The sequence below is a fragment of the Mauremys reevesii genome, linkage group 13 (assembly GCF_016161935.1).
Source record: "Mauremys reevesii isolate NIE-2019 linkage group 13, ASM1616193v1, whole genome shotgun sequence".
In the NCBI taxonomy this organism is placed as follows: Eukaryota; Metazoa; Chordata; order Testudines; family Geoemydidae; genus Mauremys; species Mauremys reevesii.
In genome coordinates, this window is record NC_052635.1 from 21273592 (window position 1) to 21850307 (window position 576716).

At 46.0% G+C, this 576716-nt stretch overlaps 2 protein-coding genes and 4 long non-coding RNA genes across 14 annotated transcripts; 2 read left to right on the forward strand and 4 right to left on the reverse strand.

Moving 5' to 3' along the window:
- Positions 1–15362: 15362 nt before the first annotated feature.
- On the reverse strand, positions 15363–19203 carry LOC120381130. The gene is made up of 2 exons (XR_005587943.1): positions 19165–19203; positions 15363–16014 (listed from the first exon to the last, which is right to left on the reverse strand). It is a non-coding gene; the product is annotated as an uncharacterized LOC120381130 (long non-coding RNA).
- A 3146-nt stretch (positions 19204–22349) lies between these two features.
- On the reverse strand, positions 22350–23944 carry LOC120380369. Its single transcript, XR_005587744.1, has 2 exons — positions 23835–23944; positions 22350–22646 (listed from the first exon to the last, which is right to left on the reverse strand). It is a non-coding gene; the product is annotated as an uncharacterized LOC120380369 (long non-coding RNA).
- Positions 23945–38553: 14609 nt separating this feature from the next.
- On the forward strand, positions 38554–296514 carry TOX2 (TOX high mobility group box family member 2). 8 transcript variants are annotated; one of them, XM_039499255.1, is made up of 10 exons: positions 38554–38626; positions 133450–133515; positions 177860–178105; positions 238684–238830; positions 241780–242019; positions 250254–250481; positions 276138–276218; positions 283564–283971; positions 286287–286417; positions 295924–296514. In XM_039499255.1, the coding sequence occupies exons 2-10, from the start codon at positions 133465–133467 to the stop codon at positions 295958–295960; spliced, it is 1569 nt and encodes a 522-aa protein (XP_039355189.1). In that variant the 5' UTR covers positions 38554–38626; positions 133450–133464; the 3' UTR covers positions 295961–296514. The 8 variants fall into 8 exon arrangements, with proteins under 8 accessions (XP_039355189.1, XP_039355186.1, XP_039355192.1 ...); XM_039499252.1 differs by lacking the exon at positions 38554–38626 and adding an exon at positions 39544–39739; XM_039499257.1 differs by lacking the exon at positions 38554–38626 and adding an exon at positions 39989–40104.
- Positions 296515–425999: 129485 nt separating this feature from the next.
- On the forward strand, positions 426000–428964 carry LOC120381141. Its single transcript, XR_005587949.1, has 3 exons — positions 426000–426836; positions 426946–427182; positions 428369–428964. It is a non-coding gene; the product is annotated as an uncharacterized LOC120381141 (long non-coding RNA).
- Positions 428965–435825: 6861 nt separating this feature from the next.
- Positions 435826–450438, reverse strand: LOC120381216. Its single transcript, XR_005587981.1, has 3 exons — positions 450192–450438; positions 448434–448568; positions 435826–435943 (listed from the first exon to the last, which is right to left on the reverse strand). It is a non-coding gene; the product is annotated as an uncharacterized LOC120381216 (long non-coding RNA).
- Positions 450439–452184: 1746 nt separating this feature from the next.
- Positions 452185–521209, reverse strand: SNTA1 (syntrophin alpha 1). 2 transcript variants are annotated; one of them, XM_039499046.1, is made up of 8 exons: positions 520843–521209; positions 515587–515772; positions 467811–468012; positions 464876–465083; positions 462444–462574; positions 456678–456874; positions 454465–454652; positions 452185–453141 (listed from the first exon to the last, which is right to left on the reverse strand). In XM_039499046.1, the coding sequence occupies exons 1-8, from the start codon at positions 521108–521110 to the stop codon at positions 453049–453051; spliced, it is 1473 nt and encodes a 490-aa protein (XP_039354980.1). In that variant the 5' UTR covers positions 521111–521209; the 3' UTR covers positions 452185–453048. The 2 variants fall into 2 exon arrangements, with proteins under 2 accessions (XP_039354980.1, XP_039354981.1); XM_039499047.1 differs by lacking the exon at positions 520843–521209 and adding an exon at positions 515963–516187.
- Between the last annotated feature and the right edge of the window lie 55507 nt (positions 521210–576716).

Below are 576716 nucleotides of genomic sequence, written 5' to 3' on the forward strand. Positions count from 1 at the left end.
ACACTGAGCTAGAAGGGGTTTAGGAGCAGTTGTGGGCCCTTGTGCCCCTCCCCCCATCGGCCAGCACCTGCAGAGACTGCTCCAGATGGGGGAGGAATATAAAAGACTCAGATAGCTCAGAAGACGGCAGACAGGGTAGGACAGACCTATCCTGGGAGCTCCTGAGCAAAGGCCTCAGGTCTGCAAGGAAAGAAATGCAAGCAACAGCTACCCTAAGCTCTACAGGAGGGACCAGCTTTTCCATAGCCCATAAGAACTCTTCACTCCGTCATCTGATGGAGCATTTGCAAGGCTTTCTGACCATGCCCTGGACTGTGTGGTCAGTGGTAGGAAGTGGCTCAGGGAGGCAGCCCCAGAGCACTGCTGGGTATTTGCTATCACTGCCTTGTACGGGGTCCTGGGTTGGAGCCTGGTGGAGAGAGAAGGCCTGATCTCCCCCAACTACCACCTTCCCATGAAAGGGGCACAAACCCCTTCGCTCCCTGGAGATAAGGGTGAGAGGGGTGACAGAGACATTTTAAGTCCTGAGGCCAGGGTACACAGCCCACAGGGATATATCCTTTGCAGATGTTGGACTTTATATTTTGTTGGACTCTGTTACCACAGAGGATCACACTAGACAGGTGACTCAGCCAGAGGGACAGTGCTGTAACAAGGGAGAAGCGAGTGAGGCACTTGCCTTGGGTGCGCAAAGTGGAGGAGCACAGCTCTACTGCGATCGGCGGCGCTTCAGCAGCAGCTCTACCGCCGCCACTTATTCAATGGCAATTCGGCAGCAGGCCCCTGAGTCCCTGTCGGAGGGAAGGACCTGCCGCCGAATTGCGCCACCGCTTCATTCATTCTTTGGCGGCAATTCGGCGGCGGGTTCCTGAGTCCCTCTCAGAGAGAAGGGCCCGCCGTCGAATTGCCGCTGAAGAGCCTGGAGCCGGCCCTTGCCTCGGGCACAAAAATTCCTTGTTATGGCTCTGCAGAGGGCTGACTTACTATCTACTAGAAAGGAGACTGCCACTATGCCAGAGTGACCATGGGCAAGGGTGGTGCTAGAGACGAGGGAGAGGCATGACCCAGATCCATTGAAGGTAGGGCAAGAAGTAATGGGCTTAATCTGCAGCAAGAGAGATCTAGGTTAGAGATCAGTAAAACTTCCTGCCTATAAAGATAGGTAAGCTCTGGAATAGGTTACCAAGGGTGACTTTGGAATCCCTGTCATTGGAGGTTTTTAAAAACAGGTTGGACAAACATGTGTGAGGGATGGTCTAGGTTTACTTAGTTCTGCCTCAGCAGATGGGGCTGGACTACATGACCTCTCAAGGTCTCTTCCCACCCTACATTTTTATGATTCTATAAAGAGGAATTAAGTTTCTAGCCTTCCTGGGTGTGAAGGAAAAATGAAAATATGTCCCCCAAAAGTTTAAAAATGAGAAGGCAAATAAAGGCAACCCTACATTTATATATATTTTTAAAAATCTGGTGTTCTTTCAGCCAATCACATGGTCCGGGGGGCTGACTCATGATTTTTGAAAGCTTCGGGTTGGGTGAGACTGAGGAAGCCAGTTCTGGTTATAATAAATGAGGTACTGCCCTGGACCATCATCCAGAACCCATCCTGAACCTAGAGCTTTTTGCTAGCATCCTGAGTGCTGATGCATTTAAGATTTTGTTTTCATTTCCCCATGCTTACCCTTGCAGTGGTTTTGAAATTAAGCAGTGGCACCAAAGGGCAGTTCTTGTGGGGTTTGTGGCCTGCCTGGAACCAGACAGTGCTGAAATCTTGAGAAGCCTGTTCTCCTATGATTTGCTCATGAGATTTGCAGCTGGGTTCCAAAACCAAAGGCCTTGGTTCCACTGCAGCTTTTAACCAAGTTTGTAAAACTTTTTATTTACCAGAGCTCTGAGCATGCTTAGTGTCCATAAACAACTTAGCTGAAACATAGCAGCCGTGTCATGCCTGCCAGAGGCCCAATCTGATGCATAGCTGTCTTCCTGGAACCAGTGCTATATAGATGTTTTGCCATGTGAACAGCACTCTAATTCTTTCTGTGTAACTAGTTTGTCCAGTTCCTCTTCTTCCTAGTTCTCTGTGCAGTAGGACATCCCAGAATGTATTATCCACTAAAAAAAGTGTAGTATTGGCTGACCCCAAACTATTTGTGAATTTGACATGAATTCACCAAATAATTTTGGTCAGAAATTTGAGAGGCAACATGTATGTTGTTGGTCTCCTTTGTTAAGCAGTTTGAGATCTACTAATGAAAATCACTGTACAAGAATTATTATATTACTAGATTCACAAAATAGCAGCAGCGACACATAACTTTTAGCTGCTCCACACCTTATAACTTCTAGCTCAGTAGTTAGGACACTTGCCTGGGATGCAGGAGACCCATGTTCAAATGCCCCCTCAAGAGCAGGAATTTGAGCTCAGGTGTCTCCTTTCCCAAGTAAGCATCCTGACAATTAGCACAGAGGTTATTCTGTTGGCAGGTCTTCTCAGTCTCTCTTGTTGAAGCTAGCACTTTATATAAATAAATATTCAGTGGAGCAGGGCCTTGGGGCTCCCTCCTTCTAGGCGAGTGTCCTAACCACAAGGCTATAGACTGTCTTCTCTCTCTGGCCCAATGCCAAGTCAAGTATTTTATACAAAGTGAAACAGCTTCAACCGGAGAGATGCAGAGCCCCATCCCAGAACAGCCTATAAATTCTCCTCTTGCTTCTGCAATGGAATGCTAAACTGAATTATATTTATATATTTAAGCTAACCTCAGCCATACCTGGCTGTGCATAAAGTGATCTTAGGATGAACACAGCTGCTGTGTATAAGAAAGCGCTGTATCCAGTCCATATCTGGTTCAGGAAAATGACATGGTGTCAGAAGTAAACTAGTGCCCGAGGAGAATGAAAACAGAAGGAAAATAGCAAGAAAGGTTGAAAACAAAAGGAACTAAGATTGCAGGATCTCATCAACACGCCACTCTTCACTGACCCAGAGAACTTCAGTTTTCACAAAACATCACAGTGGACAGACTGGAAGCAGTATTATGGAAGATTTTGCATTGGAAACAAGCTCCACAAGGAAACTGGAGATATACAGGTATCTTCTTTAATTTAGGCTATGGAGAAGCAGGCAGAGCATATCTTTAAATCCTTTGACTTTCCTGAAGGCAGTCACAAAAATTGCTAGGAAAGAGTTCTGGCTATGTTTGATGCATACGTTCTTCCTCAGAGCAATGTGATTTATGAAAGAGCCGATTTCACCGGAGAATCCAAGAACCATGGGGAAATGTTGAATGTTTTATAAAAGCTCTGCATAAATAGGCTGAAAACTGATTTTGGGGACTGCAAAATATGAAAATATCAGAGACAGGTTGGTTATTGGGTTAACAGATAAAAATGTTTCACAGCAGCTACAGCTGAAGACGGACTTTACCATAGCCACAGCTGTACAGAAAGCAAAGCAGTCTGAACTAGTCAAACAACAGAACAAAAGGCAGCAGCAATTTGAAAAACCTGAAGCTAGCTTAGAAGCTATAAACATACACCTGGGCGCAAAACATCATTAATATAAAACCCCTGAGGCAAGGAGAGAGAACTCCCAGGTAAGAGAGACACTGCGCATTGTCGGCAATATGAGTAATATGAGTAAACTCCCTGACTGTTTTGTGTGGCAAATGCCTCATCTCTTGGGATATGACTTTTTCTACACATTGTGCATGTAGGCTGGAAGTCATATCCCAAGAGATGATGCATGTCCAGCCAGAGGTGCACAGTGTAATAAATACATGCAATATGGACATTTTCCAGCTATTTGCCACACAAAACAGTCAGGGAGTTCACTCATATTACCTACAATCAAGAGCCATTGTTTCTGGGATCTATCACTTGCAATGATACAGAGCATGCCTAGAGAGTGAAACTGAATATTCATGGCAAGACTATTAACTTTAAAACTGACTCAGGAGCAGACATCACAGTCATCTCAGAAGGGATTTACAATTATCTTCAACCTCTCTATGAAGGAGTTCACTTACCACTAGGGGCGCCTCCTTGTGGACACATCTGGGGATTAGCTCCACTCAGGTCTGGTGCTCCCTTCCTTGCACTGTGGCCCCTCTCTCTCCATGACTCAGGGTGCTCCCTCTTTGTGACTCAGCCCTCCAGGCAGGTCCCTGTAGTACTCCCAGGGTAACAAAATCTCTCCGGAACAGTTGTCTCATTGGCATCTCCAATGCTCCTGTGCCACTTTCCAGTGGCTGGCAGGGGAACCCAGACCCACCCTCTACACTGGGTTCCAGCCCAGGGTCCCTATAACAAGCAGCCAAGGTATGCACAGGCCATTGCTGCTGTTACCCTGGGCTTCTTCCTATCCAGCGCTCTCAAGCTTCCTTTCCACACAACTCCTCTGGAGAAGATGCTTCTTCTTGGGCTAGAACCCCGACACTTATTCTCCCTCCTGGGTTTTCACTTTCCCTCTCTCTGCTCCCAGACAGTGACTGCAGACTCTCTCCCTGCAGCCTTCTTCTGCTGGAAACTTCTTGGCTTTATAGCCTGCTACAGCCCAGTTCAACCTCCTGTTCAGTTAAGCCTGGCTTTCCCTTCATGTGCAGCCAGGTACCCTAACTGGTCCTTCAGGCCCATAATAACCCCTTCAGGGCCTGTGTGAGGTACACACCCCATCACAACCTCCCAGACCTGAAGTTACCAGACCCAGCTTTGACTAGCCCTGGAGAGATTCTGAACTTGTTCACCACAGAAACAACTTACAAAGACAAAAACTGTGCATTCACAGTGGGTGTGATCAAAGGATCACAGAGCCACAGCCTTCTCAGACATAGTGTGGCGGCCACGATGGACCTAGAAAGAAAGGTGGAAGAATTCGATGGAATATTTGGTGATATTGGACTTGTGAAAGGAGATCCAGTACAATTAACCTGACAAAACAATGCTGAATCATATAGTGTGATACACCTTTCAGAAATCCTGTCCCATTACTTCATCAAGTGGAAACTGAATTAAAAAGAAAGGAGCAAATTGGCATAATCGAGAAAATCTCTGAGCCAACATCATGGTGTGCCCCAATGGTACCATTAGAAAAAAATGGAAAAATGCAAATCTGTATTGATCTTCAAAGACTTAATGAAGTAGTTGTGAGAGGAAAATATATCCTCCCAACACTGGATGACTTTGGTATCCTCCAAGCTGGATGCCTCCAGCAGATTCTGGCAAGTTCCTTTAGCCAAAGAAAGTTCACAACTGACTACATTTGTCACACCCTTTGGGAGATTTTTCTCTGAAACATTACCTTTTGGGATTACCTATTCACTTGAAGTTTTCCAAAGAAAGATGGCAGCACTGTTAACAAACACAAATGGAGTTGTAGTTTCACGGATGATATTGTGATATATGGGTCTTCAGTGGAAGAACACAACAATCCTAATCCTAATCTGTCAGTCCAGAGTGAAGCTAAACAGGTGTTTTCCACCTACCCCAAATTGAGTTTTTGAGACCGAGAACAAACAAAGATGAAATCTGTCCCAGCCCTAAGAAAGTAAAACCAATGAGAGACTTGAATATACCAACTAAAAAGACCTGCATCAAGCACTGCTGAGAACCCAACATCTATTGCTATGGTTAATGTGATTTAACCCAACAGCTAAATATGTTCCTGGGAATAATCTGTGAGTAGCAGACACTCTGTCATGGAGCCCAGCATCACACTCCATTACCTGTGAGCTTGAAGATAACAAAGGCATAAGTGGTGGTGTGAACACATATAGACAAGTGTTAGAAAAGAGACTAAACCAGCTGCAAAAAATCAATCTTGACAGACAAGCAACTTCGGGAAGTTCTAAATTACATTGGAGCAGCTGGTCCAAGTATCTAAAGGACATTAAGAAAGGGACGAGACTACTTTACTGTGTGTGGACAATGAAGGAAGTCAAATGGGCTCATGATTAAAGACAATTGGAAATTCCAATTGTAATTGGAATGTAAAATGTAAAGACAATTGTAATTCCAAATGAAATGAGAGGAGAAATCCTAAACCTCATCCATGACAGACATCAAGGATTAACTAAATGCCATGAGCAGGCCAACCAGTCAGAATGGTGGCTGGGCATCAGCAAGGACATAAAGAATAAATTATCTGTATGTGAACATTGCGGAACAGACCAATGTATCACAAAAAGCCTTTAACAACAACACCTCTTCCAAACAGACCTTGGAAGAGGCTAGCTGCAGATTTATGCGAAATCAGAAGACATTATTACCTGGTCATCATGGACTATTTTTCCAGGTATAGAAAAATAGAATATTGTATAGAAATATACAAAAATATACATATAAACATTAATATAGAAAAATAATGTATAGCATGTCACAGTGTTATCAAGAAACTGAAGTGCACTTTTGCTATTTCTGTATTCCAGAAAAATTAGTGATAGACAATGGACAACAATTTGCTGCAGCAGAAGTGAAGTATTTCCAAATGAAATATGATGATCATATTACTAGCAGCCCATGTTGCTCGCAAGCAAATGGAGAGGCTGAGAGAGCTGTATTGATTGCCAAGAAAATCCTACAGCAGGAAGATCTATGCCCCACTCTTCTGAGTTACAGATCAACACCAATAGCAGCTACTGAATAAAATCCAGCACAAGTCCTGCTGGGAAGACAACTCAGAACTACTGTCCCAACTTTGAAAAAGTATCAGAGGGGTAGCTGTGTTAGTCTGGATCTGGAAAAGTGGCAAAGAGTCCTGTGGCACCTTTTTGTATTCACCCACGAAAGCTCATGCTCCAATACGTCTGTTAGTCTATAAAGTGCCACAGAACTCTTTGCCAACTTTGAAAAAGAATCTGTCTCCAAAGTGGCCAGCAATGAAGAGAGTAGCCAAATCATTTTTTGTTGTTGTTTGTTTTTGTTTTTTAAAAGCAAATAGATCTTATGAACACTTTTACAACTGACTACACTCAGAGAGATGCCTGATCTAGAACCTGGGGACCATGATCACGTCAAACTGGATGTAGAAAAACAATTGTCAACTCCAGCTGTCATTAATAAAAAGAATGCAGCACCCAGATCATATGTGATTGAGACCAACAGTGGAGAATTCAACAGAAACCATCAATACCTGCAGAAAGAACGGTCAACAGAGCAAACTATACGAATAGCAGAGACAGAACAAGAAGTAGAAGACCCAAGGATTCTAAACCGACCAGTGACAAATGTCACAACTAATGAACAGCCAGATGATCAAGTTGTTATGCATTTGGATTGTGTAATTAGAAAACCAGTGTGATTCAGACTGAACTTCAGAGACCATGTGATAGTCTAAATATTGTAAATGGTAGGAATGTAGAACTGAAAGGGGGAGATGAAGTGGAATGCTGAACTGTATTATACTGCTATGCCACTAGATGGCGGTGTGGGTAAAATACCTTATTTAAGTTAACCTGGGGCATTTAAGCATACTAGGGGCATGATAGGAGTGGCAAAGGGCCAGGGCTGGGGTACTCTAGCCTGCCCTTTCAGTTTTAACAACCACTGGGGACCATTTCAAGGTAGTGCTAGCTAGAACAGCCTTTAGGCTGCTCTATCTTGCACCAGGGTGTGGGTTAGCCCCCAGGACTGGGGCAAGTGGAAAGACAGCTTAGAGCAGCCTTTGGCTCCACCCCCCTTAGGTGCACTGGGCATGAGCTTGGCACAGCTGAAGACTGAGCTTGCTGACTTTTAAAGCTGTGGGTGTCTAAAACAATGGCTTTGGTTCAGCCCATCAGAGGGACAGGGATCAACTGAACAGACTGGTTCCAATTCTGGACCTTGGGTTCTGCCCAGGCCTATCTAGCCATACCACATACTCCTGCTAATGCATTAGGTAACTGAACTGCAGAGCATTCAAAGGGATCAAATAACGTTACACAATAATGGAATTAAGCTCAAGTACCTGAGGCTGGGGACCATTTACACCAGTGTAAATCTGCAGTGACTCCAGTGGAGCGATCACACCAATCTAATCACAAACAGAATCTGCTCCAGTGTAGTTACAGTGGGTCTGTGACCTTCCTTCTTATTTTTGTTACAAATAATACAAAACTCCCACTGCAAAGATATAAGGAAAATATCCCTCATCCTATACATCTCTCTAGCCCCCATCCTGATCCCTTCCCATCCAGCTGCCTCCATTCCTGTCTCCTCTATATTCTGCATTAGATTGTTATTTAAATGCTCTAAGAAACAGATACATGATAAAAAGGACTTTGTAACTTGAAATGTTACACACGCCCATTCCCACCTCCCCACACACACATGCTCCCTAGCCCACCCACCACCGGTACTGAGGGGCCCAGAGGATTGGTAGCTTTACACACTTTGCCAAAGGAGTTTGTGACCCTGTGAAGAGGCTGCATTCCCACCGTGCCCATTTGGGCCTAACTCACCACTCTGTTACACCCAATTGTACACCAGTATAACTTGTGGTTTCAGGGAAATGACGCTTGTAAAAGAATAGAGACCCAGGATCAATGTCTGCACATGTCGCAAATGGTTCCTAGTCCCTTCCTGACATCTGGCTTTATTGGTAACTCAGATGATAATGCTGTGCCACCTCTCTGCAGAACAGTAGCAGATGTCTGGGCCTTGCAGGTCAGTCTTTCAGTGCAGTAGAAATCAGTATCATGGAGTCTGGGAATATTTAAAGTGTAACTTGTTGTATACACACATATATATGCCAGTCCTGAAATGAGATGGTCAAACAGCATGCAGGGTAATCCTTTCTTCCAGGATTCATAGCCCCACACCAATGCCCTGTTCCCAGGGAATATCCTGTAATGCTCTAACCAGAGACTATAGCAGAAAGAAAACCTTCAGGCTACTTTCACAGTTCCCTCTCCAAGGACCACCACCTCCACAAGGAACCAAATTAAACATATCCAAAACTAACAGCAAAGAGCATGTCTTCCCAAGACTGAACACTTACTCGCACGCCAATAAAAAGGACTTGACAGATTATGTGTAACAGCCCCACCTGGCAAAACTTGGCATAACAATGACAACAGAACAGCAATATCAGCCTTAGCTTTTCCCCCAAGCTGTTCCTAAGGTTTCCTGCAGGACTTCCCTATCTCTTCTCTGACTTTCCTCTGACCAAAGGGTCACACCCAATTCTCTTATCTTGCACCTACCACAGAGAGTCATCTGAACTTACTCAGTAGCTTTACACAGATGTTAAAAAGTGATTAGCATTTTGAATCCATCCATTTTTGGATACCCAAAGTGAGACAGCATAAAGAGGACTGATTCTCAGAAAGTGCTGAGACTCTCTCTCTGAAAGTTAGTTCCCTATAAGGCATTTCAAGTTGGGATCCCAAAAACCATGTGTCCCTTTTGAAAATCTTGGTGTCCTAATTTTAGGTACCTAGTTTGGGAAAATACTCATCCAAACCCAGTTACAGCCAGAGCTAAATAAAATTAAACCATCTCTGAGCTTCCAGGTCAATCTAAAGGTAAAGGAAGAGTTTGCCAATGCAAGGTTTGAGGACAGTCACCTCTGTATTTAGGAAGATTGAAATCCTAATGAAATTCAGTATAAATCTGACAGCCTGGGTGATGGAGAAGCTGAATAGACACTAGTGAATTTTTCCAGCGATCACAGCTAAGGAAATATGTTGAAAATAGGTTGTTAATTAGCAATACTTTTCTTTGGCATAGTTGGTTTCTTTAGCACTGGGACTAAATTCCATAGCAGACTTTAGATCTTTGGCAACTTGCCAAATGCGAAAGCGAGATTGTCTGTGTGAGTTAAAATTGGGGCAAGCAACTAAAAACAGCCTTTCATAAATGAGGAAGGCCAAGGCTCAAGACTAGAAGTGGTTGGCCAAAGCTTTAAGAGAATCTTATTTAAATCCTCAATACAGAGCACATTCAAATGAGAGCAATCACAATTGCCTGATTTCTGTGGGCTAATAGATACACAGGAAGGAGGCAGATCCAGACAGATTCTCAGACTGGAAGAAAAATGCAGCCTAAAGTCATTTACCTTATCAACTAAGTAAAATTGAAATGTCTGACAAAGCTTCTTAGACTGCTCAGGTTCAGGAAGTGACCCAGCCTGGATATTAAGGAGAATATAAAAAGAAAAGTGATTTCGTTCTTTCAGACTCATATCTGAGACTATTTTAAAGCCTCCTTAGAGCAGGATGAGATTTTCCCCAGGGATAGGTAGCCCAAAAAGCTTTCCATAGTCTTCCTCATGATCTGCCAACCATCTTCACGTTCACGAATGCTTCTGTGTCATGGTAAGACACAGGGCCGCCGAGAGCGGGTTCGGGCCGCTGCGGAAAAAAAATTTCGATCCCCTCCAGCAAGGGCGGACCGACCGGCTAAACAGGGCTGACGAAGCCGGGGAAGCTAGGCCCCGGGCCCGCTTCCGGACCGCCGGGCCCTGGTAATTTGTACCGGCTTCCTCCCCCTTGTCGGCCCTGGCTAAGACATCAAAAGGGTGAAGCAGATCATGGATCTGTTGGTAAACATGTCAGTGAGTCTGGTGTACACACAAAATGGCATCAATGTAACTAGATGTGTGATTTGAAACCAACTTAATCAGTGCAGCTTTTTGACACTCTGAAACCCACTTTTACTTGGTTTCTCTTGGTGTAGATTGCTTTGGGACTTTGACCGGTGCAGATTAAACTGGCACGGGCAGTTTTAAACTGATAGAAGAGAGTCCACACAGGGGTTTGCACCAGCTTAACTGAATTGTTTTTTTAACAGATTTAAGTTAAACCATTCAAGTTCTGTATGAAATCTCTCTCCTTCTCCATACTCATTTGTGGAGATGGTCCCACACCAAGACATCAAAGCTAAACCCTGCACCTGAATTTTATCAGCCAAATCCGCAGCTGCAGTCAATAGAGTTGAGCCTGCTTATTCCAGGTGTGAATTTCAGCACCTCTCTCTGTAATGGGCAGGAAAAAAACTTTTCAATCCGAGTCTGAAGCAGAAAAGTGCAGGGACCATGTCATGTGTGGGACTGTAACAGTCAGTGGATTCTTTGAGAGCAATCAAAAAAACACATGAGCAAATAAGGAAGTGCCCTACTCCCCTGCCGCATGCAAAAAAATCTACCAATTGTCATAAAAGGCCAGATTTTTAAAGGTATTTAGGGACTGAATTCCCATTGAAATCAATGGGAGTTCAGTGTCTAAATACCTTTACAATCTTTCCCAAAATATTTAGGCCAAACTGTACAAACCTAACTTGCTGATGGAGGCAAAGTAAAGCACATCCCCCTATAATCATAAACTCGTTAATAACTTCGAAGATAAATATGAAGGGTGCAAACTAAGCAAAATAATGAGATCAAATTGTGACCTTCTCGGAAAATAAGGAAACAAACATGCTGAGTGAGGTGAAGAGAGTCTGTGATCAATAAGAATCCCTATGTGAACTATTCAGAGAAATTACTACAGTGAGCATTTGAATCCCCCAGAGTCAGCAATTTTAGGGAGTTTGGAAAATTATTCCTAAAGAATTCAAGAAGAAAAATAATTGTACCTGTTTTACAAATTAAAGAGAAATGAATTTAGTCTCGTCTCCAATGTAACTCAAAGGGAAATAACTAACTGGGTAGTAATTTCATGACTTTTGCTATTTCAGTGCAAGTCTGGGTGTGAACATAATTTAATTCAGTAAAAAAAGGCAACTTATTATCTCAAGCTAGGGAGCTCACTTCAGAATAAGTGTCTGCACCAGACCTGTTCCAAAGTAACCCAAAGGTGTGACTTCCAGCGCATCTTGGTCCAAGTTAATGTATAGTGTATAGCTCTAAGCGTTAATGAAAGGCACCAGTCCTGCTCATGCCCAAAACAGGTACCACATGGTAGTATGGTAAGTCCTTCATGCTGCCCTACCATTGTGTCTGAGTCCTGACCTGAAGAGACTGCCACTGGGGAATGAGAAGAGATCAGGCTGCCTCATGCTCGCTAGCTTCTCTACGGGGGGAGCATCTACACGAGACAGGTGTACTGGTTAAAGTTAACATGAGAATTTGCATCAGTTTAACTAAATTGGTTTAAACCTCTGCATGGACATCTTTGTTCCCCCTTAAACCGGGCTTATTTTGGTTTAGTTTAAGTCGTTTAGAATCTGGTTTAAGCGAAACCAAAATAAACTGCTCTTCAACTGAATTAAACCATCTGCACCAGTTAAATGAGATTGGATTTAAAAAAAATGGATTTAAACTGAGCCAGTGCAACTGTCTGGCATAGACAAGTCATACTGGTGGTAAAATCGAGTGTGAGTGAAAAGGAATGGGCTAATCAAGTCAAAGCACTGGAAGAAAGCCGGAAAGAACAGTAGCTGGAATACCCCTACCCATCCCCTACAATGGATACAGAAAGAATCAAGCCAACTCTTTACAAAAACCAAGGGACCAGTCATCCCTGGCATAAGTGGGTACAGCTCCTGTTTACTTCATTGGGAGTTTTTCTCCTTTGCCCCAGAGATAAAATTGATCCAGGCTCTCCTACTGTAGGTCTTTAGCAACTCTTTGAAGTAGAAGTCTTTCGGAAATGAGAGCTGAATGAAGCAATCCCAAAGGGAGGAGCAGAAATCAGGGATGTGTTTTTGCACTTATTGAGAAATTAAACCCAGAAAATTGTTTCCTTCCCCTGTGGCTGCTTAAAAGTCCCCTTCAGAGAAAAGAACTCGTGAATGCCTGTGAAGATACAGTGCTGTAGGGAAGCATGAAATACCAGCAGAGCATCTGTTAGTGGGTCTCAGAATGCCTTCTGCTTTGACATAATAATTACTCCTAAAACTGAATAGGGATGAAATATTTTAAAAGTCAGGAAAATAAATAAAAATGAGATTGAGATCTACACGGGACCAAACTCTGCCCTGACACTGGGGTTGAGCAGAAGAACTATCTGGGGGATGAATGGCTCCACACTTTATGCCCCAAGAGTTGATTCTAGGAGATCCTGATGCTACTCAAACAATGTAAATGTCTGGTATCTAATATTAATTCCTATAGGGTAGCTAGAAAATAAGGACTAACTTGTCCCCTGAGATAATCATCAGAACCCCAATTCGGGAAAGCATCCCTGTTTAAGATGTCATCTTAACACATGCTAAAATCCCATGCTTAAGTACTTTCCTGAATCAGGAAGTGTGCACCTGAATGCCATGAATCCAATATGGTGTGGAAGAAAAATTAACAGCTACAAAGAGTAATTGACAGTGTCCTTTCAATTAACTACAAAATGCTAATCACTGTCATCCAATAAAGCATTTTCTAAAGGTAACTGACTGAAGAAAAAAAGGCAGGAGACAATTACCACATGGAAAGCAAACAGCAAGTTGTGATTGTTGTTTGTTTGTTCGATAGCATTTTAAATTGTCTCGTACACCATCATACATCATACACCATCATCCACCGTGACTGGGGCCCCTTGCAGCAGAGGAACATATCAGTTTTTGGTAGCTACTTGGCAACCACACACAACTGCCTCGGGCAGTGTCCTGAACATGATTTTTAAGAGATGCTGCAAATTGACTGTGGAGGGTTGTAATATGAGAACCAGACAATGGAGTTTGGAAAGAGATCCATCACTTTTATCCTCTTCACTTCCAGAGAGATATAGGGGAGGAAAAAGTGGTGCCATGGGGACTGATTCTCCACTGCCTTGCCTGGCATGTGGCCCTTTTCACAGGTGCAGAGTGGCTGCAAAACATGGACACTGGTGTAAGTGGTGATTGCTGATCTGGTGGGGTTTTACAAGCACTTTGCATAGATGTAAATAACACAAAGTGCAGGGCAGCGGGGAATCAAGCCCAATTGTCTACATAGCAAGTGAGATTTTAAAATTGCCAAAATGTAGGTGAGGGGAGATTTCATTCAGGGCACCATTTGCAGAAGGCAAAAGCCTCCTGGACAACCATGTGACTATTTATTTAAAAGAGTATCTGTACAAGAAGGGCTTCCCCGGCCGGTGCAAAAAGCTCTTTCTATTACTGTTATAATTCATAGGATAGATTCATGTCGGACAATTAGAAACATTCACAGATAATTTGGAATCAGAAAAAAAAAAAGTGACTCCTGGTTGTAAAGTTTAGGGAACCGAATTAATACCATGTGATTTAGGTGATCAGCCAGAAAGCTCAATAAAAACTACTCAGCCACACACTTGTCCCCTCAGTCTCTCTATCCATCCTACACTCATTAGAGTAGAGAGCCCAACAACATTATCTACCCTCTCCTAAATGTTGCAACTTGTCTTATTAAGCCTGTTCGCTCTCCCTTGCAGGGAACATCCCTGATTTATGTTTGAAATGCATTGTGTGAATGCACAGGGCTGGCAAGCACAAATGTTTATTAATAAAATAACAATAATCCTTGTCCTCATGGCTGAGTCTGCTGCCAGCACTGCCAGTTGTGATCGCAGTATTTTGAAGGGTGGGGCTGTGGGGAACCTCTTTCCTGGGTATTGGACTGACACCAGCAGCTCATTTCATTGACCCCCACCACACAGTCTTCACATGGTAACTGTTCTGAGGCCTGATCCAAAGCCCATTAGTAAATTTGGCTTTTGATCAAGCCCAGCTGAAGCCTATTACCAACCTGCTTATGACCAAGTTTGAACAGGTGCCCTAAAGACATAAAGGTCCACATCCTATTACCTGTCAGCATCAAGCTGGGGAGCCCTTCACCCCCACCTGAAAACTGTGGATGTTTGATTACAAACATTTTCTTTGGAAATGTAAGCACAGGGACAATTCACTGATTATTAAAACCTCAGAGAGCTGATTGGTTGAGATGGGTTGTCCATGGAAGATGTAAGAGAAACCAATTGGAATTGCAGGTGACTAAGGACCACAGGGTTAGTCATGTTGAATGTATGGCTCCCCTAGCAGTCATGCCACGAGACAGCTATGGACACATTTTCAAAACGGCCGTTTTCTCATGCAGAGCAGCCCATATAGGCAGCCGTCAGAAGGCTGTTGTAAGTTATGCAGGGGGCTGCTGGCAGAATCTGCGTGGAGGCCCAGTGCAAAATTTAACCCTTTATCTCCCATGGCAGATTTATCACTGCAGCCAGCATGATCCCTTCCACAGCTGGTTCAGGGAGCTGTAGAGTAACCGATTAAAAGATCTACATACAGACCAGAAGACCTGTTGCCCCAGGAAGTTCAAATGGTAAACTCCATTGTACATGGAGCATGCACACCGATGGATTAGCGTCCCTGAGAATGGGACTACTTTCTGTTAAGACACAGTGTCCATTCTCCATTACTTTTCTGTGCTCTTTTAAAATAAATGAGCTGAAACATACATAACCTTAAAGAACCAGAAATACATACCCCAATTGCTCAATAATCTGCTTTATTCAATCCCATTCTTCATCCTTCAACTGCACGTTGTCTATTACCTAGACTGTATGCCCCTTGGGACAGGGACATGTAGACCAATTCTGATCTCAGTTACACCAGTTTAAATCCAGAGTCACCTTGTTTACATTCATGAACTGACTCTGGATTTAAGCTATTGTAAATGAGATTAAGTTCTGGCCCATTTTCTTTTTACTGGTCTGTAAAGTGCAATGTTTAGTTAGGAGAGAATCACAGCACTTTTATTAACAGCTCACTCTGAGTTTGGCAAGGCTTCTGGAAATATATAGGCCCAGACCCTCAAGGCAATTTAGGCATCTAAATAACTTTGAGGACCTGAACCCTAATTCACAGTCAGGGCCGGCTCCAGGCACCAGCGAAGGAAGCAGGTGCCTGGGACGGCCAATAGAAAGGGGCGGCAGTCCATGCATTGTTGGGGCAGCATGTCCAGGTCAGCAGCGGCGGCATTTCATCGGCAGCTCAATCGGTCCGCTTCAGTATTCCACGGCAATTCGGCAGTGTGTCCTTCACTCCCTATCTTCCTCTTCGGCGGCACTTCAGCGGCAGCTCAATCGGGTTTGGTTCCCCACACACACACCGCTTGGGGCGGCAAAAAAGCTGGAGCCAGCCCTGTTCACAATGGATATACTTGGAGGCTTAACAGGAGTCATTAGCATAGACTCTCTCCTACTAATATCACATCATACAATTTACATAGCCATGCCCCTTCTAGTAACTTGATACCTAGCCTCACATCTATCCTTTTTCAGCAATTAAAAACCCTATAACTAGTCGATTACTTCTGGAACACTTTTTAAAGTTACATGATTATTAGTCAGTTACAGCTGATTTCTGCCCACATGTATCTAACTGTTTTTTCCAGGACATAGGGCCATATTATTAAGATACTTAGGCACCTAAAGATGGGCACTATATAAGAGCTTGGTATTATTAGTATTATTTATTAACACTACATCATCTAATGTAGATAGTCATCCCCTAACTAAAAGCTTTATTCTTGCTTGAAGAACCTAGCACATTATTCATGCTAAACAAATAATCTTTGAGTCCAGTTTCAGCTAAACAGAGAGCACAAAATAATATATTTTGTCTTTTATTTTTCCTACCTGAAAGTGCCCAGTCAGTGATCTCTGCCTCTCCCCTTTCTGAACATTAAACTTTGCCTAAATTCATCCCAAGATATTAACAAAGAAAAGTGTCTTTCACCTCCAGATTATTCATATAGTTCCATCATGCAACACAGCATAAAGTCAGGCCACTTGTTTACATTCAGTGGCTTTTATAAATACACCATTTCTGACTCAAATTTCAAAGATTTACTTAATTTTCACTTCAAAGTCAGTCTTTAAAAAAATCTGTTTTATCAAGCTTGGGAATCTGGTGTCATTCTAATCCCTCATACTCTGCATACTTATCCTTTTCTGAAGTAAATTGATTTATATATATATATACACACACAAAACTTGGAACCGGCACAGCTACTTTTGAAATAAAAAGGCAAACTTCAAGGGGTGTTAACGTGTAACACTTACAAGCATGAAATGGTAGCATTGTTTCACAGTGCCATTTTTTCAAATACACTTTGTCAACCAGAAGTGGAACACAGCATGTTGAATCCTGAAAACTGTACTAGTGTCTCTCAGAACTTTGGAATATTGCTTCATCATTTGAAACATTTCAGAACCCACCATTAGACCTGGTGTTTGTCTACTGCCTTTGCTCTAAGAATCACAAAGCATTTTACAGAACATAAGAACATAAGAATGGCCGTACCGGGTCAGACCAAAGGTCCATCTAACCCAGTATCTGTCTACTGACAGTGGCCAATGCCAGGTGCCCCAGAGGGAGTGAACCTAACACACAATGATCAAGTGATCTCTCTCCTGCCATCCATCTCCATCCTCTGACAAACAGAGGCTAGGGACACCATTCTTTACCCATCCTGGCTAATAGCCATTTATGGACTTAGCCACCATGAATTTATCCAGTCCCCTTTTAAACATTGTTATAGTCCTAGCCTTCACAACCTCCTCAGGTAAGGAGTTCCACAAGTTGACTGTGCGCTGCGTGAAGAAGAACTTCCTTTTATTTGTTTTAAACCTGCTGCCTATTAATTTCATTTGGTGACCCCTAGTTCTTGTATTATGGGAATAAGTAAATAACTTTTCCTTATCCCTCATCACTCATGATTTTATATACCTCTATCATATCCCCCCTTAGTCTCCTCTTTTCCAAGCTGAAGAGTCCTAGCCTCTTTAATCTTTCCTCATATGGGACCCTCTCCAAAACCCTAATCATCTTAGTTGCCCTTTTCTGAACCTTTTCTAGTGCTAGAATATCTTTATTAAACATTTATTAGACATTAGTTAAACCGCACAACACGTCTGAGTATCAAGTCAGAAATTACAGGCAGAGCCAGCAGTACCATCTAAGTTAAGGTTGCCAGATACTTCCCATTATAACACCCCATCTTCAGTTGCTTATAACTTTGCCACACTTTTAACCATTAGGGCTGAAATGTTCCATGTTGAGTGTCTGCCTCGGGCATAAGCACAGGAAAGCCAAATTACGGTTGCCTGGGCAACTTTTGAGTACTTGACTTTGCAACATTAACATTCTTTTAATGTAGTCTTTACATTTATTTATTTATCTAGATTTTAAATAATAAACATGCTTATCCAAGGCTCCAGTGCCATTCACACACATAAGGCTGGATCCTCAGATGGTCACTGGAACTATGCCTATTTACACAATTTAACCAATAGTTGTTATAAATTACAATCACAGAAAAAGAGATCACAAAATACAAATGATACCAATACTACACTACCACAGGTGTAGTAAAGAGATTTGCATTTGCTGGTCAATTTGATGGAGGTGGTGTATTATCAGTAGTGTGTTGTGACAAAGTTCCTCCTCTACCTGACTCTGGAGAGAGTCCAGCGGAGGGCAACAAAAATGATTAGGGGGCTGGAGCACATGACTTATGAGGAGAGGCTGAGGGAACTGGGATTGTTTAGCCTGCAGAAGAGAAGAATGAGGGGGGATTTGATAGCTGCTTTCAACTACCTGAAAGGGGGTTCCAAAGAGGATGGATCTAGACTGTTCTCAGTGGTAGAAGATGACAGAACAAGGAGTAATGGTCTCAAGTTGCAGAGGGGGAGGTTTAGGTTGGATATTAGGAAAAACTTTTTCACTAGTAGGGTGGTGAAGAACTGGAATGGGTTACCTAGGGAGGTAGTGGAATCTCCTTCCTTAGAGGTTTTTAAGGTCAGGCTTGACAAAGCCCTGGCTGGGATGATTTAGTTGGGTTTGGTCCTGCTTTGAGCAGGGGGTTGGACTACATGACCTCCTGAGGTCCCTTCCAACCCTGAGATTCTATGATTCTACCTTGGTGGGTCCTGCACTTATTGGTGGATTTGCTCGCCTCACAGATTCACCCTGTGGGTTGGGAAACAGCCCAGAGACCTTCCCCTCTGGTAGAAGCCACAGTCCAGGTCAATTCCTCCTGTGTTTGATCAGGAGTTAGGAGGTTTGGGGGGAACTCAGTCCCACCCTCTACTCCGGGTTCCAGCCCAGGGCCCTGTGGACTGCAGCTGTCTAGAGTGCCTCCTGGTACAGTTGCACAACAGCTACAACTCCCTGGGCTACTTCCCCATGGCCTCCTCCAAACACCTTCTTTGTCCTCACCACCAGACCTTCCTCCTGATGTCTGATAATGCTTGTACTCCTCAGTCCTCCAGCAGTATGCCTACTCACTCTGAGCTTCTTGCACACTCCTTGTTCCCAGTTCCTCACACACACTTCCACTCTTCTGGCTCCCTTTGGCCTGACTGGAGTGAGCCCTTTTATAGCATCAGAGGGGCATTAATTAGAGACAGGTGCTTAACAGTCTCACCTGACTCTTAGCAGGTTAATTAGAGTCAGGTGTTCTCATTAGCCTGGAGCAGCCCCTGCTCTGGTCACTCAGGGAACAGAAAACTGCTTATCTAGTGGTCAGTTTATCTCTCTTCTCCTACTCTGCTCTTCCCAACTGGCCTGGGTCTATCACAATATGCTGTGGCTGTCTTGGTCCATCACCAAAATGCAGCCATGTCTGGGGTGAAACATAGCAGTTCTTTAACAGCACATTGTAAATCTACACAATAGTTTAGAACAGGAAGTGAATAATAAAAAAATACAGTTGTGACTATATTCAGGAATAAGCAACATCCGTTTAATTCACCACTGTTCATAGTCATAATAATAGTTATCCATGAATGTTCTTATCATCACTGATATTGATGAAGATGTTTGTGACTGGTGAATGTTTTATTATATAGTCTGGAAGTGCACTAGTCACTATTTGTCATTTGTTATCATTAGCAAAAAGTTTTAGTCAGCCAATCAGTAAGCAGAAAATATACTATGCGACCAATCAAACACCAGTGACCAGAAAATAGTCACAGTGAACAGCACACAAATAGAATATGATTTACCCAAATTACTTGGCAAACCCTCACAAATAAATGTGCAGAAATCAGGAACAGTTGGTGAAAGACTTTGGAGCTAAACAAAGCCCTACATTTGATGAAACATTGCTGTGATGAATACTATGCACCCAGTGCTGCTAAGTAGTGAGAGCTGCCTGCTTGGGACCTGAATCCTAGTTTTCAAAGCAGGAGTATGGGAAGACTATCTGAAGGCTGTAAATGATACAGGAACAGCAAGAGGGAGCAAGGGCAGGTGTAGGCAGCCAGAGATGATGTATTTCACAAGGAGTTCAGTACTGTTGGGTTGCCTTTTGAACACAAAACCTTTTTATTCAACTCATTAAAGCTACAAACAAGGTCCGGTTTCAAGTGACATCCCCTCCTTCCAACATGCCTGTAACACCATGTTTATTTTCTAGTAATCTGTGGAAATGTTCACAGCCATCTCGTTCACCAGAGGCAAAGTCAAACAGTCATTTCCAGGCACTTACAATGGCAAAAAAAAAAAAAGTCCTGTGTGATCTATTCATTCATTATTCTACAGTTTATGGAAAGTCATCTCCTTACATGATTGACCTGCCTGGATTTGATTACAACACACAGCTAACCTTTTCCAAATCTGGTTGTGTCAAACAAGGAAAGGGTTGAAGGCTGTTGCCATGGTATTGAGGTATCTCTTGAGAGAGAGAGAGAGAGAGAGAGAGAGAGAGAGAGGAAATGGTGCTTCTTTACTTCCTAACCAAGTATAAACAGCACATATACATGTTTTAACACTGGAGGAGCCCACAGCTTCCTATGCAGTCACATTTATCAATGCATTTCCTGCAGAAGGAAAGAAGAAATTGTCTGTTTTGCAGATTAGGGCCTATTCATTGAGGGCCTGAAGAGAGGAGAAGGGGTGGGGGGTGGGGGAGAGAGGGATGACAATTGGAAGAAAAAGAAGAATAAATCAGTCTTGCTATCATTCATGATTTATTTATGAGACACGTGAGTTTTGCATTTAAATTTCACATTCTCATGATCTCAATATTGTATATGCAAATCTAAAGATTTCTGCATCCCTTCACATTTCCAGCTTAAGTGGCTTCTCAGATCCACAGTTCTCCTGCGAATACAAAACCAGTGAGGTTCATATAGACACTGGTTTGCTCACGGTTTATTCTATGACTCCAAAGAACACAATCTACCCAGCCCCTGGATTGACATCAGAGGTATAATATAGATGTTACTATTAATTATTATTATTGTTGTTATTAAATCCTCCATTGGAAACTCTTGCCTATGACAGTTTTCTAGTCATAAATTGTAAGCACTTCAGCTTTCTAAGATCTCATTTTACCCAAGGAGCCAGCATATTTCTCTGTCAATATACATAGAAATCATTCAAAACACTGCATTGGAATTAGGAAGAATGGTAAATTCCAGACAGCCCAGAATCAATATTACAACTTGAGCCAGAACTTTTTCAAAATGTTCAACACAAACATTTAAGGCATCATTTGATAAGTGTGTGGGTGCTCTCCGGACTACTACTTAATGAACAACCTATTCACTGGATTTTGCTGCTATTTAATGAATAAATTGTGCAACCAATAGCTTTTTGCATTATTGGCCTGGTTCTGTTGCCAGCTGAATACTAATTCTAAAATATATTATTAGACAAATAATAACAAAACTTAGCAAATAAATTATTAATCATTTCTGTAGTATTCACCGAGCTTTATCTCTCATCTTCTGCTCTCCCTGAAGACCTGACCCGTAGCCTACTGAAGTCAAGGGAAAGATTCCCATTGACTTCAGTGGGCTTTGGATGAGGCCACATGTGCGCAAAACTCCCATTGGTCCCATGATACTAAGGGCATGAAGTGTTCTGTATGTATTTGACTAAATTCTACCCTTAGATGCATACATGCAACTCTCACAGACTTCAGCAGGGGCTGGGTTTGCCCATCCGAGAACATGTCTCTTCTGATGGAAAGGTTAAAAGCAAAAAGGCTGTTGAAAATGAAATACCAGGGAAATAGTTTGCAAACATTTCCCATCATTCTCATGGCCTCTTGTGCCATTTCTCCAATGCATTGAATGGCTGTGCTGACATATCACGGGATGCTCATCAGCTGATCAGATTGTGATCTCTAACTTGCCCCTTGGGGAAGGAGACTCAGGAAGCGTTTTGTAACATTATTTAAAGGGAAGCTGTCAGTTGGTTTCAGGCCCCCATTCAGTCTATGAGCAACAGAAATGTGTTTGGTTTTAAATTGCTGATTAATTCCAGGAAAAACACGTATGTGGATTGGTTTGATTTTTACATCTGGATTTAAATGCTTGTAATGTTTGCAACTGAATAGGTCAGCACTGTGCCAGAGCATAACCCCAGGACAGTGACACTAACTGAAAACCAGAGCAGAACGGACTCGTCAGTGCATGCCAGCGAAGCCCATTGAAAAACCGAAACAGTGAAAATCATTTAAATGTTTTTGAGCATTAATCATTAATGGAGCTGTTTGTAGCACAGGCTAAAAATATCTGTTGGGTTTTTAAACTGTGTGTGGGATGGGGAGGGGGGCCTTCCCACCGAAAATGCATGGCAAGGACCTTCCAGGGCCAGTTCTCTCCTTCCTGTGCAGTCACTATCATCATTATCTTCATCCCCCAATGCCCCAGAGGACTCCGTTGTCCTGCCTGTTGTAGGGAGAGGAGTAGCCAGGCAGGAGGCAGGCCCAGAGGAGGCAGGCCTATTGTCACCCCATCTCTGACAACATAGAGATTCTGAGGAAAAAATAATAGCATCATTAGAAGAGCAGTGTGGCTAGAGCAGAGGTTCTCAACCTTTTTCTTTCTGAGCCCCCGCCCCCCCCCCAACATGCTATAAAAACTCCAGGACCCACTTGTTCCACAACAACTGTTTTTCCGCATATAAAAGTCAGGGCCGGCATTAAGGGGTAACAAGCAGGGCCATTGGCCAGGGCCCCATGCCATCAGGGGCTCCACAAAGCTAAATTGCTCAGGCTTCTGTTGAGTGGCAAGGCTTGAGGCCCCAAGCTTCAGCCCCATGTGGTGGGGCTTCAGGTTTCTGCTCTGGGCTCCAGTGAGTCTAATGCTGGCCCTGCTTGGGGACCCCCTGAAACCTGCTCATGGCCCGGGACCCCTGGTTGAGAACTGCTGGGCTAAAGCACTGGCCTACAACTCAGGAGATCTGGCTCTAGTCCCAGCTCTGCAAATGGACTTCCTGACTGACCTTGGGTAAGGGCTCTGTGCCTCAGTTTCCCCATAGTTGGGGAGATGAGTGGGGGTATGGAATGGGGGATAGGGAGCTGAATGGGAGTGGGGTAGGGGGATGGGAAGCTTATATTCATGTTAAAAGCCTTAGATGCTCAAACATTTTTAAATATAAAACTTTAAGTGTTTAATGTTTCAGTATGTGTAAAAGAATCCCCTATCTCTCATTCCATTTTCTCTGCATCATCCACAACTAAACCAGCTTAGGTAATAGGGGGGTGATAAAGGATTAGGTGGAACTGGGGAACTAGCTGGATTTTATTTCCAGGCATTTTAACATCTTTGTTTTGTTAAAGAGGTAGGGTTTTTTGTAAAGACAATGTTATATTAGTTGATTGTTAGCTGGACTCCACTAAAACACGCTTTCAATCTTAACTCTTTTTTGACAAAGATTTTTCATTGCGAAACTCTGTCTGTGAATCTCTCTCTGACTCTCTGTCTCTCACGTGTGTGTATGTGCACACACATATCTATATGCAAAAATACTTTTCAAATACTCTTTGTGTATGTAACTCAAAGGACACGGGGGAAATTCCAGCACTAACACAAAATGTCTGACAGCGATGTGTCGGGTGAAAGCAAGAACCCAGGCTCTGAAACATTCGGTAAATTTGTGACAATGAAACTGAAATAAAATGAATTTTGACATTTAATCCTAAGTCAATCAGCAAAACTCACAATAGATCGTTTTTCTTGTCTCCGCTGCAAAATGAAGCCACACAAAACTGGTAAAAAAGAATTAAAAGGCATTAGTTACCCAAGATCAGCAGCCAGTCTTGCCACTAGGATGAGGGTACAAACAAGAGAGCTCTAACACTACCAACACACTGAAGTGTAAAGAATTCCTAGCCCCAAAGATCATTTATAGAACAAAAACCACTGTGATGCACTGAAGAATCTGAGAGATGCTTGGAGAGAGATTAATTTTCTGGTTAGAGGAAGACAGCGTAGGCTTCACCCCTCAAAATGAACTAGCGAGATGATTCAATTGTATCACTTTCAGAGTCTGAGCCTCCGAGACATTCATTCAGAAGGGTAGTTATAAGAAATGACTCCTTCACTTTAGGAGGAAGAATAGTGAAGAAACTGTTAAAGTTGGTCACAGTGTGTGACATCCCTGAAATCAGAAGCAATAGTTCTGCTGGGCTACTGCAAAGTAAAAGCAAAGGCAGGGGTCCAAATTTACCCCCGGTGTAATCGAACTGACATCAGGGACGTGACACCAGGGATAAATTGGCCCTGCTGTGCAACTGGATTGGAAGACTGAGAAGTGGTTCTGGGTGTTTTTGAAAGGTTTAGTTATAGAAACCTTTAAAATCGTTCAGTATAATACTCTGCACTTCGAAAATGGCGTGACTGGCAGCTGTGGATCTCAAAGGACTTTGCAAACACTGCATTACTGAAGGCCCACAACATCTCTGCAGGCACACACAATTCTGATCTCGTTCACATCAGTGTAAATGCAAAGGAATTCCTCAGAAAGCTGCGGAATTTGCAAATTTTACTGTGAAGAAAAATATTTCCATAAACTCCTTTCTGAGTCAGGACAGTACTTAGAGAGTGGCCTGTCGGGGCCTGGTGTACACTAGGAAATCAGATTGGTATAACTACTTTGTTCAGAGGGGTGAAAAATTCACCTCCCTGAGTGACACAGTTAGACTGAGGGTATGTATATACTACTCGACGGATCGGGGGCTAGACGCTATAAATCAACCCCTGAGCACTCTCCCATCGACTCCTGTACTCCACTGCCCTGAGAGGCGCCGGTGGAGTTGACGGGGAGAAGCAGCAGTCGACTCACAGCAGTGAAGACACTGCGGTGAGTAGATCTAAGTACGCCGACTTCAGCTACGTTATTCACCTAGCTGAAGTTGCGTATCTTAGATCGACACCCCCCCCTCCCCCCCCCCGTACCCCCTAGTGTAGACCAGGCCTAACTTAAGCCTTGGTGGAGACAGTGCTAGGTCGACGGGAGAATTCTCCGGTCGACCTAGCTTCCGCCTCTCAGGGAGATGGATTACTATCCTGACAAGAGAACCCCTCCCATTGGCGTAAGTAACATCTTCACTGAAGCACTACAGCAGCGGAGCTGTAGTGTAGACAAGCCCGCAGTAGAGGGGAAGTAACCCAGCCTATTAGAGGATCAACAGGCAGGACCCTATCTAAAGAAGACAATGGTTAAGACATGAGGTGTGTAGGCTGCACCAGAAGTTGTAATAGCGGGCACCGCACTAAAAGTTGTGCACAAGCTCTGCTATCTACAATCAGTTGTATCTGACAGCTTATCTCTAGCTGGCAAGCTCAATTCTTGCATCAGAAAGGCAGCTACCACTTAATTTGTGCCAAGGCTTGCCAGGGCTTAGCCCCATCTCCTCTTTTCATGCTGGGATTGCACCTCAACTCCTCTTCTGTTATGGCATCCTCTGGGCACCATCTGTGCAAGGACACGCAGGCTGGCATGGAGCAGTGTGTGCTGCAAAAGGGCATCCTCCTTTTGGCAAACTCTGCTTGAGCTCCCAGCCCCTCTTTCTCGACAAGTTAAGCACTGGTGTGGGGAAACAGGAAACTGACATTGCACACCAAGGTATGGGTCTACCAGACGTGTGTTCTGAGTACAGTGCTGCATGGCGGCAAGACTTGGACCACATAAAGCCAGCATGAGAGAAGGCTAAACAGCTTCCACATCCACTGTCTTCACTGTATTTTAAATATCAGGTTTCAAACCGAAGTTCCTGACACCAGAGTACTTGAGAAAGCAAAATTATCGAGTCTAATCACTATTCTCAAATACAGACCTCTCCATTGGCTTGGTCATCTGCACTGGATGGACAATGGGTATATCCCAAAGGATCTTCTGTATGGAGAACTTGCCGATGTTCCAAGGCCACTGAGGCTCAGGTTCAAGGACGTTTGCAAGTGGGACCCAAAGATTTTCAAAAGTGATACCACAGACTTGGAAGATGCAGCTAGCAACAAGCCATACTAGAGGACCAGGGAGCCAAAGAGGCTGAAGACAGATGGTTTAGAGAGAGGAAAGCAAAGAGAGTGAAGAGGAAAGCAAAGTAGGCCTCAAGTGCTAGCAGTGCACCAGCTTCATTTTCTGGCCCTGCACGTTACACAGTGGTGTTATCTGTGGCAAGGACTGTCACTCGAGAATTGGACTTTTTAGCCACTCGTGATGCTGTAGCACAACTGATAGTAACTGAATAGCTTTGGCCCATACCATCATCTTCTGAGGTGGATGGTTGCCAGTGAGGCAGTACCGTGGGTTCTGTTCCCCCCGCCCCCTGCAATTAATTCAGAACCTGTCTTTGGGCAAGTCGCCTACTTAAGCCCGTTGTGCTTTCATTTGCCTGCCAGTAGACTGGGGACCATAATACATGTGTCATATTCTGATTTCAAGTTACACCCAACTGTTGACTTACTCTCATGTAACAGAGATCAGCATTTGATACAGTGAGTATTACTGTACCCATTTTACAGACAGGCAGAATGAGGCTAAGTGACTTATCCAATACCATGCAGTGAATCTGTGCCAGAGCTAGGAATACAACCCAGGGCCTCCAGTCCCCTAGTCCTCTAACACGAAACCACATATTCTTCTCTATACAGAGGGGTATGGCAGATATACTTCTCTGATTATTCTTTCCTGACTTTTTTTCTTTTTCTTCAGGGTTTATTCTTCATATTCATTCTGTACAGAAAAGGGCCTATATTTACACTGTAGGACATGGTCCGTTCCTTTGCTTACAGTTGCCTGGGGAAAGCTTACACGTTCTGGAGGAATTATAAACCTTGACTTGACATACTGGTATTAATAATGCCAATTTAGAAAAGCTAACATACAGAACCAAGAACTGCAGGCACAGCATCTCCAAAGTTCACACAAAGTCTGTGGCCAAGATATTCAAAAGTGAGTTGTTGGTTTTTTGTCCCGCAAATTTTTGGTGCCCAACTTAAAAACTACTTAAAGGAACTTGAATCAGTTAAGCAACCTGGCCTCTGAAAATCAGTTCCCTTTAAACTGTCTCAAGTTGGGCACTCAAAAATAGAAAAAAAAACAAAAGCAATTGTCAGCCACTGGTTAAGGGGTGCTTAACCTGGAATTATTTGTATAAACCCCACATCTTGGATTGCATTGTAATTGCTTTTATATAAAAACCTAGAGAAACTGAGAGCAACATGGCTGGGTCCTGTCTGATTATACTGCATACTTTCACAATTTAAACCCTGTGCTCAGATCCATTGATTTTTCCAAAGCACTGTACAGACATGAACGTATGAATCCTAATGCCACTGGGCATCAAGGAAGAATCAGTATCCCTGTCTGTAAGATGGGGAAACTGAGGCACAGAATGGTTGCGTGATTTGCCCATGATCACACTCAAAGCACAGGATGGATCATGTAATAGTACCCATTGTCAGGCTAGGCTCCTAAGTCCATATTTAGGACCCTGCCTGATTTTCAAAAGTGATGAGGAATACCCACTAGATTGTATGGACCTCAATGGGAGTTATTGGGTGCTTATCACTTTTGAAAACCAGGCAGTTGCCTAAATATGGATTGAGGAGTCTAACTTTAGAAATTGCAAAACTTCAGTAGGGTCAGGATTTCACTCAAAAAAAACTTCTAGTAAAAGATCTGGTAACAAAACTATAAACTGTCTTTTTGTGTTAACCAGCTTAATGTGCAATATCAAATGCAGCTTAGACCTTATCCATCACCTGGTGGAACTTTAAATAGAGACAATTAATACTGGTCCTGTAATTTAGCAGTTGACATTTTGAAGCCCGTGTGCTGGGATTGTCCCAAAATACAGCTTTTCTGTGAATAAATATTCAGAGAAAGCAGCCCCTGTCTACTACTGCTTTTGGTGTGGATAATATCTACCCATCAAGAAGAGTTGATCTCCTCTTCTGAGGTTTCTTCCAGTGCAATGGCTTGATAATTGGCACTGTAAAGCATGTAATGTTTACTTTCATGAAACAAGATAAAACTCACCAATAGTTTGCAATTATTTAATAATTAATGAGAATTATAATCTTCAAATGAAAAAGTAGCTTTTCCAGATACCTTACACCAAACAGTGGAAGATTACTAAACTAACTGCATGCTCAGAACTTATTAAAAACTCAAATATCTACTGTGTATTTCCATTGTCACCGATGAAGGCAGGGTCTGCATGAGCTGGGGGAGAAGACTTCATGAACCAACCTTGTTTGCATAGACACGCCCACTCTGCCTAGGTGTGCGGCATGATGGGGCCGCTTTGCCCAAATAATCACTTTTGGCTGGTGTTGGATCACAAGTCACTTTGTTATTGGGGGCAGGGGTAATAAAGGGTTGTTATCCTTGTTGTGTGAATCAAGGGCAGCAGAACTGTGCTTGGCATACCCTGATTGAGGGACTCACCCTCAATTAAACTGCACTCGCTAGGCAAGGGACATGGGTGCCAGTGGAGTTGAGAGAGGATGCAGGCAGGTGTTTGTATTGGGTGGTGTGGGCTCTGCTTAAGGGTCATAGATATCTTTTGATTCTTTCTCACTCCACTGTGTAATCAGCTGTGCTGTACACAGTACCAGACACAATCATGCACAAATATTATCCAGATATTCCATATGTATAATCAGAGTATGTTATATAACAAAATAGCTATGTAATAGATTGCAGTTAATTTATGCACTGCAGTGTAGTGTTGAGCTCTTTAATGTGTGTATAGAGGGGGATATTAACATTGAACAGAAGGTTAGCATAATAGAGATGTTATTAGTATGTTGGGGTGTTTGAATACTGTGATGGTGGTAGGCTAATGTTTGGAGATTATTATTATATGGGTGTGAATGTTGCCTTTACATTTCCTTTCCGTTCCCTTTAGTTGTTTGCACTGTTGTGAGGAATTCCACTTGTGCAACCTTAATTTTAAGTTAATAGGTTCTTGCATGTGATAATTTTACATAAGAACATGTGAACCATTGATGTTATGCTTTGCAAAATCCAGTCCAGGCACTCTAAAAAGTATCTTTTTCAATTTCCGTGAAATAAAAAATGCAAGTTGTAAGATTCTATAGACTTTGCTTCCATAAAACTCATATTGGACCAAATCCAAAAGGCCTTAATAGGGACTGAGTAAAGCATTTGGCCCTGATCTAGCAAGGCACTTAAGCGTGTGTGTAACTTCAAGCACATGAATAATCCTATTAACCCGTGGCTTGCTAGATCCGGGCCTTTCTGCTTTGATCTATTGTTGATTATGGGATTTTTGTGTGAGGAAGGTCTGCAGGATTGGGCCCATGAACCATGAGCTATCCCACATGTGGCTGTATCTTAGATTCTTGTGCTTGTTCAAAGTAAGGATGATGTAAATTATTGTGTGAGTATCCTTGGTCCTTTCCTAGACTGTTGGGAATGTTTTGTGCTTTGTTTTGTTTGGGTTTTTGTAATGTTGTGTCCTATCAGTGACATTAATTACACAGTAATTGCCTTGGTACTATGGAACAACTCTCCTCTCTTTTTAAAATAGCTTTTCACACAATGTGTAAACGTTGTGTATGTGCTGCATTTCTTGTGTCATGAAATAACATGTAGACAAAATAATGTTTTTCCTGTCAGAAATTCAATGGGAATCCAAAGCAAACTGACAGGTGGTTAAATAGCTGCATTTATAAGGATGTCAAGAAGATTTTTCCTTTTTTTTGGACAGGTACCAAAAATCTTAAGCCAAAAAGAAGGCTAATGCCATCTGTTTTGGAAGCAGAGATATGCAATTTTACTTTAGATTTTAAGTGATGTAAAATGTCAAATGGGTAACCTTGCTTTATGGATCAAATCCAGTTTATATGAATGCTTTTATTTACTCACACAGCTCTTAATCCAAAGCCCATTGCATTAAACAAGTCTTTCTATTGACTTCAGAGAGCTTTGAATCAGGCCCATGTAATAGGAAGTCTTTCAGCTGCATTTAATTTTGTGTTACATGTAAATCCAGATGCAATGTGGATTTAGTTAATCCAGTTTCATTGCAGTTGTAATGTATTCATTTGCATTGTAGTTATTGACAGTTGGTTTTATTCATTTGTTCAGCATTTTTTTAATAACCCAGGACAACTTAACACTGATGAGACTACTGAATATTTAGATATCTATATACTTCCTTGCAGAAATGAGAAGTGTAGCTCTGAATTAAATAGTGTGATTAGACGTTCTCAGATACAAACTGGAGATAAGACTCAAATGTCAAAGACAGAGCTGTGTAATATAGCTCTAAATTAATATCCATATTTTAAAACAAACTGTACAGTATTAAATTATGTTTAAAATCAATCTAAACAGGCATTTTAAAGGATATGCTGAAAAATAATATACATTTTTAAAGTTAAAGTGCAGTTGGAGCTGGGTGAATATTTCAAAATAAATAATTTATCTGACAAATTTAGCCTATTTTTCTGCTCCTAAAATATCCACCTGCCATCAGGATTCTCTCGAAATTATTTGTTATTCAGATTTATTCTATTATTTTAAAAAAATTAACTTTAGTTTGATCACAGATTGTTCTCTGCAAGTATTCGATAATTGAAATTCTAGCTGTGTTGCCTAAATATGATTGGACAGAAAAGTTGCATGGTATTTTGTTCTTTGATTGAATGCTTGAATGTGTACATTTAAAATTCAGTCTTTGTGAATACTTGTGCATGCAGCCCTGCAATTTCCTTTCCAGGCATGAGCATGGCTAAGGAGAATGAAAACATTCTATTTTTTGCAGGATTCACCCAGATCTAAAAATGACCATGAAAAAATTGCACCTTCTGACTTGGTGTGTCTGCTCTCTGGGGCTAAATTCTGTCCTGGTGTAAATAATGCAACCCCATTGATCTCCCTGGAATTGTGATTACTTGTGCTGAGCTGAATTTGGCTTTTTGTGTATTTGAGATGTGTTCATTTACTGTTTTGATATTTGGCCAACTCCTGAGGTCTTTGCTCTGTTTTTGCTGAATCTGTATTCAAGGATTTCAATGGGAGTTTTGTTTAAGTAATGGCTGAGTGAAAACCGAGGGGCTGATCAAACCTCCCTTCTGAATGAGGAACACCCCGCTACCAGGTGAAAAGGATTGTCAGTCACACATACATGGCAACATCCCCACCTTTTGCCACAGGCCCTGCAGAGGGCCCTCTGTAGGTCTGGTGAATCTGCAAGCGAGTAGGGGGCAAGGAGTAAGCAGGCCAAGGGTAGGCATAGACTAGCCAGGGTAAGGTGAGGAGATGTGCCTTCTCTTCTCAGCAGGCCCATAGAGACTCCCCAGTAATGTTAATAGAGTCCAGGCTGTACTAATTCCCTGTCTCACTGTGACAGGGATCCCCGTCTTCAGGAAACCCTGGGGCACTCACCAGCTTCATTGGAGCCACACTGTCAGAGAGTTTAGGTGTACTGCTAGGGTGTAAGAACCTCCATGCAGATAGCCCTGGCCTTTCCCTGGTCTTCTGGAGTTCATGAGCCAGCCCAGCAGCCTGTTCCACTGGTGGGAGTAGATTGGGGGATAGGGAAAACACCCCTACCCCTATGGCAGAACAATTTGGGGAAAATTGGGAGAATCTTGGAAACTTTCCCCTTTCCCCCCACACAACTTCCATGCAGTAACTTGGTCTTGAGTAAGGACCTTAAGAGCTGACTGTGTTTATTCTTGTTAGTTCTACAGGCTAAAATGGCAAAAGGAGGGGGAAGCTGATTTTCCCTTTGCTTTGTGCATCATCAGCAACTACATTCTGGTTGCAGACTCCTTATTCCTGGTGATGTGTGAGGTGAGGTGAGCTGAGTTTTCAGGGCTAGCTGGTGAGGTCACTTTGATCTGGGCATCACTGAGAGAAAACAAACATGGAACTTCACATTTTTATGGCGACTTTTCCAACTGTAACTAACCAATAATGAGCTATAATTTTCAAAAACTCCCTAATATTCTGACTCTGATTCAGATGTACTGAGACTGGTTTACTTCTTGCCACACACACAGCTTAGCACTTTATTCTCTAGCATGTGGCATACACAGAATTGCACTGGGGAAAATGTTTGTTTTCCCAATTGTAGTACTAGCATGCAATTGTAAGAGTCACGGTCTAGTGGTTATGGTACAGGGCAGAGACGCAGGAATTATGGGCCAAGTTTTTCAAAACTAACCACCTAAAGTTAGGCTGCTAAGTCCATATTTAGGCGCCTGCCCAAATTTCAAAAGTACTGAGCATCCAACAGCTACCACTGAAGGCAGTAGGAAGTAGTAGATACTCATCATTGAGCAGGTGCCTAAATATAGACCTAGGAAACTAATTTTAGGTTCCAAGCATTAAAAACGTAAAGCTTTCTTTGCCAGGTGTGTACAGGGCAGATTTTCAAAGGCATAATGGATAGTAATTTCCAAATTCACCTTTGAATATCTCCCATAAAGTTTTAAGCAGAGCAGATAACTGTTTAAGTGCCTTCCCAGCTTCTCTAGCTCTGTTCCCCAGCTTCTCTAGCTCTGCTCTCCAGATGCTCAATTAGTCTCCGTCCCTGTTTACATTCTAAACAGGCATTTTCTGTTCCCTGTCCACTATTCTCTTATCCCCACCCCTACATATCTTCTTAGAAACTATAAGCACTTAGTTTTTATATAGAGACATTTTGTAAGTATATCTGTATATGTGTAGAAACTAAGCACTTAGGTACCAGTGCTGGAAAAACGCATATGCTTAAATTTCCCCTTGCCAGTAATCCCATTGGCTGCAATACAGTAAACTCATGAGTAGGTGTTTGCAGGATTAGGGCCTTTACAAGAACAAACTGGACAAAGCCGTGAAGGGTGGTGCAGTGGGGATTTGGGGAGTTGGACCAGAGTGGGCACTGTACACAGGGTTAGTGGCCAAGGAGGTTTCACAAGGGGTGCAGAGGCCCAGGACAGGCGCTTCCATCCTGCACACTTTAGAAAGTGCATAAGCAGGGAGTTCTCCTGTGGATCTTTGGAAGTCCAAAGGAGAGCATCACCCGACTGTGAACTTCCTGTGGCCTCGGAGGTCCAGGAGACAAGAGCTGGGAGATGGTCCTTTCTGAAAGTTCTGCCAGCAAAAGCACTGAATGATTTAATGGACATGAGCTACGAGGCCATTTCTTTGATGAAGAGGTCTTTTTCTGCCAGCTTCCCCTGGTGTATGTGAAAACAGTTAGGGATATGGGTAGGAATAGCCCTTTTCTTTTGTGATGACTGATTTTTCATGTCAGTCTGTGTAGGACGTCTAGTGAAGAGAGATGAATGGACAACATTTGACATCTCTGAGTGTTGTGAGACTTATGCTCTAGGGATTGGAGAAGACATTAGGAAAACATTGCTATATTTTCAAAGAGAGTGATTTTAACATGTTTAGAATGGGACTAATTTAATATAATAATTGTTTAAAAAATCAGTTTGTATCTGCTGAGGAAATACTGTGTGTTTGGTGATGAAATGTGTTCATTTTCATGGGCAATACAGGGATTTTCCTTGAAGTGGAAAAGTCAACGCAGCCTTAACTGTGGAGCTGCAAGCAATGTCTCTATGATATATGAAATATAATAATGATAATAATTAATAAAGATAATAACACAGTAAAACCTTGCTAATTCACACTAACGTCTGAGAGGCTCCTCACTAATTACTGAATTTTGTGACTAAACAAGCCAAAATAATGCATCAGAAAATGCACTTTGTTCAGTTATTTTTACAACTCTCGTTTAGGTTTAATTATTTATACTTCATAATGTACAAGTCTATGTACAGGGGTAGATTTTACAAAAATAATGAAGCCTTTGTAATATGACACTTCACTACAGCATCTGCTGAGAAGTGGGGAGACAGCACCATTTTTGGGTGTGTGTGACTTACTAAATGTGCAGATTAGCAAACTGCAGTTCAGGGAATTTGTACTGTAAAATAATATACACTTCCATAGTGCCTTCCATTGAGGGATCTCAAAGCACTTTACAAAAACAATAGAGAATGTCTGAAAGCAAAGCAGAGGTGGTTATTAAACAGAATATTGCTAACCCTGAGCATTCAAAAATCATAGATCAACCCTCCCCACCCCAAATCATTAGAGTTTATTTCCCTTCTGGCTTTTAAACCTTTAGACTGCACTCAAGTCACATTTTCAAGCTTTTTGCCACAGTCATGAGGGCTAGAAACTTAATTTTAATATCAGTGAAAGCTGAGATTCTCTTGTAATCACTTGACTCCAGGAGTTAGGATTTTAAGAAAAACACCAAATATTGTGAGAGTTTGCAACACTGTCACAGCTGGTAGGAAGAACTCCCCATAAATTAGAGACCTCCATCCACAGATGGGTTTGCAGCACTGAGATCCTCTAGGCCTCCTCATTGCAACTGGATGTGCAAATAGCTGTGCAGCTAAATAAATAAATAAATAAGCCATTTCTATCAGTTACTTGCCAGACAACATAGACGCAGACCTGGTCATGATGATCCACACAATGGTGGTCTCAAAGCTTGATTACTGCCATTCATATCTAGGAATGGAACCACACATCCTGCAAATACTCCAGCTGGTACAAAATGCAGAAATCCACCTGCTTAGCAACACAGAGCACTGCAAACATATCAACCCAGTGCTCTGTTCCCCGGCTATTTTAGCCACCTGAGATATTGCCTCTTCCTTCAGCGCCCATGACAGCCATGTTCCACCAGAACAATGAAATTATTGATCAGTCAGGGGAGGCTCATGAATGTGGAAGACAAGTCCTTCACAAGAGGTGGGCTGATGCTATGGAACTTGCTCCATGGCTGCCTTCAGAACTAAATACAAGATTAATTACTTGGACCTGCCTTTCCCTTAATAATTTCTTTACACACACACACACACACGCTGAAAAATTCTATGGACTACACAAGCTTACTCCTACCAGATGACAAAGAGAGAGTTTCTTATCGTTATTTCTTTAAAAATTACAAGGCAGGAGAAATTTCAGCTGCAAAAGAAAAGTTAATTAAAAAGTTCAAAGTGACTGAAAATAAGGGGTTAAAATGGAAGATCCATTTCATGCCTTCCTTAACTATGGAATTGCTATTTCTCCACCTTGCCTGGTGCAAGCTGTGGTTCTCCAGGCCCCAGTTCTGTTTACTAGCTCTTTCCAAATGCTCTATGTCACATGCTACCATACAGAACAATTCTCAGAGGCCAGCTTAGGGAATTGTCATTTCTATTGTCAATAATTGGCATTAAAAATTTTAAAATGCAGGTTTGCGCAGAACAGAGGCATATTTTGAGCTAATGATTTAGACCAAGTACCTAAGATTAGGACAGCAGATAGTGCTCATATAATCCTGTGGAGGGTAGGGAGCTGTGAACTCACTGTCTCTGATTTTCATCCCACCTCATTTCCTTTATAAGGTTGTTGGTGCCAAGTATTAAATATCAATATTAATTGTAATTCATGGCGAAGACCTAATAGTTGACATGGACCCAAGTAATCATGGAAATTTTGAACATCCCCCCCTCCCCTTCTCCTCATCAGTCTGGGTTACTGGAACAGATTAGAACCCAATTTAGAGTTAAAACAGGTTATCAAAGATTCCCCAAATCTCCACTGGGTTCTAATGTTAACTTTCCCACAACCACTGTGGCCTGAGGCACTCCCTTTGCCTTCTCCACAGGAGTCACCCAAAACTAAGCTTTTGTTTTTAATAAGTAATTAAATAAATTAAATAACTGAGAACTGGCACATGATGGAATGATGAGTCCTCCTTGCCGACAGCTTGCTTCAGCTAGCCCCTGGCCAAGCTGAGCATCTTCCCATAGCAGCTCCCTCTGCTTCCTCCCCCCAGCCAAATCTCTGTTTCCGCCAACCAAGCCTTTCTCTGACCTGCCCAGTAACTCTTCCTCCTGCAACAAACCTCTTGGTTCTCGTACATCCCAGCCCTTACCTAAGGCAGAACTCGTCTTCCTTTTTTCTCAGACCCATGGCTCAACCCCCCCCCCACAGTAGCACCCTACATTTTCCAGTGCTCATCTCCCCCATGTAGCAGCCCTATGAGCTTTTGCTCAGCTCAGCCTCTTCTGATGACCACCCTCTTTTCCTCTTTCCCTCAGCTGCTTGTTACAGTCCCCCCATCCCCTTGTACCAACAAGAGTGCTGTGTAGTCCTCCTCACCTTCCAAGATACTGTAAGGCCTACATCCCTTTTCTGGTGAGGAACATCAAAACCTACCAATCATCACCAGAAACACTGATCCCAGGACATTAAAAAGTTGTATGCCAGGTGTTCATGGCATATGTCTGGATCCAACCTCTCACCCACTTTCCCCTTGCGTTTGGCCCATTCCCACAGGGTGTGCCCCTGGTGCATACCTTAGCCTCTCCCTGAGCCAAATTCTGCTCATTTATGCTAATGTCAATCCGGAGTAATTCCACAGAAATCCATGGATTTGCAGTGGTGTAAATGAGAGCAGCATATGATCCTATATGTATTGTTGAGTACTTGCCAGGCCTATCCTGCGGCTCCTATTATGGAACTAGCTGCAGGAGCAGCTCCCTTATGCCTGTCTGCAGGCTCAGGCCATGTCTACATTACAGGTGCTACAACAACACAGCTACGGTGTTGCAACACTGTAGCATAGACGCTTGCTACAGAAACGGAAGGGGTTTTGCCATTGCTGTACTTCAAGCAGCAGTAATTAGGTTGACGAAAGAATTTCCAAGGGTTAGGTTGGAATTGCTGCAGTGCTCAGGGGTGTGAATTTTTCACACCCCTATGCGCTGTAGCTATGTTCACCTAATTTAGATCAGGCCTAAGGCAAAAGCTTGCCAGGCCCAAGCTACTCTCCTTGCACCCCTGGTGCTCAGCCCAGCCAGCCATGGATGACACTAATAGATGCCCTCTCCAGTACATAGCTTTCCATTGAGTGGGGGAGTATAGGGGTGGGATTCAGCCCATTCAGGGAGGAATTAAACAGGGAAGAACAGAGTTAAAAAATAAGAGAACAAGAAAATCTACAAAGAAAAATAAAAAAACCCAACAAGGCAAATAAGAAAAGGAATGGAAAAGGTGAAAAGAGAGAAAATGGACCGCAAAATGGAGAGATGTGCCAGAACCTAACGTGAGGTGACAGCGAGAGGGTGCCCATGTGACAATCCAACAAAACTACCTCAGCCCATGGCCATGCCCAACCTGTCCTCAGAGGGACTAGCCTGTTATGCACAGTCCAAACCCTCACCATATACAGCAGAACCTCAGAGTTATGAACACCAGAGTTACAAACTGACCAGGCAACCACACACCTCCTTTGGAACCAAAAGTATGCAATCAGGCAGCAGACACACACACAAAAGGAAATACTGTACAGCACAGTACTGTGTTAAACATAAACTACTGAAAAAATAAAGGGAAAGTTTTAAAAAACAGATTTGACAAGGTAAGGAAACGGTTTGTGCTTGTTTCATTTAAATTAAGATGGTTCAAAGTAGCATTTTTCTTGTGCATAGTGAAGTTTCAAAGCTGAATTAAGTCAATGTTCGGTTGTAAACTTTTGAAAAAACAACCATGTTTTATTCAGAGTTATGAACAACCTCCATTCACAAGGTGTTCATAACTCCGAGGTTCTACTGTACATGGTCTAGCATCTGATCTATATGGCCTATACCTGCTGGGTCTTGCCCCTTAATACATTGACCAGCTCCTCCTCATGAATGGTTCATCCCTCTGATATACTGAGGGAGAGATGGACATTCCTTCTGCACATGCTGCTCAGGGGAACTATAGGTGAGCAAGTGGTACTTAGAAGGAAACTGCATGGTAGCTTTACCCTTGTGAAAGGCAGAGTCTGTTACAGAGACAGGAATGTCCAGGAACCAATGTATATGTTTGTGGTGGAGCAGGCAGGAGGTGAGACAGTCACCCCCATTCCTTGGTGAGTGGGGCAGGTGACTCAGATGAAATGGACCAAGATCAGCACCTGTTCTTGGGATGCACAGAGAGGAAGGAGAGTTTTGGACCTTTTCCCCCTTTCAAAAGTAGCCTCTAAATGTTGGGTGCTAACTTTAGACACCCGTGGGGCCCTGATTTTCAGAAGTGAGCACACACAGCTCCCACTGAAGTCACTGAATGCTGTGGGTGCTCAGCATCTCTAGAAATCAGGCCGCTTAGTGGGTCACTAATTGTGACTGAAAGTGCTTGATTTTAGGCCCTGGTGTTTGAAAATGTCAGTGGTAGAGCCTAACTTGGGGCACCCAGAATGAGAAGCCACTTCAGAAGTTTTGGACCTGAGGCATGTTCCTGGGGGATGGGCAGGGAGGAAGGGCCTGCTCCTTTTCCTGGAGGGAGGAGGAGATAAGGAGGCTCAACCTCTTTATGATAGGTCAGAAAGAAAATATGCCCCTTTCAGGAGTGCAGGTGCAAACAGCAGCTCAGACCTTTGTAGGGAGAGGGCAGAAGAGACTCAGACCCTCTCTAGAGATTGGGGGTAGGTGGATACCTAAGGATTTTGGAGGACTGGAGTGTAGAACATAAAACTGGACCTTCTCAGGGGAGAGGGAGAGGCAGAGGCAGGAGTGCCAGCACAACTAGGGGTGGTGATCATAGGTCCCAACTCCTTTCCTGGGGGGGAAGGAGGAGGAGTCCCAAAACCTTTACTTTTTTGGGTGTGTGTGTACAAATCTTAGCCCCTTACTGGAGGGTGCGGAGGAGGAGGTTGCATTCCCTCTCTTGTTGGGGGGCTGGGGTGGGAGGGGGAATGGCCAGTTTCTCTGCTGCTTTGGGAGGGGGGAGTTAGGGAGGGTAAGGAAGAGTTCCAGCCATGGAGGAGGGGGGGGGGCGGAAATCCCAGTCCTCCTGTCTGTAGGAGTTTGGGTGGGGGAGCCCAGTCCCTCTCCTGTGGGAGGGAGATTTGGGGGGTGAGTCACAGCTCCTTTGTGTGGTGGAGTTGGGGGGGGGGGTTGGTGGAGGTTGGAGGGGTCTCAACCCCTCTCCTTTTGGGAGGTCCCAGCCCCTGTCCTGTGGAGGGAACTGGGGGGTCCAAGTCCATCTCCCATGGGGGGAGTTGGGGTAGGGGCTGCCAGCCCCTCTCCTGTGTGTGTGTGGTGGGGGGAGAGAGTTTGGGTCGGGGGTCCCAGCCCCTCTCCTGTGGGGGGAGCTTCGGGGGCAGCCCCTCTCCCGTGGGGAGTTGGGGTGGTCCCAGCCCCTCTCCCGTGGGGGAGTTTGGGTGGGGGTCCCAGTCCCTCTTCAGTTGTGGGGAGATGGGGGGGCAGCCCCTCTCCCTGGCGGGCAGGGGGCCGTCCCAGCCCCGCTCCGCGGCTCGGCGCCTGGAACAATAGCGAGCGAGCGAGGAGAGGAGCCGGCTCTGCCCCCCGCTCCCCGCCCCGCCCCTGCCTGCCTGCCGCACGCCCAGCCAGAGGCAGAGCCGCCGCCGCCGGAGGAGCCGGTTCCATGCCCGCTGGAGCCTCCTCGTGCCGCCGCCGCCCCCGCTCGCCCCGCCATGGACGTTCGCTTCTACCCCTCGGCGCCCAGCGCGGTGGCCTCGCTGCCCGGGGCCGAGCCCGGCTGCCTGGGCCCCCTGGACTATTACCACTGCAACAAGGTACCGCGGGCGGGGGGCTCTGGGCCGTGCGCCCAGCCCGGCCGGCAAACTTGCCGGGCGGGACCTGTCACCGCGGGCGGGCGCGGGCCAAGCCCGGGTGCTCGCCGCCTCGGACGGGCCGAACTCCCCCGGCGGGGAGCCCAGTGCCGCGGGCGGCCGAGCCCCAGCGCCCGGCGGGAGGGAATTTCAAAACTAGTTCCGAGAGCAGCGCCCGCGCCGGGAGCGAGCCCCTGGGGGCCGGGGACAGGCAGCGGCGGGGCCGCCTCTGCCCCCCTCGCGCCCGCGGGGCTGCTGCCGCCTGCGAGCACCCCTGCGGCTGGAGGGGAAAACAAAGCAAAGACACCGACAGCAGCGCGCACGCTGGGGTGTGTGTGTGTGTGTGTGTGTGTGAGTGGGGACGGGCAGGGGAGTTGCGTGCGGCCGGGCGGCGGCGGCTCGCTTTGGAAGTGTGGCTCTGGTGCGCTGGGTGATGGTTCGGGCTGGAGCATGTACGGGCTAGGAGAGAAGCGCTTTCGGGTGAGTGTGGGAGCGTGGTGTGCTGCTGGGTGTATTTATTCCCCACTTCTCCACGGGGATGCTTTGCCCAAAGGGATCTCGGCAGGTTTCCCCTGTATTTTGCAAACCTGCCGTCCCCGGCGTGGGTAGCTGCTGGGCCGCGGCCCTTGGGACATTTGTTTGCATTTTTCGGAACTCCGGCTTTGCACTCCGGGTCCTTGCCCCCTCACTTGTCAGTATCTCGCTCGTCTTCTCATCCGCCCAGCACAGCTACTTCTGTTAAACACAGCAGACAGACCTGAGTTATGTGTATTTCATAAGAGTTACAGTGCAGCATAGCAATCTTTCTAACCTAGATTTTTCCACTTGCTGCTGCACGGAAAAACACCCTTTTTTGTAACTAGCTAGGAATTTGGTGTGGAGTATTGGAGAGTGCCAGAGGTATTTTAGGAAATAATCCTTCATCCAAGAGCAGCAAGAGGATAAAGCAGTGATAGATGGATTCAGCACTCAAGGGACAAGTAGTTCTCTGCAAGTGCCACCCTGCTCCACGGGTTTGAGGAAAACAGTTGAACATTTTAGTAACAAAACAGTTTGGAGTAAAACCTTTGGAGGATTATGTATATGGATAAACTTGAATGCGTAGCTGGGTCTGGGTTTCATATTGTCAAATTCTGGTGCTCATATTTAAAAAGTTAATGAAAGTAGCGAAAGTTGTAATGTTTCAGAGGTTTCAGAGGTGCAGCTAGAATGCCCATTAGTTTTTCAACGGTAACACTTAGAATCGAAGTGAAGAAAAAAGCAATATGGTTTCTAAAGACTTAGCAAATGAATTTTCATTTGTAAACTGTATGTATTAAACATTCTCTGCTGTTTGGATCATTTAAATATCTTGTTTAACTTGAATTAGACTTACTAACATACTATCATTTCTTAAAAATGCCCAGAAATTTCCCCCATAGCTGAACAATTTTAATAGGAAATTATTCCTTCGACCCAATTTTTGCTAGTTGTGCTTGTTTTTTAAACAACAGGATTCCTCTGAAAATACTAAAAATTGGGCAAACAGCTATACGGGAAGGAAGATAAATTTTCATTAGTACAGAAATATCAATTGCGAAAGCACATGAGAGTTTGGGTGTCCAGGAGTATATAAGCAGAAGACTCTGAGAGCTACAACTCTAAAACACTGCTTGTTTTAATAATATTATTAATAATAATGCTGTATTATTATTATTATTATTATTAAAAAGATTGTAGAAATTAGCTTGTTCTCCAGTTTTTTTTATGTAGAAGATGCTGCATGGGTTATTCATCCAAAGCTCTAATTGGGGCAGTGCTCATTAGTCCATGCTCTCCCTGTGGCAGTTTGAGAACAAAGTGCCCTGTAGTGGAAAGTCACAATGTAAAAGTTAATATGTGCTTCCAAAAACTTTGACTTGAGTGACGGAGAAAATTCTGTGGGGCCCATTTTAATGGAATCAACAGTGGAATTGGCAGGTTAGACTGTCATGATCAGTTTGGAGCTATTTGTTAATACATCCAGTGATAGAATTGCTGTGAGTGCAATGCTCTGAGAGCACAGACGGAGCTACTTTTCTCTAATAGAGTAAAATAAGTAAGTAAATTTCTAGCCTTTGCGCTGACAAGCTGAACAGGATGTTGCAGAGGAACATACAGGGTACTGACCATGCCACCAGGTGCTGCTGTTGTCACTACTACTGAAGATCTTAAGACAGGCAGAGGAAGAAGGGAAAATACTAACCCTTTCCCTGATGTTTAGAATTTTTTTTTCTGAGCTATCAAATGCCATTTGCTTATGCACAGTGGGCCAACTTTACCTTAGGTGAGAGCCCACTGAGTTGAATTTGGCTCACTTTGTTTTATGGACCAAATGCAGAGAGATGCAAGTGTGACTAATTTTAATATTAAAAATTGAGCAAGATGAACAGGAGGTGGTGTGCATCATCTGGTTCTACTCCAGGGTATGTTTGTGGGGACAGACTGGGCTACTGTGTGTCTGAATTCCTATCCTGTTCTGCACACTGCAGGCTCAAGTTGTTGTGCAGTTACTGGTGGTCCACTCTGTAGATCCACCTTCCCAGGCATTCCACAGAGAGATACTCTTTGTGTGTGCTCATTTCCTCTGAAACAGAAGGTTGTTTCCGCCTGTGAGATCTTCCCTTTTCATGAGACTTTTGTTCTTCATATACAGATTCCCCTCCACCCATCCATGATATGCACTGTGTGTTTAGTGCTGACAGTGTGCTCATCATTGAACAACACACACAGATACCGACACAGAGAAGGCAGATGTGTATTCCCTCTTCCTTCAGACTTTACACCAAATCTTAAAAGAGTTTATCATTACTCATGGCCATTACAAATGGAATGAGTTTTTGGGCTCGCTGTGAATAAGGAGAGGGCAGTAACGTGGTGCCTGCCGCATTCCACCTGCTACTCCTCTAACCCTTAATTCAGACCTGTGGGTGAGCGGCAGCTCCTCAGCATGATCCCTCTTCTCTATTATTAGATGAGAGTCTGGGCTGAAGCAGATTGAGGTGGGAAGGACTCTTGGGCCTGGCTTGTACTTCCTTTTCCATGGGCTGGTTCTTGTGCTCGAAGTCTCCATCTGCATCGAGAACCTCGGCAAATATATAACGTGAATAAGGAGGAGCTTAGAAGTAAGTTTCAAGCTCTCGGACTAAGGGGCTTTTAGTTTTAGGTGGGCCCTTTCTCCCCCCCCCCCCATCGCCCCTGAGTAGGTGGAGAAAGACGAAGATTGAAAGGAGTGTGCAGTGTCTCAGTGTATAAATAGCTCTAGCTGAGAGCATAACAATAGCTCTGCCGGTGCTATGGCTGAGCCAATAGGCACTTTCAGTACAACCAGCAAGCTCACTGAGGAAACACTCTTTAGCCCAAAGCATCCTGAAATGTTAATGTAATTGTTTTGTGCACTTACTGAACATGATATTGTTATCATGAGATTTCCGATCTCATCTGTGTGCTGCAGTGAGCCGCAATTCCTTTTTACAACTATTGAGGTGCCTATTATGCATCAGGATTTCCATTTTAAAAAAGACAGGAGCTTTTAAAGATAAAATGAAATGGGGGCATACGTTCAGCACCACATGCAAGGGACTGCCTGTGCATCTAAAGCTCTCCCAATGGGCTTCATGGGAGTGGGGCCCTGCGTTAGCTGTGTGTGATGCTGACTACTGGCTCATGTAGGGCAAATTCTGGCCTTACTATGTGGCTCTTCTTCCCCCCCTTCCCTCCGGGGAAGGGGAATGGTTAGTGGATCCACACCTGTCCTCCAGCCCAGGCACTCCTGTTTACACTCATTACTGTAGCCTCTGAGTGCCCACCTACTCCAGTCCCATTCCAACCCTCCATTCTGGGGCATGGGTGCCTGGAATTGGCAACTCCCCTGCCTGCATGCACCCCAGTTCTTTTACATTTAGTGCTGCCGCCTACTGGGGAGAGGGGCAGATCTCCCCAGCAGGCTAACGTTTTTTACGTGCTTAGGTGTATTATCATGCATTTTCCTCAGACTCTAAGAAGCCGCTTATTTTTCAAGGTGTGTTATTTTTTATTGTGAATATATTATGTACATGACCAAGGCAGCACACATCTGTGGCATGTAAGATGATTGACACTCCGTCATGTGATGGTTTTTACACACCGCTGCCTGCTCCATGAACATCTTGGGTTCGTGCCCACTTTGGTTCAAATAAATATTTATATGGGCCCTTTGCTTTTAAACAGTGTTTGAAATTCATGGTAAGTAAATTATGTATAAAGGGTTCATGGTAAATTGCAGTTTTATTGTCCTAGGGCCCCATCCTGCTCCCAGAGCCCTTAGTGAGCATCTACATTGTATTAGCTGAATTGTTGATATGTATGTAATGAATAATTCAGGTACATTAATTAAAATAAGTAATATTCAGAGGCCCAGTTTTGCAATCCTTATTCAGGTGAAACTGCTACTGAAGAAGAGTAAGATAGTGGGGATCTTGCCTGCGTGAGGAATGCAGGATCAGGACTGTTCTTTGAATTATGGGCTGTAGGATGCAGTGTTATGTTGTAATGTACTGGATGTGTTATTGGGCTGACAATGCCCTGGTCTCTTATCTCTAGAAGGAACTTCTGACAGTGAATGAGTATGTTTCTGTATATTTTCCTACATAAAGAAATTTAAATATAGATCCCTCTTAATTATAACTGTGCATATTAAAAAGTTCTTGATATTAAATTTGCAAACAACCTGATAATCATAATTACTGAACATAGTTTATGTTGTCTAATTCATGGTATATTTCAGTCCCTGGTGTAGAGAGCATACCTCTTTTTAACACTAGGAATACATGCTCTGCTCAGTGCACCTCCCATTATTATTAATGGGAGTTATGCATGCACATCAGTGGAAAGCTGTAGACGCCTTAACATGTCTAACATCTTTAGAAGTCAATAGCATAATCAAAACCTGTGCCCTAAGACAGAGGTTCTCAGCCTTTTTCTTTTAGAGCCCCCCTCCCCAACATGCTATAAAAACTCCACGGCCCACCTGTGCCACAATAACTGGTTTTCTGCATATAAAAGCCAGTGCCAGCATTAGGGGTTAGCAAGCAGGGCAATTGCCTGGGGCCACAGGGCCCCTCACAAAGCTAGGCTTTGCTCAGGCTTCAGCTTCAGCCCCAGGTGGTGGGTCTTAGGGACCAGGGCTTCAGCCCCATGTGGTGGGGCTTCAGCTTTCTGCCCTGGTCCCTAGCGAGTCTAATGCTGGCCCTGCTTGAAGGCCCCCCTGAAACCTGCTTGGGGGCCCTGGACCTCTGGTTGAGAACCACTGACCTAAGCCTTTCTAATAAAACTATTAGTTACTTTGCTGCTTCAGATATACCATAACTTCCCTGTATTTTGCCTTCTCAGTTCTTAAATTGATAAAAAAACTATTTTGTTAATATACTGTCATAAATTATAGATAATTAAAACCCTCAAGCCATGAGATAAGTATTAATTTGTACCAACATTTTCTTCTTAAAAAACAAACAAACACTCATTAGAAATTGAATCTGCCCTACTGGTATAAAACAGGGTCAAACTAATGAATATATTTTTATGGAACATTCTGTTTTGTTTTGACTTTTACTGTACACTGTAAATTGCAGTGATAAACACTGGCCTTTTTCAATGTTTTATTACTTTGCCATGCTGGAAGATTAAAATATTTTCTGTTCCTTTTTACTTTCTAAGCCAGTTCTGTTTTGAAGAAACATAAATCTTTTTTTCTTTCAAGAGGGAATATTGGATAGGGAATAAAATGTCCAGTAAATTTTTAATTTGGGGTCCATTTTATTCTCACTTTGTGCAGGGAACTCCTCTTGATAGCAAATGTTGAATAATTCCCTGAAGATGGGCAAGGACCTAAAATCTTGTGAATTATGAGTCACTCAGTGGGCCATCCCAGCTTCCTACAGTATATTCTTTGATGGTTTATGCATTCTATCTGCATAGTAGAAAGTGTTTGAAGCTCTATTTTGCCGTGGGCTTTATTAAATCAGAAATTCAGAGCTAAATAATGAATGCCCATCCATTCATAGAAATTGTTGTTCTAGCTATATGTGCAGAGAGAAGGCTTTATTCTAGTTGCTTTTGGAATAATAGAGATATCTTGAAGACTACTCTGGTTTATATAACAATATGGTTGTAAAGGTCAGTTCTGATTAAATCCCTTAAAGGCCTGATCCACAAAAGTTTTATGCACATGTGGTGAGGAGGGAGTTGGCACACTGAAGATCATGGATCAAAATCTTAGTTTCTTTTACTTATTCATGATTCTTCAAATTGACTATGAACATTTTCCTTAAAATCACTGGGCCAGAGTCTGATTTGTGTTATGCAGCCATAAATCTGGACTAAGTATTGATGTCAGTAGAGTTACTGCGTACTGACAGTGGTATAACAGAGATCAGAATCTTTCTCCGTGCATGAACAGTCTAAAAAGCATTACTGGTGACAAACTGTAGTTCACTTTGTATTCATAAAAAGGAGCAGTTCTATAGTGGTTTATGAAAGTGTACCCCACACATTATTCCTGCTAGCTTCAGGGATGATTGTTAATATAGAGGACACCTGTGACCCACGCTATGCTCTTTATCCCTGTTCTTTTAGTGTCCTACTTTGCTATTTGTTTTTATTCAGTACGGGTAAAGTAGGATTGTTTTCATTTTAGGGTATTTCTGTATGTTCCACCATTGCTTTCCTTGTGTGTCTATATTAATCTGCAGAAGAGGCATGGACCCCTCTGTATCCATATGCAGATTATTCAAGCCAGCAGCATTTTGTTGTGAATCAGGGAGGCGGGTGGAGGAGAGGGGGGAATGTGTCATCCCCCTAGATGTGGAATGAATTTTTTTTCCAGTTACCTTTGTGTTCATCCTTTTTATGAATAGCGCTCTAAATGCTTTTACCATAAGTTAGATTATATCTTTCAGTATAAATGAAGCATATAATTGTGTTTTCCTAACAGCTCTACATTAAAAATAAGTTATTATGCTGCTAATGTGTTTTCCTAGACAATTTTCTATCTAGTCACTATCAGGCTTCTGTTTTTAGCTGTTGCGTACATCATCTTCTCTGGCTTCTTTCTGTTTTATTTTGCATTGCTAAAGTACGGGTGAAGTGGTGCCATGATTCCAGTTTTACTACCATTAACTCCTAATGGGAGATTTGAGTTTTAATGTTCCACTTCTGTGATTTTTCCATACACCTTTTTTTATAATTAAGGCTTATATTTTGGGATTCATTTCCTGTAGGGAGGGAGTAACCTACAATGCAACGTACTCTGAAATGAGCAATAATCAAAACTGTTATAAAGATGTGGTTGAGAATGGTGTTAAATCATCTGTCTGACTCACTTATATAAGTAGGTTTAAATATTTTAGTCATGTGCATCCTCCCTTCTTTTATTGTTCCTTTCTGGTGTTTTGTTCTGATGGATGCCATTTCTTCTTTGAAAAATGGAACTGTCTGCTGCGTAGCCTGCAGGCTGAATCTTTGCATTATGCCACAGAATATCCATCCTCCATTATAATCTTTTGCATAGATTGGTTGACCTCTGTAGATATAATTAAATCTCTTCCTGGCTACTGTATGGTTTCATTTCAGCTCCGTGCTGTATGTATCTGTTAGGTAAGTGTTAAATTAGGGCCCTATATCAGTAATTGTTATTGTGGTACGATTATTTGAAAATCAGTTTCTACTGGGTAGTGTGAGCTATTTCTGAGAAGCCTTGTCTGAGGAAATCAGGTGACTTTTAGTCTGAGGCAATTTCTTGACCTCTAATTATAGCATGGTCACAAGAAGGCTGGATTGCATGAGTGCTTAATGTAAAATGTAGATTTTCTGTATTGCCTTAAAAACTCACCCTCTCACTCTTTGTGATATGATTATTCTGTGTTCATAAGGGTCGGCTAACCTCACAAGAGCAAGGAAATTAAAGTGGAAATATCTGGCCTGATCCTCAGTGTGAGTAATTCCTCTAAGCCAATGGAGCAATGCTGACTTACTGCTGGTGCGGATACAGTCCCATCAACTTCTATAAAAGATCCTTAAGACTGGCTAATGTACTTGTATCACTTCCACTCTGCTAGACGTTACCCTGACACAAAGGACCATGGCACTGGATGTTGCAAAGTATATAGCCCCGGTACATCAGAGTTTTTATGGAAACAGAGGTACTCTGTTCCAAAATGAAAACAATATTGGGAACACTTGTGGCCTTGGCTATGCATGCACGGCTCCCACTGGGTCAAAGTCAGCCCTGCTCTAATGTCATTCCACCACTCACTCTGGATTTGACCCATGCCAGTGTCTGATGGCAGAACAGCGTTCATTGTTTTTATGGGAGCTCTTTTAGAAGGTGATAAGCACTTTTTTATTGGATTAAACAGATTACATTAACATAGTTTTTCTTCCCACATGATATACCAAAAATGTCTGACTCACAGTTTCCATTCCTGTTTGGATTCCTTGGGGAGGCTTTGTCTTTTTTCTCTCCTGGCCTGTCTCTTGCTTTACTCACATAACTCCATTCTTCTCTTTCTTTCCCCTCTAGAGGAAGTCATCATCTTTCTCTTTCTCCTTTTGGCTTCTGGTCCCCATGGTGTCAGAGTTGGGAGATATGGATTTTATTCCTGTCCGTGTCACTGACTTGCTGTTTGATCTGAGCATGTCTCTTAGGCCTTCATTTTCAGAAGTAACTAGTGATTTTCAGCTCCATTTTTTGTGGTGCCCTGTCTGAGATACCGTAGAGGGGCCTGATTATCAGAAAGTGCTAAGCATCTGCTCTCAGCAGACTGGAGCTTTTGAAGGTGGTTCAAGTTGAGCATCCAGAAATGGAGGCCTCCCAAATCATTGGTCACTTCTGAAAAATTTAGGTGTTTTGAGCCTCTGCTTTTCTACCTATAAAATGAAGAGAATAATTCTTCCCTTTGTCACAGTAGTGTTGAAGCTTAGTGTTTGGAAAGCCCTTAAGAGCTTCTAGAAAACAGCAAATGTTATTACTATGTCGACTTTAGTGCCTCATTTTTGCATCTGTTTGGGATTTCCCTCTATATCAACTTGATTTCCATTCTTTCTCTTTTTGACCGTCTCACTCTTACTCATCCTTCACTCATCTTCTAAAATTCGGTCTCCTGGCTCTTTGCTTCAAAGTCTCCGACCCCTGTCTCCTCTATGCTTCTCTCTTCTGCCTTCTCTCTTTCTGCAGAACTCACCTACCGCTTCCTGGCTTCAGTACCAACTTGACAGCAACACCAACATTGACTGCACAAATAATTTTCATTCCCATTAGCACTAATCCAGAGAGAGGTGGCGGTACTGCCTAGGCTATGTATAATACTTTTAAGAAGATTCTAAGCCATTTAAATATTTCTTGATTTCAGAATCAATTTAAATAAGGGAAATGGGTGGGTGAGTAACAGGATTGAAAGTATGTTCTGGAACCTTTTGCTTCCAGGTCCTCAGTTCAAAGCCAGTTCAGGTTGGTACTGATTGAAATCTGTTCCCATTGAATAGCTGCTCCCTGGGCTGTGTGAAAAGAGTTAGTGGGCCTTTGTCCAGGTCGTAGACAGGTGTCTACACTATTACATTTGCTGTTATGTTGGCAGTCTCAATAGAAAGGCTAGTGACTGAATGGGTCACATAGACTGGACTACCCTCTCACCCCTAAAGATGGTTTCTCTAGCACAGGGATTTACTCCTCTTTATTTTGCTTTGGACCCCCCTAGCCGCCCCCCGCCCCCCCGCCTCTTGGGTCTTGGCTAATCCTAGATTGTGAGCTCTCTGGGTCGTGGTCTTTGACTGGGACTCTAGGCACTACATCAGCATAAATAAATGAGGGATGAGGTGCAATGGTAAGGAATAGTGTGTGGGGGGCTTGCACTGCCAGTGCCTGTGCATCTGCATCTGTTCTCTGGAGACGTGCTCAGGCTCAAGGGACGTCTATCTGGCATTAGTTGCCAGCACTATATTAATAGACTTCATTTTTTCCTTTACATGCCATCACTGCTCCCTAATTTACAGATAAACATTTTCTCTGTCAAAGAAACACAAAACAATGGAGAATATGAAATGGTTCTAATCTTCTACAGAGGTTTATCTTAACATTGCATTTTTATAAGGTGAGCCATTTTAACCGCACTAGTCTGGAGTAAAAGAGTGATCTCATACTAGAAGTTTTCTAGAGAATCCCATGGGGAGCTGGATTTGTAACCCTATTGTCTAAAGGGGGCAGGGTACCCAAGATTCTTTAATCGGCAGGAAAGAGACATCATCAATGTGGAAGTGATTATAATTTTATGAAAACTTTTAAGAAAGCTCTTTGTCAAGAGCTGGAATAGAGTTTAATTGAATTATCTTGGCTTGTCTCTACACTTGGGGTGGGTGGGGAAAGCATTTGGATGTAATTGGAGGGGGGGGAAGTAGAAATACTTTAAAAATTGAAAAATGGGCACTTTGACCACAGAAAAATGTGGCTTGTCATCACCACTAGGAACTAATAGTCACTTCCATTACTTCTGAGCTCTGCTTGCCAGTGGTTTCATGTTAAAATCAGGAAGGTAATTCTTCCTCTGCTCCTCCCCCCCTCTCCCTCCCATGTATTATCTTGTCTGTAAATAGTGGACATTAAATGAAGAAGAATGTAGTGTTAAAAATATCAAGCTTTCAAAAATGGCTGGCAGACCTTACTAGTGATAAGCATTGTTGATTGAAGATCAAACAGCAAAAGAAAACCCTTCCAACAAGAGCCATGGAGTGAACCCTGTAGCCAGACAGTGAGGTCACCCAAGCTTCAGTCTGTGTATATTTAGGAACCTGCACTGGAATTATGGTCTGGTCTCCTCTAAGCCAGACGGACAGTGGTGACATGTTGTTTTTGAACCTGACAAATCTTAAAACCAAGGAAACATTTACCGTATGCCAAGAAAACCAAAGCAATGTTTTCATTATTAAGTGGTAAAAAATTTTTAAGATAAAGAGCCTGCACCGAAGAAAAGACAGTGTGGTCATAAAGTAAGCTGAAGACTAACAGCACATTTGTTATTTATTAACTAATTGACAACCTCTGGTTTTACATCAAGGTAGCAAATTAATTGTGGGAGGCCATTTGATTAAAATTGGGCAGTTCAGCCATTACCTGGCCAGAGAGCGCATAGAGGCTTTTTGGGATTTGATTTAAATCAGATTGAAACATTGGCCTTTGAAAATTATTTTCAGTCACCGTTTCACTTTAGTAATGGGTTTTGAAGAGGGAAAAATTTATAATCTTTATAGCTGCTTAAGCCTACCACATCCTAGACTCTTTGTTAGAATGGCTGTAACTTGGCCTTCTCTTCCCTGGCAGAGTAGCCTGCTAGTAAGTCTAACATGAATAACACAGCTAGAGTTTTCTCTTAAATTTTAATTATTTGTGAAAGTACAGTAACAAATAGTTAACTTGTGTGCATGTGGATGCAAACTAAATAGATGTTCTGCTCATTTGAACTCAGTCTTCACTGGGCTATATTGGCCAGTCCTTCATCTGATGGAACTGAAATCTCTTATGCAGTTTATCGACAGACTTAGGCCCCAGTCCTGCAACTGGTCCAGCATGGACAGATGCCTCCTCACCATTGACTTCAGTGGGCTTTCTGGTGGGCGCAGGGTCTGCCTTTGGAGCCAGATGCAGGAGCTGGGTCTTACACATGAGAGGTAGTCTCATTGCTGCTGTATGTGGTGTGACTTGGCAGTTGTATTTGTCTGCATTTGCCAAATGCAGCTTGGTCTGGATACACCAAAGATTGCTTTAAAATGGGTCTGTTGGCACTTCCTAGGTATGAGATGCAGGAAGGAAAATGTCATTAGTGTGTGTGTGTGTGTGTGTGTGTTGGATTTGTAATTCTATACACTACAAGTGTTGGTGGTGATGGCTTCAATCAGATGGTAAATAGGAACTTAATAATAAAAAGGGCATTAGTCCATACTAATAAAAGGCGAAACATCTAATTCCTTGGAAAACGTGCCAGAATTGATTCAGATTTGAATAGCTTTTTCCTGTACAAATACTTGCATATTGCAAGCTCCTGATCTGGCACAGGAGGGGCGCTCTCCCAACGTATGTGACTTTCCATGTTATAGTTTTGTTTCTTTGCAAAGGTCATGGGCATAGATAGTCTGAGAGGAAGTGAGTACAGAAGTGAAAATGAGGGCCCTAGATTTTAAAGCCAGAAGGGGCTGTTAGATGATTTAGTGTGACTCTGTTACCTGTTTTGAGCCCAATAACTTGTGTTTGGCTTGAACATCTTCCAGAAAGACATCCAGTCTTGATTTGAAGACATTGAGAGATAGAATATCAGCTGTTTCCCCTGATAGGTTGTTCCAATGGTTAATTACCTCATTGTTAAAAAATTGCTTTATTTCCAATTTAATTTTAGAAAAAAATGATCAGTTTCTCCAAGCCTTGCAGCCCTCCTGCCTTTTCCAAGGCAGCAGAATATCACTCTCATGACTGTCCTGTTAAACTAGTCCAAACTGGAGACTTACCAACTTGCCTTTAAAATTATGCATATATGTTAGGATTAGTTGAATGCCTGAGTCCTGTATTTTCACCAGTGGAGAGTAAAAATGAACTTCCATGAGTTCCCATGAACTCCCATGACTGCTTCTTGGAGCAACTAGTTCTGGAACCCACAAGAGGAGAGGCAATTCTTGATTTAGTCCTACGTGGAGCACAGGATCTGGTCCAAGAGGTGAATATAGCTGGAACGCTTGGTAATAGTGACCATAATATAATTAAATTTAACATCCCTGTGGCAGGGAAAACACCACAGCAGCCCAACACTGTAGCATTTAATTTCAGAAAGGGAGACTACACAAAAATGAGGAGGTTAATTAAACAGAAATTAAAAAGTACAGTGCAAAAAGTGAAATCCCTGAAAGCTGCATGGAAGCTTTTTAAAAACACCATAATAGAGGCTCAACCTAAATATATAGTCCAAATTAAAAAACATAGTAAGAGAACCACAAAAGTGCCACCGCGGCTAAACAACAAAGTAAAAGAAAAAGTGAGAGGCAAAAAGGCCTCCTTTAAAAAGTGAAAGTTAAATCCTAGTGAAGAAAGCAGAAGGGAGCATAAACTCTGGCAAATAAAATGTACAAATATAATTAGGAAGACCAAAAAAGAATTTGAGGAACAGCTATCAGAAAGAATCATAGAATAGAATCTCAGGGTTGGAAGGGACCTCAGGAGGTCATCTAGTCCAACCCCCTGCTCAAAGTAATAGCAACATTTTTTTTTAAAGTAAATAAGAAGCAGGAAGCCTGCTAAACAACCAGTGGGGCTACTGGATGATCGAGATGCTAAAGGAACACTCAAGGACGATAAGGCCATTGCGGAGAAACTAAATGAATTCTTTGTATCTATCTTCATGGCTGAGGATGTGAGAGAGATTCCCAACCTGAGCCATTCTTTTTAGGTGACATCTGAAGAAATGTCCCAGATTGAGGTGTCATTAGAGGAGGTTATGGAACAAATTGATAAACAGTAATAAGTCACTAGGACCAGATGGTATTCACCCAGGAGTTCTAAAGGAACTCAAAGATGAAATTGCAGAATTACTAACTGTACTCTGTAATCTATCATTTAAATCAGCTTCTGTACCAAATGACAGGAGAATAGCTAATGTAACACCAATTTTTAAAAAGGGCTCCAGAGGTGATCCCGGCAGTTAGAGGCCAGTAAGCCCGACTTCACTACCGGGCAAACTGGTTGAAACTGTAGTAAAGAACAAAATTGTCAGACACATAGATGAACATAATTTGTTGAGGAAGAGTCAACATGGTTTTTGTAAAGGGAAATCATGCCTCACCAATCTACTAGAATTCTTTGAGGGGGTCAACAGGCATGTGGACAAAGGGGATCCAGTGCATATAGTGTACTTAGATTTTCAGAAAGCCTTTGACAAGGTCCCTCACCAAAGGCTCTTAAGCAAAGTAAGCTGTCATGGGATAAGAGGGAAGGTCCTCTCATGGATTGGTAACTAGTTAAAAGATAGGAAACAAAGGGTAGGAATAAATGGTCAGTTTTCAGAATGGAGAGAGGTAAATAGTGGTGTCCCCCAGGGGTCTGTACTGGGTCCAGTCCTAGTCAACATATTCATAAATGATCTGGAAAAAGGGGTAAGCAGTGAGGTGGCAAAATTTGTTGATGATACAAAACTACTCAAGATAGTTAAGTCTCAGGCAGATTGCGAAGAGCTACAAAAGGATCTCACAAAACTGGGTGACTGGGCAACAAAATGACAGATGAAATTCAATGTTGATAAATGCAAAGTTATGCACCTTGGAAAACATAATCCCAACTATACATATAAAATGATGGGGTCTAAATTAGCTGTTACCACTCAAGAAAGAGATCTTGGTGTCATTGTGGATAGTTCTCGAATGTTGGGAATCGTTAAGAAAGGGATAGATAATAAGAAAATATTGTATTGCTGCTCTAGGAATCCATGGTAGGCTATAATAGGGTTCAAAAAAGAATTAAGTATGTTCATGGAGGATAGGTCCATCAATGGCTATTAGCCAGGATGGGCAGGGATGGTGTCCCTGGCCTCTGTTTGCCAGGAGCTGGGAATGGGCAACAGGGGATGGATCACTTGATGATTACCTGTTCTGTTCATTCCCACTGGGGCACCTGGCATTGGCCACTGTTGGAAGACAGGATCCTGGGCTAGATGGACCTTTGGTCTGACCCAGTATAGCCATTCTTATGTTCCCAAAATCCAGGGTACACACTTCTTCTGCACTATGTTCAAATTGAAGAATGTTAGGTTATATTTTCAGTAATGCAAGGTTCTTAAGCAAGTTGTGAATCTTGATTTTCTGGAGGTATATGAAGGGTGCAAGCAGGCAGCTGAGCTAGTTGCTGCTGCCAACAGGAAATCCCAGGAGGGACAAATCCAGTTTTTCAGGGAAACTTCCATGTCTGTCTTTTGGGTTAACCTGAAGTGTTCTGATTCATTTAGATTCCTTTAGTGTTAGAACCCTCTTGTATAACATTATTTAAAATGAGAGAACTGGTGCCCATTAGCTGCAAAGCAGTGCTCCAAGTTGCCTTAGTTACATGGGACAGCTTGGAGTTCAACATCCTTCTCTTCGGGTCATGGGGTCAGATCCTCAACTAGATGTAAAATGTCATAGTGCCATGTGTCAGCTTGGAAAGCATGTTCTGTTTTAGAAAGGGGTGATTCTGAGAGCTTCTTACTAAATGTCAACATTATAGTGAAAGCTGGATGGCTCTGGCGATTTAAGAACCACTACAGAGCCTTCCAGCACTAGGTTCTTGGTTCAAACTGGGCTCAGGTTAGCAGTAACCAAATATTATCATCATTGGAAGCTGGTCAGGCAGCTGTGTGAAACAGCGCTGGTGCATCTCAGTGTAATTCTGTGTGAAGAGGTATCCGCACCACAGATAAGTTCCATGCACTGTGGTATTAATGGGCCATTCCGTGATCAGTTTCAGTAGAAAGGACAAGGATTAAATAGACCATTGGGAATCAGCTGCCCTTATCCCTATGGTGGCCCTTGTGGGTCAGAGCTGGGGCACAGTGCTGAGGCAATGTGGGGAAGCTTGTGCTGCTTCTGCTTTTGTTGTGTTTGCTCTGTGGATAAACAGGGTCTCCAGTTCTATCAGTCCAGTACCTCGCACCCACACTAAATTTGCTTAAAAACAATAAAGTGAAGGTGAGCTTGTGTAATTAAACATTTAACACTGTTAACACTGCCGTTATACCCCCCCCCCCCAGTAAGCTTATCTAAGCCTCATGGATCTCTGATAATTATGGCAATGAAACTAAATGGTGTAACCTTTTAGTGCAGTGTTAGACAAAGTTACTGGTGGACCTGTATGAGTCACATGACTCTGGTGAGCACCCTCCATTCCGATTGACTTCTCTGGTTGCTGAACCTGCTTATCATCTCTCACAACTTACTCAGTGCAGCATCGAGCCCTAGGTGAGAAGAAAATTCTGCTTTGTTACATTTCAGAGCACAGTTTAACAATGACCAGGCCTTGGTTAATAGAGACCACTGAGTTCAGAGAACTGACTGAGCAGGGAGATGACTTGCTAAATACGTACCATTTTTCTCTCTTTTGTCCAGTTTTCCTTTTTTCCCTCTTTTATCTGAGCATTGCGTCTTATACACATATTTCCTGCTTTGGGGCTGGTGTGGCACGTGTCTACTTGCTGTGTCTGCCAGTTCCGATGTTTGGTTCCTCCTTGCTAGCACCACTTGAGCATTTGATGGTGTTATGTAAGCCTCGAATCACAACCTAACACTTTCACAGCAGACACTGCTAAGCACACTGGGTCAAATTCACCCCTGCACTAACTCCACTGATTTCAGTAGAATTGCACCGTGGGTGAATTTGAGTCAGCAACTAATGGGAGGAAACAGATATCAGTAATGTCATTCAGAGGAATCTGAATAAGTAGTTCTATTATCTCAGGTAGCTTCAGCTTGAGCTATGAACAAGCACCATAAGTGACTGTAGGCTGGAATTTAAATTGCTTCTAGAACACAGTCATTGCACATTAAAACTAATTTTTGGCATTAGAACAAGATGCTCCGTGTCTCCTGCTTGAGATCTGGGTGAGTTCATGCCACAATACTGGTACAAGTTCTTTAGCTGACTCTCACGAAGGACCATGCAGTTTAGACTGAAGCAAAAAACACAGCTCTGACTGTGAGTTACTACAACTCTGAACTGAGACTTACCATGACCTTTCCATGTGGGCCTCTACATTAGACTGGTGCAGGGGCTCTTAGCTATTTTCATGTCAGGCACCACATTTTAAAAAATAAATTGTTTGCTGGGCACCACCTCTGCCATGCATGATTGGATAGGTCTTCTCCCCTCCCAGTGGTGCTTGAATAACATCTCTGTGGCAAACTACAGCAATTGCTTACACGAAAAGTGGTATTAGTAGAATTTGTAATGTAAATGTCTCTTAATGGTATTTGGCTGCTAGAAGGGGAAAAAAGTAGGAAAGCCAGCAATGCTGAGTAACCAGCCACTTCTCTGTGCTCCATGCACCACAGTTTAGATACCACTGGGTTAGAGAGAAATGAACCCTATTGAACTGGCCTGGTGGTGCTGTTGAACTTCTGTAAGGGACTAGGATAAAACCATTTCCTTTCTGACTTAAGACAAGATGTGAACCTATTGGAAATGCTCAGTTACACTCATGAAACTTCACAAAAATCAATGGAGCTGTATGGGTGTTAGTGAAGGCAGAATTTGTCTCCGGAGCGGAGAGGCTAAGGCATTAGCCTTTAGCAGGTTGATAATTCCCATCTTGGTTTCCAGTCAATCCACAGTGCCACAAAGTAAAAGAAATAATGGGACAGCTCCTCAGCTGGTAAAAATCAGCATAGCTCCATTGACTCTACGTAGAGCTGCTCTTTTACACTAGGTGAGGATATGGCCCACTGCTTTGATAGAAGAGTTGTGTACATGCGAGATGGTAGTTACTTGATAGCTCTGTAGTTCAGTCTTTAAGGCCTAGCGTGCCACATCTAATTTTTGTAATTCGGTTCACTGTAGCTATCATGGATTCTTACTGACATGCTATACATTTAACCAAGCCATGTACCACCAGTGGTGTGAACACCTCATTTTGAGAACTGCTGGTGTGTGACTCATAAAAATAATGCTGTGTCCCACATACAGTGCAGCAGAAGTGAATTAATCATATCCTTTTTTGTTCTAACATAATGCTCAGCATTGGATTTAGTTACAGAACTAATTTTTTCTGCTGAGTTCTCATCTTCTTTATTTTTCCTTCTCTGTACTGTCTATAATCAAATTAAGTTCTTGAGGAACAAAAGATTTACTAGGGGGGGAAATATCCAAGGAATGCATTAATGTGCTAAATGCTTGTATAGACTAGGGATTCTCAGTGGTGTAACTTGTGATACTTCAGCCAACTCCCTAATGTAGTGCCCGGCACCGGTGTAATGTAGGGAGGTAGTGCCAGTTTGGGAGGCATTTAATTGAGTCTCTTGATATTGGTCTCAGCAGAGAGGTCAAGGCTTGAATAAGTGTTAACTGCAGGGCTGGTCCCTCCAGCTCCCGGCTGTAGCACTAAGGAGATGCAGTTGCAGTGTGTGGAGTAGTCTGCCTTGCTACTGTATATAGTGGTGTAAATCAAATAGAAAAAAGGAGGAGGAGGAACACTTTCAAGCAGAGAGGTGCCCTTAGTCTTCAGGCAATGGGAACAGGGTGTAGTGGTGGGAGGAATATGTGGTACATGTTCTACAGTAGGTATTGCGAATGCACTGTGGGGGAAACCTACCCTCCTGCCCTGCACATTCCTTCCCAGTGGAAATTGGGCAGATCAGGCTTTAGGGGAACTCTGTATAGCACGAGCTCACTCCCTGCACAATGTTGAGTCCTTCTCTCTGGGCAATCCGTGTGCGTCACAGGAGGGTGATGGTGGAGCTATGGAATTCACCATATTCACCTCTGTTATGGCTGGGGTGCACAAGAGAAGTGGAGGGCTGCAGTAGTGTCCATAGAGTGTCTGCAGAGCCATCTCTTCCATGCCCAGCCCAACTACTTGAGCTTCTCAAGAAGGAAATAGTCACTATTGTAGTGTACATGGTGAGCTATGTGGTGAAGGTGTATTTCAAAGCAGCAGATATTTCCCTACCTGTTAGTAAAACTAACACTTAAAAAATCACTCACATGTGACCCTTTCCTGCCCAGTTTATTATGAAAAGAGAGATCTTTTGGACCAAAGACAAAAAAGATCCAAGGTAAAGACAAGGCTACCATGAAATTAGGCAAAAGCTGTCCTGTAACCATTAAATACTATGGAACAAAATGGACTGAACATGAAAACTCATAGCAACTCTCTCAATAAATTTCACAATAACTCTGTAGGTGCATGAGACAGCTTGTGGGTGTCTGATGTGTCGATTCACTTCAAAGCCGGTTATAGTGCAGCTGCTAAGGGATCCAGCAAAAGTTGGCTAGTGCTGCTGTGCGTCTTGCTTTCTATAATTTGATGATTTCTATTGCTCATGAAAGAGAGAGCTGTTAGTGCTAGCTAGAGCCAGGTGCAGTTATCCTGAATGTAATGTGAAATTACAAGAGCTGTAAAATAGGACTTAACTCTCTGTTTGCGTCAACTTCTAGGATGACAGAGGACTCACTTAAAGGGCCAGTTACCAATCTGTTACACCAGTGTACAATTGGAGTAACTCTGTTCACTTCCATTGAGTTACTCTGGATTTATACTGGTATAACTGATCAGAATCTGGTCCGGATAATTTTAGACTATGATGGGATGGGTGAGAGAAATGAACGTCTAGCAGTAATTCAATGCCAAGTACAAATACACTGTCAAGTACATCATGTTGTATAATTTAGAAAGGATGCTATTTTTAGAAGGCTATTAGAATTCTGCTTTTCCAGAAATAAGGGAAAGGAGAGCTTGGAATGAAGCATGTGCCTTAAAAGGAGTCTTTCCATGTGTCGTGAAGACAAAGGACTTTATACCATCATATTTTTAATGTACAGCATCTTATATAGAATGCATTTGGCAAAACTGTGATACATGTGATATTTCAATGAAAGAGGGAAGAAAAACTGAAATCACTTGGGGGCAGATAGTCAATATCCATTTTTGTTTGTTTGTTTAAAAAAAGTAACCATTATACTTATCTTTTTAATATTAATCCCAAACAGGAAAAATTGTGGCTGTGGAGATCTGTCTATCAGGGAATATTATTTTACAGCTCATGGGGTTACATTAGTTGAGTGCCTAGTGAATTCATTCTCTGGAGCAAATAAACCCCCACGAGACTGAATGCTGGGAGCTGACAGTTTGACGTTGGGATCAGATCTCTGGGGGCAGGGTGGAGAATGCGGTCCTTGATGTAGTTCTTTCTTTCTGTCCTCCCCTTTCGCTTTAGTGATGAAATTGGTTAAAACACTTGCATTCAAAACTGGAATTAACTGGGCATTGTTGCGAGGAAGCCTGTAGTGTTGCATGACTTGTTTGTTGACCATTTGTGTAAGCAACATTCATTGGAAGAGGAAGGAGCCAAGTTCCTGAGGAAGAAACCAAGTTACTGCTGCTTTTTAAGATGTAACCTTTCCATATTTCAGTATATCTCTCTGATACCTTTGGTGAAGTATTAATTATTTCTGATCTAGAGAGAGTTTACTCCTGCAATTTGGGTTTTTCCTTAACTATATCTTAATATAAAGTGGGCTCTTTTTATGTTGTATGTGCAAGTGATTGCCCAGAAAACTTTGAGCACTCAGTTATGCAAGCAATGTTACGTGTACAAAAACCCATTTGTATGCACAAAATGGAGTGCAAAAGGTTTTTGCATACAGTTCCAATGGTGTCCAAATGACAATGCACCATAAGTCCAGATGCACAAATAGAGGGTGAGCTGCGGCCCTCCTGAAAATTTGGCAGAGGCTATTTTAAAGCAACACATGATATAATGTAACAAATATTAGGGAAACAACATCTTGTAGCTCCACTGTCTACACTTCCATTGCAAGCAGGTTTTCAGACCTGTATAAATCTTCAGGTTAATAACATAACAATGTGATATGAGACTCACCCAACCTTATTCACCTACCTCTCTTTTTTTCTTTTACCAAAAATGATTATGGTCAAGAAAAACTTTGTTTTTGGCTAGCAGTAGGCAGGATTTAAAACAGTTTTAAAAACATTAACAAGAAAAGAAAATTCAAGTGCTCTTTTTGAAAAGAGGCATCTAGATTTTATTTTAAGTTTAATGTTGGCGTTAGTTAATAGCCTTTGATATTCTTAAAATGTATAGGAATGACCAAGATATTTCCATGAGAAAATTAGCTCCTGATCATGGATAGCAGCTACTTTCCATAAGGATTTCTGTGTACTCATTAGTATATAGTTTATGTAAAAGTCAGGTTGGTCTAGTGAGGTAGTCTGAGCACAGGACTGGGCATTTGGAGCTCCTGGATTGGAGTCCTATAAATGACACAGACTATCTTTGTGTACTGTGGCAGCTCACCCTGTCTGCCTTACTTTTTCCACCTGTAAAATGGAGATAATACTTCCGTGCCTTATGGTGGTGTTGTGTGGAGCCATTAAAATATGACTGAAGTGTTCTGAAGAGGAAAAATACTGTATAAGTGCTAAGCATTGTTATTATGGTAGATATCTATTTTTATTATGCAAACTCCCCAGTTGATTTCCCTGCATGCAGTTGTGTGTGTCTCATACACTAGAGTCCCAGTTCTGCAACAGCATATGTGTGGGTGAAGCCTCATTGACTTCACTGGAGTTTTATGAGTGCAAGGCTCTACCAGTATGCATGCTGTTGCAGGATCGAGGCCTAGGAATATTATTACAATTTATTCATTATTTGTAATCCAGTAGTGCTTAGAGGTCCCATTGGGAACCATTGTGCAAGGCGCTTTACAGATAAGAGAGCCTTTAGCTTTGTAGGATTCTCCAAGAATGTAGCATGATCCTGCATTCCCTATGCACTCAGTGATACTGGTGTTTGACATGAGCTGTTGTTAATTGCTGTGGAAAGACTATCCTCCTATTAGAGTGAGAGCTGCTGTTCAGGAACTCCTCCTCCTCTTGAATGGAGAGTTTGCACAATGTTAAAGAAATCATTAGAGAACAATACAACATTTATGGGTGTGATTTAAATCTGGATCTGTGGTGGAGTAGGCAGTGGGGAAACCTTGCAGTGCTCTGCCTGTGCTGTTTGTGTTCTGTGGGTTAAGAGAAGACTTCATTTGCTAGTGTGGCTGGTCTGACACCTTTCGTCACCACCAAATACAATGAAAAAAGGTGATAAAGTTAACTGTCCTGGAGCAAATACTGTAAGTTAATTACATGCACTGTCTTTGTAATGATCCTCCCCACTGTTATCTTTCTAATGACTAGAGCAGAAGGAGAGAATACTCAGAAAGCTCAGTTCTGAGTGGAAGGCCTGTGCCAATCTCAGCAACGGTCAATGGAGATGACAAAATGCCAGCACATGACTGCGATATCTGATGCAGAGTTTGTATTTTCTGAACACACTTCTTTGGTACACAAAATGCCTGAGGGTCACTGAAAGAGACAGAATGTCGGATTCTCTCGGAGATTCCACTCTGTCGTTGCAAAGGGTCTGGAAAGCCACCAGATCTGGCCATCTGAGAATTCCCCTTCAGTGGCAGAGCCCACAGCATGCACAGAACTGGTATTTCTGCATCCTGTGCCACCCTCTCATCCCTCTGAGAGTCTGTTTATGCAGCAACTAGCACCTGCAGCTGGCCCATGCCAGCCAACTCGGGCTTGCAGGGCTTGGGCTGCAGGGCTGTTTGATTGCTATGTAGACTTCCGGGCTTGGGCTGGAGCCTGGGCTCCACAACCCTGCAAGGTGGGAGGGTCCCAAGGCCAAGTCTCTCTGGCCTGGGATATTGTAGACCTTTTTCGTAACACTTCCCACTTTTGCAAGCACTGGTTCATCTCTGCTGCCAGTGGTCACGGTGTGAGCTCTCTGGGGGGAAGAGGCCCATGGTCATGGTGGGCCCCCTGTGGGGAGGGAGGGAAAGGAGGCCCGGGGTCATCTGGGGGTTACCTGGCCTGACCAAGAAGAGACATTTGAACCTATTGTACTTGAAAGGCATTGTTGCATTTTTTATTTTTTTAAATAATGTGTGAGATAATACAGTAACAATTCTCTGTATTCAAGTGCTGTAAACTCCTAGGGCTGTATCTTCAACTAGTGCAGCTCCATTGAAGTCACTGGAGGATCTGGTCCTGAATTGTCTGTGCTTTCTGGATTTGCTTATGCTTAACTCTGCTGCAGGAAATCTCACCTCAGATATTTGTTCTAATGAAACTGTTGATTTGATCCCTTTGCCACTTTTGTCACAATATCATGATGAATGTATCTAAGTGGCATATGCTGCTGTTGGAGCACATCAGTTTTGATGATGAATTAAATGGTTAAATTAAATGTTTCAGTGTGCAGGGTACAGGCTGAGCAAGTTAGAATAATAAAATCCTTTTCAATCATTTATCTTTATAAAGTATTTAGTTAATAGATGACGTACAGCTCACAAAGCTTGTAAGGATCTGACATAGGGTATCATAATATTATGATATTTAACAGTGAAAACTACTGCATTATCAACTTACCTCTCTAGCATGGAGGAGGCAACAGCTGAGGCATAAAAACTAATGCTTCAGTATGACAGAGCTAAAATTGAACTTGGCAATTACCACATGCATGATTCACAGTATTGTGAAGTGAAGCTACTATATAAATCAGCCCCAGTAATCATAGGTTTAAAATTAGTCAGTTACTATTAACTCTGCTACTGTTAACATATGTTGAAGTATTATAAAAGTGAAAGGTATGGAATATTTGAAATACAGGTTTAAAGTAAACCACTTAGTAAGCTCCCAGTGGGAGGACCTTAAGTTCATACGGAAGTAAGATTTTAGGTGTCCTGAAAAAGGTTTATGAACACATTTAATTGCACACTGCACTCTAATCTTTAGAATGCTTAGCATCCTTTAGAAAGCACCATTTCTTGTGCTCCCGAGACTTTACTATTTTCAGAGTAAAGTGCTGTGACTGAATTTTATTTTTTCTTTGCCTTTTTTTTTTTTTTTTTTTTTGGGCGTGCATTGCCCTTTAAGTAGTTGGTGAGGCTTTTCAATGCCAGAGGTAGAAAAAAGAAAACAGCAGGGAAAATGTTTTAAATCATTATGGGAAGTGAAATGATGGCTCTGAGCACATCATAGAAATTACCAGCCAGCATGGCTGCTTAAATACTTTTTCTCCCATATCTGATTAACCCATGGAACTTGGTGCCACAGGATAATATGGAAGTCAAGGAGTCTAACAGGATTCAAAGAAGGATCATTATTTGCTTCACAACTGCCCCAAGACTCCTCAGAGGGTTAAACGGTAACCAAGAAGTCTCACACTTTTGGGTGGAGGTCTGGGAGAGGTTGTGTTTAAACTGTGGGGGATCTGAAGGGCGGTTAGGCACGTGGATGGTGGGTTCCAGCTCTCAGAAAGGAATGCTAGACACAGGGTTTGCACCCCAAGAATGTGCCTAGGAACCCCAAGACTGGGGCAGTGGCTGGACTCTGTTTAGGAGACAAAGCCTTAAAACGCCTGGGGACCCAGTAGCTGGGTTCCCTCACTGCAGTCTGATGAGGGGCCAAGAGGAATCGGGACCTGTAACAGTGACATATGAAGCTTTAACAAATGTGTGTTTGTTGGTAACCTCAGTCAGCTTTTGAAGAAGGGAATGAGTGTGCTGCTTTCTCACTGCAGCAATTCGAACCCCTCTTTGTGGGCTTCCTGCCTTTCTCTGTAGGAGGTGCTGCCAGTCCTGCACTTTGCATGGACACTGTTCAAAGCCCTTGAGATGGGGGTAGGTTTTGTTGCCAATATTCGGCTGCCTCCGAGTAATTTCAGATGGGTAGGGTCTAACATGGAGTTGTAGGAGTAGGAGATGAAAATGCCCTGTTAGATCTTTCAGTCCCTCTCTTTGGGGCCAATGCAGGCCTTAAAAGACGTTTTCTAGAATTTATTAGTTTTAAATGTCTCTCAATCAATGGGGTTTCTATCACTTTCCCTGAGAGGCTATTACATGTTCTGATAGTTTACTATCCAGATGTTTTTCCTGCTATTTAGTTTACATTTTCCTGTATTTAATTTCATCCTATTACTTCCAGCTGGGCCCTGGTACATACATAATTCCTCTCTATCCAAGGTATTTACACCATTCAAATGTTTGTAAAAAGTAGTTAATATCTCTCTTTCTCCTGCCCCATTTATACTGCACTCATGACTATGGTATCTGAGCACCTTGTCAATTCTAAAATAAACACACTGAGAATCTCTGTATCTTTCTCATCATCCTCCTCTCTCCCTTTACCTGCTATACGTACCCGTAGCTCTTTAACAGCCACATTCTGTTTGACTTGAATCATTTGCAACCCCACTGAAGTCAGTGAAATAGCACAAAGCATAAATCAGCACTGAATGAGTCCTTTAGTGTATGTCTACACTGGAATTAAAAACCTGTGGCTGACTCAGACTCGCGGGGCTCGGGCTCAGGCTCAGGGGCTGTTTAATTGCAGTGTAGGTGATCGGGCTCAGGCTGTAGCCTGGACTCTAGGATCCTGTGAGGTGGGAAGATCCCAGAGATCTGTCTGGGAAGGTCTACACTGCAGTTAAGCAACCCCCTAGCCCGAGTCAGTGAACATGAGACAGCTGCGGGTGTCTAATTGCAGTGTAGACATACCCTTAGTCTTTCCTTATAAATCAGTCACCCTTGCCTGCTATTTTTTAACATAGCACTCTCATTTGATATTCTGCAGGGACCATTCCCGCACCAGCCAGGAGATAGGTCTCATCTAGCCCATCAGGTTTTTTCCTGTCTCTATACATTTTACTATAGGGAAATAAAATCTGAGGTGTGCTCATGGAGCAATGGCAGAACCAGACTTCTTTACTGGTTTGTGTGCAAGTTACAGACAGAAAAGTGCATTGTTAATCTCTTCAGAGTGCAGGCTAATCAGATTAAAGGATTGAAAAATTAACATGGAGAATTGGAAATCAGGGCTGTTTTGGTGTCATACTTGATAGCTGCCCAGACTTGATTACAAAATGTTAGTTGTTGTATTGTTTGATTAAGGTTCAAGACTTTGAAGGTCACTGTGAACAGACAAGTTTGTTGTTGTTATATTAGGAACTTTGTGTTTTGAAAATGTGCTTTATTTGCCACAGTAGTAACAAGGCATTACCTTATCAGTCAGAGATAAACTTTGCTGCATTCTGTTAAAAGGCTTGAAATATATGATTTTCTATTACTGATTAAATTGCTCCCACACTCCCAGTAGCATTAAATAAGGTTGCAAAACAGCTTATCAATACATTTAACATGATATATTGAAAATATATTGTTGAGTTTGTGGAAATGAGCTACAGATGAAAAGTAACTCAAAAAGCAGGAAACATGCCTGTAACGAGGAAAAAGCTGTCACTGGCATTGTGAAGAAAGAGGTGTATAAATAGGGCATTGGGTTAGAAAGCAGGAAACCTGTGTGCTGTGGGTTTTACTTGGAATTTCTTCTGGTGGCCTAAGATAAGATTGTTAACCCTTTTCTCTGTAGACAGCTGTACGTGCTCATTTAGAGGCTCTGTTTTGGCTTGCAGGGCAGTCTGAGTAATTTAACAGTTTGAAAATGTGGCCATTGCATCAATCATCAGTATGTGGTTTTCATGTTTGGGAAGGGCCTCTTTGTTAAGAAGACTAGATTTCTCAATATTATCTCTGTTGTATTATTTAGCTCTTGCCACACCCCGGGTAAAAACAATCGCACAGCCCAAAGGGTCAGCTGCATAAAGTGAAGGGGTAGACTTCATAGGCTATGATTGAAATGTGTACTGAGGATGTGTGAAGCAATATTGACAACCAAAACTTTAAAAGTCATGTTATGTTTCTGCATACACGAAGAACAAACATACTTGCAGTAAGAATGAGCTTTACTGTATATCAAGAGTAAACCCAAGAAAGAACATGAGTAAAGTCTCCATCGGAGAGTTCATGGTGTATGGGAATCCTTGGTAACAGTGTCCACTGAACTGAAAACAAAATGGCTGTTAGTCGCAGCACATAAGTGTCCTGTGAGATTTAAAATTGCAGTACTCAGAAAACGCAGGGATGGCAGTTACTGAGCCAAATAACACCAGAGGACTTTGCACTCCTTATTCTGCAAACCCATGTGTTATTTGCATGCACAAAAGTCCATATTTTGAGGTTCTAATAGGCTTTTATGCATCCCACACACCAGGTAAGGAACTAGATCCAAAAGTCTCACTTTGCATGTACACATGCAGTGTTTTGTGCACAACCTTTTCATATGGTTAGCCAAATTTTCAGAAAGCAAAATTGTTGAGATTAGATCTCTCAAATGTTACTTTGGTGAAGAAAACATCTATCAATATGTCCGTAAATAAGGCACTACAGAGAGTCCCACCTGTGACTGGACTTATACAATTTATATTATGTGACAGGAAAAAATATCTACAGAGCATAATGTGAAATGATTGGTCCAAATGCCTTTTTGGACATTTTGTCCAATGGAGTCGTTTTTGTGTAGTTGATGCTGTCATGATTTATAGCTCTGGAATAGCGCACTCTGTCTTTCATGGTTAATTTTTCAGCATTGCAGGAGTCTGATTTGCACTTGGTGATGTGAGGACAAATTGCCTCTGGAATGGAAGCCACTTCTCTTCCCTGTCACTCAGGAATCTCCCTTTGCATTAGGTTTCATGATGGTTCCCAGTTCCTAGAAGTGACACCAGCATTGCTCTGTTGATCAGCCAGTGGGGATGCTGAAAAAGTGAGACATCTGGCATCCTTCCCATAACGCATCGTCTCTGTAGCAAGCCTGGTGGAGGGTTGAGATTTCTGCTCTACTCTCCAGTGAGGCCATCCCAAGAGGCAGCACTGTGTATTGTCATTGTGCCAACAACCCAGATAAATTAAACTTTGAACAACAACAGAACTTCATGTTTATTACCCAGTAACGTAGATGAAAAATGATCCCCCAAGAGGTGCTTAGGGACTTTATTTTATTTTATTTTGGTTTCAGGACGTAAGTAATGTACATTTTTCTTTAGCAGTTGATAGTTTGAGTAATAGCTCTATGGGACCAAATCTCTCACTGGTGTAAGAGGGGGCAGCCCTTGCCAAAGTGAATACTTTCAGTTCCTCAGGCTTCCAAACCTCTGGTTCTAATGTTGAAATAAGTCATTACTGTATTTGACCTTATAATAAAACAACATGTGGATAATATGATTATCCTCACCTGCCAAATTCTGCTCTCAGTCACAGCTGATGTAAATTTTTGGTCTGGGGAGCTATTCCAGACTTAAACAGGTTTGGCACAGTCTGAAATCAGATAACTTAATAAATAAATAAATAAATCGCACAATATTTCTGATCCCTGTGTGTTTATCATAAAACAGACACTTCATTTGTGTCATTTGAGGTAGCTTCATAACAAAATTAACTGAGCTATGGGGAGCTCTTGAGCCAGCAGAGATTTATCTTGTGATTTAAATATAGGGCTGGGAAGCAGGAGACTGAGGTTCTGTTCCCCACTCTGTATGACCTTGTGCATGTCTGTTACCATCTCTCTGCCTCCGTTCACCCAACTGTGAAAAGGAGAGGAGAATACTTCCCTGCCTGGGGTTAGTGAGAATTAATTAATTCTTGTAAAGTGAATTCAAGTTCTCCAGTGGAAATTGCCTAGTATTTTCATTATTTACTTTTCTGTGATTTCCCTCCTCCTCAGCAGTAGCACCATGAATTACTTGTGGTTGTTTTTTTTTAGGACAGTTACAAGTGGCAAACTCAGAAGCCTAGCGACTGGTTTATTGCAATGAAAAGGGTTCTAAATGTGCATTTATACAAAAAGCCCAGCAGCTCAGGTTAGCTGGCATGGATTTGGCACCATTGGCTGGGTTTCTCACTCTGGTTATAGTGTATACTGAGACCGAATCATTAACATTAGTGAGGATACTGCAGCTTCACACTGGTGTAACTAGAAGCAGAATTTGTCTTTGTGTCTTGCCATTAGGGTGCATGAGGTTTGCTCTGTGTGGTTTATTGCAGAGCATCATTCTGATGTTCTTACCAGTTGTTGTTTTGTTTCCTGTCGTGTCTGAGTTGCTGTCGAGTGAGTCCCTGCACCTTCTGTTTCTCCCTGGGCTGTTTGCATGGCAGGTGTTTGCTAAGCATATGATAAAATATTGAAGGGGAGGAGGAAAAGCCATTTTTCTTTTTCTTTTTCTTTTCTCTTTGCAATCCAAAAGATTTGTTTTTTCTTTAGTCATTTTTAGTTTGGCAGAAACCACAGTTTGATTCAGCATTTACCAAGGTCAAGATGTGGGTTTAGGAGAATGTCGAGAATCTGAATTTTTCCAAGCATTAGTGGCATAACAAAATTTTGAGAAATTATTGGTGTGCATTGGAGCACTGGATAACTCACTGAAATCACTATTTTTAATTGTGTTAATGGCATTCACTATGTATGGGTTAGGCAAAGACCTTTTCAGGGATGGTTTGGGTATGCTTGGCCCTGCTTCAGCACAGGTGGGTGCACATTAGATGACCTTTCGAGGACTCTTCCAACTCCACATTTTTATGATTCTATGGTGGTGCTTACGGGTCAGCCAAGGGTGGGGCCCCATTGTATCAGGCACTGCACAAACACAGAGTGGCAGAGAGACCATGCTTACAGCGTAAATACCCAAGACAGACCAGGGTGAGGGAAGGGGAAGAGTAATGCCTGCATAGTTAGGGGTCTACTTAAACTGCAGAGAAATCACACATTTTTCATGGGTTGGTCATGGCATAAATAGCAAATTTCGTGGATGTGTTCATACAGTGTATATATACAATAAGTACTGTATTGTTCATTTAAAAGTCACCCTGGACAATGGAGTCTGCTAAATCGGGGATTCTCAAACTTTTTTTGCTGGGACCCCCTTTGAAAATATTTCAAGTTGTGACAACCCCCCCAGGTAATGACAACTCCCCCGCATATCATGCCACCCTTACTGCTGTGCTGCTGCTGGCGGCGGCGCTGCCTTCAAAGCTGGGCACCTGGCCAGCAGCCGCCGCTCTCCAACTGCCCAGGTCTGAAGGCAGCGCAGAAGTAAGAGTGGAAATACTGTGACCCCCCCCACAGTAGGCTTGCAATTCCCCTTTCGGTTTGGGACCCCCAGTTTGAGAAATGCTGTGTACTTTTGTATATACCTTTATCCTATAGTATACTACACGGTAAAAGTCCACAAAAGACCAGATTTCACTGTCTGTGATGCATTTTTCACAGCCATGAATTTGGTAGGGTTCTATGCAGAGTGAATGGTGTGATGGCAGCAAACGGCATGTTAGCACCAGAATTATTCTTTTGGGAGGGCATGCGTTTTGGTAGGAGGGGTACAGCTGACTGGAAAGAAAAGGAAGCATGAGTGGGGAAGGGCAAGTGAGAGGAAGGTAAGAGGGAGAGGTGTGGAGTGCAGTTGAGATGAAGAGACTGTGAGGAAGGGGGTGCAAGAGGATCGGAGCAAACAGTCAATCAGCACAGGGCAGAGAAAGCCAAGTCAGAACCACAGGAAGTTCTACAAAGGCCCAAGGCCCCTGCCTTGGTTACTTCTGCTCCTACTGGGTAGAGTCTGTGGCTGACTCCTCTCTGCAGGCTAATCCCAAACCCACATGGTGCCGGGGGAGGCACCATCTGGGTTCTAATGTCTGACTGTGTCAGTGGGTCAGAGTCAGGTCTGTAGGGCCTAAAAGCTGTATTAAGTGTGGAGGGAGAAACCAGGGAAGGATGCACTAAATAGCAGGATCCTCTGGTAAAACTGCATGTGTTAGGGTCTGTCTACACTGTAGTCGGGGGGTCTGATTGCAGCTTCAAGCTGTTTTTCTGGATATGTTCCCCAACCATAATGCATTTCCTTGATCCTGTGTGTCTGGGGTTACAGGGAGTTGACTTAGTTCCTGCATTAAAAGTAATGTAGCTACAGCAGAGGAGTTTGTCCTGATGCCCCCTGGAGTTCTCTTTGGAGTGGTGCAGCTCCTCACCATTCCCAATGCTGGGCTCTGGCTATATTTCTTTAGAGAGTTTTCAGAGTTTTGTCCAGCTGTAAATGTTCCAGGCAAGGGACCTTCATTTGGGAGACAATTCTGCAGCCTAATAGCTCTCATCATGAGGAAATACTTCCTGATAATTTCTTAAAATTGACTTTTGCTCAGTTTCATCTCATTACTGCTAGTTTTCCCCCTTGTCACCCTAAACAGCTCCTTTGTGTACTTAAGCATTGCATGTGAACAACAAAGCTCATTTTTCTAAGGGAACAGAGGGATTTTTTAAAAACTCCATAAAATGAAATCCCTGGATTTCAAATGGAATATTTCACAGACATGGAGCCTTTGCGTCCAGATTCTCTGCTGGTGTAAATCAGCATAACTCCATTGATCCCTGGATTATTCTGTATTTTACACCCTCCCCTTTCCATTTGATTACTTGGCAGCAGAGTAGGGCCTGTGGTGTGTGTATCCAGGGGCCCAGACGGTGTTGCTTTAACATGCAGGGTCTGTCTCTGCACCCACAGACTGACATGTTATTTGTATCTGTTGCTGTGCTACAAGGTAAATGCTGATGTGCCTTGTAATCTCCTAAACTTTCACTATCACTTTGCCTTATTAGTGTTATCGAACGTTAAGAAAAAACAAAAAGCGATTCTGACACATGCACGCACATTTGGAATATTCTTGTGTCCATGGCTGCTTGCTGATCTTTAGCTGCTGGGCCTCCTGTCTGGCTGTGTTCTTTCCATTATGCTGGTCGCAGGGTGACCGGCCCTTAAGAGTGAGTTAGGGCCAGTGCTTCTGTGCTGCATCAGCGCACCCCCAGTTTCGGCCACCTCATTAACTTTAAAAGAAGGGCACCTGACTTTCATAAAAGCTTGAGAGCCTCCTGGAAAGGGGCTTGATTTGCAGTAATTAACCCTAGCTGTGAGGAAGGAAGCAGGAAGAGAAATAAGGGGAGCTAAGGACTTACAAGCAGGGTGGAAGGACAAAGGTGCTGCTGACCGACGCAGTCAGGGTCAGTGAAGGGCCAACAGGACAGAGCCTGAGCTCCGGAAAAAGGACTCTGTGGGTCGGCCTGGAATCGCGCAGGACTATAGCCCAGGAGAAGGGTCCTGGGAAGCTCCTGCTGCCCTGAAGTGAAGAGGACAACGAAGTAGCCAAGGAGGCTGGAGTTTATGTTCAGTGAGTTTAAAATCTGGCTGAGCTCTAGGAAGGAGCAGGCTGGCAAGCCCTAAAGGGGAAACCTTTTGCTGTGTGAGACTGTCGTCCAGAAGAAGGATTCTGAGATTCCCTCGCCCCTCTAGAGGGCTGAGGAAATAGCTGAGGAGACTGGAGTTTATGTTCAGTGTTGAACAACCTAAAAAGACCTCAGGGGAGAAGAACCACCTTTGCCCAGCTGGAGAGACTGGGGGAGACTGAGCTTGGTGCCCCTGGGAGGTGGGATTTGTGCTTTGATTTGTGGTGTGTGAATACATCAGCCCTGAGAATGGGGTTTTGTTGCCTCACCCTGGCCTCCCTGGTGTGTTGACGTGTCCCAGGAGAGATGCCGCAGAGCTACTAGTGACTGATAGGGGGTGCTGCACAGCTGGGCTCTGCCCATGACAGTGCCCGTGAGTGAATAAAGGAGATTGTTGACATGCTGCTCTCTGCTTACAATGTGGCAATGAGAACGGCTTGAATCCGCCTCCCACATGTGTACTAAATTACTACAGCTGGGCCACTTGGAGAATTTGCACCCTGAGGAACCTACTGTATGCCCATGCGGTGCCAGCCAGGCTTTCATCAGAACTGTGGCTGTCCTGGCAAGCAGGATTTCTTCCCTGTCCTCAGGCTGGGATGTCTGAATGCCCAGCCATGATCTGGGGAGCAGCAGTAAAACTGAAGCTGACTTTCCATTTCATAGTGGACATGCCGTGATTGGTAGGCATGCAGTCAGTTGCACAATACAGATTCACATGAGTTTTTAAAAGGAACCATTTCTGCACATTCTAAAATTATACTGTTCACCAGCTAATGACATTAGTAGCCACACTTAGACTTTGTGTGAGTAAGCGCAGCTCCACTGAATTCACTGGAACCTGAATCCGCATATGCCAGGTCTGAATTTGACCTGGAGTGTAAATGCTGAATAGTTAAAAAGGCTTCTTATTTTAATGCATACGAAAATGTCAATGTTTTATTGCAGGGAGTTGGGAAATGTTGAGTGATGGAGAGAGCAGGAGACCAGCTGTCAGGATTCTTGGTTTCTATACATAGCTGAACTCACAGTGTGACCTTGCCAAATCACTTGGGCTGAGATTTCAAGAGGTGCTTAAAGGAGTTAGGTGCCCAGTCCCCCTTGAGTTAAGTGGAAGTTGGGTACCTAAGTCCATTAGGCACCTTTGAAAATCTCAGCCTTAATCTCTTAGGGCTTCAGTTTACCCATATGTACAAAGGCAACAATATGTATCTGCCTCCCAGGGTGCTGTGCAGCTTAGTGTGTGAAAAATGCGTTGAGATTGAGGGTTCAATAATATGGTCCTTTTGAACCATCTTAGCAACCATCACTGATAGCAGTGGGAGAGATGCATGTATAAAACTCAAGGGGAAACTAGAGTCCTGACTTTCCATGGTTACTGTTTGAGCTACATAATGCATTTTGCTACATACTGTTTTTGCTTTTCCATTTACCATTGCGTTTTTGGGTCACTTTCACAATTGTTTGTGTTTTGTGCTGCTAAGGGTCAATAGTATACAGCAATTGGCATTGTCAGGGCTGATCATCTGACATTGTTTGGCAGCTTACAGTTCCAGTAGCACACATGAATAGTCCATGCAAAACTCAAGACATTTTGGCTTATGCATGCTTATAGGTTTGTGTTCACTTTTCGGTGAGGCATCAGATATTGGCCATTTCCAGTGGGAGGATACTGGGCTAATTGGTCTGATCTGACAAATACTGTGTACAAGATTACCTGAAACTAGAATTACTTGACTACATGACAAACGTAGGCACAAGTAAACAGCATATACGTCCCTAGGGCGTATCAGGAGATGAAGCTGAAGAACAAGCGTCTTTAGCACATGAGAAAAAAACAATCTGTAATATGTTTGCCCACATTTACATTCCACTATCAAAATGGTGTACCGGGGCTGGCAGTGTTTACCTGAACCACACCACCTCGTCAGCAAGTGTTGAACTTGCTGAGGAAATTTTAAATAGGTTCTGCTGACTCATGAAGGCAGGTGGCTCATGACCTCAGGTGGGAGTACCTCTCTAAAGAGAAGACCTGATTCTCTGCTGCCCTGCACCGGTGTAGTCATTTAAACCTGGGCAAAGAGGGTATAAAATGTTACAATTCTAATGAAACATCAGTACGATGGCTGAGTCCTGTCTGCCCCGCTGCTTCCAGCATTTCCCCCACCAATGGAAAACTGAATCCTAATTTAACCCATCTAAATGCCGACCTGTGGCCCGATTTTGATCTCAAATTGGTTTTATACCGGTGAAGGTCCATTTACTTCAGTTGACTCCTGATTTACATTGGACTATGATCAGAATGAAGCCCCTAGTGATTTGTCATATGCACTGGACATAATCCTTTCTGCCTTTTCATTATCATGTATTTGTGTCAGAGGACAGCATGGCCAAGTTATTCCAACTGTGCAGTTAAAGTATTCTGTGTCTACGTGTCACCTTTCAATCTTGCTAACAGTGTGAAAGCCAGATAGTTATGCAACTCTGAGCCTTTGCTCGCTCAGTTCATTTCCATTCGGAAGAGAATGGCGGTTGAGCTATAAATGGCATCTAGCTTCAAAGAAAATTATCTTCATGTTATCAGACAAATAGACGTTTTCTAAGAGTATAAACGTAACATCCTCACATGAGATTCTTCTCTCCAGTTCTGAGACCCCTGTGAAAGTGCATCATTCTTGCAGATTTCCAACTGCCCTTCTCACTTAAAGCAAAACCAAAAGTTATTTTGAGTCAGGCCTACAGCCAATATAAATCAGAGGACACAAACAGTCGTGCGGAGTTGATGGATTAATTATACACTTGTAATAGGGCTGGTCACGTTGTTCATTGTGCATGATATTCTCTTTTGAATTTAGTCCTTTTTTCTGTTCATGAATTGCTTACAAACATGGATATTTTTACTGAATCTGTGCGCTTTGGGTAATTGTTTGAGGAGCAGTTTATTATGTGAATGAATTTGTCTGTTTGCACACTGTTCACTTCAGTTATTTGCTATTTGCAGTGTGATTGCTCAGATGTATAATTGAGTGACTGTTCGCCTGAACATTTGCAAATGATAAGGGGCATGAAGAGAGCTTGAGTGAATATTCACGAACCCTGTTCTGTTGCACTCAACCAGCACTAGACCCCACTAGGTTAGGTAAAAAATTAAATCACTTCCAGGAATGAGGGAAAGAGCCAGTAACTCATTAAAGCCCTTCTTTGACAGTCTCTTAAGATGTATGTCCCTCACAGTTACTGGTCTCACCTCACCTCTGACCCCTCCTGGTCGCTTTGAGCACACCCCCCACCTCAGGCCATCACCTTTCTTGGGATGAAATCACACCATTCTCCCACTCTCAGGCAGGGCTATGGGTTGCAGGCCCCTGTGTATCAACTGTGTCTGACATGTGCAGTATTTGCAGTTTTCTCAGCTTTTTAAGCAAAATATTATTTATTAGAGTTAAAGCATTTCAGAGGAAAACACCTCTTAAAACAATAAAACACACGGTACGTATGTCTATCTTACCAGGTGGCTAGCCATCTTCCACATGGCGATCCTGATTGGTCTCAGCTTTCTATAGACCCCCTGAGACCTCTAGGGTCTGGAGGGCATAGTCTGTCCCCTTAACTCTCAAACTATTTCCCAGCCTAAAGGGGAGAGTCCTTTAAAAGCTGCTTAGTCCCTTTGTGTGTGTCTCTCCTCCCCCACTTTCCCCTGAGACCCAGTCATTTTTTAACTGGTTTATAGCCTTTTGATCTGTTAGGTCTCAGTTGTGTGACTTCAGCTAGGGGCCTGGAAGTATGTCATTGTCCTGTAATTGCCTTCTTGTTTGTTCTTCCCACAGATCCCCACTAAGCTAGAACAATACGTTCATACGCGAATGTACACTTATAACCCAACATATAATAATTTCACTTCACCTCACCTAGCCAGGTCACACACAATGTTTATAGAATTATTACATCTCAGTATTCTTACATTACATAGCAATTCCATGACTGTCACAGCTCCTTCTTCCATTGCTGATGGATGTCCCCACAGATTAGTTCCACTGGGCACTATAAGAAAAACTCAAAATCTGGCAATAAAGGGCTGTGCATTTCCATTCTGAGCTGCCCTTTTATTGTGAAGATACCCCATACCGCAGCGTGGGTGCGCTATGTGGATTTGGAATTTCCTCCTTTTATGGGAGATGGGGTTTTGCTCCACTTGGGTGGCTCTCAATCAGATATCTGATGGAAGACATGTCCTACACATAGTTTTTATGCTGATTTAACTATTTCAGTTTCAGTTGTGATTTTTATATCAATATAGTTAAATAAATACTCCCTTGAGTGGGGACTTGGCTATACCGTTATAAGCAACTTTATTCCATTATAACTGTGTCAACGCTCAGGGTTATTGTTAAAGTAGTATATCAGTTTCTAAAGTGATGCAAAAACGGTGCAGATAAGCCGTAAGGTGCCTCACATTGTGGCATCTGGCATAGTTGTTGCTGGGAGTTGTCCCTTACTAGGGCTCAAAAGCCTGCACTCAGTCATTGGCTGGATGGGTGTGTAGACAATGCCCAGTAATAAATAGGGTTCCATGAGCAGAGCCCAGACCTAGCAACCAAAGAATGTAAAGGGCATTCGCTTACTTACTTAGATAGCCCCGATCACAGTGCAACTGAGTGCTATACAAGTTACAACAGACAATAATTATAATGGCCTAGAGAAAAGCCACAGGAAAATATGGGTAAAAGAAGCCCACAAAACAAAATTAACCACGACACGCTGGAATTGGGGAAATGGGATCTTTAAAAGAAACATAAACTTCCTTAACGTGCTGGAAGTTGACAAAAAGGCAGCTGTAGATTTTTGGAAATACCACACAGCACATTCTATAGGTAAAGAAACAGAAGAAATCCTGTTTCTTCTTGAAAATGCTGCCTGCTTCTCTGTTTAAGGTAAGCCTGTTAATCTAGTCTACCTCTCAAAATCACTTGCTCTTATTACAGTACTAAGAGTTATACTATTCTCCATGGTCTGAGATTATTATACACCTGCCTCCCAACCACAGTAATTACAGCATGTTATAATGGCTGCTCTGAGGATAACCCACATTTTTTACTTTAAGGATGATGGATTAAAGAGAGATTATTTTATGTTTGAGTGCTGTTTGAGGGGCTAGGTTCGGTGAACTGAAAATCAAACTTTGCTCTGGTTTGCATTTCATTCGAACCCAATTACCTTGGTGGGGTTGCCCTGGGTTTTTATATTTGAGTACATTTTGGGTTTCAAGTGTTTTTTGAATCAGGACTTTGTAGTAGGATTCCTGCTTGCTGATTTGATAAAGGAGCATGTAGTGCCTTTCTGTAAATCTTTTAGATTCCATCCCCTTCGGGGCTTGATACCTGTGTTTTATACATCACCTGACACAAATAATAAATAACCATACAAATAAGACGAGGGAAGAATCCGGTTAATTGAGAAGAGCTGGAAGAGCCAGATTTGTGTTTGGTGTGTATTATCCTGGAATTTGCATGGGACATTTTGGGTGGCTCCAGTCATAGGGGAGATATCAGAGATGGATTTAAATGCCTACTTGCAGGACACACATGAGTCTGCCATCACTTGGAAGCAGATAAAAAGCCATCTCCAGAACAAGAGTAGTTTTAAATAAGTCTCAGAAAAGAGCAGCCATGGATTTTGGAGTGAAATGTGGTGAGGGCTGCTGTAGAGGACAGTACAGATGCTGAGTATGTGTGTGAGAACCTTCCCTAGCTCCATGAGACTCTAGAAGATTAACTAGTGCATCCACAAACCAAACTTTGACTCAGAGGCAGCTCTGAGTGTATTGCTCTTCCTAAAGCAGACTAAGGTATTTAACCCTTTCTGGAAAGTTGGGGTGTGGGGAAGGCCTCTGCTGCAATGTCCATGTGATTGTAGTTAAACTATGGCTCTGAAGACAAACCTGTACATTGACAAGTTCGGTGAAAGGCAGAAGCAAGGGCTCCACAGAATTTCCTGGTCTGTGTTCTACATAGTCTGAGTGCATCCCTGTTCTTGCATATCAGGGTGCGGCATCTCTGCATGCATCTTATTTCTGTTATCTGGGTCAAATCTTGCAGCTGCCCTAAGTGCTGATGCTGCTACTTTGGCTTATGGAAGGATGAGGATTTGTCTTGATTTCCTCTTAGGCAGATATGAAAATTGTGCCTTCAGGCAGAAGATGCTGTATGGCTGTTACTTGGCATGGAAAAGATTACAGCCTAATCTGCTTGTACAGGATGGATTTTATTCAAAATTGAAGTGGGATGCTCTTCCTTTGCTTTATTGTGGAGTCTGTTCAAGGAAAATAGCATTTCATTGGGAGTCTGCACACACGGAGAATTCACTCATGCAGCACTATCACAAATTTTACGTTTGCCAGAGATTTCTGACGTCAGCTTCTGGACACTTACTTGGGCTGCATTGCCATCGACGAACTCTGCGAGAGGCAGGGCAGGTTTGCCCTGAAGGTAACTGGGACATTCCTATTCTTGTTGTTCTTCAGCCTGAAAAGTGAGGAGAGAATTTACATTGTTTCAAATGGCCTCCCTGGAGGTTTGTGTTTTCACTGCTGCAGGAGAGGTTGGAGTTTACTCAATCAAAGCCAGATCAAGGCGTATGCTTCTGCCATGTATCAAAAGGAACATTGTCTGATTGAATGTCACCAAAGTGGAAACAAATTCAGACATGTGCTTGTGTGCTTCAGGAAGCCATGCATGTTCACAGCTATTTCCTAGATGTTGGAAGACAGATGTTGTTTCAAGGGGTCAGGCTGAGGGTCCTTGACAAACGGAGATTAAATGAAGAGCATAGGCCAGTTATTCCTAATGAGCGGGTGGGTGGCTGCAGCTCTCGTGAGGGTTTTCTGCATACTTGGGGCATTTTCTTCTTCAGCTCGGTGAATGACCAGGAAAAAGTTAAATAGAAACTAGCCATGCTCTGCTTCTGTGCAGCTGCTACTCATGTTACATAAGCCGTTTCCTACTCTGTGGAGGCACTCACGTTCCATCAAAACATGTCAACTAGCAGACTGAGATGCAATCTGAGCAACTAAACTGTGCCCGTGCCCATGCCCAGGCTTAGGAGGAGAGTGTGCTGCAACTGTGCAGGACTGTACTGCAGCTCCCTTCTGTGATTGCCCCTAGGATACCCTGGACAGCTCTAGTGATAGATGGCATGGAGCGAACTCAGAAAGGAGCAACACAAATGATTAAGCGGCCAAAGGAGCTGACTTATAAGAAAAGACAAACGTGTGTTGCTTGGCTGAGATGAAGGGATTCGATAACCGTGTACAAGGACTTAAACGGTGTATAAACGGAGGAGAAAGAGGAATTTGGTCAAAAGGGAGGGGATGTAATTAAGAATAATGGGATAAAGTTATGCAATTAAGACCAATGCCTGGGTCATTTGAAATTGAACTGAAGAAAACACCGGAGAAGACTATGTACAGAACAATCCTGCACTAGATGTTACTGATCTGTTCAACTTCCTGAAGTCTTTACTCAGTTCTTAATCAGCTGATTTGGGATGAAACTTGTCACCCCTGTGTCCAGCAGGAAGAGGTCAAAATTGTTTTACAGTAGTAGGATGATTCTCTCTCTTTCAAATTATAAAATGTGTTAAATATTCCAGATCCCACATGGGCTAGAGCAGGAATCTCCCTGCTCAGAGAAAAGAAGTGTTTCAGAGAATCTCTGCTTGCCAGCCTGCCTCATAATCCCATGTATTTGCTAATTTTTGGTGTCATCAATCATGAGCGCCTGGATAGCAGCCTACTTATGCCCTCCATGCACTCTGAAGCTCATTGAATGACCTATTAGTGGTTTCAGTTAATTCTGGTGACATATTTATAGCACTGAGATTTACAGCACAGATTTTTTTAGAGACACACATCATGGTTTGGCATCAGATTAAGTTATAGAGCATAACCTTTCTCGGCTATATCAATGCATATAGTCCTGCAAAGGCTTGTTTACATGTAGACTTGGAGGATTAGATTTAAATCAGCAAATGGTGGTAATTGCTGATTTCTCTCTCCAAGCAGAGGGAGGGGGAAGAAAGATGGGATGGAGTGGGGAGGGGAACCATCATTAATAACTATAGTTTACAGAGAGAGAAAATGAAGAACATATCATATGCCTTTCTAGCAGATAACTGGTGCCCGCTTTTGCTGATAATTCTGTCTGGCAGACAAGCACTATGAAATTATTACGATTATAGTGCATTTGTGAATTTGTTATGAATTTCCTGCAGTCATGACATTTTAAAACAAATATCCATTAGTATTAGAGGTAAAAAATAATCTTGGTAGCGCAAAAATGTAAGTTGGAAAAATACTGCAAAAATACTTAGAAAGGAAAATCAATATTATCTGTCAAACTCCTGAAAATAAAGATTCCTAGTATATCCTTAAGGTAGGATGACCAGAATGCAACACAGTGCTCCCGCTAAGTTAGATAAATGGCATTACAGTATTATTATCTATTCTGTTTTTCTGCATATTAAGATTCTGTTTGCTGCTGCACACTGAGCAGAGGTTTTCACTGAGCTGTCCACAGTGATGCCCGGCTCTTTTCCCTCAGTATTTACAGTTAATTTTAAACCCATGAAGTGTGAGTATAATGCAGAGTATCTCTTTCAGTGTGCATTACTTTGCATCTGTCACCACTAAATTTCATCTGCTAAAGTGTTGCTCATTCAGTTCACTTTTTTTAGGGCCCTCTGGTCCTTTCTAGTCCTTTCTAGTGCTGACTAATCTAAATAATTGTGTCATCTGTAAATATTTCCACCTCACTGCTTCCCTCCTCAATAAATACATTAAACAGCACCAGTTCTAGTAGGGAACTTTGCAGCACCTTTCTGTTGACCTTTAGCCATGCTGAAAATGGAAGGCTTATTACTTCTTTTTAAAAGTAGGAATAAAAACATAGACACCTGAGACATTTCACTGGAAACCCTTCTTGGCATTGCATTGTGAAATAGGTAGCTCATGGATCATTCTCTTCCATCTACCTGTCATGTATGTCCATGAATTCCCTACATCAGGACAAGGGATTGAGCATTTTCCCCTTCTGTACTTTCTACATTTCTCTTGCCCTCATGTAAAGTTTTCTGCTTTTAAACATGTCTGTTCTATTCACCAGTGAATACTTTCATTTTTTTACATTATGATGGAAAACGTCCAGTTGACTCCAGTGGTCTTTGAATCAGGCCTGTATATCACTTACTGTCACAATGTGTTGATAACCATTAACTGATCCTTGTAACCTTCCCATGTGGTAGATAAATAGTGCGATTCCTCTTCGCTGATGGGGAAACTGAGCCATGGAAGTTAGCATGGGTGGAGGCTCTTTTTGTTCAGAATATCACCAGGATGAATCATCATTGGGTTCCTCAGTTTCTTACTGCCCAGATTTTAAGTTCTCGGCCATTTTGATTTAACAGATTGTACCCATGAGGTGTACAGCTATAGTATAGTATGAGAAATCCCAGTTTTTGTTAAAGGATCCTTTAAAAAGAATGTCCTGTTTTGTTTTGTTTTTTTTAAATTCCTTGTTACTGATCCAATCACAGAAATTCTACACAGTGCCCCTTGTCATAAGGTAAATAAAGCATGATGCTTCTGGCTCTACTGTAGTACAGTGTGAGAGCAGGTACTGGTCTTACCCTGTACTCGTTAGAAGTCAGATCCCATTGTTCACAGTAGATCCAAAACTCATTGAAGTCAATGACTGCTTTCTGTTAATTTCACTGGGCTTTTGGGTCAGGCCCAACAAGCCAAATCCTGCAGTCTCTACAGAAGCAAATCTCCCATGGCAGGGAAGGAAAGAGGACTGAAGGGTGTGGCACAGCAGGGCTCTGATCTCAGCTGGAGCCTCCAGGTGCTAATCTGATGCAGTGTGACATTCCACCACATGGAAAAATTACTGGGCAAGTCAGTTAGTTACAAAGAGAAATTCTTTTGGAGGTGGTGGTTGTGGAAATGACCGTAGGTGGTTGGGGAATGTGAGAGCTCAACTGGATCAGGCTGTGTATGGCCAGGAGGGGAGGGTTTTGCTGAGCATGCAGAATGCCATGGCAGTCTTTGTTCCATGGCATTGTCTCTGCTGTGTATGTTTTTGAGAGACCAGTTGAAATAGTTACCAAGTTTTGTCTTCAGTCCAAACACAGAAAAAAGTAAACCCTCATGTCTTAGCCTGGAGGACTAAGAACTTCTGAGTTTGTGTCAAGCATGTGGTTTGCTTCTGAATTGTGGTGCACAGTTCTCTGTCTGGGATGCCAGCAGGCAGGTATGGATATATTCACAAAGGATTGGAGTTTGCCACACTTGCTCAATTTATGTAGTACCTTACTCTGTGAGTCACCTGTTGGTTTCATAGGCCCAAATAGGCAATGCTTTAATCTCTGTCTGCTGTTTCAGGGCTGAATTTGATTCATAGGCTGGTAAAATTAGAACTGTTAACCAGAAATGTGTTCTTACCCTGGGGGAAATTCACCTGAAAGAAAGGGGAATAGGTCTGTGGTGAGGTTGGTTTTTTTTGGGGTGTGTGGTTTGTGGGTAGGACAACTTCTCAGGGGGCCTCTGACCTGGCTGCAGGCAGCAGGCATGCATAGGTTCAGGGACAGGCTGGGAGCAGTTAACTTGTTACACAGTTACCAGATCCAGCAGCCCTATCGCCCTGTGAAGAGGTATGGAGTGGTATGGCTGCTATTCCAGCCTCTGCTTGGGGTAGTGGCCTCAGGGAAGTCGTGACAACCCCATGACCCCAGCCTGTGGGTTGAATAAGTGAATTCCATTTCAGGTTTAGTGCTGGAGGTGTGACTTTCACCCATAGCATTTAGGCAGCCTGTAGAACTCCCTGCTGCAGTAGGGTCATTAACTTAAATGTTCTGGCTGTGTCTTTGAAAGATCGGTGTAACTTTTTTATGTACAATAATTGTTGGGTATGACACATACTAAAAAGTGCGTGGTCCACATTCATACTATAGGGTGCAAATTGATCACTGCCTCTTTGTTCAGCATTGCAAAATTGATGAGGTACATTATCATTTATTTTTGTTACTTTCCTCTGGAGCATCAAGCTCCTGGTGTTATCCATTCTGTGTTCCTCCAGGCATCAGTAAGTGCATTGATTTTAAAGAAACTTCAGTTTTTACTGGTAACACTGAGGCTAGTGCCTATGCTCCATAGCTGTGTTATTCTCTGGCATTCATGGCTCGCTTACAGGAGAGCAACTTCCCCTGTTGTATGGAACATTTTAGTCACTATTGTCTGACTGCAAGATAACTACTGATCCTTTCTCTGCAGAGCTGATAACTTCCCTAGCTTGTAAAACACCAGAGGACTCCAAGCTCTCCAGTGAAGTTCTGTGCACCATACGTATATGCTTGTTCAGCTTCTGAGAACCTTAATTGTGGGAAGTAGTCAAATATGACAGCTCATGTAAATCAACTGGGAAATAATACATAAAAAGAAGTGAGCATGAATTTCTAATTAACTAAATTTGCAATTGATACACACAAGTTAAAGGGCACCTGATTTATCATCTGTCAGTAGAAATCTTGGTTATAGCTATTACCTTCAGTAGTGCAGTGCATGCAGCTGTGATACACAAGTTAAAGGGCATATGATTTATCACCTGACACTAACTACATTGGTTCGAGCAATCATGTCCAAGGATTGCAGAGTATGTTGTTGTGTTTCTTGTTTTAATCAAATAACTATTGGCTCAGTTACTTCCTGCAGCTAAAAAGTATTAGCATGATTTTGTTTTCAAAGAGTGGAAAATTACTATGATTGTTATTCTTCCCATCTTAAGGGGAACGAGTCTGGGCTAGTGACTGGGACTGGGGGCTAAGACTTCTGCACTCTTTTCAGCTCTGCCTCTGACCAGCTGGGCACCCTGGGCCCATTTGCTTCAACCATCAGTGCCTTAGTTCCCTGTAAAATGGGTCCAATAATAATTAACTCAACACAAAGATCAGTTACCTACTCAATAGTGAAGCTGAGTGGCTTAATTAATTTTTATGTTTATAAAGTGCTTTGGAATTATCAACAGAAAGGTATTACTGTATACCAGTGCAAGATTTTATTACAACATTGTGCATTATGTAATACTGAAGGCAACATTTTTAAAAACTGACCCACAGTTTTGTACCCCTGGTTATTTATGGCCAAAATGAATATCAGTGGATTTGCACTGACTGTCAGTTTCTAGCATGACTAAATTATATTAATTGGGCCTGGAAACCATTGCAGGCACAAAATTAACTTCAAAAATTTACAGGCGCAAAAAAGGGTGGTGGAAACCAATCACTAAGCTAGGTCCTAAAAGTCCCCATCAGCTACTGTTCAACTTCGGCCTGATTCCCAGAGATATTTAGCCCTGACAGCTTCTATTGACTTCAGTTGGAGTTTTGGGTGTTCAGTTCTTCTGAAAATCAGGCCCCATATCATTTGCAACTGGCCAGAATGCCCAGCCTTACATGGGTAGAATATTGTAATTTAAGTAAAATTTGGCCCTTGTAGTTCTGTGGTCATTCAGACAGTAAAGCTGCTAGTGAATTTCAAACTAAAAAAGTTGGCTTTTAGGCATCTAACTCAATGTTCAGGCATCTATGTAAGTTTGATCTGGTTTCCAAAGGTGCTAAGCTCCACCTGCAAGGTGATGGCAGTTGCATGTTTTTAGCACTTGTGAAAATCTGATCAAATTTAGTTCAGTGCTTTAGTATAGCTTTAGGTGCCTATCTTGGGCACCCACATTTTGAAAACGTTGCCCTGTGTTTTTCTGTAGCCATATGACCTTGATTTGTGATCTGCTCAGCTCAGAAGGAAGAGTGGGTTTGAGACAGAGGTGGGATGCCTTCAGGGAAAACCCAGCTGCTGCTCAAAAGCGGTGATTTACTACTCTTTCCTTTGAGTTGGTACTGAAAACATGCTCATGCATTATGGGGCACTGTGCAGCTGGAATGGTGTCTTTCAGTTTGTATGTAAAACAGAAGTCCTGGCCCCTTGTGGTGATTAAAGATGCCATGGTACATTTGTAGGAGGGTTAGCCTTGGTGTCTTGCCCAGATTCCCTTTGGGGAAATGCAGTCTGTTTCTCTAAACTGATCCTTTGTTTCTCTCCTTCTGCCTCCTACCCCGTTGTGTAGTGCCATTGTGTGGTTTTAAACAGTCACTGCACACCCTCTTAAAGGTACTGTACTTCACTGGTGGGTGTATCAGTTCCTACAGCACAATTCATAGAATTTAGGGTCCTTAAGGATGTAAGATCATTATTATTCTTGCATACTAATGTAGGGATTTTTAGTAGCTTGTCAGTTTTCGTAGTACATGAAGAAAATTATCCAAAGCTCTTCTAAACACATTTGCATCTTGATCCTTGCTGATGACTGTATCAACAAGAGGATCAGTAAAGAATAGTGCTGTGGACCACAAAAACCTCATTACATAATGTCTGGTAGGACAAGTCATACATTGAATTCAAGTAACAGATACAGTAAATCTTGAGGCTCTGAAGATAGAGGAAACTGTCTTCTAAGTGTTTTAATTGCTGGGCTTGAAAAATCGAGAGATGTGAAAGCTACCTTCTAAAGTGCTGAGCGTGTTCTCTTCCTGAGTCTTCACACAGAGGATTCCAGTGCCCTGGTTAATTTCAGAGCTCTTTGCCCAGAGCAGAGCTACAAGATTCAGGTTAATTTCATTCTTCTGCTTCTAGCCAAAGCTCTGAGAAACAGCAGAGTCAGATATTGGAGCTATTCACTGAGCAACAAGACCCAAGAAAACCCTAGAAGGTTGGAGAGGTACGGAGTAATAGCTATTCATACTCCCCGACCTTGGTACCTGCCAGGAGGATAGTGGAGGAGTGTAGCAGAGATCAATACCCTGACAGTCAGGAGACTCTGGAGTGGTGTGGGGAAAGGGTGAAAGTTCCTTCTTACCTTCTAGCATCTAGAAGGGGTTTCATGTTCAATAGACACTGAATAGGTAGGGTTGCTAAGAGAGCTGGAGCCTCTGATCAAAGCACAGCACCCTGCTTGAAATCCTTTAAGGACAGGCGTGTAGGAATGGTGGTCTTTTCGCTGGGGCTTTGTTTCTTGTTCTGTTGTCATCTCATCTTTTGTATCCATTTCTGGCTAGTAGGTTAGTCCTTCAGCTACTAGAACGCTGATGCATTTTTGTAGTCTTAATTAATATGTTTTTATAAAATCCTTTCTCTTCCTCCAATTTTCCTTTGTTCTTGTATTGGATACTCTCTGAGCAGTTGGTCGCTAATCAGTGGAAGCAAAGCACTCTTCCAGCAGAGGAAATATACCAGAAACTTTACTTGCTTAATAAGTAAAAACACACCTTGTGAGGCATCTCGGACCAGAGCTGGATTTTAAAGGGGTCATGGAATGTAGAGTGTGGTGGCATATTTGATTAACTTGGCATAGGACTGGAATCAAAGTTATGCACTTATTGGACCGTGAATGTTGTTGGGAATGTTTACTTAATTTTCACATCTACAAATTAGACAGTTTTGTTCTTGATCTATCATACTATATTAATTTTTCAGCCATTAGCAAAAATTCAAACTGTTACACTGAAATGCACTGATCAGAGTATTATTCAGGAGCTATTTCTATTTACATGGGGTGCAGGGGACCAAGTTAAGCTTCCCCCCTCCCTATATTTATTATGGAGTTAAAGTGAGGAGCTGGAAAATACACTTACAGGAAATAAACATTTTTAGTGTTCTAGTGGACAAACCTTAAATTGACATAGGATACCGGGTAGCAACATGCTATGATTGGTGTCAAAGAGAGAGGCAGTTGGGAGTTTTTGAGTGGTCTCTTTGCTGGTGGTCTTGGTAGTGAATTGTACTGGTGTACTTTAGATATATTTTTGTTGTATTTTTAGGTATACCAAAGGTGCCTAGAGCATATGAATAGATACACATTTCTCTCTCTCACTCACTCTCTGTGTATGTATAAATCTAAATAAATTAAGTGAATTTAGTGTACAGCTGGGCAGGTGCAGTAGCTGCTGTACTGTCACATGGCACCATTTATATTAATGGATCGAGTCTGTTGCACATCTGATTGTGTTATACAGTGAAGATACCCTGGCAATTCAATACTGAAATCCATCACAGGTATTCTTACTTATCATATCACCATTTGAATCTCAAGGCGCTGACGTTCCTCAAAGGGTAATTTCTGTTACTTTTTTGGGCACATTTCTGAAACTTCAGCCACTGACCTTGGCCTAGGTTCCATAGGTTGCTTCTGACATGGGGAGTGTCTGTTCTCACCTCTTGGCCAAATCCTGCTACTGGATTCAAGCAGATGGATGCCTTTGCCTGCACCAAGCCTCATTGACTTCAGTGGACTCTGCCTCGGTGCAGGACTCTGCCTGTGCAGATGACTCAATTGCAGGGTCTGTCTCTATGTCTATGGGATTCCATTTAACTTCAGTGGAAGCTGTGTGTTCATAAAGAGAAGGGAATAGGACTCTAAAGTGTCTTGGAATCTGACACGATTCAGTTTGTGTGTGTGTGGGGACAGTTTCACTTTCTGGTTTCATTGCGCTAGCGCGATGTGGTTGTGCTGGAGAGCTACAGAGAAAAATGAAATGTAAGAAATATCATTCAAACACAGAATATTTGTTTCTGTTAAACTTTTCTTTGTAAAACCTAAATTGTATGTTTTTGTTTTTAAAAAGAGCCTTATTTCCAGGTCAAAGCAACGTTATTTCATCTTTTTCTTGTTCAGTGACATCTCCTTCTGAGCACAAGCAACAGTTGCTACTCTGATGTATAATTTGGAAACATCTTGCGGGCTGCTATAGTTTAATACACACTTTACAGAAGCCCTGCACAGGTGGCTCGCAGGCCTAGCATGTTCCATTCCGCGAAGCGCTTCTCTCACCGAGGGCCAATCCTTTGTCAGTTCAGTGGAATGTCTCCTGTTCATTTCATGGGGCCTTTGGAGAGCTGTATAGCCGCCTAAATCCTTGGCCACCGCAGAGCCCCAGCAGTGGAGGCTAACTGCAAAAGGAAACTGACTAATTTTAATGCATTTCCTATTGAAGCCAGCTCCTGCACGTAAAATGCTAGGTGCAGAGGAGTTACTAATAAACTCAGTGGGTGTATCTTCAGTTTGGACAGATGTGTTTGTTGGGGAGGGGTGTCTGATATGCCTGCCCCATGATCCTCGTTAGACAGATGACTGGCTGGCCCTCAGCACACTGCAGGGATTTTACTGTTGGACCTTGGGAATTATTTGTGTGTGTCTCTGCTACTGTGTGCAGTGAAACCTACACTAAAGACCCCACCCTCAAGAGTCAGCTCCCTGTCTTAACTGATGTATCTCTAAGTAATTTTTCCTAGCCATTATTTAAAGAACTGCTTCTGTTAGTTGGCTGGCTTTTGCTGCCCCTTTGAGTGATTACTTAAAACAGGGTCCTTTGACTAATTATTTGTGCCTCTGGTGTGAGAAGTAAAGTGAAAAATGGACAGTTGGTTTTCTCCCAAAGCATTGGAGGGAGGGAAAGAAGGAAAATTACACTGAACTGCAGAGCATTAGAGGATATGACATTAGGAAGTGTGGCCCTTTCTGAAATAGGAGAAGATGGGAGTAGAGTTCAGACTCACCCACTTCTGGACCTTTGGCTTATTAACACAGGAAACAGCAGTAAAAAACAACATAAAGTTCAGCTTAAGTCTTCTCCTCAGGCTTAGCTGCACTTCACCTCCTCTGTCCAGCATGCTCAGCCTACACTCTAGATCAGGGTTTCTCAAACTGGGGTCGCCGCTTGTGTAGGGAAAGCCCCTGGTGGGCTGGGCTGGTTTGTTTACCTGCTCCATCCGCAGGTCCGGCCGATCGCGGCTCCCACTGGCCGCGGATCGCTGCTCCGGGCCAATGGGAGCTGCTGGAAGTGGCACCCAGTATGTCCCTCGGCCCGCACCGTTTCAAGCAGCTCCCATTGGCCCAGAGCAGCGATCTGCGGCCAGTGGGAGCCGCGATTGACTGGACCTGCAGACGGGGAAGGTAAACACAAAGGCCTGGCCCGCCAAGGGCTTTCCCTACACAAGCAGCGACCCCAGTTTGACAAACCCTGCTCTAGAACCCCTCTTTCTAGAAAGCCTTTCACCTCCCATATGCCTGTGTTGAGTGACAACCCACATACACCAGGGAGTCAGCAGGAATCACTTCATGTGTGCCAGCAGGGTGTAGTGTTTCAGGCAGCACTGCCAGCCATTATAAATCTTTTCCCATATAATGTTTAGTTCATGCAAATCAGAGTTTGCCGTGTTGTCAAGGTCATTCACACAGCTGTGGAAGTGTTGTTTCCTTCTAGTATCATCCCATTCCTGTACCTGCCATTTGTTTCCCTGCTTCAGAAATGTGCCTGGTAAAACAGAAGCTTGAGCTAGAATCCTGACACATGTTCATATCGATTAATTAATGCAATTATGAAGAGTGTTGAAGGCAGCTAGTTAAGGGAAATTCAACAGTCTTCAAACACATTGTTACCCACCTCTCACCTCTCTGAGGAATAATGGGAACAGGGGTGGAAGGAAACAATATTTTTACACTTGTGGTAATTCTGATTCAGTTTAATATTTCATTAATTATTGTTTTGTCATGTTGTGTGCACCAGGAGGAAAATATTAATCACAGGTTCTGCTATGTGCTGTCTGTAAGTAAATGAATTTCAAACAAGAATCTCTGTTGTTGTTTTATAGTTCCAATCTTACATCACAAAGATTTTTCTGGCATCCCTGAGCCAAACCCATCTTTGGTGCAATTTAGCACCCACACAGTGCATTTGGCCCCGGTTTATTTTGGTTACAGTGCAGTTCCTTCTGTCTGTAGTGAGCAGTGTGTGTGACTCCAGATACAGAAGCTAAACTCTTCATTTGCAGGTTCCTTCCTTGGAGAGGTGACACTCGTACACTACAGCTCCACTTACCCTATCAGCACAGTGACAGTCCTCCAGAGCTGGTTCCAGGTGTGGGACATTAGTGAATGTACTGGGGTTCCCATATCCTCTCTGGGGCACCTTTGTCTCCTTTTCTACTGCCATCCTGCTCTTTCTTCACACTCCTAGCTTTCCTTTCCTCTTCCAGCCCCATTTCTCCTTTATACGTCCCAGCTAGGCCAAGGCATTGTGGAGTCTTCTGTATCCAGGAGCATACCCATTCTGTGCAGTCTGAAGAGTTCTCCATTGACTCAGATGTTGGTGGTTATGGATGTGCAGCTGAGAATTATTTGGCAATGGAACACAGTGTGATACGAGTGGTGCTTCCTGATTCTCCATCAGCCACAGTTGCTCAGACTCACCTACTGCTACAGGCTGATACTTGCTGTCATGTAGCACTCTCCATCACGGAGAACGCTAACTGTGACCAGTTGCCCATGTAACCCATGCTGTGAGGGAGGTGAGGATTATTGTCTCCTGTTTTCTCAGTGGGCACTCTGAGGCAGAGCAGCTAAATGAATTGACCAAGTTCAGAGGAGAAGCCAGTGTTAGAGTTGGGATTAGAATTATTGTATCCCAGCACTTAGATCAGTGGATCAGTTTTCTTCTTTCACTCTTGTCTGTGCAAAATTCTTCTGTGAATACAAGACCATAATGCCTAGTAAGGAGGGAGAGATGTCAGGGGTGGAGCATGTGTTTGAACTGAGGGAAGATTATACCCCAATATGGTATAATGAGATTCATAGACAGGGTGGCAAATTCTGCACTGTGATGAAATCAGCGGATTTTATGGCCTGGGCGTCAGTCCACAAGCTGGCCCACTGCATATTATTTTGGGGGCATAAGTAGAGGCTACAAGCAGAAATCATGGTTCCAAAAATGGAGAGCATTTGGGCCATGCTGTGGCAGGGACCTGGGAATAGACACAGTGCCCCGTTATGACAAATGGGAGCTCCAGTAACCTGCCCAGTCAGTGTAAAGGTGTGCCCACAACATGGCTGATACTAGTCTTGTGAACAATCCCTTCAACCAAATTGGTCCTCCTGAGAACAGGAATAGTTTGTGGGATTGGGGTGGGGTCTGTGCATAGGATCCCAGTGGCTGCATGTCTGTGTTTAAACGTGTAGACTACATTCCTTGGCCAGTATCTGGGCATCCAGCTTCTCTCCTGCACTCCTGCTATCCTTGTTCTATTCTAGAAGGCACATTGGATGAACAATGCCAGTGAGAACAGAGCCTTGCTGACGCTCATCTGCCTAGCAGCGCAGGTGGAGTGTGTCCAATTCACAGTCCATGCATTTATATTCAGAGTAATTACTCAGACATTTCAAGTGCAGACTGTTCTTCTTGTTGGTTTCTCTTTCTGATGGCGTGAACCACTGTAATTTTGTTCATTAATTTCTAGTAATGAAATCCACTTTCTCCCATTTCCCTGGGTTATGAATTGAGCCAGCAAATGAATCTCTGAATTTCAGCTTGAGTTTGAAAGGTCCATCCGGAAATGCAGTATCCTGAGAGAGGTGTGTGTGTGTGCTGCTCTGTATCCTGAGAGAGGGGGGTGTGTGTGTGTGCGTGCTGTTTCTTAACAAACTCCTGAAAACCAAGCTGGGTGCTGTGGAGACAGGAGACACCTGTAATATTTCATTCTAGCTCTCTCAAGTGCAGGTCATGTCAGACTGTTTGTGCATATATGTTAGAAACGTGAGGCAAGCCCATCTAGAATCATGTGTTCATGTCTAATATGCTGGCCGAGTGAGCATGATTATGTTTTCCTCTGGCAGCTGCTCCGCAGAGAGAATGAGAGCCTACTACTTACTGTTTTTCTCTATCCCAGGCTTTGGGGGCTTGTGCTTTTGATACCAAAGGTCAATAGCTCTCCCCAATGACAGCCTGTATGTTTGCAACCACAGGTGGATTTCATTTCAGGGCCAGATTATCTCTTCTGTGCAAACATAAGAACGGTCATACTGGGTCAGACCAAAGGTCCATCTAACCCAGTATCCTGTCTTCCAACAGTGGCCAATGGGGGAATGAACAGAACAGGTAATCATCAAGTGATCCATTCCCTGTCGGCCATTCCCAGATTCTGGCAAACAGAGGCTATGGATGCCATCCCTGCCCATCCTCACTAATAGTCATTCATGGACCTATCCTCAACATATTTATTTTTTTAACCCTGTTATAGCCTACCATGGATTTATATAGAGCCAATATGATATTTTCTGTCTTATTACCTATCCCTTTCATAATGATTCCCAACATTATGTTCACTTTTTTTACTGCCATTGCACATTGAGTGGATGATTTCAGAGAACTATCCACAATGACTCCAAGATCTTTCTTGAGTGGTAACAGCTAATTTAGACCCCATCATTTTATATGTATAGTTGAGATTATGTTTTCCAAGGTGCATAACTTTGCATTTATCAACATTGAATTTCATCTGTCATTTTGTTGCCCAGTCACCCAGTTTTGTGAGATCCTTTTGTAGCTCTTTGCAATCTGCTTGGTACTTAACTATCGTGAGTAGTTTTGTATCCTCTGCAAATTTTGCCACCTCATTGTTTATCCCATTTTCCAGATCATTTATGAATGTGTTGACTAGGACTGGGCCCAGTACAGACCCCTGGGGGACACTACTATTTACCTCTCTCCATTCTGAAAACTGACCATTTATTCCTATCCTTTTTTTCGTATCTTTTAGCCAGATACCAACCCATGAGAGGACCTTCCCTCTTATCCCATGACAGCTGACTTTGCTTAAGAGCCTTTGGTGAGGGACCTTGTCAAAGGCTTTCTGAAAATCTAAGTACAAACTTAATGCAGTGGGTTTCTGCGGTAGACAGTGCTTTGAAATCCCCTCTTAGGCTGGGGAGCACAAGGGGGTCGCTCTGTGGCAGCCACATGTGCCCCTACAGGGGGAGTTGAATGTAGGATAGGCAGGATCCTGGATCCGTGGCTCTGTTCTCTTTGGGCCCATTCTGTTCCCAAAAGCCCTACTCTGGTGGTGTGGGTGAGGTGTGCCCTCCATGTTTTGCCCAACTCCCTGCACAGCGGGACAGTGGTGGATCCATTACCTTCGGGGCAGGGGCATGAAAGGGGCATAATTTTGTCTCCCAGCTCTGGCAGGCTGGTCACATTCCGCTGGCATATTAACATCATCTTTGCAAATCAGACAGGCTTTCTTTGTCAAGGAACACAGCCTGGAGGTAGATCTGATGAATGGAGAGCAACGTACGGTGTTCGCCCAGGGGAAAACACCCTCAATGTCTTTTAAAAAGCCATGATCTGTGCTGGTCATGTATGGATCATCACCAATACATGTTTTAAAATAAAAAACAAAACACCAAAAAACCCACATACCTTCCAAGTTGGTTATTTCAGGTGATAGCTGTCCATCCCTCAGTTGTGAGCCCACGAACCAAAACAAAAATAAACGCCATTGCTGTGTGTTATTTCTGTCAGCATCACCCACTAACTGAACTTCAGGTTTTTTTGTGTGTGTGAAAACTGTAGATTGCATTAAGATAATCAATTATATGTGAGAGGAAACCAGAACTTTTTCCATTGGTTTTATCAGATATTGTGGTCAGTTGAGGCAATACAAAGTAACTCAGAACCGTATTACATTCACTCTTGCTATAATCACTCCATCTCTGTTTACCATATTCAGTTAAAGTGGCTTGTTTGCTACATCCGCTCTGCTGCCAAAATAACCTCATTTAGTCTTGCAAGGGTTTCTGTTGCTACTGCTGCTGCAGTGTTCCTGCACTGCAAATATATTCTTGGCCACATCACTGCGGTATGGAATATATTGTTCTTTGAATCCTGCAGGGGAGTTTATCGGTTGGTATTTTCAGTCACTCTTAAATAACATATGAATGGCAGTCTCTTTGGAAAGGTGCTTGGTGGGGCTTTGTTTTCACCTGCTGCAGGGTTGGATGGGGTCTTAACTTGGGGCTTTTCATTCAAAACAATTTTTTTTTTTTTAACATTCAGATTCAAATGGAACTACCTATTCAAAAACTCAAGAAACTGCTTAAATTAAGGCCTTTACAGAAAGCTGGAGCTATATTTGGTGGCAGGCTGGGAATTCTGCAGCAGGTCGCAGTGTATTCAAAACTGGAGGCTTTTCCTGGATTTGATATGGCCGTTAGTAACACCATCACTAAGGCATCTCTTGGTATTGATTCTGATATCCACTTCAATTAATTTCCTGTTGCTCCCCAATTTTCATTTTTCTAGAGTGTTAAGACTTTTGTAATTAAAGCTCATCATTGCGTTGTATGAAGTGCTGAAATGGAAGCTCAAGATTGCGGTAGCCACAGAGGGGCCAGTTGGGGTGTTGTTACCCAGGAAGATGGGGAGCGGTTGCGGTTTTGTCTCTCAGGAGGTTTTGCCTTTTGTCAGTAGGGTGTAGATGCTTCTCTTTTTCCCCTTACCCGTTAAGCAAGGTAACTAGATGTTTTGCTTGGCGATAGGGCTAGAAAGTCTTTGCTCCTCACCCCAGCTAATGATTGGCTGCCCCACTGCCTCTCCCACTCCAATGTTCTTTGATGCATCCAGCAACGTTGATAAAGCACAGGAGCTGAATGGGCCTGGAAAGTTACCAGCAGCAGAAGGGTTAACAATGTGGCCACTCCAGTTGTCATTAGACTCTGTGTTAATACCCCATTGCTTTGAGTGAAAACAGTTCGCCCTTCTATGCGCTCTTACTCCAGGCTAACTGCAGGCTCACATAGCATTGCAGTTTACATTTAATTTGTATTTTGAAGGTTACCCTTTGCAGCCATAATGGCCAGCGACATACATTTCAAAATGAAACTGATATTGTGCATCACAGTTCTGCACCAGCGGTGGATCACGCTTGTGACCAAAGCCACAAAATCATGCGATACTCAGGATCTTACATAAAGTCTACACCAGCTGCATGTTGTCCAGTGCTTGCACCTTAAAATGTCTATAAGGCCTTAATAGTATTAGGCCACTCTCTGATACCTGAGAAATTGCTTGCTGCCCTGCTTCCCTTCCTTCCAGCCCAAGCACTTGAGATCAGTGGTGTTGGAGCTGCTTTTTTGAGTGTAAAGCATGCTGGGCCCTTATCCTCTGGAACTCTCACCTCATTATCACTCCTGTTCTGAATTAATTTCCCTAGAAAATATAGGAACTGAAATGTGCTCTCTCTGCTTGTGTGTTGTGTGTCCTTTCTCTCCACCCCCCCCCCCCCTCCGGGATTGAATTGTAAACTCTTTGCAGTAGGGAACATCTTGGGCTGTTTGTTTGCATAGTCCCTAGCACAGTGAGTTCCTGATCTCAGCTGGGGCCTCTAGAGTTGCCACTGAAATACAAATAATAATACACAGCAAGTTGGATGGAAGAAACAAACAAGCAAACCTACACAGTGAGGAAGTGCAATAAAATCTGGGAACCTTCCCAGCTGCATTATCAGGACAGACGTTTAAAGGGAACGTCTCTCTAAGACATGATTACAGGCCACCCACCTCTCTGAGTAAGTGTCTACAGGGCAAAAAAAAAAAGCTGTGTGTAACTCGGTTTAGCTAACCTGCATTAGCCAGTTCAGGTTAAAATAGCAGCCAGGACACAGGAATTTATTTTAACCTGGTTTAGCAGCATGAGTTTGACCTCAGGCTGCCCTATAGGCTTGAACTTGAGCTGCTATCACGAGTTAAAATAAGCTGCCATGTCTTTGCTGCAATTTGAACCCAAGTTAGCTCATGCAGGTTAGCTAACCCACGTTAACACACGTTTTCTTGAAGTGTCACCATATCCTATGATGCTGTAAGAAATGGAAGTGTAATTGCTTTCATAGCCGTTCCGTTTGTTTGCTGGTGAAAGATATGACCTGCCTTCTTGATAACGGAGAAGAGCCTCTTGCTGCATAAAATATCGGGGAATGTTTTTAAAAGATAGCTCAAACTACAAAATCTGAGCCCCAAAGCTCAACTCTTGGAGACCTCTGATAACCCGCTGCTAAGCTCTGGCCATGTGAGTTAGAGGTGACTGGAGTTCCTCTCTTATGCAGCCCATTTTTTGAGGATATTTAGGAGTGTGGGATACATTTTATACTTTGTACTTGTCCAGTTGGGGCAGGCTACTGCTTTCCCTTGTTGTCTTTACCCGCTTTGGGGACACAGATTCCCGCTTTCTCCCCTCTCCCGCTAACCACCTCCCACTGCCCTCTCACATTGCTTTGTGTAAAAACAGTGAAATAAACTGAAAATATAAAGTGTGTGAGACTGGATTCCTCTGTGTCACCACCGAACAGGAACAGCTTGACATAACAGGAGGGTGAACATCTTCCGTACCAAGCCCACCAGTGCGCCCCAGTCCTGGCTTTGCAGGACTGCGGATCTCAGATTCCATGATCCATTCAGTCCTTAGTACCTCGGCTGGGGCTGCAAACTAATGGGCCAGTTACCACTAAAGTGCTAGGGTGGTTTTGTGATGCGAGCACAGCTCTATCCAGATTCACAAATGCATTTTACACAGGCCAATGAAAAGCTGTCAGACGCGGCACATTTTGTTTTTTGAGGCCTACATACCGCATGCTACAAAGGAGGCTCTCCATTTCCCCAAGCTTTGCATGCTACAAAGGAGCAAACTTCAGGGGGAGAGAAGCCACAGTACCATATAGGCCCCATGAACTGGAGCTGAATAGGGCCTCACTGACACTAGTTTGCACTTCTCCATGTCTTGGTTCCTTGTCCTTTTCAATTCACTGTAATGTGCCTTCCTGAAGACACTGCCTTCCTTTGGGAAGACTATTATGAGCCAAATTCATCCCTGGTGTAACTGCATTAAAGTCAGGTATGCCAGGGATGAATTTACCCTCCTTTATTTTCCTCCTGGTTTTTATTTTCCACTTTGAGACTTCTTGGTTTGGCATAGTGTGTAATTCTGCTTTCTGTAATCTGAGCCCTGATTTGTTTCACTATGACTCAGGGCAGTTCTGACCCAGCCCTGTGTGAGAAATGCATCAATATTACAAAACCGATTATTTGGAGGTGTGAAATAGAAATTGTAGGACTTCATAGGTTACAATTTTGTTTGCAGATTGTAAGTAAAACCTCATAGCCTCACCAGAGAATCTCAAAATCTTTTTAGGTAGGTATGTATTGTCTCCCTTTTACAGCTGGGGGAAACAGACACCGAGGAAAAGAAGTGACTTTTCTGGGGCACACAGGGATTCCATAGTATATGTGGTAATAGAGCTCAGATTTTGAATGCCACAGAATAGTTTCCCATCCAAATGCTGGACTCATAGTCTGCATTGTGTTCGTTATCACTCTGGGCCAAAACAGCTGGGTGCATCCCAATATTTAGGTGGGGTTCTAGCCAAATGTCTGCGTGTGTGGCTGTGTCACATAGGAGCCAAGGGAAACATTCTTTGGATTCAAGGGAGGCAGAGATGCAAATCTGCATGGAAATGGCGATTTACATCTTATTAAACATTGGAAGGAGTCTTTGTTCAGCAGCAGCCAGTAATGGATGCTTTAGGACTAAGGTGAAGGATGAGACATTAGGGCAAGTCCTTCTGAATCCCCATATGTTAGTGGGTGGTTAGTGCCATGAAGCATGAGAAGTTGTATCCCTTATGGTTTTTTATCCTCTTTAATATAACAATAAATATTCTCATATCCATGTAAATTTCTAATGATTGTTTGAATCTTACTAAGATCTTAGTCTCAGTGATGACTTGTGGTGGTGAGTTCCATGTGCTAATTATACTGTGTTTTTCCTTTTTATCACTTTTAGATTGGTTCCCTTTTAATTTTATTAGATGTTCTCCACTTCTGACATTGTGATGGGATGATGACTAAGAACATTAAATTCACTTTCTCTTATACTATACATTAGTTTATATACCTCTATGATGGCTATCTTACTCATCTCCTTTCTCAACTAAGCAGCCCCAGTCCTTTCAGTTCTCGGAATCTCACCCCATGCACATTTCTGTTGTTTCTTTTTTTCAGACAGGGTTACCAGAACTGAACATAGTGTTCCAGGTGAGGGTGTGCCATTGATTTGGATAATGGCATTATAATATTTCTAGTATTATTTCCTATTCCATTCTTTATAGATTTTGTTCGTTTTTGGCTGTTGGTATACTCTGAGTGGAGGTTTTCATGGAGTGGTTGACAGTGACACACTGGTCTTTTCTTTCAGTGTTGACAGTTAATTTAGTAAGGATTATAAGTAGTTCAAATGATTTCTTCCAAAGTGCATTAGTTTTCATAGATTTCATAAACTCAGAGGCCAGAAGGGACCATTGCGATTATCTAGTCTGACCTCCTATAAAATGCAGGCCACAGAATTGCCCCAAAATCATTCCTAGATCAGATCTTTTAGGAAAATATCCAATCATGGTTTAAAAATTGTCAGCGACAGAGAATCTGCTGCGACGCTTGGTAAATTGTCACAATGATCAGTTACTCTCACTGTTAAAAATGTGCGCCATATTTCCAGTCTGAATTTCTCTAGTTTCAACATCCAGCCATTAGATGGTGTTATACCTTTCTTTGTCAGATTGAAGAACCCATTATCAAGTATTTGTTCCCCATGTAGATAATTAAGACTTTAATCGAGTCACCTCTTAACCTTCTCTTTGTTAAGCTAAATAGATAGACTCAAGGAGCTCAATCAGTATAAGGCAGGTATTTGTAATCCTTTAATTATTCTTGTGGCAATTCTCTGAACCCTCTCTAGTTTGTCAGTGTTCTTCTTGAATTGTGGGCACAGAACTGGACATAGTATTCCAGCAGCAGTTGCACGAGTGCTGAATATAGAGGTAAAATAATCTTTCTACTCCTAATTTGAGATTCCCCTGTTTATGTAGCCAAGGATCGCATTGGCACTTTTGGCCACAGTATCTCACTGGGAGCTCATGTAAAGCTGAACATCCAAATATTTTTCAGGGCCACAGGATAGAGTCCCCCATTGTGTAAGTAAGGCCTATATTTTTTGTTCCTCGATGTATACATTTACATTTAGCTGTATTAAAATGCATATTGTTTGCCTATGCCCAGCTTACCAAGCAATCTTGGTCTCTCTGTGTCAGTGATCTGTCCCCTTCATTGTTTATCATTCCCCCAATTTTTATGTCATCTGCAAACCTTACCAGTGATGATTTTATGTTTTCTTCCAGATCATTCATAAAAATGTTAAATTGCACAGGGCCCCTCTATGGCACCTCATTAGGAACACACTTGTTTGATGACAATTCCCTGTTTACAATTACGTTTTCAGACCAGCCAGCCAACTTCTAATCTATTTAATGGGAGCAAGTTAATTTTATATCATTCTAGTTTTTTAATCAAAATGTCATGCCGCACCAAGTCAAGTGCCTTATGGAAGTCTAAGTATATTACATCAACACTGTTCTCTTGATCAACCAATCCTGTAATCTCATCAAAAAAGATGCAAGGTGGTTTGTCAACATTGAATTTCCTTTGCCATTGTGTTTCCCACTCATCAGCTTGGTCAGAGCTTTCTGAAGTTTCTGAGTCTTCTTTGGACTTGACTAACCTAAATAATGTTGTTGTATCCTCTGCAAATTTGCCACCGCACTGCTTACCCCTGTTTCTAAATGCAGTAACAACACTGGACTTAGTAGAGTGCCTGAGGGCACCCCACAGTTAAGCTCCCTCCATCTTGCCAATTGACTATTTGTTCCTACACTGTGTTCTGTCTCTTGGTCAGTTTCTAATTAGTAAACTTTACGTCTTTCCCCATGACTGCTTTAGGCTTGTCTATATTCAAGGCACTGTTCTAACTTTAAATTGTTTCAAAAACTGATTTAGTTAAACCAGTGCAAAACACAGTATGGAAAATCATAATTCTGTTTAAACCAGGTTTATGTTGATTAAGCTTAAATGTATTCATTAACAAATTTAAACCATATCATTATAAAAGTTTAAATTGGATTAAGAGGATTCACGCTCTAGTTTGCAACAATTTAACTAAATGAATTTAAGAATCTCACATTAGTTAACCAGGGACAACTCTGAATATAGACAAAGCTTCAGTGCTCTAAAGCAGTGCTTCTCCAAGTCCGGCCGCCGCTTGTTCAGGAAAAGCCCCTGGCGATCCGAACCGGTTTGTTTACCTACCGCATCTGCATGTTCGGCCGATTGCGGCTCCCACTGGCTGTGGTTCGCTGCTCCAGGCCAATGAGGGCTGCGGGAAGCGGCATGGGCCGAGGGATGTGCTGGCTGCCCTTCCCGCAGTACAGTTCACAAGGACTATATATACATAAACAGGTGCTGCAAGGTTTCTGTTGCTTCTGAGCTTCATTGTGTTTCATTTTGAGGCTCCAAATCTGCTTTACTTTCACATGAACACTGAAGTGTCCATCCCCATGCACAGAAACAAAGATGATGATTAATTTCTCTGTATTGTAGGCAACAGCGAAACACGGTCTGGCAATACATTACTGCCCCTTCAGCCTCACTTGTGCTGAATTATCTAGCACAATGAAGCCTGTAATTAGCAGTGGAGGGAGGGTGCTGTCTGCATAGCTTTAGAGGATTGCATGGGGACATTTGTCAAGGGAAACAGGTAGAGTACTCTGTTCAGAACGAGAGAGAGCAGTCAAGCAGTAAAAATTAAGCAGCATTACTTCTCTAGGACACTTGGATCTTTATAATACAAATTCAAATCAGCAAATCCTTCATCTGTGTACTGGAGTTCAGCTGAAACAGAGTCTAAGCCTGTTGTACCATCCAGCACACACAGCCAGAATAATTTCTGCTGCTCTCTGTAGATTCAGATTGAGGAGGATTCTCCATCTTCAACACTTATGAACAAATTTGGAAGAGAAAAAGCTTTTTGAATAGGCATCATTGAAATCTAAGTAAAACATGCAGGCTAGAAGGGCTGGGAGCCTAGAGTGAATCCCAAAGCTAGGATGAGTAGAATTCAGTGGAAATCACTTTTGCCCAGAAACACTTTAGGACCCAAGAGGGGGAATAATCTTATTTACTGGTAAATCTGATTAAGGAGTTTGATTTACACTTCCTGAGGAGCCTAACAAATAGACCCTGCCTCTAGAATGCTCTCTGGTCCAGGGGACCTTGCTGTCCTGCTGTGGTAGCATACAGGATAAGGTGCCACTCTAGGATTTGAAATTGCTGTGATGGACTGGGAAATACCTTATTTATTCCCACACTAAAGCTGAGCTCAAAGAGTGCTGTCTGCACAATTCCTGATTTCCAAAGTTTGATTTCTGCATCCATTTTAGCCATAGAGCCTTCAACTGCAACATGCGGTTTGCCTGTTTTGTGATGGCCCAATATAGTAGCTCAGTTAAACTTCTTTGGCATGGGAGCTGCATTTGTGGGGTGCAGGAGTAATAAGCTCAGCCCCTGAGTGATAGTAGGGAGCGGCATTGTGCCCTGGCCAGGCATCGCACTTCTGGAGGGACTGCAAGGAATGTGGCGAGTGAGCAGCAGGACTTGCTATAGCTTTGCCAGTGTTCTCCTACTGGTGCGATTCCTAGTTACACTGTTATACACGTGCAATTGCAGTCAAGTGTGGTTACCGGCTGGGAGGGGGAAGGAATCCTGTCCATTTTCCCCCTTCCCTCCCTCGCACATCTCCCGGGCCCCTGTGCTGTGGCACCAATACATTGGCTCTATGCCTTTCCTATCTCTGTCCACCGAATGGTTCATGTACATGGGTTCAAGTCCTGCCCTTGGTGCCTGTGTTGAGTGGCTGGGTCAGGTGTTGGGGGAGATGTGCAGGATAGCAGGGAAGGAGCAATCCTCTCTACCTGTTCAGAGGAGGTGCATGCTTGTTCCCTCCACTGGAGGTGGAAATGGAAGGATCCACACATAGGCTACACTTGTGGCCTGGCCCCTCCTGGCTGTGCCTTGTCTGCTGCTGCACAGATGAGGACTCTGTACCACAAACAGGATGCAAACCCTCTGTGCACCACCCTACCTCCAGCTCCCCATTGTGCACCCTCCATAGCTCTGGAGGAGGGGCTGGATTTGCTCCCTGTCAAGCAAGTCCCTGGAGTTGAATTGTTACCTTGCTGTGTGTGCTGCAGCTCCTGGGAGGGGAAAGGAAAAGAGAGCTTGGGATTAGTGCAAAGGTAGGGGGACCTTTTGCATAGCTGCTTCCCCCCACCACAGTGCCTTTTCCTAGTTCCTGTGCTGCTAATTGAGGGTAATCTCTGTGGATGAATACACACTTCCTCTACTGTCTGTCTCATGACCCTGATACGCCTCCTTGGGCCTTAGTGAAAGCAAAACACCTGCCGGTGGCCTCCCAGTTCATTGCTCTGGAGCTAAGGAGGCTGCTATCAATTCGCCCTGCTCATTTCCCCTCCCTCTCCCCCCACCCCCATAGGACATCAAGTTGGAGCAGAGGGTTGGCTGGACGAGATCCACCAGCATAATTAAGAACGATAGTTAATTAGCAAAAGTAGTGAGTAGAAGGATGGAAACATGAGAAGGTTCATGGGTGAATGTTGATGCATTTTAAAGCTGTAGAAAATTTTGCATTTTTTCCCCTGGATATGTTGATGTCCTGTATTGGGAATTTTCTAAATTTATTTATTTTTGGGCTTTAACATTTTGGGGGGAACTTGGTTAATTTTTTGGTTTCTCTTTTGGTTTATTTTTTTCTTTTTAAAGCCTCAATTTTGTATGCAACTATAAAGCTGATCATTTTTTTTTAATTCTAAGTGTCTAAAAAAAAATTATGAAAAAATTGAAAACTTTTCACAAAACATGCTCTCTGTTTTTCAACCAGCTCCAATAAATTAACCTGTGGAAGGAGAGTGGATGGGGCATCGGTACTCCTGGATTCTCCTCCCAGCTCTGTCACTGACTTGTGTGTGACATCGAGCAAATCATGTAGCATAAAATATTCCAAAGTGCCTAAATCCCATTTCAAAAGGGACTTAGACACTTCAGAGCTTAAGCCTCACTGAAAGTCAATGGGATTTAGGCACTTCAGCCTTTAAGTCACTTGAAAATGTGTACTTGATGTAGCCTTGTTGGAGATGGTTGTGGGTCAGCACACCCATCTGTTGAATGATATTTACAGCCAACTCTAGGCTGCAGAGGAAGGATGCTTTAGTGGTAACACACTGAACCAGGATTCAGGAGATTTGGGTTTAAGTACCAGCTCAACCATGTGCTTCCTGCGTGACCACGGGTAGGTCACGTAATCTCTATACTGCACTTCCCCATCTGTAAAATTGGGATAATACTTCTCAGGGGTGCTGTGAAGATAAAAGCCATTAGTGAGTGTAAGAAGCTCAGCAACTATGGTGATGCAGGCCATATGAATACCTAGATAGATATGCCAAATAACACCTTTCATGAGCATTCCTTTAATAAACAAGGGTAGATAAACTTAATAAATATTGATTTTGATTTAAGAAAACTCTTTGGTGTCAGGAATTGGAACATCCTGATAGAACAGGCAGATGCATAAAACATGAATAGACTTGGCAGAAATTCAATTTTTATTTTGTAATTGTGACAAATAATATCAATGTTTATTTTTAAACATTTTATCCAATTTTTATGTATTTTAAATTTTTAGAGTTGTGGGTAATTATGAGAGGGTGTCAGATGATAATTATTTAATGACTGTAGACAGTGAGAATCAAAAAGCCAAAGACAAATTGTCAACAGCACATGTCAAAATATACAAAGTAAATTTTCTTAAATCAAACTCTCTAAGTTCCAAAGCAGCATTTTTTCTGACGTTCTGTCTGTAAATTTCTGTTGTCAGTGGAAATATTTTTTCATGGGTTTGTGTGTGTATGGTGAAACTGACACATAGTGACATTTACCAGTAAAAATCTAATCTTTCCAAGCCTGAAGTCAGACCTACAGTCACAAAATGCAGCCTCCCTCCCTGTCAGTATTAGATCTCACCACTGCAGTGTTCTGTAACAGAGTGGTCAAGTTACATTTGTTGTCTTTTCCACTGGACACGTCAATGGTGTGGGAACAAACTGAATGATGGGGCAACATGTATGTTCTCTGAGTCAATGCCTCTTTTCAGGGCTTGTCTACGCTTACTGGAGGATCGACACTGCGGCGATCGATGCATCAGCGATCGATTTAGCGGGACTAGTGAAGTCCTGCTAAATCGACTGCCGATCACTCTCCTGGCGACTCCTGTCCTCCACCTGATCGAAAAGAGTAAGGGGAGTCGACGGGAGAGCGGTCTCCCGTCGACGTTGCATAGTGTGGATCCCATGGTAAATAGATCTAAACTACGTCAATTTGACTTACAATATTCACATAACTCAAATTCCGTAGCTTAGATCGACTTTTCCCTTTAATGTAGATAAGGCCTTAGATTTCCTTCCTCTAAGCAAGTCCATGTCTGAATCCCGTAGATGGGCTGTGGTGGCACTTAAAGAATAAAACATATGGGAAATTATAAGATTTTTGTGTGTGCATTTTTGCAATAGAAATGTCTATGCCAGCCTAGTTTATACAGTCAACTACAGGTCACCTTCTCTCTCACTTCACCAGTATAACCACATTGACTTCAGTAGATTGCACTGATGTCAGCAAGAGGAGCTAGTCCTAGATGTGTTTCCCATTTCCCCTTTGTATTTGGCAAAAGGACTATTATGGAGAATGTTGACAATGCAGTTTTCAGTGGTAGCACAATCATAAATCCTGTGTGATTTGGGAATAAGGAATCTGAGAAAATTTAAAGGTTGGACTTTAACTTGACAAAGCAGCTTTTAAACTTCTCTTTGTCAGCATGAATCAATGCAGAACAGGGCAAATAACTCCCCTCCAGAAGGACCCTAATAAGACCTTTTTTATGAATATATGAATAGTGGTTTTGTAAATATTGCATCTGAATTTATGAATGATCTGACACTGACCGGCAGAAATGAACTCTATAATTTTATTGTGTTAGATTTAGTAGGTCAGGCGCATAGATGCCAAGTGCAAATGACCTAGAAAAACTTTCTAGGTCAAACTATAGCTTTAAAAGCCCCCACCCCCAAGGCACGGCCATACAGTTTCATGCTTCCTCTGATGCATTTTCTTCCAACAGTGCAGTATAGGTCTTTACTGAGAACTTCTTGTATCATACACTTGGAGGAAAACAAATGTGAAGAACAGGAGATATTCATTTCTTAATGTAACTGTCCTGTGCTGTGCTGCTCCCTGCATTTATTAGGTGTACTATACATTAGACTCTTAGGCCAAGATTTTGAAAGCCAAGTTCACATATAGGCCTGATTTCCAAGAGTGTTGACCACTGAATAGACCCTGCTGACGTGGGAGCTGTTGGAGGTGCATCACTTTTGAAAATCAGGCATGTGCCTAAATGTGGATTTAGGAGCTTAAACTTCAGGCTGCTGCTTTTGAAAACCTAGCCTTACATTAGATATCTCCAGTAAAAACTCAATGCCAAGGAAGGTCCAGAAAAGGCTAGATAAGCTTTACATGCACAGTTCATAACTCAACTGTGTTCAGTAGAACACTGATATCCATTACCTCTCTTACAAGAAACAAATCACCCCCTCTTCTCTGGGCTGCTGACTCTCCTCATGACAACCTGCCAACCCAACCTAGCTGGAGTGGCCAGCTCCTGCAGACTTTTCAGTAGGCCAGGCTAAGACCATGGAGGGAGTTGGTTACAGTGTTATCTATCCTGCTTGGCAGGAAGACTTAAAGAACAATGTCGCTTTAAAAACCAGTCACGGGCCTCCTGCCCTTCGCTGAGTGGAGGAGATCACAGTTGACATTTTAAAATAAATACAGTGCGAGTGAAAAGTGCCAAGTACACAGCCCTGGAAACCGAAATTCCTTAACGTGAAGGGCCTCAAATACTCAGCGCTGAGGAATTCCATAGAAATGCCTTTCAGTAAATACATCCTCATAATTGAGCAAGCACTCAAGTATGTGATTTAAGTAGATCCATTGACTTCGCTGGCCCTACTCCCATAGCTAAAGTCAGGGCCAGATTTGAGAGCGTTGATACAGCATGGACAGTAGCCCTGTAAGTCCCTCTACAACTACACCATCACTATTCCTCATCTGTGCTTTGGAGGGATCATCTCCAGAAGTGAGGGCATCGGCCAGGTCCATGTCCCATTCACCCCGGCCCATCAAGGCAGCCAGATAGCAATGGCTGTGGCCGATGAAGTTGGAGGGCTTTAATCTAATGTATGCTAAGGCCTCTGCCTTCAAGTGGGTGCAAATCCTGAGGGTAAGTCAGTTTTAGGCCCAGGAGTTTGCAAACCTCGTATGTTGCTTCTGGGTTCCCCAAACAGGACAGACCGTGTCCTCATGCAGTTTAAACCTGTTCTGCTAGTGCTGATGCAAGTTATCCATATGTGATTTTCCAGCTATAAAGGGAAGCAAGTACTCTATGCTGGGGTTAGAAGCTTGGCTGTCTCCAGTGGATAGTTCGTGATGGCTGTAGACACTGTATCTATTTTTCATTAGTATTTTTCTGTATACCCCTCTTTGTTCCTTTGTAGAACACAAACACAGTCCTCTTCAATGTAGCACTGAACTTCCAAACCTACGGTGGTCTGAAAATAGGCAAAGGAATTGACCCATCCCTGTTGCCATGTTGTGCCAGTGCGGGAGGGGCCGCTGTAATATGAACTCAAGGAAATGGGCTGGGGCCACCAAACAGCTGTCAGGTGATGGTAAGGTGACCAGATAGCAAGTGTGAAAAATTGGGACGGGGGTGGGGGGTAATAGGAGCCTATATAAGAAAAAGACCCAAAAATCGGGACTGTGCCTATAAAATCAGGACATCTGGTCACCCTAGGCGATGGTCATGGCTACACAACCTGAGCTTAGGGTGGCCAGATGTCCCGATTTTATAGGGACAGTCCCAATATTTGGGACTTTGTCTTACATAGATGCCTATTTTTCCCCTCTTCCTCCTCCCCCTCATCCTGATTTTCCACACTTGCTATCTGGTCACCCTACCAACTGTTTGATCACAACTGGACCTTGGTGTAGGGAGTGTTGCACCATGAGCGGCGGTCTCAGGTTAGGCACAAGCCCTTGTTGGGGGCACCCCACTGTTGGGGAAGATAGGGAAGGAATTCTGCCTCCCAGAGACCAATTTTTTCCCTTTGTACCCTGGCGCATAGCAGGAACATGTGCACTACTCCTGCCTGTACAGAGTGCAGTTTGTACCTCCTGCTGGGCTGGCTCTGCTCTGTGGGCTGGCTCCAAGGAGTGGAACCATAACCCTATCTCCTCTCTGCCGCTTTTCAGGCACCCTGAGCCCGCAGGGGGGTATGGCGGGATCACTCCTTGCACTTGCTCCTAGCACCCCTCCCCTGCCCCTGTGCCTCCACTTAAGAGCAATTTGTCTTTGCCAGCTCTTCCTGGCAAGGTGACATTAGCTTGCCTGGATCACTGGAGAAATGGCTTAACCAAAACTCCACAGGTTCCAAATTGTTTATTCATCCGAACCATGACCTACTTCAAAGCTTCTGCCATCCCAGCAAAGTATGTAATCTGAAGTGGTGGTGCCTTCTGAACAATTACAGCTCACAGCAGTCCAAATGAAAATGTTTGTTGAAAACAACATGTGCATAATTAAGGCTTAATGAGCCCTTGTCTGTTTGGAATCTGCAATTAGATTTATAATAGAAAATACTAGCAAATGTCAAATAGCTTTAAAAGAAGCTGAGATAAAAGATAATTTTGCTGTAAATCTATAGTAATACTGTAATTTAATGGACTGGAAGTGGTGCAGAGAGACTGTAACTGGACTACTTTGTACTCTGCACGTTTATCTTATCTGTCCACATGCCTATCTTTAAAGCTGTCCATTCAACTTCTAACTATTTAGAAAAAGGCAGGTCTTCTCTGAAATCAGTGAGGATTCGGGTTTTTTTCCTCTTTAAGACATTAATTTGCTGGACAAAGTTAGTTTTCCACTGTCTCATTAACATGCTTTAAGTTTCTTGGTGGAGGTAGTAATAATAATAATATATCTGCTGTCATTATATCAAACGAGGCTTTTACAGTAAAGTTAAGAAATGAGAAGCAGAACAGTTTCTAGGTTGAGGGTATTTAAGATTTTATGGGTTAGCAATTGATGCTGCGTGCCATGGTTCAAGTCACATCATTAACCTCTTTTTTTATTCTTTATGCGTCACATTTCACATGTAGATCAAAGCCCAGATTGACTAGGCTGAGATTTTCAGAGTCTAAAGTCATTAGGCTTCCAACTCTCATTAAACTCAATGGGATTTGGGTACCTAACACCAATAGGCTCATTTGAAAATCTCACCTTAAGATACTCAAAATTTCCTGTAAACTTTCCAGTGCTATTGATGGAGGTTGGTCAATTCCATAATACTACACTGCAAAGCCACATTATGTAGAAAGTACAGTACTTATTTCTAATGATGAATTGGAATATCAGGGTCAGTATTTCTGATTAAATTTGTTTCTTTTGTTAACTTTCCTCTTTCAGCTACCTTTCTGCTAATTTAGGATCTCTTTAATGTTGATGTACATTTTTTAAATAAAAAAAAGATTTAAGTTTTGTTTTGAATTTTCCTGATCAAAGGAGTAAGAATATTCTATATTTTTGCCACAGAGATAAAGTTAAGTAGCAGCAAAATCCATCAGGAAGATTAACAGTGACTTGAAGGAAGATGAACACACAATTACGTATCCAAAAGAAATTACTCAGTTTAGAAGTGATCCAAGGGAAAAATGTTTTGCTAAAATGTGCTGAGGTTAAGGAGTAAAACTGCACCCTACTTGGGTAAAATGTGCTGGATAATGACTGCACAAATCTAATTTAATTAAATGTTATGGTTGAGATTTTACAGCCCAAAAATCTGGAAATGTAGAATGGTGGTTTTGATTAGCAAATTTAACCCAGCCTCTTAGTGCAGGCTCATCTGTAAAATGTTGTATTACTGCATATGGACACACAGTAAAATCAGATTGTAAGTTATGTGTGAAATGTGGCTAAGTTAGTCTGTAGGAACCATACCGTTGCATTTCCTGAATCTTGTGCATTTGACATCTCAACCTTGATGCTGTATTAACTACTTTTTGCATTTAATGTCATCTGCAAAGTTTTGCTGTAATATGCCCCCATGCAGCTCCATAGTGAGCAGAATTTGGCTCCTTGTTTTCATTTGCTGTAAATATACACACAAGAGTCACTGAGTGGCTGCATATTGAAACAAAAGTGCAGTGTGGGATTAACATGGTTTCAGTGTTCTCATGTATGTGGGATCCCTCATTTAAATAAACACACTGGGCTAGCATCTGCACTGGAGCTGCAATAAGGTTGGTGTGAAGGTTAAGGCATAAAGGGCTCCAGTGATTGATACTCGAAGCAGTGCCTAGGTCTTGTGCTGGCTCTCTGCTTGGGGTGGATTTTGTCCTTAAGGAATATTTCCCCTGCAGGTAAAACTATTTATCTGCTTTTGGTTTTCTAGTAGTGACAGTTGCTAGACTCGGGCCAATTTGAGCAGTTTGTGGAAAGTCGTGTATACTACACCACTGCTGACTCACTCTAAAATGCACCCTCTGTCATAGTTATGTGTTATCGACACCAAACCTCCTCTTTCTGTGTGTCCCGTTCAGTCAGTTCCAGTTGCATTGTGGAGGGATTCACCAAGGGCAAGTCATGCCTGACTAACCTAATTGCCTTCTATGAGGAGATAACTGGGTCTGTGGATGAGGGGAATACGGTCTCCCACAGTATTCTTGCCAGCAAGTTAAAGAAGTATGGGCTGGATGATTGGACTATAAGATGGATAGAAAGCTGGCTAGATTGTCGGGCTCAGCGGGTAGTGGTCAATGGCTCCATGTCTAGTTGGCAGCCGGTTTCAAGTGGAGTGCCCCAAGGGTCGGTGCTGGGGCCGGTTTTGTTCAATATCTTCATTAATTATCTGGAGGATGGCGTGAACTGCACTCTCAGCAAGTTTGCAGATGACACTAAACTGGGAGGAGTGGTAGATACGCTGGAGGGTAGGGATAGGATACAGAGAGACCTAGACAAATTAGAGGACTGGGCCAAAAGAAACCTGATGAGGTTCAACAAGGACAAGTGCAGAGTCCTGCACTTAGGATGGAAGAATCCCATTCACTGTTACAGACTAGGGACCGAGTGGCTAGGCAGCAGTTCTGCAGAAAAGGACCTAGGGGTTACAGTGGACAAGAAGCTGGATATGAGTCAACAGTGTGCCCTTGTTGCCAAGAAGGCTAACAGCATTTTGGGCTGTATAAGTAGGGACATTGCAAGCAGATCGAGGGATGTGATCATTCCCCTCTATTCGACATTGGTGAGGCCTCATCTGGAGTACTGTGTCCAGTTTTGGGCCCCACACTACAAGAAGGATATGGAAAAATTGGAAAGAGTCCAGCGGAGGGCAACAAAAATGATTAGGGGGCTGGAGCACATGACTTATGAGGAGAGGCTGAGGGAACTGGGATTGTTTAGTCTGCGGAAGTGAAGAATGAGGGGGGATTTGATAGCTGCTTTCAACTACCTGAAAGGGGGTTCCAAAGAGGATGGATTTAGACTGTTCTCAGTGGTAGAAGATGACAGAACAAGGAGTAATGGTCTCAATTTGCAGTGGGGGAGGTTTAAGTTGGATATTAGGAAAAACTTTTTCACTCAGAGAGTGGTGAAGCACTGGAATGGGTTACCTAGGGAGGTGGTGGAATCTCCTTCCTTAGAGGTTTTTAAGGTCAGGCTTGACAAAGCCCTGGCTGGGATGATTTAGTTGGGAATTGGTCCTGCTTTGAGCAGGGGGTTGGACTAGATGACCTCCTGAGGTTCCTTCCAACCCTGATATTCTATGATTCTATGTAGCTTTCAAATGAACTTCAAAGAAGATATATATGAGCTCAGTGCAAACAAACAATATGCATTTTAGTATGGCTTAATGTAAATGTGTACATCCAGGAACAAAGTTTGTAGGCTATACTTGCAGGATGGGGACAGTATCCTGGAAGCAGTGGTTCTGGAAAAGATTTGGGGGTTTGTGGTGGATGATCAGCTGAACATGTGCTGCTAATGCGATCTTGTGATGCATAAACAGAATCTCAAGTAGGACTAGAGAGGTTATTTTACCTCTGTATTTGGCACTTGTGCAACCATTGCTGGAATACGGTGTCCAGTTCTGGTGGCTATAGTTCAGAAAAGATGTTGATAAATTGAAGGGGGTTTAAAGAAGAGTCATGAGAATCATTAAAGGATTAGAAAAAATACCTTATAGCGATGGACTCAAGGAACTCGATCAATTTAGCTTAATGAAGAGAAGGTTAAGGGGTGATTTGATTACAGTCTGAACATCTACATGAGGAACAAATATTTAATAATGGTTTCTTCAGGCTATCACAGAAAAATATAACATGGCTGGAAGTTGAAGCTAGACAAATCAAATTGGAAATAAGCAGGGCTGGCTCCAGCTTTTTTGCTGCCCCAAGCGGCAAACGGGGGGGGGGGGCGTGATTGGTGGCACTTCGACGGCAGCTCTACCGCGCTGCTTCATTCTTTGGTGGCAATTTGGTTGCCGGTCCTTCCCTCCGAGAGGGACCGAGGGACCTGCCTCCGAAGAGCTGGACGTGCCGCCCCCTTACATGGGCTGCCCCAAGCACCAGCTTGCTGGAAATAAGGCATACATTTTTAACAGTCAGAGTAGTTAGCCATTGGGACAATTTACCCAGGGTCATGGTGGATTCTCCATCACTGGCAATTTTTAAATCAAGCTGGGATGTTTTTCTAAAGAACGTGCTTTAGGAATTATTTGAGGGGAAGTTATCTGGCCTATGTTGTACAGGAGGTCAGACTAGATGATCACAATAAATCTATGATGATCACTATGACTATATATTCCCAGAGAAATTTCTAAGGATTTACGTGTAATTGCTGTTTCTTAACACAGCTACAGCCATATCCTTAACTGTGCTACTCCAACGGCATGATGCTACCCTACAGCCAGCCTGTCTGGCCTCTGGAGGACTCCTCTGCATAGGTGAAGAGCTGCTATAGCGACTCCTATTGCACCCTGGTTCTCACCCACTACTCCTGGTGCAGGAGACATTGCTGGTGAAGATGGGCTTGGTGGGGGTTTCCTATGGCCCCGTGAACAGCAGCAGCTGAAATGGGCTCTTAGGGTTGTTGACTAAAGGTGCAGTTCAGAGGCTGCTCTAGTCTGTGCGTGGAGCCAGCCCTGAATTGAGTCAGCTGAGGATCAAGATGACATAAAGGGCAACTTTGCACCCCACCCCCTCAAGCTGTGCAGAGCAGCTCTTACTGCTAGGGAGGCACCAGGATGTTATGTAGAAGAAGCTAGGAAATCTCGTTTCTGACTTTGCCACTGTTTTTGCTGTATGACCTAAGGTGAGACCCTTTTTCAAAAGTGGCTCTAAATGTGAGTACCTCCTTTCTGGTTGCTCAGCTTTGATAGCTAGATAGATGCTGTGGGCATAGAGGGAGGCAGTGCTTAGAGGTTTTAAATCGAGCTTGGGCAGCTGTTCATTCTACACACAGACAAAAATTGTGCAGGAACCTCTATAAAGAGCTCAGGATGGAGGAGGTGCTAGTTGTCCTTTCTGCCTGAGGTGGTAAACATCATCTTCTGTAAAAGAAGAAGCCACAGACACAGAACCATGGTGAGGCTTTGTGAATGGAACACCCTGGGATCTGTAATTATAAACCGAGCTCTGGATATTTCCTTGGATGGTGAGTTCTATGAGAGAACTTCCTCAGAAAGAGCAAGGGCAATATTATAACTTCACCTCTGCTTTCTGACAGGGTGTGTTGTTCCCAGCTCCCGTGTCCCTCTTCTCCTGGGGAAAGTTATCGTGCGTTTTGAAACACAAACCCAGAACTTATCACTGGTGTCATTTTTATTTTAAAACATACATTGGCACTGTGAACAGTCTTCACTTTGTCATTGAGTTGAGCATTGCTGGTGTTTAGAGAGAATCAAGCAACTCATCCCTGACCAATGGAGCCTAAGTGCTGATGAAATACAAGCAGATTCTTGGGGGTGTCTGTGTGTGAAGATACATTTCAGTAATCTCCATTATTAATTTATATGTAGCATAAAAAAAACTCCAACCAAGATAAGGGCACCATTTTGCTGGGCACAATGCAAATACCTAGTAAGAGACCGTCCCTGCCCCAATGTGCTTACAGTGTAAATAGGGAGAAGTGAGAGAGGTGAACTTCCTTAATGAATACATTGCTCCTTTTTGCTTTGCTGTTTGAGACAAAAGTGGAGATGGGGACACACCCAGATTTCCAGATCACGGGTAGCAGTTAGGAAATAATCCTATCATAGCCCTTGATTTTTTACTTTTAAATAAAATAGCATTTTCCCATCACATGGTGAAATAATCTTCCACTTTTTCTTTTTCCCTCCCCTCACCCCCCAAAATGTCACCTTTTGTAAATCTATGCTTCAAAACTTTTAGGATAAAAGTTTCAAAATAGCTAGTAGTTGCATAAGTGCATTTTTGAAAATCATAGTATGTACCTCTGCAAAACTCATTTGCATGCAAAATTGAGTGCAAATCAAGAGCAGGTATTTTTCATTTGTGCATTCAACCATTTCTGTGTGCGTATACAAAAAATGTGCATTCAATTGATTTGTGTGTGCAAACATGTTCATCTGTGAAATAGAGGCTACTGTTCTGAGACCTCACTGAAACGTCAGTATGTAAAATGAATGGCTGTCTCTTTGTAAACTTCTGAGATGTTTTTGCCCCTGCAGTTCATAGAATCATAGAAATTTAGGGCGGGAAGAGGTCGTCTCTCAAGAGGTCATCTAGTCCAGCCTCCTGCCCTGAGGCAGTGCCAAGTATTCCTAGCCCATCCCTGACAAGTGTTTGTCTAACCTGTTGTTAACAACCTCCAATGACAGGGATTCCACAACTTCCCTTGGTGACCTGTTCCAATACTTAACTATCCTAATAGTTTTTCCTAATATCTACCTAAATCTCCCATGCTGCAGATTAAGACAATTACTTCTTTTCCTACCTTCAGTGGACACAGACATGATCATGACTTGATCACATTTATAATGTGCAAGCAAAATAAAGTCCAGACCAGTAATGCATGTACTTGGTGATTTAATATGGCTAATTTCATAAAGCTGAAAACAATTGAGTCTAATCAGCTTGGAGGAAGAATTTAATCAGAAAAATGTGAGAGATAATTGGGAATAATTTAAAAACATCTTACTAGATGCCCCAAAAGCCACAGTCAAGGAAGAAGGATGTATTGGTTAAAAACCAACCTGATTTAGTGGGGAAGTGGAGATAGGTGTAAAGTATAAAACAAATGGAAGAAAGGGGAAGTTGACAGTAATTAATATAAATTAAGAACTGTAGAAAATTGGTAAGGGAAGCCAAGGAACACAAGACAAAATCTGTGGCAAACAGAGTTAAGACAACAACAAGAAGTTTTAAAAATATATTAGGAACAAAAAGAATCCTGACAATGGTATTGGTCAGTTACTAGATGGAAATGGAAGAATTATCGATAATAATGCAGAAAAAGCAAAAGTGTTCAATGAATATTTCTATTCTGTGTTTGGGGAGAAAACAGATTATGAAGTCTCATCATATGGTGATAATACTCATTCCATTCCTGTAGTCTCTCTGGAGGATGTTAAACAGAAACTACTAAAGTTAGACATTTTAAAATCAACTGGTCTAGATAACTTGCATCTGAGAATTTTAAAAGAGCTGGCTGAGGAGCTTGCTGGACCGTTATTGAAAATCAACATTAAGTCTTCGAGAACTGGGGAAGTTCTTGAACACTGGAAGAAGGCTAATGTGCCAATATTTAAAAAGAGTAAATGGGATGACCTGGATAATTATTGGCCTGTCAGCCTGACATTGATCCTGGGCAAGGTAATGGAGCAGCTGATACAGGACTCAATTAGTAAAGAATTGAAGGAGGGTCATGTGACTGACGCAAGTCAACATGGGTTTATGGGAAACAGATCCTGTCTAACTAACTTGATATCTTTTTTGGTTGAGATTACAAGTTTGGTTAATAAAGGTAATGGTGTTGATGTAATAGACCAGACTTCTGTAAGGCATTTGTCTTGGCACTGCACAACATCTTGATTAAAAAACAAGATTGATGTAAAATTAACATGGATGTAACATGATGTAACATTAAATGGATTAAAAAGTGGCTAACTAATTGGTCTCAAAATGTAATTGTAAATAGGGAATTGTCATCGAGCAGGTGTGTTTTCAGGGGGTGTCCTGTAAGGATCGGTTCTGGGCCCAATGCTATTTAATGTTATTATCAGTGGAAGAAAGTATAAAATCATCACTGATGAAGTTTGCAAATGGCAAATATCGGGGGAGTGGTAAATAATGAAGAGAATAAGTGACTGATTTAGAGCGATCTGGATCTCTTGGAAAAGTGGGTGGAAGCAAACAAGGTGCATTTTAACGTAGCTAAACGTAAATGTATGCATCTAGAACAAAGAATGTAGGCCGTACTTACAGGATGGGGGATTCTGTCATGGAAAACAGGGACTTTGAAAAAGATTTGGGATTTGAGGTGGAGAATCAGCTTAACATGAGCTCCCAATGTGATGCTGTGGCCAAAAGAGCTAATGTGATCCTGGGATACATAAACAGAGGAATCTCGAATAGAAGTAGAGAGGTTATTTGACTTCTATATTTGGCACGTGCGCGAACTCTCCTGGAATACTGTATCCAGTTCTGGTGGCCACAGTTTGGAAAGGATGTTGATAGATTGGAGAGGGTTCAGAGAAGAGCCATGAGAATGATTAAAGGATTAGAAAATGTCTTTTATAGTGATAGACTCAAAGAGCTCAATCTATTTAGCTTAACAAAGAAAAGGTTAAGGGGGTGATTTGATTACTATGAGTATCTACATGAGGAACAGATATTTAATAATTACTCATGGGGGAACTCTGCAACAAAAAATGAAAATTCTGCACACGATTTTAAAATTCTGCAAAATTCTACATATTGTATTTGTCAAAATAACACAATATAATCACACCAGTTTCAATTCTTTTCATCATTTATTTCAAAATACCTGTCAGCAAGTATGTCTGTAACAATACAGACAACAAAAAAGATTCAGGAAATGTTTTTTGACAAATAGATTCCTTACGAGGCATATTAATACAGAACTCTGAGTAATAATTCATTTAAATTACAATACAGAACCATATTTCCTGCACCCCTCAGAAGCAGTGCAAAGGCTTGGGGGAGGCAGGGTTGAAAGAGGAGCTGAGGGAGAGGGAACTAAATTGCTGGTAAGGAGTCTGAGTGTGAACTTGGAGGGTTGTTGGGTATGGGTGGGAAAAGTATGGAACAGGTTGGGGGAGAGGCGGAGAGGGATTGTTCAGGAACTTCCCCCATGCAGACTCTGGCTGTTCTCTACCCTCTCCCATTCAGTCAGACACATCTGCCCCTGTCCCCATGTGTTCCTGCACCCCCATGTGTCCCTCCACCCCCACTCAGACACCTACTCCCCCTATCCTCGTGTAGTCCTGCACCCCTCCGTCGTCCCCATGTGTCTCTGTGCCAGCACCCAGACACTACCCTGTCCCTGTGTCTCCCTGTACCCCTCCCCATCCCCACGTTTCTGTGCCCCCACCCACGCACTCCCCATCCCTATGTCTCTCTGCATCCCCCTCCCCCTGTGTCTCTGTGCCCCCACCCAGGCACTCCCCAGACCCTATGTAGCTCTTCACCCCACCCCCATCACCATGTGGCCTACATCTCCCTCTCCCCTGTGACCCTGTTCCTCCACTCCCATTCAGCCCATGCCCCACTCTGTCTTCCTCAACTAGCCCTTATGAGCCCCTGTCTAACCCCCCAGCAACCTCACACTGTCTGTCTCCTCATAGCCCCTGTTTCCTGATCTGGCCTGCTGCAAAGAAGGCAGGCCTCTTTCTCTTCCCTCCCTGGCTGGGAGATGCTGCTATGTTCTGTTGCCACAGCTCCCTCTGCTGGGCAAAAGTCGGAACTGCAGGAACATTTAGGCAGAAGTTTTTTTCTGCGCAAAAAAATAAAAATATGCATGGCTCATTAATTATGCACACGCACAGTAACACAGAATTCCCCCAGGAGTAAATAATGGGCTCTTCAGTCTTGCATAGAAAAGTATAACATGCTTCAAATTCCAGCCATAGAATTAAGGCAAATTCAGACTGGAAATAAGGTGTACATTTTTAATGGTGAGAATAATTAGTCATTGGAACAATTTACCAAGGGTGGCGGTGGATTCTCCATCGCTGGCAATTTTTAAATCAAGATTTGATGTTTTTCCAAAAGATCTGCTCTAGGAATTATTTGAGGGAAATTCCCTGGTCTGTGTTATACAGGAGATCAGGCTAGGTGATCACAATGATCCCTTCTGGCCTTGGAATCTATGAAATCTAAGAACTTCCCCCAAATAATAAGGCAAGAGAACCTCTGAGACTCAAGGGTACCTTTTTTTCCTGTCGCACTGATGCTCAGTCTCAGTGTTCTGGCTTTCATATGGCATTTATTGTCTGTTACCTTTGATTGCAGTGAGAGCTGTTGTTTTTGTATCAAAACCAGCATCTCCTTGAAAGACTTCCACAGTAAAACCACACTTGTATCAGGTTCAGAATCAGGTAGATACAGTCTCTATTTTTATTTCAGACTCCAGGTTTTATCTTTCAAAAAACAATGTTTCTAGATGCCTTTGACACTCATATACTTCCTTTCTTACATGCTCTGTGGGTTCTTTTAGAACTTTGTACATTTGCTACCTCTCTGAGTTTCCTGTGAAATACAAAAAGTGTTACTGGCTGAGTAGAATACAGTCTCATTGTCACTTACTCCATTTGTTTCAGATTGTATGTGCTAACCTAGTGCCAGTAAACATGCTGCATTAATTTACCCTCTTTCTTCCCTAAACAAGGCATGTGGCATGAGATATTTTCCATGCAAGCTCTGGTCTATTAACCTCATGATTATTTGGCTTCCATCTGCAACCCCTGGTGGGAGAAGGAGCAATATACTAGGTGCCCGCTTTTTGCAGATAAACTCCTGTAGCACCTATTTAAGTGTGATAAGCAATGCAGGATGTGGTGGTTGCTCAGTATCGAGAAGGAAGCAGTGCACGTAAGACTTACAGTCATGTCAGTTTGGCCAGTGATCGTATCTTGCAAACGAAACAGCTTTGGGCATGGTCAATGATTGGATTGGAGGTCCCCAAAGAAAACCCAGGATATCTTTGGAAGGCATGTGGGTATTTTCAATAGAGACATTCTTCCCCTCTAAGTCAGTGCTGAGCCAATAGCTCAGCATGGGTTTTATTTGCACTGTGCCACTTAAAGCACTGACTTTCAGAGGAGATGTAAAACAGACATTTGGCTCCCTTGTGGACTTTGAAGAACTAGTAAAGAACAGACTTATTGGACACCTAGAGGAAATGATTGGTTGGGGAAGAGTCAGCATGGCTTTTGTAAGGGGAAATCATGCCTCACCAAGCTATTAGAATTTTTGAGGGGGTCAACAAATGTGAACAAGGGTGATCCAATGTATATTGTATACTTGGAATTTCAGAAAGCCTTTGTCAAGGTCCCACACCAAAAGGCTTTTAAGCAAGTAAGCTGTCATGGGATAAGAGGGAAGGCCTTTCTCATGGATCAGTAACTGGTTAAAAGACAGGAAAAAATGGATAAGAATAAATGGTCAGTTTTCATAATAGAGAGAAGTAAATAGTGGGGTCCCCCAATGGTCTGTTCCGGGACCAATGCTGTTCAGCATATTCATAATGATCTTGAGAAAGGGGTAAAGAGTGAGGTGGCCAAATGTGCAGATAATACAAAATTATTCAAGATAGTTAAGTCTGTGAAGAGTTACAATGGGATCTTACAAAAGTGGATGACTGGGCAACAACATGACAGATGAAATTCCATGTTGATAAATGCAAAGTAATGCACCTTGGAAACCATAATCCCAACTATACATAAAAAATGGAGTCAAAATTAGCTGTTACCACTCAAGAAAGAGATCTTGGGGTCATAGTGGATAGTTCCCTGAAAACATCCGCTCAGTGGGCCGTCATAAAACCTAACAGAATGTTAGGAACCATTAGGAAAGGAATAGATGATACAGAAAATATCATAATGCCAATAAATAAATCCATGATATACCCAAACCTTGAATACTGTGTGCAGTTCTGGTCACCCCATCTAAAAAAATATGCATTAGAATTGGAAAAAGTACAAGGGCAACAAAAATGATTAGGGGGATGGAACAGCTTCCATATGAGGAGAGATTAAAAGACTGGGACATTTCAGCTTGGAAAAAAAGATAACTAAAGGGGGGATACGATAGAAGTTTATGAAATCATGACTGCTGTGGAGAAAGTGAGTAAGGAAGTGTTATTTACCACTTCACAGAACACAAGAACCGGGGTCACGAAATGAAACTAATAGGCAACAGATTAAAATAAACAAAAGGAAGTACTACTTCACACAACGTAACATGTGGAACTCGTTGCCAGGAAATGTTGTGGAGGCCAAAACCATAACTGGGTTTAAAAAATAATTAGATCAGTTCATCGATTGCTAGTAGCCAACATGATCAGCAATGCAATGCCATGCTCTGGATGTCCTAAGCCTACAACTGCCAGAACCTGGCAGTGGATGGCAAGGTATGGGACGCTCGATAATTGCCCTGTTCTGTTCATTCCCTCTGAAGCACCTGGCATTGGCCACTGTCAGAAGACAGGATACTAGGCTAGATGGACCATAGGCCTGACCCAGTATGGCCGTTCATATGTTCTAGGATCCCCTGGCACGACATTTAATGGTTGGAGAGTTAAAACCTTAGTGTCTTCGTCAAATTCTAGTTGGTTAATTATATTCTGCCCATTTACATTTGTCTATAGTTTCAGTTTGATAAATAATCTTCCTTCACTTCCTTTCCTGAACAGTCATTCTGAGGTGCTAAAGCTGTGTTGTCACCCAGCCACTGCCACAGAGGAGGTTGCATTGCACTGGTGGGTGAAGTGTTTCCTGGACAGGTCTGGGGTCCTGTATGGTTTTCTTTGCCCATTCCCAAACTCCTAGGAAAATCAGCCAGAGTCTGGGGTGAGCAAAGAGCCATGGGGCCTGATTCTGATCTTGTTCACCCCAGTTTGACTTCAGTAAAACTCCTACTCATTTACACCAGCTTAAGAAAGAGCAGCATCAAGCCCATGCTTTGCAAAGTGAAGTATGATTTGTAAGAGTTTATATTGGACAGTTTTATACAAGACACTGGAGTGTCAGGTGGGCTGAAAAATAGCAGACAAACTTGATTTGAATGATATTTGAATATATTAGGCCACATTTTGGCCTCAGTGGCAGCCCTCCAACTCCAAAAAACAAGATGTAGCCCAGTTGTAACTGAGAGCAGTACGTGGCCTATTTAGGGTTGCATTTCTGTGGAGTCCTTCCATTTCTCATTTGGTCTGTGAGTAGGAAATGCAGACTGAGCATTGGGCCAGTGAAGATGGAGTGAGGTTTGATTCAGCGCTCTGTTTATGCTGTTTTCTCTTCTCCTTGCAGTCAGGCGTGAAAGGGTTAGCCCAGAATTTTGATCTCTCCAGTATTTTCATGCTTATACATTCTGTTTCTCATTTCCATGACAAAGATTGCAGGAAGAGCAGAATAAGGTACAGAATTTCTCAGAGCAATTTTAAGACTGTAATGAGAACAGAAAATGGTAGGGGGGGAATAAAAGGATTGTAATTAGAATATGAAATGGGGAAAAAATTAATCTATTTCCATGTCAGTCTTAAGACTAAATTCTCCTGATGCCCGTAGCTTTGAGTGGATGGGTTTTTATTTGTGAAGAATTTTCACTCTTTTGCAGGATCTGAAAGATCTACTTAAATTATTTTAGGTCCTTACTCCTGCCAAATAACAAAATAACAACAATAATATTTGGCACTTGGTGTACTGCAATTGCCATCAAAAACTTGCATGTTCCCTTAGATAATTAGATAACATTACCTGAGTACTTGCAGCACTCAAGATCTTTTCTACAGGGAGTGTAGAAAATTATGAGGGAGGATTGTGGACACTGGGCCCACTTCTCTGATGGTGTAACTCCACTGGCATTGAATCTGGCCCTGGATCCATTTATCTAAGATAAAATTGGGAAGTTTAAAGGTGAGAGCGGTACTGTGCATAGGGCTCTGACAGGCTGGGGTGCTGGAGATCTGCTAAGATGGAGGCAGCTTTGATTTTTGCTATAGCCCTGCATAGGGTGACCAAACAGCAAATGTGAAAAATCGGGACTGGGGTGAGGGGTAATAGGAGCCTATATTAAAAAAAAGAAAAAGACCCAAAAATCAGGACTGTCCCTATAAAATCGGGACATTTGGTCACCCTAGCCCTGCAGAAATGTCACCAGCAGGTGTCGCTAAAATGACAAGTGTCTCTGGGCACAAACCCCTGTTCTTCTAGCACTGCTCACTGTTTGGATCTCACCCTGCCCCTGTAGTAGCCTCTCACCCAACCTCTCAAAATGGCTGCTTCATGGCTCCACCATCAGCATCATTTCTATCCCAGTGGCAGTGTCTGTGAGCAGAGACTGAACAGCCCTCCTCCCTCATGGGGAACCAGTCACCCAGCAAGGACCAGGGCGGAGACGGGACTATGTACCCCCCCCCCCCACACACACACACTCTTGCAGCTGCACATGGGCACCCCACCTGTACCAACGAGCAGCCCCAAGAGGCATGTTCTCGCCCAATGCACCTCCTGGGATGGCGCAGTCCATACTGCATTCTCTCCAGGGCTCTGCACAAATTGCATAGCTAAATGAAGATTATACAGTGATGAGACAGTAGCAGAGCCATGAATAGAACCCAGGGCCAGATTTTGCTCTCAGTTACCCAGTGCTTTCAGGGGAGTTCATCTGGAATAGCAATGAGACTGCTCCAGGCTTATACCAATGTAACTTTTTTTACCAGGATTTGGATCTACTCTTAAGCAGTAGATGCCATAATGGATATAAATACCAGATGCTCTAGGCAAGGCAGTATGGTCACTAAAGCCAGAGCATCCATGATAAAAACGATGATTTAGGGTGGTGTTCCTCCCAATTTAATACAAAACAAAACAAACAAACTGTGCTCTTTGCAGTCCCACCAACTGCTGCTGAGTAAGACTCCTCCATGAAAGTATATAGATTTATCTCTACAGTTCAGTGTAAGCCAGAGGGCTAACTCGGTGGCCTGTGCACCAGATAACTCCCTCTAGCCATAAGATTTCAGTCCCTTTTTCCTTTTAAAAACACAAGTTCATCAGATCAGTCATCTTCCTGCCTCCCTGATCTGGGGTCTTCTATGGAAGCCTGTCTACTCCATACAGGTTTACACTCCACAAGCCATCCACCAGGGAGTCAAGATTAACCTCTTTGCTCCTTTTTCCTTCCTAGCCTGCTCCCTGCAGGATTACACTTTGCAGACCATTTGTCTGAGTCGCATATAAACTGGGTTTTCTTCTCTGACATGCATGCGGGCTCCTCCTGGAGCCTTCCTACTCCCTGCGGCTGAGCTCTTGCAGGCTTTCATGAGACCCAGATGATCTTCAAGCTATCACCTGATCCGTGGCCTCTCAGCTTCTCACAGACCCAACCCCCTATAAAGGGCCAGCCATGCTGTGACACCCAGATTCAACAGGGTACTTAGGCATGTGCCTAAATTTAAGCATGTGACTTATTTCAGTGTAACTACTCATATACTTAAAGTTAGTCACCATGCTGAGCTGGGCTCATAAAATCTGGCCAGTGACAAAGGGTTTAAATCAGGGTTTCTCAAACAGGGGTCGCCACTTGTGTAGGGAAAACCCCTGATGGGGCGGGACGGTGTGTTTACCTGCCCCGTCCACAGGTCTGGCCGATCGCGGCTCCGGGCCAATGGGAGCTGCTGGACGCGGCGCGGGCCAAGAGACTTACTGGCTGCCACTTCCAGCAGCTCCCATTGGCCCGGAGCAGCGAACCGTGGCTAGTGGGAGCCATGATCGGCAGGACCTGCGGACGGGGCAGGTAAACACACTGGCCCGGTCCGTGAGGGGCTTTCCCTACACAAGTGGCGTCCTCTGTTTGAGAAACCCTGATTTAAATGATTTTAAATTATTTGTTAAATGTAAAATCATTTAAAATATTTAAAAACTAATGGACATTGATTTCTCATAATTTCTTAAGGTAATTACTATTACTGTGTTTTAAAATACTATGTTATGACTTTATTTTGTTTTGAAAATTAAATGCTCCTCTGTTTTTATCACCCACTACTATTTGTTTTTTCTGATATGAAAAACAACCAACCTTAAATCTTGGTTTAAAGGCAAGAGGCAAGTTTGACAATTGGACCACGATAGACCCACAATAAGTCCATATGTCTGATAAGCGCTTTTTAAACTGTCTTTAGAGTTTTGATCTTTTATAAGGATGCTCAGTAATTTGCTTGCTTATGGTCTATAGAGTTCAACGATTGCTCTAACTTCGTACATAATAATATTTAACAACCGTGTGTAAAATCCTTCATAAATAAAAGCCAGATTACTTTTGTAGCACCAAGGCTTGCATAGCCGTGCGAGGCACATAGTACTATTAATGCATGCTGGGCTGTTGTAGAGCCGTTTCAACGTATTCCTCTGAAAGGCAAACTATAGTAAGCGATAAGCCCGGATGGATGTGCTCTAGATAGAAATAGAAATGTCAGTGCTGTCCTTGCAGTAGCATTCTGGAGGTTTAAGTAAATCTATTTTTGAACTTTTGACCCCATCTGACAGGACCAAGTGAGGGGAAATCCAAGCATTTCAGTGGACAAATAAATAATGTTAAATAGATCACTTTGGGCCAGAGGTTGTCTAGAGACCTTAATGGGGAAACTGCAGTTAAAGAGATTAGACTAACCTCAGTTGTGTATTCCTTGAAGGAGTCTGATGTTAAATTACTCCTATAGGAAATCACACTTGCGGGCCTGCGGGTAGCAGAGTATGATGGGGGCAGGGCAGAAGCAAATATTTCACATCCTTATGACTTGACAGAAATGTGTGTTGACAAAATAGACTCTTGACAGTGTTTGGAGATGTTTCTTCTAGTGTTAACATTCCAGCACATCCATAAAGCTTAGCCTGTTCAGCCGGCATCTTGGTTTCACTCCAACACCCTGCAATATGAGGCGTTTCGCAGACATGGGCCTATAAATATTATGGCAGAAATGCATTTGAGGAGGGATAAATTTTGCACTTCATAAAAAGTTTTGGTTTTGAAATAGTTCTTGTTTGCTAATAATTCACGATGGAAAAAACATTTGTAATCCTTTGGCAAAGACAAGTTACATTTGCCAGCATGCTGGGCGTGACCTGATCAGATGCGTCCCCTTAAATCTCAATAACGTTTATGCCGATATGATCTGATGAAATTTTTATTAGTAACTTTTAAAAAAAAATATAACGTGGACTATTCTGTGTTTGGGATTTTGGATCTCTTTGCTTAGTACTAGCAGTTTAAAGGAATTCACTGGACAGTATTATTTTTATCCATTAACCTCAATGATTTTATGGCTGCCAGAGGTACTAGATTGACCTTCTTGGAGACTGAAACGCAGGCACAGGTTGACTAGAGTGCAAGGTTCTGCCAGCAACCAAGTATCAGATGGCCTCTAGAAGGGTGAGGGGAGTTCATTCTGCAGACTCAACTGTTCCCTGGCTTCTCTGCCGAGGCAAACAGATGAAGGTTCTTGTGATGTGGATACCTGGATGCTAGAATCCAACTGAGATATCCAGTTCATTCCTCACGGGGCATGCAACAGCTACCTGATGATGATGACTTCTGGGCACTGCTATCCTGGGCTGTCCTGGTCATGATTCACTTGTTAAAGACTCTGTATCTGTAGTTAGTTATTTTTTAAATTGTCACAGTGTGGCAAATTCCAAGCATTGAACCATCATAAATCAGGCGCCATAAGACTGGCCTAAAAATCATAAGATTAAAAAAAAAACCCAGATGTATGCCTTTTGGCTGTTGAGTCTTTAGGGTTCACATTTTCAAGTTTTTTCTCTGCAAACTTGAGAACTGGAAATTTCTTTTTTTTTTTTTAATTGAAAGCTGAGAGTCTCATGTCAACCCATGACTCCAGAAGCTGAAGCTTTAAGAAAATCACCAAATATCATGTGATCTGTGAGAGTTGGTAACTCCTCTCAGAAGTTTGGAAGTAAGTAATATGTCTTACCAATTTTGTCCATTCCGAATGGCAAACATTTATACTTGTTTACCCAGAACTGCTTTGGTTTAGTTTCTGCTTCATCTTCATTTTTTATTATTTTTATTCATTTTCATCCTACTAACATTCACCCATAGTGACCTGTGGGCACATTTATAAGTTAAAACACCCATCATTTTGCAAAAACAACAACTAGACAAAAGCCAGCCCAAAGTAGAATTAAAAAAGCCCCTTTACAAATGCCAATTCTGTTCCCGGTATAGGGTGCTCCCTCAGCTGTTGCTGCTGCTGTGCAAATTTTTTCCTTGGCAAGAGCTAAATTAAGAGAATGGACATTTTTGTACATTCTCCATGACAAACTGGACTAAAAAGGAGAAAAAAAAAAAGGCAAGCTACCTAGCATTTGGAGAACATTTCCTAATAGACTAGAACAGTCTTCATATAGGTTGAGTTATGGACCTAAAGTACCGGTATTTGACAACATTTGTGATGCTTCCGCACTTACCCGGGCATACAGCCCTTGTGCTAATAGCCCAGCTGATTTCAGTGGGGCTGCTCATTTGAGTAAGGCTTGCAGAATCAAGCCCACTGTCCCATTTTGATAGTGGTCCCAATTCTCCAGTGCTTTACATCTTGTCATCATTTGCACACTTTGTGCTAATAAATCAGAATTCTCTACTCAGTCCCACTGGTGGTAGCATTTTACAGCCATGCTGCAAAGGTGGAAATGGCCACACATGTTGCAAAGCCATAGAAAATCAGGCCCCGTGAGTTCAATTCTGGAAGTCTTCAACAAGTCAGTAGGATTATAACCTCTTCTGTGAGGTGGGTGTGCCTCATACTTAATATACATTGACTCCAAAAGCAAAACAGTGGGAGTAAGTGTGGCCAGCACAGCTGAAACATCTATTAGATGTTCTTTGTTTATATGTTTTACACATCAGAGTTCCAGGGTATTTTGGCTTTTTTTCTCCTTAAATTTTTGGGATGGATAAATCTAGCTGTTTACATCTCGTGTTGATTTTGTAAGGCAAATCTCAGTTGGGCTTGTGTAGAAATGGGTTCTCTTAAAAATAGGGGCCTTGGTTCTGATCTCACTTACACCAGAATCACTCCATTGACTTTAATTGAGTTAATTTGCACCAGTGTAAGTGAGATAAGAATCAGATCCAGGGTACATAAAAAGAAACCCCTCTTTTCCAAGTTTAGATACACAGGACTGCATTCACTGCCTGACATTATCATTCTCATCATGGGTGTACAATGCTATCAAATCATTATGATCACAATTTGCATCTACTTTGCATTCACTTTACATGGGTGTAAATAACTAACGAAGGTGAGAATTAGCCCCACCCATTGATTTATTTAATATAGTTTTTACCAAATTGTGGCCATTATTAAATAATTACAAAAGAGCAGAAGAATGGTTAAGACAATAGCACAAGACTACATTTCTTTCAAATTAAGGACTAGTAGAAAGTTTTATATTCAGCTCTCAGCATGCCTAAATCGTTCAAAAATGAACCAGATCAATTTTTATCAGAGATGGAGTATGATGGATGTATGCGCTCAGATCTGGAAATGGATTCGAATACTGACATGCATGAGGAGTTACTCCAAAGTGAAATGGGAGGAAACAACGGCAACAAAAGGCAAATATTAAAATGTTTGTTTTCTGCAGTAAATCAGTGTGGAATGATGGGACTGCTTATTTTCAAATGCATTTTGTGGCAAAATGATGATGATGCGAGCGAGCAAGAGAGCACGTTATTCATCTGCTCTACCTGGCTAGTGCATAAGTGGCAAACATCTAATTGAAAAAATATCCTGACTTGAGAATTTCTAATAAATTTGTTTGCACCCTTATAGCCTGGAGGGGAAAAAAAATCTAATCAGCAATGGGGAAGTTCTGAAGTTTCCACTGCATTTTGAGTCTTGATTTTCAGCCTCACTGCTCAGGTTGGCAATCAGTGGCACAGTAATTTTTGGGACAGGATTCATTATAGTTATTATGAAGGAGTGGGGGATGGGAGGAAATGGTATAAAGCAATAAAACAAATTTGTTCTGCCAAATAGAATGATGTAGAGAGAGCTTTTCCTATTTTGAATTTGCTCCAGAGAAAGACTTGTATATAATACCAGCTTCCAAATGAGGTCTATTTTCTATAGGTTTCCTATGAAGAGGTGCTGCAAATAGCTCTTTTCCTGAGTCTGCAAAACATTTGGCCTTAAAGGGGTGGAAAAGCGAGTGTGTGTGAGAAAAGATACTGCAGATTGATCTGTACAGTTTATAGGATGGTAGGGATACTGTCACTTTAGAAAGAGTTTGTTTTTCTACTGCTGAGAATTTCTACAGTGCAAATAACTGATTTGTTTCAGTGGTAGAAACAATTATTTCCCCAGCAGAAAAAAATGATATATATACATGGAGCTGCTTGTCAAAGTGCTTTGTCATGTGATTCGCCTTCAGCATCCGAATATGCACACCAGCTTTCAAATGTCTGGAGTGTTGTCAAAAATATGTGTGCTGTTGATTTACACCAGTGCAAGGCTTCGATCCTGCAATGGAATCAGCTAGAGAGGGCCTTTTTGGCCCACCATTGTATCAATGGGTTTCTGTGCAGATATAAGGGTCTGAGCTAGCTGATCCCATTGCTGGAATTGGTCCTAAATCAGCTCAGAACCTGTCCCTTGGTCTCTGAATTCTGCGAATGCCAAACAGGTTGAACAAGAAGGCAGTATGTCTTCTAGAAGGCAGTATGTCTCTATGGGGCTGAGTCCCTGTGTAGTCATTAACACCTGCACAAAGTGGGTGTGAAACAGGTACTATTCTGATGTGGTAGCATTTTATACCCACTCTGCACTGGTGTAAACAAGAGCAGACTTCATCTTCTGCATTCTGAAGGCGCTGCTGTCAGAGTTCAGCTCCACCAGCCCGAGATCCTGATCTCAGTTACATTAGTGTAAACCAGTGGAACACCTCCATATTTACACTGATGGGATGGAGGTTGGAGTCTGCGCCGTTGCGTTTCACTTAAGTTGCTTGCATCAGGTCTAAATTCAGGGTGTGGTCTTAGCACTTGTACTCAGTCCACTCTACAGGCTGTTAGCAGTGTGGCTTTGCCAGTGTATGTAGAGTGCAGAGGAAATGATGACCTAGTGGTGACAATATCTCCAGTAGGTAAAATCTAGAGAAATCCTTCGCCTTTCCACTATGCTTTATTTTCCCCATGTGATGGAGTTCACTCACCAGAGCACCCCCTGCTGGCCGTCTTGGGGATTAGGTCTCTCGGCTGGCGCACCCTCTCCAGATGGTGTCTCCCCCACCATCTTCTCTGCCTGCAGACCCACCTAAGTTAGGAATCGCAGCGTCCTCTTCATGACTTGGAACCTACGGCCGTGTCACCATCCGGGAAAGAGGAGTATCTCCCAGTTCTATAGTCCAGACACTTCCCCAGTGGTGAGTGGGGGAAACCTGGGTCCCAGCCCAGATACCATGTGGATAGCAGCCTCTTGCTGCAACTCTCTAACTTTTCTGGCAGTGCTGCTTCAATTCCCTGGGCCACTTCCCTGTGACTCCAGCACCTTCTTCACCCTCTTCTGAGAGCCTCCAGCCAGCATATCCCAGCAGCCAGCCAAGAGCTCTTTTTTGCTCCCCCTGGTCCCTGCCAGCAACTGCTCTGTCCAAGGTACTACTTTCCTGCAACCCGCTAGAAACACAATCCTCTCTTCTTGGGTTCCCTACAGCAACAGATTCATTCTGGCCCTGCAGCTCCTTTTATGTGAGCCCACTGGGCCTGATTGGCTGTTCTGTGCAGCCTCCCTCCAATAAGTTGCTCACTGTGCAGCCTCTCTGGGCTGCTTTTAACACCTTCCTTTCTGGTGTGGGGCGAACACCCCATCATACCTTATATGAACAAAGACCTATTTTTATTCACTTCAGCAAGCTCTCTCCAGACCATGGTTCTACTGGGAATAGCAATGAAAGCAGCACCATGCTCTATAGCAGTGTTTCCCAGTCTGTTGAAAACTGATTGTACTCCTGCTGCTGTCCTACCATGTGGTGTTAAAGGCCTATCAGAATGAGCAAGGCACTCAGCAAAGATCGTGTTGATCTTCCTTCTTCTTTCTTACATGATTTGAGGACTGAAATAATTAACAAGGCTAACATTTAAAGTGTCATCAATGGCATCCAAGTTAGCAACCATGGAGACAAATGGTGCAGTTCACATCTCTAAGCTATTGTTTCAGGCTCTCTGCAAACTCAGATAGAATCTGCATATGTTCCATTTAGGTCATATTTTCAAGGTTTTCTTAGCAACCATAATGGCTAGAGACTAAATTTGTATTTTAAATTAAAGTCAGGAATCTGGAGAACAATTAAAATGCCTGGCCATACCCTCCCACACACCATTTGTTCCCCCTTAGGGAGCATGTGCCCATGCTAGTTTAGAAAATTATTGCAGGCCTGGTACACTGGAATTACTTGGATTTAGTGACTTCCAGGAGTTTATAAACTAGAAAGGGTGAAATTCACCCTTCGACAAAGGTCAGCACAAGACTATGCTCCACTTAAATCCACAAAATGAGATTTAATCTCCAGTGTTGCCTATACCCTGGTCCTCTGCACAGGACCAGAGGCAGTCAGCAGCCTGTGGCCCTGCTTCTGATCTTACACTGGTGTAAACCAGACAAAACACTGGTACAAATACGATATAGATGAGAGCATACTACAGCATACCCCAGTGATGAATACGTAGCAACTATCTCATGCTTTTTGTCTGCAGATCTTGCTTTATGAAAGGTGAAGAATTATCATCATCCCCATTTTATAAACAAGGAAACTGGGGTGCAAAGAGAGGAAGTGACTTACTCAAGGTTCCCAGCTGGCCAGTGGTGGGAATAGAACCCAGGCCTCCTGACTCCCAGTCCAGTGCCCTTCCTACCTACCCTATACTGTTAGTTTCTCATAAATATCGATAATGGCCAGTCCTCTAAACTTCTCCCTCTCAAACAGCCCCACCACTCCTTTCCAGTGTCTGAACAGTCTCCACCAGGCTGTCTTGCATCCTGTGCCAGCCATCCTGCAGCCTCTGCATGCTCTGCCTTTAAAGGCATGGTGAGGCAAGGAGACAGTCGAGTATTTGGGTGACATGGCTGCTTGGGAAACAACACTTGGAGAAACATAATGGCTTTACATATGAACTGGATTAAAAGTATCCAGCTATGGAGATGGATATTTTACAAATACTTTTAATTAGTATTTTTATATGTAATAACACAAGGTCAACTTCTGAGAGATCAGCCCAGAACTCCTAGGGAAGTCACCAGGATCTGGAACTGCTCATCATCTCTTATGACTGATCTCATGAAATTTCCTCTCCACCATTAGCTGTAAGGGAAGCTGTCCCACATTTGAATGGGCTCACCTTTTAACCCTGATGAAGCTGCTGCAGTGCTACACCATCAGTGCTAGTTAATGGTTGTCACATCATCTTGTGTAATGTGGTGTCTTTTAATTTGGTTGTTCTCTGATTCCAGAGGTTAATCTGGCCATGAGAAGGTGTCTCCCCCCCGACACACAGCTGTGTGGCGATATAGCTGTGCTGCACTCATGGGCTTTCTAAACTCCATGGACTCTTGCAACTCTGAGAAACTAAAGTATAATTAATAGTCTATAGTGAGACTGATAATCTTCATCTGTCTGTGTTTATATTTTTATTGTTATTATGTGAGCAATTCACTAGGTATTCACTAGCAATTTGGGGGGAGGGATAGCTCAGTGGTTTGAGCATTGGCCTGCCAAATTCAGGGTGGTGTGTTCAATCCTTGAGGGGGCCATTTAGGGATCTAGGGCAAAAATCTGTCTGGGGATGGGTCCTGCTTTGATCAGGGGGTTGGACTAGATGACCTCCTGAGGTCTCTTCCAACCCTGGTATTCTATGATTCATTTACCAGTCAGTTAATGCACAGCTGGTATCTGTTTTATAGCCAGGAGCCAAAGAAGCACAGTGTGTCCAAGCATCTCCATTTCATCCTCTGGCTTGTAAGGGCAACAGGACTCTCTCCCTCTTGCTAAGACTATTGTGTGATTTAGAGCCAATACCACCGACTCTAACTCAGAAATGTTTTAAGGCATATCCCATTGTATTGCCATAATTCATTTGTGAACTGAGCCTCAGGAATTGTCTCAGCAATGCCTTGAGCCAGAGACCGTTCTGGAGGTTTTTTTTGGCTTTGATTCTGAGAGAGCTGTTCTAGCTGATTAACAGCAAGAGTTTTGCAGCTCCAGGGTTCTAGAGTCTAGTAACTGGATTAGTTGTCTGGTGCTGAATGCCAGGGGAGCGTGTAAGTTCTGATTGAGCTGATCATACAAGCCTAGCCAGGTCATTCTCAATCTGCCTCTGGAATGGACTCATCTTTGACCAGCCACAGGGAGGAGACCTGCTGCAGTCAGAGGCCGGAGTAAACAGGGAATGGCTTCTTGCCGAGTTTCCAGCTGGTATAGAGAAAGAAAGTTCCCTGCAGGCATGGGGTCTGATTTCCCACAGTCTTACTCTGGAGCAGAACTGGAGTAATGCAAAGGTGACTCAGGCCCGCACAGAGCTTCGTAAACTGAAAAGAAGAAATGATTTCTCTGTGTCCTCAGGACATTTTCATTCCAAAGCAATTAAGGCTTCTTCTAGCCAAATATAGGCCTACAGTGCACCTCTCCTCCATATTTTATAAAGACTCTGGTCAATGTGACATGGCCTTATGACTATAACAAGGGTCTAGAACAATGCTTCAGAATGCAGGGTGCTTAGCTCATTAGCTCTTGCTTGTTAGTTTGAATTAACAGACCCACTGTGATTTGCAGGGTGTGTTGTGTCTTCCAACAGAAGGAAAAAAGGGAATGCTGCTCTCCAGTAAACTTTTAGAGATTGACTATTTAATCAAAATCCCTTTAAACTGCCATGCTTGCCTCCTCATTGCTGGTTACAATTTGCCGATGAATAGATATCTTCTCCCATGAGTCCCATTTATAACCTGCCTCTTTTCCCAAACAGCTTCCTACTCAGTGCTCGCGATATCCTGGTTTGCAACCAGGGAGGCAAGTGTGGTATCAGGAGTAATGATGTCATTGACTGACTCAAGCAGATCAAAAAGTGCCAGTCTCATACATGCATAATGCACATGTAACAGTGGTTTAGTGTGTGTGACCCTGTCTCTCCTGGGTAGCTGGCCCTGGCCACTTTAACAGCCTATTACTTACACATAGCTAGAGCAAGTATCAGAGAGGTAGCCGTGTTAGTCTGGTTCTGTAAAAGCAGCAAAGAATCCTGTGGCACCTTATAGACTAACAGACGTTTTGCAGCATGAGCTTTCGTGGGTGAATGCCCACTTCGTCGGATGCAAGAGTGCTCTTGCATCCGACGAAGTGGGCATTCACCCACGAAAGCTCATGCTGCAAAACGTCTGTTAGTCTATAAGGTGCCACAGGATTCTTCGTAGCTAGAGCAGTGTACTTTTAGCTCAAGTGGCAGAGGCTTGTAATTTTGGTGCTGCAAATCCTGATTTTGATGGGGTCTCTGTGTGTGGCCTCATAAACCTAGGATCAGTTATTCCAGGAGCATGTAGGAATCATGCCTAACTAAAGATAATCTTGCACATTCAATGCATGATCTTTGTATCATATATTGTTGCAGTTTTGCTGGCACATGACTGTGAAGAAGGCTGAATGAGAAAAAGTATAGCTGTTACTTATACCTCTTGGTCATTAGCAGTGGCGGGAAAAGAAATAAGGAATAAAAGATTTGAAAGTTTAGTGTGATTTTTAGTAAGTTCTTAGGCTGATTAACCTTTGCCCCAACTATGTCTATGGTTTTGATTTGTATGGTTATGATTAAAATGGTTAATTAATGATTTTTCTAAATATTAACACAACAGTGCTTTGGCATTCTATTCAATGTTCATGTCTTCCTTTATTATATGTATATATGATCCAGAGCTGTGCTGCAGCACCACGCTAAGAGTATAGCTAGCTTTTCATCATGCTGCAAATACAATTTTTATCTCCCTACTTTCCCTCTGACAAAACCAAACCGTCTGCCTAGCATTTTCCCGAAGGGCCTTCCGTGGAGGGGCTTTGTTTGTGAGAGGGCTGGGGGTAACTGAGCAAGGTGTCTGAGAGATGGGAGGATTTGGAAAGTCAGTTATTCTCAGTAGGCTTTAGTGCCTTTCAGTATTTTAAGGTCTGTTTGGATAGTTCCTCTTTGAGTGTGTACTGTGGGTCTGTTTCAGACTCTCACGTGGCTGAGGTTATAACCTGGGCCCAAAAACCCTAGGCAAGAAGTTGAGTAAACAGTTATTTAAAACAACTAACTATTTTGTTCCTCAGATCTTAACTCTCCATGTTGAGGGGGTGGAAAATCCATGGGATCCAAAAAGCCCACCGAGGACAGGGGGAGGTAACATGTTCTGCATTTCACTAACTGTCACTTCCTTTTGTCTTTCCAGTTTGACGGGGAGAACATGTATATGGGAATGAATGACAATAATCAGGAGTTCCTATCAGCGAATCAGGTAAGGATCACTTTGCTTATGTGGGCTGGGAAGACGCAGAGGGTGGCATTTTCAAAGTGCCTGAGTGATGCAGGAGCAGAAGTCCTGTTGACTTTGTGGACTTGTTCTCCTAAGTCATGTGACTGCTTTGAAAAGTTCAACCCAGAGAGACAAATTCTGCTTTCATTTCCATCCATGCCACACTGCCAGTGCCAATGAGTGGTCATGAGTGTTACAAAACAGCTAGTGCACTAAAAACAGCAATGTGGCCATATTGGCCAGGCCAGCTGCCCGGATACATACCTAGGATATCAGACAGGATTGTCCTTCGGCAGCTAGCCTGAACCACTGCCTGTGCTACCATGGCCACATGGCTATTTTTAGCACGCTAGCTCAATGAGAGCTAGCACATGTACATCTACTCGACCTGGGAGTCAGACCTTAATGATATGATGTCATGGGAAAATGCGGCAGTGCCTCCCAGTTGGAGAGGTGCCTGATGCTGTGTTGGCATATCTCATCAGGTCCTGCTACCTGTTGAACAAAAATACAAGTCTGTCATGAGAATTTCTGAAATGTAAGGTAAGGGCTTTAAAATGGGTTCCAGGTTAAAGTGTATCTATTTCTAGGCTTAGCTCCCATAGCAGTGTCCATTGTAAACTATGCCAAGTAAAGTTGTGTTAAGTTATTGCATCACAGATTTCGTAATAAGTCCGTGTGAGGATTTCTATCCAGGCACAAAATATTACCAGCTTCCTAGTTCCCTGGAAGCTGATTATCTGCTGTCTGGGACAAGGTTACAGTATATTCCTGTTGTTCAGGCTTCTCACGTACCTCGTCAAGGCTATACATTTTGAGGCTAGTGAATCATTTGTTCACATCTAGATCAGATATTGAAAACGATGTAAAACAAATGTTAAACTGAAGACAAGAAGAAAAATTGTTTGCCTTCTTGAGAAGTAGCATACACATGAGCTTCTCAGATCCATGCAGAGAGAGACAGACACTCTGCCGTAGGCTTTCAGAGATGGCATGGAGTGGTTCTGTTGCACCAGCTCCAAAGGAGAGGGGCTGCTCTTGCTCAAGACATTTCTGAGGGTGGAAAAGGCTTGTATGTTGCAATCCTCTGGTGTTAAAATGACTCAGTGGAAACAAATACATAGCAAGAACAGTGCCTTGTGTTTTGAGAACAAGGACACAATAAAATAAATATGCCAGATAAACCTAACAAGCGACCAAAACCCGCAGTCTATGGTTCACCCTGTCTGCTAAGCCCTGGGTGTGCAGTCTGACCTCCCCAAAGACAGTCTTCCACCTCAGATTTCCAAGCACCTACTTCCTGAGCACCTGGGCAAGAAAAGGGGGAAGCTGAGCTTGAGTTAACCCTTCTTTCATTGGGAACTGGATAGTGCTGCTGACGAGCTCGGATTTTCCTGTGTTGTCTGATCTCAAAGAGCTTGATCCCACGAGGCTCTGAGCATTCTGGCCCCAATGCAGCAAAGCATTTAAGGTGTGTTTAATTTTAAGCATGTGCATAGTCCTACTGACCTCAGAGCCAGAGCACACAGTGCCTTGCAGGCTGGGAGCCCAGTGTCAGTTCTTGATAGGTGACACATTTCTGAGAGTACCGTGCAGCTTGTGCATGGCAGGACAGGAAGGAGATGCCCCTTTTGATAATCCGTGCTTGTTCTCATTTGACTTGTCCAGGAATTGTAAAAGGGCCCCAGCAAAGCGCTATGCACCCACCACGCTTGAACAGTGGGGCTAAAACAGCAAGGGAATTGTCTGTTGCTTATCAGGATCAGATGTAAAAGAAATGATTCTCAAATGTCTGAACTGAAGCCACTGGGATTGCAGGTGTTTAGCATCTTTCAGGATGGAGAACAAAGTGTATTAACGGAGTATGAATCATAAGTAGGGCTGGGAGTCCTTGTGTTAGAAAAAACTCAAGGAGCAATAACTTTACATACTCATCAAGAAAGGTCAGAAGTTCCCAGTCCAATGTGCAGCATGACTCACCTGGCCACTTTGAATATGAAATCAGTAATATAGTGTGGGGAGAGTGGACTGTACTGGGACTTGAACTGCAGCCAAAAGGAACCATTTGTATTTCCTATTGTAAAGTGATAACATTTATCTCTCAGACCTTGTGATATCTTGCTTCCTTATTATGTGGGTAACTTGAGGGAAACCAGAATAAGAAGCTCTGTTAAGAGAAGATGAGTAAATTCCTCCTCCTAGGCAGAGGAGATGACTTTCTAATAAGGAAAGACACATTGTCATGCACTTGGGAATAAGTGTGCAGATTTAAAATAGGAGAAGGTTAGAAAAAAAAATTAAACCCTTAAATCTAGTAAATCGTTAATTCAAATGGAAATTCAAGCCATGTTTTAAAACACAAAATAAATTTAAAAAAATTAAGAAGGGAGGAATTAACTGTGGCTGGGCATAGGATCAGCTAAGAGTAACACCACTCAGCCTACTGGGTGGCTACACGAGAGGCAGTTTGTGACGGGGGGGTATCTTTCCAAGCCCTTTCAATGCTGAGGAGAGGCATATGCTAGATATGAGGGAGGACATCGGCGGAGTCAGCATGATGGGGTTTGGTTTGGCGAGACCAGCATGAAGGGACATGCTGCCATCCAGGAAGGGAGGTCAGTGGCAGCACGGTTAAGGAGGCAGAGGGGTACTGAACAGTTCCTGTGTGCAGCGCTGTATGTGTCTGTTAGCGTTCTGTATGGCATTCTGTCCATCCAGTCTGGGGCCTCGTAGCCTGACTTGCATGATAGCTCAGCTGCCTTTTCCACCTTTTCTTTCCTGCTCGGGAGATTTTTTTCTCTCTGGGGCCCTCCAGCTTGTTAGCTGAGCTGTAAGAAAGCTCAGGGGTAGTGGTGTCCTTTGCTCCTGTCTTTGCTAGCAGGACCCCTGTCAGCTGCCCTCCCTGGCACACCTGCTGGAACAGCTTTGTGGCTCTTATTTGCTTTCCAGTTATTGCCTCTTCTCTTTGCTCTTTTTTATTGTAGCCCTATAAATTGACGTTTTCCCAGTCAATCTGCATGGGAAGGAGGAGAGCACATTTAGTGTCTTCCCTGAATTAATCTGCAGAATGATTTTGGGCTCCCATTCTGATGCCTCTAGAGAGAAGCACATTCCCCCTGCCTGCAAAGCCCACCCTTGCTCTATGGCACCATGCTTGTTCCTCCTGGGCTGCTCGGTTCCCTTGCACTGTGGCATAAGGACTAGAGAGGGCCGGGCGGGACATAGGTGGGGTAACAGAGGAGGGCAAGTATGGGAAGAGGCAACAGGAGAAAGGAGTGAGAGAGACAAGAGGGGAAAGGAGGAAGCCAAGAGGCAAAGGGGGCCAGTGGTAAAACCAAGAGAGGCGTCATAGGAGGTGGGGAGGCACTTTCAGACAGACAGCAAGATGTGAAGACTTCACAAGCAGTTTGTGAAGTGGACATGCACTGGTAGCAGGTTTCAGAGTGGTAGCCGTGTTAGTCTGTATCAGCAAAAACAATGAGGAGTCCTTGTGGCACCTTAGAGACTAACAAATTTATTTGGCATAAGCTTTTGTGGGCTAGAACCCACTTCATCAGATGCATGAAGTGGAAAATAGAGGAGCAGGTATAAATACATGAAAGGATGGGAGTTGCCCTACCAAGTGTGAGGTCAGTCTAATGAGACAATTCACTTAACAGCAGGATACCAAGGGAGGAAAGATAACTTCTGAAGTGGTATTGAGAGGGTCCATTTCAGACAGTTGACAAGAAGGTGTGAGTAACAGTAAGGGGAAATTAGTATTGGGGAAAATAAGTTTAGGTTTTGTAATGACTCAGCCACTCCCAGTCTTTATTCAGGCCTAATCTGATGATGTCCGGTTTGCAAATTAATTCCAGTTCAGCAGTTTCACTTTGGAGTCTATTTTTGAAGTTTTTTTGTTGAAGAATTGCCACTTTTAGGTCTGTTATTGAGTGACCAGAGAGATTGAAGTGTTCTCCTACTGGTTTTTGAATGTTATGATTCCTGATGTCAGATTTGTATCCATTTATTCTTTTGCATAGAGACTGTCCGGTTTGGCCAACATATCCTGCTGTTAAGTGAATTGTCTCGTTAGACTGACCTCACACTTGGTGGATGGGAAGAGGGATAGCTCAGTGGCTTGAGTATTGGCCTGCTAAACCCAGGGTTGTGAGTTCAATCCTTGAGGGGGCCATTTAGGGATCTGGGGCAAAAATTTGTCTGGGGATTAGTCCTGCTTTGAGCAGGGGGTTGGACTAGATGACCTCCTGAGGTCCCTTCCAACCCTGACATTCTATGATTCCCAAGAGAAGGCAAGGCTTTGGGAGGAGAGTGGGGGCATTTGCAATATGGGAAGTGGGAGGAAGGCTGTTTGGAACTGCGGGGGAGGCAATGTGAGAAAAGTTGAGAAGAGGCAAAAGGTTTGTCTTGATTGGTCTTTAAAGTGCATTGATAGATGAAGCTAGGTAACTTCATCTGGTGACATGCCTTTAAATCCTAGTCTAGACAAGGCCCTACTTGCCTTACAAGGTTTCAACTTGGCTGTTTAACACATATTAGAGGTATGGGGTGTCTCCTCTACACCAGACTTCTGGGGCATGTTAGCTGACACCTTCTAGCACCATGCCTTTGGACTGATTGACAGGGAAGAGTAGTGGACCTGGAAGAAGGAAGGAGCGAAGAGCATAAGGCAAAGTATCAGGTTACTGGTACGGACATTATCCTGCCAATGCTGGTGTTAAGCCTCCAAGCATGCCCAGTGGTGTGGGTGCTCATGCAGTCAAAGCGCTGAGTCTCTCCTCACTGCCCTGTTCCTGAGCCCATTACTAACCTTTGCCAGGCGGCGGCAGGGGGAAGAGAGCAGGGATAGAAGCAGGACGGAAGGAGAAGAAGTTTGGCCCAGGCCCTGAAAGCATCCCAATGTTACCATGAGGTTTCATAGCACATTCCAGCGTTGCCAAAAGGAGCTTTACCTGCTGTCTAATGGCAGCAGTCATTCGGTATTCCCAGCTTCCAGCCTCATTAGTCGTTAGCCCTGCCATTGTTTATTTTCTCATGATTGCTTGTTTACCTAAGAGCGTTTTATTACCCTGGTCATGACTTCATTACTAACAACACAAGGGTTTTGTTACAGGGAGCACTCCAGACGTTATTTAGTGTTTGCCAAGCACATTACATTCAGGAGCACAGCTCCAGAATCTCATTTGAGAGGCAGGTAAGTCACCACCACAGGTACAGCTTTATAGCATGCATTGGAACACCATTCAGAACCCACGTTCCTTGGGGATAAATAGAAACCATCATTACTAATTGTAGCATCCATTACATTATAACCAATGGATCTGGCTTTTTCTTCATTTCCTGTCCTGAACTTTTACATAGTGCCACTGTGTACTGTTAGGTACGGCTTCCATATGAGGAGAGACTAAAAAGATCAGGGCTGTTCAGCTTAGAAAAGAGACAACTACCGAGGGATACGATAGACGTCTATAAAATCATGACTGGTGTGGAGAAAGTGAATAATAAGGCAGTGTTATTTACCCCTTCCCAAAACACAAGAACCAGGGATCACCCAATGAAGTTATTAGGCAGCAGGTTTAATATAAATAAAAAATTATATCTTTTCACATATACAACTAACCTGTGGAACTCATTGCTATGGGAATTTGTGATGGCCAAAAGTATAACTGGGTTCAAAAAAGACCTGGATAAGTTAATGAAGGATATGTCCACCAATGGCTATTAGCCAAGATGCTCAGGGATGCGATGCCAAACCTCTGACTACTAGCTGCCAGGAGTGGAAGGTGGGCAGATCATTCCATAATTGCCCTGTTCTGTACACTCCCCCTGAAGTTCTGGTATGAGCCACTGTCTGAGACATTCTGCTGGGCAAGATGGACCACAATCTGACCCACATGGAAGCTCTTATGTTCTTACAGTAGATGCTCCGTTCCACCCCAGAGGTGACTGCACGTCAGTGATGGTCAGAGTATATTGTTCGGATCAAATTCATCAGTGACATCTGAGAAATTCTAAGTTAAAGTTAATGGATTATCCGTTTTATATAAGAGCTAATTTTGGGCAGGAAGACTTTGCTTTAAAATATGGGCTAGATTTTTGAAGTGTTACACCAGTTTCATGCTGGGGTCACTTTGTGAAACCCATTGAAATCAATGGGGTTACTCCAGTCCAAGATTAGGCTAGTGTGATGCAGTGGAGAATCTGGCCCTATACATCTATAGTAGTTAAGAACTAACTCTCTTTTTTGCTTACATGCTGCAGCTTATTTTTAAAATGCAGTGTTGTGCTTTCCTGCACTTTTGTTCCAAAATACCAACTGGGGATTAGATTTACGATTTGATCATTTTTCTATTGAACGTAATGGCTTTTAGCCTTTTGGATTTAAATGGCCTCCATGTGTAGTACTTATAACTGCAATTTGATGATGATAAAACTTTGCTCTCTTTTAGCACTTTCTATCCAGGAATTTCAAAGTGCTTTGCCAACAATTAATTAAGCCTCTCAACCTCTTCCTTTCCCATCAGGTAGATACAGCTGGGGGTATTGAGACAAATAGGGACACTGACACAGAGAGATTAAGGAGCCTGATCCTGTGATAAGCAGCGCCTGTAAGGGGTTGCACATCTTCAGCTCACGTGACTCAGCACCTTGCAGAATTGTGTCTTGAGTACTTTTCTAAGGTCTCATAGCGGTAAAGTGAGGCTCAGAACCCAATTCCCTATTCTAACTGTGTGTACACTTCTTTCCTTGTGAGCAGTAGCATGTTCCAGAGCTGCTATTTTATATACACAACAGCAATGTACATCTTAAAGCTAACCGATCCACTGTTTCCCTGAATCTTATGTTTGAAAGATTTGCTCCCAGGCTATTCATTATATGTCATGTTTTCATGCCAGAAAGAGGCTGTCTCAGTGGAGAACTAAACCCATGAACATGCAGGCCTATAGCATAATGGAAATGCTGACAGACCCTTAGCTACAGTGGCAGAAACTTCTCCATGAGAATAATTCCTGTCGTTCAATCAAACAAGAGGGACATATGACCCCAGAAATGAGTCAAATGCAAAATGTAATTCAACCCCCAACAGGGGCCAGGGTATTAATGCCACTTGACATCTGATCAAACGACCATGGACATTTGACCCCTGAGATGAGTGAAGTATCTATTGTGTCTGATAAAGTTGGCAGGGTGTCATTCTTCACCCTTGTCAGTTTCCTTTTTTTTTTGAAACAAAGAGGAGTAGCTAAATAATGTAAAATCCTGAGGAATGTACAGGTTACCAACCATCCAGTGTACTGTGCAAAATAAGACAGAAGTGGGACTATGCTTAAAAAATGAATGGAGAGACTAGCCTGGCAAAGGTTAAGAAATTTGGAATGCAATTTGATATGTGTATAAGGTTGGTTTGTTTGGTATTAATGGTCTTTTCCACTTATAGTGAAAATTTAAAAGCGCTTTACAGATGTTAGCTAACTAAAGCTCACAGTACCCTTTAAGTAGGTGTTATTGCCTCCGTATAATAGATGAGTAAACAGCACAGAGAGTAACTTGCCAGAGATCACCTGTAGTGAAGCAGTGGCAGAACTGTGAATAGAATCAGACCTTGGCCTACCTACTTATGCAATTTCTCCCACCTTATGCATGTTAGTCAGAGCAGCACAGTCTAATTTGTAGTGAGATACACTGTGTTACAATGTAGATCAATGGAAAGGGGCTCTTCAAGCATCCTACTGGAGATGGTAAGATTGTATATAAAATAAAGGCCAGAATTTCATCTCACTTAGTGTAAATCAGGAGTAAATACAGTCAGTGGAGTTACACTAATGGAGACCTGGCATAGGTGAGAATAGAATCAAGCATATGATATAGATAGATAGATTTTGTGTGTGTGTGTGTGTGTGTGTGTACGCACGCACGCACATGCATATAAATAAAATTGGGGTGTGTATATGTGTGTGCGTGTATAAATCAGCATCTCTCTACTGTATCTATTTTCATAATCTTTAAACTTTGGTCTGTATTAGTCGTAACAGATGCAGCATCTCACTGATCTTGGGGGGGCAAATGGTCAGGGTTGTTTGATTAGATGTCAAGATGCATTACCATCATGGCCTCTGTTGGGTGTTGAATTACAGCTTGTATTTGACTCATTTCTGGGGTCAAAACGTCCCTCTTATTTGATTGAATGACAGAAACTGTATAATTTGTATATATCCCTGAGCCATACGGGTCTGAGTGCCGCTGTAATGTGTTTTATAAAGGCACAGCTGTCATGGTGACTTATTTAAAATGGGAATTTGAAGCAGTGTTCTTGCCATTTAATGTCCTCATTCAGGGTTACGCAGCTTTTGTCAAATAATAAATAACATTTGGAACACTCATTTTAACATAACAATAATTTTGCTAGTTATGAAGAATTGGCCATTACAGTAAAACTGAGTTTGGTAAACAAGCAATAATGTAAAAGTAAATAATAGCATAATTAGAGACTAGTGAGGATACCAGGAACTTCCTCATATATTGCTGGTATTACAGACTAGATGAAGATAGCTTTGGCAACCCGAGGCTATAAAATGTGCTGTAAAACTTTGTGATAATAGTGATGCACTACGCTCGCTCCCCCTAAAGATCCAGTCTCAACTGAAGTGTAACAGAATGTCAACAGAAGAGTCGTATATAAAGTAAAACTGGACTGTGGGCAGATATATACAGTGAGTCCACTCCACACGAGAGACTTAGGGCTTGTTTACAGGGTCCCACAGTGCGGACTATGAGGATGAGCGTTGCAGCACACGCTAACGTGTTGTGCTATAACTGCCCTGTATAGACCCTGCTATTGCAAACTAAGTACCCGTTAGGTCACGCTAGCAGGGTCTACGAGAGGCAGTTCCAGTGCAACACTTCAGTGTGCGCGACAATTCTCCCCCCAATAGTCCGCACTGCAGCATGGTGTCGGCAGCATGAGTCAGCCAACAACACAGACCCTGAACGCATTCAGAACTGCCCCCAGCATCATAGCATGGCAGTAACACTGTGAGAGAAAAGGTAAAGGAGCACAACAGGAGGAAACCCAGGAGTGATTCCACATGCGTGTTCCTAATAAAGAGGGAGGAATATAGTTACCCACACACACATACTCTTCCCTCCCCCCTTCCCCCCCCCCAAAAAAGGAAGCTTGTCAAACAAGGGTCTAGGCAGCACAAAGGAGCAGAGGCGCTTCAGTCAGGAGAGCTTAATTGATGAACTGCACCTGTGACTGACTCATGCCAAATGAAGAATGGGGAGGAGTCTCCGTTCACTACAATGAGAAATGATGGAGGGTGAGAAAGAAGAGGAAAGTAATATGAGGAGGGGGGAGAAAAGTGAGAACAAGAGGAAGAGTTAAACTCTGAGCCTGCTCTCCCTTTACAGATCTCTCCTTCATCTCCACAGACCAGTGTTTCTTCCTCCATGTCTTCCCTGCTCTTTGCCCTCTTTCTCTTTTCCTTCCTGTACATAGCAGAAGCTGGGCCCAGATTTATGCACCTGTAGCTTGCTGCCCTACTGCCCAGGCCAGCCACAGCCAGCATGTCACTGGGTCTGCAGAATGCTTCCCTTTGGGATCAGAGTTGTTCCCCATTGCCACGGTTTGCCAAAGACCTGCCGTTACACAGCCGCTCCTCTGGCAAGGCTGTTCTTCTGCAGTGTGATTGTTTGGCCTCCCCATCTGGCAGCTGTCACCTAGGCAGTTTCTTTGGCCATAAGTGCTGCCCGGCCTCTCTTACCTGCACTGATTAGTTGTTCAGCGTTGCTTCCAGTGCTTGGGGTGCATGGTGTGTGTCAAAGTTAGGGATCTGTACGAATAGCCAGCACCAGGGGTAGTGTGTTTATCACTGCTCCCTTTTAGAACCTGAAAGTCATGGGCATTTGAGAAGCATTTGCGTGAACATTGTTCCTTAGCCTAAGAACATTGGAAATGGGCTGATTGGTTAGTTAAACAGACTCCCCTGTCATGGATAGGACTGGTATAGCTGCTACAGATAGGCAATCAGAGGCAGGGCATGGATTAGCTGTTACTTTGACTCTGAGTGTGTGGGAGGAGAGAGTCATGTATGCAGAGACTAGAGCAGGGGTAGACAACCTATGGCATGCGAGCTGATTTTCAGTGGCACTCACACTGCCTGGGTCTTGGCCACCGGTCTGGGGGGCTCTGCATTTTAATTTAATTTTAAATGAAGCTTCTTAAACATTTTAAAAACCTTATTTACTTTACATACAACAATAGTTTAGTTATATATTATAGACTTATAGAAAGAGACCTTCTAAAAACGTTAAAATGTATTACTGGCCTGTGAAACCTTAAATTAAAGTGAATAAATGAAGACTCGGCACACCACTTCTGAATGGTTGCCAACCCCTGGACTAGAGGGTAATGGTGGGGGAGAGGGGAGAAGGCATTGGCTTTTACTCCTGTTAACATGACATCAGCTTTGGATGCTGTGAGCATTACTACATGGGCAGCTTCTGGGTAGCTTCTGGGAAGGGGAGGGAAAGAAATTCTGAGCCAACATGTGCTGAAGGAGGAGCAGAGCTATAGCAATGTTTAGTCCAGTGGGCTAGGGTTCGGGATACTCCATTGTCACAGAAAGAGAGAAACTGTCAGAGAAATATTTGACCGTGGATTGCTTTTGGGGTGGTGCAGTCCTACACTCATTAGAGGGAAGGGGAAAGGATGATACATTTAACAATAAAAGAAGAAATACAATCAATATACGGGTTTTGTTCCATGTGGGAGCAGGTCTGCTGAGCAGCCAGATATACACAGCAATGCCACAGCTAGACAATGAGATGGGAATGGCTATGCCAGTCCAGGTCACCTGCAAGCAGCAGAGACTTCCCAACTCCCGTGGCTACAGCTCCAGTGCTGCGCTCTTACCCTCCTTCCTTATTGTCACAGATCCTTGGGCTATTTTAAATATCCTTCTGTTTCCAAACATGACTAAATCTCAGGGCCAGACACACACATACAAATTCAAATCCTTATATGCGTGCCAGGACACATGTATGTCCCCAATAAATACCAGAGAGACAAGGTGAGTGAGGTAATACCTTTTCTTGGACCATGACTGACACAGCTAGAACTCCACTGCACTCAATAAATACCAACAGTCCATTTACTGCTGATCCGTAGGTATTACTAGGTGCAAGTAAGGTGAATTTGGTATCCTTGCCAAGACTTCAGTGCTGATTCAGAGCAGGAGTTTCCTCCAGTTCTTTCAGTGTTAGGCTGTCTACAGATGACACTGCTCATTTGATAGCATTGTTGTAAGAAACCAAGAGACACTCTCCATGTATGGGTGACAGCTAGAGGTGACCCTTATTTTGAATCTTGCTATATTAAAGAGTGATCAGTAGATAAATACAGGAAAAGCAAAATGGTCCATGCTTCTTGGCATGATTTCCATTCAAGGCTCCTGGTGAATTTTCAGCCTCCCGTGACATTTAATGAGTCTCAGAGACCTGGGTTTGTTTAAACTTCTGGGGAAAGAGGCAGTCTTTCATACTCTTTGTAATCCATTGATCTTGGCTACTTACGGAAGACATGTGTCAGAGGAACATCAACCAGATTGGTAAAAAAACCCACTGATGTTATCATAGTAGGCTTTGAAGAGTAGGCATTTTGTCCTACTGGCTTGTTGATTTCTTGGTGATTCTAAATGTAAGCCAATATTCTATGAGCTTCCTTGGCTTGACTGTCTTGCTTCATTGAAATGCATGAATGAGATGAGCGACCTGTTCTCCTTTGCTTTTACCCTTCACAAGTTTTGTATATATGAGGTTCATGGTGAACAATTTGTCTATAATGCATCTTACAAATAAAAGTCATGACAATAAATTTGTCAACCATTATTGTTATAATAAAAAGAACTAATATGCAAAGTTCCTAATTGAAAGAGTGAAAATTTAATTTCATTTAGATTGGGTGGGGGGGGGGCAGAATACATTTAGAATTCCATGACTAACAAAATGTTAACACAAAGTTAGTTACATGGTTAATAAATACAATATCAAGCAGAAGTCAACAAATGCAAAAGTAAAGGTTGAACAGGGAGCCTTACCTCTGCCCACTTGTGTGCGTGCATTAAAGGTACACTCTTCACGGTTCATATGCTATTTTTCAAATACTGCTGTATAATTTTATATGCCGTGTTGGAGGATCAAAAACAGAGGAGCTTTATCAGCAGACTACAGGGGACCCACCAGTATATATGAAATGCCCTCCTCAGCAGATTATGCAGCAACAATATTATGTACTGTATTTTAAAAATTAGCAACATAATGTTATATTGAGGTTAGTGGAATAAGCAGCTAATGTAGATCCTTCCAAACTGGAGTAATATTGAGTTGTATGCAAGAACAAATGAAGATCTAAGTTCCTGAATTTTGTATGAGCTTCTATCTGCTAATTAAATGTTTTTGAGGGTACAGCCAGGAAGGAATTACAGTAGGTTAGCCTGAAAGTTTTGGAAGTAGAAGCATCCATATCTGGGTGTAAGATTGGCTATATTGTTTAAATGGGGAAAAAATTACCTTGGTATTACAGTAGAATAAACATCGTCTTCAACTCCTAGGTCTCCAAGAACTCCTGCATTGTTAACAATAGGGCTGTGTTTGAAAGAACAGCCAAAACGCCTCACAGGATGAAAAGATAATGTAACTGAACAGCTCCTGGAGCCAAAAGGAATAGTCTCTGTTTCTACTGCAGTTACTCTGTGGAAAAATAGCATCAAATACAATTGTAGATATCTGAGAAGAAGTCAGATGGTACAGAGAGTGCCTTGTAGGGACAGAAGGCTATGAAGAGCAATATACTGTGGCTGAATTTCATCTGTGGACAGGTGGACACATACATTTCACCAATCAACCTAGGTTCCCATGTGACACCAGCTGGATCAGGAACAACTACAACGGGAAGAGTGAAACTCTGAGGACCTGAAAGTAAATAACAGCCACAAACTGTTAATGGCCTTGAATTTGAGTTCTGACCAAGACCACAGCAGTATCTGTCTATATATATATACACCCAAGAAACTCCCTTGCTCAAAAGAATAGGTTTTTCCCCCCCAAGAACTTGCCAAAAATCTCTAATTTGAATTTTTTGACCCAAATCTAAGTAGCATGAGTACCATGTGACAGAGCCAAAAACAAGGTTGTATATGCTCATCAGTAAATTCTGTGGGAGGTGTGGGCTATTAGTGTAATAAAGTTGTGCATCAAAAATATCTCGGGGACTAAATAGAATGAAGCGAGTTCAAGAGATAAAGCCAGAATTGAAGCAAATCTTCCTCCAAAGAATGAAGAATGACCTGTTATGAAGATGCATTCTGGGATTGGAGATGGTGGGTTCAGGTGCTGAAGGAGTTGGACACCGATTTCAAATCATTAGAAAAGTAGTTTACCTACTATCCACACAAGAAATTTAGAATTCTTTGCAACATGACAGAGGGACGGACAAAGATTACCAAATCTGCAGGGAGGAAAACATACCAAGCAGTGCATAATTTCCATGAATCTTGTGAAATAACTCCAAACTGTTGATCTTGTGTAATTCCACTGGGTTGGGGGATAGAATCAAATCATGTGAGGATGTTTAAGATTAAAGAAATGTGATTGCTCTTGACATGAGGTCACAATTCTTCATACTGTTTATTCTTGAAGAACCATCAGGAAACAATAACTGGAGTCTTCACAGTGATTAAGTGTGTCAGGTGTCAAGAGAATCTATGGTTTGTGGAGACCCCCAACTATCAGGTAAAACTTTGGGAAGAGGTGACTCGGGAAGAGCCAACAAAACTGAAAAACAAAAGTCTTCTTGATGGCAGAGAGGTAAAAGACTTTCTCTGAGAGTAAGCTCCAATAGGTAGGGGCATTAGAGAAAACTGGGAACTTGTTTCTCTTAACACAGCTGTGTAAATCAAGAGTAGCTCCCATGTAGTTCATGAAGTTGCACCAGTGTAAAACCAGTATATGTAAGAGGAAAATTGGGAAAGGAAGAATGTTTAGACATTCCTAGAAACAGTGTGACAAATTCACCACTGGTGTGAATGGGTGCATTTTCTTTGGCTTGACTGGAATTGCAGTCTCATAAAACAGTGGTGATTTTGGCCCAATAAGATCAGAGATGGGAAATAGACTGAGAACATTAGTACGGATGCAAGAGTAAGGACAACCTGTAAGGCAAACTCTGGAGTAGAGGTCTGATTCAGATATGGCTGAGAATGGGCATACAGGCTTCAATCAATATTTTGCAACTCCAGGACATGACTGTTGATCAGCAGGGACAGGGGGAGAGAGTGGATTTAAGACAAAAGCCCTGGTCTTCTGTTGCTGTGAATCGGCATTGTTCCTTTGACTGCTGTGGTGGAGGTACACTGTTTTATGCCAGCTGGGGATCTGATCCATTGACTTCAGTGGAGCTGCACTGATTTACACCAGCGGAGAATCTGCCCCCATGTTCTGAAAAGATACAGAGATGAATGATTAGTAAATGTAAACAAAAGGCAGGAGCCATGAGAAAGTTGAGATAAATGCTCCAAAGATGTACAACTAGCAAAAGCTGAGAGAAATCCTGCTTAATACAGCTTCACTGGCTGGACCTTAAATCCAAGGAATTTATTATGGAAGAATTGGAACCCAAAAGGAAAAGACTCAGTTGCAAGGTATATAATATGCTACAATAACCAAACCTTTCTCAGCCTGAAAATATACAGATGTTTGCAGATCTAGCACTTAGATAAGAAAAGCTTATAAGGTTCCAAAATTGTACATTCACTGTGCAAGTTAGAAAGAGAACGAGGGGCAATAATACACTGTTTTAGAGTGCTAGGAAATGCAACTGGGATTTGGCTGAACATACAAGAGTAAATGCCATAATTAGGGATCTTTTGGTGTTGAAGAACTCCTAGCATGGATCAGAGCTAGAATGTGTGTCTGTCCTGCAGTGCTGATGATCTAGAAACTCTAAAGACTGATGAAGATAACATACAGTAAAGCTGAATAAGTGAAGATTAACTCACCAATGGTATCCCATAACATACAGCATCTCTAGTAGTTCTGAAAACTTTGAAACCTCTGCATGCCCCTCCAGCACAGCCGAAATATTTGGTGGTCAATAGGATACAGGGGATGTGCTGGACTGAAAGCAGGAAAAGTTCAGCAAGCCTTGGGAAAATGCACCCTCCAAGGAAGCAGATCACCTTAGAAACATAGGTGTAATATTTATAATACGTAAAAGACTATTCTCTGCTTTTAAGCCCACTCACTGCACCTCTACAGTCAGCTATTGCTGCTTCTCGGACCATGCTGTATTTTTCTTTAACAGTAACTGTCACTTCAGACAAAAACAATTCAAACTTTTGTGCATGAGCTATTTCTGTCTTCAGATTTTCCTAATCCTTCCACTGTGTTAATTCTTCACTGCTTGTCTCCACAACTACCCACTGTGATAAAGTTTGGTTAGAAGTCAGGACTTTACATATTAATGATTGATTCCGAGCACTGATAACTGTGTTATCACATTATTTGTGATAAGTAAGATTTTCTACTTTGGCCTATTGTGAGGTGTGTGTGTGTGTCTGTGTGTATGTGTATCCTTACACAGGGGAGGGTGATTATTTATTTATGATGCAAAAAATAAATAAATAGGCAGTGTGAGAATCCAAAAATGACTGAGCAGCTGAGTGACGTTTCCTTTCAAACTGATTGATTACTTCTCATATCTGAGCACCAGGACCAGGCTTGTGTTTGGGCCTTCCGTCATAACAGGGTGATTAACTGTCAGAAGGTTACTTGGGAACCAGTTACTTCAAGCAGGAAGGCATTATTTTCCACTTCAGTATTTGGATGGAGGCCTGTGCAAACAGGAAGGAGACTCCATAATCCAAACCTGCCTTCAACATTTATGTTCCATGACAACTTTCTACTTCATGTGAGGATTCAGACTCCACTCCAGCTCACCAAAGGGCCTGATCCAAAGCCCATTCAAATCTGTAGAAATAATCTTCACTTACTAGGCTTTGGCTCAGACCCCAGCTCACCCATTGCTATGGGTTCTTCATTATTTTCCCAGCATGTAGAAGCCCTATTAACTGTCTAAGCCTGAAAATCTTCTTTCTGATTACTGTAAAGGGCCTGGTCCTGCTTCCATTTAACTCAGTGAGATCAGGGTTGACCTCTAAAAGGGCTAGGTTGAGAAGAAAGGGAATAACAGGAGTGTTCTCATGCCCTGGCCTTCAGTGAGAGCTCTTGTTGTTTCTCTGCCAGGGATGATGGATCCCTCACCGTTAGAGAAGCTGATTGAAGATTTACTATTGCATGTGTTATGGCAGATAGCAGCTTCAGTGCAGTTGCACAGGTATCACTGTGTTCCCTTGTGGTGATTGGTTGAGCATTGATGAGACCTGACTTCTGTAACTTCTACTAGAAGCTGCATGAAGAGTGTGTCCAGTCTACCTTTCATTTATTCTGCAGTGCTCATCTCATTAATAGACCTACGACCTTTCTTCCTGAGCATGGCCATTAGGGTCTTAAACTAGGGTCACTTTCTTTCCTTTGTTCAGTCTTTCATCTGTGTAATGTATCGTCTTGGTATACCCAGACTTTGCCCAACCAAGAGATGCATTTTCCTGCAGCCTTAAGTAATGCATAAAACCTAAATAAAAAGCAGAACTAACATGGAATGTGCCACTTTGATGTTGATTGGAACCTACGTACATCATTCTTAGCTGCATTAGCATTTAAAGCTCTACTCTAGTAGTTATCTAACAGGTCCCCTTAGCCTTCAATTCTTGAAGATGTTCTCAGACCTGACATGATACAGACCAAGTCACCTTGGCAATCCAACATCCTGTGTATGCACTCTTTCCACCCCTGCCTTTCCCCTACTTTCGGTCTTCCTCACACTCCGTTAAGGCCCCAATCCTGCAAATACTTGCTGCTAAGCATGCTGTTTACTCTCCTGAGTAATCCTGCTGAAGTCAATAGGATTACTCATGGTAGCAATCCCTATGCTGGGTAGTGAGTGTTGGTGGCAAATGGAGCCGTATGGTGCGGTCTCTTCGCTCGCTATGCAATCACCATGTCCACCTATGGTATGGCATTATATTATTTATTAATGTTAAAGAAGATGGGAGCAAAAATTGGCAGTAAGTTGAGCTGCCCTAATCTTCCATATTCAGATGCAGGTTGGCCTTTGGAATCGAGATGAAGAGCTGGGATGTGTAGAACCACATCCAGCTTTGGTGTAAGTGGATGCTACTCCATTTGAAGTAAATGGCAGTGGAGCCCACTCACATCAGGTCTGAATTTGGCCCATTGTCACTGCAGGATGCATTGCTGTATTGCCTAGATATCCAGTGTGGCCAGGAGGTGCACTTGAGGTATCCCCAATTAAGTGTATGGCCTTGTTAATTAGTAGCACCTTTTTTTCATGATTGGGATTCTTTGAAAAATTCTCTGTTGGATTAATCATAAACAAAGAAATCCGTCAGCAGTAATAAAAAATGTCTGAGCTGACGCTATGTAACTTAAGTCTATATGTCTGTGTACATTGTAAAGGGCAAAATATGACTTGGCTTTTATTACTTTAATTAAAACATGAGTGAAGAGTATGAGATTCATATTAAAAAGTATTTTCCTGGCTGCTGTGTGAAGGAGCTAACTGATCTGATTACCATGAAGATTATAAACTATCAAAGTGAAAAAGAGCTTTTTGCAAGTATTTCATATTAAACCTTCAAACATAACACTTTAAGAATAATTATAGTTGTATTACTGGAAAATGATTCATGAATTCTGAATAAATATAAGACCCTTAAAGGGAAATGTTCCAAGACCATAGTTTTCGTTCCAATCTGATGAAATTTAGTATCATTTTGCAGCCGTAGAATAAAATGAAAAAAAATATGTACATAGACTGTATTGAGTATATGTCAGACTAAACTAATGAGATTTTTTTTCATCAACTCTAAGCACGCACACAGACAAATGAAATAGCCATTCTCACTTTCTGTAATAGAAGGCAGCAAAGGAAAAAGCAAAAAATGATCTTACTGTGCGCAAGTCTTTATTCTATCTTTGATTGTTAAATAATATATTTTAAGTTCTCATATCTAGGCTGCAGACTGTTTGAACTGACATTAATGAACACATAAGAGAAAAGAGCTAACTGAAAAGAAGGCAAGCAAGGGCTTGGATTGGGAATTTTATTAGTATTCTCAGTGGACTGTAATAAAGATTCTTTTGACACAATACAGTGAATGTTTACAGCAGACAATTTAGTTTCCTTCCAACAATTATGAGAGAAATTGAATCTCAGGAAATGTTAGTTTTCTCTAAAATTAGACATAACAATAAAGATATCCCTGAAAGTTTATTAAGCGGTGGGGGGGAGAAGCCATTCATCTCTGGAAGACAATTTAGCAAATTTATTTAAAGAACTCCAGATGACTTATAAACAAAACAGATCCAAATGAGGCTGCTAAAGTTCGAACATTTTACCCCGGAGCTCTGCTTGGGAAGTATGGCAATGGGGTGCAGTATGTTCTTCCAGGCTGTCGACCTCATTACAAGGCGCTTTTCTCCATCTGTTGTTTGTGTAATACAAAGTATAAGAACACTCTGCTGAGTTGATCTTGATTTTGTAAATGCTCATTGAATGTAGGGTGAGGTGTTTCCTTTCACATAATGTAAAGCTCTTGGCTTGCCATTGGGAGCAAAGCAGATTTACATTTACTTTCGCAGCTATAATGCTGATAACCCACATCTCTTCTAGAAAAGAAAGCAGTATCGTTCATTGTTCTCTCCCAGATGGAAGTGGCTCAGCAATGAGGATGCAGTATCACTCAGAAAAATAAGAAAATGAAATCACAGTAGAACAAATTTCCCTTCATCCCAATTCTCTCCACCATTCATTCACAGCAGTTAATTTAATAAGAAGGCTCTTCCACTTGACAGGTCTGTATGGGGCAGCTGTGTCCCTGGTGCTGCATGCACAGTTCAGTAGGGGGCTCCAAAGCAACTGCAGTAGGATTTCAGAGGGGCACATACATGCCACAGAACATCCTGGCAGCCAGCAGAGACTCTGGGGATTTGTACAGCCAAGGGACGTTACAAACTCCAACATAACTGTTTTTGCCTAGAGCTACCACTTCTTATTGTATTCCGAGGCTTAGTTTGTAGTGTACCTTACAGGCCATGGGCTGCTCCTGCTGTAGGGCACTAGCTGTTCACCTTTGGGCTCTGAAGGTAGCAAGTGAGAGAGATGTTGGGAGCCACTTCTTCTAGTCCTTAGTGGACATTTGTCTCCATCCACCATGCCATCTAGCATACTTGGACTCTGTCTCCTGTCTCTGTTCAAAAGGAGCTCAGGGCTGCTTCTGGTGCTTCGGCAGAGCTATGCTAAGGAAACTGGTAGACTGCCTGGGTCACTGGCCACTCTCTTTCATGTACACTATGGGCAAAACCTTGCCCTAGCTGTTCATGGACATGCGAAGTGGGCAGCAGAGAAGAGCCACAAATGTGATGGATCTTAAGCCATATTGCCAGGGCAGGGCATGGCCCGCTGGAGCACATCATTCTCCTGCTCTGAAAAGCAGTAGTGTGCATCCCTTTTAATGCGTGAGGCTGACTGCAGGAAGCAGGTGAGAGCCAGGGGACTGACTATGCTCCCAACCTGATGGCTCTTACTCCCTGTGTGCTCTGCATTTGAAATCCTGCCCTGCTGCTGGAAGGGAAGGAAGATGTCCACTGTTTTCTCTTACCTGCTAACCCACCCATGCATTCGAGTGCAGGATTTTGCTCCAGATTTGCCACACCTGAGGAAATTAAAAAAAACCTCAATTGATATTAACAAGGAAAGCCAAATTCTCCTTCTCTAATTCAGCAGCAAAGTCAGAGAAGGCTGATATTACAAAATCAGTAGAGTGCTTGTGTATTCAGTGCCTGAGTGTTAGCAAGTTGAGCCCTAAAGCAGCATATTTTGCATGCCTATTTTGTATGTGCAGTTAACAGGAGTTCCATGTGCAAGAGGGATGTTTAATCTGTCCATGTGCAAAAATGGCCAATCTGCATAGGCTTTCAAAGTAAATGCATTTTTTGGCATATACTAATGACAAGCAGTAGGCAAACCACTGCAAGTGCAATTCAATAAGTTTCTCTGGGAAAACTGGCCTATAAAATGTCAAATGAGAAACTTTATATAAAGGAAAAAAATTATCATGCATTTGAGTGCAACATGGGGAATGAATAGAGATGCTGTGGATCAAAAAAAGAAAGCAGCTATGTAACATGCAGAAAGCTCTCCAGAGTTCTTCAAGCAGATCATGCTATGGTGTTTAATTTCTGAATGCCAAAGAGTGGGATTTCAATATACTGCATAATACTTCTTTTTGCCCTTTTATTTAGAATTTCAGTGTCAAGGATATGGAGAAATGTACAAGTTAAAAGAAAAAGCAACACCTTCTTCTCTTTTCCACCAGTTTTTTCCCCTAGTGACACCTGATTACCAATATTCTTCCTTTATTGCTTTGGCTATCATGGAAGAAAAGAGGAAAAGGTTTTGTGTTGGGGAGAACTGGGTGAAAGACACAATAATTTGGCTCAAATGCAATTATCAAAGAAATTGACACTTGGAAAGAACTCTGTCCCACTCCGAACAGATTTGGGGTTGGGCCTGAGGAGTGAAATAAATCTGCTTTTGGTAAAGTTTAGTAAGTATCCCAGGAGGCCAGTTTGGTTGGAGTGGTTTTATGAACAGCATGAGCACTCAGCTCCGACTGCGTCTGCTCAGGCTTATGGAAACATCTAGGCCTTGACTAGCCTAACATTTTGAAGATGTGTCAGCTAAAACCCTAGCGTGCATTGGGCAAATCCAGGGGCTTAACACGGGGATTAGCATTTTGACTTCATGACTAACTGTATCCTCCCACTTTCTTTAGTCCCTCTTTTACTTGTAACTTGCTGCCTCCCCTTACAATCCCCTTCCCCCTCTTTGGCTGCTTTATTTTCTCTAAGGATACCAGTTTAACTTTACAGTAACATTCTTTATTACCAGTGAAGACATTTGAAAAGCCTCCCAAGTCACTTAATGAGTGAGTCATTTTTATAAGGTTTCAGCCCCTAAATGTCTGGCAGGTTTTCTTAGGATCCAGTTGCTAACACATCTCACTCCAGGATGATTAGCTCATGGCTTCAGCCAGGTTCTGCTTGTACTTGGTGACTCAGGCAATACTGGTTTGATTTAAATCCTCTCGTACCCTCATCTGTTCCCTGAGGAATTGAGCTTTGACCTTTCCCCCTGTATCCACGAGTATCTGGAATATCTCAGGAATCGTAAGTAAATCTTGGCTGTCATAGTACCTGTGACTGTCCATTTCCACAATATGTGATCGTAGCTAATAACTGTGGCAGGCTACTAGCTGCTGTTATCTGTTCCCAGGTTCACAGGTTGCCAGGCTGCCATTACCTTTCTTCCAATCCAGTTTAGAAATCTGGTATTTGTAAATGTTTGAGCCCCTGAACTCTCATGGGAAGTAACGTCCTTGTCAGTCTTCTCATTCTTCTATGCTACCTGTTCCCACCCTCTCTGTTTGGGGCATATTGGGGTAGGGTCTCAGTACCCAGTCATCTGGCCAATCCTCAGCTGGAAGAGCAGTTCTTAAGACATTGCTCAGATTGGCATAACAGAGAGTGGCTCCTAGGCTGCTTTCAGTTACAGGGGCGCCATTTTGACTTTACGGGTTCCAGGATAGAGTAGAAATGTGGTTTAGAAGACTCTTCACCATCCCTTAGAGTCCCACGGAGGAGTTAGCTCCTTATCTTTGCAGCTTCAGATTCATGTGATGTATTTTACGTCATGCTAAATACAAAAGCTGCCTAAAAAACACTTCAAAATGACTTGTCAGAAGTTCCTCTGTTCCTCTCGCAGTAAATAATACTGTTTTTTAAAAAGAAGTTTGTAGCAGTTAATTGCCTTGGTACTGGTTGTATAAGTAGGGGCGTTTCCAGCAGATCAAGGGATGTGATCATTCCCCTCTATTCAGCACTGGTGAGGCCTCATTTGGAGTACTGTGTCCAGTTTTGGGCCCCACACTACAAGAAGGATGTGGATAAATTGGAGAGAGTCCAGCGGAGGGCAACAAAAATGATTAGGGGGCTGGAGCACATGACTTATGAGGAGAGGCTGAGGGAACTGGGATTGTTTAGTCTGCAGAAGAGAAGAATGAGGGGGGATTTGATAGCTGCTTTCAACTACCTGAAAGGGGGTTCCAAAGAGGATGGATCTAGACTTTCTCAGTGGTACCTGATGACAGAACAAGGAGTAATGGTCTCAAGTTGCAGAGGGGGAGGTTTAGGTTGGACATTAGGAAAAACTTTTTCACTAGTAGGGTGGTGAAGCACTGGAATGGGTTACCTAGGGAGGTGGTGGAACCTCCTTCCTTAGAGGTTTTTAAGGTCAGGCTTGACAAAGCCCTGGCTGGGATGATTTAGTTGGATTTCATCCCGCTTTGAGCAGGGGGTTGGACTAGATGACCTCCTGAGGTCCCTTCCAACCCTGAGATTCTATAATTCTATGGTATTATATTTCCTAACTCTGAACCAGACTTTGCTTTCGTTTTATATATCTTTTCCATAGCTACATTGCTGCACATTTCGGTGGGAATAACATTGCATTGTGTTACAGTCTGTAACTTGAAGAATACTCTGCCATTAGCATTTGCCTGTCTGAAGCCATTTGCTGTTCATGGCCTTGCTAATCTCCAAACACACAGATGCTCTTGGCTTTCACCAGGGGTCTCAAACACGTGGACTGTGGGCCGCATGTGGCCTGCGGAGTTATTTCCTGCGGCCTGCCATAGCTCTCTGCCCCCCTCCCTTCCCCGAGTGTGCTGCGTCCCCGCTCCTCCACCTACCTCCCAGCGCTTCCCGTTGTGCTTAGGACTTTTCAGGAGGGAGGGGAGAGGGGCAGAGACGCGGCACATTCAGGGGAGGAGGCAGAGAAGAAGTGGGGCCAGGCAGGCCCACCCGGGGGGGGCGGCAAATGGGGCAATTTGCCCCGGGCCCTGCAGGGGCCCCCACGAGAATATGATATTCTATAGTTTTGCAACTTTTTTTTTATGGAAGGGGCCCCTGAAATTGCTTTGCCTCAGGTCCCCATAATCCTCTGGGCGGCCCTGGGGCCGGGGCAGGGATTTGGGGAAGGAGTTGGAATAGGGGCAGGGATTTTGGGGAAGGGGTTGGAATGGGGGCGAGGAAGGGATGGGAAGAGGCAGGGCAGGGCCTCATGGAAGAGGTGGAGTGGGGGCGGGGTTGGGGGAAGAGCGGGGGGGCTTTTTTATCTTTGTATGAAAAGGTGTCAATGATGCGGCCCTCAGGCCAATGTACTAGTCCTCATGTAGCTCTCATGGTGATTTGAGTTTGAGATCCCTGGCTTTAACTATGCACTATATCTTTGGAAGATGTATTTTTTTCCCATGGCATACATGGCACATTGGAACCAAACGCTCTTCAGTTTCTTGGTTCCTGTTCTCGACCACGTCTAGTACTTTCTGCCTACCTTTTCTCATTAATTGGATGGGTTTTTTTGGTTTCCTTCATTTCTACTTTTCCCTTTTTGAAATGATGACATCTGCACTATATGCTTACACAGTTCCAGGCCACTTAGGGTGGAATGCCATAAAAAGTTAGGCATTGTGACACAGCACCTAACTTTTAGGAGCTTAGAAAAATCACAGAAACACGCTATGATCCCAAAAGCCTGTTAGGTGTCTAGACTCCCTATGCAATGAATGGAGAGAGGGAAGCAATTCACAAAAGCCAGCACGTTATGTGGCTCCCTGCCTAAGCTAACCGGTGGGAGATGCTGACGAGGGATGTGTGCCAAGCCCTGCCCCTCTCTCAGAGATAGGTACCTAAGTCTGGACTGCAGGGAGGTACGTTTGCTATTTTGCAAGAGGCTGGCTGGAGGAGGAGGTGCATGGGCAGCGGGTGAACCCTCGCTTTGGGGAGGCTAGCCCCCTGCGCTTCTCCCACACACCAGAGCCCCGAATCTCCCCCCTAAAAAGAAAAGCCCTAAGGCCCCCCTCCCCCACCGAAGGAGCCCTGGCCTTCCTGACCCATCACTTGCTCCCACCCCAACCCGCCCCGAGCGCTGGGCTGGCTCCAGCGCCAGGCTGAGCCACCAGCCCCCCTCAACACTGGGACGGCCCCAGCGCCGCCAGAGTTGGGCCAGGCCAAGCCCCCCTCCCGCAAGCATGGGGCCAAGCAGGCAGCCTCCATGAGCGCCAGCTCCTCCCACCTCTGAAGGTCCCTCCCCCTCCCCCCACTGAGCCACCAGCCTGAGCAGCGGGGACGTTCTGGGGGTCGGGTGTGGGGTGGAGGAGGCGGTGGGGGTCTCGGGGAAGTGGGGGGACACCACGGCTCAGTTGTCTGGTGGCGGGTCAGCGGCAGTGCCAGGGAAGGCAAAGCCTATTATACCCTGGCCTATTGTGCCCTTTCCTGGCCTATTATATCTGCCACCCATGAGGAGGTGGCAGCGATGGTGGTGCTCACCTTATAACTTTTATCCCAGTGGTTAAAGTACTCACCTGGGATATGGGAGACCCAGGTTCGATTCCTCCCCTGTGCCAGAGGGGGAGCGTGGTGGGAGACCCCGATCAAGTCCTCTCAGGTGAGTGCTCTAACTACTGGGCTGTAGGATATTTTGGTGTGGGTCTCCCTCAGTCTCTCCTTTTGAAGCTGTTCCACTGTGGATAAATAATGGAGGAGTGATTGGAGCAGAGGAATGTACCTGAGGTCTCCCACAACAGTGCCCCAACCACTGGACTGCAGACTTATTCTCACACACTCTGTCTCACTCTGGACCAATGAATACTGTGTATTCAACTATTTATCCACAGTGGAACAGTCATTGGACAACAGAGACAGAAAATGAGTCTGTCGTCCAGTGGTTAGGGCAGCCACCTAAGAGGTGTGAGATCCAGGGTCCATTCTCCAGTGAATCTTTTAATTATATATCCACAGTAGAACAGCTTCAACAGGAGAGTGTGTGCTTGATTACAAATGAAACCCAAATCGCCCATTACTGCAGAATGCCTCTCATCCAAACCTGCTCACTGCAGTTAAGACAGAGAGGATGTTCCAGCTGTCAGTTCCTACAATTCAGCTGTCCCAGACTGGCAGAAAGGGGCCTGGTTTTCAGCACCCCTTCTTGTTTCTGTGGTGACACATCCTGAATTTGATGGTCTTCAGGGCAGCATTTAAGGTGGATTTATTGTGTTAGTGATGTGGTTAATTTCGTTTTCCCCTCCTAACAACTTCTGGACAATCTGAAGACGGATGGATTGGCAAGGACTTTCAGGCTACTGTTGATTGGAGGTGCTCAGGGGGACAGTATATGTATTATTTGTTTTTAATTTTGTGTGCATGTGTGTGTAAAAGCAGCATCTAGCTGCCCAGGCGACAGGTGCTTCAAAAAGCACTGGATAAAATACATATTTGCTGAAGGCATTAGTTGGTGGGAGTTTAAACATTAAACATGCCTGCTTTGTCTGATGCTGTAATAAAGCAGAGGTGTTCAAAGACCCATTAGTGGTGCTCTGACTACAGCTTTACGTTTTCACTGTATGTTCCAAGGAGCCTGTATTGTATCAGTGCTGCTTCAGTGACTTTGCCCCCACAGGGGAATGTAAGTGAATTCTAGAAGGGATTTGAACACGGACATGGACTTTTTTTTTTTTAAGTGCATTTCCTCTTTTGTATTGATCGACATGGATGCTTTGGTGTCGTTCTGTAGTAAGTACTGTGGATTTATACACTTACCATGGGAATCCACTAGAACATCTCCCCCCCTCCCATCCTCCTGGTTCTCATCATCCTATCGCTACAGCATGAGCCTCGTGGCATACAGGGTATGATGATGCAAACAAACAGCAACGTGTACAGGTTTGTGTGTTCGGTTTCTCAAATGACAGGATAAGGAGAACTGCAGAGACTCCATCCATTAAGAAATAACTAGGTAGGTGATTCACTACCATTTGTGTAAACGGCACCGACTCTGGGCTGCCTGCACAATTTATTAATACTTCACGGGAGGAAAAAAAATATTTTAATCTCATAATGGATGATGAGCTGTGAAATTGCTTCTGTAGCAGCTGGGCACCCTGGGGGAGGTGCTAGATTGCACCACATTATGCAAGCTTTCCCCGAGATTGTCTGTGTTACTTGTGCTAATCAGACACGTCAAATCTGGGGATGGAGGAGGAGGGCATTGCTTCTATTGTATTTTGTTGGGTTCTTCTTTCCATGCTCTTTTCTCTCCCCTCGCCCCTTCCATTTGAAACACTGTCAGCTCACTTTGTAGGGCCCAAAGCTAACTTTTGAAGTAAGTGGGTTAGGCCCAATCATATTTCATAGTGATTTAGGCTGAGGGCTGCAAAGGGACTTTCCAGAGTTAGGCAGAGCCCATCATTTTGCTCTGTATTTGTACGGGACTTAGCCCAGCTGGCCTGGGCCAGTTACAGGTCTTTTATTGCTGTGTTGAAATATCCAGAGTAACAGCATTGCTGTCCTACAGCCGCTGCTAGTGCCTACTTTAGAACACCGACATCCATGGAGCTGCTCCTGTTTATGCTAATACGGAGTTTAGCTCATCACATTTTGATTATGTTTCAGATTTATTTCAGCATCTTTCTCAGTATAAGCCAAACCCTGGCCACAACGAAGCCAGTGGGAGATCTGGCAATCACTTAAGTAGGACCAGGCTTGGCCCTGTATTCCTTAGCCCTCAGAACTTCACCGAATTGATGCTTATAAGCTGACAGGCCATATGGAGAGTGGTTTGTCTACACTCGTGGGTTCCATCTATTTTATGGTTAATGCCTGAGGAATAGCAAAGGTTACTTCAGTGTTTTTACAGAAATAAATGGCAACTGCCAAAACACGCTGCACCGTTCATCTTGTCATGGTATTCAGCAGCTGTTTCATTGGTCTAGGCCTTGTTTAAATGAGAACATGTAACAGAGATCCCTCACATATGCATATCTTGGATGGGAGGTAAAAATCGAAGGCCTGACTATGTATGGTTATTAAATATCTATTGGTACTTTCTGCAAGTGTAATGTGGTTAATTCCAGCTTTGTGGCTCAAATTTCCACCTAAAACTCTCCCTTTGATTTCAGTTGGCTGCATTATTCTTCACTCCCTACATAAAAATCTCAAGAACTGTTGCTGTAGGCTGTTAAACAGCTGCCATGTTCCATCCCCCCAGAGTTGTCTTGGTATTGTGCATAATATGGCCATTCTAAATCTTCATTTTGATATTCTAAACTCCATGAGATTTTGCATCTATAATAAAAATACATCAAGGAGTTCAGCATATCAGTCTGTACATGAGAGTGGGGTGTGTGTGTGTGTGAGAGAGAGAGAGACACACACACACACATACACCAAGGCACACCAGTTATGTACTGGTGGGTCATTTAGTGGAAACGTCCAAGATATTCACTAAGGATCTGATGTTGGAAACACTGTATCTTATTTTCTGAGGAGGGCATCTCTTATAGGCCTTCAAAAAGTCACATAGTCCTGTGAATGGCCCCTTAGTCACACAGTAGTTTATGCACATAAACCCATTTTTGTGCATACAGATGTCAGGTTTTGTGGCTGGTGAGTGTGCGCGCAGGATTTGGGGGTGAATAGTCATGCCTCCTTTTGAACACTTGGCCCCTTATGTCTTGAATCTTCATTGACAAATTAAGAAGAAACATGAGACGTTTCAGCAGAAACCATGGGTGAATCAAGTTAGTATGTAGCCCTCTCATTGTAGCAATATTTGATCATTTTAATTCCACGGAGCCTTAAATAAAGTAATGTGTTACAAACGGATTTCAGTAAACAGTACTACAGCCCTGTGCAGTGCATATTGGCCCTGCGCAGTGGAATATAGGCAGCATGTGCTTTGATGTAAGCCTGCTGAAAACCTACTCCAAAGTATCCATTAAAACTGGCACAACTTCTTTAGAACCATTTAAATTCTGTACACTAGGGAAATATTATGTAAGATGGAAAGGGAAAGAGACTATGCATAGTGCAGCGTAGTATTGTTCCTGCTTTGGGTACTTTATTTTCCTGCTCCACTGGAGCCAGGTTGCATTAATTTCTTAGAGTGCTTGTTACTTATTCTTTCCTGCATGAATTCCATTAATATTTTCAAGCAGCCTTATCTTTTGACCTGCATGTACTGTATTATATATAATTATGTACTGCAGCATTTGCTTAACACAAAATACGAAATTGGTATGATCCAACAATGCATCTCTACGCAATACTGTGCAGTATATTATGAATGAAAAAAAATATAAAATCTGTGCTTGTCAAATGCATGGGTGCATGATATTCTTGAATATTATATTTTAATATTTCTTTTGTCCAGCACAGCCCAAGATACTAGGAAACTAAGGGAGAGAGTCTGGCCTCATCACTGTTTGCAGACACCAGTATTCGATGGACCCTTTGCTAGTGTAGATTGGTGGAATGGAGCTCCACCAATTGACACCAGCTAAGATGCTGGCACTGGCTGTGTAATTCATCCCTAATATTTTTTAAGATCATGTAAGCAATAACAGTAATATTAAGATGGCTGATAATCACACTGAGCTCAACAAAATATACAGCATGTAACAAAAGTCATGCCTAAGTAACGGTGAGCATTGTGCACCTAGTGATGTCAGCCAGTGGAGTTCAAAGTAAGCTGTAGACAGAACCCGTCAGTTGCATGATGTAAGCAAATGCTCAAGACGATCGCATGAATAGCCAAGAAAAGCAACAATTTGACTTATCTGAAAGAAATGGTCACACCCTTCTCATCAAGCACAAGTGGAGAAAAGCATTCTTGATCACAGATGCTACCTAACAATTCAAAAGCAGCCAAGGATCTAACATGAATCTGATGAAACCTCTCCAAATCTGACTATGAAGACAGAGGGTGGGATTTCTCAGACATGCTCAATGTTGCCCTAACTTTGTATAAGCCAACAAAATGAACACGTTCAAAAATCTCACCAACAGCCCCATGGCCCTTTTCTGATCTGCTTAGTGGGAGAAGAGACTTTCTCACAGGAACTTGAGGTTACTCAACAGAATTCACCCTGCAGGACATGGGAATATTAAAACTCTAGGACTTGCTAATGAACCAAAATATTGCAGGCACTCATGTTTACCCTATCTTCTAAGTAGATATTTCAGTGAAAAGCCAAGGACAACAAACTTAAAACTTGTCAAAGGAAATACTTTTTACACACTATAATTATTCTGTGGAACTCACTGTCACTAAATATTGAGGCCAAGAGCTTAATAGAAATTTTGAAAGAATTAGACATTTCTATGGATGATGAGAACATCTATAGTTAAATTATATATAATATGGGAAGGCTAAACCCTCATGCTGCTGGGCATAAGCCAACTGCTAGCTGACAAGTTCTAGTAAGAAGAAATTTGCCATAGGAGCAGATTATTCTGTAATGGTTCATTATGGATTTATTGTACCTTTCTCAGAAGCATCTAGTCTGGTCACTTTCAGAGGCAGGATACTTGTCTTGATGGCCTGTTGGTCTGATCCAGTATGCCAGTTGTTCCTGTAATAAATGTGTGTAGTTTCCATTCTTTCCTCTATTTTTTTTAAATGCTGTTTCTATCAAAGGGTTCGTTCTCCTCTTAGATGAAGGAGGGCTTGAGAGCATGAATGGGGCTTGAGAGCATGTATCTGGAGGGAGAAGTTGTCCCCAAATCTTTGTGTAGATTTGTAATTGGGAACATTCTGCAGCTCTTCTGGACTCCTCCTGGGTACTCCTTTACAAAGCAATTGCTGTACTTCAAAAAGCCTAATAATAAAAGCAGGAAAGGTTGGGAACTGTGATGGATTACAATTTTTTCCTGTTTATTCCTGAGGGTAACTACTTCCAAAACTCATTTCTGGCTTTGTCACTGGGGAATTCTAGGTCTCTATCCTCACACAAGAGGATAAAAGTAGCATTACTAATCCTTTATATACCATTGCATGCTGCATTGCTGCTTTCATGCATGTATTATCTGCGTTTATGGTAACTGTAACCTTTTCTTGAACCAGAGACTTTCCTGAACAAGAGCCCTCTGGGACCTGTATAGACTTTCCTGGATACATTTTTAATAAACACAATAATTTGACTGTAAACCCATTACCTATTCTATGTTTATTCTATGGGATAATCATTTTCATGCCCACAAAAACACTAATTCATAGAGCAATAAAAGGAAGAATGGCAACCAGCTCAAAATTGGATGTGTTGTGATAAAACAGCCCATCTTCAGCATCACACACTGTACCTTTATATATTGCCTGTAAGTAATGGCCTCCAAAAGACATTACATCTTAAAAAGAAAAAAAAATCAAGTCTAATTGTAACTATATTTTTGTTTTTCATTTTGGTTTATATACAGTATGTGACTTTTGCAGAGACATTTTTATTCCAGGAAAATGACAGGCCAACAAGAAGCCATAATTGCACTGATTTTTAGAAGTGCTGCAGTACTACAGATCTGATGTACTGCAAGACATGAATCAGAAAAATTCTATTAAAAAATCTCTTGAATGGCTGACACAAGAGTATTATCCACGATGATTAATTTGACTTGGTCATTATGAACACAGACAAGTCTGACAAAATTGCATTTCATTCCCCACTGAATTCATAAAATCACTATACACATAATAAGAAGTTATAGTTCTCTTCTATCCACTCTATCTGACAGGATTTCAGTTCTGGATAAGATACTGTTTAAAAAAGGGGAAGGGGTAGAGAGACTGTTTAAGCCTATAATAGGATTGGTTTATTTTGCTACAAATTGTACATAGCAACATTTTTTTTAAACTTTCCATTTGAGGTTGTGATGAAAGTCAGCTGGAGCTTGGAAATCAAAGTCAACGTTCAGTGTAAGTGCTTTTTTATATTGTAAGGTTTTAGGTAGGTTCTGATTCTCCAGAGATTTTCATGTGCCAAACTCTTTGCACATTGAGTAGTCCAGAAGTCAGCGTAAGTCTTTGCAGGATCAGGGTCTTAGCCTGTAATATTTTGGGGCTGGGACTTTCTTCTGTATCATGTCTGTACAGCACCTAGCACAAGGGGGCCCTGATCAAGTCTCTGGGTGTGTCTGTAATCCAGATAATTCGTCATCATCATCTCTCTTCCTCCTTATTCACATCAGTGTAAATGAAGTACAGATATGGACGTTCAGATTGGAGACAGTTTTGACAACACATTTTCTGGCTTTTATTCTATTTGAATTTATCCTTTAAAAAACCCATAAATAACTTGTGCATGGTTACAAACCACATATTATTTATACCCAGTCATTGGGCTTTTAGGTCCCATTGACAGTTGGTATTATTCAGAGGAGCCATAGTTAAGGTTGATCCTTGCCTTCCATTATAAGCTTGATATTAGCCTTCCCTTTAAAACCCTCAGAAAGAGGGTCATAGTTTGGAACTGTGCAAACACTTCCAGTGGAAATGTACTTCTTCACAAGTATTTGTGCCCTTTTCCTCTTCCACCAGCATTCTCTTGAACAAAAATTTGTGCACATGAACATTTACAGCCACTGAAGGAAAGGAGCAGTGAATACTGTCAAAGACAATTAGCATTTTGTATATGAGTGACTATTCACAAATGCCTCTTTAGAGTATTTGGCCAACTCTACTCAATGTATTTTGTAAATCCTGCAATTCACATATGTGACTATAGGAAGGGTCGTGGATCTATGCATATTTCAGAGTGTATTCTAAATATAGCAGAAGGTATCCTATTTTCTTGTTCCATATACATCAGTGGAGAACATGCTAGATCTCCACATGCTAAGATGAAGCAAATCAATTTCCATTCCCAACGCACAGAACTGCTGATGCAGAAAATCAGTGTTACTGCAGTTCTTTGGCACTGAGGTTTTGAAATCCCAGATGTTAAAGAAGATCCCCTTCACCATCAGTACTATCCAGAGACATCATGCCAAAGGGACATGAAGGGGCATGTGCCCCTGCCCACTGCTCCTCTACCAGCAGTGTGTCCTTCCCCTGACATTCATAGCGATTACACTGCCTTCTTTTACTCCTCTCATTTCTCTTCAGTCTATAACGTCCACCTGCCACCATTATTACCAGTGTTTCTCTCTGTCTGGTGTACTTGGTCCACAGCACCATATCACTCCAAGCACTGCAGTGCTTCATCTAGCTGTGCATTGAATTCAAGGGTACCTCTGAAAAGGGAAGGAAAGAGCTGCAGAGGACAAGGTTAATGGAAAGTGGTGAGGTCAGCTGGGGCTGAAGGGAGGTGAAGAAGCAGGGAAGTAGATGCTCACTCTCATCTCACAGTTTTCTTTGCATGACAGTTTACTGTGCAGTCCCATAAACAGGATATAGACAAGGGAGTTTCCATCATAAATGACAAGGTGATACATAGAATTTCCTAGGCATTGCTTACAGTAAACATATTTGAATAAGACACACATTAGACACTATCTGTCTGATATTGAAAGTTTGTGTTTACTATGTTAGCCTCACTGTTTAGGAACAATGCACTGTTGCCAAAATGCTACCCTTGTAAATCTGCCAGGGTTAGTGAAATCTCATTGCCTTAGACTCTGGATAAATCAAAGATGGACATGGAAATCAGACTTTAGGAGGATGGGAAAAGATGTCATTCAGTCGTGAATTTGGGCCTTTCACTTGATCTTTATGGTTTAACCCCCTTTTCTCCTCATTTGGCCCATGTTTGCCAAGCCTCTCTCTTAACCAAGTCCCTGCCAACACCTCTCCCCACCCCCAGACACACCCACACCCATCTGCTGACTATTTAGTACGTGCTGAGGATTGTATGTGGATTTGAAGTTTCATGGTATGATTTTTTGGAATAGCTGCCACAAACAGTTTATGGTAAACTTCACCTATACCCCAGCAGTAAATAGTTCATTGTATAGATGGTCTTAGATATTTATTCTCCCGTAGCTACTAAGGCAATATTGTAGTGATGTTATATATTTGTTTTTAGATTTGTTGTTGGAAAGAAAGAAAGAAAGTGTAATTCCCATGTGTTAGCTAGCTGTGTGGTTCTCTGGCTTCTCCTCTTTTGGACTGTCTCTGCACTTCAGTCAGCAAGCCTTCTGACCTCTGAGGATGGAATATGGGGAAGGAAGAGAAGAAAGGAAACTTCAGACCCACCGCTTTCCTGATTGTTCTCCTGAAATCACTTCTCCAGTCCACTCCCAAAGTTAGATGTTCCTGGTGAAAGAGAACCTGCCCTTTGGCTCAGAGGGAGCCCTCTGGGTCTATGCCTTGTCGCCATGGGGAGTCAGCTCTCTGCTGCCTGTTCCCAGCTCCCCCGGCATAAGGATCGTGTTGCAGGTGGGCTGGAGGCAGGAGGGGCTGCAGGCAGAACAACCCTGCGCTCCCACAATCTGGGAGCAGTGGAATGGTCCCAGGGGGCTGTTACAGCCTTGTAATTAAGAGAAGGCCTCAGGCTGCTCTAAATTATGGTGGGGGCTGACCTGGCTCCAGGATCGGGGGGTGAGGAATAGGATACTTTGAGACTCTTTCCCCCCCATTTGTTAGGTCGTGCTCTAAGTGCAGTTGGAGTGGACCTGAGGATCTGCTGCCTTGACTCCACCTGATTAGTTTTTAAAATCAAGGGAAGAACACATCACATGGGAAATGAGTAGAGAGATTGTGCTAGTAAAGAGTTGTATAGAGGAGTGTGTGTTGGGGCTGCTTTCTTGTAACTTAAAAGCAGCCCCTGTTAGGAAATGAAAGGAAATTTTTAAGAGCAGGTTAGACAAACACCTGTCAGGGATGGTCTAGATAATACTTAGTCCTGCCTCGGTGCAGGGGACTAGACTAGAAGACCTCTCGAGGTCCCTTCCTGTCCTACGATTCTATGGTTTTGTGAACACACAGTCTATCACATTTTGCATTGTCTCTGCTGTTAGGGTGGGGTGGATCACACCATTCTCCATGGTTCCTTGCAGTTCACCGTTTTCTCGCTCGGACTCAAGTTTGCCTGTGAACATTATTTCACAGGGCAAATATTTACCTGCAATAATGCTGAAAATCTCCCCTTCTAACTGTGAATAATATTCTCTGAGATTGGCTGAAACTTCTGGATCCTAGCAGATAATCACAGAGAACATGACTCAGTGGAGAATTGAGATCACTGGATATTCGGCGTGTTTCAAAGGAGAATTGATTCCCAGGTTCACGGTCAGGTCGTCTTTTCTGTGACCAATAACATGCTGAGATGAGTCTGGCTAGCTGTAGATCTTAAAATGCTTTTTAAAGAAGGGCATTACTGTCCCCATTTTCCATATGGGGAGAAATTGAGGCACAGGAAGGTTTAAGGGTCTAATTTTCAGAGGTTCTAAGCACCCACAACCCCCATAAGGTCCATGTAAGCTGTGAGAACTTAGCATCTCTGAAAATCCAGCTGTTACAGCCCTTGCTGAGATCCCCCTTGTGGACAGTCTCAGGTCTGCTGTATTGGATCCAACCTGTGGATCCCTGTTATTCCCAGCCCACTGGGCATGCCAGAGACCAGTGCTGAAAGTTACAATCTCCCAGAGCTCCATCCTCATTGGCAGTTGGGTGTGTCACTTAACTCTTTGGGGACACATAGCAGATAAAGCAAGGAACTCACGGGCTTTGCACAGGAATTCTTTACACACACACACTCACTTTACTCTTAGCAGTACTGGAGCTATGCAGATCTATGCAAAATTAACACCTACATGCTCCACCTTGTGTCTATGCTCACTCCTTCTGTGAGTCCCTGGGACTGGTCCATATGTGAGGTGGGTAGTCCCCTCCTGCCTTCGACTTCCTGCTTCCTGGCAATGTTCTGCTGGGGAAAGAGGTCACATTCTGCCATTAAACAAAGTTTCAGACTACTCTGTCACTGACCAGCTTCAAAGCCCTGGTCAGGTGCTTAAAGTCCCAGACTCCCTGGAGACAAACTGGGAGAACCAACTTCCTTTAGCCTGGTTTCCTTTTTGGCAAATCCATTGTTTCCATTGTGGAGGGTTGTTCGAAGTTGGTGCCCCCTTGTTGGCTGTCATGCAGAGTCAGATATCTAGGCACTAGGCCTGTTAACAACAGAGCGATGATACAATCCAGCTGAGGGTTACAGTGTACAGGCAAGGACACCGCCAAAATGGAGGCTGAACTGCAACATGGATTCACAGAAACTGAATGCCGGCAGACAGCCCCAGAACTGTCCCACAGGTCATGCCGTGAGTTAGCAATGGAACCATACCCCTCAGCTCTCTGTCATGTCAAGGAATGAAACTCATTTTACTCTCAAAGCTCCATACCTTTCATGGGTTTATTGCTGAAAATGGTTTACGGCGGCAGTTAAGAATCATGCAGCTGAGATGTTAAGGCAGGGGTTCTCAAACTGGGGGTTGGGCCCCCTCAGGGGGTCGCGAGGTTATTATATGGGGGGGTCGCAAGCTGTCAGCCTCCACCCCAAGCCCTGTTTTGCATCCAGCATTTTTAATGGTGTTAAATATACAAAAACGTGTTTTTTAATTTATGATGTGGGCCGCACTCAGAGGCTTGCTATGTGAAAGGAGTCACCAGCACAAAAGTTTGAGAAGCAGTGTGTTAGAGCCATTTGTGCTGAAGGAAGGACTCCCACGGCATTCTGAGTTTCTTGTGTGAATAATTTTTTCTTGTTTTGGGTGCTTGTCACACATGGCAACCTTGTTAGACTGCAGCAGCATGAGAGAAATGGGTGGAGCTGGGAACGAAGCCCAGGGCTCCTGTCTCTCAAGCCTATGATCAGCTCACAGGAACACACATTCTATTCTGCACTGGTGGGAAGCTGGAGGGTGAGAGAAACCCAAGTTCAAAAAATACAGCGAAAAATTTTCAACCCCCCCAAACCCAAAAAACAAACAAACAAACAAAAAACTTCTAGTTTTCTTAGAATTTTTTTGACCAATTTTTTTCCCCATATTCCAACCAGCTCCACTAAAGAACGACTGACTTTGGAGCAATTAAATATCATCTATAATGCATTCATGCTGCAGTTTTCTATATCTGGTCATTGTGGCCCAGACTGTCCCCATGTGGTCTGCTAATGCAGAGGGGATGGGAAGCTCCAAGGTTCTCTTCTCAGTGCTTCCTACCCATTCCTGTCTATCAGGAGAGAGCTTTGCTTCCCTCGCTCTGGCACATGGATGGAGGAAGCAGCTGGGGGTTCAGGCCCCCAACAGAGCAGATCCTTGAAGAACCATGTACAGCTCAGGCAATCCACAGTGGCCACACCAGCCTCTTAGCAGCCCATTTCTTTTTATGATGGTAAGATGGACTTCCCCACAGGTTGCTGGACCTGGAGCCCCTCCCAGAAAGGGCAGTAGGTGCCACAGCATGGAGGAGAAAAGTACCTGAGCCATCTTTCACATACCCACCCCATTCCTGTGTAGCTGGGGATGCAGGCAGCTGTGTCACTAACAAAAACATTCCCCAGAGGCCATTCACACCTCAAACCTAGATCATGCATCATACAGGGCCTTTGCTGGTGGGGGCTTCTATAGTGTCATGAAAGAGGAGAGTAATTCCACAGAAATGGTCTTTCCATACCTCAGGGCAGATGTCTGCTGGCTCCTTGTACCCACCCAGGGAAGAGAAGTAGAATGGATGGCATGGTGCTTCAGGTTAATTTATTAAGAGGGAGGTGGGGACTTCCCTTTTCCTGGGACCTGTCCAACAACATGCTCTGTAAGCCATATGTGTGATGATGCCTGTAATTGGCAAGAAGGCAGAAACAGGCAGATCTGGGGTTAACACATGAGGAAAACCTGCCTGACACTCTAAGCTATGTGGCCCAGCAAGTTCTGTGCTTGCAGGAGACAAGACTGGGCAGTTGCTTATTGGCACAAGTTCCTCCCACTTTTCTTGCAGTCCGTACCCACAACATTCCCACGTGCAATGATTTTGCAGCAGCTGAATGTCCAGTCTCACTGCTGAAGGGGAGATCTGATTCCAGCATCTCGCCTACCTAACCTCTCTGCAAAGCTGCCTTGTGCAGCACACTGGTAAGAGCAGAACAGAACTGCAAACATGCATCTGAAGAAGTGAGCTGTAGCCCACGAAAGCCTGAGGCTCAAATAAATTTGTTAGTCTCTATGGTGCCACAAGTACTTCTGTTCTTTTTGCGGATACAGACTAACACGGCTGCTACTCTGAGAACTGCAATTGTTTCTCTCCAGCATGGAAGCAGCATGTTCCTTTGTCACATACACTTACCTTGTGTTACAACAGTGTTAGATGTTTGCATTGAAAAGGCTCAGTGCTGCTGCAAACTCACTAGTCTTTGGGCCCAAGTTATCTTAACGGAAAATCCTGGCTTCTGCCCTTGCTCCCCCAGTAATTTGCAGATGCGGTTTAAGGTCTCTGTAGTAATGTCCAAACACGTGAGTGTACTGACACTTCAGGCGCTTTGATGTCTAAGTGACCTAAATGGTGAGCACAAAAAGGGAAAGTGGTTAATAAGCCTTAGAAGAAACTCAGGCTCTTAACTCCTGGGGTACTGAGGACATCCTCATTTTTCACTGAGCTCCTCAGGATCTCTCTTGTCCTCAGCATTTCCCCCATCTCCAGAATAAGTTCCCCCACCTCCCCAGCCTCCCCTTTTGGCCCTCTGAATGATGCCTCCCCCTCGGTCAGTGAAGGCACTCTGGGCTCTTCTGTGTATTGCCTACCCCTTTTGAACCAATGAGCTGGTAGAAGTTGCTCTCTAGCCACCTGAATCCTGAGATGAACCTGATTTTGTCAGCAGTCACTTCCTCTGACATTTTACAGGGAGCCGTTTTTCAATGGGACCAATTAATTCTCATTTACAAAGGCGATTGGGAGTTGAGCACAACTCCCTGTTCTCTGTTGCTCCTTGCAATTCAGACCTCTCTCCAGTAACCCTCACCGTCTTCAGCTTTCGTGTCATCCTTGACCATGAACCCTTCTTCTCTTCCATCTGCAAAATATGCTTATCACTGACTCTGTAGCACCACTTGGGCACGCCGCTCCCCCTGTTGAAAGCTTAGAAGAAGAGTTTATCTTCCTTTATCTTGGCAATTGCAGTTCCCTGCCCTAAGACCTCCCTATGTCCCTGTTTCCCAGGCTGCAGCATGTACAGAATGTTGCTGCTTGAATATACATGAAAGAAACATGAATTCTCAGCCACCATCCTGAAACAACCCCACTTGCCCTCTGTGCAATTCAGAATCTCCCTCTGTTTATAAACAACCTTTCGTGGACTTTCTGTAGCCAGCCTAACAGAGCCTGCATTGGGTCTCTCTTCTCCCTTTCCCTCTCCCGACGGACTTTGTGCACTTGCTCCAGATGACTGCCCTCCTTGCTCCCCACCCTCTTCCAGCTCTGGCCTCCACTCTGCTCATCCCCAGTCAGGCCATTGGTGTGTGCGGTCAGGCGCAGCCCCCTGCATCTCTGCAACTCCTCAGCTCTCCTTACCACGCTCAGCTTCATGCATCTCTTTTTCCCCATGAAAGTGACTGGGAATTAAGTGCCTAGTTGCTATTTGTGCCTTTGAAAATCTCCTTCCTCTTCATTTGTGTCTCCCTCAGCTGTTAGTGAACCCACTCAATAAAGTGTTTGGGGTTGTAGTTTGCATGAAAGATACTACACGGGCTGGAACTGCCCCAGGCTTTACTGATACTGTGCTTGGGTGCAAAGGAAACAGGAAGTAGGCTCCTTGATCAGCCAGCAACAATCAGGCTGCAGGAGAAAATCCTCTTCTAATACGGCTGGTAGATCCACTGACTTGTCAGTGTCTGTTCAGGCTGCCAAAATTAAGGTGACAGATGTAGGATTCAGACATTACCACTGCCCATTTTATCGTGCGCTTGTATTTATACTGTTCAATAGAATAGGCTGTAGTGTTGTACAGGATGTGGAACAGATTCTGCTCCCATTACTCACCATGGAGAAATAACTGGCTGGGTGGTAGTACTGCTGAAAGGCATCTGGGGATTATAATGGATCACAATTGAATACGAGTCAGCAATGTGATGCAGTTGGAAAAAAGGTGAATATCATTCTTGGGTGTATTAACAGGAGTTTTGTGTATGTAAGTCACAGCAAGTATTTGTCCCACTGTACTTGGAACCGGTGAGGCCTCAGCTGGAGTACTGTGTACAGAGTTCTGGATACTACATTTTAGGAAAGATGTCGACACGTTGGAGAGTCCAGAGGAGAGCAACAGAACTGATCAAACGTTTTGAATACCTGAGCTCAGCGGAAAGATTAAAAAAACACTGGACATGTTTAGTGTTGAGAAAAGAAGACTCGGAGACAGAGGGGGCTGATTGTCTTCTAGCATGTTAAAGGCTGTTATAATGTGAGGACAGTGATCAATTGTTCTCCAGGTCCACTGACAGTAGGGCAAGAAGTAATGCGCTTAATCTGCAGCAAGGGTGATTGAAGTGAGATATTAGAAAAAACTTTCTAACTCTGAGGGTAGTTAAGCTCTGGAACAGGCTTCTAAGAGAGGTTGTAGAATCCCCATCGTTGGAGGTTTTTAAAGCAGGTGGGACAAACACCTGTCCAGGATGGTCTAGGTTTACTTGGCCCTGCCTCAGCCCAAGAGTTGGACTTGACGCCTCGAGCTCCCTTCCAGCCTGACATTTCTATGCTCTATGGGAGAGAGGGGTGTGATGTCACTAGGGATCAGAGGCACATGCAGAGTTACCTATGCAAAAGTGGAATGGACATGATAAATTGGGGGTGGAATCATGGCTGCCCTGGTGTCCTGTGGAAGGGAAGGCATGTGGTACCTGCTGAAAGGGTGGCAGAGAGGCTGCTGCAGCTTGAATTCTGTCTGAGTCAGCCAGAATCCTTTCAATAGCTACCCTTGTATCATAGCCCCTCTGCATCCTGATGGACTCTAGCTTTAAAGTCACAAACTAGCCAGGCTCTGCGGTAAGCTGAGTCTTCGAGATTCCAAGTAATACATTCACATTTTAACTTTGAAACAAGTTTATATTTAATTGCAATTAAAAAAAGATGTAAAAATATTTATTTGCATCTCCCACAGTACCCCCTCGTGGCTTCCCTCCCACAAAGACCATAGAAATGAGTCTCTGCAGAGATACAATCTACACAAGGATTAGCTAGTTCCATAAGAGCTGGACATGGTCCTTGAACTCTAGCTCCATTATCAGCATCACATAAAGACATGAAAAGGTCTGAATACAATGAAGAAAGAAGCTGGGGGAGAGGGGGGATGCAGCCATTTTTACCATATGGCAGAGACAGGGGCGGCTCTATCAATTTCGCCGCCCCAAGCACGGCGGCACGCCACGGGGGGCGCTCTGCCGGTCGCCAGTCCTGCGGCTCCGGTGGACCTCCTGCAGACGTGCCTGCGGAGGGTCCACTGGTCCCGCGGCTCCGCTGGACCTCCCGCAGGCACGTCTGCGGATGCTCCACCAAAGCCGCAGGACCAGCGGACCCTCCACAGACGTGCCTGCGGGAGGTCCACCGGAGCCGCCTGCTGCCCTCCCGGTGACCGGCAGAGCACCCCCCACGGCATGCCGCCCCAAGAAAACGCTTGGCGTGCTGGGGTCTGGAGCTGCCCCTGGGCAGAGATATTGCAAAGGTGGAAAGATACATAGATCTGGGGGGAGGGATAGTTCAGTGGTTTGAGCATTGGCCTGCTAAACCCAGGGTTGTGAGTTCAATCCTTGAGGAGGCCATTTGGGGATTGGTCCTGCTTTGAGCAGGGGGTTGGACTACATGATCTCCTGAGGTCCCTTCCAACCCTGAGATTCTATGATAGATCCTTGGCATCATCACTCCATTTTAACTAGGGTTGCCACCTTTCTAATTCCTGGTAATTAGACCCCACCCCCAAGGTCCTGCCCCATCCTGCCTCTTCCCTTGAGGCCCCGCCCCTGCTCCACCTCTTCCCCCAAGGCCCCGTCCCCATTGCTCACTCTACTCCACCACCCCCTGTCGCTAACTGATGATCTCAGGGAGCCTGCCTGCAGGTAGGAGGTGGCCCCAGCTGAGCAAGTGTTGGCGCGGGTTAATGCCCTGGTGCCTCCCTCTGCCCCACAGTAACTGGGCCTTTGGTTCAGGTGCCATTTAGGGTTGCCAGGACCCTGAAAATCTGGCACAGAAGCCAGAAACTAGACTGTCCGGGTAGAAACTGGATGGGTGGCAATCTTAATTTTAACATGTGCCTATTACTGCAGAATAAAGCTGTGACTTTGCACCCAACTCTTCCCTCCCCCCCCAGAAGTCGATGGGAGTTGTGCAGATTCAGGCTCCTCATTTCAGCTGAGCTCAGTATATTTGAAAGTGGAAAATCCTACCTCTTCCGCATTTGTAGTATAATAGAGGAAACCGCCTTTTAAGGAAGTTGAGTGTCACTGTGGTGACATCTTTCAGTCCCTGGTGGGATGAATGGGTTTGAACATAAACAGGGGGGGGGGGAGGGGGGACGGAGTTTGTGTTAGTAAATAATTAAAATTTAACATAATCTATAATTTAATCTGTAGTGTATATTATAATGCATAATCTACTTCATAATTTAATCTAAAATAACATTAAAATGCAAAATATGTTGTGTAACACACTTGATGAGGAAATGGTAGTTGGTTGTTACTGAGACAAGGGTTTTAGAGGACAGCATTTCTTCAGTGGTAACTTTAAACCACCACTTGTGAGTATGGATTCAGTCATCCCAAATGTGAAAATAAACAGTGTCTATTACAATACATTATCATCATGGATTCCACCTATATACAGTATCTATCTACTGAATATCTGCCTTATCTTTCTAGCTGTCTTTTTAAAACACGTATAGAGTAAATATAGGCTTGGAAAATTGTTCTTAGCTGATATGGTGTGAATGGTTGCAGGCGTGAAGTCTGATTATGTTGATTGGATATTGTCTAATCTGATTCTGATTGTGTACTGCTTTGATCCTTATTTTGATATGACTGCATAATACTGTAGTGATTCGGAAAGCTTTGTGATTTAGACAGTTCTTGTTTTCTGAGCTGAATAGAGTGAGGAGACAGAAATGCACAGGGGGTGTGAGCAGGGATGACAGGTTTTCCATACTCCTAACAAAACCTCCTCAAAGCCTTTTAGCAAGCTGCTCAGCAGAAACACAAGAAACTTGTATTTTTGAAGAGCGCTTTAGGAAACTTGGAATGGATTTTACATAATTTAACTAAGTACAGCAAAGCCACTTGCTTGTATACCTGATACCAAAATAAACCAGTTGGAAGAAGTTTGCTGTGCAATGATTTATTCAAATCCCTCTCTGTATACCGTGGAACAAAATCCTCTTCAATATCTGGGAAAGAATCAGTGCACTTCAAACTGTGTAACCCAAATGAAAACTAACTACCAGACTTATTAAATGGAATCCATTGGCCCTATACTCTTTTATGTGCAGCCTGTCATCCCCGCCCTTTCCAACGTAATATCTGACCCAGACAAGCTGGCTGGAAGAATAACTGAACTGGAATCTCCACTTGATAACTGTGTGTTGATGCTAATGTATAGTAGTATAGACCTTGAGCCCCCATTTCTTGTGTACACAGTGTGAAGTCGATGGGAATTTTGAGGGCATATAAATCACAGGATTGGCCCCACAATCAGTTCTCCGATTGCTATCTTTATTGCAATGGTATCATGTGAATAACATAGGGGAGACAAAAAAGGGCGGGGAATCACCTTAGCTAAGGATAATGAAAATGTTAAACTCTGCACCTCTGTGAAGAGTGACGAAGGGATGGTGCCATTGCAGTCAATGTTTCTCTCCAAAGAAAGTGCCAGAACACTCAAGCTCATGCACTCTCCGACTGGTGCTTCATAACGAGATTCCAGACAGCCTTTTCTTCACTTGCTCTCTGCTGCGTTTCTTGAAGACTTTTTAATTCAAGTTACATAAATCTTTTATTTTATTATTATTTTAATCTGGAGTGATGGAAGGTGAGGATTTGTGTGAGAGTTTTGGGGCAATGGCTTAATAGTCTACAGTGTTTAACCATTTTTACACACATTTTTCTGGTCTTAAGTCAAGTATTAAATCAAAATCCAGTCATGAAACTAGGTGATCTTGGAAACTGATCTTAAAATCCATGTGTATAACACTAGGGATAATCAGAATTTCATATAGTATAGTCATATATGATGTAGGATATCTTTAAAACAAGCTTTCTCTTTAAAATATAACCTATTATTACGTTCTTCCATACTACAATTAACAATCTTATTGTAAGATTCACATTTATTTTAAATTTACTGTAGATCTAATATATTTTGTCTCAGGAGAATTACATGAGCGCAATTTCAGATTAATTTTTAACACAGGTCAGGGAAATGTTTTAATAAATCCCACCGAACTAGAAATGATCACGATAAAACTATCTGCACATTTGTGTTCTTCTTCAAGGTAGTGTCATCAGGAAAAGAGCTAGTTAAAGGTATTTTTATTCTTAAATATCTTTGCACAATAAAGTAAATATGGGCAGGTCTCCATGCCTGGAACAGTCAAATGAGACTTTTTTTTTTTTTTAAAAATATGCTACAGCCCCATTTCTGAATAGGTCTCTCAACTGATAGATAAATACTGGGTTTTTCCAAGGAGCCTAAAGGAATTTGGTGCTCAAGTACCACTGACTTTCCATGGGAGTGGAGTGCTTACTTCCCTTAAGCCCCTTTGAAAATCCCAGTCATAAATATTACACTCATTTGTGTGTCCATAGAAGCATTTGTACTCTCAAATGCAGCTGTTGTATGTATTACTACCAGATTTATGCATGCAAATACCCTTTCAAGAAGCAAGCGTAGAGCCCTTTTTGAAAATTTAGTTCTTTTGGTCATATCTTGACATTGATCCATGCACGGAATTTTCTGCTGAGGTGGATGACAGTTCTAAAAAGCAGATGGAGGCAGGACATGGTATCTGAGTGATAGAAATTGAAGCTCAGGCCATGAGACATGCCCTTCTGTTTGATTTGGGATGATCTTGATATTAACTACAGCATGCTGTGATAGTCTGATGTTGCTTTGGGACCTGCTTATGAACATGACTGGGAATTGTCATGTAGGAATTATTGTGTTATCTGGTTGTGGTTAATTTTTATTTATTTATTTATTTATTTTTGCATCACAAAACATTTCTTTTGCTGAAGCAACAAGGAAGTGACACATTGTAAAAATGTCCTTTTATTATTTCAGACGTATAATGGTCAGAATGAGAATAATGAAGACTATGAAATCCCTCCTATAACTCCTCCTAACCTCCCGGAGCCCTCGCTTCTTCACTTGGTGGATCATGAAACCGGGTATCATTCACTGTGTCACGGCCTCCCTCCAAATAGCCTGATACCAGCATATTCCTATCAGAACATGGACCTTCCAGCCATCATGGTGTCTAATATGTTGAGTCAGGATGGGCATCTTCTCTCCAGCCAACTACCTACGGTGAGTAAAGTTTTCTGTTTTATCATGTTCTGTTTGACCTGATACAATCCACTTTGTGTCATTATGAGTCATTTGAATTTAGAAGGATATTTCTGGAAAAAACATTTCCAACTAAGGATTGAATAAAGGCAATGAACACCGAGCTGCCTTCAGTTGGACAGGGAGCATATCTCAAAGATGGGGGTGGTTTGATTGTTTCTGTAGAAGTCATTTGCATGGCCATGGTCATGGTGCTTTTCAGCATAATTTTGTATTTTAAATTCTGTGCCTTTTTGGACCCTGTTAATAACCTAATTGTATTCAAGGGGTGGTTTTGTATTTCGCTCTTGGTGCATAATGTCATACACATTGATTCTTGCCTTTAGGGAGTGAAGTATGCATGCTTTATTTTTCCTGCATACTTTGGTTGGGTCATCCAAAACACATTGGAAAAAATAACCCCAACTATACATACAGTATGATGGGGGCTAATTTAGCTACAACTAATCAGGAAAGAGATCTTGGAGTCATCGTGGATAGTTCTCTGAAGACGTCCGCGCAGTGTGCAGCAGCAGTCAAAAAAGCAAACAGGATGTTAGGAATCATTAAAAAAGGGATAGAGAATAAGATGGAGAATATCTTATTGCTGTTATATAAATCCATGGTACGCCCACATCTTGAATACTGTGTACAGATGTGGTCTCCTCGTCTCAAAAAAGATATAGTGGCATTAGAAAACGTTCAGAGAAGGGCAACAAAAATGATTAGGGGTTTGGAACGGGTCCCATATGAGGAGATATTAAAGAGGCTAGGACTTTTCAGCTTGGAAAAGAGGAGACTAAAGGGGGGAATATGTTAGAGGTATATAAAATCATGAGTGGTGTGGAGAAAGTGAATAAGGAAAAGTTATTTACTTATTCCCATAATACAAGAACTAGGGGCCACCAAATGAAATTAATGGGCATCAGGTTTAAAACAAATAAAAGGAAGTTCTTCACACAGCGCACAGTCAACCTGTGGAACTCCTTGCCTGAGGAGGTTGTGAAGGCTAGGACTATAACTAGGTTTAAAAGAGAACTAGATAAATTCATGGAGGTTAAGTCCATTAATGGCTACTAGCCAGGATGGGTAAGGAATGGTGTCCTTAGCCTCTGTTTGTCAGAGGGTAGAAATGGATGGCAGGAGAGAGATCACTTGATCATTACCTGTTAGGTTTGCTCCCTCTGGGACACCTGGCATTGGTCACTGTCAGTAGACAGGATACTGGGGTGGATGGACCTTTGGTCTGACCCAGTGTGGCCATTGTTATGTTCTTACGTTAAAACAAAGCATCCAAAAAAGATCCCAGGGCACTTCAATATTGATGATCTTTTGAATAATAAATATACCACTGCGTTCGTTACAAGTACTGTAAAATGGGAGCAATCTGCTCACTGGCCTAGTAAAAAGGTTAAGGTGTGGCATGGACTACCTCATTCTATGGTTTAAAAGCCCATTTAGTGAAAGAACTGAGCCTACCCCATGTCCTCTCAAAGTCAGTGGGAGCTTTGCTCATGACTTTGAGGGGAGCATGATCAGTCTCCCGTCCTGCATAGGTTAGAGATGGCAGTCCTAAAATGCCTTTTGGGTTACTTTGGAACAAGGCGATATCTTCAGAAGTTTCATGTTAACCTATTGCAGAAAGGACTAGCATAGGGATACTGAATTAAAAATGGAGGTCTGAGGGGAAAAAAAAGCTTATTTAACCCAGTATAGAGATCAGTTCAGCACAGAACCAGCCATGTTGTGTAAGCTTTTGTCTTGATTTCATCAGCTGTATTGAATTTATGATGAAGTCATTTAATAATATTTTCCCTTTTAGCAGATTTAACTACATGGTAGGTTTTCTGTATTAGTTGCTTCTAAGATCATTGATTTCCATGGGTGTCACTGGAATGCATCAATATCAAACAGAGCTAATTTTGTTTAATTAACATGCCTGCATCTCCACAACCATCCTAGCTAAAGAGTATTTGCTTTTCCTTGCCTCAGTAGATAAGGGTCTGAAAGGTAGTAGTGTTCATAGGAGCTATTATCACTTTCTCTAGGAATGCACCAAAGCTCCCAAAATCCTTGGTGTGTCTGCACTTTTTTTCTGCCTTGATAAAGTTTGTGTGTTTAAAAACGATTGAGCATGATATTGGAAACAGATCTCTTTCTGTGAAATTAAATATTACATTGGGCTCCTCTTTAGCTTTTAGGTTCTTAGTTCATTAAATTATTCATTTCTGAGACAAAAAGAGTCAATTTTGTATGAAAGATGTTTTCCCTAGTTTAATTTAAAGCACAGCCCCTACTTCTGACCCCTATTTTCATACCACAATATTTTTACCCTGTGTTGATTGTCTCATTTTTGCGAAGTGATATTGCATTGATAAATCAGTTTCTAAAATACCCAAAGAAACAAGAATAGTGGGATTTATTAAGCAGCTTCTGAATGTCTGAAATAATTTATTTTAGAGTAGTCCTTGGGAAATGTTCTCTTTCTTATTTTATGGTTCTGTTTTACAAATGCAGCATCTTGACAATAAATCAGGACTGAGCTAGGGAAGATAAGAAGGGGGCTTAGTATGCTGAAAACAGAATAGAGAGATTGAGTTGTTTCCCCCTTACCACTAAAATTAAAAATCCAGGGAACCCTGAATTTTCCAGCTGATAGTGAATTGGAAGTGTTTGGTTTTAAAGCAAAGCCATTGGGAAAGATATCTCCATAGGTCCCAGCGGTAACGAGGCAGATCAGTCAATGAATTGTGTAGTAATTTTAGGCCCAAATGAAATCCTTTCTTACCCGCCTGTCAAACACTTTTCCTCTATCAACTTTTTGTTACAGGCTGACCCCCCTTTTCCCTTACAAATTGGCCAAATTCTGCCTTTGGATGCACGGACAGGGATCCCATTGACTCCAGTGTGTGCACATGGCAGTACAGCGTTTGTCCCAATGTGCGTGTGTAAGACTGATTAGCATTAATGGGAGCTGTGCACGCACATGAGGGAACAATAAAATCCCAGAGATGGAGCAGATTTTTAAATTTGTATCATTAATATCTTCTGCCCGCATGCCCATCAAGTCATAACCCACTTGGTAATGGTCTAATGAAGTAGACTGTGCTTCAGGCATTTCTTGGGTGACATTGCAGGGCGTCTGAAGTGCTGTGGTCCTCCCTGAAAGTTACCCGTATTTAAGGTAGATATTTGCAACAGGAAAAATTCATTCTGAGGAGGAACATGTTTACTGACTTGACAATAACAAAGCAGTAATTGTTTCACTGTGTGTAGTAATGGGGGCATCAGCCAGTTAGGAAGGTGACTCTTGTTTGAGAGTTCAGCAGGAAGCCTGATGAGATTTGGTCTTTGTTTCAAGACCTAAATGACTAATGCAAATGTTAAGGGTATTAACACGCCTCCTATGTGCTTTGGCTCGCAATGGTCTGTACATTTTTTTGCATACACAGATGTTTCCTACCTTTGCTGCTATTTATTTTATTTCTGGAGTAAAAATATTTTTAATGAAAGGGAAAAATTATAATTGCAAGAAGTTTGGGATACAAATTTTAAATGTTGTTAAGAATTTATGTCCAGTAGCTAGGATTTTTTCATGTGCGCTAGCAGGGAATGCTATACAGGAGCTCAGATTAGATGATCACAGTGGTCCCTTCTGGGCTTACAAAATCTGAATCAGATAAAAGATTCCCGTTTTGGCCCATTTTTGAAACACGACCACACAGCCCAGGGAGCCAGGACACTGGGGTTCTATTGTTGGCTCTTTAATGACTCAATGTGGGACTTTTAACAAACTATTTCACCTTGCAGTGCTACTTTCTGTACAATGGGGATAGCAATTTCCTACCTCCTTGGGGTAATGTGAAGCTTCATGAAATGGTTGGAAAGTGTTAGTTATCAGATTCTTGGATAGGAGACACTACAGGATTGCAAAGCATCCCTTATTCCCAATTGCTTTTTGAGCAGTAGAGTAAATGTCATTTCCCATTGCTCTCAATAATGCCTAGATCACGTCATTTTAATAGTCCTTGTTAGGGTATTGATAAAATGGGACCTTGTATTACATCTCCAGAACAGTAACCTGACCAAGGAGGTTTTGCAAAACTAAGGTCACCTCCATATTTGCTATCAACAGTCTCCCTTCCTCGGCACCTCCTCTGCGCTACCTGCTTTTGCTCAGCCAGTTGCTCCTCGGGCATTTCAGACTGCTCCATGAGATCTAGTGTCTGGTCTCCCTCTTGCAGACTCATGTTTCCTTGGGACACAATTAGATAGCATTGCCAACCATCCCAGATTCCCTAGCAACGTCCCTTGTTCTGGATTGATTTGCAAGGGGATCAAAAAGCTGCTGATTTTATTCCTCTTCTTTCTATCTGAGTGTTTGATATGTCCTGGCTGGCTTGAATTGGGTGTTCATCTTCAAACCTCTTCCTTTGTTGAAGATGTGAGGTTCAGCACATTTGTGTGGCACACGGGACATTCCAAACTTCCTGTACAGGCTGCCTCTGTGGAAGAGCAGAACTTTGAAGGAGAAGAAAGAGGCCTACAGAAAACTTGACAGTGGTTAGGCTGCTGGTGTGCTGTGATCATAGCCTCCCATGTTGACTGATGTAGTTTCCTTGTACCCTCATCTGTCTGTCCCTTTGTGGTCACTTGTCTTATACTTAGATTGCCAGCTCTTTGGGGTGAGGGACTGTCTTTTTGTTCTATGTTTGTGCAGCACCTTGGACCATGGGGTCCTGGTCCATGACTGTGGCTCAGAGGCGATATGATAATATAAATAATAATAATTGAATAGATAGCACTGGGATTCCAGCGCTGCAGGATGGACAGTGAGAGAGAGAGGGGTCACTGAATGTGTGTGTGTGTGCGCGCGCGCGCTCTTATGAGAGAGAAACCTCAACATGGGGAGGTTGGGGAGAGAAAACTACATAGATGGATATTTCTTGTCATTAATAAACAAATTAAATGTACCAGACACGGGCCAAAAATTCAAGTGTTTTCCCCCCTGAAAAATTTCAAATCAAAATGTTTTGTTCAAAATGTTCTGAAGAAAATCTCAGATCTTTCTATATGAAATTGTAAACAAAATGACATTTTTGCACTACATTTTGAATCACAATTTTTTGATTGTTTCAGTTTTCATAAATCAAAAAGATTTCACATTTTGGGTTATTGTCCCTTACCCTCTTCCTTTTTTACTCCCCTCCTTTTTTTTAACTCATAAATAGGGCCCTACCAAATTCATGGCCATGAAATCTGGTCTCCCCCTGTGAAATCTGGTCTTTTGTGTGATTTTACCCTATACTATACAGATTTCACGGGGGTGGGGAGACCAGCGTTTCTCAAATTGTGGGTCCTGACCCAAAAGGGAGTTGCAGGGGGATCACAAGGTTATTTTAGGGGGTCACAGTATTGCCACCCTTACTTCTGCACTGCCTTCAGAGCTGGGCAGCATACTATACCATGCTACCCTTACTTCTGCGCTGCTGCTGGCAGTGGCTCTGCCTTCAGAGCTGGGCTCCCGGCCAGCAGCCACCACTCGCCAGCTGCTTAGCTCTGAAGGCAGTGCCGTTGCCAGCAGCAGCACAGAAGTAAGAGTAGCAGTACTGCAACACCACTCCTCCCCCCAACCTTGTGACTCCTACACAACTCCTTTTTGGGTCAGGACCCCTACAATTACAACACCGTGAAATTTCAGATTTAAATAGCTGAAATCATGAAATTTACCATTTAAAAAATCCTATGACTGTGAAATTGACCAAAATGGACCATGAATTTGGTAGGGCCCTACTGATAAATGAGGGTGGGCAGGAAAGGGAATCCTCCAAATCTGTTTTTCCCATCCTTTTCCAGTGGGGACAAAACGGGGGCAAAGGAGGAGGGAATGTAAAAAAGGGGGGAAAGGGCAGGGGGAATCTAAAGTCCAAAATCACAAACAAAATGAAAATTGTGATTTGAAACAAAACAGAATTAACATTTTTGTTTCATTTCAAATGTTTTTGTGGAAGAATCTCCTTGAAATAGCAGTGCTTTTGTGAAACATTTTTATTTCAATGAGGCTGCATTTTTTGATGGAGAAGTTTTTCAACTGAACAATGTTGAGCCACTCTGCTGTGTTCTCAGGATCTCTGTTCTATCCTGTGCCTGCTCCTCTGGCTGAGGGCGGGTAGCCCTGTGGATGGTTTTGTTCTATTCTCCTCTCTGGCCCTCGGTCCTTTTCCTCAGCACCTGAATCATGCAGAAAGCTAGCTGACGTTCTCTCCATTGATACGTGGAAAGCATGCTGCTGTGTCACTAGTAAGGAAGCATTTTTTGTGCAAAATTTCCTGCACAAATAAAAATCATAACATGAAGTAGCAAAGCAAAAAGCTGAGATGCAACCGTAGGTATCTTCCTCAGGCCTGAATTTTAAGGAATATCATTACAAACACAGTGAGAATAAATGGAGATGGTTTTTGTGCCACCTTGGACTCAGGTGCATAATTACAGATACTATTAGTTAACCACACCTAATACCTCAGTCAGAATCAGTGGCCTGTTGTGTTGAGTGCTGTGCAAACATACAGGACACGATCCCTGCTCCAATGAGCCTATGACCTACAAGATGCACGAGTGAATTAAATAAACAATAGGAAAGAAGGGCTGGAAGTGGGCTGGTGGAGAAGGGCATTGAAGTCTTTGGGAGTTTTGCCATAAGTTTAAGTGAGATTAGGATTTGACCCCTTGTGTTCACTCTCTTACATTATGTGCTCATCTTGGTAATGTAGATGGTTCTGTAATGTAGTGGCGAGGTTTTCTTCTCTTGCCTGTGTCACTGTTAATACAAATGGTGACTTTTCACAGGTTGGGGAAATAGGTGAAGGTGATGAGAGGAAAGAAGGTGGTGGGAAATATGAGGGGCAGGGAGCGAGATGGCAGAGGTCAAGAGAATGGGAGAGCTAGAAAGGATGGAGGAGAGAAGGAAGGTGTCCTGGGCTGGGGATAGGCAAGGGGTGGAGAGATGGGAGGAACACAAGGATAGTCAGAGGCAGGGAAAAGTGTGGGGGCTGGTCAGAAAAGGTTGCTTTTTTATGGGAAATTTTTTGACAAAACCCAACCCCCCCAAATTGTCAGGTTTTTTTTCCCACTTTCTCTCTGTTTTTTGCCTCCAAAAAATAGGGGGGAAATAAAAACGGGAGGGGAGAGGGAGAGAAAAAAGGGACAGTGAGTGGGGGGGGAAAGAAAAACAGAAAATGTTTTAGTGAGAGAGGAAAACATTTCGAACAAAATGAAAATTTCCCTCCCCTTCCAAAAACCAATAATATAGAAAAATGGCGTTTTCTGTCAGAAAAAGAGAGTTTTGAAAGAAAAATGTTGACCAGCTTCAGTGAACACAAGGATTTTTGCCTGGAGCCAGAAGTTGTTGCTACCTGTCTGTGTCCATCAGGAGTGTCTGTGGTGATGGGGCGGGCAGCAGAGCACGTTCTGGGCCTTGGCACTGTGGGCGAGGGTGCCGTCTGAGTTGGGGTGATTACTGAGGACAGAACATTGAAGAGAGTGGTGCAGCCAGAGCAGCTTGGATGAAAGTGACCGAAGGCAGCCCAGCCCCAGCCTTTGAAAAAGCTGAGGTTAAATTGGCAGTGGTAGCAGGGAGAATGGGAGCATGTTGGGTTAAAGAGCTGTTGTGAATAAATGAGTTTTCAGAAGGGATTTGGAAGAACATGTTTGACAGAAACAAAGGGTGATCAAGGTCAGAGCTGAAGAATTTCCAATGCAGTGCAAACATATTTCCATAAATATTAGATAGGGGTCTCAGAATGTCTGCGTCCCTCATCGTGTGAGACTCCTGAATGGAGCCTGTCAGCTCTGAAGGCTCCCCTACCAGGGGGTGGCTCCTGTGCCACACTCCAAGCAGAGAGGAGGAGTTGAGGGAGTATCCTGGCCCAGAGATGGAACTTTACTGCACTGTGACAGGAAACGGCACTCGCAGTGACTCCTGCTGGGCCCTCCTGTGCTGCCCTGGGCCAGGCTACCCTCTCTGCACACAGCTCTGCCCTCAACCATTTTGGACTGGGCTTCCCTGGCTGTGCAGGGGTTCATCCCGTAAAGGGGAGAAGTCCCCTGAGTCTATTGAGGGCCCAGCCTCTACACCTAATAGCAGCGCTGCTGGTCAGCCAGATGGGAGCCCATTGACAGCTCCAACACTGGCCCAGTTTGGAACTGCGCCTGCCATTGTAACTTACCATTGACTCAAACACTTGGGGTCACGTTGTTTCAAACCTGCTCCTAGGAGATGAATATCACAAAACTCCATGTGAACAAACACTAACTCCAGGAACATAGCTTTGTTTTTCCATGGTCCTAGCCTGGCACAATGGCAGTGAAAGGATATTAGAGCACTGGAAATGCAAAATGACTGGGGCATTCCTCCCTTGGGCTTGGACATTGTGTGTGACTGGTTCAGGGAGAGGGTTTGAGATGCTGACGGTATCATTGCCGAGAGTTCTGTCCCCTTGCTCCTCTCCTACAGGTTCCACCACGATAGGGGCAGAACCAAGGACATTATTGTTTCATACACTGTTGTGTGTGTGGAAGCTTCAGTGTCTTAGATACCATGCAATGGTATCTATTAGCAAGTGCTGACCTTTTAGCGGTGATCACTGTATTATAGGGGAAACTGGTAGCAACCCCTGTATCTAATCTGCCTAACACTTTCCATCATAAAACATTCTTGTGACTGTATTTGAGAAGTCCAGAAACGTCCATGGTTAGCAATAGGCCTTTGAAATGTATGAGTGCATTTTCTTTGTTCAACAAAATTCCATTGAGTTTTTCTGAGCTGTAAACTGTTGAAAGTCAACTTTTATTTCACTTCTGTCTCTGCTATGTCTTAGGAAAATGTTGGCAGCCCACCGAAGTAATAACTGAACATGAACATTCTAAGGTTGGGCCTACACTGCCACCAAATTAGCAGCAGCAGCAATCACTGTGCTGAGAGTGCCTGGGAGCTGCCAGAGCAGCTATATTGGAGGATTAGGAAGAGTTGGGCCAGGCTGAGCTCCCCCACACCAGACTACAACCTCCAGTGTCCCATGTGGGGCAGAAGTTCTCCTAGATCACTGTGGGAAAGAGAGCCAGCCTGGGCTCCCCATAACCATCCTCTGGACTCAGTGGGCTAACAGATTTCTCCTCCTACTAGCTAGTGTAGTTAGTCCTGTAGGTCAAGCTGTAGCAGTTTGAGCACCAGGGCTAGAAGTTCAAGGTTCAAATCCAGTGCATGGGGGGAGTTGTTACAATTACAAAAAAAATTGAAAATTGTATATTCTGTCCACACACACATTAAGGCTTGGCCTACACTACAGGCTTATGTCAGTATAATTGCATTGCTTGGGTGTGGAAAATTCACCCCGCTGAGTGACACGGTTATACTGACCTAACCCCCAGTGTAGGTAGCACTATATTGATGGGAGGGCTTCTCTGACTGCCTCTTGGGAAGGTGGAGTAGCTATGCCAGGGTTTCTCCAGTTCACCGCTGCTCCGGGCCAATGGGAGCTGCTGGGAGTGGCGTCCAGTAAGTCCCTTCCAGCAGCTCCGCAACCAGTGGGAGCCGCGACCAGTGGAAGCTGCGATCAGCTGGGATCTGCAGACGGGGCAGGTAAACACACCGGCCCGGCCCGCCAGAGGCTTTCCCTACACAAGTGGCGACCACTGTTTGAGAAACCCTGACCTATGCCGACGGGAGAAGCTCTCCCATCAACATAGGTAGTGTCTTCGCTAAGTGCTACAGTAGCGCAGCTGCAGTGCTATACAGATAGATAAGCTCTGAGTTAAAAGAAAATTAAGGTTGCAAGAACTCGGAAGTTAGACTATGCCAGTTTTACAGTTGCCAATGTAACCTTAATTCAGCCCCTGGTATATATGCATCATGATACAGTCTTTAACTATAGCATATGCTGTTTTTTCCGCGTAACCCCTGTCTTATTTAATGCACAGGATACATACACGAAGCAGAGTTAAGATTGCAAGGGCGTCTGTAAATCTGGAACTTCCTAACAACCGACTGCTTGATTTTGCAACCTAAATAACTTACTTTTAACTTTGTGGCAGTTTTGAATGAAATATAAATAAAAGCCAAATAAACAATCCACCTGTAAACAATCTGCCTATCTCTCAATGAGAAATGGAAACTAAAAATAGCCACTTCCTTTGGCTGGAGCTGGGATGTGTAGGTATGTCTGCGTAATGGGGGAGATGAAGACTCCCCTCTCCCTGATCAAAGCCTAGAGTCATTAAACATGCAAATGGTCGAAGACTATAGATTGTGAACTGTTCAGGGTAGGGTGCTTTGTGTTTAGAAAATGCTTCACGCAGTGCGGGCCCCGAACACAATCTGAATAATAAATAATAAACAGCAATATTAAATCAGACATTTGAAATGTCAAATGGAACCATCCTTGTGTTGCTGCATTTTCTCTTCTGATTCACTACCTTTTCTTCTTCTGTCGCTGAATGTGTCTTTGCTCCATGTGTCTCCCTCCTTGTTGCTTCTCCCCATTTCTCAGGCCTTATTCCTTTTCCCCAAGCGCCCCAGTTCCCACCCCCTTGGTTCTCTCTTCATGACATTTCCAACAGCTTCCCCCACCCCAGCAATTTCTCTCTCGGCGTCCAATCCTGCAAACAGCTGTGCCCCCCTAGTATCGTTATTCCTGCACATTGTCAGCGGGACCTAGCAGGTGTAACTTTTCCCGGGATCAAACCCTTGGTCATCTCTGTTCTCTTTCCTCACACTGCTCACATACTTGAATCCACTCTTTCTCCTGAGTCAGACCTGCTGTGCTGATGAGCCCTTACATAACTGTGTGCTCCCTTAGGGCCAGATCCAAATCTCACTGAAGTCAGTGCAAGTCTTAATAATTTATTGTTAGTTATTTGTATTGTGATACTGCCTCAGAGCCCCAGGCATGGACATTGTACGAGGCACCGTACAGATACAGAGCAAAAAGAGGGTCTCTGCCCTAAGGAGCTTACACTCTAAAGATAATAATTGATTACAATTAGTTTTGGATCATATGGGGCGGCTCTAGGGCACGGGCAGGCAGGCTGCCTCTGGCGGTTTGCCTGCCGCTGGTCCCGCGGCTTCGGCGGACGCCTGCGGGAGGTCCGCCGAAGCCGCGGGACCAGCGGACCCTCCGCAGGCAAGCCACAGAAGGCAGCCTGCCTGCCGCTCTCGCGGCGCCGGCAGAGCGCCCCCCACGGCTTGCCGCCCCAAGCACGCGTTTGGCGTGCTGGGGCCTGGAGCCGCCCCTGTGGATCATTTTCTAACACAGGAAACAGCCCCCAAAGGAAACCAATTAGAAATTTACTAGAAAAACAAGTGTTAGCTATTTGCTGTTTCTCCGAGGTATGGAAATTGTTAAATGTGGTTTTTAGCTTGGCAGATGGTATAATTTCTTTATTGTTTATAAATATTTAAATACGTACCTATTTAAATAAATAAATATATCTCAAATTCCTACCTATTGTAAATAAAAGTTACATATTTTAAATAAATATGTATTAAAAGTATTCTTTGTAATTTAGCACTATTCCTTTATAAGAGGATTTAAAGGAACAGTGTCATGAACAGGATATTGCTATTGTTATGGTAGAATCCAGAGGTCTCTGCTGAGACCAGGGTTCCATTGTGTTAAGTGCTTTACAAACACACAGTGAGAGACAGTCCCGGACCAAAAGAGCTCACAGTCTAAATGGTCCAGGTAGTCACCGAACAGAGGGGGAAACAAACAAAAAAATTATTTCAGTGAGACTTATTTCAAATATGAAATTAGTGAAATCCCATCCCCCACGTTCATACTGCATATATCACCATAGCATTCCTTGGCCTAGCACTGAATCAAACCCAATGGCTTAGATTATTAGAGCTGAACAATTAAAAAGGAAATTGAATTGCGTTCCCTCTAGCTCTGGTATTCATCTCCTTTTTTTTGTTTTACTTCAGCACGAGAACAGGCTGGAAGTCAGCTTTGCTTCTATATGTAAGTTAGGCCCTGATCCCGCAATGTTTAAATATCATGGAATTGCACCTTAGTCAGTTTCACTTTCCTGTTTTCCTGCATGGGGGAGGGGATGCTTATTTTACTGATTTTTAGAAAACCTGTTCCCATTGGAATTTTGTTTCTTTATCATTTAAAACAACATTTCCATGTGCTTTAGGATTGGGGGGGATCTTAAATCTGGCAGCAAATTTGCTCTTATCATGGCCCTAAAATGAAGAAAATCCTGTAGAATGATTGGCTGCATTGTTCATAATCGGGCTGTGATTCTGTCCCACTCCTCCTCCTTCCCCTCAGAATTATGGGTCAGATTGTAGCTGGTGGACCCCGGCCCAAGACATGATCTCTGTCTTTCCAGACGTGGAAGAAGGGAGGTCATAGCCTCTGTGGCATGGCATACTCTCTGTGCTGGATGCTGTGGAAGGCCCTCATGGGCTGAGGTGTGCAGGCGGGACATGGGAAGGCAACACTCAGAGGAAAGTTATGTCTGCACTCCTACCGCATTGTAAATGTCTGTGTGACCAGGGGCTATATTATTGTGATTTAGTTCTGGGGGTTGGGGGGAGAGGGGTTGCTTTCATAACTGGAGAGTTCATTTTGAGGAGATATCCTCCCCGTGCCTTAAAATTCCACCTGTTTAGCCATAAGTCCATGGAGCCAGGATTTTGCCTAATGTATTTATTTTTTTTAAAACAAGAACTCAATGGAACTCACCCAGGTAGGCAAAAATCCTTTGCAGGAGAGATGGAATGATAAGGTACCAGGACCGTATGTCTTACTTTTCCACGTGGTAGCTGAGAGGACCTACTTTCCTGAGTTACAGTGTTTAGAAACACCTGTGATGCGCAATCAGAAATAAATAAACTTAAATACAGTGCTCCAGTTACCAGACCTATTGCTTAGGACAGCTGCAATAAAACAGAGCATGACGCCACACAAATCAAGCTGCAAACCAAATTAAATTCCAAATTAGCAGGCTTTACAACACAATGAACAGCAGTAATATTGGTGCAGTTTAATGTAGGGACAGGCTTTGTCAACACAGGGACTGACGGTGTCCAAAGAGTGAAACCTTATGGATTTTGACCCAAGATGGTTTGTGCCTCTCTGGAGTTGTACTAATTCTTTACATCTTGGGTTTTAACTAATTTGTAATTCTGCTCATTAGTGGTTCACCATTTAAAAACTAAACTGCCTAAGATAAGGCCTGGGTGGAAAATAATAATAATACAATCATATGTGAAGGTTTCTTTGTATTAAACGGAGCCCTGTTTGCAATCTCCTGCTAGTGTTTTTCTCAGAGGCAATAAATGAAAGAAATATGTCTTTTTAAATTTTATAAAACTCAGAAAAATGGTTTTAAACAGCTTTTCTTCACCTCCTATAATTATTTATTTTCAAACAGTCCTTCAGGGTAATGTTCCGTTTTCTTATTTCACACTCCTTTTTCTCATAAATGAACCATCACTTCAATAAATCATTATGAAAACAGAGACTAACACAAACCCTGAAAGGTTGAAAGATTTATGTAACACATTTATGTTTTCCATTTTCTCATTCTGGTACTCTGCTGCTAAAGCTAAGCTAATAAAAGCTGCTATTAATATTTCTTGTTGCCTAGCAACCGCAGAGAGGGAGTAATAGCTTTAGCTAGAAAAATAGATGACCGATAAGGAAAAATTCAATTCTTTTATTATCTCAAGGGAAAATGGGCTTTTACTGGAACATTATGATGTACGAGTGCGAAGTTGAATACAAAGGATATTTTTTCAGTTGTTTTTCTATTTTTAATGAACATTATTTTGCCTTCACTAACTCTTTTAAGGCATTTGCCCCACCTCCTTGAGAGCTTAGTTTAGCAGCACCCACACATGCTCCTGTTAAGATTCTGTTGGCATTTTCATTTGAAAGTCCCCCCTTTTTTTCCGGGGTTTATCACTAGGTTATAAAATGTCACTCCAGGTTGGAACCTAGAAGACAAGTCTAGGAGGAAATTACTTTTATACGTATTTAAAAAATTAATAAACCAAAACCATGTTGCTCTTTCTAGATCACAGGAACGGGCGTTTGTAAAAAGTTGCTGTCTGAATTCTTTGCTTTGCACTCAGGTTTGGGAGTTTCTGTGCCTTTTGGGGTGGTTGAGCAGCAGTGCTGTGGTTAGTGGTCACACTTTCAAGGCAGCTTGTGTGCAGTGGGGTTTATAGGTACATGGGATGGTGTCTATATTCAAAGACTGATATGCCCAGGCAGGCAGAACTGTACAGTCAAGGTCTGGGCATGGACATGGATTCAGCACTGGAATTGTGTAAAGAGCCTTCCCAGTGCCATCCACCAATTCTCCCCCCAACAGCTGCTCCACAGGGGCAGCTGGAGCTCAGAGTTACACCTCACCATCTTGGCCAGTAGCTGCTGTAGGGCACATTGGTATGGTCTTGGCAGCTCACCAGCCAGGCACAAGTGGAAGCAACATCAATATCAGGTCTTCACTGAGTGGATCCTCAGGCAATGGACAAATATTGCAGGTTCTGGACTGTGAAGGAGCACGGCTGTCTAGGCCACTGTCTTTACAATATCTTTATTCCATGAATCCATAGGGGTACCAGTGGATGAGACCTAATTTCTCAACTAGACAACAGCATAGCGTGGCCATGGCTTGGGAGAGCTTGTGGAAATGTGGTAAATATGTTATCTGGTCTTTGTAGTAAGCTTTGCTGCAGATACTAAGGATAGGGCTGAGGACAAGGCAGGACCCTTACCTCCCTAGGTTATGTCTCATTCCAGACAAACCAGGAAACACGTGGTGTGAGCAGGCAGTTGGCATTAGTCCTCGTGGTGCTGAATGTGCACTCCTCCACCTGCTCTGCAGCACACTGAGCCCTGGGTGCCCAGAGACTTGCGGCTGGATCATTTCACGATCATGCTGCCCACTGAGATCCTGGGTCTGTGGAGAGGCTGAGTCAGCGGCAGTGTGACAGAGGTTGTTTTGGGACCCTATCCCTGAGCTGGAGGAGTGGCTTGCCGAGCAATTCACTGTCCTGGTGGCTTCAGGAGGAAGATGCAATCCAAGATAAGCTTTTAGATGATCACAATAGTCCCTTCTGGCCTTAAAGTCTATGAGTCTGTGTGCTAGATGTCCCGGTCCCACCCCAGTTGCTGTTGCCAACAGGCCAGGCCCACTGGGGAGTAATGGTGCCTGAGGCGTAGCTTTTACTTTGCAGTAAATTGACCTGCTGTTTCCATTTGCTTAAAATCCTCTTTCTGAGTCTTATTTGCAGCTTCCCTTAACTGCTGCGCCTCTTGGCTTGCACTGGCCTGCACTGTGTCTCGTTTGCCTGTGCTGCGTTGCCCTAGGTGGCCCCTGAGCAGCTCTGAAAGAGGCTGAGTATGCCTATTCCAAGGTCATGCCATGACCCTACCCAGCAGTGCATTTCAAAATCCCCTGCTTGCACACTCCTATAGCACGTGCTGTCTTCTGAAAGTTCAGCCCTCTCCATCCGGTTCTGGGAGATGCAGAGAGGTGACAACTTCCTTTGGTCTCTTGTGAGAATCAGGGGCAAAGCTCCTCTGGGCTTTAGTGGGAGTAGGACCACGTCCATTGACTTCATTAGCAATTGCAGATGCTCACCAGTTCCCATAACCAGGCCCTATATCCATGGGAGTGTTGAATGTGCATGAGTACAGATCAACCCCTGGTGTGGACCTTTCCAGGGCTTCCCACTTCAACCATGCTAATTAAATGGTCGAGATGCTAATATGTGAAATTCAGCAATTGCATCTGCACACTGGGTTACTTGTCCCTAGCCTGTTTGTACAGATATCTGTATCATATTGTACCTCAGCTCCATAGGAGACACTGCTGTGGCATTATTGTTATTACAGATGCTCAGATCCTCCAGTGAAGAGCACAGGATGTGGATGGATGAATAATTGTTCATGCTGGGATTTTCATATTTGCTGGAGGGAGGGAGTTAAGAGCACAACTCCTATTGATCTTTCAAAATCCCTTTGAAAATCCCAACCTTATTGTTCAGTGCCAACAATGCACTCAGTACGCTTAATACATCAAAATAGAGAGCCACTCCTCTGTAGAGTTCATCTGAAAGATAGATCTCTATCTGTGGGACCCAGAGAGGGGAACAATTCAGGTTTTTCCTTGTCCTCCATCCCTAATCAGTAATTAGTTCACTCCCTACTGGCCTCACAGAAAAGAGGGTTTTGAGGAGGGTCTGCAATGATGAGAGGCAAGGGGCCTGGAGCGCTGGGACTGGGAGATCATTCCATGCCTTGGGAACTGCAGGAAATAGCAAGGAGAGAGAAGTGGGAGTAGGATCTAAATGGGATGTCAAGGCTGGTGTGGCTGATATGGCAGAAATGGGAGGGGAGATGTGAGAAGAGAAGAGAGGAGGTCCCAGATGCCCCTAGCAATTTTAAACACACTGCATGGGAGATTTTCAAAAGCAGAGGTCAACTAGGTGCACAATTGCCTTTGGAGACATGGCTCCTATTAGTGCCTTTTAAAAATCTCCCCCTTCATACAGTATCATCCTGTCCGCTCAGATCTAAGAGAAGGGATTTAACCACAACCTCCGAAGTACTAGGCTGCAGGGTCTGGCCAATGGATAGCAGCTCTGATTTCCCTTTCAATAAGCATGTGTAAAGGGAGGCCCAGAATTCCATGTTACATGGGCAATACATGGTGTTTTCCCAGGATCGTAGAGGCTAGAGGTAGAAAAGACCTTTTAGGTCTTTGAATTCTTCCAGTTCTTCCATTAGCCAATGCAGAATTCCTGTCCACAGTTATATATGTATTTATATATTCTGCAGTTCTTTGCCACCCACTATGTCTCAATGGATGAGCTTCTACGACTTGAGAGAGACTATTCCACCACCTAATAGTAGATGTCACCCTTACGAGATTTTCCTGGACATTCAGCTGTAAATTTCCTGTGCCCCATTGCATCCCACAGAACATATGCCAAGCGGGATGATCATTTCTGTTTGCATTGCTCTGTGCATTTCTTGCCATTAGGAATTTGCAAAAATAATTCGGTTCATTTTTATAGCAATTTAGAATATTACCAATTTAAATGCAAACTTCTTTGGAACAATAATCAGAGCCGTAAATAAGCTGTTTGTCTAACACCAATGAGGAGGCTCATTGTGAGCAGCAGCATGTATGTATTAGTAGTGTAATTAAAATATCAATTACGCTGTGTTGACAGTTTGCCAAATAGCTGGCTTTTGTGCACAGTAAACTTAATCACTCCTAAACCTACTCACAAGGCCTGATGCAATCTTGAAACTGAACTAGTCCAAAATAACAACAGCGTTTGTTAAAGCACAGTTTCAGTATTACTCTACAAAAAGGTTCAACACTCCAAGCGCATATTTGGTATCATGTTTGGAAAATTATCTTTTAATGTACAATTTGTATTGCTGCAAAATGTCACGTACTCTGTAAACGCCTCACTGACATAAAACCCAAGATTTATTTCAGTCAATTGTGTTTCCTATGTCAGGTTGATAATGAGAAGTCTACTTTATGTGTGTGCTGTTTGTGTCTGGCTTGAAATTTGGGATTTCACAAAAGACGGTAGCATAAATAAAACACGATATAAATTAAAAATGTTGTGGAAAATAAAATCTGTGAATTACTGTAGCAGAGAAGATAATACAGCAGGAAGGAGATTTTCAGGAACAATATAAAGTGGCTGGGAATATGCACAGTAAATATGTTTAGGGTGTATGGGTGCCATTTCTAGTCCACTAATGAATTTAAAATCCATGTATATGATATATATGAGTATGCATGTATATACCTACATATATGAATGCTTATAACTTTGCTAAACGTAAACATTTTAGGCTGAAATTTTCTATTTTTCGTTGAATAGCTTTAATGACTCCATGCTTTGAAACAGGGGCTTGAAATTCAGAAGGGGGGTTGCCCTGGCATCAGGGACAGGCCTTTTGCCATCTCAATTTATGAGCTTCTGGAAATCGCAGTTCACACCTGCTTAGAAGAGAATCTGTGGAGTTTGGTAGCTAAATTCTCTGAAGAGTCTGTTTCTACTGAGCATGCTCCATCCCCTCACAGCTCCTATGTTCCGACTGGGCTGCACACGCACCATGCCATCGCCACACACCAGCTGAACATGCTCCATCCATCAGGAGCTGCATAGGCTGAGCAGGACTTTTCCTGCAGTTGTTCCACCCAGCTGCCAAGGGTTGTGGAGGTACCAGGCACTGGAGCTGAAAGCAGGGAGATTGTCTCTCCTGTGCTCTCAGTGTCCCCCTGCTGGAGCATAGGTAGCAAGGAAGAGAAGGAGGAATCAGTCTGACTGGAGTACTGAGGGGTGAGGAGCTGGGGTGGTGAGGGGTGTGACTGGGACACAAAGCTGTAAGATAGTGAGGGTGGGCTAGGACAAGGGGCTGAGTGGAGTTAGGGAACTGATTCTGGCATGAGGACAGACTGGAGGGGCCAAAGGCAGAAGGTATCGGATGTGGCGGGGGGGGACTCTGACCACTAAGTACGCTCCCTTCAGAACCTGGAGTAGAACTAAGGATCCCTGAGTCTCATCATTCCTCTGCCATCAGCAAATACCTGTGAGACGCGCTGGCAAAATCTGTGGCTCTGTTCCCTCTAATGGGTGGCCCACAGGTAGGATGACAACCTACTACTGCCACCAGTTACTCTGGTAACAGAAGTAGCAGAGGTGTGTGCTGTGGATCTAAGAGCCCTAACCCTGCTGAGGAACCATATGGGGGTCAATACAGTTCCACATGGAATTTCTATTTTTTTTTCAAACCTAGGAAATTACATCCAAAAAACCTACATTAAAAGAATGATAAGGTTGCAAAGTCAAGTACTCAAAAGTTAGAAATTGCCATCTTTTAAGGTATCCATGTAATCTTAATTCAGCCCCCTTGTGCATATGCATCATAGCGCATTCAGTCTTTAATTACATGAACACATACCATTTGTAATTAAAGACTGTATCATAATTTCCTCCGTCAAAGATGACAGTGTCATACTGATGTCTAAGAGTTTCAGGTTCTGGAATTTGCATACTCTATACTTTGACTATAACCTTTTTGAGAACAATAAATGACGGTGGCAGCAATATGCAGTTTTTCAAAGGCAGGGACTAAAAGGGGAGTCTCATCAGAAGTTAACTGCAAGCTTCAGTATATATGGGGCCAAAAGATGTTTAATATCTATAGACAGGGGTATTTTGTTTGTTTCTAATGGGGGATCCCTTTGGCTTCACTAGTAATTTCTAGATGATAATAACCCCACAAGCTGTGAGTCTGAGCATTATACTTTACCCTACTTCCACTGACTGTATGCCATTTGTGTAGAGAGGTGAAGGGTATTGGTACAATTGTGCAGTGTGGAATAAAGTTGCTATTGCCACATGTCTGGGGCAGCTGGCTTTCCCAAATGCGTGGTGCTGCCACGCCATCCCACAGTCTGTGCCACATATTTTGTTTGTTTGTTGTCATTTAACTTTTATGCCACTCTCTCCCCTTTGATGTACATTAGATACCATGGAAATGATGTTATTTTATGGGTGGAGCTCTGTGGCAAGCACAAATGTCATATAAAGTCAATATAAGTAATGGTTTTAATTTGTGTCATGACCTCATATATGGGATAAAGATAGTTCTTTATCTCCCCATATGTATTTGTGCACACTATTGTAACTCAACATAAAATCTATTTTAACTGCAATGGGCAGTTGGAGTAAAATAATTGTTAACTTCAAACAGCATGATCTCACAGACCCAGGAAGAGCTGTGCTTTTGTAAATAACCACACAGTGTAACTGGGGGTAGTCTTTGATGACACCCGTAACACTCTTGAAAATCTGCTCTGCAAATGTGTTACAGTTGATCTTTAATTTGAAAATTATTTATCTCTTTGCTCACAATTGCCTCCTCTTAGCATCTTATCAAGTTGGACTGTTCACAATATTTACTCATCATTCCTGAAGATGATCTAAGTTTACATGCCAAAAAGCAAGGCTAAAAACTACTTTTAGACTTGTTTCCAATCAAAATATACGTTGTGTTAAATTGTTTTCTTCCAACCTTCTTTATGCAGGTTTCATCGGTAATGAACAAATGTTCTTGCAGTAGTTTGTTTATACAGAATATGGAATCACAGCCTGCATGCCATCCCTACAGTTGAATGGCTGCTAAGATATACTGTAGGCTAAAGAACACAAAGGAATGGAAAATTCCATGGCTTTTGTGTCAGACATAGGGGTTAGGATGACTGTACAGTGATGTAGGTGTATGCACATTGAATACATCTTTTTTTATTTAAATGTGAACCATTTTTAGAGGCAAATAACAGAAAGTGCTTACAATAAAAATAATAGGCTGTAAAATGCTTTGTTATGCAATGAGTAGATCAGAGAGCTACATCAGCCACTCTGCAAATGCTCTTGGTGAACTGAGAAATAGGTTCTAATTTGTAGGTAAGACTTTTCTTAGCTGGTAAATATAAAGGGCTAAATCCTAACCTCCTTACTCCATTTTTACCCTGTCCATGGCCTCAGTGGGGGCTTATTTTCACGGTGTAAAGAGTAAAAAGCAAATAAGAACTTCAGGATCTGGCCCTTGGAAAATATTAATCTAAAGTAAGATTTCTCCTTTTGTGGAAGCAGTATGAGTCCCTCAAAGCTGTGCCTGCATTTTGCATCTACAGTTAAATTGTGCGTGCAAAACTGAGTATTTTCAGCTGTAGCCAACCATCTATCTGCAGATGGAAAATGTTCAGGCCCCAAATGGGAGGCCAGGACTCAACCTTCCCAGAGTACACAGTTCCTGAATATCCTACTTCGTGCATCAGTGGCACAGATCAAAATGGTTTAAATCTATGTGGATCAGAAAAATCAAAGCTACCTTTTAAATAAAGAATCCTGTTTGAGTCCTGTCACTGTAAAAAAAAAAAAAAAAAAAAAATGTGGCATGCAGTGTCAAGAGAAATTACGATGATTGCTACAGATAACAGCTCGTCATCCAGAGAGAGATATGTTTCCATACCATCTGATACATGGCAGGAAGCCAGCTGGTAATGTTACGAATCCGAATGTTTCACTCTGACTCTGTTGGTTATAAAGCGTACCATAATGCTGTATCTGGCTATTATATTTGTGTCTCAGCTCTACAGAATCCCATTACTATCCTTCCGTTTATACCATGGAAATTGTTTGGTTTCTCAGAACTGGCTTGCGGAGAATGTGGGATTGTATTGCTGCAGTTCTTCAACATCTATAAAAATTCCCAGTGTCATACTTCTCACTGATCTCTCGCTGCTGTGGGCATTTCTCATTATAAAGTGAGATGCACTAGTCAGCTCTTAAACACCTTTGCAGGAGAGTCACAATCTTCTCTTCCGGTCCTCCATTGCAGCCAGTGATGCAACACCCAAACTCCGGATGGGGACAAAGAGGAAGTAGTATTGTTGAATCCCTGTCCCTCAGCCTTCAGGTGTTGCTGAAGCCAATTGTAGATGCCGCATAGTTGGGGTTTAGAAGGCAGGAGGGCTGCCCTTCACAGCATCTCCTGCCAGCCAACCCATGCAGTGGCATTGGTGATGGGGCCTAAAGGAAAGCACTTGCCTTCAAGAAGTATGTTGCAGCCATACCCATAAGCAAGAGATCTGGAGACTCAGACTCAAGTTAGAATGGCTTTCTGTAGCAGCAAGGCATGGTCAGGCATCTTTGGATTCCCGGCAATTTGTCTTCTCTTTCCCACACAAAAACGCAGGTTGACACCACAACACAGACTGAAATGCAATAGTCACTGTAGTATATGAATATTAATAAAAGCTTTATTTTTACTGAAAGCTCTGGCAAGTGAAGTCTTCTCTTAGAGCAGGCGCAGTATGGACCAGTTCTCCCCTCCCCACCCTTCTTGTGAGCCTCACCTCTGCTTATGTGAACCCTGCAAGGCTCCACACACCAAGTTTCTTTCACAGGGATTGGACATTAGGTCACACTCTGGTGGTTGTCAAGGAGACTTGGGTTCTGCAGAACATGAGCTTCCCAACTCCCACCTAGCCTAATCCTGAATGTACTCTCGAGGCTGTGGAGACTCTCATGGCGTGCAGCTGCTTTGCAACCCCAGGAGGTATCCTGGCTAACTAGCTTTGCAGGTAAATGGAGGCCTGCCTTCCACTGGCAGCAGGACCTGGGCCCTCCTGTTTCCTGGCTCCTGCTCTCCTGTGTGTTTGAGCACTTCATTTCCCCACATATTCAGGAGAGGCAGCAACCCTTGCCTCCTGCCCCCAGGATTCTGGGGAAGTGACAAGAGCTAGCTGCCCTCCCCTTTGAAATTCAGAGACTGAGAGGGCCACCAAGCCCAGCATGGAGGGCGGGGAGCAGAGGGAAATCATGTCTCTCTGATCTCTTAGAATTCTTCTAATATGTCGATAAAGCAGTGAGCTAAAGGAGAAGAAGTTGGCATGATTTATTTAGACATCCAAAAGGCTTCAACAAGGTCACACTCAAGAAGTCACTGAAGAAATGAAGTCGTCATAGGATGAGAGGCAAAGTCTTGTCTCGAATCAAAAAAAGGGTCAGGACACAGAACACAAATAGTAGAATTAAGTGGTGAGTTTTCATCATGCCAGAAGGTTAACAGCAGGTGCCTCAAGGTTCTATACTAGGTCCTGTGAATTTTAGGGAGTAGTGAGGACACTGCAAGTGACACAGAGTTATTTAAATTACTCAGGAACAGAGAGGACTGTGAAGAACTTCAGAGAGACGAAGCAAAGTTAGGTGAATGGGCAACACAAAGGCAAATGGTGTTCAGTGCTGATAAATACATAGTAGTGCACATTAGATGGAAAATTGTAACCTACACATGCACCTTACACGGTTCTAAATTAATTGTAGCAGCTCTAGAAAGAGACCATGACACAACTGTGGCCAGCTCAGTGGAGACCTCTGCTCAGTGTGCAGCAGCAGTCAGAAAAGCAAACAGGATGTTAGGATACATAAGGAATAGGACGATGAATAATACAGAAATGTTATATTGTATTTGATATTATAAATCTGTGGTACACTGTGTGCAAGACTGATTCAATCTGGCAATTCCCATGTTTGTACTTAATAATGACTTTTAGCAAAACAAAGGATAGTATACATAAAGCCACTCTACATGGTCTGTATCAATCCATATCTCATTTAGGCCATTAGATAATGCTTTGATCCTATTAATTTGCTCTAGATCCTTGTTAGGCAAGGTGACTGCATCAGTACTGGCTATGCTGTAATTTTCTACATAGTTACACTAACCAAAGTTGTCTCTGTAATTTTTCCCTTCCATCCAAGTCCTAGCTCCTTTGATTCTTCTTTCCTGTTGCACAAAGCTGGTCTCCTGAAGAGCTGAGCTTGTATTGCTAATCTGATGCAGGTTTCATTTTCTGTTCGTGGAGAACAACCACATTTACCTTTGCCAGCCCACCTGCTTAATTGCAGAATGCTTCTGCTCAGAGTTGGAAACTGTCCTGTTTGCAGCTCTTAGGTATTATCTATCTGAGCTTCCATGGCATTTCTCCAACCCTGTCTTGGTTTTCTGTGGCTGGCCTTGAGTCTTTCTCTGATCACTTTAGCCGTGTATGTTTTAGTTGTAGGGCCCCGTGTGGATGCAAACATTTGGCTCTGCATCCGATGTGCATCCACGATAATTAACTTGTATCGGATCCACACTCGACCTTTTTATATGTACCTGCACCAGCACCCTATCTCACTGTTAGAGCCCTGCGCAAATACAAATATTTGGATCCCTGTCCAATCCACGAAGATGATAAACAATACAACTGCATCTACGGATGCAGATATCTGCAGATATAAAATGGATATCTGCAGATTTGCTGGGCTTACTTAGTAGTCAGTAACTACAGTCTACAGACCCGTGGCCATCCAGTGAGCATTAATTTAGGGTAGGATGCTGATGATCTGCCAATTTTAAACCGGCTTTCCTTTTCAAGAAGAGTCTTGGTTGTGTTTGCAGTAATGTTGAACTGAGTTGAGTACAGGTTAGGCTGAGCAAAGGGCTAGAGAACGGTATTGGATGGAAGTGGGAATAGGCGAAAGGTGACTTACCAGAACAAACTCTGCCCCTATATAATCAGCGCAACCCAGCACAATTCAGGGGGTGTTACAAGGCGGCTGAGAATCAGGTGTGAGCCCTACCCAATTTCTGTGATTCTGCTCCTTGAGCAAATGCATGAGAAGGAAAAAGCTTGGGACTTCCCATAGCGAGCATAGCTGGGAAGGGTCACAGCTCGGTCTCTAGGGTGTGGCTGGCACTATCTACTTAACACAAATGCTGAGCCTTCGCTTTTGGGAACTCTGTTACTTTCCAAGATTCCCCACTTTCACTGGACTTGGAGTAACGAAATCCCCTGCCACTCCTGATTGCCCTGACGGTGGCATACAAGGTGCTATCTGTTTGAAGCTCTCCCCCCCTTCCCTGGCATGGTTACCTCTGTATCATTATCATAACGTTTGCATTTATTTTTAGAACAACAAAAACTGAGAGCAGTAACTGACCTTGCCAAGGAACCCAGCAGTCTAAGCGTTCAGAACATTATGATCCAAAGCTTCAGCAACGGGTCTTGTCTGAGCAGCTCTGCATGGACACTGAGCAGATAGAGCAGAGCATCCTCCCTATGGACAGAAAAGTGGCTTTGGAGCCATTCTGTTGGGGTTTCTTAGCTAGTTGGCAGAAGCAACGCTTTGCACCCTGTGTCTACCCATGCCACAGGGTGAAGGATGGGAAGATCTGCTCAGCTGCCCCCAACCCCCTTCTCCCCTCCCTTCTCTTCCCCTCATGCACTGCAGTTCAAGGAGAATGTGCAGAGCTCGGCCTTGTGTTTTTCATGGATTCATCACTCCTCATGGCTTCCACAGGTCCTGTTTCCCCTTTGCACAGCAGACTCCCAGCAGTCCCATGGCCAGTGGGCAGTATGCAGCTGCAGAGATGGGACTCAGGTTTGCCCTAGAAACAAAATCAGAATGGTGGAGGTCTGGGCAGGGAGAAAATGGACTTTTGAAGGACTTTTAGACCCTCCCTTGAAGCAAATACTATGCTTTTGGTGCCTTACCTGAGTCAGGAGACTATGTATGGAGTTGCAGGAAGTGTGCAAATGCAGTTTTCCACAGGTTCCTCTCCTATGCAGGACATTGCTGCTTTCGAGCGTATTCAACATCCACTTGTCTTTTAATTAGGCAGTTATGGTTCTGGCACACTGCTTTATGAAGAAGTGATCCAGTTCTTGAGTGGGTGAAATCCAAAGCCGAATACCAAGCAATATGTCCTAGGGAACTGCATTAATACCAAGTGAGAAGATCACATGACTGCTGTTACTGCTTTTGTGTTACATATGATATGTATGCGTGTATCACTGAGCTGTACAGGTGCCCTGTAAACATTTCCTTTACCAGTCAGTCTAGTGAATATTTGTTTAGAAGTGACGATATTTATTGTTAGACAACCTGTTGAACGGTCTCTCATAGAAAGTGATGGAAGCTCCAGCAATTGGGATATTTAAAACTAGGCAGGGCAAAAAACATGGATAACCAAGAGTACTTCTGTATTGGCCCCTGGGGCTTTCAGAGAATTGACTAGATGAGCTCTAACAGATCTTTTCTATCTTTAATTTCTATGAAAGTAGGAAGGAATCCAGCTTGGTGACACAGAACCACATTTTGAAAACATAGGCTTTAAGGAATGATTGCACACACAATGCAACTTCTGTGTGCAAATTATAGAATTTGCACAGGCAAAATATTTGTCCATGTAAATCCTGTGCTTTGCACAAACAGGTGATTTCATGCATTGGATCATATGCTTTCAAAATCAGAAACCGTGTTGAGGCCTCTCTGAAAAATTTGGATCTCGAGATCTATTATGGTTGATTGAAACTGGATTTTTTTTTGAGTGATAGTTTTCCTCATTCATTTTGTTTTGCTTTCTCACTGAAGTAGAAATGTCATATACAGTAGAATGAATTTAGTTCAGTCAGCCAACAACCCAGCCATGCTGACCTTAGTTTATTATTTCAAACCATTTGGAGAGGAGAAATACATGGAAGTGGTAGTGCCCATCTGGTTTTCATGTTGATCTTTGCCTATTGCCCATGAATGGTCAAAAGGTTTTAGTTATTACAGCAAGATTTCTGCTCTCACATCCTCAAGGTAAAGCTGGACTCAGATGTTCAGCTCTGTCTTGGAGATTTGTATATGTAAGCAGAGCAGAATATCCAGCCTGAGATCCACTGAGCAGATCCAAGAGCAGAATTTTTGCATTTCATTTTTAATAATTTCATGGCATCTTTACCTTTTCTAATGGATCATATTGCATGGGAATATTGCAATATGGTTAGAAGAAATAGTGTGTTTGATCTGTTGTAGAAAAGGTGTTCACGCAGTAATGACATTACACTCATTTACCTGGCACGCTTTAGGAGTATGAAAATAATTAATATTAATAACTGAACTTTGACTATACTTAGATACTATGGATCATCAGGGAAAAATTAGATGAGTACAATTATGTCAGAGCAAGCAGGTTCCTTTGTAATATATAACCTATTGAAATGTAAAAATAGTGGATCATTAAAATAAGTACGTATCTGGGCCTGATTCTTCTTTATGCTAAGGCTGCTTTACACTGCTCTGGCAATCTAAAGGGTAGTATGAGTATAACTATCATTTAATCTCATTTTAAGGCCTCTTTACACAGCTAGAGTGACGGAAAATGGCATTATGTAAATGAGAATCAGGTCTACTGTTTAACTTGAAAGCATTTGCCTAACACATTTATTTCCTATATTTATCAATTGTTGTGTATTTAATTATATAACACATGTATATTAGGCTGCTCAACCAGTCACAATTCAAGGTAAAAATAATGATGGTCAGTGATGAAATTACTTAGATGGTAACTCGTGCGTTTCCTGTTTATGAGGTTTCAACTGTATTCTGTTAGTAAACTCAGGCTTTTGGACTCAGAGATCATTAACTGAGCGTACTGTGTTACCATATTTACTGGAAGCACTCCCAAGTTGGTGTTAAGATGAGATGTGCTTTCTGGCCTCTCACCGTTGTGTTGTGATCTGTACAGCCATGTGCTGTTAGTGTCTTTTGCTCTTAGAACTCTCTGTCCAATTACGTGTAGCAAACCGTATCCACCCAAGCTCTTCATATGCATGGGGAGCTCTGAGTGAGTGTGTTTTTACAGGGCTGTGTTTCAGCAGGAGGTGTAAAATTGATCCTGCAGGACCCTTTTCAGTGCCAGGATTCCTCGAGTCTCATGGACTCACTCACACAGAGAACCAGTTGCAGCTGGAGACAGAGGATGTGGCCAGGCTAGATTACAGCAGCATCAGTACTGTTTAGTATACAAATTATTCCTTGTTGTTAGCTAAGCAAATGAATTACCAAAAACACTGCCTCAGCCTCTAAAGAAATACCACATGGCAATAGGAGACGAAGGCCCAAAGTGCCAGTGAATCTAGGAAAAGATCAACTACATTTCTCATGTCTGTGGACAGCAATTCTAATTTCTGCAAGGATAAGAGTAAACTAAATATGACTATGGCAAAGCTTGTGCTACTGCAACATGTAAATCTCTTCCCTTCTCCGCCCTTCCCTCCCCTCCTCCCCGCCTGCTACACACATGCCATAGGGAATGCTAAGGAGACCTGGTAGTGATACAGACAGCAATTTGAATAGTATATGACTAGAAAAATGGACAATTAGCAAAAAAGCACGCACACACACACGTATATCACTAGTGCTAAATATATACAATACCTTCCATACTGGGGAGGCCGAGGAGGAAGGGAAAAAGCTATGAAGAAGGCAAGAAAAGATGTGAGGATCACTGAGTCCCTAGGACAACATTTTATTTATGAAGGATAGATTTCTCAGATAAGACCAAGAATCAAATGGCCAAGTAAAGGGAAATGTCAGGCATGAGTAGAGAGATGCCAGCATTTGGGCAAACTGCACCAAGCTCAACCACTTTGTAAAATTGTACTACAGCAGGGGAGTGCCCAGGTCAGTAATGCAAGGATTCCTCTGTGGAATGGGACGAACTCTTCATAAACACAGTGAACAAAGAAGCTGCATGTTTTTTTAAAAATAGTCAATAAAATGATGCACAACTGCTCCGTATGTAACATACAGAATAAACACAAGAGTCCACGTGAATGTAACAAACTGACCTAGAGTGGCTCAAAGAGAGAATAAAGTTGGAAAAGTCAAAGGTGAGCGTCTAGAGAGAGCAACAAATTCTAGACCTGGATGTGTGAGAACTGTTGCTGTAGTATAAAGGCAAAGCCTTAGAACAAGAGCTTGTGGTTGTACATCAGGGAAAGTGACCACTCTTGGGCTTATACACATATGAAGTGCTTGGCCTAGTTAGCAAGGTGTATGCCATAATTCTAGTAAAAAATGCAGCTCAGGCATGATTGAGCTAATCATATGTTAGGAAGATACATTCAAAGGAAAAGGCTGTCTTCAGGTGACATGTGAGATCTGGTTACGGGAGAATGCTGAACCCATTATACACAGCAGCTACCAGGTCCCACAAGCTTTGTAAAAGAACCTTGAGGAGGAGTTGCAAAACATCACAGCAGATGTCATCACTGGTATAAGAGCCACTCCTTAGTAGACTTGGGTTCTCTCCTTCTGCCTTGTCTATACTCCCGCGGTAAGTCGACCTATGTTACGCTACTCCAGTCATGTGAATAACATAACTGAAGTTGAGGTAGCTTAGGTTGACTTCCTGCGGCATCTACACTGTGCTGTGTCGCTGGGAGACGCTCTCATGCTGACTTCCCTTACTCTTCTCAGGGAGCTGGAGTACCGGAGTCGAACAGAAAGTGCTCTGAGATCGATTTAGTGAGTCTTTGCTAGACCCGCTAAATCGATACCGCTGCATTGATTGCAGCCGGTAATTGTAGAAATGGCCTGAGTAAATGTGGAGGAAATAAGAACTTTGAAAAGGAGCATTTGTACATACCACTAGGAACAAAATGTTTGCTGTGATGGCAGGAGCCAAATTCTTTTGTAAATTAAAATACATTGGCAAGGTTTGGGCAGTGTCAACATCTGTCAACATTACTTTCAATATGTAATTTGTCAGACACTGCTTCTGCAGATTGCCTTTGGAATATAGTAGGCATCGGAAGTGTTTTGTCGCATAATATTGTTGATGATAGAAGGTCTTGCAGGAGCAAAAGGGTACACTGCTGACAACAGTCTGGGGCAACACAGCTGTTGGACACCAGCCACAACCAAAGAGAGAACTTGAAAATGCAGGAAGAGGAAACCTTAAGTTGAACAAGGCCAGTGTGTCAATTTCAAATGACTGAAATCACCTGCTTAGCAGAGAAAGTGACCACAAAGGGAATAATGCCTGAAGACTCTAGTCTAAGGTGTGAGTTTTACTGAGCACATAGAGATCAAAAGATAAAATGGGAATTCAAAGACCACAGGCCATGCTGAATTATACAGTAAGTTCATATCCAGCTATGCAGGTCTCTCTGAGACACAGAATGGGCATGGATGCCAGAGCATGAAAAAGAGTTAAAGTATTTGAAGCATGTACTGACACCACCACCAGTGCTTCAATTCTTTGACTCGTTGTTAGAGCTGTATTAGTACAGAGATATGGGACCAGATGGCTATAAGTTAGGAGAACTATGACAATGGTAGACAAAATTATGCACAGATCAAAAATGAGCTGCACATGTCAGTACAAAACTCTGTAATTTTCTCTATGGTTGAAGCTGCAAAACTGAAACTGGCCATAAGTCACTGATTGCAGTGCATAAGAAAGGGCTTGAAGAAGCACCAGCAAGGATACAGTGATTATTTTGGGGAGATCACTACAGTTCAAGCCAAGACATCACCTCTTAATTGCAGCAGTGCTATCAAGAATATATGCTCCACTGCTGACCCACAACCAGATGATCTGGAACAAGTAATGTCAGTACATAAAAGCATGATAAAATCATCATGTGCTGTATCACTAGAAATAAGGGTTGAACTGCAGAGAGCCAGAGAATAAACACAGTAATTAATAGAAGCATCAGTGTTTCCCACTGACTTATTCCCAATATAAAAATTAATCTTTATTAATTTCTCATGGAAGTACTCATGGAAAATACAGTAATTCCTACAGTGGCCAGAAAAAAAAATATTGAAAAGAGTAAATGAAAGACACCTAGGAATGACCTAGTCAAACAGAAGAGCTGCAGATGCTGTATTCTGGTCAGAAATGAGCAGTGATATTGAGGAAATGGTGAGGAAGTTTAGAACCTGCCTGTGGTACAAAGAGTGAGAGCAGTAAGAACCTGTGATACAGTTTGAAAAGCCTTCAGTCCAGTGGGACAGAGTGGGAATTGATTTGTTCACTACTTGACCATCTTATCATAACAGACTTTTATCACTAATAGTGACACATGAAGATCACAAAGATCCACTTATAATCCAATTTGTTAATTCCATCTTTGTATGTCATAGAATTCCAAGGACTGTAATGACAGATAATGGATCATAGTTTGAAATCAGATCATTTCTGGGCATTGCTAAAACTTAAGAATTTCATCATGAGACATCTAGTCCTAGATGCCCACAAGTAAACAGCACAGCAGAATGTGGAGTCCTACGGTGAAGAACTTGCTCAGAAAAGCAAGTGATGGTGAGGGGGGAAAATCTACATTTAGCAATACTCTACAAAGGAACATTGCTTCAGTATGAAAAATCACCATCACAACTTCAGTGTAACAGTCGTATATTTGCTTGATTACAAGATAGAAGAGAGGAGACAAATGTGGTCTAGGCAAAGAGATTAGACAACTCCAGAGAGATACAAAAATATAACACAGGGACTTTTACCACAGTTAAAAAACAAAGATTCTGTTAGATTTTGGCAAGATAATTGCTCGCCAGACCAATTTATGGAGAGTAAAATAATAGTACCTCATATTTATTAATAACCGAAAGTGGAAACATTTTACAAAGGAATTGTAAATGTAGGCTAATGGTACTTGGGAACACTATTCAGGACTATGTGAAAGAGACTGAATAGACCGTTAAAGGCATGAAAATGCCTAAAAGTTGCTTTGCTTTACAGTAGTTCCAGAAGACTGTTAAAGTGGCCAAAAAGATTAATTGAAACCTGTTGATGAATATCATTAATGTTATTACTTTTTTTGTTTTAATCACTGTATTTTATTTTGTTGAGTCAAGGAATTTGGCAAACATCTTTAAAAAGGGAAGGTGTGGTAACTGTCTAAGTATATGGCCCATCGCCATAACATCTAAGTGCCTCACAAATATTCAGTAGCTTTTCCTCACAGAAGCCCCATGAGAGAGGAAAGTAATTATTATGGCTACTTTACAGATGGGGGAATGAGCTGCAGATATGTACCTGATTTTTGCTCAGGGTCAAGTGGTGGTAGATTCCAGTCTAGATGTTTTGTTGTGTTTCTTACACTCACCTTAAATGGCAGGAATATCATAGCTTCTCTGTTTCCCTCCGCAATCAACATATTCCATTGTTATGATAAACTGCTTGGCCTTTGATCTCCTGATTTATCCACTTGCTAATCAGATTACCCCATAAAACAGAGGGTCAACAATATGACCACTTAAACAAACAAATCAGTTGTCTAATATACTTGGGAATGCACAGATGGAGAGTTTGCTGTAAAATCTCCTTATTTCTCTGGGAATGAACCGTTCGAAGTGAAACTATGGTCTGAAAATGACTATGTAAAAACAGCATTTTCTTACTCAGCAGTTCTGCCCCCTCTGAGAATCATTCATCTCTCTACAAAGAACAGCACAAGGCCTAAGGCGGGACCTAGATGACCAGCACCGGACAGCTTGAGTGAGATCTCAGTGGTATGCAGGCTTTGTGCTGGCCCTTTGCAGAGGGCTACGTTTCATCCTGTGTATATTCAGTGCCTTCTTTGTTGCCAAAGTAACTTTCACTGACTTTTTTCTCCCATTTGCCCTTCAGAGGCCATAGACCTAAAGGAGAGTGAATTGGGATGTGCAGTGCAGCATCAACAGAATTGTTAGCTAAGGCCCTGATTCAGCCAAATGCTAAGCACGTGCTTACATCTCATTGCTTTGCCGAACAGGAGTGGATCTTCATTGTGTGCTGAATTGCTTTGCTGAATCATGTCCTTAATACTGATTGCAGAGCCTATTCCACCGGTGAGGATAACTGGGTCTGAAAGAATCCTGTTTGATTCTCAGTTCCCATGCCAAGTTTACAGGGGTTGCAGTTAGGGCGAAAACATCATTTAATTTATAAACTGAGCAACTGTTATATGGTGCCGCTGAGAAGCAATAAACATGGAGCCCCATGATGTCATTTTTAGTCACTTTTCACAGTAGAACCAAATGTTAAATAAAAATAGTCTAAATTAAAAAAATTAAAGCACCCAGAGTTATACAGTACTTGATAATTATTTTTTAGTGCTGCTGCTAAAAATGCCCTCTGAAAGGCTGCAGAATGCTGCTGTGCTCCCACACATCCGGATTTTATTTCCAGCTGATTTTATTTACTTATTCTGGCTGGTCCAGGTCTACAGAGTGGAGAGTAAATATGTACAGTGAAATCGCTACTGCTGATGTCTGAGCTATTCACTTGCAGTGTCACCCCCTACCAAAGCGAGCGACTAGGAACTGCCGGTTCCTGGGTATGCCAGTGCCTTGCCAGTCAGTTTGCCAGGATCTTTGGGATTCTTCTCAACTGAAGGCAAGACCTTCCTTGTTATCTTCATGGTGGCTGGCACTCTGTGGTGAAAGGCAAACAACACCTATTGCCCTTGTATGCTGCCTACCAGAACAAATGACTCCTTCCTACCAGGAAAATCAGTTCCTGGCAAGAGTCTGTTCAGAAGTGCTGAGCACCCACAGCTTCAGTTAAGGACAGAAGAAGCTGCACGTGCTCAGCACTTCAGAAAATCAGGTCCCAGAAATTCACCATTTGTGTGTGTACACAGATGCAGGCTGCCCAACCAGCAAGTCCTGTTGCATCAAATCTTATGGTCCCAATCATTATGCACTGGATCCTGCAAGACACTGAGCACTAAGGACGTGATCCAGCAAGGTGCTTACTTGCTAAACACATAACAAGTCCGAGTGAAGTCAGTGGGCCTATTTATGTACTTATATGCTTTGTTGGATCGGGACTGCAGTGCTCTGTACCATGCAGGATCGAATCCTAAACCAATGCACTAGATTTCTGGGTCCATTCAGAGCCAAATGCCAGGCACAGGCACAAAGCCCAAGTAAAGATGCTTTGGGCGGGGGATCGCTACTGGGCATGTGGTGATAGATAGAACCTTTGCCCAAGGAGCAGAGCTCCAGCTCAGATGCTCTGCAGCCATTACTACTGCCCACAGCTACTGTGTTGGATTTGGGGCTGTGGACACACAGGACATGCCTGCCACCCATGCATGCACGTGCTAGGTCTTCTCTGCACAGTGGCCTAGGGAGCTGGCATCCTCCACAGCATGGAGGGGGTATGGAGCTCCTGATAGTGACCTCCCTATATAGCTGTGCTCCATTGAGGTCCTTCTGCAGTGAGGGTATGGGGATTAGTAGATATGGCCCTGGCTGCTTGGGAAAGCTGCAGCGCTGGAGCTGCATTGTATGTAAATGTGACAGTGTTTGAAATGGTGCCAGTCCACATGTTCAAAGCAAAACAGGAGAGTAATATCTGCACAATGTTAATTATGACTTTTGAAGCTTTGCCTAATTACCTTGCCTCTCTTAAGGCAACGACACAAATATTTATGAGTGGGACTTTTTATTCTCATTGTAATCAGTGACATAAATAGGTAACACCTTTATAAAGAGTTAATAAAAATGTGTAAACATAGGATAGAGCACAAAATATTGAGCAGTGTGCAGTAAAACATTCTAATATTTATTGTTTTAATTGAATATTCATGAGATGCCAATTTAAATTACAGTTCACAACTGTTGCTGTGTCTAATGAATAATTTAAACAAGTGTGGCCAAAGAGATTTCAACGCTGCATTAGCAAACTGCAAGGGATTAGCAACAGAGAATTTATAATTAGCTTTGTATATCCTATAATAAATTCATTGGAAAGATGGTTTTAATTATCCCACATGTTAATTTGGAATGCAGTGCATTAATTTTTGACTGAAAAGTAACCCATTTCTCCCAGGTAATATTTTTCTCTCCTTTAATTTCCTAATAATTTTGGACAATCTGCTTCTCAAATTCAACAAGTTCCATCTGCAGAATGGCTGCAGTAATTGCAGGTCTTTTACAATCATAATAACTGGCACTTACACAGTGCTTCTCTTCCAGCCATCTCAAAGAAGAGGCGTAAGCATAATTATTTCTTTTTACCGCTTGGGGAAACTGAGTAACAGTTTGAGATTAAGTCACTTGCCTAAGGTTTTACCGCCAGTCAGTAGGAGAGATGTAAATAGATACCAGAAGCCCTGCTTTATCCATTCCCAGGCCCACATTATATCCACTTGGCTATGCTGGTTCTTTGGTACAATTATTGCTGATTGAGAAATATTTTATTATCCTGCGAAAAATTTCAGTTGTCAAAAAAACAAAACCCCCAAACCAATTTTTTTCTGCCAAAATTGTTCAGTTTTTTGGTGCTGAAAACTGAAACATAATTCTCTTATTGGTTTTTTGAAGAAAACCTGAAGTGTATTTGAAAACAGACCAAAAAAAGTCATTTTAATAATACAGTAATTTTAAATAATGGAAAGAAAAATTGTCAGCGGCTCTAGATTCAATGTAACTATCCATCTGTTGTTGTGATATGTGAAATAGAGATTGGTTTGAGATTTGTTTAGTAGATTTTCTTTTCCTCCTCTCCTCCCGCCTGTCATTTTCAAGTCTTGGTTTGAGGAGGGCCTATCTACTTTCTGAAAGGACTCACACCTGCTGCTCCGCTCTTTGCATGCAGTTGGCTTGTTGAGCTGCAGGCCATAGAAGAAGAGAACTTGAGGCTTGGCACAATGGAGTTGTGAAACCTGGCCCTGTGGTGGGTGGTTTATCGCTGTTGTGGCATGTTAATGAAGTGTTTATTGTGGGATATTTGCCAGTATCACAGAAGGGACTGCCTTGCTGTTTTGACTACATTAAGATGTTCCATTAACACTGTCATGGATGCTGCTCACCTCAAAGCTCAGTCCATGTGAGAATTGGCCTTACTGGAGGGCGGACATCTTAGGAGAGGGGGTTTAAAGCCTGGAGCAAAGTTATATGCCCAACATGCTGGGCCTTGGAATTATTCCTCCCTTCTTCTATTGGGATTAAGTTTTCATCAGAGGGTTGCATTCAGCAAGGTGCTCAGTTTTTCCTGGGCAGTACTAAGCGCTTTCTGCTAACTGTGACAGTGATGGCAGTTGAGGGCACTGAGCAATGCCCAATGCCCAGGCCTTTACTGTTCAGGATGTTGTGACTGTTCTAGTAGAGGAAGAGAACCCAAAGCTGTATGTGAGAATTCCCTTTAACTGAATTTACTAAAAAAGTCAAGAAGTTTCGCAAGTTCCCAGAATCCCCGTTTTCTTCATCCAGGCAGAGGACGGTAGTGGGAAGGCACAGATGTCATGATCAAATTCAGTATACAAATACAGAGATCAAAGGGAAGAGATGTAAAAAGTGTCAGCCTCCAGGGCTCTCTGTGGATTACCCAAGCATGAGCTGCTCCTGTCAATCAGGATAGAAACAGAGGGAGTGGGTGAGACAGCAGGCAAATGTACAGTGGCTTACACTGCTTGGCAGTATAGGGAGTATACTTGTTTTGTTATTATTTGGTTAAATTGGAGGCATGTATTTAATTTGATTTATTGAGATTTTATATAATGAAAAGATGCATGTCCAAGGCCCTGAGTGCCCTAGCACATCATTAATGCAGCAAAATTCCAGCAGCATTCCAGTGATAATTTCACAAGAACTGAAACAGACACCCACAGAAGCTCCTTCCCAGCGCCTCATTGTTATGGGGAGCTCACCCTCAGCCCTCTACAAAAGACCTTTCAAACAGGTGGTGTTTCTTGCAGCCTGCTCAGAAAATCACCACATTTGGGCTAGTTTGGACCAGGGTGTGAGGAGCAAGTTCCAGAGACTCTGAGCCATCACAGAGCCTGCCCTGCCAACCGCCCTTCTCTTCTGTAATGAGGGGGATCCAGCTCAGGCACCCCTGACGACGGCAGCTGTGGCAGTATGGCCCAGGAAGAGAGGCGGTCTCTAAGGTGGGCTGATCCCAGGCCATTTAGGGCTTAGTATGTCATGATCAACACCTTAAACTCCACCCAGAGACCAATGGGCAATCAGTGCAGATCTGGAGCAGTGGTGTCACGCTCCCAGAGAGATGCCCCACTCAGTAAGTGAGCTGGTGGTTCTGCACTGGCTTCAGTCTCAGAAAAGTTTTAAGGTGCAGCCCCACGCAGAGCACATTGCAGTAGTCTGATCTTGAGGTAAGAAACGTGGACAACACCGGCAGTGTCAGCATCCAAAAGGGAAGGGCAAAACCACCTACTCACGGACAGATGGTAAAAAGCTGACTGGGCTACTACGGTAATATGTTTGGAAGCTAGGGGTCTCAAATCACCCCAGCATTGCAAACCCCCAAAACTAATGGCAGACATGCTCCCACAATCAAATAGGCTGATACTACTGCTGTTCCTCCCCGCCACCCACCCATATTACCTCATTCTTTCTGGTTATGCTCTTTCCAGTCATAAAGCCCTACTGTTTATATGTATGGAGACTGTTGTATCTTCTTAGGGCTGTATCCATTTTGAAAGCACACATTGAAGTTCTGTGGACTGGGAGATATTCCAGAGAATCAAGATCCTTAGGCCAACATAAGGCAAAACATATACAGGGCCTGACATGACATGACATGCATGTGCCTTTTGGTTTATAGTGAATGAAAGCGCTTACCTTCCAGGTGCTATTGTTTAATTCCAGGTTTTTAAGATCTATGTGATTGTATGATTTGATCTGAATGTAAACATAGATTTGGCATGTGTCCTTAATATCTGATTGGATGGAAATGCAGGTGTGGTGTTGTGTGCCAATCTTTCTGAAATATTTTGGTGACACAATGTGCAGACAAACGGGGGTAACTTTTCGAAAGACCCTAACTGAAATGTTTGTTATTACCTTTGAGTTTTACCATATCTTTTAACATGGCCCTCTGACATGTCTAATGTGGATGATACCAAGATGGAAAATTTCCTATTGTTCTCCTCTCCCTGGTGCACTGAAAAATAGTTATTCTGTCCTTTCATGCTTATAGTAATTCCTGATGAGTTTGGCCACTCTGGTTCCAAAATATTAACTGTGCACTACCCCAGATACTGATGTATTTTGGCACATTATAAATACTTAAATAGAGAGACTTCACTGTTATTGGAATGACTGAGGCTTTAACTAGTGGTTTAGTACACCTCTGTTTTGGATGCTTGGGATTATTTAACATGATAAAACTATAATGTAACCATAATGCAATACATTGTAGCTGACACTTATCGATCAAGATCCTCCTTCCAAAAATTTAATCCCAACTGGGAAAATCAAACCTGTAATAGGTCACGTGTTGGTCTTAGTTTTCACATTGGGATTAAATATTTGGAGGAGTATGATTTGGGAGCAAGTGGTTTTGATTACGTGAGTCCCATATGGTCACTGTGGTTAAAGAGCTGCGCAAAGCACAGTTTTTGTTTTTGTAATGAAGGTCTAGGACAGAGCTAGGCATCCTTAGATCCAGTGCATTTCAAATCCCATGAAAAGCAGATTCTGGCTTTCTTGATTTTATAAGGGAAAGAAAGAAGGAAGTTCAGGTGTTCTTTATCCATCATAAAGAAGCAAGAGGGGCACAAGCCCAGTTTTTTTAACAATCCTTTGCAGGTCACCTTTAATATATTACTATTACTGTTAATGTCATGAAATATATACTGTAACATATACAGGAGGCACAATGGGCCCTGTTAACGAGGCAGTTGGACCTTTAAATATGACATTTCTTGATGTTTTATGACTTTAACTGTGAAACCTTAATGTTACGTTAATGTAGCTTTTTGCATTTACCATCATTTGTGTCTGCAGTTACCCTAGCTCGGATAAAAATTAAAAATGTTTATCAGTTCTCATAATTCAGAGCAGAAACTAAAGTGGTCAGCAGCTGGGGTAAGAAGGTAGTTCTCATGCATCCCTTTTCCCTCCACTCCTGGGGTAAGTATGGTACATACAGGTGCATTGTGGGAGTTTTACACCTGTGTTAGAGGTATCCAGCATTGGCCATTGCCAGAGACAAGGTACTAGATTAGAGGAATTATTGATCTATTCTGCTATCTACTTATATGACCCCACTCAGAGTAGTATTTGAGCACCTCAGAGGTATTAATTCATTTACCCTATGAGGTAGGCACATATCATTATCTCCATTTCACAGATGGGGAATTGAGGTACAGAGGTTAAGTGACGTGCCTTGAGACTCTCTGTTGGAGCGGGGATTTACAGCCATGTCTCTCAGGTACTGGGCCAGTGCCTTAGCCTTAAAACCATCCTCTGTCCCTGTATCCTGGTGTTTCTGAGAACTCTCACAGTGTCATAAAAACATGCTGCAAACCAACAACCCCCGACAGTCTTCACTGAAATGCAAATCTCCCTAATTCAAATGCAACTTACAGCATTTCCAGCTAGATCAGATCAAAACATAGAGGGCTAAATTATGTCATGATTGATACCCTGTGCAATTCCATTGAGTTTGTTGAAGTAGTCTGGGAAATAACTGGGGACAGAGTTTTTTCCAGTGTATGTTAGGGTGCCCGCTCTTGTTAGCTGTCTCTTTGAAGGTACAGTGTAAATGTTGGGGTACATATTTAGACTTCATTGTTATATAACTGAATGGGTTTTTTATAATATTTGAAAAGTGAGCTGTTAAACTTTGCAATGAAAAAGCATGCTTTTAAAATGAATTCACGGAGCACAATCCCAAGGGGGAGATTTTTTCCATAGTCCTCCCATTTTTCCTGTTCTGAAATCACACCGTTTTTCTTTTTTTCTTTTTTTTTTTACTCCTTGCAATAAAACTTAGAGGCCTGTCATTACTTTTCAGCCTCTTGCTTTATGGGAATGCAATATCTAAAATGTCTGAGAAAGGCCAGGAGAGACATAAAACAAGGTGGATGGTACTGTGCAGAAAGGGTTCAATAAAAGGCAAATGTTCACGCTGAGGGGTATTAGTGCTAAATAAACATCATAGTTGCTGTCACGTCACCCTCTCTTCTGTACAGTGTGGAAGGGATGGAAGTAGCAAAAGTCTTGTAACAAGGGCCCCATAAACATGGAGGGAGCAGATGGGAGCCAACTTAGCATCATTTCCTGGCCCCACAACCACATACTTCCATGCCAGCGGCGTACCGTGGGCTAGGACAGTGTATGACTCTGTGGCTGTGGATGGACAGGGGCGCTCCATAGAGTCTTCTTCCAGATGACCTATATAATTTCCTTCGGAAATTCCCATGGGAATTATAGCTGACGCTGTCAGTGTTAGCATCTGCTGTCCTGATCCTGCCATGTGCTGAAGCCTTATGCAGCCTTGCGCTGAAGCCTTCTCCTTATGCAGCTCCACAGAGAGGACAGCATGCTGGACAGGCTCCCTGAGCTCAGCGAGATCTCTAGTGGTGGAGGGCAGATGGAGATCTCTGCCACTATCCCAGGTTCAGAACTCTCTTACCCCCTCCATCAGCCTTTGGCATGTTCCGCATGCGTTTCTCCCTCCTGTGAGCTTTTCCATGGAAGAAATTGGTCCAATTCAGAGAGTCATTAGAAAGGTTTTCATAGGTGTACAGGAATTACCAGTGGTCCATATAGTCCAGTATTCTCATGCCTATGACAGTAGCCAGCACATTGTTCCCTGTTATTTCCATGCAAGTTATCTGATGGATTCAGCTTGTTTTTGGTTTGTTCTTCAGCAACGTAATTCTGCATCATGTAAGTATAAGGTATGTGTGGCACTTGAAAATAACATAACCTAGGTCCTGATTCAGCAAAGACTTAGGCATGTGCTTAGCTTTATGCACAGTGAGTAATCACATTGACATTAGTGGAACTACTTACAGTGCATGAAGTTAAGCATGTGCGTACGTCTTTTCAGGATTTGGGTCTTAGTCCCTTCTTTATCTATATAATTATATACGAAAAATCCTACATTAAAACAATGTTAAGGGTGAAAAGTCAAGCACTCAGGCCCCGTGTTCCCAAAATTCTCTTACTATCTCCACATGGAGTTCAGCTATCACTACAACCTTGAAGCTGCCAACACTTACACATGTGCCTGAGTAGTCTCATTGACGTTAACGGAAGTAGGTACATACTTCAAGTTAAGTGTGTGCATAATTGTTTGCAGGAGCAAGCCCTAGGGGAAGAAAAAGGGACTTTGATCCATTTTAATAGTGCAAAACTTTGCAAAGAGAAGAGTGAACCATAATTCAAGCTATAAAACACATTATAATAATGTCAAGGATTGGCAAACCCACCAAACAAAGCAACCTCCTCCAAGAGAGTCTCCTACAGCTGGAGATACTGAATGGAAGACGTTCTCTGTCTCGTATTTTTCTGCTTTTGTTTTTTATTCCTTTAGTTATATACATGAAAACAAGCTCTTTGTTCATCAGAATCTGTTTCTGTTTCTGGTGGTAATTAAAGATGGTTAATTATATTCTGCCTCCCTAAATACTCCCTGACGTTTCAGATGGACATGTATAGTCATGTTCATTTTGGGTGAAAATCGCCTCTGTGCAAAGAGCCAGCATGATGCGTAAGCACCACTTTCTGAGTCTTGGTGAATGTAATGGTTGCAGCGTGCTGTTGTGCTCATTTAAGCAATTGCTGCCTTCCATGTCAGAGGAGAAGCACTTTTTTGGTGGCTGGAGTGATCCTCAGTGATTAGAGGAGGGGCTCTAGCTTATGCCACTGGCATATAGTCCTTCAGATAACCTCTCTCAGTGGAGGATTGGGTGTGCCAGGGAGTTTGTGGTGCTGGCTAGCACAAGAGTCAACTCCACTGCTTCTGCCAGCAGATAGAACGTCCCCTGTGCAGAAGAACTCTGCTGGTCATTTCTTCCCAGTTGACATCCACTTTGCATCACTTGGGCTGTGCAAAGAAGACTCAGTGGCCCTAAGTTTACTTTCCCCACTCACAGTAGTGCAGTGAAAGTCTGGCCGGTACAGCTCTTTGAGACCCTGTGATGAAAGGCACTTGAGATTGCAAAATATTATTATTTATTATCAGAAGGTCAGTGGAAGTTTGACTCTGTTCTCTATAGATACATTTCAACAGCTTCTTTGGAGGCATCGGGCCTCACCTCGTCTGTGTCCAGAACACATAGGGAGAGTTGGTTTGGATGTGGTGTCTCTGCTGGGCCGTCTGATTAATAATTTCTCTTTCCTGCATTTGTGTCAGGATGGAGTCTGTTATCATTAAGGCATGGCGTCTGGCCTCCTGACTCAGTAACTGAGATGATACCTCCTCCCTGAACAGTTTATTACATTCTTCTTTGCATTTCTCCCAATATTTAAGTGCAGTATTTCCTGTTGCAGTCTAAATGATGATCCCCGCCCTCTTTACCTTGTTTCTGTACATATCTGCAGACATGTCTCTTTATAAACTTTTCTCTGCAACATATATGCCTGATTTGCACAAGCTTCTCTCACAGATCTTATTTGCAAAGCTTTGATCATGTTTGTTGTTCTCCTCTTAAATCTCTCCTTTCCCATTTCTTTTTGAATGAGTGAATCCTAAACTGAATGCACTGCTCCAGTGAGTAGAGAGAATTCTTTATATACACCTCTACCTCGATATAACGCTGTCCTTGGGAACCAAAAAATCTTACCGTGTTATAGGTGAAACCGCGTTATATTGAACTTGCTTTGATCCGCTGGAGTGTGCAGGTCCCCCCCGCCCCCCCACGTTATATCAGGGTAGAGGTGTACATGTTTGAGGAAAACTTACTGCCATTTATATCCTGCAAATATCCCCTGAACCCCACCCCTGCAACCAAGAACCTCCCTTTCCACCCCTCCTAATGCACACACAGGGAAACTGACCATTTTGCTGTTTTTAGGTCTTTCTGTGCCCAAGCAACAGGCTCAGGATTTGGCCCTAATTAATTAACCTCCCAACCATCCTTTACAGTAGCAGGAGGTAATTCCTGTTACATGCCCATAAGCAAAATCCCGGCTCACAATTGGTGGGAAACAATGATGTGATGGCTGGTTGAGTTTCTATTGTGTTCATTCTCCAGCTATTTTAAAAAGATTGTCAAATAATTTATGCACAAAATGTCATGAGACTTAATTGAATAGATTATTTGAAAATATGTTCATTGAATTATCAGCCTCGTTTTGTCGCTGGATAGCAATTAACGAACTAATATGAATATATTTTTTAATATCATAAAGCTCACTGAATATATTAGTTGAAGAATATTATTTGACTTTCTCCAGCTGGGATCTAGAGCTATGCACACTGGTTGGCACATACATCTTGATTACTTGCAGTGTGCAACATGAAAACTGATTCACCTCCAGCGAGAGGAACAATACAGCACTTTATTTGTTCCTGCACCACTAAGATCACCATCTACTCTTTGGAATCTAAGTTTGAAGAGAGAAACATGATCACAGTTCCTGCAGCTAGATGGAACTCTAGCTCACTTATGGTTGTAACCAGAAATGATTGTCACAGTATACACATTGACTTGCTTTGGGTCTTGATCCTGCTTCTGTTGAAGTCAATGGCAAAACTCCCTCTGGCTTCAGTGGTCACAAAGTCATAAAGTTTAAGGCCAGAAGGGACGACCAGACCATCTAGACTGACCTCCTGTATAAGGGCTAGTCTCCACTATCGGGAGTTCCATGCATCAGGGATCGATTTAGCAGGTCTATTGAAGACACATTAAATCGATGGCAGAGTGCTTACCGGTCGACCACGGTATTACAGTTCTCCAAGAAGAGAAAGGGAAGTCGACTGGAGAGCATCTCCCGTTGACTCAGTGCCGTGAAGACACCGTGGTAAATCAGCCTAAGTACATTGACTTCAGTTACGTTATTCACATAGCTGGTATTCATATAGCTGGAGTAGTATAACTTAGGTCAACCTACCCCCGTAGTGAAGACAAGCCCTAAGACAGGCCACCAGCACTACAGACTAAACCAACAATTGACATTAAACCAAAGTATCACAGCCCATAGTGGACTAGAATAGGAGGGATTAAGGTGTACCAGTGCCTGAGACTCCTGCTGTGTCAGGATATACCCAGATAATCCCTGCAAGTGACCCGCACACTGCAGAAGAAGGTGAAAAAACCCCACGTTCAATCTGACTTGGGGGAAATTCCTTCCCGACCCTACATGTGGTGATTTATTAGACACTGACCGTGTGTGCAAGACCAGCCAGCCACGCACCCGAGAGAGAGAGAATGGTTGGTACCACTTTAGAGCCCTGGCCCTACAGTGCTCCATCTCCAGCTGTGTCCATCACTGATGGTTCAGAGGAATGAGACAAAAAACAAAACCAACCCAGAATACATTGGGGAGAAAAAATCCCTTCCTGACACCTGAAGCATGAGGTTCTGAGCCATGTCCAATTCATCACAAGCAACCCTGTCATACAATTGCACTCAAATTTCTCCAGCTCTCTAAAAACAAATTAGTTGTTTGCCCCCACAACTCCTGTTGGGAGGCTGTTCCAGAACCTCACCCCTCCAATGGCTAGAAACCTTCTTCTAGTTTCCAGACTGAATTTGTTTATAGCCAGTTTATACCTATATGGTTTTGTGCCAACATTGTCCTGTTGCTTAAATAGTTCTTCACCCTCCCTGGTGTTTATCTCCCCGATGTGTGTATAGAGAGCAATCATATCCCCTCTCAGCCTTCTTTGTGCTAGACTAAACAAGCCACACTCTTCCAGTCTCCTCTCGTAAGATAGGCCCTCAATTGCCCTGATCATCCTAGAGGCTCTTGTCTGCACCAGTTCTAGTTTGCATTCCTCTTTCTTGAAAATGGGGCAACCCTGAATGATCAGGGTTAACTTTGTCAATCCAGACATGATTACCGCAGTCCTCTCTGCTCTGGGCAACACTTGCAACAACACTTGGCCTTCAGCTGCTGTAGAATGCAGTAGCCTGTCTGCTTTCATGGGCTTCCTCAGCAGGAGCATGTTTTACACCTGTGCTCCAGGGAGAGCACTGGCTTCCAGTCATGTCCGGGTCAGTTAAAGGTTTTTCTCTACCAAAGCCCTTTATGATGGAATCTTTGGCATCTTGGCTACCAGCTCCTTCTTCTTACCATACGCTGACATCTGAGATTAGCCTGGACATATGCGCTGACAGTGCCTTGATTTTCATGTCAGCCGACTGAGGGCAGGGCCTTCCTCACAGAGGGTCTTTGACTCTGAAATTCACTCCCCCACTTTCTGCCCCACAGGACTAAACTTGGTGACCTTCTGTGCAAGTATCAAGGTTTATCTGTTTGCCCAGTAATTCCATGAAGGGTGAACTGAGGGAGACCACGGCTGATTCTTTTACTTTACCAGCAGAGTTTTGCCTTATCTGCCAATATTGGTGAACGTGCAGGGGTGATTTAGTCATGTACATAGGTGCACTCAGTGCAAACTCGGTACCTTTATGTTCACACCGGCAGTGCCCACACAGGGGAATTACAGCACAGCACTTTGGGGCACACAGTTATTCACACCCCCTTAGACCATATTGCAGGGCAGTGTAGACATGCCTTAAGTCTGTCTGGGCTGCTTGTGCCTGTTATAAAGCTGGATCAAATGAAACACTCAGAGGTTGAATATCCTTCTCATGGTCTTACCGTAAGTTGGAGTCAGAGTAGAGAACAGAACGGTAGCCTCTAGCAGCATGGTTCTGCCCTCCCTTGCAACCTGTGGAGTCCTTTACAGCTGGACCGACTAAGGATAAAATATGGCCATACTGACTTGTACTTTGCTCAGGTGTGCCGTTGCAAGGTGCAGGCTGGGAGAGAAATCAGACCCTTGCTGTTCTAGCTCTGTTCCCTTCTCCTAGCCCCTAGGCACTCACTCACATCTCCTAATACATTCCTAACGCAGGTTGGTGCATGGAAAAGATGCCAGCTGTTCTGAGTGTAGCTCAAGACACCCCACTTGCAGCATGAATCAAATTTGGGGCAAGGCAGGTTCAGTGACCAAACTACAGAATGATAATTCAGAACTAGGCAGTTCAGTCACTTGACCTTTCCCAAGTGAACGTAGACAAGAGAGTCAAGCCAATGATTAAAGTGGAATGAAGCTATCCCAAGTCAGGAAGAGGAGGCGGGGGTCTCCCCCTGCTTTTAGCAGAGGAGGGGATGCTGTGCATTCCTCTCTTACCTGAGCCTCTGACTCAAACCAGCATTCAAAATCTCTCTCTAGTCCCCAGCTCTGTCCAGTGCTATCAGCTTTCCTTTCTTCACGACATTCCAGATGTTTCATATAAAACCCACTCTCAGCAGGGCTCCTAATAAATCTCACAACACTTTCTGTGCCCAGACAGTCTTGTGCAATATACTGTATAGTAAATTCCTGGACCTTTAATGAGATTTAAGTACATAAATGTATGTCTATAGAAACCCACCCTTCCCCATGTGAACGAATGAGCTTGGGGAAGGAAGCAGGCTGGCTCTCCAAGGCTCCAGCCCATGCTGCGATGGGGTAACACATTCACTAGAACCTGTCAGAGATCTCAAGTTTCCTGGATCAAGACGTCCAGGAAAACATAAGTTCCAAATTCTGGAGCACACGCGTGCCAGGTTCCATTGAGAGTTGAATGTGACCCTAAGTATTGTTCTAATTTTATTTTATTTTATTCAGCTGAATGTATTTGAAATGATTAGTGAGCGCAGGAGACTCCAGGCTCCTTCGTATACTCAACCCCTCAGTGTCAGCTGCAAACACTTCAGTTTTCAATAGTAATCCCAGGTTCCGAGAAGGGCAACTAAAATGATTAGGGGTTTGGAGCGGGTCCCATATGAGGAGAGATTAAAGAGGCTAGGACTTTTCAGCATGGGAAGAAGAAACTAAGAGAGGATATGATAGCGGTATATAAAATCATGAGTGATGTGGAGAAAGTGAATAAGGAAGTGTTATTTACTCATTCCCATAACATAAGAACTAGAGGCCATCAAATGAAATTAATGGGCATCAGGTTTAAAACAAATAAAAGGAAGTTCTTCACACAGCGCACAGTCAACCTGTGGAACTCCTTGCCTTGAGGAGGTTGTGAAGGCTAGGACTATAACTAGGTTTAAAAGAGAACTAGATAAATTCATGGAGGTTAAGTCCATTAATGACTATTAGCCAGGATGGGTAAGGAATGGTGTCCTTAGCCTCTGTTTGTCAGAGGGTGGAGATGGATGGCAGGAGAGAGATCACTTGATCATTATCTGTTAGGTACATTCCCTCTAGAGCACCTAGCATTGGTCTCTGTCGGTAGACAGGATACTGGGCTGAATGGACCTTTGGTCTGACCCAGTCTGGCCATTCTTATGTTCCTATGTTCTCACAGTCTAAATAGACAAGACAGACAAAGGGGTGGGAGGGTGAACACGCCTGGAGAGGTGAAGTGACACAGCAGGTCAGTGGGAACAGACCCCTGGTCTGCTGATTCCCAGTCAGTGTCCAGTCTACTATTTCAGACTGCCTCAGTGTTAGGGGAAATTAAAGCCAGTGGGGGAAATTATGGGTGTTACTGATGATACCATTTGGTTCAGGATCTTGTAATACCACATTATTGGAAATATGTGACTTCTCCTCCTGTGAATTGTAGTATAGTAAAATATTGAGTGTCCTTGCAATGGAAAAATGTTCACACCAAGTATGTACACAAGTGCCAAAAAGGAGACAGATATTTAGAAATTTGGTGACCTTGTTTAGCGTATTCGGAGGAGGAAGGCTCCCCAGCCAGCAAGCCGGAATCTTTAGCCTGATCCTCCATAAGTGACAAGTCATGTACAGGGCTGCATGTTAACATTTTATTGTAACTTTGCCTTAATAAAAGGTTTCAAAATTGTTTGTTCAACAGAAAGTAAACAAACAAACAAACAAACAAAAAATGCTACTTTTTTGCTGGATAAAGCTCCATCCGTGGATTGTTAACCAGCAGGCAATGTCACAGCTGAATCCGTTGCTTTGCACTAGCCATTTTTATTTCTTGTGAAGGGCTAGCAGGATTTTTAAACAACGATAAAATGTTACAATCGGTGTAATAATTCTGCTGTCCCAGAGACAAGGAATCTCTCTGTTAAAAAGAGACTAACACTTTCCTGGGTTTTGAGAGTTATTGGATTTGGGTTCGCTGTGGATATTCTGCTACATTAGTCCACAGTTACATTCATCATTGGAAATGTGCATGATGGCATGTTTTTATAATAGGAAAATAACAAGGTTTAGGAACCACTCCAGAACCCTGGGATATCCCTTTTGGTCATGCTCTTACAGTGAGAGAGAGCTAGGAATATTAACAAGAGACATCCCTCATTTGTTAAATGCTGTCTCCATCCTGTTTTCTGCCGCTTTCCTTGCACAGAAGTCAGAGTGATTTATCTTCATAATGAAGTGTTAATTGTGTTTGGATTATTCTTTTCCTACTAATAATAGGATATCATAACATTAGATCAGAGCCTGTCAAAATGCTGAATTCAGATTGTCGTGCAGGTATGTTCCAAAAACAATACCGGGTTCCCTTTATCTGTGACATGACAATGGATGAGGAAACTGGTGATAACATCTGTTTTGATAAAAAATGTGCAGTTACCCATTTACCTTAATTATTAACTTAGCAACCATTTGAGATGCTGATGATACCTGTGCTATCTAGGGCCCAATTTTCCAGTCCTTACTCTAACAAAACTCCTGCTGAGGTTTCTAATGAAGACCATTAAAATGTGCTGGCTGATGGTATAAAGATTTAATACAGAAATGATTATTTAATCTCTCATGTACGTCTTTACATTTTTTAAATGTAATTCCTATTCCCAGCTCCATAATTGCACAAAGCCTATAGACTCTAGGGAGAACTTTGCATGTTGGAAAGATTTTTTGGGTACTTTTCATATTTGTTTTAAATGTTGTGATTCTTTTTATCAGATATACATGTATGCACTGTAGTTGTAGCTGTGTCAGTCCCAGGATATTAGAGACAAAGTGGATGAGGTAATATTTTTTATTTGACCAACTTCTACTGATGTGGGACAAGCTTTCGAGCCACACTCAGCTCTCCTTTGGGTGTGGGAAAGGTACCTGAATAAGAGTTCTGGTGACTCTCTCCCCAGCAGACATTGGTCCAATAAAAGATATTACCTCACCCACCTTGTCTCTCAAGCAGAAATACACACGTTTTATATATGCCTCCTTGTCCCTGCTAACCCTCTTACCATCCTGTCTTACTCAGCAGCATTCTGTTCTGAGTTGAAATATTCTACTGTAAAGCGAGGTAACTCCATGGAAGCTAATGAAGTTACTCTCCTTTCACCAGTGTACATGAGACCGGAACATGTCCCAGTTTATTTATTCCTATCATAAGTGAATTAAGGGCTAACTCCTGCAAACGCTTATGCATGTGAGTTATCCCTCTCCAGACGGTAGGGCTATTTGTATGAGTAAACTCAGGCTTCTGTTTAAGTGTTTTGCAGAATCAAGCCCTGAGATCTGTTATAAGGGTACTGTTGCAAAATATTGCTTACAGGATGTTATGCTTTTCCATATCATGTTTTAAAGGTGACCTACAAAAGGGAAAAAATGTGCTTGTACCTCTTTTGCTTCTTTGCGCAATGGATACATAATACTTAAAAGACTTCAAGGTTCTTTGTTTCAAGTCTGATTTCTTTGTTTTTCTTCTTGTTCTTTTTACATTAGAAAATCAGGTCCTACCTGTCCTGAAAGGCTGTATGACAGTTGGGAAACTAGTGAAATGATGGCACCCTAAATGCTAAGAGAGAGAGAGCCAAGCAAAAAACTCTTGTTTTCTTAACACCTATTAACGGCAATGACTAATTAATATTTTAGAGAAAGGAAACTTCCATTAAAACCTCCAATTGTCACATCTTCAATTAAGGCATGAGAATAACAATAAACATCCTCTTAGAACCCCTACCGAGTCCTGGAGCTAAGCCAAGGGAGGCCAGAGTAGAGATTCCTGATATTCACAAGGTAAAAAAACAAGCAGAACAGAAACATTACAGGTGAAGATGCAGAAATAAATGTATCTTAGCTCGAAGAATCTCTGAGAGATTTCAGCTGATAATGTCCCGGGTCAGTTCTGTGGCCAAGAAAATGAAACATTGCGTTTGCAAAACCTGAGTTAATTAAAATGAGCAGGGTTTATGGTAACTGACCTTTAAGGCAAACTTTAAAAACCTCCCCTTATCAAACATTATCTATCTAATCTATCTTTCATGATCTTGGTCTAAACCCAGATTTTTTTCAAACCTCATGTCAGTGCTAAAATCTGCTTGACTATGTGAGGGGGGTTTTTTTTGTTTGTTTGTTTTTGTTTTGTTTTTTGTTTTGGCAGTGGGCACTGCCCCTACAGCCCCCATCACTGCCTGCTGCCCTCCTAGTTCCCGTGCAGTGGGTGGTAAAATGTCTGCGATGTCCTGTTGCTTCCATCTGCCTGCATCATACTCTAATTATATCAGGACAGTGAGTCTCAGCCTTTATGTCACCAGTCAAGCTGCCAAAACACGAGTTTGGTTTTAAAATCAAGATTTTTTTTGAAATAGTGAATGTTGGGTTCTTATAGATTCATAGACTTAAGGTCAGAAGGGACCATGATGGTCATCTAGTCTGACCTCCTGCACAATGCAGGCCACAGAATCTCACCCACCCACTCCTGTAACAAACCTCTAACCTATGTCTGAGTTATTGAAGTCCTCAAATCGTGGTTTAAAGATCTCAAGGTGAAGAAAATCCTCCGGCAAGTGACCCATGCCCCATGCTGCAAAGGAAGGTGAAAAACCTCCAGGGCCTCTGCCAATCTTCCCTGGAAGAAAATTCCTTCCCGCCCCCAAATATGGCGATCTTTTTCTTTGCCTTCTGGTTTCCAGCCTTTTCTCCTGAACCATGAGGGCAAGAAATGTTTTCTTTTTTAAGGAAGGCTGAGATGAGTTCAATCACATGCCTGCAGGTGCTGGGACTTTGAAACACCAAATATCACTGGCAATGCTGATAGCAGTGTAGCAGGGGAAGACTTTAACCAATCAGATACTGCTGCACAAGCTGTTGTCCATTGCTTTCCATGTTCTAAGCTGCCAAGGAACCTGTCCACTGTCAAGCCCTGGACTTGTATGTACCAGACTAAGCTTTGGAGCAGCACAAACTCTATTAAGGGATAGAACATGTACCAGTGATTGAGAGATCGTAGTGGCAGTTCCCTGGCGCCCCTCAACAAGGCCAGTTTCTCAGAGCCTGGTTCTGTTAGGTGCAGAGCACCCTCAGCTCCCCCTGAAATCAACAAGCATTGAGGGCACTCAACCACTCACCAGAGACACTCAGCACCTGGCAGAATTGGTCCCTATGACAGGGAGGGGAAGCTTGTTCTGTGAGGTAGCAAAACTGGCATACGGACCAGTAGTTGGGAACCACTGCACTAGAAGGCCTCTACTACATGATAAATGCAGCCCCTACCAAAATAAATCACTTCCTTTTTAAATCCTTCCCTACTGTTCCCCTCATATTCATAATAGGATGATCGGTGGAACCAAAGATGTGGCTGTTACTTTAAAGGATAAATTAGTTTGACTCTTAACTCAATAATTAAAACTGTTATGGCTATGAGCCTGCAGGGATAATGTACTATTATTATAGTCATTTGTTTCAATTAAATGCTTACTGATTTTACAATAGCAGCTGGGCACCTGTGTGAGATAGCTATTACTCTGAACAAGACATCTCAAATTCCAGCAGAAATTTGTCACTGCGCTAGAGCATTTTCTATAGACCATGAAAGTTTATTAGGAGCAGTTACAAATCGAGAAGAGGAGGGGTGGTAATTGGGGATATATTTTCTTATCAGCCTCTCTCTCTCTCTCTTTGAAGTAAATCATCTTTACACGTTTCAACTATGGTGATGCGTTTACATTTAAACTTCAGTACAGAAAAAGCCTACTGGGAAAACTTAGCTTCAGAGCTGTTCAGCAGATAATTTCCCTCCCAGGTTGATTATAATTGTAATGGCTTGTTCTATAGGAACAATCCTAAGGAGAGAGAATCTATGTCAGAGATAGAGGTTGCCAGAGGATCCCCCAAATAATCTGCCATTGAAATAGGTGCTCCTCTATTGGGGTGATATCAGCAGGTTGTAGGTTTTGATTTGCCAAAGATTCAGGAATATAATATGATAGATGAAGTTTGAAAGGACAAGTAGCTCTTGTCTGAGACATGCTGTAGGAGCTAATCCTGGGAGATGGACCAAAGTCACTCAAGAGTGTTTGGTAGCCCTGAAGATCATTGGTAAATGGAGCCTCCCCTCACCTTATTGTGTGTGGAGTTGGGATGTGATCTTGTAGTCTGGTTTTGATATGCATGGCCAATATCATTGTCCATTGTCCTGAACTACTGAACCTTTTTTACCAGGCTCGTAGGACTTGTTTAGACTAGAAAAAGTGGTCAGGTCAGGGTTAGCGAACATGTTTTAGCAAGCCCTGACCTAACCTCTTTTTTCCCAAGGGAAAACACCTTCTACATCAGTGGTCACCAGCCTGTTGATCGCAATTGACTGGTCCATTGCGGAGCCTCTACCAGTCGATCATGATCTCCAGCCGCTAAAAGTACAGCAGTGCAGCAGGGCTAAGGCAGGCTCCCTGCCTGCCCTGGCCCTGCGCCACACCCAGAAGCAGACAGCACACCCCTGAGGCCCCAGGGGGTAGGGGTAGGGAGCGCAGGGGTCTCTGCGCACTGCTCCTGCCTGCAAGCATCGCCCCCGCAGCTCCCATTGGCCGAGAATGGGTAACTGCGGCCAATGGGAGCTGCGGGGGCGGTGCCTGCAGAGAGGGGCAGTGCGCTGAGCCATGTGCCGCCCCCGCAGGGGCCGCAGGGGTGTGATGGTCTCTTCCGGGAGCGGGACAGGCAGGGAATCTGCCTTAGCCCTGCTGCCCGGGAGCCGCCCAAGGCAAGTGCCACCCTGTGGGAGCCCGCAGCCCTCCCAAACCCCAGCCCTGAGCCCCCTCCTTCACCCCAAACCCCCTGCTTCACCCTGGAGCCTGCACCCTGTATCTCCTCCTGCAGCCCAATACTCTGCCCCAGCCCAGAGCCTCCTCCTGCACCCAAACTCCCAAAACTGCACCCTGCATCCCGTCCTGCACCCCAACCTCCTGCCCCAGGCTCAGCCTGGAGCCCTCTCCCACACTCCAAACCCCTCAGCCCCAGTCCAGAGGCCGCACCCCTTTCTGTATCCCAACTGCCTGCTCCACCCTGGTGAAAGCGAGTGAAGGTGGGGGAGAGCGAGTGATTGAGGGAGGGGGATGGAGTGAGCAGGGCGGGGCCTCGGGGAAGGGGTGGGGTAACTTCTGGATTGTACTTAAATTCAAAAAGTGATCTTGTATGTAAAAAGGTTGGAGACCACTGTTCTACATGGATGTAGCTACTGTAGGTCCTTCCTGAGTTTCCTCCTACAATGTGTTAGCTGTCCCCAAGCTCACCTCAGTCACCTTTCCTACTCTAGACAAACCCGCAGTGCTTTGTAGAAATAGAAACTGTGGGCAAACTTCTCTTCTGTTTTCACTGTAGCCTATTTTGCATGAGGAGCTTTCATCAACATGAGTAGCAGTTCCACATATAGAACAAGGGCAAAATATGCAGTGGAGATCAGCAAGGAGAGATAATGGTTTCAGAGCAGAATTTTACCATCTATATGCTATATATAAGGATCTAGTCTTCTACTGCCAAACACAACTACATCCGAGGTGCAACATGACAGCAAAAGTATTAGCAGCCATATGCACAACAGTGTAGGGGTAGGAGGTGGAAGAGAGGAAGAATACCTTACAGAATGAAAGAAACAGGGAATTTTAGATGGGCAGAATTATCTAGGATGGAATTCAGCCGGGGCACTGGGATTAAAATCTCACCTTGCAAAAAGGGACCACAGACTTTTGAATGGCCAAAAGTAGTCAATACCTGTGTTCTACTTCCTATCTTGAAACAATTCATTCATGACTACATTGTCCAAAGCGCGATGCTGCTTGGAATGACAGCATATTGTCTGCTCAAATAAATTGGCTAATGCTGTGCTACTTACTGCTGGAAAGAGCTGCCTTTTGCCCATGAATTTTCTGGGAGTTAACATAAAACTGCCCTTGATATATTTTAAAACATTATCTTTGCTGCCAGAGTGTCCAATTCCCAAATCAGAATCTTTAGCCTGTTTTTAATGGTGTTTTGTTACTCATGCTGCAAAAGTGTAGATTACTGTTTTCCTCATAAACAAGGAGCTCAGAGCATGTGCAGTTTGTCAACCTATTTTTCTTTCCTTTTTGGAGGATTAGCTGGAGTGTTTATATGCCTGATATGCATATTCATTAAAAAAAAAACCTAAAATATTGTTAAAAAAAAAAAAAGAGGCTGGCTTTGAATTAGAGCAGCCTTTGGGAATCTTTTAAGTAAGATGCATTTAATTACTTTAGTAACTACTACATCACATTTTATTCATGTTCCTCTGAGATGCATAACATCTTATAAACCGAGGCAGCAAACGTGTCCTTTGGAGACTCAAAGTTTGCATTTCCGTAGTGCCATGTAGCGAGGATGCCAGTGCACTTAATAAACAGGACCACATTCCCCCTCAGATACTCACATGCAGCTTCTCTTTCTGTGGGAGCCACAGACACACATAGGAGAGCAGAATTCAGATCATTGTTTCCACTTCACAGTTGGGGGAATTGAGGCACAGGGAAAGGAAATGACTTGCCCAGGGTGTTTGTGGAAGATCCGGGAATGGAATCTGGGTTCCTTATGACCCACACCTGTGCTGTATTCACTAGGCCGTCCTCTCTTCTTTGCCTTTTTAACGGTATGCTCATGATGATGATTTAATTATGAATGTATTTGCATATGGCTCCATCAGGGCATATGGAGCTTTATGGAGAATAAATACACAGAGCCTGCACCAGTGAGCCTACATCATAGATTATATTCAGCATGACAGGAAGCAGAGATAGATGACATCGGGGATGGGGTGCTTATGCCTGGGAAGGTGAAGGGGGGCTTGCTTTTGTAAGGGGAACACATCATACTAGTGCCCTTGTTCTGGTTAGGAACAGTTGTTGTTGCTTTGTTTATTTAGCTAATTAGGCTGGTGCCAGCAGGTGGGCCATTTTGGGAGAGACGGAAGAAATGGAGACTTGGAATTTTTCTCCCTGGCCTTTTCTGAATAAAGGCTCCTTCTTTTCCAAAACTATTCACAGTGATTGGTTAGAAGCTGAGTGGAGATCATCAAAGTTACTAGTATTTCTGAAATGAGCAGAATTTGAATGTAGGTCTCCAAAAAGGAGAGGCTGGAATACAGAGGATTATATCTCCTGGGTCTTCACACTGAATACTGCCCATCACAGCCTATGTTAAAAAATCAGTGATTGTGGTAAAGGGGTATAAAAGTAAGCCATGCAGAATGAAGGGAGTGGGCGTGCAGGGGATGGCTGCAGCCTTGTCTGTTTGAAAAATGCGCTTCAGAAAAAGAATATGAGCTTAGTGAGGGACAAAGGCTGGGCCAGCTGCTGCCGACGTCAGTAGCTCACTGGCCTCAGTCGGACTGTCTCTGAGGAAGGGTTGGCATGGTCGGGGCAATTGAGTGCAGACTCCCATCATTCACTGAGTAAAAATGCCCTGGTCATGAATTAAAAATAACAGCTATTAATGCAGTAAGCAAGGAGATTACGGAGCGCGGACCGTGCCATTGACTCTCTGCGTTCATTATCATGATTCAGAGAGTTACTTGAGTGGGTGCTTGAAGGCTGAGTTGCAGGATTGCATGAAGGAGAGGAGAGAGGAACCAAGAATAAGCAGCAAAGAGGAAAAAGGGTAAGTGGAAACAGGGACGTCTCGGGAGAGAGAAGATGCAGATACCCTTTCTTGGAGGAGATCTGTGGGCCTTAGCCCACATGAAGATGGAGATCATCACATCTTAATGTGATGATCTCCATGATGAGAAGAGACCATTCTGCCATCCACCCAGTTCCTGGTGCCTCTGTCACACTTGGATTGCTGAAATGCTCTCTCTTTGAACATGTCCCTGTCCTCCAGGTGTTTCTCTGGCCGCCTGTCTGGATCCAGGTGCTAGTGACAATCTTTATATTCTGCAAGGGCTGAGAGACACTTAAATAAGAGGCTGCCCAGGTGTATCAGCTAATGATGACTGGAGCTCAGCTTTCTGAGTTCAGTAGCAAGGCAGACCCAGTTGGAAGCCCACCTGCCCTTCCTTCCCACCTTTGGAACCTGCTCCCCCATATCGTGCATCAGGATTATTTCAAAATATATTTTTCAGGTTGCTCAGGTAGCCTTCCAAATGTGACCCCGTGAGTGGTCTGCAGGCAATAGCTCTGAGTGAGGATGCCTTGCTTAATTTGCTGGTCTTCCGTCACTACTAACCAATAATACTGGTCTCCCTTGTTTTAAGGAGGAGGCATGTGCAGAGGTTAGAATAAATGTCTATGGATTAGAACATTGGGTGGCCTTGGGTCAGTCACTTCCCTGCCTCAGTTTTCACATCCTTAAAACAAGAATGAGGATACTGTCTCTAGGAAGTTGTGAGAGGTGATCAGTGTCTGCAAAGCACTTAGAGACCTTGGTGGTTCCGTGGCAATCAGTGTTGTCAGCCCATCTGTTCAATGTGTATCTGTGGCTGCAGGTGGCAGTTGTGCTGTGGTTTGGGCGGCAGTGCTACTAGTAGGCTGGTGATACACAGCACTGTCCCCTTTTCTTTGAATGCAGGTGGTGCAGGGTCTCAGTTTTTCAGTGCTTGGTTGAGGCTGGGAGCCGGATGGGAGTGAGCTTGACTGAAATTGAATCTAAACAAGGCAGAGCCGATCCTGACCTATTAAGGAGCATTCTGAGAGTGTGGCAGGGAATGTGCCAGTTCCTGTTGTGAAGGGATTTTGCCAACCCTTTGTTATGGAGGTTTGCAATTTTTTGGTATTTCTGGAGTCCCAGTTTCTCCCAGAGTCCCATGGGGCTTGGAGAAGAAAATCATATGCGGGTCTTTGAAAGACAACAAAAAGCAGAGCTGCTGAAATTTCCATCCTACCTGCTGGATAAACTTTCTGGGGACCTGTCCAAAGACCATTATGGTCAGTAGGAGTGTTTCCATTGTCTTCAATGGGCATTGGCTCAGGCCCTAACTCATTCCCACAATTTTTCATAAGAATTTGTAGCACATGTCCATTATCCATAATTACACTCCTGGACTTGTTCTGCTCTGCTGCATAAATAATATGCACTTTAAAGAAAAAATGTATGATTACATATTTAATGGATAAATGGAGCTGTTGTGGTCTATTGCCCACATAATAAGAGTTTTTAAAATTGTCTTAATACAGTATTTACCCAAGAGACTGGAATGGTTGCAAATGAGAATGAGCTATTTTAGCTTTTAGGATTTTTTAAACCACATTTTAAAGCCTTCCCCATTTATAAAACACACATTTTATAAACTTTTCTTCATTTAAATTTAAAATAAGGACAATAAATTATGCTTTTCCTTGGGAGCTGGCGGATCATCTTGAACATGAAAGGTCTGGATTAAACTGACAAAATCCAAGACAAATTTACCATTTTCTCCTTTGAAATTTGCAATTGAACTCACTGTGTGTGAGCCAGACAGGTTCTATACTAGCTTCCCCACACTCAGCTCTGCCCCTCACCTCAGTCCTGCTTGTCTCACCCCCTTGATATTACAGTTCTCTCCTGGCCCCCAAGAATATTCTGCCTAGTGCAAATACACTCAATTTCTGACCTGCAGTAGCCCTTACTGTGCCATTTGTGGGATGACTAGCCCTCTCAATCAATGCACCTGCAGCACCCTCCTCATTTAGATTAAAAGATTAATATATCTTCATGCCTGAAGGGACCATTAGATCATGTAGTCTAACCCCCTGTAAAACGGAGGCCATGGAATTTCGTCGGTTACTCCTGTATTGTGCCCAATAACTTGTTTTGGGTAAATCATCTTCCAGAAAGGCATCAAGTCTTCATCTGAAGACTTCAAAAGATGGAGAATCCACCACTTCCTTTAGTAGTTTGTTCCAATGGTTAATCACCCTCACTGTTAAAAAGACAACTGTAGAATGAAATATTGTAGACAGGCAGACGCCGTTTCCGAGAGCCCCATGACTTGGGCCCCAGTTCTACAGGGTGCTTAAATGGGTGCCTAATTGTAAGCACGAGTGGTCCCCCTAAAGTCAGTGGGACTAAACTCCGGGGGTTACAGTTAGGCACGTGCTTAAATCCCTTGCTGAGTCAAGGCCCTAGTCTTAGGCCTCTGGTGAACAGAGAGTGGCTGTCGTACAGTATTTCATTTTACTAAATACACAGGTAGGGGCTTGAATCAGTCCCACCCATCTTTTTTGTGCTTGTATCCTGAGATAGCCATTGAGCATAGGACTCCCAGAAACAACATGCAAAACCTGCTGTGCACAAACATTTTCATAACCTGGACCACGTCTTTCATACAGAAACTGTCTCATTGGCCCCTCCTTTCCCATTCATGATCATTCGCCATCCCTGCTGCCACTACAGCAATTGCTTAGATGGAAAAGTTTTAGGAGGCAAGTATTTGAGGTGGTTGTAGTTGTCTCAGTGCAATTTAGCATTTGGAAATGAGGTGGAGGGGCCAGTGCCCTGTGACCAGTCAGCTGTCCAGCAAGCCCCATAGTTTGGGAATGTCTTAGCTGGACAGTCCCCGTTCTCTCCCCCCCACATTGGAAATTCCTTGCCGATTTATAGCACAGGCCACTGCTGTCATTAACTCACATTTCTGTGGGTTCTTCATGTATTTATTTGTATCTTTTCACAGTGATGTGAGCTAAGGACAGTGATGCAGCCTTACCCTAAAGGGCATGAAATGTAGTCAGCCTAAGTCAAATTCTTGGTGTTATTTCTATGCGGGACATATTTGCTGTTTGAAAGTTAAATCCCAGCACTAAGTAACACAGAAAGGGGTTGCTCTTGTCAAAATCTGTTCTCCCCCCACGTGTATGATCTGAATGCATAGCTGAGTATGCTGTCTGGTGTTGTGGAAGAGCTCTCGATTCCTGACCTGCAGCAGTAAATCCGCTTCTGCGTTTGGATTTATTTCCACTGAAGCCTGCTGAGCCCTAGCAGCTCTTCCCTCCATTTCTTACTTTATGTGCTGCTCATGGGGTTGGCAGGACTCCCCTGTTAATGAGAGATTGCACCTCAGTGGGCTTATCGGAAACGAAGATTGTTAATAAATAAAGCTCTGGGTCTTTAAACTCATGTTAACATTAATCAGATTAATATAAAAAGCAAAAATTCTGGAAGATATTTAAGACTGTGTTTGATTTCCCTCCTGCTGACTTCTTCTGTGGCTGAATCAGATTGTATGTAAGTAGCTGGCTTAGCCCTGTCTCTGAAATTAGTAAGAGAACTCTGTCACACTGCTGATGACATTGACATGTTGATAGGCCTCGTTTATAGGGTGGGGGGTAATTGTTTGATCTGTATGTGGGAGGGGGAGGTGATAAATAGCCTAATGTGAATCCTGGTAGGGTTTTCTCTGGGAAAGGCGGCACAGATTTTGGTTGTGTAGTCTTTTCCGAGGACTTCTGAGGCTACTGTTATTTGACTAGTCCCCAAGAGTAAATTCTGTTCTAGGTTCTGATCTGATAAGCATTCCTGACACGAGTAGTCTTCATTCATGTGAATAGTCATATTGGATTAATTGGGACTGCTTGTATGTGTAAGGATCCCTTGTGTGAGTAAGTATTTGTAGGATTGGGCCTGCAGTGATATCAGGGCTTAGGTCCTGATTCTGCAAAAATTTAGAGACGTCTTAACTTTACAAATACGAATAATTGCATTGAATATGAAAACTACTCATGTCTGTAATGTTCAGTGTGTGCCTAAGTCCTTCCAAGATCAGGGCCCTAGCATGCCCAGATGAGAATGTGGGGGAGATAGTGGATTAATTGAGGGAGAGGTATACAAAGTAGTTTTCTTTTTTTCCAGATTTGCTAGCTTCACTGAGTAACAGGCAGTACAGTGAGGACTACACACAGTCCTCCCATAGACACAGGAGGGTAGGTTTTGTGATGGAGGAGAGCAGCATGGAGCATGGGAATTTCCCTACTAGATCAGACAAATGGTGCATGTCATAAAGTGTTCCGTGTCTTTGGTCAATGCCCTGAAGAAGGCTCTAATTTTCTACAACCTTGTATCCAAACAAGTAGCATGTCATAGTAATGTTGTTGTTCTGTTATTACATCGAGTCTGGAACTTCAGTAACCCCTCACTGGTCTGTTTGTGTGATTACTACGTGTCTCAGATTTATCTGTGTATATTGGATAATCAGATGCCAGGAAAGTCATCTCTATGAAAAGTACAAGGGCATGCAAAAAGTAAGGGGTAGAATTTAGGAGGTCCTCATTTAGAGAACTGTGCTTCATCCACTAAATAATGCTGCATTTATAGAAAGACAACTCTGTCCTCTATTTGTGCATGCTACTGCAGGTGCAAATTGGGTCAATGCATTGCCAAATTTATGCACACAACCCTAGAATTTGCACGCATAAATAAGGTTGTGTATTTTTGGTGTCTGTATATATATGGTCCTCTGCCCTTCGGAAGTTTGATCCAAAATATATAACTTCAAACATTAAAGTCCACAAAAAGGAACTTTTAAGAGAGCGATAAAGCAAGTTGGGAACTGGGTTCCTTATGGTTGTAGATTACAGCCATTTCTTTACTGCAATTCCCAGAGCCTGAAGGAAGATGTGAAAAGCCAATTGGAATTAGAAACGTTGGACAAAATTCAGCCCAGATGTAAGCAGATGCAACCCATTTGACTTCAGTGGAGCTGCAGCCGCTTACATCATGTTTGAAGTTTGCCTGATGTTTCTCACAGTACAGCTCATTCTCAGTGGGAAGGGCTTGTTATCCTGGGCATGATCTGAGCAGATGCAGCAGTCCTCTCCAGGATTTCTTCTTCGTGAATGCACTATATTCCTGAGGCTGATTACTGTAAGTCAGTGCTCGTTACTGGATGATGGGGTGGTCTAGAAGTACCTTTGATAGACAGATTATGAGCCAGGTTCTCAGATGGTGTAAATCAACCTAGCTCCATTAACTTTGGTTGAGCTACAATGATTTACACCAGCTGAGCATCTGGCCTTATATCTCTATTTTATCTGTCTTGTCTCCCTTCAGTATATAGGTTCCCACACTCTGCCTGGCACCATGGTACCCCACAATATGAGCAACAGCCTGGAAGATCATCCATGTCCAAAGGGCCTTCAGTTTGAGACTGGGCTGGTTGTATATTCTGAGGCTTGTTCAGAGGTGGATGGCAGAATGGTAAGGCTGGAAATGGCTAGACAATGAACATTTCTTTTGTTGGTGAACAAGGCGTTTTAGCTCTTTGTGCAGTAACACTCCTCACCGTAGCTTCTCTCCCTAGCATAGCTTGGGAGTATTTAACCATCTGTTGGCATTTCACTCCTTTTCCTTCTGCGTTTTAATTATCTGTGTAGCACCTTTCATCGGTGGTGTTTGCAATTTAAACCTGACGTCGGTACAATCTGCCATATGAACCGGACATACAGATTCTCTGCCCAAAATAATAGTATTCATTTTTTTCACCTTTTCACGCAGTTGGCCCTCAAGCAATTATAATTTCAGCCCTTCCAGCAGGCTCTGTCTGTTGTTTTACATTACTTTCCAGACAGGTGCAAAGATGAATTTTTGCAGGTTGTGTCTGATGTGCTTGCAGCGTTGGTTAAGGCCCCAGCACGTGCGATCTTCTGAATCTGGGAAAGGGCTGAGCTCCTGAAGTGTGCAAAACAAGCCTGTTCCCTTGTTATGAGTCCAATCCTGCTGCCTGTTCCTCATAATCCTGCTCCCATAGAAACAAATGTGAGCTTTGCCATTGAGTTCAGTAGGAGGAGAACGTGGCCCTGAATGTGTGAGTGTGATGCTGCTCCCTTGCAGCCATGGACTGAAGTGGAGTTTGCTCACAGTACAGAGGTTTACATTGTAAGCTGTCCTTTGGCAAGAGTAGGCTGTCACCATTCTGTTGGGGAGTTAGAGGGTCACGCTGGATCTGTCTTGCTCTGTCTGTCGTGTGTGGTTTGTTTTCTGTGGTCATGGATCCAGTCTGACCGTGGTGGTTGCAGGCTAATGGAATGAAGATCCTGATTTTCAAGTGTGGTCACATTAAGAAGGGATCCTGAGGGAGCTCAGGGGAACACTTAGCCCACAGAACCACATTTACACGCCACACTGCCAACAAGATCTGGGCATCCTGCTGGGGTGGCGTGAGTCTGGTCACGCACAGTGCTGTGTGCCTCTGAACACATCCTGTTTGTTTGCCGGAGGGGTCCTGGGGTAAGGTTGTCCAAAGTGACTCATGGTTTTGGCTGCCTCCATTGAAAAGTGCTGAGTCCCTGCGCTCTGTAAATTTGGGGCCTTTAAGGTGTCCCAAGTCAGGCACCCAAAGTCAATAGTCACTTCTGAAATCCTTGGCCCTCTTGGCTATGGAATTTGCTTGTTGCCTCAGTCTGCCAGAACCCGAATCTGCTGGCCTTCAGGAGATGGGACAAGGCCCATGTTTCTGGGGGACAGGATGTATGATTGAGCAGGATCAGATCTTTGGGGGGGGGGCGTATCTGTGGCAGTGTTTGGTGTGTGGGGAACAGGATATTGGTCCGAGTGTTTGTTGTTTCGTGCCATTAGTTCCAGTATCTGGAGCACTGGGTGGCATGTTTTAAGTACATAAATACAGAAAGTTCTTGACTTCTCTGCCAGTCCAGGGGCTCAGACTTGCCAGAATGGCACCCCTCTTTGTAAACACGGAGCTTTATGACAAAGGGAGGGTTTGCACCCATTGTTTTACTGTTATTGAAAAAATTAAAAGGTAGAACCTCTGTGAAAGGGATGCTGCAGTCAGAGCAGTGTCAGGTAAGGCTCTTGGCAGTAAGGCTCAGGCATCATTCTTAACACGCCCCATTGTGTGCCTGGGCCAGTCTGTACAGCACATGGGAGCAAACTGAGTGTGAGATGACCACACACCCCACACCCCGTTTCTAGGACACAGTCGCTTCTGAGTCTTGGAATCTTCTTGGTTTTACTATGCTGAAGTCACTTCCCTAATGACAGCTCAGCATGGGGCCAGATCCTCAGCTGGTTACATTGGAATTTGTGTTTTCACAGTGCGGTCAAATAACAAACTTGTGCAACAAAACCTACTTACGTTCTGCTATCTGACCTAAAGCCAAACCCAGGCCTGTCTGGGAAAGGTGGGGACTTCTGCTTGTTCTGCTCCAGAGTATATGATGTATTTATTTATTACTACTTGTACTTTTCTGTTTAAGCCAGAGAGCAGGGGAACCGAGAAGTTGTGGTAACTTGTTAAACGTGAAGAAGTTAATTTTTTGAGCCTCTCAGTTTTCTAAGCAATAACACATTGTATTTGGTCATGTGCAGCACATGAGGAATCGCAACTCTCTGCAGCTACATCCCTGAGCAGAGCAGGGCTGAACTTCCAAACACAAGGGCCTACGATGTGTCCGCACAACATGTGTGTGTTCAATTGGTTGGCCTAGCTAGTTTGACATCCCGTGGCCAGGACCAGGTGCTTCAGACACTTTGGACAATTTGGCTGTAGCCTGCCCCTGGGGGAAGTTTCTTCCCACTAATACAGCCTGAAGCATTTCTCTGCTGGTACATGCTCACACACATTTTACTGGCACAATTTAAGCCCTTATGTTGTAATCCCTTAGGGTACGTCTACACTGCAGCTGGGAGATGTAATTTCCAGCTCAGGTCAACATACACATGCTAGCTCTGCTTGAGCTAATGCACTAAAAATAGCATCACGGGGTGGCCCCAGCAGCCAAGGCAGCAGTTTGGGCTATCTGCCCAGGCACAACCCCACCTGAGATCCTAAGGATGTACACAGGCAGCTAGCCGTGCTGCCACAGTCATGCTGCTATGCTATTTTTAGCATGCTAGCTCAAGCAGACATAGCGTGCCTGCAGCTACCTGAGCTGGTACTTATACCTCCTAGCTGCAGTGTAGACGTAACCCTTGTTTTCCCACAGGGAAATTATGGAAAGGAGAAATCCCAAGCACACGTTGCCCAACTCGCTCTCTTTTGTTTTGGAAAGGGGCAGGGAAGATGATTTTTCTCTACCAGTTCTGTAATATAATTTCTAAATCAGTCAATAATAGTTCATCATAAAGTAATTTTATAAGACAATAAATAAAATACATTTTTAATTAAAAAGTAATATTCTCCTAACTCAGATCCAGGAGATGGTCCACTCAGACGCCACTTCCTATGATTCCAACCGTCAAGTCCCCCTGATCAATCGACCAGGGATGTTAGCCGGTCACATGAGTGCCCTCAGCCAGTCACAGCTGATTTCTCAGATGGGTATGAGGAGCGGTGTTACCCATGGTTCCCCATCACCCCCAGGAAGTAAATCTGCTACACCATCTCCCTCCAGTTCTACTCAGGAAGAGGAGACAGAATCACATTATAAGGTACGTGCAGCCATGCCTGTTTTGACAGACATACAGTAAGAGAATGACAGACAGTATTTACAGTGATAGAAATAATTCTCTCTAATAAGAGAACAGGCCTTTTGTTTTTCCTTTGCATAGAGATAGAGAGAGACTTTCTCTGTAACAGGCGATTGTTACAGATAATGTTTCTGGGCTAGGACGCGCGAAAGCATGGCAGATTTGCAAATCTTATCAAACATTGCTGTGCTATATTGGTGCATATAACAACTAAAGGAATGAAAGTCTCTAATTCTGAGAGAAGTTTCCTCCCCTAAGTCTTTTCTTTCCTGCTGCAGTTGCCAGATACATCATACTACATTGTTCTTTCAAATTAGGATTTTGACAATAAATACATGCTTCAGTGCTCAATTTTTTTCCAGTTTCAAAGACTGTATCTGTAAAACTAGACTTTGTGTTGGAAGAGAGAAGCAAAAATCTAGCATGTGATTTAGCAGAGTCCTTAAGAAGTGGTATGTATTAGTTAACTACATCAGCACCTGTGTCAAATAACAAAGAAAGCATCCTTCGTCTTTTAATTCATTTTTTAGCAGCCAATTATTACCTAGGACAGTTAAATAAAGTGATGGTGACACAGGATATAGTGAAAGTTGCTTGCCATTCTTGGCTGGCTAGTGGTCAGAAGCCATTAGGATGCCAGTTGTCTTGAGTGGATGAAGAGAACTGAGAAACAAAGAGGTAAAATGTAGGGAATATTATAAAATAAAAATCACCTGCCTCATTAGGACTGGTGTGGAGGAAGCGTTGAAGGACAGCTTGGGCTAAGATTTCTAAGTCACCATAGGCATCCTGCGTCAGTCTCAGAGAATGCACTAGCAGAGCAAACTCTTTGCACTGTTGTCCACATGTCTTCCCTGACTCTCCTTACATGTGGGCAGATTGCAGAGATGATTATGGTACAGCCATAATGACTTGTGTACTTCACTGATCATTGGGTACTTTGATGTTTAGACTTGTAACTTTCTGGGATGATGCTGACCCATTTGTTAAGCCTTCATGGAAGGACTGTTTCTGAAAGATGTACTTCTAAGGAAGACGCTGTATTACCAGAATCACTGGCTTGCTGGTATCCTCATTCCCAGAAGAAAAACCTCCTGAAGATCCAATTGTTACAAGCTGTGTGTATGTTACCCGCAGTAACAAGTGCTTAGCTCTAGTACTAGGGCTGAGCAAACTAGCAAATGCTTTCTCATGAAACTTCAGGAAAAATTATTCTTAGTTTTCATTTCACTTTTCATAAAATGGAAATGTTCATCTCAAAACATGACATTTCAAAAAGTGTGTGTGAATGCAAATCTGATCTTCATTAGAACTAACTTGCAACAATAAAAATACATTTTTGCTTGAAAATAGAAGTATTTTTATGAAATCCTCAGATTTTGCAGTTTTAGAATTTGGTTGTGTGTATTTGGCACAGCCCTATGCAGCTAGAGGAATTCGGTGATCTGCTGGCTAGAAGAGACTGCATCACCGATAACTCGGGGGTCACAGAAAGCAAATGGCATTTGCTTTGCAGCTAAAACCTTTCTTGCAGTGTGAGTTTTAGACTAGCTACATTCAGTGTATGCAGCAGCTTTTTTCATTGTACCTTTACCAATCACCTTCAAGGTTTCAGCCTGACAATATGATAATACTGGAGTTACCTGTTAGGTCACTGATTTTTTGCTGATACATTTCTTATAGGTCCAGCGAGTCGGTACTGAATGTGAGGGAGACAGAATTTGGGGATATGTCCGATTCTTGGAGCAAGATAGCTAAGGCAATTTACAAAGCCCTGTATTTTTTTTCTGGCCATAAATATATACCTTGCCTATCCTGTATACACATAGCAAGTTAGGCGAAGCAATAATCAAGTGGTATGTTTCCTAGAGAAAAGAAACCACAGTGTAAAGAGACCACTGGAGTCACGGTGGCTTTTGCGTTTTTGTTTGCTTTCTCTATATACACAGCTGTTGGAAATATTTAAAGGGATCAATCCATCATTTATTTTATGACCATTAACGACCTTTGTACAACAGGTCATAAAAAGAGTTTCTAACGAACAGGAATTAAAATATCTACCAAGAAAATCATATTAACACATAAGAAATGGTCCTGATGCCAGGAGGTGGTTTTTCTACTCCCACAAAAGCCAGTAATTTGTGAAAACTGGATAGAGACCAAATGCTGAACTAAATTGTAACTCTTATTGGAAGAGTAGTGTCCCACTGCAAGAGATATCATGAAAGATCCCTTCACTGGAGAATTTTCAAGGCCTTGAGAGGTCAGTGTGGGGAACCCAAGCAATATACTGGTAGATAATTTAGATATAGGGCAAAGGAGCACACTAACATTTTGCGCTAAGTGACTTCACTGCCGGCGCTTCATGGCTGAAAAGTGGTTTTTGTCACTGCACTAAGGCAGAAACGAGGCTGTTTTGTTTTCACTAGAGGTGTCTGGAAAGCTAAACGTTCTTGTGTCCCTGCTCTGTCTGCACAGACTAGTCATTTGAATTCACATCCATTAAATCAGTAAGACTGGGGTTTTCAAAGGAAAGACCAATGGAAATTTCAATGGCATTTCGGGGCTAAACTCTCTTTGAATACCACAGCCTAAGAGTTTAGTGTCTTTCCGGGCTTAGTTGTTCCCAGGGTTGAGCATCCAACTCCTACTCGCCCAGCCGGGGGAATGGGTTTAGTCCCAATTACCCTTGCTTTAGAAAGCTCCCTGCGGGTTTTATAAAGTCCAGATGTGACCAATGAAGCCCCTGCCTCTTTGAGAATAGTCTAGATGACACTAAAGCAGCCTGTTTATAATGTGATACCCTAACCTGTGAATCATCCCAGCTTACTCTTTGTGTTACAGCTAGTGTTCTGCACACCGGCCTCTCCAATGGAGTAAAGTGTGTTCTCTTGGGGCATTTATAGCTGGATACACATCACAGCGCTGTCACACGTTAAAATAACATTCACAACAGCAAACCCAGGCCATTCTGAGCAGCCCCTTGCATTATTGGTGACCCGTGGCAGAAGGCATTCAGTCCTTGGGGCAGTTCCCATTGCTGTGAGCACTAGGCTCCTGAACCCCTGGGAGGAGACCGAGAGCCAGATTGTGCTAGGAAGACACTGACTCCCTTTGGGCGCTGTGTAGAGCCATCCTGGCCCAGAGGACCTCAGAACATACAATCCCTCCCCGAGCTCCCTGTGCCGGGGGGTGGGGGGACATGCTCAATGCACCAACTCTTTAAAGGTTGCAGCCTGTTCCCCTGGCAGCATACCCAGCCAGCTCCACAGGCAAAGGGGTGAGGTCATGACTGTGCCCCTCTATGGGGTGGGGTGCACCCCTACGGTGCTTGCAGGGAGGAGGCCTTGTGCTTCCATGATTGTCTCTGGCATTTACGCAAAGTGTGAAGGTGGAGGAGACAGGAGGGTGGAAGAGACATAATGGCCCAGAACAATTTATCCCACTGTAGAGAATAATCCCTCTGTACATTGGTTGGCATGATGGGGGTGGGGGCTTTACATAATCTCACAGATCTTTCCATCTCCGCACAATGTGATTCTGTGACCTGGGCCTTGGTTCAGGTTTGGTTTAGGGTGCCAGTAATAATGATCAAGTTGTTTACACCTACATAATACCCGCCTGCAAGACCCCTCCCTCTAGCCAGGACTACGTCATACTACGCTGTACCAGATTCATACTCCGGCAGAAAATGAACTCTAAACAGTGGTGTAGCTCTGCTCACTGCTTAGCACGGGGGGCATGAAAGCTGCACAATCCGCACTGCTAAAGACTGTAAGAGCCAAATCCACAAAGGCATTTCAACAGAAGTTAGGAGCCTGAATCCTCTGTGGGGCCAGGACATGGTCTGTCATGTGTCTGTAGAGCGCCACGCACACTGATGACTCTGTATAAATAAGAATGATCATGAAGTCCTAATAGTTACTGAGAGTTGCTGGTTCTTGTTCTTGGCTCCTCCACTGAATGCTGCACCTTGGCCAGTAACTGCTGGAGGGTTTGTTTTCTTCCCCATCAGTACAAAAGTAGATGAACTGAGATTAAAATGAGATAAAATGCCATCCAACTCACCCACAGAGTGAAACCTTGTTATGAATGTTTTCCTCCTAATAAGGTGGCCTTTCACCCCCAGGAATCCCATTCCAACCCAATTGGCAGTTTTACATTAAATGCTTTTTTCTGTCTCATTCTGGGTTTTTGGTTTTTTTTGCTTATTCGCTAATGGGCAACTGTCCATTTGACAAATGCCACTGCACTGAGACCGAGCTTAATGGCCAGTCAAGAGCTGATGAACAGAGAACATTAGAACTGTGCCAGCTAAAATGAGTCCTCTTAAACTCTGTGGTTTCCGAGCACTTCTGGTGCTTGCAATCAAATCAGCAAAGCCATTATGACAGAGGCCTTCTTTAGACAGACAGACAGCCATGTCTAGTTACATTTTATGCTTAAGGGCTTGGTATTCAGCCTAGTTTCTATCATAAAATGGTGTTTTTCTTCAAGTGCTGGTCCCTATGTGTAGATATGCATGTGCTCCACCCGTCTGGAGCTAGACAATTTTGAAAGCAGAATCCATTGATCTGCATATGCACCCTCGCTCTTCCCATGCCTCCAACCAAGGAAATAAAAGGTGAGTCAGACCAGCCGCCTCCCCAGTTCCTTCTCACCTCCAAGTCGGAACCGCCAGTGTCCAGAGCTTTGTTGTCTTTATCCATTTATCTGTAAAATACATGTCTATATTTTGCTCTGCTATCTGCTGTCTAATCTCCATCCCCCTCATGGGATGAGGGCTCATTCTATGAGAGCACAAGTGACATCTGTGGCATCGCTTCTAGAAATACCTCTACTTGATATTTACAAAGCAACTACATGGAGTTTCAGTCATACTGCCAGGCGTTATGCTTCAGTATAGGACGCCCCCACTAGTGCATCCTTTGGAATGGTGGCCCTTCAGTCGGCTCTGTCATCTGCATTCTCACACCCTCCTCTTACCCGAGTACTGCTTGTCAGTCACCCACAGTGGAATCCACCCAAGGACCAGCACTCAAAGAAGAGGAAGTTACTTACTGGAGGTTCTTCAAGATGTATGGTCCCAGTCTGTATTTCACTACTCGTCCTCCTTCCCCTCTGTTTTGGATCATCTTTTGATTCACAGTAGAGCAGGAGTTGGAGACATGGTCAGTCCGCCCTGCCCTTTATCTCCTCAGTTGGAGTCATAAGGAGAGTGAAGATGCAGGCACAGACCAACAGACACTGTTTTCAAAATTCTCTGGCTTCAGGGGCCTGGAGCACATGCATACCCACAGGGGAATACAGATAGGGCAACACATATCAAATAACTTCCAATTGTGAAAGTAACTTCCTGTTTTAAAATCATCTTCCTGATAAAGTGGGTATCTCTTTAACTAATGTAACTGCTGAGCAGTCTGAGAAGTGTCTCGACACTGTCAGCATTTGATAAGCAGAGATGCTAGTTGACTTTCTGCCTTTGAGGAAGTGTTTCTGGTGGTTAGAATACAGGACTGGCAGCCTTTGGTTCTGGGTTCTGTTCCTGGCTCTGCTGTTGACATGGGACATGTCAACAAACCTCTTTGTGTCTTAGATTTTCCTCCTCTAAAATGTGTTTAATAATACTTCCCTGCCTCACAGTGGTGTTGTGTGGCTTAACTCACGAACATAGAGGTCCTCAGTGTATGAGTTCAAAGTGGTTTAAAAGTATCTCTTTCCTCTGTAGATGAACACGTACGTTTCAATATTCATGGATTTTCTTTTGCTTATGCCTGATATACTTACCCATACTGCATCTTACCATCTTTAGCTAATGCCCTCCACCTGGAAATTTACTCTCTGTTTTCAAGTTCCGTATGTTATTTCTTAGCCCTGTGACTGTGTGTTCTGGCTACCAGCTGTCACATGTGCTATATTAGCACCCTGGAATACCTGGGCATGCCAGCCTGGAACAGCAGCCTGCAAAGAAAGTGGTTACATTTCAGCAGTGTGGCCTATGGAGCAGTGCAAAAGGAAGTGCCCAAGGCCAAAGATCAGACCCTATAAGAAGCAGAAGTTTGGCGGTGACACTAACTAAAAAGGGAAGCTGTGGATTCTGCCTCACTGGAGGCTGAGTCTTAGACTCTCTTCAAGAAGAATTCAAGGAGAATGAATTCAGTTCTGTTAGGGTACAGGGAGTGGACTAAATGGCCTGCCCAGCACAGTGATCTGATGAGACTTGGTAATCACAGGTAACAAAATGCAGCCCTGATCCCGTAGCCTTCTGCACTTAAAACTCCCCTTGGCTTTGGTCAATGTTTAGGTAAGCAAGGAATGCAGGAGAGGGCCTGTTCTCCCTTAACACCTTGCCAGATGCTGCAGATAACTAAATAGTCAATGTTACCTCAGTCTTTTCAAAGTTCATGAAATGCTGAATGCATTCAGATAAAGGAGTCTACTTGTTTAACACAAAATTGGCAGGTCTCTAAGGACAAGCGCTGTGTATCAAGTGTTTTCATAACAATATACTACAGTTTACTTGTGAATTCCCCCAGAGGTGCTACTTGCCCTGTTGTTGTGGAGTGTGCGTGTGTGTGCATGCGTGCAGGCTCTGCACTAGTAGTGGGGGAAGCAAGCTGCCTTTCAAAGTATAGATGTCCCCGAAAGGGCACAGTGCTCCAGTGTCGGTGTTGTTTCTGTAGTGCCGGTAGTGCTTGTGACCCCTGCCCAGGACTGCCCCGGGGGCAAGGCAGACCTGGTGCAAAGGAACACAGCATACACAGTCAGAATGAGGAAAGTTGGGGAATGGCTAGTAAAGATGGACCATGACTTCACTCGGGTGAAATCAGGACAGGGACGAGTCTGAGAAAGGGGAAAGCAAAAACGTGAAAGTGGATTTTGGAAAAATGTGTGCGCTGCTGAATGAAACCATCTGGAAAGCAAAATGAACGGGGAGGTCATGGGCAGAGGAAATGGGCAGGGCACAGGGAGGGAGTATATGAGCCTCCAGGGGATGGTTAGGGGAAATAAGCAAGAGCAAGTGAAAGTATCTGGGGAGCTGTTTAGTGGAAGCCTTGCGCGAGGTTGTGTCCCTAGGAGAGAGCATGAGGAATGTGGGGGTACATCAGGCTGTCATTTTAGTCTTGGTGCTCACAAAAGAGAAGGAGGGAAACATGCCGCACAGAGAGGAATGTACTGGGGGACAAGGAGTGAGAAGCTCATGAAACTACATGACACAAGCACAAGTCAGAGAGAATTGCAGTGACAGTTCCAGAGGTGTACACCCAGCATCCCACAATGCAGAAAGAGGCAGTGAATAGAAAATATGAATGCCTGGGCACAGCTGGAGGGGAGCAGAGTGCAAAATGAGAGAGAAGCTAAAATGACCCCCCCCTCCCCCATATTAAAAAGGGATCAGTGGAAGAGCTGTGGCAAACTGAGCCCAATGCATCTAACATACGGACTGGGAAAGATTCCTGAATGACTGTTCAAGCAGGCAGTCGGAGGCCAGGTGGAACTTCCGTGGAGTTATTCCACAGGCTACACCAAGGGAGGGCCTGCTTGACTAACCTGACTGATGTCTTTGGGGAAGTGACAATAGGAGCAGCATTGGGTGAAATAGACGCATTAATCGGAATTTGCGAAGGCCTTCAATACACTGCCGCTTAAAAAACTGATCTATGCTAGATTAACAATGTAGTATCAGTGGTGAAATCCTCAGGGGCGTAAGGAGCTGGCTGGTCACTGAGATCAGAGAGTGGTACTGGTGAGAGATCAGGTGGGAGGGAGTTGAAAAACAGAGTGTGCTGGCCCCGTCTTGTTCATACGATACACAGCAAGTACATCAGGAACCTCGAGGCGGGAATAACCAGCAAAGTGCTCAAGTGGTTCAGGATGGCAGTAATGAGATACCTGTGTTGGAGGGCAGGGCGGAGTAGCTGTGGAAACCCAGCAGCTGCCTGCATTAGGACTGCCCCTAGCCAGGGTTATTGGTTCCTCACTTGGTTGAACACTAAACTTCACAAATTATTTGTACAAGTGAAAGGCATGATATTGGGGAGAGAGTCAGGTTCTGGTGTCAGGTGCCATCCTGTGCCTGTCATGAGTGCTCTTCCTTCATTGGCTTCCTGTCTCATCATTTTCCCAATACCACCAGAATCTTCAACTCCAACCAGAGAGAGTTGGTCATTACTGGGTCCCTTTTGGTTTTACAGGTTTCTGGAGAGAAGAGACCATCAACAGACCTGGGCAAGAAACCCAAAAGCCAAAAGAAGAAGAAAAAGAAGGACCCCAACGAGCCCCAGAAGCCTGTGTCAGCTTATGCCCTGTTTTTCAGAGACACGCAAGCAGCTATCAAAGGGCAAAACCCAAATGCTACATTCGGAGATGTTTCAAAAATTGTTGCATCAATGTGGGATAGTTTGGGAGAAGAACAAAAGCAGGTGAGTTTCTGATCTGGTTTGTTACAGCTGTTAAATTGGTTTTGTTTTGCTACATCTAGTGAGTTAGAATCTGGCCCAGCATGTTAGAAGCACAGTTTGGAGCTTAGGCAACCAAAGGTGTATGCACAAAAAAGAGGCTATTTTCAGGAGTATTGTTGAAGTGCCCTTTGACACTAAAAGCAAGGCTTTAGGGTTTGCATGCACCATTTCGAGCTCCTAATTCTGTATAGTAATTGTGTGACCTGGCCCCTGGATAATTCTAGTGGAGGTAAGTTCTCTCCACACACAAATCTCAAGAGCAGCTATATCATAACGCAGTGCAGCTACAATGAATCAAAGATAGTTTTTTATGGACTTGGCCTGGAATGCTCACAACCTGCTGCATGCCATTTGATAGAGCTGTGATTCAGAAGCCACTAGTGAATATGTTCTGAGTGCTTCTGTCCTTCATCCTCTAGTGAGCACACACGCAGATGGAGTTCCTGCATGCAACAGATTTTTTTAAAGTTTTGTATTCAGAGCCTGACCTATCAAAGCTAACATTATAACTCCCATCCCACCACACTGCATGTCGGAATTGCAGCTTCCTTGACATGTTGGAGACCCGTTAGGTGATCAGCTGTTAACACAGTGCATCCGCTAGTCACATCTTTACTGTTGCAGTTCACAAGTAATTAGCCTTGCTGACAGTATTTGTGATAGTCGCTAAATGAGTACGTAGGGAACACACTGATTGCTGCAGTAATATTAACTAGGGCACAGAGTAGAACTCTATGGATTTTAATGGCAGTTACTCTACTGGGGTGAGTTAGAATGATGGTGTCAGGTCAGATTAGGTCTAAGGCTGTATTATTGCTCTGACCTCCATAGAGCTGGGGGTGGGGGGTGATGTGCCCCAGCCTCCCTCTCTCCCTCCTGCATGGATTCCCTGGCTCCTGGGCACTCCCTGCAGACTGCGGAGAGGTAGACACGTTCATGGAGGTAGCTCAGGCTCCTACCACTGGGAAAGGATAGAACCACACACAATGTCTCCCACCTGTGCAGGTCAGGGGATATGATCAGATACATACCATTGTAGTGTCTAAGGGAAGATAGCTTGAGCTTTAGCGCTGAGCTGCTTATGCAATGTGCAGTCTGGTTTGCACATTGGAAAATATAATCCCAACTATACATATAAAACGATGGGGGTCTAAATTAGCTGTTACCACTCAAGAAAGTTCTTAGAGTCATGGTGGCTAGTTCTCTGAAATCATCCACTCAGTGTGCAGCGGCAGTCAAAAAAGCAAACAGAATGTTGGGAATCATTAAGAAAGGGATAGATAATAAGACAAAATATCATATTGCCTCTATATAAATCCATGGTACACCCACATCTGGAATACTCCATGCAGATGTGGTCGCCCCATCTCAAAAAAGATATATTGGAATTAGAAAAGATTCAGAAAAGGGCAACAAAAATGATTAGGGGTATGGAACGGTTGCCATATTAGGAGAGATTAATAAGACTGAGACTTTTCAGCTTGGAAAAGAGATGACTAAGGGGGGAATATGATAGAGTCTATACAATAATGACTGGTGTGGAGAAAGTAAATAAGGACGTGTTATTTACTCCTTCTCATAACACAAGAACTAGGAGCCATCAAATGAAATTAATAGGCAGAAGGTTTAAAACAAAAGGAAGTATTTTTTTTTCACCCAGTGTACAGTTAACCTGTGGAACTCCTTGACAGAGGATGTTGTGAAGGCCAACATAAGAGGGTTCAAAAAAGAACTAGATAAATTCATGGAGGATAGGTCCATCAATGGCTATTAGCCAGGATGGGCAGGATGGTGTCCCTAGCATCTGTTTGCCAGAAGCTGCGAATGGGCGACAGGGGATGGATCACTTGATGATTACCTGTTCTGTTCATTCCCTCTGGGGCACTTGGCATTGGCCACTGTTGGAAGACAGGATCCTGGGCTAGATGGACCTTTGGTCTGACCCAGTATGACCGTTCTTATGTTCTTTGTCCTTTGCAAAGAGACCTTTCATGCCATTGGGAAGGAGAGGAGGGACTTTCCTTTGGGAAGTAATTTCATTTGAATAATAATAAACATTATTTAAGACAATAGAAATCCCTTGTATGCATGCAAAAGCTGGGAAATTCTCAGGGCTTGTTATTACAGCTAGTCATGTAAAATATGCCTAGACAAGAGACAGTTTTGTATGTGCTGATTCACTGATTTGGGGCTTGCCTATAAACTACAATAGCTTCTCGCCACATTGGCAGCCTCAACTCCAGTGTTAAGACTTCAAAAAAGCCCAGGAAGCAGATCTTCAGTGTAACATCACACAGGGAACATCCCTGCTCTGTAGCCATCACACAGCCCACAGTCTGTTTCACGCAGAGATTTCTAGGCTCAGTTTAGCTATTCTTGTTGATGTTGAGTCAGTTACAAAAGCCCTGTAATTGCCTATTGCGAAGACCCCAGGGCACCCTTTTTTGGTAGCAAGTGTGTCTTTTTATCAGAAGGGGAGAGATCTGACATTTTCTACGACTGGTCTCTGAATCCAACCGTTCGGAAATTCACCATTCTCTCCTAAAGCACAGAGCCCTCACTTTAAAGACTTGCTGACAACTTGGGACCTGTGCCCTCTGTCTCTGAGTTCCCAGTGCTCCCACTGCCAGGATTCCAGGTGGCTACTCTTAAGACAGGAGCAGCAGATAGCTTTCGTTTCAATTGGTTCTGTCTATGCTGGGAAAATAGTCCCTGCTGCTTTGGGTCAGACACAAACAACATAGATGTTTTTCACTCCAGTGGGGTAAAAGGCATTTTATTTCACTGCAAAGATTCATGACTCTCCACACTAGTGTTGTTTGCCAGGCTGCATGAGGCTTCTGTACTGTCTTCAATACCATTTGTATTGGTTATTCCTTGATGTATGTTATTTTCTTACGTTCTAAAGAAATCTCTAACCTGTATAAATATAAAAATGCCAATTGAGAGAAGTACATCATTCACCCTGAGAGACTGCAAATGACATCAGAACAGGGGGGTCTGGGGGCCATGCCCCCACCCTTTTTATCTGCCATAAAGCCGAGAGATGGGAAGCAGGAGAGAGGCCTCAGGGGGAAGGAGCAGCACAGGGGTGGGGCCTCGGGGAAGGGGTAGTGCGAGAGTGGTGCCACGGAGGGAGGAGTGGGGAGGGGTCTCGGAGATGGGGCGGGGCCACGGTTTGGGCACTGGTGGCTCCCCCACTGTTAGAAAGCTTCCACCACCCCTGCATCCGAAACCCAGAATCAGTTGAGAAAATGAATATTCAGATGACTTCTAAATTGTGACTAAAAAGGATTTTTCATGCTTCCTGTCCTTTACATGATAAACCAGATGGTCAGACTAGTTCTGGTGGGTGCTGTCAGAATGTGCATAGGCCCTTTTCACACGATGCAGTGCTGCAACCCTCAGTCACTAGTCACTCACATCAATGAGTGTTTATTCAGGCAGAGTCCCACTGACTTCAATGAGATTACTAGCACTGTGATCAGTGGTTGCACAATCGAGCCCATATTCTGGTTATTATTCACCCAATGGACTTTAACAGCTAGGGCATGGTGTGTAAAGTCTTGGACATCCCTTTCTATGGCAATGACCCTTTTGATTGTTTGCTGATCCAATCCTCTCCCATCTCTCTGCTGCTGTGTCTTGTCTCCTGAATACACCATAACTTCTTATTACTAAACAGCCCCAAAGTTCTCCCCCTAGGTAAAAAGTACTCTGTTCCCTTTCTCTGACCCTGTTCTCACTTAACACACTCACCTCTGCTTTGCTCCTACAGCCAGACCTCCTGGAATTCCTCTTGGCCTCACACCTTCTCTGTCCTCTTACGTCTTAGCTCTCTGGAAGGTGTCCAGCACCATCCTCTTGCTGGGATTCATCCTGGCTTTGACCAGGCCTCTATTAAAATTCTTAATCCTGAAATCCTTATCTACTAGTCTTCCTAAATAATTACTCTCTGTACTTCAGCACGTCCACAAGGTTGGCCTGTGGAACTCATTGCCACATAATGTCATTGAGGCCAGGAACTTAGCAGAATTCCAGTAATAGTTGAACATTTATATGGAAAATGAGAATACCTAGAGATATGATATTAAGTTTTTTTTTAAATAAACAGAGTTGTTCTAGGAGGGATATAAACCCTTCTGCTTCAGGGCATAGGACAACAACCACTAATGGGGGTCAGAAAGAAATATCGCTTGGCAGCAGGCTATCCTGCAACTGTCTGTTGCAGGGCTTCCTGCACCTGCTTCTGACGTATCTTTCACTGGTCACTGTTAGGGACAGGATACTGAATTAGATGGACCCCGAGTCTGGTCTGGTCTGGTCAATTCCAGATGACCCCTATGAATGTTCTTTCTTTCCAGGTCTGGGAATCATACCAGTCTTATCCTCACTGTCACCTTCACTCTAGCTCCCCCTTATATAGCTGTTCAACCCAATTCAGAATGACGCTCCTACATTTCAGATCTCTCCAGAGCCTTATTCCACCTCCACATCTCTGACCTCATACCCATCTGCTTTCTGGCTTCCGCTCTGATCTCAGTTGCATTGGTGTCGTGCAGAAGTAATCCTGGTCAATGTAACCAAGACAAAAAACAAGCCCACGGACTCCACTTCTCCATTCTGGGACGTCTTTCTGTCCCCTCTTCCATGCTGTCCACAGCAGTTGGTGCCTTTTGCATGGGCTGCACCCTTCATCTGAAAATCGGCCCTTCCTTCCCCCCTGCCCCCATCTCTATGCCATGGAGCAACTTTCACTTCTAGTCGTTAATACTCTGCTTAAAACCTACCTTCCCCTGTAGCTTATGGTTGACTCTCACAGTAAATCGTCCTATGACACCATATGAATTAGGACCCTCCAGGAATGTAATGGGCTAAATTTACCCCTGATATAACCCCATTAACTCCAGAGAGCCACGGGAGAGGACTCTGCCTCCCAGACTATGGAGCAGCTGCACAAAGGCCCTTCTGGCTCAACAGCTGGAGTAGACCCCAGGGGCCCTCCCTTCTGCAGCATCTGGTGGAAGAGGAGGACAGGAGGATTCATGCAGCCCATACATGCCCCCCTCACACCCTTGTGAGCAGCCATACCAGAGTCCATGCCCTGTGGTCCTTCCACCTCCCCCTTACACAGCTGAGCTGCATCAGTTCAGCTGCCAAGAGACCCTCCGCAGAGCAGGGGTTGGATTTGCCCCTAGGTTTCTGTCCCCTCCTATGTACAGAGCCATGGCATATCTGAGTTATAGATGCACAGAAGAAACCCAGCCGAGGCTTCTGAGACAGCAGCTTTCTCTGCCTTTATTCCTGCCACTTAATTTCAGCCCTAACTGCATCTTCCTTTCTTAATATGTTAAAGATGTCTCTGTGGATGGGAGACCCAGTTTCAGCCCAGCCCAGCTGAAAATTGGGTTTACATAATGGAAACACTGGTGCGACCCCTGACTGAGCAAGGTGCGAACGCTCAGCTCTAATTAACAGAAGGAATTAAACCAGCCCATTTTTCTTGCCTGCTAATTCTCCCTTATTTTCTTTTACAAGAGAGCAATGGCACTCTCCATTTCTTTACACATGCTTTATAAGTGGCTCGATTTCTCTCGCTTTCTAATTGATTTAATTAAGTCATTTGTTCCTTGTCTGAATGCTTAAATATTAACTTCCTGGTTTTGTCTCCATCTGTATACATTTCTCTTGCTACAATTACCCCATCCGCCTGAGGCGCTGGCAGAGAGGACACTATTTATCTTTGACTCTGGGGCTGCACTGGTGGTTTGTGAGATGGGACACGTTTGCTCTTGAACAGTTTGGCTGGATTATGGTTTGTTTAGTCCCTATTTGCTTTCTCTTGGCCAAGCTGCCAGTATTTCCAGTCTCCTTCATTTACATTCCTAAGCAAATGCTAAGGAAAAAAAGACAGGTTAAATGAACACAATTTCTTTGATATATGAAAACACTGACTGGTGCTCAGAACATACAGTATATCGGGCGTTTCTTCTAAGCATCTCAAAGCATGATACAATCCTCCTAACAGTAAAGGTAGCTAAGCACTGGAACAAATTATTTAGGGAAGTTGTGGAATCTGTCATTGGAGATTTTTAAGAGCAGGTTAGACAAACACCTGTCAGGGATGGTCTAGATAACACTTAGTCCTGCCTCAGTGCAAGGGGCTTCACTATCAAAGTCCCTTCCAGGCCTACATTTCTACAATTAATATATTAACTCAAACATTCCTTTGTAAATAGGTAGGTAAGCATCATTATCCCTATTTAACAGATGGGCAAAGTGAGGGGGGGGAGAAGGTGAGTGGCTAGAATAGTCACTTTGTTGAATCCTTGGCCGAAATAGAAATAAAAACCAGCAATCCTGACTCTCAGCACTCTCTTTACTAGGCTACAATTCACTAGATCCTCTGAAAAGACTCTTCAGAGTTCATTACTGGTTCTAGTACATGCCTAGCTCTAGAGACACAGATGTTTTTTTAAATGTTTATAAAGTATCTGAAAGAAATTTAATTTACATTGTTTTGCACATGGAGATAATCTCTCAGTAAGGTCCATGCAAAGTATGAATTGCAGTCTGCCACACAACCCAGTGTTCAGAAAGACATACCATTAGCCCCATAATAAAGGATTCCTTACAACAATTAAAACCAGGCAAACAATGAGCCAAATCCTGAAGGTCTTACTCAATTTTTACTGAGTTCTTGCTCAGACAAAATTCCCATTGACTCTACCAAGGGTTTTCCTGCATAAAAACTGTGGATTTAGGGATATGTCCCCAAAATGTTACTGTGTAGCTGGTATAACATAAAGAACCCAACCTTGCATTCCTTGCACACACACAACTCCCATTGATGTCATCAGAAGTTTGGGATCTGTAAGGTATGGCGAATCAAGACTGTAGATAGCTGATGTTCTCAAAAGCAAACTAGGGAAATGTAGTGTAGATGAAATGACTAGAAGGTGGTTGAAAGACCATACTCAAAGTGTAGTTGTGAATGGATCTCTGTCAGACTGGGAGGATTTATCTAGTAAGGTCTCACAAGGGTCACCCTCGGTCCACTGCTATTCAGTATTTTCATTAATGACTTGGATAATGTAGTGGAGCATATGCTTCTAAAATTTGCAAATGACCCTGTGACGATGCGGTTCTGGTGGGACTCAACTGAGAGTGCCAATTCAGGATAAATTGATTAAACAGGGCAGTTACAGTCCTAGGCTGGGGTTTTTCCACTTCTAAGGCAAACCAAATCAGCCAGACAAAGAGGACTTTGGTCTCACCCCACTGGCTAACCACAAGTCACACAAGCAATTCCCTTAGACACTCCAGTTTCCCAGTATCACCATCAGTGCCACTCGTCCTGGGGATGAATGGTTATGAAAACCAACACCCCAATAAAAGAAAAAGGTTCTTCCAATCCCAAAGAATCAAGCCCCAGACCCAGGTCAATATACACATCAGATCTTACCCACAAATCACGCTGTTGCCAATCCTTTAGAATCTAAAATCTAAAGGTTTATTCATAAAAGGAAAAAGATAGAGATGAGAGCTAGAATTGGTTAAATGGAATCAGTTACATACAGTAATGGCAAAGTTCTTAGTTCAGGCTTGTAGCAGCGATAGAATAAACTGCAGGTTCAAATCAAGTCTCTGGAGTACATCCACAGCTGGGATGGGTCATTCAGTCCTTTGTTCAGAGCTTCAGTTTGTAGCAAAGTCCCTCCAGAGGTAAGAAGCAGGATTGAAGACAAGATGGCATCAGCCTTTTATAGTCTTTTCCAGGTGTAAGAACCTCTTTGTCCTTACTGTGGAAAATTACAGCAAAATGCAGTCCGGAATCACATGGACAAGTTCCTGCATACTTTGCTGAGTTACAAGGCTTATCTGCCTTCTCTCAATGGGTCAGTTGTATAGCTGATGGTCCTTAATGGGCCATCAAGCAGGCTAGGCAGGGCTAACACCAGCTTGTCTGGGATGTTTCCCAGAAGCACAGCATAAGTTTGAAGTACAGACAGTATAGAGCCAGTATTCAGAACTTCAACTACAAAACGACACATGCATGCAGACAGCATAATCATAACCAGCAACCCATAACCTGGTCTTAGACACCTTATATGACCCCCTTTACATAAGATTTGGTGCCACTACAGGACCTTGGTTGCAACCATGTTCTATATGGTCCCAGATTATATCAATAACATCACAGACCCCAAGGTGGGAAGGGTTTGGAGCACAGGATTGGGATTAAAAATGATCTTAACAAATTGGAGAATTGATCTGAATTCAACAAGATGAGATTCAATAAAGACAAGTGCAAAGTACTTCACTTAGGAAGGAAAAATCAAGTGTACAACTACAAAATGAGTAATAACTGGCTGGGTGGTAGTACTGCTGGAAAGGATCTGGGAGTTACAGTTATAGTGAATTGCACATTTAATGACTCAACAATGTGATGCAGTTTTGAAAAAGGCTAATATCATTCTGGGATGTATTAACAGGAGTGTCATATGTAAGACACTGCCAGTAATTGTCCCATTCTGCTTTGCACTGGTGAGGCCTCAGGTGGAGTTCTGTGTCCAGTTCTGAGACAAGATGTGGACAAATTAAAGAGAGTCCAGAGGAGACATGCAAAAAGGACAAAAGGTAGAGAAAACCTGTGAGGAAAAGTTATAAAATGGGGCATGTTTAGTCCCGAGAAAAGAATACTAAGATGGGGACCTGGTAACAGTCTTCAAATATGTAAAGGGATATTATAAATAGTACTGTGATCAGTTGTTCTCATGTACTCTGGAGGGTAGAACAAGAAGTAATGGGCTTAATCTGCAGCAAGGGAGATGTAGGTTAGATATTAGGAAAAACTTTCCAACTCTAAGAGTAGTTAAACTCAGGAACAGTCTTCCAAGGGAGGTTGTGGAGTCACCATCATTGGAGGTTTTTCAGAAGAAAGGTTGGACAAATGTGTCAGGGATGGCTTAGGTTTACTTGGTCCTGTCTCAGCACAGGGGACTGGACTTGGTGGCCTCTCAAGGTTCCTTCCAGTCTTACATTTGTCTGATTCTATGATTTTAAAGGAGGCAAAAGTGCTCCCAGCACATTAGTCATATTCAGACAATATTTTTATGCATCATTTGCCTCATTGAGCTTTCCACTTTTTATAAGAGGATAACTGGACGTGAACTCCTCCCAGAGCCTCTTGGACTTGAGGGCTCTATTTTGCTTGGACAAAGATTGCAAACCTTATCATTTCTTGTTTTCAAATGGTCTCAAAGCTCTCCCTGCAGGTGAGTTTTGGTGCCAGCTCTTCAAGAGAATGTCCAGGATGAGGCAGGAGGGGAGGACCAAGGGCAGGGGTTTGGTTGTCTGATGAATCTATTCATAGCTGACCGGAGCCATTGCATTATCGAGTCACACCTTTCTGATACATAATGACCATTTCACAGCACATGCCCATTAAGTATCACAAATACATTGAGCTGTATGTCCCATTATGCTACATTTAAAAGTTATATGGCATTGAGTGAACCCAGCCACCATCTCTGTGCTGGTGAAGGATAGTCCATAAATTCCTTGCCTGTGGCAGTACCTTGGCCAGGATCACTACAGAGCAGGGGTGGGCAAACTACAGCTCGTGGGCTGGATCTGGCCCACCAGCCGTTTTAATCTGGCCCATGAGCTCCAGCCAGGGAGTAGGGTCAGGGGCTGCTCCACACGGCTTCGGGAAGCAGCGGCATGGCCCTCCTCTGGCTCCTACACATAGAGGCAGCCGTGGGGCTCCACTCTGCGTGTTGTCCCCACCCGGGGCAGCGTGCAGAGCCGCCTGACCGTGCCTCTGCACAGGAGCCGGAGAAGGGACATGCCGCTGCTTCCAGGAGCCACTTGAGGTAAGCACCACGCAGAGCCTACACCCCTGAGTCTCTCCCCATGCCCCAACCCCCTGCCCCAGCCCTGAGCCCCCTCCCACCCACCAAACCCCTCGATCGCAGCCCGGAGCACCCTCCTACACCCCAAACTCCTCATCCCCAGCCCCACCCAAGAGCCCACACCCCCAGCCGCAGCCCGCACCCCAGCCCAGAGCCCCCCTCCTGCACCCTGAGCTCCTCATTTCTGGCCCCACCCCAGAGCCCGCACTTCCAACCAGAGCACTCACCCCCACCCCAATTTTGTGAGCATTCATGGCCTGCCATACAATTTCTATTCCCAGATGTAGCCCTCAGGCCGAAAAGTTTTCCCACCCCTGCTACACAGTGTATCCAATCCCTCCAGTTAGAGAGGGTGGCCCAGTGCCAGTCCTCCTGGCAGGCAGAATCCAATACCCTACCACAGCTGGCTGATTGGCAGTGTGTGTTAATTTGAGCGACACTGCGTATGGCTTCTCTACAAATTGAAGCGAGACACTACTGTTTGCCACATACCTCTGACAGCAAGCAGAGGGTTAATCCTCTCTCTCCTTTGGGTTGCTAATGATTATATGCACTGCAATAGCAAAGCTGTAGCCTTTTATTTGCTATTGAACAGGTGCTGCTGCTCCCACAAAGCAAATTTGCTTTTTTCTCCTGATGAAATAAGCAAAATAAAGGTTGCTTCCGTCCCATTTCAAATATGTTTTTTCTTTCTCCTCCACTAACTGAAAGACAAACACAGACTGGGAAACAGAATGCATATTATGCAAGAAAACCTATAATCTAGGAACATCTTTGATTAGAAGGCTGCTGTCACGGACGTGTATTTCTTAGCCTTTTTTTTTCTTCTGGTTTATCACTTGTGCCTTTTGTCATATTGTTCCTTCTTCTTCTCTTCCCAGCCTCTTCACAATGAATCTTCATTTTCCCTCTGACACACTTGTATCTAAATTCCTCATTTCCTGCTTTTTTTTTTATTTATATCTGTTGCCTGGTGATTTGATCATGCTGTGGAATACAGGATTAGCAATCTCCCTGTCCTTGGGTACTGCTCAAGGACACCTGTTCAGCAACTTGCACCATTTCCTTCCCCTCCTTAACCCTTTCGGGCATTGAACTTGCCATGTGCAAATAATAATAAATATAATAAATAATAATAATTTTAAATACCTTAACCACTACTTTTGCAGTACATTATAATCTTCATTCTTCAACAGCTGGCATGGCCTTTCCTAAGAGGCTTACACCAGAATCTAAAGAATGTGACACCAAAAAAAATAATAATAATACACATTCTTTGAACTTTGCAAATAGTTTAGCAGCTGTTCTTGTAGAGATAGCTTATACTTTACTCAAAAGTGAAATGCTAATTCAGCTATTATCATCAGATGGGGTACCTGTCTCTAGTAATCCTCCTTCAACTCCCAGCTCCCTGTATAATTCCTTGCCACAATGTTATTTTTTTTTCATTAAACAGCTACAATCACAATATTAGAGAGAGGTTTAAAGGAGCAGGCTGATTTGACACTAACTGTAGCGGATTTTGAGGATTGGATTGAAAGGAACTCTTCTAATTCTGCAGTGAGGATTCTGTCCTGGAATAAGCATGGAGTTTAGGCAACCTGTCGAAATTCAGTCAAGATGCTGGAATCTATTTAACGTTAGCACCATGTAGAAGAGCTTAGGTTATCCAGATAGGTACCATTCAGACACTACCTCACTGGACTGACTAGGTTTTAGTTTCAAACTGCTTCTTTAAATGCCATGCTGTCCCTTTATATTGAATGAATGGCAAATGCTGCCCTCAGTCGAGCTGGCCATGCTGTGGCAGGCTGCACGCTCTGCAGGAGCAAGGGCTTGGATTTGGGAAGAGCCTGAACGTAAGTCGGCCAGAGGCTATTGCATGGGGTTCCCAGGGATGAGGTGCAAAGTGCACTGGTCTCCAGTAGGGCTAGCTGTTGCACCTGGAGGGTGTGGCATGTATTTAAACATGTGGGCAAAAAGGTCGTGCTAGAATGAAGAAGGCAGTCAAAGCCTTTACTCCTCTGTCCCTTAAAAAATGGGAGGCAGGAGAGGGGCGTGGACCCTTGCTCCCGTTTGAGGGAGGCACGGTCCTAGCACTGGAATTGGCGCTAATAGCACGGGGTCCTACGGGACTGCTGTCATTACAGGGGGTGAGTTCTTGATGATGAAAGCCCTCGCTGAGGAGCTCTGTGGCCGGGCCCATCTGCCTCTGTAGGTGTCGCAACAAAAGGCCCTGTCCATGATACCCATACAGCTGTGTCAGAGATCCGAACAATTTGGTTGTCCCCTAGCCTGGCTACAATTGTAGCTCAAATCTCATAGAATCATAGAATCTCAGGGTTGGAAGGGACCTCAAGAGGTCATCTAGTCCAACCCCCTGCTCAAAGCAGGACCAAACCCAACTAAATCATCCCAGCCAGGGCTTTGTCAAGCCTGACCTTAAAAACCTCTAAGGAAGGAGATTCCACTACCTCCCTAGGTAACCCATTCCAGTTCTTCACCACCCTACTAGTGAAAAAGGTTTTCCTAATATCCAGCCTAAACCTCCCCCTTTGCAACTTGAGACCATTACTCCTTGTTCTGTCATCTTCTACCACTGAGAACAGTCTAGATCCATCCTCTTTGGAACCCCCTTTCAGGTAGTTGAAAGCAGCTATCAAATCCCCCCTCATTCTTCTCTTCTGCAGACTAAACAATCCCAGTTCCCTCAGCCTCTCCTCATAAGTCATGTGCTCCAGCCCCCTAATCATTTTTGTTGCCCTCCGCTGGAGGGCAGATAACCCTGTTTCATACCCAGATCCAGCCTATGCTATAAGTCTGAACCAGGTCAATAGGCAAATTAGGGGGAAACACAATGGCAATGAGGTTCCCTGGCCTCTCAGTGTTTGTGCACAGAGGACCCCAGACGCCATCCTGTGCTGTCCCTCTCAGTCAGCGTGTTCGCATTCTGGCACAGTTTTTTGAACAGACGGAACCCCCAAAAAGGGTCTCTCTTTCCCTCCTGCAAGCCATTTTGGGCCTGTGCTAGAGGAAGCGTGTTGCTGAGATGAGTCCCAGAGGCTTGCTGAATCGTTTGGGAATAATCGGGGATCCAAGAGTACCCTTCTGTCTTCATAGGTTAGACCGGCAGCGCATCAAGAAAGAGAGCTATCTTCGGTTCCATATCTCCTGCTGGCTAGGGCCCTGATCCTCTGAGGCAGAGAGAGAACTCAGCTCCTTCCAGTTGGCACTAATGGGAATGGGGAATGCTCAGCACCTCACAGGATTGTGCCTAAGGCCAGCAGGGGCAGATGCTCACCCCTTGAGGGAGTCGAGGGGGAAAGATGCAGAATGGTGACCCCAATGGCTGATTAAGGAGAATCATAGAAGTGTAGGACTGGATGGGACCTTGATAGGTCACCTAATCCAGGCCCTGGCATTCAGGCAGGACCAAGTAAACAAGACCATCCCTGTCAGGTGCTTGTCCAACCTCCCATTATGAGATTCCACAACCTCCCTATGTAATTTCTTAACCACCCTGCAGTTAGGAAGTGTTTCCTAATGCTTAACCTGAATCTCCCTTGCTACAATGTAAGCCCATTGCTTCTTGTCTCATCCTCAGTGGATAAGGAGAACAATTTATCACCCTCCTCTTTATAATAACCTTTTACATACTTGAACACTGTTATCCTGTCCCATCCCCCCTAGTCTTCTCTTCTCTTCTCCAACTAAACTAAGCCAGTTTTTTCAATCTTTCCTCATAGATAGGGCAACGAGTAGGTTCTAAAGGGATCCTGTCCTTCTTTCCTCAGCCAGGAGATTGAGGGGGAGGGTGTACAGATAGGGAAAATGGGGGTTGGAGGCTCTGATCATTGTGACTCCTTTCTCCCTGCTGTCCATGCATCTCGCTCATGTAATGCAACTGAGCTCCTCACTTCCACAGAGCAAGAGAGCAGACACTGGCCCTGAGCCATCTCTGTCTGCCTGCCTGCCAGCCCTCCAAGAGCACCCATCGCTATCACAGTATCAAGGGAAGGAGCTGGTTTGCCTCAGTTTCATTTGCTTGGTGCAAGGTGGGCACTGCCATCACCTTGCCAGCCACCACTGAGTGAAATGCAGAGACTTAGCTGGCACTGACTCTGCTCCGGGGCCCTACCCAGCCTTTATATTCAATGTGATGCATGTTTGATGTTTTGGTTCCTTTTAATTCCTTCTATTGAGTGACATGCATGCCCTGCCCTCGCGCCCTTCCTCTGACAGCTCAGCTGTAGTTAGCTGTATTGATTGACTGAACCATCCTGCTTATATAATTTTTCTCCTCTTCCGTGAGCTCAGCCTCTCTGAGCTTGTCGCCTGGTTTAATCTCTTCCTGGTTTCAGTGGTTCTTGTCCTGTTCCATCTGTTTACCATGAGCGCCCCAGGACCCTACCTCATTCCCTATGTGCTGCCTTTGGTTTTCCAAGCCAGAGACCCCTGTCATTGCCCCGACAGTGAGAGAGAACTACATTAACCTGAAACAGAGACCAGGTTTTCCCCATTAGAAAAATTTCATGTTCAGCACTGTTGGTAAACTCTGCCCTGACCAGTGCAACCTCCCTGAAGTCAGTGGATAGCACAGGTATAAATCAAGACAGGAGTTAGCCTTAGTTAAGTGCTACTCTATTCATCTCCAGCAGGAGGAACCAGGGTGAAGACCCCAGGGTATCATTATTACCTCCTGCTTGTCACTTGTACATAAGCAGCCCATGCCTGACTCCGGGTGACAGTGGCTGAATCGCCAAGGGCTGGGAGATTTTGTTTGGCTGAGATGTCCAGAAGGGGTTCTGCTGCATATTGAAAAGATACATGAATGATGTGGCCTCCTCTCCCCCCCCGCCCCCGTTCCCTTGCCTCCCATCCTCAATTCCCTGATCATATTCCCTGTGTCTCACTCCCCAAAGCCCTATCCTACCTCAGGGGAAAGACCCAAAAGGCTCTTAGCTAACATGTTGATGGGAGCGCCTAGACACCTGCTTAGAACAGAAAACCACAGATTTCCTTAGTCGTTGCTGTCAAGGTCTCTGGAGTGGCCCATGGCTCTGAATGCCCACCTCAAGAAACAGGGCACAAACCCCAAACTGGTTGTGTGTTGTATACTTGGATTTCATCAACCAAGTATCAAGTGTGAACAAATCAAGCACCACAACAGCCTCAGCATGGAGCCACAGACAGTCCCCTTGGGCACTCCGGTCTATCTTGCTACCCAGGCAGGCTTGCCTTGGTGATAGATGGTCCCTTAAACTGAAAATCACAACGATATTCAGGTTACTCCCAGTCCCTAAGAACCAGTCACTTACTCCAGGTCAAGTGCATCCTAGATCTCTCACCAAAGTGAACACTTGTAAGCAATCCTATAATAAACAAAGGTTTATTAACTAAGAAAAAGAAATGAAAGAGTTATTTACAAGGTTAAAGCAGGTAAACACACACGAGTTAGTCTTAAGTTCCAAAAGATGAGAGTAGCTGCTATAACATGCCAGCTTTATGTGTCTTTTAGGGCTAACCCATGCTAAACAGCTGGGGACCCCTTGCTTATGCTTCAAAACTTCACCCCTCAGAGTTCAGGCAGACTAGGGATACAATTTCTCCTTAACAGGGATTTTTGTTCCCTTCCCCCCAGTGTTCAAACTGTGATGGGATGAAGGCGTAGTTTGACTTCTGTATTTGAAAAGACAAGGGACTTAATAATATATCTAGGTCTAACTTCTGGATTTACCGATTGTTAGTGGTAGTTAAATTACAGGGTACTTGACATCAAAAATACAGTTTACATTCATTATTTAATCACCTTTATTTTTTTTAATTTTCAATTAATTATTTGCCGTGTATATCAGCTACCACTTAAAAAGGAGCATTAGCATAAAACAAATTCTTGAATAAACAGAACCAAGCACTTTCATGTAACTATGAATCATGTCTCCCTGGTTTTAGAGTTACATAAACATTGTCTTAATATAAAAATACTGTATATATCTTGTGGCACCTTGGAGACTAACACATTTATTTCAGCATAAGCTTTCGTGGGCTACAGCTCACTTCTTCGGATGCATAGAATGGAACTATGCATCTGAAGAAGTGAGCTGTAGCCCACGAAAGCTTATGCTGAAATAAATGTGTTAGTCTCTAAGGTGCCACAAGTACTCCTGTTCTTTTTGCAGATACAGACTAACACGGCTGCTAATCTGAAACCTGTATTTATCTTAATGTAGAAGCAATCATCTTTCCCTTTGGTTAGCTTTTCTCAGTTTTAGATAGAGTAAAATGGACCTAAGTTAAAAAAGAGTAATATTTTACTCAAGTTAAAACTTTTAAAGGTCACAGTCACTTTTCCATAGGCGTTTTGCGTCATCCTATAGAATCTAATAGAAAATTATATCTCTGCTATAGGTTTTTAGAGTAATTTCTCAAGGTGCTTGATCTAATTCCCATTGAAGTCAATAGGAGTCTTTGGCAAGGTCTACACTCCACACCCCTGAGCAACATAATTATATGGACCCTCTCTTCTCCTCTTCCCCCCTCCCCCCTCCCACCACCCCCCACCCCTCTGCAGACAGGCAGAATCAGCCAACAAAGTATTTTATCCATTGGTGCTTCACAATGGCTTGTCTGGTCTCTCCAGGCCTTTTGTTGGGGAGGAGATAATATCTCTTGTGGTAAACTAGCATTTCACACTTGGTAATGCTTCTTCCCAACTGTGGGGATTTACAGTCTTAGCAAACGTGAATAGATACAGAGCAAACACTTTGAAACATTACCTTATAAGATGGGATACAGATATTATAAGTAAGATTAATGCATGCAGCATCCTACAATCATTACATAAAGTCTAAACGCATTCTTGTAACTCTAATATCTATTTTAACAATATGAACACACAGGTGATCCAGACTGGTTTCCAGCTATGCATTTGTCAGTATTCAATGAGGCCCAGGAGGCTTGGCAAGAGCTGGCACTTGGTCTGCAAGCATCACAGTTACATTTTCATGTGGATAAATACTGGAGGCTTATGAAAGTTGCATTATGAAACCATTGAACATATGAAAGTTGCTGGTTTGGGGTTTCATTAAAAACTTGAAACTCAGACCAGGATCGGCACAAGAGTCATGAACAATGCTTTCAAGTGACCATGGGCTTTACATCATAAAACAGGTGAAATTCACCATTTCACAGAGATTTCATCAAAATCAGGTTAAACTGACCAGCAGTTTTGACTGCATTTTTCAGGCTTGGGATTCAGTGGGATTAAACGAATCTGAGAGCAGAATATAGCTTGTTGTGGCTACGTTACACTCAGAAATGGACACATTCAGTATGCTAAGTAACGATATACAGTACCCATGGCAAAATTCATGTGCGACATTCCCATATAAATACACTGCATGGGGAGTGGAACAGAGTTTATACTAAATGGATAAATCACCCAAGGAAAAAATTACTTGCTCAGCAGAAAATAATAGATCACCCATCTAATCAGAGACATCTGCTCATTGGACCAGATACATCACTTACTGACAGGGTACTGCATATATCACCTACAAGATATAAGAGAGTCTGAGGCCTGTTGTAAAGTTATATTACATTTCAGCCACAGTGAAGCCTAGACTTGTTGGGGACAATATACAGCATGGTGTTGTCAGGCAACCTGGCATAATACTGACCAATAATAGTGTTTATACAGAGAGCTGGCAATGATGAACCGTGGTAATTCAGTGGGGAGGTAATAAGCGACAGTGAAATGAACTGGCTATTGCTAGCGATGGGGTGATGCCAGACTAGTACCACTAACTGGCAGCAGACAGCAAGGCCTTGTGAGTGCCATCCAAGGCTTTTGCACAGTCCTTCATGTCCTGATGGGAATACGGGCTGGGGGAAGCTGAATGTTTCTTCCTGAGAACAGAACGAGTGAAGTTCCCTGGAGAGGTCAAGTGATCTAGCAGTGCTGTATGGTGAAAGAAGGAAGGCTTGAGCTTCTTTTAACATAGCCCCAACAGTCTGAGCTCTTCTCCTCAGAGAGCCAAGACAGAAATCTAGTGGGTGCTTGTTACATCCTTGTTATTCTCACAGGATACCTTAGGTTGGGTGCTGTCTTCCTCCCACTCCTTACTCAAAACAGCTGCTTCCTCCTCAGCTGAGGGAGGAGGGGAAAGAGAGGACAGGCCCATGAGAACCGTTTTTCCCACTCCACCCTGTGTGCAAGTTCCTTAGCTGGCACCATGTGTTCTGGTCACCAGCCTCCCTAGCCTGTGGACTCATCCTCACTGCACTGGGATACGCCATTCCTCCAGGCCATGGAGTGGATATTTTCCCAGTGAATGACTGCAGTCGCGCACACAGTGTCTACATCATCCATGTCCAATTATTCATGTCAAGCCAGGCTTACGTTGCACCACTGTTCTTTGTCTTTCCTCCATTAGCTTACATTTCATTGGCATCATATCCCCATTTTCCCGTGCTTTCTGCTTTTAAGGTCTCTACTCAGCAACGTATGTATTCCCAAGTCCACAGTAGTTCTAATCGTTTGAACCACCATTAACACTAGGCTCAAAGAACGAGGCAGGGGCTGCATGCTCACCTCCTATGGAGGACAGCGCCAGACCCACAATTATAAGCTTGCTCTGTCTTTAAAGCCTCCTAGCTGTGATTTCACCTTGGCTTTTATTTTAATTACATTGTGATAAACTGCTCCAAAATATAAAAATCTTTTGATTTGTCACCACCAGAGATTTAGGCATGAAACAGAGCACAGGCCAATGAAAATAACATTCCCTGGGTTCATACCAGGAGTGCCTTCTTCAGCCACCCCACAGTACTTGTTATCACCAGCATGGGCACTTTTTACTTTATTAACACTGCAGTATCTCTATCGTACTATGTAATTTGGAGGCTGCTCTCCCACAGTGAACCCTCAGGCCAGCAGTTCTGTCTGCAAGATATTACACCTGCACATGTAAGTGCCCCCCCAGAGGCAAACAACAGAACAAGGCTGGGGCTTCCAAACCTGGCATTGTCTTGCAACAGTATCTGGGGAGAAAAAACAAATGTATTCCTCACCGTATGGGCTGCAGTGCTTTTCTGTGTTGATACAAAACAGCAAGTTTTCTTGCTCCATGTCACTTAAGGCTGCTTCTACTTTGTATGGCATGTACTCCTTATCTACTATTCATGGCATTATTATTAGAATACATTGCCCCTAGGGCTGTGGGGGACGTTGCCCAGGAAGTCGTAGGAGTTGTCCACTTGGGAGACCTTGGGGTTGACGGTGGCAAAGACATGAGTGGGGAGAGAGCCATCAGGAGTACAGGGCAGAGAGGACCAGTGCAGGTGTAATATAGAACTGCCACTGGGCAGTGAGGATGGTAGGGCCATATGGAGGATATTGCCCAGGCAGGATGCACAGCTGCAGGCTGTATATGGTTATAGTGTGGTAGGATAGTTCATATGGAGTTATACTTCCCAATGAGGACCATGGTCAGTCTGGGTTGGTGGCAATGCTGGTAATGGTCTCTATGGCTTTATATAGCGATACAGTCACATTCAGAGTGGGGAGGTGATGGGGGAAGGCTGGTCATTATTGGGTCATATGGCCTGGGGCAGGATGGGTCATATAGAGTTATGTGGTGGGGGTGCAAAGGGAGAGCAGTTTGATCCTCTTCATTATGAAGTGCACCAAATTTGCAGTCAGAAATAACAGCAATGCCAAACTGCACCTTGTTGGAAAGTAACTGATACATATTTGGTATTTAAAACAAAGAAAAACCCTCCAGATTTCACCAAAAAACTAGACTTTCTGGGCAAAGAATCAGTCAGTTGGGTGGTAATTGTCATTGTAAAATCAGTCCCAGCTCCTGGATGGATGAGGAGAATGTTTCTGTGGTAGTTCTGGGTTCCTTTTCACCGCCCACCCCACTTTACAAAACAGGTTTTTTTCAAACAACAGGACTGGAATGGAAAGCTTATTGATACTGCTACTCCTGTCATTCTGTGCGTGTGCAACACAGAGCAGTTCCACGGGCGTCAGCAGGGTTTGGAATAATTGTCTTCTCTAATTAACTGGTTATCAAACAAGAACATTTCATTATGGTACAATTACTAGCTGCTTTGCTGAGACACAGAGGTGTCAGGATTATGACTCCAACATATGCTTCTTACAGCTCTGATATTTTTTTTCATAATCACTAACTGTATTTGCTCCCCCCCCGCCATCCTCCACCCCCTCCCTTAATGACTAATGAATTCTGCTTACGAATAAGCAAAATAAATCAGCAGGCATGGCAGATTATCAAGGAACACATGTAAAATATTTGGAGCATCTTTAAATCTGATAAATGACTTTGAAATTAAAATCCCTGGGAGAAAATGTGATTTAATTAGAAAGTAGCATGGTTCTGTCAATATTTAAATGAAAACTTTAAAAGGTCATAAACACTGCTTCAAAGCTCCTTTAACACAGCTCCTTTAAACGGCTCCACTGGGATCTGCTGTTTACACTTAAGGCCTACATTTTCAAAGTGTCATGCAGTGTTTTTAGCCACAAGACTCCCATGGCTCAATGGGTAAATTCCCAGCCCCACTGAATGGGAGTTTTGCCATTGACTTCAGTGAAGCCAGGATTTCACCACAGAAAGCCAGGTCTGGCTGTGACCTAAACAATGTTGCCACCAGTTGTGTTAATGTCATGCTGAATATGGTTTAACGGTCAGCATAGAGCAGCTGAGTGTGTCATGGCAATTGTTGGTCAGCGTGTTCGGACCTGGTGACATTTTGTTTTGAGGATCACGTGGCTAAACCCCCACACACACATACACATACATACATGCCTTTGAAAGCTACTTCAGATAGTTTCCTGCTGAGTGTTTCCAGAGTCACCTTCCCCTAGTGTTACTCACCCCTAGTGGATCTAACAGATCTCAGATTCCAGGCCTTGGCAACAACTTCCCAAGTAGCACATGCCAAGAAGTCTCCCCACCTCCCCTATGTGAATGGCAAGCCACATGGCTGCTGTGTGAGAAGGACTTGGAGGAGGATGCTTCAGAAAGAGCGCAGACCCCGGGAAGGCTCTCAGAATATATTAATCTGCGACTTGCTGCAATCTCACAGCGCTGAGCTTCCGGATGCCTCGTGTTTCCTTAAGAGTTCAGCGCACTTCAGCATCGATTAAGGAGACAAAATGTCGGTGGGGCTCCCCTCTAACGTGCCACCTTCAGGAAGAGGATGAGTAGCTCAGAAGTGCAACTTCTCCCTGGAAATGACCATTTCAAGTATCAGCACAGTACATGTGTCAAAAGGAGAAATTGCCCGTTTATTTTTAAAACAAAAAAAATCTCTTGGGCTTCTGCAGGACTGAGGAGGAATAGTTTGATGTCGGGTTAGTTCCACGCTTAACCATAAAGTAGTTTTTCCATTTAGGAACCACAACCTTGTTGACAGACGCTTAAATAGTGCACCACATACTACATGCTCCAGTATTACATTGCAACATCAGCGTAGAGTAGGGTCGTAAATCTAGTTCAGCAGCAGGAGACCATTATCCTGTGACAAAGTTCCCTTCTGTTATTACTGCTTCTTAATATGAGGTCTCTTTGTTCAATTATCATGTAATAGATTGCTGTAGCAACCACAAGTTACTAGCACTTTCCAAATACAAGCGAAGACGCAGTTCCTGTCTCAAATTGCTTACAATCTAAAAAGACAAAGGCAGATGAAGGGGGTGGGAAAGCGCTATAACACACAAGCAAAGTGCCTGGGGTGATAAGCACGTGGCTTATTAGTGATTTATTTCTTTTTGTTTGCTAAGTTAAAAACTCTAAATTCCCCTCCCTTCCCCACTCTCCCAAGCCCTGAATTGCTGCTTCTCCGTGTGTACCATGACAATAGTATCCGCTGTCATTGAATGCGCTTCCATGCAGCGTTTGAGTCAAGCACTTTTAGTTTATGTGCTACCAAAAACAAGAAAATCCCGTCCTAGGTATTTTACAGCAGCATAAGAAGAAAATAAATATGTTTTTGATTAATCATCATCAGATATGGTCGCTGTTATGTACTGACTTGAGAGATGGTGATGGATATTTCATTGTTATACCGGCATCTGATATTGCATTTGAGAGCATCCGTTAAAAGCAAATTCCTCAGTATTACATATTTCTTTATACAAACCAATGAAGAGGACATGGGATTGAAAAGCCCCTGTGAAGAGGAGGGCATCCTTCATGCACTGGGACCAGATGAACGTTTTTCTGCACATTTTGGACGAAACAATTTCAGCACTGAAATCACTTCTGATTAGCTTTCATCCAATTTTCAGCTTTTACACGCGAGATGATCTTTAAAATGTCTGCCTTCCAATCTTGCACTCAGATCCTTTGTTAGTGAATCTGAGCTGAAGCAATATGTGACTGCAGCATGAATAAAAAATGTGTTCCAACTTGAACCGTCTTTCTTGACAGTTTTAGACACATGCGGGCACACCCAAACATACACACATCAGTATGTGTACAATGTACATATGTACATGCATATATAGGTGGGGCTGGTAGCACCACCTACTATTAAGGTTGCCTGATACTATATAGCATATAGGCAGTGTATATGATGTATATTATACAACAAAAGCAAATAAAGACTGCAAACTCTAGCACTCAGAAATTAGGAAATGTCAGAATTAACTATGCCTCTGTATTCTTAATTGGGTTCCTATAGATGTATGCCAGACATCACACAGGAAGTCTGTGAAGAGTCCCCAGCTCTCCTGGGTACCATCAGTGCCTTAACCACAAAAAAGCATCCTTTCTAATTCTGTTCTTGCACCATCCACTCAATGAACTGAATGAGGCAGGGACCATGTAGAACAAATGTGATCGTGTAACTAAAGATTGTATCATAATACATCCTTACAAGGGGGAAATTAGGATTGCATGGACAACCTTGATTCTCCATTTCTCACTTTAGAGGGCTTGACTTTGCCATTTGAATGGTCTTTTAGCATAATTTTTATATCGTATTTCATATTTTTAAGTGAAAAGCCAGAAATTTCATCCTGGGAAACCATATTGACTCCTGTGTGGTCTTTAGATCTGTGGGGCTGCTGAATATGCTCAGTGTACATGAATGTCTGGGGCTGGAACACTTTCTCAATTCTATTCACTTTACTGGAAGTTTTGCGTGCGCAAGGACTTCAGGACCAGGCCCAATGTGTCCCAGACTGATCCTTTTCAGAAGTGTAAAGAGAAATGATCCCATTCTTTGACTGTGCATTCAACCTAGAGCAAGCATGGTTTGTAAATTACAATCCTAAGGCAAGAAAAAGCATGATACAAAACCTCTTTTTTGCCTTTCTGGTACTACTGGGGGCACAGTTATTTGAGCTCTCACTGCCCAGTGTGGTAATACTGCGGGACTGCAACAGCTATCGAGGCTGAGAGACCAGACATAGTAAGATAAAAAAGATCAGGGAGTGGACAGACATGACACAATGGGACATGCCAGGCAGCTGCCTTCAGGGTGTGCAGAAATGTGTTTGAACTCAATGGTAAAAACGTTATTTACTCTTTTGCATTTGACTTTAATAAAATACTCATTTGTAACTGGATGGTTATCTTCCAATCCAGCCGGAGTAAGGGGCAGTGCAGGAACCAGATTGTGACTGGAGCGTGAACAGCTTCATCTCCCTTCCAGGCTGACTCAGCTGCACTGGCCAACTTATTGGGAGCATGGGGATGGAGCTCTGCCGAATCCCTGTCCATCTGAGCCGGGAAGGGCACAGCAGCCCAGCAGGGGCTGCTCATCCCTTTGCACAGATCTTTGGGTGCACATAGCCCACAAAGGGAAGAAAGGGGGCTCCTTGCCCCCTGGCAGGCATGCGGCTGGGCTCACAACTGAGTCCTTGGTCATTTACATTACTTGACTATAATACATGATGCCACAATGGAAACACATGGCGAAAAACAACTGAAAATCCCCTCTGGACATCAGATTATTTACTGTTGTGAAGTTATTGTTTTGAAAGCAGAGTTAAATGCATTCAAATCTGTTCTAACTGAAATTAACTTTGACTTGTTTGATGCGGGATTTGGGTTTCACGCAGGAGGTTAGTAGATATTTTATTTCAGTACTTTCCTCCCTTGCCCAAATTTTTCTTTCATTTGAAAATATTTTTCTCACTTGATAATTTTAACTGGTTTCAGTTTGGTCCTTGGGGGCAACTGGGGAATTGGCCTGCATGAGATAGGGCTGTATTTCTGTGTCAGTTCTACAAACAGCACACCAGATTCTACTCACTTATGCTCCTTGCAACCTATTGACTTCATACTAAGGCAGGGGGTCAGGACCCCTCAGGTTACTACATGGGGGGGTCACGAGCTGTCAGCCTCCACCCCAAACCCCGCTTTGCCTCTAGAATTTATAATGCTGTTAAATATATAAAAAGTATTTTTAATTTATAAGGGGGGTCACACTCAGAGACTTGCCATGCAAAAGGGGTCACCAGTACAAATGTTTGAGAACCACTGTACTAAGGTTTCATGAGTGTCATTCTGAGCTGAAACTTAGCCCAGCACAATACAGCTAGAGTAAAACAATTATTCTCATGGTAGAGAGAGACTAATTATCTACAGTTGTTAAAGTCTGCCAAGCTCCATTTAGTGATGCTGAGTCTCACAATACATAGTGTTTTTTCTCAAAGCCCCAATTCATGGAGAATCTCAGCGTTCATTTGAAAAGGAAAATTAAGTTTCTAGCCCTCAAGGTTGCAGAGAAAAGCTTGAAAACATGAGCCTTAAAGACTCAAAAGCAGAAGGCAAAGAAAAAGAACCCAAAATGTAGGATTTCTGAAATTGTGATTTTTAAACCAATCTCATGATTTTGGGGGGGCTGACTCATGACTTTTTAACATTTGGAATTTGCAGTGTTGGGAGGCTTCCTTTATATTGAATTAATTTTTCAAGTACCTGGACCAGATTCTGTTTTCATTCACACACGGTGTAACAGTTTGGAATGACTCCATTGATTTCACACTAGTGTCATCCAGAGCAGACGACCTCCCCCTGACTCCAAGACATTCACTCTTACCATGAAGACTTTCCCCATGTATTTCAATGAAATAGATAAAATCTCACTCATTCAGATTGCTACAGCTTGACAGCCCTGATGGCCGTGAATCAAAGGGTGATTGAAAAGGCACCTCTCTGAAACAGGTCTCTGGCTAGGGCAGATGGACAGCATAGAACCCTGTTGGGATTCTGTTTTTTGTAGTAGATTTGCTCCATTGACAGGGCTGTCCTGCTTTGGCATGCACCAGGAACACAGACCTCTCTGAACCACCCCTAACCCACTCTCTCAGACACCGTGGCAATGAGCACGTACAAATATCTAGCAAGGTTCAGATCCATCCCCCTCCTCCTCCCCCCCCCCCAACTTCCCCAACATTTGAGGGTGTTCAGATCTACGGGTTTGTTTGGGGCAAATTTCTCTCCTCCCCCCCCCTCCCCCCCCCCCCGGCAGCAGCACCTCAATGAGAAACCTGCTTTTCCTGCACACTGTATTTTAAGGCCCCGTCCCCGTTCCTTGTAACAAAGCAACACAGCTCAGTGGAGACATGGGCGATCTGCAGAGGGTGAGATGTAGCAATGCTAGACAGCACCCTGTTTTGCTTTATTAATTATTATTCATTGTTTGGTCCTTTCAGGCATATAAGAGGAAAACAGAAGCCGCGAAGAAGGAGTATCTAAAGGCTCTGGCAGCCTACAGGGCCAGCTTGGTTTCCAAGGTAACAGACAATGTGTTTCATACATGAGTCTCTATGGATGTGGCAATGATGAATTAGCTGGAACTCATGGAAATCTCTGGGGAGGAGCAAGTTTAGAAGAAATACACTGTAACCGTGCTATCAAAACTAATATCAGTGTTAAATACCTTCTGGAAGAGCTAAATGAAATGCTCTGCAGCACGACTTGAGCGTACACAGTGCAGTGTGGGTGCCAATTTTTTTTCCTTAACACACCAAAATAAGATCTCATTTATTATGGCACATTGCAGTGTTTGAAGGCAGAGCTTCCATGATCCCTCACTGCAGTTGGATTGCTTTGTAACCACACTGAGTAATAACTGATTTGCAGCTTTAGATAGGTTTCCGTTTTGTCTTGTTTCCCCCCCCCCTCGCCCCCATCAGACGGGGGCTGAATTGTCTGCACTATGTTACCATCACTCAGATGTGAGATGTTATTTGAATTCCATTACCCGGTTCTGTTGCTCACTTACACCATTCCAAAGCATGGTGCTTGGACTCTTTACACCACTCTTGGAATTGGCATCCAGGTGATAGGCTGACGAGCAAAAGGATTTGCAATATACAGGCATTTTGCAAAAGGCACTAAAGACAATGGGCCAGATCCTCAGCTGGTATAAATTGGGGCAGCGATGTCCATGAATTTACACCAGCTGAGGATCTGCTCCAGTGGCTTTATAACTCTTTGGAGGTTTTGTCCCTTCCATGCCCACAACAGGAGACTTTCTTACCCATTTCAGGAAAGTCAGCTTAGGGGACTCTCAGTACATTAATTTATGGCCTTACATGGGAGTGTGCAGAACAGAAATAACACCCAAGCCCAGTGCCCCCTTCACTTGCCAGTGTCTCCTGGAATGGTAGTGTGAGCCATACACCCTCCTCGGCACATCTGTCTGAGCGCCCGTGTCCATTGGTCAGGACACTGTTTGCCTTCCAAAGTAAGAGGAAGGAAGAACCTTCTGCTGGATTTAATTCCTGAGAGGAGAAAGGAACTGATCCGTAAGGTTCCTAGACACGACCTGCGGATGTGTGTGTATTCCCCAATTTCCACTCTTGGCTCATCACTGATCCGCTTGCTGTTTACCATCTGTGGTGCCACGGCAGTCAATGGGCATCTCTGCCCATGGGGAGGAGGGAACATGTCTGTTGACTTTGTCTGCCTCCCAGTGGCTGCCTTCTTATATCCCAGGCTCCTTCTCCTGCCCCTGAATAAATAGGGGCCGTGAGCACTGCAGAGAGTGATGCTCATGACTTCTGGAAAGGGCTGGGGTGGTAGGGCGAACCCATAGCTGTTCTGGAGCTGGGCTCAGTAGCCAGACAGGAGCCATATTCACTGAGCTGTGGGTTCAGCCCTGCTGGTGGCTCTGGCTGCAAGTCGAGTGCCCTGTGCAGTGTAAAGAGCAGCTCCTTCTGGAGGGCACAGGTTCACACTGTCATGGGGAGAGCCCTGAAGGAGCAGCACAGCAGAGCAGAGCCTCCAGTGTGATAATGTTACAGGGTTCTGAGGTGGTTGTTTATATTGGCTCCCTGGGCAGAGAAGGTTTTCGTTTCCCCTCCCCTGAGTCTGTCCTCTCCAGACCACCCTCCAGGTCCCCCTTAATTCCCATTTCTCTTCCCCACCCCAGCCAGCCCTGTCTGTCTTTCTTTCCTTTCCTCCCAGCCTGTCTTCCCCATTTCTCTCTCTGCATCACTCGGGTGGGGAGGTTGCCTTCTGCCCATCTCACTCCCTCTACAGCTCCTGATCTTGGGTGGTCTCCCACAGTGTGGAGAGCAGTTGGCTTTTTCCTGGACCAGAACTCCCCTCACGGTGCCCCTCGGTCTATCCAGCTTAGGCCTCAGGTAGCACCTGTTGGCCTTGATGCCCGGAAGCAGCCAGTGCCTCCCCTCCTCTCTCTTGATGTGGCCTGGGTGCTGTAGTAGACTCGGGGTGCAGTTCCAGATGCTAGTTGAATGGCGTTAGAGGCAACATCAGTGGAAGTGCAGGGCGGGGGCAGAGGATCCACCCTCCCGCCAGGTAGCGTTACTTCTGGGTTGTGACTTAACAGGTCAGTGCACAATATGGGACATGATAGGAGCTCAGATACCACAGTGGTAGGTTCCATAGAAACAACATAGATTCTCTTTGTCCTGCAGCTCATCTTGCCCCATTGAACAGGGCTGGATCTGGGAGGAAGGGAGTTATATGCAGGCAGCAGATTCTTTAGATCATCAATACAGGGGAAAGTGGCTGTACTTTGTCATTGGAATTGTGCTAATCTCTCCTCCCCGCTCCTCTGTGCTTACTCTTCTCTACCATTTGAGTTTGAACACAGCGCAGTGGTAGGGAGAGTTTATTTTGGTGTAATCTAATGGATAGGTCTGCAGTTCAGACAGACCTTCTAAATGGAAACAGAAGTCTGCAGTGCATTTAATAAGGGGAGAAGGGTGCTGTTTCCCCATGCCAGGTTAGGAGAAAGGTTAAAAGCAAATGTGAATGAATTCCTAGAAAACGGGAAAGTGTACCATCCCAACCAATGAAGAAATAAATAGCTAATTAGTGCCATAACAGCTGTGAGCTGGGTAAATAACACATGGCAACAGCAATAGTAAAAAATAAAAACAACCTCCTCTGCTATGGAGGATTAATCCAGTTCAGAGGAAAAAGGATGGAGAGAGAATGGATCCACCACTTTCAATTCTGGAAGTGTATGAATGTCACTCACAGTGAGGTCCCAGGCGGTGCTTAATTTATGCCAGGGACTGAGCCCTGGCACCTCTTGGCTTGGCAGTTCAGAGCCCTGGCACTTCTGGGCTTGGCAGTTCAGAGACCCGGCCCCTTTGGCCTTGCTGCTTCAGTTATGAAAGTAAAAAAAATTGCTTGAGCCCAAGAACCTCTTTTGTTATAAATTAAGCACTGGCCCCAGGACATTAGTATCACACTCCTGAGATCTTGGCTCATCTCCTGCTGCTGCTTGGGTGTTCCTCATGCCTCCTTTTTACCTTCATGGTTTTATATGGTAAATTTCATTCTCTTCGCTGTACCGCTTTACATCCCCGTGCACTTTCTGACACGAAACCAGTGTGGGTTCTCAGCAGCTCTGGCCATCTCTGTGGGGTTGGGTCTCAGGTCGGCTGTCATTGAGTCACATGGGCTCTGAGGTGTCCCAGGTCAGAAGGAGGGTATCAGATTGAGCGATGCTGTGCCCAGCCTGGACTCAGGGAGACGGACTGCGGAGACTCAGTGGTGTTTGGGGAACGTTAGCAAAGGGCGTGGGGAAGGACAGAACTGGGGGAAAGTAGCCACTGGGCGTGTGAGGGACAAGAGGGACCCAATGAGCAGGGCCTAACCAAGGGTTAGGGAGGCTGAGACTAGCTAGAGGCAAGTGTCCCCACGCTGAAGAAGGATAGTAGCAGGACAGGAATCAGGTTGACACGGGAAGGGGAGGAGACCTGGGTGGGAGGAACAAGAAATGGGGATGGATTGATGGGAAAGATCTCAATGGTTTGGCTAAACATCCAAATCCCATACTCTGAATGCTGCCTTTTAAGTGTCTTCCATTGCTAGTTCCTTGCTGGCAGGGGACTGCCTGCCCTCAGTGGCTGTTATCAATGCTGTCTCTCCTCCTGGACCATGGTAGTGCATCTCTACTTTGGCTAGCACTCTAGAAGAAGCAGAGGCAGATTTCTGTGCTGTCCATGGCCCACGCAGGCTGACATCACACACGCACATCGCTCAGCCAGCCAGAATTCTGAAGGAGCCACGGCTCAGCTACGTGGCCCATCAATGTGACTCAAATGCTGCACATGGCTTCAGCCGACAAGGTCCGTGGAAACGGAACATCCTCATCAACCTCCTGTAGAAAATGGGAGGCGTAGAGATAAATCACCAATAAATGTCTTTCCTTGACTAGCGACAGTCAGCCAGGGAGAGGCCCAACCCACTTGTGAAACCACAGAGGGAGAATCTTAAATATAGGACATCAGACTGACTTCTCTCCTCCTCTCTCCCAGTTGCAGTAGTATGTGAATATCCACTGTATGGCATTGGAACTAGGTGTAGCTGTTGGCCCTTTCCTGCAGAGGGCGCCATCTCAGTGAAGGACCAAACTAAGCTTCTGCCCCTGCTGAAGGGGTGGTGGGAGGGGACCGAATATACGTTTTCCTTTAAGAATTGGGGGTGCCTGGCATGGAAAACTGTTAAAGTTGCATGGGCCGACAGCCCCCGGAGTGAAAATGTGTCAGACTGAGAGCTTAGTGATGTCAGCCTGTCGTTAATATTGTGCACAATTATACTTAATGTTAAAAATAAACCCACATGGCTTAAACTGGAATTTAATTACAAGCAGAGTAACTACACATGTCATGCTGTGCAGCGAGCGCTGAGGCACCTTGCCTCAGAGTTAACTGAGCCACACTTGAAGGTTAAGAGCTGTGGCAAAAAGGTCAAAAAGGAAATAATCTAAGTCCCTTTCATTGGTTTAAGTGTTTAAAAAGATTCATAACCGCTCTAAATGTTTTTAGTACCAGCTTGCCTGGCTATTTTGATATTGGAATTCTGTTTGTGCTGCCTTTAATACAGTGGAGCTGTATCTCGGGGCATACAGCAAGAAAGCAATAATCACTGTTGTGTGGGGGAGGGGTTAGAGAGAGCAGGAGTTTTAAAGGGTGAGTTTCATATTTAAATAAATGTGGAGATGAGATCATTTAGAGGCAAAAATATTTCCTGTGTCTGTATGTGCCTTAGAAACTTGCCTGTTGCTTCAGAGAAGTAAATAAGTATTTGCAGTTAGATAAACTTAGTATTTGCTGTATGCAAGTAAGCATAGGGAGGTACAAGGGGCTATTGCAGGTGGGGCCCAATGCTGCTCCAGATAGCATCTACACACGCTGCATTGTCCCAGCTGACCTTCCTGCTAGGGCTTAGTTTTATCGGTAAGTCAAATCACAAGGCAGTGTTGCCTAGTGAATTGAGCTCTGGACTGTGCTCAGGAGACCTGGGTTCTAGTCCTTGCTCTGCCACTGGCTTGCTGGGTGACCTTGGGCAAATCATTTCACCTCCCTGTGCATCTGTTTCCCCATCTGTAAAATGGGGATAATAATACTGCCCTCCTTTGTAAAGTGCTGTAAGATCTACTGATGAGAAGTGCTGGCTAAGAGCTGATGCTAGTGTTACTATATTATTAAGAAAATGTAGATTTCAGCCTAGCTTTCTCTTTGAGCACAGCTGCTGCTAGAGTTTCCCTGCAGGAACTCATCTTTCCTAGCCTAGTTCCCTCTGCCCCATAGATCCCCTCCAACCCCATTTCTATCCTGATTGGAGCTAACAAGATCCATCTGACAGTGGGAGATGGCAGTAATGCATCTAACTCTTTATGCAAGGCTCTAGCACTACCATACAGGGCCCTAGCCAGTGCAGTCCTGTTACATGCAGATACTGAGACGAGATTGTTTATCTTATGTAAGATTCCCTGCCTTTAAGAACCACCACTGGACTTCAGCAGTTACTGAGGGTGTGGACATGTCCAACTTTTGTGTATGTGTTTATGGGTTTGATCCTTCACCATTTGAAGTCAATTACAAAACTCCAATCAGCGGTGCAGGATCCTATGCGTGTGTCTCTGTGTGTCTGTGAGAATATTAGGGCCTTTTCCCTCCCAGCCCAGTTTCTCCTCCTTGGTCCTGCACCGAAGCATTAAGCCTTAGTTGATTGCATCACAGTCAGTTACCATGGAAGATAATGTGATGTCCCAAATCCAGCATCCTGATTGATCTGCAGGATCAAAGAGGAGGATGCAATGGGCAGCAAGAGAACAAAGCCATTGTACAAACACATACACTGCAGCATTCGGAACTGTCAGGCTCAGAGCAGCTGAAAAGTGACTGTGAGGGGCAGTTTTGACTCTAATAGATTTCAAGTTCTGCCTGGCCTAACAGCCTCTCGCTAAGTCTGCCTAGAGCAACTCACAGGATCTTTCCCTGAGCCAACAACATGCAGTGACATAAGGCAGTGAATTTAGCAACTGAAGGCAGTGGAGCACTAGCAGGGCTTGTGAACCGTTTATGTGCAGCAGTGGGTGGGGTGGGGCGGGAGAGGCTTGAGGTTATGGCAGAAGTACTGGGAGTGTGCCTGAGGTGTGAGATGTTAGTGCTGTTTGTGTTACTGCAGCAGCAGCAGCTGTTGGGCTCAGTCCTGAGAAGTGGTGAGAACCCACATTTGTTGGGACAGATTAACAGTCTTTCCCAAGGAACAAAATGTACTGAAGTTATTGCTATAATATGCTGCTGTTTACAGAGAGATGGGTGTGGGCAGTTAATGGGGGGGGCAAGATTTTTTTAATTTCAATTAATCCAAAAGTCACCTGTCTGTAGAAGGGCAACCCTGTGTTGAGTGAAAGTCAGATTAGGCAGTGCTCCCTCTTTCTCTGGCAGGAAGAAACTGTTAGTTACATTATAAAGCCCTCATGAAAAACCCTGCTTGCCCAAGCCAAAAAATATCCCATTAATTCCTTTTTGTTCCAAAATTAGGCCATTCCTGCATTGTACTTTATGAAGCCCTGTCAGGATTGCAGCAATTCACACGATTAAGAAGTCAGCATGTTACAGTTTTTTTAACTGGAAAAGAAAGTGATTCTATCACCCATCTCTTTGGGTCTAAAAGTGAACTGCAGGCAGGCACCAGTTCTGAGGAGTTTGCCTTGCTTGTGCTCCAGTCGCTTTGGAGTCCACTTCTGAGTAGTGGGCTTGATTTTCCTGGCTTTGGATATTGCTGCCAGTCTGGTTTTACAGGCCTGCTGGCTTGAATTGGGTGGATGGGAGAAGAAACAAAGGAAAGGAAGGTGTTACCTGTGCACCTTTGTATTGTGGAGCCTGCAGAGGAGACAAGAATCAGCGTGGAGGGATTTTAACAGGAAGGATTCAGTGACTGAGAGCAGTGGGTGTTGGTGCCAGTCTGAGAGGGCTGGGGGTATAAGGTGGGGAAGAGAATCAGGGAAACTAAAATGACTTTTGCCGCAAGATGTTAGTGAACAAAACTGTGGGTAGCACAATTGAGTCAGTGTGAGCCACGTGGTAACTGTGTGTTTATATAGTGTTTAAAACTGTGTCTGAGCTTGTTGTTGTTACCTTATTATGAATTATTTGTACTACCGTGGCAGCTAGGCACCCTAGTCATGAACCTGGACCCATTGCGCCAGGCGCTGTACAAACACAGAACAATCATGAGCACTATCCTCAGTGTGGGAGTGGTGGAGGCAGAGTGCCTGTGAGGGAACAGGCAAAGGTGGATGATGATATTTTCTTCATTTAAAGAACTCCTTTTTCACTTGACCCCTGTTCTGTTTTCTTGCAGAGCTCTGCTGATCAGGGTGAGACGAAAAGCGCCCAACCCAACCAACCTTCCAAAATGATACCACCAAAACAGCCCATGTATACGATGCCACCACAGGCCTCTTCGCCTTATCCTGGCTTAGGCTCATTCCTGTCCCCATCAGATCTGCAGAGTTACCGGGGACACCCTCACCCCAGCCTCTCCCGAACCCTCAGTTCCAAACCCATGTTGCCCAGCATCAGTGCCTCGCCACCTCCTTCTTTCCAAATCAGCCCTCCTCTCCATCAGCAGCTGTCTTTGCATCACCCACAGAGCTCCCTCCTCAACCAGTCACTCAGCATGCAGCAGGTCCCACAGCAATCCATCTTGTCTCCTTCCATGGCACTACAGGTACAGCCCCCAATGAACGCTTCACCTCCAGGGCAGCAGGTGAGTGGCCTGGATCCTGAATACCAGTCTAAAAGGGAACACATTTTTAATGCAAGATCTGCTGTGCATCAGAGACTGTACTCTCAGCTTAAGTTTCTCGTGTTATCGGTGGAGCCTATTACTAACAATGATTTTCCAGGTCATGACAGTACTAATGTGGCACTTTGGGCAAAGATGTCACTCTAAGAGAATATTGTCAACTTCCCTAGCCCTGAGACTCTCCTGAAGATGGCCGCTGGATCTGTTACCTCCCAGCTCTGTTGTTTGTCTGACATTTTAGGGTAGGAGTTTGAAAAGGGAGTAAGCGGCTTAGGAGCATAAATCCTGTTGACTTTCATTGTATGTCTCCATGATCTGCCATTCACACCCCCGGCTGCAATGTAGACGTGCCTTTAGACTCCCATAGCAGTCAAGAATGTACCAGGTAGAAGTTCTTGTAAGACAAGCGGTCCCCTAGTTGTCTATTGGGCTTCAGGTGAATTTAGCAGGGTGGAGTCGAGCTTTCTTTTCATCTGACACAGTGCCCTGGATAATCAGGCAAAGAAAGCATGTGTGACAGCACTGAAATAAAGGATGAAAGCTCCTGGGATAACAACAGAGGTGAATGTAGGATTTTTTTTTTCAGAGGTTAGCATGTGGGAAGAGAAAATAACTTAAAAATGCAGAGGGAAAAATCAAACGTTTCATGGAATATGATTGATTTTCCAATGACTTCCCAGCAGTGGGGAAAATTACCCAATTCACTTTCTTGATAGAAGAGTAGAAGGATAAAAAATGGGCTTAACTTGAATTGCCTGGCAGCAAAGTAGTTCCTGTAGTGTGTGCTCATATGCAGGCTGCCTACCTTAAGATGAACAAACCATTCTTTGCAATGTCCAAACTCAGCCTGTGAGCCCACATTTAGAGGGGCCAGTCATGGGTTTCTGATATGAAGAAAATAAACCAGAAAGAGAGAGAGCTTTTGGATGAATGGGCAATGGTGCAAAGTACACCCCTAAAGGGAACACTCTGGCATTGGCTAGGGATGAACGGGATGACCTAAGAGATCTTTTCCATCTCTAATTTCTAGGAGTCTCTGATTCTCCCATGTAACTAGAGCTGGGTGAACTATTCCGAGTGGAGGGCTTACTCTATGAATTTCACAGCTGGCAGATAACTAATCTGATGAATCTTTTACCCCATTATTCTCCCAGCCAGAGAACCTAACTGAATAATTTGTTGCATCATTTGTTTATTAAATATGTTTCACAAAATTCATCAAATAATATAATTAATGAACAGGGTTTTTCCATGATTCTGCCCATCCTATTCAGAACCAACTTTGAGAAAAGATCATTTGATAACTTTGGCATATAGAGTAGTGGAGAAAAGTATAATATGAAATGGGCCTTGGTAACAAAATTCTCCCTCAGGCTATTAAAAGATGACATATCCAAGAGCGCAATATCCTGCATAGTCCAGATGTCTTTACAGAGCAATAACTTCAGTATTGGCATGGTGTGGTCCCGTGTAAGCAAAGGTGGCCACTGTATAGAGTGGGGATAAGTGACAATCATACAGCAATCGTTTAAAACGGGGTGTCAGGGAAGGTTGGACACAGATTTTTTTAAAGCTTAATTCCACATATTTTGTTAGCAACTTAAATACCAAAAGTGAATGTTTCGGGAGAAGCCATGTTCTCAGTCAAGTAGCTGCGTTGGTTCCATTGTTAATATCTGTTCCCTAACATTTGATAATCAGGTCGCCCATGCACAAACAGTATCATGATAGGTTTTCAGATAATACGAACTCCCACCGTCCCTGTTAAACTGCCAGCCATGACAGTTGATGGAGAGAATGTTGCTTGTGTGGATTTTCTTTGCCTTGTTACTGTACATTAGGACAAGCTAATGTGTTATTGCGAAGAGAACTGCACTTGAGATGGGAAAATGGCTTTCATTACCAGAATGCTGATGCAGACAAAGGCTTTTATCACACTGCATATTCTGCAGCTGTTTACCAAAGCTCTCCCTAGGAGAGAGGCCCTTAAAAACATGGGAGAGAAACAGTGAGGTGAAGTAAATGTTGTCCTTGTATCAGGGATCATTGTGAAATGGTTTCACTCTCCCATTCAGTTCTTAAGCACATGCTCAAGTCCTTTTGATTTCAGTGAAATTATGCACATGTTTAAATGCTCGTCTTAGCTCGGTTTGCCCATACTTTCTGGGCAGCATATTTGGACATGCATAGGCAAACATTAACTAGAACTTCTGCTTATCTGCCTGTTTGTATGGGTGTAACTTTTTCTTCCCTTCTTTTATTGTCTCCCCACACAGGACTTTTCACATATTTCATCTGAGTTTCAAAACAGTGTTGGACCCCGGTCACCTGGTGCATCAAACCCCCCAGGAAATACCGACTGGGACAATGATTACTCCAGCAGAGAGTGTGGAATTAACCACTGCAGGCCAGTAGACAAAACAATATACTACTAATATGCTTGGAGAGCTGTCTGCACTGTTTTCTTATGATCAGACACATGATAGTTTATAACTTCAAGAAAGGAAAATGTAAAAGAAATCAAAATGCCCTGTTCCAAAAACATGCATTATTTTAACGTTACAATGTTCCTTTTATTTAGTAACCTGGGTTCCTGGGAAAGTGAGCTGTCCTGTCCCCAAAACAATTGCTTGAACCTGAGGACTAAAATGATAAAAGGATAACTCAGTGAAAACTCCAATTAGCTTCGTCTCACTTTCATTCCTGAGTTGTGGAAGCAGTTTCTGCAGTGTTTCCAAATGCCGCTGAGCAAAGTTTTAATCAGCACTTTTTGACCCAAAAACAAAGGGTGGAGGGGAGGTGGTACACATCCACAGCTGTGTAAATTGGTAGAGCTCTGCCAGCTTACACCAGTTGAAGATCTGCCCCAAAATGTCCAGCAAGTTGTTCTGCTAATGAAGGTAAATGAATCTGTTCAATTGTCCCTTCTGCCAAGGCTAATCTAAAACATGCTACACGAGCAGGCAGTTTGAAAATTACATATACATTTAAAAAAAATATGTTTATATTCAAAGGAAAGAAAATGACTGAATCTTGCGATTTTCTTGTGTAAGTAAATGCACAGTAAAGGCACATTTACGCTGAGCAGAACAGGCCAGCCTGACCCACTGCTGTTATGTGCATTGGACAGTTCTTTTCTCATCCCTACCAATATGGTTCTCATTCACTGAAGTGAAAAATCCGACTTGACTAGTTTTGACTTTTTAAGTTTTGAAAATGTGAAAGACCTTTTCAAGTATTAGCAAGGATGGCCTCCCCCCGGCATGTGCTGGTTAATCAAGAGGAGCAGCTTCTTGTAACCAGAGAGAGGTTGATTTGCTGCCCCCGAACTTGAGAAAATGAGATTTGTTCTCTTGACTGGGACAGCTTCTGTTTCATGTGGGGGGGAATGCAGGGCCTAATCCTGAAAGATGGTTGACTTCAGTGGGAGCTGTGGTATTGCAGTACTATGTCTGCAGACAATAGACTTGTCTTTCAGCTTCCAAAATATTGGCCTCTACCACTTAAGCTAAAGAACTCGCCTGGCTAACACTAGTAGTAGGTCCATTATCTTTTCTGTAGGGCTGAGTATTAGAGGACAGCATGCCTCACTCCCTAATACACACAAAGTATTTTACAGCAGGCCTCCACATGTCTCAGGACGAGGCCTGTAAATTCTGCAGGGCTGAAGAGAGCTCTTTCCCGTTATGCCAGGATGAGAATTACGATATTAAGGATGTCAATGGAAAGTTCAGTGCAATGACATTCAAACTCCAAGGGAAGAATAAACTAAAACTCTGGAAGCATCTTAGTTTTTGAAGTTGAGAGGGGGGTTGGTGTATTAAAAGCACTCCAGCCTCTGCTGTATCCACTCCTCGTGGCACAAAAGTGCAGTGATAAGGAGTTGGGAGTCATTCTGTTTACCCTGTGAGATTTGGATGCTGCCCACTCTGAAAGTATGGAAGGGGAAGCATGATTGTTTTCTGAGTGCTTGTTTGACTTGCCTGAAATATAGTGCTGTACTGGAACATAGTGCTTTCACTATAGATAATAGCAAGCTTACAGGTATTTTGGAAATACAACACTCCTCTGTGCCAGCAGTGCAATTATGATCTCTTGATTCAGGCCAGATAGCACATACATTGTATTTGTTTGGGGTAAGTAAATAATCTGCTGAGCCTGTAGGATGCTTTGAACTTCTGTCTACTTGAAACAGTTCAGCTACATGGATTATTGCAGACTTTTCAGGGAAACCTTTGCGGGGAGTCCTTATGATCTGTATAAACAGTCTGAACTAAGTGAACTGCCTCCCAGACCTCGGGAAGGTACTTTTGGGTATTAAAGCCAAATGTTAAGACCTGAGTGCCTAAAATCAGGCATGTACATCTAAGAGGGTCCTGATTTTTAGAGATGCTGAGCACCCACAACTCCCATTGCAGCCGTGTAGGTCCACATTTTCAAAAGGGGCTTCAAATTTTGGGCACCTCAGACCTGACTAATGATTCGTCATCTTGGAAAAAATTAGCCAAGGTCTCTGAAGTTGGGGCACTCAAATTTGAGGTGCCCAAATGCTCAGAGCAACTTGTGCCGGCCCCTTCAAGGTGACTGAAGTTGGGCCTCAACAATTGAGGTACCCAGACTCGCTCGTTATTTCTGACAATGTTTATTGTTACGTATCGGTATGTCAGTGGTATGCCAGAGTCCTGGCCCAGAGCCCCCGTGTGCGGTAGATGTTGTACAAACACAGCCCAGAAAGGCCATCCTGCCCAAGAAAGCTTACCATCGAAATAACAGTGGCCTGAGGGCATCCTTTCCAGAGGTGCTGAGCACCTGACAATCCTATTGGCGCTAGCTGCCATTATAGGTCCTCACCAGTTATGAAAGCACAAAGATCTCCGTTTGGGCACCAGAATTCAAGACACGCAGGATCAGTGGCCAGTTTTGAAAATGTGGCCCTAGGCACCTAAAAGACGTCTGAACATTTTGGCCTGAAGGAGCAGCACTGGATACCAAACGTATCAGGAAAAACAAAACCCTATTTAGATCCAGCAGCAGCAAATGAACATTTACACTCCAGAGCTTGAGATGGTGATTCCGGTCAGGGCAGGAAGAGTTTCCACAGCTTTGCCTGCAGGAACAGTCAGGGCAGCATTCTGAGATCAGCTGGCTCTCCCTGCCGGTCCTTTGGGCATCTCAGGAGCAGGTAGCTCTGAGGGAGTAGCCCTTGTTCTCTGGGGAAGTCAGAGGAAAGTGAGGTGGTCTTCTCATGCTATTTATGATACCTTGGGAGAAAAATAAGTGATACTCAGTGTGAACATCAGCATTCAGGGCTATCCTCAGCAGCCTCTTTCAAGCATCGAAATGAAAATCCAGAGGTGGATAAGGAGCTGGTTAAAGGGGAGACTGCAGATTTATTCAATCTATTTATTGCTGACCTGGGAACCAAGAGTAGGAGTGGGCTGTAAAGTTTCAGGGAGATTTAGATGACCTTGTAACTGGGGAGTATTAGTAACAGGATGATTCAATAGTGAGAAGTGTAAGGTTTATGCATTTAGGGATGTCTAACAAGAACTTTATAAGATTTAGATGACCTTGTAAACTGGAGTATTAGTAACAGGATGAAAATCAATAGAAGTGTGTAAGGGTGCATTTTTAGGGATGTGTCAAGAACTTTAGTTAGCTGGATAAATACCAGGGAAGGGCCTGCATCTTGCAGGAGGTCAGACTAGATGATCATAATGGTCCCTTCTGATCTTGAATTCTATGATTCTATGATTCTATGATTCTAAGCACTTAATGAGTCATCAGTGAGTTTGTTTTATAAATATTACATGCATTTATCTCTGGTGAAAGGTGCTGGATTTTCAGGCCTAGGGATAAGTTGCACACACCCTTCCTCCAGACTCCATGGAGGGAGCTCTCTGGGGATTGGGTGGGGAGAGAAGTTCCCCATAGTGCGCCCCTCCAGGCATCCTGATAGAGGTAGTTAGATAAAAAGTGTATTATACAGAACACTGGGGGTACCATGGTAGCCGCATGAAGCACCAATGTAATTGGCCAGTGTGAGATGTGTGTTGCTAAAACAAGCTCTTTAATAGCCTGACAAAAAGCTGTATTGTATGCACAGGGCCCCATGCGATTCATGATCAAAGTTCATGCATTTCATGCCTTTGTCACAGAGAAAATATCAAATTTCATGGGTTTATCTCAGATTCCTGGAAGAATCATATTAAAACCACGCTGATTACGCAGAGAACGCCAGAAAATAATGATAGCAAATTATAACAATGAACTGAACTGAGTTCTTTCCACTTGTACAGACAAGGCTCAGTACTGAAGAAACACAGTTCCTAAGGCTCTTAGAACTAGAACAGGGGTTCTCAAACTTCATTGCACCACGACCCCCTTCTGACAAAAATTACTACATGTCCCCCTTCCTGGGGTCTGACGCCTGAGCCTGCCAGAGCCCCGCCGCCCCATGCAGACGGGGGGCAAAGCCCAAGCCCTTCAGCCTCAGGTGGGGGGCCTGTAACCTGAACCCTGCTGCCCAGGGTTGAAGCCGAAGCCCGAGCCGCACTTCCCAGGGCTGAAGACTTTGGCCCCGTGTGGCGCGGCTCAGGCTTCGGCTTTGGCCCCGGGCCCCAGCAAGTCTAAACACCAGCCCTGGCAACCCCATTAAAATGGGGTCGTGACCCACTTTGGAGTCCCAATCCACAGTTTGAGAACCGCTGTACTACAGAGACACATTCTGTTGGAAGCCCAGTTTCCAAAGCTGCATTATTGAATTTCAGAGTCAAATTCTTATTTCATTGTAAGCACAGTTTGTCAGTGATTGTACCCACAATAATGAATTTGCACCTCTTGCACTTACTAAAACCTGGTATTTGCTGCCAAGATGCATGGTTTGCAGGGTCTCAATGAGACTATAACTCCATCTGTCTATGTAAGTACTTGTATGTGAAAGCTGAATGTCTCCATAGCATCTCCAACAAACTTCACGATAATTTGCAGATCACATTAAATGTTAAACTGGACTGCTCTTCTCCCATCATTTCTACTCTTGGCTGTGGATTGTTGACCACATGAATAAACTGACTTTGTATCAACAAAGTTTAGGCAATGCATGCTCTGTCATAAAGGAAATTCATATCTCATTGGGTTTGATTGATTGGCGCAGTTTTCAGTGTTATCAGATAATCGCTAGATCGGGTAATTCCCACTTCAATCTCAAAATTGTGCTCAATAGAATTGTAATTAAAGCAACAATCTGGGGAGAGAAATCAGCAATGGGCTGGTGAGAATCTGAATGTTTTCCATGGTGATGCAACTCACAAAGTCTCAGGTTCCCATTAGCTAGGGTTGTACCAACCTCCCTAAAGCAACAGGCAATACCATCTTGCTTTCCAGATTAGTATTTTCTATGCTGCTTGTCTGATCCATACATTTGCTTTGTTTCTATATATTTGTAGTCATCTTGGCCATTCTCTTGTCCAATGTTGCATTGTTCTCCTGAGTCTGTTGTCCAGACAACTTTTAAATGAGTAACAAGATTGTGCTTCCCTCAGGAGACTATTCCGCATCTACTAACTCCTTGGTGCTAGGAAATATTTCCTGATAATTCAGCTGAAATTTTGCTTAGCTCGGTTTAATCCAATTACTGCTAATTATATCCCACTAAATGATTATGCTGTTGCATTTATACCCTTCAAATACTGATATATCATGGTCACATATTCCTTCAGTTATCACTCAGCCCAGCTATGCATATTTAGTGTTTTAAATATTTCTTCATCAATCAGTCCCTCCTAACCCTTCATTATTATGTTGATTTTACAAAACTCCACCCAATTTTTCAATATCTTTCTGGTTCTGAGTTGTCCAGAACTGGAAGTAATAATACAGCTATTATCTCTCTATTGCTGCCTAAAGAGTGGCTATCATTTCTCTGATTTGTTGCAATCTAGAACCGTGAAATTGTGTGGCTTTTATTTTCCCAGATATATCACAAGCTACTGACTCGAGTTGTCTCTTCTCTGTCACCCCTTGGCCTCTTTCACCATCACTGTTTCTCAAGTCCCTTCTGAATACCTGGGGTTTGGATCGCTTTCCTTCAAGTATTTCAGCTTGAAGCTCATTTTGTGATTACCTGCCAATCTTTCTAATCTCTCCAGGCCCCTTTGCATGTTTCCTCTGCCCTCATTGGCAGTTGCAGTTCTTCCCAGTGTAGCATCATCTGCAGATTTCATTTATGTTTAGCTCCCCCATCTAGATCTTTTTAGGTAGCACTTCACTGAACACCTCCTTACGATTTAAGGCATTATAATTCCCCAGGCCTATAACCACTTTTCCAATCTGACAGTCATTTACAAGAGTTAATATTTTCAATAAGATTACACAAGGCACTGTAGTAAATGCTGTACTAAAATCCAAATTGAAGCCCTCTATTGCGTTGTCTGCATCTGATAATTAGGTGATTTGGTAAAAAGAAAAAATGTATCCCAGTAGCTCTGGCATGGTGTTTTCATTATAAACCCATGCTGGCGATTGCTTGTAGTAGCTGGTGTCCTCCAGGTCAGCGATGATTGATCTTGAAAAGCTGAAGAACTAATAGGTCATCAAATGGAGTTGCAGAGAGATGTAAAAACCATCTCAGTTCTGTGGTTGTGATGTTCACGGTCGTGACAACGCACTGCCATGACTCATCAGCATCATGTCCTGGTGCAAACATTGCAAGACAACGTCTCATCTCCATGGGCTGATTGTCTTTGTGACTCTGTAACTCCATTCAGCAAATTTTCTCCCCTCCCTGCACTCCACCTTGGTTACAAGGAGAGAGTGAGGGATGGTCTCCTCTTTATCCCTCTGTACCTGGGAAAGATTCCCCACTTGCACTCCCTTTCTGGAGCCCTCTGCACGCTCCCCACAGCCTCACTGGTAGGAGAAGCACTTCTGGAATCAGCTCAGCTTGGTCTCATGCACAGCAAGAGGCTCTGATCAGATCCTGTCGCTTGTGTCACCCCTACATTCCGTATAAAACTCTAGAGCCACATGATGAGTACTGGTGCTCAGGCTTTTTAGTATTTGCACCATGATATTAGTAGGGACTGATGTTTCTGAGGGGTATTACTGACACGGATGGGCTTTCCCTTGTAAAGATGCTACCATGTGTGTTCTTTTCCAGTTATGTGGTATCTGCCTGGCTCATAGTTTCTCAAAGATATGGTCAGCTGTCCAGTCCTTATAACCCTCATAACTACTTATTATGATTTGCTATTCTTTGGCCCCATTTCCCCACCATCCTCTGGGCACCTTACCAAAGCTGAATAATTTACTTTGGGATGCATATCAACCAGGCCTGCAGACTTGTGTATGCTCAGTTTGTCCAAACGAGGAGACGCTCACTAATTCATACTAATGACTGGGAGAGCCATTCCAGATGGCTGAATTTTCCAAATCAGCAACTGAGTGAATAAGCTCCATAAAAAAGCAAAGATAAAACATCACAAATAGACTTAGTTTGAATTCAGTTATTTATGGTAATGCATTGTAATAGACTAGGAAATGTTCTGTAGTGCATATTGTAAAATTAATGAAGTTTTGGTACTAGAAGACCTCACTACTGCTCGTTGGTATTAAATCTTTGCTAGTGCAGTAGGGAAAGACTGTGCATTTTAAGTGCAAATTATAAAACATGCAGATTAGTGAAGTGTGGGCCAGGCTGCGTTCCATTGCTCTTGTTTTATCAACAGCTGCATCAACCAGGCCTTCGGTACTTCATTGCCCACATTCCTTTTTCTTTATTACTCTAGTTAATAATCACACACACAAGAATCTCCCAAAGTTGTATCATTTTTCTCATCACCTTTTAAAGCCAGACTTTTTTATGGGGCTAAATTTGTTGGAGCAGATTTGTTTATATTATAAAAGCCATAAAAGAGCCTTCCAGAGTTCATGCCTTCGCTTTTGGCAACCCTAAGTACTTTACTTGCATGACATAACCCTCTAGACCTGGGAATGCCTCTTGTTTGGCTGGCTCCATTCCGTTGCTTGTGGCTAATACGTTCCCAATGGGACCAGCTAGGGTCACCTGCAGTCCACTGCTAATGGCAGCTTAAAAATTCAATTACCATAAGAAATTGCAGATGGCTCATTTTGGCTGAAAAGCGATTGGGCTGCGGCTGTTCTGTGGGTTACATGCTGGGAAACTGCGTGGTATTATGTTGTGAATTCCTCTTGGGAATTGTTACCATTGGGAGAGCAACAAGGAACCTGATCTGGTAAGCCCACTGATTTTGGTGGGAGTGCCAGATTCATAGTGCACGTCTACACTGCACACTAAGCCCGGGCTCTGACTCAGGTTTGAGCCCAAGTCCCCCTTCCGTCCAAACACAAATCAGTCCGACTTGGGCCAGCAAGTACTCAGAACCTAGGTCCTAGCACTCTGCAAAGGGGCAGAGGGGGTCAGAGCCCAAGTCCTCCTGTGACTCAAGTCCAAGCCCTGTCACATTGCAGTGTGGACGCAGCTCAAGCTGCAGACTGAGTCAGAGGGTCTGCGTAGTGTAGCATGGCTGCAAGACCAGGTCTAGCAATTGTAAACCGAGGTTTACAGTGTAGTGTGGACGCTGAAGCACAGGCTTGGAACCACTGAGTCCACTGACTCCCACAGACCCAGGCTTAGTGTGCAATGTAGACATACCCGTACAGAGCAAAGGACTCTTGCATAACAGAGTCTCTCTGGCATAGGTGGCCATAAAATACTCAGAAGTTGTTGTTTTGAGGCCGAAGGAGACAACCACTGTTGGACAGGAGATTTGGAGGCTGATCACAGGTGTAAAGTTAACCCCGTTTATTTAGGGTCTAATCCTGGCCCTGGAAGTCAATGGCAAAAATCCCATCCACTTCAAATGGGGCCAAGATTTCCCTAAGTCTTGGCAGAGCAGGGCCCATGCAGAGCCCAGTTCTGCAAGTGCTTACTACCAGGGGTAGGGTGTGCTTTTCCTGGGATTGCTCACAACACCAAGCACTAGGACTGGGACTAAGCCCCAGGTCCTCAAAGATATTTAGGCTCCCAACTTCCATTGATTTTGAAGACGGGTCCCTTTGTTAGGTCTGGATTCTGGTAAGCACCTACACAGGCAGATAGGTTGTGGGAGCAGGTAAGTTGTCCTCCCTGCCCTCCTGACGCCTGGCAGAACAGCAGTCCCTGTACCCCATGGGGCTGCTCTTTATGTGTGCCCCCAGGGCTCCCAACCCCCAAAAGGGCCAGCAAGAGTCAGGACTGTGACTCTGCCACCAGCATGCAGCGGGAGGGGTGCTGTGCTCCATGAACAGATGAAGCAGCTGGGTGCTCTCCTGTGCAGTGGGGTGAGGAGGGGGAAAGGAGGTCTGGACAGGACTGGGCCTCTGGAGCGCTTGCTCTCTCCATCCCTCCCTCATATATGCCAGTGCCTAATAGACATGACAGATATTTGTTAAAAACTGATCACATTAAAGTATTTGCTTGGTGGGGAGCCTAGTATGGAAAGTGTGTGAGGAGAATAAAAACTGAGAGCAAATGTTTGGCCTCCCTGTAAAATGCAGGTGTTGGGGCAGGCCAGGAGCTGGTGTAGTGCTGGAGGCTCGTTAGGTTTACTGAAGTTCATTAAGAATTTAAAAGTGCCCAATTTGTTGCTGTTTTAATTGCCTGTTTGTCACATCAGGCATTGATGTTGCTGCTCTCACACGCACCCCCAGGCAGGCCAGTGCAGTTACATCTATTCAAATCTGCCTCGTAACACCGTAAAAACCATAAACCAGCTCAAAAGATACAGTCGCGATTTGTGGGACGGCTCATCTCTGTGCCCTCCCCTCCAACGCACCTTCCCTGAGGGTTGTTGATTTTACAGTTGCTGTGCTGCCTGTCTCACCGCTCTCTGTCTTTCGTTTCCCTTACAGCATGCTGCCAAGGGACAAGTCACTCTACCTCACCTAAACCCGCCATCTCTTTCCAATAAGGCTCAAAGGAAGGACACTTGAGAGGGTCTATAATACAGACCACCCAGAGGGGCGTCACGCAAGTCATACAGACAAGAGAGCTGAGCTAACACGTCTCGTTGCTGGCTTCATTTCCAGGCTCTAAGAGCAGTTTTCTTTTATTATTTTGAACTCTAAAGTCTACTTTTCGTGGAAGCCCAAACCTCATAAATCATGAAGAACAAAAAAACAAAAAAAAACAAACAAACAAAAAAAAAATAAGAACACGGTTTATCTGCTTGCCATCAGCTTAGCTATGGACTGTTTTCCTAGTGAACTGCTTTTAGACGCAGCGTAGGCACAGGTCTGGTGTCCTACCGCATTAGGCCGGCTCAGTAGGAGGATGCACTCTTTGACTTGCTAACAGCACTAAACTTTGTGCAGGAAAATGTGAAGTTTGTGTGAATATTGTACATGCAAAGGCCTTGGATGTCTGGCAAGAAAAAAAAAAGTAAAAACTGTTCCTAGATGGGTGGGTGGAAAGAGCAGCTGGCAAAATATGAAAGGAAAAAATGTGAAAAAGATCATGAAAAAATATAATTTGTTGGATAGTTGTAAGTAGTTTACTAAGTGTTTTAGAACTGTGCTAAAGACATCTTTAAGATTTTTTTGTGGAAAAAAATTAGTAGTTTACTTTATAGTAAAAGCATTTTATATTAATTGTAGCACATTTTTTAGTTATACATAGAAGGGAGATGTGTATAAAAAAACAAAAACAAAAAAAAGCCTGCCAAACTTGTTTCTATTATTTGTACAGCAAGAAATGGACAATTTATATCCATGTTGTATGGCATTATTATATTTTTTTCAGCCATATGTCCATCTATTTAAAATTGCTGACAATGATTTTTGTCTATTTATGAAGAATTAGAAAGCAGAATTACAATTTATCATAAGGTGCATTTTTTGGGGTTTTTTAATTTTTTTTGATGGTGCTGTTTTCTCAGCACCCAGCACATTCAGTTCACAATGCTTATCTTACCTTTCTTTATAATAAAACATATGAAAAGTAGAAATGAACAAGACTCTCTTCTTATTTTGTGGGCAGCACCCAGAGGTAATGCATACAAACGAACCACCCCTCATTGACTGTGGCCCCAATCCAGCAAAGACTTATGCACACGCTTAATTTTACACACATTCCCCCTGACTTAGATGGAATTATTCACCCTGTGTAAAGAGAAATGTGCATATGTGTTCACAGGATCTGGGCCTATATATGCAATGTTTTTTTACCCTTAAATTTCTGATATCTACTCTCAACATTATTAGACCTTAACATGGTTTATTGTCTGGAATTTCCTTGGCCTTTTTAATTATTAACAGGTCATATATGAACATTAAACTAAGAAATCCAGAAATGAATGCTATGTATAAAACTAACTGTTAATAACTTTGTTTCATTATGACAATTTTTTAATATGGAACCTGTGGACAAGATTTCAGTGAGTTTTAATTCTCTGGAAAGTTTGAAGAGTCTGTGTTATTCCATCAAGATCATTCAAACAAACAAAAAAAAAGTGTGATACGAGGTGCTAAATAGCTTAAAGGACCAATTTTTAATTAATTTTGCCTCACAATGTAAATTTATAAGTCAGTTTAACAGATTGACTTATAAATTCTCAGAAAATTCATCCTGTGCTACACAGTAAGCACTGCAGATTTGGGGAGGATACACTGAATTCTTCATTCCATAACAAAGGTTGAGTCCCCACTTCCGTGCAAAACATTTTTCTTCTTTTTTTAAACTCTGAGGGCCAGACTCACCAGCGTACTCTGGGGCTTTGCGGAGCTCTGGAGTGGGACGCCCAGGCCTTGTGTAGTGAGCAATCAGTGCGTGAGAGAGGCTCCTGAAGCCCTGCAGCCTCAGCTTCGCTGCTCACCAAAGCAACACTGCCAGGGGAGCCCTTAAAGCACAGAGACATTAGTCCTCAGGGACTATGTTTTTCCCCACCCCAGGCTCCTGTTTTGCATTCTACCATTTTCAATTTAAATGGTTTAGAAGTCTTTCCTTTAGTGACTAAAACACTTTTTGGTGGTCCTCTATGTAGACACAGTCACCATTAGCTGATATAATGGCACTGCCTACTGTGTTAAACTTCGTACAAATTTCCTGTAAAATATGCAGAGGCCTACAAACCACTGCACCTCCTTCAGGTTTGTAGGAAACTTCCAGTCTTTAAAATGTTTGGTTTCTGGGGTTGGGATTCCAACCTGTCCTCAATGACTATATCTCGTAGGAAGGTTGTGACTTCTCACAAACTATTTGTTTCCTGCAAGTTTAAACCCTGACCCCTTAGAAAGCTTTAGCCTCCTTTCCAGTCCTGCCAGTTTGTTCCCTCTGTGTTTTATGGAAACAAAGTCATCTAAGTGCATGAGGTTCTCTAGAGTCAAAACTTGGATGAGATCACTTACTCCCCTCTGAAACATCCCTGGTACATTCATGAGTCCAAAAGGCATTCTGCAGAACTGAACAAAAGCATTATTTTCTCAATCCTCGGTCCCACTTTAATCTGATGGCTCCAGATACCAAATCAAAGTTACTAAAATATTTTGCTCTTGATATTTTATCCATGGGGTATGCTATGTTTGGAAGTGGGCAGCCATCTTGAACTTCCTGGGAATTATGTCTCCTATAGCCAACACATATGCTCAAATCTCCATTAGGCGTTTTTACAATTACAGTTGGGGATGACCCATTGATGCCCATTGCTTCAGACCATCCTTCAGCTTGCGATTTAGCTTCTCATTCACTAAGATCGGATATGCCAAGGGAATCTAATGTGGGGGCTGCCTCAGAGGAACATTCCCTGGCCTAAACACAATCCAGCGTTGCACCTGATCATCTCCCCCAACTCTTCCTTATTCCTGGAAAAAACAGTAGCAAGAGTGACTCTTCTAGTCACTTCCTTCCGTTGCCTTCCAGGGATGCTTCTGTCAGATCAACTCCCAGCTTTTTTTTACCCACTCGACTGCTTCACATCTGTTGATTTCTGCTCTTGTGAGAGGCTTTGAGGCACTGGTGACACTGATGTCTCACTAGCTGCACTGCATGCCCAGTCACATGAATGACACTTACCCAGAACTCCCCAGTTTGGTCCAGCTCTTCACAGAGTTCTGCTACCCCGCAATCCTGACTGGATCTTGGTAGTACCAAACACTCCCACAGGCTCTCTGCGGCTGTCCTTTATCCTAGGGGTATTATTGCAGGATGACCTGGCACCACCACCACTTTATTCAGTGCCACCCCAGGGAGCAGTTCTTCTCCATCACCCCGTAGCCATGGTAGAGGTTCTTCTAAGGCGCCAGGACTTGCACCCCAGGGTCCACGTTTCTTCCTACCCACACCCAGCAGGGAGACCTGAATGCTGTTCATGGACAAGTGTGTTCTATTAACACCCCAGAAGTTCTCGCGATGCCTTCAGATCTAATCCACTCCCAGTACAACAGCACTAGAAATACTGATCACCACAGAGTCCATTTAGTATGCAGAGACCCCAAGTTCAGTGAGAGCTGGATTTCTTCTGTTGCCTGCAGTAGCTGATGATCTATAATCACTAATTTGACTCCTGCAGTAATTTTTCCCCCTTTTAGCAGCATGTGTCCTCCCTGAATCAGACTTATTTCAGCTCCTGAGTCGAGCAGCATTGTGGTTTTCCAGCCATTGATGTCTCCAGACATATAGTAATGTGTGTCTGGGCAGCATTTCACATGGGCCATTCAGTAGTTGCTGATAGTGGCCCTACTGCATCAACAGGTGCTAATTTCCCTGCCGTGGCTTCCCCCCGCTTGGGCAATTCCGTTTCCAATGGCCTTTGCCTCTGCATGTCCTGCAAATACCAACTGGCCTGGGATGCACTCGGGAAACAGCCCCTCTCCTCTGACCCAGGTCAGAATAGCTTGCACTTGGGCCTCCTCCAATTTTTTAACAACTTCACTAACTATTATTTCTTGAAGTGCAGCATCTGGTACGAAGGAGTCACTGTGAGGCTGTGAATTAACGGCTGATATTCCATTCTATATAGGTTCTCATACCACGCTCATCAGTGTAGATCTGAGCACCCTCCAGTCAAGCATTAAGCAACGTGACCAACATCTGTCGTGTTTGTTCTCTCAGCCTCTCCCTAGAGGGAGAAGCATGTGCAATGGCGTGGCTTGTTTTGGTAGGGTGTGTCTTTTCTTTAATATAAATAAACCTGTTGCTCTGTGTTTACATTCAAGAAGGCAAGGTCAAAGCAACGCGCCTGGCGGAGTTGTCTCGGACCAGCTGTCCAGAAAGTTCTGTCTCCCACGCAGACCAACTTTACTTTCAGACTTGAGCGTTCCATTGTGCCGAGGCAGTGACATCTTCACTAAGGGCAGGCTGTGGCTTCATTTCTATTGAGAACAGTGGCGGGAGGGAGGGGGGTGGAAGATACAGCCATTTTGAAAGAGGGCAATTCCTCATCAGTTTCTCTGAAGATTTTGTTTACTAGCCTCTCTTAAAGATAAAGTTTCCTTTACAAAAAGCAACCTCTACTCCTAAATATTGCTTTTCAAAAACTACCCACTGTGCCAGATTTACTGATTCCCCTCTCTGCCAACTTTTGTTCAGACAGGTGATGTTTTTATAAGGATATGAGTCACCAGAAATGTGATGGCCATAGACAAATGTCAACAAGAGACCAATTTCAAACCTTTCCTATTAAATATTCATGAAAAGAAACAAAAAAACAGCTAGGATAGAAAATTCGAGTGGCATAAAACCGAACACAATGTTAAGTATTACACCAAAAGGCCACCTGCTGGTACAGACACACAGGAATTAACGTAGCATTTTAAGCCCATGTTAGAACAGAACCTTAAATTTAGAGTCACAACCAACACTTCCATAATAATCATAGCTATTAGATACTACAAACATTAAGAGCTTATCTTAATTACAGCCTCATTTCTTTAAATGTAAATTTTAAAGAGTTTTAACTATATGGAAAATGTGAAGATTCTGTTATTCCATTATTAACATCATTGGGGGCGGAGGGGAACAAGGTCTGATACCATATCCTACATTTTTTAAAGGAGCCCATTTTTAACAGAGATGATTTTGAGCCATTTTAGTGTTTAGTCTCAGATTAATTTTAACTGACCTTTAAAGGTAGATTAGGTTTTTTCATATTTCACCCGGCATCACAGCAGAGCAGAGTTAAGGTTGTTTGGAGTGTGATAGAGTGTATAAATCCCATACTGGTTAACATGGCTTAATAGAAGCCTGAGTCCAGTTAGGCCACTGGATGTTGGGCATCATGGGTGATGAAGCACAGCTGGGTGGTTTCTATAAAAAGGGACGCACCGAGTAGAAGGGGGTTGCAGGAGATGGAAGGAATTTGTCAGCCCTTTGAGTAGCAGAGTGGAATCTGGAGAGATACGGGGAAGCTATCAGGATGGAGTGTGCTCCAGGGGTGAGCCCCAGCAGTAGGGCAGGACCTGGGCCTCCAGGGAAGAAACCCAGCAAGACATTCACCTGAAGAGGAGTTTCAGGAGGAAGTGCCCCAGGACGGGCCTGTGGTTGAGGGCATCGGAGTGAAGGAGCCAGGAGTGCACCTGAGAGAAAGTTACAGGACAGAGGAGGAGGTAGGGAGTCCAGCTCTCTGTGAAGGGCCTGGGGAAGGTGGACAGAAGAGGGCCCTGGGATGGAATTAGCCCCTGAGGTGGGCCTGGAAATGGGGCACAGAGAGGCAGTCCTGAGGGAGCTGCATTCCAGCAGAGAATGGAGGCGCTAGGGAGAAGCCAGAGGCCTGGGGACCAGAGAAGGGGCTGTGTTAAGTGCAGGCTGCAGGGAAGCAGCACAAGGCGCTCGGAGGTGGGAAGTGATGAAAGGGATGGAATGCAGGCCATAGGAGCAAAGGCTGAAGGATCTGGTTCTGTTTACTTTGGAAAAGAGGAGATTAAGGGGGGACATGACAACAGTCTCCAAATACTTGAAAGGCTGCCATAAAAAAAATGGAGAAAAGTTGTTCTCTCTTGCCACAGAGGGCAGGACAAGAGGCAATGGGCTCAAACCACAGCATAGCAGATTGAGATTAAATCTCAGGGAAAACTTCCTAACAGTAAGAACACTAGGACAATGGAACAGACGCCTGGGGAGGTCGTGGAAGCTCTTTCGCTGGAGGTTCTCAACGGGAGGCTGGAGAGCATCTGTCGTGGGTGGTATAAACCCAACAAATCCTACATTTTGGCAGGGGATTGGGCTAGATGACCCTTGTGGTCCCTTCTAACCTTCTGGCTCCATGATTCTAAGTGGCCTAGGGAACAGAAGTGTGTCTGAAGGAGCAGACCTGGCTGCTTCAGACGGGATCCCTGGGCCAGAACCCAGAGCAGGGTATGGGCTGGGCCCTCTGGCCAGCCCGAGGAAGGGGCTTACAGATCGCTTAAAGGACTATTGAGCCCAGCATGGGGTTGAAGAGTAGCAGAAGGAGCTTTTGTGTTGGGACATCTTTGGACCTTAAATTGAACTTCTGTTATTCCAGAAGGGGAGGGAATTTAAAGTGACCTAGCCAGAGGACTGTCACAAGAAAAGGCAAACCAGTGCAGGGCTGGAGTGGCTGTTGCCAGCGGGCGCTAGATGAGAAGAGCTGCTATGCCATGCCCAGCCAGGAGGGGATGTGCCAGAGGTGAGTCCATTCTTTCCATATGGGGGTCTTAAATGTTCATTTGAATTAAACCTTTAACCTATATGGGTTCTACATACAGTTCTCCGGGCACAAATGCTAACACAGCTGGTATCCCATAGAATAAGCACCCATTACAGGAACACATTCTTACCTGAAATTTACCAATTTCTATTTCCTAATTATAAGACCCCTTAAAAACAGAGGAAAATATATATCTCAATTTTGTTTGTCTTTCATACTTTGTTTCTCACTTCCTTTCAGCACAAGCCAATCTATATTGCATTGACAAATGAAGCAGATCGCTCGTGACCCTTTATCTTTGGTCACTACTATCAATAAATCTGTGGTTTTGCATGAGCCATGGGCAGCTTATTAGTCTATTTTGATGAAACTTTGGCAGCCTTTTATTATTATTTATTATGAGTATTGCTGTAGTACCTAGGAGCTACAGTCCTTGACCAGCACCGCATTGCGCTAGGTGCTCCACACACACAGAACAAAAAGAGGGTCCTGCCCCAAGGAGCTGACAGTCCAAGTATAAGACAGATGGACAGACAGATGGGGGAGTACAAGGAAACAATGAGACAATCTTGGGCAGCATGATAGGCCTGCTGGGTAGGATGCTGGGAGCTTTGATACTTCCTTCTTGAACCCTCCCATTTGATCCGTGATTGGCTGTAGTCGTGTACTCTGGTGCAATCACAATCCTCGGCTGCCCTCCACGCCGCAACTGTCATCAAGATAAATTCCTAGATGCCTAGGCCAATAGACAGACTCCAATGGGATGTGGTGGGTCATGTCTTCAGCTCTAGGGAAGCCTTGGATGTTTTATGAAATGTATTCAGGTAATAAATGAATCCTGCTGTCAGCCTGACATAAAACCCTTGTTCTCATCAGTTTCCAATATCAGCAAGATATTATTGCTAGGCCACTCTGTGGCAGCCCTCCCCACAGAAAACATTTATTCTCTGTGTGAAGAGAGCCCCACATTAATTGGCCAATTTACCAACCATTCCTGATCCCCTTCAGACCATTTCCCCCCTCAGTCATGGAAAAATAAAGGCCCATGTAAGAAGCTGTTCGGGCCTACACCTGCTCCCATGAAACACAAGGCCCATGTATTTTATTCCTGATTCCAGAATAATTGTGAGCAGGGAGCAGTGGAGAGAAATGCAAAGGACTGCCAGCTCCCTGTGAAACCAGCATAGTTCCCTCAGCAAGCCTAAGGGACACTGTTTGCACTATGACTGCAGCAGTCTGGCTAAACAATAAGAAATTGAGCTGTTGAGTAAGACAACAAAAGTAAAACTCTTCCATGCTGATGTTCCAGGTAACCCCGCTGCTGTGCATCAGTCTTTGTATGGCTAGTGATCTTGATCCATTTTAAAATAGAACCTGGGAGAGTGATAACATTGCTGAAAATAATGACATCTCAACAAGGCCGGGGATCTTGTGTCAAGTGTTTAATTACTTCCCAGTATCAAAGTGAGGAGATTTCCTCAAAATATGCAAATATGAAACTAGAACACTAACCTGAAGACCTAGCTGGAATTCTCACAGCAAGAAGATAGGACTTCTTCCAGGGGGCTTTTCTTGAATGTTAATATTATTTTATGTAACAGGGAAGTGTGGGCCTGCTAATTTGGTAGCTATAGGCAAACTAGTTCAGGGGATGGGAAATGGGACATGAAGCCTTCTGCTCCAGAGAAGAAATGCTGAACCCACTAATGGCAAGACTTTTATTGACTTCAGCAAGGGTAGGATTTTACCCCAGGTCACTGGTTTGAGACCCACCCATGCCTACAGCAAAAAAAAGTCATTCCCATTTAGTGTGTGTCCAGGGACCTGTGTGAAATGTGTTGGTAGGGCTCAGCTCAGCTCTGAGAAGACAAATTGGGCATGTTCTAGGAATTACAGGGTGAAATTCTCTGCCCTGTGTTGTGCAGGAGGTCAGACTAGATGATCATAATGGTCCTGTCTGGTCTTAGAAGCTCTGAATCTTTGGCTACATCTACACTGCACGCTTCTTTTGGCAGAGCGTAGAGTCCATACGGGGTAGCCCCCCTCGCACGGGTATAAAGCAGTGTAGACAGGCAGGTACAAATTAGGCGAGTAAAGACACACCTGAAGGGTGTGGGTATGTACCCGAGTACCTCGCCTACATGGCTCTTTCCTCACCCAAGCCATGCCTCCCGTCTGCACTGCTATTTTTAGCTTTGTAGTGTCCTGCTGCGGCGCCATTCCCTGCCACAGAGAATGGCTCTCATGGGGAAGGCAGTGGGAAAAAGCTCATTGTTGCAGAGCTTTTGACTGAGTAGACACGTGTAGCTACAACTGCAGAGTGGACACAGCTTGCTTTTCGCTGCAGCGGGTAGCTATGCATACCCTACACATTGCCAAAAGTGGTGAGCAGTGTAGATATAGCCACATGATGTCTCCATCAGACAAACCACTCCCCAAACTGGCACTAGGTGAGATGCACAAAGACTGATGACCTCCTGGGGACGGTTTCCCTCCGCAGGGCAATGCACAGTTGTGAGCACTGTGGGGGAGTTTACACGGCTATGGCCCATATTGCAACCTTTTCGTTGAGAGCCAGAGGTTTTCCCGCTCCATCCAGCGCTTTGCACAAACAGGGAAAGAGCAAAGGCAGGAGGAGAACATTGACTCCGTTTTTGATTTACAGCACATCTATCTTTACCAATCAGCTGCCTATGTGCATGTGATGAGGTGTGCTCCCCACACTGGCCCTGCCAGAGCTGAATTAGGCCAGGTGGGCCCAATCAGCTAATTAGCCTGCAAAGGGGGAGGGATGGGGAGCTTTAGGCTGGAGGCAGCTTATTAGAGAGAAGCTCACCTGTGAGAGGCAGGTGGGGTGTCTACAAAGGCCAGGAGGCTGGCAGCAGAGGTGACTGCTGGGAAAGGGCTGTCACTCCCTGGGAAGAGGGTTGGGAGCTGATAAACCCAGAGCAAGGAGGGGAACCAGGAGTGGCAGGAAGCAGTCCAGGGAAGGAGCAGTGAGGGCTGGGAGAGTAAAGCCCAGAACTACTGGGTAAAGGGCTGCAAGGGACCTCGGGAGGTCATCAAGTCTGGCCCCCTGTGAAGAAGCAGGGCTAAATATACCTCCAAATTGTTTAGCTTCTCCAAAGGAGGGTCACAGAGAGATTGCAAATGGGGTCCAGCAGAGCAGTTGGATCCATGCAGCTTCCTTTGTATCAATGCTTCTTGTTCCTGAAGCATCCCGTTTCCCTGCGGGTTAGTGAAAACTCCCAGCTGGATTCCTGTTTCATGTGTGTAACAACAGCCACTAGGGTCAGTGCATATTGATCCATCATGTGACAGGTGGGAAAGCTATCGTAACCCTGAGCTACATCCTATTGCCCCATCTCCACCCGCAGCTCTGTGTGTGCCACAGCTGTACTGTCGCTGGATGCTACTTCCTCTGAGGCAACCGATACAGTTCAGGGTAAACCAACAACAGGTATTTTATTGCCATGGACGCTTCTGAAGAGGTTCCAGGCAGGGCCGACAAGAGTGGGGGGGAAGCCGGTACAAATTACTGGGGCCCGGTGGTCCAGAAGGGGGTATGGGGCCCAGCTTTGTTGGCCCTGTTTAGCCGGTCCACCCTTGCGGGGGGGGGGCTGAAAAATTTTTTTCACCAGGGCCCAAACCCGGTCTTGGTGGCCCTGGTTCCAGGCACCAGGGTCTCCGGCACCTTCTCTGTCCTTCCCAAAAGCACCAATGGGCAGATCCTTCCCTCTCCCACAGGAAATAAAGGGACTTTTGCACATCTCCTCCCAGCTGCTGTGCCTCACCCTGCTCAGGGCGGGGTGTGATTCTAGAGGAGCCTCCCAGGTACCAGCATCGGTCTAGAAAGCGTTGGCATTAGACATCTGTGCAGGGGGATGGAAGGTGGTTGTTGGTGGGGAGAGAACAAAAGAGGTTAATAATCTCTGGGTGGGGGATGGTAAGTGTTTTGCCTCTGCAGATTTAGACTCCGGATTAACTGGTTCCAGTGAAAAACAACATTAAATCTTTCAATTACTATCCAGCCACATTACAGGACTGGGGTGTTCCGACCCGCTCCTTCCCTGCTGCTCCCCTCTGTGGTTAGACAATGACAACAGGACCACTGCTGCAGCCACCTGGCATGGTTGTGGGCACAGTGACGTCACTCAGACAAGGACAGTGGTGAAGCCCTGTGCGCAGATCCAGGTCAGTTGGCTATTATTTGAACAAGGAATTAGGATGAGATTGTGCAACATGCCAGCCCAGTTAAATCCTTCATAATTCTTACATTTTCACAAAGGCAGCGTTGCCTAACCTGCATTCCAGCTGCTAGCCAAGTGTCATGAGTTGGAGTCACCCCAGCATTCCAGCTGGAAGCACCACTTTCCATTTGTCCATACAAAGGGTGTCTCAGAATACATTTACGTTCACACGATACCCAACAAAGAAAAGAGTCAAAATACGTCTGTGCTGCACCCCTGGCAAAGGGAAAGCAGCACCAAATAACTCTTCTGTAACCACTCCCAAGAGGCGAGCACAGCCTGTTGTTGTGTATTTTATTTAAAAGCTAGCAGAACACTGTGAATTTAAAGAAATGTTACATGATGCCCTGCATGACAGGTTAGTGTGTGGCATTCAGTGTGCCTGTAAACAAAAGAAAAAGAGGCCTGTGGTCTGATGTTAAGGTGGAGCTCAATGGACAGGTGGCTAATTGCCCACTGTTTGTGGTGGTAACTACTACCCAGCCTTAATGGGTCTTGGCTTGAAGAAGAGATTCAAACTGGCTGAAGTGCACGGATGACTAAAAAGAAGAAACCAGTCTAACCCTATACTAACTAAAACACATGCTGCTGCTTTTTTTGATTTGAGGAAGAGAATCAGGAAGACACATGACATTGAACATTTAACAGTCACAAAAAACATCAAAAAGCCTGAAACCCAGCCATGCCATGCCCAAAAGTTTTTGTGATTTTAAAGTCACTGTCAACCCCAGTGTTGTGTGCAGAGCAATACCCACTTCCCGCGATGATGACCTCTTCGCAGGCCTGGCTGGGGGACAAAAGTTCAGTAAGACTGTTCCAGAGGGCTATGGACCAAATCTTGTGTGTTTGTCAGAGTTCAGTGCTATCTGGATGATATCCTGGTCACTGGAAGAAAAGAAGGATCACTTAAAAAATTTAGAGAGCTACTACTACAAAGACTGGAAGAGTATGGCCTCTAGAGTTCGCAAAGAAGACAAATTCTTCAAGCCCTCTGTTGTTGATTATTGACACATCATTGATTCTGCTGCAGTCATAAGGGATCCATCCTTATCACTTTTCATCAGTACCTGTTTGGGCGAAAATTTACTTCTCTCACAGACCATCCGACCTGACACAATTTTCAGCTGTTGCCAGGTCATGCCAGTCCTCAGGACCCATCTGCAGTTGATGCCTGTTCTCTGGCCTCAAGTGATTGCTTCCTACACCGGCTGCCCCAAGGATATAACACCTGTGTGTGCAGGGTGGGGGAGCACGCTGGGTAATGACATGCAGCAATAGCACTGTTGGGTATGGCATGGGTAAAATACAGAAAATCTTGGTTCAATTCCTAGCTCTGCCACAGTCTTTGTGTGTGACTTTGGGCCAGTCAATGGAGTTCCATCATGGCTGACTTTGGAATCACTTCTGTGGGGGCTTCAAATTCCTATGCTTGCCTATAGGAAGGCCACATTGTTGCATGGTAGAGCATCATTCTGTCTATCTGAGGTACTTCTATAGCCCTCATCACCACAGCCTCTGAGCACCATGGCCTCTTCAATCTAGTTACCCTCATAACACCCCTGTGAGGCACAGCTTTATCCCCATTTTACAGATGAAGTAGTGAGCCACAGAGTTTGCATAGGGTCACAGAGACTTAGGCTAGTGTCTTTGGCTCTGGGCCATCCTTCCACTGAGACTAGTGTATAACAACATCTTTGATGGAACCTTAGTTCCAGGGCCAACATTAGGCGTGGGCGGCTGGGTGTCGGCAGCCCAGGGAAGCCTGCTCACAGTTTGGTACCTAAGTCCCATGTGACCACCAAAAGCCACCTGGGCTGATGGAGGAGGCAGGCAGGTGAGCAGCAGCATCTGGAGAGGGTGGAGGGACCTGAGCTACAGCAGGGCAGTTGGATGACCAGCCAAGTGATTCCTTCAGAGCAGGGATGACCCTTCTCCCCCATGCTCCACTGCCGTGTGCATCCGCTGCTGTTCCTGTTCCTCGCCCCCTCCATTCTTCCTCAGAGCTGGCCCTGGCTACACTGCTCCAGACTGGGAGCATCCTGTCTGCTGTGCAGACCGAGAGGGAGGCTGATGTTGGGGTGTCCTCTCCAGCCCGTGTACCCGGTCTCCACAGAGCTGGGGTGGTGGCACCGGGGGAACCTGTCTGTGCTGCTGCCTCTTTGGGTCTGGAATGGGAGCTGCCCTTGTCTGAACAAGCCTTCAGGCTCCTGATCCGGAGTGCTTTCTTAAAGAGACAGTGTGCTCATACACTCACTCAGGCACCACACACACACACTCCCTCTCACACACACCCCTACTCTCTCACACTCCCGCAACACACACTCTCTCTCTCTCTCTCTCTCTCACACACACACACACATTTGTGTTGTTGTTATTGTTGTTACTTCTTGGTATTTTCTTGCAAAATGCACAGTGCACATATATTATCTGTAATTTTATTATTTCAAAGCTCATTAAGGATTACAGTGCTGCTATTTTAGTTTTTTGACTGGTCTGTGTATTTCATAATTTTATTTCTCTCTTATGCTTAAATTTAATTATTTGAGTAGTGAGTTCTAAAATGCCTAACCTGACCTGGCTGGAGTAATTTTCATTATTATTTTTATTACCATATTGTGCTTTGTCATTCATTATTTAAAATGGTACCATCAACTAATAGTATCCTTCTAGAATGTAAATTGGGCTTGTAGAAACCTTAGCAGTGCCAGTTTAAAAAAAATTAGCTAAACATATAACTTTAGACACTGGGCAGATGAAGGTTGCTTATTTTCAAATTGTATTTTTAGTTAGATTTGTAAAATAACTTAAAATTTGGACAAAAATAAATGTGGTTCCAATTCTGATACTAATAGTAATAATGGAGTCAAATGTTAGTGAGTCATGTACATGATTGCAATTGGTAAACATAAATGCCAAAATAATTAAAATTCCTTCTTAATAAAAGAGGAAAAAACCCTTAATTGCATATGTTAAAATTAAGTAAATACATTTTAGTGGAGTGAAAAAACAATTGACTAAAATAGAGTAGATAATGGCAGTTACACAGAGTGTGTCTGTTAGAGAAAGTAAGCAGATTTTATTTTTATTTATCTCTACTAAAGATAACACACTATCTCCTGATTGTTCTAAACTTACATATAAACTTAAAGTATGGCTTTAATTGGTGTTTGTGTATATATATATATATATATTTTCCCTCTTTTTCTATAGAAATTTGATACAGTGCTTCTGTCAGCTAATGTCTAAGTTATTTGCAAAAAAAAAAAAAAAAAACCCATAGTTTTCAGGTGCCTAAGTAGCCCCTGGAATCATGGCTAATGTTGCACCACCCCTCCCTCCCAGTCTGAAATGGTGCCCCTGTGAGCCAGGAGTGGCCAGAGGGCTGTGGGAGGACCATGGGCTCTGACAAGATGCAGCCCTCGTGTGACAGCACGAAGCCTGCCTTAAGCCGCAAGCCAAGCACCAGACACCACAAGCCACAACAGCAGCGCAGAAGTAAGGGTGGCAATACACTGTCTGCCATGCCGCGCTTTCTTCTGCGCTGCTGCTGGCAGTGGCGTTGCCTTCAGAGCTAGGCGCCCTATATCAGGCCGGCCTGCCAGTGCTTAATTTATGCTGGGGCTGAGCCCCGCCCCCTCTTTCAATACAAATTAAGCACTGGAGGGAGGTAGAGGGCCTGGAGGTGATGGGGCAGGCTGTGGGGTCCAGGGGCGCTCAGGGGGTCCAGGGGTGCCAAAATACAAGTTCGCCCAGGGGGCCATTTTCCCTCAGGCTGGCCCTGCTCAGTTCCCAGAACAATGTACAGCTTTCAGTCTTCCAGGGCAGAGTACAACACACAATATGAAATGAGAGAAAACAAGTGCGGAAAATTAGAGCTTTCAGTCATCAGGCTAATAACAGAGACAGAAATTAAGAGGCAGAGGCAGATAGAGATCATTAATTGAGTTTGTTTTATGAAGAGGTAATTAAAGATATTGTAGAACTAGGGTAAATGTCATGGAGAATTTAACAACTCTCATCACTGAATTCTTCCGTGTTATTAACCCTTCTAATGCCTGGGGAATTCGGCTGTTGGGCTTCCCCCTCCCTGAACCTAAATGGGTGTGAACACCCCTGCTCTCTCACTGGGGTGGAGTGGGCTGATCCTGGCCATGCCAAAGATCTAGGACTAGAAGAGGCAGGAAGAGGGTATGCTCAGTAGCACCCAGCCTCTCTTTTTGGAGGCAGATGCCATATTTGTGGAATTGCTACTGACTTCTGATTCCACCAGCTCACCATGCACTGGAGCCAAGAACATTAACATCTGCATTCGTCTTGCCCTTTTCCTGGGGCCCCCTACATCCTGTGGTGCACAGAGATGGCCATCCATTCCTTGGCAGACCCTCTCCTGTCCCATCCAAGCACCGGTCAACCCAGCCCCTGCACATCTTTGGAGACCTGCCATGACCAGTCTGTAGTGGTACAGCTAAGGGCCAAGTCACCGAATTATATCCACACCAAGTCTCTTCTGCTGCTTTCTTCCTTTCCCTTACTGCTTCCCCCGCCCACTCCTGGTACCTGCATGTATCCCATCATCTTCCTTGGCTAAGGCTATCACGTTCCTTCTGGTCAATTCAGCCTCCCACAGGCAGACGTTTTTCTGTGCCATGTTCTCTTTCTTGGGTCAGTATTTTTCCTGAGTTGGACTGCTGGTTCTCCCTTGGCCTTTAAAATCAGCCACAGGGAAGAGATCATGGACGGACACATCATGAACTGCTTCCTGCTGAATCTGACCAGGCTGCTCCTTTCCTGTCTCCTTACTGTCCTCCCACCTTGTGTGCCAAAGTGTAGCTTTCCTCCAGGCTGTCTCCCCAGGACCCCTTAGGAAATCATAATGTACTGCTACAGCATCTCTACCGGCTCTTGCTGTTTGCAGCGGTCCTGGAGATTTAAAATTGCACCTGCCCTCCAGGATGAATTCCCCTGAATAGCACTGACTTCCTGCAAAAAAATCCTCCCTACCTACAGGACATGTGGGAATGTAAAGATCTCAATTTGCTTCTCAGGTCTCCTCCTTTATTGATAAGCAGGATCATGGGAGTTAGAGAGTGCAAAGACCTATTTGATCTTCTTATCTGTCCCAATGCTGGTGCAAAATTGTCCTCTACAATACTTGTTCCAATAAAGTTTTAAATAATTCAAGAGACTGAGTTGCCACTATCCCCTTAACAGCCTAGGGACAGAAAGTTTAGCCTGAATACTCTTCCATTTAACTTCACCTCATTGCTCCTGGCTATACCTCCTTGGACCTTCCTGAGCCATTCTCCTCCCTCTGGTGTTTTCCCCCTTGAAATGCCCATCTTTTGTGTCCTTTCGCATTAGGTACCTGCAACCAATCCTCCCAGCAGAGAGCGTGGAGTTGGGTGAGCTCCGATGGTGCATCTGTGAGCTGACGGAGGGATACTTTGTCTTTGTTACATTTCTGTTATTGTTATTAAGATGATGGAATGGAAGTAAAAACAGTGTTGACAAGTAATATTGAAAATGTTATGCAAGAAGGATCAAAGCAAAGAACTTAATCTGAAAAATTCCAGGGCCTCCAGCAGACAAGATCACATGATCTGCAGCTTACGAAGACAGCAGTTCTGCCTAGAGTGTGTGTTTTCTGTTCTGTCTGAAGCCAGAGGTGTCGTCACCAGTGGGAAATGTTTCTGAGTACCCCTTTCTGCTTCGTTTCCCCCCGGCTCACTCTCAGAAGTCACCAGCCTCCACTGTTTCCATCGCAATGATGAATAACAGAAACCACCTAACTGCTACTGGACAGACCAGATCTGATGGGAAAACAAGCGCATTTCACTGACACATTTCGCTTTCACAGTAGAGAGAACAGCTCCGCCCTGGTGAAGACCTGACTACCCATGCCTTGCACCTTGGGTAGCTTCTCACACCTTGGAGATTGGGTGTCAGACCTAACATTCTGCTTTGGGAGCATTTTACACAGGTTTAAGTGACAGCATGTGGTAAGGGCCCAAGGGAATCAGTCCTAGGAGATCTACACAGCCAGGCACATTAGAATACAGTCTCTGGGCCTGGGCCTGGGCCTGGGCCAGCCCCAGGTAACTGGAGCTTGGCTAGGCACAGCTGAATGTGATTGCTTCAGAAGTCACTGATAACCCCCAAACTCCATGCTGCTGCCAAGCTCAGTAGGACCTACTCCAAAGAGTGCCAGCTGTAGCAGGTCGGTGGTTACTCACCGCTGTGGTGCCTCCTGCTGGGCATCCGGAAATTAGCTCTTTCCAGCCTCAGAGCGCCTCCTGCTGGCTGGTTTCTCCCTACCGGTACCTGCTTCCTCGTCTCCACCACCTCTGGCCCCATGTCCCTCCTGAACCCCAGTACCCCTTACCCTGGGGTACTGCCCCACAGCAGTGCCCCCACACTCTGGGTCTCCCCTCCCAGGGGAATCCCCTCCCCCTATGCTCACCTTGCCTCAGTGGCTACTGCCAGTCATCATCTAGCCCCCTTTCTCTGGGGCAAACTGCAGTCTGTAATGGCCACTCATCATTGGCAAGGGGGTTGGACCTGCTGCCTTTCTAGGCCAGCTGTCTCCCTGCAGCTCCACTACCTGTCTAGGCCTTCCTGTTGGGCCTCAGCCTGGGAGGTCGCCAGGCCTGAGCTCTCCAGCTCTGCCTGCACCTTCCCCAGCACTGCTCTGTCGAAGGTGCCCTGTCTCTCCCAGGCAGGTAGGTCCTTCCCACCCCAAGGCTGGAGTGAGACTCGCACTGCTCCTTACTCCCAGCCCTCTTCTCAGGGACAGCTCCCCAGCCAGCCTCCCTCAGCTGCTCTCACTCCTTTTATCCCAGGAGGGGGGCAACCGCCCCACTACACAGTATTCTAGAAACTGCTCCAGGGGCACCAACCCCAGTACACTCCATCGTGGGCACATGGTCCCTGGCCTGGGATCACAAATCCTTCAGGGGTGCTCTGCAAAGTGGAAGATGAATGTTAAACGGGGTGTTGGACTAATCTTTTATGAAGGGCATCCTAGGCTCGTGGGTAGCAGAGAGAAGCACAGACTAGCCACTGATCAGAAGTTTTGTGTTCATCTGGACCACCTCAGGAGAGAGCCTTCTCCCCGCTTCACCTGAAGGACAGATCCATGAACAGCAGAGCAACCCCAATTGAGTGCTGCTGTTCACCCAGGGGCAGGCAGGTCGGGTAGGTGCCCTTCTAGTTCAGAAGTAATATTGCTACCCACAAGCATGGACTGACTCAAACCCCATCCAGCCAGTTTCTGCCCCTGGATGTGTGTGTAGCCAGTCATGTCACTGGAAGCTGCTCACTGGCACCACGGACAGAATCTGGCCTTTAATCTCTCTCTTCCTTTCAATATAAAAAAGGACCTATAACAGGCTCTTTGTCCTGGGCTGGCAACTCCAAAACACATTTGCTTTGCTTCCATTTTCTGTTTGATCCCCACCTCCACCCCCGAACGCTGTTTGGGTTATGTGGGCCCAGTGCTTCAAAATGCCCAGTGCCCCTTTAACAGCTAATTATAAAGCACTGAGTGCATGGAAAGCACTTACTCCAATGGGCGAGGATGCAAAATGAGCAGTTTGCACTCTGATTTTTGAAGAGGAGAGATCAGAAGAATAACAATTCTTCTGGGTGAAATATCACGCCGGGCAGAAGGGTAATTTAAAGTCCGATTTTAGATCAGACGTTTTATCACTGTATCCTCAACTCTTCTTGACTTTCAACTGCGATTTGATAAATCAGCATAATATCTGGCACAGTAATTGCGTTAGGTTTTATTCCGACTGGGGTTAGTTTATTACACTGCAAGCACATTAGAGAGGAGATTTTTGTTACTCTACCATTATTAGTAGTGGGTAAAGCAGCTCAAAGAATGCAAAAAAAGTTGGGTAAATATTTTTGCAGATATAACTGTCCTGCTCCATTCTCTGTTATCTGCAGTGTCAGGAGATTTGTTGCTTATGAGTATTCAAACTATCCATCATACTTATCTGGCCTCCGCCACCATAATATCTGATTACCTCCCAAGCTGTAACATATTTAGCCTCACAGCCCCCCCCCACAGGCCCGCAAGGCAGGGCTATTATTCCCATTGTACATATGGGGCACTGAGGCTCAAACAGGCTAAGTGATTTGCCCAAGGTCACACAGTCTGTGGCAGAGCAGAGGATTGACCGCCTGTCCAAGTTTTAGGCCAGTGTCCTAACCAATGGGTCACCCTTCTAGCCAGCTAGCCAAAGCCTCTTTGAGAGAGCCGTTAGGAATCCCCAAAGTTTCTATAATTTCATATTGGAATAATTAAGAAAGGGATAGATAAAAAGACAGAAAATATCATATTGCCTCTCTGTAAATCCATGGTATGCCCACATCTTGAATACTGCGTGCAGATGTGGTAGCCCCATCTCAAAAAAGATATTTTGGAATTAGAAAAGGTTTACAAAGGGCAACAAAAATGATTAGGGGGTATGCAATGGTTGCTTTATGAGGAGAGATTAATAAGACTGGGACTTTTCAGCTTGGAAAAGAGATGACTAAGGGGGTATATGATTGAGGTCTATAAAATCATGACTGGTTTGGAGAAAGTAAATAAGAAAGTGTTATTTACTCCTTCTCATAACACTAGGGGGTCACCTAATGAAATTAGTAGGCAGCAGGTTTAAAACAAACAAAAAGGAAGTATTTTTTCACCCAGTGTACAGTTAACCCAGGGAACTCCTTGACAGAGGATGTTGTGAAGGCCAACATAAGAGGGTTCAAAAAAGAACTAGATAAATTCATGGAGGATAGGTCCATCAATGGCTACTAGCCAGGATGGGCAGGATGGTGTCCCTAGCCTCTGTTTGCCAGAAGCTGGGAATGGGCGACAGGGGATGGATCACTTGATGATTACCTGTTCTGTTCATTCCCTCTGGGGCACCTGGCATTGGCCACTGTCAGAAGACAGTCTGACCCAGTATGACCATTTTTATGTTCTTATGAAGTGCATTTAGTTGAAATGCATTATTCTCCTGTTTGAAAAGTTTCAGGCAACCAATAAGACAACAGGAACAATTTCATGTGACATAGCGGGCTAATCAAAAAGCACAGATAACAATTAGCAACTAATCAAAGTGAACAATTTGGGAGCATCCCATAGGGTGACTTTTATTTGCATAAACTATTCAGCGAATGCAGGACATCGCCTTAGTAATCTCAACAAACAGCCATAAGTGCCCTCTAAGGGTAATTGAGCCTCACTGCAGCCTTTCTAAAGGAGGCAGGCAAGTCAAGGGATTGGTCACCAGTCAAGAGAAGTTGGATTCTCTTCCTGACTCCGCTAGTGGCTCATTGGGTAAGTTTCTTAACCCCTCTGCAGCTCGTTTTCCCCTTCTGTAAAATAGGGATGATGCTACTTTTCCCCCATCAGTGAGTTCTCTGGGTGGAAATTGCCATATGGAATCTAGATGATGCTCAGCATTATTAAAATGGTCATCCCTGAATGGAAGCAGCTCTGGAGATCCCCCACCAGAAGGAATGTCCAGCATCCTCTCGTTTGTAGCCCACAGTTGAGATGCCAAAACTCCAGTCCTTCATTCTGCTGCAGCATTGCCTCGGACCAGGGATTAGAAAGGTTCATTCTGCGCCTTGGCTCTCACTTTCACTGCAGTAATAGTAGTTTCCATGGCATCCATTTGCATTTCAGTTTGAGCTACTCACCCCTCAAGTGAAACAAGCTTGTCAAAAATACCCTTAAATACTCCCTCTGAGCAAGGTGAACGCTGGCTAGCCTCTGTCTTTTCGATCAGCCTCCTCAGCAGTCCACACAGAAGTACCACATCTTAGGAAGAAAGGCCACCCAGTCAAGGGCTGCAGGGGCAAGATGCCAGGAACCTAGCTTACAAAGCAACTGAACAGTTTTCAGCTCCTCTCATCTTTAATAATAGGGAGGTGTGGTCTATGGCGACTACAGGTCCCAGCATGCAATGCTATGCTTAGGGATAAGCCACCCAGCAACTGGCTCCATCTCCATAGAACACAGTGTAATAACAACAAGGGAAATAGTTCAGTAGGAAATACATTCAGTTTTTACATTCTTTTTAGGGTAACACTGACCCTTTCTCCAGGCTACTGGGTCTGATGTGCCCTTCCTGACACCCATCAGATGGATCTTAGGAGAAGTTCATCTGTTTTGTTGGCCCTTTTGATGAATTTATTGGTGAAGGACCTGGACCATTTTTCCAGTCGAAAATAAAACAATGCTGCTCATTCGCATTTAGCAAAGGGGTCCCTCTTTGATTAGCATGCCCCCCAAAATGCTGAAACAGCACGTTCTGCTTTCAGAGTGACGGGGAATGTTTGGAAGCTACAAGGAAATGTAGTTTTTCCTTTTGATGGGACATTCTACTATATACACCACATTTAAAATACATCAAGTGGCTCATCACAATTTTTCAAATGAAATATGCTTTAACTGAAAGTAGAGCTGTGGAAATAATGGATTTTGTTGTTTGTTGGTAAATCTGAAAAAATGTGGAAAAAATACATTTGGATTGAACTAATTTTTTTTTCAAAAATGTTAGACACAAAATGTAAAAAAAAAAATTTAGCTTTTGAACATTTTTAACATTTTTTTTAAATAAAATTAAAGGGAATTTGAAGCAAAAATTATTTTGAATCAAAAAGTCAAAATGTTTTGTTTTAAAAATGTTGAAATGAAATGTTTGTGGGGTGGCTTTTTTAGAACCCCCCTTTTAAAGCAAAACAATTAATTGAAATTGACATAAATTTGCAAAATGTTTGTCACCAAATCTGCAAGTTTTTTGCTAGGGGGAAAAAAAGGTTGGTTAAAGTTTTTTTACCAGCTCTAATTGGAAAATGGCTTTTTAAAAAGAAAAACACAGCGTCATGGAAAAAAACTTCAGTTTTTAAAAATGTTCTGATTTTTCAACAAAACCTGAAAACAAAAACATTTTGGGTTTATTTTTACAGTTTTGTTTTTCCTTTGCATTCACCCCTTTTCCAAAGGCAACAAGGAAAAAGGGATGGCAGGAATAAAAAAAATTTCAAATAAACATCTTTGAAAAACATTTTTGCAAAAAAATAAAAAGACAAATAAACAAAAACTCATTGTGCTTCCAAGTCGGGAGCATGAAAATGTTTTAGAAATTCTTAATGAAAAATGGTTACCATTTTTCAACTAGCTCTAGTGCAAACAAATATATCAATGTTGTAAAGCCCCAACCGTGCTCTAGGGCGGAGGTCTTACAGCTCCCATTGACAGTTGTTTCAGCAGAACTTAGTTTTTATCATTAGCCAAAAAACAAAGCCATCCTCTACCCCAAACTGCTCCCGATTCATTTTGGAGCAGGGGACTGGCCTGAACATTCCTACCTGTCAAATTACTTAATAACAGGTCCGTTGTGTTGTGGCTCTGCTGAGCACCCAGGCAGCAACTCTGCAAACAGAAATCCAGCGAAGGATTTCTAATAAATGAACACGCCCCACAGGCAGGCCATCGGATGGGGTCAGTGTCCTGACATTGCCCCTTGGGATGCCAGCACAACCACTTGGCTTCTCTGTCCTGCTCTCTGTCTCCCAACACTCACAGCTGGTCCAGGCGTTGCCGCTGAGCAGCTGCAGGGATAGTGCTCCAGGCCTGTCCCAGCACACAGCCTTGACTTTAAGGGCAGCCAGCTCTGCCCTCTCTCCCCTCCACCCCCGTTTTATGCCACTTACTGCAGTTAGTTCCGTTGCTATAATACAATTCCTCAGAATGTAATCACATTAAACCTTTATTATGAACGAAGCCTCTTGCACTGCGAGTTGATGGGAGAGAGGAAAACTTTTACTGCTTTTCAATGTGTAATTAATGTACATTTCATTGCTTTCCAGATGAATTTTTGTCATGGGAGATAGTTATTGCTGTAAAATGACAGTTAGTTTTGATGGGGTAAAGAGTATAGGTCACACTCTTCTACAAAGCTGACAGAGTCCTCCCCCGTACTTACCGTGTAATCAGCATTACTCATGCTGGCTTCATCGGAAGGGAATGGAGCAGGACAATGCAGCCCTTTGGATACAAAGCGGAGACTCCACTCACTGGGTAATAACACAGACGAACTAATAAACAGCCTGAAGTTGGGACCATGCAACAGAATTAGCCCAGAGAACTTGCATGCAGTCAGCCCACCTGTTAGAGACACCTTCAGTCTGGTTACTTAGCTGGAACCACCGAACATCTGAGAGGGTGTCACAAAGAAAAGAGCACAAATGAAAATGTTCAAAACGCCTTTAAATAAAATACCTGCTCTTTTCACGGAACATGGACTGGGTAAGAGAAATGACTGGGGGAGGAGGGGAGAGGCATCAGTAGCATAGTGGAGATCTTTTTTCTTGCTGTCTATTTTCACCTTTGTACTTGAGTGTTTCTGTATTGCTCTTCTCATGCTCTGGCCATGGTGCTGAATGGTTAAGGGACATGGTGGGGTGACCCAAGGCCGTCATGGTCAGAGAAGGCTGTAACCATTTCTGGGAGAGGAATAGCTGCTTCTAAAGACTGCTTCTAAGCCTAGTCTTATGGCTTCAGAAAATAGTTTTTTTTCTGCATCCTTGGGAGTCAAATCACCAAAAGTGGCTTCTGAAATTGAATTTTGGTCTGATTGCTCAACTCTGTGTGGGTATGATTTTGCATGCCCCCATGTTTATACATATAGCCGTGTGTGCACATTCTCTTGCAAACAATATTGGGCATGAAAAATGTGCATATAGACGGGCAATTGCAGGTGAAAGCTTGAGATCTTTCTGAAAATTTGGCCTTCAGAGACCTTCAGTAATTGGACTCAGATTACTGTAGACACCCCTTCTTATCTTAGAAGCTTCACAGTGGTCTAACACCCCCCGAAATTGGACCTGCCATGGTCAGATACTATGTGCCCCCAGAAATGTGCTTATAAAATACAGTAAACCTGAAAAGTTTAGCTTGGAAGCATAAGTGAACACTGCAGATTCCAAGCTCAGCAAAACTTCCAGAAAACACACGTCCTAAATATGGGTGGATCTGCTAGGCTGAGGCATTTATGCAATGAACACTTCAAGGCTTATATTGGCAATTATATATTCCCCAATGTGGAAATCACACTGGCTTGTAATGCCTCCCAGAGGGCTACAGGGGGCAGTCTCCTGCCCCTTAGCAGACTATGCTGATGCTACAGATTAGCTTTTCTCTGTAGATCTGTAATGGGGATTGAGGGGGTGGGAGAATTGTTCATCGTGCCAGAAGGATCTCAGTAAAATTGAGAACTCAGTAAAAAGACCCAAGGTGCAGGGTAGAGTCTCAGAAGTGGCTCAGAGAACAAGAAGATCCAGATTTCATAATAAAAGCCCTGTTCCTTAGTTCTCAGTCACAGGGGCTGAGTGTGAGCTAGACTGTGGGTTTCAGAGGTGCTAAGGGAATTAGGCCCATTGATTGTATCAGTCCCATTGATCTAGCCACCTCATTCTTTTAGGCACCTGTGAAAGAGTGTACCGGGCCCTTGCTGGAAGCCTCATGGTTCTAGCACACCCCACCACAGAAAGAGCAATAGAGTTGAGTGTTCAGGCTGCACAGAGAGGCTGTGGGGGAAAACAGCCAATCAGGGAGAGGCTACAGAGATCGGCAAATCAGAGTGGTGCAGGCCCAGTTAAAAGGAACTGCAGGGCCTGAGTAAGGGTTGCTGCCTGGAGCTAGAGGACCAAGGAAGGTGCTCCTGGCTGCCTGAAGAAGCTGCAGCACCAGGAACAGACTAGTTGCTGGCAGGGGCTGGGGAAGCGGGAAGGAGCTCCTGGCTGGCTGCTGGGACTTAAGCTGGAAGAACCATGAGCGAAGGGTGAAGGTGAAGGGGCCATGTGGGAAGTGGCCCAGGGAGCAGTAGCAGTCAAAGCAGATTTAGAGGGACGCAATGGGTGACTGCTATTTATAGGGTCTCTGGGTTGGGGCCCGGAGTAGTAGGTGGGCCCGGAGCCCCACACTGGCCACAGGCAGGGCTGCCTAAAGGGGGGGGGCAAGTGGGGCAATTTGCCCCAGGCCCCGCAGGGGCCCTGGCCCAGCGGCGATCTGGGTCTTCGGCCGGCATTTCAGCAGCGGGGGGCCCTTCAGTGCTGCCGAAGACGCGGAGCGACTGAAGGGCCCCCCATCGCCGAAATGCTGCCGAAGACCCAGACCGCCGCCGGGAAAGTACAAGCGCCACAGCTCCCCCGCTTTGCCCCAGGCCCCCTGAATCCTCTGGGTGGCCCTGGCCACAGGCAAAGTGGCCTAACCCCAAATAGGGGAATTTAACAGGCCCAGAGAAAGGGGCTGAAGACAGCGAAGAGGGTGAGCATTTGTGGACTCTGCTACACCCCCAGATGGGGACCAGTGAGGGACTCAGCTGGAGACCTGGGATCAGAGACTGACTGCCAAGGGCGAAAAGACTCCAGGGAGGAAGCCCTGGAGGCATGGCCCCATACCAGGGTTGAGAGACAATTGAAAGCCCAAGACGGGGCTGTAGACATTAGTAACTGAGAGTCCTGCAGTGGGCCCTATTGGACTAATTGAGGCCTGAGCCCAGGGATGGGGCTGCAGACAAAGACATTGAGAGAGGCCCTGCTGGACATGTATCCCGGAAGAATCGTGTGTGACTCTGCAGGGCTGAGTCACAGAGCAGCCGCCTGAGAAGACCAGAACAACCAACAGCGCAAGCAGCACAAGCTGAGGGAGGCACATGCGCACCTGGCCAGGGGGCGCTCATGAGAGGTGAGCAGCACATGAGCCCCCATTTGTAAATCCTAGCCCTAGAGTCAGAACAGCTACATTCTGCTCCTGTCTCTGCTACTGCCTTAGTATGACCATGGGTGAATCATTTACCCTCTCTGGGTAAAAGTCTCAAAAGCATCTAAGTGACTTAGGAGCCTAAGTCCTGGTGACTTTCAGGCTTCTAAGTCACGTAGATCTTGTCTACACTTGCAGCAGCATCTAGGGTATGTACAGCTACACACTGCAGTAAAAGGCAGGTAGTGTCCACACTCACATGCGGCAGTGAAAGGCTCGGGTGGGGACAGGCAGTGGGGAGAGGCTCCAGCAGTGGGGAGCTGCCACCTTTCCCCCCTGCCAGAGTTTTTCACTGCAGCAGGAAAGGACGGAAGCAGTGGGACACTATGCTGCTAAAAATGGCAGTGCAGATGGGGGAGGCCTGGCTTGGGCATGCAGAGAGCCATGTAGGGTACATACCCTGGCATTCAGGTGTGTAAGGCACTCTACTCTACCCACCTAAGCAGTCTCTACACTGCTATTTATACCCCTGCTAGCTCGTGTACAGAGTCTACGCTCCAGGCACTGCTGCTGTCAGTGTAGACCTGCCCATAAACGCTTTTGAGAATTTTACCCATAGTGTCTCAGTTTCCCATCCGTGAAACGAGGATCACAAACCCTATTTCTCTAACTCAGGAGGGTGAGTGGTTCATTTCATTCCCTTTTCCAGAAGCATTTCAAGGTCTTTTGATGAAAAGCCATATGAGCAAAGGCTGAAGGAACTAGGTCTGTTTAGTTTGGAAAAGAGGGGATTAAGTGGGAAGATGATAGTGGTCTTCAAATACTACCTAGAGAAAAGTTGTTCTCTCTTTGCTATGCTGTAGTTTGAACATTGAGGCAAAGGCAATGGGTTCAAACTACAGCATAGCAGATTTAGATTACAAATTTAGGGAAAATTTCCTACCTGTAAGAGCAGTAGGACAAGGGAACAGACGGCCTAGGGAGGTTTTGGAAGCTCCTTCACTGGAGGGTCTTAAAAGAGGCTGGAGAGCATCTGTCTTAGAATATAGAATATCATGGTTGGAAGGGACCTCAGGAGGTCATCTAGTCCAACCTTCTGCTCAAAGCAGGACCAATCCCTAACTAAATCCCTAAACCCCTAAATGGCCCCCTCAAGGATTGAACTCATAACACAGCAAATCCTGCATTTTGGCAGAGGGTTAGACTAGATGGCCTTGCAGCACCTTCTAACACTGTGGTTTTATGATTCTATTACTATAAGCTCTTCAGGGTGGGGACTGCCTCCTGCTATGTCTCTGTACAGTTCCCAGCACAATGGGGCTCCAATCTGTCTGGGACCTTTGGGATCTACTTTAATTAATCATTATTATTATTAATAGCAATAAAATAAAATAGTTAATAGAAGTGCTGTAGATGTGTAATTTATATAAATTATATATGTATATAATTTAACTAAAGTGTACAAAGTGAGAGTAATTAATCATCAGAAGAACTTACCAAGGGTCATGGTGGGTTCTCCATCAGTGACAAATTTTGAATCAAGATGGGATATTTTTCTAAAAGATCTGCTCTATAAATGATTTTGAGGCAGTTCTCTGGCCTGTGTTATACTGGAGGTCAGAGTAGATGTTTACTATGGTCCCTTCTGGCCTTGGAGTCTATGAATTATATACAACTAAAGGGTCAGAATCTGCCCTCTTTATTCCCTCTGAGTATCTTAGGCCCAGATACTTAAAGGTATGTAAAAGCAGCAAAGAATCCTGTGGCACCTTATAGACTAACAGACGTTTTGCAGCATGAGCTTTAGTGGGTGAATACCCACTTCTTCGGATGCAAGTAGTGGAAATTTCCAGGGGCAGGTATATATATGCAAGAAGCAAGCTAGAGATAACGAGGTTAGTTCAATCAGGGAGGATGAGGCCCTGTTCTAGCAGTAGAGGTGTGAAAACCAAGGGAGGAGAAACTGGTTCTGTAGTTGGCAAGCCATTCACAGTCTTTGTTTAATCCTGAGCTGATGGTGTCAAATTTGCAGATGAACTGAAGCTCAGCAGTTTCTCTTTGAAGTCTGGTCCTGAAGTTTTTTTGCTGTAGGATGGCCACCTTAAGATCTGCTATTGTGGTTAGGCTATACATAGCCTAACCAGATCAGCCACACCATCACTGGTTCATTCAACTGCACGTCCACCAATGTAATATACGCCATCATATGCCAGCAATGCCCCTCTGCTATGTACATCGGCCAAACTGGACAGTCTCTAAGGAAAAGGATAAATGGACACAAATCAGATATTAGGAATGGCAATATACAAAAACCTGTAGGAGAACACTTCAACCTCCCTGGCCACACAATAGCAGATCTTAAGGTGGCCATCCTACAGTAAGAAAACTTCAGGACCAGACTTCAAAGAGAAACTGCTGGGCTTCAGTTCATCTGCAAATTTGACACCATCAGCTCAGGATTAAACAAAGACTGTGAATGGCTTGCCAACTACAGAACCAGTTTCTCCTCCCTTGGTTTTCACACCTCTACTGCTAGAACAGGGCCTCATCCTCCCTGATTGAATTAACCTCGTTATCTCTAGCTTGCTTCTTGCATATATATATATATATATATATATATATATATATCTGCCCCTGGAAATTTCCACTACTTGCATCCGACGAAGTGGGTATTCACCCACGAAAGCTCATGCTGCAAAACGTCTGTTAGTCTATAAGGTGCCACAGGATTCTTTGCTGCTTTTACAGATCCAGACTAACACGGCTACCCCTCTGATACTTAAAGGTATGTAGGTGCCTAATTCCCACTGGTTTCAGCGGGAGTTAAAGACCTAAATACCTTTGAGGATTTGGACCTTAGTGCTCGAGAGCCCTCAGTGAAATGAATGGGAGCAACCAAGGAGTATGTTACAAGTCAGCAGGAGTGAAGGTGGCAGAGTTTGTCCAAAATGGTTTGGCCGGTGAGTATAACTAAGAGCAATCCTCATCTCCAGGTGGTTCTTTATGGTGCCACTCAAAACTCATTCTCTGTGTGAGGGAAATGACTTCATTCAAGCAACTCATGATTGCTTTGTTTGGGGGGAAAGTAGGTGATTGGTGCATGAATAGCAAGAGCAGAAGGCACAGAGTGATCTAGAAGTATCTGCCATCGAGGGTTTTTATTGGGTTATTTCCCCCCATTCAGCACAATGTGTAACAACACTTTCCCGCACAACCTACACACGCAGCCCTACTGCCGTCGCAGCTGCACTGCAGAAGTGGGGGCCGGGACAGGATGCTTGTTGGGACAATTTTCATAAAATGTCATCTTCTCTAAGCAATTTAATGTAATGGCTGTGGGATAATAAGGCTTCCCTGTTGTGTTCTTTCTGTCAGGTCCCCAGCAGATCATGATAAAAATGCACAGGATGCCAGTTTCTAAATGGATCCAGGAAAACAAGTCCCATCCCCCACTCTAGTACAGGAACCAGAAAACAACAAGAACATTTGGCTCTTCTTGGAAATTCCCTGCTCAGGATTCTTGTCCCTTTAGCTAGTGGAGTCACTTTAGAGCCAAGAGGTACTCAGTAGGGGAGCAATGGAGGGCCACCAATGCAGAGCAACACGCCTGTGTCATAATGGAGCTCTGCTCTTATGCATGCCTGTCTGTGATTCATGCTCAGGTCTAGGCTGGGGAACACGTGCACTTACTGACTACTTGAGATGAGTAAACAATCTACAGCAAATCAATTCCTTTTGTTTTCTCCTGGTGGAATTTCTGGAAACAAATTGCAATTTCCTCTGCATGTGTTCATATTCACCCAGAGCCAGGTTGTCACCAAAAGCAGCATTTTAAGCTGCTTCTTTTTTTAGCAGTGTGCTCATGCACAGAGAAGACAGATTGAGTAACTGAGAGTCAATCATGCTCTCTGGTGGGAAATTAAAAGACCAAACAAAAAATAAACAAAAAATAAAGCAGAAACCACACCCTCGAAAAAGCCCCCAAAACAAGCAAAATATAGACACAATAGGCAATTACACGAAGAAAGAAGACAAAATCTGCTTACTGTGAGCGGGCGGCCTCACTTGATCCTTCCTGCAGTGGGTGAGAGGGGTAAGGCCTGAGAGTAATCGGGGATCTCACTCATTCGCTGGCCAAACTAGCTTTTTAAAATTTCTTCCTACTCTAGGGAGTGCTGATGCTCGATAGTCTAAAGTTTACCTGTCTCAGATAGTTTTGATTTGTCATGTGTCATGTGATATCATTTCAGTTTCCTGATTGGATGATCATAACTCTTAGAATATGGAGAAGGGCTGGGAGCAGCCACTGGGGTTTGGAATTCCTCAGGGAGTGGGAATGGCCTGGGAAGAGGGAGCCAGGGTTAAGGTGTTGTAGAACATATTTTTCTTTTATTGACCACACAAGCCTGATCCAAAGCATTGTTTCTGGTGACTTTAGAATACTGTAACGTCTATTGGCCTGAGTCAAGATTTACACTGAATTTTCTCTCAGTGCATTTATACCAAATATTTCTATAGGTGCATTGCAAAGGGTGAGATCAGATCCTTGTCTGGTTTCCTTACTCACCTCTGTGCCAGGACTCTGATAAGGGATTTGGGCAGCCCTGTGACTTGCTGGGTTAATCAGTCTCAGAAAACTATGATAGAAAGGACATGAACATTCACTCGCCTCTACTGAGTGTACTGAAGAATAACACTGTGCAAGGCGCTTCTTGTTGCTAAAAGCATCAGAGAGAAAAGGCGAGACATGATGGAATAACATATTTAAAGTCGTCTCCATCCTCAAAGAGCATCCAAGGGGAGCTCCTTGCACCATGTTCCCTGCTCACTCTAGTTGCTGAACGAGCATCCTTGGGCATTGATTTCAAAGGAGCAGAGTTGGAAGGCAGCTTTGCTGTCTCTACTGACAGGAGACCTGTGAGAAGAAGCTGCATTGTTCTCTGCATATGATACAACTCACACTTACTGTGATCTCAGGCAGCCAGAGTTCACAACAAAAGGCCTACATACTCATAGCTGTCTGCTCTGGGCTGTTTCCTAGAACAGTGTGAAACAAAGCAGTTTCAGTTCCCATAGCTTTTGACAACATTTCGGGGAGAGAGGCTGATTCCTATTGGCCTGCGCACCTTCTGAATTTTGCACTGTTTGTCCCAAAATTAAAAGCAACATTCAACTGAAACCTCAAAGATTCATTTTGTTTTGAGTCAAAACTCACGTGGGTCAAGCCATAAATGCGGAGGGGTTTGCCTGGAAAACAACTGCTCCACTTAAAATTTTTGTGAACCTTCAAAAAAAACCTCATTCAGGGTTTGGGTTCTGAAGGAAATCAACCACCAAGAGCATGAGTTGGCATTTTATTCTGACTAGAGTAGCCTGAAAAATGGAAAAACAATTTTGTATTAAAATTTCACAGGTGTTTCCATTTTGCAGGGTTAGAAATGGAACTTTTTTGGTTTATTTTTTAATATTTATGAATTTTTTTTGAAAAGTTTCAAAATTTCCATTTTCCTCCATCCCTGCTTTTTGCCACAAAGTGCATTCAAGTGATAGTGTCCAGAGATCAATTTTGTCTTCCTTTTTGTTTTCTTTGTTTCTGGTCTCTTTTCAAACGTTCTCCAACATTTGAACTGTGGCAGAGTTACAGCATTCCAGTTTTCTTGTTGTGCCTGACATGTTTCCGCAGCTGATGTCCTTGTTTAAAGTTGCGGAGTGGAAAAAAGGAAAACAGAAACAAAAAGGAAAATAACTTCCTTCCCACCCCTGGCCAACACTCATTTGGTGCCAAAAAAAGGAAAACAGAAAAGAAAGGGGAGAAAAATCCAAATTTGGGAAGGGGGGAATGGTTTCCAAAAACCAAGATGGAAAAATGAAATTCAAAATAAAAATTTTACTTTCATTTAGAAATTTGCATATAAAAATAGCTAATAACAATTACATTTGCCCAATGACCCATTTAATTAAAGCAGACCCCAATTTCTCGGTGGGAAAATTTTTCATTCAAAAACTTTTGACTAGCTCTGGTTCTGAACATTTTGATATTCAAATTCCCTTCTGTCTAAGCCTAGCCATGAGAGGACTGTGCTTAAATAGCACTTAGATTTTAGGGGTACGGGCTATATTTTGTTCTGCATTTTGAAAGCACCCAGCACAGTGAGGTCCAACTCCATGGCTACGACTGTTAGATGTTATGGCACCACAAGTAAATAAATAATAATAGTCATAATAATAATTAATAGGTTCAGTTATTGCTGGGCCCTTTTAAACATGTGTATTTCCTCTGTCAGAATCATAGAAGATTAGGGTTGGAAGAGACCTCAGGAGCTCATCTAGTCCAGCCCCCTGCTCAAAGCAGGACCAACCCCAACTAAATCGTCCCAGCCAGGACTTTGTCAACCCAGGCCTTAAAAACCTCTAAGGATGGAGATTCCACCATCTCCCTAGGTAATCCATTCCATGCTTCACCACCCTCCTAGTGAAATAGTTTTTCCTAATATCCAACCTAGACCTCCCACACTGCAACTTGAGACTATCCTTGTTCTGTCATCTGCCACCACTGAGAACAGCCTGGCTCCATCCTCTTTGGAGCCCCCCTTCAGGTAGTTGAAGGTTGCTATCAAATCCCCTCTCACTCCTCTCTCCTGCAGACTAAATAAGTCCAGTTCCCCCAGCCTCTCCTCATAAGTCACGTGCCCCAGCCCCCTAAGCATTTTCATTGCCCTCCACTGGACTATCTCCAATTTGTCCACATCCTTTCTATAGTGGATGCAAAACTGGATGCAATACTCCAGATGTGGCCTCACCAGTGCCGAATAGAGGGGAATAATCACTTCCCTTAATCTGCTGGCAATGCTCCTATTAATGAAGCCCAATATGCCCTTAGCCTTCTTGGCAACAAGGGCGCACTATTGACTCATATCCAGCTTCTCGTCCACTGTAATCCCCGGGTCCTTTTCTGGAGAACTTAGCCCGTCGGTCCCTATAGGGGTCCCTGTAGCAGTAAATGGGATTCTTATGTCCTAAGAGCAGGACTCTGCACTTGTCCTTGTTGAACCTCATCAGATTTTTTTTTGGCCCAATCATCCAATTTGTCTAGGTCTAGATCACTCTGAACCTTATCCCCACCCTCCAGCGTATCTACCTTTCCCCCAGCTTAGTGTCATCCGCGAATTTGCTGAGGGTGCAATCCATCCCATCATCCAGATCATTAATGAACATGTTGAACAAAATCGGCCCCAGGACCGACCGCTAGGGCACTCCACTTGATACCAGCCGCCAACTAGACATTGAGCCGTTGATCACTACCCGTTGAGCCCGATGATCTAGCCAGCTTCCTATCCACCTTATAGTCTATTCATCCAATCCATACTTCTTTAACTTGCTGGCAAGAATACCGTGGGAGACTGTACCAAAAGCTTTGCAAAACTCAAGGTATATCATATCCACCGCTTTCCCCATATCTACAGAGCCAATTATCTCATCATAGAAGGCAATCAGGTTGGTCAGGCATGCCTTGCCCTTGGTGAATCCATGTTGACTGTTCCCGATCACCTTTCTCTCCTCCAAGTGCTTCAACATGGATTCCTTGAGGACATGCTCCATGATTTTTCCAGGGACTGAGGTGAGGCTGACTGGTCTGTAGTTCCCCAGATTCTCTTTCTTCCCTTTTTAAAAGACGGGCACCATATTTGCCTTTTTCCAATCATCCGGGACCTCCCCCGATTGCCACAAGTTTTCAAAGATAAAGGCCAATGGCTCTGGAATCACACCAACCAGCTCCCTCAGCACCCTCGGATGCATTGCATCTGGCCCCATGGACTTGTGCATGTCCAGCTTTTCTAAATAGAACTTAACCTGTTCTTTCACCACTGAGGGGCTGTACACCTCCTCCTTATACTGTGCTGCCCAGTGCAGCAGTCTGGGAGCTGACCTTGTCTGTGATGACCAAGGCAAAAAAAGCATTGAGTACTTCAGCTTTTTCCACATCACCTGTCACTAGGTTGCCTCCCCCATTCAGTAAGAATTCCACACTTCCCCTGATCTTCTTCTTGTTGCTAACATACCTGTAGAAACCCTTCTTGTTACCCTTCACATCCCTTGCTAGCTGCAACTCCAATTGTGCTTTGGCCTTCCTGATTATACTACTGCATGCTCAAGCAATATTTTCATTCTCCTTCCTTCCTAGTAATCTGTCCAAGTTTCCACTTCTTGTAAGCTTCCTTTTTGTGTTTAAGCTCATCCAAGATTTCTCTGTGAAGCCAAGCTGGTTGCCTGCCATATTTGGTCGCCTATACCTATATATTACCGGGGGAAGCTATTACAGCAAATTGTCTGACACTAGCTTTGAAGGGTGGAAGTAACCTTCCTGTGCTCTGAGTGGGAGTCGAATGACAGTTTTCTCCTTGGTATGTACAGCCTGTTCTGTGACTGTGGAGCCCAGTGCAGGAGAACAGTAATGTGCCTAAATCGGGTCATGCAGCTGGCAAGCACTGAAAAGGCCGTGCAGGTGATTCATCTAGACAAGTGCTATTAGGACATATATTGGTTCTTCAAGCAGGAACAATGGGGGCTCAGTACTCCAGTGATTGGGACCATATAAATATCGACAATGGATTAGATTCTCTATATATGGGCCAAATGCTTAGCCGGTGTCTGTGGTGTATTCCCTTGGGGCTGATCTGGCCCATAATTCTCTAAGCAGGCTTAGCACGGATGGGGGGGAAGTCATAGGTGCTGCTCAGAAAGGCGTGGACTCTGTGACCCTTTCTTACACCGCGTAGCGCCTTCCTACTCTACAGTTAGTCCCTCAGGTATAAGTGGAACTGCTCGCAGAGGCAGGTGGTACCAACACTACTCAGTATGAGTGAAGGCACAGAAATCCAGCTGCCAAAGCTGCTTCATCAGCCTGAGCCTAGTCCAAAGCCCACTGAAGTCAGTAGAAGTCTCTCCACTTATTTCCGTGGGCTTTGGATCAGGCCCTTATTAATATTGTTTTATTACACTCTCCTCTAGAGGCTTCAGCTAAGATCCAGGCCCCTTTGTGGTGGTTGCTGTACAAACACATCCAGAGATACGGCCCATGCCCTGAAGAAATTACCTTCCAAACAGATGAGACAGACAAAGGTTGGGAGGGGAAACTGAGGCAGAGAGGTGCAGGAACTTGCCAAATTTCACACAGTGAAAGTCAGTGGCAGAGCTGGGATTGGAACTCAGCTCTTTTGGCTCCCAGTCCACTGCCCTCTAGACCATCTCCAGATGTTACATGAAGTAAGCTCTGTGGGGTCATCTTTTTGCTCTGTGTTCGTACAGCGCTTGGCACAGTGGGGGCCTGGTCCAGCCTGGGGCTCCTAGATGCCACTGCAATAGTAATAATAATTAATTAAGTATAAAGCATCTTTCTTAGAGAACACTGCGCACCTTGCCATCAGACCTCACCATTCAGGATGGCTGCCTGAGGCCTGTCATCATAGTGACGTCTGCACGGAGCTGTTTTCCACAGAGTTGGTCTTTCACTGCTGCTCTTGTTCTAAGCTAGTGCACGAGGCTGTTGCGAAGGAACCCACCTGCATGACTACCTGAGGCAATGAATAGATCTTGCTATGGGGGCAAAGTCATCAATGTATCAGATTCACAATTTGAATCCACTGATTTTTCCTCTTCTCTCTTCTCCGTGTCTGTGTAGGTACTAAAGCTTCGTTTTGTTTCAGTGAGCGCCTGCTCCCTAACAGTCCACTGGATTCTGCAGTGAACAGTGAGTTTCTAGGACTCAGCCCTGGCACAAGCAAGTGCAATCCTGTTGAAATCAGCTGAGCTGAGTTTGCTTGTAGTTTTTGGCATATTGAAGCCAATGGAGTTGAAATTACTCACACCCAGACTGATTCTGGCCCATCATATGGGACTGCTGACATCCAACTCCTTTGCATGTCCACAGTGTGTAATGTTATAGGCACAGCACTCACACAAAAACCATGCTCCCATGGGGCTGGAAAGCACTCCCTTTGTGTACAGACTCACAGCTATGCCGTTGCATTGATATAGGTTTTTGCATTCCATTCCCTGGAGATTTTGCAGATAGAAAATAAGAAAGGAAAGGAAAAGAAAAGCTCTTGGGGTGGGTGTGCCTCACACATCACCCTGGGTTTTAAACAACACCCTTCAGAAAAACCACACATGAAAAAATGTAGCTGTAGTTGTACAAACATTGCACAAGTGCAAAGTGGTGCAGGCAGTGGTAGAACTAAAGACCATCTTTTAGGTCCTGATGCTGATTTTTTTGCACACCCAGACTCCTACAGATTCAAGAGGCATTTAGGATGCATAGCTATAAATGAGTGAAAGTGGACTTTGTTATGAAAATCTATGGTAAAGCTGTCATGGGATTTGATTTCCAAGTGCTGCTGAGGCCCGGCCAGCTTATGGTGTTACTAATAGCTGAAGCCCCATGCAGTAGGATGGGGGTAATTCAGAAAGCCATGTGTGTATAAAAGCCAAAAATGACTGAACTTAAAAACTGAATGGCAACAGACCATGAATCCCAGCAATGACTGAACCTGGTGATATTCTAAACAAAAAGAGCCCTTAACCATGCGTGCAGCTTTCCATTGCTCCACCCTGACTCAACAGACATTCCGAATGATGCTTGAGGTTCTTGTGTGTGCTGGCCATGTTGCTGAGAAGGTGGTTGTATTGATTTGCATCTGTGGGGGTTGTGCTGGGAGCTATCCACTGAATTGTGTAAGTAGCAGTTGGGTGCACAGGTGTGGCAGCTGAGTCAAGTAATACACCTGTTCTGCAGTCTCCATCATACAACCAATGAAATTATTGCATGCAAATTAGTGGAGAGTGAGAGTGGTGATTGGTTGAGTTACCGAGGATATTACAATCATCTGGAACTGTTAGCATGGCATAGGTACGTGCCTTATTGTAGCTGTACACAGCAGGGGCATAATTAGTAAAGTTAATATGGCTGAGAACTTAAAACATGGACAGTAACAGACCACGAAACCCAACGATGACAGAACCCAGTGATATTCTGAACAGAAATTGCTCTCAGCCATGCTGGTAGCTGCTTCCATCACTTCACACTGACTCAGACATTCCAGGCTTCGGAGTGACACACACAGTGACGTTCCTGGAATCTTGTTATATAGATACACAGTACAGAGAGGCATTTTACTGCTCAGGATTTACTCATCCCCGTATGCAATGTAAGCCAAATATGGCAAAAAACGCTAGATCCAGGACATAAAAAAGGTAGGGAGTAAGCAGAACTGGAATTTCAAACATTTTTCATTCTGTTTTGCATAAGTAGCAGTGGTGTGCCGTGACACTTTTAGTCAGGCATGCAAAATAGCATCCTCCATGTGGCGTGACCTCACACATATGGTGTGTGCACTATTTGGTGATGCCATCTTGTTCTATGGCATCCTCCATGTGCATTTGGGCTGGATGGAACCATCCCGTAGGCACAGAGGGTCCTGGGGCATGCAATGCATGCCTGGTGCACACAGACAGCATGCTACTGATAAGCAGTGACAGATTTAGAGCAAATCACTTAATTATGGGTGTGAAATTGGAGTCCCCTGTACAGGCTGTATTGTTGCTTTGCCACTGGCCCCATTTGGGGGGAGCACATTGTTATGCTGCAGCCTGGGAGGCAGACTGTGACTTAGAGTCAAAACCTGCTTTCTGACTTCCCTCTGCTGCCTGATGCATTGTGGGCAGGGCCGGCTCTAGCTTTTTTGCCGCCCCAAGCAAAATAAAACAAAAAACCTATGGGGCGGCTGGAGCAGCAAAGCAAAAAAAAAAAACAAAAAAAAAACCTGTGGGGCGGCTGGAGCCAGGGTGCAAACTTTCAGCTAGCGGGACTCCCTGCGCTGCAGACATGCCTCCAGGCAGTGGAGTGCACACCCCGGCTAGCAGGGGGGAGGGGGAGGGAGCGGGGAGGAGAGAGAGAAGGGGGGCAGCCAGGGCTTCCTTCAGCCAGGGCGCTTATCACTCGGCCCCTCCCGCCACGCCGCCTGCCGGGAGGTCTCCATGCCGCTCCGGTCAGCGGGGAGGGAAGGACGCGGACTGCCGGGCTTGCTGCAGAACTGGCACTGGCTGGGGCAGACGGACCCTCCTCCGCGCCGCCGCCTACAGAAAAAAAAAGGGTGACCGTGCCACCCTAGGATTGGGCGGAATGCCGCCCCTTAGAATCTGCCGCCCCAAGCACAAGCATGCTTGGCTCGTGCCTGGAGCTGGTCTTGATTGTGGGCATGGAACTCCAGGCTCCACCTGCTCTCTGCTCATCTGCATGGGAGGAGGAGTAGCAGTTCTACAGAGCCTGCATCATCCAAGGGCCGGGAGCTGAACCTAGACAAATCCAGACTGGAAATAAGGTGCGAATATTAACACTTTCTAACTCTTGGAACAATTTACCCAGGGTGGTTGTGGGTTCTCCAGCACTGGGAATTCTGAAATCCAGTCTGGCTGTTTTTCTAAAAGATCTGCTCTCGTTCAAACAGGCTCTATTTTGGGGAAGGTCTCTGGCCTGTGTTATACAGGAGGGCAGACTAGATGTGTACAATGACCCCTTCAGACCTTGCAATATACCAATCTGTGTCCTGTGTTGCCACCTGCAACATGGAGAGCTGATGCAGGGCAGTAAGAGGGAGCCTGCCTGGGCTCACTGGATGGGCCACAATCTGGACCTAAAGATTTGCCCCTTGACAGTCGCAAAGTAGCTCAAAAATAAAAAAATGAAAAGCTGCCTGGCTTGGAATTTGCCTGGATTTGCCAGGTGCGTTTGCCTTGGGAATGCACCCTGACTCCTGAGAGACAGATGCTTGGTGGACGAGTGTGACGAGCAAGCCTGAGTCAAGGCTCTCCTCCACGCTAGGATAATATACTATCTCTCCGAACTCCCTGTGCTCAGCTGGCAGAGTTATGGAGATTCATGGCAGCCTTTTGTTCGTGCCTCCTCTCCCTAGTCTTCCTAATTATGATGTTTTAGTCATGAAATATGCTCTGGGGTTTAAAGCTGAAGTGCCATATAATCTATCGGTGACATGCTAGTGGAATCATGCAGGGCTCTGCTTGAGCAGGGATGGGAAGCAGAGAGGCATGCGGGCAAACGGAATGCTGACCCTCCTGTTGTTTTGCTCACTAAATAGGTGGATTGTTCAGCTGATCCTGCTGTGTATTTACTAGAGCTAGGTTCAGTGACACTCCCTGGATCCTAGTCTGACCGAACTAGGTTTCCATGCAGGACACACCACCCTCTTTCACAGTATATGGACCACAGTTAGCTTTAATTGACCACTGGCCTCCACAACCCCAAATATAGTATCTGATCCATGTTACATTGGGGATACTTTCAGTTGAGGGGGATGGAAGGAATTTAATGTAATATCCATTATGGTCAGTGGAGACTGACACGGCCAGGATCAATGCCCCCCAGTTTCTCTGTATATTGGAAATGTTTTAATTGATAAGCACATTCCTCGCTACAGCTCCTTTAATCAGTTCTTACTCTGACAAATTCCTCGCCAAGTCCCAGGGAGTTTTGCCTGAGAACAGGCCAGGTAGAACTTGAGCCAGAACTTCAGGGTTTGACCCAATGTGACTGTCTCCAACCTTATTTTCTTTAAGGCCCTTTCATCAGCACTGCCCCCCATGACACACACAGACCCGGTGCTCTGAGCTTTCCCACACATACCAGTCATTGTATAGAGGATGGAGCAAGTTCTGGAGTCAATTGATGATGATGGAGTTCTTACTCCAGATTTACCCCAGCATAGGTGTGGACAGAACTTTGTCATCATCCGTGTCCTCTGTGCTTTCCTGCTCCTGCCTGAGATCCTGCCACTCATTGATGTTAGATACTTACGGGCTTCAAAAAAATACTAACAAAGTCTCGTAGTGAAGTCGTGGTGGATGTTCCCCAGATAGCCAGAAGCACAGCCCAAGGTCTCTGCAAAGGCTGGTGAACTATTCTTCCTCCGTGTACCAAGCCCTGCGGCCGAGTATCAGTTTGCAATGCTGCCACCTACAGGCCGCATGAAGAAATCTCCTCACTTCCGAGAGAACCCAAGCATAGCCTGGAAAGCGGCTGGAATGTGGCAACTGGGATTGTCTTTGTGAGAATGGAGAGCACCAGGCCTCAGTCCCCACCTTCCCCTGCCTGCACCCCACTTCTTTCTAAAGCCTTTTCACTGGACATTGCTCCCCCTTGAAATCTTGGTGTTTGTTTCCATTTTCCATAATGGTGACATGGAGTCAGCCTGCTGTCTGTTTGCCTTATGGTTGTGAAGCCCCAACCTAGCAACCGGGGATTGTCCCAGGACTGCTGCCTGCTCATTTTTAAAAATGGGGAGCAGATGCCAAATTCCTCCTTGGTGTATCTCTCTGGATGCCAACAGGCTTCCACACAGGGAGCTTTGGGCCCAGGAGTCTTGCTGTGGAAGCCAGACTATCAAACCATCAGGGTGTTCAGGAGACAAAAATGAAAAACCTTGGTAAAGAATTAAAAGGATAATATACAGCATGGTGAATGCAGCTCATGCCAATGTGCCTAATTCTCCTCCTCCAATTGCTGCTCCTTCACCAGGCCATGGGACTTCTGTTAGGTCAGATGGGCAAAGACCCTGGGGATGGGGGTGGGGGTGGGCAGGCGGTTTCGACATCTTCTGCTGCATGGGGCACGGGTCACTTGCAGGTTTAAACTAATGTAAATGATGCATTCTCTGTAACGTAAAGTCTTTAAATCATGATTTGAGAACTTCCGTAACTCAGCCAGAGGTTATGGGTCTACTACAGGAGTGGGTAGGTGAGGTTTTGTTGCCTGTGATGTGCACAAGGTCAGACTAGATCAGTGGTTCTCAACCAGAGATATGTGTACCCCAGTGGTACACAGTGGTCTTCCAGGTAGTACATCAACTCATCTAGATATTTGCCTAGTTTTACAACAGGCTACATAAAAAGCACTAGCCAAGTCAGTACAAACTAAAATTTCATACAATGACTTGTTTATACTACTCTCTATACTATACACTGAAATGTAAGTACAATATTTATATTCCAATTGATTTATTTTATAATTACATGGTATAAATGAGAAAGTGAGCCATTTTTTCAGTAACAGTGTGCTGGGACACTTGTATTTTTATGTCTGATTTTGTAAGCAAGTAGTTTTTATGTGAGGTGAAACTTGGGGTATGCAGGACAAATCAGACTCCTGAACAGGGTACAGTGGTTTAGAAAGGTTGAGAGCCACTGGACTAGATGTCACTTCTGTCCTTACAGTCTATGGGTCTATGACTCCTTCACCAGGTCTAAACAAGGCCTCAGTTAAGATGGGAGCCTGGGACAAAGGAGATGACTGAAATATGCCTCTGACACCAGACCCAGCACCATAGTGTATGGGCACCTTACAAAGGTTTAAAAGAAATACCCAGCCCCTGAGAATCTCTCTCCCTTGCCCCAAGGGGAGGGAGTTTCACTGGATGAGTGGCGTGCGGCATGGCACTGAAGTGATCTGTGTAAAAATGGATCCCGGTTCTGATCCAGGCAGTGAATATTTCTGACTCAGTGAACCCCTGCCCACCCTTTCAGCAACGCCTGGGGGTGGGGTCATTGCCTTCTCAAGGCCTGCTATTGCCAGTGAGAAATCAGCCCTTTCAGGCTGTGTTGTGGAAAGGAAGGATTATCGAAGAGTTCACAAACCTGTTGCTTAAAATAGCAGCCAGTGAGAACGCTGTGAGGAACCCAGGAAACCAGCCCCAGGGTGCAGGGCTGGTGGGACCCCAGCTGCTAGCACGAAACTGCCGTGCAGCCAGGGCAGGCTGCAGAAGAGGGGAGAAATGACCTTAAAAGGCCGGAACTCATTAAAGTCACGTCCTGAGCCCCACCAAGTTATTGTAAACTTCTCCGTTGACCCAGGCTGTGGTTATGTAATAAGCAGGCCACAGGTTTCCGGTGATATTTGCACAAGGAGGGGGAGCATGCGAGGTGCAAAGGTCCACCTCGAACCGCACCCAGCTCCATAGCCACAGACCTTTCCACTTGCCATTTGATGGGGGGCTGCTGAAGCTTACTTGTCAGTTAATTTATTCTCTTGTGGTTTGAAACAATACAGGAAGGATGTAGGTGTATGCAAGAAGAAAGAGGTGGGGGAGAGGGCCCTTGTGCAGCTGAAAAGGTCTCTGTGTGTTTTCTCACATGCAGGCAGGTGAAAGGACACAGTGAGAAGTAGACATAGTCATTCACTCATTGTTACAAAGGCTGATGAAATAAACCTTGGGGTGAATGGCGCAGCAGGGGTCAAGTTCCCATCAGGGAGGCTTGGGAGGGGTAAAGCAATGCTTGTGAGGGACTCACTGCTCAGTGAGAGGGAGAAGGGGCAGAGCTAAGCCCTTAACACCATTTTCTCCCATGCAGCCCAATCCAGCTCCTGTTCAGTGGAAGGGCTCTTGTCTTTAACCGGAAGAGCCAGAGGACTGGTTACAAGCTGCACCTGTTGCTGTTACAGGGATAACTAGATGTTCAGTAACAATTGTGGTTACGCATGGTAACATGAGGGCAACCAAACGCCCTGCTTCAGGACCTAAGGTGCTCCCAGGGGTCGGGAAGGAATTTGCTCTCAGCTCCTGTGCAAAGCATGACATTCAGACTAGCCTGGAGTCTGAGAAGAGCAGTCACTGCAGCACAGTCCCAGCTTCCACATCCCATGCAAACTGAGAGACCAGCTCAGCCTTCCACTGCCTCTGGAATAGGAGGCTTTAATTCGTTACAGCATGGCTGCATTATTGAGCAGCTGTGGCCAGTTCACACTATTTTTTTCTATTATTATTGTGGCCTGCTATTAAATTGTCACAGTCTTCTTACTGGGACACTGCCAGAGGGCTCAGCTCAGTGGGAAACATGGCAGGAGACAGGGCCTCTGAGTCAAGGAACTGACATTCTATCAGATGCAGATGAAGATCTGATCACAAGGTGACCCCAGGGATATCCTGAGTGGGTACTTCATTTCTCTCATGGGTCATTGTTGTGAAGTCTGACAGGAGAGGAGTGTGTGAAGGAGGGATCTGAAAATCAGCCTATACTTTGCCACATTCAGGGGGTGCATGGAAACAGGCACAAAGACAAGAGTGAGAGATGGCTACACAAGGGGTGTTGGGTGGAATAGCTGCTTGGGAGAGCCATATAAACCCGGCTCCTTGTTCTGTCAGAGGATGCAGTTTATTAGGGTATGTCTACACTACCCGGTGAATAGTGATTGATCTATCGGGGAGCGATTTATCACGTCTAGTGTAGACGTGATAAAATGGATCCCTGATCGCTCTGCCATCGACTCCAGAATTCCACCGTGGCAAGAGGCAGAAGTGGAGTCGACGGGGGAGTGGCAGCGGTCGACTTGCCGCCATCCTCATGGCCAGGTAAATCGACCTAAGATACGCCGACTTCAGCTATGCTATTTGTGTAGCTGAAGTTGCGTATCTTAGGTCGACACCCCCCCGCACTGCCCCAAGTGTAGACCTAGCCTTTGTCTTCAGTTCACAAGGCATAGTCCTCTTTTCCATTAGTGTGCCTTTAAATGAATACAAAGAGTTCCTCATGTTTCTCTCTCGTGGCTCTGCTTTCTCTTTATCCACCATCACTGCTTCTAACCACAGCAAAGATTTGATTTGGGGGATGCTCATTACAAGTCAGTTTGGAGTAGCAGCCGCTCAGAAGATGATGAAGCAAAGTTCTCTGCTCCACTCTCTTGCTGGGAGCTGAGTTCCCCACTTTGATGCCTAAGATCAAGGAATTCTCCACACTAGACCAATCCATTGGTCCAGTCTGGAAAGGTCTCTCAAGCAGTGAACAGGACCATATGCTTCAGAGAAAGACAAATGCCCCTTCCTTCCATAACTCTTCTAGTCTGATACCTCTGCCCTCCCTCAGTCCCAGACATGTGCATTCAGAGGGTGTGCAAGCACAGTGGATTCTTCAAATCAATGCGCTTCTCAGATTTGGTTTTGCTTTTCAGATGGCATTTTTGTCTTACCAGCGAGATGAGATTTTTCTTGAATCTCCACAGGAGATATTCTCTCTAGACAATGACCTTCATGAATCACATTGAGCTACAATATTTATCTCTGCCTACAGACCTCATTTCTTTATTCTTAAATGTTGTCTGTCTTTTAGAAACCACCAAGTCAGCAATGTGGCATTCAGAGGTTAATACTGAGAGAAAACAGCTCACCGAGGTTTCTGATTTGCTTGCTGGACGATAGAACAAGCACAGAACTACCTGGGAGTAGATAAAATGTTTGCAGAGTTTGTTAATTTTAACTTCAATTAGAGCACAGAGGAGTAAAATGAATGGTTGCGGGCTGATGTATTTTTTGTGTGATGTGCGCTTCAGCTTTTCATACAACTGAGATATTAATTGCATTCTTCATAGTCTCATAGACTTTAAGGCCAGAAGAGACCATTGTGCTCATCTAGTCTGACCTCCTGCACATCGTAGGCCACCGAACCTCACCCACCCACTCCTGTAAGAGACCCCCGACCTCTGGCTGAGAATCCCCCATTTACACTAGTTTAAATCAGCAAGTAACCTGTGTCCCATGATGCAGAGGAAGCGAAAAAAACCCAGGGTCTCAGCCAATCTGACCTGAGGGAAAATTTCTTCCTGACCCTAAATATGGTGATCAGTTGAACCCTCGGCATGTGGGCAAGACCCACCAGCCAGACACCTGAGAAAGAATTAACTGTAGTAACTCAGAGCCCTCCCCATCTAGTGTTCTATCTCTGACTGTTACGGATATTTGCTGCTAGCAGATATCTGTTATTTGCAGATCGGCTACATGCCATTGTAGGCAGTCTCATCAGACCATCCCCTCCATAAACGTATCAAGCTCAGTCTTGAAACAGTCTTTTGCTCCCCACTGCTCCCCTTGGAAGACTGTTCCAGAACTTCACTTCTTTGATGGTCAGATACCTTTGTCTAATTTCAAGCCTAAACTAGTTGATGACCAGTTTGTATCCATATGTTCTTGTGTCTTCGTTGGTGCTAAATTTAAATAACTCATCTCCCTCCCTGGTATTTATCCCCCGATGTATTTATAGAGAGCAATCATATTCATTCATTCATTCAGCTTTTGTTTGGTTAGGCTAAACAAGCCAAACTCTTTGAGTCTCCTCTCAGAAGGTAGGTTTTCCATTTCTCTGACCATCCTATTTGCCTTTCTCTGCACATGTTCCAGTTTGAATTCATCTTTCTTAAACATGGGAGATCAGAACTGCACACAGTATTCCAGATGAGGTCTTGCCAATGCCTTGTATAATGGAAATAACACTTCCCTGTCTTTCCTGGAAATACTTCGCCTGATGCATTAACCTTTTTCACGGTCGCATCCTATGACCAGCCAATACACCCAGGTCTTTCTCCTCTCTGTCGCTTCCAACTGATACATCCCCAGCTTATAGTAAAAATTCTTGTTGTTAGCCCCTAAGTGCATGACCTTGAACTTTGCACTATTAAATGTCACCCCATTTCCATTATTCCAGTTTTCAAGGTCCTCCAGATCTTCTTGTATGATATTCTGATCCTCCTCTGTATCGGCACTACCTCCCAACTTTGTGTTATCCACTAATATTATTAGCACACTTGCAAATACCAATGGCCCTGATGCACCACAAAGTCAGTCCAGCCATAGGCCAGTGTAAATGCACTCAATCAGGAGTAAAAGTGGAGTAACACAGTGATGGATACGACCCCATATTTATACCGCACATATTATGGTAACTATCTCTGAAACCCTAGAGCTAAAGTAGCAGAGAGGAAGGGGTGTAAATCAGTACTAGTAAAATGGCAGAGCTGTGGGTAGCAGGTGGGGGTGTTAACATAGGACTTGTGGGCACTCTGCCCGATTCCAGCCACATGGTAGCAGCCCCACACGCTCATCAATGGTTAGAACACAAACATAATACAACAGCAACCATCCAGACCAGGGGTAGGCAACCTATGGCATGCGTGCCGAAGGCGGCACATGAGCTGATTTTCAGTGGCACTCACACTGCCCAGGTCCTGGCCACCGCTCTGGGCGGGGGCGCTGCATTTTAATTTAATTTTAAATGAAGCTTCTTAAGCATTTTAAAAACCTTATTTACTTTATATACAACACTAGTTTAGTTATATATTATAGACATTGAAAGAGACCGTCTAAAAATGTTAAAATGTATTACTGGCACGCGAAACCTTAAATCAGAGTGAATAAATGAAGACTCGGCACAGCACTTCTAAAAGGTTGCCAACCCCTGATCCAGACTAAGCCATGTTCAATCTTGCAGCTTCCTTGTGTCCGTTGTTAATCTCTGTACCCTCTTAGAAGGGCAAATCCTTCCTTGATCGTAACTCTGTGAGCAAAACAAGTCACTGTACGTGTGTAACCCACACTAAGAAGAGGCTCTGGTGGCGGGTCTGCATAGGAAGTTACGTGTGTGCTACTGCTCACACATCACACCTTGATGCTTTGGCTGAGTTTAGGCTTTTGGCTCTGAAGGACCTGGGTTCACTAACAGCCCACATGAGGCTGGCTAAATAGACATCCAAATGGTGCACAAAAAGCAGGTAACTGCACAACTGTGGCCTCCGTGTGCAATTATCTATTTGCTTGAGCCAGTTATGTGGTTTCAGGGCAATTTTTCTTCAGTAACCCCCAATGTAGTCAGAATGAGAGTTGGCTTAACAACCTCATTCCCCTGCCCCCTCCCCCGAAAGGAACCCCTGTCAATGTGAAGGAAGTTGGCACTTCTCCATTGCTGGATTTGAAAGGTATATCGTTGTTTCTGTGACAGGAAAACTGTTCTCTTGAGCTGCGTTATCTCATCTATTTTGCAAATACAAATGTGATAGAAATCTGCAAAATAAGGAATATGCATTAACTTCTGAAAAGTTTTGACTACATATCATTATCTGTAATTTCACTGCTTTGATTTGCATATTCATAAAAGAAACATACAGCACTGATGTGTCAAAGGCTTTCAAATGAACTTGAACAAAACCAGCAGACTTGCCAGCTCAGTTCTGAAATAATTGCCAAGAAGGTTCCATTTTCTCTGTTATTTTAATATTCTGTTCATGATCATACTAGGAGCAGCCTGTAGAATGCTCCTAGACTCCATGAATACTACCTGGTTAATTTACACAATGGTAGATGTCAGAGATGGCTCCATTCCAATACCATGGTTCTGCACATCTATTTACAAGCAAGGTAGTCCAGTGAGCAAAACGTTAGCAGCCAGGAGACCTTGGTTCTAGACCCATCTTTTTCCCAAGCATGCAGCGTTGCCTTAGCTATATTGCATATCTTCTCTGCTCCTCACTTTGCCCTGGAATAATAACACTTCTCTTTTGAAAAACATTGAAATCTTCAGCTGAAAAAGGCTATCTCCAGCTTAAAGATGCACCAAAGTTTTCATCTTAACAGAAGTGTCATGGTGACAATGACAATAAACAAAACACAGAAATGAGCAGGCATGCAATCTTTGAATTTTGCCTGTCGCTTGGGTGGAGATCGGGTTGCAGTGTGTTATCAGCAGTGTAGTCAATGTGAAAGTGACAAAGAATGCAAGTGACTTTTCTCTTATCTTTGTGCTTTGAAGGGCTGAGTGGGTGAGGCATGTCCTGACGCAACTTTAACTGCCACTAAATAAAATGTCCCTTTGTGTTAATTGTTCTATGCAGTGACCTAGTAATATTATTTAAGAAGTTTGAAAGTATTTAAGATCCAAACCTGGGTCTGGATCCTCATTACATAAATGCCCCTATCTTTCTACCAAAACAAAATCCTGGATCCAACCCCTGCCCCCCACCCTCCCCCCAGCCCCCAATTCTCCTTCTACTCCCTGGGATGCCTGACATATTCATCTGGATCGTGACTTTTTTTTTCCCTGTGGCCCCTCTGTTGTAGCTGTATTCTGCAATATGTTTGTGTAGCTTTGGGCTCTCCGGAGCGTTTGCATGGCTCAGTGACCGTGTACGCTGCATGATGGTATTCTCTCTGCACATAATCAGGACCTCACTGATGGATACAGCAGCGGCCAGTGCTGAGAATTAGAGGTGCGCCAAAAATCCCAATTGTTTTTCATGGGAAACATTAGAGGAATTTTGGTTTGTATGCCTGGTTTTGTTTTGAAAAAACATTTTAGGTTAAAAAGTAAAAAAAATTTCAGTTTAAAAAAAAGTCAGGTTTCAACAACTGAACGTTTTTACAGAAAACCAAACCAAACCCCCAAACTTTTAACTAAAAAAGTGTTGCTTTTGTGGTTCAAAATATTCATTTTGGTTGAAAAGCCAATTTTGTTGTTGTTGAAATGCTAACCAGATCTACCAAGGGCATCAGATATGGACAATTATTAATTACCACATTTTCCCTGGACTAGTGGCACTTTTCACCAGTCTTAAAGCACTTCACAGTCTTTAATGCAACATCCCTGTGAGACAGGAAAGTCTCATCCCATTTTACAGCTGGGAAACTACAGCACAGAGAGGCTAAGGGGCTTGCCCAAGGCCATGGACGAAGTTGATGACTAGGCAGGTAATTAAACCCAGCGTTCCCCAGTTGTAGGCTAGCACCCTCAGCCCTGGGCCATCCGTCCACTCCTGAGCCAGCTGCCAGGCAGTGCCCAGTGCATTGGCTCTTCCTCCTTCTCCTTCCTCGTGTCTGTGCAAAGAGCGGCAGACGGGATCTTCGCACGGCCAGATGATGAGGGGAAGCTCATTTGTGTCCCGGTCATGAGCAAGTCACTTCTGTGTATAAACATTAGGCTCTGTAATGCTGCCCAAGGTCAGAAGGGCAAGGGAGAGGTGTCCATCGGCCCAGGGCCAGAGTAAGGCAATCCAGGCACACCATGACATAGGATTTGGCTCCCTGCCTCTGCTCCATGGCCCTGACCTCCATTTGTGGTGGGAGAGGCTAGGGGGCCTGCCTCATCTTCCAGAGATGCTGAGCCGGGGCATCATGGAGCCCTCTCCCGTCAGAAGCAGAAATGGTCTCTTATCCCCATGGTGATAACAGAAGAGCTGTCCAGTGTTTCCCTAGCCACTAACATGTATCTGAGTGGGGCCAGGCCCCTTCTGCCCCACACAGGGCACATCTGGACTAGGGCTTGTGGTCCAGCCTGGGTCTCAGCCTTGAGTAAGCTACTTGCACTTTTGTCCTGGAACAAACACCTATTGAGTGCCTGGATTAGCAATGTCACTAACTCTCAGGAGTTTATTGTGGGCCCCATGTTATTTACTGTTTGCCTTGAAGTCCCAGCTCCTGGAGGCATGTGATTAGGTGAGAATCTCCATTTTTATTTTTATTTGTATTTTATTTATTTATTTATTTTCTAGTCCTCATGGGTGCAGAAAAAAAATCTTGAAACATGAACCCAAGTACCCCCTAAAGGCCCAAAACCCAGAAGGCAAATAAAAATAACCCAAAATGCATTTGTTTAAAAAAATCTTCCTTTTTAAGCCAATCTCATGATTTGTGGGGCTTGGCCCAAGATTTTTGAACATTTGGGTAGGCAATACACAATTAACATTTGCAAAGGTGTTAGTTAACTCAAGTTAATGGGCAGTCGCTTAGCTCAACAGAAGCAAGAACTCCAGTCTAGACACATCCACAGATTCCTCTGTTGAACTGGTGTTAGCAAGAAGGTGTGTCTTGTAGCTAGCACCCCCTTGAGGTGAATAGGGCAGATCACACCTCCCAGGGCTTGTTTCAGGCTGTCTGCAGACTCAGGCAAGCAACTAAACTAAGGTTTCATTTTCAAGCTTTTCTTGCGAACTGCGATGGTCAGAAACTTGCACTTTTTAATTAATGAAAACTGAGATTCTGATTTAATCATATGACTCCTCCTGGGCCCTAGGAACGGTCCTATAGTGCCTATGCCTCTGTCCAGCTCTACATCAGCTTCAATATGTGCAGGGAACATATTTGGCGGGGTGGGGGGGCACTTTATGAGCCATTCACTCGTTTCTAGGGACCACTTTCTGCTGTCCTTTTCTCTGGCCTGTTTAGAACTAATGTAAAGAGAAATTCAGGAATCAGCATTTTTCATGCACTCTAGCTGGGCCAACTCCTGTCCACTCATAAAACCCAGGGAGGGCCTGACATGCAGTGGGGCTGATCCACGGCTGAGCATTGGCAAAAATATTCATTGCAACCTGAACATTTCATGGAAATGATGGTCCCTCAGAAATTCTATTCTGAAAATGGGGGTGTTTTATTTGCTACTAGTGGTTCACCTGTTTTAAAAGTTCAGGTTCTCCAATCAATCAGCAGAGACAGTACCATGTGATTTAGGTGACCCATCACACACCGCAAACAGCCAGCAATCGAAGTGATCAGTTCACAGAAGAGCTAGAGGATGACAATTGTTCCTCTCAACTGTTCGGTGAGTGCTGGTGAATAACAAATCCATTCCCAGAAAATCAGTGTGAGGATGGTTCACAGATCCCCAAAAGGAGCTGCACAGAAAAAAAAAAAAGAGTTGATCTCTTCCAATGAGGCGGCAGATTAGAGGGTCCAGGGCTCTGATTGGTTATGGCAGCTCCCATAGTCCTCCATTTCCCTTGGAAAACCTGAGTGTGGGTTTGTCAGGTATCCCACCTGCAGCCAAACCAAAACCAGAATATAAGCATAAACATGGTCACAATCTCGCTGAAGAGAGACAGACAAGCCTCGCGACGGATGCAGGCTGACCTTACCCAAATCGCATGCAGCATTTCTCCAGCACAGTCTGCATCTCTTCTTTCGGGGGATACATCAGTGATTTTGCTTAATTACTGCTGACATTTCATCCGTCACACAATGGCTTTTATGAAAGGACAGAACTAAATTAGCTCGCCTCCTTAAAGAGCAAGTGTAAACTCCATAAAGAAAGGCACAATAGAGAATGAATTCATCACAGACATAAATGTTTGTGTGCTAGACTTATTGGTACTATTAGTAGCCTGCATTAATATCAAGAGTCTGTGGATACAGGCAGACACAGAGTAAAATGAATGTGCTCTGCTGAGGAAAGATGCTGGCTTCTGGGGGCAGCCCACCAGTGAAAGGCCCATCCACTCAGGTGAGGGAGGGGCCACCAACCTGAGTTTCAGTGATGGTGGGGGAGAAAAATGAAAACCGTGGCTGGGGGTACATGTCACCAGGTCAGAACAAGGGACCCAGAGGGGCGCACCAAGTGAAGAACCCCACACAACACCCACTGCAACTGCCAGCTCAAAAGGCTGAAGTCCCCTGTTTATCCACAGAACTAGGAGAGCTGAGAGAGCAGTAACGCACGCTTCCTTCATACCACTGCCCAGTATGGCTGAACCTCAACCTAGAAGGTCCACGGATAAGGCTGAGTGTGATGTACAGAGCTATGTAAATGGGACTGGGCCTTTACATCTCCATTTGCAGAGATGTGCTGCCTTTTTCAGTTCAGTGCAGACTGTTCCAGAGGAGCCACTCATATTATGCTGTGATGAGATCAATGGGCGTTAGTGACCTGGATCCTACTCCTTGCCTATCTGCATTTTTAAATGCCAAAATACCTTTGAAAATCTGGCCCTACTGGATGATCAGTAGAATCTCTACCTCTTACCCATGTAAAGGTGAGTCTATGTAAAGGTAGCCACTGGCACTGGTCAAATATTTACCTGTCCAGCGCTACATCTCATGGTCTGTTACACCAATATGTCGCATAGTAAGACACGTTAATATTACATGCAGTAATATTTGCACATGCCATTGTAAGCAGGGTCTGAAGGAACTCTCCCCTGACAGCTACCTGGGGTTGGGGAGAGACGTCAGGAGCAAACTGTATTTACATGAACACGCCTACTCTGTGTAGGTATCTAGCAGACAGGAGCTGTGTAGCTCCAAGTGATCAGCTTTGGCTGGTGTTGGGTTACAAATCACCCTGGAATGGAATGCAGGGGTAGTGAAATGTTATCTTCATTGTATGACTAAAGGGGAGCAGAACTGTGCTGAGATTTTCCAGATTGAGGGCTCACCCTCAGCTGATAGGAACTCGCTAAGCCAGGGGCTCGAATGCCAGACTCCTGGGAAAGTAAGTGGGGACAGGTATCCCAGCCAGGAGATGTGGTCCCTCTCTCAGGGTCCCCAGTCTGGTTTAACCTGTTCCTCTTCACTGTTCAAAGATAGAGCTAAATAGGCTTCATTAGGAGCCTTTTGTTATGTTAAAGTGCTTGAATGAGAGCTGAAATCACTTGTGGTAGGGTAGTGTTTCTGCCCAGCCTGCAAAAGAGCTGAGAATCACTAATAGACTGATGTGCAGAGGTCACAGCAGAGAGGCAGGTGGCAGCAGAAGGTGACTGACAGTTGGTTGGTGAACGAGCAGCTGGTGAGACAGTGAGGAACCACAGCTGGTGGGTCCGATGGCAGAGAGGAACCATGGCCCACGGGCTGGCCAGTGGAGAGGAACTGTGGCTGGCGGGATGGCCAGCCAGTGCAAGAGCTCAGAGGCAGAGCAAGCAAGGTGCCTTCTTCCCCAGGTGAAAGATGAACTCACACAGATGTACCTCTTGGTTGTAGAACTCAAGAACATGAGGCGGAAGGCACTGCCCCACGCACTCTGGGGTGGGCATCCTGCTCATGGTTTTATTATAATGAAGCCTGCTTGTGGCATTTTCCCTAATTAATGTCGGGTGACTTCCCTCCTTTCATTAAAAGTTTATTTTCTACACTCAGACTCTGTGCTTGTGAGTGGGGAAGTTTTGCCTCTCAGAGGCTCCCGGGGTGGTGTGTAATTTTCCCAGATTTCTGGGTGAGAGCTCGAGCGCATTCTGTGTTGTATTGTTGAAGAGGAACCCCTAGATATTGAATATGGTCCCTGGTTGTTGCCGGCTCCACCGCGCAGAAGGGTTACACCAGGAGTAGGCAAGGCTTACAGCAAAGGCGGCACGTGAGCTGATTTTCAGTGGCACTCACACTGCCCAGGTCCTGGCCACCGGTCCGGGAGGCTCTGCATTTTAATTTAATTTTAAATGAAGCTTCTTAAACATTTTAAAAACTTTATTTACTTTACATCCAACAATAGTTTAGTTATATATTATAGACAAATTATAGACATCTTAAATGATCACTCTCATTATAGTGTGTATGGTAACACCCATTGTTTCATGTTCTCTGTGTGTGTATATATATATCTTCCTCTTGTATTTTCCACTGATGCATCCGATGAAGTGAGTTTTAGCCCACGAAAGCTTATGCTCAAATACATTTGTTAGTTTCTAAGGTGCCACAAGTACTCCTGTTCTTTTTTGCGGATACAGACTAACATGGCTGCTACTCTGAAACCTGTCTTAAACTCAAGTTTCCAGTGAAAATATTCACACGTACTAGCTTCAGATTCACTTTCAATGAATATTCTCCAGAGCCATTTGAAATTCATGACTGTCCCAGGAACTCCTTCCCTGGGAGCTCATTCAAGAGAATATTCCTGGAAAGTAGACAATGGGGATGCAAACAAAGTTGAAGCAAATTCATATAACAATTCAGATGAATATTCATATTACACACAGTGCAGTGTTTGTCCAGCTCTGCTTTTGTTACCTTGCAAACAAAGGTGAACTGTGCAGCCAGCAGAATTTCTATCCAATACAAGACATCCTTCTCTAGCCATTGCAGTGAGCTGTGTGCCAAGGGTGGGACCCCAACCAACAAGACTTCTGTGGGTTGATGTGTGGCCAGCATGTGATCAAAGTGACCCAGTTAATGGAGTCCTGCCCAGCAACCTCTCTGTCTGTGAACTATTTTTGTTCCCAGTTTTTTCTATATCGCCTCACTATATGTTCCATTCTATGCGTCCGATGAAGTGGGCTGTAGCCCACAAAAGCTTATGCTCAATAAATTTGTTAGTCTCTAAGGTGCCACAAGTTCTCCTGTATAGGTAAGGTCATGGATGGGCCTGTACTCGGGGCAGCTGCCCCCTCCCAGCACTGTGGCCACATTGCTATGTTTATCACACTAGCTCAATTACTGCTAATATGGGTATGTTGCCTCGAGCTGGAATTTACCCCTTCTGGCTCTAGTGTAGACATACCCAGAGTGTCAACATGAAAGCTACTCAACTGGAAAAACAGTTAAAAGTAGTTTCAAATTGTGCCCATGACCCTGAGTCTGCTAGATAAGAGGTGGTTTCAAGTGACGTTTTTCATAGCTTTTAAATGTGTTTTCTCTATTTCTCATAGACTTTAAGGTCAGACTCAGAAGGGACCATTATGATCATCTAGTCTGACTTGCACAATGCAGAACCAGTAGCAAAATGGTTGCAATAGAACCCTATACAGGGGATACATGCAGCTGCCTGTATGCAAAGTGCTGTCGAATGCACACAGGAACGACTACGGAAGAACAGAGAACGTTTCCTATCATTGTTTTCAGTTGCAGGATTTGCAGGAGTCACTTGTACCAACAGGGGGGAAATGTCAGTGTGATTTTTAAGTAGACAATACCCCTTTAATTGATCCTCACAGCTTCCCAGTGATGTGGCCTTATTTGGATTAGGAAGCTGAGGAAGCTAAGGCATGGACAGGTGAAGTGACTTGCGCAGCATCTCCAAGTCAGCCTGTGAGAGCTAGAACTATGAAGAGTTCTATGAAGAGTTCACTGCTTGCATCCGAAGAAGTGGGTATTCATCCACGAAAGCTCATGCTGCAAAACGTCTGTTAGTCTATAAGGTGCCACAGGATTCTTTGCTGCTTCTACAGAACCAGACTAACACGGCTACCCCTCTGATACTTAACTATGAAGAGAACTCACAGCTCCTCCTAACTTCCCATGCTGTGCTCTCACCGCAGGGAAATTCTTCCTTCTCACTCCACTTTAGCCTCTAGGGTGGGGGAGAGTTTACTGAGCAAATACAAATTCACTCCGCACAACAGGCAACTGGCTAAAGCCATTAAAATGGCTGATTGTTGCCTAGGCCTGAGAGAGCCAGCCAATCTAGGAAACAAAACATTTCCAGTCAAGGAGAACAATGTTCTGAAATCTGGCTATTCCTGTTGCTTGGCAGTGTGACTCTGTACCTGAACACACCGTGATGCTGTTTTCTTTCTGTTTTCATGGGTCTAGATTGTGTCTCTCTTTCTCCCACTGGCGGTCTGTTCCTCACACATGCAATCCCACTGAAATGAATGGGGCCACTTCTGCGAGGACCTTCTGCCTAATGACAATTGGAATGATAGCATTTATGTTCTCCATGCACTGGTGCTGTCTTTTGATGTTCTTCTGTCCCCCAATAATAGTGGGGGATTTCAATTATCCCCATATTGACTGGGAACATTTCACTTCAGGACAAAATGCAGAGATAAAATTTCTCGATACTTTAAATGACTGCTTCATGGAGCAGCTGGTACGGGAACCCACAAGGGGAGAGGCGACTCTAGATTTAATCCTGAGTGGAGCGCAGGAGCTGGTCCAAGAGGTAACTATAGCAGGACCGCTTGGAAATAGTGACCATAATACAATAGCATTCAACATCCCTGTGGTGGGAAGAACATCTCAACTGCCCAACACTGTGGCCTTTAATTTCAAAAGGGGGAACTATACAAAAATGAGGGGGTTAGTTAGACAAAAGTTACAAGGTACAGTGACTAAAGTGAAATCCCTGCAAGTTGCGTGGGCCCTTTTTAAAGACACCATAATAGAGGCCCAACTTCAATGTATACCCCAAATTAAGAAAAACAGTAAAAGAACTAAAAAAGAGCCACCGTGGCTTAACAACCATGTAAAAGAAGCAGTGAGAGATAAAAAGACTTCCTTTAAAAAGTGGAAGTCAAATCCTAGTGAGGCAAATAGAAAGGAGCACAAACACTGCCAACTTAAGTGCAAGAGTGTAATAAGAAAAGCCAAAGAGGAGTTTGAAGAACGGCTAGCCAAAAACTCCAAAGGTAATAACAAAATGTTTTTTAAGTACATCAGAAGCAGGAAGCCTGCTAAACAACCAGTGGGGCCTTGACGATGAAAATACAAAGGAGCGCTTGAAGACGATAAAATCATTGCGGAGAAACTAAATGGATTCTTTGCTTCAGTCTTCACGGCTGAGGATGTTAGGAGATTCCCAAACCTGAGCTGGCTTTTGTAGGTGACAAATCTGAGGAACTGTCACAGATTGAAGTGTCACTAGAGGAGGTTTTGGAATTAATTGATAAACTCAACATTAACAAGTCACCGGGATCAGATGGCATTCACCCAAGAGTTCTGAAAGAACTCAAATGTGAAGTTGCGGAACTATTAACTAAGGTTTGTAACCTGTCCTTTAAATCGGCTTCGGTACCCAATGACTGGAAGTTAGCTAATGTAACGCCAATATTTAAAAAGGGCTCTAGGGGTAATCCCGGCAATTACAGACCGGTAAGTCTAACGTCGGTACCGGGCAAATTAGTTGAAACAATAGTAAAGAATAAAATTGTCAGACACATAGAAAAACATAAACTCTTGAGCAATAGTCAACATGGTTTCTGTAAAGGGAAATCGTGTCTTACTAATCTATTAGAGTTCTTTGAAGGGGTCAACAAACATGTGGACAAGGGGGATCCGGTGGACATAGTGTACTTAGATTTCCAGAAAGCCTTTGACAAGGTCCCTCACCAAAGGCTCTTACGTAAATTAAGCTGTCATGGGATAAAAGGAAAGGTCCTAGGGGTAACTAGTGGTGTTCCCCAAGGGTCAGTCCTGGGACCAATCCTATTCAATTTATTCATAAATGATCTGGAGAAAGGGGTAAACAGTGAGGTGGCAAAGTTTGCAGATGATACTAAACTACTCAAGATAGTTAAGACCAAAGCAGATTGTGAAGAACTTCAAAAAGATCTCACAAAACTAAGTGATTGGGCAACAAAATGGCAAATGAAATTTAATGTGGATAAATGTAAAGTAATGCACATTGGAAAAAATAACCCCAACTATACATACAACATGATGGGGGCTAATTTAGCTACAACGAGTCAGGAAAAAGATCTTGGAGTTATCGTGGATAGTTCTCTGAAGATGTCCACGCAGTGTGCAGAGGCGGTCAAAAAAGCAAACAGGATGTTAGGAATCATTAAAAAGGGGATAGAGAATAAGACTGAGAATATATTATTGCCCTTATATAAATCCATGGTACGCCCACATCTCGAATACTGTGTACAGATGTGGTCTCCTCACCTCAAAAAAGATATTCTAGCACTAGAAAAGGTTCAGAAAAGAGCAACTAAAATGATTAGGGGTTTAGAGAGGGTCCCATATGAGGAAAGATTAAAGAGGCTAGGACTCTTCAGTTTGGAAAAGAGAAGACTAAGGGGGGACATGATAGAGGTATATAAAATCATGAGTGATGTTGAGAAAGTGGATAAGGAAAAGTATCAGAGGGGTAGCCGTGTTAGTCTGGATCTGTAAAAGCAACAAAGAATCCTGTGGCACCTTATAGACTAACAGACGTTTTGCAGCATGAGCTTTCGTGGGTGAATACCCACTTCTTCGGATGCAAGAATATGCATCTTGCTTCTTGCATCCGAAGAAGTGGGTATTCACCCACGAAAGCTCATGCTGCAAAAACGTCTGTTAGTCTATAAGGTGCCACAGGATTCTTTGTTGCTGGATAAGGAAAAGTTATTTACTTATTCCCATAATACAAGAACTAGGGGTCACCAAATGAAATTAATAGGCAGCAGGTTTAAAACAAATAAAAGGAAGTTCTTCTTCACGCAGCGCACAGTCAACTTGTGGAACTCCTTACCTGAGGAGGTTGTGAAGGCTAGGACTATAACAATGTTTAAAAGGGGACTGGATAAATTCATGGTGGCTAAGTCCATAAATGGCTATTAGCCAGGATGGGTAAGAATGGTGTCCCTAGCCTCTGTTCGTCAGAGGATGGAGATGGATGGCAGGAGAGAGATCACTTGATCATTGCCTGTTAGGGTCACTCCCTCGGGGCACCTGGCATTGGCCACTGTCGGTAGACAGATACTGGGCTAGATGGACCTTTGGTCTGACCCGGTACGGCCTTTCTTATGTTCTTATGTTCTTATGGTTGCCTTCCCTGTTCTATTCCATCGTGCCCAGCGGAACAGAATATGTGCTGAAAAGGAGTTAGATTTTGTCTACATGAGGGGTTAATTTTCACTGAGTTTTTGCACAATAACTGGTCCTCCTTCTCCCATTGGAGTCCATAGGAGTTGAAGGAACCCAGGCTCTTGCATGTTAGGCCACTATATACTTTTGAGGATCTGGAAGTGCTCAGCCCTCTATTCAACAGGATGAGCTCCTCAGCACACAGTGCAATCCTTCAGCAAACGATAGTGGCCAGTATTTACAGGGCCCTGGAGATGAGGTATCAGCAGGTTTGCCGCAGTCTTGACCCATCCCTGCTTTTCTTTCCCCCGTTTTTCTTTCCTTCCATATGTCTCTGTTTCATGTGGGCCATGGTCCTACTCGCAACATAGAAACTCCTCCCCAGTAAGGGCTCCAAGGAACTATGAACCCAGCCAGACTTATCCCTACCACACAGACAGAACCTGGAGTGTTGCTCTTTTGAGGTTTGAAAAAGTTTGGCTATCTTAAAATCGCTACATTTGCTGTTGCCAGCTCTTATGATTCTATCATGAGTCTTGCAATATTTGGTGTTGTTCCTAAAGCCCCTGCTCCAGGAGTCATGTGATTTCATGCGAATCTAGTAGCCCTTTTGGTTTCAGAGAAAAGCTTGAAAACGTGAATGCTAAAGGTTCAAAAACTAGAAGGTTAATAGAAAGAACCTAGCTTTATTATTTTTAAAAATTCATGATTTTAAAGCCAGTCTCATGGTTTGGGGACTGGGGCTGAGTCATGCTTTTTGAATGATTGGGGTTGGTAATTCTCCTTTCTGCTTCAGAATTCCCATTGGCATCATCCGTGGAAATCCAGAAATACCCCATGAAAAGCTGATTATCTCCAGCCCGAGCAAAAACCAGGGCCAGAAATCTCATGGAAGAGCCTGTTCTTGTAAGATTCCCAGCAAAACTTGCGACTCCAAGGGCCTTGATTCTCCTCTCGCTTACACTGGTGTAAATCAGGAGTAACTGCATTAAAGTTCATGGAATTACACCACTATGAAACTGATGGAAGTGACAGGAAAAGCAGGCTCAAGCAGTTCTGCCAAGTTCTGGGGAAACGTCTGGACTATTGGCCCTTGGGAACTTCACCCATTGCAGCATCTCCATCTCTGCCCTGAGCTCAGCTTGAATTCCATAGTCAGGCTGTCAGGGCTATTTTGTCTGCTGGTCACTCAACTTTTCATTGGTTGAAAAGGGCCATAAAACAAGTGAACGTCAGCCTGAATGGTGCGTAATATACTGCTGAGCCCAGGTGTGCTGGGAAGATAAGGGAGGCTGTCCCTGTGCCTTCTGATGCCAGGCAGCAGAGCTCAAAACAGCCACAAGTTCTGAAAATAAACACACTAATAAGCAGAAACTGGGCACTTGGTGTTTCTCATAATGATCAAGTGGGAGTTTCCCTTTTGCTGCAGAGACTCGCTCTGCTGAGAAAATGATCCCCAGCAAGCTGATGGCTGGTTTTGTGGTTGGGTGAAAAGAAGCAATGAGCTTTGCAATGACGCAGTAGAGACTCTGTGGGGTGTGATCCCTGCTTTTAGCGGAGTGGTTCCAGTCATCTGTGGGGCAGAAGGAGCAAAGGAGAGACTGGGGTGGGCAGGGAGAGCGCTCACATTGGATGGAGTGAATCCTACCTCTTGGGAGAGAATCTTTGTGCTCAGCTAAATAAATGCTGCCTGGAGGGAGACAGAGACAACACTTCTGGTGTTTGCCCTGCCAGCCCACCATGACCACTTCCTCTCCCAGCCTTCCAGCCGTCTACACCTTCCCCTGTTCTCATCCTGTCTTCCCTGGTCCCCATTGCATGCTGCCCTATGTCTTCCTTCCACCTCCCATGCTGCTCTGGCTTCTGCTCCTCTTTCTCTCGTTCATGCCGATCCTGGCTCTCCTCCCTGGCGGCAGTTCCTTGCGCTGTCCCACTGTCTCTGCCTTAGCAGTGGTGTCTGCTGGCTCCTCTCTGATCTCATTGGTAGCTGCTCTTCTTGGTGGCAATGCTTTGCCCCTCCACCTTCTTTTGTAGGCAGCAACTGCTAGTGGACAGTCCTCGGCAGGCTCTGTCTCCTAGAAGGCCTTTGTGCTATGCTTCCCACATGTCTCATCTGACCTGCCAAGCGCTGTTTGCGCCACTGATGCGCTCGGGTGTGATCTGAAGGAGCGCTGAACAAGGTTGTTAGACTGGAGAAGGGGCCACCAGCCCTGACTGGTCTTCGTACCTTGGATAAGAGCATTTTCATAGGTGGCTCGTCCGGTGTCCTTCCTAGCCATTGCTACATGGCTTTCCGTTCTGAATACCAGTTAATAAAACAGTCCAGCAGGAGGCACTCAGATATGTCAAGTCTGCTTCCCTTTGTGTTCACCCTAAGGCAGTTTTTGAAGCACCTCCCTCTTATTCATTATTCTTACAATCCCCCCAGCAGAGCTTCGGGGGTGCAAAGTGTCAACTACGGTTTCATGCAAAGAAACTCTGTAGAACTATAGGGTGGGCTTTTCAACACCACCTGCGTGAGTTCGGAGCACCAGTCAGTGATCCTTGACCTTCAGTGGCTACATCCGTCTACACTGCAGCTGGGGGGAGAATTTCTGGCTGGAATAGACAAGCCCATACTAGCTCTGATTGCGCTAAAAATAGGCAGTGGCTTGAGCTAGCCACCCGAGTGCAACCCTGCCCGACCACCTGGGTATGTACTCAGGCAGCTAGCTGGGGTGACACTGTCATTTTTAGCACGCTAGCTCGATCAAGGCTAGTGCAGCTACATCTACCCGAGCCCGAAATGTCATCCCCAGCTGCAGTGCAGACATACCCAAGGGGAGTTGTGCTCCTAACTCAGGTGTTGTTGAAAATCCTACCCATTAAGACCAACTAACTGTTCATATCACCTAAGAGTGAGCAGCTTTCACTCTTTGCCCCTACGAGTCATACCAGCTTGATAGGAGGAGCTATGCTGAGCCTGAGGGCTAGATGGGAGGAGCTGGTGGAAGTAACAGTTCTCCCTAATGTAGCAGTTGGAAAACTTCAGCTGAACTGGAATTTGATTGTATGATGTTTGGGAAAATGTGCATGTGCCATGGAACCACCATCCTGGCTGGAGTCATTGTAGTATAAATGCCACCTAATAGAAATAATAACTGAACAGTTCAGTAGGGCATGATAGCAATAAACTCTGTGATCACCCGGTGCTGGTGCTTGGACTCTGGTGCCAGAATGTTACCTTGAGCCAAGTGACTGCACCCACCATCTTCTGCCTATTAGCAGTGGCTTCCAAGGTCCATGGTAGTGCGTAGAGTGACTGTGTCTTTAGTACAGTTGACAACGTCTTTGAACAATCAGACCTCATAAGGCCTGTCTGAAGCCTGCATTAATGGAGGAACTTGTTTCCATCCAGACCAGGCTATAGACTGTAACTTTATTTGTGTTGCCAATTTACATTCTTGGCTGCAGTTCCACCAGCAGCAGGGATTTTGCAGGGGATCATCAAACTGGCAGTTATTACAATCAAAAATGTCATTTTAAAATTATTTTTTAATTTATTCCCTTCTCTGTGCAACAACTACACTCAGACAGGCATTGAACTGCTTTTATTGCATTGCTCTGGAGTACATGCCTGCTTCCCTTCCAGCAGCAATGGAAAAGCCCATGTGAACTGGTAAAAAAACACAAATACAACTCTTAGACCCTGCTCACAGCCCTAGAACTACTGAATGTGGCACTGGTTCTGGGGCCTTACAGGGAACAGGGAATGCACCTCTGCTCCCGGGCAGCAGACCCAGAAAATGCACCCTAACTCCCTCCCAGATCCCGCACCCCCACTCGCACTCCACCCCTGTGACCCAGCCCTAAGCACCCTCCTGCACCCTTAACCCCTCATTTCTGGCCCTACCCTGGATCCTAGGGGAAGCCCCAACCCTCCGCCCTCTCCCCTGCGGGACTCTGAGTGGCCCGCAACTGATTTTTTCTGTGGGTCAATGGCCCCTGATAGAAAAAAGGTTCTCCACCCCTGATCTAGTCTGACCTCTGCACATCGCAGGCCACTGAACCTCACTCACCCCCTCCTGCAATAAACCCCTAACCTCTGGCTGAGTTACTGAAGTCCTCAAATCATGGTTAAAAGACTTCAAGCAATGGAGAATCCATCCTCCCTCAAACCTCATCCAGATCTAACCATCCCCTTAGCCCATCTCTGTTTATTAGAGGAATCTGCTGCAGACAATAACATCTAAATTTAGATCCTAATCTCAATCCATACCCTGAGATACATGGACAAAATTCACCCGTGCGGAAAGACTGAAGTCTCACTGGGGATTACATGGTACCTAAACCTTGTTCTGGTCATCTCCCCAGGGAGAATTTCACCCAGGCTGGTAGCACAATAGTCAGAATCATCAGCCCACAATGTATGAAGAAAGTGAGTAGAGGCAGGGAACGAAATCACATCAGACAAGCGACGTGACTGCCAACCGCATGTTCATAGAAACACTTCCTCGTGTTGCCCTGTGCACAGAGATACACTCATCAGAAAAATGTTTCATAAAAAGAGGAGGAGTCACGAAGAGCATCCTCAGACCATGAATCAGGGGAACCAGACCTTATCAACAGCTCTGCATTCCAGGTGATGTGACTACCCTCCCCTATTCCTGCCACAGGGTCGTCTTCCAAGTCCAGCCCTCAGGAAGGTGCTGCCCAGTTAGAATTTGATGGTGTCACCGTAAATAACAGGGGTATGTCTAATTCCCTGCTGAGCAACTGTGCGCCAAATTCTCTCTCCCTAGGAATGCCCTCTGTCACTGCAGCACCTCAGCACCTCGTAAACTTGGAGGAATTCATCCTCAGAACACTTCTGCGGGGTGGGGGAGTATCATTACCCCCTTTTCACAGCTAGGGCACAGAGAGATCACGTGATTTGCCCAAGGTCTGTAGCACAGCCAGGAATTGACCCTGGATTTCCTGAGTCCTGATCCAGTGCCTTATCCCCAAGGCACTGTCCTGTCTTGACAGCATTCATCTTCACTGGAGGTAAATGAAAGCAGAATGTGGCTCTGTGAGTTTTGCTGGATGAAAGGAACAAACAATCCCCCTATTTTCCACTACACAAAGGAAATCAAACCAGCCCGACCCCAGTCTCTGCTCTGGTTTTGTAAACCTGATGTTTGTACAGTCCTGGTTTCTGCCTCCTGAGCTGTGCTGCACGTGAACGATCTGAAAGCACAAGGACCCTTCTATCCACAGAATGTTCTCTTGCATTATGAACAAAACGTGCTCCCTTTCATCCATGGAAGAAAATGAAATGATTAATCTTTGACATCATTCTAACGACGTCTTTGCTCAATTACCAGCTCCATTGGAGCTACCTGCCATAGGGCCGGGAACAGAAAATACCTTTGCTGCAGAGCGGTGATGGACAGGGATCTGCATTCACCTACAGGGTTTATTCCAACCTCTGGGAGAGGGAGGAAAATGCTGCTGCAAAGGGCACGAGGCCCCATGATCCTTTCTGGATGTTCCAGATGGAGTCATCATGCTCTGGGGCTCTTTTGTGCCTTCTTTGGGGGTTTTGTTCTTGGGAGCTGTGTCTAGCCCTCACAAATATCCAACAGGTCCTTTGATAAACACCAGCAGGTATCAAAGGCCTCTCTGAAGCCTACACTGAGCGAGACTGGGAAGGAGGGGCCTGCTTCTCTGAAGGCCTGTTTGAAGCCTGTCTGAAGAGAGGGCAAGAAGGAGGGGTCTGCTTCCCACACGGACAAAACCCAAATGAGTGGAGCTGTAGCAGAGGGTCCCCCACCCCCCCAGCTGCCAGATCTGGCCCCAAAGATTTAAATTTCATTGGGTCATTTGGAAGCATCTTGGATTGTCTGTGTAAGTCCCTTCCTGCCATCAGACAGGAGGATTCCCTGCTACAGGTTCCACAGACACTGAAAAGGAACCACTTCACTTCTCGCTTTGCCGGCAGCTCGCATGGCTGATATGCTGGGCTCAGAGAACTGATGCTGCTTCTCATGAGGAGCTTAGCCTGAGGTGGGATCAGTGCTTCTTCAAGAGATGACTGCGCTTATCCCCACCTAATCTGAATAACGCAAATTAGAATGGAGGAGACCTTCTAGGTCCCATAGACCCTGTCAGCCTGAGACCAGTGCAGGATTGTTCCCTGTAGCCAGTGGTTCCCAAACTGGGGTTCGTGAAATGTCACAGGGGGTTCTCAGGAAAAAATTCCCTAATGGCAGACAGAGCAGCACGGGGCCAGCAGCCCTGAGCGCCTGGACTTCCCAGAGCTAAGCAGATCAAAGCAAGCAGATCTATCAAACTTCGACTCCTTATAAGAAATGGAAAGGGAGGTGGATATTTTTTGCTGTTTTTAAAATTAAATAGGCAGCTAGGCTTGTTTTTAAAATTATTAAGAAAAACAAGTTTAAGCTTTGTTGTAATGTGCGTTGTTTGCCTGGACTGCTCAAGACCTGAATGTTTGTGTAGGAGGAACTCTTTGAGTTGGCTTCTTAAATACCTTCCTGCTGTTTCACATCTGATACTCCTTGATGAAACATAGGAGCCTTGTCTTATGACAGGCTTATTCAAAGTGATACAGGCTATGAAAGTGAGATCTTGGAAGAGTGTTGCCGTTTTCATAATGTAATAAAAATATTGTAATGATAAATAATAATTAATAATAAATAGTGTGTAATAAGCAAGTCATAAAAACAAATTTTATATTTCCAAGATCACTGCTTTTATAATTTATACTCAGGTAAAGGAGAAAATCCCTGGAAATATTCATTTTTAGGAGGGGGCTCGAGAGACTTGACATTTTAGTGAAAGGAGTTCACAGGTTGTTAAAGTTTGGGAACCACTGCTGTAGGCCATTTCCGACTGCTTTGGCCAGTCCACTTTTAAAAGCCCCAAGCCATGGGGCTTATGCCACCACTGGTTTATCACCCATGGCAAATTCTATTTACCCAGGGCATTCAGTGCAGAGAAATATTTTGTTAGCTTTTCCAGGGCTATGAGCTGGAGACTGCTTTATAACATTGATGCTCCTGTAACACCCTGTGTCTGGCCGTAGGGGATGAGTCACATCAGCTAGTTCCGTCCTCCAGCTCCTGTAGTGATTTTGTATTTATTTCTAAAGGCTTCCAGCAGGTGCAGCCTTCCCCCCGCTCTGATGAAGAGACAGCCTCTGGAACCCCAGCCCTCTGTAGAAATGTTGACCCAGCACAGCGGATGGCAGGGACAGGCTCCAAAGTGCTTTCGGCAGGGACTGAACACCTCTATTTCTATGTCTTGGGGAGTTCCAGATGCTGCCTCCCCGTTAATCTGTTCACTCACAGGCCAATCCTACAAGGTGCAGGGTACCCTCAATGTCTGCTAAAGCCCGCTGGAGTTGAGAGCACTCAGCACCGTGCAAGGGCTGGAGAACTCTGGGTGCTTATCTTCGCTCCCTGGGAGCGTTTGCTTCTGCAAATGAAACAAACACACTCATCTGACTCATACCAAGAGCTAACCTATTAAACTGAAACCACAGGCAGAAATATTACGTGCAGCTGTACGTTTAGCAGGAACTTCTGAGTTAACAAAGACTAAAAAGGTGGACTTCCAAAGGTTGGGGTCTAAGCTGTCTGACCCTGAGGCCGTCCTGCCTGCACACACATGGGAATCTCCTAGAGTTGGAGGGTTTGCAAACAACTTTGAGTGTATTGTCAGGTGCCCCAGGTTTAAGTTTGCTAATTTTAAAACAAGGAGCTAGATTCCCAGCCCTCATGGGGCAGCTGAGGCTTTGCACTGAGCCAGAGACTCCTCGTGTGGTGCATGGCTGTGAGATAGCATGCAGTTGGTAGCATGCCTGGGAGAAACTTTAAAAACAATCCTACATTCCCTTGGATGCTGTAAACAAACACTAAATCAATCAGTAGTGGGCAGAAGTATTAGCCAAGCTGCTCTCAAGACTTGTTACACAATGCAAAGAAGGGGAATGTCAGGGAGTGGACATGCTGGGGTGGATGCTTGGCCAGAGCAGCAGACCCTCTGGACTGCTGCAGGCAGCGTACCTTAGAGCAGCCCTGATGTTTTCCCTAAATTATGGTGGGAACCATTTTAGCCCTGGCCAACCCAGAATCAGTGGAGTAGAATCATGAGCATAAACTTGGCAACACAGTTGGAGATGTGGACCCACATGTTTTCTTAACTATAGGGAAACTGCACTCTGAATTAGGGACAAGTGACACACTCCCCCATGCCCTGGAGCTCAGCCGGCACAAGTGACTGCTCTGTGCTATCTAGATTTCATTATTCTCTCAGTTGTAATTTTCTCTCTCCCTCTCTGTTCTTTCCCTGTCTCCCCCAAGCAGCACATCGGCTCAGTAATGTGCAAGTCTGTGTGAAATTGCAGATCCCAGAATTTTAGAGTGGGTTTGAAATTAGACCAAACAAGTTCCTCTTGGATCTGCCAACTTTTTGGCAGTAGATAAAGTATGGCAGTGGCCATCACTGAACCCAGATGGGTTTTCAAAAGCCACCCCTTGGAGGCTAGAAGCCTTGGCAGCAGGTGCAGGGGAAACTACTATTGATTTCTATTTCACGCCCCCACCGTCATGGCATACCAGACTGGGAGGAGCCCTGGACAAGTCTGCTGCTCTCACTCATGCATGCAAACTGCAAGTGGAGCTCCACATACACGATTCCCAATCAGAGGCAGGAGATAGAGACCACAGTCACCTTGTCCTTGCTGTCTTTGCCTAGAGATGGGGGCCCTTTCCCACACCAAGCAAGAAGGGCTTCAGCCTGCTGTGTGGGGCAGAGGTGCTCCATGGGGCAGCCAGCCTTTCTTGCAGTATTTTGTGTGGTGCTTTCCATCCTGGCTGGATTAGGAACTGCAGTGGCAGGGCAAAATTAAAAACCAATATCAAAAAAAGTTCATTAAAAAATGAACACACCATTTTTGAAGCTCACCATAGATTCTGGTTCATTTCACTCTTTGTGCAAACGACAACTGGATCTCTTTCTAAAAGAGAGGCTGTAGCTCAAGCAGACATTATGGGCTTGAGGCAGAACATCCCAGAGGAAGTTCTCTCACCTCTGTTATGCAGGAGATCGGGCTAGATCAGGGGTGGCAAACCTGAGCCTGAGAAGGAGCCAGAATTCACCAATGTACATTGCCAAAGAGCCACAGTAATATGTCAGCAGCCCCACATCAGCTCCCCCCGCCCCGCCCCACTCCCAGCGCCTCCCACCCACCGGCAGCCCCGCCGATCAGTGCCGCCTCCTCCCTCCCCGCCTCTCAATCAGCTGTTTCGTGGCGTGCAGGAGGCTTGGATGGGGAGGGGGAAAAGTGAGGGCACGGCAGGCTCAGGGGAGGGGGTGGGAAGAGGTGGAGTGGGGGCTGGGCCTGGGCCTGTGGCAGAGCCAGGGGTTGAGCAGTGAGCACCCTCCATCACACTGGAAAGTTGGCACTTGTAGCTCCAGCCCCGGAGTCAGTGCCTATACAAGGAGCCGCATATTAACTTCTAAAGAGCCGCATGTGGCTCCGAAACCACAGGTTGGCCACCCCTGGGTTAGATGATCCTAATGATCCCCACTGGCCTTAAAACCTATGAATCTATGAAACTCAGGTGGGTTTGCATTTTCCTTGAATGAGTTCACCCCCCTTCCAAGTGACCAGGGCTCCAGGAGCAGATCAGTGCAAACAGCACAAGTTCCCTGTTTCAAAGTGTGAATGTGACAGCTGGTGTAGTACCAAATTTTTATTCTGAGCATCAGCATGTTTTGCTTATGGCACAGGATGAGTAAAACAGTCACTGGAAATTTTAAAAGCCCTTTGTTCTCCTTTTGGTGGAAACAGAGACAAAATTCACTCCTGTCTCTTGCTGGGCAACGCTCGCCATGGAGATCCCCTGAATACTACCATCACCTCTGAGAAGGGAGAGGGTCATTGCGCTAGTCTCCCATAAGTAGACTCCTTTCGTGGCTCAAAGAGAAGGCCAGCAGAGTTCTTGCGATTGAGCTTAATAACTGCTCAAAGAAACAAGCTGTTTTGCTCCTTGGGGCTGAGCCTGATTGCATCCACACTGGTGTCAATCAGGAGTCGCTCTGCTGAGAGCAGAATCAGTCCATCTAAGTGCAGGTCTCTCTCACTGCACTGATCAACGTCTCACAGAGAGGAAGGGCAGTTCAGTTGTTACAATGTTAGCCTGGGACTTCAGAAATGCAGGGCTGATTCCCTGATCTGACACAGGTTTCCTGTCTGACATTGAGTAAGTCACTAGTCTCCTGCTGCCCCATCTGTAAAATGCGGATGCTTGTATTCTCCTACCTACAGGGGCGATGAAGCTAAATACATTGAAGATTGTAGACATTAGGTAGATAGAAACCCAGGGCAAGTTGCCCACCTGTTTCTCAGTGATTCACATTTTAAAGCGATCAGCCTCACAGGAGGTTTGGAATGGAGTTTGGTGAACACGGGGCATTTTCTGGGAGGTAGTGGGCCTATTTTCTATAATGAATAGAAATATTTGTTGGATGAATAATGTTTTCCCAGAGGTCTGCACCTAATGGATCTCAAGGAGTCCTGAGCTCTCTGCTGATGGCTCACAAAGAAGCTTGACTGTTCAACAATTGGAGGAACAAGACTAGAGGGTTAATAAAGGCATATTTCCAATGTACAAAAATTAATGAATTTGTACAGTATCCTGGCTACAAGATGCATTAATTTAGACAGGCAGCTCTCAAAGCCTTAAGAGAGGCACTGCAGAAGATGGACAGAATGAAAGCAAGAGAGTAAACAGGAGTTTTCTGAATGCAGGTGACATTTGTGCAAATACTTTATTTCAATCAACTTAAGGGAAATATAAAGCTGGGGTCACTCGTAGGAAAGGAAACAAAATTGAAAAACAACTAATGTTCTGACTGCAATTAAACTGAATTTGAGAAGCCACTGTCCTCTCCGGAGAGGATCTAAACATTGCTACTTCAAGGTTTTGCTTTTCCTTTGGTATTTTTTTCAAATATCATCCCATTACGACTGGCATGTGAATTAAAGAAGCTGCTCCAGGAAATCCCTGAGCCAGTGACATGGTGGCAGTTGTGCTGACACAAAATAAGGAATTTATGTTTTAATATTTGCATTGAGTAGTGCCCAAAGACCCTGATCCAGATCAGGGACCTATTTTGCTAGGTGCTGTGCATACGTACAGTGCAACACAGACCCTGCCCCAAAGAGTTTAAAAATCTAAAGAGGAGACAAACAAACAGAAATAGACGCACACAAATGTCAATGGTACATTTGAGAAGGTTTCACATGGGAGGCATAACACAGAACAAAAAGTGATCAAACTTTTTACATATATACAGCACCTTTCACCTGAGCTCCTCAAAGCACTTTGGGGGAATTAATTGCCTCAAACTACGTCTGGGGGTAGGTGAGTTGATTACACCCATTTGAGAGATCGATAAACAGAGTGTTGTTGTTACTATGGTGATGGGAGCCTTAGAAAAGGATGGAGAGCCTGAATTAGAGTAGTTCACTACGGCACAGAGAAGGTAGCCCAGCATCCCAGAGCCAGGTCTGCAATTGTTATAGCCCGGGCAAGTGGTCCCTCAAGACATGACCCTCTGCAGCAGTCCCAAATGGTCAGAATTCTGTGGCTCAGAGGAGTTGTGTCTAATTAGGCCACGGAGCAGTTATTCTGCATGGCATATGTCTGAGCCTTAGGGTCCGTTTATATACTGTATTCGGGGGGGGGGTGATGAAACTCAGGTAGGTATACCCAAGGGACCTTTAATCTAGGCACCTTGGCTACCAGAGCAGGGAAGCTGTGGCAGCACACCCTACCACGCCGGCTGAACAAGGCCACCAGGAACCCTGGTAATTACTCGCAGAGCTAGCCTGTGCTGCCTGGGCTTCACTGTTCAGTCCAGCTTGCTAGATTAAAGCTAGCTCAGGAATGTCTACCCGAGCGGCAATCACACCCTGGGACTATAGTACAGACATACCTTAAGTTGTAGTATTTCATCTGGATTGTCAGCAGAAGCAGCATTAACCTGCAATTGGTGCTGTGCCGCTATCTTCTCTTTAGGGGCAAGGGTAAGAAAGCTAGCATGGCATAGGCAGCCAAAGGCAGAGAAACCGCCCAGGGATTTTAGATCTAGATTTCCATTTGGAAAGAAAGCTGCCAAGTGGTTTTATGACCATTCCTTCCACCTGCAAAAGTAGTAGGGGGAGGGGAGAGGAGGTTATAAAACCTCATGTGATTAGAAATTTCTCTGAAACCAAAATTCACTAAAGCCAGTTTCTGGCATGGTTTATACACTTCCTGGCCAAAACACAGGGCTCCTGTGCTAGTATCTGAGAAACAGGAAGAGAAACTGATTAGAAAGTGACTCCAAACAAAGGGGAAGAGCCACAGTCGGTTTTTACTGCCCGAGATGAGCAAAATGTCAAAAATAAATAAAATAATCAGAGCACCAGTGGCAACAATTGGCAGAAATTATTAATCAAAACTGTTTTTTGGTATAAAATTTTGTTTTTGACAAAACAAGAAATGTTCATGGAAAGAGTTTGCCTTCCATGGTAATGTTTGACTTTTTGTTGGAAAACTTTTGATCTCTGGTATTTTGGTTTTTTGATGCAAAGTCAACATTTTCTGTGGAGATGGCAGGAAACTTTTCCTGACCAGCTGTAGTAAGACACAAATGGGACCTTTTAAAAAAATCCCTCCATTTTGATTATGTAAGGTGTTTTTTTGCATATATGATTTTTCATCTTGGCACTGTCTCCTTTAACAATTTCATACATTTTCATCTATCTATTGTGACAAAGTTCCTCCTCTACCTTGGTGGGTCCTGCACTTATTGGCAGATTTGCTCACCTCACAGATTCACCCTGTGAGTCAGGAAACAGCCCAGAGACCTTCCCCTCTGGTAGAAGCCACAGTCCAGGACAACTCCTCTTGTGTTTGATCAGGAGTTGGGAGGTTTGGGGGAACCTGGGCCCACCCTCTACTCCAGGTTCCAGCCCAGGGCCCTGTGGATCGCGGCTGTCTATAGTGCCTCCTGGTACAGTTGCATAACAGCTACAACTCCCTGGGCTACTTCCCCATGGCCTCCTCCCAACACCTTCTTTGTCCTCACCACCAGACCTTCCTCCTGATATCTGATAATGCTTGTATTCCTCAGTCCTCCAGCAGTATGCCTACTCACTCTCAGCTTCTTGCAAGCCCCTTGTTCCCAGTTCCTCACACATACTTCCACTCTTCTGGCTCCCTTTGGGCTGACTGGTGTGAGCCCTTTTATAGCATCAGAGGGGCCTTAATTAGAGTCAGGTGCTTAACAGCCTCACCTGACTCTTAGCAGGTTAACTGGAGTCAGGTGTTCTCATTAACCTGGAGCAGCCCCTGCTCTGGTCACTCAGGGAACAGACACCTACTTCTCCAGTGGCCAGTACATCTCCCTTCTCCTACTCTGCTATTCCCAACTGACCTGAGTCTATTACACTCACTCTCTCTCTCGTTAAATTGTCCTGCAGAGTCCTTTTTATTAGTCCTTTACATTTAACTCAAGTGGGTGCCATTTTCATACATATATTTGAAAATGTGAAATTGACACGTACATGGGATAAAGGACTAATATAAATGGCTCTTTGGAGGACAAATTAACTAATAATTCCTTAATTCCTTTTTACCTGATCTTTAGTGCAAGCAGTGTAATATGCATAATTTAGTCTTTACAATGCTATTTAACCTCCTTGTTCAGTTGTTTGCTTGCTTTTCTGTTGTTGGCTTTATAAGTGTTTGAACTGATACTGTGACCGGAAAGAGATTCCCCATGAACATATTCTGTCACTTATGCTCTACTTGTAGTCATCCAGGGCAAAGTCTGGAATTCCATCATGGGAATATTCTTGTTCCATCAAAGGAAGTAAAGGTTGCAAAAAATGAAAACCTTCCAAAAAAACAAGGGTCAAGTCTGATTTTTCCTAGCTGCTTTAGGTAAGTGGTGCGTTTTCATCCTTAAGTTACACAGAAAAATATGAATTTATGTGTCAGTAGAAATGAAAACACACACACATGAGCCAAAGCAAATGTGGTTTCAGGTAGTGGTGGGAAATCTACCCACAGAAGTGATTTTCTCAAACAGCAGTGACTTTCTCAGCGCATTTGTATGTTTCCTGGAATTTCTCCATTCGGTGCTGCACATGTATTAGCAGCAGTAAATCTAGATGAAATGTTAGAACAATCCGTGCAATATTGATGTCTAAACTTGAAAATCATTTCGGTACAAAATGACATGTAACCCTGACCCCTCAAACACAGAGTCGGTGGCGTGCAGGGTTCTGCTAGGAGCTCTGGCTTAGCCGCTTCAGTAAGTCTTTGCACAACACTAAAATAAAATCAAAGACAAAGATTGTTTCTGGTTTGTAATACACAGAACCAAATGAAAGTAGTCTTGTGTCGCTGGTGTATCATTTCATTCTGGACCTGCACTTGGGTCCCAAATAGGAACACGGCCCTTTTGGAGACAGCAGCGAATCCCATTGCTTAAAAAATCCCATCAATGTCAATTGTGCATGTGCAGTTTTGTGAGTATGTGTGTGCCTGTGAGTGTTTGTGTGCATATGCCTATGGGCACATTGTGGTTGTACACAGGTGTTCATAGAGAAATGTGTGTGTGCTTATCTGTAGAACCTCCCAGCCTTCTGCTGCAGATATTGCCTGTTCCTTTCTGTTAGAACAACCAGTTAGCTCCAGTTTACATCTGAACATTCTCCAGGCTTCCTGCAAGGGCTAGAAAATTCCCCCACTTTTTAAAAAAATGACTCATTAGATTCCCCTTCATGGAGCCAAAGACCGGCAGGGTCACTGAGCTGCTCACACAAGCCCTCTTCAGCTTACAATGCTCTTTGCTCAGGCCGGCTCCCCTTGTGCCTGAGGAGGGAGTGAGTAATGGGTACAAGCCGCACGTTGGGGGTTTAGGACCGGACTATTTCAGGAGCATTAGCAAAACATGATAAAAGGGCTCAATGTTGCATTCAGTGACACTGGTGTCAATTCAGTCAAAAGCCAGGGTTTCAGGTTTACACAAGTGACAGTGGGAGCAGAATGTGTCCAAAGTCTGTCTTTCTTTCTGACTGGTGTCAGATAAAATTTTTCACCCTTCAAACAGAAACCGTGAAAGTCTCCTGCATGCTTTTCATAATCAGTGAGTGTGCAAGCTTCTGCAGAGTGAGGGATTGCTGAGCCAGAGTTTGGATCCTCCCTGCTGCCTAAGCTCGCTCTCTTGCTGTATTTTCAGAGTGCAATGCCTAGCCAAAGCCATCTTGAGTGCATTGGCTGGGGAGGTGGGGGGGGGGGGGAAGTGTGTGTGTGTATGAATATGATTGTGAGGTACAAACAAATGTTCTTTGTCAGCTGTCATTTATAATTTACTTCATGAACTAACTGTCCCAAATTGCAGCAGAGAGTCATTAGGAGAAAGATATGATCATCTTCAATTTCTTTTAAGTTAGTTTGGGAGCAAACTGCAAGATATGAAACTTTGAATCATTTGCAAAGACTACTCTGAAAAAATCAAATTAGCAGAATATTTGCTGATAATTTGACACTGTTTTGAAAACACAACAGCTCCCCCTACAGCACAGAGGGAAAACTGCCTAAGAGGGAACTGCCGTATCCTCAGTTGGAACAGCTTGCAGGCCAGAATATCATTTTGAGTTACTTTGGGCTTGTCTACACGCAGAGATGTGCTGATGTAATTCAAAGTGTGAGTTTAAACCAGTTTAGTTGAACCAATTCAAAATATTGTGTGATCACTCTTCTTTTGCTTTAAACCAGGCTTACTTCAGTTTAGTTCAAGTTGCTTGGAAGCGGGTTTAAGAGAAACCAAAGTAGGTCACTCGTAACTGAAATAATAGTGTCCACCTAGGGGTTTGCACAGGTTAAATCAGTTTAATTAAGCCAGTGCAGATTTGTGTGTACACAAGGCCTTATTCTATCTGATCCCCCTCACCATCTCTCAGACCCAAACTTCAGCTTTTTTTTTTTTTAACCTTTTCTACATTGTACAGAACCTTCCAGTATTTTATAAACATAATACAGCTGGGCCAAATCTCCAATTCCTTCCTCAGGCAAAACTCCCATTGGTTTCAGAGCATTTGGCTTGGAATTGTGTCTGTAGGATAGGATGGTTTGGGAAAATATAAAGAGTTCTATTGGCAGGAGTGTGCTGGTCAGCCCAACCCATGCCAATAAAACCCTCACACCACACCATAGCACCATGTTCTCTTGCCATGCTCCATGTTTTATTGAAAAAAAATATTTTTAGAAATATTTCAGAAAGCTTTAAAAAAATGGATTGGTGTTATTTCCGCTGCCTATAAACCCTTGTTTCCATAAGGCCAATTTTTCAGGTGTCAGAAGGAAAGAAGAAAAACAGACATTTTTAGAACCCCTGAAACCAGCATTTTTATATATACAGTAACAATAGTCCGACTTTAAGGTCCAATATCCGTCAATTCGCTAGGGTTACATAAGAACCTAAGAAGGGCCATACTGGGTCAGACCAAAGGTCCATTTAGCCCAGTACCCTGTCTTCCAACAGTGGCCAATGCCAAGTGCCCCAAAGGGAATGAGCAGAACAAGTGATCATCAAGTGATCCATCCCCTGATCCCCATTCCCAGCTTCTGTCAAAACTGAGGCTAGGGATACTATTCCTGGCTAATAGCCATTGATGGACCTGTCCTCCATGAACTTATCTAGTTCTATTTTGAACCCTGTTATAGTCTTGGCCTTCACAACATCCTCTGGCAAAGAGTTCCACAGATTGATTGTGTGTTGTGTGAAGAAATATTCCCTTTTGTTTGTTTTAAACTAGGGCTGTCAATTAATTGCAGGTAACTCACACGATTAACTCAAAAATATTAATTGTGATTTTAAAAAAATCATTGCGATTACTCGTGCTCTTAATCGCATTATTAAACAATAGAATACCAATTGAAATTTATTAAATATTTTTGGATTTTTTTTTACATTTTCAAATATATTGATTTCAATTACAACACAGAATAGAAAGTGTACAGTGGTCACTTCATTATTTTTAATAAATATTTGCACTGTAAAATAATCAAAATAAATAGTATTTTCAATTCACCACATACAAATACTGTAGTGTGATCCCTTTATCATAAGAACATATATAAGAACATAAAAGTACATGAAAGTACATGAAAAGTATCATGAAAGTACAACTTACAAATGTAGATTTTTTTTGTTACATAACTGCACTCAAAAACAAAACAATGTAAAACTTTAGAACCTACAAATCCGCTCGGTCCTATTTCTTGTTCAGCCAATCGCTAAGAGAAACATGTTTGTTTACATTTACCGGAGATAATGCTGCCCGCGTCTTATTTACAATGTCACCTGAAAGTGAGAACAGGAGTTTGCATGGCACTTTTGTAGCCAGCATTGCAAGGTATTTACGCTCCAAATATGCTAAACATTCGTATGGCCCTTCATGCTTTGGCCACCATTCCAGAGGATGTGCTTTCATGCTAGTGAAGCTCATTAAAAAAATGATGCACTAATTAAATTTGTGACTGAACTCCTTGAGGGGAGAATTGTATGTCTCCTGTTCTGTTTTACATGCATTCTGCCATATATTTAGCAGTCTTGGATGATGACCCAGCACATGTTGTTCATTTTAAGAAACTTTCACACTAGATTTGACAAAACACAAAGAAGGTACCTGTGATGGGATCCCTGGGGTGCATCTTGGGACTATGGGACTGCTATGCCCCGCTGAACTCTCTCCAGCCTGGGCAGTCCCTCCAATGCTTTGCTAGTAACAAGCAGCAAGCCCCTCCAGGTGCTGTGATCACTCAGCACAACAGCATGTGGAGCCCCACATACCCTAGATTGCATGAATGCTCCCAGAGCCACTCATGAATCACACAGAGAAAGGCACCAGAGCCAAATTCCCCCATCTCCCAGCACTGTACCCCAGGAATATACCATTTTGCATTGCTCAGGATGGGCAGTGCAAATTAATAAATTGGTTCACCACTTCATCAATGGAAAGTAGACATACACCAGCCTTTGCAAAACCTGAGCAGATTTGCCACACACTTCATACAAACTCATTGATAAAGATAAACAATTAAAACAAATTTATTGATTACAAAAGATAGATTTTAAGTGATAGGCAAAAAGTCAGAGTTAGTTGCCAAAAGAAATAAAATATAAGCACACAGTCTAAACTCTCAAACCCTATTAGACTGAGCAACAACTAGACTAGGCAGTTTTTGTCACCCCACTGGATACTGCAATCCATAGTACACGGATTTCACCCTTGAAATCTGGGCCAGTCCCCTCAGTTGGAGTCTTCAAAGTGTCCTTGTTGCTTGCAGCATAGGTGGGTGACAGAGAAAGGCCCCACATGGGCCCTCTGTGTTCGGTTTTATACCCTCAGTCCATGTGCTTGGAAAACACAAGTCCAGGCATTGCTGAGTCTCCAGACAAGGTGGAGCAATTCCCCTGGTGTGGCCTCATGTAGGTGAGTCATTGCATTGTAGCTGGACAATGGTTGTTGATGGGTTGATCGACACCCCGCCTGGGTGTTGGTTACTTTCTTTGCTGTTGCCTCTGAGGGCTGATTCCCCAACTTACAGTATGTTTTAGTGACAATCATACAACACAATTCTCATAACTTCATATGCATTAATGATATACATATATGAATAGAGAAATGACTTTCAGCAGATCATAACCTTTCCCCTGGTACCTTACAAGGTATACTTTATACGTAATATCACAATTATATAAAGATGAGGAATACAGTGGGTCACAGGGTGTTCCCCTAGGGTACAGAATGTCACAGTACCAATGTGAGATTTCTAAAATAGCGACAGCACTCAACCCAAGGTTTAAGAATCTGAAGTGCCTTCCTAAATCTGAGAGGGACGAGGTGTGACACATGCTGTCAGAAGTCTTAAAAGAGTAACACTCTGATGTCAAAACTACAGAATCTGAACCACTAAAAAAGAAAAGCAACTTTCTGCTGGTGGCATCTGACTCAGATGATGAAAATGAACATGTGTCAGTCCGCACTGCTTTGGATTGTTATCGAGCAGAACCCATCATCAGCATGGATGCATGTCCTCTGGAATGGTGGTTGAAGCATAAAGGGACATATGAATCGTTAGCGCATCTGGCAAGTAAATATCTTGCAACACTGGCCACAACAATGCCATGAGAACGCCTGTTCTCACTTTCAGGTGACGTAAATAAGAAGCGGGCAACATTATCTCCTGCAAATGTAAACAAACTTGTTTGTCTGAGTGATTGACTGAACAAGAAGTAGGACTGAGTGCACTTGTAGGCTCTAAAATTTTACACTGTTTTGGTTTTGAATGCTTTTTTTTTTTGGTACATAATCCTATGTTTGTAAGTTCAACTTTCATGATAAAGAGATTCCACTACAGTACTCGTATTAGGCAAATTGAAAAATACTATTTCTTTTGCTTTTTACAATGCAAATATTTGTAATAAAAATAAATATAAAGTGAGCACTGTACACTGTATTCTGTGTTGTAATTGAAATCCATATATTTGAAAATGTAGAAAACATCCAAAAATATTTAAATAAATGGTATTCTGTTATTAACAGCGCGATTAATTGCACGATTAATCATGATTCATTTTATTAATCACTTGACAGCCCTATTTTAAACCTGCTGCCTATTAATTTCATTTGGCGATCCCTAGTTCTTGTTTTATGAGGAGTAAATAACACTTCCTTGTTTACTTTTTCCACACCGTTTATGATTTTATAGACCTCTATCATATCCCCCCTTAGTCGTCTCTTTTCCAAGCTGAAAAGTCCCAGTCTTTTTAATCTCTCCTCAGACGGGTTCTAATCTCTCCTCATACGGGTTTTGAAATACTAGCATGGGTGCTGGTACTAGGAGTCCTGGGGGTGCTGCCGCCGGGGGCGGCTCCAGGCCCCAGCAGGCCAAGCGTGTGCTTGGGGCGGCATGCCGCGGAGGGCGCTCTGCTGGTTGCCGGGAGGGCAGCAGGCGGCTCCGGTGGACCTCCCGCAGGCAACTGGCAGAGCGCCCCCCGCGGTATGCCACCGTGCTTGGGGCGGCGAAATGGCTAGAGCTGCCCCTGGCTGCCGCACCCCCTGCCTTGAAGTGGTTTCCATCATGTATGCAGTTTACACTTTTGTTCAATGGCTCTCAGCATCCCCCACTACACTAATTGTTCCAACGCCACTGAATACTAGGCCTTAAACCCGTGCCTGGTCCAAGAATGAATATTACCCATGCTGGCCATCAGCCCAGGGTAATTTGGGAGGTACATTCAACACCTGGAGGAAAAGGAGGAACTAGTTTGCTGGCAGTTTGTTTGTTAGAAGCTATTCTGAGCTTTGAATCATTACAGCAAACTCCAGAGGAAAAGAGTTAGAGAAGCAGAATACAAATCCCAGATCTGCTCACACAAGTGAGGATTTATGCACTGGGGTGGGGGGTGGGGGAGAGTTACTGCAAGTCACCAAGTGAGGTTCAGGGGTGCACATGCATATTTAACAAACAAACTGTGAAGCTCACATTTGGAAATTTGACCTCAACTATTTCTCACATCACAGCCAAAAGCACTGGGAAGAAAATGCATTCAACCCTGCGCAGATCTGCAGATTCAATGGCCATGCAGCCCCAGGAGTCGGGGGACTGGACATAGTACCCAACGAAGATGCACAGGACATCTGGGCATAGCCCAGGACCATCTTGAGTCTGTTGGTTTGAGGGGCCAGGACCCCTGATACGTGTGTGTGACAGCATATGCAAAGGCTGGCAAGACAACAGCATGAGTGCAGCCTTGTGGGGTTTCCTGTCCCCTGTGATAAATGCAGGAGATACTATACTTGTTCTCAGATGGATTCGAATGGAGTAGCTCTGCCACAGGCCTATCAGGGAATCTTTGCTGCTCTTGCTTCCCTGCTAGACATGAAGGTTATTAGAATTACCATTCACTCATATTTCAGTCTCCTGAGTTAAGATAATGTCCTTGGGATTATGAAGTGTTATTGGATCGTGGCGCTAAAATAGAATGCTATAATCCTGCTACTGTTGCATTTATTTATGGATTCTCAAGAGCATGCTCTTGCTTCGAGATCTCTATACAGATGACTTCTCTTTAGTACAAGGACACCAGGTGAGAGTTTTGTCTGGTCAACAGATTCGCTGGGTCTCATGGCTGATGTGCTTATTAAAACTCAGTTAAAGGTAGGGTTGGCAACTTCCTCTTACAAAATTGAACACCTTTACCCCACTCCCTGCCCTGTCCCTTCTCCAAGGCCCCGCCCCCGCTCACTCCATCCCCCCTCCCTCCATTGCGCGCTCTTCCCCACCCTCACTCACTTTCACTGGGCTGGGGCAGGGGTTTGGGGTGCAGGATGGGGTGAGGGCTCTGGCTGGGGTCAAGGGGCTTCGAGTGCGGGAAGGAGCTCAGGGCTGGGGCAGGGGGTTGGGGCATGGGAGGGGTTGCGGGCACCGCCTGGGGGGTTGGGCTTTGGGGCAGGGCTGAGACTGAGGGATTCAGAGTGCGGGAGGGGGCTCTGGACTGGGGCAGGGAGTGGTGTGTGGGGTGCGGGCTCTGGGAGGGAGTTTGGGTGCAGGAGGGGGCTCAGGGCTGGGGTTGGCGTGCAGGGTGCTGGCTCTGGGAGGGAGTTTCGGCACTGGAGGGGGCTCAGGGCTGGAGTAGGCGGTTCGGGGTGCAGTAGGGGGGCTGGGGTATGGGATCTGGCTGGATGGTGCTTACCTTTAGGCAGCTGCCAGAAGCAGCCATCATATCTGGCTCCTAGGAGGAGGGCCAGGAGGCTCCGCCTGCTGCCCCCACTGCAGGTGCCACCCCTGCAGCTCCCATTGGCTGTGGTTCCCGGCCAATGGGAGCTGCAGAGCCGGTGCTCGGGGTGGGGACAATGTGTGGAGCCCCCCTGGCCACCCCTGCACCTAGGAGCTGGCATGCCAGCTGCTTCCAGAAGCCAGGTGGAGCCATGGCAGGCAGGAAGCTTGCCTTAGCCCCACTCCGCCGCCGACTGGACTTTTAGCAGCCTGGTCAGCAATGCTGACCGAAACCACCAGGGTCACTTTTAGACCAGGTGTCCCAGTCGAAAACCAGATGCCTGGCCAGGACCGTCCCTAGGCATACGCAGAATCTGCAGCTGCACAGGGCACCATGAAATTTGGGGCACCAAATTGCCCCAAATCTCATGGTGCCCTAGGCAGCTGCGTGCTGCATACACGGCAGCACCAGCTCCAGCAACCAGCCCTATCCCTCAGCTCCCCCCCCCCCCGCAGGCTGCACCCACTGCAAGGGGCAGGGCCATCCCTAGGGGGGTGTGGGGCCCCAGACAATTCCCTCTGTCCTACCTCTTACCTTTCCCCCCTGCTCTGCCCCCAGCCTGCCCCCATTCCACCTCTTCCCCCAGCGACCCTGCACTCACTGGCGGCGGGAAGCGGAGCGATGCGGCCTCAGCCCACTCCACTGCCCTGGCCCCGGCCCCAGCCATGTCACTCGGGTGGGGGGTGGGGTGGGGAAAGGACCAACCCCCGCACTCACTGGTGGCGGGAAGCGGAGCACCGCAGCTGGGAACTGGTGGAGTACAGTGGGCTGAAGCTGGGTTGCTCCTCTTCCCGCTGCTGCTGGTGAGTGGGGGGGGAACCCCCTTTCCCAGCCCCCTCCCCTGAGCGACACGGCTGGGGCCAGGATGAGGGAAGTGGAGCAGGCTGCTCCCGGCCCCCTGCTAATCTCCTGGGCCACTCTGGGCCTGTGGGGCCCCCCAAAGAGCCCACCCACCTCCTGCCTCCCGTGCCCTACAGACCTTGAGTGCAGCCCAGACCCTGGTGGGGTGTGGGGGATCAGGTGCTGTGTAGGGCACCCAAATGGCTAGGGATGACCCTGCACCTGGCAACGCTAGTTAAAGGGGATACACTGTTGGGATGGAGATGTCTGTTTTGTTCCGCTTCCTCAGCAAAAGGGGAGCGAAGTACAAGAAACCCCGTCTCAGAGGAGTTTTCTTGCTCACTTTGTTGATGGGGATTCAGAAACGTTTCTGTGTGTTTTCCCAGGTGAGATTTCCCAGTATAAATACTCTGCAGCAACTCTACGTGGGTGTGGAAATGAAAGGGAAGGCTCATGTTTCACCACATTTAGTGAAAGGCAGTAGGAGGAAGAGGAGGGAGAAGTAGTAATTAAAGCAAACTCAAAATTCTGCCTGAATCTCTGCAGTCAGTGAAGTTACACTGGGGATAATTACGGCCTACTATCTTTTCTGACACCTAGGTGATCGGCTTTTGTTCTCAGCCGTTGCTGAATATTTAGCATATCCCTAGCTGTGCCTGTGTTATTCTCAATGACTGTTATCAATTATTATTTGTATTGCAATAACATCCAGAGGCCTGATGTACAAATGTAGATGAGGAAACAGCCCTTGCCCTGAAGCCCTTAGAGGCAAAGAAGACGAGTGCACTGTGACGGGTGTAGGGAGCGGGGCATAGGTGGATATATAGTTTTGACAGACAGAAATGCATTTGCAAATGCAGAATATTGTGCTCGTTCTGAATAGATGAAGACTAATGATGAGCTGAGCTCAAGGGCAGGTTGGAATTCTGCTCGGTGACGGGACCTGGATTTTTCTCTCTTAGAGATTGGCTGCAATTTCTTATTGAGATCCCAAGTGCACCATGCTTAAGGGGTCTTGTCCTTTGTCCCCATTTGTGCACCTCATAAAACCTCTCCGGCTTTGGGATGACTGGCCATCTGCACTCAGGCAGGAGCGGCACCAGAGTTTCTGGCGCTCTAGGCAGAATTTGGGGGGCGGTATTTTGTACACTCCCCACGGGGCGCACGGGAGCTTCCGGTTCCACTCCCATCGCGCCGCCGAAGAAGGACCCTCCGCCAAAATGCCGCAGGCGACAGCGGCAGTCATTGAGCTGCTCAATTGCCTGCCGCTGTTTTCCGCTGCATGTTGGCAGAAGGTGCTTCTTCGGCAGCGCGACAGAAGCGGAACCGGAAGCTCCCATGCGCCCCGTGGGGAGCGCACAAAATGCTGCCCCCTGAATCCTGGCGCCCTAGGCGACCGCCTAGGGTTGCCTAATGGAAGCGCCAGCCCTGCACTCAGGAATGGAATACCAGGGCATGGCATGTTTGAGGTGCATTAGCAGAGCCATGCGAGGGGCTGAGGGTGGGACGGAGGTGCATTGGCAGAGATGTTTGTGTGGCATTTGCCTGCACTATGGCTGGCTTAGTCCAATGGTTAGTCTCGCAGCACTAACCTCCTGTTTAGGGTGGAGTTTGTTTGTTGAGGTATGACAGGATTTGAGGTGCCCGGTTTGACCTGACAGTGAATGAACTCTGATGGGTCCTGGTGGCTTTTCCCCTGGATAGTTAACAGTATTTGCTCTCACTGTGATACTTGCATCCAAAGATTTCAATGCACTTCAGCCTGACAACACCCCTGAGATGTAGCTAATGCACAACCCGAGCATGTAGGATGTGTCTCAGGGGCTCTGCCCTGGTTTGTCGTGTAACCTTAGGCAGCTCACTTAGCATCTCTCAGCCTCAGTTTCTCCCTCTGTATGGAGACAGTGATACCTCCCTTTGTATAGTGCCGCAGGATCTGTGAGTGACTAGAGCTATGTCACATCTAAGTAGTACGGTTTGAGAAAAAAATGCAGCTGTGAGAGAGGAAATCCTTTGTTTAGAAGACACTCGGTGCTGGTGCTACGTGACTTGACAGAGTGGAGAAAGTTGCGCAAATAAGTATGTAGCATAAGGCTCTCGCTACTAGATCAGTGTGTGAAAGGTGTAAACATCTGCACAGGGATTCTGCAAGAGTATTTGCAGACAGCTCATCTTTCTGCATTACCAATGTAAATGTCCTTTTTTTATACAAGGAAACATTTAAAACAAAATATACTAATCTCTCTAACCAAAACCTGTTACCAAAAGCTTAGCACGAGCAGCTGGCCCAGAATAAGTTAAATTCTGCTCTCAAGTGACCCCACTGTAGTCAGTGGGGCTACATGGGCATAACTGAGAGCTGTATTTAGCCCCATTTGTTGTAAGTTTCTAACTTGTTTCACTAAGATCATCTTAGATCAGCGGTTCTCAAACTTCATTGCACTGTGACTCCCTTCTGACAACAAAAATTACTACCCCAGGAGGGGGACCGAAGCCCAAACCCCGCTGCCCCGGGCCTGGTGGGACAAAGCTGCCCTAGGGCTTCTTCACTGGGCGGGGGGCATGTAACCTTAGCCCCCTGCTCAGGGCTGAAGCCCTCGGGCTTCACTTCAGCCCCGGGCGGTGGAGCTCATGCGTCAGTTTCGGCCCTGGGCCCCAGCAAGACTAAGACCAGCCTTGGTGACCCCATTAAGCGGCCCCGACCCACAATTTGAGAACCCCGTCTTAGATTATTCAACACTGAGTCGTGCAAGCCTCCTGTTCATCAGCTGATGCCCCACAGCAGTCAATGGGACATTCATACATAGGGCTGCAAAAGAGCTCAGGGCCAGATTGCCAGTTGCGCAGCACCCACAGTTGGGGTTCAGATGTTCAGTCCTGCACAGATCCCAGCCGCAGTCCACCATTGTGACACTTCTGGGCTGATTTTCGAAAAAGCTCAGTCAGCACCAGCATGTCCCTGATGAGCTGAGCTTTTCTGCAAGTCTGGCCCGGGGGGATTTTAGGATTCCAGAATTCATAGACGTCCATCACTTTTCATTGTTTAGCTGTTTTTAACATTTCAGTGGTTTTCTCCATCTCAGGAGCGATTTGAGTCTGTTCACTCGCACTTTCTTTTTACACTCTGTAGAGCTGAGTGACAGAGAACACGGATAACGCCGGTGGACATTTTTGTGACGGAGACCAGCAGATAGCTAAGGCTAACTAGCCAAGTGGGCAAATAGTTTAGGTGGAAAGAAAGGATTTAATGGAATGTTTTCCCACTTTAATTTTTTAATCCATATTCACATGCTTTTTTCTTTAAGCTTGGGAAACTCCAGCAGCTTGTTAATTGATTCTTAATTCTGTAATATAGAAACATCACACCAAGTGTTTCACTTCCTGGTAAAAGGAGTCAGCGGGATTCACAGACCAATGGGGCTTTTGCTTTAGTGGCTGTACTCAATTTTGTTAAAAGGGGCCTGATCTTGCAGGTTATTGAGCACCTTCAACCCGCCCTCACTCCCATGCCTGTGCGATCCACCGGTGGGTCCTATCGATATTTCAGTCTCGGGTGAGTAGCTCCAAGCATCAGAGAATGTCCTTTTGTGAGTCTCCTTTCGGTGAGTCTCCTGGACAAGGCTCAGAACAGGCTGGCTAAGAAGCCCATGAGGGCTGCAGTTGTATTTGTTAAACCTGCCATTTGTATTGATTTGTGGAAGCTTCTTGAGGTGATAAAACAATTAGGCATGAAATGAGCTCGATGAGCTGCATCTACGATACTATGGTGATGATGGCTCTAGTCTATAAGAACCTGAGGAGACTAGAAAGCCAAGATCTGAGGGTTTGCTCGTCAGGTTAGCCTCACTAATGCAGTACTGCAGCCCTTAAATCAATTAACTAGAATGAATCTGGATCAACTTAGTGCCCTATACCATAGACTCTCCTCTGAGATGCTCCAGTGCTGGGAATTACAACTACCAAACCTGCCTTTACATGCCTCATGCTCCTTTCAGTACAAGTGTGGGGCATTATCACCCCCGCTCCCAGCAAAGTGCTCTGAGAGCTAAGTTATTGCAATAAGAAAGCAGTAGACTCAGCCAGTTCCCAGAACTCACATCCCTCGTGCTCCTGCATTATAAAGTATTGAGCATTATTGCTGGCTGAGTAGTTTTATTTGGATGCAATCAATGTAGAGCAAAGCATAGCTTAGGAAAGAGCCAGGGGAAGCCAGCCCTGCCCATTGAATCAGCCTGAATGGGAACAGTACAGGGCAAGCTGGTCATACATACAAACTGCAGGGCAGTCAGATATCTTTATTCTACTGCTGCCAAAGCACCTTTCCCACCAGGTCCCCATGTTGGGCATGCGCACGCATGGTCACACAGACACACGCACACCCTTACCTAAGTGTTTCTACTGGGAGACTCAGTCTCTTTCCTAATGACGAGGTGTGCACAGCACAGACACTGTCACTCTTGCCAACACGGGTGCAATTTATTGCAGGCTCAGCTGACAGACCAAGGATCTGATGGGGCCTGGAGACTGAACCCCCACAACTCCCAGACAAAACACGCTTCTGTGACGAGATGGGTCACAGAAAACCCCTTGGGAACTGCCAACTGATGTGCTGAGACTATCCCTGAGCCTGTTTTCCCTGGCAGCTTGGGACTTCAGTACCCTGCCTGGTTTGAGCCAGACATGCTAGCCTGCTGCAAACCCAGACCCAGGTCTGAACCACGTCCCCTAAAAGCTGCAAGTTTAACCGAAAACAGCTTAAGAAGTGTTCCTGTCTCCAACACTCAGGTACCCAGCTCCCAATGGGGTCCAAACCCTAAATAAATCCATTTTACCCTGTATAAAGCTTATACAGGGTAAACTCATAAATTGTTCGGCCTCTATAATACTGATAGGGAGATATGCACAGCAGTCCCCCCGCTCTCCCCGCAGGTATTAATGCCTACTCTGGGTTAATTAATAAGTAAAAAGTGATTTTATTAAATACAAAAAGTAGGATTTAAGTGTTTCCAAGTAATAACAGACAGAACAAAGTGAATTAACAAGCAAAATAAAATAAAACATGCAAGTTAAACCTAATACAGTAAGAAAGTGATTACAGATGAAATCTCACCCTCCGAGACGTTCTTCCTTCTAGTCTGGGTCAAGCAATCACTCACACCCCCGTGGTTACTGTCCTTTGTTCCAGTTTCTTTCAGGTATCTTTGGGGGTGGAGAGGCTCTCTCTTGAGCCGGCTGAAGACAAAATGGAGGGGTCTCCCAAGGGCTTAAATAGACTTTCTCTTGTGGGTGCAGACCCCTTCCACTCTCCTATGCAAAGTCCAGCTCCAAGATGGAGTTTTGGAGTCACATGGGCAAGTCACATGTCCATGCATGACTCACTTTTTACAGGCAGCAGCCATTGCCTACAGGCTATCTTGAATGTCTCCAGGAAGACTTCTTATGTGGATTGGAGTCTTCCAAGATCCATTGTCAGTTAAGTGTTGGGCACTTAATTTGCACATACCTTTCTCAAGAAGCTGACCAAATCATAGAATGCTTTACTAAGGCTACTTAAACTCAAACAAGTACACAGACAATATTCATAACTTCGAATATAAAAATGACATGCATATAAATCGGATGAATGTATTCAGTAAATCAGAACCTTTACAGAGATATGTTACATGGCATATGTAGCATAAAACATATTCCGGTTATGTCATATATACACTCATAAGCATATTTCCATAAAGAATTATGGGGTGCAATGTCACAGCTTCCTCCTGGGCAGAGCTGAGACACACTGGAGATGCTTGCACTGCTGGTGCCGGTGCTGTCCCCATTCAGGGTATAGAGGCCATTGCTTTCCAGTGCTGCCAGCCCAGCAGGAGAGGATTGCCCAGAGACTGAGTGTGTGAGGGGGAGTTCAAGAGGCAGAGCGAGGGAAGCATGCCAGGATAAAGGGAAGAGAATGAGGGTGGTGTTTCTGTGGGACAGGAGACTGGGAGGCCGGAGGGAGAGAGCGGCAATGTGTGTGTGGCTGGGAGAGGGAGGGACGAGTCACTGAGGCTGGGGAGAGAAGGGTGCATGGTGAGTGAGTGATGTGGGGACCGGGGGGGCTGGTTAGAGGAGGGGGCACCATTTTCACCAGAGAGTGCATTGCCAGCTATCACGAGAGACCTCGAGGCGCCAGTCAATGGCCTGGCAGCTGCTGCCTCTGTCACCTCTCCTGGAGCTCGCTGAGGAGCTGCTGCTAGTTACGGACTCTAGTAATGTACAGTTGGACTGAAAGCCAGTGAACCAAACCGCCAGTGAATGAGCTGGCCCCGGGGTGGGAGGGGGAGGGCAGGAAAGATGATGGGAAACACCAGGGTGAGGGAAGGGAAGGGGAACTAGCTGAAGGGGGGTGTGTGCGAAATTTGCAACTTGTCTCAGGAGTCAGAATCCCTGACTGTGGTCCAGGGGATTCGCCCAAAGCAGGGGTGGCCAACCTATCACTCTGGAGCCACATGCGGCTCTTCACAAGTTATTATGCGGCTCCCTGTATAGGCACCAACTCCGGGGCTGGAGCTACAGGCGCCAACTTTCCAATGTGCTGGGGGGTGCTCACTGCTCAACCCCTGGCTCTGCCACAGGCCCTGCCCCCACACCCCTTCCTGCCCCTTCCCCTGAGCCTGCCGTGATCGGGAGATGCAGGAGGGAGGAGGAGGCGCTGATTGGCGGGGTTGCTGGTAGGCGGGAGGTGCTAGGAGCTGGGCTGGGAGGAGCTGATGAGGGGACATATTACTGTGGCTCTTTGGCAATGTACATTGGTAAATTCTGGCTCCTTCTCAGGCTCAAGTTGGCCACCCCTGGCCCAAAGGCTCCTGAGCCAGGGATCTAAGATTACTCACATCCAACAAGCCATTCCAGTCTGTAGAGCAGGGGCAAAGGCTCTCCACCAAGGACACCAATCTAGGCACCCAGCTACCTCTCTTAGGCGAAGACCCACGTCTCTCTCCATCATGACTGGGTTTTTTTTCCAGGCTGCGCAGTTCCCTGATTACACCATGATATTCCCAGCAAGCCAGATGGCCTAACCAGGCCAGCATCTGTGCTTTGCTTTCTCTCTTCAGAGGCTAGAAACGACACAACTGCACCAGTGATAAGGTACCTCACAGCTCTTTCTAGTCAAGCACATATATTTTTGAGGTGAAAGCAATGCAGAGAAAAATGTATTAAAAAGAAAAAAGAACCTACACACATGCCAATGCGCTCACTGGAGATCATCCCCGACTCCAGCAGGGGCTCTGGCAGGAGTCGCTCCTGTCTGTGGTTACAAGCTCATAACAGCTCTAGCTGAGACCCCACTATGCCCCCATGCATAGGTCAGTCTCTTCAGGATGCAGCTCGCGCCTTTGATCTTCAGATTGAAGGAACAGGTAATGAGCAGACAATAGTACCCATCTCCATTCACCTCCCGCTAGAGAGCTCCAGGCAAACCACTTGACACAGTTGATCCAAAAGTCCATTCCTGTCTGGCCCATTGTTCAATATAGTCCTCTGAAACTCATAACACTTCCCAGGCTCACCTCTGCAGTTAATCCCATGACCTCCAAAGAGAGACAAACTGAATTCAATGCCATTTATGAAGGCGATTACAGGAAATGGACATCTCTGTCTCACACACACACACACACACATACAACCATACATGCACAGACACATATATACTTGTTGTGAACAGACCAACATAAGATAAACATTGTAGCTTTCCAGCTTTTCTGCCTCCAGTCAACCTGGTGACACTCTTGTGGCTTCCCCAGTCTCTGCCCTTGTACCCTCTGGCCATTTGGAGCACATGTAGGTGGGAGAAGTTGACTTGTGAAAAGAGCTTTTTCCTACCAGACGTTTCAAGCTGCAGGATTTGTGTGAAGCCACGGCAGTCATTAGCATCCTGAGGCTCTAAGCTGTCTGTGAAAGGGAATGAACAGCGGGCAGCAGTGTGCTAGCTGCATGGTCTCCTTGTGTTTATTACTCTTCCAGACTCCGCCAAACAAGGGAATTATTCAACAAGGCTTTGGGATGTCACAGGAGCAGCAAATCCTGCTGTGTGGCAGGTGCCCACAATGGTGCAGCGTTAGCAACTGGTATCCAAGGGTCAGATACATTCCCAGTTTTTCACTGAATGGTTTGGGATCAACCTTATTCCCCATTTCATTTTATTTCATTTCTGCTGCTTCTTTCCTCCTTGGTTCTAGCTGAGATCAGACATGCCAGATATTTCAGATCTGACTTGCTCCAGGAATTTCTCAAGCAAGCCCCTCCCACTCAGCTGGACAGCTCACCATGGCATCCATGGTTTGGGGTCGTACCAAACTCTTGGGAAGGGAGAGCGACTTGCTAGCTTCAGTCACCGACCTAAGTACACATATGGCCCCTTGGTGTCATCACATCTTCCAGCTCACAATGGTTAATGGATTGATACTCACAGCACCACTGTGAGGTCAGGAAGTATTATCCCTATTTTACAGATGGGAACAGAGGCACAGAGCAGATTAAGGGTAATATTTTCGAACGCACCCAAGTTAATGGGACTTTTGTAAAGTCTGGGGCTCAGTCAGGAATTGAACTTGGGTCTCCTAAAGCCCCAGCCAGTGCTCTACTGATTAGACCAACCTTTCTTCTCAGGTTAGGTGCTGAAGTTCTCAATGAATCATGGCCTACATGAGCAATGGGGGGGTGGGAAAACCCTTTAGTGCATTAGGGTCTGCAGTCATCTTTGGCAAACACAATAGTTCTGTACATGTGTCCCCATCCTTAGCACATTCCCCAGGGACAGACACAGAGCTGTGAGTCATAGAATCATAGAATATCAGGGCTGGAAGGAACCTCAGGAGGTCATCTAGTCCAACCCCCTGCTCAAAGCAGGACCAATCCCCAGACAGATTTTTACCCAAGTTCCCTAAATGGCCCCCTCAAGGACTGAACTCTCAAGCCTGGGTTTAAGCAGGCCAATGCTCAAACCACTGAGCTATTCCTCTCCCCTTAGAGTTTATCACTAACACACTGACATACCCAGCAAGTGCAGAGAAGAAGCTTTTTAACAGTGGAAAATCAGGCATTTAAACTGAAGGCCCCTGAGTGTTACAAGTGCACAGAGGTAAAACAACAGGCGAGCAGGCCCCAGGCACATACCAGTGTCCAGCTACAGTGTCACAGGCCTTCAGCAGCCTCAGAGCCTTACTTATCAGTAAGTAGCCTTTACTACAGAGGGGTCTTTTGGGTCTTTCTATTTCTAGTCATATTGTGGACTCTGCTAGCACTTACTGTACCTACCCACCCACCCAGAGGGTCCCCAGCCTACTCTTGCTCCTACACCACATCCAAAATAGACTTGCAAGCTGTCCCTGCTGTCCCTCACAAGTGAGGTACCTAACGGCACAGTGTCCTAATGGCATCTCCAAACCTTCAGGGAGCATTCGTCCCGCTCTGGCACTGACAGCAAACAGATGCTGGGGTGACATGCTGGAACATTTTGCAGTGTTGCAGGGGAGATCTGGTTACTTCCTGAGGCCCTGCTGGTTTTACAAAACCAACCCAGCTTTCTTGTGTGTGCTTTAAATTGCTATATGGTAGCCTACTGAATCAAACTCCAGTAAAGTGCCTTCAAGGAGCGGTGCAGGGTTTTCCTCATAGAGTTGTAATTTTTTATTCAGATCACTTTCAATATTAGAAACCATCCCTTTTGTTTCTTTTCAGATCTATCTTTGTGTGTGGGGAGGGGGGCATGGGGATGGGTAGATGTGTATGGATATGTGTGTGTATGCGGATGTTTGTCCATCCACTATGGGGCCTGAGACCCAGACCCCCACAGGTATTTAGGTTCCTAACTCCTATTGATTTAAATTTATTTCAGTGCGCGTTAAGGTGCCGGAACACATTTGAGGAACTGGGCCGAGTGTTTTATACCTGCTACAGTGCTCACAAGGATCCCTCAACATTGTATATCCTCCCCCCCCCACACACTTGCTATTATATCATATTATCTCTGTCAATTCATTACACTAATGTGGCTGGTTGGCTCAATGGAAGTTAAAAACATACTTGGGTGAGAACTAAGTGGGATAGGCCTGGCTTCTTCGCCATTAAGAAGGAAGGAAGTTAACATCCTGCTGAAACCTTAAACAGGTGCGCAGGGCAGAGTTACAAGGCAGGGACTCCTTAGATTGTAATTGCTTCAGGATAGGGACATGTCTACCTCTGTCTGCCCAGCACGCTGGGCCCTTCAGCACCCCTGTAATACAAGGGAGTGCTGCTCTGTCCTTGCTGCACCAGGCCAGCAGCATAGTGCACACCAGGCACCCTAGGATCTTCAGTGGCAGGAATGGATCCTCACTTAGACAGACCTTCCCCACGCAACCTTCATGTGCCCAATATACCTACACGGGGAGGATGCCATATGCTAAAAGTGCCTAGAGAAATTACAAGTTTGCCACTGCTAGGACTGGACTCTGGTTTGCAGGAAAGCTAGCTTTCAAATCTGGTCTTAAAGCACCAGGCCATCCCCTCCCTACTTCCTACCCACACGCTGCTCTGTAGCTTAAAGCTAAAGCTACTATTGTTTTCTTGTGTCTTTCAGTGCGAGTGATTTTCAAACACCAGGGCACAGTCAGGCTCCTCAGTGGGGAGTTCTGGATGGGGCACTTGGTGGCAGCAGTTTGAGCTGCTGTGTTCAGTTTCCAGCGGCCTGTCCCTCTGGGTCTGTGCTCTGAGAGTGCTACTGAAGCTGCACTCGCTATCGCTGTGTGGGGAGTAAATGTGCCCCTCCTGACACCCACTGCTCCTGAGGGACAGTGGAGAATTTTCAAAGGCAGTTCTGTGGGGGTGGTGTTAATGAGAGGGCTGGGGAAATAATGGGGACACTCCAGGGAATAAGTGGAGCATCTACGTCCCAGTTCCCCTGTTGCGTGATCCCTCTAATTTCACCATATAACCCCACAGGGTTAAATGTTGCAGGCCAGGATTGTTGTAGGGCTCACAAAGGGGCCTGTGGTGCTGACATTCCAGCAAACTAGCTCCTGCCTTTCGTGGGATGGGAGTGCTGATGGGGTTTCTGGATTGGCCTCAGCACATCTGAAGAGCTCTGTGAACACAGTGTGGGAGGGGTCCAGTGCCGTCTTTGGGAATGTTGAATTCTAGCTTTCAGAGTGTAACAGTTAAAAACTGAACATTCAAAAGAGAGATGGGTGGAACGCGGGGAGGGAGAGACAAGAGAATGTGTGGGAGGCAGAGAGAGGCTGTCTCCTACTTTGGCCCAGATCCTCAAAAGTATTTAGGTACCTAACTTCTATTGAAATCAATGGGGATTAGGTGCTGTGACACAGGGCCAGAACGGGTTACACAACTAACAGGTTAACTGACCCAGATTCAACCTTTAGAGACAAATTAGTAGATAATAGTTGTCGTTTTTGTGTGTTTACATATATATTGTTAGAGGTTGGCAATGTAACTAAGCAGTATCCATCTATCTGTTAATTCAGAGATCAAAAGAAGATGTTAACATTTAAATGAGCTGCAAAGGTAGTGATATCACTGTCTTAACTTCTCTTAGAAGTTTGTGGTACATCACCTGCAAATAGTGGGAGATAGGCAAATGCCTTATGTTAATCCATGTAGTTACTTATCCAATGATGCTTAGGACATAGGTTTACTTCAGTGCTAGGATAATTGCCTATTGTTGACCCAAGGACTGCATGCTGTCAAGAAGCTATCATATCCTGCCCGTAATCTCTATAAAAAACTCTTGGGACCTGATCCTTTCATCTCAAATCTGTTCATGCTTCATTGGGGGAAGCTTGAGCCACAAGATAGAGGTCTCCAGCTCCATTCTGGATCACCCTGATATTGGACATTTAGCTGAACCTGTGGACTAATTCTGAAAGGACTGTTTGCAACTCTAAAGCTCACCACCTCTGCAATGAAACTGACCTAAGAACTCTATCCATGTCTGTATGTATAATGCTCTTTTAACCAATACGCTCTCTCTCTTTTCTCTTTTTTTTAAATAAATTTTAGTTTAGTTAATAAGAATTGGCTATAAGTGTGTATTTGGGTAAGATCTAAAATATTCATCGAATGGGGAGGTAATGTGTCTGATCCTTTGGGATTAGTAGAACTTTTTATATGATGAATAAAATTTTCAGTAATCCTCACCATATTTGACTTGGCTGACTGGGAGGGAGCCCAAGGCTGGATTGCTTTAAGGGAACTGTGTTCTTGGCTTCTGGGTAACCAGTAAGGCATTGTGGAAGCTGTTTTGTTGCTGGCTTGGTGAATCTACGTATTGGAATAAACACCAGTTTTGGGGATTGGCTGCCCCATTCTTTGCAGTTTGCCCTAGCGGAGCAATCTCAGCACAGCCCCCCTGGGACCCTGGTCATAGGTGCCTAAATACTATGTGTTTATCCAGTGCCTAGCACAGTGATTGGAGGCTTCTAGTCATATTGTAATACAAATATTCAATAATGTTAATATTTAATAATAATAACTAATGAGAAAGAGAGAGACAGAGACTGCAAACCCAGGATGTGTCTCTGAGGAAAATCTAAATTCCAGGGGCCCAATTAGATATGATGGTATCATAATCAATCAGGACTCAAGATTTCAGAAAAGGGTCCAAATCGCCTGCCTGAGCCTCACTGATTTTAATTTTGTATGTATGAAGGCAGGATTCAACTCAACATGCTTAAAATTTTGGTAAACTCCTGTTTTCTTGCCAATCTCTTGGTTTTTTGCTAGAAGATCAGTTGTGCTAAAAGCAGTGAGGTGGAGAAAGAGAGCTAGAGAGTGAGATGTGATGTGAAAAATAACTTTTCATTCACCATAAATTACATATAAAACACACCAACAAAGCATTGTAAACAAAATTAAATATTATTCCTTATAATGTTCCTACAGAAAGGAGTAAATAAAGAGAAACCCACCCCAAGCAAGCATTATATCTGGATCAGAAAGGCATCTCCATCACCAAGTTCACCCAGGAACTAAACACTGGCTCAATCCCAAAAAGTTTCTAACATTGTAAACAGATAGGCATAGTCACCCCTACCAAAGATTTTCTCCTGGTTCTCTTTAAATGAACCCCACACCCAGATTTAAAAGTTTGCTGGCTGTAAAAACCAACATGAATTAAAAACCAGTTATCAAAAATAGACTGGATAGTGTGAGGAGGCCTCTGTAGCTTGGTGATTCAGGCATTCACCTGAAAAGTAGGAGAGATGGAGTCAAATTTTCTCCCTACCTGATTCCGAGGAGGGATGTGACTTCATGTCTCCTACTTCCCTCTCTTTGACCCAATGACTAGTTAAGTATTTACATAAAGTGGAACAGCTTCAAGAGGAGCAATTAAGAGCACCCCCCTTTCCTGCCGATGGCTGGGTGGCTATGACACTTACCTGGGAAAGCAGAGTGGAATCTGAGCTCAAGTCCCTGCTCTAGAGTGGAATTTCAAATGTTGGTCTTCCCACCTCTCTGGCGATTGTTGTGACCAGTGAGCTAGGCCAGCCATATGTGGTTTTCTGGAGCTGGCTGAAACTCATCAGCTCAAATTCACAAATACTTTGGGGCCAACTGAAGTGACACTTTTCAGCAAATAAACCATTCTCCTGAAATATGTTGCCCAGCTCGCTCTCAAAGAGGTCGTCGTCCTCTCCTACACCCCGCTCAGACTCTACCAGCTCAGGAGAACATCGGACTCCTGCTGCAACATCCCTATTCCTTCTGAGGGTGACCGTTGGGCAAGCATCCAGCACATTGATCCCCACTGACCTCTCAGGAGCCAGGGGCAGGGCAGCCTTGGGCTGAGACTCGGTGTCACTACCCCTTGGGGAAACAGGGCACCACTGGAAGCCCCAAGCATGGTGCCACCGTCTGGCATGGTACAATCCTGTTCTTCAGAGCCGTGTGTGTCTCCAGCCTCAGTCACAGTTGGCAGCTCAGGGGCCTCCAGCATCTTGGACCTTTTAAGAACAGTCCCGAGTAGATCCAGCTCCAGCATCTGTCTCCACCTGCTCCACAAGGAAGACCAGGACTTGCTTCTGTCCAATCACAGGTGATGGGGTCACAACAGAGGGGTGCTCTGAAGGGGCTGACCCTTGAACAACAGAAGCGCAGCTAGGGCGAGGTCGGGGGACACAGATCCCAGCAGTTCAGACATGGATACTATCTGCTACTGGTCCCATGATGTCCCAGCCCCATTCCCTCTATCCTCTGGCCCTGTATTCTTACCAGGGTCCTCTGATTTAGCAGTGCATGGGCAAGATCCCTTCAGGTGACCCAGCTCAACACCCAAGAATGATTCCATACCCTCCATGGTGGCAAACACTGTATAATCCATCCCATCTATATGGTGCTTCAGAACCAGATTCAAGGGCTGCTCAGGGTTATTTAAAAACCACATAAACCTGGCATCAGATGAGCCTCATGCTTGGGCTCTTATGGCCCAGGTGGGTCATCCTACTGGCAGAACCCACCTACCCACAGGGGGAGAGACCAGAGTTCAGGGTCACATGACAAATGAAGGGGAGGGGGATGGGGACTGGGAAAAACAACTTTAGGGGCAGGAGAAAACTGGAGCAAAAGTTTGACCCAGAACCCTCCAGAACCAGTGAATCACAAACTGCTTCTGGGCCAGGAAAATCACTCGAGATTTTCTCCTGCAAGAGGCATAGTATATATTACTACAGCCAATACCCTGATCTATACTCAGCTACATGTTCTCCACTGAGCAGGGGACAGCAGGCACACACTGACCCCACAGTCTGAACCCTTTTGAATTGCACTCCAGGGTGACCACCACTTCTTGCTAGGAAAAAGTGGGAAGGGGAAACACCACCACCCAGGACTAAGGACCATCACAAATCTCACCTGCTTCCACTCCAAGTGCAAAGCACATTTCATTGACCTACATTTTCTAACACAACTACATCACAGCATGGATATATTTTTAAAAACCCACCAACAGTAGACACTCCACTATGCATGCTTCTCCCCATGAGTAGAGGATGAGAGAACAAACAACACGTGACAGATGTTAGTCACTTCATTCAGTGCATGACTGGGAAGGGCTCAGATACAATGGTGCTGAGTGTGGTATGAGAACCTACACAGAATAGAACATTAACAAAGCAAACCAACCACAAGCTGAGGGTCAGCTACTGCACGCACCAAATATAGCCTCACCCTCAGAAAGTCCCATAATCCCCAGAAAGAGTGAGCACTCCTAGCATAACAGAGCTATTGGGCATGTCAGCTGCGCATTTATTTATGGGAAACTATTGCTAAACTTCTCAGATTATATGCTGCCTTTATCACTCTCCAGCCAGCTCCTGGCTTTACTGGAGTTGAATGGCTGGTCACAAGGAGGGCAGAGAGAGACACTGGCAATAAATGCACAGTGTACATTCTTATTGTATTCACAGATTACATAGAGCCATAGACTCCAAGCCCAGAAGGGACTATTGTGTTCATCTAGTCTGACCTTCTACACAAGTCAGAGAACTGCCCCAAAATCATTCCCAGAGCAGATCTTTTAGAAGAACCATCCAATCTTGATTTTAAAATAGTCCATGATGGAGAATCTACCACAACCCTTGCTACATAGTTCCAGTGGTTAATTACCCACACTGTTAAAAATGTCTGCCTTGTTTCCAGTCTGTATTTCCAGTCTAGCTTCAACTTCCAGCCAGAGGAGCATTTTATACCTTTTTCTGCTAGACTTAAGTCCATTAGCAAATAGTTGTTCCCCAAGTAGGTACTTACAGACTGTGATCAAGTCACCCCCCCCCAACCTTTTTGTTAAGCTAAATAGATTGAGCATCTTGAGGCTATCACTATAAAGAATCTTTTCTAAACTGGTCTCATGGCACGTCTCTGAACTCTCACCAATTTATTAATATTCTTAAATTGTGGACACCAGAACCCGACACAGCTTTCGAGCAAGGATTGCACCAGTGCTAAATATGAAGGTTAAATAATCTCTCCACTTCTACTCAAGATTCCCCTGTTTATGCATCCAAGGATAACATGAGCCCTGTAAGGGTGAAAGGGGGTCACATCCCAGTTAGATTATAAAACTGAAATATAACAAACTAGATTTGCCAATTGGATAAGTGTTAGCCAATATTAGAATGGAATCTAATAAAATAATCCCTTTTGATTGAATCCAGGGTGTGTTAGTTTACTAATTTTATCGCTACATTCTTTTCAGGTCAACTGTTAACTTGAGCAGTATTTCTCAAATCAGGACACTTGGTGAGTCTTACCTAATAAACAAAGTATTGATTCACCCAGAATCCCATCAGTATACAATCAACTGTTCTTTAATCTAGTGTAAGACACAAACATAGTACTAGGCATGACTGAACACACAATACAGACTTGCAAGCAGTTGTCACAGACTGCACCAAGCTATATGAAGAACATTGCAAATCACCAAGATTTCTTATTACATTTATTATGACACCATGTAACTAATTTTTAGTACCCAACACACTGATCACACTTCCAAGCATGCACTTGTCTTTAAGGCACTTTTAAGAGGATGATCCCTGCATTGGAATGGATTAGTCCAAAAGGGACAAGTTTACAATGTCGAAAGCAATTGCTTAACGTTATTATTTTAAATCTCTCTTAGGCCAGTTTGCTTGGACCTATACATTAATGTATTCATTTGGTTAAGATCTAAAATATGGTTACTTTCTGTATGACTAGTGAGTGGAGACTTAACCAGCCTCTTATGTTAAAAAAAAGACAGGGAAATGCAACCTTTCAGATGAAATCTGTTGCGATGGTGTATACAAACCGACGAAGTGGGTATTCACCCACGAAAGCTCATGCTGCAATACGTCTGTTAGTCTATAAGGTGCCACAGGATTCTTTGCTGCTTTTACAGATCCAGACTAACACGGCTACCCCTCTGATACAAACATTTTCAATCCTTTTTCTTGTCGGAGGCTTTTTATGTTTGATTCATTTCAAGGACTGTATTTCAATATTAGCCCAAATTATTCATTGTAATTTCCCCCTTTTAAGCAATTTATTTTAATAATCCAAAGCTACATCCTTGTTTATATCTTTCAAGATGCTTTCTTCCATGTACTATACAATTCTTAGTACATTTAGAATGCCACAATTATTTACAATGAAAACCAGCAAAATCTCTTATAATCGTCTAAATTTGATGTACATACTTCAGACAGTCTTTCATTGTACATAGGCATTTCATGTTATTTGGGGTTTGCAACAGAACAAGAGACACTAGCCATATATAGAGAGATGTAGATTTGAGTCACAAAGCAAGCAATTGTGCAGCTTCCAATTTTTGGTGGAAGACATATTGCTGGGGGCAAAACAGATTATCAATGATATATTTGATTTTTCAAGACAAGCTAATGTATAGTTTCTAAGTTAGGGTGAATACATGTGGTTTGGATTTCTTGAGGTAACGGGCAGTTCACCCTAATTGATTTTCAGTCTCACAGCAAGTTATTTCTAGTTTGATAGACTTGCAGGTTCCCCACCCTATCTCTTGATCCACTCACAATGTGCAATGGGCCACTTTGCTTAGGAAAACAGAGCATTACCCTTACTTGGTAATTTTTCTGAGCTCTTTTTAGCTATTTTGGGACAGAGAAAGGGGATTTATGCATATGCAAATTATAAGCGATTCTTGCCTAGGTGATTAACAATAATCTCATTTAGTCATTATAATTTCTATTGTGGAGACGAACTCCTAACCTTGGGTGATCTGTTGGTCTTTAGACAATGTGTCTCATGTGATACAAACCCTTTTCTTATTGTCTTTACTTCCTAGTTGGATCTGTTTTGGGATAAACGGAGGTGGAGCACTTTTCTAATATTTTTGAGGGCCAGGAGAGATTAACAGTTATTAATCATGCAAAGCAGAGCTGTTCTCTATCCCCATTACAGCCCTTTGGCCTCAGCATCACACAGGGAGCCTTTGTTCCACCACAACCCCAAAACCTTTTTCAGAGTCACTGCTCCCAGGATTTCGCACTAAAAATGTCAGCTTGGTTGCAAGGACATTGTTCCTAAAGTAAAAGGCTTTTCTATCTCCTCCGCAGCCATGGCAATAAGCACTCAGCTCCCGGCTTACATATCCCCATCATGGTCCGTTTCTACCAGTAGTGGCAGGAGCTGCATAAGGACAGAGTCCGGCTTTATGCCAAGCCCTGTGATAAATTACATGGGACTGCAGGGGGCATATGCAACCTTCAGAGCCTTAGGAGGACTCAGCATTGGCAGCCCTGTCCCTCTTCTACAGCATGTGGTGTTCCCCAAATCCAGCTCAGCTGCAGGGCTTGAGGTCAGGTCACACCACCCCACCCATGTTGGGTGGTTGTTGCTGCTGCCTCCAGCAGTGCCTACCTGGAGCAATCCTGGCAGTGATTTGCCCGGCCCTCTCCCCATTCTTTCACACTCTTTGTGGGCCAAACAGAGTCTGGTCCAAGTACAGGACAACAAGGGGTTAAACGAGACTGGTCTCTGGGTTTTAGCTGCTGGCCCATCCTCATCATCTCCACTGATGTGGCCATGCTTGATCCCGTTTTAAATATCCCCAGCAGCCTCTGAAGCAACAAATTCCCCCTCTGCACCTGTTCCAGTTTGAAGGATGGCTGGGCTTGCTTTCCTGCCCCCTCCCTAGCATTCTCTAGCCCACTGCCTATATTTGATCAAACACCTCAGCCAAATGTATATTTCCCTTTTAAGAGCTCCCCTCGAATAATATATATTTTTATTATCGTGACAGTGAGGCCACCTGTCGCCATGGTTACGTGCCTTTTGCTGGAGCAAGAGCTTTCTGGATGTTTTAAATTTTGCTATTTTTCGTGATCTGTGGGGTTGTTTTTCTTTTAAATTTGGTATTTATTTGTGTTATCATCATTGGAAACAAGTCATTTATTATATTGTACACGGACACATCATCACTACAGCAATATCCTGTTGCTTTTAGAAGGAGTTTTTAGAAGAAGTCAGCCATGCAGCACTGGTAATATACAGTCTAACAAAAACACAGGAAGTGTGAAAGGGGTCTCATCTGTATCTCTCCATATTATACATCAAATTTCATCTCTGGGTTTCAGAACTTTTCAATGAGTGTTATAAAACAAATCCCAATTTTATGTGGTTTGCATACTCTTATTGTAGAGTAAACCCCTCTCTCTTCTGGTTGTCAATTCAGCTGTCCTCCGTTCCAGAGCCTCTTTAAACCAAATCTCTTTTAAACCACACAGAGAGAAATTAAATGGATATATTTATTTCATTGTATTTATTTATGTTAGCATTTCTACAGCACCTTCTTCTGTAGCAACAAGGTGTTAATTTACACATGTAAAACACACATACACATACACAATACACGACAGAAAGTTATCCAAAATAATAAATTAAAATAGCTATAATAATATGTTTCACTTATGCAGCACCAGTATTTGTAGCCCAAAAGAACATTGTAAAGGAAGTTCAGTAGCATTATGCCCATTTTATAGATGGGGAAACTGAGGCACAGAGCGAGGAAGGGACTTGCCCAAGGTCACCCAGTTAGTGAGTGGCAGAACTTGGCATAGAGGCCAGGTTTCTCAACGCTCTGTCTAGCACTTTATCCACTGCACCATGGATGGTTTTAACAAGAAAACACCACCCTAGTGCCAGAAATAACAACAAACACATAATAAAAATCAGACAGAGCCTTAATTAAATGAAAACCACTTACATCGTGATAAGCAGCTTGCTAGACTAAGCATCTAGAGGATGCCTCTGATGAGCCTAGTCCTAATGTGGGCTTCAGACAACTGAGGCAGCCCAGGCAGGCTGAGATTTTTCAAGCCAGCTAAGAGTTTTAGACATTCACTTCCCACTAAAATGAATGGGATCCAGACATCCAAATCCCCTAGAAATCTCAGCCGGAGGGTTTAACCACAGTGACAGACATCCCAACTGCTTGTCATTGCCATGGCAGGTGTAGAGCGAGAGGTGTTTCTCTGGTTACATCTCATTTGAGGGCTTAAAGCTTCACACCAGCACCCAGAAACAAAGTGCAGTATAGTGGCTATGTGCTCACAACAATCTGCACAGTGCCTCGAATGGCCAGCTATATTCTGAACCACAGGAGACTTGGGTTAACATCAAGGACAGCCCTGGGGAAAAAATGTGTGTTCTGTGTGAACTGACATGCACCTGTTCTGTGGAGGAGCACTAATCTGAAAGGTGCCTCTAGGTGGCCTGGATCTCTGCCAAGGCAAAGGAGACAGTAAATACAGCAGGAGGGGCATGGGGAATTAGCAGGGAGTTGGGGAACTTTGCAATGCTGAATACTGGGTGGATTTTTGCCCCATTAATGTTGGTGAGGGAGATGCCTTTACACAGCTTCTCTCTGCACTCCAGTGATGGGGCCTGGTTGGACCTCTCCGCCTCTGGGTCCACTTATTCCAAGCAGGAGCTGCAGAGAGTCAAGCAATGGATCACCCTGTGCCCCCCGGGGCAAGGAGCTGGGGAGTCTGTGCATTGCGCCCCTCTGGAGGAACCTGGGAGCTGCCAATTAGGAACCAGAAACCCATGTGAGGATTTTCCATGCAGGTCGAGAGGCATGACTGAGGCTCTTGTTGCCAGCCTGACACTTTATCCACCAGAGATGCTGCTCCTCTCAGCGTCTGCTGGCTGGCTAGTTCATCATGGCATCTGATAAAGTGGCCTTGCTCGTGAAGACGGTGCGGGGCTGGCCAGCATCTGTATATTGCTAGCATTCATAGTTGCTAACGCACCTGAGATGTGAATGGGCCTGTCAGTAAGTGAGGTTAATGACAGAGTCTGCAGGGGACACTTGGAGGCAGTCCTGTCTGGAAGGCCGCTTCCATGGGAAGAGCAGCCACAGGTGCTTAGGAGGAAGGTGCATTACTACAGAGAAATAATAGGACCCCGTGGCCCCACTGAAGTAATGGCCAGTGGCCCGGAGTTTTATTTGGGCCACTGTAGCTTTTTTCCAAGCTTGCCCAGCACCTCCTTGGATCACGTGAGTTCCCTGCAAAGAAAAGCATCCTGGGAACTGAGACACCAAAAGCAAGGACACAGCTCTCTGGTTCATGACAACATTATATCTGCAAAGGATCAGGTTTCCTTCCACTCACCTGGAGACCTCAGACTCTGATTTCTCCATTGGAAGCTGAATTCCTTTTCTTGTGATTTGAGCATAAAGTGTCATTCACCAGGATGTTGGTCTAGTCCACTGTCTCTTTTTTGTGGGGTTAATTTTGTTAAGATGACCCTAGAGTCTGTCCACTGTCAGCATCTTTCTTGTGCAGCGTGAGAAGAAATGTAATACGTCCTACCAGCAGTGAGTCTGTCCCTGTTATACCAGCAGCTGCTGAGCAAAAACAGGGACTGTCTGATAACATGTGCACTGACCATTCTGCTAGTGCCTAATCCAGTGGAATGACCTCTGCCACCAGTATGACTGTAGCACAGTTGCATGCCATTATTTCTGTGTCCCTCGACTAAGGAAAGGGGATACCCATGCGTATGACATGCTTTGAACATTTTTACAATGCAGTTTTACTGCTATAATTTCTTTAGACTTTCCCATATGTAAGACCTTGTTTCTGGAAGAGTGATACAGTTATGTTCAGGGCATACATACCAAGAAGTTAGATAAAAATCTAAAATACTCTTGCTGGGAGGTTGCAATGTAACACTACTTTATCTCTTAGAATTCAGAATGATAACACACTTGAGAACCCCAGAGCAGGTAGAGACAAAACAGGCTGCTCCCTAAGGCAAAGAGACACAACTCACCCCACCTCATTCTAAGATGGCTGTTTTCAGACTGATTGCCAGAGACCCAAATCATGTGCTTCTCTACAGAGCCCCCTAGACTACAAGGATAAAGTGATCACCTATAATTTTAACATCATTCTCAGTACACCACAGATGCCACATCTCCCAGCTTTTGTCTGAATTTACTGATTGGTGGGTTTTTAATGAACTGCAGTCTTTCTTAGAGCTATTTTTAGTTATGTCCATATCAGTTGCTTCTTTATTTTCTGTCAAGTAAGATGGGATAGTCTTTATCCTCTGGTAATGGAGTTTGAAGAACAGCTAGCCAAAAACTCAAAAGGTAATAACAAAGTGTTTTTTAAGTACATCAGAAGCAGGAAGCCTGCTAAACAACCAGTGACGATCAAGATACAAAAGGAGCACTTAAAGATGATAAAGTCACTGTGGAGAAACTAAATGAATTCTTTGCTTCAGTCTTCACAGCTGAGGATGTTAGGGAGATTCCCAAACCTGAGCCATCCTTTGTAGGTGACAAATCTGAGGAATTGTCACAGATTGAAGTGTCACTAGAGGAAGTTTTGGAATTAATTGATAAATTTAACAGTAACAAGTCACCGGGACCAGATAGCATTCACCCAAGAGTTCTGAAACAACTCAAATGGGAAATTGCAGAACTATTAACTATGGTTTGTAACCTGTCCTTTAAATCAGCTTCTGTACCCAATGACTGGAAGATAGCTAATGTAATGCCAATATTTAAAAAGGGCTCTAGAGGTGATCCTGGCAATTACAGCCCGGTAAGTCTAACCTCAGTACTGGGCAAATTAGTTGAAACAATAGTAAAGAATAAAATTGTCAGACACATAGAAGAACATAAATTGTTGGGCAAAAGTCAACATGGTTTCTGTAAAGAGAAATCATGTCTTACTAATCTATTAGAGTTCTTTGAAGGGGTCAGCAAATATATGGACTAGGGGTATCCAGTGGACATAGTGTACTTAGATTTCCAGAAAGCCTTTGACAAGGTCCCTCACCAAAAGCTCTTACATAATTTAAGTTGTCATGGGATAAGAGGGAAGATCCTTTCATGGACTGAGAACTGGTTAAAAGACAGGGAACAAAGGGTAGGAATAAATGGTAAATTTTCAGAATTGAGAAGGGTAACTAGTGGTGTTTCCCAAAGATCAGTCCTAGGACCAATCCTATTCAACTTATTCATAAATGATCTAGAGAAAGGGGTAAACAGTGAGGTGGCAAAGTTTGCAGATGATACTAAACTGCTCAAGATAGTTAAAACCAAAGCAGACTGTGAAGAATTTCAAAAAGATCTCACAAAACTAAGTGATTGGGCAACAAAATGGCAAATGAAATTCAATGTGGATAAATGTAAAGTAATGCACATTGGAAAAAATAACCCCAATATGATGGGAGCTAATTTAGCTACAACTAATCAGGAAAGAGATCTCGGAGTCATCGTGGATAGTTCTCTGAAGACATCCACGCAGTGTGCAGCGGCAATCAAAAAAGCAAACAGGATGTTAGGAATTATTAAGAAAGGGATAGAGAATAAGATGGAGAATATCTTATTTCCCTTATATAAATCCATGGTACGCCCACATCTTGAATACTGCGTACAGATGTGGTCTCCTCATCTCAAAAAATATATACTGGCTTTAGAAAAGGTTCATAGAAGGGCAACTAAAATGATTAGGGGTCCCATATGAGGCGAGATTAAAGAGGCTAGGACTTTTCAGTTTGGAAAAGAGGAGACTAAGGGGGGATATGATAGAAGTATATAAAATCATGAGTGGTGTGGAGAAAGTGAATAAGGAAAAGTTATTTACTTGTTCCCATAATATAAGAACTAGTGGCCACCAAATGAAATTAATGTGCAGCAGGTTTAAAACAAATAACAGGAAGTTCTTCTTCACACAGCGCACAGTCAACCCGTGGAACTCCTTATCTGAGGAGGTTGTGAAGGCTAGGACTATAACAGGGTTTAAAAGACAACTAGATAAATTCATGGAGGTTAAGTCCATGGATGGATAAGGAATGGTGTCCCTAGCCTCTGTTTGTCAGAGGGTAGAGATGGATGGCAGGAGAGAGATCACTTGATCATTACCTGTTAGGTTCACTCCCTCTGGGGCACCTGGCATTGGCCACTGTCGGTAGACAGGATACTGGGCTGAATGGACCTTTGGTCTGACCCAGTATGGCCATTCTTATGTTCTTATGTTCATTTCCATAGAGTCCAGTCTGGGTCAGACAGTCTGGCTTATTACTTGCCATATTCTTTAGATGGGTATTTCTTCCATTGGTTTGCTTGTTTTTTAATTGGAAATAGGTGCAGGTATGAAATCAAAGTGGAATAAGACAGAACGGTCTCAAAATATTCCAAAGAACACAGAAGATACAAATATACAATACCCACATTAAAGAAAAAATGACCAACAATGAAAAAAAATGAAAAAAGAGAACAGTATGCAATTATACTGGTGAGGTGCAAAATTGAGTGATTTAATGGCTTATATAAAAGCTGTGTATGTAATGAAAACTGGTGTCCATTTAAGATAGTCAGTGGAGAGGAGATACAATGATTTATTAAACCATTTATTAATAGTGATGTTGCTGGTAGATTTCCACTCAGGATCTATAATCACTCTGGTATCAAATAATACATGTTGTAAAAGGTGGGAAAGAATGTTTTCATTACTTCAGAAAACCCAATCCTGGTGTTAGATTGAATTGGAATTGTACCTTTTCACTGTGGAACAAAAGCAGTACGTATGGTCAAAGGCCCAGATCCTCAAAGGTATTTAGACACCTACATTTGAAATACCTCTGGGGATCTGGACCAAAATCTCCAGTTATACTGCATTCTCTCCAGCAGAAGTCCATGGTTAGACAATTTAAACTTCGATTCAGTTTAACAAAGAGAAGGTTAACGGGTGACTTGTGTAAGCACCTACATGGGGAACAAATATTTAATAATGGGCTCTTCAGTCTAGCAGAGAAAGGTCTAACACAGTGCAGTGGCTAGATGCTGAAGCTAGACAAATTCAGACCGGAAATAAAGTGGACATTTTTAACAGTGAGAGTCGTCGACAATCCCTCAAGGTCGAGGATAATCTATTTCATGGGTTTTATTTTGTATGAGTCCTTTGGTGACTGAGGAGTCCAATCCTTGAGCTGCAGGCTCATTGGCAGACATTGCAGTTGGTGTTGGAAGTCAGGGCTGGGCCACGATTACTACATGACTGTCATCTGTCCTTTCTTTTCTGCCATTTTTCTGTGACCAGGGCAAGGCGATTTTCCTCCTTCTCTGACAAGTCTTCACCAGTTATCCCTGTCCTGGGCTGCTGTCTCCCAGAGTGTGGTGTTGATGCCACGTCATGATATTTTTCTTGAGGATGTCTTTAAAGTGTTTCTTTTGGCCTTCCCATTTCCTTTTTCCTTTGGTGAGTTGAGCATACAGCAGTTGTTTTGGTAAGCGTACATCAGGCATGTGCACACAATGCTCGCTCTACCTCAGCTAGTGCTGGATAATCAGGACCTCAACACTGAAAATGTTGGCCTCCGTGAGGATGCTGACATTAGTGCAATGATCCTCCCACTTTATGTTGAGGATTTTCTGAAGAAAGTGCTGGTGCTGGCGTTCCAGGTTTTTCAGGAGTTTTCTATAGGTCACCCAAGTCTCACAGCCATAGAGAAGAGTTGTGATTACCACTGCTTTATAAACTAAAAGTCTAGTGTATGTTTGTGATTATTGAACACCCGGCGAGATAGTCTGCCAAACGCAAGGCTGGCACAGCCAATTCTGTGTTGAATCTCTACATCTATGTCTGCCCTCTGTGAGAGATAGCTGCCAAGGTAGGCAAAGTGTTCTACATTTTCCAGGTCTTCTCTGTCAGTGTAGATCTTCCATGCTGGATCTGATGATTGACCGGGAGCTGGCTGGTGGAGAACTTTTGTTTTGCTGATATTCCGAGTTAGTCGTAGACTTTTGTAAGCTTCAGATAAGCAATTAAGAGTTGTTTGTAGATCCTCCTTTCAGGGCTGGTCCACACTAAGAAGCGGGGTCGAACTAGGGTACGCAAATTCAGCTACGTGAATAGCGTAGCTGAATTCGAAGTACCCTAGTTCGAACTACTCACCGATCAGGCGCGCGGAATCGAAGTCCGCGGCTCCAAGGTCGACTCCGCCACCGCCTTTTGCAGTGGTGGAGTACCGGAGTTCGAACTATCGCTTCCGGAGTTCGAACTATCGCGTCCAGATTAGACGCGATAGTTCGAACTCCGAGAAGTCGAACTCACCGCGTCGACCCGGCTCGTAAGTGTAGACTAGCCCTCAGTGTGCAACTACAGCGCAGTCATCTGCTTACTAGAGTTTGGTTATTGTTGCTGATATTACTTTAGATCTGGCACAGAGACGAGAAAGGTTGAAGATATTGCCATCAGTCTGATATTGGATGCCAATGTCCTGTGGTAGATGGGCTTGGGTTAATGTTTTCATAGCTGCTAAGAAAATGCAGAAAAGGGTGGGTGCCAGTACACAGCCTTGTTTTATGCCAGTTCGGATGACAGAGGGCTCAGAGGTAGAGCCACTGCTTAGGATGGACACAGTCATCTGGTCATGGAGGAGTCTGACATTGATGATAAATTTGCTTGGGCAGCCAAACTTTGACATGATTTTCCACAGAGCCTCACAGTTGACAGAGTCAAAGGCTTTGGTCAGATTGATAAAGGCCCTATACAGCTCCTGGTGTTGTTATTGACATTTTTCCTGGATCTGCAAAAATCATGTTAGTGGTGTCATGTCATGGTCTGAAGCTGCAGTGGGACTCTGGAAGTACTTCCTCTGCAAGAGGGAGTAGGCAATTCAGTTAGATTCTAGCAAGAATCTTCCCAGCAATGGAAAGGAGGGAAATGTCTCGATAGTTGCCACAGTCGGCCCTGTCTCCTTTTTTGAAAATGGTAACAATAATAGCATTACGTAAGTCAGCAGGGATTTCTTTGGTGCACCAGATTTTGAGGAGCAGCAAATGAAGCTTGTTAATCAGTGTTTCTCTCCCCCACTTTCCATACTTTGGCTGGTTTGCCACCAGAAAGTGGTGCTTTATTGTTCTTCATTTGTTTAATTGCTTTGTGAACCTCCTCAAGTGTTGGTGGGTTGGCAAGAGTTTCCCAGATTGGATGCTGAGGGATGGAGTCGATGGTGTCGTCAGTCACAGTCGATTCTTGATTTAGAAGCTTTTGGTTGTGTTCCTTCCAGTGCTCTTTGATGGATTCGTTATCTCTAAGAAGGGTACTACCGTGTTTGGATCTCAGAGGTGTGAGTAGGGTGACCAGACAGCAAATGTGAAAAATCAGGACAGGGGGTGGGGGGTAATAGGAGCCTATATAAGAAAAAGACCCAAAAATCGAGACTGTCCTTATAAAATCGGGACATCTGGTCACCCTAGGTGTGAGGCCACATGAGCTTGGTCCGTACAGGGTCTTTGTCTCACAAAAAAAAGCTCTGCATATGACATCTGTCAGTGAATGCTTGGATTTCTTTTGCTTTGTCCTCCCACCATTTGTTTTTGAATTCTCGGATCCTCCTTTGAACCTCATCTTTGAGCTGATGGAAAGAGCTCTGCTTCTGACTGGATGTTAGATGGTTTTGCCAGTCGCAGAAAGCCTTTCTCTTCTGATCCAAAGGCTGTAATCTCAGTGTTGTTGTTGTCAAACCAGTCCTGATGGCAGTGGATAGCAAAGCAAATGGTTTCCTTACAAGCCTCATGGATGGTCTGTTCTAGGGCTTCCCAGTCTTCTTCGACACTTATATTGTCATTTCCAGGTGTGCATACGGCCAGTTTTTCACTGAGGAGTGCTTGGAAGTTCTCTTGGTGCACTGAGGATTGAAGTCTTTGCATGTTGTATTACCATCTATGTGATTTGGATTGCTTTCTATGTTTCATTGCAATCCTGATGGACATGACCGACCTCACCGGGGTGATCTGTCTAGCAATCGTCGGCTCCTCTCATGACATGGATGATTTGGACATCTCTTAGAGTCTGTGTTCTTACAATGACAGTCTAGGAGGTGCCTTTGTTTTGAACGGGGGTGTTGCCAAGTTGTTTTGTACTTGTTGCTTTGTCTGAAGACTGTGTTTGTGATTACAAGGTCATCCTCTGGCATTTGCTGAGTAGAAGGATGCCACTGGAATTGGTCTTGCCCACTCCTTCCTTTCCAATGGTGCTACTCTATACGTTGGAATCTCGGTAATTAACTATTGGAAATATTTACCAAAGGTCATGATGGGTTCTCCAGCACTGGCAATTTTTAAATCAATATTGGCTATTTTCCTAAAAGATCTAGGAATTATTTTGGGGGAGTTCTCTGGCCTGTGTTCTACAGGAGGTCAGACTAGATGATCACAGTGGTACTTTCTGGCCTTGGAATCTATGAATTTATGAAAACATAGAAAGCAAACTTGGTGTTACATATGTAAAACTCGTATTTTGGGTAAAAATCTGATATTGCATTACAAGGCAGGATGTAATTTTCCAAAGTGTTATAGGCTCTGATGAAGCAAGGCCACTTGAACACATGCATACATCTAAGCATTTGAGTAGTCCCACTGATTTCAATGGGGTTATTCACATCCTTACACATAAGCATGTGTTTAAGAGCTTTGCTGCATCAGGGTCTTAGGCTAAGGAACCTGAAAGACACAGAATGGACAAATGTTTGTGCTATATTTTCAGAGACAGTATGCCAGACTATAATGTCTCTCCCTTTAAGACTTTCAGCACTTTAACCCTCCCAGAGATTAGGACCATTGCTTCTCAGAAAGGAGAGGAACAATGCAGTGTGGGATTGCGAAGGCGCTCCTGGTAGCTTGGCCACAGGAGCAACTGAGGAAATTCCACATATGCACCATCGCATTCTCAGTGTCCTTGAATTGCCTCCCCACTGGTTTCCCGGGAAGATACCCTCCTGAATTTCACAACTGCTACTGCATTGAGTTTCCTGCAGGCTCCCACTGACACCAGTTTCATACCCCTGTGTCCAGGGGTGGTGAGAAGACAGTGAACAGTAAGTCCAGCCCTTGTATGTGTGATGGCCACTACCATAGGCACCAACTTCTTCTTGCGCCGGTGGGTGCTCAACCCCTCTCTCCCCTTGGCCCTGCCCCGACTCCACCCCTGCCCTGCCCCCTCCCACGCCCATTCCAACCCTTCCCCAAAGTCCCCGCCCCAACTCCGCCCTCTCCCTGCCCCTATTCTGACCCCTTCCGCAAAGTCCCCGCCGTGGCCCTGTCTCTTTCCCGCCTCCTCCCCTAAGCGTGCCACATTCCCGCTCCTCCCGCTCCCTCCTGGAGCTTGCTACAGCTGTTTGGCAGCAAGCACTGGGAGGTAGGCAGAGGAGTGGGGTTGCGGTGCACTCAGGGGAGGAGGCGGAGGAGGAGGTGAGATGGGGCGGGGAGCTTGGCTGCCGGTGGGTGCAGAGCACCCACTAATTTTTCCTCATGGGTGCTCCGGCCCTGGAGCACCCACGGAGTTGGTGCCTATGGCCACCACTGTGGCCATTAAACCAGGGACCTGCAAGGGTAAAAGCATGAACAGCTACAGCTGAGCTGAAAAGCTAAGGCTGCCTAGCTAACATCGCAACAGACTCATACCCACTGTGGATAAGGCCCTGAAAGGGACCAGCCCTGAAGGGGACCGGTGACACACACTCACCAGGGGATTGCATATGCAGAAGAGATCACTTCATAATTCAGTGTCAATGTTGCCCTTCCAGCTGCCATAAATACACCTCTGGGTTTCCAGGACATCCCAATTAGTGCAGGATGGATGGTAAAAGCTATTTCTCAAGGTTTGTGCTTCATGGGGGGAAATCAAGGGTCAAGGAACCTGTGGGGAACCTTTGGACAGTGTGAGGGCATCACCCATTCCTTGACTATGAATGGGAAATAGGTCACCCGAAGGAGCTGCCTCAAGCCCATAATAATAATAGCTGCCTCTTACATAGCACTTTTAAAGCAGCAGATCTCAAACTGCTGCACAATCCTGAATGTGTTTATCCTCATAGTGCCCCCCGGAGGAGGGGGCAGTGCTATTATTGGCATTTACGAATGGGAACTGAGGCCCCACGATCACACAGGATGTCTGTGGTACAGCAAGGAATCAAACCTGGTGCTCCTAAATCCTAGGCTCACATCCTAACCAGTGGAGTAGCCGCCCTCTCGATGAGGCTTTTGAGTAGCAGTGTGAACACTCAGACTACTCCACACCAGGAGGCTGCTCTCTCTCTTCCTTCCCCCTCTTTACACAGTGCAGAGAGCAGGACACCAGAACTGGGACCTTCTCCCCAGAGGTCTGAAGTGGGGGGCTGACACACAAAAATCTTCTTCCTCCCCACCCAGTGGAGGCCAAAAGAAGGGACTGCAGGGGAGCTTACCCTCTTCCCAGAGGATGATCAGCTGTGATCTCCTCACCCCACATTCTGGAGGCCAGGGGAAGAGGATCTTCCTTCTGTCTCCCTGGGGACCAAAGGAAGAAGGTTCTGGGGTGCCAGACATGTGGCATAAATGCCTCCACTTCTTGCAGGATTGAGGCTCCAGGAGGCTCAGCAGAGCTAATACGGCTCCCCAAGCACAGTGAGCCTCAAGTATTTTCCTAAAAACTGTGAGTATATTGGGGAAGTTCAGGATATTCATCCAAACCTTTGGGAACAAATGCTGCATGCTCCACACCTCCCTAGGTGGGTTTGCTCTACTGCGGAAGGCTCTTGGAGGGATGGGGTCAGGAGAAGGGCCTGACTACCTTGCTGGAATCTGCATAATTAGAAATGGGCCTGAACCATTAGAGTTAGCTACAGCTCTGCCTTTCCCCCTAAAGTTCAGGGCTGCTCAGATCCAGGATTTAAGTTCAACTTGTTATAGAGAGAGGGATAACACACCAAAGTCTGGAGACATTCTCCACTCACAATGGGAACAGAACTGTACGGTGCTTAACAAACAACTCATTCATCTTCTCAGCCAGCAGCGCTGTGAGGCGTGCCAACACTACGTCCTCCAGGGACAGAGGAGGAAACTGAGGCACAATCAGTCAGTGAAAGAGCCAGGAGTAAAACCCAGAAATCCTGATTCCCAGTCCCCGACTCTGACCACTAGACCCTACTCCCTCCGATATGAAAAATGGTTTTATTTCCATTCCAAATAAAAGGCGCACCTCCAGCAGCTGATTTGCCAGGAAGTCTCTATTATATGCATGGTGCTAGACTGTCTCATCACAATCTCCTTGACAATGTCACACATTAAAACATATTTCACCAAAAATTTGATTTGCCTTTAATATAGAGGGGAGAAAAGGATTATTCATGACTCATTTCTTGTGTTACCCATGCAATTTCACATCACAATCTGTTGCCATGGAGATGTCACACACATGAGATGGAAGCTAGGAATCTAATACATCAGCAGACAGGCCCAATAAGAGGAAGGCGAAAGAAAGGAAACAGATATTTGTCATAAACAGAGGAAGGAGGAGGAAAATGTAGGCAAGTGACAATCAAAAAATTAATTAATTGGCTGTAGTAGCTAAGTTTACTGCAATAACTGAGGCATTTTGTACTCTCAGTATTGGAAATACTCCATATATTGCGCTGTGGGGATGTTTTTCAATGGCACCCAGTTTGTGTTGGATTTTGTTTTATGCAACTTTCCCTTAGTGTTGCAAACAGTTCCAGGCAGGGGTGGTCAATTCTAGAGTGAGCTTGGGTTTGCAGATGCTCCTATAATGATAAGTGGGAGCTCTCCCTTTTTTGGGTGCAATTTATACCAGTAATTGGACTGTGAGTGCAAAATATGAAAACTTGCCCTTTTAACTACCTGTTTGCACCTAAAGACATTCCGCTGTACCCACATGTGCGCCCCTGACCCCTTTTGTAGGTTCAAACTTTGTGGGAACATTACTGCAAACTGTAAAGCCGTGGCACAACCCTGTTTCATAGCTGTACATACACACTTTAATGTTTCAGTCTTCTTCATACTAATATTTGTATAAAGCCTGGCCCTTTGTAATGCCATAAACAATCCTAAAAAGCAATGCAACCACACCAATTCAAGACTATAGGAATATTATTCAGACAGCAATTTTATCCCTCTGAGCAAAATAATTTCATGTACCTCTACTTAGGAAAATGCTGCTAGACACAAAACTGCTGCATGAACAAACGCTAATCCTAACGCGTATGCAAGATCGTAAAATTGTGTCCCTTACATTAGAACAGCAATAGTTAGTGCTGTAACTGACCATCACACTTAGTAGTAATACAGAACAAATATGGATATAACTGCTGCCAGAAGTCACATTTTCTATTCCCCCGGTTTTAAATATAGAAATGTACTCATTTCTCCAAATTTAACATTACGAAGGCTGAGTAGGCAGAGTAAAGATTACGCAGAGGGTGATCAGTGAAAATGTTGCTGTTAAAAGCTCATTGTGTGAACTGGGTGTTACAGATGTTGTTAGAACTGAGTGTAATCTCAGCTTTCAATTGATTTTTTCTTTTTTAACTTTACTGTGTGCAATGTGGTAATATGCTATATGTAATGGCAAGGGGTAACTTGTTTTGACTTGTTCTTTGCAGCTTTAAATTAACAAAGTTTGTGCGTGGGAATTTCAAGTTTAGCACACAGGAGCCTCTTTTTCTGCTATTGAAATGCAGCCGCCTTTGGGGTGAGAGAGTTTTGGCTGAACCTCAACTATGCACAGCAACACAATGCAACATTTTAGGACAGGAAGTGAAGCAGACTCATGTATCCAATTGAAATGCTGATAGAATCAGTAGACGCAGAATGTGATTACTGACTTGGAATTTCTATGCAATATTTTATTCTGACTATGACCTTCTATTATGCCCATCACCACGCATCTGAGCAGCTCCCAAGAAACCAGCATAAACACACCTATTCTTTTCAAAACTGTGATGGTATCATTAGTGTCCATGAGCAGACTGGAGCAATTTTATGATATGCTCTATGTAAAGTCCTGTGCTCAACAGCCTACTCATTAGGGTTGGGAACCTGGCCTCTGGAAACCAGGGTTCAAGTGCTTCTCTGCCATAGCCATCTTGTGTGACTTTGGACAAGTCACACAGGGCAGGCTTGTAAAACTGTTTAGGTATCTAAAGATACAGCTAGGCATCCAGTGGGATTTTCAAAAGCATCTAGGGAACTAACTCTCCTTGGAATCAATGAGAGTTGTTAGGTGCCTAAATGAAACCCCACTAGGCACCTATCTGCATCTTCAGGTACCGAAATACCTTTAAAATCTGGCCCCGGTCTCCCTGTGCCTCAGTTTCTCATCTGTGAAATAAGGATAATAGCACCTCCCTACTTGGCAGGATGAATGCAAGTAATTTTCATAGTCTTGCAACTGAAACTGATACAGTGTGAGGATAAATATGTTAATGATTACATATTAATAATATAGCTACCTGAGCTATCAATGTGTTGGGGTTCGAACTCACTCTATACTGAATCAGAAAGAACGTCACTGCTGCTAAATCAAGTCTTTTGTGTTCAACAAAACTTTTTCTCTAGTCACTGGCACAATGCTATCTCCCTGATAATATCAGCTGTGCTTCACTTTAATCAAATGCCAAATACAGTTTCCCTGTACATAAAATAGGAAATGTCTCTGGGATCTCAGATACCTCTGTGCAGTAGTAACTCCAGATGAATATTGACTTTTTAATGACAACCACTATAGTACAAATACCAGCTGATATTATTCAGTCAGATCCCGATGGCTGAATAGGGCTGACACGCGTGTTATTCAGCAAATGAATTATTTGATTCACCCTTCCCCACAGCATGCTGTCTGCTAGGAAATTTTCATTTGGTCTCTCTAACTTGAGAACCAATTGTAAATGTCAAACCTAAATGCTCAGATTTAAGTGTTAGGTTGTCTTGTTTGATTATGGAAGTAAAAGGTCACAAATGACTAATGAAAAGTACAAGTGATATTGCTAGGGAAATACCATTCTGCCAATGAGTAAGCAAACAGCTTGGGACAATGTTATCAGTCTTTTCATTGTCTCTCTCTCTCTCTCTCTCTTCATTTCTGATCCTCTTTTATGCACTGGTTCGTTCATTTGGGGCTATTTGCAGGGTCGCCATATTTTGAAGGGATGGCTGTTTTTATGCCCTCTCTGGTCATAAGTTTGTGGGATGGAACACAGCAACCTTGCAACTGGAAACTGACACTTGATAGATCACTAAATAAACCACTAAATATCCAGAACTGGGGGCTGGTCCCTGAATCTTTGCAGCTACACCTGGGATATCCACAGCCCAAACACTTTGTTTGGATTTAACGCTGTACAACTATGTGCAAAAAACCTCATCAAAGTCACTGCAAGAGGTGGTTCCCAGCACATGGCTTGGCTGCTGCAGCACCAGCTGTCATAGCAGTGATAAGGCCTTGAGAGTGATTAGCCCCTCTCAGTCCCACTGCTCCCCACTACCGGCTCTGGGAACCACCTCTTCGTTTGCCACAGGCTGACTTCTCTGGGGCCTGGCAGCCAGCTGCACGGATGCAGCTCTTCAGAGTAGGAGGTGGTGACACACACTAGCTAAGTGTGCTGTCCCTAGCGAGTGTCTATACCACACAGAGGATAGGAGCCTGCTATTGCCAGTGGCACTGTTTGTCCTGGAGGAGCAAAGCCTGCAAAGCTCAGTTCCAGGGCCCCTATGTATACAGCTGGAGTGGGCGGAGCTGGGACTGGGAGGAAGATGGGTGCAGTGGAGGAGCTGGGAGAGGCCCAGTGAAGCAGGGAATGAATCCATCCAGAGTCCATCCTGTCCCCAGGGCCGCCCAGAGGATTCAGGGGGCCTGGGGCAAAGCAATTTTTGGAGCCCCTTCCATAAAAAAAAAGTTGCAATACTATAGAACACTATATTCTCGTGGGGGCCCCTGTGGTGCCCAGGGCCTGGGGCAAATTGCCCCACTTGTGTCCCCCCCCTCCGCCCCGGGCGGCCCTGCTTGTCCCTGCCTCCCCTTGCCCATGCCTGGCTCCTGCTCCCACGTAAGGGCTTCATTGTCCAGCCCCACTACTCGGCCCTGGCTTCGTCCCCACCGGGGTTCCCAGAAGCTGCGGCCCCTGAGCTCCCCTGCACAGACCTGGGCTGCAGCGTCCCTGTGCTGACCTGCCTCTGAGCACCCCCGCCTGGGGCCAGCACCAGTACCTGCTGGCTCAGAGGATGCTTTATAGGGGAAGGAAAAAGGCCACCAGACAGGTGAGCACAGGGGCCCGAGACTACTGGTGAGATCCTTCCATTTGTCCTGCCGAGCATCAGCTGTTCCCTCCTGCTCCCAACTGGGGCCTTCACTGTAAAGGCAGCCCCACTATCCGGCTCCAGCTGGCCCCAGGATCCTGGCCGCTCCAGCCCTTGTGCTCTCTGACTGCCAGGCGTCCCCCATTTCCCTCATGGCCACACAGCATCTACTGAGCCGGCAATAAGGTGCTGCTCACGGATCAGTGTGGAAATACTGCAGTCAGCACTGGGCAGGGGAGCACAGGTGCTGAAGCCTCTGGGAGCCCAGGATGAAGCTGGAAACGGGGAGTGGGGCCGTTCTTGCAGCAGAGCCCCCAGCAGGGAGTAGGACAGAGACGATGCCATCCAGTGGGCTGAACAGAAGATACTTCAGGCCAGATCTGGCTTTCGGGGGCCCCTTCAGGGCCCCCTGTAATTGCATAGATTTCAGGTGCCTAACACCACCACTGGCTACTGCTACCAGCTAACAGAGATGCTCCTTTAGCTCAAGAGATGGGGGTGGCCTGTGCTTCTGGTGACGATGGTCCCAGGCTCAACATGCACTCATAAGCCTTGGTGGCAGCCATTACAGCCATAAGGTAAGCTCTATGGGGCAGGAACCCCATTTGTTCAGTGTGGGCACAGTGCCTTGCACAGTGAGGTCCTGGTGCGTGATTAGGGCTCCTAGGTGCTGTGGTAATAATAATGATATTAATAATTTATACTCGAAAAATGGGGGCCAATCTGCTGCAATATAAATGTGAAATAACATTATTAATACCTGTAGGGCCCAGTCCTATGAGCACTTGCTCCTCAGCACAGCGTTCAATACTGGAAGGCTTTCTGTTGGCGTCAATAGGGTTATTCATGGGAGTAAACACAACAGTGGCAGGAAGTATTTGGAGGATTGGGCTCTTATTTTGCATAACGTCTGTTATCCAAAGCATGCTCTTGTAATGATCTTGGGGTTCATTATGTAAAGCAGGGAATGAGAAGGGAATAAAACTTTAATAAAACAAACAGGAGTGGTCTCTGGGGTACCGTTGCACACAGGCATGCGGTGTTCCCAAACCTCGCCTCCAGGCAGGTCTCCAAATTCCCACACTCACAACACAGTCCTTTTTGAGGGACCGTCTCCAAATCACAGTCTTTCATAAACATCTCTCTATAACTCATTGTTTCTCAAACTGGGATTGCTGCTTGTGTAGGGAAAGCCCCTGGTGAGCCGGGACAGTTTGTTTACCTGCCCTGTCTGCAGGTCCAGCCGATCGTGGCTCCCACTGGCCACAGTTTGCTGCTCCGGGCCAATGGGAGCTGCTGGAAGCGGCGTGGCCTGAGGGACTTACTGGCTGCCAGTTCCAGCAGCCCCCATAGGCCTGCAGCGGCAAACCGCGGCCAGTGGGAGCCACAATTGGCCAGACCTGCGGACGGGGCAGGTAAACACACCAGCCCGGCCCGCCAGGAGCTTTCCCTACACAAGCGGCGACCCCAGTTTGAGAAACACTGCTATAACTCCAGCACTCAAACCAGTGACAGGACTCTGGTGAAATGGCGGAAGGACAGCCGAGGAAGGAAGGGAGAGAGGGAGGGCAGCTTTTCACTCACCTGTAGCTGGAGAGTGAACAAGGTAAAGAGGTATAGGCCGTTTCTCCGTCTGGCAGGAGCCGCATGAATAAACTCACTCTCAGCCATGATGGCACAATTATAAGCAGGGTCAGTGAGCAGTCAGCACTGGAGGCTGAGCCAAAGCCCACGGCAGCCAATGGGACGCCGTCCAGGCCCTCTACAAGGCCATGGCTCTAGGTAAGCTGAGGGAGTAGTCACTGGGTTACAGACATAAGTAACATGGGTTGCAGGAGGTCAGACTAGATGATCATAATGGTCCCTTCTGATCTCGAATTCTACGATAATGAAAGATGCCTTAAGGTCAAATCTTCCTTTGGTCTCCCTGTGCATTTGGGGTAACATTCACCCTGTGCCAGACCCAGGAGAAACCTGTGGGCTTCAGCAACACATGGGTTTGTGCTGGCTCTCTACACAGATGGGAACTGCGCCCTTTGGGTGTGTTTAGATTGGAAGCTCCTCGAGGCAGGAACCACGTTTCTCTCTGTGTCACGCCCAGCACCAAGCACACAACTAGCATTTAACAATCCTTAGCGCCAAGTCAAGGTCTGTGAGAGAGGCTGGATCCACTCCTCGGAGACTTTCACCTTGGGGGAATTGGCTCAGTCGTGGTCACCATCTGGATGCTAACTGTGCAGCTATCCGTCCATCTCTCCACTCTGGATCTCAGCACCTCCGGGCTTTTGCAAAGTGTAGCCCCAGATCTGGACTCTGCAGCCTGGGGCCCTCTCTAGTACCAGTTGGTTCCCTGCCCTGCTCTCATTCTTATCACGGTAGATATTAATTAGCAGCTGCTCAGGACCTAGGCCTCCTCACACTCAACCCACCAATTCTGTGTGTCAGTTCCAATCACATATCTGAAGAGAAACAAAATTCAAGGACAGAGCCCCAGGGTTTGAGTTTTGGTGACTTTCCCTCAATCCAGTTCTACCAGTGCAGGAGGGAGAGCACAGGTAGCTGGTACTGCGTCTGAGCTATTCGCCATCCTGTACAGAAGTCTCTGTATACACACAACTTGGGCCATTATTAAGTATTTGGGTGGAAGCTTGGCAGGTCCTCCATTTAAGTCACCACTAGGACCTGATATTGCTGAGTTCCTATGGGGATCTGCATACGTTGCAGGATCTGGTCCTTAGTCTCTTTCCCTCCCATCTGCTAACATTCCTCCTCACACAGCCTGTAAAATCCATTTTACCTGAGTTTGCTATTCACTGTGGCCAAATAAAATTACAGTTGCACTGAATGGACTTGATTTAGGAAACCTGTTTTTGATTCAGAGCCCATTACCACTATTGCAGTTATACAAGCCAAGTTGGTCATATTTATTTTAAAGTTGCTTTTTAAAAAATTATGACTAGTGCCATAAAAGTGGCCCCAGTGAGCAAGTATTCCTACCTGCCTCCCAAACAGCTGCATTGTGAAGTCACTAAATGGGATTATAACCATTTCCAGAGGTTATTCTGTACTGGTGCCATCACACAGCTGTGGCCAATTCATGCATCCAACTATGTGATGTCATTTCAGGGCACCTGCAGGCTCTAAAAAGGGTCTGTTCTTTGGAAAGGAGGAAATGGACTAAGCTGTCAAAACTGCTGAGTGTAGTTCTCTGGAAAGCCTGCCATGGATTGTGCTGGATGCACTGCCTGATTCCTGCCCACGTGAAAGGAGAAGGGAGAGTATTTGAGCTGTTGGAAGCTGATGACATCTGCAGAAGAGGATACCTTCATTAATGATCTGGAGGATGGCGTTGACGGCGCTCTCAACAAGTTTGCAGATGACACTAAACTGGGAGGAGTGGTAGATACGCTGGAGGGTAGGGATAGGATACAGAGGGACCTAGACAAATTAGAGGATTGGGCCAAAAGAAACCTGATGAGGTTCAACAAGGACAAGTGCAGAATCCTGCATTTAGGACGGAAGAATCCCATGCACTGCTACAGACTAGGGACCGAATGGCTGGGCAGCAGTGCTGCAGAAAAGGACCTAGGGGTTACAGTGGACGAGAAGCTGGATATGAGTCAACAGTGCACCCTTGTTGCCAAGAAGGCTAACAGCATTTTGGGCTGTATAAGTAGGGGCATTGCCAGCAGATTGAGGGATGTGATCATTCCCCTCTATTCGACATTGGTGAGGCCTCATCTGGACTACTGTGTCCAGTTTTGGGCCCCACACTACAAGAAGGATGTGGAAAAATTGGAAAGAGTCCAGCGGAGGGCAACAAAAATGATTAAGGGGCTGGAGCACATGACTTATGAGGAGAGGCTGAAGGAACTGGGATTGTTTAGTCTGCAGAAGAGAAGAATGAGGGGGGATTTGCTAGCTGTTTTCAACTACCTGAAAGGGGGTTCCAACAAGGATGGATCTAGACTGTTCTCAGAGGTAGCAGATGACAGAACAAGGAGTAATGGTCTCAAGTTGAAGTGGGGGAGGTTTAGGTTGGATATTAGGAAAAAGTTTTTCACTAGGCGGGTGGTGAAGCACTGGAATGGGTTACCTAGGGAGGTAGTGGAATCTCCTTCCTTAGAGGTTTTTAAGGCCCGGCTTGACAAAGCCCTGGCTGGGATGATTTAGCTGGGGATTGGTCCTGCTTTGAGCAGGGGGTTGGACTAGATGACCTCCTGAGGTCCCTTCCAACCCTGATATTCTATGATTCTATTCTATGATTCTATGTAAGCTCAGAGCTGATTTCCAGCTGCAGGTAAACATCAGAGCATTAGTGATAGAAAGGTCTGGCCTAGGCTGCCCCAGAAACATTTCAAGATGTTTGCTGAAAATCCCAAGTACAGGAACAAAATCTGGAAGCTCTAAAGATTTTTGAATGATACATTAACAGGGTGTTGTTGAGATTAAGATACTGTCCTGAAAGATAAGTGCTATCCTGAAAAAGTCCTAACCCAACACCACCTTCATATTGAAAGAATCACCATGAGCTCAGTTTACACCTGACACCATATGTGATCTCCCTGTAGGATAAGAAATAATTGAACAATTACCCCCTTTGAAGAGTATGAGGATATGTGCACTGTTTTGTTTTGTTTTTTAATTGTAGCTGAAGTGAACAGGAAAGGGGCAAGGGAAGGGTTGAGGCAGAAGAAGCTGTGCTACGAAGCAGGGCCAGAGACAGAACTGCTTTAGGAATAACAGTTTCCCTTGTTTCCAATGAAGTTCCTTGTTCAATGTTAGAAGAAACCAACTCTGTGATGTGTTCCCATTGTCACGTGGTTGGAACTTTTCTAATGGACATGGACAGCACACAGAACTCATTGGGTTTTGTTACAACATGGAACTCAGGCTGGGGTCAAAAAAACAATTTCAGTGAGGTTCCTGGAAATAAGAAAAGTTAAACTCTCAAACGTAGCTGCATTCTAAGGCCTTGTCTGCACAGGACAGTGTTTCTAGTATAAGCTAAGATGTGCGTTTAAACTGATATCATCGTACCAGTATAAAACCCCTGTATGGGCACTCTTATTCCAGTAGAAAAGTGCATTTTTAACTGATGTCACTTAGGAAGGTGTTTAAGCTAACCTGAAAAAAGTCATGCTTATGGTGGAATAAGAATGCTCACAGCGGGGGCTACCCCTTTATAACTATACTGGTATAACTGGTATAACTGGTAAAACGTACCCATGCAGACAAGGCCTAACAGCCAAATCCAGGGACTGTATCCAAAAGCCAGCACAGCATGGGCTGTTATGTGCACTCAGGGCTTGTCGACACGGCAAATTACCGCACTGCAAGCCAGAGCGTGCTGTAGATTCACACCCTGGCTGTCTGTGCGGAACTCACTGTATAGACAAGCCCTACGACTCACTCAGAGGCATAGCCACTGCATGAGGAAATCCCACCATTGAACGGCAGCAATCCATGCAGCTGTTGTTGAGGAACTAACATGGAAGAAAATCCCATGTAACGGGTTAAAAGAATAAATCTGCCTGCTTTTAAAAATTAGCATTATTTCAGGCTCTCGATATATCACAGGCAAAGCTGCCATATTTCCCAGGACAGTTGGAATTACCAACTAATGTTATCATTTCTTTAAAGTACTTTTCATTCTTTTACATAAGAATATAAGAACGGCCATACAGGATCAGACCAAAGGTCCATCCAGCCCAGTATCCTGTCTACCAACAGTGGCCAATGCCAAGTGCCCCAGAGGGAGTGAACCTAACAGGTAATGATCAAGTGATCTCTCTCCTGCCATCCGTCTTCACCCTCTCACAAACAGAGGCTAGAGACACCATTCCTTATCCATCCTGGCTAGTAGCCATTAATGGACTTAACCTCCATGAATTTATCTAGTTGTCTTTTAAACCCTGTTATAGTCCTAGCCTTCACAACCTCCTCAGGCAAGGAGTTCCACAGGTTGACTGTGCACTGTGTGAAGAAGAACTTCCTTTTATTTGTTTTAAACCTGCTGCCCATTTTCCATTCATATTATTGCCCCAGTCTCAGAAAAGCCAGCCAGCTCAAGCCAAAGGGGTGGAGAAGGTCAAGCAGAGGCTGCACTTGCTGTATTCCAAGCTCTGTCGTCCAGTCAATTTGCTACTGCTGCTTGTTTCCGTAAGAAACCTGCCAATCTCTCTGTGCAGCATCCCAGGGCTGGCCCGGGTGGTGTGTTATGCTACCATTGCTCCTGCAGTGATGACTGAGGGTCAAGCTGTGGGGAGATGAGTCAGAAATTAGCGGGTGGCACAGGTGCTGTCAGGTTCTGGCTGTGAGCCCTCTGCTGGTGGTGTCTCCACCAGCCAGTGCATTACAGGGAGCGGGGGGGATTATTTCATTTAGAAAGCAAACCCAATGGGTTAATTCAGCCAGTAAAGTGTGAGTGGTGCTCGAAGAGAACTGAGGGAACCTCAGGCAATGGAAACAGACCAGGGCATGTGTTCAGTCTCTGTGCTAAAGTCCTGCCCATTCTGGTTGAGCAGGTGAGAATAAAGGGAACAGGCAGCCGCAGATCTTTGCACACAAATAGGCCTCAGGAAGCTATCCTGCTCTGGCACACCCAACGTGAGGCAATGCATACTGTCATCACAAGGTTTGCGCACAATCCAGCAGCAGGTAGTCAAAGCAGGAGCTAGCCAGAGGTGAAAGTAAGCTGGTACGGGCCAGTATGGAGGACCAGTAAGAAAAGGAGACTGACTGAGGGAGGGAGAGAGAAGCCTGCTCCCTGCATAAGAATAGTTTAAACTCAGCTGTTCCCTGATGGTTCAGCCCCCAGGGCTAGGTTTCTGGCATCCTTGTTAATTTCACTCACAGTAGCTGGGGGAGGGGGTCGAGGGGAGGGTGTGTTTGACCATGGCAGGGGCAGTCCTTTTCTGCCCCCGGGGATGAGGGGATCTCTCCAATACTAATATACACAACAAATACAAGCATTTGGCTGCACAGCTTAAATCCAGAGCTAATAAAAGCAGGTGGAAGGGGAAAACTCACTGTCACATTGGTTTCTCATCTCCTCCCTCCCCCTCCTCCAGCCAGGCTGCAGACAAGGCTCTGCATTCCTCCCCATTTCCTCCCCCCACCCCCAGCAGAGGTTTTCCTCTAGGCTCTAGCTTGCAGTAGGGAGACTGGCTGAGATGCCTGCTGCTGCTGCCTGCAAAAGAACAGTTTAAACTCAGCTGTTCCCTGTGCAGTTCAGTGCCCAGAGTTAGGAGCCGTTTCTGGCATCCTTGTTAATATCACTCCCAGTTGTTGTTGGGTGTGTGTGACTATGGCAGGGGCAGTTCTTTTCTGCCCCCGGGATGAGGGGATCTCCTAAACACAATCAAAATCGGGAACCATTTCCAAGTTCAAATCTATCCCATTCCCCCCCCAGCAGAGGATCATGGTTGGGATGTCCAAACTGCTTGGAGATCCTCTTTGAAATGTTACTGTTTTTAAAAAAAACACAAAAAACACGGAGAACATGGTAGAAAGATGTGTCATGATGATTAGGGTTTATTTTGGGCAAAGCAATTTTGCTAAAGCAACTAAAGATTCACAGGGAAAGCAAATAGCCTCCATAGACAAAACTACAAAGGGATTGGAGGGGAAAACTGAATATTCAGGGAAATTATTGTGCCTCCTTTGAAAGAAATAGTAGTTTTCATTCCAATCCACCCTCTTTATATATTGATTTAAACACCTGAAATGTCCTTAGGACATCGGGTGCAATCTCAGATCTCTTTTTGTTTTGTCCTGCCTGCAGAGTGCAGAGGCTGAAATCGACAAAACTTTCTCTAAATATCTTGTATATTTCATGAAGGCTATTCCAGTTGTCCTTCATTCACCCCTGACTTCCCCTCCCCCCCCCCCCGGCTCCCTCCCTGGCTGGCTGGCTGTGGTTTTTGCCTTGGTTACTTACTCCTTGGCAGACCCAACTCAGCGGCACCTGCTGGCTCTCTGCAGGCAGCAGCCCACAGGGGCCGGTTGCTGGGGTCGCTGCTGGTCGGTGGCAGGCTGCAGCTGCATTGTTTGTGAAACATTCATACACATACACATACATACAGTCAGAGGTGAAAGTAAGCCGGTCCGGTCCGGTACGGCATACCGGCAAGAGCCAGTACGCCGTGCTGGACCGCATCGACTTCCACTGTGGGGATTGAAAGGGTTCTGGGCTGCCTGTGGCTGCGGGCAGCCCTGAGCCCTTTAAATCCTGGCCACGGCTAAGATTTAAAGGGCTCAGAGCTCCCCATGGCTGCGGGCAGCCCTGAGCCCTTTAAATCCCGGCCGCGGCTGGGATTTAAAGGGCTCAGAGCTCCCGCCGCTGCGGGCAGCCCAGAGCCCTTTGAATCCCGGCCGCAGCTCCGGCAGCTGGGCTGGGGTGGGGATTTAAAGGGCTCAAAGCTCCCCGCGGCTGCGGGCAGCCCAGAGCCCTTTGAATCCCGGCCATGGCTCTGGCGGCCAGGCTGGGGCCAGGATTTAAAGGGCTCTGGGCTTCTCTCAGCGGCAGGAGCTCTGGGCCCTTTAAATCCCTGCCCCAACCCCCCAAAGTTCCCCCAGGCGGCCAGAGCCCTGGGCCCTTTAATTTGCCCCTGAGCCCCGCGGGGCTCCCAGGCACCTCTGCAGCCCTTGGTTGATTTAAAGGCTCTGGGTCTCCCAGCCACAGCTGGTTCCCCAGGGCCTTTAAATCTTGAGAGGCCACGCCTCTTCCGGATGAGACCACGCCTCTTCTCGATGAGGCCACGCCCCTCTCAGGACTCCAGCAGTACTGGTAAGTCCTGTAAGTTACTTTCACCCCTGGAGCTAGCTAACACGTTAACCATGAGAACATTGCTCCAGCAGTGCTAAATAAAGCATCAGTGTATTGTCCGTCTGCTACAGAGAAATACCAGCATAGACTTAGTACAAGACGGACAGTCACCCTCAGATCATTGGTGTTTCCAGTCTCTTAAAGAGTTAATTCAACATGAAGTTTGTGATTTAACCCCATTAAAATAATAGTTACAGTTCCTATTGCTTCCTCAGTGGAGTTCCTCACATGTATAAACACATCAATAATGCTAATCATAAGCACTTAGCTTTTGAGCCATAGCTCTCCAAGCACTTTACACAGACGGGCTGTTAGCCAGCCCAAGGGGGCAGGGCCATTCATGCCAGTGTGGGGATGGTTTGTTAAGGCACAGGACTGGGAGTCAGGAGATCTGAATTCTATTGCTGCCTCTGCTAAAGAGTTACTGACAGACCTTGGGCAATTCAAGTAGAGGCAAATGCAGAGATTGCTCCTGGTGGGGCAGGACTAAGGCAGTTCCCCTGTGCAAGGTTGGGGTTGGATGTGGGGAAGGGGGCTGCCTGCAAAGGGCAGGCGCTGGTGGATGTCTGTCCTTCATAGCTTCCATTTCCATGCAAGTTAATTAACACAATGAAGGGCCTAGAAACTCTCTGATGTTTTAAAGAAATAAGAAGAGGCCAATGTGACAGTCCAATTTACAGCGCCCTTTCAAGATGCACTTCTGCACAGAGCACCCTATAAAACACTGGATGTCGGAGCAAGGATGGCGGCTGTAAATCGTATCCAAAGCGTCAAAACCAACATTTTTAAAAGACACCCTTAAAATAAAATGAGAAGATGCAAAGGGAAAAGAATAAAATAAAATAAAATAAAATCATCCTACGTGTGATACCAAAGAAGCAAATATCCACTCTCCACAAAACTGACCTGTCTTTCCCCTGGCCTGGAATCTCTGATTGAGCCTGCATTCACTTTCGTAGGTTCATGTCAGGAAGCCTCCGCCACCTAGGCTATGTCTACACTGCAGCTGGGACTTGTGATTCCCAGCTCAGATAGCAGTGCACATGCCTAGTTCTGCTCAAGCTAAAACTAGCGGTGTGGCCATGGCGACACAGGTGATGGCTTGGCCTAGCTGCCTGAGGGTCTCGGACAGGATTGTGCTTGGTGGCTTGCCCAAACTGCCACACTGCCATGCACACGCTGCTATTTGAAGCATGGTAGCTTGAACCCAGCTAGTGCATGTACATCTACCCTGTGCCTGTGAACATGTACAGTTTGTGGTCTCAAAGATGAATAGGAAATCTTCTCTGAATTGGGAGTGGTTCCATCTTTTACTGAAATAAAACCTAAAGCGTAATGGCAGTCAGACTGTAATGGGAAGTCAAATTACAGTAATCATATTTTTCCTTGTGCAGACATCCTTCTGACCACAAAAAAATACACCATCTGTTTCTAAATTACTTCTTGTATTGATTCGACAGTAACTTTTTTTTTCTGCAAATCCTTATTGCAGGACTTCCTGGAAATCTGAAAGACAAGGTGGGTGAGGTAATATCTTTTATTGGGCCAACTTCTATTTGTGAGGGAGACAAGCTTTCGTGCCACTCAGAGCTCTTCTTCAGGTCTGGGAAGCATACTCAGAATGTCACAGCTAAATACAGGGTGGGACAGTTTGTTTAACAGAAATAGTTAACAACAAGGACTCCGGTGGCACCTTAAAGACTAACAGATTTATTTGAGCATAAGCTTTGGTGGGTAAAAAACCCACTTCTTCAGATGCATGGAGTGAAAATTACAGATTCAGGCATAAATATAGAGACACATGAAGAGAAGGGAGTTACCTTACAAGTGGAGAACCAGTGTTGACAGGGCTAATTCAATCAGGGTGGATGTGGTCCACTCCCAATAATTGATGAGGAGGTGTGTGTGTCAGTATATTTATGCCTGCATCTGTAATTTTCACTCCACGCACCTGAAGAAGTGGGTTTTTTACCCACGAAAGCTTATGCCCAGATAAATTTGTTAGTCTTTAGGGTGCCACCGAACTCCTCATTGTTTTTGTGGTTACAGACTAACAGGGCTACCCCTCTGATAAATACACCTCTACCCCGATATAACACAGATTCGGATATAACATGGTAAAGCAGTGCTCTGGGGGGTGGGTGGGCTGCACACTTCGTTCAAAGCAAGTTCAATATAACGTGGTTTCATCTATAACTCGGTAAGATTTTTTGGCTCCCGAGGACAGTGTTATATCGAGGTAGAGGTGTAGTTAACACATATATCAAGGGACCATTCAAGGTGAAGTGGCCGATTAACACCTCGCCAGTCATGGGGGAAAGGAAGGGAGGGGGGAAATTTGACATTTATTTATAAGAAAATGAAGGGTCCTATTAATCATGAAATAAGATTTCCACTGCTTCTATAAGTCATGGAGGCTCGACAGGCTGGCAGGACTAACACCCTCTCAAGGGCCATGTCCGGTGTATTCACTTTTCAAACGCCATCTTGTCTTTGGGTTTCTCTTTGTAGACCTTAAAGCCTGACATGCAGAAGCATGAAAAACCAACTCACGCTGATGGCTGTAGATAACATTCTCTTCTCAGCCTTTTGGCTAAGATCAAGCATACCCACTTCCTTCCCTGACGAACCAAGGGACGCACCCAACCCATGTACTTGTTTGCGACGCTGATACTGACTTGGACTCTTTATACGTTCCATGGGTGGCGTACCTGAGCCCACTTATCCACTGATGCTTTAAAAAACCCTGCACCCCAATCTCGATCTATGCTGGTTATGTGCTATGTATGTATCGCATGATCCTTGTAACTGATACCTGTAATCCCCCATAACTCAAGCCGGACCCCAGATGAACAGTACCTTCCCTCTTAACTTGTGTATATTTAATTTTAAACATTAACTTTAATACATTTTTAAAATCTATTCTACAGAGAGCAATTTGGAGCCATTGCGCCAATTTACCCTTGGAGTAACTTCACAGAATTTAATGTAGTTACATCAGGAATTGGGCTGTTCACAGAGCTTCGCTGTCTCTGGTAATGGTACAAAGGGGTGCCACTCAGGGAAATGGGACTGTGGTGTATGTCGCTATCACACACCACTGTCTTTTGTTTTCTGTGTCTATTTCTAAGAGACTTGTCCAAAGTTCAGCAGCCATCCTGCACTCAGAGTTGATGCGGACTGAAGGGAGATCCCACTATGCTGTTTCCTGGAGACCTTACTTTTGTTCTGTTTTCCTCGTGGTAAAAAATAACGGTTGTTCTGACTGAAAAAATGTTTGCATTTTGAGTATGGAGAAAATTAATAGCTGAAATGGAGTTAATGAACATTTAAGAGGAGTATTAAGGAAAAATCTTAACAATTAGATTTATTGAAGTAAACAGTAATCTCCCAAGGAACATGGTAAAATCCTCACAACCACTGCAGACACTTAAAACTTCACAGGACCTGCTTTCATTATTTAATTATGTATGGCACACAGGGTGTTAGCTAGTGACTGTTATATCCAGGAGGGTTGTTAAGGGATCTGTCACAGATACTGGTTACCTAGGAAGAGCTAGGATGGTCTTATGCCTAAAGAACAGGCCCTGGGATCAGGAGAGCCGCATTCTATTCTCATCTCTTCTACCGATTTCCTGTGTGACTTTGAGGAATTCACAACCTCGCTGTTTAAGTTCCTTCATCTGTAAAATGGGCACAATAACACTAACATGTGGATTTTAAGGGCTGGAGGTCTCTTGAAAAATCAAGCTAAACAAAGCCTTTGCTAACCTTTTGAAAAGTAGGATCCAGAGCAGCTTGTCTAAAGGAAAGTCCACATTGATTAGAGTTTGTGGTGCTAAGCCCAGGCAGAGGACTCTGGACTCCACCCACACAGCACATGAGACTGTATTTTTATTCCTGCCCACTGAACAGCAATAAATTTGAAGGTCAAATCACATCATACCACAATGCACAAAGGCGGCTCACACTTCATATTGAAATCTCTACCAGGCTGCTGGCTATGGGCGATGGCACAGATTCATTCAAACAGAGGCATTGTCAGCTAGGGGGTTAACAGACTGACTGTGCTAGTCAAAGGTTGTGCAATGCCCTACTAACCTTACTGGTCAGTTATTCTAGCTGTTGCCTCTTCCAGTAGAAGGGCTCAGCTTGGTGAGTTACCTTTTCTCTTGCAAACTGCAGGGGTTTGAATTACAGCTTTGCAGGCTGCACACCAAAGAAGACTTAGCTGGATGTTCAAGGGAAACATTTAGATGTTTGCTCTAGCTGGATTCTGTGCTTAATGAGGTGAGAGTGTGTGTGCTGTGCTGCTTGTATTTAGTGTTTCCAGGTGCTGGGCATTGGCAGGAGGTAAGTGGCAGCTGCCTGGAGAACCAGGGCTGTCTGCTTCTCTTCTTCTTCTGGTCTGGGGCTCAGGCCTCCCCTTGCAATCTGAATCTGAATCTGGTCTGAATCTGAATCTTCCCCTTTTGGACAACATCACTGGCAAAGATTACTTACCATGGAGTCCTTTGAGCTGTGTGGTCCCTATGGGCATCACTGAGGGTGTGCAGTCACTCCATGTGTCCAGGCTGGAAGATTTCTCAATAGCTGTGCCCGTTGGCCTGCGACCCAACCTGCCTCCTCCTCAGGCTCTGACTTCAGGGTATAAGGAGTGGGGTGGACCAACCGCCTCTCCAGTTCCTGCTCTACTGCAAATCAAGAGGTGATCTGAGCAGGATCTCTGAACTGAAGGAAGCAAACCCAACAGAAGCCTGAATTAGGGCATAATGCCCAGTGGGAGTGTGAATGGAACTCCAAGATGCTGCCCTACAAATCTCCAAGAGGGGAATTTTTTGTAGAGAAGCCACTGAGGCTGCTTGAGCTCTGGTTGAATGAGCCCTGACCGTCTGAGGAGGAGGGGCTTCCATACGTCTGTAACAAAGGAGGATGCAGCTGGAAATCCATTTAAAGAGTCTTTGGGAAGAGATTGCTTCCTCATTCATCCTTTCAGAGATAGAGATGACTAACCTTGGAGACTTCCAAAAGAGTCTTGTCCTGTGCAAATTGAATGGGCTAGAGCCCTTTGTATATCCAATGAGTGGAGCTTTCTGTTCTCTCTGTTATAGTGAGGCGTTGGGCATCTCACTGAAAAACCATGTGACTCCTCCATAAGGGTCCGAGTTCACCAACTCTCCTAGTGGAGGTGATAGCTGTCAGGAAGGCCACCTTCATAGATAGGGTCAAGAGGGAGCAGGAAGCCAAGGGCTCGAATGGTGGGTTCATAAGTGTCCAAAGGACAAGGTTCAGATACCAGGTAGGAGCAGGTTTAGATACCAGAGGGAATGTCTTGATAATGCCCTTTAAGAACATCACAGTGGTGGAATGAGTGAAAACTGAGCAGTTCTCCATGGGGAGATGAAAGGCATTGATAGCTGGCAAATGTACCCATAGGGGACTGAGGGATGAATGCAATATCTTCAAGGAGAAAAGATAGTCCAGGAGAAAAGGGGTTGCAGGCTGCATGGGAAGTAACTGGCACTGCTGACTCCACATAGAGATTCAATTCCACTTCCTTGTAGAGGGTCTCCTGCTACTGTTCAGGATGGTTTGGCCATACTCTGAGCATGATCTCTCTCAGCTCATTGTCCACCCAAAAAATCCACACCACATGTAGGGATGCTGGGTTGGGGTGGTTGATCCTGTTCCTGTTCTGAGACATTTTTCCGCAAACGGTTTTGGGTGAATGGATGGGATAGTGGCGAATCAAATTTGTTTTGGCCACTATGAAGCTATCAGGATCACTGTGACCCTGTGCAGGTTGATTTTCCTGAGGATACAAGGTAGCAGAGGAATGGGAGGGAAGATGTACGTCAGCGGGTCCGACCATTGCACTAGGAAGGTGTTCCTTGGAGTTGAGGCCCTGGGTTGCTCAAGACCAATAGGTCACTTCTTGTTTCCCTGGGTTGTGGAGCAGTCCCAGGATGGGAAGCCCCATTGATGAGAGATGTACTGCAGTACTGAAGAATGGAGCTCCCACTCATGATCCGGGTGGAAATGCATGCTGTCCACTCGGGAGTTCATTACTCCTGGAATATATACTGACAAGAGGGTAATCTGATGCTGGGTGCACTGATTCCAGAGCTAGATTGCTTCCCTGAAGAGTGGCGTGGATCTTACTCTCCCATTTGTTTACGTAATAGACAGTAATCATATTCCCATCTGACCTGGACATACATGGACAAAATAAGGGATAGGAACATCTTGCATGCTTTTTGGACTATCTGAAGCTCAAGAAGATTGATATGCAGCTTGGACTTCTGCGGGGACCAAGAACCCTGAGCAGTCTGGTCATCTAGGTGCGCTCCCTGTCCCAGCAAGGAGACATCAGTAATGACTGACTTCGTAGGTGGGGTGGGAACAAAGGGAACCCCCCCCCCCCAGACTTTCTCTCTGGTCTCCCACCAGGTGAACTATGTCAGGACGTTCTGGGAAGCAAGACTCATTTAACCAGGGAGTCGCTGCTAGGGGCACAGACTGTCCGCAGCCAGGTTTGGAGGCACCAAAGATGAAGCATTGTGAAGGAGGTTACGAAGGTGAACACGGCACTATGACCAAGTAGGACCAAGCAGTACTGGACTGTCATCTGAGGGCTGAGTTGAAGCTGGGTGAGAAGGTCCGTCATGGCAAGGAATCTGTCCTGAGGTAAGTAGGCTCTTGCCTTGATCAAACTCAGATTCATGCCAATAAATTCTATAACTTCTTAAAGTGGATTCTTCTGAATTTACCTAAGACCCAAAGCATGAAAGAGGTCAAGTAAGGAGGTGACTGCTGCTTGTACTTCCTGATATGACTGTCCTATGAGCAGCCAGATGTCTAGGCAGGGAACTATGGGGCTCCCCTCTCTGTGGAGATACACTGCTACCACTGACAGTACTATACCTTTGTGATGGGCCATTGAGAGGCCAAAGGGGAGCATGCTCTATTGAAAGTGCTCTGGGCCCACCGTGAAGTACAGAAATCTCATGTGTACTGGGTGAATGACTATATGGAAATAAGCAACCTTCAAATTGAGGGGTGCGAACCAGTCATTTTCATTCAGGGGTGGTCAACCTGAATCTTGAATGACATATAAAGACATTTAGCTGTGTAAGGTCCAGGATAGCTCTCTAGCCCACCTTCTTCTTGGAGATGAGGAAATATTTGGAGTAAAAGCCCAAATACAGAGGGGTTACATGCTCTATTGCCCCAAGGTGGAGTAGGGAGTCCAACTCTTTTATGAGAATCCTCTCATGAGAAGGTCCTGGAAGAGAGATGGGAAGAGTGATCTGGGAGAGGGGGCTGAAGGGGCACTACCTGGAGGCTCAGACCGAGTAGATGGGGAGTGGGAGGGCCCAGGGCCCAAATGGGGCCTCTTGGAGAGCTCCATTAAGTGTCGACAGAGTCTGAACTCCTGAGACTGTCTGGTAAGTGGGGGAAAGGAGCAGAAGATGTCACACCACAAAGGGATGTGCACTTCTCTGAGGGAGCAAAGGCAGCTCTTATGAGGGTCAGTCACTGGGAAGACCCAGGGGCAGGCCAGACAGGTCTCGAAGCCTGGAACTTTGGCCATGCTAGGTGCCCTGAACAGTGTGGGGCCTGGTGGGGGACAACACCCCAAATCAGCTCTCTAAAAATTAATTAATTAAATTAATAATTGGAGATATACCAATCTCCTAGAACTGGAAGGGACCCTGAAAGGTCATCTAGTCCCCCCCCCCCTACTACTAGCAGGACCATTTTTGCCCTATCTCTCTAAGTCCTCTCTCTCAAAGGATTGAACTCACACCTGGGTTTGCAAGCAATGCTCCAAACCACTGATAAAATAACTATTTTCAAATTATTTACATAGCTGAAGATCGAGCGGGAGCCCTGGAAAGGCTACAGACACAGAAGGGTTCTGTCCCAGACCGTGAGTGGTAGAAAGGACCTGGAGAGGTGGTTGGTCCATGCCACCCTTTATCCCCTTGGTTCACAACACGAGGAGGGGAAGAGTGCTGGCACAGACCAATGGACACTGCTATTGAAAAATCTTCCCTTTCCAAATGCATGGAGCACATGCACACCCACAGTGACTATACATAGAGTCCAGCACTTGAAAAAGGACCAACAGGAATCAATGAACAACACTTGAATGTCCAAATTAGGTTCTTAAGGTGTCGAGGTGTCTTTGGGACTGATTCACTGGTGCCCTGTAGCCACTCTGCACTGAAGAGGGCTAAGAGGGGCCTTTATGAGATTCTAGTGAATAACTCTGAAGTTTTGCTGCTCTGGGGAATTGTATGTAACTATCAAAGGCATTAACACAATCCTGGCTCTTTTACTGGGTCTCTGTTGAGTGTTTGCTGACCCACCACCATCTCCTCACCCTTATATAAGCAAGGACTCCTTGCACTGACCCTTTTCGCATCTCAGCCTTATTTTCTGCCTGATTTATCTGGTGTGTACTGATGTATCTAAAACCCAACCCCTCCAGAACCTCACTAGATACCAGATTCAATATCAATTCTGTGAACAAATGGCCCTCCAGAATGACTAGCACCTCTTCCTGTAGCATACTGAGCCTTCCTTAGGAGTCTTCCATTTACCAGGCCCAACCTTAGCTTAGCTTGGGAGATAGACCACCACCCATGGTGCTTTTCAAGCTCTCCCAGCTGTGTATGTGTGGCTGGTTTTATTCCAGGCAGAATGACAGACTGATCTAATGATAGACATTAGGGGGAAACTGACACTCTTCCAGACCAATACTTACCTGAGTATAGTAATATCAGGCTACATGTCTGGAAAGAAAATGATTTTGTTGGCGAAAATGTCTTTCAGAGTGTATACATTAAAGTCAATGCACAGTGAGGCATTCTGAAAGTGCAGACCGCCGATCATTTTTGGATACACTTTGTAAACAGAAAAACAATACCATGGGTTATTATTATTATTATTCTGTTTAGAGGGATGCTGCAAAATCAACATCATCTAATAGTTTTTCCGAGCACAGAAATGGTATTGCCATGACAACCACTAACCAAAGGTTTGCGTCAGTCAAGGGGAAAGAGCATACATTGTTGAAGGAGCAGAATCAATTTCCTACCGCTCCTCAGGAGCACCCTTCCTTATTTATTTAGGATACCTGGCACTTAACAACGAAATAAAACCATCTCTGAATTACCAATTTGCACATGTGAGTTGGAACTCTCCCCATCTCCCCTTTCTCCCCCCAGTAATGGAAATCTCCATCTTGGTACCCTGCCATCTGTCCCTTCATGGACATTGACTGGGAATGTGGGCAGGAGGCCAGTGGAAATGCACACTGTGGCATTTTGCCCTATATTTTTCATAGTAATATTATTATATGAGTATGGCATAATTATGTATTTTGTGAAAGATAAGGTTTGTGAGATATCATTGGAAAGGTTATGATTTACTGAATATGATTACCCTCATGGGTGGCAAGTTTGTAAAAATTTTGGTGGGGCCCAGAACCCGCCCCCAACTCCCCCCCCCCTCCCCCCCCCCCTGCCTGGGCTCTGGGGGGGGGGGGTGGGAGGGGGGGGTCTGGGATCCTGGGGGGGGGGGGGGGGGGGGGAAGGGTGCAGGCTGGGGGCAGGGGGGGGGGGGCAGGGGGTGGTGTGGGAGGGTGGGGTGGAGGTGGGGGGTTGGGGGGGGGTTGGGGGGGGGGGGGGGGGGTGTGTGGGAGGGGAGGGGAGGGGGGGGAGGGAGGGGAGGGAGGGGGGGGTGGGTGAGGGGGAGGGGGGGGGCGGGATGGGGGGGGGAGGGGGGGGGGGAGGGGGGGGGGGTGGGGGGTGGGGGAGGGGGGTGGGGTGTGGGCTGGGTGCGGGGGGGGCGCGGGGGGGGGGGGGGAGGGGCGGGGGGGGGGGGGGGGGTGGGTGCGGGGGTGGGGGGGGGGGGTGCGGGCTGGGGGAGGGGGTGGGGGGGTGGGGCGGGGTGGGGGGGCGGGGGGGGGGGGTTGGGGGGGGGGAGGGCGGGGGGGCTGGGGCTGGGGGGGGGGGCCGGGGGCAGGGCCAGGGGCCAGCAGCTGCCAGCCAAGTACTGGCGGCAGCAGGCAGCGCAGGAGGCAGCGGCAGCGCTCAGCCCTCAGGCAGGCAGGAGGCGCGGGCGGGGGGGCGGGAGGGCGCAGGGGGAGCGGGGGGGGGGGGGGCGGGGGCAGGCGGGCGGGGGAGCGGGGGGCGGGGGGGGAGGGGGCGGGCGGGGGCAGGGAGCTGGGGCAGGGGGGGCGCGGGGCAGGGAGGGGGGGAGGAGAGGGGGGGGGGAGGGGAGGAAGGGGGCCAGCTCCAGCTCAGCTATGCTCGGCCGCCCAGCCCGCCCAGGCGCCCCCCCCACAAATATATAAACACCCCACCATGATTACCCTACTTGTATGCATGTATCATTTTAGTATCTGAAGTTAGGAATATTGTCTATGCAGCTATTACATATTTGTTTACATCTGGGGAACGATCATGAGACAGAATGCAATCAGTCTAGATGGCCGGCTGGGAAGGGCCATTAGGGAGAACAGTAGGTCTTAGACGATGCTAATCTCCCACTGGGGAGCCTTCCTGGGGATGCTGCAAACAACCTCTGCGGCCTGGCTGTGGTGGTCCTATAGGGACATGTGACCAAGTCATCTAGTACCAGACTCCATCATAATACTAGTGTTTTTCCACTGACCAGGTGTGGGACTCAAACTGGGAGACAAAGGGTTCCCAGCACATGCTAAAGCTATTTAAGGCAGGGGAGTGACATCAGCATGGTTCATTCTTCACAACTCCCTGCCCAAGAAAATGGCTGGAAAACACCTGAGAAACAAAAGACTGAACTAGGGGAGAAAGGCTGAACCTAGGCTAGAGGGTTTTCTAGCCTGCGGAAGGAATAACTGGAGTTTTAAGCTGCAAGCAAGTGTAGCTTGCCCTCAAGAATCTCTGCAAACTGCCTAAAACAACATTTAGAGTGAGAATTTTCTACTTATAACCAATTTGTGTATGTAGCTGCAGCTGGGTGTATGTACCTATGTGTGCTGGTAATGTGCAGTCTGGAGCCTGGGAAAGGGCTTGGCAGACTTGCCTCAGCAGTACAGTGTAAAGGGAGCCCAGGCTGGTGGGTCAGGCGGGCTGAATGGTACCCCAGTTCCAAGTGGCACCCCGGGGGCTAACCTGTCACATACACTTCAAAATATCCACTTGTTTCTCCTCTAATTTGCTGCTAGGCTGCTACCTCAAAATGATGAGGGCACACAACATAAGACAAGTGCAGTGATCCTTACATGTTGGCAAACCTAAAGCATTAGCAGGGTGCATGTGCAGACACACCCCAAACCCATTTCGAGTCTGGAACCAATTCTCTGAACATCGGTTTCTTTTAACTACTGGCCACATTGTGAGTTCAAAAGCTGGAACTGACACACTGGTCAGACACATGGTCTATCTCATTCAGTATCTTAACAGTGACGAGGGCACAGGAATCTCCCTGGTTACAAACACACACACAAATCCTTTTTAAAAAACCCTTAAAGCCTTTGCCCCAATACAGTCATGTGGCAGTGAGTCCCCCAGGTTTATTAGTCATTGTGTAGAAAAACTGTTTCCTCTCTTCAGTTTTAATTGTGCTGCCTTTCAATTTTATTGTGTGTCCCCTCATTCTTGTGTTATGAGAAGATTAATAGGAACAATTGATTGACATTTACTGCACTGTTCACTGTTTTATATTCTTCTATCATCTCCCCTCTTATTCACCAACTTTCTAAACTATATAGTCTTAACCTTCTTAATCTTACTACTTATGGATTCTTTGTAGGTCTCAAATCATTTTTATTGCCCTCCTTGGGACCTCTTTTGATTCTGATATAGCCTTTTTGAGATGGAGGCGACCAGAACTGTACAGCTTATTCAGGTGTGCAAGTATCATTAGTGGGTAGGGTAGTATTCTGATGTTTCCAATGTGGTTCTCTGTAGATGAGTCAACTCATGGCTGGTGTGCCATCTTGTGGATGGACATGGCATAGCAGCTCTTTCCTCATGGGAGCACCCACTGAGGGTTGCTCCAATCCCATGGTGGTTTGCCTCTTCCTGTGGCTTGGCCCTCCAGCCAGATCACATTTTAGTTCCACCCCTTCCAGGGTAACTGACAGTCCAACACGACTGAAGTCTAATGTCCTTACATCAGGTCTTCATCTTCACCCTGTGATCTTCAGAACCTTCGCTCAGGGCTTTCAGTCATCCTTATCCCCTTCTCATGCAACCTCCCCCAGCAGCCAGTAGGGGAACACAGGCCCTCTTACTGCAGTTCCAAGTCCAGGGATCCTATAACCAGCTGCTCTGATCCTTACGGCTGTTTTCTTGGCCTTCTTCCTACCATAGCCTGTCAGCAGGCCTCTCCCACAGCCTCCCTAAATTAACCCTTTTTTCAGGGCTGGGACACACAGAGCTCACACAAATCCCAAACCAAAACTATAAACTTTCATCAACATCTGCTCTCCTCGGGCTTGACCTTTCTATCTGGGCTCCAGTCCTCACCCCTGGAGTCTGGTCCATCCCCTGGCCTCCTGCCAGACTTCTTTACTCAGGCGACTCTAGTCTGGGCTTCCCCCTTGACGCTGCCAGTCTCTCACCTCCCTACCACCAAGACGGGGGGGCAGCAGAGTTCTGCCTTCTCTCCCTGCAGCCCCCTTCTGCTCCAAACATCCCCCCTCTCAGCTCCTCCCAGATGGGCTTCAGCATCAGTTGGGCCTGGCCCACCCTCCAGCTGCAACCAGGTGGGTTAATTGGCCCCTCTTGCCCATATTAACCCTTTCATGACCTGTGTGGGGCAAATACCCCCAGGCATAATTTTTTCAATGCAAGAGCCAAGATAGGGCCATGAGGTGTGATGCTGTACAAAGCCCTCCCCTCCACAGAAACACTCTGATTGGCTGGGGCAGGTCCCTCCTGGTTTCCCTCTAGCTCATCTGCCATTGGGGGGATATGGCAGCAGCAGATGGGCTGCAGATCACCTGACCCCCAATACTGGGAGGAGAATCTCTTCAAACCAGAATAAGAGATCGGGGGCTGCCCACCTGATTTCCATTGGTGGGGCAGAATGTCACTCTAGAATAGAGAGAGAGGATTGGCTGGTTGGCTATGGGCCAAGGACCTGCACAGGGGCAAGGCTGCAAAGCAGAGCACTTGGCTCTGTGGGGTGTGTGGCTGGAGTGGCAGCACAGCTGGGGTCCACAGCTGAGATGCTGACCCAGGGGGCAGCCTGGATCCAGCTGGGATGTCCAGGTTAGCCCAGCAGCCATAGGGACCAGAGCCCATGCACACGGCAGGAACAAGGACTCATCACTCCAGCAGCAGAGGGGTTGGGACAGGACAAGACCTTTGTCTGGGACTCAGCCACTGGGGGCTGCTTTGACTCTTAGTCAGGTTAGAGAGCATTTGCTCATAGCTGTGAGGACTGGGTACATGATATTATTGCTGTGAAGGGTGTATGTGTCACCACCTCATGGGAGTCCCTTCCTTTCACTCATCCCTGAGAATCCCCAAGGGCTGGCCCCTGCTCAACTTTACTGTTAAATTTAGCATTTGTTCCAAGGCAGTAACTCCCGCTCGCCAAGGAGGATTGGTACTTAGTCCTACCAATTTTCAGTAGAGCGAAGCAAATTTTTTTGGATGAATCATTTATTCAATGAAATTGCAGTTACAGTCGAATCAAAACTATTTGTCACTTTGACATTTTGGCCAGTCACAAAATGGCTGGAGGAGGTAGAGGTGGTGCTGGTGCCAGTGCTGCATCTCCATGACCTGTTAGCCCAGTGGTGAGGGCACTCACCTAGGATGTAGGGGAGTAGGTCAATTCCTCACTCTGGAAGAGATCCCAAACAGAATTTTTTTTCAATGCACTGAATATTCCAAAAAATGGCAGATTCGGTTCAACCTGAACCAAATTATTTTATTTTTCCAAATTAGTATTATTTTACTTTTCAGAACTGGCATCCAACTGAAAAAAATCAGTTATTAACCCAGCTCTACTCTGGGTACCTCCATGTGGCAGAGACAAACCAAATTCTATGGGAGACATTTCCCAAACTCAGGGAATCGCCTCCTCTTTAGCATGCTTCTCTTTTTCTCCATCCCTTCTCCTCTGGAAGAGTCTCTTTTTTTTGCCTGAATTTCATGACAGAGTTTGAGGTTCTGGATTGGATATGTGTTTGTGCTGTGACCTTATATTATTCAGGGAGAGGTGTTCGTGTGGCATTTCTACATTGGCAGGTTTATCTGGTCTTTCAGGGCAGACAGTGTCTTTTTCTCATGGCCTGGAAGGTCTCTCTCTTCTTACAGCTTGGTTACACTTGCGAGTTACCGCGCAATAAAGGAGCCCTGGGTACATTAGCTCACTACCCAAACACACTGGCAAGGCATGTAGAGCACTCTGACTCCGCGGCTACAGCGCGGTTGGTACTCCACCTCAGTGAGAGGAATAACATTTACTGTGCCCCTGCTGGAGCACCACGGCGCCAGTGTGGACGAGGTTTTGCATTACTGCGCTCTGATCAGCCTCTGGAAACGTCCCATAATCCCCTTAAGTCAAGTGGCCACTCTTCTCATTGTTTTGAACTCTCTGTAGGAATGTAGATATGCCGTTTGACAGCTGGCTGCTTATCTGCTCTGAGACAGATAAGTGTGCTCCGAGACAGATTAGTATGGAATGCTGTGTGTGAGAGAAAGAGGCGGAGTGGGGAGGTGTCTTCTGCTGTCTGAACTTACAAGACAGCATGCTGACATGCTCTCAGCCCCCCCAAAACCCACTCTCTCTCCCTCCACATACACACAACACACTCCCTGTCACACTCCACCCCACCCCCATTTGAAAAGCACATTGCAGTCACTTGCATGCTGGGATAGCTGCCCATAATGCACTGCTCCCAATGCTGCTGCAAGTGCTGCAAATATGGCCACGCCAGTGCACAAGCAGCTGTCAGTGTGGACAGACTGCAGCGCTTTCCCTAGTGCGCTCTCCGAAGGCAGGTTTAACTCACAGCGCTCTACATCTTGCAAGTGTAGCCATGCCCTTAGTCTTGTGTTCCGAATACTGGATTTGTAGGATGTTCCTCTGCTATACCTTCTGGAAGCATTGAAAATGCCATAAATTATCAGTTAAAACAAAGAGGACATGGTTCCATGGCCAGCTTACCTGGAAAGCAAAATCATATTCATTTTCTTGCTTAAGCTCCCTGAAAAAAGTGCTATTACTTGTCCACATATGGCACAATAATCTGTTCTGCCCAGGAAACCTATGACCTTGACTTTAGGGGATAGAATTTATAATTCCTATATAGTTTGCATTTTTATTACTTTATTTTTCAGCTTGTGCATCCCTCCTTCAGGTTTGTCTTGGTCATTCAAGATTACTTTGCCTCTGGACAGTTTGTTCTCTGAGAAATGACGGTTCCAGTTTCCTGTTGTGAAGAATGAATCATCTTTAGTTGCTTTAGGCGGGTACCTCTTGTTGATTGTAACATAGTACCAATGAGACATGGGCCTGAATCCCTCTTGATCCAACTCCTTCCCCCTCCCAGTATCGGACGTTTTTCAGATTTAGATCCTGATCTGAATGAACTTTGTCGTTAAAACTAGCACTGTAATAACCCCAAAGCAGCTCCTCAAAGCTGAACTCACAGTGAACTTTAGGAAAGGTTGGGTTCAGGTCCCACTTCTGAACTCTGGACATTTCCTAGTAACAAAACACATCATGGACTCCAACCTACAATTGCACAACCGCTAAAGATGCGAGTTCCACCCAAGCTGGAAAAGTTACAGGTGCACATGGTCAGATTTGCACCCACAGTTCAACTCTGTTTTGGGATTTGATGTTACTAGATCATCCCGTAACAGCAGAAACCCCTGCATCTAACAGCTGTATTGTCCCATAATGCCACCTCAGGTTAAGGAGCCATAGAATCATACAGATTAAGGCCAGAAGGGCCCACTAGATCATAGTCTGTCCTCTTGTATATCACAGGCCATCAAAAGCACCAGCCAACTGCACACTAAACCTAACAACCAAAATGAAACCAAAGGAGACTAGATTGTTCTGTGCTACAGGCAGAGACTAGGCGGGATTGAGGTGCACCAGTGTCTGAGCCCCCCACAATTGCAGGGAATTGATAAGTGAGATATGCCCAGATACTCCTGGCAAGCAACCCATGCCCTCACTACAGAGGAAGGCGAAAAACACTCAAGGCCACTGTCAATCTGACTTGGAGGAAAATTCCTTCCCAACCTCACATATGGCAATCAGGTAGACCCTGAGTGTGTGAACAAGAACCCCCCAGACAAGTACCTGAGAGTGAAAATGCTTGGTGCCACCTCAGAGCCGTGGCCTACCCCACTCAGTGTCCCATCTCCAGCTGTGGCCATCCCTGATGCTTCAGAGGAAAGAGATTAAAAAACCCTCTCAGAATACGTTGGGGGAGAAAAATCCCTTTGTGACTGCTGCTGGTGGCCAGCTGAAGCTATGAAACATGAGCTTTAGGAACTTAAGTGTAACCCTTCTGCCTCTCCGAGTTGGCAGTAACAAGGGCCGAGTTCAGTATCTAGGGGTTCCATTTCAATAACGCAATGCAAAACTGCCTCCAGCCCCCACCCAGTGACCTGGGACAATTACATACCACCCCTGGGTGCCTCTAGGAGGCAATACTTCCCCTCTCGCAAGCACGGAGTCTGAGTGTAGCAAAATCCTTTTAATAAAGGAGGGAAACAATGTGGCATTATGTTGGGGAAACACCACAAACAGGATTCATAACACAAACCATGAGCAAAAGACCTACCCCCAAGTAAGTTTGGCAGTATCCTTTTCCCCTCAAGGTCTTAAGTCCAAGCACCCAAAAGATCACCCCAAAGTCTCAAAAGTCTCCTGAGTCCAGCAAACCAAAAATTACCCAAAAGTCCAACAACCCAAAAGTCTCTATCCCTGGTCAGTGTAGCCTGAGAGTTCAAAAGTTTATCTGAAGAGTTTTACCTCCTCAGCCTGTGTGGAAATGGGGTGGGGGGAAGGAGGGGACGCACAGGGTGTTAAGGGACACCTTACGTCGTCTGAGGCCAACTGCCCCACCTCTCTGTGGGGTTCTGCTGCAGCCTTCATCACGAACTGCTCAGCTCTACCAGCCGCTCCGCTCCACTCCACCAGCCATCCATGAGCCACTCCACCTGTCCCTGCAAACCACTCCACTTGCTGTTCCATGGGCCACTCCAACCATCCCACAAACTGCTCCACTCTGCCAGCCACTTAGCAATATATCTTCAGGCTCCCCCACTAATTAACACAGCATTCAGTGATCTCAGCTCTTAGTAAGTTTAGCTCTTTAGTGATTTCAGCTCTTCATGATTTTTGCTTGTAGTAGGAGAGGCCCAGTGCTGGGGCACTATTGATCTAAAGTGAATTCAGCACAGCAGCCTGTAACTAGATTCTTAATAGAATCAAAATTAGCTCTGCTATTCAACAGTGGAGAAAATCCAATTAGTGTTTCAGACCCTTAAGAGCAGCTTAAACCATCAGGTATACATACCTCTCCCCAGCCTCTCTCAATTCACAGGGGGGCTTGGAACCCATGTCCCTTGTCTAGCGAGTGCTACTTAGTTGATGGTGAGACCCTGTCATAAAACAGTTTCATTGTCCTTGATTCACATAATCAAGGTAACAACACTTTATTTCTCCTGCCCCAATAACAGAGAAACTGGGGATCCCACAGCAGCCAAAGTGACCGTTTTGGGCTGCTGTGGGCTCACGCTAGGCGGGGTGGGTGTGCCTATGCAAACAAGATTAGCCCCTGAAGATCTTTTCTACACTTGCCACAATTCACCACCAGATGTCAGGGTAGAGCTCATCCTGACTGCTTACATAAGATATAAACCAGAAGTGACTGGTTGAGCCCTGTCCCCACCATCAACAAGCAACCCTGTCATATAATCACACTCAAATGTGTTCGGTTCTCTCATCCTTCTTTTTGCAAGACTAAACAAGCCAGGCTCTTCCAGTCTCCTCTCATAAGATAGGCCCTCCATTCCCCTGATCATCCTAGTTGCTTGTCGCTGCACCTGTTCCAGTTTAAATTCATCTTGATTGAACATGTGTGACTAGAATTGCACATAGTATTCTAAACGAGGTCTTACCGGTGCCTTATCCAAAGGCACTTCTCTATCTCTACTGGAAATGCCTCACCTACCATATCCTAGGATCACATTTGCCTTTTTCACAGCCGCATCACATTGGTGGTTCATAATCACCCTATGATTGATCCACACACCCAGGTCTCGCTCCTCCTCTGTCGCTTCCAACTGATGAGACCCCTTGTTGTAGCAGAAATTCTTGTTATTATATCCTAAGTGCAAGTCCTTTCACTTCTTACTATTGAATTTCATCCCATTTCTGTTACTCTAGTCTTCAGGGTCATCCAGATCTTCTTGTATAATGTTCCAATCCTCCTCTGTATTCATGATACCTCACAGTTTTGTATCATCAGCAAATTTCATTAGCACACTCCTTCTTTTTGTGCCAAAGTCATTAATACAGATATTGAATAAGATTGGTCCCAAAAGTAATCCTTGAGGAACTCTACTAGTAACCTCCCTCTAGTCCAATAATTCACCTTTCAGGGCAACCTGTTACCTTCTTACCCAAACAGAAGCAGCTCTATGGCCAGTAATGCTACCTCAGGTTGATGAGCACATGCAACACTGACAAGACCCTGATCATCAGCCAGCAGGATTGAACCTGAGACCTCTGGAGTTTAGTGCGCGAGCCTCAAGCCATATGGCTGGCGCACACCCTCTCCACACCCTCTTGGTGTCACTAGATGGGATAGAACACCACACCCAGGAGGTGTGTGGGTTACACATGCAAACAGAAACATTGTGCTTGTACAAATGATTTGGGAAAACAGGCATTTATATTTAGAACTAAACTTTTAAAATATTTGAGCATATTGTGGGTTAGACAATGATCCTAATGATCCTGTTGTGATGTGTTAGTGCCACTGCATCAATTTGTATCACATTGTGGCAGGGTTAATACAACATAATGGGAAACATGAGCTGTTACCATGGAAATTAAAAACAAAAAAAATAATTGTGACTTCTTTATTAATTAACTGCTATGCAAGGATTAGTCAGTCTGCAGCCAGAATATTAGTCTTCTAGACTTAACCATTTATGTTTTTCTAGAAGACTCAGTCCCTACACTCATGTGCAGGGCATTAATCTCATTTATATTAAAGCTAGGGGAATGGGGCATAGACATGGAGGATTCTCTGCAGCTTGAGGTCTTCAAACCGCAATTTGGGGACTTCGATAACTCAGACATAGGCTAAGGGTTTGTTATAGAAGTGGATGGGTGGGATGGCCTGCATTGTGCAGGGGGTCAGACTAGATGATCATAATGGTCCCTTCTGACCTTAAAGTCTATGAGTCTATTAAGTATCAATAAGACGATGGAGACTTTTACATGACCATGCATGCCCTTGTGTTTGTAACTGGAGTGTTTGTGAAACACTTGCAGATCCTTGAATGGATGGTGGCCTGCCCAAAGCATCGATAATGTTTCATATTAAGCAGCATTATTATTATTTAAAGCTATACTTTATATAAAGAATCAACTTGCTTCTGTCAGGGGCAACAGGAATGGTAAAAAAGCTTCACTAACACTTCTCTGTCGGAGAAGTCAGTTCATAGTTTAGCTTTAGCAAATGCAAAGCAACCGACTTTTGTCCTCCATCACGCCACAATGGGCCGAGTCCTGATGTTCTTGGTACCTAAAAGGTAAAACTCCCAACCTTTCTACAGCCCAGAAGTGGTAGGTGAGAAGGAAAGAACCCAGCTTGATTTTCAGATCCCAGGTTGAATTTGTAGGGTTGGCATTTTAAACTCTCCCCTCAAACATCTTCTGACATGTCAACTGGGGACATCTGATCAAGAAATTGAGATGCAATAAACAACCCAGGATGCCATTTGGACAGCATCACCTTCCAGAGAAGAATCACAGTTTAAAGGCTTATCTGAATGAACAATTAGTTCACGGAAAGCTGGGTTGTGAAATCTACCTCGCACTAGCGTGCCATGCACTACTGTGCACTAAAAGTTCCTTAGTGCTCTTTTATCTACACCAGTGTCAAGGCCTACTGTGGAGTCCAGATTCCTTGGCATTTCTAAGTTATCCAGTTTAACATCTTTGCATCTAGGAAAATGTTTAGGTTAGAGCTGGTTGAAATTCTTCAGCTGAAATTTGCTTTAGCTGAAAAGTGCCCTTTTTTTAAAAGAAATTTTGCTTTCTAAAGTTATTGGGGGGATTGATGAAAAATCAAAATTTAAAAAATCAGTTTTCAAAACCAAAAATTACCAAATCCTCCCCGCCACAGACATTTTAAAAATAAAAAAATAAACACTCTTCCCCTCTGATTTTTTTTAAACTAGAAGCAGAACTTTTCCTTCTTGCAATAACTTGTTTTTGTCCTTGCCTCCACCCCAGATAGATCAGATTCCTGTCTTCCTTTCTCCTGAGCCAGTGCCGTTCTAAGGGTTAGGCAACATCTCTTCAGTGCAGGTCAGCTACCTGTCTTTGACTCTGCCATGCTCACTAACATGCCCTGAGTACCCTGTGATGGAAAAGGGATTGGACAGGTGGTCCAATACCCTTGTATTTTATTAGGAGTTAGAAGACATTCTAAGTGTAACCACAGAGAATATAATAGAAATTCCAGGAAACTGCAGAAATGTACAAATGTTTGTTTACTTTGTTTAATGTAACAACTACTGAGATCAATGTGTCGGCAATTTTGTCTTGTCTTTGGAATTACTGGGTTATTAACCTTTAGCTGTCTTCCCACACAAAGAGTGATTTCATAATTCAGCATTTGTGCCCCACAACATGCTTTTCATTCTTCATTAGATTATTGAGAAAGAAGAAAAAATAGTTACAAGGACAAAGTACAGGCCCTGGGTCTCCATCCTGCCCTTCAGAGGGAGTGTTCTGTATCTGGGAATAGAGGTAAGAGAATGGGACACAGGACTTGTGGCCCCAGCTGACCGTTTGACACTGAGAAAGTTGCTTCATCTCCTGGGGCCTCAGTTTGCAGCTATAAAATGGGTGTAATAATGTATCATAATTAGCCCATGGAACTCATTGCCACAAAATAGTTGCAGCACCAGAACAACATGGGCAGAAGCAATGCAAGCTTCTCCACTCTTGGTGTCACCTAATAATAATAATAATAATGCTTGTGGTGAAAGGGCAGTTCAGTCTCCTGGGTACATCCATTTGCTGGCTTCTCTGTTGCCATTGCTTACCAATGAGCCTGTTAGTGCCAACTGTGGTTGTGTCTACTAGGAACTTGACTCATTCCACCACATCCATCCACATGGGATAACCAACTGGATATCATCTGACAGCAATAACACTAGTTGCTACTGACTGGCCTGTAGTTGACCTGGCAGCCTGGAGGTAAGAGCATTTATATGTCCCATTACCCCTTTTAAACATTAAGTGTAACTATATGGGTTTTTCCCACCAGGGGAGACTAGCTCATGCTATGTCAGTATGACCTTGTGGCAGGGCAGTCAAGAAGCTTGGGACGTTGCCAGGGTTTGGCTTGGTTGCTTCATTTCTGCTTTTCCGTCAAGGTTCACCAGACAGCTTTGGGCCCAAAGGCGTGACTCTGGAAGCCAGTAGCTGGTCCTAAGGGCCATTAACTAGTGGGAGGTAGGCGAGGCTCAGCTGCAATGGGTTAGCACTTTAAGGTAACAGGTAACTGAGTAAGTTGGATAAAAAGGAGACCAAAGATCAATGAAGAGGTAGGAGGCTAGTAAGTACGTACGTATGGTTGTGGAGCTGGCTAGTCTAGCTATAAATGCTGATAACTAGATCTGGTCAGAAACCAGAATTTCTGTTCCATGGGAAATTCCAATATTTTGAAAAATTCATTCCAAGTCCAAATGAAAAATCCAAATTTCCCATGAAACAAAAATTTTGAAAAACTTCTGTCTGGAACCCTGGAGATGTTTCATGTTGAGTTGTTACATTTCAGTTATATCCAAATGTTTTGCTAATGTTCAAGGGTTTCATTTGACCATCATTTTGATTAATTTTGTTTTGACTTTTATATTATATTAACATATTAAATATATGCAACATTAAATCTAATATATAAATATAATTAAAATTTGATTTTCATATAATCTCAAAGTTGAAATGACATGAATTGCAAAGACATCAACATGAAACATTTTTACTTTCTCTAAATGAAAGATCTTGACATTGAAATGAGAAAGTTGAAAGATCATTTCAACTTTTTCCCATTTAAAATTTTGCCAGCATTAACATGTTCCCACAAAATGTTTCAATTTCAACTAAACTGCATTTTTCAATGGAAAACTGTTCCATTAAAAAAAATGTAATGAGCTCCACTGACAACTAGAACTGGTTCGAAAATGGGCTCCCCAGCCCCTGGAACATTTTGACTCTTAGACAGAAGAGCAGCAGCTGCTTTCCATCACCATTTTGGCTTCGTTGAAAACTGAATTTTCTGTTAAAAAAAAGTTTTGATGGAAAATTATTCTGGCCCTTCTCCATGAAACTGGGGAAGAGCAGAATAAATAATGGGACTTTAATCTTTACCTGACTGCCTAATGCACCGTGTGTGATACTTACAAGCCCACCTGCCCCCTGACGGCCTGCTAACTAGAGCCCTGCATGCTGCACTGAGGCAGGTGAGTGGGTGGTAAGGGCTGAGGAATTGGGCGCATGGAACAATGTAATTGCTTTATTTTTCAAGTGATTTTTAAAATGGCAAAATCAAGCCAGCAGACTATGGAGCTGCCTGAACATCTAGCAGGTCACCCATCATGTTGACCTGCCAGCAGAGAGAGCTCATTGGTGCAGCCAATATCTGGCCTCCCCGCTACCTCGAGCACAGCAGAACCCCAAAAGGAAGGGCCAGTGCTGAACCTTTACAAAGCATGAGATGAGGGGGTTGTTCCATTATGCAGAGGGGAGCTAGGATGACCAGATGTCCCGATTTATAGGGACAGTCCCGATTTTGGGGTCTTTTTCTTATATAGGCTCCTATTATCCCCCCCCCAATTTTTCACACTTGATGTCTGGTCACCCTAAGGGAAGCCAGACTGAACTTTGAGGTCTATATGTCCCCAAAGATCAGGGACATTTGGAGCACTACGTGGTGGTATCTTCTGCACATCAGTCAGGACACCCTTTGTCCCGATATTGGGGACCGCTCCGGCACTGCATGCCCCTGAAGTCCCGGGGCTGGCGGCGCTTCCTGGGGCAGCGCCTGACACCCACCCGCTGGCAGGAGGCAGTGCGGCCCCTAGGCACAGAGGCGGAGGGGGTCTCCGCATGCTGCACTGGCTCCTTCCTGCCCAATCAGAGCTGTGGGGGCAGGGCTTGCAGGTGCCAGCAGTGGGCAGAGAGCCCTTCGCGCCCCCTCGCCCACCCGACTTGACCCAACCCTAGGAGCCAGAGGGACCTGCCGGATGCTTCCCGGGAGCTGCCCCAGGTAAGCAACACCAGGACTCCCCACCTCACCCCCCGGCAGGTCCCTCTGGCTCTTAGGGTCGGGGCGGGGGCAGGGGGGTCTCTGTGTGCTGCCAGCGCCTGCAAGCCCCGCTCCGGCAGCTCTCATTGGTGCTTTTCCAGGCCAATGGGAGCCATGGAGCTCACGCTTGTGGCAGGCGCAGCACGTGGAGACCCCTCGACCGCCCCTGATCCTAGGAGCCAGAGGGACCTGCCAGATTCTTCCCAGAAGCCACCCCAACTAGGCACCGCCGGGACCTCCTACCCCTGGTAGGTCCCTCTGGCTGTTAGAGTTGGGGGGTAGGGACTTTGCGGGCTGCTCCTGCCTGCAAGCCCCACTTCGCGGCTCTGGCAGCTCCCATTGGCGCTTTTCCCAGTCAATGGGAGACATGGTGCTCACGCTTGTGGCAGGCGCAGCACGTGGAGAGTCTGGAGACCCCCATTACTGCTCTGACCCTCGGAGCCAGAGACCTCCCAGCAGGGCTGGTGAGTGCAGCCAGGGAAGGGGGCAAGGTGTGATGGAGTGAGTGTCTGGGAGGTGTGTGGGGGGGTGCTGGGCAGTGGGCGGTGGTTTGTGTGTTTTGAGGTGCTAGGCAGTGGGGGCCTGTTGGGGGGTGCTGGGCAGTGGGGGAGATTTGTGTGTGTCAGGGCACTGGGCAGTGGGGGTCTGTGTGGGGCATTGTTTAGTTCTGGTGGTGGGGCTGTGGGGAAGGGCACTGGGAGGGAGGGAGGAGAAATCTGTGTGTATTGGGAAACTAGCGAGTGAGGGGCTCTGTGTGGGGTGCTGGGCAGCTGTGGTGGGGCTGTGGGCGGGGGGGTGCTGGGCAGGGGTGGTGGTGTGCACAGCACTGTGCATTTGTGGTGGAAATGTGGGGAGGCTCTGGGGGGCTCATAGTGGATCCAGGGGGCTCTGGGCAGGGGAGCTGTGTGGCGCAGCATGGGCCCACTCCCAACAGGAAGGGGCATGCTGGTAGCACAGGGCCAGGCGGAGCAGTGTACCCCATTGCCCCTGGCTGGCCCCGCCCTTCCAACTGCTCAGCTCCTCAACTGAAGGCGGGGGTAAGAGGTGCAGGGGTGGGTCCCAGCAGCGCTTACCTGGGGCGGCTCCTGGGAAGCAGCCGGCAGGTCCCCAAGGTGAATGTCAGCTGGGCTGAGCCAGCAGTGTGGCCCGTGCTCCCCCCAGCAGAGTGTGTGCAGACTGGTCCACCTAGCTCATGGCAGAGCCAAGGAAAGGAGGCACCTGCCTCTGCACATGCTGATTTCACCCAGGGCAGGCTGGGGCTGAGCACTGCTAACTGCTGCCCAGTTCACTTACCCACATTGGCAAGCAGAGATTGCACCAGGCAGAGTACATCTGCTTGATGTACAATCAGGATGCCATTTTGGTAGTGAAATAGAAAATTAGTCAATTGGGAATGTCTCATTAAACCTGACTGCACTCTGTGTTATCTACTGGCAATTTTGGTTTTTCAGGTTGTTTTCAGGTGTAATGCAAGTTACAGTAGGGATATGTCATTTACAGTTCTGAACCACAGGGCATACCGTAGGACAAACTACAGTGGGCACGTAATAACACGTAAGAAGCACAGAGACTGTGCAGTTCTTTTCAGTGGCTAGCTAGCTAGCTAACGGTCTTCAGGCGAAAACCCCACCCGAAATAGCAACGGCAAGGGAGGAGCCAACTAGCAAAACAAAAAAGACAGTGCAGCTACAGGACAGAATGGGAAGCCACTTACGCCTGGATTTGGAAATCCTACAAGTATGACTCAAAAGCCTTTTGTAAAGCATGCAGGAAGGAATTTCGCATTTGCCATGGCGGTGAGTCTGATGTTAAGCATCATGCTGATTCCAAAAATCATGAACAAAACATCAAGACTCACAAGAGCAATACCCTGGTCTCACATTTTTTCAGCAGGCCAAATTAATCCTTCAACAACAAGGTTATCGCTGTTGAGCTAACTCAAGTTTACCACACAGTAGTCCATCAACACTCCTATCGCTCATGTGACTGTGAACTTAAACTGGCGCCTATCTTGTATTCAGATTCAGCGATTGCAAAGCATGTCAGCTGTGGCCGGACTAAAGCGGAGGCATTGATCAAAAATGTGCTGTCACCACTCTCAACAGAATTTTTTAAAAACCTCAGCAAGCCAGACGGTCCGTATTTCTCACTTGCCACAGATGCATCTAACAAGGGCACTGTGAAAACTTTCCCCTTATCGCTGAGATACTGGACACCCGATATGGAGTCCAAGATAAACTGTTAAGACTTCTATGAGCAAAGCGAAGAGACTGCAGAAGCAATAAGCAACACGTTACTTGAAAAACTTGCGACACACAAACTAGACCTAAACAAAGTGTCTTCCTACTGTGCTGATAATGCAAATGTGAATTATGGAAAGTGACAATCAGTGTACCAGTATTTAAAAAACCAAAACAAAAATATCTTGCTTGCAAAGTGCCCTGCCCATGTTGTGCACAATGCCGTGAAACATGCTAGCAATACCCTACAAGTTGACATTGAGACTCTGGTGATTAAGACGTTCAATCATTTCAGCAGTTCTGCTAAGAGAGTAGCAGCATTGAAGGATATGTTTGACTTTGTGGATATGGAGTATGCGCCATGCACTTTTCTGCGCCATGTTCTGATGTGCTGGTTGAGTCTTTTCCCAGCTGTAAACAGGCTTGTAAATACGTGGCAGGCTGTTAAGTGCTACTTTGTTTCTCTGGGCAATGAGAAGTGTCCAAAATCTCTATGGATGCTGTTCTCAGACATGGAAAACGGTGAACAAGGTGAGGTTCATCTGTTTTTCCTCCAGAATGTCCTGAAAATCTTCAATGATACTGTGCTCTGTTTGGAAAATGAGAGTATGACAGCATGTGAAGTGTATGCCATAATGAATACTCTGAGAATTAAACTTCAGCAACAGAAGAATGACAAGGTCTTTGGCTCCAGAGTTAAAAATGCATTAACTGAGATGCTGCCTGTCACTGCTGCATGTCTCCAGAAAGACTTCATGAAATTTTATGATGTGTCGATCCTATATTTGGAGAAATGGTTTGATTTTTCAGCAACTGGCTACTTGTTCAATACCCAGTGCTTGAACATCAAAGTCAATAGGGCATTCGAATACAAGGATCTGTCTGCGGCCGTGATAGCTGTAAACCTCCAGAAAACAGTGGATCTTGATCAGCTCTATGATGAGTACTGTGTCATCAAAGACATTGATTCCAAGTTGGAGCCTAGAAACTACTCAGTTGGGGAACTCTGGTCTCAAGTGCTGAGAAACAAGGATGGTAGCACTGAATTCCTGAACATGACAAAACTGGTGTCATACGTGCTCAGTATACCAGTAAGCAATGCATACACAGAGCGTGTATTTTCAATCATGAAAGGTGCATGGGCTGATGTCCGAAATAGAAGCAGCATAGATTGGTGCAGAGTGAAACCCTTGTCAAAGTGAATTTCCGGATGAGTTGCAAGGACTTCTACAGCTTTGTGATTGCCCAGAAGCAAGTCATGACTATGACAAAGTCATCCAAGAAGTGCTAGACTCCTGGAATGTCTGAGAGATCTGCAAATTGGGAAGTTGATTTAGTGACTGAATAAAAAACCCAGCCCTTTACCCCTGTTGTTTGTTTGGTGTACAAATAAATCTGTATGTTTAAATATGGATTACAACTAAGTCTAATTTAGTCAGGGGGGACATGACACTCACTGATTCCAGACCTCTGTGACTTAGTTTGCTTCAGCTGCCAGTGGCTGAAGGCAGGACTGTGGGCCACCTCTCTGTGACTGCAGCTGGGCTGGAGCCAGGGCTAGAACCTGGACCCTTTGCTCCCCTGCCCTGCAACTGGGTCTGACTTTGCAACCAAGATCCTGTGCCCCTGTCCTGTGACTTCAGCTGGGGGATGGAGCTGGAGCCCTTGCTCGAACCACTAGACAACACTTCCTCCAAACAGGTTGTTCACACCGACATTAAGGGCATCCACAGGAGTGAAGCTCAGAGCACAAAAACCCCTCTGTTGGAAATGGGCTGGGAGAAAACTCCCCATCCTGGTCCTTAAGGGAGCCTCTTAGATCCTTCTTCTGCACAGCTGGAGGCAGGAAGCGGGCAACAACCCTTGCCAAAAAATGCCTCCCTCTCCAAAGCAGGGTGGGAGCCAGCATGATGGAGAGCCCTGAAGTGGCACTCACTGCTCAGACCCTGCCTAGCAGCCCTGTCTCTCCTTTGTGGCTGTGTGTACTGAAACCCCCACCAGGGCTGGGGCACCGGGCTGTGAAAGGAGTTCCCTGCTTTTGGCATTAGGGTGGTTTTGAGCCAAGCATAAAGCTGCTGGCTTCTATCAATCAAGGTGGGTGTTACCTGAAGATAAAGCTCAGCACATGAGCCTTGCAGCATCTGATTGGGATTGTACTCGATCCTTTCGCTGCAGACGGCCAATCAGGATCCCGGAGCCCTTCCTCAGCAACGAGGACAGGAGCCAACCAACAACAGCCCCTTGAAAACAAGCTTGAGTCAGGAGTTGGCTTGAGCCAACCAACAACAGCCCTCACCTCCCCAGCTGCTGGAATGGTTAGATAGAGACAATGCGCCCAGGGGCCTCATGCGGCCTTCAGCCAGTCTGGCTGCATGTCAAAACAGGACCAGATGCTGCTTCTGCCTGAGCAAGGCTGTGGCCCCCAGACTCAGCACAAAACTAAATGTTTAAGGCCCAGGTCTAAAGACTTGAGATATAATCCTTCCGGGCTGTGTTTTTAAAGCCAACCTCTGATTCTGTGTGTGCAAAGACTGGTACTGAGGTAGCTCGGTGCCTGATTGTGCCCATAGATCAGCCACTCTGTTATTTTAAACGACGCCAATATCTGCCCCTAAGTTGACAGTAAGGGCAAAATTACTGGCACAGAACTGCATGAGGCCTCTTTTAAATACAGGGCTCGTAAATCTGGAGCTGCCAGCTCAATGGCCTGGTTATGGGCCCATGAGCCATTGTAGAAGGTGGATGGCTTGATGGTGACAGATGCATGTCAGTGACAAGGTTCAGCAGCAGCATTGTAGTGATTAGACAGTGATCAAGCACCCTATACACAGCACATCTGAATAACAGAGGCAGCTGATAAAGCTTGTCAAGGCAGCACAGCTGTAGAGCATTGGCTGGGAGATGCTGGAAATCAAGTGCAACCCAGAATTGTGAGAGGGCAAAGTGACCTGTCCTGAATTGGAATGAAACGGCAAAATCTTGAAAGTTTTCATGAACAAACAAATCCTAAATAAAAAATTCAGTTTGGCTCAGTTTGAAACGTTTCATTCTGATTTCAACCTTTCACATTTTTAGTACAAATTAAGTTGAATTCAAAATGAAAAAAAGTCACTTTGAACCAAAACACTGAAAATTTTCATTTTGAAAATGTGAAATGGGATGCTGACAGTTTTTAAACTTTTGAGTAGGGAGATCTGTTGACACCAAGCCCTTCCCACAAACAGTTTTGGTTTTAACAAATTGAATTGTTCAGTGGAAAAAAATGTTCCATTCAAAAATCCTGATCAGCTGTAATTCTGACCAGTGTCATTTGTTTTTTGCAGAGTGGACATGATTTACTAAAAGTTCAGGTTAATGCTAGACTAAAAAGTTTACCCTTTTAGAGGTTTTTACCCTAAGGAGCAGCATGCCCAAGTGACTCCTTTCTGGGCTGAGGACACAGAAAACCACGGCTCTGTTCCTGACACTAACCTATGTGTAACTTTGGGTGGGTCACTTCCCCACTGTGTATCTCAGCCTCAGCCTCTGGCATTGGAATTATAATGCTACTTTGCAAAACAATGTGAGATCCACCACTGCCTTGTTTGACCTTTATAAATCAGAGATTGGAAAAGCAGAAGGTCTTGGCTTGCAAAGTGTAGGGGATAATTTTTACTGCACTTTTGTAGGCCATCTGCACGTATGGACCAGAACTCCACAGCTCCTTCCTGATGCCTTTGCTCACAAAAGCATTAAAATAAACAACCACCCAAGTGTTTTTTTTCCTAGAAGGATTTCAAAGCACCTTATGAATCAAGGAAGCATCACAATTGTAATTCTCATTTTACAAATTGGGAAAGAAGAGCATGATGGGGTACACTCACCTTGAGTGCCTCCTAGTGGCTGGGTGAAGTACTGCAAGCTTTTCCCCACTCTTTGCACCCCTCTGTTGCTGACCTCACTTGGCAGCTGTTCAATGACTCGGCCCTCCAGCCAAGTCACACAGTCAGAACAAACCCCTTCCAGGGTAGCAAAGAGTTCACCAAACTGCCTACCCTCCCCAGGGTCTTCAGCCCCATCTCTGGGCCCTTTAGATCCCGCCATTTTCTTGGGCTTCTAAACATGCCTGGTCCTCTTCTCAGAGTTTTAGGCCACTCAGACAGCGGGGGAGCCCAGCCTGCCAATGCTCCAGGCTCCCTGCAATCCTCTGCTGCTGCTTTTGGGGCCTCTGCCCCTTTTATCTTCACCCCTTAGCCTTAAAGTTCTCAGGTTCCCATTCTCCCAGCAAAAGTAAATGCAGTGGAGTGGGCGGGGGCAGGGGAACAGGGCAGGCACCCATCCTTACCCTGCTGGTCCCAGCCAGAAACTGACCTGCTCAGCCCCTGCAGCTCCTTTCATCTGAGCCTGCTGGGCTCTGATTGGCTGCTTCCATGCAGCCTCTCTAGGCAGGCCTGGAGGACCCACCTTCCCTGCTCCTTTCTTGGGGCAGGGTGTAATAGGACCACAGGGCCTTGAGCAGGGGCCATTAAGGGTCAGGTGCACCCTGTCACACAGAGGTTACGTGAATTGACCTGAGTCAAACAGCAGATCAGAGGCAGAGCAGGAATGCAATCCAGGGACCCTGGCTCCCAGTCCCTCTGCACCACAAGACGTGCTACCTCTACCTCTGTGACATACGTGATATCTGTAATTAACCATAAAGCACTGGGACTGCTTTGAGGGTCAGTGCTACCATCAGCATTTGAACGATTGCAATGTCTAGATCTGTGCTGAGTAGGTACACATAGTGGCAACAGGGCCAGTGTTGGTGGAGTGCCCTCTCTTTTCACACACATAATCATCATAGTTGGCAATAAATAATGAAGGGAAGAAAGGCGGGCACTAGCTGAGAAAGAAGCTGAATTAGTTCTAGAATCTGAAATTAATAACAACAAATGAATTCAATACTTAAATGCAATGTCCCAGTCTGGGATGGGATGTTCGGTGGATCTAGTGCTACACATGTGGTGTGGGGATAGTTTACATTTCAAAGCAGGTTGTGGCCTGAAATGTTGTTCCGGAGTGCTATGTAAAGTAGGTAGAGGTGTTGTGTGTGTGTGTGTGTGTGTGTGTGTGTGTAAAACACAACCGTCTCTGGAGCAAAACAGCGCTGTTTAACAGCACGTGGTGATACACAGCTTAAGATAGGAAGACGCTCTTCCCCTTTTTGGTCAGGTGAACCACTTCTCTTGTCACAAGCAACAGACAATGCCTCCAGCACACCCAAATACTATGATGAGCCACTGGTTCAGAGACAAGGACATCATGTAAGGAGACACTAACAGCACCTGGGTGCTCTCCAGGGTTCTCCCATCCAAGGATGGCCACATCTAACACCGCTTGGCTTGGCAGGCTGGACAAGAAGCCAGCCCAAAATAGTAGAGCTGCAACTATTAGTTACAAAACCCACATTTGTCCATAAAGAAAAGGTCTGGGCAAGGTCCATGGGGCCAAAACCTGAGAGAAAGATTAGCAGAGCACAGCACTTATAATACAATCAGAGCAACTAATCCTTCTTCCCAAAGCACCAGTGATGTTAAAATCAGAAAGGTCCCCTCTGCTGACATTTCTCTTCCTATCAGATCTAGAGCAAGCTGAAATGTTTTGAATTTTGATGAACGTTGCTAGAATTTCAAAGTCTGACCCCCCAAATAGAAAAAAGTCAATGACATTATTGCAGAACTTTCTCCTATTGTTTTGATCCTCTCCAGTCAGAACCTCACAGTCCTTCTGGCTCCCTTTCACACCATCCTTCGGCAAAATTAAATCAAAGCATCAGACCACTTGTGACTTGAAATACAGAATTGCTACTCCTCAGCATAAATCAGGAAACAAATATCGTCTGGCATTGTTTGTGATGTTTATTTCACAAAAGAAAAAAAAGATTTTCATGCATGAACTTTTGGTTCATAAAACAAATTGTTTTCCTGCTCCCTACCTGACAGCCCCTCCTCTGCAAAAAATTAAACCAAAAAATAAAATTATCAAGGGGCTGGGAGTTAGCAAAAGAAAAATAAACATCCAAATCTAATGAATAAAAAGGGGTTTTAAATTATGGCTCTTCTAACTAGTTACAGAGTTGAATAAATCAGCAAATATACTTCATACTCTCTAGTTCACATCGGTCAAAAGAATACAAAGTTGGCTCAGGTCTCCAGACCAGTTGTTTCCAAAATGGGCCTCTGGGGAACAGAGATGTTTGTTTAAGTATCTAATCTACAGCTTCTTTCTATGATAAAGGGGGTTTAAAATATGGGGAGCCTTTAGAACCGAGCTATATAAATATAAAACATTGATACAAACTGATTCTTTGTACAGAAAATATCATCTCACAAGGCACTAGAGTGACAGTGTATCTGGGGGGGTGTTTTGTTTTGCCTGGGTATTTTTCAAACTTGTTTCGAGTGCTGTTGTCAAAGTGGGAATGTCGTTAGTTCTTGAGCGACGCTGCAGAGAATGCCCAGTACAAGCGGGCAGGGAGCAGAGCCTTCTGTCTCGTTGCTGGCAGGAGGCAGACCTGGCAGTGGAAGGGATTATGTCGGGTGTCCTGGACATTGAGTGGTTTTCCTTGGCTGTGGCTGTGTTACCCAGTCATTCGCATCTTGTCTGAATGGCTTTCGTTTGGTGTTGGCCAGGAGGGAATTGCCATAGTGCATAGATCTTGTGGGGTTCGAATTCTCTCTCTGGATCCTTCCCAGGCCCCTATGCCAGCAGCCCGAGCCGGGTCACTTTGGCAGATAGGAATGAGTGGATAATGAAGACGATGGTTTTGGGGCAGGAGTGAAGGTCCAGTTGCTGTAATAAAGGGGAATATTTGCAATGGTCAGTGCTCTGCTTGGCCCTCTCAACCTCCGCTTTGCAGGTGGGGGCTGGGGGTGAAATGTGCCATGAAGTCACGTTGGTGGGGCAAGAGCCCAGGAGCAGGGATTCCTCTTTAGCTGCTTCACCACCCTCCCTAGACGCTGTCTCCCAGGGGAGAGGAGAGCTCAGACTCACTGCAATTAAAAACTCGTGGCCGGCCCATGCAAGCTGACCCGGGCTTGCAGGGCTTGGGCTGCAGGGCTGTTTAACTGTGGTGTAGATGTAGGCCAATCCTGGGACCCTCCTACCTCACAAAAGCCTGGCCTCCAGCCTGAACCCGAACATCTACACCACAATGAGACAGCCCCTTAGCCCAAGCCCCACGAGCAGGAGCCAGCTGGCCCAGGCCAGCTGCAGGTTTTTAATTCCAGTGTAGACATACCCATCGAAGCATCTGGATGAGACTGTGAACAGGGCTGGCTGATGCCATTTGCTACTGGCTATTAATGTGGGGTGGGAGGAAAGGGTCTGAAATCACTGTGGTGTGATTTCCAGCTGAGGCAGACACACCAGTGTGAGGTCTGAGTGAGCTGGAGTGTAGTTGCAGCAGCAAGGTGGGGAGCCCCCTGAGTGCGTGCATGGGGTCTCCGATGGGATGACGCTCGGGCTAGTGAACCTGGCCTGCCATGGCTACATGACCACGGTTAACGTGCCACCTCGCTTGGAGCACGCATGTGTACACCCAGTGGGGCTGGAAATGACACCGCCTGCCTTGTTTCACAGCAACGAACCCAGGCTTGGGGAGCCGAAGCCTACGGGGTATCTGGCAGCAGCCTGCTTGCTGTCCCAGCACCACTCCTCTAAGCCACATGCTGCCCTCACCTGCTGCCCTGCCCGACAGGATGTGCCCCCATCAGAACCCACACAGAGCAACGTTTTAAAGGAACAAAACTCCAGTCCAGGATCCATTCCTCATTCCTTTCATCTCTTTCTAGACATAATACGGGTCTGACCACCCATCCCTCTGTCCCTGAGCCCACCCAGTACCTGCTCCCCATGCTGCACTCCGTGCCTGGTGGAGGCACTACAGCCCTGAATGCTACCAGCCTGGTTTATCTTTTCTTCAAAGGGTGCAAGGATCCCACATTGCCCATTGCCTGAGCAGTGCCTGCCCTCTGAGATGGAGCCACATTCCCATGACCCCTTGTTAGAGGACCCACACTCCGCCCACCCCTCCCTCCTCCTCCTCCTGGGGGTCGCAGAGGGAGCATGCAGCAGGCGATCTCAGCAAGCGAGCAAAGTGCCAAGCCAACGCACAATCTCTCCCTCTGCGCTGCCGAAGTCCAGGTAGAGCATCTTGGCCCCGTCATCAGAGGACATCTGCAGCTTCTCGAAGGGCTGCTGCAGCAGGATGGTCCTGCTGATGCCGGGCTCTGTGGTGAAGATGGTGAAGCCCTTGTCGATGTGGATGGACAAGGTGCAGTCTCGCCCATTCCATGTGCAGGCTGAAAGAGACCAGGGCAGAATGGCATCACCCAGGCTCAGTGCTCCCTTTCCCCCTGAAGTCTTCTCTGCTCCTGCAGCCCTCTGGGTGCAGGGCCTGGAGCTGCTACTCATTACAGGGCACCTTGGGGCAGCTGGGGTTGGAACCTCACTGAGTGGTGAGAGCCAGGTGAAACGCAGCCCTGAAGGGTACATGGGACATTGTCTCCTACTGGCTTCCCGCTGGGCAAACTGCCCCCAAAGCTCAGAGAAAAGTGAAGCTGCTATCACTTAACATCCCCTGGTGTGGGGTGAAACCGAGAGCCTCCGCTGCTGGGAAGTGGCGCAGCTCCATTGCCCTGTGTGGAGCCAGGTGGCAGACATGGCCCACCATGTGTTGCAAAGTTACAACTCCATCAGCCAGAGCCAACTCTGAAACATGCCTGCCCCAGCCAGGGCCAGCTCCAGACACCAGCCTACCAAGCATGTGCTTGGGGCGGCACCTTGGGACCGGGCGGTGCTCGGGGTTTGTTTTTGGTTTTTTTGGTTTGGCCGGGCAGCGCTGGGGGGCAGGGGGTGGGGCTTGGGCAGCGCAGCGCTGGGGGTGGGAGGGACTTGGGCAGCATGACATGATGCTCGGGAGGGCGGGGACTTGGGCAGCGCGGTGTGGTGCTCGGGAGGGGCGGAGGGCTTAGGCGGCCCGGCGCTCGGGGGGGCGGGGACTTGGGCAGCACGGTGCGGTGCTCGGGAGAGGCAGGGGGCTTAGGCGGCATGGCGCTCAGAGGGGCGGAGCTTGAGCAGCGTGGCGCAGCGCTGGGGTGGGGACTTGGGTGGTGCGACGCGACACTTGGGGGCAGGCCTTGGGCAGTGTGGTGCAGTGCTGGGGCGAGGACTTGGGCAGCGCGTGCGATGCTCGGGAGGTGGGGGCTTAGGCTGCACGGCGTTCGGGGGGGCAGGGACTTGGGCAACGCGATGCTCGGGGCAGGGACTTGGGCGGCGCAACATGACGCTCGGGGCGGGGACTTGGGCAGCACGGTGCAGTGCTCGGGAGGCGGGACGGGCGGGACTTGGGCAGCACGGTGCAGTGCTCGGGGAGGCGGGGACTTGGGTGGCGCGACACGATGCTCAGGGGGGCAGGGACTTGGGCGGCGCGACGTGACGCTCAGGGGGGCGGGGACTTGGGTGACGTGATGCTTGGGGAGGGGTTCGGCAGCGCAGCGCTCTTTTTTTTTGCTTGGGGTGGCAAAAATGTTAGAGCCGGCCCTGGCCCCAGCCAGCTTCCTCCTCAGGGCTCTCTCTTGCCCCTGTCCCGAGTGCTGCTTTGCCACCCTGTCAGCTGGACACTTTCACATTCCATCTTCTTCCCCCAGCAACTCCCACTTGGGCAGGGCTGTGGCTGGATTCAGCCTGGGGCAGCCTTGCCTGCGCTTGATTCTCTCAGAGACCAAGGGGCCTGGAGGAATTGTCTGCACATCTCTGATTAGACCTGGGCAGGGCAGGCAGCAAGCTGCCCTGTGGTTCGCCATGGATGCCCGCTGCATGGTGCTCGCTGCATGGTGCCCAGCTCCTGAGCTGAAGCTGGCAGGCTCTTCCCAGCCTGGTCATTGAATATTCCCTGTGTTATAGCACCAGACCTCGGCATTCCCTGAGGAGTGTTACTCCCACTCCTGTGTCTCTCCCTCCAAATCCCTCCACTCACTCCCTGCCAGGTACCCATTGCCATGTATACCACTGCCCGCTGCCCACTGGCCATGCCCCTTGTGCTATGGTATTTGGCACCCCCTTCACCCCACAGAATATCACTATTCATGACACCAGCAATTCCCAATGCAGGGAGACCAGTGCCCCATGCTACTCAGGAGACTCTGATTCACTCTGAGCCCCAGCAGCTGGCGAGGAGAGGATCCTTGTGAGAATGGGCAGAGTGCTGCCTTTCGGGGGTGGGTCTGGCCTCCCTCCCCCCCCACACTGCCTGACCCTTGCAGGCAAGTCTCTGCCTCCCTCCCTCCTCCTGACACTCGCCTCCCACAGCCTCCCCAGTTCCTGACCTGCTGAGACTTCCTGCGTGAACTCGGCCGCGCTGTGACAGCCATCCACCAGCATCCGCGTCCACATCGCCAGGTCCCGGTGTGTCTCCACGCTGAACAGGTGCGTCTCCACCCCCTTCTTGGTTCCCGTCCGCAAGGCGAAGGAGAGTTCCGAGTCATAGAGGTGGGAGCCCTTGGATGGGCCGGAGTGCACAAGCCTACAGAAGGTGAGCAGAAGACTGGTCAGCATGAAATGCAATTGTACAAAGAACCCCCAGCACCACTGTCCACTAGTGCAATGGAGAGAGCACCACCACCTGTCCAGGAAGTGTGGCCTAGTGGTTAGAACGCTAGCCTCAGCTGCAGGAGATCTTCTCTGCCACTTACTTACTGGGCAAGTCACTTAATCTCTCTGGCCCAGACCCTCACAGGTGTTCAGGTGCCTAATTTCCACGGATTCCCAGCAGAGTTAGGATCTGGGCCGCGCTGCCTTGATTCCCCATTGGCAAATGTGAGGGGGCCCATGTGACTGACTGGCAGGTGCTCGGACACTGCGCTCACAGGGGCCAGAAGTACAGACACTCTCGGTAAGGTGGCAGGGCTCTTCCACCCTTCATGCTGGTGGTTTCCTTGCTCTGCTTCACACCGGGTGGAATTTGAAAGGTAACCTGGATTCGCTCATGACAGTTCACGATGCCCTGTCCTTCTCTAGCACCTTCCACCTAGGATCTCAAAGCACTTCACACACGGCAACAAACGCCCCCTCCCATTGCCCTCTGAGAAGGGACAGGACAGGGTGTCTGGGACAGAGTCTGGGGGAAATGCAGGTGTCCTGACTGCCAGCCCAGCAGCTGAGCTCCAGTCCTGCTGGCCCCTGCTGGAGCTGGCGTCAGGGTTTCCATACCCTGGTTCCATCCAGCACCAGCCTGGGTTGGCTGGTTTGTGTGGTGAAGGAATGAAATACGATTCACATGCGAGTGGGTTTGCAAAAGGCGTGAGGCCTAGAATGTCTTGGGGGTAGCGGGAGACCTTCAGCCCCTTCTATTCCACACTGCAAACTTGTCTGTAACAATACCCGGCTGCCCTCTGAGAGCGAAGGGGGCGTGATGTGCACACAGGCTCTGTCTCCCTGGGATGCAGTGGGGCACCGGCACTGTAACTCTACGCAAACAGAGCCCTTCAAGCACATGCTCCAGGCTCGCTCGGGTTTGGGGCTCCCCTTTCAAATGGTCCCAGATTTCACCCATTTTCATTGTCCCTGCAATATGAGACATTTGACAGCAGAGGCCACTGCAGCACCATGTACGTCTCTCTTTCCACACCAGATCCCATTGCTAGAGTATTGCTGAGATACACAGGGGCTGACTTCTCCCTTCCCCGGTACCCCATGAGCGCTCCTCTCTGGGGGGCACTTGCCTCTGTCCCACCCAGACACCCTTGCAGTCACTCCATCTGGCTGCATTTCAGAAATGTGGAATCGTGAACTGAAATTCCAGGAACCTTTATGGCCAAGTGGCAACCCTCAGCAATGGCTTAGGCCCCAGATGCAGAATCCCTAATAAAGAGCGAGGGTTTCGCAAACCTTAAAATGAGCAGCACTTTTAACAAACGTCAGAGACATGCTTTGATTTTTTTTACATGTAGGTGGTCTGACTGGCCGAGGGGGCGTGTTCAGTTTCTGAGAATCAGGCCCCTTTGACTTGGCAAAGGTTGGACAGTTAAATCACTAGCCCCCTTTCAAAACCCTGGCCCGCCTTAATTCCCTGGCTGCGTTCCCAAACAGCAGCCGTGGTGCGAATGCCTGAGAGCAACGCTGACTAGACACAGACAGGGACAGTGACAGGTCTAGTCTCACTGCAAAACGTGCAAGCAACAGCATCAATGGTGGAAAGTGAAAAAGGAAATAAGCTTGTCGGTCTATCGGATTTCATAGTCTAAGGTGTCCTTAGTAACCAGGGGAAAGTTTTTCCTACACACGAGTGAGCCTGACCCACTGGTCTGAATTCCCCTGGCCTTTTGCAGTGGGGAATCCAGGATGGTAGCAGCCCAATCAGCCCTGAACTCTAGAAGGTGACGGAAGCGTTAAGAGATAAATCTAACTCTGAATTCTTCACTCTCAGGCTCATCTCCAGCATACAGCCTATAGAGTACATGCGCCAGGGTCTATGAAGGTCTTCTGCCGTCAGCATCACATTGGAATGGCTGCATTACTCAGTGAAACCATGTGTGAGTGTGAGTTCAATGGGCTGTTCCTGCTGGTGGGAGGAGGTGAAACAGCCACTTACTTTATAGAGAAGCCATCTGGGAACGTTTTACGGGGCGAGTGTACAAAACAGGTCACTGTCCTCGCTGTGTCTGGCACTTCTCCGCTTGTAAAAAGCCAGTTTACCCGTGGTTGTGAGTTCTACTGCACAATCCTCACCGAGAGAGGAACACAACTCCTCTTACATGTCACACACCGCTCCAAACAAGCGGAAGTAGCTTGTCGAGAAGTCACGAGATGCACATTTCATGCCTGCCATCTCCTCATCTACTGGGCTCAGAACCAAGGCCTGGATCCTTCTGCACGGGGGAATTCCTCTCTCTCCAGCGGGAGACAGCTCTAGTGGCCCAGGAGCTACTGGACTGTAACCCTCTCACTGGCCCACGAGGGAATGTCACCTGCTGAGACTGGGGAGGAAATGCCACGTTTGGGAGGAAACATTTTTTGTGGCAGGTACAGTAACTCCCCACTTAATGTTCTCTTGCTTAACGTTGTTTCGATGTTACGTCCCTGCTCCATTACAGAACATGCTCGTTTAAAGCTGTGCAATGCTCCCCTATAATGTTGATTGGCTGCCTGCTTTGTCCACAGCTTGCAGGATTCTGCAGAAGAGCAGTGTCTGTATAAGACAGCATTGCACAACTTGTATCAGGGTGGGCTGGCAGCCCCCCTATCAGCTCCCCTACACACACACACTCAGTGCCTCCTGGCTACCCGTGGACCAGCGCCTTCCCCCTCCCTCCCCTGCCTCCTGCTCCCGGCAATCAGCTGGTTTGCGGTGTTCAGGAGGCTGGGGGGTGAGGGGGTGAAGGAGGGGAGGAGCGAGGACATGGTGTGCAGAGTAAAGGGGGGGAAGAGTCGGGTTAAGGGTGGGGGCTTGGGGGGAAGGGGTAGAGTGGGCGGACCAAGGCTTGAGCCCCCACCGCCCCTGGCAAAGTCGGTACCTGTATTAAATTTCTTGTTAAAATTGTTTAAAATGTACCTAATGCCTTTTGTCTGGCAAAAAAAAAAAAATTCCCTGGAACCTAACCCCCCTATTTACATTAATCCTTATGGGGAAATTAGATTCACTTAACATCATTTCACTTAAAGTCACATTTTTCAGGAACAGAACTACAACGTTTACTGTAGCTAAAAAAAAAAGGCAGGTGCGGCCGAGGTCGAGGTTGCTGAGTGGAGACCAGGGGAAGAGGTCTAAGATGCACCATTTCTCATGGCTGTCCCTCTGGTACCATTTCCTGCTCCTAACCCTGCTGGGTTTGTTCTATCCCCTGTTCCAAGTCCTGAGTCCCCCATTACACGGTCACCTGGGGGGAGACACTTTGCTTCTCTCCCTCGGGGTCCGGTAATGATTTTCTGTTCTCTTTTCTCACCCGCTCTCCGAGACACTCAAGCCCAGGGTCGCTCTGGTACCCCTCCCCTTCCAGCCCCAAGTGCCCAGGCTGGGAATGTTTTAGGCAGGAAGTGAAGATTTGTTTGTGGCTTCCTAGGCCAGAGGTTCTCAAACTCGGGGTCAGAACCCCTCAGGGGGTTGCAAGGTTATTCCGGGGGGGGTCGCAAGCTGTCAGCCTCCACCCCAAACCCCGCTTTGCCTCCAGCATTTATAAAGGTGTTAAATATATAAAAAGTATTTTTAATTTATAAGGGTGTGTCGCACTCAGAGGCTTGCTATGTGAAAAGGGTCACCAGTACAAAAGTCAGAGAACCACTGCCCTAGGCTAACAGCCCCTGGAGGGAGAACACGGCTCCCGGTAGACACGATTCTCACTCATTCTGGCAGCACAAAGGAGACTCCACACACAGCGGACTGCAGAGCGTTACCAAGGCCTTCCCGGGCTCTGTGCTTTAGCTCACTTCATCGATACCGTATCGGCGGGGAAGGACTTGCACTAGCAGGGAGCCGTTATCCTGGGAGCTGACTCGGGGGGGTTGAGAGACTGCATCATTTTACTCTAGGGAGAATGGCCCAGATCCTCAAAGGTATTTAGGCTCCTAACTTCCACTGATATTAATGGATCTGGGCCAATATTCCTGCTTAGGAAACTTTCCATTGTCCTGTAAACCTGTGCTCTCCTTGCCAGTGTTTTCAGTCCCTGGCCAGCAGGGAGCAGCATAACCTTGGGAAAGTGGTGTCAGGCAAACCCACTGCACCGGGGTGAGGGCAGATTTTGGAGTGCTGGCTGCAAGTCACATGGATCTTGTTGCCCACTGGGCTCTGGAACCCTGTAGAGACGTTCCTGCAGTGCCATGTGGGTGCTGCTGAGCAGGCATGTGGGCTCCTAGCTGGCGAATGCCCCGTGCGGCTGCACAGAGGAATGTGGAGCCGGCTGGTGGGCTGAAGGCTACACAGAGACCTATCCCAGGGGTCCAGCCGAGGCTTCCCGGCTGCAAGGGACTGGGAAGTGATGCCACCTGCAGAGGGGGCAGTGTCTCGAGTCGCGCTCAAATGAGCCCCACTAGTTGCTCCCAGCCCTCCTCTGCAGGGAGGAGAGAGGGGAGATCCCAGGGGGCCTGTGGGGGATCCCAAAGTGGGACAGCAACCTTTGCTGCCTGGTCTCCCAGTTGCCTAAGCCCTGGTGCGCTCTCTGGCATAGAAAGGATCAGCTGGTAAACCAGGCTGTCACACTGCACCATCCTGCTCCGAGCGCCTCCTGAGGAACTGATCTGCCACCAGCAAAGTGTCAGACACTGACAGCTGCCCCAGCCTGCACACAGCTGCCAGAAACAGGAGCTCAACGCCAAACACTATGAGGATCTGACCACCTACCCCCAGCACACACATCTGGGGAGGCTCCCCCTAGATTCATAACAGCGCTAGTTAACTCTGCTTCATTGGCCCTAACCAGTTCTAGCATGGCCCACTACTGGCCACAGCCTGAGTCACCTCTTGCTGGTTTCACACCAGACCCAAACCCAGGTGTCTGCTCCACTTTGCTTTGCTGTACAGGCCTTGTCTGAATCTGGACCTTCAAGCAAGACCTGGCCAGTCCCACAGACTGTGACCATTCAGACTGATCTGCGACACGGTGCCCGAGGATCACGGCTCCAGGGCTCCATGGCCAGCCCCACTGGCCATGCCTGAAGCCCCCATGAACACACTCCGCCCATCCTCAAACTCACCCCTCCCAGCGCTGAGCCACTCCAGGCCTAACTGCCTGTGGTGTTGCCATGGAGACAACCAACCCCTTTGCTGCTGACAAATCTGTCACCTATGTGGGGCAAAATAGCTCCAGTGATGGACCAGGCGAGGAGCAGAGGTGGTGGTTCTGCCACTGGCTGGCTGCATGACCTGGGCAAGTCACTTCACCACTTTCTGCCTCAGTTTCCCCATCTAGAAAATGGGACTAATAGCACTGCCTGAGCTTAGAGATCTAGTGATGAAAGGTGTTAGACGAAAGCAAGGGCTTGCTGGATGGTGGCTGCCTGGGGCTTTGTCCCAGCACACGTTGCTTGGCTAAGGCAGGGTGGTTCCCTGCACCAATGCACTACAGCGCGAGGCAGTGCAGCCAGCTGGCTCACGGCACCTGGTGGCGATGAGAGGGTAGCTGTGGGTTGGCTTATTCAGGGCATCCCTGGTCTGTGGGAGGCTGCTGTAGAACAGAAGATCCTTCTCCGTGAGGATGGCGAGGATGTTCTTCGTCCCGTCACCGGGGAGCTGGAAAACAGACGGCATGTGATTAAATGGGCCCCAGAGCAGAGGGCGTCTTCAGGGGAGAGCTCCCTTCCCCCTGGCCAGAGGGACCCCTGTTGTGAGTGGGGCAAGGCTGTACAGAGTGGGCACAGGGGAATGGAAGGGAGGGAGCCCACTGGTCAAGGAGTGCCTGGAGGGGGGGAAGGGATGACGGGACAGGCTGTTTCCCACAATGTCCCACTGAAGGGGCAGTGCCCCAAGCCAGGGCTTGGTGGCTAGTGCTAAGTGAGTGGAAAGGGCATTTCTTGGAGCCAGGATGGGGGCAGGGAAGCGTCAGAGCTAATGAGGCGAGAGCTCAGCAAATGCCTCCATCCCGCTGCTCTGCATGAGCCAAGCAAGGAACATGAGACCAAACTGGAACCCAGCAAACCTCCCTCCAAGCAGGGAGTGCAGCCATGATGGTGGGGTCTGTCAGGCCTGCTGGGCTGGGGACTGGCAGCCCGGAGAAGCCAAACTCTCTCTGGACCCACAGGAGTCCTAGAGCGTGGGCTTTCCTGCCAAGCTACCTCAGCGTTGGCCTGCCCCGGCTCCAGGGCCTGGCCATTGCTTGGCTTCTCTCGCTGAGACACCTGCTGGGGGCCCAGTCGGGCCCACAGCTGCAGTGGTCTTGGTGACATGAACACGTCCATCTGCCAGGGCACGGACGGAGAGGCAGCAGCTCACTTACGCCACCGCACGATGTCTGCTGGTGCCACCCTCCACCGGCCCTGCAGCAGATGTGCCCCCTCCACTGGGGACTTGGCCTTGCAGTGGATCCAGCTGCAACAGGGCTCTTCTCCGCCCCCTCCCCTGCACTGAGCACCAGGCCAGCTCCTCCCTGCCTCATGCCCCAGAACGACTGGGCTCAGATTAAACTCCTGCAGCAGCATGAGAACCACCTCCTCTCCCTCCCTCCCCGCGCCGGCCTTGGGCGAGCACCCAGCGGGATGACGAGGCTTCAGCTCAGCAGCCTCCCCGCCCAGGCATTCAAACAACAATGGACCTTGTGTTAGAAAACGGGATTCTGTGTAAACTCGGCAGATCCTGGCCAGCACGAGGGCTACACGGCCCCTCCCCGATCGAAAGCAGCCAGAGGTGCAGCTCCCGAAAAGCAGGGAATAACAACCCCTTGCGCTTGCAAGAGTGCCATGTCACTGAGAGGCACAGGCCAGTCTGACCTTATGGAGGGCAGCATGGGGCCTCCAAGAGGCAGCGTGGCCTGGAGGACCGAGCCCTGGACACCTGTGACCTTGGACAAGGTACTTCATATCGACTCTCGCTTCCCCCACCTGCCAAACGAGGCCAATCACTTACCTGCTGCAAGGGGGAAGTGCTCTGTGGCTCACTCTGCAGATCCTGGCATAGGTGCTGGATGCAGGAGTGACGCCTGCCTCCCCCCAGTGTAACTGAGATCAGAGTCAGGCCCTCCACTCACCTTTCCGGTCTCAAAACTGAAGTGCAAAGACTTGCCCAGATTACATGGTGACTCTGTGGCACAGCCAGAAAGAGAACCCAGGAGTTCAGGCTCCCAGCCCCTTGCTAGGCAATGCTGTTCCCACCCTGGCCCCCCCGCAGGACCGCTCTGGAGAGAACCACAATCTGTATGCAGTGAACTGAGCCGCTCGGCATAGCAGAGCTGTAGGAGGTGCCATTCCAGAACAGGCCATTAGTGCCTCTACTCTGATACCCACCTCCTGCCAGACCCGCCTCCTGCCCTGCTTCGAGGAAAGCAGCCACAATCCCCAAATGCACCTGACTACCTGTGCAGTGCCCTAGGAGTGGAATAACAGGGCATGTGGCAAGCCAGGACTGGAGTAACAGGACAGTACTGCAATACCAGGATGGCAGGTTGGGAGTGAGGGACATTGGCAGGGCTATGAGGGGCCTGGAACTGGACTAGCAGGGGGCTGTGGGTCGGGAGTGAGGGACATCAGCAGAGCAGTGAGGGGCCTGTGACTGGAATAGGAGGGAACTGTGGGTTGGGAGTGAGGGGCACTGCCAGAGTTGTGAGGGGACTGGGGCTGGAATAGCAGGGGGCTGCAGGGTGGGAGTGAAGGGCATCCCCAGAGCTGTGAGGGGCCCAGGGCTGGAATAAGAGGGGAAGGGGCCACAGGTCAGGACTGAGATTCACTGGCAGAGCTGTGGGAGAACAGTGGAAAGCACAGAGGGTGCTAGTGACAAGGGCTGAGCTGCCTGGCCAGAGCTGTGAGGCGAAGCGTGTGCAATCTCTTATCAGCAGTACAATTCAGCACCGAAGGACTGTACACACCCAAAAGGCCGGGCTACCTGCTCAGTGAGCCAGCCGATGTGCTTGATCTCTTTGCTCCCTGCAACGCCAGCTGCCGCCAGCAGGGCTCTCAGCTCCTCCTTGACTCTGGGCACCAGGGCGTTGACATTGGTGTGAATGGCGTTGAACCAGGACTGGGCAGTCACTTCGTCTTTCGCTCTCAGGAAGAGGGGAATCCGCCCATCCGCCGAACAGACTTCCAGGTACCTGCGAAGAAGGAGCCCCCAGCAGGGCTGGTTTGTGGCCAGGATCCGCGCAGCGGGATGGAGCCAAGTAGCTGGTGCAGCAGGAGGCAACTGGGCTTGCTCCAGTTCACGCTTTCCCGGCAGAGGCCAGGGCTTCAGCTTCTGCCTTGCAGTTACCTGAAGTGCTGGCGTCTTTAGCTGGGCAGGAATACATGCAAACTGCAGACCCGTCAGCCACCCCATTCTACTGCTGCCCACATGCCTTCAGTGTCAGGCAGCAGCGCAGCACACAGGGGTCCTGAGCAATCAGTCTAAACCTGTACCAGACACAGGCCTAGGAATCCCCCCAGGGCCATGTTCCCAGTCAAAAGGGACTGGCGTTAGCACGGACTGTATTCGCTCAGACGGCAAGTGAATTCAGAAGCCACTTGGAGCTGGCTCTGACTGGCGGGCTCACGTTCTTTGCCAAATGCTGGGGATGATGCTGGGTACTGGGACACCGCCCAGGAACGTGAGCCCGAAGGTGCTCATTGCTTGGAGTTGTTTTTCTGCTCACTAAGCCAATCAGAGAGGAGACTCGACATGCCATGGCTGATGTGACCAATCACTCCCCTCTGTAACACAGGGGAAGGACCCCGCTGGCAAACAGTCCCAGCTGACAGGGCTGGGTCGGGCTGCTCAGCCAGGGCAGGGCAGGGAGACAATTGGGTCAAATTTGATGAAAATGTTGATCAATAAAAGGGCAAAAATGCTGAATTTTCTCCTACATTCCCACTGGCTCCTTGTCCAGCAGGAATAAACCCCTGGGAGTAACCAGCCCAGCTCAGCCCAGAGACTCAAGCCCTGATCCTAGCGCTCGGCTGGGCTAGACGGGCTAATGTGAGTGGAACACTCCCAACAGGCAGCTCTTCTCCTCAGCGCCAGCCTCACCCCCAGCCATCGGGAAGTGACGGCTCCGGCTGCTTCCTACCCATCACTAACATCCAAGAACTCAACAGTTAGGGCAATAGCAGCTGCTTGAAGCTAAAGCCCAGTGTGAAAGGCCCCTGAGTCGTAGACTGTCTGTCCCATGTACCTGCAGAGCCCCTGTCACCAGAGCACCTCACGGTCAGGCAGGAACTGAGGCACATGTGACTGGGATTTACCCAAGGAGTCTGTGGCAGAGGCTTGCACTGAACCTTGGTCTGCCAAGTGCCAGGCCACCAGCTCAACCACTGGGCCACCTACCCGCTTGCTAGTGAGATCCCAGGGTTCCCGTGAGCCCTGTGGCCCTGGGCAGGCGGGGCGCTCCAAGGGGGGTTGGGGCAGTGTATTAGTGCTCTTTGATTTTTCTTTGCGGTCTGGAACAAGCCCAGCAGATGCAGGGCCACAATACCCTTGGCTTGCCCATGCTAATGACATTCCCTCTGCTGTGCATTTGTGTGCCATGTAATGGCAGCAGCACATTCATTCTCCTGGACTGTATCCTGTGTAAGGGTGTCCCTGCTCAGGCGTTACTCAGTGAGACCCCAGACCTACACACGCCGGTCTCTGCTCATTAGCCGAGCAGACAGAAAAGCATCTGCTAGAGGTTCTTGTAACAAATTGTTTGGTGGCCTCAGAGAATGGCCACCAACTCCTGCTGGAGGCCATGCTGACCATTTTTCTAAGTGGGAGCCCCACCGCCCCAGGCTGAGGCCCAGAGCCTGTCACTGGAGCCCCGTGGCTGGAGCCAGGCTTGGGTGGGAGAGGGGAGGCTGAAGTCCAGAGCCCCAGGGCTGAAGTCAGGGAGGGAGGGGTGCTGAAGCCCAAAGCCCACTCCTGGAGCCCCAGCAAGCTGAAGCCTGAAGCCTGCCCCCAGAGCCTCTCAGCCCCCAGGAAGGCGAGTTGGGAACTCACCAGCTGCCTGCAGAGTTGAAGGTTCCTCCCCTGGCAAGCACACACACCGGTCCCACAAATCTGCAGAGGCACTGCCTGGAGCCTCCAGGAGGCTGCCCAGTACGTGGTGCTGATCCCCTGCTGGTGGGACCAGCAACACCAAGGCAGCACATCCAGGAGCAACAGGGGGACTCTGCAGGGAGGGGCAGCTGCTTTGCCCCTCCCCCACACCTCTGCCCAGGAGACTGTCGTGGCCACAGAAAAATCTCCCGGTGGCCGCATGTGGCTATGGTGGCTGCATTTTAGAAACAAAAAGATAGAGCCTAGAGCACAGCAACACTTGGGTCTCCGTCCAAGACAAACCAAGGGCCCTGGGCACTGTCCCGCTTGAGTGCAATCCCTGGGATCTCCCTCAGATCAGATCTACACCAGCCTGGCTCCACTGACTTCACAGGGGTGACTCTGGATTTACAGTGACTTCAGTGGGATCCTCGCCAGCTGTGTGCCAGGGCGGCTGTCGAGCACAGCACATTGAAGTGCTGGGTGAGGCCAGAGGCCAGGACCACTGGCTGTATGGGCCCTGCATAGCAAGGGACAGGACTCACTGGGAACTGCACATGCAGTCTGGCCACTCTGGCCCATGTTGGGCTGCCAGGAGAACAGACGAAGATCTTCAGTCATCAAGTGTGTGTGTGTGGGGATGATCCGTCCACTCCCCCAGCTCCTCCCTAGCTATTCCTGAGACCATCTAAACAAGGGCCAATTCTGCCAATCCCTACTCCGGCCAGGGGCAGTCCCCTGCCATGGGTTTGAGTGGGGACACAGTCCCCTGGGCAGAGAGCACCAGGGGTCTGCGGGGTCATGCTGTGAATGGGGGCACGGGCTGGGTTACCTGTTCTCTGGGTCAATGGGGAGACATTTCCTTGACACGTAGCACATTTTCAGGGGCATGTTCTTCCCTTCCTTGAGGTCTCGCAGGGAGAGGATGGGAGAGGCTTGCTTCTGAAGGGAGACAGCCGGCGAGGGGTCCCAGCTGACGGTCGCCCCGGACGAGGAGTTCTTGAAATACGGCGAGATCTCCTTCATGTATTTCACTAGAACGCAGAGAGACACACAGGGGCCAATGGAACAAATCCCTTCCAATTCAGTGCACTTCCCTTCACTGCCTCCCGCCAGGGCTTCCCCAGTGCCTGCACTGCGCAGAATCAAGCACCTGAACAGCTGCCTCAGAACCCCTGTAGACGCAGGGCGGCAGATACAACGTCCCCAGGCACTCAGAGCACCCCGGGGCTGTGCGTGCTGGACCTTGCAATCCCATCAGCCACACCCTGCCCCACAGCCACCCACTGACAAAGGCGCCTTTGTAATGAAGGGGGTTGGCCTCTGTGATCACACTCTGTTGTCCCAGCCGCTGGTTCAGCACCAAAGCAAACGCAATGCACACAGGGGCAGGTCTGCACATCCTCAGCACATTGCCATATTATCAGAAACCATTCCAAATGAAGTGGCCGATTAACACCTCTGCAGTCCCAGGATAAAGGAGAGTTAGCGGGTGACACGGTGTAATGAGACACAAAACCAGCATCTCTGCTGAGTCCATGGGTTTGGGGCCTAGCAGAATTATGATTTTAAGCTCCCAGGCTCCTCGGTCGAGGGTACTGGGCGGGTTTCCTTTGTGGATGAGGACTGAGAAGTCACATATGGAGTGACAGTACCCCCCTTCAATGAGGAGGCTGGCTGGCAGCAGGAGTCCAGCAGTGGGGCTGATCCCCAGCCACCCCCAGTCTGCCCCCATCAGTCCGGGCTCCTGGGGACAGAGCTAACCCCTTCCAGCACTATGTGCGCTCCCTTTTGTCCATGTGGGGAGGAGGGAGGTGTCATTTGAGTCTGCCACCAGTGGGCTCTGGCTATTGATTGGACAGACAGACACACAGGGTATGTCTACACTACGAGATTATTCCATTTTTACATAAACCGGTTTTGTAAAACAGATTGTATAAAGTCGAGTGCACGCAGCCACACTAAGCACATTAATTTGGCGGTGTGCGTCCATGTACTGAGGCTAGCGTCGATTTCCGGAGCGTTGCACTGTGGGTAGCTATCCCATAGCTATCCCATAGTTCCCGCAGTCTCCCCTGCCCATTGGAATTCTGGGTTGAGATCCCAATGCAAAAACAGTGTCGCGGGTGATTCTGGGTAAATGTCGTCACTCAATCCTTCCTCCGGGAAAGCAACGGCAGACAATCATTTCGCGCCCTTTTTCCCTGGATTGCCCTGGCAGACACCATAGCATAGCAATCATGGAGCCCGTTTTGCCTTTTGTCACTGTCACCGTATGTGTACTGGATGCTGCTGACAGACGCAGTACTGCACTGCCACACAGCAGCATTCATTTGCCTTTGCAAGATAGCAGAGACAGTTACCAGTCATATTGCACCATCTGCCATTGTAAATTGGCGATGAGATGACGGTTATCAGTCGTTCTGTACCATCTGCTGCTATCATGGGTGCTCCTGGCTGGCCTCGCTGAGGTCGGCTGGGGGCGCATAGGCAAAAATGGGAATGACTCCCCAGGTCATTCCCTTCCTATGTTTTGTCTAAAAATAGAGTCAGTCCAGCCTAGAATATGGGGCAAGTGTACTAGAGAACCAGAGAGCACAGCCACTCCGTGTCAGAGCCCCAGAGATCCCGCAGAAATGATGAGCTGCATGCCATTCTAGGGGGTGCCCCTGCAACAACCCCACCCATTGCTTCCCTCCTCCCCCAACCCTCCTGGGATACCGTGGCAGTGTCCCCCCATTTGTGTGATGAAGTAATAAAGAATGCAGGAATAAGAAACACAGACTTTTTAGTGAGATAAACTGAGGGGGAGGAAGCCTCCAGCTGCTATGATAGTCCAGGCAGGAAATTAAAAGGTGGGGGGGGGGGAGAGGAGACCAGCCTTCCGCTGCTATGATAGTCCAGGCAGTACAGAATATTTTCTTTAGACATGATGGGGGGGGGGCTGATGGAGCTCAGCCCCCAGTTGCTATGATGTGGACAGTTACCAGCCGTTCTGCACCATCTGCTGGGAATGACCAGGAGTCAGTCCTATTTTTACCCAGGCGCCCCCGGCAGACCTCACCGAGGCCAGCCAGGAGCACTCACAGGATGATGACAAGGACGGATACCAATCCTTTTGTACCATACCGTCTGCCACCGGGGAGGGGAGGGGAGAGGATGCTGCTGTTTAGCGCTGCAGCACCCCGTCTACCAGCAGCATGCAGTAGACATAGGGTGACATTGAAAAAAGGTGAGAAACGATTTTTTCCCCTTTTCTTTCGGGGGGGGGGAAGGGTGTAAATTGATGACATACACCCTGAAACACCCGTGAAAATGTTTTTGACCCTTCAGGCATTGGGAGCTCAGCCAAGAATGCAAATGCTTTTCAGAGACTTCAGGGACTGTGGGATAGCTGGAGTCCTCAGTACCCCCTCCCTCCCTCCATGAGCGTCCATTTGATTCTTTGGCTTTCCGTTACGCTTCTCACGCAGCACTGTGCTGAGTCCCTGCTGTGGCCTCTGTCTATCATAGCTTGGAGATTTTTTCAAATGCCTTGTCATTTCGTCTTCTGTAACGGAGCTCTGATACAACAGATTCGTCTCCCCATACAGCAATCAGATCCAGTATCTCCCGTACGGTCCATGCTGGAGCTCTTTTTGGATTTGGGACTGCATCGCCACCCGTGCTGATCAGAGCGCCACGCTGGGCAAACAGGAAATGAAATTCAAAAGTTCGCGGGGCTTTTCCTGTGTACCTGGCCAGTGCATCTGAGTTCAGATTGCTTTCCAGAGCGGTCACAATGGTGCACTGTGGGATACCGCCCGGAGGCCAATACCGTCGATTTGCAGCCACACTAACCCTAATCCGACATGGCAATACCGATTTTAGCGCTACTCCTCTCGTCGGGGAGGAGTACAGAAACCAGTTTAAAGAGCCCTTTATATCGATATAAAGGGCCTCATTGTGTGGACGGGTGCAGGGTTAAATCGGTTTAACGCTGCTAAACGCGTAGTGTAGACCAGGCCTCAGATAGCTAATGTGCCTCTTTATGTTAGAGGAATAGTACAATGGGGCATTGGCCTGTGACTAGGTCACCTAGGAGCGACAGTAATACCCATGGCTATGACAACACCACTCACAATGCCGGTGCAGTGAAACACATGCTGTGGCTGCTGGTGTGTTTCATTCTTTCCTTCCCCTGACCTCCCTTCCCCCCACACTCGAAGAAACAAACTGTGTTTTCTTTGGCTTAGGGAAGACTCCCAAGCCCTGCGCTTGGCCCCACCTGACCATCAGAGCAGGGCAGCATGTGCCTCACCTATCCAAACAAGCCTCAAATGTCCTTTCGGAGAGATTATGCGTGTCCAGGGAATGGGCCGTGAATCTGGAACTGCTTCGGGACAGGCAGCCCTAGAGACCCAGGATGGGTTTCACCGGGGAGGGAAAGTTATCATTTCTTTGGAGTTTTTTCAGATTGCCTTATTTCCTCCTTAAAGAACCAGCAGCATAGAATCATAGAAGATTAGGGTTGGAAGAGACCTCAGGAGATCATCTGGTCGAATCCCCTGCTCAAAGCTGGACCAACACCAACTAAGTCATCCCAGCCAGGGCTTTGTCAAGCTGGGCCTTAAAACCCTCTCAGAATAGAGATTCCATCACTTCCCTAGGTAACCCATTACAGTGCTTCACCACCCTACTAGTGAAAAAGTTTTTCCTAATATCCAACCTAGACCTCCCACACTGCAACTTGAGACCACTGCTCCTTGTTCTGTCATCTGTCACCACTGAGAACAGCCGAGCTCCATCCTCTTTGGAACCCCACTTCAGGTAGTTGAAGGCTGCTACCAAATCCCCCATCACTATTCTCTTCTGCAAACTAAATAAGCCCAGTTCCCTCAGCCTCTCCTCATATATCCTGTGCCTCAGCCCCCTAATCATTTTCATTGTTCTCTGCTGGACTTTCTCCAATTTGTCCATATCCTTTCTGTAGTGGGGGTTCCAAACTGGATGAGTACTCCAGATGTGGCCTCACCAGTGTCGAATAGAGGGGAATAATCACTTTTCTCAATATGCTGGCTATGCTCCTACTAATGCAGCCCAATATGCCGTTAGCCTTCTTGACAAGAAGGGCACCCTGCTGACTCCTATCCAGCTTCTCATCCACTGTAATCCCCAGGTCCTTTTATGTAGAACTGCTGCTTACCCAATCGGTCCCCAGCCTGTAGCAGTGCCTGGGATTCTTCCATCCTAAGTGCAGGACTCTGAATTGTCCTTGTTGAACCTTGTCAGATTTCTTTTGGCCCAATCCTCCAATTTCTCTAGGTCACTCTGGACCCTATCCCTACCCTCCAGCGTATCTACCTCTCCCCCCAGCTTAGTGTCATCTGTGAACTTGCTGAGGGTGCAATCCATCCCATCATCCAGATCATTAATGAAGATGTTGAACAAAACCGGCCCCAGGACCGACCTCTGGGGCACTCAGCTTGATACCCGCTGCCAACTAGACATTAAGCCGTTGATCACTACCTGTTGAGCCCAATGATCTAGACAGCTTTCTATCCACCATATAGTCCATTCAGCCAATCCATACTTTTTTTTACTTGCTGGGAAGAATACCGTGGGAGACAGTCAGTATCAAAAGCTTTGCTGAAGTCAAGTTAAGTCAAGCATGAGCAACCACATCACAGAGGGCAGGACAAACAAAGCCACGTGTGGCATGTAGGATACCTCACGTGTCCCCTGCTGTAATGTGTGTGCAACAGTCCATTTGTAATGCTCTGGAGCTGCATGTCCAAGGAAATCTGCCCATTCTTGTATCTCCAATGGGTAATGTTGGTGATTGGTTTCAGGCATTGCCTAATGCTGCTCGGATCAGGTCAGGGTGACCCGGGGAGAAGACCCAGCAGCCTGTGCTCACTAGTTCTCCCACTTCTGCCAGCATCAGTGTGATGGCCATCGTGGGAGAAAATCACAAACCATTCAGCACAGGGGCACGTTTCTAGAGTGTCTCTTGCTGCTCCAAATCCCATGGGAGTTAGCTCCCACCCTGGCTGCAGTGCATCTCTGTGCACAGGTGGAGTATGCAGAGGAGGTGAGTTAGCTACTGAACCTGTTCACAAACTTCTCCCCTGTAGGATTCACTTTTTAAACAGCCCTAGGGCAGTCTGCTCCAGGCAGCTCAGCTGGAACAAGCAGGCATCAGCTGGGTTTATTTTTCCCATTTGAATTCCTCTCCTTGCCCTGATCTCCCAGCCTCTCCTAGGCCGCCTGCTGCTCCCACACAAGAAGCATTTCAAAGCCGTGACAGTCGAGTGGCCAGACCTTAGCCAAAAGGGGCTCGCCTGTCTCTTGCCGGCAGCCCATGTAAGTAGCACCTTTGTGTGTTAGCCAGGGTGTGCTTGTGTCTGGGTACGGTGTGCGTGCAGCAGGCCGGTTTGACACCTGTGTGTGAGTCTCAGCACTGTGTGTGTGTCGTGTGTGTGCGCGTTCCCAACTGCTGTCCATGCGGCAGGACTCTGTGATGCCTGTGACATTGGAGGAGACATGCTGGGCTTCTGCAGCCTTGGGGGTGGGGAGAGAAACATGATACAAGCAGAGTGGAAACTATTTCAAACCAAGATGCAGCCCTGCTTCGCCAGGAGACAGGACTCGCAAACTTTCCCTCACCGCCTCTGTGATTCTGGAGCTGCTGAACCGGTTCAAAGCTAGGCTGAGAAGGAGAACACTCAGGAAGTGGGGCCGGCGTCTGGCACGCTGGTAACTCAGCTATTGCTGACACTCATTCCCAATATGTTTGATAAATGTTCTCGCCTATGCAAGCTGTTCTCAGACCACCAGCCAACAGGCAGTTCAAAGGCACTGGGATGCCAGCCAAGATTGTTCCAAGTACGGCCTACCCGAGCCTCTCAAACCCTCCGATTGACTGGCCTGGCTGAGACGCAGGAAGAAGAACAGCTTGTGGATGCAAAGCAGTACATCTGTATTCGCTTTCACTGGGAAAGATGTTAGCTGAGAGGGCAAGAAATTGGGTGGGGGGGTTGCACATTCAGCAATTGGAATAGATTGGGGGGCTATTTCAAAAAGCTAAGGGGATTTCCATGGGCTGGCACATTATAATCATGTCAAAAGAAGTCACCGTGGTTAATAGTATCAAACACCCCACACACACCGCCCCCAAGCCAGGTGGAATGCTGAGCCGCTCATTGGGCATGCGTGTCTAGTGGTTACAGCGGTGAACTAAGACTCCGCATACTTGGTCTACGGTACCCTTCCTGCCACTAACTTGCTGCGTGACCTTGGACAACTCACTTCATCTCTTGATGTCTCTGTGTCCCCATCCCCAAAACGGAGAGAATAATACTGTGAGACTTCCTTCAGTCATGTTTGCAAGGGGCTTGGAGAACCTACCCTGGAAGGCGCTACAGAAGGGCAAAGAATGACTTTCATGCAAACTCAAGGACAATAACAGGAGGGTATCAGGGGCTTTTAGGGCAAGAAGACAAACTAAATGACAATAGGCAATAGTGACATTAATAACACTCCCAAAGAACAGCTCTGCTCTTCGGATGATACAATAGGTTTTCTGATCAGTAACTCTTCAGGTTGAACTCTGCAGGAGAGGAGTTCTGGGATCACCTTCCCACCTAGCCTCAGCCCCACCTTTTGCCAGAGTCTGGGAATGGGTGACAGGGGATGGATCACTTGATGATTACCTGTTCTGTTCATTCCCTCTGGGGCACCTGGCATTGGCCACTATCAGAAGACAGGATACTGGGCTAAATGGACCTTTGGTCTGACCCAGTCTGGCCATTTGTATGTTCTCACAACTCCCGTATCATCATTATCCCTGTCTGCTCCCTGCTTCATGTGAGGAACAACTCCCTCCCCCCCCCAATTCCCAATGCTCCCCCTGTGTCCAGAAGCTCCTATACCCTTCACCCCCCGAGATCAGTTCCTCTGGGCACTGCCTTCCTGCAGAGCTGAGACAAGACTTTTCTCCCAAGTTCTTCCTTGGTGCCTGAAACTCTGTCTCCAGTCCCAGCAACAGAGATCTGAGCGTGAACACAGAGCTAACCATGAACTCCAGTGATTTAGCTACTCTATGGAGCTGGTCCTGATAAAAACACCATGTCACTCTTTCAGGGTAACTGCACCTGTATCCTCCCCCTCACCCCAGGTGCCAACTCCAGAAGGGCCCAGTCAGGTCTCAGGTCTCCAGCCAGCACCTGTCTCTGGGCAGGGACCCTTGTCTGACTCCCTTCTGACTGGGAGGTTTGAAGGCTGCACAGAAGGCCTGTCTGTTTGAAGACTGAGAAAGAAGGTTCTGAGTCAGTTTGAATCCAGCCTTTTTTCCGATCCAGCAAACGGACAGGACCTTCTCTCCAAGCGGGTCCCCAACCTTGCAGAAGAGCTGGAAAGCCTTGGCCTATGAGGGCTCCATAACACTGATGCATATGGGATCTTTTACTGCTTTGTATGTGTTTTCTCTGTGAGGATTTTATCTTATGGATAAAGGTGCTTGTAACCTTGTAACTGTGAGTGATACACTCTGGAGAGAAAGCAACACGCAGGCGCTGGCCGCTAGGCAGACTGCCTTGCTGTGGCTATCGCAGTGAAAGGCAAGGAGCTGGGCAGCCTTAAACCCCCAGTCACGGGGGGGGGGGGGAGGCAGCTCTCCACCCAAGAGAGGTGACTGCTGGGAGCCAGAAACCTCAAGTGGGTGCCCTCAAGGGATCACGGTGGGGGAATTCAGGTGCAGTAACCCTGAACTGGGACAGCCCCCAGTAGAGGAGCAGTGAGGGCACCCTGCCCATCCAGGCATAAACTCCAGCATACTGCCGGTGTGGGCACACAGTGCCAACCAGTAAAGTGCTGCCTTCATGGGTCAGTTGTTGGCAGGGTTGGATGGGCCACTGAGAGGACAAAGAGATGGCGAGAGCTCATTAGTTAGCTGGGAACAATGGAGTTCTGAAAGAGCGATACCGACAGAACGATCGACTGCCTTAGGAATCCGTGCACACAGTCTAGGGGAGACATTCTGCTCTCACACCAGTTGGCGTGACTCCCCTGCCTCCTGTGGAGTTACTTCAGATTTACTCCAGTCTGCTGGAGAGACGAATCAGACCCATCGCCTGTCGGACTTTACACACTACACTGAGCTGCTTGCAGCACCTGCCTATGGTGGATCGTTAACTAGACTATAACTAGCAGCCTGGGAAAGAGAGGGATCAGAAACTCCCCAAGAATGACGGACTGATCAGAGCAGAGATGTCATTGCTGAGAAAGTCTGCAAATGACACAAAAATTGGGGGAAAGGTAACTAGCGACAAGAACAGGAGATCGCTTGGTAAACTGGGTGGGAGCAAACAATGCACATTTTAACAGGGTAAATGTAAACTCAGATCTAGATACAATTCAGCTGTGGCCTCATTGGTGGGTTTTCTTTGCTTGATAGGAAACATGGCCCAGGAGAAGCACCAAAGCAGTGGGGCTCAGTAGACCTAGACTCTTACTATTCAAGGAGGAAAGAATCGAGTAGAGTCATGAATCTACAACCCGGAGGGTGGAGGTGGTTGTATTTTTTATTTATTTTTTGTTAGCGATATGGTTGGCCTGTGAATCTGGATGCTGGAGCGATTTCAGTGGTAAACCATTGCAGCAGCCACGTGTCACACCGGATCTGAGTTCATTCACCCGCATAATAATGGAGTGTTTGAAATAATGGGGATTAGGTGGCTGATTCAGGCTCTCCTGAGCTTCAACCAAACACGGCCTTTGGAGTTACATGGCTTATCTAATTCCACCAGAAACTCTCCCTTCAATGTGTTTTTAATAGGGAGCAGCAGAGCTGCCATCTCGCTGATGGGAAGGGAGAGGAGTGGGGCTGAAAACAGCTTAATTGCAAAGAGCTGCTGTTGGCACGTACTGTTGAGACATGCCCACTGGAAGCCATGTTCCTAGCCTCTCTCCCCTCGTGCCCACTGCTCATTTGATTTAGTCCTTGTCGAAGGGCTTAGATAGCTGTAGCGCTTCGGTGTAGACACTACCTACGCTTCTGTCCGCATAGCTAATCCACCTCCCCGAGAATTCTTCTGTCGACCTAGCACTGTTTACAAGGGGGTTAGATCAGCCTAACTACATCACTCAGAGGGGTGGATTTTTCACACCCCTGAGAGAGGTACCTGGGTCAACCTTTTACTCTAGACCAGGCCATACTCAGCTCTGGTGCAGTGCAGGTGGTACATACAGAGGACACCAGAGGAATGCTGAGACCTCAGCCCTCACTTCAGAGGACACCCCTTCTCCTCTTTACTTTCCACATGAATTCAGTGCTGGTGAAAGGTGCCAGCCTATTTAATTCCTGGGACTGGTTGGCAGAGCCCGCTGAAGGGATGCAAGGCCCTGCTACCTTGGATGAAGCCCAGAGCTCAGGACCTAAATAAGCACAGGAGACAAAAAATGAACAAACAGGGATGAGGGTGCAGGCCAAAGGGTCAAAACAAGGGGCCCAGGAGGGAATCAGAGAACCCTGGACAATGCCCACTCGGAGAGGGAGGTCCAGGAGTCAGTGAATGCCGCACAGAGGAACTCTGCCCAGCCGTGTGCATGGACATGGGAATGAGAAAAGGCCCAGCCATCACAGAGATGCCCCTGTCCAGTTCTCTCCTCCTGGACTGATGGATGGCTGTCTTGGCCAATGCCAAGAGGAGGTCTCGGGACTTTGCGGGGCCACAGTGAAAGACTGTCTGACCTTCATCCACAGTGCAAGCTGAGCACAGGCAGCAAGAGGCACTAGCCCCTGCCCGGCGGGACGCCTGCGCGGGAGAGAAAATGGCTCAGGCTCCTTGACCATTCACCCCTTCTGCTTTCTGGTTAGACTACAGACCAGGGTGCAGGGTTCGGCAGTGACATGGCTACCTGGCCACGGGCCCCATCTCATTTCATACAGGCCACCACCGTGTGCATGTTGGGCCCCAGATGGCATTTTTAGGATCCCATGTAGCAGCCAGTCCTGGAGAACCCAAACACCCCACGCACTCTCTTATCGCACAGTAGCTTGATTTTGGTGTGCTCTGCAGGCAGGGAGCAGCAGTGGCAGAATCATGCTTCCCCCCCACACGTGCAAACTCCCTGAAGCTGCATCCAGAGGCTCCTTTTGCTCTCTCTCTCTCTAGATAGGCACAGTGTAACACTGACAGACCCCAGTTGTTGGCAAGTAGGATTGAACCTGGAGCTAAATGCATGAGCCTCTACTGCATGAGCTAAAAGCCACCTGGCCCTTAGTTAAAGCTGTAGAGCAGACTCATTAATCTCTCTCTAAGTAGTCTCAGTGCCAATAGATGTGACAGAACACCACTCCCAGAAGGTGAGTGGGTTACAACAGCGCACCAAAAATGCAGTGATGTGGCTGCACCTGGCGTTTGAGCCGTGAAAGCCAGACCCCGATGTGTTCTCCAGCAATCCCGATGGGCTGAGCCAGTGGCACCGTACGCCAGTGACTCACCCTGCTGTGGTCCATGGGCTGCAAAATGGCTGAAAAATTCATGCTGTGCCCTACCATATCCCACAATCCTTGGGCCACCAAGACTGGGATTTGGGTCCTGGGGAGTTCTGGGGTGCTGCATGGGGGTGCTGCTGCATCAGGGGATTCTGCTGGAGGCACATAGCTACTTCCAGAGGCTCCAGAGCCGGTTCCACACCACCTCCGGGAGGCTGTCTCCGCTGCCCAACAGCCAAGCGTAGTGTGGACAGGGAGACGGGGGCTGAGAAGCTGCTCAGTGCTGGGGTGGGAGGCAGCAGAGCAAGAGCGGCAACCAGGGAGGGAGCTGCTCCCACTGGGCCTAAGGCACCCGAGGATTTGGCTGTTCTCAGTCAGTGGTGTGCCCCTTTGCGACCTCAACACCTGCGACTTTACACTGAAAACTGAAATGGACCCGACCTCCCCTGTGAGGCCACTGGGTTTGGTTTCTAAGGAAATCCACAGGGAGGCTGTTGGTCTTTTTATGTTTTTCTTGGTTTTAGAAAAACAAGAGAAGCTGAAGTGAATCCTACCAATCAATTCGCCTCCTCTCCAAACTAAACAACTCCAAGACACACCCAGGTGGGCCCCACACCCAGCACAGCAGCAGGGCTTGGGTATCAGAGTGGCTGTGGGGCAAATGTCTTTGGGGAGCTCAGCTCTGCACCCAAGCCTCACGGGAGTAGGAGGAATCCCAGGCTGGGGGCATTTTTCCTGTTAATTTTCCTTAACTTCCCCGACTCGATTTCTGGCCAGGAACCCTGACCAGGGGCCTATGAGGGCTGCCGCCCAGCAGCTTACAGAGCCCTTCAAATTGGTGCTGAAAAAAAAAACACAAGTTAGCTTAAAAAATGTAAAACACAAACAATAAAAAGTTTGACCACACACCAGCCAGCGCCCTCCAAAGCCTGATGTCCTGGCATCAGTGCCACCTGCTGGCATGAACTTGGCATCTCTGGCACAGCTGATGGAGAGGGGCCAGAATTAGCTGTACGGAAGCAGTGCTCAGCAATGGCGCTGAGCAAAACTGTTCGTCTGAAACATTTTTTCAACGAAAAATGCAGATTTGGGGCAACTGGAACATTTTGTGCTGAATTCACGTCGATTTCAGCAAGTTGATTGGTCAAAACAAAAAAGAAAAATCAGAAATGTGGAAACCAATTGTTTGCTTGAATCAAAACATTTTGTAGCCTTTTGACAATATCGAAACCAAACACTCTGATTTTTTGGGCTATAGTCACAAGGAGATTTAGGCACCCCTCTCAAAATCATGGAGGAGAAGGTGAAGGTGCTAATGCTCAATAGCCTTGTGACAAGGGCACTCCCCAAGGATATAGGAGAGGCAGGTTTGAATCCCTGCTTGGGATTTTTAAGGGTCTAACTCAAGATTTTTTAATTATTGGGGTCTTGGCCTGTCCTCCAGCCCCCCACCTCAAGACTGTGTCTAAATCTCCCCTCACAACACCTTTAAGGCTTTGGCTATATGGGGAAATCGATTGTTACAACTATTCTGGCATAGCTCTGTGTGTGCACACTCCGTTCTGGAATTAAAGTGACTCTAATAAGTGACAGAATAATTACTCCACTCACGTTTGTACTGGACTCGACCGTGCACATTCTGGAATAGCTAAATTACACCGGAATAGTTATTCTGGAAGAGCTATGCTGGTCAATTTCCTCTGTGTAGACATGCTCTAGGATCCAGCCCTCCTGCTCCGTCTTCACAGCCGAAACTCTCATCATCTCACATCTTCACCATCCATCCAGGAACATGTATGGCCCTTCTTATCACAGTAGCCCAGCTCTCCCAGACTACTGCAAGCTCCACTCTGGTTTTATTACTATTCATTTATAGGGGTCTCAGCTTAGACCAGGGCCACATTTTGCAGGGCACTGCACAGACACCTGGGCCTGGGGCTCATATACTGACCTTGCTCCCCTCAAACCCATTCAGAAAGCTGCTGTTCAGGAGCATCGTGTTCCTGTCCATCGCTATGACAAAATTCCCTCTCTGCTCCCCTCCACTGGCTCCCCCCTTCCTGGACTGCACCATGCACAAACTACTGGTCATTGTCTTTCAGCCCCCGCACAGCCTAGCCCAGCCCAGCCCTACTTATCTGTGGTACCTACCGAACTGCGGCCCCTGCCTCTGCTCTGCCGACGAGACCAGCCATCCAAGGCTGTGCTTCCGTCTCATTCCCTCACCACATGCCCCTTTGCACTTCTGCCCATACTGCCCCGACATGTGCAGATGGGGCTGCCCATAACAATCCACTCGGGGGAGACGTTGTCCTGCAAATCCCTCCCTACTGCTCACCTCCGCTCTGCTACGTACAACTCCCGGGCAGCGCTGGGCAGTGGGATGTGCCAGCACTGCCCGCACCATGCTGCTCAGGATCGCTCACTGGTTACTTCATCCTCTTCCGCTCCCTATTAGTTTGTTGTTTCCCTGTTGTCTCTCAGCACATGCATTGATTAGAAACTGTGTGGGGTGAGCGCTTTTAATTCTATCTGTGTGCACCGTGCCTAGCACAACAGGGCCTGGATCCTCGATCATGGCCACTAGACCCCACTGTCCCAGCAGCACAGCCGGCACAGGAAAGTCCCAATGGGTCACCTTGGGTTACTGCTCTCTGGGACAATCTCTGGCTAAAGAGCAGGGCCAGCTCCAGACCCCAGCACGCCAAGCGGGTGCTTGGGGCAGCATGCCGCGGGGGGGGGGGTGCTCTGCCTGTTGCCGGGAGGGCAGCAGGCGGCTCCGGTGGACCTCCCGCAGGCATGCCTGCGGAGGGTCCGGAGGTCCGCGGCTCCAATGGACCTGCCACAGGCGTGCCAGCGGATGCTCCACTGGAGCCGCGGGACCAGCGGGCCCTCCGCAGGCACATCTGCAGGAGGTCCACTGGAGCCGCGGGACTGGCGACCGGCAGAGCACACCCCGCGGCGTGCCGCCGTGCTTGGGGTGGCGAAATTACTAGAGCCGCCCCTGCTAAAGAGCAAGAGAGGCCATGGAGAGCATGCTGCCCTTTTCTCATTTAAACCAGGGCAAGTTGCTCTCCGTGTGATGCAGACGTTCCCAGCAAGGCATGCATGCCAGGCACGGCACCTTTGGGAACGACACGTCCAGCCTGAGCGCCGACCCCCGCACATAGCCAGAGACAGGGACAAGCTATAAATGGATAGCATCCCAACCAAGCCGGTGGATCGAGTTACACAAACTTAGCATCAAGTCCCACTGCCTCGGGAGAGGAGGCGACCAGGGTGGGATCCTCATGTTCTGTGCCTCCTGCTATAAATAGCAGGCTCCCTCGCTCAGACATTTGAGCTGTTCTCCGATTTCTCCCTGAGTCATTAATCTCAGCAGAGACTACCTGCCAACAATTACAGTGCCTGGGAACTAACTGGGTTTCAAAAAGATAGTACAGATTCCGAAACGCAGGCTGGATTTCTGAGCCTGCTCCCAAGAACGGCTTGGCTTCTGAGGAAATCTAGTGCTTCATTCTGCCTTATGCTGCCGTAAATCAGGAGTCGCACCACTGAGGCCAACAGCGGTACTTTGGTGTGAGACTAGAATCAGGCTCCCAGATAGGAAAACAAAGGGCAAGACGCAGTTCTTGGGATATGATTTTCATAACTGTGTGCTGCCGTTTCAATGCAAATATGCCAGCACCACTGCCTACATCCATTTGCACATGCAAATACTACAGCTGAATGTGCCAATAGCCATTTGTGCAGCTATTTGAGCAGGCAGGTGTAGTAAGTACATGTGCAAATTAGGTGAACTACGAAGGGCACAGAGAGCAGCACTGAGGGTGGCACAGACTGGACAGATGGTCACACAGAGAGTCGGTTTAGCCGGTTTCCCGGTTTAGCCCAAGAACAGGAAGCATCCTGTGAGTGAAGGATAGTTTTCAGGTTTACCATTAACCAGCTCATCACTGTCCTCTGCTTCATGGTGTCCCCATCCTCAGGAGGGCTGAGGACTCACTATTTTCTAGCACTCTTTATGGCTTCCATTACTGGTACTCGCAAAAAGCGCTCTCTTAAATCCACAATAAAGCTGAGGGTGACAAACAGGACTGTAAAAATGGGACCTCACCACAGCTGGCTCATTGTGTGTTTTCATGTCAGAGCTGCTGGGTCTGGCGTTATGGACACAAGCATGTTAGCTCTGCACAGGGCCGGCTCCAGGCACCAGCTGAGCAAGCTGGTGCTTGGGGCGGCATATTCTATGGGGCGACATTCCGCCCAATCCTAGGGCAGCATGGACACTTTTTTTTTTTTTGGTTTGCCACTCCGGCCGCCCTGAGGGGGCGGCAGTGTGGAGGAGGGGAGCGCCCTGCAGCAAACTGGGCAGGGCAGCCCCTGTTCTTCCCTCTCTGCCGACTGGAGTGGAGCAGAGCCCTCCCGGCAGATGGCACAGTGGTCGGGACCGCGGGACAAGCGCCCCGCTGAATCCCTGGCCGCCTCCCTGCTCTCTCTCTCCCCCACTCCCTCCCCTTCCTCCCCGCTAGACTGGGTGCGCACTCTGCTGCACGTCTGCAGCACAGGGAGTCCCCCTGCACCCTGGCTCCGGCTGCCTGGCAGGGGTTTTTTTTGTTGTTTTTTTTCTCCCCTGCTTTGCCGCTCCGGTTTTTTTTCCCCCTGATTTGCCGCTCTGCCATGCCCCAGGTTTTCTGTTTTGTTTTCTTTCCCTGCTTTGCCACTCCAGCCGTGCTGCAGGTCCCTCCCCCCCACGCTGCTCCGGCCGCGCCGCAGGGTTTTTTCTTTGGTTGTTTTTTTCCCCTCCTGCTTTGCCGCTCCGGCCACGCCACAAGTTTTTTTGTTTTGTTTTCTTTGCCGCTCCGGCCGCGCTGCAGGTGTCCCCCCGACTTTGCTGCTCCAGCCGCGCCACAGGTTTTTTTGTTTTGTTTTTTTCCCCAACTGCTTTGCCGCTCCGCCCCCCCCGCCCCTTTTTTTTTTTGCTTGGGGCGGCAAAAAAGCCAGAACCGGCCCTGGCTCTGCAGAGCAACAGGCGAGGGGCCTGGCATCTGTTCTGGATCCCAGAGGTCTGGCAGACTCTGCTGGGCCAAGGCGGGGGTTCCAGCATTGCTGGGCTAGGGTGCTGAGTTTAAAATATTAGCTGAACCTGTCAGAAGAAGCATCTGAGGAACATTCAAATCTTCAGTGCTACTGGTTGCTGCAGGACACCCGCTTACACACAAATTCCACCTAGGTGCTCCTTACTATTTGATCAGCACGTGCCAGAGTCTGCTGCACCTTTCAACAGCTCATTGTAAAGCAGGTTAGAAAACACACGAGCAACAGATCTCTAATAAACGATTCCCTAACCAGCACATAGAGAGCGCGTTGTCACCGGGAACGGCAACTGCTGATGTAGTTCGATCAATGCCTCTCGAATGCAAGCTGTTAATGATTGAAAGCAGCTTATAAAGTGCCATGTAGTTTAATAAATAATCAACTATTTCTAAGTGGAAGCCTCATCGACGTTAGCCATCTACGTCCAATAGTGAGGGACACGGACCAAGGGCCGCAGTGAAAGCTGCATTCATTTCCCAGTGCAGAATCACTGTAAGGAGACAGTGGGATGGCAAAGACCCCTAGAACACCTGATATGTGTCCCAGACCCAATTCTGCAGAGTCTAGGGGCTGGTACTCCAGCTTCCTCCCTGCCCTTAGAGAAGAGACTATGCTGGGCCCCCATGGGGCTCCTGGTATCTGCAGAGCCGCCTGGGGGGGGGGGGAAGTGGGGCAATTTGCCCCAGGACCCGGGCCCCACAGGGGCCCCCATGAGAGTTTTTTGGGGGCCCTGGAGCAGGGTCCTTCACTCACCCTGGGGGCCCCGGAAAACTCTTGCGGGCGGGAAGGACCCCCCACCGCCAAATTACCGCCGAAGTGGGACCCACCACCAAAGTGCCAGGTCTTTGGCGGTAATTCGGCGGCAAGAGGCCCCCGCTGAGGGTCTTCGGGGCACTTCGGCGGCGGGTCCTGGAGCAGAAGGACCCCCCCCCCCACTGCTGAATTACCGCTGAAGCGGGGGACCTCCGCCGCCGAAGACCCCAGGCCCCCTGAATCCTCTGGGCGGCCCTGGGTATCTGTCCGGGCCCATTCTAACCTGCACTGGAGATGGAGAGCTCACCTGGCAGGCCTGGCTTGGAGAATGCTCACTCCACTGGAGGGAAAGGGGGCGTGAGCTAGCAGTGCCCCCACCAGGCACAGCGAGGGATGCTGAGCAAACCAGCAGGAAAGGGAGAGACCCTCCCCGCCCCCAGTGAGAGAGCGAGAGCCACACTGGGAGGGGGAGGGCAGATACCTGAGCACGGGGGAGGGGTTCAAGGACAAAGCCGAAGAATGGGTCTGTGCAGTGTGATTGCTTTGGCTTCCCCTGCCTGTTGTCTTGGGAAGAGCCCCCCCACGATGAGCTGCCCGAGTCTGGCTGCATGCACACCCCTTGCTCAACCCCCATCCCTCCCTCAGAGTGTTCAGGAGAGCACCGAAAGCCAGGACACCGGACCCAGGCCAGAGCAGGGGCAGACCCCAGATGAGGGCCCCTGGCAGCAGGATCTCAGCATGATGGGGCAGCACGAGGCACCCACGTCCTCCTCTCTCCCAGGGGCTCCCAGCTGCCAGGTTAATGGGCAGGGGTGGCTGACGAGGGGGCATGACACTGGTTTTGCACCTGTTTTCTGCAGCTCCTAGAGAAGACCAGCGGACATTCACACTGCTCCCTTCTCGGGGAAACCCCAGGAGGGGGTCATGATGGACACATGACCTGCCCCGGTGGGGTGCATCACCCCTGGGTGCAATCCCCTTGGCGCCAGCGTAGTCAGGGAAAAGCTGATTTCCAAAGAGTTTCTTGGTAAGTTTTATCTGAGCTGACACACTGAGGGCTCCCACCCCTAGCCTGGCTCCCGCATCACCATGACCCATCTGCAGAGACGTGTGTTACAGTGAAATCCGTCTGATGGTTTTGGGAGAGGCAGAAGCACACGTGGCAGGGGCAGACCGAGTCACTTAGCGTTGCTTTCCCTTTGATTCCCCAGTTTTCCCTCGGGCGGAGAGTTCTGCTTCCTGTTTGCCCTGAACATGTGGCGGCTGAGTGAGCTCTGCTGCTGGGAGTTTGTCGTTTACACAGCCTAGTTCAAAGGAAACTACAGAAATCACGTGGGGCTGTTGTAAACTGACCCAGCAAAACTGGCCTCCTGCTCTGAAACCCCCCACACTTGGCTTGGGACTCTTCCCAGCTTTTGGGGGTGGGGGGCCTGCGTATCTGCAAAACAATCCCCCCTGAGAAACCGCCAGGAGCGTGTCCTGGGATGCTGCAGGCTGGACACGAAGCTGGGAACACTGTGGCTGCTTGGACGTGCAGTCCCAGAGGCAGTTCTGGCTGCCTCAATGCTAAGGCCTCCGGAGCCGGCTGCTGCACCCCTCTCATGCTTTATAGACCTCACCACAGCCTCAGCAACTTGCCCACGGTCACCTAGGGGCAGCGAAGCAGAGCTGAAACCAGAACCAAGCTCTCCTGGCTCCTAGTCCGGTGCCTCCATCACCGCCCTCCCTCCTGGGAGTAATAGGTACTGTATCAAAGCGATGCTCAGAGGGCAACCCCTAACCTCCATTCTGCTGGAGGCAGCTCCCCCAGTCCATGCAGCATGGGGCTCTGTGATTTGAGGGAGAACCTTCTGCAGGCACAATCCCAGCAGCAGGGACCCATCTCAGATCACGCAAACAGAGCTTCTCGTGAACCCTCAGCAGCAGGCTGAGAACGCAATGGCCAAAATGTGTTTCCTGGCCTTCGGCATCTCCGTAGCAACGAGGGCTGCATGGAAATCCTTGCCCATTAGACTGTTATTTGTTAGCAAGCACCCCGGGTCGATGCGTCTCACTGGGACACACACTAAGCTGAAGTGACGTGAGGAAGAGCCTCTCTCCACACTGAACGTGTTTGCGCAATATTGTGCACTGCCAGAAGTGCCACTGCTACAATGTGGGAATGTAGCCACTTGGCATGCTGCCACTCCTGGGAAGCAGGGGCTGGGGCTGTCTCTCGCTTGTTCTCTCTGTTACAAGACAGCTTACCCCGATCTGATTCCTGCCTCACTTTTCCTTTGGTTGAAATACAAACTTCTGGAACAGTGCTGCATTCTAAAGAATCGGAATTAAGTCGATTACTGGGTTAGTTGTAGTCCTCTCTCATAAAACATACGTACCATGCACAAAGATTTGCTTCTGTCTCTCACCCCAAGCACAGTCTGGTGCACAATTCCCTAGTGCTGTTATATAACAGGGTTGTCCCTTCCAAGCTACAAGCCAAAAGCTCTGTTAGAATACAGGTGCCTTGGATGCTGTTAGAATATGCACTGGCCCCAGACTTATACCGCAGAGGGGCCCCAGCTCCCTGTCATGCCCCAGGCTGCCTTAAGTCTGAAAAGTGCTATGGAAAACCATAACCTCCTCCGGCCAATATTCTCCCTCGTTCTCAGGCTCAGAGCTAGCCAATCTGTGTGGTTGCACCTCTCCGCTCTCAGCTGTTTCTCTTCGCTAAATCTGTTCTGTCAGATCCCAGGCTGGCTTTAGGCTAAGGGCTAATCCGTCTCCCCAAAGCCTTTGAACACGTGGGCTCTACGGTGGTTGGAGGGGGGAGCCAAATACTCCTCCCCAGGCTGTGCAGCGCCAGACCACTCTGCAGTTACTACTAACCAGATAAACTCAACTGTTTTTAGTAGAATTAAAAAATGACTGCAGTGGGGTTGGCACAATATAACCGGATTTCAGTAAAGGATTTGATACAGTGTCTCATGAAATTATCATTGAAAAAGGCTTGCCTAGGGAAACTGTCATGTGGGCCACAGACAGTGCACAGAGCACCATCTCCAGGGGTTAGTGGTGGGACCCAGGGACCAGCACTAGGTCTAGATTTATTTAGCAGCTTCATCAATGAGATGGTGTGAAATGAATGGCAGTGGCAGGGGAGCATGAGCAGCACAGGGTGACGTGTACTGATTCTATGAAGTTGGGAGGAGTGGTGAACATCAGGGTGCACAGAGAGGCAATTCAGGGCATGTCTACACTGCATGTGAAGCCCAGATCTGACTCAGGTTTGAGTCCAAGAACCCTTTCAGCCCCCACACAAATCAGACTGACTTGGAGCAGCAAGCACTACGTGCCCAGGGAGCGGGTCAGAGCCTTGGTCCCGCTGGGCCTTGTGTCCAAGCCCTGTTGTTTCACAGCATGGACACAGGTCGAGCCGCAGATGCGCGTCAGAAAGTCTGCACAGTGCTGTACGGACAAGTGAGCATGGCTGAGAGATCTGGGGCCAGCAACTGTAAACCCAGGTGTGGATGCCCAAGCACGGTTGGAAACGCCGTGTCCACATGCCGGGGTCCCACAGACCCAGTTTATAGGGCATGGCAGCCACACCTCCAGACTGGAAACCCAGGGCTCCATCCATTACTGAACTCAGTGGGACTTTTTGCCATTATTCTTAATGGGAGCAGGAGCAGACACATAGTCTGTGAACTTTAACCCACCATGGAAGGAGAGGAATTATTTAATGTGGACCAGCAGATACAGCTAAGAGCCCCGGGATGAAATGGAGAAAGGAAAAACGACATGGGCTGATGAGCTGGAATACCTTCTGGGGTGTGAGATTAGGCTGTGGGACAGTCTCCCAGGGCAAGTGGTGGAGACCCCGTCGCTTGGGGCATTTCACACTAGCATGGACAAACCCTTAGAAAACTAGGGAGTGACCCCCCATGGGCAGAGAGGAGCTAATCCTTCCTCCCAGCTCTCACTTGCATGATTCTGCAGCAGCTAAAGCCTCTTCTGCAAGAAGCTTTGTCAGAGGGATCTGTGTCACCATGAATCCATAGGGCACAGCTCTAGCCCACCCCTAGACTCCTCTGTGGGGATGTGGCTGGACTGCAGAGCCCCCCAGTGTGGGGGCTGGGGGGCCCGCTGTGTAGAAACATACCCCATGCGGAGGGAACTCCAGCAGGTTGTGCACACTTGAGATGGTGCGAGTGGGTGTTGCGAGGGGAAGTGCAAACCTGCCACAGGGTAGAGCCTACCAGCTGGCATTTGCCAACATATGGAGGGAATATTTGGCATGTTTTCAGTGATAATCCTGCGCCTCTCCTGGGGATTTATTCACGGTATATCATAGTAGGGAATGAAGACGTATTTGCAGGTGTCTGAATTTAGGCCGAGATTCCAGACACAACCACAGCGCAGAGCTCGCTCAAGACGATTCGGCGATAGGCCTACACAGCCCAGCCCTTGTTTTCCTATATAAAATACTAGAGAACGTCACACATCATGTTTCTGTTTTGCAGCAGATTAATTTAAGCTTCTGCCAGTCCTTTTTTCTCCACTGAAATTGTCTGTTATTGAACGGATTAATTAATTACACACATCTCGTTAAAACAAACGACTCCAACCACATTATGCAGCATCCTTGCTACCGGCAACTCAAATTCTTAAACTGGGGGGGTTTTAATGACAATTGTAGAATGCTTGGATTCTTCGGGGCAGGCCTGGGCTCCGGCTCGTCAGTAACACTCACAGATCATGCAGCAGAAATAGCTCATCTGTGCTCTTGACTGAAGGTCTAACCAAGCAGAAAGCAGCCTTCTCTGTGGCTGCTGGCCCAAAGCTCGGCAGTCATCAGGAGCTCTGGCGCATGCCTCCTATTCTGAGGAAATACCTCCTCCATGGCAGCAGTGTCGGAAGACCAAACGCGGCCTTCCCTACCTGCTTGGGCTAATCCCGTGCTCATGGGTGGAGCGTGTTACTCCACCCCAGCCAGCCAGCCAGGTTCAGGGGAACAACTGGCCCCCAAACAAATGAAAGATTTGGGGTGGGATGTTAATTTTAAAAGGATCCATCTGTCTCTGCTCTTGGGGTCATAGACAAGGGTTGGGCATTTGGGAAGCTCCAGGCCAATAGCAATTGTAGCGGGAGGATAAGGAAGGGAAGAGATGGACAGAGCAGAGAGTTGTCATCTCCTTCCTATCCTCCTAGCTGCAAAACTCCCTGCATGCACAGATGGGGGAGCTGTTCCCCCACTCCACCCCCTTTCTGGTCTTCTACAACATGGCAATCTGTCTCACAAGTAGGACAGCCAGCCACAATGCCTCTGGTACAGGCCATCCAGAGCATGTGCACCCTTTCCCAGTGAATGTGGCCTGTTTGTAGTGACCCACTCCTCGCCCTGCTGTCATGGTGGAGCAGCTAAGAATTTAACACTTGTCTATGGTGCAGTGGGTCTTTTCCAGACAGATACATCCATAGCCTCTTGTGGCACAAACACCGCTGCAGGCCAGGCATGAGGGCTGAGCACTGGGCCGAGATACTCTGGCTGGCTCGCTAAATACAAATCTCTGGAGGCGGCTGTGAGCGGAAGAGACTAGTGCCTATCCAATTTCCTCATTGTAATCGGGTCCCATATCAGAGGGTCGGAGCATCACACAGGAGATTCACCGTGCAATGCAGCGATCTGGCATTCTGAGTTACAGTATCATTAATGGTTACAGCTAGTCAGGCTAACTGAGTTACGAATTATTCGGAGGAAATAAGACGGCTACATCTTTAATCCAATGTAAAAGAGAATGCAGCCGATGTTTGGAAAATGAAGGGCTTGTCACTGAAACAAATGTCTCCTTTCCAACTGCGTTCTCCAATCTCCCAGCCTCAGCTGCTGAGCAGCCCCAGATTCACAACGCTGGTGTGACAAATGGGGGGGGCTCTTTAATAGTGATCAGTAATGTAGTGTCACTAGTGTGGTGTTTCTGTATCACACACAGGGATGGATATTTCAGCTGACGAGTCTGAGTGACAGCAGAGACGGTCTGCCCACCTAGGGGAAAAGGGAGGAGGCCCTTGGTAAGAGTCTTCTAACAATTTACATGTCACGGTCGTTAGAGGACAATGCCACAGTTAGGCTCAGTGGCTCTACCTCAGTGGTGGGCGGCCTGCGGCATGCGGGCTGCACGCGGCCCGCAGGGTAACCCGCTGGAGGGCCATGAGACAGTGTGTTTACATTGACCGTCCGCAGGCACAGCCGCCCGCAGCTTCCAGTGGCCGCAGTTCACCATTCCCAGCCAATGGGAGCTGCAGGAAGCGGCGGCCAGCACGTCCCAGAGATCTGTGCCACTTCCCGCAGCTCCCATTGGCTGGGAACGGTGAACTGCGACCAGTGGGAGCTGCGGGAAGCCGTGCCTCCGGCTGGTCAATGTAAACCAAGTGTCTTGCAGCCTTCCAGCAGATGACCCTGATGGGCCGCATGTGGCCCGCGGGCCACAGGTTGCCCACCACTGCTCTACCCGCTCTCCCTGGGGAAAGCCCAAACCGTTTTGAACAGGGCGGGTCAGACAGAGTTCCAGGGTATGTCTGCACTGTCCCAGAGACTGGCTGTGTCTACACTTAAAATGCTACAGTGGCACAGTTGCAGTGCTGCAGCAGGTGTGTCGCTGTCGCACATCAGCGCAGACACTATCTACACTGATGGAGGCATGTGCCTGTTGCTGTAGTTAAGCCACCTCCCCACGAGGAGGTAGCTATGGCGGACAGAATTCTTCCGTCACCTAGCGCTGTCTACACCGGGGGTTCAGTCAACATAGCTAGGTCTCTTAGGGGTATGGATTTTTCACACCTGGAGCAATGTAGCTGGGTCAGTCTAACTTTTTACTCTAGACCAGGAGTCGGCAACCTCTGGCACGCAGCTCTCCAGGGTAAGCACTCTGACGGACGGGCCAGTTTGTTTACCTGCCACGGACTTCCGCAGGTTCGGCCCATCGTGGCTCCCACTGGCCGCGGTTCGCTGCTCCAGGCCAATGGGGGTGGCAGGAAGTGGCGCGGGCTGACGGATGTGCTGGCCACGGCTTCCCGCCACCGCCCCCATTGGCCCGGAGCAGCGAACCACAGCCAGTGGGAGCCGCGATCGGCCGAACCTGCGGACACGGTAGGTAAACAAACCGGCCCGGCCCGCCAGGGGGCTTACCCTGGCGAGCCGCGTGCCAGAGGTTGCCGACCCCTGATATAGACCTTTTTACTGTAGGCCTATAGCTGCACAGTTACATTGGCATCGCTAAGCCGGTAGTGCAGACGCAGCCCACACCAACAGAAGGGCTTTTTCCATTGGTGTGGAAACACCGCCTCTCTGAATGACGGTAGCTAGGTCGAAGGCAGTGTCCTTCTATCAACATAGCTGTGTCTGCGCCACGGGTTAGGTCGGCAGAGCTGTCTGTCGGGGTGTGGGTTTTACAGACCCCTGACCGATGTAGCTGTGCCGATATCACTTTGAAGAGTAGACCAAGCCCCACAGACACACAGGTGCTAGGCTGGCTAGGAGAAAGTCAGCTAGTTCTGGTCCATTCCTATAGATTAAGAAGAACTCTATCTAACTTAAGGCATGTCTTCACTACAGCTGCATAGCTACAGCACCTCACAGTGCAGACACTCCCTACCCTGATGGAAGGCGTTTTTCTGTCAGCGTTGTTAATCCAGCTCTCCGAGAGGGGGCAAGTCTACTACAGCACTGGTTACAGGCTCCCAGAGGTGGCCAAAACCCAGCGGACCTGCAGAGTGATAAGCAGTGGCCATAGAGCAGCGTACTCGGGTCCCAGTCTGAGAGTGGAATAATCGCAAGATTCCTTCCTGAGACAGATACGGGCACGAGGCCCAAGAGCTGAAAAAGGGACACTCGGGCCGTGGAGTAGCGAGCCCACGACTGTGAGAGCAGCTCTTGCCATAAAGTAGGTTTGCTGTCCCAGAATTTGAAGATGTTCTGTATAAATCCCACCATGACTTCCCACATGAATCAACACAGGTGGAGCCTGCAATGCTATTTCCTACCCATCTGACTTACACAAGGGTTTGTTTTCCTCAGAGAAGACCTGAAAAGGGGTCCAAGATCACCCTGCATATTGTACTTGAAACCAAATACCATAAAACTAGCACAAACCAAGGGCACAATGCCCCAGAAAATCCGGTGTATGGCTAATGCGGCATCCGGTCACCTAAATAAATAAATGCTCATAGTTAATATGTTGGCATTGGCTTCGTGCCATAGTGATCTTTATCATCAAAAACAGCAGGCGTGTCACAGTCAGGAAGGGCAGTGGGACAACTTCAAGGACTGTCTCTTTGCCTGAGTTTTGAACATCAGTCCCGTTTCCTGCTCTCCACCTCTTCCCCCATCCTCCCCACGGCCAGTGCCAGGCTATTCTCCCGGCCCATGGAAACCTAGGGCTGTTTGTCTGAGTGCCTCTGCCTAGCTCAGCTTCTGCAGTATCAGGGAGAACAGAGCTAGCCTCAAGGCAGCCAGGACCCCAGTCAGTTAGGGCTCGTTAGATTCTACAGAGGGCCATTTTATTTTAGATTATGGGAGAACAACAAAACAGGGAAGAACTTGGGGCATCTTTTGTCACTGGCTGCATGTGAACTGAACATGGCAGCTCCATCAAGCAGAGAGCTCACAACAAGGCATTTAAAGGTAAAGCACACACACAAAAATCAGACCTGTTGTATAGCTATGTATGCAACCTTGTTGTAGCCGTGACGGTCCCAGGGTACTCGAGACACCAGGTGGGTGAGGTAACAGCTTTTATTGGACCTTTCGAGCTACACAGCTCGTCTCTCTCACCAACAGAAGTTGGTCCCATAAAAGCTATTACCTCCCCTAGCTGGTTTCTCTAATATAGCAATGTACACCATACAGCCCAACAGTGAATTGCACCTGGAAATGAGCTGTGAGCCAGCTCACACTGCAGACTGATCGTTATAGTAAATCAAAGGGCTTAGATTTGTCTTGCCTATTGCATTGCAGGCATCATTTTTTCCCTCTGTGTTCCAGAAAAAGGAGCCAGAGAACACTAACATTCCGTCCGTGTTGCCGTCTCTCTGCTAATCAACCCTTTGTAAGGATATAAACACAAAAGACTCTTCTCGTCTCCCCACTCTCTGTGAGAGGGAAGCGGCTGGGATGGGCGAAGGGTGTCCCATGGAATGGAGTTGAGCATTTTCTGGACAGGAAAGAACCTGGATCAGCAATTCTGTGGGGCCCGAGAACATTTGGAGGCTTGGGTTTAACGGGGTCTGTTTCCAGGCCCCACGGCTGCACTTCCTGTTTCCAGCCAAATTCCCAGAGCCACAATTCTCTTTCAGCCCCCCTGCCCTGGCTGCAGCTGGCCTGGGAGCTCCTGTCAGGGAATACCCATGATTATGCTCCCGCTCAGGATTCTCGGCTGCGCAGGGAACCCTGATTCATTGTCGGGGGCTCGGGAGGGAGGCATAGACGCTGCAGCAGTGTCTCTTCGGCACTTCTGAAAATGCCACCTCTCGACTACAGTAAAACTACCCATATCACAATGCTAGACACTCCTGTCACAGGCCAGCAGCGGATAAACAGATTTAGGGGTGAATGAAGTGCCATCAGGGGTGGCTCTAGGCACCAGCAAAACAAGCTGGTGCCTAGGGCGGCAAAATCTAGGGGGCGGCAAAAGGCTGGGGCCCCAGCTCATCCTGCCGCTGCGAGCCGAGGAGCGGCCCGTCCCCTGCCGCCGGGGGGGGCGGCAGGCTGGGCCGGCGGACCTGCCGCAGTCATGCCTGCGGGAGGTCCACCGGAGCCCCGGGACGACTGGACCTGCCGCAGGCATGACTGCGGAGGGGGCGCTCGTCCCGCGGCTCTGCAGTCATGCCCGCGGGAGGTCCACTGCTCCCGCGGCTCCGGGGCGCCTCCCGCGCATGACTGCTTGGGGCGGCCAAAAAGGTAGAGCCGCCCCTGAGTGCCATAGACACATTTTTTCATGAAAGGAAGAAGAACTTTGGAGCAGTTGGGGAGACTCAGCTCAGCCCATGTCAGCTAGTAGGGCTGTGTGTTTTGGAGCCTGCTTTTCTCTTCCCTTGGCAGTAAAACCTATTAACAGAGCAGTCTGCCTCTGTGACTAAAGCCCCCGAGGCCCAAAATGCCAGCACCGAGTGAAACAAAGTAACCACAGGACTCCCTTAGATCTTCTTTAATGGCTTACTTAGCGGTTAAGACCAAGTCTACAAAATAAACACTGCTAGGCTGCTAACAGGTGAGTCTAGAAAGCCCTTTGGATGAGCTGAGGTACCTTTAGGTAACACTTGTCATGAAGGGAACACATCTAAACTCAATAATTAATCAATGATCAATGGAAAACAATCTTCTTAACCAACAGATGAGAGCGTTATACCCTGGAACAGTAACACCTGTTAATCATTCTACAGGTGCCTGCACCTGTTACAGGGCACTACGCAGACATGCTCACCGTAATGCAGCTTATCATTGCTGAGCCATAAAGAAAGCGCTGTTAATCTGGTTGATGAATTATTCATAACGTATGTAGCAATATGGCCTACAGGGGTTTCCAAATAACCCACATGCTTAGTCAGGTGAGCAAGAATCCAGCTGTCAGATGAATAAAAAAAGCCCAAAGCTCTGATGTTCAAAGCAGGGGGTATTTCTCCTGGGCTGGACTGCTGCAGACAGACCCCAGACTCCTTTGGCCTAACACACTGCTGACCACGTCCCCAGCGGGACGTGCTTCTCTCTACTAGAGCTAGAGGAAAAGAGTGGCTGGGTGGCAGTCACCCTCTACTGCACCACTACAAGAACCTGGGTTCAAATTCTGTCTCAGGCTACCAGCAGAAGTGAGCTTGGCAGGTCTCATACAGACCCACAAAAGCACCTTGGGGAAAGCATATGGCTGTTTCTCTGCCCCTGAATACAAACCAAGGTTCAAGGCTGCAGAGTGACTTTGTATAGCACAGGCCCAGGGGTGCTGGGGAGGGGAGCACTGCCCACTAGGGTTGCCAACTTTATATTCACACAAAACTGAACACCCCTTGCTTTGCCCCTGCCCCTCCCCTTCTCTGAGGCCCCGCCTCTGCTCACTCCATTCCCCTCCCTCTGTCACTCACTCTCCCCACCATCATTCACTCACTCATACATTTTCACCCGGCTGGCTCAGAGAGTTGGGGTTCAGGAAGGGGTTCTGGGCTGGGGCTGAGGGGTTCAGCATGTGGGAGGGGCTGGGACCAAGGGGTTCGGAGGGCAGGAGGGAAATCAGGGCTGAGGCAGACTGTTTGGGCGCAGGGGAGGTGAGAGCTCCAGCTGGGGGTGCGGGCTCTGGGGTGGGGCTGGGACCGAGGGGTTTGGAGGGCGGGAGGGTGATCAGGGCTGGGGCAGGGTGTTGGGGCTTTGGAGGGGGTGAGAAGTGCAAGTTCTGGGCGGCGCTTACTTCAGGCAGCTGCCGGAAGCAGCAGCATGTCTCCCCTTTGGCTCCTATGCAGAGAAAAATCAAGGACCTACGCCTAGGAGTTGAAGCGGGGACACTGCTTCGGGAGCTACGCAGCGTCACGACAGGCAGGAAGCCTGCCTTATCCCCACTGTGCCGCCAACCAGACCTTTAACAACTCTAGCACCATAGTGCAGACATGTGCTACTGCCATGGAAGGGGCCTTTCCGGTGCTGTGGTTAACCCACCTCTCGAGAGGCAGTAGCTAGATTGATGGAGGAATTCTTCTGTCACCCTCATGGTGTCAAACCGGGGCTTAGGTCGGCTTAACTGCATATCTCAGGGGAGTAAATTTCTCACACCCCAAGCCAGGTAGCTGGGTCGACCAAAGTTTGAGGTGTCGACCAGGCCTCATGCCCTGCAATCACTGGGCACAGCGAGAGGAGTGAAACAAAGACTCAGTTTCGCATTTACCTGCTGTGGGTGGGTCAGGCCTGGCAACTGAACTCTAGTTCCTCTGTTTGCCTGTCAGGTGCTGTAGGATTTCACACATCTGAGTACACATTAAAAACCTCTGATGCTCCCCAGGGGCTAGGCCCCGCTGAGCTGCTTCCTATTTGGGGATGGAGAGGTTTGCTGTTTAAGCCAGGCCAGGACCTAGTCTGAAGCACCCTAGTTTCAACCCAGTCACAGTTTATTCGGGGACTCAATCTTTGTGTGGATTTGGGGGATGCAGGGGACCAGCTGGCAAAAGCTCACACATTCACCCAGGCTTGCAAAACGCACAGACTGCGCCTTCCACCTTACGGGCCAGATTTTCAAAGGTATTTTGGCACATTGAGGCATTTTCGAAAGCATCTAGACACCTAACGCCCATTGATTTCTGCCCCAGAACTTGGAAGAACCAAAGAGGAGATTGTGCCAAAACATCCAGCCAAAGGTTTTACGCTATGCCCAGTGCATGCTGAGCCAGGACTTGGGCACTGCTGGCGCAATACTCACACTGTCCCTTTTGAAAATTTGAGCTATGATTCGGGGGTACCTCTGTTTTTGTCCCTCACCCTCGGACAACGAGGTCCCTTTTGGGTGTCTGACATTGTGCACTTCAAATCACCAGTCACTTTCAAAGTGTTGGCCTTGATCAACATGGCGTGTGGAATAAGAACTCACTTTCCCATCTCTGTGTTTTGATGTAAAAGCCTCCAGCCACCTGGGATAGAAGATGCAGCAAAAACTGCCCTGGAAGTGTCCCTGGTTAACTTCTTCATTCCAAGTAAACAAGCTCCCCTGTGCGGATGTAAGTAATGAAGTGCAGTGTTTGCAGCTGGCGTGGATGTTCACAGGCACGGAAAAGCTCAGCCGCACATCGGCACAAACAGCCCTGGCTCCGCTGCCGGGAAAACACAGTTCGGCTTTGACTCAAAACCAAATCAACTGCAGGGAGTGAGCCCTTCCCAGGATGAGGCTCCCAGGGACAGGTGCATGCCGCCTTGTGGAAAGGAGCATGCAGGCTGTCTCGGGGGAGAGGATGGAGCCGTGACTGTTGCAGCTGGGGCAGCCCCTCCAGTGCTCAGCAGCTAGAATAAGGGGGTGCAGGCAGCCGGGAGTGCTGGCTTTAACCTATTCACGAGGCGGCTGCTTGCACGCTGATTAACAGGGCTTCTCCCAGGCTGGCAGGGGCACACAACCTAGAGGGGAAACGTATGTCACACTTCGGGAAGTGACAAAAGAAGAATGCTACAGACATTAACCCTTCCCATGCTGCGCCTTGCCAGGCTGCCAGCCAGAAGGGCACTGAGGAGACGGACAGTGAAGCTGAGTCCCCAGACAGGCAGCAGCCAGGGCCTCCCGCAGCACCATCAATGCCACAGTGTGCAGCAGCGACACGACAGGGGAAGGACCAACTTGTGCTGGTGACAAAGACAAGCTTTCATGGCTCTGTGCAGTGTCTTTCACCAGCAGAACTTGATCCAATCAAAGCTATTCCCTCACATGCCTTGTCTCTCAAATAGCCTGGGACCGACACGGCTGTGACTACGCTGCAAACTGTGCAGCAGCGTTACTCAGCCTGTGGTTCTCCCCAGGGGCACCGCATGCAGCCGAGGGATTTATGAGTCTCTGTGGAGCTTCTTATTGCTTTGCATGTGGCACAACACTGACCGCAGGAATAGTGCCAGTGTGTCGCTGCCCAATACACCTGCTGTGACATCAGAAACCTTCACTGTTTCACCAAGCAGCCAGGGAGGGAGGGAAGAGAGAAAGGAGAAACCTCCCTGCTCCTAGCAGCCGGATGGGGGGACAAAGAGAGAGTCACTTGTTCAGTGTTCGAAGAAAGCGACTCATTCTGTGATTCTTTACCAGCTTCACATGACCCCACTCCCACCCCTGCTGCCCGGCACAGATGCCAGGACTAGGCAGCCATCCAGGAGAGGAGGGAGAGATCCTGACATGGATCAAAGGGGAACAATCTTACCTTCAAAGCTAGAATATATTAACATAGGATAAAATATAAAAACTCAACAATCTAGGAAATCCCCACTCAACAACTTTGTTACAAGTTGTCGAGGCTGAAAGGTGTTAACATTTACAGCTAATGCTCAGCTGCATAGTTTTAAACCTACCTATCTCACATATACAAGTCTGGAGGTGCTAAGTAAGGAACTCACCAGCCAATATCCTACTTTCAGTTACTGACTATTACCAACTTAATCCCAACACCCCTTCAGCCTTAGCTCCATGCCTGGGTTTGGTAGTTTAATGGAGCAATGGTGTTGGCCGCACAGAAGCGAATACGTGTGCTGGCAGTAAAATGCATACTGTAGGTTTTCAAAAATAGGGTCTCAGAACCCGACTCTTCTCCCAGTCATGTCAGTGGCAAAAATCTCAATGACATCAGTAGGAGCTCCCCTACCCTCCCGACTCCCTTCCCTGGCCTCATGGCCCCTCACGCTCAAGTGACTCAGCAGAGAAAGGAACATGTGCTGGACTCTGTATAAACAGCACTCTTCGTTCAACGGCCAGTGCCTCCCTTTCTCTCCTAGCCATGACGGTCGACTCTTCCTTACAAGGAAAAATACCAGAAGAATGTAACATTGCCTTATTACTACATCAAATTACAAGGGAGAATAAATCACTGAGCAGAAATTATTAATAAACAGAAGAATTAACAATCACACAGGAAGCAGCTAACTTCAGAGTCCAATGCTGGAGTTCAGGTATAGCCTGGCACCTCAGCATTGGAATACGTGTGACTGTAGCCCATAGAGATAGCTTTAGCATTTATTTTACTTAGCAGTAACTCAAAGCACTTCCAGGCCTGTCTCCTGTAAGACACTGGCTGCAGCAGTTAGCATAAGGCTTGAGGCCTATGAACTTTGGCACAGATAAATGGACCAACAGTTATCCCTGTGTTTTGGGGGGCTGGGAACAGTGTTTTAGGGGGAAGTCTGTCCATAACGACACCAGCCAGCCACAGCAACATGAGCTAACACCAGCTTTTGGATATTTTAGGATAGGAACATCTGCAGTTGTCTGACCACAAGAGTGCCATGGCAACAAATTGACGTATATGGTAATAAGCTGAGATCATTAATATACCAGCCTATAAGAGAAGGGCTCCCCAACGTTAGTAGGGTGAGGAAGTACAAAGAAGGAAGAGGGGAGAACCCCCTACTGAATACGTATTTGGCATAGTGGCATCAGCGTAACATATTATAAAAGTTGCATCCCAGCTGGTGTGTGGGAGGAGAGAGAGGTGTAGCGTTTGGGAGGTGCCAGGGGGATGGCTATTGGTGATGACGAAGAAGGTGGTGGTGATGAGGAAGATAACGGGTAACACTCTGCAAGGGGTGAGTATAGGGATGTTCAGATGTACGTTCTGTGTTATCTCAATCTACCTGGCAGGGTTACAGGGTTTGTGACTTTGCTAAATGTATTATCAAATTATTGTAAATACAGTCGGGTAACTGTGCACATCAGGGTTCCCAACTGAACAGTAATTTTAATCATACTGGGTCTGATCTTGGGACAAGAACCTGTCAACCCTCAGAGTGGGAATTCTTAAGTATCAATATAATTAATACATAATCTACAGATCAGGCTACAAGAGGTTTCAGAGTGGAAGTACAACAAACGCCCCGTTTCATTTGGGTTTTTTTAAACAAGGGGTTTACTTTCTTGACAGCCACTTTGAGGGCCAAAATTTTCCAAGGCAGAGGCCTGAGGTCCATACACAAATAACTAGCATACACAATGCACCTGCTATTGTGCAGACAGCTACTGCAACCGACAAACTAGCTAGACACCTGCACTTACATTTGTAATTGTGCACATGCCTTTACAGGTGTGTTATTCTGAGCACATGTGTATGTGTTCAGAACCTGGACCTCTACCCCATGACTCCTGGAACATGGTCTGAAAAACTTCTGTATTCTGTTGGCAAGTCGCACGTTGGGATTGCTCAGGTCCCGCTCTTGGACCATTGGTTCATTCACCAGCTGCGTAGCCAGAGAGCTGCCTGCACTCTGGACATGTCTTGCTTTCTGATTGCTCTTAGTGTGTAGGTAGTTATCTGATTGCTGCACTCACTTCACCTCTACTACAATACATCTCCATGGCCCTCTTACTGTTCCCTGGCATGAATACCGATCCCAGGAATACAGAGCCAGAGCTCCCTCTCCCACGTAAACCCCTTTCTACGCCTGGGCGGCAGCCGCTTCAGCCACCCGCCACCTCGCCTGCACAAGGCCAGGAGCATGCTGAGCCTGCCTGACACCCAGCGAGTACAGCTGCAGGTAAATCAGCGCAAGCTGAGCTCCCGTGTCTTGGGCAGCAAGTCCTTCAGGGCCAGGGATGCCCCCCCTCCCCAGCACTTCCACCAGCACCCCTTCACTTTCTGGGGGGCTCCCACGAGGAGGCCACTGCCCCTGGGAGGCCGAGAGCCAGAGACTCCCCACTGCTGGCAGCGTGGAGAGAGATGAGGTGTCAGAGACTGGGGAAGTGACCTCGCAGCCAGGGCACAGTGTGGGGCAGGGGGAACTGGATACCAGGGCAGGAGGGAAGCTCTGAGAAGTGGCCTCGGTGCCACTGACAGGGCACCACTGGAGGAGTTGGAACAGGCACATGGAGCAGTCGGAGCAGCATGCACAAGATGCACCAGGCAGGGAGGTGGCTCTGTGTTTCGGCCAGGGGGTGCTGACCCCCATGGCGCCCGCAATCCTGGCTGCTGCAGCCCCCAGCAGCAGACATGCTTGTTGTGGAGGAGGGGTGCTGCCAAGCTTGCCCCCTGCAGGGGAGCCGCACCGGGAGGAGGTGAGATCCTGGACCCCCTTGCGCAAGGGATGAAGTGCTCTTCCCCTCCAGGGGATTCCAGCCCCGATCCAGGCCAAGAGCAGAGCGATCTGGGTTCAGGTGGCCTGCAGCCTCTTTGTACAGGAGTGATGGATCGGGCGGGGCAGAATTTTAACACACCCACTCCCCGCATTGAGAGAGCGATGGGAATGGGGTGGTTGGGGGGCAGCACTGCTCTGTGTCCCCTGCCCCATTTAGAAACCAAAACAACAGCCCCCCGCAAAGCAAATTGCGCAGAGTGTGGGGCTATGTTCGAGGTGGGTGTTTGTGACGGACTGTAGGTTGGGGGATGCATGGGGTTGGGTGTATGGGTGTGTGGGACAGGGGGTGCATCAGTGCTTAATTTGTGCCAAGGCTGAGCCCTGGCACCTGTTTCATTACAAATTAAGCCCCACCTGAACCCACTTCTGAACCTGATGTCTGGCGCATATAATGGGCTGATCAAATGAGATTCAACACTGGGGCAGTTTAGCGATCAGACCCCCAAGTAAATAAATCAATCCTCATTGGAGCTGAGGGAAGGATTTTTCAATTCAGGGCTCAAGCCAAAACATCCAGGGGGAACAATTGTTGTTTCAAACCAAAACTGATTTTTTTGTATTTTACTCATCAAAACAAGACCCAAAACATTGTTCAGCTTGATTTGCATTGACATTTCTGAAACGAAATGGTTCACTTTGAAAATGTCAAAACAAAACATTTTGGCTTTTTCTACATTTTTTTCCTCATTTTTTATTTTGCTGAAACTATTCGCCAAATTCTACCCAAATGCACAAAGACTTCGGTCGCCCTGAAATGGCCATTTTGATGGATTTACAATTTGCTGGAAACTATTCACCCAGCTCTAATCCTCATCTGGAGTGGACCTCTGAGGTTATAACAAAGCATTTGTACATGGAACTCCGTACACTCCTCTGAAATGTCTCAGTGCAACAGAAGGCAGGAAAGCAGGCGTAGCTGCTTCACCTTGAAATCTCCTGGCTCCTCTTGGTTTAAGTCACACCTTGTTGTTCCTCTCAATGAAATCTGTATTCAATGTGTATTTTAAATTTAAAGACACACGTTCCCCTCTTTTGTCCATGAAACCTGGGATCCCCAACCCCACTCCAGTCAGCCAGGCAGAGTCAAGTAACCTGAGAGATTTGCACTCTCACCCACGCTTTGAACTTTTGACCAGCTAGCCCTTGGTGGAGACAGTCACCGAAACCTGTGAGCAATCACACAGAAACCTGAGTACGGAAGAGCTGTGTTGCTGCAGCAAATTTACAACAAAGAGATCCTGGGAGAGGGACATTGAGAGCCCCAGTTTCACAAATAGACACAGAAATTGGCATCAAAGAGCATGCAGTTGCTATACACCTCCAGAGATCTGTGCCTGCAAGTGGCTGATTGCACCGCGGCCCGCAAACACCCCTCCTGTGAGCAGTTACACAGTCTGCACAGATCTCACGAGCACGACTCAAACTCCCATCCTCGAAAAATTGCTCCTTACATTTATTCCACATTCAGTGCAGTTTGGAGGAGTGTCTCCAAGCCCTTCCAATGCTGCTAAGGCTTTTCGGGCACAATGCAAGACACTAAAAACATGGCAAAAGATGAAGTAAAATGATGCAAAACCAAAAAACAAACCTTTACAAACTCTCTGAGAGCAGCAGGAAGGCAATTTGCACCTCCAGGACAGCTAAAGGCGCAGTTTCCCTCTCAGACAGTGGGCACCCTAAAAACACAAGTGTAGTCACGATGGCGGGAGCGGCAGGAGGGGCTAGCCACCTGAGTACATACCTAGGGTGTCCGATAGGATCCTAGCTGGGATGGCTGCCCCCCACCCCTGCTCTTGTGCCACCGCGGCTATGCTGCTGTCTTTAGCACTTTAGTTCGATCAGAGCTAGTGCAGGTATGTCTATCTGAGCTGGAAATTACACCTCCAGCTCCAGTGTAGACACACCCACAACATTCTTGCGCGCACACACACACACGCACACGCACACATATATCTCAAGAATGGCTTGGCCTAAAAACTTCACGTCTGAAGCTGAATTCGACAGTCTAGGTCAGGAGGACGTCTAGTGCACAAGGACGCTGCTAGTAAGATTAGGTGTAAAATTTGGCATTTATTTTGAACCTTTAATTGACCCAACGGGCCTCAGTCTCACCCTAGGCCCAACTTAGAGTTTCACTGATTTATGGCTGTGCCAGGAGTTCGCAAACAGGACAGCTACGCGGCTCGTGTTCACACGGATCGCGCACTCTGCTGACTCACTCTGTGCCAAATTCCATGAGTGATGCACCTGATTTGAATACTTTGTGGTCTTGTGTTTCATGGAATGTAGGTTGTCTTTTGATAGACCTAAATACGTAATCTCCACATCAGAAGAGACAATCATCTGTTGTTACCTCTTGAAAAGATATTCACACAAAAGCTAACAAAATTCTCCAAGAAACAACTTTGCTAAGACAGAATCAAGGCTGTAAATAGACATCAGTTAAATGAAAACATTATTAAAATGCTGTAGTTATTAAAAAAATGGAAAGCCCAAAAATCTATAGCTAAAATTTCACAAATCACCTTAACTCTGACCCCATACCAATGCTCATCATCTGCCTATCTGCTATAAACCCATTATACCCAATCACTGGGCTTTGGAGCTGTGCCCTGGCTCTGCTCCAGCTCCAGGCAAAAACCTGCAGCTCCACTGCTCCGGAGCTGCTCTGCGCTCCAGCTCCGGGCTCCGCTACAAAGCCCTGCCCAATCACCATTCCTCATCCACACTTCTAGTATGGACTACTGCAAACCTTTAATTATCACACATACAACAAAACCAGCAAGAACCAAGAGAGAGATTGCCACAATATGTCAGTTATGGTTACCTCAGGCTGGAAATACCATCATCTATAGCACACTGTAAATACAAATCTCCAAATCCACCCACTCCTAGACAGAGAGGCCACTGCCCTGGACACACCTATTTCACCTCTGCCACCGTGGATAGCAAAGAACACAAACATCTCACCTTTCACCCCTCCCCATGCCTAGACACAACGTTGTCTAATAGCCACTTTGTGTCTGAGCCTAATGTACTTCATCCACAACCCAAAATACACACAGGCCAGAACTCTCCACATTGCTGCACTCTCCAAATGTGATGCAAACAGAGAACACAAGTCAGGGAGGCAGTGGGCAGACACATGGGGTCAGAATTAAGATTGTTCGTGGAAATATATCTGTGAATTTCCTACATTTCAAACACCTTTTTAAAAATATATGACCGCAGTGTTCTAAGAATGTTATATTTACCTACCACCTTAGCTCACTCAGAATAAAATTTCCTACCTGGAAAAATCATGCCTTATTGTATGACTGCACTCAGAGAGAGAAGGTCTATGCTGCAAGCACATGTACACTCTGTCTCTTTAATGGCAGGGAGGCTGGTCCTGAGCAGGGAGGCAGTGCTGTTCCATAGTGGTCAGGCTCCCTGGTGTGTGGGCTGACATGATTAGAAATTGCAGAGAGCTGATTCAGCCTTATTTTTGCCTTGGTACATATCATTATGGAGACACTGTGGTCTTGGATGCCTATGGAAAATTTTCAAAGCTAACTGAAAAAACATGGGGCTGGCACAGGAGCAGCACAGTGTGCTGGAGAGGGGGTTCGGGAGTGCCCTCTCGGAGCTAAAGAGGTGTGGAAGCTGGAGGCACACGGTAGGAGAAATTACTGCAAGAGCAGCCACCTGTTAAAAACAAACAGAGCAGCATCTTCAAAGCAGCTACCGGAAATTTTAACATCTAGGCCAACTCCATGGCCACCGCAGGTAACCGCAGGTCCCTGACCCAGAGCCACAAGCCAAGGGGGCTGCCCAAGAGAATCCTGGCCCCACTTGAAAGGTACCAGAAGAGTCAGGTGCTTGGCCTTACTGTCTAGACAAGAGGCTGTACAAAGAGCCGCTCCCAGAAGAGTCAATGTCATTGTGGTTCCTGCTGTCTCCGCCAGGTGAGGGTCGCCCCTACAGGCCCTGGTTTCCCTCTCAGCTGTGGTGACATGGAGGATGCCCAGTGCCCACACAGCAGATCTGGGTACAAAAAGAGGAATGCCATTTTCCAACTGGCTAAAATCCACGTCAGTGTCTGGCCCCCAGCGAGGAGCCGTAACTGAGAGCTCAGGATGTGATGAAACCCACTGCTGGTTAGTGCGTGGCAGTGCCCAATCCACAGAAGATGTGTCTGTCAGCCCCAGCTAGCGGGACCCAGCTCCTCAGTTCAACCTGTAGCAGCTCACACGCTTAGCTCTGGAGACCCTGAGGTCACCCCAGATGGTGGCGTCACAATGACACAGGCAGTTTTTGTATCACTTGATAATCAAGGCTCACAGAAATCGCTCCGTAGGACATCTGCTGTATTTGTAAGGATGGAATAAGAGCGAAACAGTCAGGTCCTGAGCAGTTCTACCATGGCAGAGAGGACTTGGCCCGCCAGTCCGCTGGCTGGTATAGGACGCGCCCTGGTACTGGAGGAGAATTAAAACTGCTGGCGCAAGCAATGAGGGGCCAAAGCGGTAGAGAATGACTAATGCAAACCTAACAGAGCCCCTGACCCAGGGCCAGGGGCGGCTCTAGGTATTTTGCCGCCCCAAGCACGGCAGGCAGGCTGTCTTCGGGAGGTCCTGCGGATTCAGCGGCACGCCTGCAGGAGGTCCGCTGAAGCCACGGGACCAGCAGACCCTCCACAGGCATGCCGCCGAAGGCAACCTGCCTGCCGCGACCGGCAGAGTGCCCCCTGTGGCTTGCCGCCCCAGGCACACACTTGGTGTGCTGGTGCCTGGAGCCGCCCCTGCCCAGGGCAGGGAAACAGCTCTGAGACAACAACCCTTCACTCAGATCTGAAAGGGGAACATTTCTGAGGTTCCAAAGAGTCTGGTTAATTTTTATTTCTGCACAGCCCTGACCTAGGGAGAAGCGGCACAAGAATGGCTCTCCCAGCAGCACTGCCAGCCCACTCAGGAACAGGGAACCCCAGAAATCTCCTCTCCTGCAGCTCCCAGCCCACAGATTTCACAGGCCGATTAGTCTGAATGAGGCATGGATCAGAGACAGACCTGAGCCAGGAAGCAGGCGCCCAGAGCCCACCTGCCCCAGAGTTCAGAGCCATGTTTGGATCTAGCGTGGAGAACTGTGGCACCCTGTGACTCCCCTCAGCCATTCTCCTGTTCCATCCCCTAGACTGTTGCAGCAGCCTGTTTCTGTTCACACCCTGTACGGGGAGGTGGGGGGGTTGGGAGGAAGGAAGGGATTGGTCAGCTCACAGCAGCAGTTCTGCCCTGGGCTGGTTCGTGATTTAGTTCTACCCCCCAGCACCCACTTGTTTAAGCAAGTTCAGCCCTGCGGTTAAACTGAACCCAGCCTTCTCGCCCCATCCCCTTCTGCCCGCTCTCAGCATTCGGAGTAATCTGAGCATTCACGGCCATGGCGAGTCCAGGCTGAGCAGGATTCCTGGCAGAGCTGACTGATTCAGCAGCTCTCCCTCTACTCCCTCTTGAGAGCAGCAGGCAGCAGCACTCTGAACTCTGTCTCTGCACAAAGCGCGCCTCTGAGAAGGCTGCCAGCTCCCAGCTGTGAGGCTATGGCTGAGGGTGGCTTGGAGGACCGAAAGCACTTGCATGATATTAACCTCACTGTAACTTTTCTTTGGGCCTTGGAACGAATACAGGTCACGGCTGTACAACCAGAATCCTCCCTGCTTCAACCCTTGTCTGTCCACCGCTGCTCACCAGCCCTTGTGACAGCCATTTGAGCCAGTCTAGCTCACTGCCTCCGCTCTGGGGGTCCCTCCCCCGCACACAGCCTGGCATGTTGCAGTTAGAAAAGGGGGCTACTTTATGGCACAGGCCTGACCAGAGCTGCCTTAGTTGGTGCCAGCCCAGGCACACTTCTGAGGCACGGCCAGCGACACCACCAGAGGCAGAACTTCACCTTCAGCGGGGTGGAGAGAAGCTGCTGGCCTAGCTCTTGGCTCTGCCTACAAAGCACAGCCCATGCTGCAGCCCGTGCGGCTGGGCTTCCCTGCGCTGATACCCGAGCGAGCCAGACTGAAGCTAGCTCAGGTATGTCTGCTCACCCTGCAATCCCACCCCACATCGCAGGGTAGCCACCCCCGCAGACTCACCACAGCTGGTATATTCTGGTTGGGGGGGGGCATAGCGTAGAACGAGCCAGCTGTCTCGCTTCTGCTTGTTGTGGGCAACAGAAAGTCCATGAAGTGCTTGGAGCTCCTGAGAGGGGGTGAGTTACAGAAGTGCCAAGTGCTTTTCTTTGGGGTACTCTAGTTAGGGGTGCATGTGGGGCCAACCCTCGTTGGGACTCAGTGGGGTCACACCAGCAGCGCATCTGGCTCACTGTGCAGAAGCAAAGAATTGCTCCCTGACTAACCCTAATGTATCAGCCAGATTAGCAGAGACTGTCTCTCAGATTGCCCAGAAAAATGTCCCTGGATGGACCAGGAAAATCCCAAATTTCAAGCTGCCTCCTTTCAGGTATCCAGGGAGAAGACTGACTGGCAAAAGACTTCAGCTTTGTCTACAGTCTCAGCCCCTTTCCTTGCTTCCCACCCACTGCCCAGGGACTTAGTGCTCACCCACCTGCTTTCAGTTAACATTTTTGGAAGCAAACCAGAGCACATGCACAGGTCAGAGCCCTGGGAGAAGCTGTGCAGCTGGAACCAGTTGAGAAAGGAGGCAGGGCCGGGATACGTCTGAGGCACAAGGATGCTGACAGAAGCGAACCAAGCCAGACAATGGATTGGTATTTTTGTGAAATGCTTCAAGTCAGGGTTCCAAGTGGCCTGCAAAACAAATCACATCTGGAAAAGGAAATGGGAACTAAGCTGGAACCCAGGCTTGTCAGAGGAAAGAACCCCCAAAAAGCTGAGGAATCAGAGAGACCCGAGATGGGAAACCTGCAGCTCACCCCGTTGTTGATGCTGGATGCCTCCCAAGGGTGCTGTCGAGCGCAGCTGGAGCACTCCGCCCACCCAGCTGCTCAGCTGTATGATTCAGGCCCTTTCTCAGGGGACCTGCTCTTCAGCAAGAGCCAGAATGCCACCCACCTCCCCAGTCTTTAAGGGCCAGTGGAACAAAGATACAGAGGAGAGTTTAAAAAACAACCCCACCTTCTTTGCTTAAAAACGTTCTGTCTGCAGCCACATAAGCTCAGGCTGCAATCAGCTAAGCAGGGTTTTGCTGTGCCAGAGCGTAGCTAGGAGAGCCTGGAGCACCACAGGTGAGGAAAGGCACATCCTGACCCTCGCCTCCCTGCCACCTACCCCCATGCCATCATCAGTGCTCAGAGGGGAACAGAACTGCACGAAGGCTAGGTACCATCTCAACCCCAAAACCTGGGAGCAAGACATGTTTGTTTAGTGAACTCATAGTGCTGGAGCTGTCACGTCTTGCCTTGGTATCTCAGCAATGGAAACAGCCAAGGAAATGAGCATGTGCCGAGCTAGGACATCTGAATTCCTTTCAGTTTGGCCCAGACACCTGAACTGGCTCTCCCGCAATGAAGCGAACAGCGTCCTGCCACGCTCGAGTGAGGTTACCTGCACCCAGCCACACTGAGCGATGGGAAGCCAGTACCTTCTGCTGCTTAGCCCCTGGGAGGCTGCAAAGGAATCAAACGAAGACACCAAGTGCCTGAACACAGGAGCACAGGAGCAGTTTACCTGCTGGGATTTTTAATTCATTAAAGAAGCCTGCTGGGTCTCATCTGAGCCCCAGCAAACTACAGCGAAGCCCTCTCTGCAGATCCGTGTTCTCAGCACTGCTGTCTTATCAGCAGGTTGAGTAAACAGTTCAGGTCGGGGAAGAGGGGCTTCCTCTGATCTCTCTCCCTAGACACAAGGCAGCTCATCCCAGCCTCATCCAGAATCTTTAGGAGAAAAGGAAACAACCCCAGGCCAAAGGAAAGAGAGAAAAACAAGCGAGAGAGCGAGAGGTTTGAGGAAGGAATTTCACAGGCCTGGCGAGAAAGGAGTTCTCGCATTACTCTTTGGTTAAAAAAGATCAACTTCCAGCAACTGTGCAGAGGAGCACATTCCACAGGATGATGTGTGGTTCCGGAGCTTCGGAGAGAGGAGGAACCAAGCCACAGAAAGGGCTGAGCAAAGCTAAAAAGAGTTTAGAGACAATGCAGTTTGGGGCAGGGGGTGGGGGAGGGAAAACCCTCCAGATCCAAAGAAGAAGGCAAGGAAGCATTTGGAGCCAAAGAGAACAGCTCTCCTGTTCACACAGACCAAGTCTGGAGGGCCAAAGTGCTCCACGGATCTGAGTCGCCTTTGGGCTCGGTGATTAGCAGAGCTGAATGGGAGGGCGAGTTTAGCTGTGCCTGGGGAAAGGCCCCTCCCGCCCTCCTCACAGCTGGGGCAGTTGCTGCTCTGCACTAGTAGCCCTAGGGCTGATGGGACACAGCAATGGAAATGGTGGAGTTTAGTTTATTGTTAGTGGATTGAGAATCCACAAGAGAACCGCTCCTCCCTCCTACAGACCCCTTAGGAAAGACATTATAAAATCTCCCTCTACTCCCCCTCCGCAAGGTCTCCAGCCCTTCCCTGACTGCTGTGATGTTAGACACACTAACTCCACTGCCCGACTACCCACTCGACAGAAACCAATTCTCAGTTATGTCATTTGTGCACTAAGGTGTTAGGACTCCTGGCCTCTATTTCCAGCCCTGCCACTGAGTCATTGCACAACGCTGGGCAAATCACCTCTGTGCCTCCAAACAATACAGCAGAGATAGAAGAGGCACAAGGAAGTGTCGGAGAAGTAGTGGAAGGCCTGGCAAGACTCAATGCAAAGACAGATTTAAATGGTTAGGACCATTACTTAAGGGAGGAGAAAAATATGAGAGCGAGAGATAGTGCACTGTATAAAGAATGTAAATCGGGGGTTCCTAGTAACCCTTTCTGAGCATACAAGAACAAGGGTGACACAATAAAATCAAACAGGAATCGTTCTTTTACACAACACAATTAGTCAGTGGAACTCTCTGCCACAAGCTATTGCTCAGGCAAAGAGTTTAGTAAGGAAGATTCAGAAAAGGACTGGACACACATATGAATAATAATAATAATACCCACAGTTCCACTAGCTAGGATTAAAAAGGTATCAGAGATATCAGCCTCCATGGTTCAGGACAGAAATCAAAGACTAAATACCCAGGGTTAGGGAGAGACTGCCTTGAAGGCCAGTCATTGTCCGATTGTCCTTTATAGAGGTACAAAATGGAGGGGATGAGGTTACACCATCTGCTGAAGCAACTGGTGCTGGCCACTGCCTGAGTCAAGGTGCCAGCCTGGATGAAAGTTAGAAGTTATTATTAAACAGCCTCATGCTCCCAGCTTGTCCCTGCTCCTGTGACACCTTGCAGGGTAGGGGTTTTGTGTCTGAGCATGACCAAGTCTGCTGCCAGTTAAGGCAGTCCTGCTTGAGCCAATGTCAGACAGGCCTATGATCCTGGAGCCATGTCTGCAGCCCCTGGATTCATTATACCTAGACCTGGCCTTTCGCCCTGTCCCAATAGCCCCAGAAACGCTCTCCCCATCCCCGATCCCTGCAGGAGCCAAAAAGGGCAAAAGAAAAAGGCTGCTCCTAAAGGCATTTAACACTGACGGAGTGCCCTGTCAGGATGCACACAGGAAGGGGCCGCTCCATGCCTAGATTCTCCCCTCTGCCTGCGTGGAAGTGAGGAGTGTCCCTGCTGCATCCCTCGGAGTGCTCTCCAGTGGGCAGGACTCCCTGCAATGGCAGGAGGTGCACAATGCATTGTCTCCTCTGGAAAGCAGAGGGAAATCTTGACAGAAGGCTGCACTGGCTCTGGCGCCAGGACCTTCTGTCTGTGCCATTGAACCTGCCTCCAGAGAGAGACACTCCTCCAATGGGACGCCCCAGGCTCTGATGGATCCCTGGAGACCCACCGGATCTTAGCTGTGACCCGTCTGCCTGAACCACCCTTTGAAGGAATGATCTAGTAGGAAACTCCACAAGGCTGCCCCCTGCGTGGGCCCTCCTAGCTGGGCGACAGCCTGGTTCCTCAGGACTAGCCATTGTTCTACAGGCTAAATGGAGGGTTGGTCTCAGCCCAGGGCCTGGCAAACTGGTGCGCAGGCCACAAAAACCTACACAAAACAACTTGTTCCTTTCCCTACAGGGCCCCAGCAGAGAGGCCAAGGCCTGTACTTGTCAGTGGGGCTTGGGGGCAGGGGAGAGCAGTCTGCTGTCATCCCGGAAGGGAGCAAAAAAGAACAAGGTAAGTCCATGAAGGACAGCTCCATTGCTAGCTGTTAGCTAAAATGCTCTGGGTGTCCTTAAACTCCAACTGCCAGAAGCTGGGACTGGCGGGCAGGGGATGGATCATTTGATAACTGCCCTGGTCTGTTCATTCCCTCGGAAGCATCTGACACCGGCCACGGTTGGAAGACAGGATACTGGGCTAAGTGAACCATTGGTCTGACCCAGTCTGACCCTTCTTGTGTTCTCCTGTCTCTGAAGCATGCTGGCGGGAGGCAGCAGGGGGGACCTGCTACCGCCCAGCTGTGCTTCCGTCTCATGGGATGTCAACTCAGCACCTCTCACCAGCACTAAATTCAGCCCAAGGAATGCAGGATGTGTCCAGCTAAGGGAGAGTGTTAGGATTTACACCCAGGGCCAGGCCTCAGCTCTGCTCAGTGACTCAGAAATCAATAGGGTATGCGGCTATCCACCAGCTGAGGCTCTGCCCTGGCTTTCAAACAAAACACTGGGGAGATGCTAAATCATTTGCCATTGACCGACTGACGAGAGAGGCTTCTTTGGGGGTAGGGCCAGAACCCAGGGGGATCCCGGGCTGGTTCTTTCGTTCTTGTGGCTGTTCTGGCAGAAGGGGGAGGAGAAGACAGGTCACAACTAGGATGTTTGCGCTCCCCACTAAAACTTGATGTTAACTCTCTAGCAGTCTGCCCTTCTTGTGCCAATCCACCTCCACTCCACCCGGGGTTGAGAGGCTGGCAGGGCCTGCTCGGGTGAAGCAGGGACTTGGGCAGCTGAGCGCAATGTCAAACTCTCCCGCTTGTTGGACAGGCAGGCCAGGCTAATTGGTTCAGAGCACAGACACCACTAATCTCCATTAGCTCATCTCTCCCAGCCCAGTCACTGTGACTCTCTCCTTTGGCCAGTTACAGGTTCTCCTTCAGTACAGCATGACTGGCCTCTCCACTTCGCAGGGGACGTAGGAGTTCTCTCACAACAGAGCAGTCAGGCCACATCTGACATGAGCCTCTCGTCAGTGACTGCAGAGTCAACCTTTCCCAGTGCCCAGCAGTTCAGTCTGCTGGCTCAGACACAAGGCAGCGTGAGAGTCTCCTCCCAGGCATCTGGATTGAGTGGGTCTCCTGAAACCTTCTGACACCCGCGGCCCTTCACTGCCAGCTCACCTGGCTATATCACTTCATCTCTCCTATAGCTCTGAGATGTGCCAGGCAATTTAAAATTAACATCCTCCAAAAACACCAGATCAGCATTCCCAGATCTCCCCTCTCACTGGGACCTGGGTGATGGGATTTCTTTAATGGTCATTATTTTTTTCAGGCACCTTTTCATGTTCTCTGTATGTATAAATATCTCCTGTCTGTGTGTTCCATTCTATGCATCTGAAAAAGTGAGCTGTAGCTCACAAAAGCTCATGCTGAAATAAATTTGTTAGTCTCTAAGGTGCCACAAGTACTCCTGTTCTTTTTGCGGATACAGACTAACACGGCTGCTACTCTGTAACAAATGTAGTCTGTTCATGCTGCTGTAGGATGAGTCCAGAAAGAAAGTTGCTGCATAAGTACTAGGCTACTCTGACTTCCATTCATAAACTTTGGCTTTCAAGGGTTTAGAACTTGACATATTTACACCCTATGCCCCAGAGGCTCAGGATTACACCGAACAAATTGTCCACGTTGTCTAACTGCAAACCAGATTCCAGCCCCTGCTATGGCCCCTTTATGCTGCTTTGGTAGTTTACAGGGGCCAAAAAAGGGGGCAAATCATCCCATAGGGGAGTTGCCCCTCCTGTGGGCAGGGGAGAAGGTTCTCAGCATAGCAGCATGCCAGGAGTGGGAAGAGATGTGACCGGAACACTCTGTGCTCTGGCTAGCCTGAGCTTTCACTGGAATTTCAAACACAAAACAAATAACATTACGGCTTAAAATCTCTCTGTTAGTGCTTAGAACAGGGAGCTGGACAGATTTCCCAGCTCATTGGATTTTCATCTTTGAATACCTGGGTTCAAATCTCAGCAAGACACACATGAAGACTAATATGATGGTCTCAGCCAAGTCCTGAGTTTAACCTCTGCTACTGTTGGAAATTATTTTCCTAATACGTTTATTAAGGTTTCCCAGCACTGAGTTTCCTTTATTTGTCCCAAAGGGCCACTTGGTGCTGGTGGCATCCCAAACACCAATATAACCATATACTCTCTTGTATTTTATACACCAGCAGCAACACAGTTATAACCATTGGCCAAAAAACTTGCAACAAGTTCAGGCCCAGGAGACACCTTCCCATCATGGCACGGCTCCTGAGGGGTAAGGAAAAGCTCTGTCCAAGAGCCCTAGAAACCCTTGCTCTTCACACTCAACAGCAAACAAGGGATATTGTTGCCGGTTAATGGACTTCAGCCAAAGACAAAAAAAGGAGTTTTAGGGCTAAAGCCTGAACCTGATGCCTAGTTAACCCTGTTTCCTATGTTTCTATTACTTCAGCCCAGACGTTCAATCACGTAACACTGGTATTTCCAGGGTCACTACAAATACAACACAAACAACTCTTCTCTCTCATGATCTTATTGGTTTGGTCCATGCTTTGAGCACATGGCTCATGCTAAGATCCGAATTCAGTCTAAAACCAGTGATCACCCAGGTCTAACATGGGCCTAGGTTTCTACACTCTGACACTGACTCCCTCCGAGCAGGGCTGGCTTTAAGCCGATTCCCCCGCGCCTTAGGCATCTTTTTTATTTTTTTATTTTTTTTTACTCACCCGGTGGCAGGGGGAGGGGGGTCCGCTCCGGGTCTTCGGCGGCAGGGGGTCCTTCGGTGCCGCAGAAGACCCAGAGCAGACCCCCCCGCCGCCAAAGTGCCGCCGAAGCCCCGGACTGCCGCCGGGTATTCGAATTAGGCCTCACCATTCATAAAGCGGGCTCTGCCTCTGAGACCTTGGGCTAGTCATCCCCACTCTGCCTCAGTGCATCTGGGAGTGAAATGGAGAGCACAGTCGGAGCCTAGCTCCCAGGGCCCTCCAGCAGAGGTAACAGTGCATGTCTGTAAAGCATTTGAAGCTGAAATGCGATATCATCACTCCCCATATTTATCTCTATCAGAAAGCACCAGTCACACTCGGTTAACAGAGTCTGATCAGACCAGGCCCTACACTGTAATACTGGGGGTGCTGTAGGCCAGGACTGAGCCGTGGGGGAGACCCAAGCGTGGAGCTGAAGGGGAAACACAAGTGAGGATTGTGGTGAAGATGGCGGCAGAGCCCATGGGGAAGGAAACCTGCACTGCACCTACGCCAGATCTAGCCAGTAGCATCAGCACTGTGATCCCCAGAATGCGAAGTGATGCACACTAAGATCTGGGGTGAGCCGGGCAATGCAGAATTGAACTGAAATGCCACATTTAACCCAGAGTGCAGCCCCAAGGTGGCTCAGAGTCCTGCCCCACAGCCACCTTGGAGACTGAGCAGAACAAGCAGTTTCTGTCCATCTATTCAAGGAGATCCCAGCAGCTATTTCCCACTCTCAGAATGAGTGAATAGAATGGTTTGTGCATGTTTTGTTTTTAATTAAAAACGGTATGTAAATGTATATGCAGATTTGGATCTCAGGCTCCTGGCGAACTGCCAGCGCAGCTCTCGCTATTGCAAAGAGCAGGCACCACGGATGCCTCCATATTGCAGCCCATCTGGCATGTAAAATCCCTTGCTGGTCAGACTGGCTTCTGTGGGCATCCCCCAGCAGGGAGACTCATCCCGGGCCCTCATGGCTTTGGCAAGGCTAAGCAGAACCCCCAAAGGGTTCGAGATGGCAGAGGGGGCATGTGAACTTTCATCAGCATTAAGAGTTTCCGAGTGGAAACTTCCTTCGCCATGGCCCATCATTTGGGCACTCTGCCTTTGTTACCTGATTCAGGCATGGCCCAGCTGAGCCCCACATGCCCTGCATTTTGGACACTTTGGGCCCTTTCCAGGGCATTGGGGGGGGAGCCCCAAGAGAACCCTCAGTGGCACCTCCCAGCACTGAACCTAGATGCATCGTGCAGAAATAAAAACAAACAGCAAATGCCATTTGGTAGCAGAATGGCCATGTTATAAGCCCAGCAGCACCTCTGGGGTGAGGGAATGGGGTGTGTATCTCAGCCATGGGGAAAGCACACACAGTCTTATTGGCAATGTTCACCACATTCATACACAGGTCTGCGCTGGCACTTACCCTCCAAGACCACCTCCTTGCCAGTCTTCTTCAGTGCCTGCACTGCCTCATCGTGCGTCGCCTCCGAAAGGTCAGCCCCATTGACGGAGAGGATAGCATCTCCTACGTACAGCGCCTCTGTCTGATCTGCAGCCAGCCCCTTAAAGATCTTGGAAATCAAGATAGGCATCTTATTCTCTCGGCCGCCTGAAAAGAAAAGGAAAAAGGAAGTGGTTAGATACTATTTATATACAGAAGGCGGAAGGTACTACTTAGATAGCATCCTGCTTAAACAAATCTGAGTGCCAATATATCAAGATTTAGCTCATTTTCCCCAGTAATGCATCAGATTCGCAACTGCTGGTGTCATTTTTGGGTAGAAAATCATTTTCATTACTTTTATTATCGGGCAGAGGAGCATGAATCAGAGGAGGTAAGCCTCTGACCCCGCTTCTGCCCAGAGATCCTAGCAAATGCCCTTTTCTTGCTTGAATCTCAGAATATACATTCTGCCACATAGCTCTTGGAAGAGAGACGTCCAGATACTGGCTCTCTTCTTGGAAATACGAGATTCCTCAATTTCGGTTTCAGCCAGTTGCTACATGTATGATTGATAGAGATGGCTCTTAGTCTTAGCTCTGTGCAGCACCAGCAGGACAGAGCAGCTCCTGCCACATGGATGAAGCATCTGTTAGTCTCCCAGGAGTAATACTTGCTGCTTATGCCATCCCAGTCCAGGCCTGTCTGAGAGTTTCTAGAAGCTCTTCTGACTAGACATCAATAAAGTGAAATGCAAAAGAAAGGAAGCACAGATCTGCTCCCTACACGGCTGTCTCACGTCCGGCTCTGATCAGAGTCTCTTTAGCAGAAATTCCACTGCTACCATGTCTGTGGATGACACCGAAATAAGAAGTTTAACAAATACACAGGTGGCCTGGGTCAAACTGGGAAATGACCAAGAAAGTTTAGAATGCAGACAGCTGCAGGCATCAAAGAGCGACCCTGCTGGACTGCAAGAGACCACGTCTTGGACGTAGCTCTCAATCCCCAAGAGCCATGGGCTGAGCTCTTCCACCATGAACAAAAGCCCAGCAGGGGCTGGAGGGGAAAAGAGGTTAAGGCGCTAGCCTGATACTTGGGACCCTGGAGTCTATTCCCGACTCTGCAACAGGCTGTATGACCTTGGTCAAGTCACCTAGTTTCTCTCTGAGCCTCAGCTCCCCACCTGTACCATGGGGATAACAGTACCTCACAATGGGGTTGGGAGGGGAAAGACATTTCAGTTTGTGAGACACTCCGGCACTGCAATAAGGGAGGCTAATACAGGGGGAGGAGGTGATTGGAAAGGGGCATTTCTGTGTTTGTTTGGTAAAACTTTTAAGGCACTCAAATCAACAGGATTAACTCAAAGTCAATGGGAGTTAGGTACCTACCTAACTTGGAGAATGTGGGTCTCGGCTCCTCTGGTGAGAAGTGTGGCAACAGTACGTAGCCAGATGGAGTAATAGTCTCCAGCTCTCCACTCTCCGAGCTGGGAGGAGAGGGGCTCAGGAAGCGTCACTGTCTTAGGAAGTAGTCTACAGCATGAAAAAGTGTGAGAACCACTGGGATAAACCTAGGTGTGCGCCCCCGGGGAGGTTGCTGGAGTTCCATTTGTTTCCTCGGAGAAATGGAAGCCGCCTAGAGATTCCTGTCAGTGTTCATTTTTTTGGTAGGAAAGTCTGATGTTCAAATATGACATTTATTGCATTTGAATGGAAAAGTGTCACTTTGTAGTGCCTTCCCGCCACGCCCTCTCCACCCTCTGAGGCGCTGAGGGTCACCTTCACATCTGCATGGCCAGCTGCACCGGTTTATGCCTCCCAGTCTGGACTGTTATTACTTTGCTTTTGCACGTGTCATTGCAAAAATGAAGCGTCAACTGAACGGAGTAACATTTCTCCTAGGAAGGAGCACCTTAGTGCTGATGAGAGCTGGGTGGGAATTTTTAGACAGAAATTTTTTTTGCTGGAAAGTGCCTATTCATCGATACCAAATTGATTTGCAGATACCCTCAGTTTCAACAAAAAGGTTTCTCAGGTCCAAGATGAAAGAGAGCCAGTGAAACCCACCCCAGAATAGCCAAAGAGCTAAAACTCACTCTAAAATTCAGACAAGACACAGAAAAGGGAACAGAGAAACGGTGGGACTGGAATAGAGGAAGGGAGGACAAAGGTTATAAAAACCAGGCCATGTTGATGCTCAGGATTTACAAAAATGTACATCTTGAAAGTTTTAGTGGCTTTTTTATTATGATTATTAACTATCCCTAGCTCTTAAATAGCACGTATATATTTCATCAGTAGATTGAAGGCAAAAGGGGAGTCCCATGTCTGGAAAATGTAAAGGGATCAGAGCACGTTTCTGTGCAACACATGGTCTTTGCACGGTATGCCTCCATAAAGCCCCTCCAGCAGTGGGGAAAGCATGAAGAAGGCACAGAAGAATCAATTAGATTAGCCTTGTCACGCTAAACAGATGCTGGTTATGCTACCGCTCCAGCAGCCACATTTTCCAAAGAGCTCATCTCCCATCTGGCAGCCAAATGAACTCTTGAGTATCTGGATCTAGATGTCCACATTTTTTGCCACTGGTAGCATGAATAGGAACATTTCGGCAAGGGCTCAGCCAAGACAGAACAGGGGCAAAGCTCTAGACTTCACTGAACCACACTGAGCTCTTAGTTTTGAGACTATATCGAAAGAAGTTATGTTTTTGCTTTGCTGTACAGACTTTATTGAACAAGGGCTTGTGGGATGCATAGATAAAGAGTCCTCCCTCAAGAGACTGAACTCACAATGTGGGCCCAGTTCCATATTTCTATAATGAGGAATAAGGAATCTCCTCCATAGCATCCCCCCGCACCACCAACATTAAAGATCTGTAATTGGAAAAAATCAATATACGGTAACAGCTCTCTAAGGCTGGAGCCATCTCAACTGCAAAACAGAGAGAGGGAGAGGGGGATGTGGATTAAGAGCAAAACAGACACAAAAGAATCAGATTATTATTAGATGTACAGGCCACTTAAATTAAAGACTTCTCTAAAGAAGGAAATAGGGGGAACGTTTGGGCCAGTTGCTTGCTTTTTTCTGCTTTATTCAGCTCCCAGATGTGCCCTGTCCTTTCCTCTTCCCCATCTCACGTAAATTCCAGAGGCAAGAACACCAACTCTTTAACATTTGAAAGAGACCGATCTGGCTCCTGCATTGGCTTTAATTCGGTGGAAATGTGAACCACACCCAATATGTATTAATGGGCCGAAGCCAGCCTGGCAATAGATCAGTTTTCCAACATCTCCTCCTGTCAACCCTCTCTGAGTTCACTCAGATTCCCCTCAAGGTGCATTATCTCTGTCTTGGATTTTGAAGGTCAAAACTGCCTGTCTGCCAGGTGTGGCTTGTGAAGCATCAACTGTCAAAATAAACAACTGGGCCCTACAGCTGCAAGAAAATTATACCTTCACAGTCCCGTTCATTTTGTGCTAAAACTGTCTATTCCTCAAAGCTTTTTCCAGCCACTGTGCTGACTTCCTCTGAGCAGCAAAGTTGCACAAATGAGGTCGTTTAAGTTGTGCTGATCATGAGGATAGCAGTGCTTTTACAGTGCAGCCTTCACTGAGATTAATTCAGTAAGTGCAGTGGACTGCGGATTTTTATTTAGATATATTTTGATAGGGGTGATGGTATTTTGGAACAGAACTCTGTTGCAGGCTGCAGGCTAATGTGCAGGAATGCCAATAAAAGAACAGGTAAACGCCCTTTCACATCAGTGACAGGACAATACAAATGCAATGCCAGTGCCTAGCCTGTGGGCAAATGCAAACAACCACCAGAATTCACAATTAAAAGACACCAAATATGACATGAACTGAATTATGTGGGACATAAGGGGAGAACAATTCTCAGCTCTTTTTACACTTTCATGGAATAATTTATTATAGAATAACCCCCCGCCCCCATCCAGTTTAACCTTTCTGTTCAACACCACCCAACCCTGCCTAGACACATTAGACCCACTCACTTTTTCTCAGAAACAACGAGGAGTCCGGTGGCGCCTTAAAGACTAACATTTATTTGGGCATAAGCTTTCGTGGGTAAAAAAAACCCACTTCTTCAGAGGCATCACTTTTTCTGTATGCTCAGGCTAACCTAAGGTTAGGTAGGCACAGTGCAAGTGATGGGCCATTTCAGGGTCACAAACTGATCTCACATGAAGAACAGGAGTACTCGTGGCACCTTAGAGACTAACAAATGTATTTGGGCATAAGCTTTCGTGGGCTAAAACCCACTTCATCGGATGCATGCAGTAGAAAATACAGTAGGAAGATATTGCATTCTAGATTTACAGCATGTACACACAGCACATGTAAACCTGCCAGCATACAACTCACATAAAAAAGCACTTTAAAGAAACCATGGCTCCAGTCCTGCAAAGGTTTATGCACGTTTAACTTTATGCACTGTGAGTAGTCCACACTGAGTATGGACATTGAGTATGTATGTAAGTCTGCAGGAGCAGTGGCAAGTTATATTTGTATGTAAAGGTAACACTTTAACTGGGAGCTGATGCAGCCTGTGTAACTGATATAACAGACCTAAAAATACACTGCTAGAAGGCTGCAACTTTCAACCACTGCAAATGACAGGGCTCTGTAAAATCATGACATTTGGAGTTTAGAAATTAAGGAGCAGAACCTGTCACTCCTCTGCATGGGTTACATTCCTAAGGCCTAACCCTGAAAGCGCCCACGTGAGCGACTTCACTCTGCTCCTCCTGGCAAGTGCAGGATGGGGGCCTCCGGTGGATTCGCTTGTCCATTTCCAACTTCCCCAACAGCCACAAGCGGCAGTGACAGGTTCCTTCCCCGCAGCTCAGCCGGAGCCGTGCTAAGCGCCCCTCCAGCTCAGGGCGAGCGGGAGATGGGGCCTGGGGCCGTGACCACCCCCAGGGCATCCTCCTCAGCCGCTTTAGCAAACACGGAGTTGGCACCCGGCCGCGCGCAGAAGTTGGCCAGGCACCAGCCAACTCCCCGAGGTGCCACAGGGCACGGGCCGCCTCCAGCTGCGCCTCGGCGCTGGGCGCTGCAAGGTGCCCACCAGGGAGAGCTGGGGCAGTGGCGGGGCAGGACCCTGGAGCCAAGCGGCAGGTTCAGCCCACGGGGAAGGGACCCTGCTCTCTGGCCAGCGCCCGAGGCCAGCAGCGGGGCGAGCCCTCGCCCTCTGCGACGCCCCTCACCTTTGATGCTGATCCCGAGCCCCCCGACGTCCTGCTTCACGATCCGCACCGTGCGCTTCACGTTGGTGAGCGACTCGGGCACCTGGGCGCACGGCTCCCCGCCGTTCAGCTGCGCCGGGGCGGGCGGCGGCTCCTCGGCCCCCGCGCCCTTGCCGGGGCTCACGGTCAGGAAGTCCTCGGCCAGAGTGACCAGGACCCGCAGCCACTGCTCGCCCGGGGCTCGCAGCTCCAGCAGCCCGCTCTTCGGGGCTCTCCTGGCGGCCGCCATCTTCAGCGCATTCCTGGGATAGCTGCTGCTGCGCCGCCTCCCGCCTGCCAGGGGCCGGGGCGCACGGCGCGGAGCGGGGGCACCGGGCACCGAGCCACCCCCAGGGCACCGCCCCCGGGAGGGGCAGCGGGCTGCCGGGCACATGGGCAGCGAGCCGCCGCCCCGCCCAGGGAGCCGCCCCCCGCCACGCCTCTCCCCTCCCCGGGGCGCACGGGGCTGCGGCGGACACATGGGCACCGCCCAGACCTTCCCCTCGGAGCCGCCGCTCAGCGCCCGCGGGCATCGGGGCCGGGCCCTGCCCAGGAGCCGGACGCAGGGATGGGGGCGCCAGCTGCGTAGACGGGCCGGAACCTCGGCTGCGGGCCAGGAGCAGCCTTCGGTTCACGGCAGAAGTGGGAGAGCTCGCTGTCGGTCCGCAGGCTGGGGCGCCCTGCAGACTTTGGGGGTCGCTTCCCCGGCTAGTATCAGAGGGGTAGCCGTGTTAGTCTGGATCAGTAAAAGCAACAAAGAATCCTGTGGCACCTTATAGACTAACAGACGTTCTGCAGCATGAGCTTTCGTGGGTGAATACCCACTTCTTCAGATGCAAGTCAGGAACAGCGGGGTGCATCCCAGCTACTTCCCTTTCCCCAGCACAGCAGATACACTTGCCCCCATCTTCCCTCTCCCCATGTTCCCTTGCCATCAGCATGTGGCCACTAGGGCTAGACGAAGAAATAGCCAGTCCAGCTTGTCCAAGTGTTGCAAATCAGTTAAGCAGACAAAGGGTTGCCAGCTCTTCAGGGAGAGGGGTGGTCAGAGTAGGGGGCTGGGAATTAGCATTCCAAGGAGCTCATGCCAGGTCTGCTCCAAGCTCGCAGTCCAACCTTGGGCCAGTCACTTCAACACAGATCCTTTAAACACTGTCCACTCCCACTGATTTCAGTGGACCTTGGGTTCTGTTGTCATAATTTGGCCATGAAATTTACCTTAATTGTAAACTCAAATGTAAAAAGGAAGTGAAAGTTGATGGCAAGTATCAGAGGAGTAGCCATGTTAGTCTGTATCCACAAAAACAAGTCCGGTGGCATCTTAAAGACTCATACATTTATTTGGGCATAAGCTTTCATGGGTAAAAAACCCACTTCTTCAGATGCATCTAAGAAGTGGGGTTTTTTACCCACGAAAGCTTAGGCCTAAATAAATCTGTTAGTCTTTAAGGTGCCACCGGACTCCTCGCTGTTTTTGTGAAAGTTGATGGAGTGTCACAGTACCTACGGCACTAAATTTCAATGGGAAAAGTTGCAAAGGGGAGACAAGTATCAGGGGATAGCCGTGTTAGTCTGTATCCACAAACCAAAAGGCCAATATAGCTCAAGGACTGTGTTGAACTCATGCCTAGTCAATAAGACAGTGTAAGACCAAAAAGCAATAAGCCAAAATTGGTGTGTCAAAAGTGAGGCCTGTTGGTGAACAAAATAATAAAAGAATGGGCTATCCACTCAGCGCTCCCTTGGGGGGCTTTTAAAAACTGAGACTTTGGGGAAACAATACAAGCAGATGGAGGCTGTCACAATGGTGGCAGATTGAGAGACGAGAGAAAGACAAAGAGTGAGCTTCTCCACCGTGGCTGCCACCCCCCCTCGGTCACCTGGGACCCAGAACTTCTTCGTCCTAATCCTGAAGGATGTCCTGACCAGACGGGGCCAGGGAGAGGAACCCAGTCCCAGATGATACCACTACCTCCAGCTGAATCCCAGCCAACACCTGGAATGGGAGACTTTGTCTCTCTTCCCCTTCCCCCATGAGTCCTTTTCCTTTTGCCACCTTATTTCTTCTCTTTCCCGTCCCTCTCCTTTTTGCCTTCTGTCTAATAAGTGTCTGGCTTCGTTGGCCAAGACTGCAGCACTGCTGTAAGCCTGTGACCAAAAAAAGACACCTAAAGGCAATGATCTAAACAGCCCGATGCGGGTACAAGTTTGCCAGGCCTCGGAATGGCTAATAAGATTGTGTGCTCTCCAACAGCAAGGTTGCAAGTGAAAGTCAACACCAGAGTCAGAAGCTGTATTTTCTATCTTGGCTGTTCTTTTCTCATCCCTTTTGTGTCTGTTTGTCTGGTTTTGTCTGTTATGAAATGGGATTGGACTTTAACAACAGCTGCAGCCCGTCTTCACTAAGTTCTTCTCTGTTCCCACCAAGGACGTTTATTGCCATTTTTAACGCCATCTAAAAAACTCTGACACAAAGAGGATTTCCCTTCTACAAATTCTCCTCAGATAAAAAAGAAAAAACAAAAACAAAAAAAATGGTTAAAATAAAAGCCTTACTTTATATTTCAAATACTTTACCTGGTTTTCTTTTTTTCTGTATCTCTAATAAAAGGTTTAAAAAGTGTTTACTGGTGTGTTTGCCAGAGTAGGAAGCAGGCTAAGGTCTGTGTATATCAAACCCCAAACTTGTCTGACACTGTTTAATGTTGGACAGTAACTGGGTAACACCTTTGGCCTGTATATTCCATCTAAATTAATACAACAGTGCCTAAATACCTTTGAGGACCTGGGCCTTCCCCAATTTGTGTAGTAGTTTCTCCAACTGTAAAAGTAGGTTGATAATCACCTACCTCACTGGGATGTTAGGGTTAATGCATTCATGTGTGTTCAGTGCTTTGAGACACTTGGACAGGAAGCCATGCGGGATCAACCTTGTATTTAGAAAAATGCCATGTGCATGTGTTGGTCTGGCCATTTCTCCATGCATGCCTGTCCCCAAGGTGTCTGCGCATTGGAGGTCTGCCCCAAAGCATGGAGAGAGGAGAGAACCAGACATGGAGAAGCAGAGCTTTCCCTCTTTGGATGCGAATAATTCTTGGCTCCACAGGAGAATCTGCAGGAATCATGAACTATGCCTGAACACAAACAGGAATATCAGTAGGATCCTACTGCAGCAAACTATCCTCTCTGCCCCCTCAGCAGACCCATTTAACTGGAAAGCAAAGCAGAATAAACTTGGGAAGGAGGAAGCCCAGGGTGTGACTGTATCTGGCTTTTGTGTCTTCCATAAAACTGTGTGAGAAGTGGAGAAATCTCTGGACAAGAATCCCAGAGGGACTGTATAAACTCAGGGTGCATTTAAAGCCAACCACCTTTGCAAAAAGTGCAGTGAACATGTCGGGGGGGAAATGATTCTGAGAGAGCCAAAGCGATAATCTCAAGTGGTCCTGCCAAACAGCCATAGTTCCCTGCCATAGTGCTGCTCATCAAATGTTCTCTGAACATCTAACCCTAATCAGGCCAGGACCCATTTGCTGCAGTGAGCAATGATGGTGGCAAGTGTACTTTTAAAAAAGAGCAGTAGCAGGTGTGACTTCTGGGTGGGACAGACGGTAGGTAACTACCCTTCCTGTGCCGCCAGGTAGAAAACCACTCCCAGTCACGGCTCGGGGTGCACGGAAGAATAAAATATCAGAAAGGAGAGGGAGTCACCTGGTAAGAGACAATTCCATACCATGGGCCATATTTTCAAACAGTTCAGCTCCCATTTAGGCACCAAAGTGACCAGATTTTTATTTTAAAGGGTGCAGCTTGGGTGCTGAGCTCTTTTGAAAATCTGGCTGTTATGTAGGTGCCCAAATAGGAATACCCCCCTCACCACACCTGCACCGGGTAAGACGGGGATGCCCCCATATAGGACTTTTCCCGAGTACATTGTTGCATGTAGTGTCTAGATCAGCAGTTCTCAAACTGTGGGTCGGGACCCTGTTTTAATGGGGTTGCCAGGGCTGGCATTAAACTTGCTGGGGCCCAGGGCTGAAGCCCAAGCCCCACTACCCGGCCCCGGGTGGCAGGGCTCAGGCTACAGCTTCAGGTTACAGGTCCCCTGCCCGAGCCTGAAACCCTTCAGCTCCAGGTTGGTCCCCCTGCCCATGGCGGCAGGGCTCAGGCAGGCTCAGGCTTCAGTCCCCCATCATGTGGGTCATGTAGTAATTTTTGTTGTCAGAAGGGGGTTGTAGTATAATGAAGTTTGAGAACCCCTGGTCTAGATTTACTCTATTTCAACCATAAGTTATGGATATGGGGAAAGTGATATATCTTGACTTTAGCAAAGCTTTTGAAACAGTCTCTCACAGTATTCTTGCCACCAAGTTAAAGAAGTATGGATTGGATGAATGGACTATAAGGTGGATAGAAAGCTAGCTAGATTGTCAGGCTCAACAGGTAGTGATCAATGGCTCAATGTCTAGTTGGGAGCAGGTATCAAGTGGAGTGCCCCAGGGGTCAATCCTGGGGCCGGTTTTGTTCACCATCTTTATTAATGATCTGGATGATGGGATAGGACGGAAGAATCCCATGTACCACTACAGGCTGGGGACTGACTGGCTTAGCAGCAGTTCTGCAGGAAAGGACCTGGGGATTACAGTGAACGAGAAGCTGGATATGAGTCAACAGTGTGCCCTTGTTGCCAAGAAGGCTAACGGCATATTGGGCTGCATTAGTAGGAGCATTGCCAGCAGATCGAGGGAAGTGATTATTCCCCTCTATTCGGTACTGGTGAGGCCACCTCTGGAGTATTGCGTCCAGTTTGGGGCCCCCCACTACAGAAAGGATGTGGACAAATTGGAGAGAGTCCAGCAGAGGGCAATGAAAATGCTTAGGAGGCTGGGGCACATGACTTATGAGGAGAGGCTGAGGGAATTGGACTTGTTTAGTCTGCAGAAAAGAAGAGTGAGGGGGAATTTGATAGCAGCCTTCAACTACCTGAAGGGGGGTTCCAAAGAGGCTGGAGCTCGGCTGTTCTCAGTGGTAGCAGATGACAGAACAAGGAGCAATGGTCTCAAGTTGCAGTGAGGGAGGTCTAGGTTGGATATTAGGAAACACTTTTTCACTAGGAGGGTGGTGAAGCACTGAAATGGGTTATCTAGGGAGGTGGTGGAATCTCTGTCCTTAGAGGTTTTTAAGGCCTGGCTTGACAAAGCCCTGGCTGGGATGATTTAGTTGGGGTTGGTTCTGCTTTGAGCAGGGGGTTGGACTAGATGACCTCCTGAGGTCTCTTCAAACCCTAATCTTCTATGATTCTATGATCAATGCAGGAATGACTGGGTGAAATTCATTGGCCCATGTTATGTAGGGGGTATCCTAGATAAACACAGTGGTCCCTTCCAGCCTTAAAATTGATGACTCTATAAATGATGTTCTATCAGAACAAAAGACAAGTGTGGAAGTGTGAGTATAAATTCATGAAGTCTCGTTAGTCTGTGTTATGATTTGTTTATGTAGAAAAAAATATTCTATGGAGATCTTATTCTTCACGTCCATTCATCAAAAAAACCCCAATGCTGTGAAATGTTGCCAGCACGGAATGACCAGTATGCTTCACCCTAGAGATGGCTGCATTTCAGTGACCATTTTTAAATCTGAACATTAAAATGTGAACAAGGAAGCCCATTTTTAATTAAACGTTATTGGCCCTGAGCCTGCAATGGGAGCCATGCTGGTGAGCCTCTAAGCCCCTGCAGAGCCCCGTTGATTTCAACAGGGAGACACGCAGTGGTCAAGGTCTCTCTGCATGGATCCAGTTGTAGAATCAAGTCCTTATTATGTACCCGTTTTCTCTGTAATGACTTTGGGATGGACATCTCTGAATAATGCCAGGAAGAACTCCTGGGACTGTGTGTAACTTTGTGTGTAACTCAGAAGCAGGATAAAATAAAGAGGAATGTCTTAGAGAAATTCAAGGATTTCTCTTGCTGATTGGCTTGATATAAGGTCTCCGAAGAGACACAATGTGTTGTTATCTCTGATGAATTTTTCTTTTAATTGTGTTTTGCTGAGATCTTTGAGTGACAGCAATTAGAAAATACCTCTTAGCTTATCCACTGTATTTCCTGTCTATGCAAGGGAAAAAATGTTTGTATTTTCCACCAAAAATTTTGAAAGAAATGAGAAAAAAGCTTCAAAACTTTTTGTGAAAATGTTCCACGTTTTTGCAGAAAAACAGAAAATCCAAAAATGGATGATTTCATTGAAGAAAACTGGAAAGTTAAAAATGAAACAAGATTTTCATTTAGATAAAATAGCAATTTTTAAAAAAAAAGAAGTTTTGATGGAAATTTTCTACAGCTCTACAAGCAACTTAGGTTATAAGTTCCTTGGGACAGGGACAGGTTTTTTTGTTGTGTGTGTGTATAGCCCAGAGCACAATGTAGTCCTGGTTCACAGCTAGGGCTCCTACAAGCTGCATAATATAAATAATAATGGACTCTTCTTTGTGATTAGATCTAGTGATTAGAAAATCTTTTCACATTAGTGTTGTTCCTCTTTACCACTGATTTGTCTTATAAACATATCTCACATATTTATACTGAGTGGGGCAAATCCATCCCTGGTGAATTAAAATCAGTGGGTAGGTTTACCCTGCATTGTAAACCCAGGTCTGTGGGACCCACACATGTGGATGTCAAACTGGGAAGGAGGCCACTCTGCCTCACTGTGTCAGACAGCAGTACTCGGGCTCTGGTCCCCTCCCAGCTAAGGCAGCCAGCAAACACAGTCTATCAGAGCTATGGCCAGCGCAGAACAGGGAGCAGTTTAGGGAGCTCAGGCACTCAGGCAGGGTGGAGCACCAAACAGTCTGTCATTCTAGCTCTGGCAGATGGCAGACAAACACAGGCCTCTTGGCCTAAGGTGGGGAGGCTGCCACCCCAGGGTCAGGTTGGCAGCAGAGGGTAGGGGGACCCAGGCCCACCCTACTCCACTGAGTCCCAGCCCAGCATCCTAACAGTGGTGGAGGGTTCCACCACTGGGTCAGCAGGGATCCAGTCACAACACGCTGACTTGGGTTCTGATAGCAAAAATGAACCAAAGTCTGGGCTACTTCCTACCAGTGTCCTGGTGAGGGGTTTCGGAGTCCATGGGTCCTCTGTCTCCTCAGGATACATGGTGGATGGCAGTCCTGACAACTCCTCTCCAGGGTCGATCTCCTTTGGAGGCAGGGCATTGCATGGTGCAGGTTTAGCTCCAGAGTTCTGCAGCAGGCTGGAGACATCCATCTCCTTCCCTGGCTCCCACTCAACTGAGCTACGGTCCCTCCCTTTATACTTTCTGTCCCGCCCCGGTACCTCTAGCGAGGGGGACAGGGTGGGTTTGTCTCCACCCACCAGGGGTAGTGTAATGGTCCCTTGCTCTCAAGTCTGGAGGGAGGCCACCCCATCTCACGACAGTGGACATAGTGTTTCCAAGCTGCACTTGAGCATCCACACTGCATTGTCAACCTGAGTTTACAATTGCTGAACCCAGGCCTCAAAACCTGTGTTAACATGTTCATACTGCACTATGCAGGTCTTCTGACTCAGGTCTGTGGCTTGAGCTTTGTCAACGCTGCAAAGTAATGGGGCTTGGACCTAAGTCACAGAGACACAGGCACAGACCCCTTCCACTTCTGGGTGTGTCCTAGGATCTGGGTCCTGTTGCTTACCTGAATCAGACAGATTTGTGTTAGGGTTGCCAATTTTGGTTGGATGTATTCCTGGAGAACATAAGAACAGACATATTAGGTCAGATCAAAGGTCCATCTAGCCCAGTATCCTGTCTTCTGACAGTGACCAATGCCAGGTGTTTCAGAGGGAATGAACAGAGCAGTAATCAGCAAGTGATCCATCCTTTGTCGCCCATCCCCAGCTTCTGGCAAATAGAGGCTCAGGACACCATCCCTGCCATGTGAAGGTTTCATCACATGACATAATCTTTAATTTAAGATTAATCTTTAATTCCTGGAGACTCCAGGACAATGCTGGGGAGTTGGCAACCCTAATTTGTGTGTGGATGGTAGGGGAGTTTGGGCTCAAACCTGAGTCTGAGCCCAGGTTTACAATGCATTGTAGCCATACCAAGTGGGATTGTGTCTGTTTACATGGGGGCTGAATTTGGCCTTTTTGTCCAAAAGCTCAGGCAGGGATTTTTTCCCCTTTAATTTATGTCCCAGTTGTGCTGTTAGCATTCACAATATTCACTCTTTTAGCCAGCTGGCTAGGATTGGTGGCTTGAATTAATTATTTCATTCCTCCCATAGCTGTTCTCATTTTCAAGAGCACTGAATCTTTAAGGCCACATCCAAGCAGCTGTTTCACTCTTTTGGGGACAGTGCTTTGTTGCCTCAAACAGGAGGAGTCATAAGCACCTCTTTACTGGTGCATAATGTCATAAGGAGTTCTTTCCCCTGCTTTCTTGGCCTTCCCTTTGCCTGACAGCAGAGATGCCAGTGTTAAAGGACTAATTTGGACTCTTGCAGCACCACAAGAGCAAAGATCTGGCTTTCTTTTCCCTCTCTCTAACACTCAGGTGGATAAGGCAGCGGCTGCTATCAGTGCTAGCATCAGGGCATATCCCAGGTTGGCTGGGAATTTGCACCCCATGGAATAACTGCCACTGCTATCTTCCTCACAAACACACAAGAGTTTTGACAGGCTCATATGCACCTATAAGCCATGCTGCCACCCTTCCCCCAGCAGCAGCTTGCTTCTAATCAAAAGAAGGATTTATTCACCCTGGAGTAATGATGTTCTCATAAACTCCGCTGAGACAAACATGGAGCTGTTCTGCCCTCAGATGAGATTGCTCCATGTCTGCAGACATTATTGTCATGTTCTGTTCCCATCACTCCCCGCCTCCATCATTAAATCTTTCCCAGACTCTAGCTCAGTTAGGTTTTAGTACATTTTTGCACATCTGTGTTAGCAATGAAATATTTACCCGACCGAGGATACGCAAGACCCATGGCACACATGACACTTTGTTGCATAAGCCATGCTCACAGAATCACAGTGGCTGCAGGGAAAGACCTGTTAGTGCATCTGACCCATCCCTTGCCCAATGCAGCATTGTTCCCAACAGGGAACTTGTCATCTTGTGGCCCTCATATGGGTAGAAAGATTGTCTCATGGAAACCTGCCCTCCCACTCAAGATCACATGCACCACCCTTTCTCCCATTTGCAATAACGTAACAACCCTGTGGCAACTGTACCAATTGTTTGTGTGGGAAAGTAACATAAGGAAAGTTTCCCAGGTGAGTTAGTTTCTTCTAATGCAAATTAGGAGCTGGTAACAAAAGCCCCAATTCAGCAAAGTGCCTAAACAAACACACACTTTGCAGTGCAGGCTTGAGTGGGGGAGCCGAAAGGGCTGATAATAGAAACTACCATTGATATGACACCATTTGTCCAACAATTCCAAAGCACTCACTGTACAAAGCATATGTCAAGGATCGCTTCACCCTTGCGCCACTTCTGGGGTGGAAGGTAGCAGCTGTTTGTCAGTGAACAGCAACATTATACAGTAGCTCAGGTCAGAAAATGAAGAGCACTTGCCTCCAGTTGACAATGGAATTTTTAGAGGCAGAGTTTAATTACCTAATTGGACTTAAAGAGTCAGAAATGGGATGCTTGCCGAAAGTGCCGATGAATTTTTAATGGTCACGTGTGGCCAGGGCTAAACCCTGCACCGATATGACCTAGAACAAGATACAGAAGGGTAGATGGGAGCTCAATAGACAGCGAGCAAAGTCATCCTGCCTCTGCTGCTGTACAGTCATTGCTAAAGTCTCTGGATTTTGCCAGCAAAGTAACACCAGGACAAGCATTTTTACAATTGCCTCTCACTGGCTACCAGGGTAGTACAGTGTAACAGCAGCCTCGTCTCATTACTGATGGAGGAGACAGCGAAGGGATTGCTAGAGTGGGACCTTCCAGTCCCAGGTCAGTGAGGCCTTGCTGTGGAAATCCGTTTTTGAGATTCAAGCAGCTGCTGCATGCTAACAGCTAACTCTAGCTCATGTGGCAGCAGGGGCATGCACTGTATTGGTGCTGAGAGTTCTGGGCTGCGTCCCCACTGGTGTTTGGCTTCTGCTGGGGATGAAGCCTGGGTCATACAATCATAGAATATTAGGGTTGGAAGGGACCTCAGGAGGTCATCTAGTCCAACCCCTTGCTTAAAGCAGGACCAATTCCCAACTAAATCATCCCAGCCCGGGCTTTGTCAAGCCTGACCTTAAAAACCTCTAAGGAAGGAGATTCCACCACCTCCCTAGGTAACCCATTCCAGGGCTTCACCACCCTCCTAGTGAAAAAGTTTTTCCTAATATGCAACCTAAACCTCCCCCACTGCAACTTGAGACCATTACTCCTTGTTCTGTCATCTGCTACCACTGAGAACAGTTTAGATCCATCATCTTTGGAACCCCCTTTCAGGTAGTTGAACGCAGCTATCAAATCCCCCCTCACTCTTCTCTTCTGCAAACTAAACAATCCCAGTTCCCTCAGCCAATCCTCATAAATCATGTGCTCCAATCCCCTCTAATTTATCTAGGTTCCTCTGTATGCTATCCCTACCCTCCAGCGTATCTACCACTCCTCCCAGTTTAGTGTCATCTGCAAACTTGCTGAGAGTGCCGTCCACGCCATCCTCCAGATCATTAATGAAGTTATTGAACAAAACCGGCCCCAGGACTGACCCTTGGGGCACTCTGCTTGATACCGGCTGCCAACTAGACATGGAGCCATTGATCACTACCTGTTGAGCCCAACGATTTAGCCAGATTTCTATCCACCTTATAGAACATTCATCCAGCCCATACTTCTTTAACTTGCCGGCAAGAATACTGTAGGAGACCGTATCAAAAGCTTTGCTAAAGTCAAGGAATAACACATCCACTGCTTTCCCCTCATCCACAGACCCAGTTATCGCCTCATAGAAGGCAATTAGGTTAGTCAGGCATGACTTGCCCTTGGTGAATCCATGCTGACTGTTCCTGATCACTTTCCTCTCCTCTAAGTGCTTCAGAATTGATTCCTTGAGGACCAAAGGGAGTTAGGTGCCCAGCTCCCTCTGAGAATGTAGGCTGAAGAGCCCAGTCTCTCTGAGGCTGATCTGCCATTGGAAAAGCCCTGTGTGCAAAAAGCTCCTTCTAGCAGCAGCCACACCAGTGTTCTGGGTAAGCACAACTGTGCTGTCAAGAGTCCCAGAGACTCCATTCAAGGCTTATTTTCCTCCCCAGTGTGAGTCTGGGCTGACATTTCCTCTCCCTGTCACTACTAGATAATGTCATTGTAAACAAGTCCTTATCACCCCCCCCCCCCCACCTCCAACTTCACCTCCTAGCAGATATTATTAGACTCAGCTCATTGCTGGGCTCTTGGCATGGAGAGGAGCTGTAGTGAAGCCCAGGGGTCTATTTATAGAGGTGTGATTAGACGTTTTGTTCAAGTTGCATTAATTAAATTAATCACCACCAAAGCAAAATAAGAGCCTGACAAAGCTCGTGCTCAGAGAGTGGAATAACATTCCCTACCTGCAGGGATTCAGATAACAATATACAGGGCTTTGTGCAAGCAAAGTGTAATTCATCCTCAGAACACAGCTGAGCATTCCGGGGCCCTCCTGTCTGCCCCAAGCAAACGCATTGGAATCCGAGAGGCCCAGATAAGCACAAGAGAATGGAGTCTGTTACTGGAAGCACAGGATGGGGGTGATTAGTATGAGGAGGATGCAGAGAAGGATTCACGTCCGCAGGTCTGTGGGTTTGGCTCCAGGGTTCAGCCCCAGTACTGCCTGGGTGTAGCAAACCACAGGATCTACCACTAAGCACACTAAACAGCGTGCCCGTCTCGGCTTGGCCTTAAACAGGAAGCAAGCAGCTCCTGGCTATCAGGTGATGCGTGAGATGCTGACACCCTCTCTCTCATCGTGACCCCCAGCTTGACCTTGGCTCCACTTTATGGTCTGCACCAGTGAGGCCAGTGTGATTCCTAAGCCAGGGCTATTCCTGAGCATAGGCAGGCCTGCGGGCTGATTGCGGGATGTGTTTAGCTCTTCCAGCAAAGGGGACTATGGCTCTGATCCTGCTGCCACTAAAGCCAGTGACAATATTCCCATTAACACCAGTGGTGCAGTATCAAGCCATGTAAAAATGCTGACCTGGATGGCTAGGAAAATAGACAAAGTGATTTAGAATTTCAATAAACATTCAACTGACTTAGGGTTACCAATTTCATGTTCCCAGATAGAGGACGCTGCCGGGGGGAGGAGAAGGGGAGGGATACAGTTTCTACTGTACAGTTTCTTTCTACTTTGAATATCTAACATTTATAAATAATAAGTGTAATGGCCTCAAAAAATTATATATAAATCAAATTTAAATGTACCTTCTTACATGCCGTCAGTCCTTTCCTACTGTGCTTCTTCCTGTTGTTTGTGCCCATGCATATTTCTCTGTAGAGCGCATCTTTCTCAGCAGTGGTTGATTGCTCATTAAGTAGCCACAAAAGACTTTTCAAGATGTGTGCCTAAAGTTGTACAGTACAAGCAGGATCCCTTTCAGCGACTCAACAGTCAATACCAGGACACCCTTACTTCTGCTCTGCTGCTGATGGCGGTGCTGCCTTCAGAGCTGGGCACCCGGCCAGCAGGCGCCGCCAGCAGCAGCACAGAGGTAATTGTGGCAAACCAGTAAATACACACACCGCTATTAGGCCACACCAGGAATTGCAGTTGTAGGAAAATCAATGTTGGAAAAAGGACAAGCAAGGAAAAATCACAGACATTTGTTCATATTTCAAAGATGCGCCCGGACGGAGATTGAAGGACCAAAAGAGAGGTTATGTTTGGGAAAACCCAGACATATGGAGGGCTGGCTTTATTAACTGAGGGGCCCAATTGGAATACCTGGCAGCAGTCTGGGGCTTCGGTGGCACTTTGGCAGTGGGGGATCTGCTCCGGGTCTTCCGTGGCACCAAAGGACCCTCCGCCGCCAAAATGCTGCCGAAAACCCCCAGAGCAGACCCCCCACCACTGAAAAGCCAAAGACCGCCGCTGGGTGAGTAAAAAAAATAATTAAAAAGGCGCCTAAGGCATGGGGCCCTCTTAGGCATGGGGCCTGGTTCCAGGGAATCAGGCGAATCGGCCTAAAGCCAGCCCTGGACATATGGTAACCCTAAACTGATTGCTTGGTTCATCCTGTGTTATACAGGAAGTCAGACTAGATGGCCCCTTCAGGCCTTAAATTTGATTACATCTATGAATCTATTAATTTGGACAAAACTTGGTTTCCTTTTGAGGATAATTTGTGCTTGTTAAGAGTTTTCTCCCTCCCGAACTAGTTTCTCCTTTTACTGGATGCTGCAGTGAAGTCATTGATGTCACCGGGTATGTCTACACTACGAAATTACTTCGATTTAATAGAAGTTGATTTTTTAGAAATTGATTTGATACTGTTGTTTGTGTGTGTCCCCACTAAGCGCATTAAGTTGGCGGCATGCGTCCACAGTACCTAGGCTAGCATTGACTTTCAGAGCGGTGCACTGTGGGTAGCTATCCCACAGTTCCCGCAGTCTCCACCCCCCATTGGAATTCTGAATTGCGCACCCAATGCCTGATGGGGCAAAAACATTGTCATGGGTGGTTCTGGGTACATGTCATCAGCCCCGCCCCCCCATGAAAGCAACGGGAAAAAATCATTTCTCACCTTTTTTCCTGGGTTACCCGTGCAGACGACATACCACGGCAAGCATGGAGCCAACTCAGCTCACTGTCACCGTACGTCTCCTGGGTGCTGCTGACGGACGCGGTACTGCAGTGATACACAGCAGCGGCAGCTCCTTGCCTTTGCAAGTTGGCAAAGATGGTTACCAGTCATACTGTACCGTCTGCTGCTTTGCAAGTTGGCAAAGATGGTTACCAGTCATACTGTACCGTCTGCTGCTTTGCAAGTTGGCAAAGATGGTTACCAGTCATACTGTACTGTCTGCTGCTGTCATGGGTGCTCCTGGCTGGCCTTGGTGAGGTCGGTCAGGGATGCTTGGGCAGACATGGGTGCTCCTGGCTGGCATCGGTGAGGTCGGTCGGGGGCGCCTGGACAAAAATAGGAATGACTCCCCAGGTCATTCTCTTCTTTAAGTTTTGTCTAATGGAAGATTCAGTCTTGCCTAGAATATCAGGCAAGCCTACTAAAGAACCACAGGTGCAAATGGCCGCTCCGTGTCAGAGCCCCAGACATCCCACAGAAATGATGAGCTGCATGCCGTTCCAGGGGGTGCCCCTACATCAACCCCACCCATTGCTTCCCTCCGCCTCCACCCCTCCTGGGCTACCTTGGCAGTTATCCCCCCATTTGTGTGATGAAGTAATAAAGAATGCAGGAATTTGAAACAACACTGACTTTATTGCCTCGGCAAGCAGAGATCAAAGGAGGGAGGGGAGGGCGGTTGGCTTACAGGGAAGTAGAGTGAACCATCATTCTGCACTTACTCAGCCTATAGCTGGACTGCTCCTCACTACTGTCCAGGCTTCATGAGCCATGGGAGCAAGGAGTAGGCTGGGGTAGGTGCAACCACGCGGTGCTGCTGACTGGGAGAGCAGCCTGAGGCAGAAGCCTCCAGCTGGCATGATATTCCAGGCAGGACTGAATCTCCATTACACAAAACTTAAAGAGAGAATGACCTGGAGTCATTCCCATTTTTGCCCAGGCGCCCCCGACCAACCTCACCGAGGCCAGCCAGGAGCACCCATGGGATGACGATGATGGCTACCAGTCGTACTGTACCATCTGCCATCCGCAAGGCAAGGCAATGATGCTGTGTAGCGCTGCAGTACCGCATCTGCCAGCAGCATCCAGTAGACATATGGTGACAGTGAAAAAAGGCGAGAAATGATTTTTTCCCATTGCTTTCATGGGGGGGGGGCTAACTACATGTACCCAGAAGACAACATGATAGCGTAACGATTCATGCTTGAATAATAAGAGTATAATAGTAGGAGTATACTACTGACCACTAACCAGGATGGTGATAGTGTCTGTAAAATGCTCAGGGAGATTAGAGAAGCTACAAAACAGAAAACCCAATAATAACAGGGTATTTCAACTATACCCATATTGACTGGGTACATGTCACCTCAGGACAGGATGCAGAGATAAAATTTCTAGACACTGTAAGTGACTGCTTCTTGGAGAAGCTAGTCCTGGAACCCACAAGGGAAGAGGCAATTCTTGATTTAGTCTAAGTGGAGTACAGGATCTGGTCTAAGAGGTGAATATAGCTGAACCACTTGGTAACAGCAACCACAATGTAATTACATTTAACATGTTTGTAGGGGGAAAATACCAAAGAAACCCACCACAGTAGCCTTTTAATTTCAAAAAGGGGAACTACACAAAAATGAGGAAGTTAGTTAAACGGAAATTAAAAGGAACAGTCACAAGAGTGAAATGCCTTGAAGCTGCATGGAAATTTTTTTACAACACCATAACAGAGGCTCAAACTAAATGTATTCCCAAAATAATAAAAAACAGCAAAAGGACCACACACAAAAATGCCACCATGGCTAAACAGCAGAGTAAAAGAGGCAGTTAGAGACAAAGATATCCTTTAAAAATTGGAAGTAAAATCTGACTGATGAAAATAGAAAGGAGAATAAACTCTGGCCAATCAAATGTAAAAGTATAATTAGGAAGGCCAAAAAAGGATTTGATGAGCAACTAGCAAAAGAAACAAAAAACTAACAGCAAAAACATTTTTTTAAGTACATCAGAAGCAGCCTGCCAAACAATCAATGGGGCCATTGGACGATCAAGATGCGAAAGGAGCACTCGAGGAAAAGGCCATTGCGGAAAAGCTACATGAATTCTTTGCATCGGTCTTTATTGAATAGGATATTAGGAAAATTCCCTCCTTTTAGGTGACAAGTATGAGGAACTCTCCCAGATTAAGCTGTAAGCAGAGATTCTTTTGGAACAATTTACAAATTAAACAAAAAATAAATCACCAGGACTAGATGGTATTCACCCAAGAGTTCTGAAGGAACTCAGATATGAAATTGCAGAACTATTAACTGCAGTCCGTAACCTATCGTTTAAATCAGCCTCTGTACCAGCTGATTGTAAAATAGCTAATATAACACCGATTTTTTAAAAAGACTCCAGAGGTGATCCTGACAATTACAGGCCAGTAAGTCTAACTCCGCCGTTGCTTGGTCCCAAGCCCAAGATGCGAAAGGAGGAGGGTTGTGCGTTGGGCTGGCAACCCACCACGTAAAAAAAACAAGTGCTACAGAAACGTCAACCAAATCTTCAGAAATTCATAAAATTGTGGGTAGCCAGCCGGAGATTCAAAAGGCAGTAATGCCAAATATGACAAACGGGGATCAAAGCTGAAAGGAAGTCCCTGTTTCGATGGAGTCTCTGGTCAAACCCAAAAAACAAATAAAGATAGCGGTATGGAACGTTCGAACAATGTATGAAACAGGGAGAACAGCATCAGTAACAAAGAAAATGAGAAAATATGGCATTAACATTCTTGGGATCAGTGAGATGAGGTGGACGGACACTGGTATGTTAATACTGGACTCTGGTGAGACAATTTTTTATTCAGGACGCATAGATGGACATCAACATGAAGGGGTGGGCATCATTGTCGACAAAGAAACGAGAAAGAGTTTTTTAGGATGGAGTCCTGTTACCTCCAGAATAATAAGAGCGAGATTCTTCTCCAGATATGTGAAGACTACCATCATCCAATGTTATGCACCTACTGAACAAGCTGAGGAGGAGGAAAAAGACTTGTTCTATATCAGACTTCAGGAAGAGATACTTAAGACCCCATGCCACGACATCCTGATTTTGATGGGCGACTTCAATGCTAAAGTCGGCTCCAGCAATGCCGAGTATGAAGCATGCATGGGGCGGGAAGGAGTTGGAGAGAGAAATGATAACGGTCAACGATTTGTAGACTTATGTCTTGAGAATGGACTGGTGATAGGTGGAACAATCTTCCAACATAAGACAATACACAAGCTGACGTGGATGTCACCAGATGGGAAAACCAGGAACCAAATTGATCACATTGCAATCAATCGGAAGTGGAGAGGGTCACTGCTGGATACTAGAGTATTAAGAAGTGCAGATGTAGGTGGTGACCATCACCTTGTATTAAGCAAGCTTCAGATACAACTGAGAAAGACGAAGAAAGTTTATGGGCAACAAATTTTCGACTCAAGGAAGTTGGAAGAACTGCCGGTAAAGGCACAGTTCATATTGGAGCTGTCGAAAAAGTTTCAACTTCTAAATGACTTGTGAACTGGTGATATAAACACTTTTTGTGACAATGTTGAGAAGGCATATGTAGAAACCCACAAGACAGTGCTTGGCTACAAGAGAAGGGAGCGGAAAGTATGGATTTCAAATCACACATGGAAACTCATTGAGGAGAGGAAGACAGCAAAACTACGCATGCTAACTGGAAGGGATGAACAACAGAAAGCTGCGAACAAAGAATATAGGGAGAAAAACAAGGCTGTGAAGAGAAGTGCCCGAAAAGACAAAAGGGATTATATTACCAGTCTGTCAAGAGAGGCACAGTCAGCAGCCACGCGGGGCGACACAAGAACTGTGTATAGAATCACAAGGACTTTGACAGGAGGGTTCAGCAATAGGTCAACAGTAGTTGGAGGAAAGAATGGGAGAATATTGATAGAAGAGAAAGAACAAATCAATCGATGGGCAGAGCATTTTAGAGAGACTTTAAATAGATCAAATCCTGAAGAGGTAGTTGAAATAGAGAAAAAGAGTTTTCAGATGGAGGTAGAATGTGGGCCTATCATAGAGCGAGAGATAGAAGAGGCTATTAGACAGACAAAAGCAAACAGGGCACCAGGTGAAGATAGAATAACCGCAGAAATGCTAAAAGCCGACCTGAATACGAGTGCCGGGATTCTAAAGGAGCTATTCAACAAGGTGTGGGAAGAAGAGAAGGTACCTGAAGCATGGAAGAAAGGTATCATTGTGAAATTACCAAAGAAGGGTGATTTGTCTTTGTGTGGTAATTGGAGAGGTATAAACTTGCTATCAGTGCTCGGGAAGGTTTTCTGCAGAGTTCTGTTACAGAGAATAAGACAAGCAGTAGAAGAGTTCCTGAGGGAAGAACAAACAGGATTTAGGAGTGGGAGAGGATGCGTTGATCAGATATTTGTACTACGTACGATAATGGAACAATCTCTTGAATGGAACTCGCCACTGTTTATTAATTACCTCGACTTTGAGAAGGCATTTGATAGCGTCCACCATCGATCTCTCTGGAATATCTTAAAAATATATGGATTCCCTTTGAAAGTGATTAACATCTTTAAAGATATGTATGCCGGCAATAAGTGTTGTGTTCGCCATGAAGGACAGCAGAGCGAGTGGTTCCATGTGAGAACGGGAGTTAGACAAGGGTGCGTTATTTCGCCCATCCTATTTCTTGTGGTCATAGATTGGGTGATGCGGAAAGCCACTGAAGATAGGCCAAGAGGGATCGCATGGGGACCCTCTGGTCATATTGAAGACTGTGACTTTGCGGATGATATCGCCCTGATTTCGAGCTCTCAGACGGACCTCCAAGAGAAGACTGATAGAGTAGGTAGAGTAGCAAGGTGCGTAGGACTTAATATCCATGCCGGTAAGAGCAAAATAATGAAAGTAAAAACAGCCAGCTCGACGAAGACAGTGTTATGTGATGTAGAATTGGAGGAGATGAACGACTTCAAATATCTTGGTAGTTACATATCGGCTGATGGCAATATTCAGAAGGAGATATCTACCAGAACTGGTCTTGCAGCAAATGCATTTTATAGACTTCAGAATATTTGGAGGTCAACCATCTTGCAAATGAAAACCAAGGTAGAGATCTATAGGTCGAACGTCCGCTCTGTGTTGCTCTATGCGGCGGAAACATGGAGGACCAACAAGAAGATAGAAAGTCGGCTTCGGGGCTTTGAAGGAAGGTGTCTTAGGCGAATTCTTAACATACATTGGCCGCAGCGTATCACCAATGTTGAAGTGAGCCGATTAACGGGCATCAACAATATAGTGGATGAAGCCAAACAACGAAGATGGAGGTGGCTGGGGCATGTGTTGAGAATGGATGCTGATAGACACCCTCGTATTGCCCTACGATGGACACCACAAGGAAGAAGGAGGAGAGGTAGACCATTGGGGACGTGGCGAAGGACCATTGAGGAGGAAATGAAAGGTATGGGAATGAAGTGGGATGAACTCTGCTGTCTCGCTCAAGAACAAAATGAATGGAGGAGAGTGGTTGGCGCCTTATGCGCCACAGGGAGTGAATAATAATAAGAAGAAGTCTAACTTTAGTACCAGGCAAATTGGTTGACGCTATAGTAAAGGACAGATTTATCAGATACATTGATGAACACAATAAGTTGGGGAAGAGTCAACATAGCTTTTGTAGAGGAAAATCATGCCTCACCAATCTATTGGAATTCTCTGAGGGTGTCAACAAGCATGTGGATGAGAGTGATCCAGTGGATATAGTGTACTTGTACTTTCAGAAAGCCTTTGACAAGGTCCCACGCTAAAGGCTTTTAAGCAAAGTAAGCAGTCATGGGATAAGAGGGAAGGTCGTCTCATGTACAGTAAAAGATAGGAAACAAAGGGTAGGAATAAATGATCAGTTTTCACAATGGAGAGACATAAATAGTACCCCAAGGATCTGTACTGTTCAACATATTCATACATGATCTGGAATAAGGTGTAAACAGTGAGGTGGCAAAATTTGCAGATGATATAAAATTACTAAAGATAGTTAAGTCCAAAGCTGATTGCAAAGAGTTACAAAGGAATCTCACAAAATTGGGTGACTGGGTAACAACGTGGGAGATGAAATTCAGTGTTGATAAATGCAAAGTTATGCACATTGGAAAACATAATCCCAACTATACATATAAAATGATGGGGTCTAAATTAGCTATTACCACTCAAGAAAGAGATCTCGGAGTCATGGATAGTTCTCTGAAAACATCTGCTCAGTGGGCAATCAAAAAAGCTAACAGAATGTTAGGAACCATTAGGAAAGGGATAGAAAATGAGACAGAAAATATCATATTGCCTCTATATCAATCCATGGTACGCCCACATCTTGTATACTGTGTGCAGATGCGGTCACTCAATCTCAAAAAAAGATATATTGGAATTGGAAAAAGTATGGAGAAGAGCATCAAAAATAGGTAGGGTAATGGAACAGTTTCTGCATGAGGAGAGATTAATAAAACTGGGGCCATTCAACTTAGAAAAGAGATATGGGAGATATGCTTGAGAGCTATAAAATAATGAATGGTGTGGAAAAAGTGAATAAGGAAGTGTTATTTACCCCTGCACATAACACAAGGACCAGGGGTCATCCATAATAGGTAGCAGGTTTAAAACTAATATAAGGAAGTTGTAAGCTGGCACAGCCAGCCCTCCGTGTCTGCATCTGAGGGAGGCCATGCCTCCTCGCAGTTTGATCTGCTAGAGTCTTCTCCACACAAAGGAAAAAAAGATGGGGAATTAGTGGTTCTCAGTGGGCTCCGGCCTTCAAGCGGGACAGGGCAGTAAACAGTCTGGGCTCTGGCCTGCAACTAGGCAGAGCTGTAGCAGTTTATTCACCCAGCTGTTAAGCAGGGTAGGGCAGCAAACAGTCAAGGCTCTGGCCTGCAGTCAGACAGAGCTGTAGCACCAGCCCAGTCTGTGGGGCTCTGGCAGGGGTGAGTGCCACGCACAGTCCATGGGGCTCAGGTAGGGATGCCCGAGGAGCGCAGGTGTCCTGGCCAAAGGAGGAGGAGTACGGTCACCCAAGGGGTAGGGTGGCATGGGGTTGTAGGCCTACCCAACTTCACCATATGCCTTCTATGATGAGATAACTGGGTCTGTGGATGAGGGGAAAGCAGTGGATGTGTTATTCCTTGACTTTAGCAAAGCTTTTGATACGGTCTCCTACAGTATTCTTGCCAGGAAGTTAAAGAAGTATGAGCTGGATGAATGGACTATAAGGTGGATAGAAATCTCGCTAGATTGTTGAGCTCAACAGGTAGTGATCAATGGTTCCATGTCTAGTTGGAGGCCGGTATCAAGCAGAGTGCCCAAAGGGATGGTCCTGGGGCCGGTTTTGTTCAATATCTTCATTAATGATCTGGAGGATGGCGTGGACTACACCCTCAGCAAGTTTTAAGATGACACTAAACTGGGAAGAGTGGTAGATACGCTGGAGGGTAGGGACAGGGGCGGCTCTAGAAATCAGGCTGCCCCAAGCAGCGCGGTGCGCTGCGCCGCCCTTCCCCGGTCCTGCGGCAGGTCCCCGCTTCCAGCTCGGTTGAGCTCCCGCCGGCATGCCAGCGGCAGATCCACGGAGCCGGGACGAGCGGACCTGCCGCAGGCGTGAGAGCTCAACCGAGCGGGAAGAGGGGACCCGCGCAGTCATGCCTGCGGCAGGTCCGCTAGTCCCGTCGCATGCCAGCGGGAGCTCAACCGGAGCCAAATGCCGCCCCCCCGGGAAACGGCCGCCCCACGTGCCTGCTTGGCGCGCTGGGGTCTAGAGCCGCCCCTGGGTAGGGATAGCATACAGAAGGACCTAGACAAATTAGAGGATTGGGCCAAAAGAAATTTGATGAGGTTCAACAAGGACAAGTGCAGAGTCCTGCATTTAGGACGGAAGAATCCCATGCACTGCTGCAGGCTAGGGACTGAGTGGCTAGGCAGCAGTGCTGCAGAAAAGGACCTAGGGATTACAGTGGACAAGAAGCTGGATATGAGCCAACAGTGTGCCCTTGTTGTCAACAGCATTCCTTAGAGGTTTTTAAGGTCAGGCTTGACAAAGCCCTGGCTGGGATGATTTAGTTGGGGATTGGTCCTGCTTTGAGCAGGGGGTTGGACTAGATGACCTCCTGAGGTCCCTTCCAACCCTGATATTCTATGATTCTATGATATCCCAGCCCAGAGCCCTAATAGTGCCTCAACACGCTAACCTTGTTTCAGGCCAATTCTCAACAAGACTGTTGCCTGGTTTCCAAGAGCTGCTTCCTACTCTCCCCCTCGGGTGTACCTGCATCCAGGGTCGTCCTCTGTCTCCCCGGGATACTCTGCCAAGGTAGAAGCTCCTCAGCGTCGCCAGTTTCAGGGCTCTCTGGAAGCTCAGGCTGGTTTCCAGGGCAGCAACGGTTCTCTATGGCATCCCACTCCAGCAGCGGGGAAGAAGCATCTGTCTCCTTCAGCAGCTCCCTCCCAACTGAGCTGCTGGGCCGGCATTTTATACTTCCTCTTCCTGTTCTTTCCCTCTGCTTCCGGCGTGCTGGGCATGGCCCTCCTGGCTCCGCCCACCAGGTGGCTTGTGGTGCTCCTTCCACATCTGCGTCTGAGGGAGGCCACGCCCCCTCGCTACAGAAGTACTTCCCACAACGCACAGTCTATCTGTGGAACTCGTTGCCAGGGGATGTTGTGACGGCCAAAAATATAACGGTTCCAGAAATAATTAGAGAACTTCGTGGAGGCTAGGTTCATGGACTAGTTGGACCACTGGTCTGACCCAGTATGGCCGTTCTTATGGTAAACAGTAGGAATGTCGGAGGAGGGGATGAGGATGGAATGCTGAACTGTGCTATACAGCTCAGCCACTAGGTGGCACTGTGTTTAAAATACTGCATTAAAACCAACTATAGCCATGCTTGGCACAGCATAAAGGATCTTATAGTGGGCACTGCTAGTGTCTCTCTCTCTGAGGAGTGAGCTCTGTCCATACCTGATACAGCAGCCTGACCTGCTGGTAGCAGCCCTGCAACCTACCATGTACAAGGAGTATATGACACCCACTGCCCCTCCCTGCCCTACAGTTATCTCAAGGGACCAGTACGGCCTCCCCACCCTCCCCACTCTGGCTGGAGCAGTGAGATCCCCCCGTCCTGCTTCAATCTAGTTTAGCCAATGCACTAATCCTTGTACCCCTCCCAACCCCAGACAGGGAGACAGGGCAGGATCATCCAAGGAGCCTTTAACTATCTGCATCTTTAAGCCTCTAGCTAGCTTTAAAATCCAGCCCCAAGTGACTTGGCTGAGTCTGCACAGTGAGTCAGTGGCAGAGGCTGGGAACAGACCTTGCACTTGTCGTGAGCCCCTTTCCCCTGGGGCCATAGCTGGGGAAGCCATTCTGCTGCTGCACAGGTGATCACACACAGGGGAACATACCTCCCGCTTTCCCAGAAGAAGGGAAGGTCTGTAAGCCCCATGTGGAGCCTCAACAATCATCTCTTGTTTAACGGATTTATTTAGAGGCTTTTTGCTGGCTCCCATCACTGTTGGCAAGTGTCAACCCCTGTTTCACACCTGGGGACACCGAGGCAGTTTCCTCAAACACAAAGCAGGGCAAGATGTTGCCCTTAGTACAGTCCATTGGCCAGAGGAGGCTTGTACAGCGCTGGTGAAAGGGGATCCCTGTGTGTGCAGAATTCACCACCATCCCAGATCCATTGTGCTCTGTTTCTCTATACACACAAAGGGCAATCATGCACGTTCAGTGGAAAATGACTTATTTTAGCTTAAGGAACAGACCAAGAAAGCACAAAAGCAAAGTCTCCCAGGGAGAGCACAGTGTAGCCTTCTGTAGCAAGCTGCAGCAACTCTGAGAACAATAGGGCTGCTGTTTCTTCTCCAAAGGCATCCTGTCTGCAGTGCTAAGGTGCAGGGCCAGAAAAGCAGAGACCCCACAGTTTGACAGCTGCATCCAGCCCTCGCAGGCCAGCACCGAGCTTGTGGTCTGGACTCATGGATCCCAATTAGATCAGCAGCTATAATTCAGGACACATCAGGCTGTGTGGAGCTAGAAATTCTCCAGCTGGGATATGACAAGTCTGCATGCTCACAGGAGAGTGCAGGCAGAGACTCACCCAGGCTGCTTCTTTAAGGCTCAGTTTAAAAACCTCATCGTCCAAAGTTCATTTTTAACAAGTTCCATAAATACCCACCTCCACACTGGAGGCTGTGATGGTTTGTGCTGGATCCTGGGCATTATTTGGAGATATTTCCATGAAAGGTAACAAGTCAAATTCTGCCTTTGGGAAATGAATCTGTTCCAACTTTCTCCAAACCTAACAAGAAAGGAACAGAAGAAGGAATGAAGCTCTCCCCGCTCCTTAACTCCCACTCCCAGTGGCAGTGTTCCCAGAGCAGACAGCTGGGAAGGGGAAATAGCGGCCGAGCCCCACAAGCCCATTTAAAAATACCTAAGGGAGAAAACTGTTAAATTAGAGGCAAAATATTCTCAGCCCAGGTTAGGGGTTTGTTACAGGAGTGGGTGGGTGAGATTCTGTGGCCTGCATTGTGCAGGAGGTCAGACTAGATGATCATAATGGTCCCTTCTGACCTTAAAGTCTATGAGTCTATGAGGTGGCCTGCCTGGGAGTGTTCAGCAACCCTAATGTCCCATTTTCATTGTAGCTCTGAGGCTCTCTCTGCTGGCTGAGAGTTGGCAGTGCATTATTTCAGGAGAGCAGTCTGGGCTATGAAATTCCCCTAACAATACTTTGGTTTGTTCTGCACCTGTGTTTTTCAGCAGAGCAAGTGACAATAGTGGCTCCTACAGTTAAAGTTACGAACCAGCTTCCTTTACAACCCCTTTGTTCATATGCTTATGCCCTTTCTGGGGCTGGAATTTCTCACGTTATGTCTCTGCCTGAAGGCGGAAAGTTTCAGCTAAAACCTCTCTATGGTTTTGGAGTTCCCGAGACGGGGAAGCATCAAACAGACTTCATACCCTGAAATCTCAGCTTTTTTTATTTTTTTTTTAACAAAGCTGACTGATGCTCGAGATGTGCTGTCTGGCATGGCCCCAGACCCCGATTCTGCAAAGGTTTCCTGTAGACCATAGGCCTATTGCCTTAAAAAGAACTACACCACTACCACTACACCCAGCAGAACGTACTTATCATGTATAGCAAGTATGGGTGGTGCTAAGTTTGGCTGCAGTTTACCAAAGCTAGCAGCATCTGCTGAATGCACAGTGAGAACATGGAGTGGGTACATTCCTCCGTTAAATGTACTTTTGAAAGCAAGTTATGAAGCAGGATTTGGGCTTTGCCCAACTATTGCTCTTCAACCTTCACCCCTGTGCCCCCTGGCCATTTGAGTTTTCCATCTGCAAAGAGCAAATATCCCTTCAGTTAGAATGGCTTGTATGAATTAAGGAAAAAACAGAACAAGAAAGAACAAAAATAAGGTCTCCATAAGAGAGCACAGCATGTGGGAGCATCTCTTCTAAACCATCTGCACTGAACTGAATACAAAATCATGCAATCATAGGAATGTAGGGCTGGAAGGGACCTCAAGAGGTCATCTAATCCAGGCCCCACACTGACATAGGACCAAGTATCCCTAGACCAGTGGTTCTCAACCCACACTCTGTGGGCCACTTGCAACCCAATCAGCACATGGCTGAAGATCATGTGACATCTTCAGGATCATACAGGTAGTATATATATTGTGTGGATGCAGCCCACATAACACATAGAGAGCTGCATGTGCAGCCCACAATGGTAAATAGGTTGAGAACCACTGTCCTAGACCATCCCCCTGACAGATGTCTTTAAAACCTCCAATGAGGGGGATTCCACAGCCTCCTCAGGTAACCTATTCCTTATACTTCAAAAGATTTTCCTAATATCCAACCTAAATCTCCCTGGTAACTGCCTCCAGCAGACTCCTAGAAATATAGAGTCCAGGACTCAGACAACACTGTCATAACTATTACAGAGCTATCTGTGTGACACTGGTCCGGCCCTCTAACCTCCCTCCCCCAAGTGTTTTGCCCTGGCTGTCCCGCAGAGTGCATTGGGCCAGGGCACCATGTTACAGTGTGGTGTGGCCTTGCCTGTGTGAATGGCACCAAACGGTGTTGTTATAACTACGCTGAAGCCCTGTAAACACTTCATTAAGGTACTGTAAAGAAATCAATTTCCTGACACCTTACATTGTAGCTATGCAGCCTCACTGGTGCATGGAGGACAGGTCCATCAGTGGCTGTTAGCCAAGATGTTTAGGGATGCAATCTCATGCTCTGGGTGTCCCTAAGCCTCTGACTACCAGAAGCTGGGAATGGATGACAGGGCATGGATCACTCAATGATTGCATGTTCAGTTCATTCCCTCTGAAGCACCTGGCATTGGCCACTGTCGGAAGACAGGACACCGTGCTAGATGGAACATTGGCCTGACCCAATATGGCTGTTCTTATGTTCTTATTCACATGATGGTGTTTTGTATTTAAAATTGTTTTAAACATCCTGTTTCACGGGTGTCAAAGAAAGACCTGGTTTGCCGGTTTGGTTGCAAGCGTGGGAAAGCCTGTTTGCTTCCTGCCCTTTTTGGTTGGATTGGACACCATGAGAAACATCAGCCATACCTTGTCAGAACCTGCCTTGTGGCTCATGGTCACTGGTTCTTTTTGACTTGTCCAACTGAGCCTCATTCCTAGGATAAATATAGCATCTTTCGCCTGCTGCCTTGTCTGGGAAAAGGCAAATGCAAGAGAAAAAGGGTTCTCCAAGTGGTGCCTAGGTCTCATTGACATTAGCTGCAGCATCACAGAATTGTAGTGTTACAGCACTCAGCTGTGAATGGCTGCCTGCTCCCCTGGGGGAAAGCTTTTCATTCCCAGGGCAGAACAAGGAATCTCATGGAGAAAACAACCAGAGAAGCAGGCTGGAGCTACCAGTATGCCCAGGAAGAAGGCTTCATTTGGGCCCAAAGTGAAGTGAGATCTTTCACCACAGATGTGTGCGATATGAAGGATTTCCATATGCTCAGACTCCGGGGAGAGCAGGGAAGGTGCATCCCCCCTCTGAGGCAGGCCCACTGCAAGTCAGTGCACACCAGAGCCATAACCAGCAGGTGGGGGCACTCAGGGAGCCTGGCACACAGGGGCTGTCTTCGTGGCTGAGTGGAGTTGCACCACCAGGTGCCCATGGAAAGTGAGAGGTCCCTTTAGCATCACTTGTCTGTTACTACATAAGATTTGAGCTCCTCATCCTGACCTAGCAGGATCTACAAGGCTATGCTTCCAAGTTCCTGCCCTATTCCCTAACCTCCCTCCAGGCTGTCCCTATGATTCCTCTCCCATGTGTAGCTCCAAGCCTCCTGTCATGCTGCCTCCAGTCCTGGAACACTCTCCCTGTCCAATCTCCTCCTCCAAACCCCTCTTAGACCCACCTCCTCAAGCAGACCCTGCTCTCTCCTCTCTATCAGTGACCCCCACACCTTCCTCTCCCAAGCTATGGTCATGAGACCCATCTTACCTTGGGCCAGAATCTGCTCCCCTTGCTTCCCTTGAGCAACAGCTTCCTTCACGTCTAGCCCGACTGAAAATCTCACCCCCAGATCTCAGGTAACGAGATCAGGAAACGTGCTGATGGAGCCCCCTCCGCCTCCCAAACTCAGTATCCACTCACAGGGAGCAAAAACCCAGGTTTCTGGCATTTCAGAGCATGGTCAAACAGGTGCTGGAGCACGTGTTTATTCTGGGTCTCTGGGGTGGATACAGGATGGGGCATCTGGCTGCTTGTTGTCTCCTTGTGTGTGTTTATGTGGAGTCTGATTTATGACAGGGGCCCAGATGCTGCAGTGATAAGTGCATGAAAAACTCCATTAAATAGCTCTGCAAAGCCTGGAAACAGAGAAGTGGCAAAGCGGCGCACCCTCACTCCGCTGTTCAGACCTTGGCTAATGTCTGTTTGGATTCATTTATAAAGTTAATTACACACTTTTAGCTGGTGTGTTCTCCTTTCAGACAAGCGCCCTGCCTATGTTGGGGTGGGGGAGGAACTGTTGGGCATAATTACCCTGAACTGCAGCCAGCCAGGGAGCTGGGATTTATCATGGGCTAGAACCACTTGGACTTTACATGGAATTTTCATCTAGGTGATTAAATTAGCAGGCCTGGTTGTTATGCCCTGGTTGGCTTGGATCCTGGTTCTGATCCATTTCCTGTTGCTCAGAACCAGCTTACCCCTCTGGGGCTCACATCTCATTCCCCACTGTGCAGAACAAGGAGCAGCTTGTAGCAGAATGATTTATGTTAGGGATTTTTAAAGACACTCCCTGGTCCTTTCCTCCAGCACACAAATAGACCCAGGCAGGATTCTCTTCCCCCAGTGCCCACCAGGAGTCATAAATAATGACCACTGCTGGCCTCAGCTTAACCCTGGCCCCTTCTCAAGAGCTAGGCAGGACAAATGGGCATTGGGCAGGTCAGACCATGGGGTGAGCCGTGTTCCAGAGCAGAGAGTCCCTCACCAGCCTTTTCCTAGTTAAAATAGGAGACCGCTACCTGGAGCATCTCTGCTGAGCTCCCCTGGGGAGGAGGGTCTCTCTGGCAGGCAGGCCAGGCACAGGACCAATAGCATTTAGGGCTTTAGAGATTAAAACCAACACCATCCACTGCACCTGTAAGCGAACTGGAAGACAGTGCCGAGCCCAGAAGCTGCCTGCTGGAAGGGCCACTAAGACCTTGTCTGCATGGTGATGTAGCCTTGATTTCAGCCACTGGTGCAGCCCCTCATGTGGGCAGGGTACACAGCCATTTATACTCCAGAGCTGCCTTGCAGGAGCGAGTTGCTCTGGTGCAGACGCTGGCTTTGCCTGCCTGCACTAGGATCTCCCTCAGGGCAGCTGCCCGGGTGTCTGAATTTGGAGCCAGTTGCCCATGTATACAGTAGGGCCTACGGAGTCTGCATTAGCTGGAGTTTCAAACGGATCATTACTGTAGACCCACACAGAGCTCTTTGCACTGAGCCAGTCTCAAGGTGCCCGAGCCATGGACAAGTGTGCTGGGGCCAGGATCTGTATGAAATGGCTTTTGTGCACATGTAGATGGGACAAGCCATTGGCACGACTGGGGCAGAAGTGATATGGAATCTGATAAGATCTACCATAAGTCTCTGAGCCTGGGGAATGAGCAGGGCAGTTGTCCCTGAATTTGTATTTCAGGAGGCATATCAGCCAGAGCCTGAAGCAATGAGAAAAGTGTGTGGACTGGGCTCTGCACGTTGGTTTGTTATTGTAGGGTTGCTCCTGGGTGCTGGAGTACACACACTGGTTTGTTATTGTAGGGTTACTCCTAGGAGATGGCTGCTGACATTTATAGCAGTAAAGCAGCCACTAAAGTGTTCTGGATGGACTATTGCAAATCACTCTGCCTCCCTGCCACAGCAAGCCAAAGGATGAGTCCTACAACTTTAAAGTTAAACAAAACGTCTGGCCCGTATAATCTCTGGCAATGTCCAGGAGATGTCCTGCCACAGACTACAGATGACAGAAGCTCCAGGAATCCTGCACTTGCTCTCTCTGTGTTAGCAGGCAAAGGACAATCCAGCTACATGTATTTATTATTGATGTACTATGGAAAGGCAAATGCATAATTTAAAGCTGACAGCAGGTGCCAGCAAAGGGCTGTTCTGTGGTGAGCAGAAGGCCTGGCGTTTGCATTGAAGTGTTTGTTACCCTGGGAGTCGGGGCCATCTGCAGGATGCTGGGCATCTCCTGCAAAGGCTGTGCAGAGTCTGCTCACAGGAACCTGAGGGATGTGTGCCAATAGAGAACAGACTGCAGAGTGGGCTCCAACAGGCAGAGTCTCCTTCTGGGGGCCAGAGATGGGTGTGCCCACAGGGATTGTGCCATGCACTGGGGAGCCAAGAACATGGGGAAACTGGTGCATTGCAGGCAGCTCTAATGGGTGAGCCCTAAAGAACCTGCCTTGGCCCAGCCACGAGGAGCTGGTCTCAGCTGGGAGGACATCCCTGACCAGACACTCACAATCGGGCTCTCAAGTCAGAAACATTCCTTTGATTAGGGGTTACCGCATCCAGAGTTGGAACTGGGCCCCTCAGGGAGACAGGCTGGAATTGTGTCAAAGGCTCCAATGTGTGTCTCCCTGCACTGACTACACTGAACGTACACCCTGCCTGATCGCACTGCACCCCACCCTGTGAATGAGGGGCATGACCAAGCTGTAGCACTGAGGGGCTTGACCCAGAGTCAGGAACAGAACCCAGGAGCCCTGACATGCTGGCGTCTGCTGAACCAGTAGGTCCCATTACCTCCCTGCCTGACCCTCAGCAGTTGATTGAACTGGTTTGAAAACTGCAGAAGGTTTCCCCCAGCTGTTTGTCTGAACAGGCCTTTGGGGCTCAGATTTCCAGCACCGCGCACACTGTCAGGATATAAAAATGCCCCCGGCTAATTTGCATTGGCAGTGACTGGGCTAGCCTGAGCAATGGTAGCCGTGCACACTCACATTCCCAGTCGGTTGTGCTGCTCTGTGGGGGGACGTTTCTGCCAGTGAAGCACATAATTCAACTAGCCCTTTTTGCTGCAGTCTCACTTGGCAAACTCCCACTCTCCCCCTCGGTCTCTTCCAGCTGTACTGCCCAGGTTTCTTCCTGCCACCAAGTAGGCATGTCTCCGCTCATATCTCCCCTGATGCGTCAGGTTTCATTTTCCTGGTCCCTTTGGATGCTCTCTGTCCTCACAGGTGGTTGCCTCTCCTTTCAATTTATACCATCTGAGAAGTTCTAACATGCTTTTCACTTCCTCCTCACTAATGAGGATGCTCCACATGACCAGACCTAACACGCTGTACCCCTTTAGGCATACCCCCCTCTCCCTTCCCCAAACCCCAACTCTTTTGATGCTCATTCGCATTGCCATTAGTTTAACGCTTCCTGTTATTTTTCAGTCTACAGGAGTGTTCTTACTCAAGCCCCTCTGAATTGTTTTCAAGAAACACTTTGCTACACAATATCAAATGCTTTGCTGAAATCCAAATCAATCACATCTGTTGCATCCCCTTCATCTGTTCATTTTGCAATATTATCAAGCAAAGCTGTCAAACATCTACTGGTAGGATCTATTCCTTATCAACCCAGACCACTCACTGCTCAGGAAGTCATTATCCTTTAGCCAGCTAGCGATTTTATTTTTCTCCTGGTACTGTATTTATTCCATTATTTTATGTTAGGGACAGAAATTTGAGACAAAATTTTCAAAGGAGTCAGGTGGCCACTCCCACTGAAATTCCCAGGATCTGAGTACCTAACTACATTCGACTCCTTTGAAAAGCCCAGCCTATGAAATGGTCATTACCAGGACAATCTTATTTCCTGCTTTGAAATTCAGCAGCACGGCACACTTGCATTTCTCTGTTCTCCCAGTACGGCCACAGTTCTCCATGGCTGTCCAGGAACAGTTGCCAGTGGTACAGTTAAGTTTCTTAGCCAATTCACTTAATAACAATTTGTGATGCAGATCGTGCACACCAGGTGACTTATTCACGTTCACATCACTTCTTCTCTGTAGGAGGAGCTATTTCTAATGGGTTTTCCTTATGCCCCAGTTGGACATACTTTTCCCCTCCTTGTAAGAGGTCAGGCTCTCAACCATTTCAGAGTCATATTCATTTCAGCCCCCTCCACACTTCTCTCCTCCCTGCTGTTACAGCGTGAAAGGCCTGCTGATCCCCTCTGCCTAGCAGAACACATTCTGGCTTTCTGCTGCCCTTGGGCCAGATTCTGTTCTTATTTAAAGCCATGCAGCTCCATTGACTTTGCAGGTACACGGGTACCTCACTGGTCAGTGTGTGCACAGGTTCCCCTCTGTGCCAGTCCCCAGAGAACATGAGCGGTTACAGCCCCTAGCTACAGGGCTTGGCTCTTTAGCTCTGGAGGTGCCTGGTCCAAGTCACATCAGCAAGAGCAGAAGGCGGCTACTTATCTTTTCTCTGTGAGCCTGGCCTGATTCTTTTGTACTCTGAATTGGCTGCTTCCCGTTTTCCCATCTAGTGCAGTCTGTGAACCTCTGGTCTCTGAGCAGTCTGGCACTGGTGGATTTCATGATGCCTGCTCATTACTCCCTGCCGGCTCCATTGCGCCTTTAGGCACTGGCTGTCTTTGGGGACCACCTTGTCCCAGGAGTGCAGCTGCTGTTACAGCTATTTGGAGTGCACATCGGGTGTGGCTCTGTCTCATAGCTACAGTGGGTGCAAGGACAGAGACTGTGGCCAGCAGGGAGATGCAATCTGGGATCCCCTTGTCCCCTCAGAGTCACCTTGTGTCCCTACTCAGGAGCCAGGCACAACCTGACCCTGGTATTTTTAATCCCCCAAATCCCCAGAGCTAATCTCCTTATGCTGCTGCATGCCAAGCTCCCATTCCTTACTCTGCTGTGTTCTAGCTCACTGGTTCCCAGTTTCTGTTCCAAGGCTCCTGCTCCCTGGTGGTTCCTCCCTGCCAATACAGAGCAGATCTGGGCAGGCTCCTCCTAGCTGTGAGCTCTACCTTGTGGATCACAACGTTGTCTCCCAATGTCCCTCGTTCTGCTCGCCCAGCTCAGGTCCATCCTGCAGCATTACGGGTGCTCTCCCCTCTCCCAGCATTGCTTGTATCTGTTGCTGCAGCATGGGCATCTTCCAGACACAGATGCAGACATGACCCCTGCCCTAAGGAATTTACAAGCTAGATGCACTCAGCTACCACAGGGATGGGTGGTACCAAGTTAGAGACCAGGAGCCCCTGGATTGTCTCTCCTTTGGCAGGTCCCTTCAATGCCATCGTTTTGCTGTGGCCAGGGAACTGCAAACAATCCTAAATGTATTTGTAGGCATCTGTTTCTAAAAATCGCTTATTTGTGCTTTACAAGGAAGGTCAAAAAGCTGTGCTATGGCGGGTAAGAAATGAGCCTTGGCAGGAGTCGTGAAACTGATAAAAGCAGCCAAAGGACAATTAAAAAAAAAGTGTCCCCCCAGAGTTCGAACTGGGGGGACATGCAGTGGCACAGCACACTATCATCTCTTTTAAATCGCCAGCTCATTCTCCAGAAGCTCAGATGCCACCTCTAGCCTTTATGGTTGCAGAGAAAACCTTGAAAACGTGACCTTGGTGCCACTGACACCACTACACCTGCCTGAGTCTGCAGACAGCATGAAAGTGTAGACCTGAGGGGTGTGAACTGCCTTATTCATTTCAGTGAGATGCCCAGTGGCAATTTAAATGGCAACATTGTTAACTATTTCACTGCTGATTCAAAGCACGTAAGATAGGGGAGGAAGTATCACATTACAGAAGATCTGCACAAACTTTTCTGCCTGACTGCTCATTTCGGTATCATGAGTGGGTGGCCCTTGAGAGACTCTACCACTTATTTCCTTCCCCCAATCTAAGAGGAGGCAAAGCCAAGGAGTTTAGCAAGGCCCTGCATGGTATTTGAGCCCCATTAAGGAGAACTGCAGAGCCCAAGGGTGTACGTGAACCTAGTGAGGGGGAACCACGACTAAGGAGCCTAGGAGTCCAAACACCACATGTGGCCATGTTTTGAATGTCTGCTCAGTGCACTATGTGTACCGGCAATGCCAAGTGGGTGGAGCTTGTACAAATATGACTGCCCTTTCTTCCCTTTGTGATCTTGGGTAGCACCAAGCGCCAGGGACAAAGCAGCAGCAGCAGACCCAGGGAAGAAGATCTTGGCCTCCAACTTTCAAAAATCCTTTATTCCACTATCTCCAATTTCCTCTGGGAATATGGTCAGTCCCTCGTTGGGCTGTGAGATGTGACGGACATTCAGGTGAGGGATCACAAAAGCCAAAGGATCCCATGCTCCAGGTGTTTGAAAGTTGATGCAAATCTCCTAGAGTCTAAACTAGATCACCAGGAAACATAACCTTCATCACACTGGATGCCAACAACAGCCACTGAGGCAGGAGAATTTTATGGGAGGCCTGAGGAACATCCTTTACAAAGATGTGCCTTGGGCTTAACAGCAGCATGTTCTGGCAGGAACACTGTGAGCTGTTCAATAGTTAATGAGGCTGAGGTCTGTGCTCCGTTCCTTAAGATGATTGTTTGCAGCTCCTGGAAATAAGCTTCAGATAAGAGTTTTTAAGTTAATGCCATCCTGCGATTTTTAGCAGTGCTGCTTGGCTTCTTCCCAGAGTCACTCTTATACTGACTTGGGACACTGTTCCTTTAGCTGGGAAACACCCACCAAGGCCACACCCTCCCAAAGAGATGGCAGTCAGAGGTCTGTCTCACAAGGCTCCAGCTAGTTCTCTGTAACCCTAGCCCAGGCACTAGAGACCCAGGCCAGTGGTCCTAGGGTCAATCACTGCTGCTTACAACGCACCCAGGGGCATGGTGCTACCCATTCCTTGTACAGAGCAGATTTAAGGAGAAGGGGAAAGATTTGTGTCATCCAGGATAGATCCCTCTGCCGGTGCCGCTCTCGGCTTGAGGCCTGGCAGTGGAGGCATGAGTCTACTACAGCCTCATTGCTGATGAGGTCATGGACGGCCTGAGGCTTGTGGGCAACAGCTTCAGCATCGATGCACGTCTGCTGGATTATCTGGTGAGCAGACTCTGTTGCGTTAGGAGTTGTGGCTCTGTGCTGCCGTTCCCTGAGAGCATTCTCTACAGGAGGGAGATGGGCACTCGACCTGCTTGGGAATTTTTTCAACAAAATGGTTCTTGGCCAGAAAATGCCAATTCTTTCAAACCAAAACCGTGCGCGGGAAAGGGTGGGTTTTTATAACACTTTCAGCAGGAAGGTTTGTCTGACCAGGAGGGAATTTCTGCTCAAAATGAGAGAGAGACCCCAGAATAGCCAAGAGCCCAGTGGTTAGAGACATGGCTCAAGGCCCTGCTCTGCGCGAATCAGAGCAACTGGCTATTCTGGAGTCACTCTCTTTTCTCAAAAACCCATGAAAAGGGCTTGGTTTCAGCTGAGTGCAGAAGGGGAACATTTTTGAAATCTCGGAATGTTTCATGGGATTGGAAACCCACCATGCCCTAAGCACAATACAGGGCCATGTGTTTGAAGTGTTTCTGTAGGCGAGCGCACATCCGCCCTCTTGTGTGTGGGGAGTGGGCATGCCCCAAAGTGCAGAGGAGGCAGTTGGAAAGTCTGGCCTTTGATGTGAAAGCTGTGCAAGGGGGAGAGGCCTAAGCCAGCTCTCTGAAATGATAGCCTGGTGGGTCCTGTTACAGTGTGTGCCGCGTTCACAGAAACAAGGAACGGGCACCTCCTAGCACAGAGCCCTGGCACTGTGAACCTACAGCCCAAAGAAGTGAGCACTGAACCAGGCCCATATCTTCCCAGGAAGCCTGGCTGGGCACAGCCTGGAGACAGCACCATTGACCCATCGAGCCTCATAAAAAACACACAAAAGATAGCTTTTTGGTCCTGTCTAATCAGGTGGTTTACTCTGCCCTCCAGCTTGTAAAATCTCATCCAGGACCAGCGCAACTCCCTAGCCATTTCCCCAAATCACAGCGATTACCTCATTATTTGATATGAATAGAATTCATGTGGCACAGAGAAGCCAAGTGAAAACCCAGGCCCAGTCCAGTCCATGCAGTGCTGTGACAATCCCCTACGGTGCCTGGGGTTGTACAGCCCGGGGTCTGGCTCGGCCTTTGATACAGCTGGGCCCAAGGAAACGTTCCTGGGAATAAGTGCAGGGATTTTGCCCTTCTTGTGCCAAGCAGAGGTGTTCATTCTGGGTGGATCGTCACGGCCATGGGCTAGATGCTGATGTCACGTAAGCTGAAAGCACCTTGTAGGATTGACCCCGCTCCATCCAGTTTGCTTTGCCTGAGACTGTGTGTGCTTCTGAACAGAAGGAATTTAGGGCTGGTGAAAGGATGGGGACTGGTAGCTCCAATAGCCATAACTATTCAACCAAGCAGACCCCATCAACACCCCTGGAAAGCAGCTGGAACCTTGTCACAGTGTAGACATCAGAGCTTTCCTCCTCAAGCTACCCAGGTGAAACATGACAGGTCAGCAGTGGGAGAGCAGGGACCGTTGGACTAGCTGCTCAAGGGCATGTGGGGGGTGAGCTGCTGAGCTGTGGTTCAGTTCCTGGTGAGAAGGTGCCAGCACTGAATCTCGAGCACCCCCATAACAGGCCCCACACGTGTACCACAGCAGAGAAGCCAAGGATGGAGACGGAGCTAGGGGCTGTGTCACTCCTAGAGGTGGTCCAGGTCAGTGTGGGCTGTGCCACACCTGCTCTCCGTTCGGTTTGGCTCCTTTCCCCAGCACTAGGGCCTTGTCTACATTCGCTGCGGGTGTAGTGGACGTGTAGCTACACACCACAGTGAAAGGCAGGCTGTGTCCACACTCACTGTGACAGCCAGGGCCGGTGCAACCATTTAGGTGACCTAGGTGGTCGCCTAGGGCACTGGGATTTGTGGGGGGGCACCATTTTCTTCAGCAGCGACCACGGCAGCCGGATCTTCGGCCGCCCCGGTCGCCGCTGGCATTTAGGCGGAGGGAGCTGGGGCAGGGGAGCATGGGGAGGGCCGCCTGCAGCAAGTAAGGGGTGGGGGGGCGGCATGCAGGGGAACTCCCCGCCCCAGCTCACCCCTGCCCCGCCTCCTCCCCGAGCACGCCTTGGCCGCTTCACTTCTCCCGCCTCCCAAGCTTGCGGCGTCAATCAGCTTAGGCACCGCAAGCCTGGGAGGCAAGAGAAGTGAAGTGGCCACCGCGTGCGCGGGGTGCTCGTGCGTGGAGCAGGGGTAAGCTGGGGTGGGGGGGGTGTGCCTCAGGGTGGAGGGTGGGGAGCTGCTGCAAGGGGGGCACCTCAGGACGCAGGGCGGGAGCTGCCATGGAGGGGCCTCAGGACAGGGGCGCGGAAGGGGGGCGCAAGGTGGAAGTTTTGCCTAGGGTGTGAAACATCCTTGCACCGGCCCTGGTGGCAGCAAGAGGCTGCAGCACAGGGATGGCAGCGGGAAAAGGCTCCACCCATGGGGAGCTGCTGTAGCCTTCCCTGCTGCTTTCCCAGTGCCCTGGCCTTTCCCTACAGCACGGAGAGACTCTGGGAGGGGGATGCAGCGGACACTACCCTTCTTGAAATAGAAGCGTAGATGTGGGAGGCACGGCTTGGACGTGTAGAGAGCTGTGTATTGTAGGGTACATACCCTAGGTGTCTACTCACCTTAGCAGTGCCAGCTGGGTGTGCAGGGTCTGTACTCTGCATGCTGCCCTAATTCTGCTAACCAAGTACAAGCAAGGCCATGAGGTTTAGTTCTGGAGAACGTACAGCATAAGGGCTGGGTTAACTTTGCAGCTCCCTCTTGAGAAAGCAAGTTGCTCAGTGTGGAGTCAAGTTACCATTTTAAAGGTGAACAGTCATAGACTAATAACATCACCTGCTTGGATTTTCTGCCATGCAGCAGCTTTAGTTCTTAAATCTTATGTTTGGCTCATTTAAATCAATTGCAGGCTGAAAACCTGGGTTTCTTTTCTTGCCTATAATGTTGAGTTAGGAGACATTTGTGCTGCTGAAGAGGAGACAGAAAATGAAGGCTCTGGCTACTTGCGGCCAGTAAGAATCCACAGCTCCAAGGATGCTAACCCCGCAGTCCTAGCTAAATTCCATTTGGGTGATTACACTTTAACCTCCCTAAATTCTCCTGAATTGACTACGGTATCCTCCACTACCTGGCCTGAGCCGCCATTAGGGTGACCAGACAGCAAGTGTGAAAAATCAGGACAGGGAGTAGGGGGTTATAGGAGCCTATATGAGAAAAAGACCCCAAAATCGGGACTGTCCCTATAAAATTGGGACATCTGGTCACCCTAGCCACCATTTAGTGTAGGACTGCGCTGTCCAACAGAATGAGTGCCCCACCCAGAGGCAGCTGCATTTCACTCCCATGCAAAGGGATTCCTACATGTAGTTTGTAACTCCGGGTTACAAACTGACAGTGTTTGTAAAGTGCTTGGGGATCTTCCTGTATGGAAGGGTCTATAATAAACAAGAGGTTGTTGTTCATGCTTGTCAAACTGTTTGTTGTGACTACATTAGCCAATTAACTTAGTCCTTTTTTTCTGTTCATGAATCAATCCTGACTTCTGCAAACCTCTTTGTTAAACATGAATATTGGCCAAACCTCTTGGACAAGCAATTTTCAATCTCCAGTGTGTCTGAAGCTTCCTGTTAGCCACTGGCAATTTGTGGCATGTGACAGGCCACCTGAATCACATGGTATCGTTTCTGTTCCCTGACTTGATGATAGAAATTTTTTGGACAAGAGAACTACAAATGAGGAACAACGAACAGGCCAGCTGTGCAGGAACCATCTGCTTTGTGGAAAATCTGGTGACACTGTTTAGTGTGTTCATCCCATGGCGGAATAAAGAGTTGGCATGGTGATATTTTCCACAAACATGGAATCTTCCACACAAAAAAAAATTTCCTTCTGGGAAGAAAAAAAATGGAAAACTTAAAAAAAAAATATTTAGGGCAGCTGGAAACCAACAAGCTGACTGGGCATCCTCCATCCCCACTTGCCAAGCAAGAAGCCACTGGAGCCAGTCAGCTAGACTTGCTTCCTTCAGAGTTCTGATGGAGTCAATGTGTTCCCACAGATTCCATCAAATCAGCATTTTCCCAGCGGCGACTCCAGGCACCAGTGTGCCAAGCGCATGCCTGGGGCAGCAAGCCGTGGGGGGCGCCCTGCCAGTCCCTGCAAGGACGGCAGTCAGGCTGCCTTCGGCGGCGCGCCTGCGGGAGGTCCGCCGGTCCCACGGATTCGGCGGCAGATACGTTGGGACCGGGGACCTCCTGCAGGCAAGCTGCCGAAGGCTGTCTGACTGCTGTGCTTGGGGCAGCAAAAAGGCTAGAGCCGCCGCTGCATTTTCCAACAGATAATCGTCCTGCTGGAAGAGTTTCAACCCACTCTAGTGGCCCACCTTGCTCGCCTGCACATCTGAGTGCAAAGTATTTGTGCAAACAGAACCCGGCCAGGAGGGAACATTCCTGAAATGGGACTCTAAAGGGCCAAACCAAAGAGCTGGTTGGTACTGGAACAAATGTCCTTGAACCTTGGTGTCTAGAGCATTCAACCTGCTATAGTTGTTTAGGGCTAGATTGCAGCCCATCCTGCACACACCTGCAGGGGAGTCAAGGTATTTAAGGTGCCTCATTATTCCTCTGCACTCAGCGCTTCTGTGGGGTTGCTACCCCCACTCCCATGCCGGTGGGTGGGCAGGGGCACCCACTTGGCTGAGTCAGTCTCTGCCCATTCACAGTGTGCCCATAGTGCAGCAGTACTGGCATGCCGGGGGCCTGAGACAGGTCTGGAGCCAGTTACCCCCTCCTAGGGCTAGGGGAGAGCCAGGAACCCAATTGGACTTGGAGGCCTGGTCCACTTCTGCATCAGGATGCTGCCCGTTGCTCAGGACATGTGGCAAAGCCACAGTCTCCTGGTAGTTCCTGTTCCTATTACCATCCTGCCTGTGAGTGGCAGTCACTCCATGGTACTAGGCACTCAACAAACGCAGCGCAGAACTATGGTCCCGGCCCATCGATGGTGCGTTTCCCAACAGGCCTGGCTGGAGTTTATTCATTTGTTTTCTTCAAAATCTCACTGAATTGTACCTAATTTTAACATGAGCTTGAAGGAGAACAGCAGAGTCTAATGTCCCCATCTCATCCCTCTCTTCCCTGCCCCCGCAGATCCCACCCTGGGGGGAGACTGCCTGTGCCCTGCATTATGCGTGTGACCGTTATTTAATGGCGTTTGTGTCCCAGGGTGCTGGCCAGCCGCGGCTGCACACCACCGGTGCCTGTTTGCACAATGGGGCGGATTCGGTCCTTTCACCAAAAATTATTCATTATCTGCAAAAACCGCAGAGGCAGCCTGTGCACTGAATGGGATTTCCCAGATGATCCTGCGGCCCCAGAGGCTGTCTGCTCCCCTTTTCAGGAGTTAGATTGAATCCGCTCGCCCCTGCCCCTCGCCTGCATCCCTAGGTGTAAGCAGAGTATTGTGATTCAGCTCCGGTCCCACCTGCTCTCTAGTCAGATGGAAAATGACCCTTGAGACAAAGCCCAAAGCCGTCTCCCCACTCTAGTGCTTTGCCCCGACACGTGTCTCTTTAACCTCTGCCTTGTGGCCAGCTGCTACGAGGGGTGCCTCCTTTGTAGTGATTAATAGGCCCTAGATCACATGATTCAACAGACAAGTCTCCCCATCTGGTCAACAATCCCTTGTCTGTTAGAGACCCCGTGCCCTTGGTGATAATGATATTAACCTCCCTGGCATTCTGCAAATGGCCCCCTTCAAAGGGCCCTGTCAATTGTCAGCTGGCCTGAGGCCGAGAGAGACATTTGTCCCAGCAGGCCCCACTTTGCTAGCACCTCGATCAAAGTTCATGGCGATCTCCCTGCCGAGGCAGAGATAGATTTACAATCGCCACTTAACACGGGTTTATGAGGCCAGCTAAACCCTTGCCATGCTGGGGGCCCAGCCGCCTGTGTGGCTGTCCCCGGAGGAACGTGTACCGCCGCCGCACTCCTTTCCTTAAGGAATCATCTATTTAATTCACCTCACTGCAGAGCTGGCCTTGGTGTTTTCTGCTGGGCCTCCTTTACCGCCCCGACCCCCGACCATAAGTGACCCCCTATCCACAGCAACAAGGGACAGTTCCGCAAAGGGACGTGAGGCCACTAGCCACTGGAGCGTGGCGCGTGCTGCTGCTGCGTTTCCACACTTGTGCAGTGGCACTGCTTTCCAGCCACTGGTGACTCTGCACCCCACTTGGGGAGGGGCTCCCTATATCACAGCTGGGGGCGCTGCCGCAGGGAGCAGATTTTCCAAGGAGACGAGCTCCCCTGTCTGTGGCTTCTCGGCCCCACTGAGGCCCAGGCCATAAACCGTTTGGCTGAGGGCCCAGCAGGAGAGCTGGGAGGAGGACACTGGCGTCGCTGGCTCTCCCTGCCCTGCTCAGCTCACTAGACCATGCTGCCTCCGAGTTCAGTTGCACCCTGGTGGCCAGAGGCTGTTCAGCATAAGAACCAGCTCCACAGCAGGCAGGCAGCTGGCAGGGAGCCCGTGGCGGCCTCACAGTGCCATCACTTACTGCAGCCAGAGCAGCACTGCCTGCCACATTATAATCAATCATCCTGGGGTCTTTCCCCAGAACTGAGCCCCCTTTGGTCCCACAGGCCAACCCAAGCAGCTGTGGGCAGTGGGGCTGTCTATACATCTGCCATCCTTGCAGACAGGAGCTGCCCACAAGCAAGTCTCAGAGGCAAGACTCCAAGGGGAGCCTGCAATGAGATGAGCTAGACACCGTGGGACAGATCCTGAGCTGGTGGAGGCTGGCCTGGCTCCCCTGGAGTTAATGGAGCTATGCTGATTTACACCAGCTGGGGAGCTGGCTGTGGTGTATAGTGAGGGAAGCAACTGAGTGGCAGGAGATGCAGCATGGTTTAGTGATGGAAGCATGGAACAGAGAGTCCTGCATTCTAACCTCAGCTCTCAGGCTGCCTCTCTCTGATATTATCAAGTTACTGATGCTTTCTGCCTTAGCTGTCCCCATGAGGGAGCAACAGCTGTTCAGGAGGAGCAGAGCTATACAGAACTAGTAAGTCCAGCGTGTCCTACGGCGCCTCCTCCAGGCTATGCTTGGGTAGTAGGCTATAGCTCTCTAGCACCTCCTTGGGGAGACAACAGGCATCACTCATCTCAGAGGCCCCTCCCTGGGCCAGAGCATTGCCTGGGGGTGTCCCAGCATCCTGAGCACAGCCCTCCTGTTTAAAAATCTGCCTCCTTACCAGAGTCCATATGAAGACATCAGGATGATTCCACAGGCCACAAATAGCAGAATCCAGACTCTTCAGAAAACAAAAGGGGGAAACAGGGGCAAGAGAGAAGAGGGCCTGGGCAGCCAGGGCTTTCGAGCAGCGCCCCACCGTCAGCAGCAGCTGGGGCTGGGTAGCTCAGAGTTCCCACTCTGCTTCTGTAGCACAGCCTGCCACCCTAAACTGAGCTGGGATCCTGCCTTTTAAGGACTCGTCCCCTCTGGGCTTGGCAAGCCACAGGTGTGCAGGGTTGGGCTGATTGTGCCGAGGTCTTTAACCTTTTCTTAACTGGGCTGGGGATGTGGCCTACCACATCCTGTGAAAGTCACTTGGACGAGATTTAACAGGCGAACACCAAGGATGAATTACAGACACTGTAACAGATGAGCAGCCTCGGCAGGGTTTATTCCCATAGGTGATTCCAGAACGAGGTGTTGATTTTTGTGGTCTGTTTCAATAAATGACACACTCTGCTGATTGAGACTCTGAAGTCTCATCCAGGGCTCTTTGCAGAACGGACAAGGACTCTATTTCATGCCAGGTGGTGAGAAACTCTGGGGGCTTTTTAAGCCTTGGCTTTTGCTGAATCTTGCATTGGGATTTTGGGTTTGTTCAGACCATGGAACAAACCATGGAAGAGGGGCAGGAATTGGGTTTGGAACAGAAAACAAAGTTTGTACAAATTCTGGCAAAACAAAGCCACTGGGTTGTGCACATCTCCGGTCCTAGCCCCAGACCCCTGCTCGGACCACTACCCCCACATGAACCCGTTTATAGCCAAAAGCCCCGGAGTCCCCTATGGAGGAATCTCTCCTGCCCAGTCACAGGTTGCTGAAGAAGGGTTTCAGGGGAATGCAGACTCCAGCCACCTGGGTAGTCCAGGGGATTCTTGTAGTGAAACAGATCAAACCCACCCCACACTCTCTAGGAGCTGGGGCCCCTCAGCTGCCAGGGCTGTAATGTGGAAGGATCAGCAGAACGGAGCACACGGCTGAGGCCAGCTTTGCCGGAGAACTCTCATCATAGAATCATAGACTATCAGGGTTGGAAGCAGCAGTGGCACAGACACCCAGCGAGGCTGTCACAGAGCCCATGACAGACTGAGACAGCAGTGCCAGTGGCACCAAACAGACTTATCATAGAATCATAGAATCATAGAATTCAAGATCAGAAGGGACCATTATGATCATCTAGTCTGACCTCCTGCAAGATGCAGGCCACATAAGCCGATCCACCCACTCCTGAACTAATTCTCTCCCTTGACTCTGCTGTTGAATGCTCCAAATCATGATTTAAAGACTTCAAGTAGCAGATAATTCACCAGCAAGCGACCCCTGCCCCATGCGAAAAACCTCCAGGGCCACTGCCAATCTACCCTGGAGGAAAATTCCTTCCCGACCCCAAATATGGCGATCAGCTGAACCCCGAGCATGTGGGCAAGACTCTCCAGCCAGACCCTCTGGAAAAGGCTAACAATATCCCAACATTGACCCTTTGTACTAATTACCAGTGTGGCACGTTATTGACCTATTGACTAAACCCGTTATCCTATCATACCATCCCCTCCATAAACTTATCCAGCTTAATCTTAAAGTCATGGAGGTCCTTCGCCCCCACTGTTTCCCTCGGTAGGCTGTTCCAGAATTGCACTCCTCTGATGGTTAGAAACCTTCGTCTAATTTCAAGCCTAAATTTCCTGACTGACAATTTATATCCGTTTGTCCTCGTGTCCACATTAGCACTGAGCTGAAATAATTCCTCTCCTTCCCTGGTATTTATCCCTCTGATATATTTAAAGAGTGCAATCATATCTCCTCTTATCCTTCTTTTGGCTAAGGAAAACAAACCGAGCTCCTCAAGTCTCCTTTCATACAACAGGCTTTCCATTCCTCAGATCATTCTAGTGGCCCTTCTTTGTACCCGTTCCAGTTTGAATTCATCCTTCTTAAACATGGGAGACCAAAACTGCACACAATACTCCAAATGAGGTCTCACCAATGCCTTATATAACGGGACTAGCACCTCCTTATCTCTACTAGAAATACCTCGCCTAATGCATCCCAAGACCGCATTAGCTTTTTTAACGGCCACATCACATTGCCTACTCATAGTCATCCTACGATCAACCAGGACTCCTTCTCCTCCTCCGTTACTTCCAACTGGTGCGTCCCCAGCTTATAACTAAAATTCTTGTTAGTCATCCCTAAATGCATAACCTTACACTTCTCATTATTGAATTTCATCCTGTTACTAATACTCCAATTTACAAGGTCATCCAAATCTCCTTGGAGGATATCCCGATCCTTTTCCGAATTGGCAATATCTCCCAACTTGGTGTCATCCGCAAACTTTATCAGCCCACTCCTACTTTTGGTTCCGAGGTCAGCGATAAATAGATTAAATAAAATCGGACCCAAAACCGAACCTTGAGGAACTCCACTGGTAACCCCCCTCCAACCCGACAGATCACCCTTCAATACGACCCTCTGCAGTCTCCCCTTTAACCAGCTCCTTATCCACCTCTGGATTTTCATTTCGATCCCCATCTTTTCCAATTTAACCAGTAATTCCTCATGCAGTACCGTATCAAACGCCTTACTGAAATCAAGATATATTAGATCCACCGCATTTCCCTTGTCTAAAAAATCTGTTACTTTCTCAAAGAAGGAGATCAGGTTGGTTTGGCACGATCTACCTTTCGTAAAACCATGCTGTAATTTGTCCCAGTTGCCATCGGCCTCAAGGTCCGTAACTACTCTCTCCTTTAAAAATTTTTCCATGACTTTGCATACTACAGATGTTAAACTAACAGGCCTGTAGTTACCTGGGTCACTTTTTTTCCCCTTCTTGAATATAGGAACTATATTAGCTAATCTCCAGTCAAACGGTACAACCCCCGAGTTTAGAGATTTATTAAAAATCATCGCTAATGGGCTTGCAATTTCACTCGCCAATTCCCTTAATATTCTAGGATGAAGATTATCTGGGCCCCCTGATTTACTTCCGTTAAGCTGTTCAAGTTTGACTTCTACCTCAGATACCGTAATGTCTACCCATATTTTCATTCCCGTCAGTCCCTCTACCACTATTCCTTAGCCCTTCATTAGCCTCATTAAAGACTGAGGCAAAATATTCGTTTAGATATTGTGCCATGCCAAGATTATCCCTAATCTCCACTCCGTTTAAAGTTTTAAGCGGTCCCACTTCTTCCTTCTTGGTTTTCTTCCTATTTATATGGCTAAAAAACCTTTTGCTATTGGTTTTAATCCCCTTCGCTAGGTCCATCTCCACCCGGCTCTTTGCCTTTCTCACTGCTTCCCTACACCCTCTGACCTCAATAAGGTAGGTTTCTTTGCTGATCCCTCCCATTTTCCAGTCCTTGTATGCTTTCTGTTTTTTCTTAATCACCCCTCTGAGACGCTTGCTCATCCAGCTCGGTCTAAAACGGCTACCTATGAACTGTTTTCCCTTTCTCGGGATACAGGCCTCTGACAGCTCCTGCAACTTCAACCTGAAGTAACCCCAGGCGTCTTCCGCCTTTAGATCCCTAAATATGTTAGTCCAATCCACTTCCCTAACTAGTCGCCTTAATTTAGTAAAGTTAGCCCTTTTGAAATCGTAAACCTTAGTCTCAGATGCAATTTTGTTTATCCTTCCATTTATTTTTAAACGAATTAGCTCATGATCACTCGAGCCAAGGTTGTCCCCTACAACTATTTCCTCAACAAGGTCTTCATTACTAACCAAAATCAGATCTAAAATGGCATCCCCCCTCGTCGGTTCAGCAACTACTTGATGAAGGAATTCATCAGCTATCACATCTAGGAAAAGCTGAGCCCTATTATTATTACTAGCATTTGTTTCCCAATCTATATCCGGGAAGTTAAAGTCTCCCATGATCATACAGTTCCTATTAGTATTTACCTCCTTAAAAACATTAAAGAGCTCTCTATCCATATCCAGGCTAGATCCCGGCGGTCTATAGCACACCCCAATCACTATCCCAGGGGACGCTCTAGTAGTTTTCTTCCCCAATGTCACCATTGCCCAAACAGACTCCGTATTATCCATTGCATTGCTAGTTATTTCGTTACATTTCACCTCATTATTGACATACAATGCTACTCCCCCACCTTTACCTTTGTTTCGGTCTTTCCTAAACAGCACATACCCTTCCATACCTGTACTCCAGTCATGGCTACCGTTCCACCATGTTTCGGTTATTCCTACGATATCCGGTTTCAATTCTCGGACCAGGAGCCCCAGTTCCTCCATTTTGTTACCTAAGCTTCTCGCATTGGTGAACAAACATCCTAATTTTTGCTGTTTGGCTCCTCTCACCCTTTTCACCCAACTTGGTAGGGACACAGTACTACCAGTATGACCTGTCGGTCTAGTATCCGTCCCCCGCCCCCCTTCCTTATACCTAACCCTCCCCCTCTGGCTATATCTGTTGTTATCCTGTTGTTCTCACTCTCAATGTATAAATTTGGCGTGGAGAGTACCTGGACCTCTCCCAACCGTCTCCCCGCAATGTCTAGTTTAAAGCTCTTTTAATCAGATGAAAGCAACAAAGAATCCTGTGGCACCTTATAGACTAACAGACGTTTTGCAGCATGAGCTTTCGTGGGTGAATACCCACTTCTTCGGATGCAAGTATCCAGCAGCCCTGGCAGCTGAGGGGGTGCACATTTCAGCCCTGCCTGCGGGAAACCCCCTCTGATTGGCCACCCTCCCCACTCCCCCGCCTCCTGGGATGTAAGCAGCCAATCAGGCAGCACCCTCCCTCTCCCCTGACGCCCAGCAGTCTTCTCACAGGAGGGGGAGCTAACGAGCCCAGGGCAGCTCTGCCCCCCGCCCCCCTCCTCTGAGCAACCCCCCCTCGCTGCAGCACCCCTTGGGCAGGGGGAGAACCACCCTTGGAGCTGGAGCAGGGCAGATGGGGGGGGACAGAACTGATGGGAGGTAGGGAACGGGCAGAAGCCAGGGGTGAGTGGGTTCAGGCAGAAGCCAGGTAGGAGGTAGGGTTGCTAACTTTCTACTAGCACAAAATTGAACACCCTTGCCCCTCCCCCACCTCTGGGGCTGGGGCAGGGGGTTGGGGCACAGGGGGGTGAATGCTACAGCTGGGGGTGCAGGCCCTGGGGCGTGGCTGGGGATGAGGGGTTTGGGGTGCAGGACAGTGCTCCAGGCTGGGGCCGAGGGGTTCAGAGGACTGGAGGAGGATCAGGGCTGGGGCAGGGAGTTGAGGCACGTGAGGGAAATCAGGGATGGGGCAGGGGGTTGGAGCGCAGGGGGTGTCAGGGGTGCAGGCTCCAGATGGCGCTTACCTCAGGCAGCTCCCGGAAGCAGCAGCATGTCGCCCCTCTAACTCCTATGAAGAGGCGCAGCCAGACGACTCTGCGCGCTGCTCCGTCCACAGGCGCCGCCCCACAGCTCCCATTGGCTGCAGTTCCCGGACAATGGGAGCTGTGGAGGTGGCACTTGGGGCGGGGAGAGCGTGTGGAGCCCCCTGACTGCCCCTAAGCCTAGAAGCCAGAGCAGAGACATGCTGATGGTTCCAGGAGCCATCTTAGCAGTGCTGACTGGAGCCATCAGGGTCTTTTTTCAACTGGGCGTTCTGGTCAAAAACCAGACACCTGGCGATCCTAGTGGGAGGTCAGACAGAAGCGGGGCAGGGAGAATGGGCAGAAGCAGGGGTGAGGGGATGGGCAGAAGTGGGGCAGGGGATGGGCAAAAGTGGGGTTGGGGGAGAGGCAGAAGTGGGGGCGGGGAATGGGCAGAAGTGGGGTGGGAGACGGGCAGAAGTGATGTCACATTCCTTTCTGTAGGAAATGATTGACACCCCCCCACATGCACACTCTTTTTTGGACCCCTTTGAGGCTGGGCAGTGCAGCCCCTGGACTCTGCAGAGGGGTCTGCCAAAAGCCTAGTCCCTTTGCTGTTTGGGGTTGAGGCCCTGCTGGACTCCCCAAGGGGAAAGGATGAGGGCAGGTGATGACCCTTCTGCAGCAGCAAGTGTTGCTGAGTGAGCCCAGCAGGGAGGAGTGCGCTTTGCACACTGCCAGAGGCACAACAGCAGCTGCTGTGGGCTGTGCACACCATCCCCACCCCCCCAGCACTCTGTGAGGTTCTGGAGGAGCCGGCTAGTGGGTCTCCAGCCCTGCTACTGCTGCACAGTGCCAAGGATGGGCTGCAGCTCAGACACCACAACACAGCCGAAACCCCACATGTGGAAACTAAGAGCAGCCCGTTCGGATCGAGCACATTTACTAAGCCCTTTGCATCCATTTAAATAAGTCATTCCCAGGCCCTGAGAATGCCCCAAACATGGAAGCAGACTCTCATTTTTGCAAGGCCCCTTAACATTAGACTGGCAGTGAAAAGGGGCCTTCCAGTTGGGCATAAATGGCAGTTTAAAGGGGCTGTTAAGTGACCTTGAAAATGTTTACTCCTATTTGAAGTCCTCCTTTCTACTGAGGGCCTTACTGTCAATAAGATTCGGGCCCACAGTCTGTTTGATTTATTTAGCTGGTGGTAAGTTTTGTTGTTGGAAATGCACTTGAGCTCTAGCGAGGCAGCCCACGGGTTTTAAAGAGATTTATAAGCAAAGGAGCTTCAAAAATAAACCTTTGCAAAAGGACACATTCCCAGGCCTGGTGGATCCTAGCTGTCAAAAGAGAAAGCTTGGAGGGAAAAAAAGATGTTTCTTTGGACTAGCAAGACTTTTGATTCTGTTCCCAGGCCAGTGCTGCCCACAGCAGTAAGGTATCGCTGCAGGATCCTGGAGAAGGGAGTCAGGAAGAGTGGTAAGCAAGAGCATCTGAAATAACAGCCAAGTATCAGCCAGGTGGAAATTTCATTTTGTAGAGGTGTCCTTGCTTTGTGAATTGCTTCAGCTCAGAATCCCACAGTTGGGAACAATCTGGAGCTGTGGTTTTGCTGGGGTCGGTTGTCTGCGACTAGCAACGGGCGCCGTGCATTTCCTCCAGCTGACTCAGGTCTCTGAGAGTTACCCTAAAAGGCAGAGTGCCCTCTCCCCCTCCCCCAATACACCCACACAGCAACGTAGCCCTGCTCCAGCTGCCCGAGACAGCCAGCCTGGAAAGTCTGATTCTGACACATCTTCCAGGGAAGTTGCTGCCAAAACAAATCTGGAATCTACATATATTTGTGGATTACTCACATCTGGACCCAATTTGATAACAAAGGCATTTCCACAGCTCTGCGGCAGGAAATGTAGGTCTTGAACCTTCTGTAGAAGGATTCAAAGGAAAAGAGAAGATCGTGGCTGGATGGATAGTTCAGAAGGACAATTCTGTCCTGGCTTGAAGAGCCACTGATGCCCATGACCCCAGCTTTAGATTCTGCAGATATGTCATACTTCCTCTTTCTGGGTTACTAGGCCCCTTGCATGACATCATAACCTTTCCTATTTAAAAGCTAACCTATTTTGGTTGCTTTTACCCCACCTGAATGGCCAGTACCCTGTTTGTGACAACATAATTGTTTCTGCAGCAGCCGATTGTGATGTCATAGATAAAAGATTTTGGTTTTAGCTGGACAATGAGCAGCAGGAGAAGACAAACACATGGGACAGCAGGATCCTGATGTTCCCTATAGAAATGTTCCTATAAATGATGAATGAGAAAAAGAGGGGTGCAGAGTTTGGGTGATAAAGGAAAAGGGTTGTTTCTTGGCATAGATTTTTCAGATCTTTCCAAGTTGCACTTGAATGTCTGTCCTGGATGCTCAGGACATGAGCAGGGAATGATGGGAAGCTGTTCTAAGTAATAAAATGGTAATAATGCTGACATTTTTCTTTTCCATCAAGAAGCTGACAGTATTATGTGCACATGTGCATATGTATGCATCTGTTTGTGTAAAAATTAATTGCTTAATCAAAACTGTTTGTGTGTTCAAATCAAGACAGGTTTTTTTTAAGTTGCATGGTCAACTGCATGCCTCATTTTGCATGTGCAATTACCATGAGCATGAATGCAGACTGCGCAATCCTCCACACAGATGACCATCATTGTTACGATCAGAGCTGGTTGAAATATTTTCAGCAAAAGTTTGTTCTGTCGAAAAATGCCATTTAATCAAAACTGAAATGTTTTGTGGTCACATCTTGATTTCAACAACTGTTTCACTGGGAAGGTTTCAAGACAAAAAAGAGACTCTGACTTGTTATAGCCCAGTGGGGAGGTTCTAACTAATAAAATAGTAATGGCGGAGAGTAGAAAGTGATCATAAATCACCAAACAGCATTTTTTAAAAGCCACTGCTAGTGGCCTCAAAACACCTTCCGCTCATGCTACTGAAACTGCAACACTACAGCTTAGATGTCTATGACAAGAAAGGGTCTGAGATGCATGTAGCTGAGTTCTTATCCAGAGCAACCTTGCAGCATGAAAATACCGCAGCTGAACAAGAATATGAGATCTTCACCCTGCTAGAACTATAGATACCACAGAAAAACATAGAAAGCATCACCCGAGCCAGTTATGTGGCAGTTTCAAGGCAGGATCTGGAAAGCATCTGAGAACAAATCATACAAAACAAAGACTGACAAGTGCTCACATCCATCATACTGTCAGGATGGCCAGACACCAGAGAAGTCCCACCTGCCTCTCAAGAATATCCGTCTTATAGAGATATGCTGAGCATTCGAGATAGGTTCATATGCAAAGACCATTGATACATAACATCTTGATCACTGAGTACAGAAATTCTCTTATGAATCCATCACAGCCATTTGTATCTGGAAAGGCAGAGACATGACATCCTGGCCAAACATGACAAGGATATCTGAGACCTGGTGAGTTGTGATACATGTGGGGAAATACAGGCCAAGCAGCAGAAAGAGACAATGAAAATATACACTGTTCCCACCAGACCCAGAAGCGGAGCAGGAATGGACCTTGTCACTGAAAACCACACAAACGATTATTGCCGACAGACTTCTGGGAACTATCTGAATGAGACACAACAGCAGTGACCATCACAGAGAAAGCAATGCCACATTGGGGTTGGCACCCTTAAGACAACAGACCTCTGTTTACGTGCATTTAGTGTGTGCTAGTTACTTGGGAATGGGAATTCAGGCAGAGCCCATCACTGCCATACCACAGCCAGTCAAATGGCAAAGCTGAGCAGGCAGGTAACATTGTTAAGGCTCTATTAAAGATAGCTCGCAAAGAGCAAGGTAAATAGATGGCAGAATGGAGAAACACTCTCACAGGAGGCCTTAATAGCAGCCTAGTACAAAGCTTCATGTCTAAATGCACACAGCCTTTGGTGCCTATAGCCACAGGATTACTCTACTCAGCAGCACTGGAAGGAGTAACAGACAAAAAGCGAGAGAGACAAGTAAAGGCCAAAGCCTATTATGACCGACAAGCTAACAACCTCCCAGCACGACAACTGGGAGATCCTTTCAGAATCAAAGTGGTTCCTCGAGACAAATCATGCCCTTGGAAGCAAGCTACGTGTGTTGAAGAGAGAAATCCTCATTCATATCATGTGGCGGCGAGGGGGCATATATTTCACCAAAAGTGTGAACACATTCACCCCTTAGGAACACAAGACAAAACCAGGCATGTGGAGGATGGTGAAATCTTGCCCTCTAATGAGATGATCAGCAGGACATGGAAGGAACATAGGCCAATAAGCGACCCATAAATATTGGACCAGACGCACAAAACACTCCCCAACCACAAGAACCAAGCACCAGGCAGTCTTCTGTCGCTACAAGAAAGACTCGCACACACTGCAACATCAAATTGCCCACAAGGTAGATACAAGACTTTGTCCAATACAAAGGCATGAAAGAACAACCCTCCTAAACCCAAAGGAAAATACCTTAGCTCCTAAGCAAGTTAATTCTAGTTAGTTTTTTTAAAGGGAATTGGTGTTAAGTGGTATCTCTGACTTGACGGGGTATAACAGAACGTTCAGGTTGTGGGATTCATGTTTCGTTTGGCTATCAGATAAATGTGACAAACGGGATTGTACAATAGGTAGCTTCCCAGTAGGGTGCACTGTAGTATGTGCTGTGACCATCACACCTGGCAGCTCTGGGAAGGTGACTGAAGGCAGGTATATTAGCCTTGAATGATTAAAGCCCTTTTCCCTGTGAACTGACAGGGCTTACCTCAGGTTAATTATGGACAGCTGAGTCTAATTAAGGGCAGCTGGTGACCTTTAAACACCTCTTCCGGAGAGAGGGCTGAGAGAGGAGGGATGAGAAGCAAGCTGCAGCAAGGGGAAAAGGCTTCTCTTAGGTGAAGAGCTGTTTTTCCCTAGAAGGGGAAATTTTGTGTTTGTCTGTTTGGGGAGGGGGCCTGCATAGCTGGGCCCTGTGTGGGTTAGAGAGGGTGGCTAGCGATTGGTAGCCAGCATGAGAAGAGGTAGTACTCCAGTGGGAGTTAGGAAATGTAATTTTTTTGGTTTTATGTATAGAAGCTCTCAGGCCAACCCTGAGGCCTCCCCTGTAAATATCGTGAAGTATTAAACCTCTGGAGTGGGACAGATTTGCCCCCAGCCTCCTCAATGCCAGAGGGAGAAACTCTGAGCCCTGACATGATGGAAAAGGTGCATTGTCACAGTGCCAATAAGTATAGTGTAGGTACTTCAAGAACTCTGCTTGCAGGAAGTGCTTGATAGGAGAAAACAGAGTATGTGGAGGAAGGAATAAAGTCAGAACATTGTACTATTGTGTGTGTCTCTCTCTTTACACTCGGACACAGAACAATAATTAGCCACGTGCATGGGCAGTTACCTGATGTGCAAAACAAGTTGTGATAATTCCTTAGAGTGAGCCCAGCTTACAAAAACAAAATCAATTTCCTGAGACTTTGCTCCATGCTGTGGGGAAATCTGTACAGCAACACGAATTCTTTGGGGTCAGGTCAATTTGGAGGACATCTGGACCCCATTAAAAAGATTTTTGCCATATATTTTGATTAGTGTATTCTTGGTGAGAATGGCTTCCTGACACCAGCACGGTCATCCTGACAGTGGGATCAAAGTGAGGGCAGTGTCTCTTCTTTGCCAGTGGTGCCAACACCTGCCATTTCCATTTTTGCAGTGTTTCAGCAGGAAGACAGGAAGCTGGCCCTGCTAGCATTCTGCTGCATGCACCTGAATCACCTCCTGATCTCCGGCATGTAAAGCTAATAAACACTGATTGGGTTATAATGCTAAAGGAATTCAAATATGAAGTTGCAGAACTACTAACTGTGGTATGTAACCTATTGCTTAAATCAGCCTCTGTACCAGATGACTGTAAAATAGCTAATGCAACACCGATTTTTAAAGAAGGCTCCAGAGGTAATCCTGGCAATTATAGGCCCATAAACCTAACTTCAGTACCAGGCAGATTGGCTGAAACTATAATGAAGAACAGAATTATCAGACACATAAATGAACATGATTTGTTGGGGAAGAGTCAACATGGCTTTTGTAAAGGGAAATCATGCCTCACCAATCTACTAGAATTCTTTGAGGGGGATCAACAAACATGTGGACAAGGGTGATCCAGTGGATACAGTGTACTTAGGTTTTCAAAAAGCCTTTGACAAGGTCCCTCACCAAATTCTCTTAAGCAAAGTAAGCTGTCATGGGATAACAGGGAAGGTCCTCTCATGGACTGATAACTGGTTAAAAGACTGGAAAGGGCAGAATAAAATGGTGAATTTTCAGAATGGATAGGGCAGGATCCCCCAGTGCTGTTCAACATATTCATTTATGATCTGGAAAAAGGGGTAACCAATGAGGTGGCAAAGTTTGCACACTACAGAATTTCTCAAGATACACACAGAGAGAGAGGCCTGCAAAAACCAAAACAAATCGTGCAGTGAGAGATTAAATCTGAAAGCAAAGAGGGGATATGCAATTTAAGTATTTTGCAACTGCAAACTTTAGGGCAGGGTTAAGGCTCCTTTAGAAATTTGACCTACTCTTCCTAATTTTTATTTGTATTATCTTTACTTTTGCTTTTAAGACCATAACAAAATATCTTGATGAGCCGCTCCTTGTGCCCTCAATTGCTGCCATGGAGTGCAAGGACTCTAGGGTCCCAAGAACGTTACATAAAGAGGAAAGATGGATTTCCACTCCATACGGCTAAATGCAGTGCCTTGCATGGTGTCAAGTATCAGAGGGGTAGCCGTGTTAGTCTGGTTCTGTAGAAGCAGCAAAGAATCCTGTGGCACCTTATAGACTAACAGACGTTTTGCAGCATGAGCTTTCGTGGGTGAATACCCACTTCTTCGGATGCAAGTATTCACCCACGAAAGCTCATGCTGCAAAACGTCTGTTAGTCTATAAGGTGCCACAGGATTCTTTGCTGCTTCTACAGAACCAGAGTAACACGGCTACCCCTCTGATACATAAAGAGGAAAGAGAGTCTCTTGAAATCAGTTTCTGCATTTCTTTTTTGTGTAGATGAGCTTTTAACTTGGGGTTTGACCTATTCCTCCCCCCACCCCCACCTCCTCAAACAAATCTGTCTTGGGCATCTTCAATTCATTCAATCTAGTCTACAGGTTTGATACAGGAGTGGGTTGGGTGAGATTCTGTGGCCTGCATTGTGCAAGGGGTCAGACTAGATGATCATAATGGTCCCTTCTGACCTTAAAGTCTATGAGTCTATGAGAAAGAGATTCAGACAGTGTGTCCTATATATACACATTAAAACATTCTCGAAAAGTAAAAGAAATGGACTCAGAAATTAATAAGGCTGGTTGACAATCCTAATTTGGAAACTCTTGTACCATATGGCATGCTTGAATAGCTGCAGTTGTGTTAGGATGGAGCTGACCAGCTGGAGAGTTACTGGGGGTTGTTTGTAATTGTAATAATGGAGATCAGATGGCTGGTGTGGAGAACAGACAAGAAGCTGCACTGTTTGTCAGGAGATCATTTCTGATATGGCCTTTGCCAAATGAAAACACTGCGCAGCTTTATCCCTGTTTGCTCTGTTCTTGTAAACATGTTTTGCAGATACCACAGGTAGGATGTTCTGTTTACAGCATTTTCATTCTGTCCCATTCAGTGCACAGTGGGTCAAACATGACAGCTTGGCCAAAGCTGCCCTGCCAGATACAAACATAACTGACCAAACCTTAGAGTGAATCTCAAACCACACCTGAGGTGACCCTTTGCCCAGCCATGAACCAGGCTGCCATGAGAGAGGCTATTCTCATGGTATTTCTGACTGCTGGGGTTAGGAAGGGGGAAACCGGTGCTCTGATCACCCTCTGGGATTGCCAGGCTCACTTCCCCTCCCAGGAGGGGCTGAGATATTGCAGACAAGCAGCTAAAATATCAGGTGCTTCCCAAAACAGAGGGTTTCCCCCAGGCTTGCTGGATGATAGCAGTCTGTGCTGCCCATGATATGCTTGGAGTAGTTCCTGCAGGGCCAAATTTAAGAAGGTGCAAGGAAAGTGGTGGTCTCTGGCCATTTCCCAGGGGAGGGGTTTCCACATTCCAAACAATGGGCAATGCTTGGCTTTCTATCCTGCCTGGCACCCTGTGCCCTTTATCCCATGTGGTACCCTGTATCCTCTATCCTGCCTAGTACACTGTGCCTTCTATCCTGCCTAGTATCCTGTGCCCTTTATCTCCCCTGGCACCCTGTGCCTTCTATCCTACATGGCATTCTGAGCCCTCTATCCCCCTTGGTACTCTGTGCCTTCTATCCCCCCTGATACCCTGTGCCTTCTATCCTGCCTAGTACCCTGTGCCCTTTATTCCCCCAGCACCCTGTGCCTTCTATCCTATGTGGCATCTTGTTCCCTTTATCCCCCCAGTACCCTGTGCCCTCTATCCTGGCTGGCACCCTGTGCTCTTTATCCCATGTGGCATCCTGTGCCTTGGCAAGTGCTGTCATCCTTCATAGCTTGAATTTTGATGACGTTTTAACTACCTGCTGAGATCAAGACAGGAGCTCCCCTTTCCTGCTTGCTAGACCCAAGGTTTAGTTCAGCTGGTGCCTTCGGGGTATTTATACTCTGCTCTGGCCTTGTAACCTGGGGATATTTCTCCAGGTAGATGTTTATTTGCTCACATGTGGCATGTGGCTTCCGTTTGGCAGGCGCGGGCAGTGGCACACAGCAAGTGTTGAGTGTCCCCTTTGGAATGGCA

Coding starts and splice junctions, on each gene's coding strand:
- TOX2 (XM_039499252.1), top strand. CDS start 39,638: ATGGACGTTCGCTTCTACCCCTCGGCGCCCAGCGCGGTGGCCTCGCTG. Junction 133,516..177,859: donor AGTTCCTATCAGCGAATCAG/GTAAGGATCACT, acceptor TTATTATTTCAG/ACGTATAATGGTCAGAATGA. Junction 178,106..238,683: donor TCTCCAGCCAACTACCTACG/GTGAGTAAAGTT, acceptor GTCTCCCTTCAG/TATATAGGTTCCCACACTCT.
- SNTA1 (XM_039499046.1), bottom strand. CDS start 521,110: ATGGCGGCCGCCAGGAGAGCCCCGAAGAGCGGGCTGCTGGAGCTGCGA. Junction 465,084..467,810: donor CCCATTGACCCAGAGAACAG/GTAACCCAGCCC, acceptor CCTTCTTCGCAG/GTACCTGGAAGTCTGTTCGG. Junction 454,653..456,677: donor CACGCAGGAAGTCTCAGCAG/GTCAGGAACTGG, acceptor GGTCTCTTTCAG/CCTGCACATGGAATGGGCGA.